Below are 512,321 nucleotides of genomic sequence, written 5' to 3'. Positions count from 1 at the left end.
ACACACACACACACAGTAGAACATGCCAGGCACACAAAACACTCCGATCCCCCCCCCGATCGCCCCCCGATCCCCCCCCAATCACCTCCCCCCCCCCTGTCACAAACTGACACCAGCAGTTTTTTTTTTTTTTTTTTTTTTTTTTTCTGATTACTGCATAGTGTCAGTTTGTGACAGTTACAGTGTTGGGACAGTTAGTATTACCCCCCTTTAGGTCTAGGGTACCCCCCTAACCCCCCCTAATAAAGTTTTAACCCCTTGATCACCCCCTGTCACCAGTGTTGCTAAGCGATCATTTTTCTGATCGCTGTATTAGTGTCGCTGGTGACGCTAGTTAGTGAGGTAAATATTTAGGTTCGCCGTCAGCGTTTTATAGAGACAGGGACCCCCATATACTACCTAATAAATGTTTTAACCCCTTGATTGCCCCCTAGTTAACCCTTTCACCACTGATCACCGTATAACCGTTACGGATGACGCTGGTTATTTCGTTTATTTTTTATAGTGTCAGGGCACCCGCCGTTTATTACCGAATAAAGGTTTAGCCCCCTGATCGCCCGGCGGTGATATGCGTCGCCCCAGGCAGCGTCAGATTAGCGCCAGTACCGCTAACACCCACGCATGCAGCATACGCCTCCCTTAGTGGTATAGTATCTGTACGGATCAATATCTGATCCGATCAGATCTATACTAGCGTCCCCAGCAGTTTAGGGTTCCCAAAAACGCAGTGTTAGCGGGATCAGCCCAGATACCTGCTAGCACCTGCGTTTTGTGCCTCCGCCCAGCCCACCCAAGTGCAGTATCGATCGATCACTGTCACTTACAAAACACTAAACGCATAACTGCAGCGTTCAGAGTCAGGCCTGATCCCTGCGATCGCTAACAGTTTTTTTGGTAGCATTTTGGTGAACTGGCAAGCACCAGCCCCAGGCGTCAGGTTAGCGCCAGTACCGCTAACACCCACGCACGCAGCATACGCCTCCCTTAGTGGTATAGTATCTGAACGGATCAATATCTGATCCGATCAGATCTATACTAGCGTCCCCAGCAGTTTAGGGTTCCCAAAAACGCAGTGTTAGCGGAATCAGCCCAGATACCTGCTAGCACCTGCGTTTTGCCCCTCCGCCCGGCCCAGCCCAGCCCACCCAAGTGCAGTATCGATCGATCACTGACACTTACAAAACACTAAACGCATAACTGCAGCGTTCGCAGAGTCAGGCCTGATCCCTGCGATCGCTAACAGTTTTTTTTGTAGCGTTTTGGTGAACTGGCAAGCACCAGCCCCAGGCAGCGTCAGATTAGCGCCAGTACCGCTAACACCCACGCACGCACCGTACACCTCCCTTAGTGGTATAGTATCTGATCGCATCAATATCTGATCCGATCAGATCTATACTAGCGTCACCAGCAGTTTAGGGTTCCCAAAAACGCAGTGTTAGCGGGATCAGCCCAGATACCTGCTAGCACCTGCGTTTTGCCCCTCCGCCCGGCCCGGCCCAGCCCACCCAAGTGCAGTATCGATCGATCACTGACACTTACAAAACACTAAACGCATAACTGCAGCGTTCGCAGAGTCAGGCCTGATCCCTGCGATCGCTAACGTTTTTTGGTAGCGTTTTGGTGAACTGGCAAGCGCCAGCGGCCTAGTACACCCCGGTCGTAGTCAAACCAGCACTGCAGTAACACTTGGTGACGTGGCGAGTCCCATAAGTGCAGTTCAAGCTGGTGAGGTGGCAAGCACAAGTAGTGTCGCACTGCCACCAAGAAGACAAACACAGGCCCGTCGTGCCCATAGTGCCCTTCCTGCTGCATTCGCCAATCCTAATTGGGAACCCACCGCTTCTGCAGCGCCCGTACTTCCCCCATTCACATCCCCAACCAAATGCAGTCGGCTGCATGAGAGGCATTTTTATGTCCTCCCGAGTACCCCTACCCAACGAACCCCCCCAAAAAGATGTTGTGTCTGCAGCAAGCGCGGATATAGGCGTGACACCCGCTATTATTGTCCCTCCTGTCCTGACAATCCTGGTCTTTGCATTGGTGAATGTTTTGAACGCTACCATTCACTAGTTGAGTATTAGCGTAGGGTACAGCATTGCACAGACTAGGCACACTTTCACAGGGTCTCCCAAGATGCCATCGCATTTTGAGAGACCCGAACCTGGAACCGGTTACCGTTATAAAAGTTAGTTACAAAAAAAGTGTAAAAAAAAAAAAAAATATGAAATAAAAAAAAATAGTTGTTGTTTTATTGTTCTCTCTCTCTCTATTCTCTCTCTCTATTCTGCTCTTTTTTACTGTATTCTATTCTGCAATGTTTTATTGTTATTGTTATTGTTATTGTTATTGTTATTGTTATTATGTTTTATCATGTTTGTTTTTCAGGTGTGTAATTATTTACACTTTACTGTGCTTTATTGTTAACCATTGTTAACCATTTTTTTGTCTTCAGGTACGCCATTCACGACTTTGAGTGGTTATACCAGAATGATGCCTGCAGGTTTAGGTATCACCTTGGTATCATTCTTTTCAGCCAGCGGTCGGCTTTCATGTAAAAGCAATCCTAGCGGCTAATTAGCCTCTAGACTGCTTTTACAAGCCGTGGGAGGGAATGCCCCCCCCCCCCCCACCGTCTTCCGTGTTTTTCTCTGGCTCTCCTGTCTCAACAGGGAACCTGAGAATGCAGCCGGTGATTCAGCCAGCTGACCATAGAGCTGATCAGAGACCAGAGTGGCTCCAAACATCTCTATGGCCTAAGAAACCGGAAGCTACGAGTATTTCATGACTTAGATTTCGCCGGATGTAAATAGCGCCATTGGGAAATTGGGGAAGCATTTTATCACACCGATCTTGGTGTGGTCAGATGCTTTGAGGGCAGAGGAGAGATCTAGGGTCTAATAGACCACAATTTTTTCAAAAAAGAGTACCTGTCACTACCTATTGCTATCATAGGGGATATTTACATTCCCCGAGATAACAATAAAAATGATTAAAAAAAAAAATATGAAAGGAACAGTTTAAAAGTAAGATTAAAAAAGCAAAAAAATAATAAAGAAAAAAAAAAAAAAAAAAAAAAACACCCCTGTCGCCCCCTGCTCTCGCGCTAAGGCGAACGCAAGCGGCGGTCTGTCGTCAAACATAAACAGCAATTGCACCATGCATGTGAGGTATCACCGCGAAGGCCAGATCGAGTGCAGTAATTTTTCCAGTAGACCTCCTCTGTAAATCTAAAGTGGTAACCTGTAAAGGCTTTTGAAGGCTTTTAAACATGTATTTATTTTGTTGCCACTGCACGTTTGTGCGCAATTTTAAAGCATGTCATGTTTGGTATCCATGTACTCGGCCTAAGATCATCTTTTTTATTTCATCAAACATTTGGGCAATATAGCGTGTTTTAGTGCATTAAAATTTAAAAAAGTGTGTTTTTTCCCCAAAAAATGCGTTTGAAAAATCGCTGCGCAATTACTGTGTGAAAAAAAAAAATGAAACACCCACCATTTTAATCTGTAGGGCATTTGCTTTAAAAAAATATATAATGTTTGGGGGTTCAAAGTAATTTTTTTGCAAAAAAAAAAAACTTTTTCATGTAAACAATAAGTGTCAGAAAGGGCTTTGTCTTCAAGTGGTTAGAAGAGTGGGTGATGTGTGACATAAGCTTCTAAATGTTGTGCATAAAATGCCAGGACAGTTCAAAACCCCCCAAAATGACCCCATTTTGGAAAGTAGACACCCCAAGCTATTTGCTGAGAGGCATGTCGAGTCCATGGAATATTTTATATTGCGACACAAGTTGCGGGAAAGAGACAAATTTTTTTTTTTTTTTTTTTTTTTTTGCACAAAGTTGTCACTAAATGATATATTGCTCAAACATGCCATGGAAATATGTGAAATTACACCCCAAAATACATTCTGCTGCTTCTCCTGAGTACGGGGATACCACATGTGTGAGACTTTTTGGGAGCCTAGCCGCGTACGGGGCCCCGAAAACCAACCACCGCCTTCAGGCTTTCTAAGGGCGTGAATTTTTGATTTCACTCTTCACTGCCTATCACAGTTTCGGAGGCCATGGAATGCCCAGGTGGCACAAAACCCCCCCAAATGACCCCATTTTGGAAAGTAGACACCCCAAGCTATTTGCTGAGAGGTATAGTGAGTATTTTGCAGACCTCACTTTTTGTCACAAAGTTTTGAAAATTGAAAAAAGAAAAAAAAAAATGTTTTTTCTTGTCTTTCTTCATTTTCAAAAACAAATGAGAGCTGCAAAATACTCACCATGCCTTTCAGCAAATAGCTTGGGGTGTCTACTTTCCAAAATGGGGTCATTTGGGGGGGTTTTGTGCCACCTGGGCATTCCATGGCCTCCGAAACTGTGATAGGCAGTAAAGAGTGAAATCAAAAATTTTCACCCTTAGAAATCCTGAAGGCAGTGATTGGTTTTCGGGGTCCAGTACGCGGCTAGGCTCCCAAAAAGTCCCACACATGTGGTATCCCCATACTCAGGAGAAGCAGCTAAATGTATTTTGGGGTGCAATTCCACATATGCCCATGGCCTGTGTGAGCAATATATCATTTAGTGACAACTTTATGAAAAAAAAAAAAAAAAAAAAAAAAAAGTGTCACTTTCCCGCAACTTGTGTCAAAATATAAAATATTCCATGGACTCAATATGCCTCTCAGCAAATAGCTTGGGGTGTCTACTTTCCAAAATGGGGTCATTTTGGGGGGTTTTGTGCCACCTGGGCATTCCATGGCCTCCGAAACTGTGATAGGCAGTGAAGAGTGAAAGCAAAAATTTACACCCTTAGAAATCCTGAAGGCGGTGATTGGTTTTCGGGGCCCCGTACGCGGCTAGGCTCCCAAAAAGTCCCACACATGTGGTATCCCCATACTCAGGAGAAGCAGCTAAATGTATTTTGGGGTGCAATTCCACATAGGCCCATGGCCTGTGTGAGCAATATATCATTTAGTGACGACTTTTTGTAAATATTTTTTTTTTTTTTTTTTTTGTCATTTTTCAATCACTTGGGACAAAAAAAATAAATATTCAATGGGTTCAACATGCCTCTCAGCAATTTCCTTGGGGTGTCTACTTTCCAAAATGGGGTCATTTGGGGGGGTTTTGTACTGCCCTGCCATTTTAGCACCTCAAGAAATGACATAGGCAGTCATAAACTAAAAGCTGTGTAAATTCCAGAAAATGTACCCTAGTTTGTAGACGCTATAACTTTTGCGCAAACCAATAAATATACGCTTATTGACATTTTTTTTACCAAAGACATGTGGCCGAATACATTTTGGCCTAAATGTATGACTAAAATTTAGTTTATTGGATTTTTTTTATAACAAAAAGTAGAAAATATCATTTTTTTTCAAAATTTTCGGTCTTTTTCCGTTTATAGCGCAAAAAATAAAAACCGCAGAGGTGATCAAATACCATCAAAAGAAAGCTCTATTTGTGGGAAGAAAAGGACGCAAATTTCGTTTGGGTACAGCATTGCATGACCGCGCAATTAGCAGTTAAAGCGACGCAGTGCCAAATTGGAAAAAGACCTCTGGTCCTTAGGCAGCATAATGGTCCGGGGCTCAAGTGGTTAATTCCCCTGTAGCCAAATACTGGGCTGAGTGCAACTTCCATTCTCAGTGTCTTGGTGGTGTCCCCCTTGCGTTTTGGAGCCCGCATGGTATGTGTTAGGTGTGTGGGGGGTGGGAAGACCGTGGGATATGGGGGGGGCGGCAATTTGACCACTATGCAATGCGATTGGTTTGCCTCCAGCATTACAAGATTATGTTGATCCAATAATGCATTTTTTCTTTATTATAGTGGTTTTACTCTCTGCAGTACATCTCTACATTCCCCTGATGAAGCCAATGTTTTGGCGAAACTAGTTGGGAACATAAGACTATGATCACCCCTCAACATCTTTGGTGACGGTCATTTATTTGAACTGTATTTCTGTTTTTGTTTCTGCTTTGTATATTTTTTGTACTCTTTCATGTAAACATTTTAGATGTTTTTGATATCAATAAAATAAATTATTTTATATAAAATATCATTCTAGTAATTTTGAATTTTGGTGGCACCACAATAATCCCATCATCCCCTTTTCCCCCATTTTTTGAGATCTTCGACTCGGGATGAGGTGCCGTATCTGGTAGGACACACCACCCACCATCCAAATGCAGTATTTGTAGTTTTTAATATATGGACACTTACCTATCCACTGAGTCCGCGATGTCGGCACCCCAGCCGATTTTCGGATCGGCTGTCGTGTGCTGCCACTGTCATCTCCACTAAGGGAAACCTTTTGGCTTCACAGCCGCTTCCCACCTGCACATGCGCAAAACGCACTGCGCTTTCTAACTGGTCCAGCAGCGGTGGAAGGAGGAGGGGGGGGGCGAACATCCGATGAACGGCGCCGCTGCGCTGTCTCCCAGAAGTGGGGAATGGTACCTGTCAAAAGTGGAACCTCCACTTATCTGCTTCCTACCCCCTGCCCCCTGAAAGGTGCCAAATGTGGTACTGGAGGGGGGGAGGAAGCAGATAAGCGGAGGTTCCACTTTTGGGTGGAACTCCGCTTTAAATTATGGGTTAATTGCAACAGTTGATTCACATTCTCCAAGCCTGCTTTGTATAATATATGGTAAATGGCTATCCAACGAAGCCCTGAAATCTTCAAAACTGCTCCGCCACATGGAGACCAAACACCTTTCATTAAAAAACAAGCTTTTAAAGTTTAAAAACAAAAACAAAATGTGAAGACGAAGAACAGAAGCAATTATTGAAGGCCAACATTTCATTAAATGTGTCTGCACTGAGAGCATCATTCTTAGTGGCTAACCACATTGTTAAACCTAAGAAGCTTACTAAGGACTAGGGATGGGCGAACGGTTCGGCCCGAGCATAAGTTCAGGCTGAACTTTGGTTGTTCGGACGTTCGGCGAACAACAAACATTAGGTGGTGTTCACGGCAAATTCGAAAGCCGCGGAACACCGTTAAAGTCTATGGGACACTAACATGAAAAAACAAAAGTGCTCATTTTAAAGGCTTATATGCAAGTTATTGTCATAAAAAGTGTTTGGGGACCTAGGTCCTGCCCCAGAAGATATGTATCAATGCAAAAAAAAGTTTTAAAAACGGACGTTTTTTCGGGAGCAGTGATTTTAATAATGCTTAAAGTGAAACAATAAAAATGAAATATTCCTTTAAATATAGTTCCTGGGGGGTGTCTATAGTATGCCTGTAAAGTGGTGCAGTTTTCCCGTGTTTAGAACAGTACCACAGCAAAATTTCTAAAGGAAAAAAAGTCATTTAAAACTAATCGCGGCTGTAATGAATTGTCGGATCTTGGCAATATAGATACTCATTGAAACTCATTGAATAAAACGGCATGGGTGTCCCCCCCCCAGTTCATTACCAGGCCCTTTGGGTTGGGTATGAATATTAGGGGGAACCCCAAACCAAAAATGTAAAGAAAAATTGTGTGGGGGTCCCCCCAAAATCCATACCAGGCCCTTCAGGTCTGGTATGGAAATTAAGGGAAACCCTGCACCAAATTAAGAAAAAAATGGTGTAGGGGCCCCCCCCATCGGGTCTGGTATGGATTTTAAGGGGAACCCTGCGCCAAAATGTAAAAGAAAATGGCATAGGGGTCCCCCCCCAAAATCCATACCAGACCCTTATCCGAGCACGCAACCTGGCAGGCCGCAGGAAAAGAGTGGGGGACAAGAGAGCACTCCCCTCCTGAACTGTACCAGGCCACATGCCCTCAACACGGGGAGGGTGCTTTGGAATAGCCCCCCAAAGCACTTTGTCCCCATGTTAAAGGGGACAAGGGCCTCATCCCCAGAACCCTTGCCCGGTGGTTGTGGGGGCATGCGGGCGGGGGGCTTATCGGAATCTGGAAGACACCACGTGATGTCAGAGGAAGGTGGGGTCGCCTGTTTACGTGCCCTCAGCTATATAACAGCTGTCATCGAGAAGAAGCGTCACTCGGCCATGGAGGCGGAGCTGTTGCAGATTTTTTTTTCTTTTTTCGGCTTGTTGGGCGGCGTGAGAAGGACCTACATCGTGGGACATTTTAATTTTTTTATCTTTTAATAAAGGACTTGTCCCTCAGTGTCTCCTGTCTTTTTTACTATTTATGACACTTCTTTGTGTGAAATGGTAGGGGTACAATGTACCCGTTACCAATTCACATAGTGGGGAGGCCGGGATCTGGGGGTCCCCTTGTTAAAGGGAGCTTCCAGATTCCGATAAGCCCCCCGCCCGCATACCCCCACAACCACCGGGCAAGGGTTGTGGGGATGAGGCTCTTGTCCCCATCAACATTTTTTTTTTCACATTGAAGACTGTAAAAAGAGATTTTCTTTTTTTTACTTCTTGACCAATTATGGAGATTTCCTTTCACTTCCTGTTCAGTAGACTCAACAGGAAATGAGAGGATATCATTCAAATGTAAAGGAAATCCCACAGACAGTTGCCACAGGAATACGTGGCCTTATTAGAAGAGATTCCCATTATCCCTGTTCTGGCTTTAAAAAAAAATTAGGATTTTTTCCCTCACTTTTACTCTGACATTGCTGATCAGCCGAATTAGAGAGAGTAAATATCCCTAACATGAACACAGACAGCAATAAATACATGGCAGGGGTTCTACCCCCCCCCAGCCCTCTATCCAAACCTTAAACATTTGTCTTTAGTTATACTTTAACCACTAGCCGACCGCCTCACGCAGATATACTGCGACAGAATGGCACGGGCAGGCAAAGTAACGTATGGGTACGTTACTTGCCTCCTGCGGGCGGGGGTTCCGATCGGACCCCCCCCCCGGAGCCTGAGGTGGTTGGCTTCTGTCCCGGAGCGATTAGAGGTGAGGGGGAGGCCATCCATTCGTGGCCACCCCCTCGTGATCGCTCCCAGCCAATGAGATTCTTCCTCTGCTGCTGTATAGTAAAAAGCGGCAGAGGAAGTGATGTCATCGCTCCTCGACTCGGTATTTTCCGTTCATGGATGTGAGTGCACAAACACTACACACACAGTAAAACACACCAGGCACACTTTACACCCCCCATCACCCCCCCGATCACCCCCCCCCCCGGCACAGTGACACCAAGCAGTTTTTTTTTTATTACTGCATCGGTGTCAGTTTGTGACAGTTAGTGTGGTAGGGCAGTTAGTGTTAGCCCCCTTTAGGTCTAGGATACCCCCCCAACCCCCCCTAATAAAGGTTAACCCTGTGATCACCCCCCCCCGTCGCCAGTGTCACTAAGCGGTCGTTTTTCTGATCGCTTTATTAGTGTCACTGGTGACGCTAGTTAGGGAGGTAAATATATAGGTTCGCCGTCAGCGTTTTATAGCGTCAGGGACCCCCATCTACTACCTAATAAAGGTTTAACCCCTTGATTACCCCCTAGTTAACCCTTTCACCAGTTATCACTGTATAACTGTTACGAGTGACGCTGGTTAGTTAGTTTATTTTTTATAGTGTCAGGGCACCCGCCGTTTATTACCTAATAAAGGTTTAGCCCCCTGATCGCCCGGCAGTGATATAAGTTAGGTTTTAGGGTCAGATAGGGTCTGCGTCGCCCCAGGCAGCGTCAGGTTAGTGCCAGTACCACTAACACCCACGCACGCAGCATACACCTCCCTTAGTGGTATAGTATCTGAACGGATCAATATCTGATCCGATCAGATCTATACTAGCGTCCCCAGCAGTTTAGGGTTCCCAAAAACCCAGTGTTAGCGTGATCAGCCCAGATACCTGCTAGCACCTGCTTTTTGCCCCTCCGTTCGGGCCCAGCCCAGCCCACCCAAGTGCAGTATCGATCGATCACTGTCACTTACAAAACACTAAACACATAACTGCAGCGTTCGCAGAGTCAGGCCTGATACCTGATACAATTTTTCTGGTAGCGTTTTGGTGAACTGGCAAGCACCAGCGGCATAGTACACCCCGGTCGTAGTCAAACCAGCACTGCAGTAACACTTGGTGACGTGGCGAGTCCCATAAGTGCAGTTCAAGCTGGTGAGGTGGCAAGCACAAGTAGTGTCCCGCTGCCACCAAGAAGAAGACAAACACAGGCCCGTCGTGCCCATAGTGCCCTTCCTACTGCATTTGCCAATCCTAATTGGGAACCCACCACTTCTGCAGCACCCGTACTTCCCCCATTCACATCCCCAACCAAATGCAGTCGGCTGCATGAGAGGCATTTTCTTTATGTCCTCCCGCGTACCCCTACCCAACGAACCCCCCAAAAAAGATGTTGTGCAGCAAGCGCAGATATAGGCGTGACACCCGCTATTATTGTCCCTCCTGTCCTGACAATCCTGGTCTTTGCATTGGTGAATGTTTTGAACGCTACCATTCACTAGTTGAGTATTAGCGCAGGGTACAGCATTGCACAGACTAGGCACACTTTCACAGGGTCTCCCAAGATGCCATCGCATTTTGAGAGACCCGAACCTGGAACCGGTTACAGTTGTAAAAGTTACAATTACAAAAAAAAGTGTAAAAAAAAAACACAAAAAAATATACAAAATGAAAAGAAAAAAAAAAATAGTAGTTTTACTGTTCTCTCTCTCTCTATTCTCTCTCTATTGTTCTGCTCTTTTTTACTGTATTCTATTCTGCAATGTTTTATTGTTATTATGTTTCATCATGTTTGCTTTTCAGGTATGCAATTTTTATACTTTACTGTTTACTGTGTTTTATTGTTAACCATTTTTTTGTCTTCAGGTACGCCATTCAGCTGCGGCGTGGATTTATTTATCTTGACAGCAACAGCGTTTGCTCCCACGATATATAAAGCGCAGGTGATATATGTCGAAGCATGGGGGCAGCAGGGGCAGAGGAGCGATTTGCTCCTAACTTTTGGGGCAGATGCCCCCATGCTTTGGCATATATAAATGGTGCATGTATGCCCATCATTAGAAGTGGGTGGATGTAGGGAGGTATTCTAATGGTGGGCATACCCACAGATCAATCTCTTTTTTCGTTCAGCCCACAGCCTGCATAAAAAGAAAAGATTACAATATATGCCCAACAAGGACCAGCAACGTACTGGTATGTTGCTGGACTTTGAGTGGTTATACCAGAATGATGCCTGCAGGTTTAGGTATCATCTTGGTATCATTCTTTTCAGCCAGCGGTCGGCTTTCATGTAAAAGCAATCCTAGCGGCTAATTAGCCTCTAGACTGCTTTTATAAGCAGTGGGAGGGAATGCCCCACCCCCACCGTCTTCCATGTTTTTCTCTGCCTCTCCTGTCCCAACAGAGAACCTGAGAATGCAGCCGGTGATTCAGCCAGCTGACCATAGAGCTGATCAGAGACCAGAGTGGCTCCAAACATCTCTATGGCCTAAGAAACCGGAAGCTATGAGCATTTCATGACTTAGATTTCCCCGGATGTAAACAGCGCCATTGGGAAATTGGGAAAGCATTTTATCACACCGATCTTGGTGTGGTCAGATGCTTTGAGGGCAGAGGAGAGATCTAGGATCTAATAGACCCAATTTTTAAAAAAAAAGAGTACCTGTCACCACCTATTGCAAACATAGGGGATATTTACATTCCCTGAGATAACAATAAAAATGATAAAAAAAAATGAAAGGAACAGTTTAAAAATAAGATAAAAAAGCAAAAAAAAATGATAAAAAAAAAAAAAGCGAACGCAAGCGTCGGTCTGGCGTTAAATGTAAACAGCAATTGCACCATGCATGTGAGGAATCACCGCGAAGGTCAGATCGAGGGCAGTAATTTTAGCAGTAGACCTCCTCTGTAAATCTAAAGTGGTAACCTGTAAAGGCTTTTAAAAATGTATTTAGTTTGTCGCCAGTGCACGTTTGTGCGCAATTTTAAAGCATGTCATGTTTGGTATCCATGTCCTCGGCCTAAGATCATCTTTTTTATTTCATCAAACATTTGAGCAATATAGTGTGTTTTAGTGCATTAAAATTAAAAAAGTGTGTTTTTTCCCCAAAAAATGCCTTTGAAAAATCTCTGCGCAAATACCGTGTGAAAAAAAAAATGAAACACCCACCATTTTAATCTGTAGGGCATTTGCTTTAAAGAAATATATAATGTTTAGGGGTTCAAAGTAATTTTCTTGCAAAAAAAAAAAATTTTTTTCATGTAAACAAAAAGTGTCAGAAAGGGCTTTGTCTTCAAGTGGTTAGAAGAGTGTATAATGTGTGACATAAGCTTCTAAATGTTGTGCATAAATTGCCAGGACAGTTCAACCCCCCCCCCCCAAATGACCCCATTTTGGAAAGTAGACACCCCAAGCTATTTCCTGAGAGGCTTGTCGAGTCCATGGAATATTTTATATTGTGACACAAGTTGCGAGAAAAAGACATTTTTTTTTTGCACAAAGTTGTCATTAAATGATATATTGCTCAAACATGCCATGGGAATATGTGAAATTACACCCCAAAATACATTCTGTTGCTTCTCCTGAGTATGGGGATACCACATGTGTGAAACTTTTTGGGAGCCTAGCTGCGTACGGGACCCCGAAAACCAAGCACCGCCTTCAGGCTCTCTAAGGGCGTAAATTTTTGATTTCACTCTTCACTGCCTATCACAGTTTCGGAGGCCATGGAATGCCCAGGTGGCACAAAAACCACCCAAATGACCCTATTTTGGAAAGTAGACACCCCAAACACCCCAAGTTATTTGCTGAGAGGTATAGTGAGTATTTTGCAGACCTCAATTTTTGTCACAAGGTTTTGAAAATTGAAAAAGAAAAAAACATTTTTTTTCTTGACTTTCTTCATTTTCAAAAACAAATAAGAGCTGCAAAATACTCACCATGCCTCTCATCAAATAGCTTGGGGTGTCTACTTTCCAAAATGGGGTCATTTGGGGGGGGGGGGTTTGTGCCATCTTGCCATTTTATGGCCTTCGAAACTGTGATAGGTAGTGAGGCGTGAATCAAAAATTTACGCCCTTAGAAATCCTGAAGGCGGTGATTGGTTTTTGGGGCCCCGTACGCGGCTAGGCTCCCAAAAAGTCCCACACATGTGGTATCCCCATACTCAGGAGAAGCAGCTAAATGTATTTTGGGGTGCAATTCCCCATATGCCCATGGCCTGTGTGAGCAATATATCATTTAGTGACAACTTTGTGCAAAAAAAAAAAAAAAAAGTGTCACTTTCCCGCAACTTGTGTCAAAATATAAAATATTCCATGGACTCAACATGCCTCTCAGCAAATAGCTTGGGGTGTCTACTTTCCAAAATGGGGTCATTTGTGGGGGGGTTGTGCCATCTGGGCATTTTATGGCCTTCAAAACTGTGATAGGTAGTGAGGAGTGAAATCAAAAATTTACGCCCTTAGAAATCCTGAAGGCGGTGCTTGGTTTTCAGGGCCCCGTACGCGGCTAGGCTCCCAAAAAGTCCCACACGTGTGGTATCCCCATACTCAGGAGAAGCAGCAGAATGTGTTTTGGGGTGCAGTTCCACATATGCCCATGGCCTGTGTGAGCAATATATCATTTAGTGACAACATTTTGTAAATTTTTTTTTTGTTATATTTCAATCACTTGGGACAAAAAAAATTAATATTCAATGGGCTCAACATGCCTCTCAGCAATTTCCTTGGAGTGTCTACTTTCCAAAATGGGGTCATTTGGGAGGGTTTTGTGCCATCTGGGCATTTTATGGCCTTCAAAACTGTGATAGGTAGTGAGGAGTGAAATCAAAAATTTACGCCCTTAGAAATCCTGAAGGCGGTGCTTGGTTTTTAGGACCCCGTACGCGGCTAGGCTCCCAAAAAGTCCCACACATGTGGTATCCCCATACTCAGGAGAAGCAGCAGAATGTGTTTTGGGGTGCAATTCCACATATGCCCATGGTCTGTATGAGCAATATATCATTTAGTGACAACTTTTCCTTGTCAAAAGAAGTTTATTGAGTATACAATGTTATAAAGATACATAAAGTAAGTTTACAAGGATCTATAAAGTAAGCTCATTGTTTTACAGTAGGGTTTATATAGGTAAATATCATGAAATTTCAAATATTAAACATTGGGTTCACGTAAACCTAAATTAAAGATATATATCATTTCCTTAGTTACTTTTGTAGGTATTTAAATGATTTATACCTACTATACATATTGTTTACAAGTAGAGTGTATATAGGTCAAATAAATTCTGATAATGAGCTTTAATCATAAGGTGGAGAAAAGGAAAGAGAAAGAAGAAAAAGGGTTGAAAGGTAGAGGTATGGTCCACAAGGTTGTCCCGCTCGTCAGTTTATTATTCTTTTTAGTTCTCTTTGAAGCCTTAGAATGGGTGTCTCTGTAAGTCATTTAATCTGTTACCATGGCAACAGGACAGAGTCATTGAAGTTTGACAGGAACTGTTGTTTTATCCAAGGATGCCAAAGTTTTTCAAATTTTGGAATTTGATTTTGATCGATGGCTACCATCTTAGCATGGGACATTGTATTATTCATTCTGTGAATTGTTTCTGCTAGTACCAATGTAGGAGATTTCCATGCCTTGGCCACTGTTTGTTTTGCAGCCGTTATTAGTTGGATCATAAGTTTGAATTGAGAGAGTGTTAACCATTCCGGTTTTAGATTAAGCAAAGTTAAATATGGATCTGGTTGTATTATTTTTTTAAATATTTTAGATGCAATCACGAAGACTTCCTTCCAGAAGGTTTGGATTACTGGGCACGTCCACCATATGTGTAAATATGTGCCTATTTCTGGGCATCCTCGAAAACAAAGAGTTGAGGTATTAGGTGAATATTTTGCCACTCTAGCGGGTACAAGGTACCAGCGAGTTAGGACTTTATAATTTGTCTCCAGTGCTAAGATGTTGGGTGAAGATGACTTAGATGTGAGCCATATGTTAGACCAGTCCGTGTCTTCTAAAGTTCGTCCCAGGTCCTCCTCCCACCTCTGAATGTAAGAGGGTCTATTAAGATTTGCTACTCCATATAATTGATTATAAAGTGATGAAATTGTACCTTTAGCAAATGGATCTTTTGTACAGATTGATTCAAAAATGGATAATTGGGATAATGGTGTATCCCCCTTTAGGAATGGTGTATAGAAATTTTTGATTTGGAGATATCTAAATATCTCAGAGTTTGGTAGATCATATTTTTCTCTAAGCGATGGGAATGAAAGGAATGATTTAGATGCTATGAAGTCATTTAGTGTCTGAATGCCTGATGTTGTCCAAGCTTTAAAAGAATTTGGGTAGATCCATGCCGGATAAAAGGCCGGATTTCTGATAAAAGAAAGGAGAGGATTGTGTGGAGATTGTAACTGATATTTGGTTTTTAGTTTATCCCAGAGAGATAAGAAGTGTTTAGTTATGGGATTATGAATGTTAAAGCGGTCTTTAGGATCAAGCCATAATAAATTTGATATTAATAGAGGGTCATTTTCTGAAGCCTCTATAAATACCCATAATGGGATTTCCTGTTTTGCATGGTATTTGGACAGACTGGCCAAATGTGCTGCTCTGTAGTAGTTAGTAAAATTAGGGTATCCCAGGCCTCCTTTATTTTTGGGAAGATGTAGTGTGTGTATAGGTATACGTGGTTTAGAAGAGCCCCATATAAACGAAGTTGCTCTTTTTTGTACTATTCTCAAAAAATAGGAAGGAATTGGAATAGGGAGGACTCTGAATAGATAAAGCAATTTGGGTAGAATAGTCATTTTGATTGCATTAATCTTCCCTATCCAGGATAAAGGAAGTTGCGACCATTGTTTTATTAGATTTGTGATCTGTCTTAATACAGGAGGATAATTGGTTGAGAATAAGTCAGAATGAGATGCTGTTAAATGAATTCCAAGATATGGGATTGATTTTTCTGCCCATGTGAATGGGAGTGCAGCCCTAGCCGGGATCAATTCCATGTTTGTGAGAGAAATATTAAGCACTAGGCATTTCTTAGGATTAATCATAAGGCCGGATAGGGCTGCAAATCCATCAAGAGCTGGTATTAAGTTAGGACCAGAGACCTGTGGTGATCATAGAAAAAGTAATATATCGTCTGCAAATATACATAATTTGTGTGTAATACCTCCTACTTCAATGCCAGTTATAGTTTGGTTTGTTCTGATGTATTGGGCCATGGGTTCAAGTATAAGGGCAAATAATAAGGGAGATAATGGGCAACCCTGTCGGGTACCTCTTTCGATATTAAAGGCTTCAGATTTGTATCCAGCATATTTTATATAGGCTTTGGGTTTATTATATAATGCTTTGATCCATGTTAAAAAGTGGGGTCCAAAACCCCATTTTTGTAATGAATATTGCATATATTGCCAGGATACTGTGTCAAATGCCCTCTTAATATCGAGAGATAGAAAACATAAAGGGATTTTCCGTTTTTTAGCAATATGTGCCAATAACACTGCCCTGCGTATATTATCGCCTGCCTGTCCATTTGGCATGAAGCCTACTTGATCTCTATGTATTAATTTTCCTATAATGCTATTGAGGCGTTTTGCTATTATTTTTGCTAATAATTTAATATCGAGGTTTAACAGTGAGATAGGCCTATAATTCACACAGGAAGTATCATCAGAAAGGGGTTTTGGGATCATACAAACAATTGCCATTAGTGTTTCTTGCCGAAAAGAATGTCCATCTAGAAGTTTGTTAAAAGTTTCAGTGAGTATGGGAGAGAGTATTTCTGAGAATGTTTTATAGTATAAAGCCGAGTAGCCGTCTGGGCCTGGTCTTTTGTTAAGTTTTAGGTCTTTTATGGCGTTAGCAACTTCATCTATAGTTATAGGCTCATCCAAACTGCTTTTTTGATTCTGAGATAACTCAGGTAAGGTTATTTTTGAGAAGAAGGATTCAGCTTCTGTAGGATTAAATTCATTGTTTGTCTTGTATAAAGTTGCGAGATGTGAGTGAAATTTATGGACTATTTTAACTGGATTACAAGTGTAAACATTTTTTGATAATTTCAAACGTATTGGTTTGAAAGATTTGTTAGTTGAATTTAATGCCCGAGCCAAATATGTACCTGGTTTGTTTGTATTCATGTAGAAATTGTGTTTGGAGCGTTTGAGGGATTTATCAACTGATTCAGTGAGAAATAGATCGTATTCCAATCTAGATTTTTCCAGATGAGATTTTGTACTCTGAGATGGATTATCTTGAAATGATATGTAGGCTGCATTAAAATTGAGTTCTATTTTTTTTGCTAGATTTTTGCGTTCCCGTTTAAATAGTGCCATTTGTCTTTGTATTGTACCACGTAAGACAGGCTTATGAGCTTCCCACAGTGTTATTGGGGAGATGTCTGTTGTATTATTAATTGATATGTATTCCTTTAAAGCTTGTTCAATGGCCATCTGATGTAGTGGGTGTTTGAGCATTATGTCCGGTAAGTACCACGTTGGGTCATGCGCTTTTGGTATGGCTGAGGCTATAGTAGTGTATACTGCATTATGGTCAGACCACGGAATCGGAATTATATCTGATGCAATAATTTCTGGTATCATTCCTATTGTTAGAAAAATATGATCTATTCTGGTGAAGGTTTGATGAGGGTGTGAGAAATAAGTGAATTTCTTTTTCATTGGGTTACTTTCTCTCCATGAATCTACCAGATTGTATTTGGAAAGAAGTTGAGAAAAAGGTAATCTAGAGGTTATTTTGGATGGTGTAAAAGGTGATTTATCTAGAAATGGGAGGAGGACCTGGTTCGAATCCCCACACATTATCACTGTTCCTATTTTGTGTGTATTAATCACTTGTAATATATGTGAGAGGAATGGTGTAGGTTGTTTGTTAGGAGCGTAGTAGGAAATCACCGTGATTGCTGTATCCATTATATAACCCATGAGTATCAGGTATCTACCTTCTGGGTCTTTAATTTCTGATGATAAGGTGAATGGTGTGGATCGGTGAAATGCAATTAGAGTTCCCCTTTGCTTGGTACAGGCAGAAGCCGTGTAAATTTGTTGATAAAAAGGAGAAATATATTTTGGAGTAGAATCTTTGGTGAAGTGTGTTTCTTGGAGGCATACTATGTGAGCCTTCTTGTTATGGAAAGTACGGAAGGCTTTGGTCCTTTTTTGAGGGACATTTATTCCCTGAACATTCAGGGAAAGTATATTCAGTGGTGCCATGGCAATAGATCAAATAGTTTTGACTTACTTTTTGTTATGCAGAGCTGACTGCGCAGATCAACCTGTGTGGACTGAAGAGATGAATAGATAGAAAAGAAACCAGTGAATTCTGGAGTAAAGAGTAAACAAAAAACATATGAGATTAGATGATACATTGTATAAATTATTTTTTGCAAGTAATCACAATTTACCCGTGAAAGAGAATAAATATCTCTCTCAGGGGAATAAGTGCCTTCGTCACACTCCCACATAATATGGTTGGGAGAATGAGGAGGGCTAATGGGGGTACACGGATCTTCCGCTTACAGGAGAGAAGTGCTATGTCAAAAGACATCAAAATGATGTTTCATTAATTGGAGTGCAGAATATAGTTTTTGTTGAAATTATTTATTCCAGGGTGGTTGTATATGGTTAGTCTTGCCCTAGGCTAAATAATTCAGTTAGAAAGGTACTGTTAATAACTTTGGTATTGATGAAGATAGTTTGAATTATTTTGGGATTTTAACCCTTTTAGAGTAAACAATTACATATTTTATTCATATGTAACTGTTTAGATATGTTAACTCGTAAAATTGAGGTTGTATTGCTTCAGATTAGAATAAACAAAAACATAATTCTACGAACTAGTTAGGTAATAATATATTTGTTTTAAGAAAAGAAAGAAAAAGCTTCCATTACTTCTGGATTATTGAACATATTTGTCCTAAAAAGTAATAAATCTATTGTTATTACCTGATAATATATAACTGAACAAGAATTTCCTTATTTCACTTATATATTCTAAGGTTATATGAATCAGAAGTAATAAGAAATATAACTGGAATGTAACATGATCCCACACAGTGTGTGACTATCAGAATGCAGTTACATTCAGTTATAAATATAGGTTTTTTTATAGAGAACCATCTCTTAGTATAATAAATGAAGAGATATCAGGAATTAGGATGTCAGTCTATTGAATCTTCTTGGTCCATGGATGATGTGGCATAACGGCCTCTTTTGTGAGAATGATGATTCCCATTTTGTTCTGAAATTTTCTGGGTGCTGCCTGAAGGTGAAGATGATGCCATTCTTCTGCGTGTGGGAGTGTTGCTGCTTGTGGGTTCTGTCAGATTTAATTTTAAAAGGGTTTGTTGTAGTTCATCTGCTGATCTGCTTCTGTAAATTGTACCTTGGTAGTTAAATCTGACTGAAAAGGGGAAGCCCCATTGATACATAATGTTGTGGCGTTGCAGTTCCATTAGTTGGGGTTTCATGGATCGTCTTTTAGTAATAGTAAGTTGGGATAGGTCAGCAAAAATTTGATAATTGTGTCCTTGAAAATTAAGTTCCTTTTTTTCTCTTGCAGCAATTAGTATTTGTTCTTTCATTCTGTAATAATGAAATTTTGTGATTATATCACGTGGGGGTCCATCTTTCTTTTTGGCTGTGAGGGCTCTGTGTACTCTGTCCAGTTCTAAACGTTCAATAGGGATATCTGGCTTTAGTTCTTGTAATAGAGCAGTAATAGTAGATTGCAGGTCTGTCACAGTTTCAGGTATTCCCCTTATGCGCAAGTTTGAACGTCTGGCTCTATTTTCGTAATCTTCGAACTTAGTTTGAAGTATTAAATTCTCTTTTTTTAATTGTTCCAATTCTGTTATATTTTCTTGGGTTGTAATTTCAATTTCATCCATTTTTATTTCTAAGGCTGCGGTGCGGTTTCCCAGCTCTCTTATTTCTTTGGTTAGGCTTTTTGTTATTTGGTCTGAGGTTTGTTTTAAAGTCTTATGAAGCATCTTTTCAAATTGTAATAATATTACTGGGGATACTGAGGAGGCTTGTGGAGAAGTTTGTGAGAGGATTTGTTCTGTATCTGACTCAAATGGAGAGTCTTGCTGTGACATTTTCTGTCTGTGAGAGCGCCCTGATGCTGTATATTGTGAGGTGACTGGAGCTGCTTCAGCTGCAGTGAGTGCCTGTGAGCTCTTTGTGAGGTGATTTTTATTTCTGCCACGGTTTCCTCCCAGTACCATATTTCCTGCCCAAACTTTCACAGTTTGTTCCCTGGGGCAAAAAGGTTCAAATGGATACCTTTTGAGCCTGCAGGCTCCGCTTTGTCCTTCTCTTCTCTCCTCAGCGGTGTGGAGCTCTAACAATGCATGTCTGCTCTGCTAGGCTCCGCCTCCTGCCCCCTAGTGACAACTTTTTATAAAATTTTTTTTTTTGTCATTATTCAATCACTTGGGACAAAAAAATTAATATTCAATGGGCTCAACATGCCTCTCAGCAATTTCCTTGGGGTGTCTACTTTCCAAAATGGGGTCATTTGGGGGGGTTTGTACTGCCCTGCCATTTTAGCACCTCAAGAAATGACATAGGCAGTCATGAACTAAAAGCTGTGTAAATTCCAGAAAATGTACCCTAGTTTTTAGACGCTATAAATTTTGCGCAAACCAATAAATATACGCTTATTGACATTTTTTTACCAAAGACATGTGGCCGAATACATTTTGGCCTAAATGTATGACTAAAATTGAGTTTATTGGATTTTTTTTATAACAAAAATTTCGGTCTTTTTCCGTTTATAGCGCAAAGAATAAAAACGGCAGAGGTGATCAAATATCATCAAAAGAAAGCTCTATTTGTGGGAAGAAAAGGCCGCAAATTTCGTTTGGGCACAGCATTGCATGACCACGCAATTAGCAGTTAAAGCGACGCAGTTCCAAATTGTAAAAAGTGCTCTGGTCAGGAAGGGGGTAAATCCTTACGTGGCTGAAGTGGTTAATTCTTCAACTCCCTAGGTAGATATTTTGTGTTCCACAAAGCATTGCAAAGAGCTATCACCCTATGCAATTTTCCACATTCCATTGCAAGCAATGAGAAACTGGGTTATTGCCATTTGCCTATTATCATTTCTCTTTCACTACCTTATTGAATAAACTGTAATGTGTTGTTTATTCATCTCTAAACGCTGTTTGTTTAGCAGCTGGATATTATTCCAACAAAATGTTTAAAGCTGTAGTGTTGTCTTGTTATTACTGCTCCTTTTCTGCCACCTAGTGGACATAATGGTACACAGCACTATAAACATTTCAAACTACATCTTACCTACTTTTAAAATAAAATCTAGTTTAAGGCAAAAAAAAAATATATATATATATATATATATATATATATATATATATATATATGTATTTGGTTAATTTGAAAGAGATTGAAATTTTAATTTGAAAGATTGAAATTTCAATGTTAGATTTTAAAACCAACTTACTGTATTTAAATATGTAAACAGCAGTCGCTAACCAAAAAAGACTGTAAGCCTCGATGAGCAGGACCCTCTGATTCCTCTTGTATTGAATGATATTGTTACAATAAAGTCCATCTTCATAAAGTGCTGTGCAAACTTCTGTTGCTATATAAATCATGTATAATAATAGTAGTGAAACATTGAGGCCCTATTCACACTTTAGTGAACTTTATCGGTGGGTAGGTGCTTTACTGTACATTGTGGTGATGCATGATGCTGCAGCGCGCAAGTGTGAGTATGTCCTAAAAGAATCCCAAGTTCTGCAGGTAATAGTATCTTTTGTCCGTAATATGCAGAAAGAAAAACTGAAAGGAAAATGTAGGCAGTCATTGCTGACCTCTCCTATGCCAGTCCCTGACTATTATGTATATACAAATGACCCAGCAATTTTATCCCTGACTTTAAGTTTCTTTATTATTACTCCATGTCTGTGACACAAAAATATAGAAACAAGACATAGCCAGGCAACCAACTTTTGTAGAAAGATGTGAGCAATGGTAGGTAGCTTCCCATATAGATATTTAATTTGTTAATTTGATCTTTATGATATATATATATATATATATATATATACATATATATACTGAGCACTGAGTGCTGGGACCAATCCTATTTAATTTGTTCATAAACGACCTGGACGATGGGGTAAACAGTTCAATCTCTGTATTTGTGGACGATACTAAGCTAAGCAGGGCAATAACTTCTCTGCAGGAGGTGAAAACCTTGCAAGTAGATCTGAGCAAATTAATGGGGTGAGTAACTAAATGGCAAATGAGGATTATTGTGGAAAAATGGAAAACAATGCATTTGGGTGGCAAAAATATGAATACAATCTACTCACTGGGGGGAGAACCTCTGGGAGAATCTAGGATGGAAAAGGACCTGGGGGTCCTAGTAGATGATAGGCTCAGCAATGGCATGCAATGCCAAACAAAGCAAACAGAATATTGGCATGCATTAAAAAGGGGATTAACTCCAGGGATAAAGCGATTATTCTCCCACTCTACAAGGCTCTGGTCCGGCCCCATCTGGAGTATGCTGTCCAGTTCTGGGCACCAGTCCTTAGGAAGGATGTGCTGGAAATGGAGTGAGTACAGAGAAGGGCAACAAAACGAATGAACGGACTGGAGGATATTAGTTATGAGGAAAGGTTACAAGCACTGAACTTATTCTCTCTGGAGAAGAGACACTTGTGAGGGGATATGATTTCAATATACAAATACCATACTGGTGACCCCACAATAGGGATAAAACTTTTCCGCAGAAGGGAGTTTAACAAGACACGTGGCCACTCATTAAAATTAGAAGAAAAGAGGTTTAACCTTAAACTGTGTAGAGGGTACTTTACTGTAAGAGCGGCAAGGATGTGGAATTCCCTTCCACAGGTGGTAGTTTCAGCAGGGAGTATCGATAGTTTCAAAAAACTACTAGATAAGCACCTGAATGACCACAACATACAGGGTTATAGAATACAACATACAGGGTTATACAATGTTATACAATGTAATACTGACATAAAATCACACACATAGGTTGGACTTGATGGACTTGTGTCTTTTTTAAATCTCACCTACTATATTATTTAACAAGCTTACTGTACTTCACTTGTGAATGTTGAAAACTGTTTCTCTGCATTGGACTGTGTAATCCCACCTGTCTAAGCTGCTGTTCGTCTTCTTAAAGGGAAACTTTTTTTTTGTAAAACTTGAAAAATGTCTGACCAGAGCTCTGAGCACTCTATTATGGCTGAATCGACACAGATACATCATGCCTCTGATCACACAGATGTACAGGGAGCAGATTCTACAGATATCGCAGAGCAAAGTGTAAGACCCGAATGCCCTTGGCACTCCACTACCAGCTGGTTCCGGTCTTCAGCCTACCTGCTGTTCCTGGTCTCTTTACTTGTTGGTGGTCCTCCCAGGTCATCATCGGAAGCTCCCAGCCAGCTCCACCACCGGTGATCCTACCAGGCACTCGTGCCACTCTGCAATCCCGCGCCTTCTGTCTGCTCTGTCAGGGGTTCTTGAGTCAGAGGTGTAACAGAGGCCTTCCTCTGCATATCGGGCTCTACCACCAGGTACGTGACAACAGCCCAGCACTCCAGTGAGCATACAGTTTAAATACATACTGTATTGTTTAAAAAAAATTGTAATTCTCTGCAGTGAGGATTCCAGGCATCCCTTCCAAACACAATACTAATAATAGATATCTGTGCTCAATACATGTATGAAAAACACAATATAAATGCGAAAAAATATATAAATATATATAATAGAGTCCTCAAGTGCAACAAAATGTAAGAAAAAAATCAATAAGTCCGTGTATATTCCTCAGTGATTCAAATTCAGTGCAAAAAGACTCTATTCCACAACCCCGTGAGTGAATCCTTCACCACTAACTCTACTCACTCACCAGATAGTCTTCAATACAAATCATTCCATCCACTCAATCAGGGATGTTTGGATTAGTTCAAAAACCTTTGTTCTCCAGACCATCCAGGGATCCTGTATACTCTCTCTAGGTCACTCATGCAATAAAAAGGGTACCATCATAGCACAATATGTTTATTTGTAGAATGTATAAAAAGTTCCCACTCACATTTAAAAGTGCCCTCAGACCGGCACTAAGTACACCCAGCCAACTGTTGTAAATTCCTAATAAGTCTCTATGTATGGCCCCCGGCGTGCATGCACTCTCAGCTGTTCAGATCACCAAGTGTCCGGGACTCACATTACAATCGCGTCACTGCCTTGACATGTTTCACATATCAATGCGTCATCAGGAAGCTTTTTCCTGATAGGCACATGGCAGCCATGCATACGGTAGTTCACAGTCACTCAGGTCAGAGAACGGGCTGCACGTGTCTTTTTGTGGTTTTATTTTGTTATTGCCATGGCTGTTTCAAGATTATTTTCTCTCTTTGCTGGATTTCTTTCATTTTTATATTATTTTTATATTATGGAGAATACATTAGGAGTGGTGAGATTCCATTTTTACTGCAGGATGAGACACTAAGTTACATAGAGGAGAGTATCTATGGTCAAAATGTAAAATGATATATTTATTTCGATATTTTATTACAATGATTTCTAGCCTACTCCTAATAATCTAAAAATCCCCACACATTTACATCCTTGAATTCTGTGGCACGTTTTAACTATGCCCTGTATGTAGGCACTGCTGTGTCACAGAACTCACAGAACCTGCCTTTTTAATTACAGAAGTACAGGAACCTTGCTGGCAGCAAGGTACCATGAGATAACCATGGGATATGTAGTTCTTAGAAATTGAAAGTAAACAGCAGAAGAAGCTGCAAAGCATGCAGGGAATTCAGAAAGTTGTGGAAAGCGATGGCATGTAAGCAGGTGCAGTTAGCTTACTGGCAGCTAGATGGCTCTGTTCTCATTATAGCCTGTATAGAGGAAAGTTATAATAACTTTACTTTTAACTGCAGTTGGGGAATGGGAGCCAGAGACCCCACTGTCAAGCAGATGTCGTCAGCAAGTGGAGGCCCTATGCAGGGCTTGGAGGACAGGGAGGTATAGACCTGAACCCAGAAGAGCCAGCTGTAGACTTCCCAACCCTTATGGTGGTGGAGGCCAGGGCAGGTTGTAAAAAGCCTTTTAGGCCAGGCCAAGTGTTCCCTGGAATGAGGCTATTCCCCTAGAGGACCGGGTAGAGGTGTACCTAAGCTAGAGGTGTCTGCAGTGATCCTATCTCAGTGGGACCATCTACAAGGAGCAGTAAGTGGACACAGACATTCTAAGGCAAACCAGATTCTCTGAGTGAGTACAAATGAACCTGGGTGAAGGGAGACAGAGCTAGGGAAGATGTCTTACTAAATGTGCTGCATGCTGCTTTCACATGTGACTACTGCGGATCATCCACTATTTGTGATTGACATTGTACTGTCAAGTGACCCCGGATAGTATGTCGATGTATGACGTGACTGTTAGTGCCATCTTTAAAGTAACATTGGTAAAGTTCAGCAACACTGTGTGGACATTACTTCCTTTGGGATATAAAGGTTAATGGCCGGGAATGTCATGAGGAGGCCTCTGGCATGGAGAGGGCACAAGATGATGGAGGGTTAAAGAGTTAGTAAACTTCCTATGCAGACATTGTGTACGGCGTCTCCCATGCGTATATGCAGGAGTGACATCCTCACGGCTCCGGCCAATCACAGCGCCAGAGCCCACAAACCCGGAAGAAACTCCGAGGGAAGATGTCAGCTGTCTCAGCGGTGTGCGGGCGCCGCTGCAGGACTTCGTTCTAAGGTATTTCATAATGAGCTAGTAGGCGACTCCTACTAGCTCATTATGCCTTTGTCTTACAGGGTTTTTTTTTTTTTTAATTTACAACCTCTTTAAAGCCTCGAGCAGGTGGGTTGTTGTTCTGGAAGGGAAAAAGCAGGGCAGGGACTTGTGCTATTGGCATCATTACTAGCCATTTGCAAGCACCATTACAGGCAGGCAGCAATCACAACATGGAAGGAGATTTTTCTAGTAAGATAATATTGTGTTGTTAGAAAAAAAAACATTGGTTGTAATATTGCATTGTATTATTACTACACTGCCAATGTTATAAATTAAAAGTGTATGCTGCGACCATAGATTTCCTTTAACATATTTCATGCAAGAATTTCCAAAGTAGGAAAAATAAAATCCTAAGCGCTTCAGGTAATAGGACCCTTGTTTGTACTTCTTTTGCACAGCACAGTGAGAGATGCCGGAGTTCTATAAATCAATAATAATAACAAAGAGTGTACCAGGTGTAACTGCTTCTTTAACTTAAGCATGTTGAAAAGAGAATTATTACAGGAAAACATCTGGAGGTAACCGAAGATGAAGAGGTCATACAAAGCTCAAGATTGGCGATGAGAGGAAGGAGAATAATGAGAATGTAAGGATTTGAATAAAATTTGCAATATTAGATCCCCTTGGAGGAAAACGTAGCTGCTGACAGCTGTAGGGTAAAATAATTTTTACTATAATTACTTTTTTTTCCAGAGTTTTATATAACATGTAGTTTTACTGCCACATATGTATGTTGTTTTAACAAGTGTTAGATGATCATTTACAATGTTTCAATATTATGTTAAAGTTTGCACTTTTAAAAAAATTAGAATAATTTCTGAAAGTAAGCTGAAGTTTGTTTACTGGATCCAGCTATAATGTGTTCAATGTTCATCAAAATTGGGCTAAAGAGGAATTCTGGTCTGAAGTAAATGCCGAATACTGTTGTAAAGGGTAACTTTACTTTCGTGGGGAAAAAAAAGCAAATAAAAAATAATAAAGCATATACAATTGCAACAGAAGTCAAATTGTAATTGAATATTCTGTAAAATGCAATGCAATATGGCTACCTGGAGGTGTTCAGTACACAGAATGTGTACAGAACTCTCCCCCGATACATCATTCCCTGCTTGTCTGATTGGCTTACTGTTTTTCCCAGAAGTCTGCACTAAGATACAAGTCAGATTTTTGGCATCCCCTGCAACAAAAATGTAATTTTTTTGGTGAGATACTTCCAATAGAAAATCACGTCTAAAGCGATGCAGACCCTGCAATTTTCCTCATCAGAGCTTTGCAGATGCACCAGCTGGTTGATAATTATGAAACCACTCCAATTAGACTCACTCAGCATGTGGGCACACAGAAACAAACAGTGATTTCTTCAGAATAACGAAAGGTAGGAATTTGTAAAAATCCTTGCATTGTACATTAATCACCTAGAGGGGAATGTTTTTTTCTCAACAAAAGTGGAGTTACTCTTTAAGAATCCCTGGATCTGATAGCCTTCTCTTTGCACTCAACCCTTTCACCACATCTTATTGACTAATACCAAAACGTTAATTTGATTAAATAGGGGAAATTGAAAAAATGGACTTTCCAGGCACCAGAGAAAAATAAACAATAACTTTATTATTAGGAATTGATACACAAAGATAAAAGACATTTAAAATACTGCAAACTAATTGCAATGACAGCTAAACCTCTCCAATATGGATATTAAGTGTCAAAACCATGCCATATGAGACATGTATGGCTATGATGGATAATATCATTCAAATAAATTCATAAGCGCAACATGTTTCGTGAAAATCGCTTCTTAAGGAGCTTGATAAATATTCTAAGGATAGAGAAAAGCAATCAATAATTATAACAGATATGATAATAGATGTGTAGTATAAGTGTATAGAATGTCTCAGAAAATCTGTGAGAAGTGCAGGATCACACCTAAGGGCGGCCATACACGAAGCATGCAATGTGCGCGGCAAGCAACATGCGGGGACGTGCCAGATAGGAAATCATACAAATGTGTCCATATATATCAGGGATATGCAATTAGTGGACCTCCAGCTGTTGCAGAACTACAAGTCTCATGAGGCATAGCAAGACTCTGACAGCCACAAGCATGACACCCAGAGGTAGAGGCATGATGAGACTTGTAGTTTTGCAACAGCTGGAGGTCTGCTAATTGCATATCCCTGATAGCTGAGAAAGGTAATAACATTCATCTCACCTTATACTATATAAAAAAGAATTCAAGGCCAGAAAATTATGACCAATATATACTCCAGAAAAACCAACATCATGGGGGAATGATATATGCTAAATCGCTGGAGCATCCCAGTGTGACCCAGAGAGCCCAGAGCTTCCTCCAGTGGAACCACCAGCAATAACAGCGCACTAATAGGTACGCTATAAGAACATAGATGGAGAAAGGCCTAAGCTGCTAATGTGATAGCAGCTACCCGGGGGTAATGGCTGAGGGGAGGAAACAAGCACAAGGCCCACAACGCTGGAGCGCCACCGCAGGAGTGTGGTGAGGCTGCGGTCACTCACCTCACTCACGCAGCCGTTGGCCCATAGCAGCAAAGTAAAGAAAGTCGTACGCTTGGGCAGGCATACACGTGTATATAATTTACATGTGTGTGTGTGTAGATAGATATATATATATATTACATTATATATTATATATATTATCATTACATAAGGGTCCCTAGAGAGCCCCTCTTACATCAGGGTCCCCAGAGAGCCTCCCCTTACACCAGGGTCCCCAGAGAGCCCCCCTTATGGTAGAGTCCCCAGAGAGCCGCCCCTTACATCAGAGTCCCCAGAGAGCTGCCCCCACTTACATCAGGGTCCCGAGAGAGCCTCCCCTTACATCAGGGTCCCTATAGCCCACCTTATTACATCAGGGTGCCCAGAGAGCCTCCTCCTTACATCAGAGTCCCCAGGGAGCCCTTACATCAGGGTCCCCCAGAGAGCCTCCCCCTTGCATCAGGGTCCCCAGAGAGCCTCCCCCTTGCATCAGGGTCCCCAGAGAGCCTCCCCACTTACATCAGGGTCCCCAGAGAGAGGGCAGACAGTGAGAGATGATGTAATCTCTCTGCTGCTCACAGCTGCACAGTGAGGGTGGAACAGCGGTAATGCAGGGCGGGCGATGAGAGATGATGTCATCTCTCTGTTTTCTTGCCCGCCCGGCTCTCCCGTGCTGCCTGCCCTCTCTCCAGCTCTCCTGTGCTGCAGAGAGGCTGTGGCCCTGTGGTTGGGGCCCCCTGGGACTTGGGGCTATGGGCCCCAGATTCGGGGCTATAGCCCCAAAAGCCACCCCCTAGCGACGCCACTGCTTATACTACACATCTATTATCATCTATTATCATATCTGTTATAATTAATGATTGCTTTTCTCTCTCCAGCGGTAATGCAAGGTGGGCGGTGAGAGATGATGTCATCTCTCTGTTTTCTTGCCCGCCCAGCTCTCCCGTGCTGCCTGCCCGCTCTCCAGCTCTCCAGCTCTCCTGTGCTGCAGAGAGGCCATGGCCCAGTAGTGGGCTGTGGCCCTGTGGTTGGGGGCCCCTGGGACTTGGGGCTATGGGCCCCAGATTCGGGGCTATAGCCCCAAAAGCCACCCCCTAGCGACGCCACTGCTTATACTACACATCTATTATCATATCTGTTATAATTATTGATTGCTTTTCTCTCTCCTTATTATTAATATTTATCAAGCTCCTGAAAAAGCGATTTTCACAAAAAACATGTAGAGCTTATGAATTTATTTGGATTATATTATCCATCATAGCCATACATGCCTCATATGGCATGGTTTTGACACTTAATATCCATATTGGAGAGGTTTAGCTGTCATTGCAATTAGTTTGCAGTATTTTAAATGTCTTTTATCTTTCTGTAATAATTATTAATAATAAAGTTAGTGTTTATTTTTCTATGATTGGTGCCTGGAAAATCCATTTTTTTAATTTCCTCTATTTAATCAAATTAACATTTAGGACATGGCACTGCGCTACCTTAGGCTCCCACCGTTCCATCCTGTGTTGGCGCTTTTGGTAACTCTTTGATTCATAATACCAAAATGTACTGTATATAGTCCCAATCTCCGATGCAACTTTTATTTCTTGGGTAATGCTACAGAGGAATGGTCACTCACAGATCCTATTTTTCTACATACCTTGCTGCTAGAAACATGGGGTTTCTGTTTATCTGAAAAAAACATTGGATCTTTAAAAGTAGACAGTTCACATGGCAGCAATGCTGAGAAACCTCTTCTAAATACTGCTGGTTTTAGGCTTGGCTATAAAACGAAATTTGATGGCACTACCATGGGTGAGCATAAACTTGCCAATGTTGCCATGCCACCATGTGCCACCATCTGAACTGATCAATGCCAAGCTATAGCTCTAAGCCCTTCTGGGACCCATACGTGGCTGGAGAAAGAACCATAACTTGAGGTACAAATCTCTTTTCTGATTACCAAAAACATTATAATAAGATTCAGATAATATTGTATAGTGAAATCACTAAAAGGTTATTAAGGAATTATTTACATGGTCAGCACTCTTTGAAAAATGATCTGCAGTGAATTGCTTTTAGGAGGGCCATAGAACAGTGGCTGCCAGGCTGTACTGCTGCCTCCTGAATGCTTTTTTTTTTTTTTTTTTTTTGCAGCTGAAAGGGATTTTTGAATGGGAATATCATGCCACATTTTGCTTGCAGTTATGGCATGGACCCATTTACTTAAATGGATCATGTTTGCTGGGGGTACTGCCTGCCGAATTTGGCATGTATAAATTTTAACATAAAAGCAGGAGAAGCGCATCTAAGTGTAGTATCCTAAAACAATTTATTAACACACTAAAAAGGGGCCACACACATTAGGTACAAGGATGTAAGGCTCAGAAAACCAGATGGACATCAGTGGAGCATAAAACGCCCAGGGTCCGCAAGCAGGGTAGCTGATGCAAGCCACGATACAGCAAGAGAAAGTTGACCACTCTTGTCCAGATCACCGGAGGCGGAACTGTCCGTGGAGCGCAGCGTGAACTGCAATGCTGGCATGATGACGTCACCAGGAAAGGAGATGCATGACATGTTTCGGAGCATGCACAATGTAGAGTACAGGCATGCGCACTCCTTTCTCAAGTTAATCTTTATAACTTTTTTTTTTTTTTTTTTTAACTACAGCAGTCAATTATTTTAACATTAGTATAATAGAGTGAGAGCACAGAAAAATGTATTGTACTGAGACTTACATCAGAGTGTTAGCCAATAGAAAGAAATAGCTCCAGCCAATCAGAGAAGAAAGGATGACCACATTGTATTTGGGCAGACTTTTAAAGGCAAATTCGATTTTTACCTCATGAACTTGGATATGGAGGGCTTTGTATGTTGTGCCTGAAGCGATACCCCCACAAGGGCTGCTGATTTATGTCCCATGTTCTTTTCCCTCTGTGTGGCAGCAGCCAGGCAAACAGCAAAGTTCACTCCCCTGGCTCAGTAAACAGTCTAGGGGTTACCTTTTTCAAGTTTATTGCAGAGTTACTTGGATGGACTTAGGGAAGCTGTGGGATACTCCAGAACACTTACAGGAATGTGAGGACATTCTTCCCTTTGTAGCTGCTTCTCAGAACAGTCTCTTAAGCGGTGGAGCATGAAGTGGACAGTACCAGAGCACAACAATATTCCAGGCCCGGGAAGCCTTAATATTAGTGCATGTGACAGATCAAGCCCGGACAGGGGCTTTTGGCGAGGACTAGGGACAAGCCTCCTATCCACTGATTATGGCTCATGGAGAGAGCAGATCATTCTCTAATGATGTACAACTACTTAATGGATGCTGAGAGTGTAGTTCGGATTACTTTTCTAAATAAGGACAATAAAGCTTCCCTTCTGAAGTGGATGGAAACGGGTAATATTAATCTTGGACAGGTTAATGGTCAGAGTGAATATGGGACAGACTGGGTTGGAGGGGCTCCTTCATTTGGGACAGAAATATTTATCAACAATATCCCTTAAGAAATCTATGAAGATAAATTAATTCCACCTTTTCAGACTGCTGAAATATTGTAAGAGTTTGTCTCATAGACTGTTGTAGACTTTTTGGTCAGATAGTTTGAGGTGCGGTGGGGTTTGTTATGTGTTTATTGTTAAGTGTCTTTATTCCATTGTTAATTGGGCCACTTATTGTTTCTGTCTGTCTGCTAGGCTAGTATTAGGTCCACTCCGCCTTGGTAGCAAACTATTGGGGGATGTTATATGTTTATGTGGATTAGCTTACGGGTTAATTAAATCACTGTCAGCTATTAGTTGCTAGAAGGGGAATTTCTCCAATGGTTCTTCCTGCTGATAAGGCTGTCTACGTGCCCAGTTACTGATTGAAATATTTGTTCAAAAGTTTGAATGTACCTGGGTCTCATGTTACTAGATCAGGAGTCTCAAACTGGTGGCCCTCCAGCTGTTGCGAAACTACAAGTCTCATGAGGCATTGCAAGGCTGACAGTTACAAGCATGACTCCCACAGGCAGAGGCATGATGGGGCTTGCAGTTTTGCAACAGTTGGAGGGCTGCCAGTTTGAGATCCCTGTACTAGATGTACAGTTTACCCCGCCCTGTTTCATTATGCAAAGAAGGGGGGATTGTCCCAGAGTGTATATCTCTTTGTGCCTGTGTTTCAATAAAGCGTTTTATGTTTTGTGCCACCCGACAAGTGACTGGGTGAGCTATGGGATCTTGGATTGTTCTGTTAACGAGCAAGGGAAGCTTATACGATGGATATACTCCTCGTGAGTACCGAGGACCATCACAGTGCATCGGGGTTAACAGCAGCAACCATAACAAGGATCCCTCTCTCTCTGGTCTATACTCACCGTGTCCCTGGGGCTTAGATGTCTCCCTCAATGAGAAAGGCAGAATCTTTAGCTGGGCTGCCAAGAAGGGCTGGCAGCCCTTCTGGCTGGAAGCCTCTATCTGAGCAACCTTCCCAGGGATTGGCTGCAGCTGCATAAATATTCAGGCTGTTCATTTGACTCTCCCACCCACTACATTCTGGAAATCTCCAGAAGACAGGGGGAAGCAATCAACTTGCAACCTGCAGAACCCAAAACAGCCTTAAGCAATCACATGCTGCTCTGCTGATTACAGGAGAGCCACAGAACTAAATTTGCCTAACCAAATCTAGCAGCCTATCTAAGAGAGTGCTACTCGCCGTATATTTTTTTAACACTAGTTAAAGTATGAAGCATAAATCATGACTATTTTATTAGCTAGTAGTGTGGGGTGTTAAATAAGAATACTCTTGGTGTGTTGTATATAACACCTTGATTAAAAGAGATGATCACTTCCTGTTAGCAGTACTGGAGGATTCTTGCACACAATCAGCTTTACCCTCTCAGTGAGCATGCTCTGTCTCATCCCTGCACTTGCCTCTCCTTTCTTTGCTTCATAGAAGAGCACCTCCTGTTTCCTGGAGCAGTATTGGAGCGTCCCTTCAGACATCCAGCTTTCCACAATATAAGTGTAGTGCACCCCCTAAGGAGCCGAAAGTAGAAAGGCACCCCCCACCCTGCACAGCCAAGCACACTGCATCTTCACAAGCACATTGCAGTCAGAAAACAGTCCAGTGCTTTGTTTTTTGTGTGTTTTATTGAGGGGAATAAACTTGGATGGGGATAGGGGTATTATGGGATGCCCACTTGTTTTAGCAGAACTCTTCAGGGACAAGTTCTTCTGTACAGTCAATTTACATGCTCCTCCAGCACACACTTGCTTGCAGCACAAAATTCCCAGAATCAACTGGCACACTGTTAGGTGATCTGACAATAGGGCTCAGTCAGATGTAGCAAATGACCATTACAGGCAGGGACCGCAGGCCCCTTGGTTGTGTAGCAAAGTCCTAGTGCCCAGCTGTCCTTCTGGGGCTACTGATCCCAGCACCACCTCTTCAGGCACTGCCAACCCAAATGGCTGCAGCTGCCCCATTCCCTAGCCCTCCTGGCTAATCTTTCACAGTCCTCCCAGACTGACTCTGCATCCATCTCCGACTGCTCTCACCCAGTCCTCCCAGACTGACTCTGCATACATCTCAGACTGCTCTCACCCAGTCCCACTGTATCACTCACCAGTCCACCTGGCTGCCTTTTCCCTGGAGACATCCTTACTGGCTCCTGCTGTCCTGCTGTCCTGCTGCCACGAGACAGGATTCCTCCTTGGGATATCAGAGGATCCCTCCTGCACCTGAGGTTCATCCCTCCTGCACCTGAGGTTTCAGGTCACCCCCCAGAGTAGTGGGTTACCCTCAGGGGCACACCGACTGCGCCCTAGCACCCCATCTCCAACTTCCACCCGAACTCTCCTGCCTTGCTGGGCTGACCCTGAGTATTTGAGGGGGCCTGCCACCTGCCAACCCATCTGTTGGGGATTGGTCAGGGCCCTCATGAATACTCTAGGCAGATCCTACTAACCTCCCTCCCATTCTTCTGGAAGTTTCCAGCAAGTTCCAGAAGTAGGGGGAGGTACCAGAGATGCTGCATACTGAGTCATATCAGTCTCCCTGGATCACTCACCCGACCCAGATTAAAACATAGGTTTGGCTCATAGCCAAGCCAAAACATTTTACCTACACTAACAAAACACTAACAAAAACCTAAAATTACCTACTCTAGCACACTAGAGGATGCTACATAAGATCACGCACCCCCCCCCCCCCCCCGCACTTCTCCTTCATGTAACACACTTCCTTGCTTTCCTTTGCAATGTACCATTTAATCTGACTACTCAAAGCACTCAGGCAGACCACAGATAGAGCACACTCTGACACAGCACACACAAACTAAGTTGTCTTCAAGGGAGTGACCAAGGTCTATAGGTGGCATGGGTGCAGAGGTGCTGTGTTTTTAGAAACTCTCAGTCAGTAGCACTGTAGGTATTACAGAATTTATACAACACAAGCAGTTTGCAAAGCACTTTAAAAAAAAAAGGAGACAGTACAGTTAAAGAGGAGCTCCGGTCATTGTGAAAAAAAAAAAATACTGTAGCTGCTGAATTTTATTATATGGACACTTACCAGCCAAGTGATCCAGCGCTGTCATCACCCGAGCCGGTTTTTCACTGGTCTTCGGGTGTCCAGTGCCGCTATCTTTGTTGTGGAAAGCCGGCTGTGACTTCCTACATCTTCACAGCCAGCCCCCCACTGCACATGGGTGAGTCACGTTGCAGTTTATGAATGGACCCCCAACCTCCTCAGACATCTGACATGTCTCAGGAGGCTGCGGGCATAGGGGTTGGGGGCTGAGAGCTCCTTTTGTTCGCCTAGGCAAGCCGTTACAATACAATTCAATACAGGTGGGCTAGGAAGGTCCTGCTCGTAAAAGCTTCCACTTTAGAGTAAAGTTTTTATTTACTTTCCTTTTTAAATAAAGCATATACAGCCTTGATACTGTCTTGATAATGCCTTGATAATCTGTTAACTTTCAATTTAAGTAATAATTTATTTTCCAGTTTACAGATGTGTTATGCAGTAATCTGACCTAAGGTATGTTGATAATAAGATCTTGTTCCAGCAATATTAAGTGTTCTAAGCATTTCAATAACATGCATACAGTATATTGCATGCTTGAACACATTCGGTGTAACAGGCATGTTCCATCTCAGCTTGAGAATAACTCATATTCCTTGGACACAAGATTTAGTATCGCCATGTTCAGATGATTTATACTCACATCACGTACACCAGAAGCTAAGCATGTATATTTCCATATAAATATGTCAACACAATTAATCTCTTCACTGTAGTAAAAGTGCTTGCTAAACAAGATATTTACCCACAAGTCTGCTTAATTTTCCTGGTGAGAACTGCATTATGTGATTGACTCCAGACAAATAAAGTTTTGCACTGCCTGGTAAATGGCTTCTTTGGAAAAGTAAACCTCTCTCTACAATGTCAGCTAGATAAAGCCACAGCAAATATTAGTATAAATCATCGGAGTATCCTGAATATGCAGAAATATGTATTTCCTTCTGTGCATCTTCTGAGGGTAATTGAAGCTGACAAGTAGAGAGATCCTCAGAAGGATGAGGTCAGGGAGATCATCTGACGCTGAGTACAGGCAGCTCTTTTCAGATTGTCTAATGTTTCTTAGCTTATTCTCCATCTTATCTGAGATCAGAGAGTTAGTCTCCCCAAGGCAACATTGACTTGATAGAAAGAGATCAGACAACTTCCTTTGGTAAAAGCAACCTGGCAGTGTCTTTAGGCTTGCATTTATGGGGGGGTGTCATACAGCTGGTAGAGTGGCAAGATATATGTTAGGCTTGCTATCACCATTATTTAACCTCCTAAAGGCCAGAGAGGTATTCTGTTTTTTGGAGAAGACAATATTCATGGCCGAAAACTGTTGCTGTTTAGCTGGCAATGACAATCTGTTTTGTTGGATTTCATTTTTTATTTTCACTGATTTTGAAAATATATTTTACAGCTTTTTTTATTCGCCAACATTGATGCAAAGACAAAACAGCTAAATACACAGTGGAATTACACATACTGTATATGAACCATGTTATTTTACAAAGGATTTGTAATTCTGCTGAGCCACTTTTGTGGTTAATACACCTTTACAGGACAGCACAGCCAGGAGGGTGGCACCACTTCCTCTGTTAGTGTTAAAGAATACAGTGGTGTCACCTGCCCACATGCCATAAAATGCCATTTTAATTTTAGTTGTATTTTAGTCATCTGAATTGTTTTAGTTTCAGACTAAAATCCCCATTACATTTTAGTCGACTAAAATTGAATGGGTTTAGTTAATTTGTAATGCATTATTTAAGCATTTCTCTAGAATTGCCAAACTCATTATATACTCATGGAGTAAAAATCAAATAACATGTTATTATTTATGGTATTAAGGTTTGAACGTTAACTGCAGACACAGATGTGATATTAAGGGGTTGATTTACTAAAGCTAAATAGACTGTGCACTTTTCAAAGTACAGTTGCACTCTGCAAGAGCAGTTGCTTCAGAGCTTAGTAAATGAGCAAAAAGCTCTGCTGACTTCCATCATCCAATCATGTGCAAGCAAAAATGCATTTTTTTTTATTTTCCTTGCACATGATTGGGAACATTTTGCAGAGTGAAGCTTTACCTCATTTACTAAGCTCTGGAGAAACTGCACTTGCAGAGCGCAACTGCACTTTGCCAAGTGCAGTCTTTTTGTCTTTAGTAAATCAACCCCATAATGTCTTTATAAATAAAACCAAGTTTCATAAACACACAAAAATATTGCTTTTTGACAAACAGAAGTGCAACTTTAAAATCTAAAAAAAAACCAAAAAAACTGTAAACTCTGTTGGCTGTAATGCCATTGCACATATTACCTGAATATATTAATACCAACATAAAAAAAAACAAAATTATTAATAAGAAAAACTTTTTTCTCAATTTTGTTTTCTTTCAGCAGCTTAGTTGATGCCCCCTACTAATTTTTATGTGGTAGTGCAGTGTTAATGTTGATGTCAAATTTCGATTTACTTTTAGTAATAGTCTTTTAACTAAAATGTCATTTTAGTTTTAGTCGTATTTTAGTCATCTGAATTGTTTTAGTTAGTTAACTAAAATAGTGTTAATTTCGTAGACGAAAATATTTTTGTCAACAAAATTAGCACTGAGTAGATGTGATGATAGTATTTATTAAAATAATTATTTTTTTATTTCACATTAACCACCTCAATACAGTGCACTTACACCCCCTTCCTGCCCAGACCAATTTTCAGCTTTCAGCGCTCTCACACTTTGAATGACAATTACTCAGTCATGCAACACTGTACCCATATGACATTTTTGTCCTTTTTTCACACAAATAGAGCTTTCTTTTGGTGGTATTTAATCACTAGTGGGTTTTTTATTTTTTTTGTGCTATAAATAAAAAAAAAAAAACGTAAATTTTGTGAAAAAAATGCCTTTTTCTTTGTTTCTGTCATAAAATATACCCCCCAAATGACCCCTTTTTAGAAAGTAGACTTTCCAAGGTATTAAGTAAGTAGCATGGTGAGTTTTTTTTAAGTTGTATCTTTTCCCACAATTCTTTGCAAAATAAAGATTTTTTTTTTTTTTTACAAAATTATCAGGTTATTTCTCACACACAGCATATGCATACAACAAATTACACCCCAAAATACATTCTGCTACTCTTCCCGAGTATGGCGATACCGATGTGTGAGACTTTTACACAGCCTGGCCACATACAGAGGACCAACATAATCTATGAGGCATAATGAGTCTTTTGAACGGTTCATTTTTTCCAAAAGTTTTTTATACAAAGTTGTCAATTTATAAAATATTTACTTAGCATAGCATACATAGCATGTATATAGCAAAAATTACACCCCAAAATACATTCTGCTACTCTGCCCGAGTATGGCGATACCACATGTGTGAGATTTTTACACAGCCTGGCCACATACAGAGGCCCAATATTGAAGTAGTACCTTCAGGCGTTCTAGGAGCATAAATTACACATCTCATTTCATTCCTACCTATCACACTTTTGAAGGTCATTGAGCACCAGGACAGTGGAATTACCCACAAAATGACCCCATTTTGGAAAGCAAACACCTCAACGTATATTTTATGAGCCATGGGCTGCAAATAAGTACTCGGGTACTCTGATGGGCTGCAGATAGGTACTCGGGTACTCTGATGGGCTGGAGACAGGTACTCAGGTAACTTGATGAGCTGCAGACAGGTACTCGGGTACTCTAATGGGCTGGTGACAGGTACTCGGTTACACTGATGGGCTGGTGACAGGTAATCGGGTACTCTGATGGGCTGGTGACAGGTACTCGGGTACTCTGATGACCTGGTGACAGGTACTTGGGTAATCTGATGGGCTACAGATAGGTACTCGGGTACTCTGAAAGGCTGGTGACTGGTATTCAGGTACTCTGAAGGGCGGTGACAGGTAATCAGGTACTCGGTACTCATATGAACTGTGACAGGTACTCATATGGACTGTGACAGGTACTCAGGTATTCATATGGACTGTGACAGGTACTCAGGTACTCATATGGACTGTGACAGGTAATCAGGTACTCATATGGACTGTGACAGGTGCTCAGGTACTCGGGTACTCAGATGAACTGTGACAGGTACTCGGGTACTCATATGGACTGTGATACGTACTCGGGTACTCAGATGGACTGTGACAGGTACTCAGGTACTCGGGTACTCAGATGGACTGTGACAGGTACTCCGGTACTCAGATGGACTGTGACAGGTACTCGGGTACTCAGATGAACTGTGACAGGTACTCATATGGACTGTGACAGGTACTCAGATGAACTGTGACAGGTACTTTGATGGGTGGTGACAGGTCCTCTTTATTGGGGGGGCAATCAGTGTGGTTGGTGTACACTATAAATGGTAACAAGATGTTTAACGATCGGTGTGTGAGGAGGGAAGAGCCGGTAACATCTCATTACCGCTCTATGTTTACATTTGGTGAAAGGATCACAGCCAATCATGTAGTAAACAGGCGCCGGTGACGAGCAGTGTTCCCGGGAACATGCTGCCACTGACGTGCATGCGCAGTGCGCATGCGCCATGCAGAGTGAGGCAGTGCCATCTGTGATCGGCTGTGACTTCATCACGGCCAGTCACGTGGTAAACAGCCATGCCCAATGGCTGTTTACCCCCCTCGGTGGTAAGCGGTGTCTCCGTGACACGCCGCCACTGAAGGAACAGGGATGCGCGCACACGATCGCGCGCATTCCCTGTTTAAATGGACGGATGTCATATGACGCCCGCCCAGAATGAGAGCCGCGCTGCCTGGCCGTCATATGACGGCCGGCGGGCGGCAAGCGGTTAAATGGATGGTGAATCCTGTTTTTTAGCTTGTTTGCCGTTTGTTATTTTTTTCAAGCTGAACTCCAGGTATAGTTTGTATTGCATGGATACATTGGTCCGGCTTGGACTAAGGTAAGTATGCAAATTCCATACCTGTGGAGCATTGTGGAAGCTGACAATTACTGTATTAGTCACCACTACTACAGTGATCGCAGTGGTCTTCCCCTGACACCATTCAGAGAATGCCTTCCATTTTTCTAATTGGACAAGCTGGAGAGGTGGGGCAGTGCAGAATGCAAGTTTCGGGAAAAATAATTTAAAAAATGTAAAGTGTAATGTTTACTGCCATATAAAGAGTGGTTTTATACAAATGCAGCATTTATACTACTTTTGTTTATATTTAAATTGCAACTCCCCTTCCCCTTTTGTTTAGAAATACTCCAAAGACATGCTGGTAGGTTAATTAGATCCTGTCTAAAATTGTCCCTAGTATGTATGAATGTGAGTTAGGGACCTTAGATTGTAAACTCCTAGAGGGTAGAGACTGATGTGAATGTACAATGTATATGTAAAAAAAAAGCGCTGCGTAAATTGACGGCGCTATATAAGTACCTGAAATAAAATAAAAATAAATAATAAATAAAACAATCCCCTCCGGATGAGCAATGTACATTGCAGGGATTTTAACAAACTTTATTGCAGACTCCTACCTTTTGTTGTTGTGAAGACATAGCTGTTTGTTTCACTATATCCTTTGTAGACTGGATCTGAATGGGAGGGTCTTGTTCATAATATTCACCTGGTGCACTCTAATGAGAAAATCTGTGGGGTCCGCATCCCTTTAGAATTATTTAACTCTTGGGGAGTAGCCAAAAAAAGCTGAAATGCCTATTGAAGGAGTGCCTTAATTTTGATTATCTTAATGCAGACTTCTAAAAAAAATCAATGAACCAATCACACAAGGATGAAATTACATTTAAGGGGCTTTCTGTACAACAACAGTGTATATAACACATCTAGGTTACTATTTTGCATTGAATTTTATAGAAAATTACAGGCGCTACAGATTGAAAAGGAAAATGAAAGGCAGTTTTAAATTACAACATAACTTGTGTAACAACTGTATACTCTTTTTTTTGTAAAGGTGCTATATTTTTTTCATAGAACCTTAAATTGTAAGCTCCCTGAGGGCAGGGACTGATGTGAATGTACAATATATATGTAAAGCGCTGTGTAAATTGATGGCGCTATATAAGTAACTGTAATAAATGAATAAACAAAATAAATTACACAGGCTTTAGAGAGCCTTTACATATGTGCAAAGGAACTGAGTGCTTCATCTGCCATCTTGATATATAAAAATTATAATGTGCACTATTCCATATTTAACTAACTAAAAAAATATGTTTTTTTTATTTTTTGAGTCCTCTTGGCAATAAAATATAAAGCAAGAAAATATAATCAAAATCGCTACACATTCTTTTTGATATTGGTTGCATGATTATGTCTATAAAGCAACTTTCTTATTTTTCTGTTTGCTTTAAATAAAAATCTAATTTAAATTTTAAAAAATATATGTGTTTGGTTTGTCTAAGAAAATGTGCCTTACCAAAACAATCATTGCTCTTTTCCCATTATTGTCTTAAAAATTAGCTTAACTCAACAATTAAATCCACACCCCACTACCTTGGCCTCTGCAATAAATAAAAATGGATAGCTAGCCCAGGTCAGTAGGCTGGGATACTCATATCACTAGAGAGGTACAAAGCTGGCAGAAGCACAATCGGTAACCAATAATAACATCTGAAAAGGAAGGGTTTGAAAGCTGGAAGACCAAGGAGTGCCTGGACTTTGCCAGTGCTGCTAAGGATCTTGCCACTATTATAGGCTTAGGAGAATGGCTGGAAAGCACATGCAAGGTAACTAGTTCATTATGTGTATGCTATACAGGTTACAGGGTAATGGAATATATATTATACGTGCCTTTGAACATACTTGCAGGGAAATTCAAATGTCAATGCAATACTACTATTTAATGAAACAGTAAATGGAGTGCCTGGAATGAGCATAGTGCATAACAGAGGGCAACTGGGCAACTCTAGTACAGCATGTACTGACCTTCTATGTAGTCTCCTCAGTAAAGAAAACATTGAAAAAGAAATGTGTTTTATCCACTTGCATTGCATAGTATTTAGTAAGTGTTTTAGCTAAAACCCAACAAGCTGTCTTTAATATTACATTACATATGCACTTAGACATGTCAATATTAAAATGGCAAGGCTGGGAGAAAAAAAAATCTTGTGTGTTGCTTTAAAGCTGTTTTTGTATTGATTTATTTAAGAGCTATATACATAAAAGCATGTATGATAAAAATGAAAAAAAAATGTAATCATTTTAGTGATGGCTATCAGTTAACACAAAACAGCCTTCAGAATCATAAGTAAGAAAACACAACAGCATCAGAAAGTCAATATGTTATCTATGCACTTATTATATTTATTTATGTATGTATTGTTCATCAATGGCATACAATTATTTCATATTTACCACCTACAGTCAGCAGATGGTCATTTGTAAAACAATTATTTTATGCAAATAATTAAAACAGAATAACAAGTATAAAACCTTTCCGAAAAGTTAACTAAAATTGAGGAAAACTTTTATCATTTTCTTTAAAAGCCATAAACTGACATATGAAGTCTTTTGTATAATTGACAACAAATGGTAATTTAGTAATATAAATCCATATTTAATTGTGGATGAAGTTTGGATGCCCTTTATATGTCTGGGTTTTCACTTTTTTAGATAATAGACAGCAGGCGTAATTATCTACAACATTAAATCTCATCTAAAACTATTGTGTTTGTTAGATAATGGCCATTCACATACTCAAGTAAACAATTATGTTCCATTATTGTACTTACGGTACTTAGACACAATATATTTTAATTTTAATGCAATAAAAGCTTTAATCACCTCTCCAGTTTCTGCGGAATATACAAAATAAACCTACTATATTTCGTTCTGGTGAATGCTTCAATTCGACTTTTACTTATGAATCGCCTCAATAGAGCTATATACCCTGAATTTTTACCAATATTTGCCCCTATAATTATCCACTACTGACTAAAAAAGTCTGTCTTAGTGGTCAGTTTGCAAAACAAAGTTGATTTTAGTGGTTGTTAACTAGCAGAGACATGTTTTCTAAGAACTGCACACTGGCCACTGTTTTCGCCTGTTAGACATATGAGCCAATTTTATTTTCAATTGAAAAACCACATAAACCACATAAAGTCCATTCTTATGGTTGTTGTGTTTTACAACTATTACAGTGGCTATTTGCAACAGGACTTCCAATCTAGTAATAAAGCAGCATGGTGGTTTAGTGGTTAGCTTTTGCTTTGAAACTCTTCTTGGTGTTGTACCCTGCCAGAGATCCTGCATGAGGTTTGTACGTTTCCCCTTTGTTTGCATGGGGTTTAGGGGCTACTGTTTTCTTGCATACTTTAAAGATATCCTGGTAAGGTAAAGGTAACCTGTCCTGACAGGATCACAGAGGTTACCTCTACTAGCCCCTCTTTCTGAGAATGCAAGTCACCTAGCTGCCATGCTCATCATAATGGCTTTAGGCCACTTACTCCATCCTAGGATGTATATAAGGATTTCTTTCTTTCTCTGAGTTTCCTGATTTGTGTACCTGTTAGATTACATTCAAGCCAATTGTTCAGCATAACAAGCAGGAGGCCAGCAATGGAAGCCCCTATATATCTCTCATGGTGGCTTTTCTTAAACTGTCTTCTTCCCAGGTTGCCCTTAGAATGTATGAGTGAGCTAGATTGCACTAGATTGAAAGCTGTTTTTGGGGACAGGGATTGCTGTGAATTGGTTTTATGTATTGTGTAAATCCCTGCATAACATGTCAGCACTCTATTAATATTGGAAAGAAGCTACCTGTGGACCTGAGAAGACAGTCACCTACTGTGACCTTCATCATGGGCACTAACCTCATGTGTCCTTGCAAATTTATAGAGCATTGTGCTACACTCAGAAGTTTGCTTCATATAATGTATACAGGCAGCCTTAGACACTAGATATTAGGCATTAGATACTGACCAAATTAGCATAACATCATAAGAACTGGGATCCTCATGGTGTCACCCAGAACTCACTAAGCACTCTCACCAGACCTAGACCTCGTTTTTCGATTGAAAACCTGGTGACAATTTCAGACAAAATTATAATATGGACCCCAAAATGTAAGTGTTTTCTCACAAAGAGGATTGCCTTTACCCCTAAAGCTGCCGTTTTGAGGGACATTTTAGATCTAAATAGAGCGTCCAATTTTTTTTTAAATAACAAAATGTAAAAAAAAAACATTAAAATTTACTGCTAAAATAAAAACTGCTCTGGCAGCCAGTCACCTGTTAAAATATTTGGTTTTCTTGGCACATTACCAGCTGCCATGGAATCCCTAGCAGACATGGTAGCAATAAGTCTTATTTTAACCCGCCACCAAATACTCACTCTTACAATGTACTACTATACACTAGATATTTGTATTGCTGACAGGGATAAAAGAAATAAACAACATTTTTGAGAATGATATTTTAAAGGTTTAAAAGAATGTTGAAATCTTTAGGATAAAGATGCCATTGCTGTCATTTGGATACTTACTGTGAGATAAGCTTAGCAGCAGCGTATCATCTAAGCAGGAAGTCACATCTGACATGAACATAATCTCATCCAGCTGCAAGTCAGCAAACTTGTGATATGGCAAATCGTGATTTCTCTCTGTTACCTTTCACAGAAAGCCTGCAACATAAAACAATAAAGCAAGGCAATTGGTTTTACATTCAGCTTTCAAACAAGTTGTACTGTAGCGTGTTAAGCCAAAAAAAAAGAAAAGTTATGAAAACTGATCTTAAAATTTTGGAATATACAGCAAACATAAAGTTGGATATTCCATATATTGTTTATTATAGTGCTTTTGTTATATAGCTTGCATTTGTATAAATTACTGTTTACTGTCATGATCTTATGAAATAATGTACTGCATGCGTGTGCTTTGTGCAGGGTAAAGCTACTAAGGTAGCTGCCATAGAACTAATTCCTATATAAATGAGTGTATAGGAGTGATTACATTTCAACTGGTGGTGCTATATATTATATGTGTACCTGACAGTTAAACAAACAAAAAATGTCTTTTTGCCTTTGCTGCCTAGAGGTGCACTGTAACATTAGTTACCAAAGGTCAAAAACTATATCTGACCAGTGTAGCTTCACTTGAAGCAACCCTCATTCCCTTAAGACAAGTAGGCCTACCGGTACTTGATTTCCCTAGGGCTTAATACACAATGGTATAGTTTCTGGCCAGGTAGCACAGGGGACTGAGTGAGGTCAAAGGAAAGAGTACTTGTGGTCTTCTGCAGTAATTAAGGTAGACTGAAGCAAGTTGGTAAGTATCCTGTTAAGGCAGTCTAGATGTGAGAAGTGGTCCGGGTATGCAGCACATGGTAAGCGTAATCATGAAACAGGTAAGGTAAGGGAAGGCAGCACATAGCAAACGATGGAATAGTCTAGGGATAAGGTGAAAAACTATGATCAGAGTCAGGGCACAGAGCATTGAGCACAGGGTCAGTAAATAATTATCACAAGCCCAGTGCACTGGGCTTGTGATGTTAAAACAAGGTGCTACAGTGCTGCTGTCCAATGGAAGAAGAGGAAGATAGAAAGATGGAGTCAACCCGCTGCCTAGTAGCTAGGGTGCAGCCTGGGTGGAGCACCACCATTGCCCAATAGGACCTGAGGATGCTTTGCTAGCACAGCAAGGCCTGTTGCCTGGCAATGAATGCTTTTGGGCGGGGACCTGTGGGGAAGCAGAAACAAACAACAGAGCAAGAAACTGTAGGAAGAAAGTGAGAGACACTCCTAACATGTAGACTTTCTTAGCCAAATGGTATAATGGGAATTAATGTTGTTTAAAGCATAACTCCAGCCTTACCTGTTTCTGTCCCATCTACTATTGCCTATATGCCCTTCCCCCTGGTCCCTCTGAATCTTCATTGAAGTGTATTGCAGGAATCACACTTCCTGTTTGTGCACTCATGGCCATCCACAAGATCCACTGACTGTCTGAGACATACCCCCAGGGTACAAGGGTTTCAATCACATCTACTGACCTATGTGGTACATACAACTTGAGCCAGTTTCACTGGGAATTAGAAAGGGTTAGCTGCAATGCCCCCATCTCTCTGAATCCTAGGACTCAGAAATTCCACTGCAGCAGTTGTTATGTTGCTTCAAGTAGTGTCTGTATAGTGTGATCCAGTGTTCAAACCCATTTAATACAATACTGTATGTTTCATCTGGATGAGAAAGGGTTATTTGGAGAATACCTCCCTGTGTGACAATAAACTGTAAGCTGTTGTGTTGCTTTCTGTGTGAATGCAATGTTGTTTCTCGGTAAGTAAAATTGGCTTTCTCTGTTCCTTATTGTATTAGGTAATAATGTGTACTTTATTATCTGCTCTTACATGAGCAGTAAGGAAGGCGATCTCCGACTAGTGTCTTATGCTGTGCAATGTAATTTGGAATTTGGACTGCAAACACATGTAACCCACAGCATCTGGTTTACGGTTTTACACTGTTCACATTTAGACAAAAGCTTAAATTAGGTCTAAACCCTATCTATATCTAATTATGTCTGATCTATCAGGTTTGATTTGCTTCCTGCAGACCAATGTGTAATAGAACGAGTACAGACGGCAGGCTGACAACTCTGCTGATTGAGAGAACAGAGTCACAAAAATGATTTGCTTAAAAAAGTAGAAGCACAAATACTGTAGCTGCTGATTTTTAAAAACCAAAGCTTTACCTGTGCCCAGAGTCCAGTGCTGTCTTCCTGCAGCTGGTTCCTCTCTCCGCTGTGGGTCCCTGGTGCCGCCATCTTGGATGTGGGAGCTGGCTGTGGCTTCCACCACAACCAGCTCCCCACTGCTTAAGTGCAAGGCCACGCAGCCCTCTGTGAATGGTCCTGCAGCTTCCTAGGACATGTGATTTGTCCAAAGAGATTGCAGGAGGGGGCAGGGCAAGCAACGTCAACCCAGGCAAGGATTGCAGAAATGGGAACGGGTACTGTTAAGAATCAATACTCCAAAATATATATCAGGACAGACACCAATACGAACTATAAACTATAAAAAATAGGGGATTGGCGCTGTTCACTGTTAAAATAATAGTAAAAAATTCTCACCACAAGGGAAGAACCGCGCTACACATCTGAGTAAATAAATTAATAAAAAACAGTGAAAAAGTATACTTCAATACGTATAATCCCATAAAATGGTATATATATATCCACGAATATGACTAAGAATACCAATAAACATACGAACTGCTTGAAGTGAAAAATAAAAATAAAAATATATACAGAAAATAGAAATGAAAAATAAATCAAATATACAAAGGCAACACAAAATCCAAAAAATAATAAAAAATATGTATATATTAAAGAAGTGCCCTGAAAAACAATCAGTGATAAACAATCCAAATGGTGTTATACCAATTATGTGTTTTGAAATCTAAATAGTGATCATGTAAAAAGTGGAACAAAAAAGTTTCTTTGTGCATTTAAAATTTGAAATTGTGATCACATACCAAGTTGAGCAAAGGTAAAAAAATAAATAAAAATATTAGAACTACAAAACGCAGCAATGATAATCCGTGCATACAAAATTTCAAAAAAAGTGTCGGTGCATACAAAAATTACAAAAGTATCAAAAATGTGATGCATATATCAAAAAATGTCCTGTGTATATAAAAAATCCTTGTGCAGAAATCTGATATGTCTCCAAATGGTTCTGGATGTATCTGTTGAGATTGGTGTGAACCGTTCTATATGGAGCCCCCACTAGTGACCCCACTCACCGGAAAGCCCAACCCCCGCAGGGGTAATAGGCATATAGACGTAAATCCGATGGTCCAAGTGATCGATGTCACCTTCACCGACTTCTCTCCACTTGTGTCACCAGTGTAATCTTAATGCCATCCATATACAGGGAGAAGAGAAGAGCCTCATAGCATAAATCCAAAGATTACTTTATTTGGCTTTTCAAGCTTACATTAAAAAAAGTTTGAACAAAAAACTAGCAGCTCTCTGCCGGCTAGCTCCACGCCAGAAGCCGCAGACAGTGAAGTGGTAATGGCATGCGTTCTACGGCCCGTCTACCAAATACCGGAAGTAAACAGCATAAACAGAAGATAGAGCGACGATAAAAATAGCAAGCGATATTATCACGTATCAGTGTGAATCGGGTATAAGGGCAAAAAAACTATGATCTCGCGATACAGTATGTTAAATACACACATCCTTGCCCCAAAATCTTGGGACGAGGCCCCTAGATTGAGGTCTTGGAACATGAGATGAAAAACCAACCATACCAAATGATGGTATACTTAAACAGGAAAAAACTTTTGTAATAAATTTTGCATAAAAACAAAATTAAAATAGAACATAAAATGAAGATCAGGTTAGATTTAAAAATGGGAGGCCTGAGAAAGCTAAGTGGAACTGAAAGGAGGAAATTTGTGTGCCCTAGGCCCACTAACATATTCCTATATCATTCTATTTAACTCTAAATACGAGGGTACAAGATCCCAAAGGGGAGAATTGATGGTGAACATTCCACGGTTCTATAAATATTCTCCTGTTACCCACTAGCAGGGAGGAAGACATAAGTATAAATATAAAATAAAGTCAATGTGTATATATAATAAAAAAAGTGCTAGAAGTTGGATAAAAAACAGTTCAGATCGATATCCACGTTAAGTCCTCTAGGAACCAGACTGTCTAAACGGTATATCCATCTGGTTTCGTTTTGGGATATCAGTATTTTCTTACTGCCCCCCCTCCAGTTATCTTTGACCGTATCTATACCGTAGAACACCAAACACGATGGATCTCGATGGTGAAATTCATCGAAGTGTCTTGAAAGATTATGCTTGGGAAACCCCTTTCTTATATTAGTAATGTGCTCCCTAATATGCACACATAGGGGTCTAGTGGTCCTACCCACATATTGCATTCGACATGGACACTCGATGACGTAAGTCACATGGGTAGAATTGCAGGTGATTAATTCTCTGATGTCAAACTCTATATCTCTCCTAGAACAAAAGGAGGATCTCTTCTTCGGTTGCTTTTTACTAACCCGGCATGCCAGACACTTTTGGCATCTGTAAAAACCTTTCATGCCTGAAAACAATTTGAGATTTTTTGGGGGGTCAATGACGTTATGAACCAGGTGATTTCTGAGGGTAGGTGCCCTCCTGTAGATGAAGCGTGGTTTTTTGGTGAGGATGCTCCCCAGAGTTCTATCAGACTTTCATATGGGCCAATACTTCCTCACTATGTGCTCTATATTCCTATATTGGTTATTAAAACCTGTGATAAAGGCTACATCCCCTGGAGAATTCTTCTGGGTGTTATTTCTTTTTGTTGTTAATAGAGAATCCCGGTCCAGATTCTTTATCTCGTTTTTCAATTTCAGCAGGGTTTCGGTACGGTAACCTTTATCAATAAACTTCTTAATCAGCATATCAGACTGTTCACAGTAATCATCAACGTTCTGACAATTCCTCCTTATTCTCAACAGCTGCCCCTTAGGGATGTTTTCCTTCCACTTGGGGTGGTGACAGCTGGAGATGGGTATGTACCCATTATGATCTGTGGTTTTAAAATATGTTTTCGTAAACAATTCATCACCCTCTTTAAAGATCTGAAGATCCAGGTAATCTATCATGTTATAATCCGATTTTCCACTGAACGAGATACCATATATATTCTGGTTCAATTCATCAAGGAATTTTTGGAACGTGTCAGAGTTACCTTCCCATAAAATAATGACATCATCGATGTATCGACGGTAAAACTTAATTTCCGGTCTTCTAGTCCCATATATGTAGCGTTCTTCCATCATGTCCATAAATAAATTCGCCACGCTTGGGGCATACTTAGCCCCCATAGCTACACCTTTCTTCTGAACATAGAATTCTTTCTTATACCAGAAATAGTTACTCTCCATAGCCAACTCCAGTCCTTCCAGGATAAATTTAATCTGTTCATGCCTTAGTTTAGATCTTTCATATAGGGCCTTTTTTACCTCTTTTAATCCGTCCTTCTGGGAGATGCTCGTATACAAGGAGTTGACGTCTATGGTTGCTAATAACCATTGACCACTCCCTGAAATAGTTCTCAATTCATTAATCAACTGGGTACAGTCCCTAAGGTAAGACTTCCCTTCCACCACTAGGGGTTTCAAAAATTGATCGATATATTCCCCTAGTCTAGAAAATAGGGAATCCACTCCACTTATAATTGGCCTTCCCGGCGGTTTGTTCAGTCTTTTATGTATCTTAGGCAGATGATATATGATCGGGGTTTTAGTGGATTCAGGAATTAAATATTGTGCTTCTTTTTTGTTTAGAATACCTGCTTCTACCCCTTTCTTTACAAATTTCTTCAGTTTTTTCTTATATTGTAACTTGGGGTTATGTTTCAGTTTATTGTAGGTGTTCGATTAGAGAAGTGGCCTCTCTACAATAAAATATAAAGGTAGCAAAAGTGCATATGTACCATCATCCAGAAATCCATATCAAAAAGGGGTTGGAAGCCTGATCCCCAGTCAGGCGACCAAAGAATGGGGCATATTGGACTATTACGGTACAGTAAGGGTAACCATATAGAGCAAGTAACGGCAGTAATAAAAATTATAATTCATTTATTGATGCAACGGACAAAACATGATAATACAATAACACTTAATAAAAGTACAGGCATATCACCAATGGATTCAATAGTATACAGTACAGCACAAAATCTCAGATATCATATTCCTCAACTAGTTTCGCGGACACAATCCGCTTCATCAGGAGGGAATCTGGAGATGAGTTATTCTGACTAAACAGTCTGAACCTGACGATTGAAAAATACAATGAGGTTTACAAATATACATGATCAGTACAATTTATGTTCCAGCATCAAAATTTACAAATAGGTAATGAAAATAGGGGGGGGGGGGGACGAATCTGCTTACCCAGGTCCCAGCAGACCCCAGGCGCAAGGCCCCACCACCAACAAATTATCTCCCACGGCGACCTGGGGGAGCTGATGAAATAACGGGATAGTAAGGATAAAATGTATATTGGGATTGAGGTAACCTAGATTGCCACACACAAGAAGAAGTGAAACATGAAATAGTGAGTATGGAGAAAAAGTGATGACAAGGGGGGGTGATGGGTGAATAATGTGAAAGATGCCAAAAAATGAAGTCGCATAATGTAGAGAATAAAAGATTACAAAAGGTGACCAAACAAATAGGAAGAGATGATGATGAACAGGGCATAGAGGTGTTGTGTGATGTGGGTGAGAGGGTGAACAAGTGAGGCGATGGGGCAGGGGGAGGGAAGGGGAATTTATTGTAGGTGTTCTCTACTTTCAGTAAATTCTCCATCTCTTCCTTATAATCCTCTTTCTTCAAAATGACTAGTCCACCCCCTTTATCGGCGGGTCGTATCACCACTTGCTTCTTATTTCCAATTTCTTTAATTGTTTTCCAAACATTGGTGTTTTTTGACTTCTTTGTCTTCATTTTGGCCAAATCACTCTCCACCATACGTTTAAAAGCCCCTATACACTGATCCCCTGGAACTTTGGGATTAAAAATTTAATTGTTTTTAAGGTTGGTATGGCCATACAATTCAGGTTCGGGCAAGGAAGTGGTCTTTTTGTTCAGAGCAAAATGTTTCTTAATCTTCAGTTTTCTGATAAATTTCTGTAGATCAATATATACTTCAAATTTATCAATGCTCTTCATAGTTATGCTCGGTGCATACTTAAGTCCTAGGTCCAATATCCTGAGTTCCTCCTTTGAGAAGACTGCTTCACTGAGGTTGAAGATACCTTGGCCTAGTATTCCCTTCTCCTTTTTCTTCCTCCCTCCTCGTTTTCCTCTTGTCTGCTTCTTCTGTTGTCTCTGTATGCGTGTTCCGGTTCCCTCTCTGGATTCCTGCTCTCTCCAATCCCTGTATTCCTCCGTGGGTATTGTGGTGATGGGTAGCCGGGATGGCCATTCACCCCCTGTATCCTGTTCATACCTGTGGGTCCATCCCCTCTTCTTCGAGTATTGTAGGGGTCTATCTGTGTTCCTCTCCAACCTGGACACTGGTACTGTACTCTCGCACTTCCATCTCCCCGGTGGTCTGTCCTTTGGTCTCCCCTGGAAAAAATCCCTATCTCCCGGGTTTTCTCTTCTGTTCCTAGGACCCCAGTATGGTGTGTATGGTCTCCCATCTCTGATGGGAGAGAACCTGTTGTAGGTCAAAACATTATACCGTGGGGTACCTGGTGACCTCCCATAATTAGGTTCATAGTGTTCATCCCTCCTGTCACCTTCACATCCACATGTGTAATTGGGTGTTCTCGGTATTTCACCACCTCTGATAGATGGTATATGTTCAAATCTGGTCTGTCTTGGGATATTCTGGTTCTGTGCTTCCATCCTATCATCATCCTCACTAGAATGATCATCTAGAGAGATTCCATCAGGGTCTTCATTCATAATCTCATTATCCATCTGCCATTTATAAACTTTTCTGTTGGTATAGTCCAAAACATCTCTTTTAAACTTCTTTTGTTTTTTGGCTTGAATCTCTAGATCATATTTTTTGATGATCTCTTGCAATTCCTTCTCCTTGATTTTATAATTGCTTTGGTTGCTATATGGTTGTAGGAGAGCTTTAATATCACTAATATTAGCCTCAATCCCTCGCAATTTCAATTGTCTTCTTTTGACTATGTTACTTAAAAGTTCTTTTTCACATTTGGCAAAAAACGCAAACCACTCGTCCATAAGGCCAGCGTCATTGAGGCCATCATTGGGATTAAGATCCCACCTCAACCTCCTAGGAGTCATATTTTCTCCAATATAAGTCTCAAGGGTGGCAACATCCCACCATACCCTGAGCTGTTTCTCTAGGGCATGCCTGAGTTGCTTAAATAAACTGTTCATATCTTGTGTGATGTTAACTTGTTCCTGACTAAAAACCCCTGTGAGATCAATGTTGCGATTCAACATATAGCCAAAAATGTCCATGGCTGCAGAATTAAGATTTAAATACCCAAGGGTATTACTCGAAAAAATATATTAGTATTCCGCGCTCAGGACAGACACCAATACGAACTGCAGCCCCCCAGAAAAGGAAAATATCTAGGTGAAGTCCAAATGCTATAAACTATAAAAAATAGGGGATTGGTGCTGTTCACTGTTAAAATAATAGTAAAAAAAACTCTCACCACAAGGGAAGAACTGCGCTACACATCTGAGTAAATAAATTAATAAAAAACAGTGAAAAAGTATACTTCAATACGTATAATCCCATAAAATGGTATATATATATCCATGAATATGACTAAGAATACCAATAAACATACGAACTGCTTGAAGTGAAAAATAAAAATAAAAATATATACAGAAAATAGAAATGAAAAATAAATCAAATATACAAAGGTAACACAAAATCCAAAAAATAATAAAAAATATGTATATATTAAAGAAGTGCCCTAAAAAACAATCAGTGATAAACAATCCAAATGGTGTTATACCAATTATGTGTTTTGAAATCTAAATAGTGATCATGTAAAAAGTGGAACAAAAAAGTTTCTTTGTGCATTTAAAATCGGAAATTGTGATCACATACCAAGTTGAGCAAAGGTAAAAAAATAAATAAAAATATTAGAACTACTAAAACACAGCAATGATAATCCGTGCATACAAAATTTCAAAAAAAGTGTCCGTGCATACAAAAATTACAAAAATATGAAAAATGTGATGCATATATAAAAAAATGTCCTGTGTATATAAAAAATCCTTGTGCAGAGATCTGATATGTCTCCAAATGGTTCCGGATGTATCTGTTGAGATTGGTGTGAACCGTCCTATATTTGAAGTATATATTGATCTACAGAAATTTATCAGAAAACTGAAGATTAAGAAACATTTTGCTCTGAACAAAAAGACCACTTCCTTGCCCGAACCTGAATTGTATAGCCATACCAACCTTAAAAACAATTCAATTTTTAATCCCAAAGTTCCAGGGGATCAGTGTATAGGGGCTTTTAAACGTATGGTGGAGAGTGATTTGGCCAAAACGAAGACAAAGAAGTCAAAAAACACATATGTTTGGAAAACAATTAAAGAAATTGGAAATAAGAAGCATGTGGTGATACGACCCGCCGATAAAGGGGGTGGACTAGTCATTTTGAAGAAAGAGGATTACAAGGAAGAGATGGAGAATTTACTGAAAGTAGAGAACACCTACAATAAACTGAAACATAACCCCAAGTTACAATATAAGAAAAAACTGAAGAAATGTGTAAAGAAAGGGGTAGAAGCAGGTATTCTAAACAAAAAAGAAGCACAATATTTAATTCCTGAATCCACTAAAACCCCGGTCATATATCATCTGCCTAAGATACATAAAAGACTGAACAAACCGCCGGGGAGGCCAATTATAAGTGGAGTGGATTCCCTATTTTCTAAACTAGGGAAATATATCGATCAATTTTTGAAACCCCTATTGGTGGAAGGGAAGTCTTTCCTTAAGGACAGTATACAGTTGATTAATGAATTGAGAACTATTTCAGGGAGTGGTCAATGGTTATTAGCAACCATAGACGTCAACTCCTTGTATACGAGCATCTCCCAGAAGGACGGATTAAAAGGGGTAAAAAAGGCCCTATATGAAAGATCTAAACTAAGGCATGAACAGATTAAATTTATCCTGGAAGGACTGGAGTTGGCTATGGAGAGTAACTATTTCTGGTATAAGAAAGAATTCTATGTTCAGAAGAAAGGTGTAGCTATGGGGGCTAAGTATGCCCCAAGCGTGGCAAATTTATTTATGGACATGATGGAAGAACGCTACATATATGGACTAGAAGACCGGAAATTAAGTTTTACCGTCGATACATCGATGATGTCATTATTTTATGGGAAGGTAACTTTGACACATTCCAAAAATTCCTTGATGAATTGAACCAGAATATATATGGTATCTCGTTCACTGGAAAATCGGATTATAACATGATAGATTACCTGGATCTTCAGATCTTTAAAGAGGGTGATGAATTGTTTCCGAAAACGTATTTTAAAACCACAGATCGTAATGGGTACATACCCATCTCCAGCCGTCACCACCCCAAGTGGAAGGAAAACATCCCTAAGGGGCAGCTGTTGAGAATAAGGAGGAATTGTCGGAACGTTGATGATTACTGTGAACAGTCTGATATGCTGATTAAGAAGTTTATTGATAAAGGTTACCGTACCAAAACCCTGCTGAAATTGAAAAACGAGATAAAGAATCTGGACCGGGATTCTCTATTAACAACAAAAAGAAATAACACCCAGAAGAATTCTCCAGGGGATGTAGCCTTTATCACAGGTTTTAATAACCAATATAGGAATATAGAGCACATAGTGAGGAATTATTGGCCCGTATTAAAGTCTGATAGAACTCTGGGGAGCATCCTCACCAAAAAAACACGCTTCATCTACAGGAGGGCACCTACCCTCAGAAATCACCTGGTTCATAACGTCATTGACCCCCCAAAAAATCTCAAATTGTTTTCAGGCATGAAAGGTTTTTACAGATGCCAAAAGTGTCTGGCATGCCGGGTTAGTAAAAAGCAACCGAAGAAAAGATCCTCCTTTTGTTCTAGGAGAGGTATAGAGTTTGACATCAGAGAATTAATCACCTGCAATACTACCCATGTGACTTACGTCATCGAGTGTCCATGTCGAATGCAATATGTGGGTAGGACCACTAGACCCCTATGTGTGCGTATTAGGGAGCACATTACTAATATAAGAAAGGGGTTTCCCAAGCATAATCTTTCAAGACACTTCAATGAATTTCACCATCGAGATCCATCGTGTTTGGTGTTCTACGGTATAGATACGGTCAAAGATAACTGGAGGGGGGGCAGTAAGAAAATATTGATATCCCAAAACGAAACCAGATGGATATACCGTTTAGACAGTCTGGTTCCTAGAGGACTTAATGTGGATATCGATCTGAACTGTTTTTTATCCAACTTCTAGCACTTTTTTTATTATATATACACATTGACTTTATTTTATATTTATACTTATGTCTTCCTCCCTGCTAGTGGGTAACAGGAGAATATTTATAGAACCGTGGAATGTTCACCATCAATTCTCCTCTTTGGGATTTGTACCCTCGTATTTAGAGTTAAATAGAATGATATAGGAATATGTTAGTGGGCCTAGGGCACACAAATTTCCTCCTTTCAGTTCCACTTAGCTTTCTCAGGCCTCCCATTTTTAAATCTAACCTGATCTTCATTTTATGTTTTATTTTAATTTTGTTTTTATGCAAAATTTATTACAAAAGTTTTTTCCTGTTCAAGTATACCATCATTTGGTATGGTTGGTTTTTCATCTCATGTTCCAAGACCTCAATCTAGGGGCCTCGTCCCAAGATTTTGGGGCAAGGATGTGTGTATTTAACATACTGTATCGCGAGATCATAGTTTTTTTGCCCTTATACCCGATTCACACTGATACGTGATAATATCGCTTGCTATTTTTATAAAGAATTTTTTATCTATTTTATTTTCATTTTTATATATTATTTTGTCTATGGTCTTTTATAATATTTATATTCATTGAAATTTTAATTCTCTTTACGCAAATATTTGTATATGATATTGCACTGTTGCATTTATTTTTAAAAAATTTACATTTCCTCCCTTTTTGTCATTATATATTTTTTTCAATTTTTTCTTATTTTTTCTTTCACTAAGTTTGTAAGCATAGAATTGTCTGCTGAAATGCTTGTAATCTGCCATTTTTACACACGGAGGCGCTTTGGCATTGATTTGGACTAATTTCATTAACTTCCACCAGGGGGTGACAGACTGCTTTGTTGTTTTTTTCCTCCCCATTTTTTCTGACACAGCGGTCAATCCATTTTTAATGTTGGGTGGATGTGCTCGTCACCACTTCGCTTTTCGATTGGATTCTGCGGCGCCTCCGTGTAGTATTTATAGACGTATGGTGTACCAAGATGGCCGCGCCTCAGATGACGTCTTGATGACAAAACGCGTAAGGCATGGCCACTTGGTACGCATACGTCGCTCTATCTTCTGTTTATGCTGTTTACTTCCGGTTTTTGGTAGACGGGCCGTGGAACGCACGCCGTTACCACTTCACTGTCTGCGGCTTCTGGCGTGGAGCCAGCCGGCAGAGAGCTGCTAGTTTTTTGTTCAAACTTTTTTTAATGTAAGATTGAAAAGCCAAATAAAGTAATCTTTGGATTTATGCTATGAGGCTCTTCTCTTCTCCCTGTATATGGAATTTTATCCCGGTGGATGGCATTAAGATTACACTGGTGACACAAGTGGAGAGAAGTCAGTGAAGGGGACATCGATCGCTTGGACCATCGGATTTACGTCTACATGCCTATTACCCCTGCGGGGGTTGGACGTTCCGTGAGTGGGGACACTAGTGGGGGCTCCATATAGGACGGTTCACACCAATCTCAACAGATACATCCGGAACCATTTGGAGACATATCAGATTTCTGCACAAGGATTTTTTATATACACAGGACATTTTTTGATATATGCATCACATTTTTGATACTTTTGTAATTTTTGTATGCACGGACACTTTTTTTGAAATTTTGTATGCACGGATTATCATTGCTGTGTTTTAGTAGTTCTAATATTTTTATTTATTTTTTTACCTTTGCTCAACTTGGTATGTGATCACAATTTCAGATTTTAAATGCACAAAGAAACTTTTTTGTTCCACTTTTTACATGATCACTTTTTAGATTTCAAAACACATAATTGGTATAACACCATTTGGATTGTTTATCACTGATTGTTTTTCAGGGCACTTCTTTAATATATACATATTTTTTATTATTTTTTGGATTTTGTGTTACCTTTTGTATATTTGATTTATTTTTCATTTCTATTTTCTGTATATATTTTTATTTTTATTTTTTACTTCAAGCAGTTCGTATGTTTATTGGTATTCTTAGTCATATTCGTGGATATATATATATACCATTTTATGGGATTATACGTATTGAAGTATACTTTTTCACTGTTTTTTATTAATTTATTTACTCAGATGTGTAGCGCAGTTCTTCCCTTGTGGTGAGAGTTTTTTACTATTATTTTAACAGTGAACAGCGCCAATCCCCTATTTTTTATAGTTTATAAAAATCAATACTTGCTGCCCCCCTCCCCCAAAAGCAACTGTAAAACTGTAACTCGGTTACAAGCTGGGGGGAGGGAGCAAACCAGTTGTACTTTATTTTTTGAGCGAAGATCCACTTTAAGAAAACAGTATACAGCTAAGGCATGCTGTCAAACGCACTGAAAAATAAATTTAGGGTTTGCATGCACTTTAATTGCTCTACCCCTCATTTATCTTCTTTGAAAGATCAGACCTTCCTTTTAATATGCATTAGACTGCCGGAATTGTATTAGGGTAATGAGGATCCAATAAGTTTATTTGTTAAAAATAAAGGGTATGTCCAAGTATTTAACCCCAAACCTCTCTCTTCCTCTCTATAGCATTCTCCAGCATTGTCTTTTCTTTTACCATGCCCCTTTAGTAATAAACAGGTTTTTTACTTCTTGTGATATTATCAGGCTTGTCAAATTCTTGCAGGGGCAGATGCTGAGAGCTGAGTTCTTATTGATGTAGGCATGACCCTACTACCCAGAGATACATCTACTAAGAGCCCTTTCTCTGCACACACTGTATGGGCATGCTCCTGGGAGTCAAGGCAGAAGCATTGTTTTGTTACCTTGCCTCCAAAAAGCGTGTCTCAAGAACTCAATATATGCATCCATAGAGGAAATGGATGGGGATATGTGGAGTTCTGTAGTCTAGTAGGCGGTACGAAGAGCGCTGGTTGGGACTTCAATGCAGTAAAGATACTTTGCAAGGTATTTCCCTGTGCTTGCAGCATTTTTGAAGGGATAGAACCTTTCAGAGATTTAATAATTATGTTTTTTTATTTAGCCCAGACATACACTTCAAAAGATAACCATTCTGTACCCTTTCTGAATCAAAAATAAATGTAATAAATGAAATTATGTTACTGCGTACTATTTGTGCATGATCATTTTTGTGTCATGTAGGTCGAGTATAGTCTATTTAAAAATGTATATATTTTATTGGTGATATTGTCCCTTAACCTCCCTTGCGGTTTTCCCGAGTGTGGCGGTTACCCATTAGCGGTAACCACGAGCCACACTCGAGATTGCATTGCAGGATCCTGGTGCAGTATACTTACCTTGTGCCCAGGATCCTGCGATGTCCCCCCGTGGTGTCTGCGGGCTCTGTCCTCTGCCCAAAGCCTTTCTGTGCCGGGCTCCTTTCCCTGCGAGCGTCGCGACGCACGGGGCGGAGCCCGGCAGCAAATTAAAAAAATGTAAAAATTATAACACATACAGTGCACTGTAATCTTACAGATTACATTACTGTATGAAATAATTTCAGATCCCTTTTGTCCCTAGTGCTTTGTCCAGTGCCCTGCATGCAGTTTTATATTATAAATACTGTTCTTTCTGCCTGGAACCTGGAGATTGTCCATAGCAACCAAAAAGTGTCCCTTTATGTCAAAAGTGGTTTTAGATCAGCTAGAAAACAGCGATAGTAAATTAGAACACTTGCAGAATTGAACGATAGTGAATCATGGGGAAATTAATTTTATTTTTATTATATTATTATTTTTTATAATTATTTATACTTATTATATTATAATTTATGATTTTGTGTTTCAAACTTTATCATACCTGGGATATCTACTAGATTCTTGTTTGGACAGATTTAAGTGTGTTATTGCTAAGAATTACAGGCCTACAATATAAAACGCCAAATTTCTATGCAAAATAATTGTACCACTTTGAGACGCAAAAATCTGACATAATCAAACTGCCAGGGAGGTTAATTGTTTTCATGGAATACTTTTAATTAAGTGCATTTTCCTTTAACTGAAACAAAAACAATTTTGAACCATGTAGCATATTTATTACATATGCAGCACACCCCCGTAGGGACTGCCGATGAACTGGATCCCCCACTTGCACAGCCAGGCACACTGGATTTTCACAAGCACTCCAGAGTCAGAGAATAGTCCATGACTTTGTTTTTGTTGTTTATTAGAGAGTTATTAACTTGGATAGGGATGGGAGGTTATGGGATGCCCTCTTGACTTCAGCAAAAATTTGGCAACAACTTCAGGGACATCTTCCTATATACAGTCTATATACAGTTTCCTCCTGTACACACTTACTTGCTGGAGCCAGCTGAATCACTGTTAGCAGATCTGACAGGCTCTCAGTCAGATTTAGCAATAGCCCTTTATAGGCAGGAACTCATGGCCCCTTGTTGTGTAGAAAAAATACAGTGAGACAGCTTGTACTCTTCCTCTGTGGCTACTGATCCCAGCACCACCTCTCCAGGTACTGCTAACCCGCCTGGCTGCAGCTGCACTTTCACTAGCTCTCCAAGCTAACTCTCCACACCAGTCCTCCAGACTGACTCTCCACCAGCCCCCCTGGCTGACTCTAAGGAGATCTCCTAGGGAAGGCTGAAGACTTAAAGAGGAGTTCCACTCAGGGGGGCCGTCAAAAAAAAAAAAAATTAAAAGTCAGCAGCTACAAATACTGCAGCTGCTGACTTTTAATTGGGCACTCACCTGTCCCTGGGTCCAGCGATGCGGGGGATCGAAGCCCTGCTCATTCCCCCCCTCTGCTCGTCGGCGCCGGCATTTCAACTGTGGGCGCCGGGCTGTGGCTTCACAGCCTGGCACCCACTGTGCATGCGCGTGTGGCGCTGCGCGCCGTGATTGGCCGCTCAATCATCTGGGACCTGTAATGGGTCCCAGATGATTGACAGGAGGGAGGGAGCAGAGCGGAGCCCTTCCTGTGCCTAGGGGGGAAGTGATGTCACCAGCCCAGGCAAAGGAACAGGCAGACTACGAGGGACCACCTAGCAACAGGCATTTAGAGGTAAGTGAAAAAAAAAAAATATCCAAATTTTTTTTGTTTTTTTTTTAGAATTTTTCCAGGTATTTTTGTTTTTTGGGTGGAACCCCACTTTAAGCACAGCACTGTCTTCAAGGAGACTGGCTACATGTGGCAGACTCCCCCCATTTAGTTGTCCTGCTGCTGTGCCATATGTTGTGCCGCCTCAGCTCCCGTGCTAGACGACGCCCTCAATTACCCCGGGTTTCTTCATTACACTTAGTTTGTTTGTCACATATTCAGAGTTTTGTATATTTACAAACCCTTCTGCATATATCCACCCCTCATTACTTCACAGGACAAGCACAGGGTCAACCATTCACCATTAATTCAACACAATACCTTCTGCATATTCTTATACACTAATATATTAAATTTTACATCATTCAAAGATGGCATAGGTGATTTAATATATATCACCAATGATTGTTTGGTGAGGATCACCCCCTCAGTCACACTCACCCTCTCACATTGCCCTGCTGCTGTGCCATACGTTGTGCCGCCTCAGCTCCTGTGCTAGACGACACCCTCAATTATCCACCAGTGCTCACTGCCCCACATTTCATCCATAATCGGCCTGTAAGTATGAGTGGATGTTTTTTCCTTTCCCTCCCCCCTTCTTATGTAAGTCCGATTTTCTTTTTTTTATTGTCTGATGATTGGCGGCATAGCCACGAAATGCATTGAGCTTCAGCTGCTACAATCATGTGTTTACAACATAGATCTATTTACTCTATGCCACATGTCTAATTTCAATATACATGGATCAATCTCAAAGTATGTAATACATTAACATGAATTAAGAAACTGATAATGACAATGAATCATGAATCAGTGTGCCTTTTATATCTATGCATGTGCAATATCAAAATAAATATAACATCACTAAAGAAATATAGTGTATTTTTTGTTTCCTTACTGCATGTTTTATATAAAGTCCCAACCTCGCTCTTTATTGACTCCCCCTTGTTAGTTCCCAGCAGTGCTGATCTACTTACGCTGCCCTCTCTTGCTCTTGTGCCTCCAGGAAGGGCTTCATCCTGTGTGTTATAGCAGGATCCTTCCAGTACATGAGCCCATGGCCCCAAGGCAGGAACTCCCCCAGACTAGGGGGCATCCCTAAGAGCCATGACAGCCTCCTCAGCACTGTATCTCCATCTTTCACTCGATTCCCCCTGCTGGCATGGTTCATGTCTATTTATGAGGTAAGCTCTGCCCCCTGCCAACCCACTACTAGAGTTTGGCAAAGGCCTCAAAAATATTCAAGACAGCTCCTCCTATCCTGCACCCACTAATTCCAGGGGGGGGGGGGGCACCAGAAGAGCTATCAGGATGAGTCATCCAGCCCTGAACTTCTCTGAACCCTGACCCAGATTCCATGGCTCAGAGTTAGCTCTGAACCAGCTACAACTGACCTACTCTGACACATCCTACACTACTTCTAGCACACACTAGAGGGTGCTACACATATAATTATGCAGTGGAATTTTTACTTATAGCAGTACATGGAGAAACTGAATACCTTGCGACACATGCCACATCGGTTTTTCTTTGTTGTGCCATATTTGTGACTCTATCCATCATAAGTTTCCCTATTAATTTGTGTCAAAAAATTGTGCATAGCAATTACAACACTATCGACAAATGTGTTGAAGTGTTTCTGAGGTCCTCCGGCCACTACTGTACATGTGCAGGTATTAAAAAAATGTAACTTGTACTCGGTATGTCATGCCTGTGAAGGTCAGCACTGGGCACAGACACAGCGTGGGTCAGACCGGCTTCCACTGATTTTAAAGCATCGTTGACACAGACAACAAATAATTTCCCCCCCGAGGTGCCATCCCAACTTTGAATTATTAAGCAAAATTGCTAATGGGTTATATGTACAGCTTTAAACAGCTCTGCCTTTTGAAACTATAAAAGATTTTTGTTTAGTCAGGATTTAATCATTAATTACATAAAAGTACATTACCAATAAAAAAATGTTCAAGTCTAAAACACTGGAGTTTTGTGTACTTAGGAATATTTAGTGTACCAAAACCTAATACCACTGTGAAAAGTCAATTAGTGTCCATTATTTAACGGGATTTGGAGCTGCTCCATCAACATACTCAACAGATGCAACCGTACCTCCTGGCTCACCTTGAAGCGAGTAATTCAAGACCTACCTATTTTTCATCATTATTTCTGGAGAACTAATTCACAGTAAGCATTATTAAATACTCCTGAGTTAGATTATGTTTCTCTATTATGGCACAATATCCTTGAATAAAAGCTGACTTCAAAAAGAGTGTGTGTCATATGTCTGCTCAATGTTCATACATAATACTTAAAACAAGCCATTACTTGTGATGTATTTCAAGGGAGGTTTAAAACTATGTGGCTCCAAGTGAAAAGTTTAAACTTTATATTCCTTATTGTCATTTACATTATTCTCAAAGGGTCCTGTTTGGGAAAACAGACCTAGCATTGCCATAGTAATGCAACACATGATCTTGCATTTTCTTGCATTTTTCTTTTCTTTCACTGGGAAATCTTGTGTTAATAGCAAAGCACAATAATAATAAGATGAAGAAGAATAACCACTGGGAACTATAAAGCTAGGTTCACACTAAACACAGTTACCGCACGTCACGTGTAGGGAAGCCCATTCATTTCAACGGCATGCCCTACTTGTAAGAAACACACAAGAGAAGTCCCTGACCCTTTTTCATCATCACACTGCACTAAACTGCATGGTGAACTGCTGGGGCATTATGCAGTTTGGTCGGTGAAGTAGCAGATGGGTGGGGGTACCACAAATAATAGCACCGCCGCATGTCTGCAAAATGGCAGTGCGTTTCTTTGCGCGTCTGGAAAGAGTGTGATTTCGGTAATATCCTGGACCCACACAAAGTGTAAACCTAGTCTAAGGTTAGAGTGATACAGGCTATTTTAGCATCTCAAATGCATTTCTAAACTCACAAGTTAATAAGTGCTAATGCCTCGTTCACATCATATGTGCAGAAAAACTGATGGAAAAAAAGCACCGATTTCACTTACAGAGGCACAAGTTTACATCAGTTTTACAGTTTTACATGCACGTTTCACAGATTTTCAGACACATTGCAGATTCCTGCATGGAAAAAAATCCACACATGATCCTAGTGTTGTGGTGTGAATAGGACACATAGAGAACAGTTGTTTTCTTTGTGCCCTTGCAGAACGTGAGCAGAAAAACTCATACAGATGGAGCAAATGACTCCCTGTTATGTAAACTACACAAGTGGCATGTAGTGATTGGTCTCATATATTCATACAATGATCCAATTGTGAGCAATTGATCACTATTACATGCTACTAGTGTAGCCTAAACCATTGGGGGCCATTTTTTGATTAGTAATCAACTGCTATTCCTAGCAATTAATGGCTATAGATTTTAATACTACTAAAATTGTACATTTACTGTGTAGCTATAGATTTAGCATATTACTGTATACTGAGTTCTAAGAAACCATAGAAGCATGAGCATTTTAACCATAGTAAAATTTGCCATAGACCATATTAAATGATTATATATACTATTTATTTTATGCCAGGATCAGAGGGAAGATTAATAGGCAGGGCTGTGGGGTAAGTATCTGCCTATCCCAAATTACCACCCACTTAGCCCTGCTCCAGGCCATAATATATTTAAAATAAATATGTTACCAACCAATTCAATAGTCTTTTATAGTCAAGTATTGCCTACAGGAAATGACGACCATCAGAGAATACTGTACATGCTTGCTTTACCTGGTAGTTTTTTTGCCATCTGTGTCCCATAGGGGAGATTTCCCTTCTCCTCCTGTCCCATAGTCAAAACAGAAAGGGAGAGGAAATCCCTCCAAAGTGAGGGAATCCTAGGGTGGCACCGGGGTCACTAGAATTAGTTCCCCCCTTGGATGATTTCCCCTCTATTATTGTTCTGGTGTCAACCCAAAATTTGAGATGTTTTTTTACTTCCAATTAAAATGGTAAACAGGAAAAATAGAGAGGGTGAATCTCCCTAACGGGGGCACAGACAGCAGTAAAACCAGGTGTTCTAACCCTTCTCCAATCTATCCAAAAACTTAAAAAATTTTGCCTTTAGTTACAATTTAAAACTGATTTATACAGAGGTACTTATTATATAACAGGCTTTATGTCAGTTCATGTTTTTTCTAAAATGTGTTCAGATTTCCACCCAATACCAATACTGGTAGGTTACTTGTTTTTTACCCAAATGATATCTACATTTATAAGGCACTCCCTTATATGAGAGACAGAGTTTTTGTAAAGGCTCTTAAAAAAAAGAATAACAAACATGGTATACTTACCTGCTCTGTGCAATGGTTTTGTACAGAGCAACCCTGATCCCCTGCTTCTAGGGTCCCCCACCGGCGCTCCTGACTACTCCTGCCACCTCCATAGCAAAAACGGCTCACACTGTATGCGTCTATTGACACACACATGTGCTCCTCAGCCTCACCCCTTGCTGCCTCATCACTGGATTTGATTGACAGCAGCAGGAGCCAATGGCTTCCACTGCTCTCACTGAGTCCAGTGAGGAGGGAGAGAGAGAGTAGTACTGCTGTTCTTGGACACAGCACTGGATCAAAATCGAGCTCATGTAAGTATTTGGGGGGGGAGCTGCCTGTAAAAGGTTTTTTACCTTAATGCAGAATGTGCATTGAGGCACATGTATTACACACAAGGCCCGTGGGCCGAATCTGGCCTGCCAGGCCATTTCATGTGTCCATTTTTTTCAGTGGGAAAGAAGTGAAACTACATTCATCCACCTATGTCTCATGCCCTCCACTCCCTGCTCATCATTGTCAATTGTAAACACAGAAGCATTCCACGTTTACAAGGACAGCGTTCCTCTTGACAAATCAAAATAAATAATGGAGTTTTTTTTCAGATATATTGGATATGTTTGTCTATCTATAGGCAGCATTACTAATCTTAGCATATATAAATGGTGAAAATACCAAATTTTCTACATAACAATCCATTGGCATTTTCATTAAAAAATGTAATCAAGTTTTATTATATTTTTTATTTACCGGTTCCTATAAATTAGGTTTATTGCCAAGTGAACAGAGAGCAGTTCATTCCAAACCATGACAGAGAAGATGGATGTGCAACGTAGACTACCACTCACATGTTTCTGTAATAACTTACTATTGATTGCAGGTAGCCTTATCCTCTATCTGGTTTTCTTCTAGAAAATGTCTCTCTGCTTTTTATGTCATTAAAATAAGATCCTGTGTACAACAAAAGGCAGGGTCAAAAAGAAGAGTGCAAGTTTGTGCCAGAAGGTATGAAATGAAAGGGAAAGGTCAGTAATTTTAGAAGAATATAAGACTGACATTTTGTATAACATTCTACATTGTACACAACAAGCAGCCTCTTCAATAAATGCAAGTGCCAGTTCTTGTAAGTGTTTTAACCTAAATTGACCACTCAAAAGCTAACAGTTACTGGTTTGCTTTCAGTAATGTGACATCTGGTTGACTGCTAGAGGTCTACTGTACTTAAAGGGTTTTGGGTTTTTCTAACCAAAAGCTGTTTAGTTAGCGGATAGAGTAGGGAACAGTTAGACCTTCTGTTGGTTAATTAATGTTCTGTGTGTCCCTGTTGGGGAGATTTATACTCTTGATTTGTTCCGTTGACCCTGGTCACCAAGAAAATCCAAAATTTCATAGGCGCCTCTAAGACAGTAAGGCTGCTTTGAAACTGAGGCATTTTACAGGCGCTATAGTGCTAAAAATAGCGCCTGTAAAGAGCCTCTCCTCTCACTCCAGTGTGAAAGCCCGAGCGCCGACTCAGTGTGAAAGCACTTTAACCACTTCCCGACCGGCGCACGCCGATGTACGTCAGGAGAATGGTACGGCTGGGCAAATGGGTGTACCTGTAAGTCCCATTGAATTCCTTGCCGTGCCATTGCGTGAGCGCCAGCTGGGAGCTCTGTGAGTCGGGTCACGGGTCCCGCGGACTTGATCACCGTGGGGATACCCGCGATCGCCTCATGGAGAGGACGAACAGGGAGATGCTGATGTAAACAAGCATCTTCCCGTTCTGCCTAGTGACAGTGTCACTGATCTCTGCTCCCTGTCATCGGGAGCAGAGATCAGTGACGTGTCACAGCTAGCCCATCCCCCCTACAGTTAGAAAACACTCCCTAGTACTGACTTAACCCCTCCCCGCCCCCTAGTGGTTAACCCCTTCGCTGCCAGTGTCATTTACACAGGAATTAGTGCATTTTTATAGCACTGATTGCTGTATAAATGACAATGGTCCCAAATATGTGCTAAAAATGCCCGATGTGTCCGCCATAATGTCGCAGTCACAATAAAAATCGCTGATCGCTGCCATTACTAGTGAAAAGAAAATGATTAATAAAAATGCCATAAAACTATCCCCTATTTTGTAAACGCTATAAGTTTTGCGCAAACCAATCAATAAACGGTTATTACGATTTTTTTTACCAAAAATATGTAGAAGAATACGTATCGGCCTAAACTGAGGAAAAAAAAATGTTTTTTTAATTATTTTTGGGGGATATTTATTTTAGCAAAAAGTAAAAAATAATGCGTTTTTTTCAAAATTGTTGCTATTTGTTTATTATATATAGTTCAAGAAATAAAAACCGCAGAGGTGATCAAATACCACCAAAAGAAAGCTCTATTTGTGGGGAAAAAAGGACGTCAATTTTGTTTGGGAAGAAAATAGGTCTCCTTTCACCGGGGGGAGAGCGCGGTGCACCTCTCCCCATGGTGAGGGAAACCAAAATCTGAAGTAGATTGTTTCTAGACATGTGCACTGCTGAAAAATGTGGTTGTTTTTGTTTCATTTGTTTTTATTTACTTTTTCGTTTTTCAGGTCATTCGTTATGATCGCAATTCTTAAATTCGTAAATTCTTAAATTCATAAATTCGAGAATTCCTAAATTCATAAATTCGAAAATTCAAAAATTCTTATCTGAAAATTCAAAAGAATAACTAAGTAATAATAACTAACTTAAATTATAGGTACTGCATTAGAATATCCTTTCAAATTTGGCTGTTAGTGAACGTAACGAATACGAATTTATACGAAATTACAAATTATCCGAAATAACAAACAAATTAATAATAAATAATAATAACAATAATAATAAAAAGTTTTCTTATTATTATTGTTCTTTATTATTATTAATTCATTATGTTTCATTTGTTTAGATACGGCATTCATTATTTCGGATAATTCCTAACTTTGGATAAATTCGTATTTGTTATGTTCACTAACAGCCAAATTTGAAAGGAAATTACAATACCTATAATTTAATAGTTGGTAATAGTTAAGTTATTATTAGTTAGTCATTATTTCAGATTTTCGAATGTGCGAATTTGAAAATTTATGAATTTACGAATATTTGCATTTACAAATATTCGGAAAAATTAGTTAAATGGGTTTTTTTCGTTAATTTTGATATTTCTGAACTATCGAATTTGTTGAAATTAGTTAAAAAATGAATTTGGAACTAAACAAATTGCACATGTCTAATTGTCTCACCCCTGCCTGGCTATAAGAATGACCCCCCCCCCCCCCCCCCCATTTTTATATGTAGTCCTGGTTTGAAATATGCCTGCTTTCCTTTTTGATTTGTGCTTAGAGACATTGGGGTTGATTTACTAAAGGCAAATAGACCATGCACTTTGCAAAGTGCAGTTGCACTCTGCAAGAGCAGTTGCTGCAGAGCTTAGTAAATGAGGAAAAGTTTCATTTTGCAAAGAATACCCAATCACGTGTAAGGAAAATAAAATGACGGCATTTTTGCTTGCACATGATGGAAGTCAGCAGAGCTTCTGCTCATTTACTAAGCTCTGGAACAACTGCTCTTACAGAGTGCAACTGCACTTCACAAAGTGCACAGTCTATTTTCCTTTAGTAAATCAGCCCCATAGTGTATAACTGTGGGTTCTCTTGGATCCTTTACATGACTCTTGATTTTATGTTTTTCTTTTACCATATTTTATACATCTGTGAAGGTTCAATAACCTTTGGTTGAATAATAAAAAAAAAAACTTAAGGAAGGGAAGTGTTTTTTAACAAGGTGAAATGACTATTGACTTTCCTTCTCTAAAGGACAGAGGAGTGTTAATTTATTTTTATCAAATAGCAAAATGGAAAGTAAATAAACAGAAGAGAAATCTAAATCCAGTCTACACTGAGCAAAATTATTAATGCAACACTTTTGTGTTCACCCCTATTTATCACGAGCTGAACTGAAAGATCTATGACTTTTTCTATGTACACAAAAGGCCTATTTCTCTCAAATATTGTTCACAAATCTGTCTAAATCTGTGTTAGTGAGCACTTCTCCTTTGCCGAGATAATCCATCCACCTCACAGGTGTGGCATATCAAGATGCTGATTAGACAGCATGATTATTGCACAGGTGTGCCTTAGGCTGGCCACCATAAAAGGCCACTCTCTAATGTGCAGTTTTATCACACAGCACAATGCCACAGATGTTGCAAGTTTTGAGGGAGCGTGCAATTGGCATGCTGACTGCAGGAATGTCCACCAGAGCTGCCCTTGAATTGAATGTTCATTTCTCTACCATAAGCCGTCTCCAAAGGCATTTCAGAATTTGGCAGTACATCCAACCGGCCTCACAACCGCAGACCACATGTAACCACTCCAGCCCAGGACCTCCACATCCAGCATCTTTACCACCAAGATTTGTGTACATAGAAAAAGTCATAGATCTTTCAGTTCAGCTCATGATAAATAGGGGCAAACACAAAAGTGTTGCGTTTATAAGTTTGCTCAGTGTATATTTGGTGTGACCACACTTTGCCTTCAAAACAGCATCAGGTCTTCAATTCGAGGTACACTTGCACACAGTTTTTGAGGGAATGCAGAAGGTAGGTTGTTCCAAACATCTTGGAGATCTAACCACCAATCTTCTGTGGATGTAGGCTGCCTCAAATCTTTTTATCTGTTTATGTAATCCCAGACAGACTAGATAATGTTGAGGTCAGGGCTCTGAGAGAGCCAAACCATCACTTCCAGGGCCCCTTGTTCTTATTTAAACAGAAGATAGTTCTTTGTGACATTAATTGTATGTTTGGGTCAGTCACATTCCTCCCTGATGGTATGGCATGATGGATAAGTATTTGCCTATATTTCTCAGCATTGAGGACACCACTGATCCTGATCAAATCTCTGACTCCATTTGCCGAAATGCAGCCCCAAACTTGCAATGAACTTCCACCATGCTGCACTGTTGCCTGTAGACACTCATTATTGTACCACTTTTCAGGCCTTCAAGAAGAAAAACTATCTTTTGCAACAGCCAAATATTAAAAATGTTGACTGATCAGTCCAGAGCACCTCCTGCCATTTTTTTGCATCCCAGTTCTTATCACACACTATCACAGTGATTTCTGTTGCACTCCCCAGAAACTGTTTAAATTTGGACAATGCCCTGATGCTTCCTGCCCAAGGTGTGGGGGCTCTCCTGACACTCTTCTTCACATGTTATGGAGGTGTCCCAAATTACATAGAGATTGGGCAGCTATACTCCCAACAATTAACTCTGTCTTCAAATTATCATATTCGTTGAAGCCTATATTTTGTTTCTTAGGCTATATGGATGAAGAAATGATACCTTCCACCATAGAGATCCCAGTGCTCCGATGTATTTTCCAGACTTGTAAACATATTGTTCAGAGGTGGTTATCACCCTCACCGCTTACCCACTCAGATTGGTTAAAGGCAATAAATGAAACAATAGTGAAGAAAAAATGTATCTATACCAAGCGGGAATGTCCTAGGAAATTTGATAAATTGTGGGAGCCCTGGTTGAACACTTCAAGAATAGCACCTAGATCTCTAGATAGAATACTTGCATAATCTAGGAAGTCTGAATATTTTTCCTAACCTACGAGTTGTTTATGACCTCATACTCCTCAGAACTATACTTTTCTACATCCCCTTACAGGGTATCATGTACTTGGTGATGAAGACCAATGGAGGGAGAGTGAGCTTCGCTTGTGGCTAAGATCCAGACTCTCCTGAAGGTGGAACAGGAAGAGTCAGGTTCAAAGAAGCACAGATTGCTTACTGGAGTGCTTGCAGAGATGTTCTAGACTGAGATGTTGTCAGAGGAATGCCCAGGTATACAGCTGATGCACTGGAATGGTGTCTGCAGGCAGGCGGCACCGGTGAGAAGCAGCAAGTTTCAAGCAGAACAGAGAGCAGGAGAGTAGTCGGTTCAAAGCCAAGGTCAGGTACCAGGTGTGGATAAGAGCAAGTGAAGTCAGGAGAATAGGGGTCATACACAGGAGAACAAAGAGAGATGATCTGTTAGACAAACCGGGGTCAGGTCAGGAGGCAGGTAGAAGACAAGTCCAGAGGCAAGCCGAGTCGGTAGCAGGAATTTACAGATGCAGGGGTACACAGGAACAAACACACTAGAGAGCCGAAGATCAACTAGCAATTCCAGAGAGCGACTGGCCTCCTTATAAAGGCCGTTTGGTATCAAACTGGGCCAGGAGTGTGCATAGCCGTGCACCAATGGTCATGCGTGTTCCGGTGTGCATCTGTGTGCTCCAATGCGTATTTGTGCACGTCCTCATGCACCTGTTGTGCGCCAATGTGAATTCCTGCGGCCATGCAAAATACTGGCAGGAATGCCAGGTCTTTGAGCACCTTTGCTGTGGACAGTGCCCTGACACAAGGGGACAATAGTGCCTTATGGGGAGATTAAAGTAACTGGAGATATGTTCAGCTGAGATTTTGTAACTAATCTTTTTTGATAAAATAAACTACTCGAGTCAACTGGTTGCACTGACAATTATTTATTGAATGACAATACCTTACAATAAAATTGTGTTAAAATTAGCTGTCTTGCAAATGATGCAATGTACTGTTTGAGATTTCAGGCTGGGTTCACACTAGTGCGAATTCAATGCTTTTTTTTTTTTTTTTTTTGCTGAATCCGATTCGCATGTCAAGAGACTGTGACTGGCTCTCAAGAAGGGTCCTGTGCTTTTTCTGGTTTGTTTCAGGTCTGAATCCTGCTGTGAGCAACTCCGCACAGCAGTGTGAACCCAGCCTTATTGAGTACACCAGCATTTGTTTATTTTGTATTGTGACTGTCTTGTTTTTGGTATTGGGTTTCCAATGTTTGGGGGACCTGGGAAAGGGTGGGAGGGTTTTTTGCAAAAGGGATTCTTTGTATGTTTTTTTTTATGTACAGTGCCTTGAAAAAGTATTCATACCCCTTGAAATTTTCCACATTTTGTCATGTTACATCCAAAAACGTAAATGTATTTTATTGGGATTTTATGTGATAGACCAACACAAAGTGGATCATAATTGTGAAGTGGAAGGAAAATGATAAATGGTTTTCAACATTTTTTACAAATAAATATGTGAAAAGTGTGGCGTGCGTTTGTATTCAGCCCCCCCGAGTCAATACTTTGTAGAACCACCTTTCACTGCAATTACAGCTGCAAATCTTTTCGGGGATGTCTCTACCACCTTTGCACATCCATAGAGCGACATTTTGCCCATTCTTCTTTGTAAAATAGTTTAAGCTCTGTCAGACTGGATGGAGAGCGTCTTGCCACAGTTTCTCAATTGGATTTAGGTCTGGACATTGACTGGGCCATTCTAACACATGAATATGTTTTGATCTAAACCTTTCAATTGTAGCTCTGGCTGTATGTTTAGGGTTATTGTCCTGCTGGAAGGTGAACCTCCGCCCCAGTCTCATGTCTTTTGCAGACTCTAATGGGACGTACACACGGTCGGACTTTTCGGCTACAAAAGTCCGACAGCCCGTCTGACAAACTTTCGACTGACTTTTGGTGGACTTGCGGCGGACTTTCTAACGAGTGGACTTGCCTACATACGATCACACAAAACTCAGACGGATTCGTACGTAATGACGTACACGGACTAAAATAAGGAAGTTGATAGCCAGTAGCCAATAGCTGCCCTAGCGTGGGTTTTTGTCCGTCGGACTAGCATACAGACGAGCGGATTTCTGGGTCCGGCGAAGTTACGACGTAAAGATTTGAAGCATGTTCCAAATCTAAAGTCCGTCAGATTTGCGGCTGGAAAAGTCCGCTGAAAGTCCAGGGAAGCCCACACACGATCGGATTGTCCGTCGGACTTTTGTAGCCGAAAAGTCCGACCGTGTGTACGCGGCATAACAGGTTTTCTTCTAAGCTTGCCCTGTATTTGGCTCTATCCATCTTCCCATTAACTCTGACCAGCTTCCCTGTCCCTGCTGAAGAAAAGCATCTCTACAACGTGATGCTGCCACCACCACGTTTCACGGTGGGGATGGTGTTCCAATAGATTTTAGTTAGGGTTATCAGAGTAAAGGGGGCTGAATACAAATGCACGTCTCACTTTTCACCTATTAATTGTAAAAAAAAATGAAAACCATTTATCAGCTTACCTCCACTTCAGAATTATGTGCCACTTTGTGTTGGTCTATCACATAAAATCCCAATAAAATACATTTATGTTTTTGGTTGTAACATGACAAACTGTGGAACATTTCAAGGGGTATGAACACTTTTTCAAGGCCTGTATGTGATAAAAACTTTCACTAAATCCTCTGATTAAAAAAAAAAAAAAAAAAGACGAAGCAGGTTAGTGGAGCTCTCTGTGTGGTTTCTTAACTTTGGAGTGTACTTTTAAATGAAATGTATAGTATTTTCCCATTTATTATTTAATTTTGTATTATGTTCAGAAGTAAAACATTTTTTTTAGCCACATAATTATGAACTATTGCTTTTAAATATTTAATATTTCCCGTTTGCAGCTAGCAGGAGATGAGGGCCTGTTTGGTGCTCCAGAATTGCAAATACATTTTTGTTACTGCTGGTCTGTGAACAGAACCAAACAGAAGTTCTGTTACGGAATGTAAGACAACACAGTCAGTCCTTGTCTTGGCAGTTCTTCAACAGGTCCTCGAGACAAGGCTAAAGATACATGGGAATATATGGGTTGCTGACCAACTGTGTCGAATCCATGGAGGATCTGTTTTTAGCCAGTGGATTGGTTATTACATGCTGAGTGAACTTCTCATAACCTGTAAACTTATTTCTGCACCATCAGCAGAAGTAGACAGGGAATTATATGACATTTTCCAGATTTCCTTGTTCAATGTACCAACACTCAGGGGTCACCTGTATTTACTCCATACTGTTGAATAGTAATACGATTGTCATATCTTATTAGTTTAACTTTGTGTGAAGGCAACAATTTGCTGCTGCAAAAAAGCAACTTTAACTTTGTACTAATGGTCAATACGCTTTAAAACTGTAAACATGTTGCTGCCAAAATATATGTCAAGTTTTTGCCCAGACGGCAGAAAAAATAAAACACCAACAGCATATTAAATGTTGTTTTTTGTTTAGAAGTGATCAGTCTAGCAAGTGCCTAACGGAAACTGAGAGCTTTTTTATTTTTAAAAGCAGCACAAAATTCAGGATGAAACAGACTTTGTGTTGCCAAGGGAACAGTTTAGTTTGTGTGCAGTCTTTAATCAGGCTTGCCTCTGTTTTTATCAGAGCCTATCAAGGCATCCCAGGCTGTGGGGGAGGAGGTAAGTAGCTCTGAATAAGACTATATCAAGCCAGAAGAAAGGAATGGGGGAATCTGTCTGAAAAGAGATTTACTCTACACGAGCTGCAAGGAAGCAGTTCTCTTCTGTTCCATTCTGAGTGACTAGTAAGATGTAAAAAGTAAAAAAAAGTAAGCTACCCCAACACTAGTATATACAGTATATGACAAGGCTAATTTGTTTTTTTTTTTTATGTATTTTTTTTTTTTTTTTTCATGTACAGTGCCTTGAGAAAATATTCATACCCCTTTAAATTTTCCACATTTTGTCATGTTACAACCAAAAAAACATAAATGTATTTTATTGGGATTTTATGTGATAGACCAACACAAAGTGGCACATAATTGTGAAGTGGAAGGAAAATGATAAATGGTTTTCACATTTTTTTACAAATAAATATCTGAAAAGTGAAGCGTGCATTTGTATTCAGCCCCCTTTACTCTGATATCCCTAACTAAAATCTAGTGGAACCAATTGCCTTCAGAAGTCGCCTAATTAGTAAACAGAGTCCACCTGTGTGTAATTTAATCTCAGTATAAATACAGCTGTTCTGTGAAGCGGTTTGTTAGAGAGCTTTAGTGAACAAACAGCATCATGAAGGCCAAGGAACATACCAGACAGGTCAGGGATAAAGTTGTGAAGAAGTTTAAAGCAGGGTTCGGTTATAAATGATATTCCAAGCTTTGAACATCTCACGGAGCACTGTTCAATCCATCATCCGAAAATGGAAGGAGTATGGCACAACTGCAAACCTACCAAGACATGGCCGTCCACCTAAACTGACAGGCTGGGCAAGGAGATCATTAATCAGAGAAGCAGCCAAGAGGCCCATGGTAACTCTGGAAGAGCTGCAGAGATCCACAGCTCAGGTGGGAGAATCTGTCCACAGGACAACTATTAGTTGTGGACTCCATAAATCTGGCCTTTATGGAAGAGTAGCAAGAAGAAAGCCATTGTTGAAAGAAAGCCATAAGAAGTCCCATTTGCAGTTTACGAGGAGCCATGTGAGGGACACAGCAAACATGTGGAAGAAGGTGCTCTGGTCAGATGAGACCAAAATGTAACTTTTTGGCCTAAAAGAAAAATGCTATGTGTGGTGGAAAACTAACACTGCACATCACCCTGAACACACCATCCCCACCGTGAAACATGGTGGTGGCAGCATCATGTTGTGGGATGCTTTTCTTCAGCAGGGACAGGGAAGCTGGTCAGAGTTGATGGGAAGATGGATGCAGCCAAATACAGGGCAATCTTAGAAGAAAACCTGTTAAAGTCTGCAAAAGGCTTGAGACTGGGGCTCACTCATTTCACTCTTTAGATGTGCAAAGCTGGTAGAGACATACCAAAAAAGACTTTTCAGCTGTAATTGCAGTGAAAGGTGGTTCTACAAAGTATTGACTCGGGGGGGGCTGAATAAAAATTCATGCCACACTTTTCACATATTTATTTGCAAAAAATTTTGAATACAGTACCATTGATCATTTTTTCCCCCTTCACAATTATGTGCCACTTTGTGTTGGTCTATCACATAAAATCCCAACAAAATACATTTACGTTTTTGGTTGTAAGATGACAAAATGTGGAAAATGTCTAATCTTAATAACCGTTACGCTGCAGTTATTTTAAACTGCTGTTTTGTAATAGTACATTTTTAATGAACAGAATTTTTGAAAAAAAGGAAAGGCCATTTTTTTTTTATTTAGTTGGTCAACGTCAACTGCACATATGATTGTTTCAATAATCAGTGGAAAAGTACCATCTCATCTGCTATTGTAAGACTGGAAAGAACTCTTAAAAGGCTTATGCACTAGGCAATGTTTAACATTTAGAAGAAAGTTCAAACCCCTTCAAGTTATGAGATTCTCATGCATTTTACATGAGCAAGGCAGCATATGTTTTCTGGTACCCTTGTCATTTTCTTACCTTGATCACTGCAACATAATTGTTCTTGTTTTATCTATCTTTAAAGCAAAAGTGTGCGTGTTCTTTGAACAGTGTAAAAAAAAACAATACGTATGAGTGTAAAAAGAAATCATATCTTTTTTTTGTTTTAATTGCAAGAGAGAGCGTGTAAAATTCTGTTTGATATGTGTGTGTTGTCAGTGTGACTAGGATTAATATTTATACAAAGCATAGAAGAGAATAAAGTAATTCCCTGAGCATATTGTTCATATTAATAAACATCACTGTAACTGATGGTGCTTGGTAAATTATAAGCACCCTCATTTTTGCCTAAAAGATCTTGAGTGTATTGCAATTCATTGCATTTTATGGATAGTCGATAATATGAATAATAGTAATAATAATATTATCTTTTGTAGGAGTAAAAAAACACATATGGGACTCTTGGAGACAATATAATTAGTTCGCCACCACTGCATGCTTTATACAAGAAAGTATTCATACAATGCTGGAATTCTGGAGAATAGACTTCCACCTGAGCTAGTTCTAGCATTCTAGCTTACACACTGCAGTTTGTTTTTTAAAACAAAAAATCTGGATGTGTTTCTAAATTCACAGAATATAATAGGCTGCTAAGGCAATTTAGTACCAGAATAGATTTTTGGTCTAGGGCAGGAATCTCCAAACTACGGCCCTCCAGCTGTTGCAGAACTACATGTCCCATGAGGCATTGTAAAACTCCGACATTCACAGACACAACTAGGCATGATTGGAATTGTAGTTCCTGAACAACTGGAGGGCCATAATTTGGAGACCCCTGATCTAGGGAGTATCTGATTGCCTAAGGGCAGTGGTGGTCAACCTTGACATAGGGGCCTTATCACCAGAGTGTTGTAATGCTACAGAAAAAGGTCAACCTGTGGGCATGCTACATGCATGGTTGGAGACTGGGCACATGCCCCAGGAGACAGTCAGGGACTGCGGGCATATTACAAGAAACTGCAGGAGATCACTACTTATACAGTTCCTTTACAAGTCAGTGCTCCTTACAGCCCCATTAAAAAAATACTGGCACCACATTGATTTTTCCTCTATACAGTGGGTATAGAAAAAAACCACCCCCTTAAAATAATCACATTTTGTTGCTTTGCAGCTTGAAATGAAGACAGACACAGTTTTTGTTTTATCCAACTGTATTTACTTAGTGCAACTTATAACATCCAAGTGAAAGATATAACACCATGTCAGAAAAAAAAAAGTTTTGCCTATAGTTCTACTCTAAACCAGCCTAGGTGGAGTGCGCACAATACTAGCAGACAGAAAAAAACAATAGGTGACACAATTATCAATGGGAGAGACACAATCTTGTGCATTCTGTCAACTAGACATGTCATCAGAAGACATACAATGTCCCAGCAGTCTGATAGTGTGGATTTATTTTATTGTCATAGATCTCCTGAGGATTATGATTGATAAATATTTCTGTCCCAAGTGAAGGAGCCTCACCAAACCAGGCTGCAGTAGGTCAACCCTATTTCCAATGACCATTAGCCTGTACAAGATTAATATTACATCTTTCATCCACTCCAGAAGGGAAGCTTTATTGTCCTTATATGGAGAAGTAATCCAAGCCTCACTCTAAGCATCCATTACATGGTTATCCGTCATTAGAGAATGATCTGCTCTCTCCATGGGCCATAATCAGTGGGTAGGAGGGCTTGCCCCTAGTCCTCTTCAAAGGCCCCTGTCCTGGTTGGGTCTGTCACAGTATGCAGGATTTTCATGCATTGATATTTTTTCTATTGGTTGAACCAATTGGATGTGTTGTTTTTCAACCTGACGTACTAAGTAACTATGTTACTAAATCTAGGGGTTATTATGGGGTTGATTTACTAAAGAGAAAAAGACTGTGCCCTTTGCAAAGTGCAATTGCACTGTGCAAGCACAGTTGCTCCAGAGCTTAGTAAATGAGCAGAAAGTCTGCTGACTTCCATCATTCAATCATGTGCACGCAAAAATGTTGTCTATTTTTATTTTCCTTGCACGTGATTTGGTATTCTTTGCAAAGTGAAGCCTTACCTAATTTACTAAGCTCTGGAGCACTTACAGAGGGCAACTGCACTTTGCAAAGTGCACCGTCTATTTGCCTTTGGTAAATCAACCCCAATGTGTCTAAAACATTTGGGTGATTCGATTCAGTTTCTCGGTAACAGGGAGTTAGGGAGTTATTCTAAATCTATAAAGTATGCTTAAAGTGTTACTAAACCCAGGCCACTGCTTTCACTATATCTGGTCTCCCACAGTAAACAGAACATTGAAATGCAATTATTTTAGTAAATATAAACTGCTAAATAAATTTTCTCATCAGCAGTATATAGCAGTCCTGTGATTTCTATCAGTTCCTGATTGGCTCTGTGCTGATCACATGCACTCCCCCCCCCCCCCCAAAAAAAAAAAAACCTCTCTAGCGATACACATCAAACCGTGCAGCCTGACTCCTAAAGCTCTGTCTTATCTGGACTTGTCCAGGGGGACAGTGCAAGGAGGGGAGGATCTGTGCATACAGGATCAAGCAGCCTTTTCAATGCAGAGGATTAACCCCTTAGGTTCCACAGTGAGTATAACAAGCATGCTCTACTGCAAATACAGACTGATTTTACTGTTGTGGGTTTAGTTCTATGTGCTGGTTTTTAACTATAATTAATTTTAAATATGTCTATTTAAATAACATTATGAAATTGATATTGTTTCAAAGTTAATTCATTTTGCACCTTAAAACTCCCATTTTCGTTTGCTCAATGTATCTAATTCCAATATGGGGAGGTGGTGCTTGTAGTAAGACCTCTTATCTCTGGTATCAAATCCATTCTTTCCTAACACCTTAACAGTTGTATATTTCAGATAAATTACTTTACCCATTATGTGACCTCAAATAACACATTCTAAAATAAACACAACAAATTTTTGATTGCCAGAAGAAGCATTTTAATTCAGGCCATTGAATCTCCGATTAATTTATCATTTCAAAGTTTAATTTATCCCCAATAAGCTCAAAACAACCTCTGAATTTCCCTCCTTTGTATTTCACTGTGTTTGTTGATTTCTCATCTGAAGAGAACAGCTTCATAGAAAGAAATTGCTGGTTCAATGTGCCTGTTGACAATGATCTATGTACAAGGTATTAAGCTATAAACATTTTAATGAATGCAGTAAACCATTCCATTCTTAATTAAACAAACATTATTAGACTTGACTTTTCAAAGGAAATACTTATTTGCATTTCATTGCACGTCAAACAAAAATTTATGACAGCTTCATCAAAATTCATCCTCTTTAGTCAACCTTATTGAATCAATACTGAGCTTTTCTGTTTATTTAAAGTGGACCCATGAGCAAAAGTTCACTAATTCAGTCTTGCTTGGATTATTATATAAAGAATAATAAAAGGGTTGACATACTTAAAGTGGTTGTAAAGGCCAAAGGTTTTTTTTACCTTCCTGCATTCTATGCAGGAAGATAAAAAATATTCTGTGTGCTGCTCCCCCCCACAGTCCCCCCAATACTCACCTGAGCCCCCTCTCGATACAGCTATGTGCATGGGAGCCTTGGCTGTCCTTGGTGTCTCTCTCTATAACTGTCTGACACAGCAACGGGGGTCATTGGCTCCCACTGGTGTCAATCACAGCCAGTGAGCCAATGAGGAGAGAGCGGGATAAGGCCGAGCCACGGCTCTATGTGTTTTATGAATGCATAAAGTGGGGCTTGGGAGCGAGCGCACACCAGTACCCCCATAGCAAGCGGCTTGCTATTGGGGGCACTGGTCAAGGGGAAAGAGCCAATAGCGCCAGAGGGGGCCTGAGAAGAAGAGAATTGAGGCTGCTCTGTGCAAAACTATTGCTTTAATTATTAACCTTTAATATCACTTTAACTTCCCTGGAGCAATTGCTGCTTCAGGCTCTTGGTCAAATGATCAAGGGGGTTATTTACTAAAACTGGAGAGTGCAAAATCTGGTCCAACGGCATAGAAACCAATCAGCTTCCAGGTTTTATTGCCAAAGCCTAATTGAAATGTGTGACCAGTGCACTGTATTGATATTGAATAACAATTGTGTATATCACTCAAAAAATATATATATAATTAATAATACATCATATGCAAAACAAAAAGTAGATAGGAAAATCCATCCATAGAAATGTCCGTAAAGAAACCACCGTGAAATAGTGTGCAGATTTCTGAAATGTCCACCAAATCAAACGTGCCAGTGATTCCTCTCCCTTTAGATTCAACACTCACCGGATGAATATGCCTCACACTCTCGTGTTTTGGCAAATAAGCATGGTAAATTTGCAAACTCCTCGAGCTTCAATGCCACCAAAGAGACAGAACTGAGCCCCAGGTCCTGGTAGAAAAAAATATTGTTATTCAATATCACTACAGTGCACTGGTCACACATTTTGGACACTGAGTTGTGGTATATCACTGGTATTAGCGCCGCTTATATTAATTTTCTGTCTTTTGCAAATTAATAGAGGTTATTCATTATTTACATTTAAAGTGGCAGCTTTGGAGTCTCACATACTCCACAGTTTTTATTGATTTATATACAGTGGTGAGATATACACTTCTCCTGAGCGCAGTGGTAGGGACTCAAGGAGGGCGTACAGTTTTTTGAGTACTGTTGTTTACAAAGCCTAATTGAACAAGCTGAGGTTAGAAGCTAATTGGCTACAATGCACCGTTGCACTACATTCTGAGTGCACCACCTTTTGTAAATCTACCCCAAATGTATTAATCTCTGTTTAAGGGTTTATCAGCCAACCTTAATTCTTATTAAAGTGGAACAAAAATAAAAAAAAAAAAAAGTGGAAAGTTTTTAGAAGATGGTGGCAAGTGTAAAGGTTAAGGATAAAGCGGTAGTAAAGCCCACTTTGCGATTTTTACCTACAGGTAAGCCTATAATAAGGCTTACCTGTAGGTAAAATTAATATTTCCTAAACTTGCACCATTTAGGAGATATTCACCCTGGATGCAGCCAGTGATGTGCCAGACCTTCAGAGCTTCGTGCCGAAACCAAGGGCTCCCGCACTCATGCGTGGGTGTGACATCATCGCAGTTCCGGCCACTCACAATGCCGAACCCAGAAGAAAGACCAGGGGAAGAAGTCAGCGCGCCGCTGGAGGGCTTAGTTCTAAGGTAAGTATTTCATAATGTGCTAGTATACGATGCATACTAACACATTATGCAATTGCCTTACATGTGGTTTTTCTTTTCTTTTTATTAAACTGTCGTGGTTTACTACTGCTATAAGATGTTCCTAGTGTAAAGGACAGAAGTAAAAATGCGTAAGAAGAGATTACTTTCAGCAAATGCCTCATGTCAAAACAGCTAGTAAATACATCAATATAAGTTGCTAAAATGATATGCACATCTAGACTTTTCTTATAAAAGATGGGCTTTGCGCCACCTCCTGTTCTTGTGCACTTTCATATTGATCCTTTATTATTTTGAACATCATCCCTTACCACTGTGAATGCTCATGAGATAGTAAGGGGGGAATAAATCTTATCTTGTGAGAAAAATTCTGGATTTGTCAAATTGTATTTAGTTATATTTAGGCTTGATTTCCTGTGCGTGAGCAATCTTGCGCAGTAGTCCTACACACCCCCTGCTGAGTCAGACCAATAGCTCTACAATCAGCAGAGAGCGTGAGCTTTTCTGATTGCAGAGCTATTGGTCTGACTCAGCAGGGGGTGTGTCAAAACCACGGCAGGGAGATTGCTGCTCTTGCAGAGAGAACAGCAGTCCTTACTTGTAGGTTAATCGTAAGGGGCAGGCTTTATTAGTGACAGCGGGGCATTTTTTACACTGAAATGATGGGCTAGACATTGAACCTTTATCATGGTGCACCCTGAAATAATGGGTGCAATTTTGAAAAAGACGTCAATTGGGATTAAGGTTAACTAACCCTTTAATAAGTGTTATAAACCAAATGAAATTCTAACAAACAAAAACTACAAAACATGTATAATGTCAGCATTAAAATAATTACATTTATGCATATTTTAAATGAAGTCCAGCTCCTACTAGAGGGTCCGTTCTCTGACTACAAGATAGAAGAGGGCATGGTAGTAATTACTTATTACAGTAAATGTCCAGACAGAATATATATAAAAAAAGAGATATATAACCGTAGTGACAGTTGACGCTAGAGGCCACTCTGTACAAATAGCGCACATTAACATTTACTGACATTTTGACATTTTTGTTGCATTTCCCATATTTCATTTAAAATATTTTAGACTAAAGTGACATTGAAACAGTTACAGTATCCAACACAATTAGCACCGCAGCAAGAAAGAATTACCGTCATCGTGAATAAAAGCAATAATAAAAGGAATATTTTCTTTTTCTTTAGCCCTGACAAATGAAACAGAGAAAGTTGCAGGGAGGTTCAATATCTGCAGACGATCTTCCTGTGTCACTATAAAAATAGGTTTAATACCTTTAAATTCAGCCGCCAATCTGTTTCCTAATGAATGCAAGTGTATCCTAGGCTGATTAAAATTCAATTTTCGTCGTTTGTAAAATATCGTAAACTAGAAGAGAATGCGCCTATTTTATCATCTTTAAAACCACATATTACTGGAGTCGGATTACTGTGATAAAACATATCTTTTGCTTCAAAAGCAGCATTTGAAGTGGCTAGTTTTAATATCTTAATTGTTAGATGTAATAAAATTTGGCACAGCAGTGTTCTGCTTTCATATAAACAGTGCAGACTTCAGACAAAGATTTTTTTGTGTGTGAATGAGAGGGCTATTTAGCCAGGGCTCTTTGAAGGATATTGGCCGGGACTTCTTAACGAATAACTGCACTTGTAATTAGATTAGACTCCTTTGGCCAAATGTCGCCTAGCCAAAATAATGGAAAATCACCAATAACAGCTAATTTAATTAAAATACCTTTAATTTACATAACTGTATGTTTTTGTAGTATGCATTGCATAACATCCCCATTCAAAACTATTCTTTGTCTTTTGGGATGGAAGATCAGCTGGTCAGCGTTTGTGTAACATTATATTTATTGTAAACCTGATAAAGATCTGGTCTTATGAAGTCTATATTGTACATAGCCCCTCATGTGACTTACCCTGCTGCAGGCTTTCATTTACTTTGCAAGGAATATTCACTTTAGTGAATGTGGTATAAATTTCCAAATAACATACAAGAAAAATGAAAAAAAAAATAAAAATAATTTTTGTTTTAACATGATTGGATGATAGAAGGCACTACAAATTCTGGTGGATCCTCTGCACACTGCTACACCCTTCCCAACAAACTATGCAATGAAAAATAGGGATATTTAGTTAACATATATTGCAATGTTGAACCACTTGCCGATCGGCTCACGCCGATATACATCGGCAGAATGGCTCTGGTGGGCGAAACCCCGTATGGGTACGTTGTTCCTTTAAGAGCCGCCAGGGGGTGCGCGCGTGTGCCCCCTGCGCGGCCGGGGGCCTGATCGCCACCTGCCGCGCTTAATCACGGGCATGAGAGTCAGCACGGGGATTTGTGTGTGTAAACACACAAATCTCTGTACTGTCAGTGGAGAGGAGACATATTATGTGTTCCTAGTAAGTAGGAACAACGATATGTCTCCTCCCCCAGTCAGTCCTATCCCCACACAGTTAGAAACACCAACTAGGGAACATATTTAACCCCTTGATCGCCACTAGTGTTAACCCCTTCCCTACCAGTGACATTTAAACAGTAATCAGTGCTTTTTTTATAGCACTGATCGCTGTATAAATGTCAATGGTCCCAAAAATGTGTCAAAAGTGTCCGATCTGTCTGCCGCAATGTCGCAGTACCGCTAAAAATCACAGATCACCGCCATTACTAGTAAAAAAAATAAAAAATAAAATAAAAGTGCCATAAAGCTTTCCCATAGTTTGTAGATGATATAACTTTTGCTCAAACCAATAAATATACGCTTATTGCGATTTTTTTCCGAAAAATATGTAGAAGAATATATATTGGCCTAAACATTTTTGGGGATATTTATTATAGCAAAAAGTAAAAATATATTGTTTTTTTTTTTTTTTTCAAAATTGTCACTCTTTTTGCTTATAGCGCCCTGCAGAGGTGATCAAACACCACCAAAAGAAAGCTCTATTTGTGGGGAAAAAAAGGACGCAAATTTCGTGTGGATACAGCATTGCATGACCACACAAAGTCAGTTAAAGTGACGCAGTGCCAAATTGTAAAAAGTGCTCTGCTCAGGAAGGGGGTAAAATCTTTCAGGGCTGAAGCAGTTAAGCTGACCAACTGCATCAAAGTAACCTTTTCTCTGGATGATAGAAGGCAGCACAGCTTCACTTCATGGACAAAGTAAAAATGTATTTTGCAAAATGAACATGCCACTCCTTTAAGAAATAATATATATTTATTTAACCCTGTAAGACAAATGCATGCACCGCATACTAGCACATTATGAAATATTTACCTTAGAACGAAGTCCTCCAGCAGCGCGCTGTCACCACTAAAGGCGCTTCCAACCCCACCTAATCTACCTTCCGGGCTCCACGATGACATCACTCCCGCGCATGCGCATGTGAGCCACGGACCACGGCATGGAGCTCTGAAGGGACCGCACAAGATGCTGTCCCTTCAGAGTGCATGCACCGGTGATATCACCGCGCAGGTTTAGAAGATATTCACTGTACCTACAGGTAAGCCTTATCATAGTCTTACCCTGTAGGTACAAGATCAAAAAAAAGTTTTACTTCCATCGTAAAGTAACTAAAGCTAAATAAGGGGCCACCTATAAATATTTCATAAATAATTCTTCCAAGTAGTTAAAGATTGAAAAATCTCATCTCATAAGAGCTACTATGGTGATTACAACTGTCAAAGTGTATATAAATCCCAACAATTAAGTTTTCTTATTTGCTCCCCTTTGACTTTGGTAAATATACCATTGAAAAGGTTTTGTTATATTAGTTTGATAAGTGCAAAATGTAAAAACGGTAGATCCTATCAGAAACCTTGTCAGCCTTAACTCTCTGCTTCGTTTGTCTTCTCCAACCCAAGTAGGCTCTGGTATTTGACCCTTATTTGGGCCTTTCTAGTAATTCCTCTGTTAGCCCTTTGCATTAATTGTAGAGATTGCTGTTGTATTATGTTCCTGGGTTATACAGGACATTTGATTTTGGTAAGGCAACGTGTGTCTAAGACTAGTCCCTTTTTTTTATGTTTCCAGAACTATGCTGGAGTCTTTTGTTCTTATTGACTCATGGTTTTGTTTTCTATAGGCCTATAAGGCCCCTTTCACACGATCGGACCGTTCAGGTCCGCCTGTCAGTTTTGACGGCGGACCTGAACGGGCGCTCCATGTTAGCCTATGGAGCGTCGGATGTCAGCGGAGACATGTCCGCTGACATCCGACCCCGTCCGATCCGCTAAAAGCAGACGTATGGCTCTACGTCCAGATCCGTCGCTGGCGGATCGGATCGGGTGACATCTGACGAAAACGGACACGCTGTCCGTTTTCGTCCGATCCCTCCATAGGCAGCAGCGGCGCCTGACAAGCCCCTCCCCGCTCAGTGAGCAGAGAGGGACCTGTCATCCGCCGGCTCAGCGGAGATCAACGGACAGATCTCCCGCTGAGCCTGCGGACCGAGGCGGGCTCCGTAGAAACGGAGCCCGCCTCGTGTGAAAGGGGCCTAAAGATTTTTCAAAAAGAAACCTTGTTTGTAAATCATTTCTTCTTTTTCCGCTGCTGACTATTTTCAATTAGCATTGTTCTTGCTGGTCTGGGAACTCCAGAAAATCTCCGTACATGTTATGAAGATAAGGAAATGTGGAAGTCTTCTGTGTGATGATCACACTCTCAGCCTCATTTCAGTCCATTGCACAAAAATTTTTTTTATATAAAGTGTCACAAAGTGATGCTTCATTAACGTCTCTGCACAGCAGCGCTGTGATATTTGGTGTCTTCCTGAGCACTGCGGTAAAATGCTACATGTCTTAGTTTGCCATAGCTCACTACACATTCTAACGGCATCACAGTGTGAATGGGGCACATAACAAACAATTGTTTGCTAAGTGACTTAGCGACAGTGGCTGTGTGTCCATTAAGGGTGCACGGGCACCGCCCCCTCTTTCCAGCCACCCCCCTCTATGACTAATGGATAGATCCATGCATTGCATGAATCTAGTCATGGCCACCGCCACCCCCTAGTCAAGTGTCCGCCCCCTATTCAGATGCCGAGCGCCTGAATTACAGTGGTGGGGGGTGTATTCTTGAAGCACCTGATTAGAGCCATAGGCTCTAATAAGCTTCAAAAAGGGTGAACTTGGAGCACAAAGCATTGCGCTCGCAGTCCACCCAGGTGTGTTAGAAAGCTTTGCTTTTTTAACACTGAACCGCCTCTCCATCAATCAGGTAGCGCGTGTCTACTACCCGTCACCTGACTGAAAGGACAGGCGCTGTGATTGGACGCCTATCAGGAGGAGGGGAGGAGACGCATGAAGGACACAGCTCGCCACTGCAAGGTCCCACAGCTCGCAGCCGTCGTCCGCTGCCTGACCCGCCACCGAGATAGGGCAAGTGCCGGGCAGGCGGCAAGCGGGCGGGTGTGGGGTCACAGTGGCAACTTTTGATGGGCACAATGGCTGTGTTTGATGGCACAGTGGCTGCCTTTGATGGACACAGTGGCTGCGTTTGATTGCACAGTAGCTGCATTTGATGGGCACAGTGGCTGCATTTGATGGGCACAGTGGCTGCGTTTGATGGACACAGCAGCTGCATTTGATAGGCACAGTGGCTGCGTTTGATGGGCACAGCGGCCTATATTTGATAGGTACAGTGGCTGCGTTTGATGGCACAGTGGCTGCAATTGATGGGCACAGTGGCTGCATTTGATGGGCACAGTGAGGCTGCAATTGATGCAATTTTTCAGTTTGTTTGCTCCCCCCCCATATTTTGAGCACCAGCCGCCACTGCTTAGCGAAGACTAGCATTTTACTGCACTATTTGTCAACAAGGCCTTAAAGAAATTGTCTGTATAGCTTGCTGCCACACCCAGACAGGTGGGTCTTCATAGAGACAAAGTTCTTTCATTTCTAATTAGAACATTCAGAGATTCAGCTTAATGATTTTTAAATATCGTTTTAATGAAGAGAGAAGAAAAATGGTACAGAAAAAATATTGCAAAAACAGATATAAGCAGCAGTAAAATAAAAAGGTAACCTGGGAGGCCCTGACATGATGTGAATCTCCCTATTATACCACTTGGATGTTTGTGCAGCATGCCTGGTGTCGGAATATGGTTGGAATGGTATTATTTAAGTTGTTACCTCTCACTCTAGCTTTCTTCTACTCTTTCTGTTTGTGTATTTGTATGTAGGTTTTTTTTTTTTCCTTATTAGGTGATATTTTTACAGCAAACATTCCTTGCAGAGTTTAGAGTAACAAATCTAGCATTGAGTGGAATGATACAGAAGTTTTTTTTTTGTTTCTTTACTATGGGATGATAACCACCATAGACAACTATTATGAGAGGACTATATCTGTTTAAGAGATGTTATCTCTTGAACTCTGTAAGTAATACATAGTGCATTCCCAATACCTGAGTCAATGTCTATGTTTACTTCTGTGTGAACATTGACTAATCTTCAAGTTCTTGTAAGCTCATAATTTTACCGTGTGATGACACAATTCTATGTGAACTGTTTCTTATATTTCTGTATTATGAGTCTGATACTGCACTTTATAAAAATGTTAATGAAAAAAAGTGTTCTAAAAGTGAAAAAATATTTAAGTGAAAATTCACCTGGTCTTTGTTTCTAATCAGTCAAATCACTTGCAATGGAATTCCAATCTGATATGCCAGAGTTACTGGCTCTCATAAATTACTCTTAGTATTTTTAGTAGTTCATATTGTAAGACAAGAGCCCAGAGCTGTTAAATGCACAGCTTTTTCTTTATTGTCCTGAAGAGGGTGTCAAAGAGCTAATTCTATCCAATCAAAGGGCCCCAGGGGTGTAGTGAAAGGTGTGCTGGAGTATTTTACTATAACTAGCAGACACCCCCTAAATGACAACTACCCTGGGCACATCCATATGACAAGGTTTTACAATCCAGCAAACATATTATTCAACAGAATTAAAATTATAATTAAAATTAAAGTGAAATTTTAGGCTAGAAAATTAAAATGGGCAGACAGGCAGGATTTTTAATGCAGAACATGCTCTGGTTCTTCTGCTTTAAAGCTATTTACCTGCCTTTTCGCCCCTGTACAGTAAGCTGCACAAACATAGCTCACTGTACAAATTTGGCAAATTTGGAACTCCTGCGCATGTGCAGGAGTGACGTCACCTCGGCCTGGCCAATGACGGAGGTCGGTGATTGAGACCCAGAAGCCTGCCATCCCAAGATGTCAGTGGCTGGCGGGGAGATCCGGGGAAGGCGCATCGCTGGAATCAAGGCGAGTATAGTTCTGCTTTAAATTGTGATTTGTTAGACATCAAACATAACATCAGTCTCCTAGGAGGTGTTATGTGTATTCTTACACAATATATATTCTTAATGTGCTTTCAAGACCTTGCAGTATAGGTATGTTTGAAACTTAAAATGATTGTAAAGGATCACCTTGTAAAACAACCCATATAGTTTAAAAATAGAAATGAAAGGCAAAACATTTGTGTATAGATATGAAAAAAATGTTAAAAACCTTTTTTTCTAAGTGAACAGAGGGAATCCTCTGTTTCCTCTGTTCTCAGCAGCATAAGAGCTGGGGGGAGGAGAAGCAACAGTACACCGAGCTTCCCAGTGAAAGGCTGTGCAGGGGTGAGGTGTGTCAGGACAAGTCTGATCATTAGAGGAGAGCAGGCTAAGTTCCCAGCATTGCTAGAGAACTGACCACTGTGTGTTCTCCTGCTTAGTGTGGTCAGAGGGACTGGCAGGAACACCAGGGATTTAATCTGCTCTCAGACGATTTACGACAGAGCCATTTACAACAGGGCCATATCAGAAGTCCTTTGCAAACCCTAGCTAGTGGGGGTTTATGATACTTCTATTTTTTGTCAATTGTGTCTTGACCTGGACTGTGGTTTGTTAAATGTATTGCCTTCCCAGAATGCCTAGCACAGACATTAGAGTTAAATATTATCGTTTTGGTCTCTGGCTTGGAGAAGATGATGGTGGAACTATGTTCAATACTACTCCCCCATTTTTCTACAAGTTTGGGTGAGTCAGAACTCCCCATAATCTCACCTCCCCTCTTTAAAAAGTCACACAGAAGGGATTGCAAGTTCCTTTTTAATATGATTGACTTCTGATGGCTTTGCCTGCCAAAACAACCGCCTGGTTCTTGTGCTGTATTGTGAAATGATATTGTTGGAGAATCAGGTTCCAACAGATTAGCCTTTCCTTCTCCCCAGCAACAAGGTTTAACAAGCTGAGTGGATTGTGGTTGGGGATCACTGTGAAGATGCAGCTACACAGGTAATGTTGCAGTTTCTGCAGCACCCATATGATCGCAATGCCCTCCTTCTCATGGTAGCATACACTATTTCCTGAGGGAGTAACTTGCTGCTCAGTTAGAGGGTGAAATATTCTCTACTGACTAATCCACTGCACTCAAGAACTGGTTTGCACCAGAAACCGACATTTATAATTCAGAGCACTGGCCAGTGCCTTCTTCAAAGCCTGGACAGCCATCTCACACTCTGGCCTCCAGGACACCAGCTTAGGTAATTTCTTCTTGGTTATGTTAGTCATGGGTGTGGCCAAGGTGCTATAGTGACACACGTTTCCTATAGTAGTGGAATTTCCCCAGTAATGACATAACCTGCTTCTTGGTTTAAGGGGTGATGGCCTAGGACTTCCTTGTCTCAAGTCTCAGGATGCCTCTTCCTACCTAGTGCCCCAAGTACTGGACTTATGTCATACCTATCTGACACTTACTGAGTTTTACTATCAAACTGGCTGCTGACAGTTTGTCCAGGACTTGTGACTGGTGTGCGAAATGTTCTTCCCTGGTAGTTCTGAACAATGCAATGTCATCTAGGTATGTGACTGCAGTCATTTATGTACCTCTGAATAGGTAGCTGGCACATTATCCATCTCAAAAGGCATTAGTGTGAACTTGAATAATGTAAATGGGGTGATAAGGACTGATTTTCATATGCCTCAGGTACTAAGGGAATCTGCCAATACCCTCTACTCTAGTCTAAGACTGTTAGATAGTGAGCAGCTGCCAGCTTATCCAATAACTCTTGGCCCCTGGACATAGGGTAGGCATCAGCAGTAGTGATCACATTCAGCTTTCTGTTGTCCACTCAGAACCTGGTCATCTGACCTTTTTGGGTACCAGAATTATAGGTAATACCCAGGCACTGTGAGATTTCTGAATGGCTCCTAACTGCAGCCTAACCTTCATCTCCTTCTCCATGTCTGACTGCACTTCCAGCAAGATGCACTAGGCAGACTGTTTGGTGGGAGGATGCATCCCCGTGTCTAGCTTGTGGACTGCAGGGAACACCCTCCCTGGTTTTCCAGTAAAATGGTCACAGTGTGCTGCAAGCACTTCCAGTAGCTTCCAGAGTTTCTTGTGTGGAAGAGAGGTTTGATTTGACCTTGAGATCTGCTCCCAACGTCTGAGTGCGAGCTAACAAATCTAACAGTGGGTCTGTCTCTGCCCGCTCAAGCTGGCTGCAAACTAACATTACACATGCTGTTCTTTAACGATGTGTCTCTAAAACTTATCACATAAGTGATGTCATTCAGGCACTTTGTGAATTGATCTGGCCTCTCCCAAGTTGCCTGTACTTTGTTCTGATTCATAGGAAGTAGAACATATACCTTCTAATGCACATTGTAGGTCTTCTCTCTGGCATCTTGAACGTATCAGTTTTTTGCTTGGCCTGCACCTATGTTATGTTCTCCCATACCTGACTAACCAGCGTTGTGCCCTCCAAAGTCTCTTTGATTAGGTTTAAGGGTCCTCTCACTTGACTTCTGTAAAGGAGCTTGAATGGTGAAAAGCCTGTTTGTCTCCACCTAGGTGTTGTCAGTGATGGGTGCCGCCGCTGAACATGCCCCATCAGCTCCTGATACTGATGCCCTTGGGTGGCTCATGGTCCCTGACATCGTGCCATCAAGTGCACATATACTTTAAGTGATCTTTTGGGGGGGGGGTTTGATCCACCCCTACATTGATACAAGCTAGTCTACTTAGTCAATCGATTTTCCTATTGCAGGAAAAGCGACTTAAAGCCACTGAAGACTGAAGCCACTGAAGACTGAAGAGCGACTTAAAGCCACAAAACGCATCAAGATACCAGTTGTGTACCACAATTACACGCCTATTAAGATATGTGCCCTTGTATCTGCAATTTTATATTGTGACAGGGATGAGAAAGACCATAGACCATGCAGGTGCTATCTTGTTATATGTGTACATCTAATCATGAATTTAGGTGGATCCCCTTAACCTTACGATTTGATTAATGTTTATAAATATGTTATTACTAGATACTACTGTTTCAGAAATTGATACTATGAAAGTGTGCATTTCTATGTATATGAAATTGAATGTATCTAAACATGTATTTATGGATTATTAAATATTTTATCATCCACCTTCTATTCATTTGCTATCATGAGCTTAATTTAAAGTCCCACCCTTTTTGATGCTTTTTCCTCATAATGATAGGGATGGAGACACATGACCCTACCCGGCCATGGCTTCATTTAAAGTCCCAATTTCCCAATTCCCCTTCTTTTGACAATTTAGGGATGGAAGCTCATGATGGCATCTAATTGTCTTATTTTTCTTAATAACTATTTCTGTGTTTAGAAATAATGGTCTTATGATAGCTTTCCCCAGACAATCTGATTTTCCTTCCAATTAACCATAATCTAATTTAACTCTGGTGATGTATTTCTACATACTTATTAGGCATAATACTGTGCACATGGCAACATGCAGGTTGACTTGTGGTGCTGCCCGGATCCCATTCAGTTCGGGAGCTGCGATGCACACTGCGGGCATCTTTTCCCCGCCCACCCCTTGGCACTCGGGGGCGGACGCACCGTCACTGCGCAACGTCATCATGCCAACGCATCGGACGTGCGGCGTCTTCGTGACACTGTTTCACCGGCGGGTTTTCTCCATCTCCACAAGCTCCCTAGTGAGGTTGTGATGGCGCTAACTGCCGGACAAATCGCCGCCCAGGTGCTGGCGCCTCCCCCTCGCTGTGCTTGTGTGTGTGACATTGGGGGTTGGCCTGTGGTGGCGCGCATTTATAGGCAGCTGCTCTGGCTGAGTTTGGGTTGCTCAGAGCTCTCTTGCACACTGTTTTTTCATGTCTCCATTTGGATTGGTCCCACCACCACTCCACCTCCACTCCTGCTTAGTCACCATAATATTAGTTTCTGTCTCTGCACATACCATCCCCACTACTTAGTTCACTTTTACTTGTAATTAACTCACATAGCCCCATTGCTGGCTCGCTGGGTTGACTCACTCATTATTGATGTTTCCTATGTTTACACTAGGAGGGCTCTGTGTGCCCGGATCCGCCCGAGGTGTTGTCTGTGATGGGTGCCACCGCTGAACGTGCCCCCTCAGCTCCCAATACTGATGCCCTTGGGTGGCTCACGGTCTCTGACATCATGCCATCAAGTGCACATATACTTGTAAGTGATCTTTTTTTGGGGGATGGTTTTTTGATCCTCCCCTACATTGATACAAGCTAGTCTACTTAGTCAATCTATTCATAGATAGTATATCACATAAGTGATGTAATTCAGGTTTTTGAATGGATCTGGCCTCTCCCCAGTTGTCTGTACTTTGTTCTGATTCATAGGAAGTGGAACAAACACCTTCTAATGCACATTGTAGGTCTTCTCTCTGGCATTTTGAACGTACCAGTGTTTTTGCTTGGCCTGCACCTATGTCATGTTCTCCCATACCATTCTAAGCAGCGTTTTAATTTTTTTCTAGAACCACAGAATGGTTCAATATAGAGACATTGGGGCCAACAATAGTGCCCTCCCAAGCCTCTTTGATTAGGTCTAAGGGTCCTCTCTCTTGACTTCTGTAAAGGAGTTTGAATGGTAAAAAGCCTGTGGACTCCTTGGATAGTTCTCTGTAGGTAAACAGAAGGTGAGGCAAATATAGTTCTCAGTCCCTGCCCTGCTACTCCACAAAAGTCCTCAGCATTTGTTCTAAAGTCCCTTTAAAATGCTTGAATGTGCTGTTTTTCGGTGGTAAGGACTAGCCATGTTCTGTTGGAAAATGCAGATGAAACATAAGGCCTGATCAATGAGAAGTTGCATGGGGAACCTCACTCGCGTAAATATTACCAACAAATCATCAGCAACCTCGTCTGCCCTGAAGGACAATTCCACAGCCTCTGGGTTTGCACATCATCACTGCTCCTTGCATCCTGTAACAGAAAAGGCTAATTAATCAATGGCAGATCTTTATAAAATGTATAGGAATTAAGACCTATATATCATGAATGGACAGGGACAAAAATGGGCAGGAATAATGCAATCATTTTATGGAATACATATCAATAAATTATTTTATTTATAACTGTTTAAATAGGACATATACAGTATAAGCAAGTGAAGCAGCCTGTGTAGTGTTTCTTTTCCAGGGAAATGCAACCAACAGAAAATAAATCAGTGGCTTGTAGCTTTTACCAGAGGAGATAAACCTGTCTGAGCTGATCCTCTTGCAGAAGAACAAAGTGACTGAAGTATTACGGGTAGTAAAAAGGGAATTCTGACTCAAACTGGATGTTCTCTAAAGATTCTCAGCTAATGCCATTTGTCAGGTGAAGTATGGTGGAAGGAAGGATTTAACATTCAATGTGCCAAACTAAATCATCAGGAACCTCATTCTTATACGTTCCTATGCCATTATGCTGAAAATATTTCTGTACCACTTAGTGTCAGTAGAATCTTACAATATCCAGGTCTTCTAGATTAGCATTTGGCAAATGTTAGATTTTTTTATACGTTGGCATTTTAACACTTCTTTCTTTTTTTATTTCTTTTACTTTTATTCAAGGGGCATATTTCACCATTTTACCCAGGTCGTAAGCCCTTATATGTAAGGAATAGTATAAAAAAGTGATTCTTGATTACTTACTTACTCTGGCAACTCTAATGGGGCGTACACACGGTCTGACTTTTCGACTGGATTGGTCTGACGGACGCCGACAGACCAAATCCGGCTGACAATCCAATCGTGTGTGGGCTTCACCGGACCTTCAGCGGACCAGTCGCAAATCTGATGGACTTTAGATTTGGAACAGAAATCCGCTCGTCTGTATGCTAGTCCGACGGACAAAAACCGAAGCTAGGGCAGCTATTGGCTACTGGCTATCAACTTCCTTATTTTAGTCCGGTGTACGTCATCACGTACGAATCCGTCGGACTTTGGTGTGATCGTGTGTAGGCAAGTCCGTTCGTTAGAAAGTCAGTCAGAAGTCTGTCAAAAGTCCGCTGGAAAGTTTGTCGGACCTGTCCGGTCGTGTGTACGCGGCATAAGACTGAGAACCGATCACTCTAACACTACCGATCGCTCGGTTCTCCCAGAGCAGATAGCTGCTGACTGTCAGTCAGGGGCTCTTTGCTCTGCTTTGTGAAAGCAGCCGGCTCGGGCTCTCAGTGGCTTGCTTAGAGACTGAGCCGAGTGCCAGTCCAGGCACGTGGGTGGATCCTGAACATATGGTTACGATCCTTCCCGAGCCTTGACCAGGTCTGTGATGTCAGCCGCTGAAGCCCGCTGTCTGCTGAAAATGGGTCACAGGAGTGCAGAACAAACTGCACTCCTGTGATCCACAGGAGAAGTACAGCCAAACAAGCTTTGGCTGTAATTGTCCTTTATTCCCTTTTGCTAATGTATTGCACCAAATTCATAAAGCATTTGCAACACTTTTGGTTCTGACGATAACTAATGCACCAAATTCAGGTAATTTGAAAGTGCACCACTTTTACATTGTGGCACAATGAATGCAAAAATACAACGCAAATTACAATACTGACAGGTTTTATCTGCTCTGCTGCTCTATGCTGCATCTCCCCATACAGCACAACCTTGCCTGGCAGGGGAAGGGTCCTAACTTTTCTCTGCTGCAGCTCTACCTTCACTTATATGTCCCCTCCTAAACCCAACCCTGTGCCTAGACAGTGAAGGAAACTTTAGTGTATGAGACTGTAAGCATAATATACCAAGTCAAATATACACTGCTTGCATTAAAAGATAAAAATAAAATGTGATTGATGTGTAGAGCCCACATCAACACCCCCCCCCCCCCCCCAAAGAAAGTGCTGTGCTACTCAGGTACTTCTGTTCTGCGCTGGTGATGATCTAAAACCTTGTTGAGTATAACAGGCTTCAATAGATGGCAAAAAAGCCCTTTTATATAGGTAAACCAACAAATGTGGTGGCAACACAATGTGCACACGGCAGTGCCAACACAGTACTGAGAAACAGACAATGGTAGCACAGTGATACAGAAATGACGGTGGTAACAAAAAATAACAATACACACAGCAAAATAAACATCAAACTAACTGCTGCTATATACCTTTGCTACAAAGAGAGCTGTAAAGCTACAGACCTAAATACAGAAACCAGAGTCCCACTCTATACTACTGGCCAGTAGTGTTACATAGAGTCCTGGTGGTGTAGGGGTCCGTTCCTTACAGAGTTTTTGCAATCCAAAAGGGCGGTAGATTGTTCTTAAATAAAGAAGGGTCAAGTCAAATTCACTGGGATAGAACCAGTGGCGGCCTGTCCATAGGGGGCGCATGGGCGCCGCCCCCCTCTCCCCAAAAAAAAAAAAAAAAAAATGTCCCTTTAAAAAAAAAAAAAAACTTCCTTTAAATGCACTGTGTTCCGGGCGGGCGCCGGACACGGTGCACTATGGAAGCGTCATGCCAATGCAATCCCGTGATTGCAGGCAAGACGCTTCATTTGCGGGGTTTTTTGATGCCCTGTGGCGCTATGCAGTGCGCCTCTACATGCTGATTGGGCTATTCTCCTTTGTGTCTTCCTGTCTGGGCGGTGCTGTCTCCCGGCGGCGTGTCACTTCCTGTTTTGGGCCGCTCTGTGTGAATGGAGAAGGGAGAAGACAAGGTACTGTGTCACTGACAGCCTATTCCTCTCAGTCTGTGATCGGAGGGTGGAGGGAGCCGTGCTTCACCTCTGCCCTGCCAGGCATCAATCTCTGCTCCAGCCCTTCACCCGACAAATGTGCTGGAGCCTTCATTACACATCTGCTGTATGTGTAAATCACGGGGGCTCCCAGCACTGCGTCCTGGAGTCATGCTGTGCATTCTCTCTCTCTCTCCATCTCTGTATATCTCTATCTATCTACATATGCACATCTCTATCTAACTGCATATCTATATAACTGTATATATCTGTCTGTCTGTCTGTCTATCTAACTGTCTATCTATCTATCTGTCTATCTATCTGTCTATCTATCTGTATATCTATCTGTATATCTGTCTGTCTGTCTATCTGTCTATCTACCTACATGTCTATCTATCTATCTATCTATCTATATATATATATATATATATATATATATATATATATATATATCCATCTCTCTCTATCTGTATATCTCTATCTAACTGCATGTCTATCTATCTGTATATCTCTATCTAACTGCATGTCTATCTATCTGTATATCTATATAACTGCATCTATCTATCTATCTATCTATCTATCTATCTATCTATCTATCTATCTATCTATCTATCTATCTATCTATCTATCTATCTATCTGTATATCTATATAACTGCATCTATCTATCTATCTATCTATCTATCTATCTATCTATCTATCTATCTATCTATCTATCTATCTATCTATCTATCTATCTATCTACATATATCTGTCTGTCTGTCTGTCTATCTATCTATCTGCATATCTATATAACTGCATATATCTATCTGTATATCTATCTATCTATCTTATCCATTCTATCCCTCTGTGTGTCTATAGGCCCATCACGGGCGAGTGACATCAAGGGGGGGGGGGGGGTTGGTTGGGATTTTGTTTGCGCCCCCCTAAAAAAATGGAGCACCAGCCGCCACTGGATAGAACTATCCTGGAACCAAAAAACAAGAAAGTTTCATGGCCAAGAGGCCTCGCAGCACTCTAAAGTATTGTAAGACAGTTTGTTCCACACCTGAAGTCCAGACAGTGACTCCTGTTCAACAGCTGTGGTCACTGGGTTACACTCTCAGACATTTGTTGGGCTCCCTCCAGTCATCTGCCCTTCATCTATCCATTAGAATACATGTGCTCCCACTGTGGAGACTCTTCAAAGTTAGAGTTAGGGTCTGCAGGATACAGGGTGCCTTTCTGTGGCCTGCAGCTTATGCATGTATTTGCAAATGTGTGCAACTAAACTCCTGTTTTTAACGCATACTGTTAGGCAGGTTAATTTGGTTGGTCGCAGGCTGGTTGGTATGTTGAGCTTGGAAATTCGTTGGTTTTATTTTACTGAATACAGCAGCAGGCTGGCACTCCCACCCAAAAGGGGAAGTTCCGATTTAAGTATTCCTCTCCCCCGCCACATTTGGCATGACATTTTTTTTTGGGGGGGGGGGGGGGGGTCGCTGGACTATGGAGCAGCCGCAGCGTGGCTCAAGTGACCAAATCGCTGGATCGTGGGACAGATGAGTGTGTGTTTATTACACTTTTTGTAGGTGCTGACTTTTAATAAACACAAAAACGACTGGAGATCCTCTTTAAGTGCAACAGCAGTTTAGTGTTGCAATGGGGCAGTCTCTCACTGGGTATACATGCAGCCACAATCCCTCTGGAGTTTAGCAATGGCAGGCCCTGGGATGTGAGTTTCCATATATAGCAGACTGAGGCAGTACAGATCCCTCTCAGCACAGTCCAATTTTAAAGTTCCAGCATCTATCTCTAAGCTTAGCCTAACTCACAGCACCACAGTCTGCTCAACACACAGTTCCCCTGGGCTTCCTGGTAGCTCAGCCCGGTTTACATAGTAAGTAGCTCTCCTTTGCTCCTCCTGACACAGCACACTCCGCACAGCCTGTCTGTGGCCTCTGTCTCCCCACAAGTTCCCCAGAACTAGCTTTGCAGTCCCTCTAGTCCTCTCCAGTTCCCCTCAGGCACTCGGTGAGTTTTAGTCCCACTGGCCCTTCATTCACCAGGTTGTGTGGGGACTACATTCTCCATAAGTCTTTGCAGCTCCCTTTATTCTAGGTCCAGTAGGCAGAGTTTCAGGCTGCCCAGCAGCCTATCACAGTCCTCCTCTGTGTTTCTCCCCTGTGGTCTGCCACACAGTCCACTCTTGGCAGGAAAGACTTCAAAAAGTTAGGTGGGCTTGTAGAAGTCTGGGCAGAGTAGCAGTCCACCCCTTAAGGAGCCAAGGTGCAGACCTACTGTATCTACAGATGCATTTATGATTACAGAGCTGCATTCAAATGTTTGTTTTATATCTGTTTGAGGTTCAGTTTTAAGAGTCTGTATATGTAATGATAACCCAAGAATCATAAAAAGAGGAAAGTAAAGGAATTAAATATATTTGGAACATAAAGAACACCTAGCAAATCTTTTGTTTGCAGAGGTATGAAAAGGCTGAGCTTGTGATATGCACAGTGACCTAAAATTTACCTGTGATGGTAGAACCGCTGTACAACATAGAAGGCCTTTTGTTTGTAATCATTTTAGAGCTTAAAAGTTGGTATGAGGAATCAAAGTACAGTAGATTCCATTGCAGGGGCATACAGTGCCTTGAAAAAGTATCCACATGTTGTCCTGTTACAACCAAAAACTTAAATGTATTTTATTGGAATTTTTAATGTGACAGACCAACACAAAGTGGCACATATTTGTGAGGTGGAAGGAAAATGATAAATGGTTTTCAAATTTTTTTTACAAATAAATATGTGAAAAGTGTAGCGTGCATTTGTATTCAGCCCCCTCAAATCCCCATACACACTGTTCGATTTTCTGCAGATTTTTATCTTCAGATTTACCAAAACGATTTTCTGATAGTTAGAATGCTGCTTTTGACAGCCGATTATGAATTTTCGGCAGACAAAAACTGGATGTGCAGGCTTGAAAATTTTGGTCTGATGTGACCACAACGTTCGATTTTCTTTTCATTAGTATGGTTTTCTGACAAAAAAAAATCTGAAGAGCAAGACTAAGCATGCTCAGAAATGAAAGAACGCATACAAAACAATTCAACACATTACGTCACTTCTGACGTTGAATTCTGTCCTCAGAAAATTTTCTGATGGTGAGCACCCTCTTCACTTTCGATTTGAGACTAGCATCAAACAAGGAACTGACGAAAATGTGTCCAATAATCTGACCGTGTGTACAAGGCTTAAGAGTTTTGATTTGTATGCAATCAGGCAGGCCCTTGTACTACATGGTTTTGGTAAATCTAAATACAAAAATCTGCATAACATCTAATAGTGTGTATGGGGTTTTACTCCGATACTCCTAACTAAAATCTAGTGGAACCAATTTCCTTGAGCCCGGGTTCACACTACAACGAGCTGCGGATCGCACAGGAGCGCTGTGCGTCCCTGTTCCCAGTTTCAGGGACGAATCAGGGCCAATTCTATGCCTGAATTCGGCCCTGAAACAGAGCCAAAGACGCACAGCGTTTTTGTGCAGTGCGCTCCGCAGCCGCCCCGGAGATATGTGAACCGGCTCCATAGGGAGCCAGTCTCATTCTCCTGCTATGCGAATTAGATGTGCGAAAACGCACATCTAATTCGCATAGGGGTGAACCCGGGCTCAGAAGTCACCTAATTAGTAAATAGAGTCCACCTGTGTGTAATTTAATCTCAGTATAAATTAGAGGTCGACCGATATGGGTTTTTCTCTGGCCGATGCCGATGCCGATATTTAGAAATCTCGGTGGCCGATGGCCGATATGTGATGCCGATTTTTTGGGGCCGATATATTAGGCCGATTTTTTTTTTTTCTTTTTTTTTTTTCCTTCATCTCATAAAATTTAACAGTTAGACCCCTTTCACACTGGGGCGTTTTTCAGGCGCTTTTGGGCTAAAAATAGCGCCTGTAAAGTGCCTGTAAAACGTCTTCCCTGCAGTCTCAGTGTGATATCCCGAGTGCTTTCACACTGAGGCGATGCACTGACAGGATGTTAAAAAAAAGTCCTACAAGCAGCATCTTTGGAGCGGTGTATACCACCACTCCTGCCCATTGAAATGAATGCGCACCGCTGCCAAAGCGCCTGCAAAGCGTTTCGGCAGCGGCGCTTCAGGGGCGCATTTAACCCCTTCCTCGGCTGCTAGCTGGGTTATAAGCTCCCCGCTAGCAGCCGAATAGCGCCGCTAAAATGACGGTAAAGCGCCGCTAAAACTAGCAGCGTTTTGCCGTCAACGCATGCCCGCTGCAGTGTGAAAGCAACCTAAAGTGATACAGAAAATTTTTTACATTTAAACATTTATTAAACAAAAAAAAAAATCTTTAATCAGTTCACTTGTATGTAGAATTTAGATAAAAAAAAAATATATAAAAAAAAACTATATCTTAAAAATAAATACACAAAAACAGGTAATCAAAACTTTTGGACGAAAAAAAAATGGGCTAACTTTACTGCTTAGTTTTTTTTGTAAATTTATTAGTGTATTTTTTTTTTCTTTTAAATTGCGTTTGAAAGACCGCTGCGCAAATACCGTGTGACATAAAATATTGCAACAACCGCTATTTTATTCCCTAGGGTCTCTGCTAAAAAAAAAATATATAATGTTTGGGGGTTCTAAGTGATTTTCCAGCAGAAAATACAGGATTTTTACTTGTAAGCAACGAGTGTCAGAAAAGATTTAGTCTTTAAATGGTTAAACTGAGAGCTTCTACACACAGAGTTCAGCTCATTCAGAAGTGTAAACATTGTATCAATTCAGGTTCTTTTTATCAGATTTGGCAGGCTGCCCAGAGAGGGGGAGAAGTCGCTTCAGAGAAGAATACAGGCAACTTGTATTGACTTCAGAAGTCATTTGCAAGTCCGCTGAGTTATATCGGCCTTTTTTTATCAGCACAATCGGCCGATGCCGATTAAGAAAAAAACGTCAAATATCGGCCGATATATCGGTCGACCTCTAGTATAAATACAGCTGTTCAGTCAGAGTAAGGGCTCTTTCACACGGACGATCCGTATGTCCGTTTTTCATCCTTCTGTTTTCGGATGAAAAACGGACATACATGTATCCCTATGGAGCGTCGGATGTCAGCGGTGACATGTCCGCTGACATCCGACCCACTCCAATCCGAAAAAAGTGTAACGGAGGAAAACTCTACTTTTCCATCCATTTTTGGACTCTACGGTCCGTCATCATCCGATCCCCCATAGGGGAGAGTGGCGCTCTGACAGGTCCGTCGCTGCACAGTGTGCAGCGACGGACCTGTCATCTTCCTGCTCAGCGGGGATCGGCGGAGTGATCCCTGCTAAGCAAGCGGGTGTTCATGGGGCGGATCATCACTGATCCACCCCATGTGAAAAAGCCCTTACAATGGAAAGGTTGAGATCAAAGCATATTTATGTGTCTGAATGGCCCAGTCAAGGTCCAGACCCAAATCCAATTGAAATTCTGTGGCAAGACTTCAAAAATTGCTGTTCACAAACGCTCTCCATCCAATCTGACAGAGCTTGAGCTTTTTTGCAAAGAAGGATGGGCAAAAATTTCAATCTCTAGATGTGCAAAGCTGACTTGCAGATGGTCAAAAAGACTTGCAGCTGTAATTGCCACGAAAGGTTGTTCTACAAAGTATTGTCTCAGGGGGGCTGAATATAAATGCACAGCACACTTTGCAGATATTTATTTGTAAAAAAAATGTGAAAATCATTTATCATTTTCCTTCCACTTCGCAATTATGTGCCACTCTGTGTTGGTCTATCACATAAAATCCCAATAAAATCCATTTACCTTTCTAGTTGTAACATGACAAAATGTGGAAAATTTCAAGGGGTATGAATACTTTTTCAAGGCACTGTAGTCTTTGGTGCAGAGATTCCCAATGAGTATGTAAAAAAAAAAAAGGTTTAGGTTTACAATAAGTAGAGTCGGTGACAGTGTTGGAGATTCAGGCAAGGTTAGATTGGAGCATCAAACTCCATGCCAAAGCTCTGCACCAAAAACTACCAGTGCTGAGATCCCAGTCAAAACTAATCAGAGAGCTATTAAAATTCTACTTGTAACTATACTACTACCATCACATCTGGAAGGCTGACTAGACCACTGTTTAAGTTATTAGTAAAGATGGTTGATTTGTTCGGTTTCCTGATTTTTATTTGAATTAGACATTTGCAGAACAAAAAAAAATTGTTTCGTTTCGATTCGATATTTACATAAATTAATTTCGTTTAATTCGTTTAATTTGTTCAAATCAAATTCCATTCTAATTCCATTCAAATTGCAATCGATTTAAATTTATTCTATTGAAATTCGAATTTTGAAAGATGGTTATATTCTTTCTATTCTATTCTATAGTTTTTTCTATTCCATTTTTTATTTTCTATTATGTTCCTTGCTTTTCTATTATATTCTATTATTTTCTATTCTATTCGAAATTCGAATTTCGGAAAATGGTAATATTGTTTTGTTTTACATAGTTGGTCAGGTTGAGAAAAGACACAAGTCCATCTAGTTCAACCAAAAAAAAAAATAAAATAAAATACAATCCCATATACACAATCCTTCATCCACAGTTGATCCAGAGGAAGGTGAAAAACCCCAGCAAAGCATTCTCCAATTTGCTACAGCAGGGAAAAAAAATTCCTTCCTGATCCCCCGAGAGGCAATCGGATTTTCCCTGGATTAACTTTACCTATAAATGTTAGTACCCAGTTATATTATGTATTTAGGAAAGAATCCAGGCCTTTTTTAAAGCAATCTACTGAGCTTGCCAGAACCAGAGAATAGTTTTATTCTATTCTTTTCTGTTGTTTATTCTATTCTATTCTTTTCTATTCTTTTATGTTCTATTCTATTTGATATTCAAATTTCAGAAGATGGTTATATTCTATTCTATTTTATTCTATTCCTTTATTTTCTATTTTATTCTATTATTCTCTATTCTATTTTCTTCTGTTTTACTCTATTCTTTTATTTAATTTTCTGACTCTTTTTTTCTATTCTAATTATTTTATTTTATTTTGTATTCTGTTTTACACTATTATATTCTATTCTTTTATTTTCTATTATATTCTATCATATTGTTTTCCATTCTATTCCTTTATTTTCTATTCTATTTTATTCCCTTCGGAATTTCGAATTAGAAAACTATTCAAATTCAATTCGAAAACTATTCTAATTCAAATTTCATCTGAAGTTTGATTCGTTATTATTCATTACTATTGTAATTTGGAAATTCAGATACATATATATATATAATTTTATTGACAGCTCCTCTTTAAAATGTACCTCTACTGTCTTTAGTTCTGGAATCATAGAAAAGAGTGTGGATGGAAAATGATTCAAAGTATAGTATATGTTTTTTACTATACAGAAACATCAGACATCTACTCCCATCCTATATAAATATGAACTTAAAGAGAAATGTAGTGATACAAAATGAAAGTCATATGTCCATAAAACAAGTTAAATCAGCAGTGTAATGCAATGGTGCACATTGTTCAGTGACTCACTTATACTTGGCACGCTGAAAATGAAGGGGCAGTCATGAGATGCTGCATGTCATCATATGTACAGACACACTTTGAAAAATGGTATTATCTTCACAGAGACATGTGGCTTCCATAAGTGTGAGAAACCATTAATTCATTCATGCCGCAAATTAATCACTACACAAAGGTCAGCAAACCGCACAGTGTGACCATGCAGCAGCTACTACAGTATTCAAGTTGGAAGGTTTACTACACCCAGAACAAACAAGACATTGATGGCAAAAATATTCGGAGCCCACTTGAACAAATTGATTTCATGCATTTGCTACATTCTACAGCCCCACTGATTTTCTGTGTAACTTCCATAAAGCATAGCCTATAGGCTTCTGTCTGTCTCCCAAGTCAATGTAATATCATCCATAGTTCAAGAGTTTTCAAACTGTGTTTCAGTAATTTAGAAAAATAATACAAGACTTTTATTCTCAATGCTTTATGTTGAGAGGCTGGACAGTATAAAACGACTGTAAGAAAAATCTTTCCTTGCTGATGCTGACACACATATGATGTACATCACAAGTGAACATGAATATACGTGACCAACCAACATCATCAGATCCACTTTTATTGGAAGCTCTGCTAACTTTCTCATCCAATCATGTGCAAACATAAATTCCTTTTTTTTTCCCTTGCATTTGATTGGGTATTCGTTGCAAAGTGAAGCTTCACCTCATTTACAGTCTATTTGCCTTTAGTAAATCAACTCCATAGTTTTTTAAACAAATAAAACAACCCCATATTATTAGTATATTAGGTGCATAGTATTAAGTTTAGAAATGCGCCTCTTTCAAAATGTTGCCTCTGTAAGCATTATCTTGACTGTCACGTATCATCATTCTCTTGCCAAACCTATATTAAGCTAAATATTGACAAACTAATTTTGAGACTTTTAGAAATTAATTTGACGTAGATTGTGTGATTTTTGTGTGACATGATAAACTTTAACATTTGGCACACTAGTCACATTTAAGTTTGCCATACATGTAAAGGTTCCCTTGATTGACGCATTCTAAACAGCGTGGATGGACAAATCTCGCAGTGCCGAATATTATATTCTGATACCCTGCACCCACAGTTGTCAGTATACCCAAACAGTAATTGACATGCACATTTCATATAGGAACAAAATTGCAATTGATTAATATTAAAGGCTAATGTAACAAAAAAAAAATATTGTTAAAAAAAAAAAGCGATAGTGTGAGTTGTGCTAGGGATCTGACAGTGTGTATGTGAAGATTTGCTCACTGTGATTTTTTTTAACTGTTTTTGCCCGGCAAGCTATTTACACACTTACAAAAGTACATTATTTGGGTGTTCAACATACATACCAAATGAAAACATGCCATACTCACTGATCATCGTTGAACAATGTATGATTTTCTAGATAGGTTCAGCAATCACCACACATGAATACATTTATATGCTCATAAATATACCATAACTTGAGTTTCTTTAGTAAATTAGGTGCACTGTGTCTAACATTGTTTGACAATTAAGTCTCCATGCACACTGGGCTTAAAAAATGTCTGTTCTCTTTGGAGTAAAAAACACTCATATAGAGCATTTTTTGTACAAAGTTTAGATGAGTTTAGGAGAGTTTTACATTTTTTCTGCCAGTGAGCTCCAATCAGAAACGTGAATCAGAAGGGTTTTTTTCCTGCCTCTAAACGATCTTAAAATATGCCTGTAAACGTCCTAATGTACATGGACACATAGGATAACACTGAGCTGCTTCTAAAGGAAGAACACAAAACTCGTGTAGAAGCAAAGTTTTTTATGCCAGTGTGCATGGGGCCTCTTTGTATGGACTGGACACACTAACGTAATGAGGCACTGTTACCAACTAAAAATTGCAGGTACAAGCACAGAAAATGCATGTAAAAGCATAGAAAAATCTAATATTTTCAATACATACTTGCAGTGTTTTTTCTATCCATTAGTTTTTTTTCAACTTGCAATATGTCTAGAATATTTGACTAGTCCAGCAACCCCTACATTACCTTTTTATAGTCACCAGTAATAGAGCAAAGCAGTGTAATGTAAAGTATCACTTGAGTGACAGCTCTGAATCTGCTCTGAGTCTGCTGGGGCTGCTGACATTGCATCCAAGATGGCGGCACCCAGCAGCATTTTCAAGTCTTTTAGATGTCTACACAAGGAAGATTTTTGCAGGTAAATAATTTCCATGAATTTTGTTAAATGCACATATATAGATAAGTTTATGGTAAGATTTGTTGTTGAAATGAATGCTATGGTGACAGGGTCTCTTTAAAGTGGATCTAAAACTATAAGGGCACTTTCACACTGCCAGTGCCCAGGCATTGGCAGTAAAGCACTGCTATCTTTAGCAGCACCTTTCAGCCACTAGCGGGGCGCTTTTTACCCCCGCTAGTGGCCGGAAAAGGGTTAAAACCACCTGCAAAACGCCTGCTGCAGCGGCGCTTTGCCGGCCGTTCGGCAGCGCTGCCCATTGATTTCAATGGGCAGGGGGTGCTTTAGGAGCGGTGTATTCACCGCTCCTACAGCGCTGCAAAGAAGCCGCTTACAGGACTAGTTTTGACGTTCTGCCAGCACAGCACCCCAGTGTAAAAGCACTCAGGCTTTCACACTGGGATTGCAGCTGGGGCTTTTTTTCAGGCGCTTTACAGTAGCGATTTTTAGCGCTAAAGCGCCTGAAAAACGCCTCTAGTGTGAAAGGGGTCTTAATATAATGTTTATTTATTTTTCAATAAAAAGAAGGGAAATATTACAAATCCCTGTTAAGTTTGTATTGCTGTTTGTGTCTCCGTATTTTACAGATTCATCCTTTCTATTTTTCCTGGTGAGAAGGGATGAGCTTTTGGTCAGGTTTGACAGAGTTTGACCTTAACTCTAGTTGTTGGAGGTTTTCCCAAAAGGCCATCTAAATGGCCAGATTTGACCTGTTCACCCACCCGAACCTGTGGCTGCTGCAGCAGCCGGCAATGATTAATTTAGTGGCAGTATCACCACCACTAAATGCATATCTTCCTGTCTTGCCCACCAGTTTGTTTCACATACAGTGGGGGAAATAATTATTTGATCCCTTGCAGATTTTGTAAGTTTGCCCACTTATAAAGAAATGAAGGGTCTATCATTTTTGTCAGGTTAGGTGTATTTTAAATGATAGAGACAGGATCTCATGCAAAAATCCAGCAAAAAAAAAAACACGATACAAATGTTATAAATTGAGTTGCAGTTCAGTGAGTAAAAAAAGTATTTGATCCTCAAGCAAAACATGACTTAGTACTTGGTGGAGAAACCCTTGTTGGCAAGCACAGAGGTAAGATGTTTCTTGTAGTTGGTTACCAGGTCTGCACACATCACAGGAGGGATTTTGGTCCCCTCTTCTTTACAGATCTTCTCTAAATCCTTAACCACTTGCCTACTGGGTACTTAAATACCCCTCGTGACCAGACCAGTTTTCAGCTTTCAGTGCTCTCACACTTTGAATGACAATTACTCAGTCATGTAATACTGTACCCAAATGAATTTATTGTCCTATTTTTCATACAAATAGAGCTTTATTTGGGGGTATTTGATCAACTCTGGGTTTTTTATTTTTTGCGCTATAAATGAAAAAAGACCGAAAATTTAGAAAAAAAGCGCATTTTTCTTAGTTTGTGTGATAAAATTTTGCAAATTATAAATTTTTTCTTCATAAATTTTGGCCACAATTTATACTTACATATCTTTGGTAAAAATAACCCAAATTAGTGGATATTATTTGGTCTGTGTGAAAGTTATAGAGTCTACAAGCTGTGGTCCAAATCATAAAAAATTGATCACACCTGATGTACTGGTGGCCTATCTTATTTCTTGCGACCCGAACAAGCCAGGAAAGTACACATGACTCCTTTTTTGAAAGTAGACATTCCAAGGTATTTAGTAAGATGCATGGTGAGGTTTTTGATGTTGTCATTTTTTCCCACAATTCTTTGCAAAATGAAGGGTTTTTTTTTCCCCACAAAATTGTCATTGTAATAGGTTATTTCTCTCACATGGCATGTGTATACCACAAATGACGCCCCAAAATACATTCTGCTACTCCTCCTAAGTATGGCGATACCACATGTGTGGGACTTTTATACAGCCTAGCCACATAGAGAGGCCCAACATGCAGGGAGCACCATCAGGTGTTCTAGGAGCATAAATGACACATCTAACTTGTTGACTACCTATTATACTTTTGAAGGGGCTGGAGCACCAGGACAATGGAAACGCCCACAAAATGACCCCATTTGGAAAGCTAACACCCCAACGTATAATCTATGAGACATGAGTCTTTTGAATGGTTCATTTTTTTCCAGATGTTTTTGGAAAATGTGCAAAAAAAATGAAAACGCTTTTTTTTTTACACAAGGTTGTCCATTTATAAGATACTTCCAACACATAGCATGTACATAGCAAAAATGACACCCCAAAATACTTTCTGCTACTCTTCCTGAGTATGGCGATACCACATGTTTGAGACTTTTACACAGCCTGGCCACATACAGAGGCCCAATATTGAAATAGCACCTTTAAGGGTTTTAGGAGCATAAATTACACATCTCATTTCTCAACCACCTATTACACTTTTGAAGGCCCTGGAGCACCAGGACAATGGAAACGCCCACAAAATGACCCCATTTTGGAAAGCTAACACCCCAGCATATAATTTATGAGGCATAATGAGTCTTTTGAACGGTTCATTTTTTTCCAGAAGTTTTTGGAAAATGTGGAAAAAAAATTAAAACGCATTTTTTTTTTTTACACAAAGTTGTCAATTTATAAGATATTTCTAACACATAGCATGTATATAGCAAAATTTACACCCCAAAATACATTCTGCTACTCTTCCCGAGTATGGTGACATACCACATGTGCATGTACACAGCCTGGCCACATACAAGGAACACCGTTGTTCTAGGGACACATAGCATGCACATACCAAGAATTACACCCCAAATTACATTCTGCTGAGCAAAGGGTAAACAAAAGATTACCTGTGGTTTTAGTAGTGCAGTTGTCCACAGGAGGATAGCACTGGTCCAGGCAGCAGGCAGGGACTTGGTCAGCAAAAGTGAACGCAATTGTCCCGGCAACAGGCAGGAATACTGTCCATAGTTAGTACAGGCAGCAGGCAGGGATACTGTCCATATACAGTGCAGGCAGAGATTGTCAGCAGTGCCAAAATATTGGTCCTGGTAGTAGGCAGGAACATGGTCCATGTGGTGTTGTCAGTTCATGCATCAGGCAGAGGCATGATGGCATAGATCCTACAGGCAGCAGGCAGCAGTAGGGCCTCGTTCAGGACAGAATGGGGACAGGGGTAGAGGCTTTTCCCACCCAAATCTCTTTGAAGCCTCTGAGTCTCCAGACCCTAATCTAGGAATGAGAAAACTAAAAAAAAAGGTTTTCTTCATGCAGAAAAACAATTCTGGAGCCCCTCACATATGTGAGACCCATGTGTTATGAATCCCATTAGTCCAGTGGCAGGGTACAAGATCAGTCCAAGAGGCAGGCAAAAAGCATGGTCAAACAGTCCAGGGTCAGTTCCAGATCAGGCAGAGGTATGTACAGAGTCGGTAGGCAGAAGCGTGGTCGAATAACAAGCCAGGGTCAGTTCCAGATCCAGATCAGGCAGAGGTATGAACAGAATTAGTAGGCAGAGGCGTGGTGGAATAACAAGCCAGGGTCAGTTCCAGATCAGGCAGAGGAATGAACAGAATCGGTAGGCAGAAGTGTGGTCGAATAACAAGCCAGGGTCAGTTACAGAGCAAGTAGAGGCATAAGGGGTGTGAAGGTAAATGTCAGGAAGTGAGGGTTATGTTTACAATACTTCACTAATAATTTAGTGAAGTATGGTAGCGGCGGAAACAGTCAACTGTGCAGAGGCCTGGTTGGGAAGGACATTGGGGACAATGATAAGTGGTGTCTCTTCTCACTCCTCCTTTGGTGCACACCCGGCATTTTTTCTGCCGTTTTTGGCCTGTTGGTCTAGGAGGGATTTTTTCGGGAAAGTTACATTCGGAGAGTCTGCTAATCACATTGGATCGAATGGTTTCTGGTGGGCCGAATTTCCTCATTCCGTTAACTCGCCGTCTCCCCTCTTCTTAGCTTCTTGTTGACAAGGCTTTGAGGAAAGCCCTACCGGTTCGTCCTTACGGTGCCACATGTTGGAGTGTTCATTCTGTGAAGGTTGCAGAACAGGGGCAAACTAGTATAAAAATTGTCCACATACAAATGTTAGCCTTTCTCCAGGAGTGGGTTTATGAGTTCCCAAACGACTTTCCCGCTTGATCCAATGTAGTCTGGGCAATTAGGGGGATGTAGCTGAGTGTCCTTCCCTTATATACCATGAAAGCATATGTATACCCTGTGGCTCGGTCACACAATTTATAAAGCTTCACCCCATAGCGGGCCTTTTTGTTCGGAATAAATTGTTTTATGCCCAGCCTGCCAGAAAATTTGATAAGGGACTCATCCACGCATATGTGTTGGTCTGGGGTAAACAGCTGGGGGAAGATTTCAGAAAAATAATTTAGTAGTGGCCGAATTTTATAAAGCTTGTAAAAATTTGGGTCATTTTGGGGAGGGCACTGGGTATTATCATTGTAGTGTAGGAATCTCATAATCATGAGATATCTGGTTCTGGGCATTACTGAGGAAAAGATGGGAGTGTGGTGGGTGGGGAGGGTTGACCAATATGAACTTAATACATTTTTTTTGGTTAGTCCCATACAGAATGTGAGGCCCAAAAAAATGTTAAACTCCTCCACTGTTAGGGCTCTCCACTCGTAGGGACAGGCATAATAGGACATTAAGTTACATGCTATGAATTGTTGCGCATACAGGTTGCACTGAGCCACAATTGATGCTAGCATGTCCTCAGTAAAAATTAAATTGAAAAAATCAATCAGGGAAAAATTTTCTGTGTCCACTGGACTCCTGGCTGGGCAGTGAAAGGGGGAACGATAGCTTCTCCTGAATTAGGAAGAAGGGAATAGGGAAGGCTGGCATGGGACCTAACCCTTTGGGACTAAGGTGACACCCCACTGATACGTGGCCTTTGCCAAGGTACTGTGGTGCTGGTGGATGGCATTGCGGTGCTGGTGGACGGCAATGCAGTGCTGGTGGATGGCACTACCTCCTCACCAGAACGCCTTCGTCTGGTGGGCAGACTCATCCTCCTCTGAGGCTGTCAGTGTTTCACTGCTTAGGACAGGCTCGTAGTCCACGTCAGACTCAGAATCTGAATATGAGGAGGAATCCGAAGCGGAGAGCTCCCCGTTGCTCTCGTCGGCTGCAAGAATATTGTACACCTCCTTGGCTGAAAATAATCTTTTAGACATTCTTGGTGGTGACAAATGGCACTGATATGTGGCACTGATGACACGTGACACTGATGTGGCACTGGTGACAGATGGCACGGATGTGGCACTGATGAAACGTGGCACTGTTGTGGCAGGTGAAACTGACAGGTGGCACTGATGTGGCAGGTGACACTGATGACAGATGGCACTGATACATGGCACTGATGACACGTGACACTGGCAGATGGCACTGGTGACAGATGGCACTGATACGTGGCACTGATGACACGTGACACTGGCAGATGGCACTGATACGTGGCACTGATGAAACGTGGCACTGATGTGGTAGGTGACACTGACAGGTGGCACTGATGTGGCAGGTGACACATGGCACTGACGACAGATGGCATTGACAGATAGCACTGATGACAGATGGCACTGTGAAACTAACAGTGATGAGCACTGTGGCACCAATGGCACTGATGTGGCACTGTATGGGAACTATTTGGGCTCTGATGTGTGTGTTTTCACTGTAAAATAGATTTTCACAAAACGGTTGGCACTCAAGCTGCAGCACAGAAGCTCTCCCTCCTCACACGCGGTCTCTGTGTGAGGAGGGAGAGGCGGCAATGAGAGGTGATCTCATATGTTTACATTTGAGATCATCTCCCATTGGACACTCCGATCGAGTGCTAAATGGCCACTGTGATTGGCCATTTAGCATGATCTGTGATTGGCTGTGTCCAAGGGAAGTAAACAGGAGGACATCCAGAAACGCCCTCCCGGCAATTGAACGCCGCGCTATAGCCGTCTTTTGACTATAGCGCGGACACCTAGTGGTTAAGGTTTCTTGGCTGTCGCTTGGCAACTCAAAGTTTCAGCTTCCTCCATACATTGTCTATAGGATTAAGGTCTGGAGACAGGCTAGGCCATTCCATGACCTTAAAGTGATAGTAAAGGCTCATTTTTTATTTTTTAAAAATAACAAACATATCATAATTACCTCCACTGTGCAGCTCGTTTTGCACAGAGTGGCCCCGATCGTCCTTTTCTGGGGGGTTTAATATCATATTTCTGGAGTTTCACTTCTTGATTGATACAGACAGGTGGCCTAAGTTGGACTGTAACAAGTTGCACATCAAAGCTTTGTAGAACAAAAGCTTGGCTCCTGACCAACTGGTGTGAAAAAAAGGAAATCCTTGATTAGCACTCTGCAAGCAAGCTTCAAAGAGAGTTGATTGATGAAGTAGAGCTACAGGAGATCAACTAATACTGAAGATGACAAAGGTCACATAGCGATGATACATGGACGAATGCTGCCCCTAGAGGCCAATACAGAAGGATGGACAGAAATATAACAACTATTTTGATTATTCAGAAACCGAGATGTGCTGACAATGGGGTTGGGTCTGGACGGTTTATGGATGGAGTTTAAAAAGCGCACACAGAAGGGAAATCGTCCCTTTTTCTCTCTTGGCTCTTGCCTGATGGCTCCCGTGCTGCATGGCTCTGTTACCATTTTGAGCCCAGCTGATGAGACAATATCTAGAGGACAGCCTTGCAATAAGTATATTTGATGTTCTTTTGCTATATGCTCTGTAATATTTTCCTTTAGTGTTTTTATGTTATTTATTTCCCAAGAGAATAGGAAAATGCTAAGACGTTGTTTTGCTAAGCAGTGTGTTTGTTTTCATAGCTAACCTTCTATCAGTGTATTATCAACAGTAACATTATCAGAATTTTAACCTCCCTGGCGGTATGATTATTTCAGATTTTAGGTGCTGAAAGCGGTACCATTATTTTGCACAGAAATTTGGCGTTTTATATTGTAGGCCTGTAATTCTTAGGAATAGTTCACTTAAATCTGTCCAAACAAGAGTCTAGTAGACATCCCGGGTATGATAAAGTTTGAAAAACGAAATAAAAAATTATAATATAATAAATAACTATAAATAATTATAACAAATAATAATATAATAATAATAAAAATTATATAATAACGTAATCAAATCAAAAACACTGAAATTTGCTCAGTTGCAGAATTGTAGCTTTTGTTACTTTTAGTGTTTGATGACGGATCTCCTCACAAATCACTATCGCTCAATTCTGCAAGTGATTATAATTTATTATCGCTTTTTTCTAGCTGGTCTAAAACCACTTTTGATGTAAAGGGACAGTTTTGGTTGCTATGGACAATCTCCAGTTTCCTGGCAGAAAGAACAGTTTTATATATATAAAACTGCATGCAGGACACTGGAGAGACCACTAGGGACAAAGGGGATGTGTCATTATTTGATACAGTACTGTAATCTGTAAGATTACAGTATACTGTATCTATACTGTGTGTTTCACTTTTGAATTTACCGCCGAACTCCGTCCCCGTGCGTCGCAACGCTCGCAGGGAACGGAGCTCGGCACTGTGAATCGAGCGAGACACAGCGGCTCGCCGATCACAGCGGAGAGACATCGCAGGATCCAGGGGACAAGGTAAGTAAACTCTTCCTGGATCCTGCAATGCAAGCCCGAGCCAGACTCGGGAATACCGCCAGGGAGGTTAATAGACTAGCTAACTATAGGAATAGACAATACATACAGTCAGGTCCATAAATATTGGGACACCACCACAATGGATTTGAAATGAAACGAACAAGATGTGCTTTAACTGCAGACTTTCAGCTTTAATTTCAGGGTATTTACATCCAAATCAGGTGAACGGTGTAGGAATTACAATAATTTGTATATGTGCCTCCCACTTTTTAAGGGACCAAAAGTAATGGGACAATTGGCTGCTCAGCTGTTCCATGGCCAGGTGTGTGTTATTTCCTCATTATCCAATTTACAAGGAGCAGATATAAAATGTCCAGAGTTAATTTCAAGTGTGCTATTTGCATTTGGAATTTGTTGCTGTCAACTCTCAATATGAGATCTAAAGAGCTGTCACTATCAGTGAAGCAAGCCACCATTAGGCTGAAAAAACAAAACAAACCCATCAGAAAGATAGCAAAAACATTAGGTGTGGCCAAACTGTGTGGAACATCCTTAAAAATAAAGAACGCAACGGTGAGCTCAGCAACACCAAAAGACCCGATGTGCTTTCTTGAGGAGGGGAAACTTGTGGGTGCTGCAGGATTTCAATCCATGGCAGCGTATTGTGTTACCAATGGTTTGTTCGGTGACTGTGGTCCCAACTGCCTTGGGATCATTCACAAGCTCCTCCTGTAGTTCTGGGCTGGTGCCTCTGTTTTCTCACTATCATCTTTACCCAATGAGGAGAAATCATGCATGAAGCTTCAGACCGAGGGCAATTGATGGTTCGTGTGTATTTCTTCCATTTGCGAATAACCGCTCCAACAGTTTTCTCCCTCTCACCAAGCTTCTTGCTGATGGTCTTGTACCTTGTGCAGGTCTACAATTTTGTCCCGGATGTCCTTTTGACAGCTCTTTGGTCTTGCCCATGATGGTGAGGTTTGAATGGAAGAAAGATTCTGTGGATAGGTGTCTTTTATACACAACAAATTGTCGTTAGGAGCACCTTCTTAAATTGACAGGACTAATCTGTGTACCACATGAGCACATACTGTAGTCAGTCTGTAGGAGCCAGAATTATTGTTGGTTGGTAGGGGGATCAAAAACTAATTTTATTAACTGAAATGCAACTCAATTTATAACATTTGTATTGTGTTTTTTTCTGGATTTTTGTTTGATATTCTGTCTATAATTTAAAATAGCAAAAAGAATGAGGTGGATGGGAGTGGCTAAATGATAAGTCGGTTTTGAAAAGGATACCTTTAATGTCAAAAAGCATCACAGCAACATAAATGCAATGAGTAAATATGCAATCACATGTTAAAAACCATGTATGGTGAAAATAGTAATGCAGCATGGCAGGCCCATAGTATGGTAAATGATAAGATCTTCCATGTGGAAACAAAATGATATCACAGAAATCTAGTACATACAGTATATTAAAATCAATAGATCATCTACAGAGTAGGTACATCCAGTAGGCCCAATTTGTTTCGTGCACATAAAATTACACTCTTCAGGGGAAGGTGCACTTGGGTTTACAACAAAACATGAATAAATACCGTATTTATCGGCGTATAACACGCACTTTTTTCCCCTTAAAATCAGGGGAAAATCGCAGGTGCGTGTTATACGCCGATCCCCTGCGATCCCGAGCTGTCACATCTTCAAAATCGCCGACCACGATTTGAAAATGGCCGCCGGCGCCGAAATACACAGAGCCGGTCCTCGGCTCTTCCCGGCGGCTCTCGTTCACTTTTGGCTCCACTCGTAGTCCCGAGCGGAGCTATCCGAACCTACTGGGCTGCACTGGGGAAGGCTGCACTGACAAGGCTGCACTGGGGAAGGCTGCACTGACAAGGCTGCACTGGGGAAGGCTGCACTGACAAGGCTGCACTGGGGAAGGCTGCACTGACAAGGCTGCACTGGGGAAGGCTGCACTGACAAGGCTGCACTGACAAGGCTGCACTGGGGAAGGCTGCACTGACAAGGCTGCACTGACAAGGCTGCACTGGGGCAAGGCTGCACTGGGGCAAGGCTGCACTGGGGCAAGGCTGCACTGAGAAGGCTGCAATGATGGGCATTTAAATGTAAGTTTTTTTCCCTTCAACTTCCCTCCTAAAAGTTTTTTTTTCCTTAAAATTCCCTCCTAAATTGGGGTGCGTGTTATACGCCGATAAATACGGTAAATATGTACCGTGATTGAAACCATATATGGTACCGAAAGAAGGGAAGGATCCGGCTTCCTGTAGCAGCTACAGACCAATCTCGCTGTTGAGTACTGATCTAAAGCTCTTTACAAAGAATTTGGCGACTAGACTGACACAACATTTACAAGACTTAATAAATCTGGACCAAGTAGGATTTATTCCGACGAGGGAAGCTAGGGACAACACTACCAAAGCACTTACATAGTTACATAGTTAGTAAGGTTTAATAAAGACACCAGTCCATCCAGTTCAACCTGAGTGAGTGTGGGTGTGTGTCTACAATTATCTCTATTTATTTAAGGTACCCATATAGTGCCGTCAATTTACGAAGCACTCCACACATACATCGCACTTAATCTAATCCACATAGCCTCCACAACTCGTACGCCTTGTGTTTTCCTTAGCACAGATGCTGAGAAGGCATTCGACCGCGTGGATTGGACCTTCATGATTTCGGGCCTTAGACATATAGGCCTGTGGGACCACAAGATACAGTGGATCTCCAGGCTCTATTCCACGCCGACGGCACAGGTCAATGTGAATGGAATACTGTCGGAACCATTCCCCATAAAAAACGGTACAAGACAGGGGTGTCTGCTATCTCCCCTGCTGTTCGCCCTATCCCTAGAACCATTCCTCTGCAAAATTTGTGAGAATCTAGACATCATGGGAATAAACGGCGGTAACATACACTACAAATTGTCCGCCTATGCCGACGACCTCTTAGTCTCGTTAACCAACCCGACGGTCTCCCTCCCCAATCTTATGAAGGAATTCGAGATATATGGCATATTGTCCAACTTGAAAATAAATTTTGATAAACCTGCAGCCATGGGAGTTCAGACAGCCCCCACTCTTTTAGCGTCCCTAAAGGCCAACTTCAAGTTTAAATGGTCAGATACGGCCCTTAAATATCTTGGCACTTATATCCCAGGCAACCTAGCGTGCACATACAAACTTAACTTCCCACCTCTGTTAATGGAGACCCAGTTACTTTTAGATAAGTGGCATAAAGGAATTCATTCTTGGTTTGGCAGGTGCAACCTATTAAAAATGTGTATCCTCCCTAAGTATTTATACTTTTTCCAAGCTATACCGATACATATCCAGGCGCTCTACTTTGAAAGGGTACACACACTCTTTACTAAGTTCATGAGGGCACATAAAAACCCTAGACTCTCCAGACGATATCTCACACTTTCCAAACATCTGGGAGGCCTAGCCCTCCCAGATGTCCGGAAATACTTTCAGGCAACACACCTCGGCAGGTACATAGACTGGCGACAACACTATAAAACAAAACTTTGGACGCAATTGGAACAGTCGTTATCAGACATCCCACTGAAGGGCACCTTGTGGTGCTTGAGTCAACTATCACCGACTCTCAAAGCCCACCCTCTGATTGGCAGCACTCTTCGCATATGCTCAAGGGTTGTCTTCCCAACATCTCTCTCGATGCATGACTTCCCACTGTTCCCAATGTTCGGTAATCCGGGATTCGCTCCCAGCATGGGAACATGCAACTTCCCGACTCTCCTCCAAGACGGTCTTCATCAAGCCTCGCTCTTTCTGAGCACGGATGGATGACCTTCAAACACAACACTGATGACAGTTTAAACTCCCTTTCTGGAAGGCGTTACAATTGCACCACTTCTTACACTCCCTTACGGACCCTCAGGGTTTCAACCGTAGTTTAACGACCTTTGAAGACTACCGTCTAGATGAAGGGACACTACCGCAGGTTCTGTCCAAAACGTATTCCCTATTAGTTACCCCACCGGAGCCTCTGAATCTCCCGCTTTTACAAAAATGGGAGACAGACCTATACTGCTCATTCTCGGATCACCAAAAACAACTTATTCTTAGATTCTCATTGAAGTCATCGATCTATACCAAAATACAGGAAACGAATTACAAAATATTAACAAGGTGGTATCACATACATCACATCTTCTGAATAAGTGCTATCCAAACACCAGATCGTTGCTGGAGGTGCCAGACAGACAGGGGAACGCTCCTACATATCTTCTGGTCCTGTTCCAGACTGAAACACTTTTGGACAGAAGTCCGGAGGGTCACTCAGAAGTTCACGGACCATGAGATACCGATCCGGCCTTCTTCCTTCTACATGTGTCTACCATCTCTGGAAACAGCTACCAAAAATTAGTTGTACGTCACCTGCTGAATGCTGCCAAATCCTGCATCCCCCCACATATGCCTTGTTGCATATATCCTGTTTGTATGTAGCACGGGAGATCGGCGATACGGAGTTTATGTATATATATTTGGGATCCCATACTGTAGTAGCAGTTAATATAACGATTACCCATTGGGTTTGTCCCTCCCCTTTTCTATGTACTGGCCAATCTGGAGTCATGGGGAGGTGGGATATGTATGCCCACTCTCCTTTATAAGATGTAAGGTGTAGTAAGATGGCACCACCCCAGACGACATCCATGATGAAACGCGTAAGTGGGAGCTATGCACACTACGTCATTTTCGGGAACTAGAGACGTTGGGTGGAATACAGCTGGAGCACACGATGCGAATCCTCGGCTCGGGTATCTTTTGCATCCACCAGCTAGTGGTTTGTTTCATGCTAGGAACATCCAAGCTGTATGGATTTGTTTTTATATTGTTCTTAGACTTTTAATAAACGTAACGTTTTTGGTACTACACTATGGGGCCACTATCTCTTTTTTATGAGGAATACACTTGTGTGTATTTGCAACTGCCTGGAGATCAGGGGACACCCAAGAGCCTGCAGACGCTGAGACCTGGAAAAATCAGATCAGATAAGATTATGGATCTACATGCGTATTACCCCTGCAGGGGTTAAAGAAGCTGGTGAGTGGGGACCTATGAGGGGGAGCACGCAAGTCACCTGCAAAGAACTGCGAGCACTAAAGTCACCTGCAATAATCTGTTCAATAAAGTCTCTCGCGCTAACAAGGAACAGTAAACAAAACTAATGCAGAATTACAGAGTGCAGTCAAAGTGCAGCAAAATCTCTAAGTGTATCACATGACACTAAAACAATAGAGGTGAATAAGGTGATTTCGCGCAAATTATTGTAAGTGAAAACACTGAATAAATAGTAATAAAATACATAAATAAACCTGTCCACAGATAAACTTGCAAGGTGCAACGTAACGTGTAGGGATTGGCCGGGATAGCCGCAAGTGACGCGAGAAGGCGTGGAACAACGCCAAATTTGTTCCCTGTGTTGTTTTTAATGTTTTTATGTAAGAGTCCACTCTGCTTTATTTTAATAAATATATTATTTAGCCCCAACATATTGCACTATTGGAGGTTTCTGTATTTTGTCCCCCATCTCACACTGAGGTACCCTCTTTACATATTGTGATATTGGAGCGAATCTATGCGCCCATAGGAGGAGCACCGAAGGATCTGCCCACCCATGGAGGACAGTGGAGATCTCAGATGTTGACTGCTTTTTATTCATACTATTAGGCTGGGTTCACACTGGTCCGACAAACGCTCCGACATTGGGAGCTCATGTCGCATGACGTGTGAAATCCAATGTTTCCCTATGGGAGCCGTCCTAACTGGTCCGACACAAGTCGTTCCGACTTTAGAAATGCTCCCTGTACTACTTTGGTCTGACTTTGATCCTACTTCAGCCCATTGACTATCATTGAAGTCGGATCAAAGTCGGATCGCCGTCTCGCATGATCCGACTTCGGCATGCGACTTGTACTCAGATGATCTTGAGGGGGAACTCTGCGCCAAATTTTAAATAAAAAAACGGCATGGGTTCCCCCCTCCAAGAGCATACCAGGCCCTTGGGTCTGGAATGGACCTCAAGGTGAACCCCCGCTATGCCGAAAAAGCGTGATACATGGTACCCCTACCTATTCACCTAGGGAAAAAGTGTCAACAAAAAAACACACTACTTATATAGGCGGTGACCCCGCCCCCTTATGAGGTCACTGTCACGGGGCATGCTGGGACTGTGACGTTTTAGGGGGCGTGGTTACCGGTGATGTTGACCACACCCCCTTATGATGGCACAGTCCCAGCATGCCCCGGAACAGTGACCTCATAAGGGGCGGGGTCACCGCCTATACAAGTCCATTGCGGAGCGCTCAGAGAGCATTCCAGCTGGAGAGAACGTCGTGTCAACATCAGAAGAGGGAAGAAGACAAGAAGACAAGAAGGCAGAAGTCCGGGCCACCGCTATAGCAAAAGAGCGGCAAAAGAGCAAAAGATAGCGGAGAAGCCCGGCAGAAGACGCGGAGAAAAACCGGAGAGACCCCCGAAGTCGGAAGAAGACCCCCGGAGCTGTCAAATTACTTTAAAAACCTGTGTAGTGTGTTTTTTTATTGACACTTTTTCCATAGGTGAATGGGTAGGGGTACCATGTACCCCATACTCATTCACATAGGGTGGAGGGCCGGAATCTGGGGGCCCTCTTATTAAAGGGGGCTCCAGGATTCCGATAAGCTCCCCGCCCGCAGACCTCGACAACCAACGGCCATGGTTGTCGGGGAGAGGCCCTTGCCCTCATCAACATGGGGACAAGGTGCTTTGGGGTGGGGGGCCCGCAGGGCGCCCCCCTGCCCTAAAGCACCCACCTCCCCATGTTGCGGGCATGCGGCCTGGTACGGTTCAGGGGGGGGTGCTCGCTCGTCCCCACCCCCATTCCTGACCGGCCAGGCTGCGTGCTCGCATAAGGGTCTCATATGGATTTGGGGGGAACCCCCATGCCGCTTTTTCAGCGTAGGGGAGGTTCCCCTTGAGGTCCATACCAGACCCAAGGGCCTGGTATGCTCTTGGAGGAGGGAACCCATGCCGGTTTTTTATTTAAAATTTGGTGCGGAGTTCCCCCTCAAGATTCATACCAAACACAGTGCCAGGCAAGTCGGATCCCCATTCATTGAAAGTTGGACGCATGCCAGCTTCATGTCGCAGGGCAAAGTCGGATCCAAAGTAGGACGGCTGTCATGTCGCACCAGTGTGAAGATGAGAGTTTTGGGAGACTATAATACTGAAGAAACCACACTAGGACAACATATGGACACTCATATCCATCAAATCTGATAGCAGCAGAATTATATTCACTTATTTGCTCACTTTAAAGAGGACTTGAACATTTATTAATACTTTATTTATTTTTTATATTTTTTATCCTTTAGTTTTGATCTAATTTTCAAATATGGTGTCACTGGCCATGCGCATTGGCATTTTTTCACACCATTTTAAATTAGGACACCCTGTAAGCTCTCACTTTATGAGTCATTATTATCCATTATATTGTTTAAGTATGCAATATTACATATTGTACATTGTCACTTTATGTAGATGTTTATAGACACGTTTATTTATTTATGTATTTTATTACTATTTATTCAGTGTTTTCACTTACAATAATTTGCGCAAAATCACCTTATTCACCTGCAATAATCTGCCCAGCATGAATAATACTCACATTGGAACGGTTGCTTTTTGGTTTTTGCTTTTGTGCTTTTTTGTGTATATATCTTTTTGTAAAAAATCTCTTTGTGCAATTTTTGGTGCACCTTTATATGCCACATGTTGGCGCTTGGACAATTTTTATATTGTCACGTGGATTGCTCACTGCATATATATCTTTCTCACACATGGTTAAGATTTGGACTTATGATACAAGTTTTAGATTAACCATTTCACTATATTTATTTGCATTTATTTTTTCACTGTTTCAATATACATATTTGTCGTAGGGGAGGAGATCTCCCGATAATACTTTGCCTGATTGGTCTATGCTTACCATTTAGTCTAAGCACTGCGGACTCACCTTCTTATGTATTAATATAAGAAGATCTGTCCTCACACAGGTGGATCTTATACTATCCTAACCTTAAACGGCAAGGGTACTAGCAGATAATCATACCACTGTGAATTTTCACCACTACTTACCCCATCTAATATATCTGCCTTACATAGCCATATAACTAGAGACCCGATAGATCACTCTTCAGGATATAGGTAGCACCACTGACCCCATTTTGGTATTTCTTAGACACTCCAATGTATTTAGTAAGAAGTATGGTGAGTTTTTTGAAGCTTTCATTTTTTTGTTACAACTGTTTGGAAAATGAAGAAAGCAAATAAAATTGTATTTTATTTCACAAAGTTGTCATTTTGACAAGTTATATCTCACTAATGGCATAGACATACTTACAATTACACCCTAAAACACATTCTGCTTCTCCTCTCAAATATGGGGATACTTCATATGTGAGACTTATTTACAGCCTAGCCACATAGAGGGGTCCAAAACCCAAGAAGCACCTTCTAGGTTGCAAGGGGCATAAATTATCAATATCATTTCCTGATTAACCATCTTATTTTTGGCCCTGGAGCATCAGGACAGTAGAAACACCCACAAAATTACCACATTTTGGAGGATAAAAACCCAAAGATATTTTTTGAGACATGGTGAATCCCATGACAATTTTCTTTTTTGCCATACGTTTTTGGAAAATTCGGAAAGAAAATAAAAATGTCCACGGCAATGGTTGGGACTGGTGTCTTGCAGAAACATAATCAGTGAGACGTGCAGATGGGCCAGCTCAGGTGGCAGACAGACACATGATCAGCAAACAGATAAAGAAACATTGTTGCTGGCTGCACTAGATCTGGTACACTGTACTGATGTTGTGGCAATCAATGATGCTGTCGCTGGCTACACTTGTCTGGTGACACGTGACTGGTGTGGTGGCGATCAGGAACATTGTTTCTGGCTTACACTGGTCTGGTGTGGCAGTGATCAGTACACCGTTGCTGGATTAAACTGGTCTGGTGACACTGGGACTGGTGTGGTGGCGATCAGAATACAATTATCCCTTGGGAGGGGGGGGTATCCCTCCAATCACCTTATTTGTGTGGTTGGAGGAATCTGGTTTAACAAAAAATAACTAACCATACATGACCAGCTTTAGAGGGTTAAGACAAACCATTTAGCACTAACTGGGGGTCAGCTTTTATTTATATGTTTAAAACTTCTCAAAAGGTTAAAAACTGCTTAAAATAATTAGCTGGAGTTAGGCTCTATTTTGTTGGTTACTTGTGGCTGATCACCAGGTGAAAAAAAAAAAAGAAAACAAATGTTTACCTACGATTTGGTAAGCTGCATTATATTTTTTTTTTTCTGGGTGGGTTAGTTACAGCGGGTAAAATAAGTATTGAACACATCACCATTTTTCTAGGTAAATATATTTATAAAGGTGCTATTGACATGAAATTTTCACCACAGGTCGGTAACAACCCATGGTATCCATACATACAAAGAAAGCAAATCAAATATGTCCAGAAATTAAGTTATGTGTAATAAAATGGAATGATACAGGTAAAAAATTATTGAACACGCTAACTTGAATTTATTTAATACTTCATACAAAATCCTTTGTTGGTAATAACAGCTTCAAGATGCCTTCTATATGGAGAAACTAGTCACATGCAGTGCTGAGGTGTGATTTTGGCCCATTCTTCCACACAGTCTTCAAATCTTGAAGGTTCAGTGGGCCTCTTCTATAAACTCTGATCTTTAGTTCTTTCTATAGATTTTCTGTTGGGTTCAAATCAGGTGGTTGGCTGGGCCATTCTAGCAGCTTTATTTTCTTTCTTTGAAACTAATTAAGCATTTCCTTGCCTTTGTGTTCGGGATCATTGTCTTGCTGAAATGTCCACCCTCGTTTCATCTTCATCATCCTGGTAGATGGCAGCAGATTTTTATCAAGAATGTCTTTGTCAATGTACATTTTTCCATTCAGCCTTCCTTCAATGATATGAAGTTTGCCAGTACTGTATGCTGAAAAACAGCCCCATACCATGATGTTCCCTTCACTGTTGGTATGGTGTTTTTGGGGTGATGTGCAGTGCCACATGAACTCCAAACATGGTGTGAAATATGGCATCCAAAAAGTTCAATTTTGGTCTCATCTGACCAGACTATAGTCTCCCAGTATTTCACAAGCATGTCTAAATGTTGTGCAGCAAACATTAAATGAGCTTCAACATGCTTTTTCTTCAGCAATGGAGGCTTGCATGGTGAGCGTGCATACAGGCCATAGCGGTTGAGCGCATTACTTATTGTTTTCTTTTAAACAATTGCACCTGCTAATTCCAGATCTTTCTAAAGCTCACCACAAGTGGTCAGTGGCTCTTTCACAAATCTTCTGATAATTTTTTTCACTCCTCTTTCAGAAACCTTGCGCGGTGCACCTGGTCATGGCTGGTTTATGGTGAATCAATGTTCTTTCTACTTCTGGATTATGGCCCCCACAGTGCTTACTTGGACATTCAGAAGTGTAGAAATCCTTCTGTAACCAATGCCAGCAGTATGTTTTGCAACAATATGGTTGTGAAGGTCTTGGGAGAGCGATTTGCTTTTACCCATCATGAGATGTTTCTTGTGTGACACCTTGGTAATGGGACACCTTTTTATAGGTCATCAGTTAAGACTGAACCAGCTGATATTAATTTGCACTGACAAGGGGCAGGATTTCTTTCTAATTACTGATAGATTTCAGCTGGTATCTTGGCTTTCAATGTCTTTTTTGCACCTCCCTTTCTTTAGGTGTTCAATACTTTTCCCTGTGTCATTCCATTTTATTACACATAACTTAATTTCTGAACTTGTTTTGATTTCATTGTACGAATGGATTGCATGGGTTCTTACAGACGTGTGGTGAAAATTTCCTGTCAATAGCACCTTTAGAAATATATTTACCTAGAAAATTGGTGACATGTTCAATACTTATTTTACCTGCTGTGTGCTTTAAAACATTATGCATTGATTGGTTTGGGTTCCCCCTGGTCTGATCTGCATGTGTATCAAGCCCATTGTAGATAAATCCCGTTATTTTTTCCTCTTCTCTTGTAAAACGGTCAATTTCTGCTCTTTTTTCTAAAACGATGTAGTTTTGATCATGTTACCTCACAAAATAGTATATACACACACACACATGCACATTTTAAGGCATACATCTAATTCAAAAAAGAGTGGAGCTTATATACTGCATGTTAGTTTGATGAATCTTTTACGTTGTACCATTTTATTTCATTCATGTTTCTTCATACTGCAAAAAAAGTAATTTACCACAAAAACACTAAAAAATGATCACTTCATATGAATACAAGATCATGGTACTGATATTATTATAATCTATGATCTACAGGTCGGGCTGGGTTCATTATCTTGCATTTCAAAACAGTTTCTGACAAAACATGCCTGAGGGGACTGTGTGACTCTGCAGCCTTTAAATAAAACATTATGTATTCAAGTGTTTGTCACAAAACAACAGTTTTGCTATGGACATGGGAAATTGTGCCAAATCATCTCCAGAAGGAGCAATTCAGTTTAAAAATACTATTCAAACACATGTGGTGTTAAAAGCAACTTTTGGAGATGGCACAATTTTATGCTGAAAGTTTTGTTGGCAGTGGGCAAATCCCTACCATTCCCTCAAGTACAGTATGGTGACTATAAAGACTTCAGAAAACAAAGGGCTCATACAATAGGAGTAGCCTTGGCCAATGCAGTCTTAACACATAGACGGGGCAAAATGCTTTGTGTCCTACCTGTTCAGTTCACACCACTGTGTAGTAGAACCGTACTACTTTTTTGTCTGCAAAGTTCAGTACACCTGCATTGTAGCACACCGCTATTAATAAAATGAATAAATGTCACTTTGGGACAAGTGAACCTGTGCTTATCCATGCAGAGCAAAACAAAAGGTTAATTTTTAAGTGATGTTAAAGGTTAAATTATTTAAGAAAAATAACAAACATCTTATACTTATTGCACAGAGCAGCCCTGATCCTCCTCTACTTGGGTCCCCCACCAGCGCTCCTGGCTCCTCCTTTTCTCCGAGTGCCCCCATAGCAAGCCGCTTGCTATGGAGGCACTCCTTCGTGCTCACTCCCGAGCTCTGCTCTGTGCGTCCATAAGACACACAGAATGGGACTCGGCCCCACCTACCGTTCTCTCCTCATTGGCTCAGTTGCTGTGATTGACAGCAATGGCTCCCACTGTTGTGTCCCAGCCAATGAGGAGGTAGAGACCTGGGAGAGCATTCACTTGTGCACATAACTGTATCGGGCTCAAGTAAGTATTAGGGGGCATAGAATGCATGACCATAAAGCACCTTCAACCTTTACAGCCACTTTAATGCTTAGTCCCCTTCCTGTATATACTCACCTTCTCTTCGCTACCAATGTGCTCACTCTTGGGAAAGATGAGAAATACCCGGTACTTTAGGGTGTAGCAGATCATGAGTCACCTCACCCTTCCACATGACAGCACTGGCGCCAGCACTGTCACATTGGGGCAAGGAGTCCTGATTTGTGTATAAGCTCTGACTAGGTTCCACTCTGAGCTTACACTGAACTTTTTATTTTGGTTGCTGTTGGCAAACAGACAAAACTGGAACAAAGGAGAAGTATAAGGTGTTACAGCAGTCAGCTTTGAAGTGAACCTGTTGATTTGAACAGGCCAGGCCCGTCGCAACAGGACAGGCAAATCAAGCAATTGCTTGGGGCCCCGAGCTGGCCTGGGGCCCCAGCCGTGCTGCCGGTGTTGTAAAAATTTCTGCAACCCATGCAGAATCTCGCCTGCGTCACTTCCTGTGCAGCTCCGTCACTCAAACAGCTGATGGTGGGGCTTTACCGCGCATGCACAATTTTACAGCCCTTGATCGCGCATGCGCAGGAGCTAGCCGCGGTCGAGAAATATTAAGCTCTCGAGCGGGCGGGCAGGCGGAGAGATGGTTAAACGGCAGAAACAGCCCCGCCCACCTCACTAACACGCCCCGAATCGTGCATGCGCGAATCTTATGTATGTCCAGGGTCCAGAAAAATTATGGACTAGAGGGGGCGTGCGGAGGCAGAGAATTGAGGGAGGGGGGAGATACAGCGGAGCTTGGAGAGGGGGCTGTTCCCCGGGCATAGCACTGAGTCAGTACAGTACAAGTACAGTACATTGTTCTGCCATCAAATACGCTGCCACTGCACCCAGCAAGCGCTGCCTCACTGTACCCAAATGCTGCCACTGCACCCATCAAACGCTGCCTCACTGTACCCAAACGCTGCCACTGCACCCAGCAAACGCTGCCTCACTGTACCCAAACGCTGCCACTGCACCCAGTAAATGCTGCCACTGTACCCAAATGCAGCCACTGCACCCAGCAAATGCTGCCACTGCACCCATCAAGCGCTGCCTCACTGTACCCAAACACTGCCTCACTGTACCCAAACGCTGCCACTGCCCCCAGCAAACGGGGGGGGGGGGGAGACTCTAGTGACTGTTGACTCTACTGTAGAGTCTTTTCTCTGCTTTGTAAATTTCTGCAAAAAGCTTTAATACATATTACCTGATTCAAAAAAGAAGCAATAAGATGGAAATGGGATGGTAAAGAAAGAAAATGGAAAGAAAGCTATGGTAAATCTTTTTTGCTCTCATTAGATATCGTTAGATATACTGTGTCCACTGTACAAGATGTTATCCCTTATCCTGGATTATATGCAACAGCAGTATTTGCACTGTAAACCTTTTTTATTTATATAAAGTTTTGGTGAACAAACTGTATCGCTATGCTGTGATTCCTGTAGGCTTTGTGTGCGTGCATGCGGGGGGGGGGGGGGGGTGGTTTTGGTTAGAGGGGCCCAAATTCCTTCAAACGGCTCTGGAACAGGCATACATTCATCGTAAACAATGTTGTCAAGGGGATAGCAGAATGGAGAACCAGTTAAACCTTCTAGGGTTTTGTTACAAAGGCAGTTCTTGAGCATTCTATAGTGTGCCACCCTATGCATAAGCAAAATGAGCCATTGTAGCAAGGTGCCAGGTTAGGAATTCCCATTATTAAAGCAGCTTAGTGGTTAGCAGCTCTGCCTAGAAGCATTGCGGTACCCCGTTTGAGTGACAGTCAGGACACTATCCATATGAAATTTGCAATTTCTCCATGTACTTGTGTGGGTTTCCTTTAACGCCATTTTGGTGCCGGGATTGGCTTTGAAATGAACCTGTTGCTTTGACAAGACAAAGGTCTGCTGTCCCCATCAGCATCCCCCTATACATCAGGTGTCCTCATCAGAGTCCCCCTATACATCAGGTGTCCCAATCAGAGTCCCCCTTTACAACATGTGTCCCCATCAGCATCCCCTTATACATTAGGGGTCCTCATCAGAGTCCCCCTATACTTCAGGTGTCCTCATCAGAGTCTACTATACATCAGGTGTCCCAATACGAGTCCTCCTTTACAGCAGGTGCCCCCCTTTACATCAGGTGTGCCAATCAGAGTCCCCCTTTACAACAGGTGTCCCCATCAGCACCCCCCTATAAATCAGGTTTCCTCTTTAGAGTGCCTCTTTACATCAGGTGTCCCCATCGGAGTCCTCCTTTACATCAGATGTCCCCATCAGAGTCCTCCTTTACATTAGATTTCACCAGAGTCCTCCTTTACATTAGACGTCACCAGAGTCCTCCTTTACATTAGATTTCACCAGAGTCCTCCTTTACATTAGATTTCACCAGAGTCCTCCTTTACATTAGACGTCACCATCAGAGTCCTCCTTTACATTAGACCTCCCCATCAGAGTCCTCCTTTACATCAGATGTCACCATCAGAGTACCGCTTTACATTAGATGTCCACCCTCTCCTACTCACGGCTCTTACAGCAAGTCCCCTGTTATCTACCTTCGGACCAGCCGGGATGAGTCAGAGAAACCGGAAGTGAAGGCACTTCCCACTGGGAGGGAGGCCCGAGCGACTAGCCGGCATGTCCCCCGGCTGGCCGGAGACCCGAATAAAGCTGGAATCATGACATCACTTCCGGTTTACAGAAGATTTAAAGGCGCCAAATTTTAAAACATTACAGCATTCAAAAACAGCCAAACTTGGAGTTTTGAATGCTTTTAAGTGCAAAGGAGGGATTTGGGGTCTTATAGACCCCAGATGCCTCCATAAAGAGTACCTGTCACTGCCTATTACTGTCACAAGGGATGTTTACATTCCTTCTGACAGCAATAAAAGTGATCAGATTTTTTTTTTTTTAATGGGACAATGTAAAAATAAAAAACAATGAAATAAAATAAAGAAAGAAAAAAAAAATTAATGCGCAACATCCCTCCGTGGTTGTGCGCGGAAGTGAACGCATACGTAATTTGCGACCGCAAATGTAAACAATATTCAAACCACATATGTGAGGTATCGCCATAATCATTAGCGCAAGAGCAATAATTCTAGCACAAGACCACCTCTGTAACTCTGAACTGGTAACCTGTAGAAATTTTTTAAGTGTCGCCTATGGAGATTTTTAAGTACTGTAGTTTGTCGCTATTCCACGAGTGTGTGCAATTTTAAAGCATAAGATGGAGGGGGGCTGTGTAATATGCAGGGAGGGCTGGATGGGGGGTGTGAAATGTGCAGTGGGCGGGTGTAAGATGTGCAGGGGGGCTGTGTAATGTAAAGGCGTCTAGCGGTATGAGGGCTGTGTAATGTAAAGGGGTCCAGAAGTGCGGAGGCTATGTAATGTAAAGGGGTCCAGATTAGGGTTGCCACCTGTCCAGGATTCACCCGGACAGTCTGGGTTTTAAATCATGTGTCCAGGTTTCTGCTTGCCTGAAACCCAGACACATTATTCAGACCAGGCTGTGGCTCCCCAAGTAACTGAGATAGTCATGCACAAATCTGTTGCTGCATGAGAGCTGCGGGCGGCTGTTTGGGGGCAGGTTTGGCACCACTGAAGGGTGGGGTGATGACGTCAGCAAGAGCAACTGGCCACACCCACTGTTTGCCACGGCACGTTCTGCTTGGGGCACCCAAATGTGTCCCAGGTCTTTTATAATCCTATAGTGTTTACTGCAAAAAAATGTAATTGCCGCAAAAGTGTTCGGGTTTGGCTTGACGAAAAGGTGGCAGCCCCAGTCCAGGTTGCTATCTTAATTTATTAGCAGGTTAATGCGGCCCTCCATGCATTCACATACATTGAAGTGGAAAATAGGTGGAAATAAGTTGCTGACCCCTGCCATAGTGTATACTAGGGAAAAAAAATGTGTCCCTGTGTCGCTAAAGTGTTCGGGTTTGGCTTAAAGAAACGGTGGCAACCCTATCTCTATGTGCTTGTGTGGATTTCCTCTGGGTATTACGATTTCTTCCCACACTCCAAAGTAGCTTAATAGTTCCTGTCTAAATTGGCTTTATTATGATATTCTATTAAGCCTCCCCTGAGATGGGTGCCTCACTATTTTCCCCCACAGGAGATAATATTAATAGTCTTTGAGTCCCGAAGGGAAAACTTGTAAACAGTTTGCAGTTCTACAGCCTAGAGACCAAAGCAGGTCCCCTTTTGTAGTTTAGATAGTCAGTTTAAAAACCTGACATCAGCCAGAGGGTTGGGTGACTAAGCTGGGCTGTAGCCCGATCATGAATTGACTGTTGCAAGGTCCCTATGGTTTGCAACACCCTATTCCCCAACAGAATGGGTTTGGTGTTTTACAAAGAAGAGGTGGCAGAAAAACAAAAGCCCTAAGGCTGGCTTCACACCTATGTGTTTTTTAATGCTTTTTGCAGAAACGCACTACAGCCCATATAACATGCTTTCCTATGAAACACATTCACATCTATTCTTTTTTCAGCTGTGTTTTTGGAAAGGGTCAGGGACTTTTTTAAAAGCAAAAAAATGTGTTTCGTTCAATAGACTTTAATGGAGAAGCTGCAGAAAAGCATGTAGTGTGATTTTACAGCGTTTTTGCCACAGTTTGCATATTGTGTTTTTTTAATCCAACGAACACATTGGACAAAAAAAAGGCACAAAAAAAGGCACACAAATGCATCAAAAACGCATTTGCAAACGCATAAAGCACTGCAGAAACGGATCAAAAGCAAACTGCATAGGTGTGCACCCAAGCCTTTGGGCACTTTTATTTTCAATGTGCTCCTCAGGGCTCATTTAGATGTGCAGCCAGGGGGCAGTAAAAGCAGGCAGATGAGTTGCAGTTTTACTGTAAACCTGAACAAGGATGTGCAGCCGTTCAGGGCTGTACACATACTTCGGCTGCCATCCTTTGCTTTTTGATGGTAAAAATTAGACCCCCTGCTGCGATTTTCTTATTTCAGAAAATGAAAAAGTTGTCATGAGCGAGTATTTTGCCTACACATTTTGGTGCTGAATGTTGCTCTTCTCTATTAGAAAACACTGGCCACCTCCAGCTGGTAAATACATTGAAAATGACTAAATTCTGAACTGTATATTCAGGTGTTTGCCATTGATTGTTAGCTTGAGGTATTGACGCACTTAAAAAGATTTCTCACTGTGAAAATAAACAATATGACTTTTATGCAATATTCGTTCTCTAATCCAATTACAGGTTATTATATAAACATATTAAAGAACCACACAGGGATGTTAAAAACACAAGAGTAACTGTAATAAAGAATATGTCTTTAATATAATTGTAAAAATAAAATGTCATTTGACATAAAATAAATATTAACCTAAAAACACAGACATGCGCAGATCAGAAACAGTCAAAAGTTGGAACGGGTTTGTTTTGAACAATTTTTGTTCATTGTATCTTAGATCAGAATTAAAAGCAGCTGTTTGAACGCATGGAACAAAGAAGAATTCCCACACACAGCACTCCGCAGTGAAGGTTTCATGTGTTTTATTTGTTATGATATGTGCAATTTACTCTCGGCAAGTCGTTCTGCTGTAAACAATCCCATTCAAAATAATTACCAAGGAACGTATTCACTAAATAAAGGATTTAAAGATCTGATAACAGGTAAATAGGACATAATATATAATGTACAAAAACCCCAACTACTATTTGAAGGACTTTACTGGTACTCATAAGATAAAATGTCAAAAAAGTTTATTTTTATAAAATTAAAACATGTCAATAACATTGATCATATTACAAAGACAAGGTTACTATAACATTTGTGAATAATTCATCAACCTACTGCAGCCGGGTGGTGAGTTAGCTCGCTGCAACTTCAATTCAACGCAGGTGCGTTTCACGGGTACAAAAGCCAACTTCTTCGGGAAAAATTGAATTACACGCAAACTCTAAAACAAAAGATATAGACATGTCGGTCATTAAAATCATTTTTCCAGGTATGTGACCCCTTCATAAAGAATAAATACATACCTAAACATTTGTGAACAAACACACAATGGTCATCCTACAGTCAGCTGTCACCAACTTCCTTGTTACATACAATGGTCCATATGGGTTCTTATTGGTCCAATAGTATCAAAGCAAACGTTCAAACGAACAGTAATCATCAAGAAAAAATTATACTGGTAATCCTGAATCAATGGGATTAATTAGCGAGCATGTGCTTGGTTAAAAAACCGACAGTACACAAAAATTGAATGTAAAAATGTATATCTATGCATTTATAATATGGGGCCCTAAGCATTACCAACTTCACTCCTACTCCCCAAACAGCTATGCATAAAGGGCCACTTAAAGTTTAAAAGAATAGTGCACTGTTGCAATTAGGCACATATACCCCATCTGACGTTACATAATATACATCACGCTCTAGATAAGCACCTGCAACAATAGTTACCTTATATCTCTTGAAAAAAGGTTATCCTATAGGTGCAAGGAGTGAGCATGCCATGAGGAGCGGTGGGAAAAAAGGAGCATCATGTGTTTGCCTCCATCTGGGAGGAAAAATAGCTCCTATCTCCCTGGTCATGTTTTGGACGTAATATATAAGAACTTTACAGATGCAATATGTTCCTAAAGTTTACCATGAGAAAACACTACTCTAGTCTGAATATCAGCCATGGCACATTAAATTGGAATGATGGACAAAACAATAGTGGCTTAGTGGTTAGCACTACTGTCTAACTGCATTTGGGTCATTGGTTCAATTTCCCAACTAGAATGGCACCTACAGTGCTGATAGAAATTATGGTTCCCCATATAGCCTACGTGACAGTGCTCCCCCAAGTATCAAAATAATATTTTTGTTAAAAAATATACTAAAATCATCATTGGCAGACACAAACACAACACAAGTTACCTGCAAAATCTAAAAGACAAAACTGTATTGAGTTAATAAATAAAGCTGTGTGTGTGAAAAAGGTCTTGGGCATCCTCCACTAGTGATGTGGCCTGTACAGTGTGAATCAGCAGTTTGTTTATGTGGCTGGAGCCATCTAGAACTGCGTGCAGGCAGCCTATGTTACTCTATGGGGCAGTGGCGGTGCGTCCATTAAGGGCGCACGGGCGCCGCTCCCTCTCTCCTCTCCCTCTCTCCTACCATGTATTGCATGAATCAATCCATGGCCGCTGCTGTTACCCCCTATTCAGGTGTCCAGCCCCTTTCCGGACACCGGGCGCCTGAATTCCAGCGATGGAGGTGTTTTTTTGAAGCACCTGATTAGAGCCATAGGCTCTAATAGGCTTAAAAAAAGGTGGACTCATGGCACAGATCATTGCACTCGCAGTCCACCCAGATGTGTTAGGAAAGCAAATGAATATTTGCTTTTCTAACACTGAAGCGCCTCTCCGCCAATCAAGTAGCGTGGGTCTGATACCCATCACCCGATTGGCTGAAGGCACAGGTGCCCCTATTGGACGCCTAGCAGAAGGAAAAGAGACATATGGAGGACAGCATGGAAGACACAGGAGCCGTCCCACAGCTCGCCGTGATCACCTGCTGCCTGACCCGCCACTTAGATGAGGTAAGTGACGGGCAGACAGCGGGCGGGGGGCACAGTGGCGACATTTGATGGGGCACAAGTGGTTGCATGTGATGGGCACAAGTGGCTGCATATGATTGGCACAGTTGCTGCATTTGATGGGCACAATGGCTGCATTTGATGGCACAGTTGCTGCATTTGATGGCACAGTTGCTGGAACTGATGGCACAGTTGCTGGAACTGATGGCACAGTTGCTGGAACTGATGGCACAGTTCCTGAATTTGATGGGCACAATGGCTGTAATTGATGGCACAGTTGCTGCATTTGATGGGCACAGTGAGGCTGCAACTGATGTTTTTGTTTTTTTTTTTAGTAATTTTCAGTTTGTTTGCGCCCCCCCCAAAAAAAATGTTGAGCACCAGCCGCCACTGCTATGGGGACACAGCCGGTGGTGTATTTTGGTTTTGTGCTGCCCTAGGCAAGACTAAAATTACTATTTAAGGGGGCTATTTGGGGTCTCTGATGGCTATGCAGGGTCTCTGGTGGCTGCACAGAGTCCCTGCTGGCTGTGTATGGACTCTGGTGGACTGTGGGGTAGTAAATCCCCCTAGTCTGCCACAGTGCTCCCCCCAAACCCCTCACCAGCCTGGCACAGTGCTTCCCCCCCACCTGCTAGGAGAAGAGATAGGAATAGGAAGGAGAGAGAGAGATGGGGGGCATGGAAAAGGTGACAAATAGAAGAGAAGAGAGGAGGGGGGGAAGGGGGTGTGTGAGAGAGACACCCCCAGTGTCAACACTCACCCCATACACCCCCAGTGCCCACACTCACATGTCTCCAGAGGACAATTGTCGGCTGGGTGATGCAGTTGATCTATAGGGTTGGTATAAGGTGCAGACCAGCTGTCTGGGCTATGTTCCCTCGCTCTGGCTCTCTTGCACTTCCTTCCAGGGAGGGATCATGAAGCCCGCAGCTAATCCACAGGGCAAGCATCTCTTCCTGCTTCCCCCTCCCTGCTTACGGCCATTGCCACAGGTCAGGAAGTGGGATGCGGCTGTGGAAGAGGGGGTAGGAGGAGCCAAGGCTGTGTGGAAGGTTAGGAGGGTTAGAGCAAAGCATATTCATGTATTAGAATGGCCCAGTCAAAGTCCAGACTTAAATCCAATTGAGAATCTGTGGCAAGACTTGAAAATTGCTGTTCACAGACGCTCTGCATCCAATCTGACAGAGCTTGAGCTATTTTGAAAGAAGAATGGGCAAAAATGTCACTCTCTAGATGTGCAAAGCTGGTAGAGACATCCCCAAAAAGACTTGCAGCTGTAATTTCAGCGAAAGGTGGTTCTACAAAGTATTGACTCGGGGGGGGGGGGGGGGGAGAGAATATAAATGCACGCCACACTTTTCACGTATTTATTTGTAAAAAAATTTGAAAACCATTTATCATTTTCCTTCCTCTTCACAATTATGTGCCACTTTGTATTGGTCTACCACATAAAATCTCAATAAAATACATTTACGTTTTTGGTTATAACATGAAAAAATGTGGAGAATTTCAAGGGGTGTGAATACTTTTTGAAGGGACTGTATTACAATTTTATTTTTAGGTTTAGATATCCATTAAAGTGACTGTAAAAGGTAGAATATTTTTTACCTTAATGCATTAAGGTAAAAAAATGTTCCAGTATTTGTATGGCCCTCTCACCCCACCCTATACTTACCTGAGCCCTCTCTCATTCCAGCGCTGTGTCTGTCTGCAGCGGCGCTGGTCTCTCTCTCCTCACAGGACACAGAGGCAGCATTGGGAGCCATTGGCTCTTGCCGCTGTCAATCAAATCATGTGAGGAGGGGGTGGGGACCGAGCCACGCTGTGTGAATTTATGGATGCATACAGCCCGGCTTGAGAGCGAGCCCACACGGGCACCCTCATAGCAAGCGGCTTGCTATGGTTATGCATGCAGAAAAGAATGAGCCAAGAGTGCTGGCGGGGGGGGCCTCAGAAGAATAAGTTTGGGGACTCTCTGCAATACCTTTTGCACAGAGCAGGTAGGTATGAATCTAAAAAAAAAAAAAAAAAAAAAAAAAAAAAAAAAAAGGACAAAAAATTAAAAATAAACTTTTACAACCTCTTTAATATAAAAGCTCCAACAATTTTCACAAAAGCACTGAAAAATGCAATGTAGTGTATGTACACACACACACACACACACACACAAGGACTCGTCCCCCGCTCCTCTTGAACAATTGGCACTTTTGGGGAGCAGGTACCCGATTTTGACAGGTACCTGCTTCCCACGTCTGTTCCAAGCGCCGCGGTGCTCGGAAACCGAAGTTCTCCTCCCTCCCTCACCCTTGCAGTCTTTTCGAGACTGCATCCACCACTCACGATGCGCAGCGCGACTCGCCCATGCGCGGTGGGCAGCCGGCTGTGAAGCCGCAGGCTGTCACAGCCGGGTGCCCATAGTGAAGATGCCAGCGCCAGGAACCAAAGCCAGCGGGTGAGACCGACTGGGGTGAGCACACCGCTGGATCAAGGGACAGGCAAGTGGCTGTTTTTTAAAAGTCAGTAGCTATAGTTTTTGTAGCTGATGACTTTATTTTTTTCACAGGTGGCAGGAACTCCACTAGAAGTCAAGTTCCAATTCTGGAGGTATGACTACCCAGTTTGAAAACCCCAGCAGGCTCTAACAGCGCTCTGATTGGATAATTAGCCAGCTTGGATGAGGGCTAGTTCTAAAGTTGGAGCTTCAACCGTCCCTAGTGTGACATTTTGGGGGCTGATCATCTCCCTGCTTTTAACGAGGAACTACTTAGATCTCTGCACGTGTGTAGCAGTGCATTTTTTTAGAACGTTAGGCAGGTGCATTGCAATTCATCAACGTGTGTTTCCTTTGTGGTCTGACTTGCGCTATTAAGGCTACTTTCACACTGAGACGCTTTACAGGCGCTACAGCACTAAAAATAGTGCCTGTAAAGAGCCTCACCTGTCTCTCCAGTGTGAAAGCCTGAGGGCTTTCACACTGGAGCGGTGCGCTTGCAGGACGGTAAAAAAAGTCCTGCAAGCCGCATCTTTGCAGCGCTGTAGAAGCAGTGTATACACTGCTCCTAAAGCGCCCCTGCCCATTGAGAACAATGGGGCAGCGGCGATTTGTGGTTTTAACCCTTTTTCAGCCACTAGCAGGGGTTAAAACTGCCCCGCTAGCGCCCGAATAGCACCGCTAAAATGACGGTAAATCGGCGCTACAAATAGTGCCACTTTACCGCCGACGCCTGCCCGCAACAGTGTGATAGTAGTCTAACAGCCATTAACCATGGTTTGTTATTACCTGTCGAAAACATATCAAAACATGTTATATAGTATACATTTGAAAGGATACCATTGCCTTCTATGGGCCTCCCAATGTACTAAAACAGAAAAAAATTGACATTTTTTTTTAAACATACTGCAATGGTGGATTCAGGCATGATTCTTATTATGGGGAATCTGGACACATGCGTTTTAGCACGTTGTAATGTGTGTGTTAAAGTGCAACAGCGTAAATGGGCCTTAATTGTAAGATGACCCTATTAGTGGATAATTAAATTATATACTATCTGCCCTGGGTGAATTACTAGAATATATCACACCACTATAAACAAAAACAGTATAACCACACCATCTGCCACATCATTTCTCTTGTTAATAGGCCCTGGAGCTTTTTTCTACCAGAACCCATCATCAGGAATACTGGGGCTGATTTACACCCAGCATCTGCAGAATGCCACCAGAATCCGCGCTTAGTCAGTGGCTGCCTGCACTATAGCTTGTCCCTGGTCCGGTCTACCTGTCACCATACATCACCGACCTGACTGGCTATCAGTTAAAGTGTAACTAAACCCACAGCAGAAAAATCAGTCTTTATATGCAGTAAAGCATGCTTGTTATACTCACTGTGGAACGGCATCCAATTCGCATAGGTGTGAACCCAGCCTTATAGGACAATCTGAGTAGAATGAAAACTCCTCCTACAAGCTTTAACCAGACACTGATAGAAGTCACTATATACTGCCGATGAGAAAAAGTATTTAGCAGTTTATATTTACTAAAACTATTGCATTTTCATATTCTGTGTACTGTGATATATATAGATCTATATATATATATAGATAGAGATAGATATATATAGTGAATTCAGGGTCCTGAGTTTAGTAACACTTTAACAGCTGTGAAGCCACCTTGCATTCCAGGCTTCAGGAGGCAGTCAACTCCCCTCTCTTTCATAGGGAAAATAGCCGCCGCAATAACGTTTCCCCTCGCGCCGATTATCTACAACAAAATGGCGCCTGATATACTTCCTGTCGGTAGGATATAAATAGAATGATCTAACATCCAATCCAGTTCCCCTGAGGAAGTCACAACGCGTGGGGCGTGGCCGGAGCACATTGCGGATCGGAAGTAACGTGAGAGGCAGCGAAAACACTGTTACTTTGTCTTTCTAAAGTGTTTAATATAGTCATGTAAGCAGGCATTTTTTAAGCTAATAAATATTTTTAAATGGTAATGCACTATTGGAGGCTTGTCTACTTTACATGTGGGATGGAATCCTTTTTTGAAGAGCTGTGATCCCGGAAGGGGAGCTAATTCATTCCTATTGGATTGGTGTCCAAGGCTTATGTTTCATGCCTATGAGGTGAGAGTTCTGGGAGCGCAGAGGTGTTGGTGACAGCATTTTTGTTCTGAGAACCACTAATAGACTTTCCTTTACAATCTTCACTATTTGGAACACTGGATGAACTACATCTACATCAATGGACTTTATCTACTATATTTAATTAATTTTTCATTCTTCATTTATGGTTCACTTATTATGGTGTGATATTGAAGGTTATGCGCAAGATCACTGTACATTATATATATATATATATATATATATATATATATATATATATATATATATATAATCTTTACAGGTGTAGTTGTGAACACTTTAGGTTTTGCAGAATTTCCACCAATTTAATTTGATTTATTTAATTTTTCACGATTATTTAGTAGCGCAGAGGACTATTCATGTATTTTATTTTAAACTGATCGCTTTATAAATGTCAATGGTCCCAAAAAAAAAGGGGCCAAAAGTGTCCGATCTGTCCGCCGCAATCACGCTAAAAATTGTGATCACCGTCATTACTAATAATAATAATAAAAAAAAAAAAAAAATTTATAAATCTATCCCCTATTTTGTAGACGCTATAACTTTTGCGCAAACCAATCAATTTATTGTGATTTTTTTTACCAAAAATATATAGAATACATATCGGCCTAAACTGAGGAAGAAATTTTTTTTAATTTTTTTGGGATATTTATTATAGCAAAAAGTAAAAAATATAGTTTTTTTTCAAAATTGTCAGTCTTTTTTTGTTTAACCACTTGCCGACCGCCTCACGCATATATACGTGAGCAGAATGGCACGGGCAGGCAAAATCATGTACCCATACGTGATTGCCTTCCCGCGGGCGAGGGGTCCGATCGGACCCCCCCCCCCCCCGGTGCCAGCGGCGGTCGGCATTTGGCTAGGAGCGATGAGAAACGAGGGGGAGACCATCCGATCGTTGCCCCCCCCCCTCGCGATCGCTCCCAGCCAATGAGGAACATCCCCTGCCTGTGTATAGTACACACAGGCAGAGGATGTGATGTCATCTCTCCTCGGCTCGGCAGTTTCCGTTCTAGCGCCGAGGAGAGAAGACATGTAAGTGCACCAACACACACACACACACTAGAACATGCCAGGCACACAAAACACCCCCGATCCCCCCCCAATCACCCCTCCCTGTAACACTGACACCAAGCAGTATTTTTTTTTTTTTTTTTCTGATTACTGCAGGGTGTCAGTTAGTGACAGTTAGTGTGGTAGGACAGTGAGTGTTACCCCCCTTTAGGTCTAGGGTACCCCCCTAACCCCCCCTAATAAAGTTTTAACCCCTTGATCACCCCCTGTCACCAGTGTCACTAAGCGATCATTTTTCTGATCGCTGTATTAGTATCGCTGGTGACGCTAGTTAGGAACGTAAATATTTAGGTTCGCCGTCAGCATTTTATAGCGACAGGGACCCCCATATACTATCTAATAAATGTTTTAACCCCTTGATTGCCCCCTAGTTAACCCTTTCACCACTGATCACCGTATAACTGTTACGGGGGACGCTGGTTAGCTGGTTTATTTTTCATAGTGTCAGGGCACCCGCCGTTTATTACCGAATAAAGGTTTAGCCCCCTGATCGCCCGGCGGTGATATGCGTTGCCCCAGGCAGCGTCAGATTAGCGCCAGTACCGCTAACACCCACGCACGCAGCATACGCCTCCCTTAGTGGTATAGTATCTGAACGGATCAATATCTGATCCGATCAGATCTATACTAGCGTCCCCAGCAGTTTAGGGTTCCCAAAAACGCAGTGTTAGCGGGATCAGCCCAGATACCTGCTAGCACCTACGTTTTGCCCCTCCGCCCAGCCCACCCAAGTGCAGTATCGATCGATCACTGTCACTTACAAAACACTAAACGCATAACTGCAGCGTTCGCAGAGTCAGGCCTGATCCCTGCGATCGCTAACAGTTTTTTTGGTAGCGTTTTGGTGAACTGGCAAGCACCAGCGGCCTAGTACACCCCGGTCATAGTCAAACCAGCACTGCAGTAACACTTGGTGACGTGGCGAGTCCCATAAATGCAGTTCAAGCTGGTGAGGTGGCAAGCACAAGTAGTGTCCCGCTGCCACCAAGAAGAAGACAAACACAGGCCCGTCGTGCCCATAATTCCCTTCCTGCTGCATTCGCCAATCCTAATTGGGAACCCACCACTTCTGCAGCACCCGTACTTCCCCCATTCACATCCCCAAACAAATGCAGTCGGCTGCATGAGAGGCATTTTCTTTATGTCCTCCCGAGTACCCCTACCCAACAAAACCCCCAAAAAAGATGTCGTGTCTGCAGCAAGCGCGGATATAGGCGTGACACCCGCTATTATTGTCCCTCCTGTCCTGACAATCCTGGTCTTTGCATTGGTGAATGTTTTGAATGCTACCATTCACTAGTTGAGTATTAGCGTAGGGTACAGCATTGCACAGACTAGGCACACTTTCACAGGGTCTCCCAAGATGCCATCACATTTTGAGAGACCCGAACCTGGAACCGGTTACAGTTATAAAAGTTAGTTACAAAAAAAAAGTGTAAAAAACAAAAAAAAAAAAAAAAACACATACAAAAATATAAAATAAAAAAAAATAGTTGTCGTTTTATTGTTCTCTTTCTCTCTATTCTCTCTCTATTGTTCTGCTCTTTTTTACTGTATTCTATTCTGCAATGTTTTATTGTTATTATGTTTTATCATGTTTGTTTTTCAGGTCTGCAATTTTTTATACTTTACCGTTTACTGTGCTTTATTGTTAACCATTTTTTTGTCTTCAGGTACGCCATTCACGACTTTGAGTGGTTATACCAGAATGATGCCTGCAGGTTTAGGTATCATCTTGGTATCATTCTTTTCAGCCAGCGGTCGGCTTTCATGTAAAAGCAATCCTAGCGGCTAATTAGCCTCTAGACTGCTTTTACAAGCAGTGGGAGGGAATGCCCCCCCCCCCCCACCATCTTCCGTGTTTTTCACTGGCTCTCCTGTCTCAACAGGGAACCTGAGAATGCAGCCGGTGATTCAACCAGCTAACCATAGAGCTGATCAGAGACCAGAGTGGCTCCAAACATCTCTATGGCCTAAGAAACCGGAAGCTACAAGCATTTTATGACTTAGATTTTGCCAGATGTAAACAGCGCCATTGGGAAATTGGGAAAGCATTTTATCACACCGATCTTGGTGTGGTCAGATGCTTTTAGGGCAGAGGAGAAATCTAGGGTCTAATAGACCCCAATTTTTTCAAAAAAGAGTACCTGTCACCACCTATTGCTATGATAGGGGATATTTACATTCCCTGAGATAACAATAAAAATGATTTAAAAAAAAAAAATATGAAAGGAACAGTTTAAAAATAAGATAAAAAAGCAAAAAAATAATAAAGAAAAAAAAAAAAAAAGCACCCCTGTCCCCCCTGCTCTCGCGCTAAGGCGAACGCAAGCGTCGGTCCGGCGTCAAATGTAAACAGCAATTGCACCATGCATGTGAGGTATCACCGCGAAGGTCAGATCGAGGGCAGTAATTTTAGCAGTAGACCTCCTCTGTAAATCTAAAGTGGTAACCTGTAAAGGCTTTTAAAGGCTTTCAAAAATGTATTTAGTTTATCGCCACTGCACGTTTGTGCGCAATTTTAAAGCATGTCATGTTTGGTATCCATGTACTTGGCCTAAGATCATCTTTTTTATTTCATCAAACATTTGGGCAATATAGTGTGTTTTAGTGCATTAAAATTTAAAAAAGTTTGTTTTTTCCCCAAAAAATGCGTTTGAAAAATCGCTGCGCAAATACTGTGTGAAAAAAAAAATGAAACACCCACCATTTTAATCTGTAGGGCATTTGCTTTAAAAAAATATATAATGTGTGGGGGTTCAAAGTAATTTTCTTGCAAAAAAAAATAATTTTTTCATGTAATCAAAAAGTGTCAGAAAGGGCTTTGTCTTCAAGTGGTTAGAAGAGTGGGTTATGTGTGACATAAGCTTCTAAATGTTGTGCATAAAATGCCAGGACAGTTCAAAACCCCCCAAATGACCCCATTTTGGAAAGTAGACACCCCAAGCTATTTGCTGAGAGGCATGTCGAGTCCATGGAATATTTTATATTGTGACACAAGTTGCGGGAAAGAGACAATTTTTTTTTTTTTTTTTTGCACAAAGTTGTCACTAAATGATATATTGCTCAAACATGCCATGGGAATATGTAAAATTACACCCCAAAATACATTCTGTTGCTTCTCCTGAGTACGGGGACACCACATGTGTGGGACTTTTTGGGAGCCTAGCCGCGCACGGGACCCCGAAAACCAAGCACCGCCTTCAGGCTTTCTAAGGGCATAAATTTTTGATTTCACTCTTCACTGCCTATCACAGTTTCGGAGGCCATGGAATGCCCAGGTGGCAAAAAAAAAACCCCAAATGACCCCATTTTGGAAAGTAGACATCCCAAGCTATTTGCTGAGAGGCATAGTCAGTATTTTGCAGACCTCACTTTTTGTCACAAAGTTTTGAAAATTGAAAAAAGAAAAAAAAATAATTTTTTTCTTGTCTTTCTTTATTTTCAAAAACAAATGAGAGCTGCAAAATACTCACCATGCCTCTCAGCAAATAGCTTGGGGTGTCTACTTTCCAAAATAGGGTCATTTGGGGGGGGTTTGTGCCACCTGGGCATTCCATGGCCTCCGAAACTGTGATAGGCAGTGAAGAGTGAAATCAAAAATTCACGCCCTTAGAAATCCTGAAGGCGGTGATTGGTTTTCGGGGCCCCGTACGCGGCTAGGCTCCTAAAAAGTCCCACACATGTGGTATCCCCATACTCAGGAGAAGCAGCTAAATGTATTTTGGGGTGCAATTCCACATATGCCCATGGCCTGTTTGAGCAATATATCATTAAGTGACAACTTTGTGCAAAAAAAAAAAAAAAAATTTGTCACTTTCCCGCAACTTGTGTCAAAATATAAAACATTCCATGGACTCAACATGCCTCAAAGCAAATAGCTTGGGGTGTCTACTTTCCAAAATGGGGTCATTTGGGGGGGGTTTATGCCATCTGGGCATTTTATGGCATTCAAAACTGTGATAGGTAGTGAGGAGTAAAATCAAAAATGTACGCCCTTAGAAATCCTGAAGGCAGTGATTGGTTTTCGGGGCCCCGTACGCGGCTAGGCTCCCAAAAAGTCCCACACATGTGGTATCCCCATACTCAGGAGAAGCAGCTAAATGTATTTTGGGGTGCAATTCCACATATGCCCATGGCCTGTGTGAGCAATATATCATTTAGTGACAACTTTTTGTAATTTTTTTTTTTTTTGTCATTATTCAATCACTTGGGACAAAAAAAATTAATATTCAATGGGCTCAACATGCCTCTCAGCAATTTCCTTGGGGTGTCTACTTTCCAAAATGGGGTCATTTGTGGGGGTTTTGTACTGCCCTGCCATTTTAGCACCTCAAGAAACGACATAGGCAGTCATAAATTAAAGGCTGTGTAAATTCCAGAAAATGTACCCTAGTTTGTAGGCGCTATAACTTTTGCGCAAACCAATAAATATACACTTATTGACATTTTTTTTACCAAAGACATGTGGCCGAATACATTTTGGCCTAAATGTATGACTAAAATTGAGTTTATTGGATTTTTTTTAGAACAAAAAGTAGAAAATATCAATTTTTTCAAAATTTTCGGTCTTTTTCCGTGTATAGCGCAAAAAATAAAAACGGCAGAGGTGATCAAAAGAAAGCTCTATTTGTGGGAAGAAAAGGACGCAAATTTCGTTTGGGTACAGCATTGCATGACCGCGCAATTAGCAGTTAAAGCGACGCAGTGCCAAATTGTAAAAAGTGCTCTGGTCAGGAAGGGGGTAAATCCTTCCGGGGCTGAAGTGGTTAAAGAGCAAAAAATAAAAACCGCAGAGGTGATCAAATACCACCAAAAGAAAGCTATTTGTGGGAAAAAATGACATTAATTTTGCTTGGGTACAGTGTCGTACAACCGCACAATTGTCAGTTAAAGCAACGCCGTGCCGTATCGCAAAAATTGGCCTGGTTATTAAGGGGGCACATCCTTAAGTGGTTTAAAAAAAAATGACAACTACAGTGATTGTCAGCTTCCCCAGTGGTCCTTCAGGAATGAGATATACATACCGTGTTTCCCCAAAAATAAGATTTAGCGCTATTTTCCAGGAGGGCTGCAATATAAGCCCTACCCCGAAAATAAGCCCTAGTTTGAAGTGCTTGTGTGCTTTTCGGGGTAACATGGTATAATCCTCTGTTACAGCAGTGTGCTGTGCGTGTCTCTGATCTCCTGTCTGTCGGTGGGGGATCTCGGCCCACCTCCCTGCAGTGTTCAGAGAGGAGAACACAACTTGGGGCAGGCGAAAGAAGCGCCGGTTGTCGGCAGGGGATCTCGGCCCCCCTCCCTGCAGTGTTCAGAGCAGAGAAGACCGCTCGTGGCAGGCGATGGAAGTGCCGATATACAGTAAGGGTGTTTGCACAGTTGTATTGCAGCAGCACCATCTGCATTATATGATCCTTTTACTGGTATGTTCATACTGGGATTTCCTGCATGCAAGCCCTACCCTGAAAATAAGCCCTAGTGTGTTTTTGGTGTCCAAAATTAATAGAAGACCCAAGCTTATTTTGGGGGAAACACGGTACTTACATTGGTCCAAGCTGGAGTTGGGCTTCACACAGACGTTTTACAGGCGCTTTAGCGTTAAAAATAGCACCTGCAAAGCGCCCTGAAACAGCGGCTCCTTTCACTCCAGTGTGAAAGGCCAAGGTCTTTTACACTGGAGCGGTGCGCTGGCAGGGCGTCAGAAAAAGTCCTGCCAGCAGCTTCTTTGGAGCGCCCTAGGAGCGGTGAACTCACCGCTCCTAAAGCGCCCCTGCCCATTGAAAACAATGGGACAGCGCTGCTATACCGCCGGCAAAGCACCGCTGCAGTTATTCCCTTTCTGCCCACTAGCGGGGGTTAAAAATAGCGCCGCTTTATAGCTGACGCCTGGGGCGGCTCAGAGTGAAAAGGATCTCAGGATATTCACAGTGGTGGGACAAAAGCTTCAGTATGTGTTAAGGTTCTGACACTGTCACTTTCCTTTCCCACACTTCAAATCCACACAGCGGCTCTCATAGGCATGTACAGGATTCTTGGGGATTAGCAGTCCCTGCTCTAAAGCCTCTGGCGTAGTCCAGCAGTAGCCGCTCACATTTATTTCTCCATAACAAAAAACAGGATGTATTGCAGTCTGCCCAGTTCTAATTTCTTCTCATGTTTGCATAAGCAGAAATCTTATAAAAAAAAAATATTTTGCCTGAAGCAGGAAGCAGTGACTTGATTCGGGAGCATTGACTTGCTTAATAAACCAAGCTAGTTTAGCTACAAAGTATAATGTTTTCTTTGCAGAGTCATTTGCTGGTAACATTGTTTAGCCCACAGACTGTTGGTTACCGTCTTATGTTGATGTTGGGCTTCTGTCACTTTTCAGACCACTAAAGGACTTCCATTCCATTGCAGCTGCTTTACCCAATATCTGAGACCTGGTTATATAGTTGTGCTCAGATTTAGATGGTGTATGATAAATGGTATGCTAGACGTAGCAGTTTCCAGCGTTGTGCTCACCCCAGCCAGTTTCACCTCCAGTCTTCTGTCCCCAGCGCCGGCATCCTAACTGTGGGAACCCAGCTGTGACAGCTTGTGGCTTCACAGGTGGGTGTCGACTGCGCATGCGTGAGCTGCACTGCACATTGTGAATGGTCCCGCAGTCTACTGGGACCTGTGACGGGACGGGTCCCAGAAAACTGCTTGGAGGGAGGGGAAGGAGAACTTCTGCTCAGATCGCCTAGGTGGCCAGAGCGGAAGTGGGAACGGGTACGTGTCAAAATCAGGTACTGCCTGCCAAACTGCCATTTCGTAAACAGGAGCAGGGGAGGAGGCCAGAAAGTGGAACGTCCCCTTTTGGGTGAAGCTCTGCTTTCAGCTCTATTTTCTGAAAGCTTAGACAAGCTGTAGGAACAGAAGACTGCACATAAACAGATACAACTTATGTAAAAGGATTTGTATCACCCGAGGCCAGTCACTTCACTGGGTATATGTAAAGGTTTACAACCACTTTAATTATTTCACTCATTTGACATTTGTCAAGCAATACCAACACCATACGATGCAAATTAGACCATCTCTCCTTTAACAAAGTCTATGATAATGTACAGTCTGTGCATCTGTGGCCCTTGCCTGGAACTCTGGGAAGCAAACTGATACAAAAGATCTATGACAGATCAAACTTCACCCCAAACAGATGCACAACTAAACCATCATTGGGCCAGGTTTTATTCTGTTGCAATGCTACAGGAAGAATTTATGAGTTATGTTGAACTTTTAGGGCTTGTTTAGACTTGCGGCAGTTCTTGCTGACCCTCTGAAAAGGGATATGTGGTGGAACACTTTTCAGGAGGTGATTGACAGGCAGCTAGGGGGCAATATGTCACCTCCTCACTGGCTATTTTAACCCTCAAAAGGCCGAACCATCACTCCATTGTCACACTAACTTTAACACTGTCCACCAAACCCAACCGGAGGTTAAACATTTGGGATGGATTCGTGGTCATGGCACGTGTACAGCCCTGAGTGGCTACATGTCTTTGTTCAGGTGGGCAGTTGGGAGCTCAACAACCTACTTTTACAGCCCTCTGAAGATCTGAACATTTCCTTACAGTATATTTGTATCGCACTGCTTCTGTTCATCATCACCTTGCTGTGCGACAGAAACTACGTGCATTGGGGTGCTTTTTTAAAATGAATGGCACCACAGCGCATCACACTTAAAATAAAACTAAAGGCAAAACTTTTCTTTTTAGTTTTAGATAGAGGGAAGAGAGATTAGAACTCCTGTCAGTTTTTATTGCGGTCTGTGCCCCCGTCAGGGAGATTCACTCTCTATTTTCCTGTTTACAATTATCCTCAGAAAAGTAATAGAGAGGAAATCTTCTAATGGTGACACTAGTTCTGGTGACCTGGGGGTCCTCAAGAATTTCCCTTAATTTGCAGGGATTTCCTCTCATTTCCCGTTTCGCTATGGGACAGGAAGTGAAGGGAAATCTCCAAAATGGGACACAGATGGCGAAAATAATCTGACAGGGGTTGTAGCCTTCCCTTACTCTAGCCAAAATAAAAAAGTTTTGCCTATAGTTCTACTTTAAAGTGATTGTAAAGGTAATTTTTTATTTTTTTAAAATAACAAACATATACTTACCTCCACTGTGCAGCTTGTTATGCACAGAGCGGTCCCTATCCTGCTCTTCTGGGGTCCCCAGCGGCTCTTCCCCATCAGATAACCCCCTAGGAGAAGCGCTATCCAGAGGGGGTTACCTTGCGGGCACGCTCCCGAGTCCAGCATTCGCCGTCCATAGAGGTCAAATGCAGGACTAGGCCCCGCCCCCCATGTCATTGGGTTTGATTGACAGCAGCGAGAGCCAATGGCTGCGCTGCTATCAATCTATCCAATCAAGAGCCGAGAACCCCAGGCAGAGAGACAGCGTGTCCCCACTGGGTCAAGTTCGAGGGTTCAGGCGAGTAAAACGGGGGGGGGGGGGGGGGGGGGCGGACACTGACAGGTGTTTTTTCCCTTTAATGCATAGGCTGTAATAAGGTGAGAAAACAAGAAGGTTTACAACCCCTTTATCTTTGTGTGTTACAGTACCAAGCAAAAGAATGTTTGGAATCAATAACTGTCTGCACAGAACAAATAACATCTTACAGGTGGACAGTGGCAGTTATAATTGCTTTAAAAAAGCGTTTTGGACTAGATGGCATCATTAAATTCTCTTTTCTGTTTCTAAGGAACACAGTTGAAGATTTTGCCAAGGTAATAAGCTTGTAGTTGCTATGCTTATTAGTCCAAACTATGGTATTTTTTTTAGGGGAGCAAATGACCATCATAAAGATAAAATATATACTTACAGTACAGCCAGGGATTCCACAGCACATCATGTTTTCCAGCTTCTACATGTAAGATGGATGCTCCGTGATGCATAAACCTCTTACACACATTGGAACTATGCAAACATGTTATGTATATACTATATATTTTATTTGGTATTTATAGAGCTTTCTCTTTTTCTTGGCTTTACTAAAGTGTGAAGCAAGTCTTTAATCAATTTAGTCATTCATCACGTACAGGAGATACAGCCTTTTTTTTTTTTTTTTAATTCCCCTGAACATCCCCCATCCACCCCCATCTATTACCTTTTGTACCGCCACCCCCTCCCTTTAGAATGTAAGCTCTATGAGCAAGGCCCTCCTGTATTGAACTGTACTGTAATTGTGCTGTCCCCCCTCTACATTGTAAAGCGCTGCGTAAACTGTTGGCGCTATATGAATCGTGTATAATAACATGATTGGATGTTTGCAATAAGTACAGGTTCGATTTCTCCATGTTTTTCTTGTACACCCCCCCACCCCACAATGAAACAGGCCTTTAGCTTTTTCTAAATCAAGGAGTCTTGTCCAAATACAGACTATCTTCCCCTAGAAACAGGAAAAGGAGACATCTGGGTAATGCAATTATTGCAGAACAAGCCTGTGAGGCATTAATACAAATATTTAAAGACATCATTCAGCCTTGAACCAGACCATATGCCCATGGAGAGACCCATTTCCTGGCCTAGCGGACCTTTTTAGAACAGGGATAGTAGTTGTGGCTTAGTTCACAGCCCATGCAGTCAAGGGGCCCCAGTAGTCCTAAATATACCATGTTAAGAAGAAATCTCATTTAGCTTAAAGCGTAACTCCACTTTTGTTGAGGGAAAAAAAAAAAAATTCCCCCTCTGGGTGATCTATGTGCATTACAAGGATTTTAACAAACTTTGATACAGATTCCTACATTTTTTTATTCTGAAGAAATCCATGTGGGAAAGTAAGTTTAATGGGAGTGGTTTCATAATTATCAATCAGCTGTGCGCCTGCAGTGCTCTAATGAGGAAACCAGGTGGGCATGCATTCTATTGAAAATATCTCACCAAAAATGACATTTTTGTTGCAGGGGGTGCCTGAAATCTGACTTGTCTGACTTGTATCTTAGTGCAGACTTCTGGGAAAATTGGTGAACCAATCACACAAGCAGGAAATTATGTTTCTGGGGGGCACTCTGTATACAGAACACCTCGAGGTAGCCATATTGCATTACATTTTCAGAAAATTACAGAGCTGCGGTTTGAAAAGGAAAGGTAATTTTTAATAACATTAAGTTACAATATGACTTGCGTCGCAATTGTATATGCTATATTATATTTTCTTTATTTGCCATTTTTTTCCCCACGAAAGTGGAGTTACCTTTTAAGTTGCATACCTGTAGGCCATGTTGGTCCCCCCTGAAGTCCATCAATAACAAAACCCTGACAACTCTTTCCCCCCATCCTGTCCCAATTCCAGGAAACTACAGCCATTGGTTGCTAGCCCTTCAGCAAATAGCCATTCCAATTCATAGATTGTGCAAGTGCAGTGCACACTCTCTCATATAAGATAGGAATAGGAGTTTGCTCCTGTGATACTGAGGGGTGAGCGTCTAAAGGTTCAAAACTTTAGTCCTTTTGGAATGTGCAGTCGCTGTAGATCGGAGGGAAAGATCTGAAATGCGGGGGGCTCTGCTAATTTCTATCATCCAATGATGTACAAGCAAAAATGCTGTTTATTTTCCTTGCATGTCCCCCTCAGATCTACAGCAACTGCACTTCCAAGTTCACTTGTAGTGTACAGTGGATTTGCCTTTAGAAAATAAAACCCCAGTGAAGAGTTGATCGAAGGAGCTGAAGATAGAACATTAAACTAGTTGAGGTAAGCGATTTCCCTGAAAGGGAGAAGAGGATCATCTAACGACACTAGGAAAAAACAGAGGACTCACTGTGTGGCCCTCACTGTTCTGTCCAACGGACATCTTGGAAAACTTATCAATCAGTGCATTCCGACAGCCCTGGTCCTGTTATCAGAATACAATGTGCTGGTCAGGGGGATTCCTCCACCTCATTTGTATGGATGGAGACACTTTTTCATTTACCCCGCTGAACGAATAAAAATGTTGGTCTATGACCAACTTAGCTTTACTTTTTTGCAACACTGGACCATTCGGTATTATTATTCTTCACTGAAAAGCTGGGATATATAGTGTGATATATATTGCTGAAACATATATTTGTGTATCACCTGAAGGTACAGGCTTATAACCCAGGGTCTGTATCCTATACAATTAAGAGACAAACGCTATGATATGCATGCACTTCAAAAGGGAACTGTTAAGGGTGGAAATTTGTTTAAGAGAGACAGGCCCTTCTTCACTACATTGTAACTCACCTGAATCAAACAAGCAACTGGTGAAGTCTGAACTCCTGTCTTGCATGCTTGTTTCAGCACCCAGAATGTAAATATTCACCAGCACACCAATAGCAGCTCAAATATTTCTCGCAGTATGAACCCGGTACGTCTGTTCACCAGTAACCATTGTTCTTAAACCCCAAGGCCAGCATTTTGAATCCCTGTGAGAACCCTATGCATAAGAAGGCTATGGACAGGTTATCCCACAGAGCACATTGTGTATCCTTTTATAATTAGTGAATGCTGGAAACTCAGCACAAGGCATATTTTCCCATTTTTTAAAAAATAATTATATCCCAACATATAATGTCCTTTTTATTCTCACATAATCCAAACCATCAAACTGTGTTGCTGAACAAAGAGCTATTTATTAGTATAACACTTTTTTCCCCAAAGTATCAATAGCAAATGAAGTATGTACAAATCCTTACAGCATTTACACCATAAAAAAGTTTGTTTTCCAGCCTTCTGAAGTGAGGACCTTTAAGCAGTGATACTTTAACAACAATGTAGCAGATATTACATTAACTCATCATTCCTAGTCAAATACACTTGTCACCTATACATGCATTTATTTAACAAGATTATGCAAAGAGCAGTGGTGTGCAGTGACCCATAGCAACTGGTCATGAGCCAGGACACTTCATTACTATTGACCCCAAAACTTGGCCATACCCTGGACAAATGTTCCCATAATCTTGGAGAACAGAAAGGTTGTGTTCAATCTACTCTGCTGTTAACGGGCTTGTGAATTAGCATCTGCCGGATTTCAAGGACAAGTATCCACTTGGATATCAAGCAGATAGGAATGGAAGATGTGGTCGTACCTGAGACACATCAGAGCGTGTATTGGACAGAAGTTTGCTACATAAGTAGGGTAGACACATCTGTCAGATATGACCAATGCAGTGGACTCCAAAATCTGTTTAAAGATGGCCATAAATGTTAAGACTGAGCATCCATGTACACACATGTAATATCTGCATGTGTTCAACTTGCAGATCACTAAAGGATGATAGAAAAGTATACAGTGATCACTTACACAAATGCATACTATTTTCCATTTTGTGTTTTGCCTTGGATCAGAGTAGGAGAATGGCCGGGAGTCATGTGACTGACCTGAAGATCTCTGAAAAAAGAGGTTTTTATAAAAAAAAAAAAACAAACACACTTGCACAGTGCATTATGGCTGGATAAAACAGAGGGGCTGGCAGTGACATTTATGAAAGTTTACTTTTTATTAAGAGCAGGAGGGGAGCAGAGACACAGGCATTCGGGAGATGACAGGCAGGGACGGGGGAGAGAGGAGGAGCTGCGGATGACGGAGGCCATGTAAACTGACCCTGGTAATCAGGGCTCAGCAGCCCTGATTACCATGGTCAGCACACAGAGGTGGACACAGGAACTAGCAGGATCATCTAGGTTTTTTTACATCTTAGAAAGGGGCAGATTAGACAGAACAAGCACTGTGCTGTTTAATCCGCTATAAGTGAACAGGAGCACTCTTTTTTTTTTTTTTTTTTTTTTTTTTTTTTAGGGCTACAACTACTTTAACTCAAAAATGGAACATTCAGCCTACTCTAATAGTGTATTAAGATGACATGCTAAATAAGTACATTCTAAAACATGTTAAGAGTTCAGGTTACCAAAACATGCAGATGTGAAGGGGGTATAAATTATTTAAAGGTAAACATAGTATTACAGGTCCAGATATTCCGCACATGTACTAACCTTTTGCAATGTAAGGGGGGCTAAAGAGACAGTTGTACACTTACCATATTGACAATATACATATTCATCATGCCATAACACCTTTGAATGCTTAGGAATGGATGCTGACAAAAGATGACTCAAGATCTTAAAGCTTTGAAAGAAAACCAAAAATCTTGTTTGGGATTCCTCATACATAGGGGTCTCTCATATCTTGTGGCTCCCTGCTATCTTAGAACAGATAGCAGTGATGAAAGATGTCATTTGAAGTACTGCTTGGTGAAATATGGTAAGCAACTAGCTTAAAACACAACACATCTGTATAGAAGCCATTGCCTGCTATGGTTAAAAGTAGAAGGGCTGTGGGTGCCAGAGGTGCTGACCTAAATAAATATAGGATTTAAATGGCCTTACCTGTTGCATAATCAGTCCCCATATGGACACATTTAAAAGCAGAAATGCAATTTCTGACTGGTTGGTAAGGGTCACTGCACTCTATTACTCTATACATCATTATTAAATAAGTTCATTACTGTAATGGCAGCCATGTTGTGCCTGTATATGGTGCTTCGAGAATTAAAAGGCTGTGAGCTGGTTCAGCTGACAAATGGCTACCACCACTGTCACAGGCAAAGAGCATTTATAAAACTGCTCAGAAGAACATCAGCTGACTACCCACTGGGAAGACACATCATCCAAAGAAAACTCAAAGACAGAAAAAAAAAAGAATTCCATAAGAAGGCCAACGTGCAGAACAAACTGCCATGGGTAACAAAAGCAGTTTTAAGTTGTTAAACTACAATACTTTCAGGTGAGACAAACATTCATAGACTGAGATGTAACATACGCAAGACAACAAATACAATTCATTCAGCTAGATTCCAGCTAGTGAGGCTATTCCAGGATATCATTTTTATACTGATATGGCTGTGTGTTTCCATTTAGTTTGTGTTGACAGACTGCTTACGAACAAGATGGTAGCATGGAGTTGCAAAGATTTGATCTGTTAAAGGCATCTTTTATTAGCTGTAGTTTGTTCTCAATGTTCTTGTCAAAAGTTTAAGACTGCAAAAAAGAATGGGAAACAAAAAAAAAAAAAACACACAGATTTCTTGGCCATATGTTATTAGACATCTCAAAATCCTGCAGAAATCGATAAAGTTTGCTAGGGCTCTCAGAGAAAGGACAAGGGGGTCAGAAATTTGAACACAGTTTGACCATCAAAAAAAAATACAAAAATATAAACACATTGTAGCCTAACAGTACTAGTGACATGGTGGTGGCATTTGTTTTCTTTTTCAGGCTAATAACATTTTAGCAAATACAGAAAATACATATTGGTTTTGCCGGAATTGCAAAGTCAGTTTTATTTCATGCAAGCTTAAAAAAAAAAAAACACAAACAATGTTAGCTCTCTTTTGTAAACTACTTGTCCCATCAATCCAATATGTAATAGAGATAAAGAAAGGCAGACATGTTTGAAGTCCAGCCTGTGTGACAACCATGGTTTCTTTAATGCAGTGTTTCTCAACTCCAGTCCTCAAGGCGCCCCAACAGGTCATGTTTTCAGGATTTCCCTCCGATGAAACAGCTGTGGTAATTACTAAGTAAGTGAAACTGATCAAATCACCTGTAAAAAATAATGGAAATCCTGAAAACATGACCTGTTGGGGCGCCTTGAGGACTGGAGTTGAGAAACACTGCTTTAATGGATACCATGTAGAAGTGAGTGTAGACATAAGGGGGCAGTAAGGGTGTTTTTTGCAGCATTACCAGGAGAAAATAAAAATAAAAAAGCCTGAAAACGAATGCAAGCACCCCGTCAAAGGACTTGTAAGCTGCAATATTTAAAGTATAACTAAAGGCAAAACTTTTTTTTAAACTTTGGATAAAGCGCAGAGGGATTAGAATATTTGTCATTTTTTATTGCTGTCTGTGCCTCCGTTAGGGAAATTCCTCCTATTTACCATTATCATTGAAAGTGAAAGTAAAAGTAAAAGAAAATCCCCAAATTTTGGGCTGTCCTCAGAAAAGTAAGAGGGGAAATCTTCCAATGGAGACACTAGTTCTGGTGACCTGGGGGTCCCCAAGGATATCTGTAAATTTCCAGGGATTTCCTCAATTCCTGTCCGACTCCAGAACAGGAAGTGAAGGGAAATCTCCGCAATAGGACACAGATGGCGGAAAAAAAATCTGACAGGGATTATAACCCTTCCTTACTCTATCCAAAATTAAAAAAAACCTGTGTTTTGCCTATTGTTCTACTTTAAGCTTGTTGTTTTAGCTACACTTTAACTTGCATTGACATAATCTGCAGCAACAGCACTTTTCTCTGCACTGGCAGGAATAAATCGCAGAGGATTGACCAATCTAATTTCAACCAACCATGACGACAAATACCTCTGGTCCCCTTATGCCTACGAATGCAGACACTGCAGATATCAGATAATGGACCATCTCTATAGCTTTTCCCCATCTCCCATGATACTTCATCACATAAGTTGAAAAGCATAAGGGGACATACAATCTATAAACTGCTTTGGTACAGTATACTGAAACGGATGGGGTAATAAAAGTAACACTTATTAGGAATAAAAAAAACAATGTTGCAAAGTCCAATGCTTGTCATTTCCTCTTGAAGGAAAAACAAACTAGTGTGAGAGCAAGCAATAGACAGCATTTGTGCCTTGCAAGCCTTAAACTGAAAAACATAACAGAATATATATGTATACAAAACACAATAAGACATATGCATGTTAAGTACATTTTCTACCCTTCATAATCATGTAAACAGTGCACTGTAACACTGAAGCAATCCTATCTCTCACACACAGGGCCATTTTGTGGGTGGGCTGGTCATCCAAGAGAATGCAGCCAATCAATTTGCTAAGAAACTCTCACATTTCCAAAACACAAGGCACCAAATTCCTTATGCTTTAGTCATGGCAAAAAAATTTTTTCCCCATATATTTCATATACGGAACAACAAGCGAACCCACAATGTGGCTGCCACTTATGCATGTATACAAGACAGAAACACTTTAAAAAAAAAAAAAAGCCATTCATTTCTGACTTGTGGTCTTAAACTTTTGGCAGTTAGTGAGTAGATTCTACCAGGCTTTGTAGGATTTGTTCAAGTGAAAGCCAGGCCATTTCACATGTTGGCATGCATGCAACTTGAAAACATTGCACAACAAGCAACACAGAGCAGACTGAAAAGTTTACAAGACTTCAAGTAGACTTGACAACCCTTCACGACTGAAAATTCACATACATGATGGAGTCTCGTGGGTTTGCCACTGGTTCTTTCTCACACATGGGATACCTTCTGTGAATCTCTAGCTTGCTTAATGCTATATAACCATTTAATAATCCTGGCATTTCTCTCTATGGCAGAAATACCATACGGTACGCGATCGTTGGCACTGTCATCTCTAAGGTCACTGTTGCTGTCCTGAGACTGTTCACAGTCTGAGCTGATCATGCTTGCACTGCGAAAGTTTAGAGAAATTATATCAGAATTAGCCCTTGCAAAATTTTCCATCCCGAGGTTTTCAAGCTCTTCAGGATCTAGTCCACAGTAATTAAAAAACCTCTCTACATCTGCATCAACACGAAAGTATCTGTCACTCAAATCAGATTTTGATCGCTGGAGTGATGGCCTTCGCGTGACACCACAGCTGGGTTCCATTGTGTCATTGTCCGGTGACTTGAGGGTGGTAAGTGTTGCAAGTTTGGGTTTTGGGGGCAATGGTGGTGCTGAACTGCTGCATGGTATCGCTTTTATCTGCTTCACATTTGTAACTTTCCTAATGTCTGAAGAACTATGAGAAACATGTAAAAAAGTATCACCTGATTTGTCAAGAAGCCTTCTGCTGATGTTCGAGTTGGTCTCTTGAGGGCTCCCATGACTCTGTGTAGGGTAGACTTTTAAGGACTCTGCAAATGAGTGTCGATTTTGGTCAACTGAGTCTGACAGATTTTGAGGCCAGTTCCGACATGTTTGCTTGTGCACAGAACCTGTACTGGAGCCTTCAGAGCTGTTGATAATGTTTTTAAGGATCTCAAGCTTTAAATTCTCCCTTTGTACACAGCTTTCGTTTTTTGCATTGTTGTTAAACATCTTCAGAGTTGGGCTGGCCAAAGCTCTTTTAGCTCCGGGGCATACAGGAGGCTTTGAAAGTATAGCTGGCTTCACGGGTTCTTGTTTGGCATTGATAACCTCTTGGCTTTTGACATACTTTGCCTTATCAGCTTCTAGTCTTTCCACTGCGCTCAGTCTCTTGGGATTAGGCTCTGACTGCCTGCGGAAATAATCAGGTCCTTTGTTCAATATTCGGAGTGGGACAGCAGATGTAAAAGCCACCGCTGGGCTCACAGGTTTACCCATGCTACCTGTCTGTAGTGTTTCTGTAGGCATGTTTGGTGATTGTTCCCCTGCAGCCGTTTTGGATTCTCTTCTTGCGTTTCCTAAATGCAATGTGTAGAAACATGTGCATCAAGCACAATGGATAACAGCTGAATCTTGAAATCTGACCGTTAGCAGCAGCTCTTCATCTCACAGTTCATTAAATAACTTTTTGTTATATTTATCAGTAAAAGGCAGGCCTTAAAAAAAAAAAAAAGAAAAAAAAAAGGCCACCAGACAGAAGTCTGCATTAATCAGCACAGCTGAATCTTTTATTCACACAGACGTGGGTGTCTCGTCCTTTCTTTGTGTTCTACTACAGGCAGGGATCTGAAACACAAAACAACCAATCATATGTCAGGATCAGCATGTGACATCACAGCTATAGCAACAGAAAAAAAAATATTGTAGTATTTCAGCTGGTAGTGAGAAAACCATTAGGTGGCTTTTAACCATCTCACTACCATGAGTGTTGTAAATATCGCTGTAATCTGTTCCTCAGACAGTAGATGGTTAAAACAAGAACACCTATATAATTGCCCTACATGAAGCAAAGCATGCATGTTCGACATATGTCACAAAAAAGGCTTACTTTTAAATTAACAATAAAAACTGCCATAACAACTATTGCAGAGGTTGCAACATAAGCAGTTTTCTTGCTCCCAGCAGATACTATTAGCCTGAACATGAAATGTATAATTTAACAGAATCTAAAAATCTAGAAAATAGAAAACTGAAACATGCGGATTATCTAAATTGCCTACTTGGATGCTAGAAATTCCACCTTTTAAAATACTTTGTTCATCTAACAGTCCCTGGGGTATTTACATATGGCAATTTACTTCTCATTTTTTGCATCAGCAATTAGAAATTTTAGGCAAGTGGCTGTAAAAATCAAATAAGACAGTGCTATTGTTCTGCACCTGCACTTCAGGCTTACACAACTGTTAATAGATAGCATGCACATACTGATCTGGGGAATCAGAACAAAGCTTATGTAATCTGCAGCATGAGATTGTCATTAGAGTGTAGCTAGATCTAGACTAAGTAAAAAAAACAAAAAAACTGTCTATTATATTACAGCACAAGTACAGCAGACAAGTTTTTGACCAAAATGTAATGCTTGCCAAAAATACATGAATAAGTCCAGCATGTTATCCAACGCATCACCACTTGTTTTTAATCAGCGAAAATTGATTTTTGTGCACATCATATAGTAATTTTCTTGTAGTTCATTAAGGGACACTGAAATTTAGAGATAACTGGGTTATACCGCCGCCTACAGGAGGAGTTGGACACTATTCCAATATTCTTTTTGGTTCATTGAGGGACACAGGATTAGGACATGATGGGGACATCCATAAGCAGCCAAACGTAGGCCGGCCATACATGGTTCCAATCTCGGCCGGTTCAGCAGGAAGACCATTGCTGATTCCCCTGTCAATCATTTAATTTTAGACTTATCTGACCATAACACATTTTTCCATGTGGCCTCAGAATCTTCAAGGTGCGTTTAAGGTCAGATGATACTAAAACTGAATTATTTGGCCTCAACACCAAACAATATGTCTGGCGGAAATCCAATGCAGCTCACCATCCAAATAACACCATCCTTACAGTAAAGCATAGAGGTGGTAATATCCTGGTATGAAGGTGTTTCTCTGCAGCAGGGACTATAGCACTTGTCAGGATAGAAGGAAAAATGGATGAAGCAAAATTTCATCAAATTCTTGAGGAAAATCTGCTGCTCTCTGCCAGAAAGTTGTCAATTGGTAGAAGGTTTACCTTCCAACATGACAATGATCCAAAGCACACAGCAAAAATGACCACACAGTGGTTGAAGGAGAAACAGATGAATGTCCTTGCATGGCCTAGTCAGAGCCCAGACTTAAACCCCATTGGAAATCTGTGGAAGGACTTGAAGACTACAGTCCACAAATGGTCACCATCAAATTTAACTGAACTTGAGCAGTTCTGCAAAGAAGAGTGGACAAATATTGCAAAGTTTAGATGTGCAAAGTTAGTAGACATATCCCGACAGACTAAAGGCTGTGATTAAAACAAAAGGTGGTTCAACAAAACACTGACAAAGGGGGTGATCCTTTTTCCAACTTTCACTTGGATGTTATAAGTTGCACTAGAAAATACAGCTGGATAAAAACAAAAAACTATGCCTGTCTTTATTTCAGGCTGCAAAGCAACAAAATGTTATTATTTTAAAAGGTGGGTGATTCTTTTCTATACCAACTGTAACTTTCAAACATAGATCCTAATGGGAGTATGAACTGCCACTTTAAACAAGCTGCTAGCAGGCTTCAGCAGTTTTTGAAGCTTGTTGAAAGCCTGCTGAAGCTTGCTTAAAATAGCAATTAACACTCCCATTAGGATCTGTGTATAACATTTTCAAAACGGAGCTGAATGGTACTTTAACCCTCTGGTGACTAAGCCAATTTCTGACATTTGATGCTTGCAAGTTAAAATCCGTTATTTTTGCTAGAAAATTACTTAGAACCCCCAGTCACCATTTTAGCAGAGAATCTAGAAAATAAAATGGCGATGGTTGCAATATTTTATGTCACACAATTTACACAGAGGTCTTTCAAATGCAATTTTTTTTTTTTCAGGAAAAAAGACACTTTCATGAATTAAAAAAAAAACAGTAAAGTTAGCCCAATTTTTTTGTATAATGTGAAAGATGAGGTTACTCCGAGTAAATAGATATCCAACATGTCATGCTTTGAAATTGCGCACACTTGTGGGATGGCGACAAAATACGGTACCTAAAAATCTCCATAGGCGGTGCTTTAAAAAAAAAAAATAACGGTTACCAGGTTAGAGTTACAGAGTTACAGAGGAGGTCTAGTGCTAGAATTATCGCTCTCGCTCTGACGATTGTGGTGATACCTCACATGTGTGATTTGAACACCGTTTACATATGCTGGCGCGACTTACATGTGCTAGCGGGGACAGGGGTGCTTTAAACATTTTTTTTCTTATTTATTTTTTTACATTGTTACTTTAAAAAAAAAAAAAATGTGATCACTTTTATTGCTGTCACAAGGAATGTAAAATAGGTGGTGACTGGTACTCTTTATGGAGGAATCAGGGGTCTGAAAGACCCCAAATCCCTTCTATGCACTTCAAAATATTCAGATTGCCAAAAATGGCGATTCTGAATACTGTCATTTTTTTTTTAAACGGCGCCATTGACAGCCGAGTAAACCAGAAATGACGGTGTGACGTCGCTTCCGTGTTTACAGAAAGAAGACTGGAATGGTAGCCGTTTCCGGCTTCATTACAGTCTTACTCTAGCCGGCGGAAGTGCTGGATCGTGTCCCGGGTCTCCTGGTGGGACTGGAGGCCCGGGAAGAGCGGCGGAAGGTGGCAGGAGGGCATCCCCTCTCGCTCCTGCGGTATAACAGCCGAGCGTCTTTTAGCCGCATCGGTTGTTATCCCTGAAGAGCTGACCGCCCGCTCTAAAAAAACAGTACCAGGATGATGCATGCTGCTGCATGCATTATCCCGGTATAACCCCCTTAAAGCCGAGGCCGCATATGTGCATATGCTCGGCAGGAAGGAGTTAAAAGCTTCAACAAAGCTTGCTGAAAGCTCTGCAAATGTTTTGTCAAAGCTTGCTATTCATACCTCTTATACAAGTGGAAGCCTGTGCGAAACAGGCCTTAGTGTTTTGCTTTTGGATGTCTCAATCCTGTGCCCCTCAATGAACCAAAAAGAAAATTGGATTTTTGTGCATTCACATGCAGGCAGGGACTGTGCCTGGACTTTGGACCTGAAAAGCACTCTGCAGATAAATAACACATTACACAAAGTTCTGGAAAGTGCCATAACACGGAGCCCAGGCATTGTCCAGTTCAGAAGGGTCCGAGTAAGGCCTACAAAGCTATTGCTGAGGATATGCCGATATAGCTTCAATAAAAGGCCAACTCAAGCGATTTGTAGAGAAGTCTTGACTGAAGAAAAATCTAGGAGAAAAAAAAAAAAAAGAAAAAGAGAAATGGCTAGTAAAAATGGGTAAACTTTTCTCAGTAGAGAAAAGGCTTCCAACCTCCTAGGACACTAGCAAAAAACTGAGACTTGCTGGGAGTGGGAGCGGTTATACTAGGCTGGTCATGGTTTTGTTTTTTGTTGCCAGTTTCCAATTCCTCCTGTAGGCAGCAGTGTAAACCAATTGTCTCTAAATCTCGTGTTCCTTAACGAATGAGAAAGAATGTTTACTTATTTTTTGCATTATGATTCTGTTCTCACTGTACTATTGAAGGAAGAGGTCTTCCCAAACTTCTATTTGTTAGTTACAAGCAGTGCGCGTATCATACAGTCACGGCTCTCTTTACAATACAAACACCCCCCCCCCCCAAGATACATTGCGCCTGCATACTCCAATGCATAGTTGCATCAATTAGTATTCATTCATGGACGGGGCATACATAAATGAGTTAATAAAAAAAAAAATAGGAGCTAAAATGTGCTGCAGCTGGATGCATGGGCATGTAGGACTGTAGTCCATCAGGAACATGCCGGAAAGAGTGGCTACATCCCATACAGTGGGACCATGTAGAGCCAGTGTAGCCACCCTCACAAAAGAAGTTTTTAAATCCATATTTCGCCTTTTACGATCCAGTATTGTGCTTTTCCAAGTAACCATTTGAAAATACTGTATGGGGGGAAAAAACAAAACATATATACTGTATATATACATACATACACACACACCCATATATAAACACATATACATACATATACACAGTTGTGCTCATAAATTTACATACCCTGGCAGAACTTATGATTTTTTGGCCTTTTTTTTTTTTAGAGAATATGAATTATAACACAAAAACTTTTCTTTCACTCATGGTTAGTGTTTGGCTGAAGCCATTTATCATCACGCAACTGTGTTTACTCTTTTTAAAGCGGTAGTAAACCCGCTGTTTTTTTTCCCCTACACCTGTAAGGGAAAAGGCATAATCAGCTAGTATGCACCGCATACTAGCTGATTATGAGATACTTACCTTAGAACGAGGCGCCGGCATCTCACCCTGTCCACGCCGAGGGAGCTTTCATTTCCCCTCGGCGTGTCTTCCGGGTATCGCGGCTCCGGCGCTGTGAGTGGCCGGAGCCGCGATGTCGTCACTCCCGCGCATTCGCGCGCGGGAGGCTTCTGTCCAGCAAACTCCGGAGTTTGCCGAGCTGTCAGCCGAGAATCCCCTGTGCGCATGCACCGCTGCAATCAGCGGCTCATTGCGAGGGGAATATCTCCTAAACCGTACAGGTTTAGATTTTTTTTTTACCTACAGGTAAGCCTTATTATATAGGCTTACCTGTAGGTAAAAGTTTTAAAAAAAGGTATACAACCGCTTTAAATCATAATGGCAACAGAAACTACCCAAATGACCCTGATCAAAAGTTTACATACCCTGGTGATTTTGGCCTGATAAACTGCACACAAGTTGACACAAAGGGGTTTGAAAGGCTATTAAAAGGTAACCATCCTCATCTGTGATCTGTTTGCTTGTAATTAGTGTGTGTGTATAAAAGGCCAATGAGTTTCCCTTGCATCAATGAGACCCTTGCATCTTTCACCCAGAGCTGCACTGATGTTTCTGGATTCTGAGTCATGGGGAAAGCAAAGGAATTGTCAAAGGATCTGCGGGAAAAGTTAGTTGAACTGTATAAAACAGGAAAGGGATATAAAAAGAAATCCAAGGAATTGAGAATGCCAATCAGCAGTGTTCAAACTCTAATCAAGAAGTGGAAAATGAGGGGTTCTGTTGAAACCAAACCACGGTCAGGTCGACCAACTAAAATTTCAGGCACAACTGTCAGGAATATTGTTCGGACTGCAAAGAAAAACCCACAAATAACTTCAAGTGAAATACAGGACTCTGAAAACGTGGTGTGGCTGTTTTAAGATGCATAATAAGGAGGCACTTGAAGAAAGATGGGCTGCATGGTGATGAGACCAAAATTGAGCTTTTTGGCCACAGCCATAAACGCTACATTTGGAGAGAAGTCAACAAGGCCTATGATGAAAGGTACACCATTCCTACTGTGAAACACAGAGGTGGCTCGCTGATGTTTTAGGGATGTGTGAGCTACAAAGGCACAGGAAATTTGGTCAAAATTGATGGCAAGATGAATGCAGTATGTTGTCAAAAAATACTGGATGAACATTTGCACGCATCAGCCAGGAAGCTGCGCATGGGACGTACTTGGACATTCCAACATGACAATGATCCAAAACACAAGGCCAAGTCGACCTGTCATTAGCTACAGCAGAATAAAGTTAGGGTTCTGGAATGGCCATCTCAGACTCCTGACCTCAATATCATTGGGCCACTCTCGGGAGATCTCAAAATGTGTAGTTCATAGTTCATACAAGACAGCCTGTAAAATAATTTACAGGAACTGGAGGCTTTTTGCAAAGAGGAATGGGTAGCTTTTACCATCTGAGAAGATAAAGAGACTCAACCTCAAATACCACAAAAGACTTCAAGCTGTCATTGATGTTAAAGGGGGCAATACACAGTATTAAGAACTGGGGTATGTAAAGTTATCATTCATATTCTCTGAAAAATGGCCAAGAATTTATAAATTCTGCCAGGGTATGTAATCTTATGAACACAACTGTATACCTCCTCGCTGCCAAGTAGACCTATTTTATCTCTCTCATTAACACCTTATCATCCCGCCCCAGTCAACTCTTCTCTACCTTCAACGCTCTACTTCATCCTCCACTGCCTTCACCCACCAACTCACTGCCCAAGAGATTGGCAATCACTTCAAACATAAGATTGTTACAATTCGCGAGGAGATCTCTACTGTTTAGATACCCTCCATGCTTTACACTTCATGCCCACAGGTACAATCATTACTTCCCTCTTTCAACCCCACCACTATAAACAAGGTTGCTAAACTACTTGCCAATGTCCATCTTACCACCTGCACCCTGGATCCGGTTCCCTCGCAAATGTTACATTCACCCTCTGACTCTACACTCTAACCCACATCTTCAATCTCTCAATCTCTTCCTCATCTTCCCCAACTCTCTAAAACATGCACTTGTCAGTCCCATATTTAAAAAAGCCCTCACTGGACTCATCAAATCTTAACAACCTACACCCTATCTCCTTGCTCCCCTTTTTATCCAAACTCCTTGAACGTCTGGTCTACAACCGACTGAGCGGCCACCTTGCTGATAATAGCCTTCTTGATCCCCTTCAGTCTGGATTTTATCCTCAACACTCCACAGAAACTGCTCTCCTAAAACAAACACTCTACTAACAGGCAAAACGAAAGGACACTATTCTGTACTCCTACTCCTGGACCTTTGATACGGTTGACCCCATCCTCCTCAAAAAAACTCAAAGCCTTTGGTCTCCGTGAATGTACTCTTTGCTGGTTCTCCTCCTACTTATATACAGATATATCAGTCTGGATGTCACACCACTTCCTCAAACTTAGTCTATCTAAAACCAAACGTATAATGTTTCCTCCCCCACGTGCTTCTTCCTTCGATCTCTGTAAAAATCGATGGCACAACTATAAGCCCATCCCTGCATGCCAAGTTCCTAGGTGTAGTTCTGGACTCCGAATTCTCCTTTAAGCCCCCGTCCAATTACTGTCCAAATCTTGCCGCCTCAACCTCCACAATATCTCCAAAGTTCGCCCCTTTCTAACCAATGACACAAAGCTCTTAATTCACTAGCTGGTCATCTCTCACCTCGACTACTGCAACTCCCTCCTCATTGCATTCCTTACCTCTACATAGTCTATCCCCCCATCAATCCATCATGAATGCTGCCGACAGAATCAGCCACCTTACCAACCGCTCTGTCTGCTACTCCTCTCTGTCAATCTCTGCACCGGCTTCCGCTCACCCAAATAATTAAATTAAAAATACTAACAACTACTTACAAAGCCATCCACAACTCTGCCCCCAGCTACATCACTGTCCTAGTCTCAAAGTACCAACTCAATTGTTCTCTTCAAGCTTCAAGATCTCCTGCTCTCTAGCTCCCTCATCACCTCCTCCCATGCTGGCCTCCAGGACTTTTCCAGAGCCTCTCAAATCCTATGGGACTCCTTACCCCAATCTATCAGATCTATTAGCTTTTAGACAATCACTGAAAACCCTCCTCTTCAGAGAAGCCTATTCGACCCACACCTAACAACTTTTAATTTTCTCTATCTGATCATCCCCACAGCTATTACCTTTTGTTCCACTTGACCCTCCCTTCTAGATTGTAAACTCTAACAAGCAGGGCCCTCTGATCCCTCCTGTACGGAATTGTATTTTAACTGCACTGTCTGCCCCCATGTTGTAAAGCGCTGTGAAAACTCTTGGCGCTATATAAATCCTGTATAATAATAATACATTTTTTTTCCCCTTTGATGCAGCCACAAGTTTGCGGTTTTGTAAATTTTCAACATAAAATCGTGACTGGATTCATTTTTTGCATGTGGTAGAATAATGAAACCTTTTACAACCATTAAAAGATAGCAAATGATAGGATCAAAATGATGGGGTAAGAAAGAGATCTGTCCTTGAAATTGAAGGCCCATCTTGTTCTTGATTCCAGACTTGGGTTATGCATGACAACGATATACAGACATTGAAGGGACCATTCACTCTGTAACATGTCCAATTGCTAATCTGTTGAGGACATTTTCTATGCTTTATTATATCATTTTGCTTTTGGAAAGTTGACAAACTGTTTTCTGCCAAAAACAAATACTAAATATTATTTTTCGAAATACTATCTATAATTCGTCAAATTAATCCTCTTGTTGGCGACACAATACTGCAAGTATATCAATTATACTAAATTACTTACCAAATGTTATTTATAAATGTTTAGAATTATCATTTATGTTAGAAATTAAAGTCTACAGCTGGGGGGGGGGGGGGGGTTGCATCTTTGCAAAAGGCAAGTGTAGTTCTAAGTGAACAAATATTACAGAATGATCCTATGCAATTAGGTACTTGAATTACCAGTTCTTTTTCCTGTGTTTATAAAGGGACATTACTTTTTATAGAGTACGTGAAACTGTTGATATCAGTCTCTGCCTCCAAAGGCATTTACAATCTAAATGCCATGCCAAAATCATACACAGACTAAGACTAGTTCTGGGAAAATACCAACTAGAAATTGGATTGTGGGAGAAACCCCAAACGTCTTGCTGGTTATAGCTATGAATTTTATATCTTTTAGTGTCAACGTATGTCATAATATCAGGGGGTAGTAATGTGGAGGAATCACAGGTAGCTGAGTGTTTAGCACATATTCTATTGTGGAAAGTTGTCCCCTGCAAGGCTGCGTTCACACGGGCATAATTACACCTGTGTGAGGGCTTTGTTTGCCCACATGGGATGTACAAGTGTTCTGTGCATCCACATGCAGGCAGTCCCATTCTTGTTATTTGGGACGGAGCAGCTGCAGACACTGCTCCTAATTTTACATCTGTGTGAATCCACAAACTAACATTGTATGCATCTGGGGACTCGCATGGACACGGATGTCAAATTGGGAGCAACAGCCGATGTGACTTCCTGCATGTGAATGCAGAGAACACCTATGCATCCTGTATGGGCAAAACATGGCCCTCACATGGATGTACATTTAAAGAGAGAAGTTTTCATTTTTCTTTTTCAGAAATCATACTTGCATAGGTGGATGCAGCATTGGTTCAATGCTGCATCTGTACCCCGCTGGTTCTAAGACTGATCGATCAAACGCTGCTAATTGCTCTGTTCTCAGTGCTCCATGAGCAGAGAACTGGTGACTGTCAGTCACCGCTCTCTGGACTACTTTGCCCCCTCGTGCTTACCGGAGCTCTGGACTGTGAAGGGGGCAGGAGAGGCAGGCTCAGGCTCTCAGCAGCTTGCTGAGAAGCTGACCTAGGTGCCAGTACAGGCTCCTGGGTGGATACAGACCATATGTTTGCGATCTTTCCTCAGCCTGGACCAGCTCTGTGATGTCACCTGACAGCATGGGAGTGTAGAACAAACTACACTCCTGTGATCCACAGGAGAAGTACAGCCAAACGAGCTTTGGCTGTACTTTTCCTATAAGTACGTCTGTGTAAATGAATGAAAAATAAACACACACCAGAAAGAATATGGAAACATAAGAATACAAATGGTCATCCAACAAATAGGGAACGGAGAGATCGATGGTCAGAGACTGGGGTAAAATGGGGATATAACACTGGTTTCCCAAACTCCTCTGGGGAAGTCTAGGATGGAAAAGGACCTGGGGGTCCTAGTAGAATTCAGGGGTCTCAAACTGGCGGCCCTCCAGCTGTTGCGAAACTACAAGTCCCATGAGGCATTGCAAGGCTGACAGTTACAAGTATGACTTCCAAAGGCAGAGGCATGATGGGACTTTTGAGACCCCTGTAGTAGATGATGGGTTCAGCAATGGCATGCAATGCCAAGCTGCTGCTAACAAAGCAAACAGAATGTTGGCATGCATTAAAAGGGGATCAACTCCAGAGACAAAACGATAATTCTCCCGCTCTACAAGACTCTGGTCCGGCCGCACCTGGAGCATGCTGTCCAGTTCTGGGCACCAGTCCTCAGGAAGGATATACTGGAAATGGAGCAAGTACAAAGAAGGGCAACAAAGCTAATAAAGGGTCTGGAGGATATTAGTTATGAGGAAAGGTTGCGAGCACTGAACTTGAGAGGGGATATAATTTTAATGTACAAATACCGTACTGGTGACCCCACAATGGGGATAAAACATTTTTGCAGAAGGGAGTTTAACAAGACACGTGGCCACTCATTAAAATGAGAAGAAAAGAGGTTTAACCTTAAACTACGTAGAGGGTTCTTTATTGTAAGAGCGGCAAGGATGTGGGATTCCCTTCCACAGGCGGTGGTCTCAGCAGGGAGCATCGATGGTTTCAAAAAACTATTAGATAAGCACCCGAACGACCTCAACATACAGGGATATACAATGTAATACTGACATATAATCACACACATGGGTTGGACTTGATGGATTTGTGTCTTTTTTTTCAACCTCACCTGCTATGTAACTATGTACAGTATCTCACACAAGTGCGTTCAACCCTCACATTTTTGTAAACATTTTATTATATCTTTTCATGTGACAACACTGAAGAAATTACACTTTTCTACAATGTAAAGTAGTGAGTGTACAGCTTGTATAACCGTGTAAATGTGCTGTCCCCTCAAAATAACTCAACAGACAGCCATTAATATCTAAACCGCTGGCAACAAAAGTGAAAATGTCCAAATTGGGCCCATTTCCCTCCCCCGTGTCATGTGACTTGTTAGTGTTACAAGGTCTCAGGTGTGAATGGGGAGCAGGTGTGTTAAATTTGGTGTTATCGCTCTTACGCTCTCATACTGATCACTGGAAGTCCAACATAGCACCTCACTGCAAATAATTCCCTGAGGTTCTGAAAAAAAGAATTGTTGCTCTACATAAAGATGGCCTAGGCTATAAAAAGATTGCCAAGACCCTAAAACTGAGCTGCAGCATGGTGGCCAAGACCATGCAGCAGTTTAACAGGACAGGTTCTAATCAGAATAGGCCTCGCCATGGTCGACCAAAGAAGTTGAGTGCACATGCTCAGCATCATATCTAGAGGTTGTCTTTGGGAAATAGACGTATGAGTGCTGCCAGCATTGCTGCAGAGGTTAAAGGGGTGGGGGGTCAGCCTGTCAGTGCTCAGACCATACGCCACACTGCATCAAATTGGTCTGCATGGCTGTCATTCCAGAAGGAAGCCTCTTCTAAAGATGATGCACAAGTAAGCCTGCAAACAGTTTGCTAAAGACAAGCAGACCACGGACATGGATTACTGGAACCATGTCCTGTGGTCTGATGAGACCAAGATAAACTTAATTGGTTCAGATGGTGTTGAGAGTGTGTGGCGACAACCAGGTGAGGAGTACAAAGACAAGTGTGTCTTGTCTACAGTCAAGCATGGTGGTGGGAGTGTCATGGTCTGGGGCTGCATTAGTGCTGCCGGCACTGGGGAGCTACAGTTCATTGAGGGAACCATGAATGCCAACATGTACTGTGACATACTGAAGCAGAGCATGATCCCCTTCCTTCAGAGACTGGGCCGCAGGGCAGTATTCCAACATGATAACGACCCCAACACACCTCCGAGATGACAACTGATTTGCTAAAGAAGCTGAGGGTAAAGGTAATGAACTGGCCAAGCATGCCTCCAGACCTAAACCCTATTGAGCATCTGTGGGGCATCCTCAAGTGGAAGGTGGAAGAGCGCAAGGCCTCTAACATCCACCAGCTCCGTGATGTCATCACGGAGGAGTGGAAGAGGACTCCAGTGGCAACCTGTGAAGCTCTGGTGAACTCCATGGCCAAGAGGGTTAATGCAGTGCTGGAAAATAATGGTGGCCACACAAAATTTTGACACTTTGAGCCCAATTTGGAAATTTTAACTTAGGGGTGTACTCACTTTTGTTGCCAGCGGTTTAGACATTAATGGCTGTGTTGAGTTATTTTGAGGGGACAGCAAATTTACACTGTTATACAAGCTGTACACTCACTACTTTACATTGTAGCAAAGTGTAATTTCTTCAGTGTTGTCACATGAAAAGATATAATAAAATATTTACAAAAATGTGAGGGGTGTACTCACTTTTGTGAGATACTGTATTGTCAAATTGTCCTTAACCATACAAAAAATCATCAATTAGAGCAAACAAAAAAACTTAAAAGTATAACAATTCTACTGATTTATTACACAACCTAACAATATTGCAAAGTTGCAAAACTGAAGTAATTATTACTGTTCTGGCAGAATATAGTTGCCTGGGGAGAAGAACTTCTGAGTCATAGTAGTGAGAATGAAAAGCTCAGTCTGTTTTCCTCTGAAAATTCTGTATAGTACTTTTAGAAGGTGAAGCAGTGCATCGGCTTACAGTATATGGTTCTTAGAAATTCAAGTGTACATTAAACAAATGCTTAAAAGTAAAAATAGTAGTACCAAAAGAAAAAAAACTGAAGAAAGCAAAAAGGGCTTTGACAACACGCCGCTATTGATGTTCATTGCTCAAGGGCTTTCAATGCAATTTGAAGGCTCACCAGCATCTGAAATTCAAACTAATTTTACAGCACGGAAGACCTTTAATGTCGAATAAGGTATGAGATACCTAAACAATCAAAAGTGTGCTGGTCCCAGTTTTCTTTGACAGCTGCTCATTTGGAGGGGGCCACAAGGGGTTGAAGCAGAAAGAAAAAGTTTCCAAATATATTTATAAAAGCAGAACTCACAGCAAAACAGCTTTAAGTATGACTGCACCTTCGCTTAAATGCATTCTTTGCTGCCTGTGATAAAACAAAAAATCAGTACTGGGTTACCAGGGACCAAGGAACTTACTCAGGGCCGGGAGGCTGTAGGCAATACTACTGGAAACAGGCCTTCTCTCCAGTAATGGTTACACATTATTTAACATTTTGTTGTCTACTTAGGCGGTTTAGATCAGTAAAAAGTATAACTTTTAATAAAAATGCAATTATGCCAAAATGTCTGGTCTTTTATTGGAGTGGATAATATATAGAAACTCGGTCTGGTTTTTCCTGCTATCCAAGGCTCTTTCAGAGAAAATTTTACTCTTCTGCTTACATCTGTTTTACTGGACAGGAATTTCTGCAATAGGGACACGGACAGAACAGGGGTTTTACCTCTCCCCTATTCAAAAAAAAAAAAAAAGATATATTTCTGATGGTGTTGCTGCTGGAGAATCCGACAGGAAGTGAGCGGAAATTTCTCCGATGCATGCGGCACCCCGGATAGCTGTTAAAACCCTGCATGGGTTCTAATCCACCCCACTCTGTCCAAAACCAAGAAAAATACATTCAGGTTTCAGAGCACAATATAATAATATTGAACTGTATTGTTTCAATATTCATTTTAAATTCTAGTCTCATTCGACTCCACTCAAGTCAGCAGATAATGTAGCCAGCCTTTTTCATACATTTTAACAGATAGAGATATAGTACCTGTGCGTTGCCTTTTCAAGCTCTAAAGCTTAAGTCCAGGCAGAAATAAAAGACATAAAATAATGCAGCACTGTATTCAATAATACATCACTTTCTTTTGAAATGAAAGCAGTGCAAGTACCTAAACGTGACTTATCAGTCTCTTGTAGCCCCTGTACAGCAGAGCTCAGGTTGGGAGTGGGAGATGCAGCACAAACAGCACGTCAACTGTGCTACTCTGCTCTTGCACTAACAAGGAACATGCTAATGGGAGGTGAGAGCAGAGTGTTAAGAGTAATAAGCTAATCAATGTTCTGTTTTTTATTTCATGTCCATTCACAGGCTGGAGGGGCAAGACTTTTAACCCTTTTGCTGCCAGGCCTGTACGCATTCGAATCGCACTCCAGAGGCTACTGACAGGCTTCGAGGAAGTGATTTGATGCCATCTCACCACCTGTTTTAACCCCATTTTTGCTGACAAATGTGCTGCAACCACATGCATTGCACACAGTTGTGGGACCTTTGTGGCGTTTCCTCAGACTTGAATGTGTAGCGTTCGGATGGCGGCATCACTTCAAGTCAGGTCAACTGTGACGTGGGCGTGAATCATTGTGGCCACATCATTTAAACACCCCCTTCATTGCCTAATGCAGCTTATGGGGGTGGTTGGTGGGCAGCAGAAACACAGCTCAATCGCACATTTTTGCTACCCCCCAACTGAAAGTGTAAACAAGGCCTAAGGCTTCATTCACACGGGTCATTCTACAGTGAGGACATGTTTAGCTGCACAGGGATACACAGATGTTCTGTGCATCCCCATGCAGGTTGTCCCAATGAAGTCAATTGGGACACAAGAGCTGCACGGGATTGCACAGGCGTTTCATGCATTCCTGTGCAGGCAGTTCCATCCATATCAATTGGGATGCAGCGACTGCAAGGACACAGCCATGGTTTCCAACTTGACATCCATGTAGGTGCATGTCCCTGAATTCACATTGTCTGCGTTTGGGGCAATGCACCTACACCCGCACAGACGTCAGATCTGTTCTTGCAGCCGCAAGGGATGCACTAATCATGTGCTTTCAGAAAATATATGGTTTGGGGTTTTTTTTCCCTTACTCTGAAAGCTGTAAGGAAAAAATAAAAACCTCTAGAAATTTGGTTATATACATTTTTGCATACATTCGATTTTCACCATTTTGCAAAAAGGCGCATTTTAAAATGTAAATATTTGTGAACGCAATACAGGTTAAGCTTTTATATTTAGTAGGAATTTAGCAGGAATTGTGTAGAAATTTCTGTTTGTATCTACTAGCAATGATTTTAGTGTATTCTTAGTGAAATTTTTTTTTTTGTTAAACATTTGCGCAAATAGGACGAGGCCTTAAAAATCAGTAGCACCTTCTTTTTATTCTACTGGTCATGTGCTTTCAGAAAATATATGGTTTGGGGGTCTTTTACAAACTGAATTGAAAGCTGTAAGTGAAAAATTAAAACCTCTAGATTTTTAGAGAAATGTTTGCATTTTCGATTTTCACCATTTCGCAAAAAGGCGCAAGTTTGAATTTATGAATATTTGTTATTTTTTAACTTAATAAAGGTTTAGCTTTTATATTTAAGAGGAATTTATCAGGAATTTTGTAAAATTTGCTGTGTTTTTATCTGCTAATGATTTTAGTGTATTTTTAGCAAAAATATTAATTTGATGAACATTTGGACAAATATCAAAGGGCTTTGAAAATCAGTAGCCCTTTTTTTTATTCTACAGGTCATGTGCTTTCAGAAAATATATGGTTTGGTGGGTCTTTTTCAATCATTGAAAGCTGTAAGTGAAAAATGAACCTTCAGATTTTGAGAGAGATTTGGATATTTACATTTTTGCGTACATTCGATTTTCACCATTTCTCAAAAAGGTGCAATTTTAAATTTACAAATATTTGTTGTTTATTAACTCAATACAGGTTAAGCTTTTATATTCAGCAGGAATTTTGTACAATTTGCTGTGTTTTTAACTGCTAATAATTATTTTAGTGTGTTTTCACAGAAAATATTGCTTTGACAAACATTTGTGCAAATATCGCAGGGCCTTAAAAATCAATAGCACCTTCTTTTTACTCTACTGGTCATGTGCTTTAAAAAAATATGGTTGTGGGGGGGGGGGGGGTCTTTTACAAACTCTGAAAGCTGTAAAGGGAAAATAGAAAAGCGATGGAAAAATGGCAAAAATGGTCTGACCAGCTGAGTTTAAAATTTGAGGGCAAGGCCTGGCAGCAAAAAGGTTAAAAGATAAGTTCACCTTTGGGAACATGTTACTGTTCTACCTGTTTGTAGGGTGGAACGTGTAACATGCTCCCACTCCTGCAGCATCTCCCTGATCCTGATCTAGTGACAGCAAGCGGGGGGATCTTCTCTCCCTGCTCGCTGTCACCATTTAAAAAAAAAAAAGCTGCATTCACAGTGTTCTGTGAATGGGAAACTATAAGTACCCACAGTCTTTACGGTAGTTCTTAATGAACCTCCTAGATTGTAAGCTCTAACGAGCAGGGCCCTCTGATTCCTCCTGCATTGAATTGTATTGTAACTGTGCTGTCTGCCCTCATGTTGTAAAGAGCTGCGCAAACTGTTGCCGCTATATAAATCCTGTATAATAACTACCAGGGTGCTGTTGAGTGCTCTGGCAGTCCATTGATTCTTACTGTCAGTGTGTGTCTGCCTACCTGCCTGTACGAGCAGACAGATACATCTGCAGGAGTCCTGCATGGCGCCCGTTATCTGCCGATTGCGGGTGTAGTGCTTTCCAGGCTCCCAGTAAAAAAGAGAATAAATTCACTTTTTTACCTGCAAAAAGATGTGTATTTATTTTTTTTTAAAGGTCTTTAAGTGTTACTTAGGTCTTGTCCTGCCAAACAATTGTTGCGACAATATGACCAATCATTCCATGGTTTGTAAGCAAGGATTTAACTCACACATGACGGCCGTTTTACCAGGGTACTGCAAAGATGCCCATGTTACATATAAAATCAGATTTTTTAAACCTTATCCTTAAAATATAAAGTTTCAATACCATAAAGCAGTTCAAAGGTTTTACCATGAGTGCTTTATCAACCAAAAGATGCTTCTTTGTGAGTTCTTTAAATGTTAGTCATTGTTCTTCTGTCTTATTTGTACTCCGGGGAAAGATTTAATCCCACAGAGTGTGACTGAATTGTCAGTGTGAACAAGCGCCCCTTACCAGCTTCCACCATGCAGAAGAACACACATCTAACTATGAGGCACAGCAGGAGAGCAAAAGGTCAGCTTAGTGGAGCAGAAGATATTAACTAGTCAAGCCTGAAGGCTAGTAATATAAAAATAACTAAAATGGTCTTCAAAATCTGTAGACATTAGAAGCATCATTAACATGCAGGGGGTGATTAAGACATTTATCTCGGGAGAGTCAGTTATAGAATCTCCATTTGAATGCAATAACATACCCGCAAAGTTTATTTTCACAGATTAGCTATATAGTTATGTCGCAATATGGTGAGTGTCAAGGTTGTAATTCGCATTGCTAAATGGCAACATGTTGATCATTTACATTTTCTCCCACTACAAGGGATATACATCGTAACCAAACCTCAAACGCACCACGGGTCATCACAGAATCAATATTCTATAGATCTGTACCATCATTTGGTATAAAATGTAGCCAGGAGATTTATACACCCTATATTAAAAAAAAATATATAGTAATTCCACTATAGAGTTAAACAAAAAAAATAAAAAAATAAAAATATAATGTGTGGGGAGCTCAGTTATATGCAGCGTTCCCTGGATCTCGCCAGGAAGATAGTAATATCACCTTTGTCTGGGCAGAATCTGGGTGTATAATAAGTATATTTTCAAACTTTTCTCCATATGGTTTTTGTTCCTACAGCTTTGGCGATATTACATGGGGAGAGAACAGTGTTGAGCAGTTTAGAGTAAGCGGTCAAGTGCAAGATTTGCATTAACCACTTGCCGACTGGCTCACGCCGATATACGTCGGCAAAAGAGGCACGGGTGCGCAAAACAACGTACCCGTACGTCGCTGCACCATCCGTGGCTAGCGGGCGCAAGCACACCGCGTGTAACTGCGGGTCCCGCGGACTCGATGTCCGCCGGTGGCCCACGATCGTGGCACGGAGAGGCAGAGCAGGGAGATCCCTATGTAAACAAGGCATTTCCCTGTTCTGCCTAGCAACATGTCAGGGATCTACTGCTCCTAGTGATCGGGAGCAGTGATCTCTGTCATGTTCTAGTGAGCTCATCCACCCTAGAGTTAGAACACGCTAAGCAAACAGTTAACCCCTTGATCGCCCCCTAGGGTTTAATCCCTTCCCTGCCAGTGACATTTGCACAGTAATCAGTGCATTTTTATAGCACTGATCGCTGTATAAATGCCAATGGTCCCAAAATAGTGTCAAAAGTGTCCGATCTGTCCGCCGCAATCACGATAAAAATCGCAGATTGTCGCCGTTACTAATAAAAAAAAATTAATAATAATGCCATAAATCTATCCCCTATTTTGTAGACGCTATAACTTTTGCTCAAACCAATCAATATACGCTTATTGCGATTTTCTTTTACCAAGAATATGTAGAATAATAAATATTGGCCTAAACTGTGGAAGAAATTCGTTTTTTTTATATATTTTTTGGGGATATTTATTATAGCAAAAAGTAAAAAATATTGCTTTTTTTTTTTTCAAAATTGTCTTATTTTTTTTTTGTTTATAGAGCAAAAAATAACCGCAGAGGTGATCAAGTACCACCAAAAGAAAGCTCTATTTGTGGGAAAAAAAAGGACGTCAATTTTTTTTTCGGTACAATGTCGCATGACCGCGCAAATGTCAGTTAAAACGACGCAGTGCCGCATCGCAAAAAAGGGCTTGGTCAGGAAGGGGGTAAATCCTTCTGGGGCTGAAGTGGTTAAGGTAGAAGATGCTTAATGCAGTGCCAGGACAAATACGTGGCTCCTCATGACACCTAAAATATACTGCAATCATGCACTTGCACATAGAAATATTCTTACATTTAAAAAAAGAGGAAGTTGAGAAATACAAAAAAAAAAAACAACTAAATAGATCAAAAAGAATTCTCACTGTAAACCAACGTGGTTCTTGTAGCTTCGTGTCTGCCTGAACCAGAAGTCTTGCCTTGTGGGTCACTTCAAAACAGCCAGCATAAGCTGTATCTTCTTAATAGAGGCAGCTCTGTAATTTCCCTTTAGGATCTTCACACAGAATAACGTGTAATAATCCAATATTTAATACCTTCTGCCAAGTATCTTCCTGCGTTCGCTGACATATGGCGCCTTTTGCTTGCTGTGCTAAAAATATGTTACAAAATTAAAGCTGGGTTCTGTTACAAATGAGTTCCATTTAGTCATAATAACCCGTACAAACTGTAAAGGAACAGCTAGGAAGACAAGCAGCACAATTTGGAAAGTCGAGATTTTTAAGATTTTCATTTTGAGCGGAAAAGTTATCTAAATATTTTAAACAAAATAATAATTATTCTTGTGCTTCCACATACAAATACTCGTGTGCATCATTTTTCTATTCTGCATCTGTTCACGGTTTTCTAGGATCATGCTCCGGGAGCTTCTGCAGCTGGAAAAGGCTGAAAGGATTCTTATACAAGTACTAAGTATATAGCATTATAGTGCTTAGCGGTTTACATTGGTTACTGCCTAAATGAAGCGTACAATCCTACAGCCCTACAGGTTTACATACAGTCTATGGCCAATGATACTTACCAGAAGCTAACTAAAGTGGGGTACACACCAAAAGAATTGGGCGAACGATCAGCTGGTTTCCCTCGATGTTTCACAGCAAGTCGGAACTGAGGATAGAAATAATGTACGAAAATTCTTGTACGACAAGGCTTTTTTTTTCCTTTTTATTTGTTGTTTCTGATCATTCGCAGTCTTTTGTAAACTCGTACAAAAACGATATACATTAAATTAAAAAAGTGTTCGTTCTGTTCACATACAAGAAACATTTTGGAGTTTGTTTCTTTGGAAATTTTAGTTTGCAAAGTCGGAATCGAATGTCAAATACACACTATACAATGATTGAACGATCGTGCATCATACAGTATTTTTCTTCCGATTTTCTCATAGTGCGTACGGGGCTTTACTAACCAGAAGCTAACTAATACACCAGGATTTTTTTTGGAATTGTGGTAGAAACAGAGAACAAAGATATTACCCCTGCTGGAAATAAAACCCAGGACCCTAGCACTGTACAGCAGCACACACAACCAATAAAGCTAGCCATACACAATTCCATCTTCTCTACTTCAGCTTGTAGGTAGAACGAGAGAGAATCCATTGATTGCCCTACTTTGGCTAAACAGCATAGATGGAAGAATCTCCACTGCCAGCTATTGTAATCAAGCAGTCATGGCACCCGTGGTGGCCTGATAATGGAACTGCTGAACAGTGGTTGCATCTGATGAGATGCAGTCAACTTCAGTCGATAGCCTTCCACCTGGCTCAGTAAATTTTTAAATTGACTCTTCTCAAAGCCAACTCAAAGTGGTGCTTGCAGGGCCACCCACAGCTTAAATTTCAGCGATTCAGCAGGATGGCCACAATTTGGGTAGTCCAACCTAAAAGTAAAAGTACACACTATAAGAAAATAAAAATAAAAATTGTTCGAGGCATGGTTGTTTGAGTTTCGTATAGAGTGTACACAACTTTCGACATCCTATTCAGACTTCGCAAACAAAAAATTCTGAAAGTACATACTCCAAACATTTTCTTGTGTGAACAGTACTAACAATTTTCGTTTAATGTGTACTGTTTTCGTACGAGCAAAATCAGACACTAAAAACTGCGCATGATCAGAAACAATAAATAAAAAGCCTTTGTCGTACGAGAAATTTTGTACAATAGTTCCATCCTCGGTTTCAACTTGACTTGTTTCTGCTGTTTGCCAGCAGGGTACAAGGGAACTTTGGTGCACCTTATGTAAGCATTCACTTTCGTTCCAACAAATGAATACTTAATTCAGAATAAAGGTCATAACCAGCTCTAACTTCACTTTATACTGTAAACAAAATTACCATCAGACAATGATCTGGAAGGAAAATTACCTCTCGAATGAAAGATCAGTATACAAACTTGAAGAGAGATTGTGTATGCAGAGAGGACACAGAGCACTCTCCAGAAAAGGTGTCCAAGGGAAAATTAGTAACCAATAACTTTACCCCCCTTATCCTAACACCCCCCTCCCCAAAAAAGGGAAGCAATGCTTAGGAATCAGTCCAGCTGTCATGAATACATTAAAGTAGTCATAGCCAAAACTCTTTTGTCCTTACTTCTCCTGTGGGTCACGGGAGTGTTCTGCACTCCTGTGACCCAGATTCAGCCGACAGCGGACTGTCACCGCTCCGTGCTCAGTGAAGACAGATTTTTTTAATTTCTCTTAGAGGTGGTGGTAGATGACAGACGCAGCATCAGACCAGCATCAGGCAATTAGTCGTGACAAGTCATTACATCGTTGGGGATGTACATAAATATGCCAGGAACTCTAACTATGGCAGAACTGAAAGACAGCCCTTACTACCAAGGGCCACGGAGAAGATAATGGTGAAGAAAAGAAAGAACAAGAGAGAGATGAAAAAGAATAAAAGGAGTGTAGAGAGAAAGACAGAAACCCAGAGAGGGGGGTACAGCATGAATCACATAGGGAGTGAGCCCAAGCTAGCTGCCCCCCCTAGAGCTTCAGATGTACATAGTCAGCCCAAGGACTCCAGATGGCTTAGTAGTGTCATTGACCACATTAGTAATTTGTTCATTGAGCATAATCCAGGATACCTTTCTTCTGTATAATGATATACATACAAAGGTCTTCTTCCATGAATGGGCTATAGTAAATTTAGCTGCTAACAACTTAAAAAAAAAAATAGTCATTGTTTACATTGAGGTAGGTTTTCAACGGGTTCATTTAATAGAGCTATTCAAGGTTGTTGGGGTCGGGGATCCCTGAAATTTTTTGGATCAGAGCAAAAACTTTGTTCCAGTAACCCCCTCAACCTTGGGCATTCCCACCACATACGATACATGGTGTCAAGTGAATTACATTCTCGAAAGCATAAGGGTGAGGAAGATGGATATAGCCTCGAAAAACGGAGAGAAACCATATACCATCTAGTCAGAACCTTGACATCAGCCTCTACCAGAGAAACATTCAGTATGCCTTTATAAGCGAAGTGAAGAGAGGAGTGTTATTGTTTCACTTCCCTGTCAGAGGCAAGATCCAAATCTCACGCTCGCATGTAAGGGAATCTGTCGGGAGAGTCCAGCAGCAGCCTGTCACACTTCTCTTATAAAAGGTAAAATCTGATTGGTGCCTTTACTTGGCACACTATTGGTTCTCCTTGAATTTACCTATAAAACAATACAGGTTGCAAGTGATCTGCACCAAAGATCTAAAGCAAGAAGGGAACAACTATGCCTACTAATATGCATACCAATATAGGCTTTATCAAGACTAGAGGATAGAAATTTGGACTACTACTACTACATAATCTTTCTGTATGATGCAGCTTTGCCAAAGAGATCTACAAATTACAACAGCCAATTTTTACAGAATTATATGCACTTAGTCTATTACGCAAGTCTTTACAATATGCCTCTTACGGGTATAAATAAATTATTTAAACCAGCAGCAGTTCTATTCAAAGTATGTACTTATATAACATCCCTTGAACAAACTGATCAACTCACCCACCGCATTATGTTGTGGGCCTTCTGCTGCCATCAGCCTTGCCAAGATGAAAACCGGATCTAAACACAGCAGTGAAAGACAAGCCAGACTGCTCCAGAAACAACCTGGGTACTCCAGCTCATGTAGATCACACAACATCACATTAAAAGGACTACTATTAAATCCTGAAGTAAAGAGCACAATATATAAATATATATATATATATATATATATATATATATATATATATATATATATTCATTTATTCAACACAAACATATATACAAACACCAATACTGCATGATAAACAGCATGTACACATGAAAAATTGTATGCTACATGAAACAATTAGGACAAAATGTTGAAGTTGAAGCGGAACTTTACCCATAACAACATGATAAAAGATAACGTTCTTTAGCAAGAAACATACATTCCACATTAAAGAGGACTTCCACCCAAAAGTGAAACTTACACTTATCTGACCCCCCCCCCCCCCTCTGGTGCCACTACTGACACCTTTTGGGGGGGGAGCGGGTACCCATTTTTAACAAGTACCCTGTCCCCACTTCCGTTGGACCTCACTGCAGAATTTCGGCCCCCTCCTCCTCTCCCCTGCTGCTGGGCCAGTAAGAGAGCACACAGCGCACGGCTTCACTGCCGGGTTCTCCCACCGGCAATGGCGGCGGCAGCACCCGATAGCCAATGGAAACAATGGCTGGGGTGCTGACATCGCTGCATTACAGGACAGGTCCTAATATTAATATGTGTAGTTCCTGACTTTTAATTTTTGGATGGGGGGGGCAGAACTCCACTTTAATAATTATGCTACCAAAATTAGTGTGCGCTATAAATTGTCTCCAGCATTGCTCCCATTTCTTCTTGCTGGAGGCTGCCATTTTGCTAAAGCCCAATGCCCTTGAGGAGCAGTAAATCTTTAGCCTGTCAGCAGATTGGCCTCTAGTGGCTCTGATTTTCGTACAATGCCAAAAAAAAGAGAGCAACTGAGCATGTGCACAGAGGGGCGAGACAGTGTATTACTGAATTGTAAACAGTATAGGCACTTCAAATGTAAAACATCTAATGTCATGAAAAGTGAAAGTAAAAAAAAATCCCAAAACTTTGGGCTATCAACAGAACAGTTGGGCAATCTTCCATTAGGGATGTTAGATATGGTGACCCTGGTGATACACAGGGATTCCCTCACTTTGGAGGGATTTCCAATCACTTCCTGTTTGGCTATGGGACAGGAAGTGAAGGGAAATCTCCCCAATGGGACACAGATGGCCAAAAAAAAATTTACCTCTATTTCTACTTTAAAATAGTATGCTTGAATACATCTTCCTGGGGGTTGAAAAACACATTGCATAGATTCCTATTGCCTTTTAAAGTAAACCCTAAGGCCCCTTTTACACAGCCCGGATCTGGTTTTGCTAAGCATAGGATCTGTCCCCTGATCCCCTGCTGAGCAGAGCGGAGCTTCCGGATAACAGGTTCGCTGTCCACTGCTTATGCAGAGTGGACACGGACACAGCCCACTCTGCTCTATGGGCAGCTAGATGTAAACAATCCGATCCAGGCAGACGGAGGGGAACAAATCCTTCTTCCTTCTGTTTTTGCTGGATCAGATTGGAGGTAGCCGGGTGTAAACATACACACGTCCCTTAACATCCACTTGCCCATAGAGGAGAATGGAGGGTCTTGAAAAAAGGACAGGTGGACCCAACCGGACAGCCCATGTGAAAGAGGCCTTATTGGATCACAAGCAGGGATCTCAAATTACACACTGTGAGAAGAGCTATGAGAGCTGACTGGAGGGAAGGGACACAACTAGAGCTGCACGATTAATCGTTAAAAAAAATTAATTAATTAATTTAAAAAAAAAAAAATTGCAATCTCGATTTAACCCACCTCATGATCCTAATCTTGCATTTTCACGATTCTATGTAACAAGTGCAGAGCAGTTTGCTGTCAAAAAAAAAAAAAAAAAAGCCGGCAAAGTTTATCTTTATCTCTCAGTGCTGTGCAATGTATCATGCCTTCCATCAGAGACCTGCCAGTGCTGTGACGATCGGAGATCGATCGATTGTTGGTTCTCATCCACTTTCAGACTACAGGCTTGACTTGACCCGGGGGGTCAAAACGGATCGTTTTGCACATGCACTTTCTGTTTTTTGCACAAACTGTTATGTGAAGATTTGCTCCGTTCACGTTGGAACCTTATTGCACTTGTTGGATTATGCACATTTATCTATTTTCATGCACGTCTATAGATCATCATTGGATTTTAGTATTCCTATTAGATCTTTTCATCATTATTATTTTGCTAGTTGTTTTATGTCACATTGAAGAATTGCCATTTGTTATATGTTTAGTCACATTACTTGTGATATTTGCTTCATTTATTCATGCACTTTAGTTAGCGCCACATTTTTTAGAATCATATTGTTTTTCTGTGTGGGAACACTTTTATATGTTTGGCGGCTTCTTTGACCTTTTTATTTACAATAATTTCAGCCCACTTTGGTTTTGCGCATTATTCCCCTCCCCCCCCTTTTTTTTTTTTTTTTTTTGAGTCCAATGTATCATTTGGTTCTTTAGATCAAAGGAAAGAACTTCAATCTGTAAATGAGGTCAGCCTAACCACTTGTTAATAAACCCAGTAATATGAAAATAGTTAATCCACCCCCCCCCCCCCAACCCCCGCAGTACCCACAGCTTTTAAATCTTTTTACATTAAAATACTGCCACTATATACCTTTTTGGCTGATCTGTATACCACGGTCACGTGATAAACTGCAGGGTCTGGCTGAGTGTTCAGGTAGGAGGAGATTTCCACTACAACCTTGGTCCTCCTGCTGTTATGGGGGGCGGATCATCCATCAATTAAGATGTGACATCCCACCCACTGTGTTCTTCTTTAGTAACTGGGTGGAGAGAGGGACCGGGCTGTCATTTAGGATCTGTATAGACGCCTACATGTGTGATGTTAATACCATGTGTTTTTTTTTTTCTTCGTGCATTCTATGTATTTGGGGCTCTGTGTCTGAATGGACACAGGGAGCAGGAGGCACCCGAGAAGAGGAGTATTGGGGCTGCTCTGTGTAAATCCACTGCAGAGGAGGTAAGATAACATGTTTATTATTTTTTTTTAGGAAAAAAAAAACAAAGACTTTACAATCACTTTAAAGAACATAAATATATATATATATATATATATATATATATATATATATATATATATATTTTTTTTTTTTTAGCAGAGACCCTATAGAATAAAGTCGTTTTATGTAAATATTTTATGTCACGCTGTATTTGCACTCTGCATTCTTTCAAGCGCAATTTTTGGGGAAAAAATACACTTCAATGAATTAAAAAAACCTAAAACGGTAAAGTTTACCCAATTTTTTTGTACAATGTGAAAGATGATGTTACACCGCGAGAATTTATTCTAAGCAAAAAAAATGTGATTCTCATTTTAGCCAGAACCGTGCAGAGGACAAACCCCTCTCCACACAATGCAGAGCTGAGGATATCAATTATAGGCTGTGTGCTAGAGCGCTCCTACCCAGTCACCAGTATTTTACTCTTGGTGTCAGGAAAAGCTGTCAGAAAGAACTTATGCAGTAGCAGAGGAATGAGGCAGTAGAACATGCCATTCAGCCTCAGTTCATACTATGAATCACACAGGAACATGCGATCTGGTGCAAACACGCTGTTTGTGGCCTGTGTTTGGGGTGTCTTTAACATGGACACCTGCTGCAGAGAGCAATTGCAGTGGGTTTTAAACACAGTGTGGGAAACGCGCATGGAACGTGGGTTTCCTGAAATGCGTTCTAGTGTGAACCTAGCCTCAGTGCTTTGTATCATTTGTACTTTATTCATATTTCATATCAGAGGTTTACAACCACTTTTACGTTTCTACTAGATTTTATTCATTGGGTTTAGCTCTATTGTAAAAACCATAAAATTGTTCATATAACATCTAAAGAACCACATTTATTATACTGTGGATCAGTGGCGTTGCTAGGGGGTGGCTATTGGGGCTATAGCCCCGAATCTGAGGCCCATAGCCCCAAGTCTCTTGCTACAGGGTCCCTGCCTAACCAGCAGGTTGCGGGTGCTGCGGCGGGTGGGCTGGCTGCATGAGAGAAGCGGAGGAGTGGAGAGAAGCGAGCGGGTGGACGAGCAGAAATTACATCTCTCTCCGTCCGCTCCACATCAGCGCTCTTCACAGCCAGGCCCCTTCAATTTGGGAGCGAGGTGCGACGAGCAGCAGAGAGATGACATCATCTCTCACTGCCTGCTACACATCAGCGCTCTTCCGTCCTCACAGCACGGTGGAGTGGAGGTCACGTACTTCCTGTCATTGTGGAGCTCCACTTTGCAGCCAGACCCCCTTGCTTCAATGTGGGGGAGGGGACAGTGAGATGACATCATCTCTCACTGCCCGCCCCACATCACCGCTCTCCTGCCCTCACTAAATGGACCAATGCTGTCAGCCTGCCACCAATGCAGCATCAATGCACATTTGGTGGCACTGGCTGGCATGGCAAGTGACAATCTACAAATGGTGGAAAGTGATAACCCACATCTGGTGGCCGGTGACGTGGCAAGTGACAATCTGCAAATGGTGCCAGGAGACGTGGCAAGTGACAATCTGCAAATGGTGCCAGGAGACGTGGCAAGTGACAATCTGCAAATGGTGCCAGGAGACGTGGCAAGTGGCAATCTGCAAATGGTGCCAGGTGAAAGTGGCAAGTGACAATCCACATCTGGTGGCAGGCAACATGGCTAGTGACAATCCACATCTGGTGACAGGCGACAGTGGCAAGTGACACACCCAGGGCTCCCACTGATTCTGAACCACTTCTTTATATATTAGAATGTAACAACAGAAATAATGCGCTTCAATCACTCTGACACCATATCAACCATTATGCCATGATGATTGAAGCGCCAACACCAGCCATCGCCCATGAAAAATCGCTTACCACTGGTCTCCCCCCCCCACCCCCGCACGGTCATGCAAAAAGCTTGGTGACCGCTGCTATGGGCTCTAGCCCCAGATCTTTTGCAGACCTAGCAACGCCCCTGCTGTGGATAAAAAGGTAGTTTGTGTATTCAGGGGTTTTGTCAAGGTGGTGACCTCTAAGCCATGTACAAAGGCATCTTGCTTTTTTCCCATCTTGGAAAGGTTGCAGGTATACGATTGCCTGGAGCAGGGGAAATGTTAGCGTTTGCACCACCTTACAACAATCCCAGGTCAATGGGATTTACAGAGGAGCTTTGCATCCTGCTCCTACATGCATGGGCTCCTTTCAACCCTGTAGCCCAGCCACAGATTATAAATGTTAGTTATTTCAAATATGCACAACAAAATACCTGAATACACTTTGCTCAACTAAAAGATATACTTTTAATTGTTTAAAGGTTAGTTTGGTTATTTCACAGCCAAGCCCTTCATCAGGTGGAACAAAATGACAGTTTGAAGCCATCTTGACTCTAGTCTCTAGATTGTTGGATATGTGCCATTATAACCTCCATAGCCCAAACATGTAGACAGATGATGACAGCTGAATTGTAGAGGATTTGTCTAGATACAGAATCAAAGAATAATATTCAGAATGATTTAAATAAACTCTGGCCAAACTATGATTGTCTATCTTTCTGATCTGTGTGGTTTCAAGAAGGGTTAATGAAGGTGTGGTAGCAGCTAACATACCGAATTCCATTTTTAGCAGATATTCCAAACTATGCAATTTGGTGGATAAAGACCCAGTCATTTCACATAGTACTCTCTTTCAAAGAATCATATATGCCTACATACATTTATTTTTCTGTACCGTAGGAAGCTTGGGCGTTCGCACTGCAAATGCCTCAAGTTTAAACCACATCACACATAATGATTCCTACAAGGTCTGAGTCATCTGCAGTTAGTTGAAAGTTATTCACAAAATGCACATAACTAAAAAGAATCGCTCATTTTTTCCAGGTAGCATACACTAGATTACCAAAAGTATTGGGACGCCTGCCTTTACACGCACTTTATTGGCATCCCAGTCTCGGTCCATAGGGTTCAATATTGAGTTGGCCCACCCTATGCAGCTATAACAGCTTCAACTCTTCTGGGAAGTCCGTCCACAAGGTTTAGGAGTGTGTCTATGGGAATGTTTGACCATTCTTCCAGAAACACATTTGTGATGTCAGGCACTGATGTGGATGAGAAGGCCTGGCTCACAGTGTCCGCTCTAATTCATCCCATAGGTGTTCTATCGGTTTGCTGTCAGGACAGCCCAGTCAAGTTTCTCCACCTCAAACTCGCTCATCCATGTCTTTATGGACCTTACTTTGTGCACTGGTCCAAATCATTTGGTGGAGGGGGGATTATTTTTCAGGGGTTGGGCTTGGCCCCTTATTTCCAGTGAAGGGAACTCTTAAAGCGTCAGCATACCAAGACATTTTGGATAATTTCATGCTCCGAATTTTGTAGGAACAGTTTGGGAATGGCTCCTTCCTGTTCCAACATGACTGTGCACCAAGCAAGGTCCATAAAGACACAGATGAGTGAGTTTGGGGTGGAGGAACTTGACTGTCCTGCACAGAGTCCTGACCTCAACCTGATAGAATACCTTTTGGATGAATTAGAGCAGAGACTGTGAGCCAAGCTTTCTTGTCCACATTAGTGCCTGACAGCACAAATGCGCTTCTGGAAGAATGGTCAAACATTGCCCTAGACACATTCCTAAACCTTGTGGACAGCCTTCCCAGAAGAGTTGAAGCTGTTATAGCTGCAAAGATTCAATATCGAACCCTTCAGACTAAGACTGGGATGCCAATAAAGTTCATGTGCGTGTAAAGGCAGGCGTCCCAATACTTTTTTAATTTAGTGCATCTGAATCCTCTCTAAACATTGTCTGTAATTGTACCCATCATTCATAGTTACCGATATTATTAATTATTAGTTTATAGCATTTGATGTAGATGAATGAATCATATGTTCTCTCATCCAGCACTAAGTAGGTTAGACACATATAGGGAAATCTTGAGTGGACAGGTTAAAAAAAAAATATGTTAAAAATGATTAAATTGTCCCATATCGGAAGAAAAATAAATACGTAGCCAAACCGTGTAAGAACTTGTAGACAACTGCCTGAAGCACAAGAAAAATAATTGTCAACATGGAATGATCAAATCAGATTATTACATGAATTCCTGCTGCAATGTAGAAATGTAATAATTAGCATATTTAAACCACTAAACAAAGCAATACAACTTCCACCTTTCCCCTCTTTGCCTTCTCTGTTCTTCTAATTGCAGCTATTACTTGCTCGGGAGTCACAGAGTTGAATAATATTATAGTGTCAATCAACCATTTAGCCAGTGAAACATTTCATGGCAATTAGTTACATGCTGGAAGCAAAGTTTAAAGAGCGTAGAACGTTCCCTAATCAATTTAAGTAGGTACCCGTATTATTACACAGGGACAGCTTTCACAATGTGCTTTGTGAGCCATCATCTGCCCAGTCACACTGCTGTGGGCCGAACACAAGCAGAAGAGTAATACATTGAAGGACTCGATAGTGTGGGGTCACTCTCTCAGTATCAGTAACCCATAGGTTATATAAATCACACACATAGGTTGGACTTGATGGACTTGTGTCTTTTTGACCTCACTTACTATGTAACCATAGGGTACACCTCCATCGACGTTCACTCACTATGACTAAAGACACAACTGAGCAATGTGTACGATGTGCTGGAACACAAAGCAAGCTCACCCACTCCACAGTCTTACTATGATGATACACAACTGTGGGAAGAAGTGGGTAGCAAGATAAGCATTTGGTTATTCAATTATGCTAAATGAGCTCTGTGCCATATATATCTGTGCTATATATATATAAAATATTTGGCAAATGTGATAAAATAATGTGATAAAATAACAGGATGATGACAAGAAAAATGTTACAGCTAGACATTAAACAACTTTATGAGAGGAATAAGCTAAAGGCCAATCACTAAATGATCTTTTATATACAATGGGGGAGATTTACTAAAACTGGAGAGTGCAAAAATCTGGTGCAGCTGTGCATGGTAGCCAATCAGCTTCTAACTTCAGCTTGACAAAAAAAAAATCCTGGGAGCTGACCGGTTTCTATGCACAGCTGCACCAGATTTTGCATTTTCAAGTTTTAGTAAATCAATCCCAATGCGTCAAAAAATATTTTTAGGGCCCTTTCACACTGGTGGCTGCAGGGCGAAAAAATCAGGCATCAGGAGGCAACAGTAGTGCCTTCTGAATGCCAGCCAGCTGCCATGGATCATCATGGTGGTAAGAAATACGGTCTGTCTTTAAAAGAGCCCTTGGGTTACTTGGAGGCAATGTTATCAGTGCCTAAGTGCAAAAAAAAAAAGTAGCCGTAAGGATTGTGCTCAAAACGTATAAAATCTTAAAACATCTATTTTTCATCTGTAATTAATTCTATCATGTTTTGTCCTGGGAACATAAGTGCGATGGCATAATTCACAACAGATCACAGGATAAAATTTGTATATCATACTTTAATGCAACTGGCCAAAATGAGAAAATATATTTTTTTAAGTTTATTTTAAACAGGAAATAAAAATATTGGAAGACTGCTACTAAACGAAAGCTTAACCATTTTTTTTTTCTTTTAAATGGTCCTGAAATTCTCCAACGGTTGACTATAATATTTTTCTATTGTATCTTGCCTTCATTTTTTTATTATTGTAGATAGGTTTGAAATCTGATTTTATAAGTTAAAAATGTCCCTTTAAATTAGTATACAATTAGAACAACCAGCATCAAATATACTATGTGATATATTATGATGAAAAACCCATATAAAATGTTTAAATCTAATTTTCTAATCTGTGTCATACCATAAATACATAGAGAATGTTTCACCAGTTTCATTCTTTCCTTTACTGTACTTACAAGGAGTGTCTTTAAGACAGTGTGTTTAATATATGATGGCAGGTTTCCTATGCTGTGTTATTTTTGCACTGCTCACATACTTTCCATAGCATTTATGATCTATGGGATCAATGATGGCAGAACTACTAAAGAAATCATTCTTAAATTCCCACAGTAGAAAAAAAAAAACATTGTAATTTTACATAAACTAGATAAAATAAAAAATTGCGCCAACTCCTAAAAAAGAAATAAAGTGAAGCAGCCAACACAACAACCTGACTATTGTGAGTGTATAAAGTGAAAAGTGTGGCGCTAAGAAATAATGTTGTTAGGCGAATAACAGTGATATCTAGAAGGTGAAGGTACAAGACCCTGAGGTATGTACCAAATGAACTAGTAATGATTTTATAAAGTGTGTGGAGAGATAGTGGGAACTCTTCATATAACACCATAAAGCAAATAGATAAAAATAAAAATAAATTAAAACATGGATGGACAAGTGTGTAAACACATACAAACAGTGTGGAACGTGTCTGTGTCCAATGAGTCAATTTTGGGTGGAGTAACCCAACCAAAAAAGTGACTCAAAGATCTATCACAATAAATAAATAGTAAAAAATTGCAAAAAAAATTACAACAGTGTGATGTGCATTAACCCACAAATGGCTTTAATTTTATTTTTATTTACACTCCATACAACTCTATAAAGATTGGTGGCCTTAAAAATCAATAGATAATTATGCAAAGAGATAAACCAACCCTTGAGGCTGGCCATACATTATAAAATTTTCTTGTGCAATTTGCCTTTAGAGTTACCAAGACCATACAAACCTAAAAACTTTGACTTTGTATTCAATCAGGCAGGCCCTTGCACTACATAACTGAAGTTAAATCTAAAGGAAATGGAGTAAGACAATCGTATAATGTGTGGCCAGCCCAACTTTCTCAGCCATTGTCAAAATTCTTACTTTATGATAACATGGATATAATTTTTTTTTTAGCCCTTTTACAGCACTAGACCACAGGAAATGTATTCTGCCCTTCTTCAGAAGATGATGCCATATTGGAATTAATATCCCTGGAGACCAGGTCACCATTTGTGTGGAATTCCAACACAGGTCCACAGTTTCAGAGGAGGGGATCTATGCTGTAAATAGTTTGCCAGTGGAATGCCTGCCTATGACACCCAGACATCAGGATGTTTTTGTTTTTGGCATATCATGGATACCAAGAATGGAGTACAAGCAGAGCACATGCGTCAAATCTTAGGCTGGATTAAGAAATTGTAGTTGGCTTGATGCGATGTTGCTTTACCAGATTAATGAAGGCTGCACAGATATCAGTTTATGATCAAATCTTTAACATGAAGATGCTATTTAGTGTGTAGTCCCTCCAAGAATAAGATGTGAAATCTGTCTGGAAAGCTATACAACCAAACTCAGTCCAGCAGAATACAACTTTGTGTTTCTATGACATTCAAAGAAGAAAACTGCAATTACAATATTACTGTATTTATCGTCATATAACACACACAGGCGTATAACACGCACCTTCATTTTAGGAGGGAAGTTTCAGGAAAAAAACTAATTTTAAATAAACAACTTTGAAGCAAAGTAAGGGTCAGTGGCCATCAATGCAGCCTCACCATTGCCCATCAATGCAGCCTCACCATTGCCCATCTGCAGCCTCACAATTGCCCATCAATGCAGCCTGATCAATGTCCATCAACAGCCGCAGATTACTGCTTCCTCGGAGGGGACAGGGAGGGGGGGTGGGACGAGTGTCATCAGATTGCATACAATCTCCTGTGTAATTGGCATCCTCTTTAATACAAAGTCCTGCCTCCTGGACCGGCTCCTATGATAGACAGAACACTGGTCCAATGCCGGCCCAGGATACGGGAATTCCTATTACAGAGGCCACTGAGTAAACAGGAGATTCTCGCTGTATGTAATCTGACGGTGCTCATCCCACCCCCTCCTGGTTCCCTCCTAGGCAGCCCAAATTGCAGTATCGGCGTATAACACGCACACACTATTTGCACTCAATTTTCAGGGTGAAAAAGTGAGTGTTATACGCCAATAAATACAGTATATATTTTTATGTTTTTTTTTTATAAAAGAGCTGCCTATCAAAATGGAACTCCAGACAAAACTTGGAGAGACTGGGAGAAGGTTAGAACCTCCGCTTTAATGGCCATGCTCCTGTATAGTAGCAAGAAAAAGGGGCAGAACCTGTCCGGTTAGGACCATCTGTGCCCAAGTTGGGGGATTTCCCCTGATTTCTTATCCCGGTCACTAACACGAAGCTAGGTAAAATCTCCATGATGGGAGCAAAAAAAAAAAAATTGTGGAAGGGTTAAAACCCATATCTAAAACTCAAAAATTAGGTTTCATATCTTCAGGCAAATACTGTGCCTTCACTTTACCTCACATCCATACAAAAAAACCTAATACCTTTGTGTTTTATTACCTAAAACTGTCACTTTGTGTTTCTGCACATGTTTTCCGGGTGTGAGGACAAGTGATCTAGCATTTCAGCCAGTGCCCACGCGCTCTGGTCCCCTTATGGTGACCCAGAGGAACCCGCTGCTGGATATGCAGTAAGAAGTGTCCATCACCCAGACAGTGATATCTGCACACAAAGATAGACCCTCGCAATTCAGTCCAAATAACAGAAAACTAGGGACTGACACACCATGTGACCATGAACTTGGTTGGGGGGGATGGGGACGAGTGTACTTACGTTCCCAGAAATCAGCTTAAAGTTCAAAGTGATAGAAAACAGAGGTAAGTTGAAAGATAAAATTGAAAAAGGAAAATAAGGACAGAGAGAGCGAGAGAGAAGAAGAAGAAAGAGTGGAGACCTTTAATGCTCCACAATATAAACATAAATATGAACTACGTACGTCTCCATGATGTCAGTGAGGCATTTTATATGGATTTGAATAATTTGTGAAAATAATGGACATATTATCTTATTCAGAGTGATGAATGTGGTTGTTTTTCACTGTTGAATTCTCTATCTGGGTCTCTTGAGAACAGACCCCACTATTGTACATAGTCACCATGTGATTACGAATTATTATGGATTCATAGTTCCTGAAAATGTTAACTCAGATCCAAAAAGACTGACAAATAGAGACAGGGAATCCGACTGTACTACAATGAAAAGTGTGACAATCTCTGTAGGTCTAAACTATATGCAGAGTGGCACATTCTTTGCCCTGTGGGACATGCCAGAGTACAAGGGTACTTGGAACATGCAGACTGAGATGTACAAAGAAAAAGTTACTTTTATTAAAGAGTATATCTAGGAAAATATTTTGTTGCATGTCAGTCTGCAGCAAGTTATGATTTTCAAAATGTGTTTTCTTGCACCCAAAGCAACAGAGCTTTTAACGCCCAACCTACATTTGATTTACTGTTTTTCCTATTAGTCGGAAAAAAATCTCTGGGAACAAAATATTTGTGGGTGCACTACAGTAAGCCATTCATTGTTGGCAGGCTGCTAGCCAAGGGTACTGAACATGTGCCATGATGCCAAGTAGACTGCAATGTCACTTATTACATAAGTAGACTGATTAAAGGATTATAGTAGGCATCTTACATTAAAAAAAGCTCACAGGCTAGGCCAGTCTCAGTATCCACAGAGCAGATGCAAGCAAGAACCTGTGTTGAGGTTTGCTGAAAATCATTGCACTAGTTTTGCAATATAAACGGACCCAAAGCATTCCTTTTTATGCCCTATCACCATGTAAACAAAGTAGTTGACACTGCTAGCTTTGGGCAGTAAGGTTCAGGATTCTTTTTCAGTTAAATTTGTCAAATTGAGCTTTCCCTCTGAACAGTGGCAGCTGGTGCTTAGTATTTTTTTTTTTTTGGGGGGGGGGGGGGGGGGTTTGCCGACACAACCAACACTACCCACCACATGGGAGACACAGGCAGTGACAATAACCCCCGCAGCACCAACAACCCCCCCGCGGGAGACACAGGCAGCAGCGATCAACTTACCTAGTGGAGTCATGGAGGAGACACGAAGGCAGGGAGATGGAGGAGCCGGCCGTATAGGACACAGACATTCTCCTTCTGTCCGCTTGGAACCCAGAAGTGTGTCCTGAGACACAATGGGCCAGGGAGTTATATGGTTGGCTGGGAGGAGAATGTGGCAGAATAGCGAATTTTCATTTGCTAGTTTCACACAACTGGGTGGGATCAGGGTGCACTCTCTGCGCCCCGAGCCCACCCTATTTGGAAGCCTATTAGAGCCTCTGGCTCTAAGCAGGTGCTTCAAAAGACACCCCCCCTGCCTATTCCCTCACTTATAATTCATGCACCCGGCGTCCTGAAAGGGGCCTGTACACCTGGGTGTCAAGCCACAGTAAGTGACTTTGGATTCATTCTAATTTAATGTTAATGTTAGACAGCCTTCACCTGTTTACATTTGAACCGTTCCCTATTTTATTTTATATATGCTTGAAAACATCTTATAACCTACAGGTTTATTATTGTATCTCCAGATTAAAAAAAAAAAATAAACTTTGAAATGTAAAATAAATAGATTATATATATATATATATATATATATATATATATATATATATATATATATATACACACACACATACACACACACACATATATACATATACACACACATACATACATACTCACAGGCCACTTTATTAGGTACACCTTGCTAGTACTGGGATCGGATTCCCTTTTGCCTTCAGAACGGTCTTAATTCTTCATGGCATAGATTCAACAAGGTGTTGGAAATATTCCTAAGAGATTTTGGTCCATATTGACCTGATAACATCACGCAGTTGCTGCAGATTTGCCGGCTGCACATCCACGATGCAAATCTCCCGTTCCACCACATCCCAAATGTGCTCTATTGGATTGGATTGAGATCTGGTGACTGTGGAGGTCATTGGAGTACAGTGTACTCATGGTCATGTTAAAAAAAAAAAAAACAGTTTGAGATGATTTGAGCTTTGTGACATGGTGCATTATCCTACTGGAAGTAGCCATCAGAATAGTCAAAGAGATGGACACGGTCAGCAACAATACTCAGGTAGGCCGTGGCATTTAAAACGATGCTCAATTGGTACTAAGGGGCCCAAAGCGTGCCAAGAAAATCTCTCTCCACACCATCCTTACACCACCACCACCAGCCTGAACCGTTGCAGGCAGGATGGATCCATGCTTTTATGTTATTAATGCCACATTCTGACCCTACCATCTGAATGTCACAGCTGAAATCGAGACTCATCAGACCAGGCAACATATTTCCAATCTTCTATTGTCCAAAGTTGGTCAGCCTGTGTGAATTGTAGCCTCAGTTTGCTGTTATTAGCTGACAGGAGTGGCACCCGGTGTGGTCTTCTGCTGCTGTAGCCCATCTGCTTCAAAGTTTGATGTGTTGTGTGCTCAGAGATGGTATTCTGCATACCTTGGTTGCAACGAGTGGTTATTTGAGTTACTGTTGCCTTTCTATCATCTCAAACCAGTCTGCCCATTCTCCTCTGACATCAACAAGGCATTTTCATCCACACAACTGCCGCTCACTGGATATTTTCTCTTTTTCGAACCATTCTCTGTAAATCCTAGAGATAGTTGTGTGTGAAAATCCCAGTAGATCAGCAGCTTTTGAGATACTCAGACCAGTCCATCTGGCACCAACAACCATACCACATTCAAAGCCACTTAACCACTAATGGACCGCCCACCGTGGATTTACGTTGCTACATTGACATTAAATACTGTTGTTATGGCTGCCATAACCCCGGTATTTTTTTTCAATGCCGGGCGGTCCGCTTTAAGATAAAAAGTTGTCTTCATGGCAGATTCGCTGCAAGATCTTTTTTATTAGCGGTGGGAGGAGGTGCCCATCCCCCTCCCGGATCCGTCGGTAGCGGCGGAGACTATCCGATGTTGTTTTGCCCTGATAGGCAGGAAGTCGAGTGAGGGAATGATTGCCCCCACTCCACCCTATGGCACTGGATGACGGGAGCGACGTCAAACATCACTTCTGCCCTCCGGCCTTAAAATGGACAATTTTTTTTTTTTTCGATAAAAAAAGGGAAGCATTTATTTTTATTGCTTTTAAGTGTAAATGTGAGATCTGAGGTCTTTTTGACCCCAGATCTCACATTAAAAATTTCCTGTCATACTTGTTTTCTATTACAAGGGATTTACATTCCTTGTAATAGGAATAAAAGTGATCCAAATTTTTTTTTTTTTTTAAAGGGACAGTATAAAAATAAAAAATTAAAATAAATAAAGGAAAAAAAAAAATTCAAAGCTCCCCGTCCCTCCGTGCAGAAGCGAACGCATACGTAAGTTGCGCCCGCATATGTAAACGGTGTTCAAGCCACACATGTGAGGTATCTCCTCGATCATTAGAGCGAGAGGAATAATTCTAGCAAAAAAACACCTCTGTAACTTAAAACTGGTAACCTATAGAAATTTTTAAACGTTGCCTATGGAGATTTTTAAGTGTCAAAGTTTGTCGCCACGAGTGGCCACAATTTTAAAGCATGACATAGTGGGGTAACAATTTACTTGGTGTAACATTATCTTTCACAATATAAAAAAAAATTGGGCTAACTTTACTGTTTTACTTATTTTTAATGTTAAAAAAGTGTATTCTTTCCAAAAACAATTGCGTTTGTAAGACCGCTGCGCAAATACGCTGTGACAAAGTATTGCAACGACCGCAATTTTATTCTCTAGGGTGTCTGAAAAAAATAAATAAATTTATAATATATATTAATATATATATATATATATATATATATATATATATATATATATATATATATATATATATATCTATATCTAAGCAACGTTCTAGCAAAAAAAAAAAAAAAAAAAAAGATTTTAACTCAAGTCACCTTTTTTCCCCATTCTGATGCTTGGTTTGAACTTCAGCAAGTCGTCTTCACCACGTCTAGATGTCTAAATACATTGAGTTGCTGCCATGTGATTGGCTGATTAGCAACTTGTGTTACCAAGCAATGCAACAGGTGTACCTAATAAAGTGGCTGGATATATATAGATATATATAATATATAGATATATATATATATCTATATATATATATAGATATATATATATATATAGATATATATATCTATATATATAGATATATATATATAAAATTTTATTCAAAACCAGGGCTTGCCGCTCTTACACTTCAAGAACCCCCACTCTCAGCTAGACCTCATCAAGGTCCAGAATCATTCTCAGGGAATGCCCCATAAGGGTGTTAAAGTGGATGTAAACCCTGTTACACCACTTGTATAGGTAAGCCTATAATAAAGCCTGCACGGTTTAGGAGATATTTATCATATATATGCGCACTGAAGAAACAGCTCGATTGTGCCATTTCTAAAGGGCTTGTGCCGTGACCAGCTGCTCTGGCGCGATCGTGGCTCCAGCCAATCACAGCGCCGGAGCCCGCAAACCTGGAAACAACTCCGGGAGACATTTCACCGGTCACAGCAGTGTACGGAGACCGCTGCAACAGCTTTGATCTAAGGTAAGTATTTCAAGGCGATGCATTTTTATATGAGTTTACAACCACTTTAAGTGCTCAACCATTTTAGTAGCTGCTGTGTTTTTATTTATTTTATTTTTTTGCAGACAGTGCCTCTCATGTATAGTTCTTTAGTATTGTACTAACTTATCAGCTGACTTGGCTAAAACATGGTTTCAAACCAGCAAACATTAATGAAAAAACAGACACTCAGCAGTAAAAATATGGAAAGACAAACTCAACCTAATTGACTTACATGAACAGGGTGTTGCTTAAAATTAAAAGCAAACACTTGTCGGAAGTTATGGTTGGTGATACAGCATCAAAAGACAATTTACAGTTTACACAAATTACTGTAGGAAACAAACCACATATTTGGCCCTAGGCAGTGACACAAATGTTTAGAACAAAAATAAAAAGATGATTTATAGCAGTCGAAAGGCATGCATGTTTTCACAGCTAACCAAAAGAAACTGCTGAATGTGAATATTGCATTTCATAATATCAATTATATTTACCATTTCTGAATAAGCTAATTAATCAATGTCACCCTATATTTACTTGCTGGGTTGTAACACTCCAGTGTCATTACTGTGTCTGTAAAGATTTTTTTCTTCCTTGTCTCCTATACACAATTTACTAAGGTGAATAATCTACTAATGTGTGTGCTCATCCATTGCCCAACTCACTGCTGGAGTTTGTAAAAAAAAAAAAAAAATCCTAATCTTCTGTATATGGGGGAACACAAGACATGCCAACCTGCTTCCAACACTGCCTTGATTAATGCTTAAGAGGCCAATCACAATGAGGGTGGTCAGGAGACAACGGGGAGGAGCATGCAAGTTTTGATTTTGTGAAAACTGTTTTAGGGACTATAGCAGTGTGGATTATCAGGGGCAAGTATATTATTATATTATACAGGATTTATATAGCGCCAACAGTTTGTGCAGCACTTTACAACATGTGGGCAGACAGTACAGTTACAATACAAATCAATACAGAGGGATCAGAGGGCCCTGCTCGTTAGAGCTTACAATCTAGAAGGGAGGGTCAATTGGAACAAAAGGTAATAACTGGGGGGCAGAGCAGATGGAGAAAATGAAAATACAGTTGTTAGGTGTGGGTAGGGTAGGCCTCTCTGAAGAGAAGGGTTTTCAGGGATCGTTTAACCACTTGCTTAAACCCCCCCTCCTGCCCAGACCAATTTTAAACTTTCAGCGCTGTCGCACTTTGAATGACAATTGCGCGGTCATACAACACTGTACCCAAATGAAATTTTTGTCATTTGTTTCCCACAAATAGAGCTTTCATCTGGTGGTATTTAATCACAGCTGGGGTTTTTATTTTTTGCTAAACAAACAAAAAAAGATGATTTTTTTTTTTTTTTCAAAAATTTCCATGTTTAATAGTTTGTTATAAAATTTTGCAAACAGGTAATTTTTCTCCTTCATTGATATGCGCTGATGAGGCGGCACTGGTGGGCACTGATAGGCTGCACTGATGGGCACGGATAGGCACAGACAAGGCGGCACTGATAGGCACAGTTAAGGCGGCACTGATAGGCACAGTTAAGGCGGCACTGATAGGCACAGTTAAGGCGGCACTGATAGGCACAGTTAAGGCGGCACTGATGGGGACAGATAAGGCGGTACGGATGGGCGGCACGGAACGGCGGCACAGATGGGCGGCACGGATGGGCACTGATAGGTACCACTGATGGGGGGCACTGATAGGTGACACTGATGTGGGTGCTGATGGGTGGCACTGATGTGGGCGCTGATGGGTGGCACTGTGGGCACTGATGGGTGGTGCTGATTGATGGCACTGTGGGCACTGATGGGTGACGCTGGTGGGCACTGGTAGGCAGCACTGCTGCCTATTGCTTTGTGTCAGAAGATCGCCGTGATCGGGACTGATGTCCCGATCACGGCCGCCGGTGATCAGGTTTTTTTCTTTCTTCCTCACACTGTCAGCGCGAGGAGGAAAAATAGCCGATTACCGGCTCTGTTTACATCACATGATCAGCTGTCATTGGCTGACAGCTGATCATGTGGTAAGGGGTCGGGACCGACCCCTTACTCTGATCTGTGATCAGGCGAGTCTCATAGACTCGCTGATCACCGAGCACGCCGCGCACGCCCTGCAGGGGGCGTGCAGGCTGCTCGTGCACGGGACGACGCCAATAGACGTAGTCCCGGCAATTTAGATCCACGCTGTTGCCGTCATTTGGCAATGGCCCGGATCTGAAGCGGTTAAAAGCTAATAAAGTAGGAGACAAGCGGACTGATTGGGGTAGGGCATTCCATCGGATTGGAGAGGCTTTGGAAAAGTCCTGGAGGCGAGCATGGGAGGAGGTGACGAGGGAGCTAAAGAGCAGAAGGTCTTGAGAGGAACGAAGAGAATGAGTAGGTTGGTATTTAGAGACTAGGCTAGTGATGTAGCTGGGGGCTAAATTGTGGATGGCTTTGTAAGTAGTTGTTAGTATTTTGAATTTAATTCGTTGGGTGAGCAGAAGCTTGTGAGACTCCTTGCGAAGCCTGCTATTGATTAAAATTGACCAGGCAAAGTGGAGGTCACCTTTAACGGATCCATTTACCCTAAACTAATATTTCAGCCTTGGGTAGATGCTGAATATCCCCCTGTAGGGGTGAATTCGATGTATCTGTTTTCCTGACACAACTGACCCATTGTGGCCATTATAAATTGATTCCTGCTGGACTGACTTGTACTACCAAGAACTCTGGAATCCGGTAGAAGAAACTCTATGGCAAGTGATGGAGTCACAAACTCTAGTGGAAGAATACACCTCTGAATTTCATGAAGGATGAAATACCAGTGGGAAATTAAGCAGATCAGCAAGCTGCAACTTCTACAGCTGCAGGAAAATAATGCTGTAATGTGAACACTACAAACCTGCAGCACCGTTAATAAAAATAGCAACTATTTTGATCTAAATTGTCATGTTACGTGGGCTTTTAATCACCAGAAGATCAAAAAATTACTTAGAACTCCCAAACATTATCTGTGCAGATGCCCTAGAGAATAAAATGATGGGTGTTGCAATTTTTTTATGTCACGGTGTTTGTGCAGTGGTTTTTCAAATGAAATTTTTTGGAAAAAATAATTTTTTTTAAATTTTAATGCACAAAAACGTAATATAATGGTTTGGTAAAATATAAAAGATGTTACGCTGAGTAAAGAGATAGCAAACATATCACGCTTTAAAATTGCACGCAACTGCGACAAACTACGGAATTTTAATATCCTTTACAAGTTGTCACTTTAGATTTACTGTACACAGGCTGTCTGGTGCTAGAATTACTGCCCTCGATCTGACCTTTGTGGTGATAACTCACATGTGTGGTGTGAGCGCGGTTTGTGCGTGTGCAGGACCGATGCGTGCATTCGCCTTTGTGAGTGAGCGGGGGGGGGGGGTGTTTAAATTTTTTTTTTCATAAATTTTTACACTGTTGCTTTAAATTTGTATTTTTTAATTTTTTTTATTGTTTTCACAGGGAATATAAAATATCCATTGTGATAGCAATAAGCTCTGACAGGTACTCTTTACTTAGAGATCGGGACCGACGCGTGCATGCTCCGCTGCCCTTAAAGCTTTGGATCATAGCAAGAATGGTATGATCCAATGATTTTTTTCAAACCACTAAGAGTTCCGAAACCAAAAGCGATAAAATGCTCCATCTCTTTCGGTTTCCTATACCATAGAGATCAGAGCCGTTCCGTTTTCCAAACAGCTCTATGGTCAGCTAGCGGAACCACCAGCTGAGCACATAGGTCTCACAGTGGGAGCGGAGGGCCCGAGAGAGCCGCGGAGTCCCCTCCTGCTGCTTGTAAAAGCAATCCAGCAGCTGAAAAAAAAAAAAAAAAAATACTGGGATGATGCCTGCGGCTGCAGGCATCATCTTGTGGTATAACCACTCAAAATTTAGCGACGTACCGGTACATTGCTGGTCGTCAAATGGTTAAAGCGTACATTTATACCTTTTTACTCATCATATATGCTGACATTTCATTTAGAGAAATGTTGAATCTAAACAGATCCTACTTTATATTTTAATTGCCTTTTGAGCCTTGAATATGTAACATTTATTTTGAATCGGCTGTCCTGTAAGTAGCCATTAATTTAGTTAAATTTAGTTAGAAAAAAAAACATTAATGTCAGACTTGCCTGCATGCGAGGCTTCTCTCCTGAGGCTATGAACTGCTCTCAGTGTAACTGGCGGTTGCCTAAGGTAAGATTTTTTAGCACACAGGGGAGCTATGTGTGCATAGACGGCCCACAGAAACCAGCAGGATTTGAAAATGTGGTGTATAATAAACTGTGAAAGTAGAATTAAAAAGGATATCTATAGCCAAAACTTCCTGGGTGGAGTAGGGGATGGTTAACACAAGGTCTGATCTTTTTTATTTGCTGTCTGTGTCCTATTGGGGAGACTGCCCCCTCACTTCCTGTTTTGAAGACACAACAGGAAGTAGAAATCTCTCCAGAGTGAGAGGAACTTACCTGTAAGTCACCAGAACAGGTGTCCCTAACCTTTTGTTGGGTGGCAACCATATAATATTGGATTTCTCCTCACTTTTAGTCTGTGACCATAGCCAACAAGGCAAATAGAAAGGGTAAAACTCCCTAGCAGGCATAATGACCAGTGTTCTAACTGTTCCTTGCTGTATTTGAATTCCTGAAAAAATGTTTGCTAGAGATACATGTTAAAGTGGAAGAACGGCTTATCTGTATCTATTCTTAAAAATGTTCCCTCCCTCCTCCTTCTACCTCTCCAGCCTAACCTGTATAGAAAAGATCTGTATATTTGCCCATTTCCAATCTGCTGTGGTCACGTGATCCTGCAGCTCTGTGTAAGGAGTTGCTTGAAAACGGTTCTGAATTCTGGGAGCTGTGAGGTCATCCATAGGCACCCTCAGCCCAGCCATTGTTTGCGCTCCCTCCTCTCCTCCCCCCAAAACAGCCGGTCGATAACACAGGGGAGCCGGAGCTGCAGGATCATGTGACTGGACTGGAGCAGTTTAAAAAATAGATGAGTGTGTAATGTAAGCGGGGGAATTAGCGTGGCTGTATTATAAAGGGAAAACACACTGCGTGGTATTGTAAATGAAGTAACTTTAATTGCCAGATAAGCAGCAGTGGAAAATGATATTTACAAAAGTTGAGTAAACAGTTCTCTAGTTAGCATATAAGACACAGTTTCATAGTCCATTCACCAAAGATACAGAATGAAGCTAAGTAAACTGGCACTGTAGTTATTATTCCTCTCTTCAGGTACATCAGTGGTATACAAGGCACATTTTGATTACTTGCCATAGGCTGGTGTCCATAAGTAGGTTCCACAGATGCAACACTCTCCCTTAGTAAGGCCTAGCTTTACCTAACAAGCAGTGCACCTTTCCCTCACTCATTCCCCACACGTCTCCTCAAAATGGTGGCTGGGCCCTCTTTTATATGGAAGCCAACAGAAAATGGTGGACAAAATCGCGAGAGAACTTGGGACCAATCAGAACATGAGGCTTCTCCAAGATGGCTGCTGGAGAAAAGTTCAGAGAAGTTACAGCCTCAACAGGATTTCACAAATACAGCAGGAAAACACAAACACATTCTGAATATAATATGATATTTCTGCATGAGGAAGTAAGTACGATACAATTGTAGTCACACTACTGTCCTGTCACAGTTAAGTGTATGTAAGGAGGCTACCTACATTTATACAGATCTTTTTTTTTTCATACAGGTTAGGCAGGATAGGTAGGAGGAGAGGTGAGGGAACATATATACAGGGGTTGGACAAAAATATGGAAACACCAGGTAAAAGAACAAAATGGGTACAGAATATGGTTTTGGACCACCTTTGGCATCCAAGATGGCCTGAATTCTCCTGGGAATTGCCAAATATTAGTCTTGGATGGTGGATAATGGAATGTGATACCACTCTTCATTCAAAAATCGTTTCATTTCTCTCAGAGATGCTGGAGGCAGAAAAAGAGCCTAAACCTTGTTCTCCAAAATTGACCATAGTGGCTCTATGATATTGAGGTCCAGTGACTGCGGTACCCAGGGAAGGTGCGAGACTTCGTCTACATGCTCATCAAACCACGAATCGGAGTATATTGTCTTGGTAAATGGCACCGTCTTTGGGAAACAATGTCTGTACAGTGAGGTGCACATGGTCGGCCAGGTTTTGCACAGTCACTGGCAGTGACTACCTTTCAAGGTGATGATGGGACCTGCAGAATACAAAGATATGGCTGCCCAAACCATGACTACGCCGCCACTATGCTTTACCATTGGCACAAGACAGTCCTGGTTGTATGCTTGGGACGGTGATCGTGTAAACACGTCCGGTGGTTTGGAACAGTGTGTAGCTCTATTCATCGGACCAAATTACAGTCTTCCACTGATATTCCACAATTTATGGGTGTTGCACCACTCTCTCCTCTTGAGACCATTAATATCAGTCACTAGTGGATTGGCATTTGCAGCTCGCACATGAATGTTTTGCTTATGGAGTTCCCTCCGCACAGTTTGATGTGTCTCGTCACAGTGGAAGCAAAAGAATGTGAAGAAAGGGGGGATAGCCTGTTTTAAGGTCCCCTTTCCCTCATAGTTTCAAGACCCCCATTTGATTTCAACAGGGGGTTTTATGATATGTCAAAAAAGATCAGCTGATTGGAAATGCTCTGGAAGTTCTGGGGGGGGGGGGTCTTCTAGGATAGGTTATTCAAGATCACCTGACCCCACAGCTTATTCCAGAAATTCTATTTTATTTAAACAGGAGGCCGAGGGGTGTCATTGCCAGTCGCTAGAGGGATATTTGAAGAGCTTTCCACAGATTTTGGCTGATTTTGTTTACAGTTTTAAAGTATTGATTGATTAAAAGCATGACGGTGAATTGTTAATTGTTTATATTTGTGAAAACCAATAAACAAGGCTGCGGCCATTATTAATTCAGTTTGGGATGCCTAGAGTTCTTTGTATACGTGGAGTTTATGCCGCCTACCATCCCATGTTATATCACTTCTGTTTTCAACGCAAAACATGTCATCACTTTCACACCTGGAAATCATGTAGAGTTTCTAGATTTTTGTCCAGCCCCTGTATATATTTAGGCTTACCTCCCACTTTAAAGCTGAACTATAGGCATATATAAATGACAAACTAGTGCAGCTCTGTAATTATTAGAGTGTATCTAATCTCAAGAAAAAAAAATATACCATTTTACTAGTCCTTGGCATGGTGGCTGCATTCATTTTCTTTCATTCCAGCTTTTTTGCTCAAGTTTCACATGGTAATCCTGCAAATAACACACTTCCTATCCCTGGGTGGCTATGTCACTCCTCCATTGTGTTTATGGAGGGAGATATGGTTGGCACTGTAGGCTGCTCTCTGGATATGGACTACAAACATATTTGTATCTCAGGACAGAGCGAGTGGCAGTTTACAGAAGATAGCTAGGAAGGAAGATTTTCTTTGGTGCAGCTCACGGGAGTGACAAGGATACTGCATTTCTGTAATTGCTGAAAATGTCCTATTAGCTTAAAAAGGGAAACTAATGCAGCTATCACATCTAAGGGCTGTAAACTGCAATGGAAGGCCGCAGGATGCCGAGGGCAGCATGTTTGTTCTTGGGTTTAGTTATCCTTCAAAACGTCATTAACTGATTTTTTTTTTTATAAGAACTGTAAGTACTTAAATTTGATCTGGTATGAGCCTCTTGTAGTCCCTGAACAGCATGGCTGGAGTGTGAGGAAGAAACAGCACAAGGAGCCAAGCAGTTATTGTCCTGACAAAAAGCATGCTGATAGGAAGAGAAAGAGTGATAGAGATGAGCTAATGTGCTGCTACTCCTTACACTGTCCAGTCACAGGCTAGGGGTGGGTCCAAGATGACCAGGGCTTAGAGAAGTTAGTTGAAAGATGCTGGCCATCAGACAGGGGATCTCTATAGGCAGAAAAGAGTGCTGCAGGGAAATCTCTAGAATGAAAGTCCAGCTTTCTCTATTGTTTTATCATTTATTGGGATATTCCTTTTAATCTTGTTTTTTTTGCCTGGTGTTCTGCTTTAATTATACTCTATAGCTGATGCTACAAGGGCATGGAAATGAAAACTCTTATTATGGAAAGAATAAATATGTAAAAGATCAGTTTTTAATACAAAAACAAATGCAAAGTATTATTAAACGTGGAAACATCATAAAAACAAACTTGTGCTTTAAATACAATAATAATAGTTGACACACCTCAGCAAGCGGAATACTACTGAATCTCTTCTGAATCTCTCTATGTAAATGATATTTTATATATTTCAGCTATGGCAGGTATGCTCTGATCAGGCTCTAGGATGTCCCTGTATCATTAAACACAAATTGGTGCCATCACCAGCTGAGATATAGCTTTACTGACTCAAACAAATCCATTCCATCTAAGCTAGCACTAGGGGAGAGAGGTTACCAATGTGATCTCCTGAATACTCACACACATCACACTTTCTATTAGCTGGTAATTAAAATACAATTAAGACAGACTACTCTGTCTGGCTGAATGTTCAAGGGAAAGGAGCACATGTACAATCAGGCTTTAATGTTATTTTCTACACTAGCATAGAGTTAATTTCTTTGAAACAAGCCTGGAGGGATATCCAACGCTCCCGTTACCATGGAAACCGTCTGCATTAACCAACTGAACTCATTTCACATACTTGGCATCCAGACAAGTGACTTTTTTTTTGTTAAACCTGACTTGCTGGGGAGGGAAGGAAGCGTGGTAGAAAGGAGGGCAGGAGCAGAATATGTTGCTTAAAGCACGCCCGGTTTTACATTTGATGCCGACACAAATTTGGAGTCTGGCTGATGGCATGGGGCAAAGTGCAGAACAACTAAACTGCAGTTAACCAGAATCGAAATCGGTGGAACACCAGTTCAGAACGAACAGTATGCATTACTAAGTTTATCGGAGTAGAGCCCAGAACCGTACAAATGAAGGGCAAATATAAAAATATTCCACTGAAGACCTTTAGTGAATTCATCTTCATAGCAGTCTGCATGAATTATTTGGCCTAATGATTCACAAACCGAAGCCACAGATAAAGCCTACCACTATAAAATAGGGTATTTAGAAGGAAACAACCCAGCTCTGAAAAGATGTGGTATGTTTTCCCTTAACAGTTATTCATTAATGCCATGTTATGGAGAACTGTGGGCTACTGTCTGAACATTCCCAACACAAATATGATCTGAGCATTAATCATGTGGTGTAAGCAAGTTTAGTGCACGTTGGCCTCAACATATAGAGCAGCCATTCTCAACCAGGGTTATGTGGAACCCTAAGCTTCCTCCAGAGGTTACTAGTGGATCCTTAAGCTGTGGGTGATTGACACCCCCCCCCTCATTTGATGGTGCCTACATAGTTCCAAAACTAAAGCTACTTGGCAAAACCAGTAGCATGACACCAACTATGTTTATACCTGTCTGTTAGGGGCATTTCACCACTGTTGCAGGGTTGCATTCTTTCTACTGACCACTAATATAAGGGACATTTTTTACACTGACCCCTGATGAATTGGCTTGAGTAAGGGTTTCCCATCACCTGAAAATTATTTTAGAGGTTCCTCTAGGGTAAGAAGGTTAAGAAAGACTGATATAGAGTGTACCGGTGTGAACGCATATGAAGCTGATGCAACTGAATAGGTTTCCATGTGCTCCCTTCGCGTAAAGGAGAAGGTAACCGAAAATCTTTGTACATTCCTTGACTTGTGTCGTAGATTGCTCAGCCTAGGTAGAATCTGTAGCTAGTCTTTATTTTCACAAATGTACAAGTAAAAGGACATCTGATGAGGCTGTTCTAAACAAAGGGCCAGTTTTTTTGTCCTTTAGACTTTAGGGTGGCCGGACTGTGGCCAGCGGGAGTGGAAATTTTCTTGACATCGGTGGGAGTAAACATCACATTTGATATTAGGTGGAGAAATGGTGCCCCACTGTTGGCGTCAATGGGAGAAATGGTGTCCCACTGTTGGCGTCAATGGGAGAAATGGTGTCCCACTGTTGGCGTCAATGGGAGAAATGGTGCCCCACTGTTGGCGTCAATGGGAGAAATGGTGCCCCAATGTTGGCGTCAATGGGAGAAATGGTGCCCCACTGTTGGCGTCAATGGGAGAAATGGTGCCCCACTGTTGGCGTCAATGGGAGAAATGGTGCCCCACTGTTGGCGTCAATGGGAGAAATGGCGCCCCACTGTTGGCGCCAATGGGAGAAATGGCGCCCCACTGTTGGCGCCAATGGGAGAAATGACGCCCCACTGTTGGCGCCAATGGGAGAAATGGCGCCCCACTGTTGGCGCCAATGGGAGAAATGGCGCCCCACTGTTGGCGCCAATGGGAGAAATGGCGCCCCACTGTTGGCGCCAATGGGAGAAATGGCGCCCCACTGTTGGCGCCAATGGGAGAAATGGTGCCCCACTGTTGGCGCCAATGGGAGAAATGGTGCCCCACTGTTGGCGCCAATGGGAGAAATGGTGCCCCACTGTTGGCGCCAATGGGAGAAATGGTGCCCCACTGTTGGCGCCAATGGGAGAAATGGTGCCCCACTGTTGGCGCCAATGGGAGAAATGGTGCCCCACTGTTGGCGCCAATTGGAGAAATGGTGCCCCACTGTTGGCGTCAATGGGAGAAATGGTGCCCCACTGTTGGCGTCAATGGGAGAAATGGTGCCCCACTGTTGGTGTCAATGGGAGAAATGGTGCCCCACCGTTGGTGTCAGTTGGCAGAAAAGTCTCATATCAGTGGGAGGAATAGTGCCCCAAGGGCCAAATAAAGGCAAAGGGCCAAGTCCAGCCCCCACGTAGCTGTTGGAAGACCACTGCTTTATAGGATCAGAGGGCAGGTAAAATAACGATCTTTAGTACATACAGTGAGGACAGAAAGTATTCAGACCCCCTTAAATTTTTCACTCTGTTATATTGCAGCCATTTGCTAAAATCATTTAAGTTCATTTTTTTCCTCATTAATGTATACACAGCACCCCATACTGACAGAGAAAAACACAGAATTTTTGACATTTTTGCAGATGTATTAAAAAGGAAAAACTGAAATATCACATGGTATTCAGACCCTTTGCTCAGTATTTAGAAGAAGCACCCTTTTGATCTAATACAGCCATGAGTCTTTTTGAGAAAGAGGCAACAAGTTTTTCACACCTGGATTTGGATCCTGTCCCTGCAGCTGAAAAACACCCCTACAGCATGATGCTGCCACCACCATGCTTCGCTGTTGGGACTGTATTGGACAGGTGATGAGCAGTGCCTGGTTTTCTCCACACATACCACTTAGAATTAAGGCCAAAAAGTTCTATCTTGGTCTCATCAGACCAAAGAATCTTATTTCTCACCATCTTGGAGTCCTTCAGGTGTTTTTTTAGCAAACTCCATGCGGGCTTTCAGGTGTCTTGCACTGAGGAGTGGCTTCCGTCAGGCCAATCTGCCGTAAAGCTTCGACTGGTGGAGGGCTGCAGTGATGGATGACTTTCTGCAACTTTCTCCCATCTCCCGACTGCATCTCTGGAGTTCAGCCACAGTGATCTTTGGGTTCTTCTTTACCTCTCTCATCAAGGCTCTTCTCTCCCAATAGCTCAGTTTGGCCAGATGGCCAGCTCTAGGAAGGGTTCTGGTCGTCCCAAACGTCTTCCATTTAAGGATTATGGAGGCCACTGTGCTCTTAGGAACCTTAAGTGCAGCAGAAATTTTTTTGTAACCTTGGCCAGATCTGTGCCTTGCCACAATTCTGTCTCTGAGCTCTTCAGGCAGTTCCTTTGACCTCATGATTCTCATTTGCTCTGACATGCACTGTGAGCTGTAAGGTCTTATACAGACAGGTGTGTGGCTTTCCTAATCAAGTCCAATCAGTATAATCAAACACAGCTGGACTCAAATGAAGGTGTAGAACCATCTCAAGGATGATCAGAAGAAATGGACAGCACCTGAGTTAAATACACGAGTGTCACAGCAAAGGGTCTGAATACTTAGGACCATGTGATATTTTAGTTTTTCTTTTTTAATACATCTGCAAAAATGTCAACAATTCTGTGTTTTTCTGTCAATATGGGGTGCTGTGTGTACATTAATGAGGAAAAAAATAAACTTAAATGATTTTGGCAAATGGCTGCAATATAACAAAGAGTGAAAAATTTAAGGGGGTCTGAATACTTTCTGTCCCCACTGTACGTACATAAGGCTTAGGCTTGTCACTAAACCCAAGAACAAAAATGAAATATAGCTTACCAGTCATTAGATTTGGTGACTGTATTAGTTTTCTCTTTTGCTAAGAACATTTTCAGCAAATACAGACAACACCTGTTGATCCTGCCAGAAACAGTGCCCTTGTCACTTTATTTCAACTACATTAAAAGCTTAAGCAATGTTATCTTTCTTCTGTAAATTACTAATTTTCCCATGCCCCACGTAATGGAGACTCAAGTGTCCCAGTAATCAACTTAAAAAAAAAAAAAAAGTTTTTTAAATGCTAGTTTGCAGTAGATTTCTTTCATAAATTATTTTTTCTTTACATGCAGTGTGCCTTTAGAATTTCCAAAAATTTGACTTCTCAGAAGAGTCAATTCTATAGCACGGCTCCCTCACTCCTTGGACATCATAGCTCTAACTTATACTGGGAGTGTCTAAGCACCGTCTGTGCTGGCCCAGCTGTTCTTCCCCTTTCCTCACCTCCCTACATAACCTTGTATGTAGTTGTGTAGTTTCCTGGAAGGAGAGAAAAGGAATACTATAGTGTCACATGAGTGACCGCTCTGAGTCTGCTGGGACTGCTGACATCACATCCAAGATGACAGCACTCAAAGCAGTCTCAGGGGTTGTGAATGGGAGGCTTTTAAACTAAATACCATATATAAAAATACATTAAAAGCATATAATCTTAAGGGAAGAGAAATAATTCAACCATTACTGGTTAACTGCAGTTTATAACAATTTTATGTTTGGATACACTAAGTGCCAGTTCACACCACAATTTCTGCGTTCCAGATGCGTTTCTGCATACACAGTTTTTTATGCATTTTTCCTGCGTTTCGCTGTGTTCCATACAGAAAAAATGCAACATGTTCCACTATTTTTGCCTGCATTGAAACACACTGCACTGGTGTGAACTAGGGCCATTGAAATACATGTTAAACACTGTTCATGCATTTTTGATGCCGAATAAAAACGCACTAGACTGCATTTGGTATGAACCAGCCCTAAGATGTGTTGCAGACCACTTTTGCCATCTACGCTATCAAAACACCCAACACTGCATGTTCTGATTAGATGCAGCGGCTTTTCAGCCAACAATTTTACGCCTGACTGCTTTGACTTTTTAAACGAGAGGAGAAAGCCTTCAGAAATCAGCTGCAATTTATCCAGTGTATGGCCAGAATGAGTCAAGAAAAGAAGATACTGAGAGACAATGCCCATATGGAACCTTAGTCTGAGGGAGTAGCCAACAAGAGCAGAGATAGTTCTAAAAAGGAAGCAATCAAAACTACAATTAAAATATATTTAAATTAAAAAATAGTCTTTCAAACTTCAGCAACACTAAAGGTTTTAAATTATTGCATAAAAAATTATCGGTCACAGCAGATTCATCTGACTGCATGATTGGTGCCCCTGTGTGAGCCACCAGATAGCAGCCTTGGCTGATTGGATCCGGGTGAATCAGAAGACGTGAGTGTCTGTCTCCATATCGGCTGATCATTTACTGAGAATCGGACGGATGTTCGTTTGATAGTGATCGTAACCACCCCATACATACTAAGAGGCTCTGATTGATCTGGAATCTGGTGAGTGCAATCCCTATAGGGAGTATAAGCACTAGATGTATTAATGGTCGAACTTTTAAACAGCTGATGAATCATTTATGAACTGCTACATGCAAAAGACTGTTTTTGGACTTCGGTTTCAGTTGGATTTACAGACTACTAATTTTTTATGCAATAATTTAAAACCTTTAGCGCTGCTGAAGTTTGAAAGACTATTTTTTAATTTAAATGTATTTTAATTGTAGTTTTGATTGCTTCCTTTTTAGAAATGTTTGTTTATATTATAGCAGCTGCTTCTCTACTATAATAGTATATTTTCCTAAGCGCTGGATAAGTGATCTTTTTTGAGAACTTCTGTGTTAAGAGCAGAGATAGTGCTGGGCTTTCTTTTTGAAAACCACTGTAGCATAGAAGCCTCCTGTATGCTAAAATGTTTATTTTAACAAACATTTTATAAAAATAATAAAATATATGTACTAGTTTATAAACTTTCAACATGTTTTAAACAGAAGATTGACCATGGGTAACTGGTGTTTATACAGTATAAGGGTAGCTAGAAAAAAAAAAGGCTAATTTCAACACTAATCCCCATGACCAAGCTCCGGGGGGGCGCAATGCATTGGGGGCGTGGCCTATCCAGAGCTCGGGGTGAGACTGCCACATACGCTTTCATATCGAATGTGCAGCGATGTGCGGCTCAAGGGATATTTTCTTCACTACATGTTGACGTTTGGAGTCAAGACAAGCTCCGTTCCCGGCCAGCACTCCCAGCAGTTGGCAATGGACTAGGACCCTCTGGAGCCTGAGCTGCACCCACAACGTTATTGGTTCAACAGTGAGATGAAAGCTTGCCGCAAGATAGCATGCGAACAGTTAAAACAACCTTTACTACATGTAAACCCCAGATCACAAGCAGTTACGCTGTATATGGAAAAAAAAAAAAGAGAGGGCCCTGTAGGCTAGATTCACACTTGTATGTTTTATCGCATTCAATTATTTTGTCCCTCCAGAAAATCATAGTAATATGGAAAGCCAAACGTGACATAGGGCTTAGCACATTTGAAAAACACTGCTCTCAGGTTTGGAGAGGAATGCGACAAAAAAAAAAAAATTAATAAATAAAAAAAGAAAAAGGAGATGGTCAGGACTCTGTGCAGGCCAGTCAAGTTCCTCCACCCCAAACTCTCTCATCCATGTCTATATGGACCTTGCTTTGTGCACTGGTCCAAATCATTTGGTGGTTATGCTGTGCGGTTGTTTTTCAGGGGTTGGGCTTGGCTCCTTAGCTCCAAGTGAAGGAAACTCTTAAAGCGGAGTTCGACACAAAAACGGAACCTCCCCTTTTCTCAAACCTCCCCCCACCAGTGTCACATTTGGCACCTTTCAGGGGGAGGGGGGAGCAGATACCCGTCTAATATAGGTATTTTCCTCCCACTTCCGGGCATAGATACCCGCACCACCCGCAGGTATCTATGCCACTCCCCCCCCCCCCGCGCTGACTTCTGGGAGACACACGGGTCCCAGGAGACAGCAGGGACCAGTGGGAGTGTGCAGCGCGAGTCGCGCAGGTGCAGTAGGGAACAAGGAAGTGAAGCCGCAAGGCTTCACTTCCTGATTCCCATTCCGAAGATGGCGGCAGCAGCACCCGAGCGCCGAGGGACAGATCAGCCTCGGGTGCCGACATCGCAGGCATCCTGGACAGGTAAGTGTCCATATTTTAAAAGTCAGCAGCTGCAGTATTTGTAGCTGCTGAATTTAAAAAAAAAAACAAAAAAAAAAACAAAACGGCGGAACTCCGCTTTAAGGCGTCAGCATTCCAAGACAGTTTGGACAATTTCATGCTCCCAACTTTGTGGGAACAGTTTGGTGATGGCCCCTTCCTGTTCCAACATGACTGCACACCAATGCACAAAGCAAGGTCCATAAAGACATGGATGAGCGAGTTTGGGGTGGAGGAACTAGACTGACCTCAACCCAATAGAACACCTTTGGGACGAAGTAGAGCGGAGACTGCGAGCCAGGCCTTCTTGTCCACATCAGTGCCTGAACTCGCAAATGCGCTTCTGGAAGAATGATCAAACATTCCCATAGACACACTCCTAAACCTTGTGGACAGCCTTCCCAGAAGAGTTGAAGCTGTTATATCTGCAAAGGGTGGGACAACTCAATATTGAACCCTACAGACCAAGACTGGGATGCCATTAAAGATCATGTGCGTGTAAAGGCAGGCGTCTCAATACTTTTAGTAATATAGTGTAGCTATGTGCACATTGCTCTACTTAATTAGCTTGGTTGTGTCTCAACAGACAGCCGGGAGAGGCCAAGTTCCCTGTAAAAGAAGAGTACCCAGAAAAAATAAAAAGCAAAAGAAAACCACAGCAGCATCTCAAAACATCACGATATGAAAATAAATTCTTCATACACAAGTGAGCATAAGCTGGGTTTGTTGTACTGGATGCCGACATCTGTAAGAGCTCTACAACAGCAAATAGCCTGCTGTGGCTGAAACTGGAACATCTCCACATCAAATCTCCGATCTGTGTGTGTTCTTCACTTCCCTTTATTTCAATACTTTCAATTCTATGAAGATGTAAAGTTTACATAACCTTAGCCTTCCAAACAGTAATGTACAATTATGTCTATTATGTTCTCTCTGAGTCACAGGAACTGTATTTTGGGATTATCCTGTTTACCAGATTTCACAGTTACAGCACAGTACTGTCTGTCAGGTTTCAATGAGGACAGATGAAATGTTAAGTGACTGCAGAAGTTTTTCTAACTGCAGTTGTCATAAAATATACTAAAGCCTCGAATCCCAGGAGCCGCAAACCACCGTCACCAATCCTTTACTGCAGTGGAGATTCTACATTTGATATTACAATGGGTGACTTTTTCCCTTTTTCCCCTTTTGGCCTCATGCACACGGCGTAAACGGACGTTTAGGAGCTGTTGGGCATTTTTTTCAACTGCTCCTGAACTCTCCCCTATGTTATCTTATCAGTACATGTACACTGGCTCCTTTATAGTCCTTTCTAGGCAGTTGAGGCTTTTTTTGGAACCCAAAAAAATGCGTTCAGAAACTGTGTTTAGAGGCATTTGAAACGCTAAACGCGGCTAAACACTGCTAAACACGGCAAATCATCTTTAGCAGTGTTTTGTTTACAGGCGTTTTTCATTTTTGGCCATTTTGAAAAAAAAAAAAATTTATATATATATATATATATATATATATATATATATATATATTTTTTTTTTCAAACGCTTCTAGACGCAAACGCGACTAAACAGCATTTTTTAGACGCTGGTTTCTAGCTATCAAGTTACATCTTTCAGGAGAGGTTGAACAACGTCCCGTGTACATGAAGCCTTAGTCCCTCAGAGGTGTAACACCAATTTTACCCCTGGGCACACCATTTCTGTACCATTTTAATATTAACCCTCTCCTTCCAGAAAGCCAGACAGGAGAACTGTAGGCTCAATTCATCAATCTAAAACTCACGCAATCAGTTTTTTTTATAGTCACGTGGCTCACTGGCATTGGTCGCTAGAAATAACAATTGTATTAGTACATAGTAATTTTTATGATAAATATGGTAAACCATAAAATTAAGCAATAAATGTAAAAATCCGATTGGCTCAGCAGAATCTTGCACAAAAGCAAGAGGGAGAATTATCATGGAAGCTGCAATAGATCTACCTCTGAAAATGCTAGTTGCCTGGATTTTCCAGATCTACTTGTTTTTGGCCAGTGACTTAGAAGTATAAAAGCCAAAGGATCAGCATTACAGCCAACCAGCATTTACAGGCAGCCTATAATAAACAGGTTTACTGTAAGTTCACCCCTTGTTTCTGGATGGAAAAATAGAGCCGGACCCGTAAGGCTATTTTATTGGTATCGCTATCCTAAAGTAGTAATGTTGATGTAAATAATCTGGTTCTCGGCTATGCATGTCTGCAGCTCTTCTCTCCCCTCACTTCCAGTTCCCACTGGCTTTGCTGGGGCACTGGGAGCCATGGGCCTCCCATTGCTGTCAATCAAAGTCAGTGACAAAGGACCAGGTCAGAGCGGAGTCCCGCTGTCTGTGTCAATGAACACAGCAGTGGGGATTGGGAGCGAGCACGCACAAGTGCCCCCATAGGAAGCCGCTTCCTATGGGGGCACTAGACAGCGGAAGAACCAGGAGCACCAGCGAGGGAAGAGGAGGTTCGGGGAATTCCATTGCACAGAGCAAGTAAGTATGACATGTTTGTTATTAAAAAATAAATAAAAATATCTTTACAACCACTTTTCACCTGTGTGTGCATGAGGCCTTATTCTGCAAAAAGTATTCATGCTGATCCACTACTTAAACACTTGACCACCAGGCAAATTCTGACATTTCTCTTCTACATGTAAAAATCTTCATTTTTTTGCTAGAAAATTACATAGAACCCCCAAACATTATATATGTTTTTTTTTAGCAGAGACCCTAGAGAATACAATGGCGATCATTGCAACTTTTTATCTCGCACTGTGTTTGAGCAGCAATTTTTCAAATGCGTTTTTTTTTGGAAAAAAAAATAGACATGATCACCCCCCCCTGCAGCAAGTCAGTAATCATGTTGTCAACTCATTCAGCTGACTCCACTTAGTAACTTTGTAGGGCTATGGCAGGCTTAGCAGAAGATGGATGCAAAATTGGGTAGCCAAGGTAAACACCAAAGTTTGTCTCAGCCACTGTAATTGTCTTGTTTAAAGGGCATATCAACAAGGTAGCAATACCCATTTAGCCAGAGTTTTGCTTTTAAAAAAAAAAAACAAATGGATTTGATTTTTATTATCTTATGCCGTGTACACACGGGCGGACTTTTCGACCGGACTGATCTGACGGAACGAATTCATGCTTTAAAAAACAAAACAGTAAAGTTAGCCCAATTTTTTTGCATAAAGATGAAGTTGCGCCAAGTAAATAGATACCCAACATGTCATGCTTCAAAATTGCACACACTCGTGGAATGGCGCCAAACTTCAGTACTTAAAAACCCCCATAGGCGATGCTTTAAAATTTTTTACTGGTTAAATGTTTTGAGTTACAGAGGAGGTTTAGGGCTAAAATTATTGCTCTCGCTCCAACTTTCATGGCAACACCTCACATGTGTGGTTTCAACACCGTTTTCATATGTGGGCGGGACTCCGCAAGCACACAGGGACAGGGGCACTTTAACATTTTTTTTTTTTTTATTGTTAATTTTACTTAAAATTTTCTAATGTGACATTTAAAAAAAAAAAATGTTTTGATCACTTTTATTCCTATTACAAGGAATGTAAACATACCTTATAATAGGAATATGGCATGACAGGACCTCCTTACAGTGAGATATGGGGTCAATAAGACCCCACATCTCACCTCTAGGCTGGGAAGCCTAAAATGGAAAAAAAAAAAAAAAAAAAAGATCACCGCTTCCCAGCCGAGGCGGCGACGTTTTTTTGAATGCAGAGGTCGAGTGTGACGTCATAACATCGCGCCCGGCCCCCGACGATCATAGAGACTCCGGCGACCATCTGGTCCCCCGGAATATCTATGGTGGACATCCGGGGCCGGTGGATCCATTCTCCGACTCCGATTCTCCGACTCACCGATCTTGCCACCCGTAAGAACAATCTAGCGGCTGACCATTCTTATGGTGTAGGAAATCGCAGGATGAAAACATTGATATCTGAATGATGTCTGTAGCTTCAGGCATCATTCAGATGTACCACCAAAAATTCCAGGACGTCCATGGACACCCAGCAGTCGGCAAGTGGTTAATGGACTTGCAGTCATGTGTACTGCTCTATGCAAACTACCAACCCCAAAGTCCATAATCCCTAGCCTATCTTGGGAGTAAGCAAGAGAGGGTGGCTATGTTCCTACATACATTAGGACCATGTAGAACAAATTTGGCCACCCTCTAACAGGGAATCAGATAACAGCTGCAAAAAAAAGGAATTTGGAGTGTGATAAAAAGGTACTTTTTTTGAGTTAAAAATATATACTTGTATAAAATATATTTGTATAGACCAGAGTTTAGTGCCACTGTAAGCAGTATATTGACATATAAAGAAAAAAATCATTCTAATATTATATCCATCAAGGTTTAACCGGTTCCCGCCAGCCACATATTCAACTGACAGCTGGGTGGGACCACTCTAGTTCTGGGAGGATGTCATAACTTCCTCCAATTATTACCACGCATGCACAGCCTCAGGTCCCCTAGGACACAGCGTATCGCTGATTGGGGTAAAGATTATCAGTACAGCCTCAACAGTGTTCGCCAATCAGTGTCCACCAGTGCCGCCTCACCAATGGCCACCAGTGCCATCTCATCAGTGCCCACCAGTGCCCACCATCAGCGCACTTCAGTAAAGGAGAAAAATTAATTGTTTGCAAAATTTTATTACAAACTAAATTTCAAAATTGTTGGACTTTTTTGGTTTGCTTAGCAAAAAATAAAAAACCCAGTGGAGATTAAATACCACCAAAAGAAAGCTCAATTTGTATGAAAAAAAAATAACAACAATTTCATATGGGTACAGTGTTGCATGGCCGCGCAGTTTTCATTCAAAATGTGACATCGCAGAAAGCAGATTTATTTCTTACCAGCCAAAGGTGAAATGAAATGGACTTTCTTCCTGGAGTTAGGCAGCTTGTTCCAGCAGTTTTTTCTACTGTTCAAGGCATCACAAATCTGCAAACAGAAAATATAAATTTAAATATTTGTCCAAACACAGCCTCTGGCACACACAATTGGACAATAAATATCAATAAAAGACTTTTGTGAAGTAAAGGTAAGCCAACGATCTGGTATTGTACAATACAAGCTAATATACGAGACAAATTTCCATATTTGTCCCTTCGGATAAGTTCGGATGAAAGCTGTGGTGTACTAACGATCAGATTATCGTACTATCGAAGCGGTATTTAGCCCTGGCTCATACTGGTGCGATTTGACGTCAAATCGGCGGCAATGGCGCCGCACCGATTTCAAAAAGTAGTTTCTGTACTACTTTTTGAGATTTCGGGGTGCGATTTCCATTGACATCTGTGCAGGAACCCGCACAAATATTTGAAATCGCAGCTGAAATCGGGATTGATATGCGGGACTGACATCATTCCCGTAGCTCAGTGTGAACCTGGGCTCACCGTATGATTTTTGATTTTCTGATCTTGTGTACTAGGCATAAGGGACAACTAATTGTATCCCGAGATTTACTGAAATGCAGCAGTGCTTCCACTGTCATCACACAGCCAATATTCTTTTTTGGGCAAAGGCAAACAAGAGCAGCGGATACTGTAAGTGAAATGACATTGCCTTTCATCTTGTGTTAGGGATAAAAGAGCAGCAGACGTCCTTTTGGCATTTTATTGATCCCTCTGCTACTATTCTGTACAGGGAAAATGCACAAAAGACATTAGGGCCCAATGCAAAATAGTTCATGAGTTACTACAAAAGGCTTAAAAACAAAAAGTGGTCACACTGCCGCAAATACAACCCAGAGGGATCACTCTAGGAATTCTTGTCAATTGATCACAGTGGTCAGTAAGAGACTGGTCAAAGGGTATAACACGATTAAACATTTGCATGCAATGCTTCTGTGATTATGATGAATTGCTGGAGCAGGAATACATCCTAATGCACCAATTCACGATTTATTAAGTCATATCAGATGCTAGTAATTTTCATATAAAAAGTACATCTCACAAAGTGCATGTACATTAAGGGGCAATCAACTATCAAACATCTGGTGTATGGCATATTTTTAGCAAATGTTACAAAACAAACACAATTTTGCAGGACAAAGTAATTCAATCGCCCTCTGTCCAAACTCCCCCATACCTCAGAGGTCAGAACGGGAAAAAGTGCTGTGCAATCTTCTTATTGGGCCAACCCAGCAGAATATATGTCTTTCTAAAACCACATAAAATAGGTGTTACATCTCAAATAACACTGCTCTTGTGCATTTACTGCCAAGGGATACAGTGGTGTATTTTTCTTTTGTATATTGTAACAAAGTAAAATAGAAGGGCAACACTTGCTGTCCAAATCACTGTCATGACTGTATCTATGGTAGCGGATTGCAGCCATGCCACAATCTGTAATCAGTTTAAAGTGACTAATAAAGTCTTCATTTATACAAACACTGGGCATCCCCATTTGGTTAATCTGCTAATGAGAAATGAACACGAAGCTTCCAATTTAGTGCACGTTGCATTGCCTTTCTGAATAATGACTTCTAATTGACATGCCTAAATGTTTACAGGCTGCCTGCACTGTAGGTAATAGAAAGCTGCATGAGTGTCATGAAGTGAGGCCTACAGCTCAGGATGTACATTGGCTGGAAAACCACACTTTCCATTTGCCTTGCCTGTCAAATTTTTGTCTTATGTCCTACTGTCTCAGTTAACAAATTGTGTGTGTGTGCTCTGAAAAGGACAGGTTGCACTTTTATACAGCGATGTAGGTTGCGATATAATACAACACATCACAATGTGCTGCAGTGTGTAGAGTTGCCCCAACACGAGGCACATCAGGGGCAAGTGTTATACAGAGCATTAGGTGCACCTGCCGGAGTGAATGGACCCTGAATCTATAAGTTAAACATTAAAATAGATTGTAAAGTCTCATTTAAAAAACAAAAAAAACCAAACATGTCATACTTACCTGCTCTGTGCAGTGGTTTTGCACTGATCTGCCTGGATCCTCCTCTTCTTGGGTTCCTCTTCGCTGCTCCTGGCCCCTCCCTCCTGTTAAGTGCCCTCACAACAAGCAGCATGCTTTGGGGGCATTCTAGCCAAGCTGCAGCTCCGCGTGTCCATTCAGACACGAAGCTGCTGTTCAGCCCCACCCCCTCTCTCTCCTGATTGGCTACCTGACTTGGATAGACAGCTGTGGGAGCCAATGGCACCGCTGTTGTGTCTCAGCCAATCAGGAGGAGAGTCCCAGATGGCCAAGACACTTGTGGACATCGCTGGAGAGAGTTTGCGGCTCAGGTAAGTATTAGAGGGTGCTGGGGAGGCTGCTACACGCAGAAGGTTTTTTTTTATCTTAATGCATAGAATGCATTAGGATAAAAAACCTTCTGCCTTTATATCAAAAACTAAGTACAGTGGGGAAAATTATTATTTGATCCCCTGTGAATTTTGTAAGTTTGCCCCCACACAAAGACATGAAAGGTCTATAATTGTTATCATAGGTGTATTTTAAATGATAGAGACAGAAGAGCAACCAAAAAACACATAATACAAATGTTATAAATTTAGTTGCAGTTCAGTGAGTAAAATAAGTATTTGAACCCCTACCAACCAACAAGAATTCTGGCTGCCTCAGACTGGCTAGAGTGTGTGCTCATTTGGTACACATTAGTCCTGTCAATTTAAGAAGATGCTCCTAACGACAACTCGTTAGGTGTTTAAAAAAAAAAGACACCTGTCCATATAATCCCTTTCTTTCAAACTTAACCATCATGGGCAAGACCAAAGAGCTGTCAAAAGGATGGCAGGGAAAAAATTGTAGACCTTTACAAGGCTGGAATGGGCTAAAACACCATCAGCAAAAAGCTTGGTGAGATGGAGACAACTGACCAAGCTTCAAAATAACCGATCGCCCTCGGTCAAGAGCTGCATGCAAGATTTCGCCTCATGATGTCAGGATGATCATGAGAAAAGTGAGGAATCGGCCCAGAACTACACGGGAGGAGCTTGTGAATGATCAAGGTGTTGGGACCGCAGTCACCAAACAAACCATTGGTAACACAATACGGTGACATGGATTGAAATCTTTTTTTTTTTTTGTTTCATAAAAGATTGAAATCTTGCAGCAGTCGCAATGCCCCCGTCTTCGCGAAGGCACACATACAGGCCTGTCTGAAGTTTGCCAATGAACATCTTAATAATTCAGAGAAGGATTGGGAGAAAGTGCTGTGGTCAGATGAGACCAAAATTGAGCTCTTTGGCATTAACTAGACTCGCTGAGTTTGGAGGAAGAAAAATGCTGACTATGACCCCAAGAACACCATCCCTACAGTCAAGCACAGAGCTGGAAACATTATGCTTTGGGGCTGTTTCTCTGGTAAAATGTACAGGCTGACTTTGCCGCATTGAGGGGCGAATGAACGGGGCCATGTATTGTAAAATCTTGGATGAGAACCTTCTTCCCTCAGCCAGGACACTGAAGATGAGTCTTCCAGCATGACAATGAGCCAAAACATACCCCCAAAGCAACAAAGGAGTGACTCAAGAAGAAGCACATTAAGGTCATGGCATGGCCTCGCCAGTCTCCAGACCTTAAAGAGGAAGTAAACCCTGATGGGTTTTAGTTCTTTTTTTTCCCCCCTGCAAAGTAAAAATATAATGTGCCAGTATGCATCGCATATTAGCACATTATGTGACACCTGCAAACGAAGCCCGCGCTGTCCCCGCTGCAGGCCGCATCCATCTTCGCCCCTCTTCTTTCCGGGGCCGCAAACCCCAGCTCTGTGACTGACTGGAGTCGCGTGACGTCACTCCCGTGCATGCGCGTGGGAGCCACCAGTTACGGCACTTGCTAGTGAAGAAACGGCACAGGCGGCCGCATCATCGGGGCAGTGTGCAGCAAATATCTCCTAAACGACGCACGTTTAGGAGATATTTTCACCTATAGGTAAAACTTACCAATGGAGGTTTACCACCTCTTTAATTCTATAGAAAGTTTATGGAGGGAGCTGAAACATAGAGTTTCCAAGAGACAGTCAAGAAACCCCAAGGATTTAGGGAAGATCTGTAAAGAAGAGGGGACCAAAATCCCTCCTGAGATGTGTGCAAACCTGGTAACCAACTACAAGAAACGTCTTACCTCTGTGCTTGCCAACAAGGGTTTCCCCACCAAGTACTAAGTCATGTTTTGTTTGGGGATCAAATACTTTTTTTACTCACTGAATTGCAACTCCATTTATAACATTTGTATTATGTGTTTTTTCTGGATTTTTGGTTGATCTTCTATCTCCATCATTTAAAATACACCTATGATAAACATGATAGACCCTTCATTTCTTTGTAAGTGGGCAAAATTACAAAATCTGCAGGGGATCAAATAATGATTTTCCCACTGTATGGCCTAAGCTTTTTTGACCCTACTTCTCTTCTGAGTCACAGGAGTGCCCTTCTGCTCTCCTGTGGCCCATCATCAGCTGACAGCGGGCTTCTTCCGAGATCTTACCTTAAAAGACACAAAACAGCTACTAAAAGTACACAAGAGTTTCTTTAAAGATTTACTATAGCACCTAGCCAGTATGCACTCATATAATCATTTTTAATGACGCTAGCATTCCAACTATAATAATCATGACTCAAAGGTCCTGTACGCAAATAAACACTTTGATGGTTTAATCTGTTAATTGAAGAACTTAACACGGCTAAATCAGTAGCATAAATGGTACTATTAACCTATGAAATACTGTAATGAGGCAAATTGTGTATTGGCTGAACTCAGCAGACTAGTCTATTTGCCAAATTTAGACAGGCCATAAACATGAAATGGCAGAAGAATGAACACTGAAAGGTACGAAGGGTCTTATTTATACATGCATGATAGTTTCTGCAGATCCACCCCCCCCCCCCCCCCCACCTACTAAACTGCCCCTGCCAATTGTTCAGAAGTAAATCTCAAAAGCCACATTTAATAACAGCCCAGCATTTCTTGCTGAACAGTTGTCCACTAGTACATTTCCCTAGGTAGCTATACAGCGAGAGTTAACAGCAAGCAACCTGATGGGACAGATCTAAGCCATGGTTATGATGGTCAGGTCAAGTATGGCTTAAAATTAGAGGGTTAAAGAGAGCTTTGACAGTCACAATGATTCCTTATGGCATGCAGAGCTTTTGGAATTGATCTGGGTGTAGAACCTAATGTAGAGTGTTCCTTTTTCCATTGAGAAAGAGGGGGCTCACCTATCATAGGACACCTTATACCAGGGGTGCTCAATCTTTTGAGGAGCGAGTACCACTTAGCCACTGTGATTTCGTAACCACTTGCGGGCCACAATGACATAAAATGGTTCAGAGTTTCATTTTTTTTTTTTAATTTCGAATAGCATAATGAAAATTATAAACAATCAGGATCATCATTTTCTGTAGGACAATCGCCGTTGGATGTTCATACACTATTACATCTTGCGTGCATGAGACACTTTCTGCAAGCTAACCAAAACTCCTGCACACAGGATATAATAGAAGTTTATGGCTCAGTGCAGCTAACCCGCAGGAAAGCCGCAGGTGCTTGCTATACCTACGGATCAGTGTGAAAACAGCCTAAAACCCCTTTTTTTAAAAAGTGCTAATATGCCCATTGCAAAACTATGTGAAGTTTAATAAACTGACCTTTTCATGGATTAGCTTCTGCTGGCATCACTAGGCTGTTTGAAAAGGTTCCTGGCCCAGGCGGAGTGATACCAAATGCACTTCCCCTGCCACAGGAGCGGGCGCTACAGAGGAAGCATCGGCTTATGCAGCTCCTGCTTCCTCCCGCACTGGTCCCATCCACTCTGATGCTCTGCAATGGCAGGTCAGCAATCCAAGATCTAGGCTTGCCGACCTTCCATCCCAGAGCATTAGGTTGCAGGTGACATCCGAGGAGCCACCAGTTGAGCACCCCTGCCTTAATCTATCAGCCCAGAGAGACAAAGGTGGATCAAGATACCAAGCAATATCTAGAATGAACAGAAAGACCTTGAGCACCTGTCATCTACAGTATATTAACCATCAGCTGCAGAGGATCATAGAAAGGTACTAGATTGGAAGGACTATAACGGTACCAATGGAGTAAAAAAAAGTATCAAATTATTAATACAGATTTAAAATTTTAAAGACATGGAAATGTACACATGTACCACAAATATTATCAAAAAACAAATATAAATGTAAGCAGATCTGTAATTTGGACAGCGTTACAGGTGCCTCTTACATCACTTCCGGTTCTCGTGTGGTCCGGTCACTTCCTATGCATTACGTCACACCACGTGACTTCCTCAGGGGATCGTGGCGTGACGTAATGCATAGGAAGTGACCGGACCACACGAGAACCAGAAGTGATGTAAGAGGCACCTGTGAGGTCGTCCAAATTACAGATCTGCTGTTTTTTCACTACTCTGTTGTAAGTTTCCACTTGGCTTTTAAATAAATCAATAAATTCTACACTATGGGAGATTCTTCTTTATCCCCTGTACATATCCGTTGGGAATGAACGCCCGTATGGACTAAGCCGGAGCCACCATCTAATATACAATACCTGGAGAGGGCCATCTACCATCACAACATCTTGGACAGGTCTCCAGCTACACCCATCTCCACTGCTTTTCACTATCCATATGGAGGTAGGAGTCTAGTGAACACTGAGTGATACACACAGCGATTTTATTGAAGAGCACTTATTGAAGCACTGTCTGCACTTTGTTTTATCATAGACTTTATTTATCTTCACTTCATGAACTATTCCAGCACCACTATTTGTTGTGTCAACAGTGTGATAAAGAGAGATTACTGCTACATTCATCTATATAAATTACATGCGTCTCATTGATATATTGCATATACATAGGAAATTTATTATTGATATTTGTTTATTTTTTTTTGCACTGAAATCTTATGTGCACAGATTCATATTTGTATTTTGTACAGCACCATGAGCGTTCATTGATATTTGAACACAAGCTCATATTTGCACCTAGCAATTTTGCCCAGCATCTTTAGCGTTTTTTTTTTTTGCACAGTTGCATTTTTAACAATTTTTGCACAGATTATCGCACAGTGCTAAATCATCTATCATTAGGCCACCACTATTTGTTGTGTCAGCAGTGTGATAAAGAGAGGTTATGTGGATTATTGTTACATTAATCTATAATAATCACGTGTCTCATTGACATATTGCATATGCAGCACAGATTCATATTTGTATTTTGCACAGCGCCATGAGCGTTCATTGGTATTGATTTATTTGAATACAAGCTCATATTTGCACTTAGCAATTTTGCACAGCATCTTTAGCGTTTTTTTTTTTGCACAGTCGCATTTTTTAGCAACTTTTGCACAGATTATTGCACAGTGCTAAATCATCTATATTTATAATAGTAAGTTGCGCTGATCACTTATTTATTTTATACCAAAAAACAAATATGACGCTCTTCTTTGTGTTGATGCTCATCAACCCCACTGCAGTAGGGTATAACAGACTTGCTGTAGCTTTGACGCAGTTGCGTTTCACGGGGCATAGCCCGCTTTTATCAGGAAAATGAAACTCAAACACTAAAATAAAAAATATTATAAACATTTCCATATCTTTAACATTTTAAAACTGTATTAATAAATACTTTGATACTTTTTTACTCCATTGGTACCGTTTAAGGATGAGCTCCGGCGTGTTCGCACAGCCCACGTGCAGAGCCTGCCAGGCAGTGACACGTTTCCCGATCTCTGCAGCCGCGCATCAGGACAATGTCTCACTGCCTGTGATTAGCGCAGCGCTGACTTCCTGGTGGGCTCTACACGTGGGCTGTGCGAACACACTGGAGCTCATCCTTAGAACCGTTATAGTCCTTCCAATCTAGTAGTTCGGGTTTTACGTGTAGTCCATTTTTTAGAATGAGGTACCGGACACATTCTGTCCAGTTATTGAGGGTTCTCGTAGGAGACCCTTCTCCCATTTTCCCACTTTGATCACAGAAAGGTGTATGCAAGATATGACAAATATGAGTAAATTCTGCTCATGCAACAAACATTATCCTTTATGGGAGAAGGTATTAAATTAACTGACCGCCACATGATTATGCAAGCAATTAGCTGAAATTATTCACTATTATGGGCTATCTTTGGACGCAAAAGAGCCTTTAGAGATCAGTTTAAAATCTGGATTTCCATTCTATACTCAGATCTTAAAGCACAGATTAAAACCATCAAGGGAATACTCAATCCGATTAAATCCTGAGACTGAAATCTAAAGACAGGCACTAGTCCTAAGTGCTGCTGGCTCTATACGTCTTATATTATATACAGTAAACATTCATAATATACATTTTGAGATGAACAAATACTAACTGATGAGAAACCTAAAATGAAATTTTAGCTTAAAGCAGCCCTACAACCAATAAAACAGCCTATTTGCACCTGGTTCCTCCCCCTCAGTCTCCCACAATAGGGTAAATATCTTTTTTCTGACAGCACAGCACTTTCTTCTTTCTCATCTAGAAGCCTGCACACGTGCCACAGGGCTGCAGAACATGGCAGAGAGGCCAGTGGCACATCTGCGCATGCATGGGGTTTTGCTGCGCATATGCAAAGGCGGTGCAGCTGTGAATATCCTGAATCTCAGAGTGTGTGCAGGTGATGTATGTGCAGATGGGTCTATGTTGGGTTCTGAAGGCCAGGCATAGCCCTTCAACACATCTATGCAAGTGCTAGACTTTCAAACATGGCATTGTTGGGTGGGAGAATGGGGTGAACAATACAGGGGACTGACTTTTTATTTATTTGGATAGTTAGGTTTTTATTAAAGTTTGTGGCCTATTGGGGGGGGAAACCCCTCATGTTTTGGCTGCATGACACCATGACAAGAAACAAGGGGAACAGGGGTCATCAAGGCAAGAAACAAGAGGAACAAAGTGTCACTAGGACAGGAGGATACACAAACAGAAATAAAAACGTAGCAAGTTTGAACCCATGGCCACACTTTTTAAAAAAAGGGTTTGCTTCTGTCCCCATTGGAAAGATCGCCCATTACTTCTTAGAACACAGGGACTCATCAATAAAAACCAGAATTAAAAAAATATATAATTTTGGCTGGAGTCTAGAACCAAAGCAAGTACTATAAGACTCCTTTCACACTGTAGGCGTTTTTCAGGTGCTTTAGCGCTACAAATAGTGCCTGAAAAAAGCCTCAGCTGCAATTCCAGTGTGAAAGCTCAAGTGCTTTCACACTGGAGCGCTGAGCTGGCAGGATGTCAAAAAAAGTCCTCCAAGCAGCTTCTTTGCGGCGCTGTAGGAGCGGTGAATATACCACTCCTAAAACGCCCCTGCCCATTGAAATCAATGGGCAGCGCCTTGTAACCCTTTTTTCGGCTGCTAGCGGGGGTTAAAAGTGCCCTGCTAGCGGCCGAAAAGCGCTGCAAAAACTACAGTAAAGCGCCGCAAAAAATAGCGGCGCTTTACCGCCTACGCCCGGGCGCTGGCAGTGTGAAAGTGCCTTTAGGGCTTATTCACATGGCATAAAAAACACTGAATTCAGAAATGTACAGTGTATAGTTGTGCACACATCTGAACACAGCACTAAGGAAACCTATGGGCCCATACACACAACGGTGTCTTAAAGCGTAAATTTACAGCTTGCTAATCTAATGTTCCCAATGGCTGCAAAAAAAAAAAAAAAAAAAAAAAAACGACATTTATACACCATGATTAAGAATTTTTAAAATCAATCTTATAAATAACTACCGTATTTAGCATTTCGAAGACCAGATATTGAAATGAAAAAACCTTTTTAGTGGTTTTCATTACTTATCTTCTATTTTACCTGTAAAGGCTTTTAAAGTAAGAATTTGCCCAAAGGCACATTTTGCTCATTGCCATGCTGGGAGGGCAGTTTTGCAGATATATAAAGTCGATAATTGTTCAAACTGACAACATAACATTGCATCTTAAATGCGGACTGAGCCATCAAAGCCTCTTCTTGGCGGCAGGCTGCCTAATCTGTAACAGATTTGGCAGTCCACAATGATGGCTAGATCTGACCCATATGGACATTCTGGGCAGGGTGACAATGGAAGGGATCATAAAAGTGGTACACAATGCAATAATATGCATTTCAAGTGATTACAACACCCACCCAGCTGTTAAAGATTTGATTTATATAACTTCATGCATATAAGGCACAATTATCTGCCAAGAAGGTCTAAACTGACACCTGTCTGCAAACAATCTACACATGCATGGGAACCCTTGCTTCCCACAAGGACATTGTCAACGGTTCTCAGGGGTCACATTGGCGGAACCTTTACAAGCATCACCAATACAGTTGAAACATTTTTTGTTGGTTGAAGGTACTAATATACACAACACCGATGTCAGCTGATCTGGCTGTGATGACATTGCTGCTTATTGTCCTCAGAAAAAATGTATATACCGTATGTTATATAAAAGTAGATCTAAAGCTGAACAGGATGACATTTTTTGCTAAAACATTGAATATGGAATAACTGAGCAAAGAATATTTTTGCTACTTTACTGCACATGGGTATATTGTTTAACTTGTTATACAGAGGGATTACATGATTTGTACTGTAATTATAGTTATTAATTATATCAAAATAATGGAAATATTATGTAGGGTATTACATGAATTTATATTGTGTATTGGCGGATATGTGGGGTCCTATGGTGTCGTGCCTGCAGTCTGCTGATGGTACATATGAGTGGCATTGTTGCTAAATCAGCCTATGGTGTGTATAGTTGATAGGCTGGTGTATGAGATAGGGGGTGAACCAGTGTTCCACAGGGGAACAAGTATCTCAGCAACCTTTTAAAGATGTTGAAGCCATCAGTACTGCTGGTCCCCGATGACGCCCTTAGAACGAAAGGCATTGATTAGAGCAAGGGTCTCCAAACTTTCTAAACAAAGGGCCGGTATTGTCTTGCAGACGATAGGGGGGCCAGAATAACACACCAGTGGGACTAGAAAATGCCCCAGCATCAGTGGGTGTAAAGAAAATAATTGCGCCCCATCATTAGTGTCAGTGGAAAGAATAGTTCCCTCTCATTAGTGTCAGTAGAGGGAATTGCACCCAATCATTTGTATCAGTGGCAGGAATAGTGTTCCATCATTTGATCAAGGGGAAGAATGATGTTCCTGAGTGTCAGTGGAAGGAATAGTGCCCTATTGTTGGGGTCAGTGGGAGGAATGGTGCCTCATCGTTGAAGTCAGTAGGAAGACTAGTGCCTTGTGTCCGTAGGTAGTTCCCCAAGGGCCGGATAAATGCAAGCAAAGGGCCGCATCCGGCTTGTGGGCCGCAGCGTGGAGACCATTGGATTAGAACTTTGCATATCAACGTCACATGTTGTCGGCTCAAGGTCAGGCGACAGTGTTTTATGCAAGTTTCTATTTTACATATCAGCTTTTACATATTTATCCTTTGGGGTTTTAAAAAAATAATATTGCTGTACTATTGGAGTGTCTTCTCTTATGATTCTATCATAGGAAGGACTATCTTTATATGAAGGATCTTTCTAAAGCATACAGTCTTCTGGGAATTTGAAGCACATATTGACCTCTATAAATGCAGTGAGGTCTTACATTTCGGTAAATGTGTATTTGAAGTACCTGGTGACAGTAGTGAATTTTCATGACTGAAGCACTTTAATTATACTTTTATTTGACCTCATTATACAGGTCAACACATCTGGTGAGTGGCAGTAGTGTACTGGTTTGATATGTAAGCAGAAGTGTTGAGTGGAAGTCTCACTTGCAACTTGTTTCATTTTTTTTTGAGAATGATTCTACATATATATTAGTCCTTGCTTGTACGGGTCCCTATTATAAAGGCGTTTGATACAAGAACAGACATTTTTAAGTTTTACATAGAATATTAAAAAGTACACCCTCAAAAATGCATAAAATGTTACATATATTTTAAAGTAGTTATAAATTAGTTATAATATAAGTAGTTATAAAATTTTTTTACCTTAAAGGGGTTGTAAACCTTAGGTGTTTTTTCACCTTAATGCATAGGATGCATTAAGGTGAAAAAACACCTGTCAGTGACCAGCCCCCCAGCCCCTCGTTTTACTTACCTCAACCCTCGAACTTGACCCAGCGGGCATGTGCTGTCTCTCTGCCCGGGGTTCTCGGCTCTTGATTGGATAGATTGATAGCAGCGCAGCCATTGGCTCCTGCTGCTGTCAATCAAATCCAATGACGCATGCGCCGGGACCTGCATTCGACCTCTATGGACACCGAAAGCTGGACTAGGTAGCGCGCCCGCAAGGTAACCCCCTCGGGGAAGCGCTTCTCCGAGGGGGTTATCAGATGTGGGGAGGAGCCGTGAGAGCCATCGGGGGACCCCAGAAGAGCAGGTTCGGGGCCACTCTGTGCAAAACAAGCTGCACAGTGGAGGAAAGTATGATATGTTTGTTATTTTTTTTTTAATTAACTTTACAATCACTTTAATGCATTCCTTGCATTGTTAAAAAATCTTTAGGCTTCAGTATCTCCACTCACCTCCCATTTTACTTAAATGAGCCCTCATTTGATCCGGTGCTGTACCCATCAGCTGCTCTCCTCTCCCCTGTGATTGGACACAGCGGGAGCCAATCAGCAGGTCTGGTGGCCGCCAGCCACCCGCAATCATTCAGAGGGGAGATAGAACGGCGGTCTGCCTATGTAAACAAGGCAGACCGCCGTTCTGTGAGGGAGGACAGATGGAGATCTTGCGTTTCTGCTAAGAAACATGGATCTCCATTTTCCTCCAGCGTCAGCATTCCCCCCACAGGTAGAAAGCACTCCCTAGGAGCACACTTAACCCTTTGAGCGCCATTGATGTTAACCCCATCCCTGCCAGTGTCATTTATACATTGACAGTGCTTTTTTTTTAGCACTGATCACTGCATTGGTCCCCAAAAAGTGTCACTTAGTGTCAGATTTGTCTGCCGCAATCCCGCTAAAAATCGCTGATCGCCGCAATTACTAATAAAAACAATGAAAAAAAATAAAAAGTAAAAAAAAATATCCCATAGTTTGTAGACGCTATAACTTTTGCGCAAACCAATCAATATCTGCTTATAGAGATTTTTTTTTTTTTTACCAAAAATATGTAGCAGAATACATATTGGCCTAAATTGAGAAGGAAACTAGATTTTTTTTTCAATTATTGGACTTGTTTTATAGCAGAAAAGTAAAAAATAATGTTTTTTTTCTTTTAAATTGTCAATCTTTTTTGATTACAGTATAGCGCAAAACATAAAAACCGCAGTTGATCAAATATCACCAAAAGAAAGCTCTATTTGTGGAAAAGAAAAGGACATAAATTTTGTTTGGGTACAGCGTCACATGACGGCGCAATTGCCGCAAAAAATGGCCTGGTCAGGAAGGGGGTAAAACCTTTCCGGAGCTGAAGTGGTTAAGGAAAGTTTTGTCCAGTTGAATTTTGGCAACTACTACTAACTTATACCATGACCTGGATAAATGAGAACATTATCAAAAATAAATCTAAAAATACTGAGCGGTTTTGTTATGAAAAGTATGTCAGATGTCATCTGCTGTTATTCACTCGCGGCTAAGCCGTTATGAATTTTGATAAGCTCTGCAGTATTTTACCAGCTACAAAACAGTTAAATGCAGCCTCTGAGCATCACATAAAGCACATCTAAATGTATATGCACCATTGCAAGGGATGTTGTGCACGTCTGAACAGTTATCCAGCCCATGCCCAGCCCAACAGCCGACTATCAGAACTCCAGCTAAAACTTCTTTTAATTTTGGGTTGAGTGGGAAGGGGTTATGTTCCCACCCAGGAGATATACTCCTGTTCTAGTAATCACTGACAGAGGGGAAAGGGAAATCTAATGTCAAACGTTATCCCTGAACAGAAGTAGAGGGGAAATCTGCCAATAAGGTCACCTGTTTTGATGACAACTGTCAAAAGTAAGATTTTCTTTAACTTCCTTTTGTATCTATATGGCAGGAAGTATAGGAAAAGTTCCTCAAAAGGAGCACAGAGCTATAAAAACTGACTACGTTTAAATACGAAAAAAGTTTTTGGCTAGTGTTCCATTTTACAGCAAACCTATGACATGTAGGATCATCACAAATTGGCTCCTCGTCTACAGAACAAGCCATTTCCCAGAGCACCCTTGCAGCCCAAGCACTCAAAGCAGTCTGTTATAATTCCTACCAGAGACACAGCGAACACATTTTGAAAAAAACAAAACAAAACAAAAAAAAAAAAAAAACCTGTTTCATAGTTTGTTATAACATTTAGAAAACCGGTAATTTTTCTCCTTCACTGATGTGCGCTGATGAGGCTGCACTGATGAGGCAGCACTGATAAGCGGCACTGATGGGCACTGGTAGGTGACACTGATAGGCAGCACTGATCTGTGACACTGATGGGCATTGATTGGCAGCACTGGTGGGCATTCATGGATGGCACTGTGGGCACTGCTAGGCGGCACTGGTAGGTGGCACAGTGGGCACAGCTGCGGCTTTATGAGTGAGGGACCGATGTCCCTCTGACAGAAGCTGGTGATTGGCTTTTTTTTCCCTCTCACGCTGATAGCGCAAGGGAAAAAAAATACCAATTACCGAGCTTCTGTTTACATCACGTGATCAGCCATCAGCTGATCACGTGGTAAGGGGCCGGGATCGACCCCTTACTCAGATCTGTCATCAGCCAAGTCTCAGACTCGGTGATCACAGAAAGGATCGCGCAGACAGAGCTTGCTTGAGAGGACGTTGTCCGGGCAATTAAGGCCCGCTCTGCAGCCGTTAAAAGGGACACTATTGCCCAGAAGAAAAACAAAAGTAAAAGATCTTTGTAGGCCTATATTTTTTTAAACTATATTGTATGCCTAGCCATTTATTTATTATGTAGATCTAGAAAACCTAGGTTAGTTCTTATGCCATACTTTGTAACAATTTATTGGTTACTTTAATTATATGTGAAGCCTTACCTGTTTATATATATATATATATATATATATATATATATATATATATATATATATATATACACACACACACACACACACACACACACACACACATAAATATACATATATATATATATATACACACACACACACACACACACACATAAATATACATATATATATATATACACACACACACACACACGAGTAGAAGTCGAGGCCCCTAATTTACCACAAAAAACTGCCCATCTGCAGCTGCATGCCTCCCTGTGTCCTGTGCAGCCTGCCTGTGTCCTGTACATGTGCATGTGTCCTGTGTGCATGTGTCCTGTGTCCCTGTGCATCCTCCCTGTGGCGATCTCCAATCAGTGTGTGATAATACACTTCGGCGGCCATTCCACTGTTCAAAAGCCGCGCCTCATCTGTGATAGGCTGACTGCTGTTCTGCCTATCAGGGACATTCTCTCACTCTCATACCACGGACGAGGATAAGAGAATGTCCGTGATAGGCTGTACACTGACAGCTGTTCAGCCTATCACAGACGAGCAGGAGGCGTGGCTTTTGAAAGCTGGAATAGCCTCCGAACGAATTATCACACGCTGGCCGCCGTCTGCATGACACGCTGATCATGCAGACAGACGGCAGTGACTCGAGTATAAGTCGAGGGGGGCACTTTCTGCCTAAAAAAAAAGGGCTCAAAAATTCGACTTATACGGTATATATATATATATATATATATATATATATATATATATATATATATATATATATATATATATATATATATATATATACATACACACACACACACACATACATATACACACACACATATATATACATACATATACTGTATCTGCTCACATAATTTGTACAAAAAAATCTTTGCCATTCTGAAGCTTCCCTCCAACCACTTTGCATATTATTTTATATATACAGTAATTCTGTACTTGCCAAATATGCTGCAGAAATCTCCCTCCACAGAGTCTGGTTGCATTCATTTTAACTGTGGGCAGCTGAAGCTGCTGCCTGTTCACTTCCTGGATTTACACAGACACACTGCCAGCTCTGCAGCTCTCATTGGCCCTCTTATGACTCATTCCCCCTCCCTTCCTGGCAAACCCTCACTAGAGTGAGAGAGCGAGAGCTGTGCATGATGTCTGAAGCCTAAGCTTTTTTCCAGACAAGAAACAGGAAGTGGGCAGTGTAAGGTATTTACTGGCAGAAAAAAAAAATTTTTTTACTATCCAAATTTAAAACAACAAGAGCAGAGGTTTTAATAGATGGAAAGATGAAAAAATGACTTAAGTTCCTCTTTAAATTTAATGGCATCCCAGTCTTAGTCTGTGGGGTTCAATATTGAGTTTGCCCACCTATTGCAGCTATAACAGCTTTAACTCTTCTGGAAAGGCTGTCCATAAGGTTTAGTGTATATGGTAATAGTCAAGTTCCTCCACACAAACTCGCTCATCCAGGTCTTTATGGACCTTGCTTTGTAAACTGGTCCAAATCATTTGGTGGAGGGGGGATTATGGTGTGGGGTTGTTTTTCAGGGGTCGGGCTTGGACCCTTCGTTCCTGTGAAGGGAACTCTTAAGGATATCAAGACAGTTTGGACAATTTCATGCTCCCAACTTTGAGGGAACAGTTTGGGGATGGCCCCTTCCTGTTCCAACATGACTGTGCACCAGTGCACAAAGAAGGTCCATGAAGACATGGATGAGCACGTTTGGGGTGGAGGAACTTGACTGGCCCGCAGAGTCCTGACCTCAACCCGACAGAACACTTTTGGGATGAATTAGAGCAAAGACAGCGAGCCAGGCCTTCTCGTCCAACATCAGTGCCTGACCTCGCAAATGCACTTCTGGAAGAATGGTCAAACATTCACATAGAAACACTCCTACACCTTGTGGACAGCCTTCCCAGAAGAGTTGAAGCTGTTATAGCTGCAAAGGGTGGGCCAACCCAATATTGAACCCTACGGACTAATACTGGGATGCCAGGTAAAGGCAGGGGTCTGAATACTTTTGGTAATACAGTGTGCATACTGTGTCTATATGTATAAACAAAATTAAGGGTCTGTAATTTTTATCATAGGTGTATTTTAAATGACAGAGACAGAATATGAACCAAAAATCTAGAAAAAAACGTGATACAAATGTTATAAATTGAGTTGCAGTTAAGTAAAATAAGTATTTGATCCCCTATCAACCAACAATAATTGTGGCTCCCACAGACTGGCTACAATATGTGCTCATGTGATACACAGATTAGCCCTGTAAATTTAAGAAGGTGCTCCTAACAACAAGTCGTTATGTGTATAAAAGACAACGGTCCACAGAATATCTTTTTCCCATTCAAACCTCACCATCATGGGCAAGAACAAACCGCTGTCAAAAGACATCAGGGACAAGACTGTAGACCTGCACAAGGCTGGAATTGGCTACAAGACCATCAGTAAGAAGCTTGGTGAGAAGGAGACAACTGTTGGGAAGACTATTCACAAATGGAGGAAATACAAAATAACCATCAATCTCCCTCGTTCTGGAGCTCCATTCAAAATTTCACCTCATGGGGTAAAGATGATCATGAGAAAAGTGAGGGATCAGCCCAGAACTACACAGGAGGAGCTTGTGAATGATCTCAAGGCAGTTGGGGACCGCACTCACCAAACAAACAATTGGTAACACAATACGCCGGTATGGATTGAAATCCTGCAATGCCCACAAGGTTCCCCTCCTTAAGAAGGCACATGTACAGCCCCTCTGAAGTTTGCCAATGAACATCTAAATGATTCAGAGAAGGATTGGGAGAAAGTGCTGTGGTCAGATGAGACCAAAATTGAGCTCTTTGGCATTAACTTGACTCACCGTGTTTGGAGGAAGAAAAATGCTGACTATGACCCCAAGAACACCATCCCCACAATGGAGCACAGAGGTGAAAAAACATTATGCTTTGGGGCAGTTTCTCTGCTAAAGGTACAGGCCGACTTTGCCGCATGGAGGGGGCCAATGGACGGGGCCCATGTATTTTTTTACACGGCGGCAAGACTGTTAACAGGAAAAAAACCCTGGGAATCCATCTCCCCCTCCCTAAAGAGCCTACACTGGCTAACCGTGAAGAAACGGATCACATTCAAGACCCTCTGCATCACCCACAAATGCGTACAAGGAAACGCCCCACCATATCTCCGCGAGAAAATAAAACACTACACACCGAATCGCAGTCTTCGATCAGCTAACCAAAACCTCCTTACCATTCCCAAATACCGCTACAAAGCAAAGGGAGAACGAAGATTCGCAGTCCAAGGACCTCAACTATGGAACGCTCTTCCTACCAACATCCGCATGGAAGAAAACCACCAGGCCTTCAGAAAAAAACTAAAGACCTTCCTTTTCTGAGAAGCTGACATCAGAAAATGCATCCAGCGCCTTGAGGCGATTCAGTTCGCATTTGCAGCGCTTTATAAATCATTCATTCATTCATTCATTCATGGATGAAAAGCTTCTTCCCTCGGCCAGAACACTAAAGATGGGTCGAGGATGGGTTTTCCAGCATGACAATGACCCAAAACATACCAAGGCAACAAAGCAGTGGCTCAAGAAGCAGCACATTAAAGGCATGGAGTAGCCTAGCCAGTCCCCAGACCTTAATCCTATAGAAAATTTATGGAGGGAGATGAAACTTCAAGTTGCCCAGCGACAGCCAAGAAACCTTAAAGATTTAGAGAAGATCTGTAAAGAGTGGACCAAAATCCCACTTGAAATGTGTGCAAACCTGGTAACCAACTACAAGAAACGTCTTACGTCTGTGCTTGCCAAAAAGGGTTTCTCCACCAAGTACTAAGTCAGGTTTTGCTTGGGGATCAAATACTTTTTTTACTCACTGAACTGCAACTCAATTTATAACATTTGTATTATGTGCTTTTGCTGGATTTTGGTTGATATTCCGTCTCTATCATTTAATATACGCCTATGATAAAAATTATAGACCCTTCATTTTATTGTAAGTGGGCAAACATACGCATGTGTGTGTGTTTGTATGTGTATACATACAAATGTATAAATATATATCTACACACACACACACGCTATAAATACCTTGTTTTTGTTTTTATAAGTGATCACAGGACCTCTGTTCTCAGCTGCATACTTATTAGAGAAATTGGTGGAGACTGCGAGGAGATGTGTCAACAAGAGGCACAGAAATTCAAATACACCGATCTTCCCAGTGAATGGTTGTGCAGGGGGGCATGTCAGCACAAGTCTTGGCTATCGGATGACAGGCCGGTTGTGCTCCCAGCACAGCCACACAACTGTCCAAGCTGGGATAGATATGCCTCCATGTCTAGCGTGGTCAGTGTATCAATAGGAAAGCAGGATCACCAGGAATTTTACACAAAGGAAGCAATGCAAAGAGAATAGGATACTTTTTAACACTTGTGCATGGTACAACAGGCACATATGAGGAATATGAAATACTGCGGTAACAAACACTTTAAATCTAACACATATTGCCATCTGTGAGCTGAGTGCCTCTGGATAGATTCTCCTCTTGCTGTTCTAGTGAACACTGGGTAACAATGCAAGGGGTTATACACCCACAGATGAGCATTCTAAAAAGTGGAGCAACCGCTAACAAATCAGCATTCATGCCTCACTGATGCAATGTGACTCAAGTAAACAAATACCAGATTGTTGATCTGGATCACTCTATTATCTGCCTGCTTGCTATGGATTAGGCCCCTTTCCCACTGATGCGGTGCAGTTTGACCACACCACGGGTGTAGTGCAGTGTAGCCGCTGGTTCGGTGTGGATTAGTTTGGCTTTGCCATGAAGTTCTATTGTGTCCCGCTGTTTTTGGTGTGCTTTCTGAAAGCGTACCAAAACCATAGGAGATAATAGCCAAAAGGGAAAGAGCAGCTAACCCGCACCAAACCGGCGAATACGCTGAGCTGCATCCGTGGTGCAGTCAAATAGCACCGCATCAGTGTCAAAGTGGCCTCAATCTAATTTGATGACTTTCCCATCATCATTGCTCTCTCAAGTAAGTTAGACCATGTTCAAAGTGTAAGTGTGCAATTTAGTAATGTAAAAAGTAAGTACACCCCAAAACTAATTTTTTGCTCAACATACTGACAACAGGCAAACATTAGGTCTTGATTCAAATACTGCCCACAAATAGGTGGTATATTTGACACAAAAAAATAGTGAAAATTATGAAATGACACATAAAATTTACGTGGGTTATTCATTTTAATGACTGAACGGATTGAAAGGATGTACACCCCTACATATACTACCATTCCAAATGCATTAAATTAGCATCTGGTGTTCCAGATTAGAAGCTATCGATTAGAAACTCCTCAGGGAGTATGCAGGTAGAACCCATCTTATTTCAAACTCAGACATCTAGGGTCTGATGTTCTCCTTGCTATTGACATGTGTGGTGTCATCATGCCAAAATCAATAGAGCTCTCTAAGGAGAGCTCAACTTTCTGTCTGAGAAAGAAAGTTGTGGATGCTTCGAAGTCCTGCAAGAGATTAAAAAGGTTGATAAATCTCCACTTTGGCAGCATCAATCTCCCTGAGCTTTGTATGTTGCCATATCCTGAGCTCTGGTGTAAGCATCGCATTGCTCATTTAGATCACATCTTTTTTTTTTTTTTTTAAATCACATCTTAACTGGTGAGCAACTCAAATCCCTTTCAGGTCTAAAATAGGAATTAAATTTGCCGAATTCTATGCTTTACCAATACCTTCAGCTTAGACATTTGGTCACCAGGCAATTAGGGCCCATATTACCTGTACAGGACCCACGGCACAAGCCCAGGATTATAATACAAAGATTTTGAGGGAGGTGGATTTGGGTCCTACTGATGATGAGATCTGAGAAAAGGTTCTAACCAGCCACAGATTAGTCTCCCTGAAACATACTGATAAGTACACCCATCTTCATTAGAACTATTTGATGTTATTTAGGTTGACAAGGTATAAACTGGGTCTTATAACCCATTATGTCCCAAGTGTCAACGGGGCCTGGCTCTCCTTTTTTCTCACCTGCTCTGCTCCTGTCGATAGATACAGGATGACTAGAAACAAACATTTTTTTTTTTTTTTAAACAAGGTCATGGATTCCCTCTTACAACTACTGTAAACCTTCAACTATGCCTGCTGGGTCTTCCATAATCTCTCTATTTACCTCATCCAATGCTCATCTTCAGAGCCTCTCCCTTCCTCTGGAACACCCTACCCCAATCTATCTGGCTTTCTCCTGCTCTCTCTAAATTCAGGCGATATATGATAACTCTTTTAGAGAAGCATATCCCACCTCTACCTAACAACTGGTGCCTACCCTCCAACAATGGGAAATAGAAATTATTAAAATGCTCTGGTTTAACAAACTGATTTAGGACTACAGGGGTTGCCTGAAAAAATGCAGAATCTTCTACTTGCTGTCCATAAGACACAGCTCTTACGTGATTTTGAACAGTGACTCTTATTTAGGTCTGCAGTGCCATATCATTTATGATCAGTTATGGGTTTTGCTATATTATTTTGAACTTATTCACTTGCCATTGTCTATGCAATACATTATTTCTGTGTATGCTATACTGCGTTTGCTTTTAACATTAAATTTTGGAACAAATGGACTTTACCAAACAAAAGCCACATGCACGGTTAGAAATTTGATCAACAAAAAAAAAAAAAAATCTCCATCCTGCTTTTTCGAATTTTCTTTTACTGGGTTTGCAAACGAACATCGATTTGACCCCACTAACGATTAGAAAAATGAAAACATTCTTTAAAAAGTAAAAAATGTCAAAACAAAATTCAACTAGTATATAGCCAGCTTAAGCGAGGCTTGGAATTGATGTACCAGACTGCAAAGCAGGGTTTCATGGCTCCCTTGGGGTCATTGAGGAAGATAAAACCTAAGATAAAAGAGGTACACACAGGCACCTCTTGTGAGCAAAATGAAAAACTGCATTCAATTATCAAAGCTGTTTTGTGAGGTTCAACGAAAGTTTCTATATAAGATGATATGAATGACATTTTTGTCAATATAAAAACTTCATATCTTGATGATGATTACTGGAGACCTCTAAAGTCATCCTAAACTTACAAAAATATAAAAGCCCTGCCACATAGTGATATGATATCACAAGGCACCTTTAAACAAACTTTTGTATTTGGTCTTTCAGGACAAGACCCCTCTGTTCACTCTATGATTGCTTCTATTACTGTAAAGTACAATTTCCTGAGCTAAAAGGTGAAAACGTATTTCCTTTAGTCTTGGGGGAATTTCAGGTGTCATTTCCAGAGTCCTTAGATTAAAAAAAAATCCCAATAAAGAGTTTTTTGTGCTGACCTTGACTATATCCGTACAAAGTAATTGTATACTTCAGCATATCCCTCTGCTAGCACTAGTTAGGCCCGTCTTCCAAATCAAAACGGAAGCTAAAATAGGTACTTGTGTTTAAGTCTGTATCCATGAAATCCTTCTATTTCTAAATGCAATTTTAAAGGTTCTAACCCCTTCGTACCGTGTTCATTGTCAGCATTATGTATTGCTGCAGCAGGAGCTGAATGACAGAAAATCCTCTCTGGAAAATGTCCTTATAATTTCTCCTATTCCTTCTCTTACCAGCACAGAGAGGAAGGTCCTCAATAAGAAACTAAGACTCTACAGAGTGAAGCTAGGCCACATTCACACATACCTGTTTTTTGGCAGATGCATTTTCCGCTGAAATCAATGGAAATACATGGGAACATACTATGCACTTATTGTCATGGTATAAAAAAAGTAAATATTCCAACGCACTATTCCCAAAGTACACGTTCCTGTAGAAATGGCTGTGTATATAAGTGGGTGCTCAAGCGACCACCGGCTGGAACCGCAAACAGTCTGAGCGAGACAATGTCACCAGCACATCATGGATCTCCAGTATGGGTCCAAAGCTTTATTCAGTGATCACATCGTTATAGCGAATAGCAATGTTTTAGAGCCTTGCAGGACTCCTTCGTCAGGCATGTGATTTTACATGCCTGATGAAGGGGTCCCATGAGGCTCTGAAACATTGCCATTTGCTACAAGGATGTGGTCGCTGAATAAAGTTTTGGACCCATACTGGAGCTCCATGATGTGCTGGTGACATTTTCACGCTCTAAAAAAAAAAGTAAATAAACGCAAATTGATGGTCTTTAGAATGCACACTGATATGCATTTTCCTGCATTTCCACTGATTTCAATAGCAAGGCTTGCATTACAATGCATAGGGGTGAAGGCACCCTTATTGCACCATTTAGAAGTTTTTTTAATGCTTGCTTTATGTTGCATTTTGTTTCCTTTAGATCTTCCTGAACTATGACAGTATTATCAACGAAGGATGGAAAGGAAAGAGGGGGAACCAAAGTAGCTACCCCATAATTGGGTAGTTGCATATGAAGAACCGACCACAGTATAAATTATTAATGGTATAGACTTTGAATATCAAAAAATTGCAAAACATAACAGGCCCACCCTCCAAACACCAATAAAAATCAGGTTAAAAAAAAAAAAAAAAGAGCAGACACTTCCCCATGCGTTCCATCAGACCAGTGCTGTTTGACACGCAGTCTCAGTAGACCCCAAGAGCCGCACGCTGACATCAGGCGGAGCCAAATACACTGTCTAGTGTGGATTAGGGGAAGGATATCAGGATCGGATAGCTCTCTCTTGCAACTTTAGCCATTGTAGCCATCCACCACCTACCCGCAAACGATCGGAGGAAAGGACAGATGAAGACTACCAGTACCGAGAAGTGTTGAGAGCCTCCGGGCAGCTGTGTCGTCTATTGTCTACTTCCTACACAGGCGATCTATGCAAATTGACACCGTCACAGGGTAAATCACGCTTTTAATATGGCAACAATACGGTTTCATTTATTATGAGAGAGTGATCTATACCTAAAGCCATCTATGTGTCAGTCCTTACCACTGAAGTAAAGCTTCACCTAGATACCACGTAGCCTAAATGTGGCATGGAGTGACTTGAGGTTTTGATTCTGCCAAGTTGTCATCAGAATCGGTTACGTACTGTCACACACACTCTAAATGTACGTCCACTAACTACAGGAGACCCCACAGAAAGTTTGAGTAATCACGCGGGATTGTGGAATTTGTGCAAACATTCTGGTCATGAGTCCACATGCATTGTCACAAGTTTGGCTGTGAACATATATCCAGATACATCACATTCCACACCCATTGGTGGACTTTACATGTATCCTCTGGAGGGTAAACTCGGGACTTCAAAATCTGTGTCTGGAGATGCCACTTCAGTGTTAGTAGGTTCATTGTTGGCTTGCTCCGCACCCTATAGCCTGCAGCCAGGCAGACCTCATCAGTACACTGTTCATTACTGTCTTCCCGTATGGTATAAATTAGGCCGAGAGGTGTTCACACGGGACCCCGGGGTATTTGAGGAGTCAATAGTGTCCTTGGCTTACAATTAGCCCCGTATAGGGCAAGTATTGCTGGGCACCATGTGACCCCCTACCCAGTCCTTTTATGCCTTGATACCAAGAAGTATCTAGAGGTCATTGCGGTATGCTTGCATGTGTGAGTGGCGCCTTTGCGTGTGCTGAATGCGAATGACACAGTGGTGTACCCTTTTTTAACCTGATTTTTATTGGTGTTTGGAGGGGTGGGCCATTGTGCCCGTTATGTTTTGCAATTTTTTCAATAAAGTCTATACCATTGATAATTTATGCCATGGTCGGTTCTCCTTATGCTACTACTCAATTGTGGGTAGCTACTTTGGTTCCCTCTCTTCCCTTTTCTTTTCATGCATAGTATTAGTTGTGGAGGTACCCCATCCACTTCGACGAATTGGTTGAACATTGCAAGTGACTTTGACACAGTATAGGCATCATCCTTTATGTCACATATGTGAAACGGCTCCATTGAAAAGGCTGCAGGTTTTACATGTCATGCGTATCGGATGCGGTTCAAAACACATTCGCATATATGTGAACCGGGTTTAAAGGCGGCGTTTACAGTCTGTGGACTTAAAATGGAAGTTCAGTCAAAAATGAAAATGTTTCTATTAATTATATGTAAAAATATCTTTATCTTTGACATTAGTCATTTTCTGTATAGCGGTTTACGTCGCTTAGAAAGTCCAATCAAAGCCAGACAATCAGCTTCTTCCTGTTCTTCAGGGACAACCTTCCTTATTTCAGAATTCTGCATGGGGGCCTCTCACTTCCTGAAAACGTTGTCCTTCTCTTCTACACGCCCCACCCCCATCCCTTCTCTCCTTTTTAGACAGACATGCCTAGACCTGCCCAGCCCCACCACCATCCCACCTTCTCAAAGCTCCTGTCTTCATAACCTCGCTTTGGATTGCAGTTTCTCCTGAGAGAGGGAGGAGGGCATTGGAAGTATGTTCTGTTTGTTAGAAACTGTAATAAAGATTACAAGGCAACATGGTGAAGCTTTTCTACAGTGTACAACCACCTGGTTGTTTCTGCATGGCACTGTGATGGGCACTCTGTGCATGGTGTGGCACATGTCCAGCTGAGGGAGCTACATGCGAGTAATAAGTTTAAGGCTCAGTTTTCACTAGTGCAACTTGTTATGTGATTTTGGACACAAAGTCGCATGACAAGTCATACTAGTGGAAACGGAGCCTAAGTCTCCGTTTCCACTATTGCGACCCCAAAGTTGCACGATTTAGAGCGCAGCTTTAATCCAACTTTACACTCTCTGGATCAAAGCATTGCAGGTACCTTTTCAAAGTCGCTGATATTCAAAGTCGCATAGATGGGAATGGGTATGTTTCCACTATTACGACCACAAAGTTGCTGTGAGGGAGAGTCATGGGCTGTGACTTGTCATGTGGCTTTATGTGTCCAAAGTCGCATGGCAAATCGCACTAGTGGAAACGGAGCCTTAGTGTTGTTGCCTGTATTATGATCACTGTAGACTGAGCGGAAACCCAAGAGCATTTCCAGCTTTTTTTTCTCATGTATTAGGATGTACAATGAGAGAACACTGGGCAGGAACCTATGATCAGCTCCTCCCATCTTGTGTAAACCCACTGGCTACACAGGAACAGTGTCCCTCTCAGGAAGTGATGTCACTAGCTTTCATTAACCACACCCACTGGCTGATTTTTGTCTCAGAAGGAAGTATGTGACGGCGCTGGTTTCTGCAAAATTAAAAAGGTAGAAAAACTGGGATTTTTTTCATGTTGAGACATGAGGCTGAACTTAGCTCACATTAATTATTGCAGGGGAGAATTTAAGTGTTAGGGTGAACTTCCACTTTAAAAAAGGTATCAGTTTTAGTATCGGGCATTTGCAAGAGTACAGGTAATAAATCTTACTAATGCTTAGAATCGGCACCGATATCAATACTGGTATTGGTGCAACGCTAATATAACCCAAAACCAGAGGCTATTCATATGAAGTTTCTTGTTCATTTAATATGCTGCTTCTACCCCATATAACAAATAAATGGAATTTAATTAATTAGATTCCAACGGCAGTATATCTAAGCATATCATCACTGTTTAAAGCTGAACTTTCATTTCTTTTTGGCGCAACAGAACACTCTGTTGCATGTTACGGTTTTATGGTTCTGACGTGACATTCACTAGTAAACAAACATACCGATCACATTGTACATTGGAGAGGGCATCATTTGTTTTGGTGTGGAAGTCTAATGTTACTGTTTGACAAGTATCATATTCTTGGCATGTGAAGTATGCACAAGGCAGAGAGGGAGGACAGGTTACGGCGCGATGTGTGACACTGTATTGGATCATTTGTCACATGCAGAAATTCCAGCTACTTCCATAGAAGAATGGATGATCTTTTTACCTTCTATGGAAATTGCAGGTTCCTATAGCTTATTATCCTACTCACTCCCTTCTGGAAATTTTCATGTAGTAAGTTGAAGAATGTTTTTTGGAAAGAGGATAATGCATAAGTCAAGAAGCAGCAAACAGAAGCACAGTGACAAATATTCAACAAAGACAGCTATACATAGGAGGACATGGGCAACGTAACTGATCAGGGTACCATCATCAGCAACAACTGGGGTCTTCTGCAGATTGCAGAGATTTTCAGATATACTTGAAATTCTCTGAATGATTCAGCTGGCCAAATAATACTTGCAAAGTTCTAGCAGAAGGAAACTTGGCAATAGCTCCTTCATGCAGTATTTGTTTGGGGGACTTGGCCCCTAGACCCCTTTGTCCTACATGACTTTGTAACAAAGTGTATGTTATGACAGTTGTGGTGGTATCAGTACTACCATGTGCATTGAGAGCAGCTGCTGATCCCTGCCCCATTCCCTGCTCTTCTGAGCTGGGTCCCATGGATGAACATCCTATTAAAAATGGGACATTTTGGGATCTGGGAGTCGGATCAACAGTGTTAAAATGGGACAGATAAGGTGCATAGAACAATAATGGCACTTCCAAAGTGTTCATTCAAATGAGTGACACTTACATTTCAAGAACCTACCCATCTACTGGGCCGATTTATATAGCCCTGCCAGAGTGCACAGCCTGGTAGGTAACTTCAATTTTTTGTGAAAAAAGAAGCCCAAAGGCTAACGCTGCGCTAGAAAAAAAGATTTATGTGCTATATGTGAAATATAGTGAATAGACTAAGCTGCCAGCACTAAAAAGTCTAACAGAAGAATTCAAAATAGATTAATATATATGCCAAGTAAGTGCAGCGCTAATAAAAAAAAAAAACAACAAATTTTCAAGTGAAAAAAGTATAAAAAAGAAAACTAAAGCAGAGTTCCAGTAAAAATTTTAGTCCATGAATAAAGCATGAAACAAACATCCATCCATGTGAAATTCCGGTGGCAAATTGCAGAGAAATCGTGAAAGATCCTTCAAAGAACGTGCATCCAACTCCACACCCAAGTAAGTAGCCTGCTTACCAGCTATCTGTGACCACTAAGACAGTGGTCTCACCCAGCACAGGGAAATCGGTCTCCAAGACCGTTAAGATGTCTGGAACCACAGCTAGGACGATGTCACTCAGAAAATATAAAAGAAAATGCTTCCATAGTGCAGTACTTTATAAAACTGAATTTAATGTGATAAGCAGGTTTCACTTACAGGAGGATATAAAATGCTCAAAGGCGATACAGCAATGTATCTCGTGACGTAGACCACGGCGTCTCCTCAGGCTTCCCTTCACTTCCTATTCCATTTGCCCATAAACCTCCTGAGAGAAAAAAAATGTGATGACGTCACCGCCGTATGCTCTACCCTACGCGTTTCATCACTAGCGGACATCGTCTGGGGATTGGCCACTTCAATTTTTTTCCCTACTGACATTAAGCAATGCAGATTAGACACCTGTCTGCCCCACTCTGAATGCACAGCAAAGGATAAGCAACAAATTGTCACGGTCATCATCTCTCTCCTCCTACCAGCATGTTCCTTATTAGCATATACACATGCAACAGAGCCCGATTCCTTTGGTTTGATTCTACCATACAAGGCATTACAAGACAGATCAGGTTTTTTACTAGCTGTACTGAGAACACCCTAACTTTTTTAATACATACGTAAATGGAGCCAACTCCAGGCAAAGAGGTTTTTTGTGGGGGGGGTATAAAAAAATAAAAAAATAAAAAAAAAGGAAGAAGAAAAAAAAAAAAAAAAGGTACCCATTAAACTGCATTCACACTTGAACTGAATGCAGTTTTTTTTTTCTTTTTGAGCGTTTGTACAGACATTTTTGCTGGTGTCTGAGGCTTAAACTTTAAAAAAAAAATATATATATCTTTAGCTTTCTACTAAGAAGAAAAACCTTGCAATATGTGCAGTTTTCCTAGACTCTCCCTACTGAAGTCTATTGAGGCCAAAAACCTGAACAGGCACAAGTGAAAACCATGGGATTTTGGAAGTTGAGCATTTTGGAGCTTAAAGCTATAAAATACTTAGGTGTAAATAGGGCCTTATGGTGTTTATCCCAAGTCCAGATCGCTGTTCTGTAGTGTAAAAAGCATAATTTCATTCATGTTGGAAAGTACAGCTATTTCTGTATTTCTGCTATGGCCAGTGTCGTATACATGCTCTTTTTCCCTCTGCTATTCACAGAATGCTTTATGAATGGTTCACAAAAAAAAAAAAAAGTGTCTTTAAGCTGCTAATATACGGTATACACTGTGTACATAATCATTGCATCCCGTTAAACAAGGGATATTTCTTTAGAAAAGGAAGGCATGCTGGCATTTCCATTTCCAGCCATGCCCCTACATCCACAGCTATTCATCTACAGTTATTGACTGTCGGCATGCCTGGTCAGCACACCATTTGTCAAAGCTGACATATTCTTCCAGGTCACTCACATATAAAATATGTACAGAGCAGACACGCAGAAAATGAAAGCACTTTACCTGTCACTGCTTTAGCTTGGTAATACTTTTTTTATGTAGCAGAGCAATCTTTTGCATATGCTTATGTGCAATTCTAAAGGATGTGTACCCAAACCTTAAAAAAAAAAATAAATAAATAAATAAATAAAAGAACAATGCTGTTTTCTTCATCATTAATAAATGATATTAAGAGTTAAAAAGAGATCAAAGAGTTCCAATTTATTTACAGCTGTTGATAGGATGGCCTATCAACAGCTGTAAATAAATTGAAACGTGATTGGACACGGCTGATCACATGGTAAAGAGTCTGCGTCAGAGACTCTTTACCTAGATCGGAGTTGCGGCGTGTCAGACTGATACACCGCAACAACGAACGCCGCGATGCGCGCCCCGGCTTAATATCCTGATCACGTCATATGACGTCCGGTCAGGATATTGAAACCACTTTGCCGCCATCATTTTGCTATATGGCGGGCGGCAAGTGGTTAATGTTGAGTGGCCCACATGTGTGGATATACAGGTGCGTTGGGTAAAACTATTAATTTCATTATTTTACATTTTGGAATGAGGTGCCTCGAGATTGTGGATAATTTAAAAGGGTGCCTTGACTGAAAAGAGTATATTGCAAAAAATGGGTCCACAAGGTACCACATCCAAAATATAACCAAGATGAAAAACCGGTACCACTGGGGGATAATATATAAAAGTCGAACAACTTATTGATATGAATATGTTAGATTAAAATACTGCGATCACTTCTAAAACCAAATTACATTGCCTCTTATCATTGAGAGATGATATAGTAACTATGCAAAGAGGTTTCTTACAAAAGGTGTTAGGTGTACCTTTTGTAACTGAATCTTATATACAATAATAAAGAGGCAATGTAATTGGTTTGGTTTTAAAAATGAATGTAGTATTTTAATCTGATATATTGAGATCAATAACAAAGTTCGATATTATCCCTGAGTGGTACCAGTAAAGGCCGTTTCAATTTTTTTGGCTGCTAGCACTGTTACAGGGGAGTAGGTCATATGCTCCTCAATATCTGGAAGTGCTGGGTGGTTTTGCCAGCTAAGATGGAGGAAAAAGTGGTAGAGGAGCGCAAACAATTGGCAAGGTGACTGTTTTTTTTTTTTTTTTTTACCTGTGGTCATACCTTAGATACTCATAAACCTGAAGAGGTACCCATGTCTGCCCTATACCCAACAAGCCTATTTCCACACTGCTAAATTCAAATAAGAGCGTGTTTACTCACAATAGTAGCATCAAAAAAAGGAAAAAAAAGTGTTCATGCGTCATCCATAAAAGGTATTCAATTGTCTCTATATTAACAAAATTCTGTAACCATACTTCCTCTTTCAGGAACTAGAGCTTATAAAAACTGGAGTAAAGTACACGGGAATGGTTTGTCTCATGCCACTCAGTTCAAATCTACGGGTTCATTTTCTGAGTGATGTCATAGTCTAATGCATCGCTTTGCTGACTTATTTTTATTTATGTTTTTCCTCGAAGAAAAGATCAAGTAAAGCATATACGAGGCTATTTCCATATTTACTTTTTATTACTGCTGTTAAAATCTTGTTAGTCACTGCCTTAACCAGCAATTTGTGGCAGAGAAAACCATTGCACTATATCATTACTTACCTCAAAATGATTAACTTGTGCTTCAGAGGCCATCTATTCCCACGGTTCAGTGACAACATTCCTAGACTGTGTTCACATGTTAGAAATGCAGAATTAGACTGTAACTGCACTTCAACGTGGGAGTAGAATATCTACCCAAACACCATTAGTATTTAAAGTTGAACTCCGGCCAGAAACAATATTTGGACATTTGCATTGTAAAAATAAATTAGCACCAATGAAGCGTGCACTGTGTGTGTAAGCTGCAGAGTTCTGTAAAACTTTTACTTTCATTCCGCCTGTACGGTACAGTAAGCATGGAACATCCAGTGATGAAATTTACACTTATCATCTGTGTACTTCAGGTGAGAGTGTCTCTGCAGATCATCCATTCAGTAAAGGTCTTGCATTGTTTTCACAGAATGCAAGGTGCTCTGTCATTGAAGGAGGGGATTGTTCCACTACACCTCCTCCATTTGCAGTGGGTTGAGCTGTGATTTTTAGTGATCCCGATCGCTCCCCTTAAGCTGCAGAGGCAGCCAGATAATGTTGTTTACATGCCGCAGCCACAATGCTTTGCGCAGAAAAAAATAATACCTCCTTGTGTGTTAGTCAGGCAGTACCATGTCGAACATGACCCATTCAACTGACTAGGGGCTGCACTATAACATGTGTTGTGGCCTAATTGTGCAGGATTTACAGGGTTAATACAGGGGTGAAGAGATAAATCGTCTCCTCGCCATCTGTCAAACACCTCTGAAAAGGAGGGTGGCAAGGGCTGTTGCACATCTAAACTTAGCCTAGGAGTTTTACAGAAAACTACAGCCTACACACACTTCATTAAAGTTAATTTATTTTTATAGTGCACATGTCCAAATATTTTTGACTGGAGTTCACCTTTAAATCAGTGCAAAAGCTATGATATTAGGCAAATGTAGATTACAGTAACCAATCAAAAATCATTTTGCCCTGACCCAATTGCTGTAAAGTGGTATCTACCCATATACTAAAAGTTGACACACTACTTTATTACTAGGTGGAAACTTGAGTTAGGTTTTAAAGTGGGCCTTCGGGCCAAAGTTCACACTTACTAAATGCTGATAGTAACTCAAACTAACACGCCTATAGCATTAACTCACTTTTAAAATGAGTGTTAAAAAATGCACCCAGGCGCCCTCCAAGTGATTTTTTTTTTCCTACCTCGCTGATATTCCACTTCACTAATGTTTTGTTAAATGCTACAGACCCGTTTGTGGCACATTACCATAGACTTGAATGGAAAGAGCGGATGAGCTTCAACTCCTCCCAGACTGGACATGAAACTTCCTTTGCTGCCCAGCGACACGCAGTGACGCAAACGTTACACGTTTTCAAATGTGAACAGCTCTGTCCGCCATCCATATTATCCATTGGAGGCTACTTTACTAGGTGTTCGAGAAACAAGACAGCCAGGAAATTAGCATTTTCTCAAGGAGGTCAGTACACATTTCCTTTACCAAAGTCTCATGTTCACATATAAGAGTAGGACATTTAAATATATCACAGGGAATGCACAACAACATGAAAACAGAGCAAACTACAATCTAGGTTTCAGTCTCCTTCTAAACAGCCAGTGCAAATAGCGGCCTTGTCCTACATTTGGGAAAACAAAAACGAAAAAGACAATCACAAGGGGATCTACAGGTGCAAAATACATTACTTCAGGGGGAAAAACTTGCAGCAGTTGACGTCCGGTGAGGTGACAGCAGAAGGTACATTTTTATATCCTTCATACATCTCATCAGTATCTCTAAAGCAGCAAGCTGAGATATGCCTCAACCTAGACCAAACCAAGGTCAGCACATAGTCCAAGCTTAGTCTTGGGTGAGGTTAGCTACTGGAATGCAATTCCCACTTTTGGTGGAGTCGTTTTATCACCCAGGAACAAGTTAATAACTGACTATTGTAGTGCCTTATGGGAAGTGACAAAGTGAGGTCGGTCCACAGCTAATGAAAAATGTACAAAGCTACCCAAATAATGGAAATTTACAGTAGGCCACATAACCTGTAAATCAAATCTAATTAAAGAGCTTTCTGTTTGTTTCAGAATCATTTGATTGTCACAAGATTTAAATTAAACCCCATTAAAGTCCAATGAATATACTGCATGAACTCAACATGTAAGTTATGAATCAGTTACGAACATATCCAACTTTCATCTTTGAGAGCATTAGATTATTTGCTGGAATAGTCTGAGCCCTGTTCACAGCCTGACTGTTGGATGAACACATTAGGATTGTTCGTATCATATGATCACACAATGGGAGTGATTTATAGCGCCTGGAGCAAAGAAAAGCGCCTATAAAGTAAAGTTCATTTACAAATAAGATTTTTATTCTCAAATGATTGGCTGCTATAGGCAGTCACTTCAGTTTGTAACCAGTTTATATCAGTCAACCTCCCTTAAAGAGGGAGCGCCAACATTTTTGTTATACTGGCGCATGTTCAAATCTGCCAAAGGACCCTGCCTGGCCTTCAAGCCCTGGCAGAGCCCTCTGGCACATCCAAGCATGTGCAGATTTCCTGTGTATGTGCAGAAGCAGCAATATTTGGGAACTTTTTTAACAGGCTTTCTTTGCACATGCGTGGGAGAGGGAGGGTGGAGAAGAAAGTTATTTTAGAATGAAGGTCCACTTTAATAAACACGCACTTACTCAAATCAGAGCTGGTGTCATGAGGAGGCATTAAGATGCCAATGGCGTTGAAAATTAATTATGTAACCCCCCCCCCCCCCAAGAGAGAACAATTCAGTTCCGGTTGTGAAGCTACCAACCTCCCTGATTTTTGCACCTCTATTAATTTCTATCACCGCCCAATTCCAAAGGGGTATCGGGGCTTTGAAGCAAACCTGCCATTGTGGACATTATGATCAGTGCTAGTTGACAGGCTTTCTCTGGCTTCAATAATGTGTCACTGATCTAGAACAAATATATAGACAAGGAATTTTCTGATATGCATGTTTTTACTGTGTCACGGACAAGTACTAAAGATATTCAGTTAGCATTCACAGTCATGCAAAATAGCCTTGAGGAGGTCAGCTTTTTTTTTTTTTTTTTTTAGCTCCTTCCTTCCTCTAGTACAGGGGTCTCCAAACTTTCTAAACAAAGGGACAGTATACTGTCCTTCAGACTTTAGGGGGGGGGGGGCACCACTGACCATTGGAAAAAGAAAATGTCCTGGCATCAGTGGGAGTAAACAATGCCCCATATTTGGTATCAGCGAGAGGAATTGTAGTCCATCGTTGGAGTCATTGAGTGGGAAGAATTATGCATCGTTGGTGTCTCAGGGAGGAACTGTGCCCTTTTGTTGGTGTCATTGGGAGGAATTGTGCTCCTTCTTTGGTGTCAGTGAGGAATTGTGCCCCATCGTTGGGTTTATTGAGTGCGAAGAATCATGCCCCATCCTTGGTGTCACAGCATGAACAGTGTCCCATTATTGGTGTCTTTGTAAGGAACTGTTCCCCATCGTTGGGGTCTTTGGAAGGAATTGTGCCCTTTCTTTGGCATCAGTGGGGGGGGGGATAATGCCTCATATTGTTGGTGTTAAAAGGAATTACCGTATTATTGCCCCAAAGGCCAGACAAAAGCGAGCAAAGGGTCACATCTGGCTCCCAGGCTACAGTTTGGAGCCCACTACTCTAGTACATGTTCACATTCACCTTCTGAGGGTCTCTTGGTAATACTGGCAGTTGTTTCCCTGGCAGTCTCTAGGGGAGGAGAAAAAGAAACCAAAGTGAAAATGCTCATACATTATTTTTGAAAGGTCTTCTGCTACTTTGGGAGTCTTCAAGCATTTTCATGTGTCGCTGTACCTTTAGTCCCAAGTTCTTACAGCACCATCCCAGGCGAGGAAAATTCCATTACTGGCCAAAATTTCATTGCTATACATCTTCTTTATAAAAAAAAAAAAAGCACGGCCATTCTCTTGTGGACCGTGTTGGCTGTGGCTCCTGGAGTACTTTAAACTTTGATAGAATAGGGGTGGCTTATAACCCCAGTCCGATTTTTCCCCCAATTCCCCTAACTTCCTGTCCTGTAGACGCAACAGAGTGTGAGGAAAAATTTCTCCAAAGCGTGGAAAATCTTCTTGAACAGATGTCACCAGACCAAGTATCCTCATTGGAAGAGTTCCCAGCTATTCCTGTTCGGATGACCATTAAAATTTGGGATTTTTCCCTTCACTTTCAGTCCAAGTAGCAATGTTGACCAGGGCAAATACAGAGAGAGTGAATCTCCATAACAGATTATCCTGTTAGGATCATCTGATTTTGAGTGATCCTGAGCTGGCATGCTTGCCTGGTTACTGTGCATGCATAATATAATACTATATCCAGGACACTATACAGTATGCATAAGAGAAATCAAAAGCAGGGTAGTCTGCAGCTAAGCCATAGAAAGGGTGCCCACCTGTTATACATATAGTGCCCCTGGAGTCTGAAGTGGTTAGAATTTCAGCCAGAACAAGCTCTAAACTTGTTACAGTGTTTAGCTGGCAGAAAGATTAGATGTGCACACCTAGTCTGTTATTAGGATATGCAGATTCTTAATTTGCTTCAATAAAAAGCTGAGACAATGACAGCTCAATGACTCACACAGAGTTTCATTTCTGCCCCCTCATTTTTCATTGTACAAGATGAGCTTTTAACATATTTATGATGGGACATTCTGGAAAATGTAAAGGAATTATGGTAATAAGCATTATACAAGTAGGAGTCAATGAACCGTGATTAAATAGCCAATTGAAAGTGTCTCACCTTCAGGTCTAATAGAAAAGCAGTTCTATAGTTGTTCCTTATTATTTTCTCTTGCTAAATTGTCAGATATGTTTTCTTAATTCACATTACTTTTAATATAAAAGCACATTTTTAAGACCCCATTTACAATTGTGAGTGGTTTGCACACTTGCGGGAGGAAGCCTCGTTGAACACTAGAAGTCTGACTGCTCTTGCAGCTATCCACAACCGCAGCCAGCCTCCTATTAGTATCAGTGGGGTTTCTGCCCCTGCAGCTATCCGCAGGAAACCCCCATTGGGTCTCCTGCATGTAAATCGCTAATGGCCCCATTTATAAGTATCAATGGGGAAAATGTACATGTGAACCACGTTCACATTTTCTACAGCTTAGGGCAGATTTCCTTAACCATGACCCTGATTCCAAGCCAAATAATTTCAGCCTCCCCAATACTCCATTAATATGATCTGGGTTTTCACTGACCAACGTGGATGCCTCAGAGGGTGGGGCAGGGCCAAGCTTGACTTTTTGAGGAACAGTCGAGATTTGCATATGAACTTGCTTATAGCTAATCAGATCACTTTGACATGCTGTTTTACCTTTAAATTATCTACCTGTATTATTATACAGATATCACATGCTCAGTTTGAATTGACCAGGTTTGTGTCAGTTTACCTTACACAAAAACCTATGTTTAAAAAAAAAAAAGAAAAACTAATAAAAGAATAGTTGCAAGGAAAGGAAGTTAAAAGAAAACCGGGGCCAACATTTCCGATGTCCTTATAAAAAATGACAGTTGCATTACTGTTTCGGACCACAGTAATTTCTAAATCAATGACCGCAAACAAGCATGCAGAAAAAGAAGTCAAAGTATAGTCAGAATTCCAGGTCTGCATGTTCAGTCAATGAATGAAAAAGGATTGAAGTGTTTGGGTTAACATTACTGCAAGGCAACCGGCATTTTCAGAAATGGAGGTCATACAGGTTATCTTGAGGGTGCTGGATGGTTCCTGCTATAAAACAAGCAGTTAACTGGGGTTTAATTTTCAACAAATATTTGCTTTAAAATGAATTGTAAGTTAAGAAAAGTGCTGGCAACCTAAAAAAAACAAAAACAAAAGAAGAAAATGTCATAGCTTTGCATCTGAAGATCCTGTACGGGATATGTTGGGCCATCAGCAAGAGTTATACCAGCACTGTTGTCTAGCCAAACTGCATCTTTTATGTAGATGACAACATAAAAGTATATTAAAAGGGGTTTTCCACCTTCAGCTAAAGCTTAAGAAATTCTCGCTCTCTGCAACAGGTATGAATCAGTGGAATTGATGCATTGCCTTAGTCAACTGCAAATGCAAAATGCTGAATACTTTGCTGCTGGGTCCTGGTGTCTTGTTCATCTTTGGATTTATAAAGTAACTCCACTTTTATTGAGGGGAAAAAAAAATTATATTATATATATATTCCCCGCTAGATGATCTATGTACATTACAGAGATTTAAACAAACCTTGTTGCAGATTCCTACCTTTTGTTATTCTGAAGAAATAGGTTGTTTGTTGATTTTATAATTATCTATCAGCCACTGCACTTGCAGAGTTCTAATAAGGAAAGTATCAGGGGCTGCGTTCATTTAGGCATGATTTCCATTTGAGTGCATCTCACCAAGAATTACATTTTTGTTGCAGGGGATGCTCAACATCTGACTTGCATATTAGTGCAAATCAGGGAGCTAATCACACAAGCAGAAAATGACATATCTGGGGTACTATAATTGCTGATGAACACAACAGTCTCACATGGTTAGTAGAGGAGAGAGGTTTTACATAACTAGTTTCCACAATCAAATCTGCTATACAGATAACCACCCATTCCCCCGGGGTCATCCAAAAACAGCCCAGTCTCAGACACATCCATTTTCAATGTTCTAGCAATGCGTTTAGCTGACCAATGACTATGCAGGTATATAGAATGCTTCACTGGAATCAAAAAAACGCTCTAAAGCATTATAAAAAACAATGCACATTTTACGATCAATAAAAAAAAAAAAAAAATCTAAGGAAATTTGTACGGAGATTTTGCCTTTACTGAACTCTTTGGAAAATGCTAGTTGCCTGGCTCACTGTAGCATTAATACTTTGAGTCAATAAAAAGGTCAAACCTGCAGGTTAGAGGACCAGTTGCGACCCCCAATCTGCATACGTGTTCTGGGTAATTTCCTTAGTACTGAAGTATTTATCAGTCAACAGTCAAATAATTAGCATTTTTTAACGCAAAGTTCACCGACAGCAGCCCACATATTTCTCAGTACCGGTTTCTTTTAAACCTGACTTTGGATAGATTGATTGTCAACAATAAGATTTCAGATTACAAAGAAGGACAGCAATGTCAAAGGGCAGGCTCTGGATCAATCCAGCCGCCACAATTTCATCATATGGTTGATGCTTTTCATTTAGAATAATGGACTTATTCAATGAGTCAGTGCAATGGTCATTGGCAATAACTCATAGGAGCCAGATCTTTGTATAGCATAGTTCGATCAGTGAAAGAATTAGCAATTGATTGTTACAGGTCACTTACTTTCACTACTGGACAATTTCCTTAAAGGTGAGCTCCACAATACATCATTGCAAAAAAGGCAGCAGGAGGTAAGAGTAATGTGTTAATTACAATTACCCCAATGCTGTCCTTAGCAGGACACAGCTCTTAATTTTGTTAGCTCAATGCTTCCAGTCTGCACTCTTTACTTCTGTTCCTTGCTTTTTTTTTTTTTTTTTTTTTTTTAAAAGACTAAAAATAAAAATTGAAATTTGCTGCCAAAATTAACACTGGCGTGGGGTCCAGGTACATACAGCTCAAAAGTTTTTACCAAGGATGCACAGGTCCGAATGCACTGCTCATTAGTGCGGTAATAAAAGAGGACGGAGTTGATGGAAGATTTGATAGAAGAATCCAAAGTTAAAACAAACTAGTTAATCTAAGAGTGATTTCTCTGTAGGGGACAAGAGGTCCATCACCCTAAGCCAAGAGTGATTTCTCTGTAAGGGAGAAGAGGTCCATCACCCCAAGCCAAGAGTGATTTCTCTGTAAGGGAGAAGAGGTTCATCACCTTAAGCCAAGAGTGATTTCTCTGTAAGGGAGAAGAGGTCCATCACCCCAAGCCAAGAGTGATTTCTCTGTAAGGGAGAAGAGGTTCATCACCCTAAGCCTAGAGCGATTTCTCTGTAAGGGAGAAGAGATCCATCATCCTAGGAAAAAAAAACTGAGGACTCACATAGCAGGGTAGGGTTATATAGGGGATTTCCAGGGGCATGTTCTCAAAAGCTTGCCATTGTCCAATGACCTGAAGGTAGCAGCTTAAAGTCCATGGCGTGAGAACATTCAGTCTGGGTCCTGTACTGTACAATTAAGATAAAGCTACAGTTGAAAGAAGTTTGCATTATGGTTATAGAGTAATTGTGCACCGGTGTACGAACAAGGACATCATAAAATAGAGAATATGGCATTTTGCAATAACCATATATATTCGTAGTACACCTGTTTTTTTGTAACCATAAACTGCCTTTTTCTGCATTTATTTGCAGTGATGGTAGAAGAGGTGCGATCGTGTAGAATTAACACTGTGGCCATGATATCGGAGATGCTGAAAAAGGCTGGAGGGCTACTGAGGACAGTGAGCTGGAAAATGAAGGTTAAAAGTTTATTCCATGAACTGATGCCCTCGCTTCTTTGACAACTTCTGTCCACAGTTGTGGCCTCTAGTAATATACTGACAGTTCATCTACTACCTTTAACTGATAGGCATACTTTATGCTAAAGTGGACCTTCACCCATATTTTCAGCTTATACTTTTTATAATGCCCAGCTGTAGTACAATAAATGGATAGTATCAACATTTTAGATTATTCATAAGTAACTTATTTTCTTTTCATTTGCCGTGACTTCTCATCCCGGCCGTCTAGGTGAGTACATCATTTGCCGCATTCGGTGATCCCGTGGACGCCTGGGATATGGTTGTCATCTTATCACAGGAGTCTTCGGGTAGCCCGATCATCTAATCTTGTGGTATTTCCAGATACACTGTGCACTAACCACTGTCACAAATGTCCAATAACCAGGATATTGGCAAATAAAGATTATAATTACAATACTGACCATATCCAAATTAAATACAATGATTTGTAAGGATCACAGGGATGTGTTTATTGAATTTTTGAGTAGGAGACTGTAGCTTCTCTTTAAGATCAATGTCAGATGGGAGGTTGCCACAGGACCAATTAAAACCTTCCTATGGGGCCCCATGATCTGTAGTTATGCCCCTGTCTAGCATTAATAAAACAAAACACAACAAAGACATTCAAATGCACAGAAAAAGGTATAGAAGATTACACCCATTATATATTAATGAATACAACCAAGTACATATTTTGATATATTATGGTAAATTGAAGGTAACTTTCTTATTCAAATTGCATTTGAAATTGCATACTGTTTAATATTTTTATCAGTGAATTTCATATAAACATCTGTCTACTCTCCCTTTATTGGCTGTATATCAGACACAGCAGCCAGCACCTTTGCTGAACAACTACTGGGATAAAACAAAGTACTCAGTAAGCCACTAGAGTTTTCAATAGTCTCAAGCAGGAGAAACAATAAAGCACTATTCCAGTGCCGCATTAAACTGTGGGGGGCACAGCATGTGCTGCAGTGAATAAAGCTACTGCCAATGTATGCAATTAAAAACTACAAACACCTTAAAAAAGAAAAAAAGTAAAAAAAAAAAAAAAAAAAAAAACACACCGATAACCGAAGTGGAGTTCCTAAAACTACTGCTTCAGAAAACAGCAAAAATCCAAGCAAATTGCATTTTCTAAAATAAGTCCCTTAACTTTGTTTCCCATTTATATCTGAGGCTTGCCACGTTATTACAATGGAAAACAATAGAATAGTCTATGTACAGGCAGAGCTGTGTGCTATGTGGACGTGCATTACCAATTTGTACACAATGCAAACACATAGCCATTTATCAATATATACATATTAAAACCAGCACACGTCAGATGCAGGAAGCCCACGGCATGACCAAGCTTTTGAACACAGGTATTTCTATGGCCTGCATTTATCTAGTGACGCAGAAAAATCCATTCACCAAATCCATCGAAAAGTTACAACATGAGCAGTTAATAGCACACATTTATCTGATGACATCCTTCTCCTGGATGATGCTGCCGGCTGTCCACATAATGTCAATGTCTCTGTTAGTCACACTATTCGTCAGATTTAAATCTCCTCCATAATGAAATCATTTGCACAAACAAAATGTATCACATTTAAAGTGGACCTAGCATCAGGTATGTTTGTACGCATGCAAAAAATATGTATTTACGTTTACTGGTGTTTATTTATTTTCAGAAATCAGTTCCTCTGCCAAAGCCTTGATCTGAAATTTTTTTTTCCCCCAGAAGGACAGCGACTTATTTGTTCAGGCATCATCCAGTGTCTGCATCTAAATTGTGTAAATCCTGGTACCTGTGCAGTTTATAGGGATGTTTACAAATGTCTAAGGCCCCTCACATGGGGTGGATTCTGTTCTGATCAGCAGGGGATCAGCTCAAATTCCCTGCTGATCGGAGCAGAGCGGATGGATGACCATGGAGTGAGATGTGTTCCTAAAGAAGCTGACACCCACTGTGGGAGAAGAACCAACTGGAGGACGAACGGGAGACGCTATTTTCCAGGTGGTCAAAAGGTGTGTGCAAATAATAGCAGCCACTCAGCATACACAGAGCAAGAACAGGCCGATGGTGGCCACACCATGGCTGTTTGGATGTAACTGGACATCCACCGATTACCTACAGCAGGCAACCTTGGGAACTCCAGCTGTGGTGAAACTACAAATCCCATCATGCCTCTGATTGTCAGGGTCTTGCAATGTCTCATGGGACTTGTAGTTTCACCATAGCTGGAGGGCCGAGGTTGCCTACCCCTGACCTACAGTATAGTTAGGGACAATGGATTACCCCTGGATGCAAACAGACTTCATCCAGGGACAAACATGTTCCTAACAGAAGGATGTCCAAACAGCTGTCATTGCTTTGTACAGGATGAATGGCCACCAGAATCTGCACTACAGATTATATATATAGTGAAAGGAGCATAAAAACAAAAAAAAAAAAAAAAAAAAAAAAAAAAAAAGAAGAGAGAGAGAGGATATATAAATCTCTTTCAATCAATCAATCTCACTTCAATTTTATATCCACATATAGATCGAGATATAGAGATATACATACATAGATATAGATAGAGAGAGAGAATAAATAAATTTATATTTAATATATATATATATATTTAATATATATTTAATATATATATATATATTTAATATATATATATTTAATATATATATATATATATATATATATATATATATTTAATATATATATATATATATATATATATATATATATTTAATATATATATATATATATATATATATATATATATATTTAATATATATATATATATATTTAATATATATATATATATATATATATTTTTTTTTTTATATTTTAGATGTAGAAATATATATCTCTATATTTATCTGATAGATATACATACATTTTTTTAAATACACTGTTGCTATATACAGACTTGCAAAGATGCAAACATGCAGACTTGTAAAGATATCCACTAATGTTGCCCAAGGTTTGGACATGTCTAAATGTTGTCAATAGAAGCATGTGGATAAAAAAAAGACATGGTCTTCCCTCATCGTAGTGTTGATGTAGCACTGATTTAGGTACAAGTGTTTCAGTTATGTTGTCTTAAGACACTGAAAGACAAGGCTACAAACTCAGCTTTAGCGCTGTCACACTTTGAATAATAATTGAGTGATCATGTAACACTGTACCCAAATTAACTTTTTATCATTTTTTTCTCATTAATAGAGCTCTCTTTTCGTGGTATTTAATCACCACTGGGTTTTTTATTATCTTGCGGAAAAAGACTGAAATTTTTTTTATTTGTTTCCGCCAGTAAATTTTCTAAATAAGGAATTTTTCTCCTTTACTGACGTGCGCTGATGAGGCGGCACTGATGAGGCACCAATATGCCACACTGATGGGCACTGATAGGTGGCACTGGTGGCCAGCCCTGAAAGGCAGCATTGACTGGCATCACTGATGGGCATTGCTGGGTTTACATTGATAATCAGGGCACTGACTGTCAGTGTGAGATGAGGAAAGCATAAAAACGGCATGTCCATGTTTACATGTGATCGGCTGTGATTGGACACAGCCGATCACATAGTTAAAGAGCCGCATCATTGGCTCTTTACCCAGATTGGGGTTGCGCTGTGTCCTAGAAACATGGCGTGACCGCAAATGCCACGTGCCCCCCGCGAGAGCGTTCACACTGAAGCGACGACATATGACGGTGCCCCAGGACAAGAGGGGATCCCGCCTGCCATCATTTTACTATAGGGTGGACTGGAGGTAGGTAACTTGATCGTAAACCCTCACCTTGTAAAACAGCCCATTCAGTTTAAAATAGAAATGAAAGACAAAACATTTGTGCTTTTGTATAAGTGATCACATTCCCTTGGTTCTCAGCTGCATAAGGGCAGGGGGAGGAGAAACAGCAGCCTAGCTATAGAACCTACCACGCTGTGCACTCTTGCTTAGCGTGGTCAGTTTTTGATAGGAAAGTAGAGGGACACCAGGGATTTCATACAAAAAAGACAATACAAAGAACAGGAAACTTTTGGCAATGCAGAAAGACTTCCTCAGAAAGTGGAAGCAGAGATTTTTTTTCACTAGGAAGATGACATCACGGGGTCCCAAAAATCAAGGATTACAAAAAAAAAAAAAAAGTAAGCTATTTAGATTTAAAGTGGTTCTAAAGGCTGACGGTTTTTTACCTTCATGCATGAAGGTAAAAAACCTTCTGTGTGCAGCAGCTCCCCGATCCTTACCTGAGCTCCCTCCAATCCAACGTTGTGCATGTCGGCCTTGGCTGTCCCGGAACTCTCCCTCCTCATTGGCTGAGGCAGCAGCGGAAGCCCATTGGCTCCCACTGCTGTCAGTCACAGTCAGTGAGCCAATGAGGAGAGATTGAGGGGGCGGGGCGGGGCTGAGCCACTGCTCTGGGTGTCTTATGGACGCAAAGAGCAGCAGCTCGGGAGCAAGCATGCAGCGGTGCCCCCAGGGCAAGTTGCTTGAGGGGAAGGAGCCAGGAGTGCCGGCTGGGGACCCAAAAAGGAGAGGATCGGATCTACTCTGTGCAAAACCACTGCACAGACCAGGTAATTATAACATGTTTGTTATTGAAAACAACGTTTTAATACCAATTTAAATTTTATGAGTGATTTTATAGCCGCTGGGGGGAGGATTCTATAAATGATAACCTTGCAGAATCCTGGAGTTCAGCTTTAAAGCAACACCAAACAATAGCCTTATTCTCCAAAAAAAATCCATACACATCCCCTACTCTGATCCTAAAACCGTATGGTTCATTAAACTTACTGTGTTTTTCTGTCTCCTTGACAGAAAAACATAATATAAAATATACTTTAATAAAATGCTTTTGGAGTAAAAATAGTAAACTCATTTAATGAATCCAATCTGCAAGCTGAGATAACATGTACTACATTGATGCATTCACATAATTTGACAGTAACTATGAGATAAAACAAAAGTTCAGGAATATTCCTTTATCCCATTGTTTTGCAAATCTATGTACACTTAGGGCTGGGGAAAAAAATCGATTTGAATTTTGAATCGAGTTGAGGAGGTCAAACCGATTCAAATTTTCAGCAAATCGATTTTTTAGATTTTTTTTTTCACCAGGACCGGCGCTGACACAGTGCTGGTCCTGAGGAGCTACGGGCAGGAGTTTTTAGGCGAGGACGTGGCTTTGGCCTAGTCCGCGAGGCCGGACGCCGCGGACTAGGCCGAAGCCGCCGCCTCGTCTAAAAACTCCTGCCTGTAGCTCCTTGGGACCGGCACGGTGTCCATCAAAAAAAAAACTCGATTCGAATTGTCGCAGATTTTTTTTTTTTTGGAGAAAATCGCCCAGCTCTATATACACTACAAAATGTATGATTGAATCAGTTCTGATATCGCTGTTTTACTAACCTTATAGCTTATTATTCTAAATAGGAAACCTTCATTTTGTTTGCAAATATTAAAGATTCTAACTACCAGCAAGAATAAGTCCTTGTATTTAAAGAGCTCCTGTCATTTCAGATCCATCATGGCAGTGCCTGTTAGTGGGGATCCACTCACCTGCTGCCACCACGTCCCTCACCTTGTTGTGTCCCTGCCGCATCACCAGTCCTCCCATTAAAGTGAATGGGACTGTCGGTGAATCAACAACAGGCCAGAGGAGGAGCCACTGCGGGACAGAGATGACAGTTGCTTTTTAAAAATTATGATTTAAAATCAAGTTGATTTAAATCAATTCTTTTTACTAGTGATTTAAATGATGATTTAAATCGGGATTTAAATCGACTTGATTTAATTCAAATCCACCCTGGTTAAAACTGATTTTCTATTTGTGCCCGTTAACTGGATGAAAAATGAACGAATGATCTAAATGACAGATTTACAAATGATTTTTCGGCTACTGTATGGCCAGCATTAGTCAGATCACAGCAGCAAAACAAGAAATTTGGAGGCAGCTGAGAGCAATAGAAGGTACTTTTTGAGCTAAAAATATATACTTCTTTTACACCAGAGTTTAGTGTCACTTTAACCACTTACGGACCGCCGCATGCCACTATACGTCCTAACTTTGAGCAGCTAGCTGCCATAACCCCGGTATCCTCTTCGGCCGGTGGTCCACTTTCCGATAAGAGTGGTCTCTGTGGCGGATTTGCCGCAAGATCACTTGCATCGGCGGCGGGAGAGGCCCCTCCTGCCACGCTCCGATGCCCTCCGCGGTTTACCAGAGCCGTCAGCAGTGGCGGAGGTGATCGAATGTTTCCCCTTGCTTGACATGGAGGCGAGTAAGGGGAAGATGGCCCCCACTTGTCTCCAAAACATTGCAGGGCGGAAGCGATGTCAAAACGTCACTTCCGCCCATAGTTCTTAAAGGGCCATTTTTTTATTATTATTTTTTTAAATGACAATTTTTTTTTATTGCATTTTAGTGTAAATATGAGATCTGAGGTCTTTTTGACCCCAGATCTCATATTTAAGAGGTCCTGTCATGCTTTTTTTCTATTACAAGGGATATTTACATTCCTTGTTATAGGAATAAAAGTCACACAATTTTTTTTTTAAACAGTGTAAAAATAAAAAAGGTAAAATAAGGAAAAAAAATTGAAAAAATTTTAAATGCACCCCGTCCCGCCGAGCTCGTGTGCAGAACACCTCCTCTGTAACTCAAAACATGCAACCTGTAGAATTTTTTAAACGTCGCCTATGGAGATTTTTAAGGGTAAAAGTTTGTCACCATTCCACGAGCGGGTGCAATTTTCAAGCGTGACACGTTGGGTATCAATTTACTCGGCGTAACATTATCTTTCACAATATAAAAAAAAAAAGGGGCTAATGTTGTCTTATTTTTTAATTCAAAAAAGTGTATTTTTTTTCCAAAAAAAGTGAGCTTGTAAGACCACTGCGCAATTACAGTGACAAAGTATTGCAACGACCACCATTTTATTCTCTAGGGTGCTAAAAAAATATATATATATATAATGTTTGGGGGTTCTAAGTAATTTCTAGCAAAAAAAAACAAACATGTTTTTAACTTAAACAACAAATCTCAAAAACAGGCTCGGTCCTTAAGTGGTTAAAAACAGCAAAATGTAAAGTACAAGGATCCACATTTTTCCAGTTCTCTAGAACTATTACGACTGCTCCAAAGTGCCGGATTGTAAACCTTTCCTGCGTAGCATGCTAGGAATAGAACCACCTGTAGACGCAGCAATAATATCTCACCATGGCCATCTACGTCGGGTCCTGTGCACACAGATCGCACCCATCTGGTCCACAACAGTTTAAAGTGATAAGATAAAGGCGATTTACACTAGAAAGTTATTAAACAACAAACAGCTTGCTATCCAAAGCATATAAAATGTATTAGGAAATCTCCCATCCTCTGGCTGTTAAACCTATTCTTTCCCCTCTAAGGAGAAGCAGCGTTATTCAATCGTTCTCTTCCCATCCAAGCTGGCAGCACTGAACTGTAACATATGTACAATAAAGACAGGATGCACAAACAGTAAAAAGACATCTGACATGCAGACCAACAACAAAGAAAGCAGCACCCTCTTCCCTACAACTACGGAGCTATTCCTAGAAAATACGCCTAAATCAAAATGAATGAAAGCAGATTGCAGGATCAGGAGCATTCATTTCATAGAAAAGGATAGACATACCCTCTCATTTGACCTCTGCCTGTAGTCAAGCTCCCGAGTCCAGTGTTGGAGCGATGTCTCTGTCTGGTGGGTCCCTTTTTATCCTCCGCTCTGAGCACCTTTAGCACTGACTGTGAGAGCACAATACCTCTGTCTGTCTCTAATGCAGCATAAAAAAAAAAAAAAGATTACAGTAAAAAGCTACGGAAAGGAGGCAAGCAGCAACATGAGCAGCCAATAGAATGGAGATGCATGTAGAATTCAGCACATGCTCACTGAGACTCTGTTATTGTCACCAGCGCTTAGAAGGCTTCTAATCTAATTATAGCCATTTGCTAGAATGGTACTACTAAAGCACAGCCTGAAGCAAATTAAATTTTAATAAGCAAAAAGAAAAAAAAAAAAAAAAAGCTTTTTAAATAATATAAAAGATTCCCGCTTGAGATCAGGGCTGTGTCGTTACAGTCACAATGTAGGGGATTTTGGGTGCGATAGACTAGAATTTTTAGCTTTTGTGTCTAGTACTTGTCACTTTATCCTGTATAATTGATGAGATTATAAACTTTTTTTCCCTCATATTAAACATGTTTATTGAAGTTTAGTAAGCAAATTTAACAAGAGTGACAAAACATAAAGTTATTTATCAGAGTATGCTTATTCACCAAACGCTATGTGAAATATTACACTCATATAACAGAATATGTCAAGAAATTCTATTAACAGAAAAGTACTCCAATGTCATGTAAGATACTCTAACCAACTTATATATTGTCTCTTGAAACCATGAAGTTGTCAGAGATTGAAAAAAGAAAAACGCAGTTTTCAATGAGAAATATAGATGATACTACTATACTACTAGAGATACAAAAGATGCAGATCACATATCTGAATAGTTCACAGGAAAATACTCGGCCTATTAACTTATATTACCCAGAATATCCCGACCACGACACCATCTGCCTGGAGTTTGCATGTTCCCTGTGCCTGCGTGGGTTTCCTCCGGGTACTCCGGTTTCCCCCCAGACTCTAAAGACAATGCTGTTAGGTTAATTGGATTCTGTCTAAATTGGCGCTATTATGTATGAGAAAAAAGGACAGACTGCCACGGTTCAGGAAAAAAGAACAGACCGGTATCCAAAAAAAAACTGAAAAATACTGAAAAAAAAAACCCATCAATTTCAGCCACTGTGCCATCAAATGCCGCCACTGCGCCCATCAAATGCCGCCACTGCGCCCATCAAATGCCGCCACTGCGCCCATCAAATGCCGCCACTGCGCCCATCAAATGTATTTGTGGATCTCTCTTACCTTCAGGATCCCGGCCATCCCCACCGATCTTCCTCGGTGCAGCCTCACAGCAGATCCTCTGCTCACACCATCCGAGCGGCAGAGGCCGCCTCTCTCACTCCCCGGCCAGCCAGCCACCTCCCCGGTCACATGAGGCTCCGGCTGGGGGGGGGGGACTCAGTATCTTCTCCACCCGATCCGCCGCCAGCATCGCTTGCGCCCCGACCATTCCCTAAACATGGGCAAATCAGCTTCCCAGCCTGCAATCAGAGCGCCCCCTATGGACGGGCCGCCACTGTCATTATCGTTCAGGAAAAAAGGACAGACCAGTATCGTTCAGTATATAAGTATTTATATATATATCTTCTAGATTGTAAGCTCTAACAAGCAGGGCCCTCTGATTCCTGTATTAAATTGTATTATAACTGTACTGTCTGCCCCCATGTTATAAAGTGCTGCGCAAACTGTTGGCGCTATATAAATCCTGTATAATAATAATCATAAAAAAAAATATATAATAATAATAATAATATAACACATTATATACTATACACCACATTCACATCAGTCCCTGCACTCAAGGAGCTTACAATCTAAGGTATTTAGCTCACATGCATACAGTGCATTCATACCTAAAGTATTCATACTCCTTAAAATTTCCCACAGTTTGTCATGTTAAAACCAAAAACGTAAATATATTTTATTGGGATTTTATGCGATAGACCAACACAAAGTGGCACATAATTGTGAAGTGGAAGGAAAATGATAAATGGTTTTCAAATTTTTTTTACAAATAAATATGTGACAAGTGTGGCGTGTATTTTTATTCAGACCCCCCTAGGTCAATACTTTGTAGAACCACCTTTCGCTGCAATTACAGCTGCAAGTCTTTTTTGGGATGTCTCTACCAGCTTTGCACATCTAGAGTGAAATTTTTGCCCATTCTTTGCAAAATAGCTCAAGCTCTGTCAGATTGGATGGAGAGTGTCTGAACAGCAATTTTCAAGTCTTGCCAAAGATTCTCAATTGGATTTGGTCTGGTCTTTGACTGGGCCATTCCAACACATGAATATGCTTTGATCTAAACCATTCCATTGTAGCTCTGGCTGTATGTTTAGGGTCGTTGTCCTGCTGGAAGGTGAACCTCCGCCCCAGTCTCCAGTCTTTTGCAGACTAAGAGGTTTTCTTCTAAGATTGCCCTTTATTTGGCTCCATCCATCTTCCCATCAACTCTGACCAGCTGCCCTGTTCTTGCTGAAGAAATGCATCCCCACAACATGATGGCCAGATTTGTGGAGGGCACAACTAATAGTTGTTCTGTGGATTTCTGCAGCTCCTCCAGAGTTACCATGGGCCTCTTGGCTGCTTCTCTGATTAATGCTCCCCTTGCCTGGCCTGTCAGTTTAGGTGGACGGCCATGTCTTGGTAGGCTTGCAGTTGTGCCATATTCTTTCCATTTTCGGATGATGGATTGAATAGTCCTCCGTTTTTTTATTATCTAACCCTGCTTTAAACTTCTCCACAACTTTAACCCTGAGCTGGCTGGTGTGTTCCTTGGCCTTCATGATGCGGTTCGTTCACTAAGGTCCTCTAACAAACCTCTGGGGGGGCTTCACAAAACAGCCGTATTTATACTGAGATTAAATTACACACAGGTGGACTCTAGTTACTAATTAGGTGACCTCGGAAGGCAATTGGTTCCACTAGTTCAGTTAGGGGTACCAGAGTAAAGGGGGCTGAATACAAATGCACGCCACACTTTTCACATATTTGTAAAAAAGTTTGAAAACCATTTATCATTTTCCTTACACTTCACAATTATGTGCCACTTTGTGTTGGTCTATTATATAAAATCCCAATAAAACACATTCACGAAAATAGACTGGGGGGAAGTTGCATAGATGACTCATGTTCCTATAACGCATGTTTATTAGACCACAACATTTACCATTGTAAATTTGGTTCTACAAATACTTCTGTATAAGATACTTAATTTGAATTCTCAAGTGTACTGTACCTTTTTATTCAATAAACATTACCTGTGTTAAAAAAAAAAAAAAAAAAAAACACATTCACGTTTTTGGTTGTAACATGACAAAATGTGGAAAATTCCAAGGAGGTATGAATACTTTTTCAAGGCACTGGATGTAGTTTTCTGAGCGTAGGATATTGAGTGGACAAGCGATGAGCAATGCAATGTAAACAGACACAATTACAAACAATGGAATTCTGCATGTTGAGCATAGTCAGGGGTAGTGAAACATACTATAAAATACTCGTGTGTGAATAGGGGCTTAGCAATATATCATTCTTATAGGTGGGCAATGGGGACTTATTTAATAAGAGAAAAAACTATGAGCAAAGTGAAGTAACCCATAACAACCCAATAATAAAAATATTTTTCCCAGGAGAGATTATAGCAAAAATAACCAAGAGAGTGTCTAAACTTCATATCTGCCCTCTGCTGTGATACACCTTCTTCCCTGGCAGATAGAAATAGACAAATCTTTCTCCTCACCCCACAATAGATCAAAGAGCATCATACGGACACCGTGGTCTGTTCCTGCCAACACAAATCATTTCCCATAACATGCTTTTCTAGGCAGATTAAAAGGTCCAATTTACCTTTTTTCACTGTCAAACACCTGCACAGCAACACCATCAACATCTCAAACTGGCACTTTGCCTTTGATAAATGAGTTTACACTCTGGAAGACGGCCTGACTTCATGATTTTAAGAGCAGTGATATATGTGACATGTGTCCTTTATTGCCCACAAGGCTCCAGTGTATTCCTTTAAATTCCAGTAATGACTATTTGTATTTAATATTCATATGTTCTGATCTTTGTGATGGTCTTTTTTGTTTTTCTTTTTGCATCCTTCCTTGAGCTTATTAAAAACCGAGTAAGGTTTATATACCTTTACTTAAAGTGGAACTTCACTGCATCTGAGCACCACAAAGCAAAAACACTAATTAATTCAGTTTTAATATACAAAGCAAACTCCCTTATCCATCTATGTCTCCATGTTTTTTTTATTGAGAAGTCACTTTGAAAAACACCCCCAGCATTTCTTGCAGTGGCCATTTTGAGTAAGAGCAGATGATTCATGTAGCATTTTCTTCCTGGAATCCATCTGCACTCATCTCAGGCATGCAGGCAGCAGGGTATGCTTATCTGAAACCCCTCCTTCCCTCCTGGGATACAGGACGTCAGTTGTCTAGGCTGGAAACCAAGTAACTTAGGTAATGTAAAAAAAAAGTTTGAACACAAGTAAATATGATATACTTTCCTATCAATTTACTAATGCTAGCCGCATAAGGATTAAGAATAGCCATTGTTGATTGAGAGAGTGAAGTTCCGCTTTAAGCAGTAGAATAGCCATGTCTATTGCTGTACAAAAAGTAAAAAACTTGTTCACACCTCTCATTCAGAGAGCATTCAGGTGGTGGCAATATAGCCCCCTGGATGTCTGCCAGCTGCTGCTCCACAGCCCTCTAAAAAGCAATCCACCGCAGATCACTTTTGAGATGGCTGTGGAGCAGCAGCTGGCAGGCATACTGGAGGTTATACTGCCACCTCCTGAATGCCTTTTTTTAATGGCCAAATGGAGATTTCCCAGCCACGTGTTTGGCTTGTGTTGGCATTGAATGGGTTGCATTTGGCCACATTACTGCCCACCGATGACATCATGGGGTATCATTTTTGCTTTGGCTGTGAATCATGGACAGGATATACTACCAGCAAAAAGACAATCTTGCATGCAGACTTAACACAAAGAAGCCTACTGGAAGCAGCCTCCCTCTACCATACGACTACCAAGCTATTCTCAGAAAATACATATATACAAAGTCACTTATTTCACCTGTTGGCAGGACACAGACTTTTCTGCTCAGGCTGTGGCTGTTTTTATTTTTATAGAAGGGTGTACTTTCAGACAAACCACTGATCACTGTGACCAAACCTACCTCACCCTTCCCCACCACAGATGCATAGTTTCCCCAATCCAATGGTCATGTTTTTGTACATCCTGGATGTGCCTGAGAGTTACAGCTCCATAGAGTTCTATGGGGATGTCCCGAGGCTGGAGGTGAAGCCAGATGACCCCACTGAAATCTATGGGACTGTAATGCACAAGCGCTGCCAGCTGGGTGAAGCATGTGGCGCTGGATGTAAACAAACCCCAGAGACCACAACCATCAGAGGCAAGTACACATCTGTGAAGGGAGGAGTTGGTTTAAGCTGGGACAGGGCAAAGGGACAAAAAGGGTAAGTAAACCTGTATAGTGCTATCAGATGGGTTACAATGTCCCTGTTGACCCAACTTCTTTTGTTCAGGTCTTCTCTTTCTCTTTTTTTTTTTTTTTTTATAAAGACACATTTTTGGATACTATATATGAGCTTGATCAAGTAACTATATACACCCGTGTGACTCAGATATAAGCCTTTCCACGTTCAATTGTCCCTGGAGGGGGATTCAACAGTAAATGACAGCGAACGTTCTGGCCCGTACACACGATCAGAAAATCGTAAGAAAAATACTGCTTTCAAATCGATCGTACGATAATCGGATCGTTATTACACAGGTTTTCGAGAGCCAATCATGACAATTTATGTAAAATTACCCCATGGAACCAGCACGGAAATTTTTCTTGCATGATACCAGATTGTACGATTTTCGTTTAATCAGTACAGTTGTCGTTCGAAAATACAATACAAATAGACTACAACAGATTATGGTACATCACTTCTGAATTTTTTTTATGTCCTACGAGAATTTTCGTAACTTTACTAAAACTTCCAGGATTTTTTTTTTTTGTCAAAAAACTCCACCTTTGTTGAGAAAAAAATATTCCCCTCTGGGGGATCTATGTACATTGCAAGGATTTTAAAAAACTTTGTTGCAGATTCCTACCATTTGTTATTCTGAAGAAAGCCCTGTTGTACTGAGCGAGTCTAATGGGAGCGGTTTCATAATTATCAACCAGCTGCTGCAGAATCAGGGCTCTAATGAGTAAAGATGCAGGGTCTGCATCCCTTTAGACGTTATTTTCTATTGGGAGTATCTTGCCAAAAATGACTATTTTGTTGCAGGGGGTGCCAAAAATCTGAAAATCAGTGAGCCAATCATACAAGCAGGAAATGTTTCTGGGGGAAGTTCTGTATACATTCTGTGTACAGCACACCTCCATGTAGCCATATTGCTTTGCACTTTACAGAAAATGACAGTGGCTGCAGATTGAAAAGGAAAGGTCATTTTTAACAACATTCAGTTACAATATGATTTGTGACACAATTTTATATGCTAGATTTTTTTATTTGCCATTTTTTCCTATGAAAGTGAAGTTACCCTTTTTTTTTACATAATTTGTTACCATGAGCTTCATATAAAGTCCCACCCTTTGTTGCATCTTTGCTGCTTTTTCTGTTGCATCTTTGTTGCTTTTTCTGATGCATTTTTGCTCCTTTTCCTCACAATGATAGGGATGGAGGCACATGGCCATAGCTTAATTAAAAGTCCGAAATTTCCGCCCCCCCTTTTTTATGATACTTTTATTGAACATGCTGAAGTTAGAAGCTGATTGGCTACCACACACAATAATAAATGAGAGTGATCTTGCGCAATCAAATGTAATCACACATAATGATGGTTCTTGAAACGTATAAAGTGCATAAATATAAAGTGCATCAAAATAAAGTGCATGGTGTTAAACAAAAACAAACAGAAAAATATTAAATGGCTATAAAAGTGCTCTGCAAAGTTCTCTCCATCCGTGAGGTGAGAGTCAAAAATATAGGAAGACGATTTCTAAAGGGCACAGTTCAAACGGTGGATAAATATAAAGTGGCTAAGTGTAGTAATAAATAAGCTGGCAAAAGATCGTAGATGTCTTCACAAGTGGTCTCCTAATGATACCAGTCTCTCAGAACTCTCACCTTAGTGTATGTTGATATAAGCATCGCTAATTGACATCCGGTTGTAGATCTGTGTACAGCATCGGAATGGGACCCAAATATTACTCATCCAATCACCATGGCTCTGGCAATTTCCTCTCTGCTCCCAATAATGCTCACATGTTTGTCCAAATGTGCTCTGTATATGAGAAGTAGTTCAGGTGTTGACATGCTGTTTATATGGATATATAAAAAACACAGTCACTTCAAGCGCGCGCTAATAGGTCTTCCAAGGTGTGGAGTACCAGATATCAAATAAAATGGTGGTGTGAAAGGTATATAACGGTATCCAAAACTGGGTGGATGCTGCCTTCCTCAGATGGGGAAATCGGAAAGGAACAGAAAGATTGAACTTGTACAGGTGTACACCAAGCTTGGAAGGTAACCAATGAGGCACCAACTCAATGTATGGAATACAGAGTCTGGATGGACGATCCGTTGAATTCAGCAGAGTAGACACAGCTTACATGCAGATGCAAATCAGCCAAACCATAGATAAAGGAAAGAGATAGGGCACATAGCGTAATACTGTATAGGATATTTATTCCAGATAAAATCATAATTATTACACTTACATTTGCCAATAGGAATACAAGCGCTTGAAAAAGAGACAAATAACTGTGGACCAGCAAGAAACCCCGACGCGTTTCGCCTAAACAGACATCATTGGCTACCATGCACAATGGCACCAGATTCTCAGTGCTCCAGTTTCAGTAAATCTCCACCCGATGTCTTAATTTTTCACTGATCTGCCAAGAATAACTGAAATCAGATTGGCTGCTGCTCCTCTGCAATTTTCAAAGCTTTATTAAACAAACCTGATAAACAATATCTAAATGAATCTATAATCTGCTTTTAACAGAGTACAGTCAGGAATATTTGTAGGGCTGTGATGATGCGGTCTACCATCAAAATCAGTTCTCTCTGACATTCTGGGTTTACCATTTAGCGTATTTTAGAACGTGTCAAAGGTTAGTCAGTAGTGACAGCAGCACGGCGGAAGCATCTAGCTAGAGGGATGGGTGCCAAGACACGGAAAATGTTTCGCTCCGCTTGGTATTAGAATCTCTGTTTGAGATGACTGCCCCATAGCCATGAATGTGTATCTGCAAGATGAGATGTGAGCAGACTCCTACCAGCTTCAACTGGACTGATGCCAACAGCATGTAACTAGGCCATAGAGGCGGGCAACCTATAAGGAGACCTGGCATTTAATGGAGAAGAGAATCTTACATGAGACACAATCAGAAAGTTTCTATTCCAGCAAATTATATAAACGGCTATGAATAAAAACCCTGACACAGATGCATGCCAAAATAAATCCCCCACAGGATCTGCAGCACAGATGTTATTAATATCCATTATTTATACAGCACCTACATATTATACAGCACTTTACACAGAACACGGAATTATTTACTGGGGGGGGGGGGCCTCAAATATCTCATAAGTCACACAATATGACTCAACAAAAGGTAACAGGGACGAGATTTCTTTCAGCGTATTACTGATAAAGTGAACCTGTGACAAGCACTATAAAGCAATTAGATTGCATAATCTAAAAAGGTACTAATCTTGAGAGTGTAAATAGTGACTTTAATCGGTTAAAGCTCGGTTCACACTATTGTGATGTAATTTTGACACAATTTGCAGTGTGATTAGTTAGTGCAACTTTGATGCGACTTTGGTTGCGTTTTGGATGTGGTTTGCATATTCTGTGGGCCCAAACTGCACTGGAAATGGCACAAAAGTAGCATAGGACCCTTTCCCAAAGGCGCACTGCAGCTGCAATTTTGGGAAATCACCTGCCAATATGCTTTGTTCCCATTTTTATTGATGATTTTTTGAATAAAAAAAGCTTTTATCTGCATTATATGGGTGTGCAGCCGTCCAATCTTCTTCCTTAACATGTATTCTGCAGCAATAGCGTGCGCCCCATGCATAGCTGAATTGCAGACACCATCATTGCCGGTTCACCTGGAGCAGCAGGATTGTTTTTACTTGCACTGATGTAAACAGGCACCTTTGGAAGCAATATTATTTCCACTGTTGGGCGATCTGATAAAAACACATCAGTGTGAACCAAGTACCGTAATGTTATTCTGTAAATCTATAGTTCCCAACCTGTGCAAGACCTGGTAAATTATTTAAAAAAGCTTTCTTACCACAACAGTACCAAAAAAAAAAAATACAGTAAAATAATATTAAAATTTAGTTAAATCAGAGTATCACCCAATAGGATCCCTTCCCTTCTCTAGTAATCTCTATTCCCCATACCAGCACCATGAATTTAAAGAGTTAGTTTATGTTTTCAAAGAAAAAATAAAAAAGGTTAACTTACTCTCCACCCACCGCTGTACTTGCCTCCATGGGGGATGAGCAGTCAGTGCCCATGAGGCCCATTTAGTGCCCTTCTCCCCCTTCTTTCTGCAGTGCTTATGGGATGGATCAGAGCGATTCTGATTGGTCAGCACTGACACAGGAAATTGCTCTGATCTGTCCTGGAAGCACTGCATTAAAACAGGGGAGAAGAGTGGGGATTTCACATCCATATTTCAGCTGTGTGAGCACTGACAGCTCATCACCCATAGAGGTAAGTACAGCAGGGACTAGGGGAAGAGAGGAAGGCTGTATGGGGTTTTTTTTTTTTTCTTTCCTTTTTTTCTGAAAAGATTAACTTAAATTCTTAGCAACGCAGCAACTTGCAATTCAGAGCAGAATCCCCTCTTCTTCCAGTCCCTAAACTGCATTACCCATTACATTTAGACCTCATTCACATGGGTGCTGTGGCCTATATAACATGAATTGTCCTTTCTTTATGCAGCTGGAGCTGTGTGCAGGCAGCCTATAAAACTCAATGGGGAAATCATCAACTGTATGGTTACATCCACCAATCTTAATGTGACGGGGCCTGCAGGGGTGGGTGAGCTGCCCAGAATGCAGACCATGTACGTTCAGTACTGCTCACCCACTGCTTCACACCTGTCAAATTAGGACTAGTGGCTGTGTCCATACAGTTGCTGCATCCCCATAGAGTTACATAGACTGCCTGGTGGCTCCAGCCGCATAAATGCTCAATTCACCCTGTATGGGCCACAGCATCCATGAGAATGGGACCCTCCAACTTGCCTGCTGCTGCTTTAGGATATATATAATATAGATATATATATCTATCTCTATCTCTATCTCTATATCTATCTCTATATCTCTGCCAGCACGCTGGATCAATTAAGATCAATTTAATTCATCAAAACATAACAACATTAAAATGGTACTACAAACAAATCCACCCCACGTTTGCAATGCATCAATTCTCCTTAGACCCACTGGAAATAATCATATAAAATGTAATTTCCCACACTCATTTAGAGGAAATAGCCGTTTCTTCCTGAATTCCCAGGGGAAATCCTATCGATAATGAGGATAAAATTACCTTAAAGTTACTGTCCCAAGCATCCGCAGATTGTGCTGTTTATGGAACAACTTCAGATATAGAGCTAGAGATAGATCTATCATTATTTTTATTATACGCGATTTATATAGCGCCAACAGTTTACGCAGCGCTTTACAATGTATAGGGGAGACAACACAATTACAGTACAGATCAATACAAAAGGTACAGAAGGGCCCTGCTCATAGAGCTTACATTCTAAAGGGAGGGGGTCGTGGTATAAAAAGGTAATAGCTGCAGAGAATGATTTGATGGTTGTGGCTCGGGGACAGTTATGTGGGTGTGGGATAGGCTTCCATGAATAAATGAGTTTTTAGGGATCTCCTAAAGGTGGACAGGGCAGGGGCTGATCAGACATACTGGGGCAGGGAGTTCCAGAGGATGGGAGAGGCTCTGGAGAAGTCCTGAAGGCGAGCATGGGAGGAGGTAACAAGGGAGCTAGAGAGCAGGAGGTCCTGGGAGGAGCGGAGGGGACGATTTGGGCGATATCTGCAGATGAGGTTGGTGATGTAGCTGGGGGCGATGTTGTGGATGGCCTTGTATGTTGTGGTTAGCATTTTGAATTTTACACGGTGGGGTAGGGGAAGCCAGTGAAGAGATTGGCAGAGAGGGGCAGCAGTCACGGATTGATTAGTGAGGTGTATTAGTCTAGCAGCAGCATTCATAATAGACTGAAGGGGGGATAGCCTGCCTAAGGGTAGGCCATTAAGGAGAGAGTTGCAGTAGTCAAGACGGGAAATAATCAAGGAGTGAATAAGTTGCTTTGTGGTGTCAGTCAGGAAGGGTCGAATTCTGGAGATGTTGCGGAGGTTAAGGAGGCAGGATTTAGCCAGTGATTGGATATGGGGGCTGAAGGAGAGGTCAGAGTCAAGGAGTACACCCAGGACCCTGGAGGGACCAATGGTTATGTTGTTGATATTAATGGTGAAGTCACAGGGGGGGGACCGTGAAGGAGGAAATATAACAAGCTCAGTTTTAGAAAGATTAAATTTGAGGAAGTGGTGTGACATCCATACCGAGATGTCACTCAGTAAGTTTGAGATCCGTGAGGAGATCGAGGGGGTGAGTTGAGGAGTGGAGAGATAGATCTGGGTGTCATCGGCATTGAGGTGGTATTGGAAGCTATCTATCTATCTATCTATCTATCGTCTGCAACACATCATATAGTTGTAGGAATAGAAGGTCAGAGCAAAAGAGGCAGCGGTCCAGAGGAGGTACACGCAAGGGCTTGTTGTATTATAATTCCCTTTTGGATTATGTACACGTCCCCAAAGCCTAGAAACCTCCCTCGCACTGCAAATTAATGGTCTGACAGCAAAGACCTAACCATATAGTCCGTGCTAGACATAGATTAGTTGTAAAGTGTACTTAGTTCCTTATAGGTAGCACAAGTTACAAACACAGACATTGTAAATCCAATGGTATAGTATACTTATCGGATTTCATTATTCATATAGTAATCCTCAGTCCATATAGAAATCGTCCAATATGAAGTTTTTCCAACTTTAGAAGAATCTCATGTGGGTCAGGGATTGGAGGTGGATGAATCCGATCCATGCCTGACCGGTTTCGCCGATCCCCATCGGGTGCATCAGAAGCTTAGCATAGAGTTGGATCTATCCCCATGTGTCTAACCCGGTCTCAAATGGTCGCTCCGGCGTATGTAACCATATTATGTAGGCTCCCACAGGGAGAAGTTTTACTTACTAGCATCTAGGCTCCTCTCTGTCCTAAGTGCTGCTCTGTAGTGGTGACCTTCCTACTGGGGTGCAGCTTGACAGCTGTCGGAGACTGCAGAGCTAGTGATTATTTTTTATGTGTGGCCACCTTGTACAGGTACTGACTTTTTCTCATGCTGGACAGAAACTGCTGTCAGAGTCTCCGCAGAGCCGGAGCTGGTTTACACCTAAGCCGGCCATAGACTGTTCAAAATTCAGCCGGTTCAGCAGGAATAGGCCGAGATTCAAACCATGTATGGGCAGGCTGAATTTACCCAAGTTGATCGATCAATCAACTTGAGTACAACCAGCCTGCCGGAATTTTACATGCGATTATTACTATCAGCTGTTATAGCTGCTAGCAATAATCACTGTGTTCGCAATGGTTCATCAGGAGGGATTCCCCTGTCAACACTGTCTGTGTTGTTGGGGGAATCAAGCAAATTTCTTTCCTGCAACCCCTGATTGCTGGGATCCCTGGCATTCCTTTACATGTGCGTGTTTCATATGCAAGCTCACAATGGGCACCCAAGGATCGTGCTCATCTAAAGAGATGCCTCATTTTATACAACAGCTTAATCTTTGTTTTCCTTCTACGCTTTTCTTTTGCGCATGCTTTCATAAACTTCTCAAAAAGAAAACCTCAAATAGATATATACTGTACAATCACTTGCTGGCTTTCTTATGGCTAATTACACAGCAGTCAATATTTTGACAGGTCACATGCTGACCCCAATCACTTTTCATCTGATGACTAGTGAAGTCATTGTTGCCACAGCCGACACATTCAGCTTTGAAAATCTGAAGAGTCATAATATCGATAAACGCATTACTGTATTTCTCTTTCAAACTTTAGCTAAACAATAAGTCCTAAGGATCTTGCATGGCTAGAGGTGCAACTTGAAATTAGATCTAACATCAGAAGAGTCAGACAAAACCACAGTAACACGGTTCACAGAACTTCTTGAACATTCTATAAAAGTTTCATATTACAGCCGCAATGATGATTTGTACGAGTCCGTAAAGTTGTAAAATACACCTGTAAAAATTCCTACATTTCATCCGTTTAGTCAAGTGATCTTTTATAGTGGAACTAAACCCTCCTATCATTTTCAGCCAAGGAAGCCGCCATCTTTGCCTTTGATCCTCAATTGACAAGATGCTGCACATGTGATCAGTTATGACACCAGCCATTGGATGATTTGACAGTTTGGTTGAGAGTACAACCAATGTGACGGTTACATTCCTGGCACATGCTGGGAATGTAACCGTTTTTGAATCTGCTAATACGATGGATTTATATCCACTTTAAAACACAGATGAGAATAGGAATTATGGGTATCAACTCCCACCTACAGAGTTGGGAGACCACAGTTCACATTTTAGTTATAAAGTGTATGTAAAACCTAACAAGAAACTTTGCTTATTTGGGTCTCTTTTGGTCTGCTAAATATATAATTGAAAGTATTTTATTATATTATATTTGTTATATTACTTTATTATATTTGTATAAGAGCAAAAAAAAAAAAAAAAAAAGTCTGGTCTGGAATCTGGTCAACGGATATCTTCCTGTGCTGCTGTCATATCAATTACATTGCTAATTATCTCTGAGGACTACAGAACCATTTCCAACTACATAACATAAATGAAGAAAGGTTTCTGTAGTGCTGTCCTAAGGGGACAACTAGGGCTGTGGTTAAAGCGGTACCACAAGACCTCCTATATGGGGCCCAGGCAACTGGTGAATCAGAATGGGATGGGGGGGGGCAGCAATTACTGGAACAGATCCCCCTGAATGGCTCTCTGCAGCAGCTGTAAGCTGGCTTCTTCTCTCCCTCCCGCTGGCTCTCAGCTGCTGCAGAGAAGATTGTATTTGGTTCAAGTAATTGCCCCCCCGCCTCCCCCCCAGTGCATCCCCCAGTACCCATTAACCTCCCTGTACACAATACGTTTCTCCTGCTGCCCAGGCCCCCTATGTGCCCCCACCCCCACAGTGCTACCGGCTTCCCTCCTCTCCTCCCCACCAACAGCTGCAGGCACACAATAGGATCCTTCAGGATTGAGAGTGGGGGAAGGGTCTACTAAATCTCATGTTGGCTGTATGGGCCCTGTATTTTTTTTTTTTTTAAGAGCAGTCCTGGTGACAATGCTGTTTCTCTATCAGTATGTATAGTGAGTAAGTGTTATTATGCTTTGACACAAATGCTTTACTAGCAGAAGTTCTAGGTGAAAATAAAAGAAAAAAAAGTTTAAAAAAAAAAAAAAAATGAAAACGAATGCACCCACCCACATGTAAATTGCAATAAGGAATTATTGCCCAGGGGTGTCCAAACTATGGCCTTCCAGCTGTTGCGGAACTACACTTCCCATGAGGCATTGTAAAACTCTGACATTCACAGACATGACTAGGCATGATGGGAGTTGTAGTTCCTTAACAACTGGAGGGCCATAGTGTGGACACCACTGCGCTTTAATTATTCCTACTAATGCAGAGAAAATTGGACAAAATGGGGCAAACCCATACCCGCAAACGGATGAATCTATATATCTGTGTTAAAAAAGGTTATCTGTTTTAGTATATAGATACAATTGCATTCAAAATTACAAAGCTAGATCACTAGGGTATCTTGAAAACGAGGTTTTTTAACTATATCATTCGACTCAGGTTCCAGCAAAACTTTTCAGGTGCCAAAAATGCTGCGATACCTCATGTACTCGTTCCAACTCAAATTACTATTTATCCAAATATGATTTTCCCAACCAGATTTTCTACAAAGCTTTGTACTTCTGCACCTGATGCCTTCAGTTTTCATCAATGCTCACTTGGCAACCCAGACACCATCTGAATTTGAACAGTGATGCTTGAATCTGATCCATCTCTTTAGAAATATTTTAGGACCATGAAGGTGGCATTCCATTTATGTACTGCTATTTTGTGTGGATTGTATTTTGTAATCTTTAGCTACCCCTGGTTTGTCTAGGACACCAGAAATCTAAATCATATTGCGCCAACTGCTAGCCACTGATGCCCTTAGCAACAATTTGTTGATACCAACAAGGGTTTCCAGTGTTAGGTAATATCCCTTCTGTCTCCAAAATGTGAAGTGCTGTTCATTTATCCAGCAGTAACAAACAGGCCCATAAAATTTCTACTTCTGTGACTTGGCAATAACATTAATATCCACAAAAATAAAGTCCTAAGAGGAAAAACCTTTAAAACAGGGGTAGGCAGTCTTTGATAGGTAGAGATCTACCTGAACATGAAAGAGATCAAAAAACACTGCCATTTGGCACTCAAGGCCTAACTAAATAGTAAGGAAAACTTAGAAAAACATAACAAAACAAATGTCACTGTAAAAAAATATAAACTTAGCCTACTCTAAAAGCAGACAGCGTCAGTCAGTCGAGTAGTGGAGAGTGTCAGTAGGGCAGTGGATGGTGTCAGAAGGGCAGAGGAGGAGAAGCAAGCTTTCAGCTACTGCAGGAGGAAAACACTGCTCCTGTTCAGGTTTGAGGGGTGGCAAGGAAGGAATGTCTTCTACCCATCACCTGTCTGCGATCGACAGGTTGCCAACCCCCCCAGCAGCCAATGGTGTACACATGCTGCAGGAGGAATTGTACCCCTTGTTGCTTTCAGAGGGTGCTACTGCCCGCCAATCACAACCAATTCAAGTAAATGGAGCCAATCTGCAAGTGCCCCACAACTGCATGCTTGCGTGTGTGTGTGTGTGTGTGTGTGTGTGTGTGTGTGTGTGTGTGTGTGTGTGTGTGGTGGTCCAAGGGGTTAAAGCAGGTGGTAAGAAGGCAATACAATGACTTCCCACCACCTGTTTTAACCCCTTGGTTGCTGCCTGCTCCCTCTGCCGTCTCAGCTGCAAATGACAGGAAGTAGTCCCACAACACATATAGGACTGCACTGTGTTTGAAGCTGTAGGGTCGGCAGGTCGGTGAACCAAGGGCGCGATCTACGTGAGGCCGAGAGCGACTGGTAGATTGCAGTCGACCGGTCGCCGACCCCTCCCCCCCCCCCTATGAAAATACTGGTCCCAGTAAAATAACTTAAAGTGTAGATCAAGAAAAGGTAAAAAAAAAAATATAGACACACACATATGCAGTACACCTCTGCAATACATGCACAAGTCCAATGTTTTATCACTTTAAAAGACTCTATAAAAGCAAGTGAAAAATATCTAAAATACCTTTCATTCCTACTAGAGAAGAACTTAATGCCTAATTTCCTGTGACAACACAGTGTTTTTGTGGACTGAAATCTAACAGAATGGTGTAAGACCTGCCCAATTGGCTCTTGCTGAACTACAAAATACTGCTTATTCTCATCATCACAACATAAGAGGAAGGGGTTTTGTAGTCCAAGAGAAAAACTGAAAAGGCCGATTAAACTCCCTAAGATAGAGGCAGATTTCACAAGACATCTGACTTTCGGATAGGATCAACAGGTATTTTCTACACTTATCAAACATATATCAAAATACTTTCATAGGTATATTTAACAGACGAAAAGGGAGAAAAATATGAGAAAAGTCAATTATTAGGGTTTACATAAACTATAACTCATTGGTTGACTCTGGCCGTTATTAGCAGTTTCCTCAGACTCTGGCGAAGAGTCGTTTCACTGCCAGCCTGTTCTAGGAAAGATCATTAACGAACATTACACATCAAACTCTTACTGGTATAGGAAAGATAATTGATCATAATATAGACACACTTCTTCTGGAGGAGTCTGAATGGCAATACCACAAGCATAAATAGACTATAATTCATAATTAATTCATTTAGGTTAGCGGCAAGATACAAAGACCGATGATGTATGAATGTCTGCAAATGCTTCTTTTAAGAAGACGCACAATGAAAATCACTGTTTAAGAAAGTGTGGTATTGCATACACAATTTAAATGATAAACTCTACCAGAGTGCAATGAGCCAAGTACTGCTATTTTTGAGCTAATGGTTGCGACTATTTCAGCTCATGGTTAAAATAAATTCAATGTGCAAGGAGGCAGTCTGAAAGCAGTGTGACAAAGAATAGAAAGGTCTCCTCCCTAAGTGTTGCACTTGCTTGATTAACCAGGGTTTGTTTCAGACATGGTCATCTAGGACAGTGTTTCTCAACTCCAGTCCTCGAGGCGCCCCAACAGGTCATGTTTTCAGGCTTTCCATTATTTTTTACAGGTGATTTGATCAGTTTTACTGCCTTCGTAATTACCACAGATGTTTCATCAGAGGGAAATCCTGAAAACATGACTTGTTGGGGCGCCTTGTGGACTGGAGTTGAGAAACACTGATCTATAGCACACCACGCAGGAGTGCATTCTCATGGGATTTCACACTTCCCAAGAGGCAACACTGAAGAATAGTGACAGTAAAAGCCTACACATAGAAGTTGGAAACTAGAGCCTGAAGTTAGTATTTTTCAACTTTGATTTTAATGCTTTGGGCATTTTAAGCTTTCAGTTATTGTTCCTTATCAGGGTGTGGGGGACTCCGTAATAAAAAGGTCCTGTGTGGCCTTTATGCAAGGTCCACATTTACTCAGCATCTACCTCTCCTTTCTGTTCAAGCACTTGAATGGCTTAGTGCCATCACATGAAGTAGGTCATATACTAACCCACACCCAAAATGTAGCGGATATTTCCTTTGGCTTCGAATCAGGACTTTGAGTGTACAGAGCAATGGCTCTCCATGTTGGAAGTACTGACCCTGGGCCGGGAGGCCTTAAACTCATAGGCATCGCTACTAGGTGTGATGCATATTGACTTAAATTTATGAAGAAATTCGATTTTTAAAATGTTTTCATTAATAAAGTGTTTTATAGCAAAAAGTAAAAAATTGTTTTTTTTGTTTTTTTTTCTTAATTGTCAGTCTTTTTTTGCTTATAGCGCAAAAAATAAAAAAAAACAAACACACAGTGGTGATCAAATACCACCAAAAGAAAGCTCTATTTGTGGGAACAAAAGGATATGAATTATTATAATAATAATACGCCCCTTCTAACCAATGACACAACAAAGCTCTTAATTCACTCCCTGGTCATCTCTCACCTCGATGACTGCAACTCCTTTCTCATTGGCTTACCTTTACATAGGCTTTCCCCCACTTCAGTCCATCATCAATGGTGCTGCCAGGCTCATCCACCTTACCAACCACTCTGTGTCTGCTTCTCCTCTCTGTCAATCCCTACATTGGCTTCCGCTAACCCAATGAATTTCATTCTAAATACTGACAACAACTTACAAAGCCATCCACATCTCTGCTACCAGCTACATCAATAACCTAGTCTCAAAATACCAACCTAATCATTTTCTTAGTTTATCCCAAGACCTCCTGCTCTCTAGTTCCCTCGTCACCTCCAGAACTTTTCAGAGCCTCTCCCATCCTATGGAACTATCTACCCCCCTCTGTCCGATTATCTCCTACTCTGTTTGCTTTTAGACAATCCCTGAAAACCATCCTCTTAGGAGTAGCATATCCTACCCATACCTAACAATTTACATCAACAGTTCATCCCCCACAGCCATTACCTTTGTACTACTTGACCCTTCCTCCTAAATTGTAAGCTCTTATGAGCAGGGCCCTCTGATTCCTCCTGTATTGAATACTACTGTACTGTCTGCCTTTATGTTGTAAAGTGCTGTGCAAACTGTTGGCCCTATATAAATCCTGTATTATTATAATAATAATAATAATAATAATAAATAATATAATAATGTGTAGGAAGAGCTTGGAAAAATGCTTTTAACGGATCCTTCCACTGGTGGTTGTTGTGGCACAGGGAGACTTTAGGGAATCTGCAATCCAAGAGTACTAAAGATAAAGTGTATAGAAAACTCTAACAACTTCTTTTTGTAAAAAAGCATCTTTTGATCCTGGCGAAAAGACTTTCAAGCAGATAACACGGGCACAGTGTATTGAAAGATATATCAAGGAATCAAATTTGCCAATGTAAAAACCCATTTACATCATCACACAGAACAGCACTATACTACGTTTTACTTTGAAACCTGTCAAAATACTACAATACACAGATGTGATCAATGATGCCAGAATGCTCCTCTCAAGCAGACCCTGAGTCTTCATTGAAGCTTAAAGTGTATGTCAGGACAAAAAAAAAGACATGCCGCACATCTCTAATGTATGTAACACTGGGTATAGGATTGTGTATATGAAGGTATTCTATTTATTTATTTTGTTTCTATTGGTTGAACAAAATTAACTTTTTTCAACCTAACCACCCAACTATGCATGCACTTTTTCCTATGTTTCATCTCTTTAAAAAAAAACCTCCAAGTACAGAAAAGTATCTGTTGATGTGATAGCTTTTCAACTAAGCTGCCAACAGAGTGACTCTGCTGTGCTGAAATCCCAAGCAATGTTATCAGCCCTGCGCACTTCTCCTCTTAAAGTGGTTCTAAAAGGCAGACATTTTTTTTTACCTTAATGCATTAGGGAAAAGACCTTCTGAAAGCAAGTCCCTCCTCAGCACCCCCTTACCAGGGCCTGATCTCAATCCAGTGATGTGCACAAGAGCAGATGCTCTCTCGCTCCGAATTGGCTCAGACACAGCAGCAGGAGCCATTGGCTTCTGCTGCTGTCAATCATGCCCAGTGAGCAGGGAGTGGGGAGCGGGGGATGGGGCTAAGCCGCACTCATCGTATCTTGTGGGCACACAGAGCTGGCTCAGAAGCAAACACACATAAGTGCCCCCATAGCAAACGAGGGATCCGAGAGCACTGGTGGGGGACCCAAGAAAATCACCAGGATCGGTGATCTACCAGATGTCTTATCTGGATTTGAACATACCTAACCAAAAAACATACAATGACAAAGCAAGCCAAAGACGTCCAAAAGATGTTACCGCTATACTCCCAGTGACAGGCTCTAAAAATCTGGTTGGCTATTAAAGATAACGTCGGTACATTTTTACCTCTGCAGTGAAAATACAGAATAGTATCTGATTCCCAAAAATTCTAACTAATAACAGACTTTGACTCAAGCCAATAGAAGACCAAAAAAAAGGCCAAGAAATAGGTTCCCTTTAAATCAAGGAAGAAAAGAATACCAAACATCATTGGAGGCTTGTCCATAGGGGCTCCTGGGGCGGTGTCTCACCAGCTTTGTTGCAAAAAAAAAAAAAAAAAAAGAGAAGTAGTAGTAAACAAATAAAAAAATAAAAATAAAACTATAATGAATTTATTCTTTTGAGTTTCTCTCCAGCTGTGCTGCTGTTGCTACTTGCTAGGTAGATTAGAAAAAAAAAAAAAAAAAAGTCTCTTCTAGCAACAGGACGTCCATCCGTAAAAAAATCATTAAAAAGTTGTATCTAGAATACTGTAAAATGAATTCTCCATAGTTACTGGCTGCTTGCCAGAATTTTATTCTATTAATAGGAGCTCGTTAGAGCGGGCCGAAATCCCGACCCTGGCCCGCTTAGTCTATTGAGCCTAATTTGGTCCCTCCCTGGGGGAGGTATGCCAAGATCTTCCATGCCTGCAGTTGCACAGCCTGGCCTGCTGCCTAGACATGTCTCGTCCCCCCTCCGCAAGTCGCACTCCAACACTTGGTCTCTCCCTCTCCAGCCTCCACTCCCCACCCCCAGCCCACCATCTTGTGTGCAGAGAGTGGACAGAGGAGAGGAGAAAGAGACAGAGCAGCAGACTGAGCAGAGCACAACGCGGGCCGGGTCGTGGGAATCGGGCAACGGGGCGAGAGCAGCTGAGCGCCAGCCAGGTCAGGATTAAATTGTGCCCAGCCCCCGGGGGTTCCTGTTGGTGTCAAGTTCAACTCCATGAGTGAGTGTCATCAATCATGCATGTTAAACCCTCACAGAAAAGATGAATGTCCTGAAGTGAGAGAGCCTCATATAGTATGGTGTATAGTATAGTATATAGTATAGCATGTGTACAGTGGAAACAAGTGGAATACAGGGGATGGAGTGGGTGGAGTCTATAAGGGATGTGGCTTATGAGAAGTGGATGGGTCAAAAAAGAAGGGCGGGGTCTGGCGCCCCACAATCTTAAAACGTCAGCCTCCACTGCCAATCGTGCACCTTTTTGCTCCGTTTGCCCTATGGAGCCCCAGCAAAACCGCTATTTTAATTCCAACTCATTACTGTGTCAGTGCTTTCACAGAATGCTGTAACAACAAACAGAACTGGCTGTTTAGAAGAAAGCACAGAGATGATCTCACCAGCAAGCTGCCACACCTTCTCTATACAATCACAGTCATGATCAAGTTGTATGGCTTTGACAGTGGAGACGAGTAAATAGTTTCTGGCGATGTTCATGCCTGGCAAAGTAACACATTCATTTATTCTACAGGTAAGATGGTTTGCACTTTCCAGTGTGGGAGGCGAGAGCTGTTCTCAGCTTTATTTTTTTTGTGTCCGCGTTCTAGCGCGCTGTATATAGAATCACTTTCCCATTTTGATTGTATGTACAAAGTCAATAAAAACGATTGTGCAAAAAAGCTATTTCACGTATGCTAAAAGCACCACTAATGAGTTTGGACCCATTGCACCTGTGTGCTTTAGTTGCGCTAATAAAAAAAAAAAATTGTTATTGAATTAAGATGAAAAATATAGGAGTTCAATGATGTAAACTGCAACACTCATACAATGCACAGCCCAAAAACCTCAAAGCTGTGAGCTGGCCAACACTTTGCTCTTCATAAGAACAATGACAAATTCAGCAGAAGGTGACACAATAGGTACAGATAGGTAAGCACATTTTTTTTTTTTTTTTTACTGTTAAAAAAAAAGTCCACTATGGACAACAGCTGATAAAGTAGAAATAAAGATTTTTTTTTCTCTGTCTTGTTGCACTGAAGCTAAAACATGCTTTTTAAAAGCCGTTTACTATAAAAGCTCGGCTGATAATCAGCTTGACGAATTATCCTGGACAGCAAAAGCACTGGAAGCGCAGCCTGTGTGCCAATACCACAAACTTAGCCACAGACAGGCATTTATAAATCATTGTGGACAAAGATCTTTATAATGAAAGTGGAACCATAGGCATTAAAATGTCATATGTATGGCATAAATAGGTGAAGTCTGTCACTAGCCAATGCAGCAGTTTTTAATTTATCCTGTACTTTGGGTAACGGCTTTATTATTATCTGTAGACCCTGCCAGTAGATTATAATTTCTACTACCTTTAACATGATGCACACTGTTGATTCTCCAGTGAAATCACACAGCAGCATTGTCCTTCCATGGACAGAGTAGTCTTAGGCATGTTAAAAAAGGACGTGGAAGTGGAACTTCCGCTCATTTGTCTCCTTTCCCCCTCCAGTGCTACAATTGGCACCTTTCAGGGGGGACAGGATACCTGTCTTAGACAGGTATCCTGTTCCCACTTCCGGGAGTCCGGGCCGCGGCCCGTGACATCACCGCGGGGCTCCCTCCTCCTCTCCCTGTCGCCGTGCCAGTAGGAGAGAGGAGAGGGGCCTCATGCATGCGCAGTTGGGTTCCCGACGTGAAGCCGTAAGGCTACACTGCCGGGTACCCTCACCCGCGGCGGCAGCACCAGTCAGCTGATGGAAACATCAGCTGCGATGCCAACATCGCTGGACTCCAGGACAGGTAAGTGTCCTATTGTTAAAAGCCAGCAGCTGCAGTATGTGTAGCTGCTGGCTTTTAACTTTTTATTTTTTTTGGGCGGAACACCGCTTTAAGTGACCATTTTAAATCCTAATAAAGTCAACACTTCCTTGGAAAAAAGGTTTCAACCATATGGCATCGTTCACCCGGGCATGTGCATATTTTCTGCATGGAATGACTGAGCACCTAGCGCTTATGCGAGGCTCCATGGGAGAGTACAGAGGGCTGCCTCTCTTCCCTGGTTCTCCCCCCCACCTTCTCTTTAGGGTGCTCCAGGTGATGGCAGAATGTAGAGCGGCATAGCAAAGGGTCCCGATTGGTTGAATCGGGTGTGATTGAGCTGGGCATTGGTTATAAAAGCCGGCGGCTTTCCCGATCCGTTCACCGCCTGAGGAGACCCTGCTGAAGACGGAGCCCCGTGCTGCTCCCACCCTTCCTCCCTTGTATATAAATATTCAAATTTTTGTCATGGCATTTGTTAATGGGGGTTTGTAATCCAGTTCAGTTCTGGATGGACTATGTGATAGTATTAATAAATTCAATAATTTATGGTTGTAGTAATTTGCACAAAACATGCTCGGCCATTACAGTATACCAGATGGTTTAAATCTGCAAACCTCAAATAATGTTTAGAAAGATGCTCGCATGAGCACTGTACTAATATATAGAGAGATATATATATATATATATAGATAGAGAGAGAGAGAGAGAGAGAGAGAGAGAGAGAGAGAGAGAGAGAGAGAGAGAGAGAGAGAGAGAGAGAGAGAGAGAGAGAGAGAGAGAGAGAGAGAGAGAGAGAGAGAGAGAGAGAGAGAGAGAGAGAGAGAGAGAGAGAGAGAGAGAGATCTATAGTTCATTTTGGGTAACCCCTCAATAAACGCTGTGGCCATTATAGCCAACATGAAATAAATTGTGTTATGTCTCTTTATCCAGTTATCCTTGAGTCCTTTGTGCTGTCCCATGCAAGTTTCTGCTGGCAGAGCTAGCAAAAGGGTCTGCAGAAAAGATGCACCTAAAATACTTGTGTTTGGTTGCGTACAGCATTTAAACGTGTACAGTTCTTCTATTGGCTTTACATGTATACATTTACAAGTTTTTTTTTACAGACGATTATGCACATACCTACAGAAAATCTGCAAATGTATTGGCCCTGTATGCAGCTGTGTCCTACGCAGATAAATGCAGCACACATTTTACTTTTAAATGCAGCTATGGGTATGGCCTCATTTATTACTATAGTGCTGCATTTAGATATATACAGAACTGTAAGCTATATGAATCTAAATGCGGCATTTTTTGACACCCTTGTGAATAAGCCCTGTGGATTAAAGCTGATCGCCAGCAGGGTTTAATGCTTTGTCCCAACCCCTTTAACAGTCACTTTTGACAACATGGCTTGTACGTAAATCTGGAGAAAAATATAAATATTCACACCAAAAAAATGCACTCCAGATCTCTTCCTGATGCATTTCTGCATGCGCATTTTTAACATGTTTTTGATGCGTCTGGTGCATTTTTATTTTTGGATGCATTCCAGCTTTTTTTTTTTTCTTTTTTCTGTTTTTTTTTTTTTCACTGTACTGTGGTCTGGTGCATTTTTAATGCATTCCAGTGAGTTTGTGATGCATTTTACTGCGTTCCACTAAAGTTCCGTGCAGGAAAAATGCAGCAGGTTCTGATTTTTTTTCTGTAACTGGAACTGCCAGCACTGGTGCGAACTATGCAATTGAAAACCATATAACCTACTTTCTATGCCTTTGGATGCAGAAAAAAAGCACTGGTATGCATTTGGTGTGAACTAGCCATAAAAAAAAGAATTAAAGTAGCCTGAAACCTAATTTTTTTCATTTTATTTTTTTATAAACAAACAGGTTCATACTTGCCTGCTCTGTGCAATGGAATTGCACAAAGCGGCCCCAAACCTCCTCTTCTTGGGTCCCTTGCCGGTGCTCCTAGCTCCTCCTCTTTGTCCAGTGCCCCCATAGGAGGCCGCTTCCTATTATAGTCCTAGATTGTAAGGGCTAACGAGCAGAGCCCTCTGATTCCTCCTGTATTGAATTGTATTGTAACTATACTGTCTGCCCTCATGTTGTAAAGTGCTGCGCAGACTGTTGGCACTATATAAATCCTGTATAATAATGTGTAGGAGAATAATAATATAATAATGTGTAGGAAGAGCTTGGAAAAATGCTTTAAACGGATCCTTCCACTGCGCAAATGGTTGGCGCAATATAAATCCTCTATAATATTATGGGGGCACTTGTGCACGCTCGCTCCTGAGTCCTGTTGTCTCCGTCCATTGACACAGACAGCAGCCCTAACCCCACTCCCTTGTTACTGGCTTTGATTGACAGCAGCAGAAGCCAGTAGCTCCCGATGCCCGAGCAAAGCCAGTGAGACCAGGAACTGAGGGGAGAGAAGAGCTCCAGATGGTCACAGCGCTGGATCAAATGGGGGCTCAGGTAAGCAAAAAAAAAAAGGGGGGGGGGAGGGTGGATACTGATGCCTAAACATGTTTTACCTTAATGCAAGGAATGCATTAAAGTAAAAAAATGATTAGACTTTATAACCCCTTTAATATACTACATACTATAATTATGGGTATTACCCACATTTACCAGACTACAATATTTTTTGCTATAATGGTCCTTTTACATATCTATGGTACCATTGCTTATCTTGGGGGGAAAGATAACTCAGATGCCTAAAATTTCTGTTACCATTGGGTTGCCTAATATCAACAAGAAAGGCAACCCAATGGCAGGTTTGTTTGCAATGAATGGGTGATTGAGTAACACCCAAGCGACAATAAACAAGCATAAACTGTCGAGATCTCAATCCTACTCAAAGAAGAGATTTTCCTATTTATAGGCAGATTTGATTGATTCCAATGAACACATGAAAAGTAATTTGGATTTGTAGCTTTAACACAAAATTCTCCTGTAATAAGACCTTCATCCTCCTCATCACCATCAAATACTAGAATATGAGCTCATGTGAACGAGTCAAAACCAGCAATCCACTGTCATCACCAGATAAATGAACACTTTCCTCTCCCAAATACTTCCCTCCTGGTATTTAGAGTCTCGTATGTCACACCGAGATTTTAGAGTGAATTGACAGGCCGCTAAAACTTTTCAGCTGGAGTCCTAGAAGAGGATTTTACTTTGGCTAGAGCTCCTTCATATTTAGAACATTGTCATTTGTAAGTCTTCAAAAAGGCAATTAAGCAGGAATTGGACACGCTTATCTTGTCATGTCGATGCTGGAGCCCCCACAGACTATGCTGGAGGATGAGGAAAAGCAGATGAATACTTTTTGTATGAGTATATATGGCAAAAACGCACTGTGGTTAACTTGGAAAGGTATCTGGGAATAGAAGGGGTCTACAGGGAATCAACAACTCCCATATAAATAAATATAAAATAATTTGCAATCCATTTGTCGGATCAATGACATTTTACTTGCTATATATTTTGCCCTTTCTCCATGGATCTGTAATCCAAGCATAGCAAATTATATCAATGCATAAAGAACATCTGGTAGTATAATAATTGTAGCATTTTATATCTCCTATCAGTCAGCCTAAACAAACTGGAAGAATGTTAAACTGTAACAATAGGCCTTTTGTGACCTACAAGTGAGAGATTATCCAACAATCTGGGAAATAATGTGAACTATCTCTGTGTAGTAAACTAAATGCAAATTTTCCCAGAGGACATCATCCATCCTACTTAAAAGTTTAAGCTTGCTTTAATAACAAAGACTATACAAACAATAAGTTAAAGCTTGGTTTGCGTCACTCAACTATACCTCGCAATGGAAATTTGAATGCAAAGATATTTTAATTATATCATTATTTATGGTCTTTTGCAGAAATGGTAACACATGCTAAAAAGGTAGTGCAGAGCTTTTGAGCCTGTGACCTTATAGCATTGATCTCTTTCTATTGGCTCACCAGTATCATGTGATGCTCAGCTCATGACCGTCAACTGGTCAGTAGTTGATCAATTGGTAGGAATCTGTCATGGCCAAAGATACTTGTTTATACACTGAACTACTAAAAGGCATTTGGAGGTCTCTGTCCCTCCTTCCTCCTCATTTGTCCCTCATTTTGGAAAGATCTTTATAGTTGTATAAAATGAACTACTTATCCTTTCACCAATTTTTAAATTGCTGCATTTGCAAATTTCAAAAGCCAATATAAAAAGGAATAGTAGTGAAAAAAAAAAAAAAAAAAAAAAAAAAAAAAAAAAAAACTTTGTGGCTTTGTGGATTTTTTTATTTCACAAGAAAAGGCATGATGGGATTTTTAGTTTCACCACAGCTGGAGGAGAGAGTTTGCCTACCCCTGCTGTAGATCATTCACAATGCTACTCTAAGGCTTTTGTGATATATTCTGAGTAGCATAGCATAAGGTCTCATTTACGCTGTCTGCAAGCTAAATGCTCTGTTTTAGCTTGCAGGCAGCTGTCAGTTTCAGGGTGCAGTGGTCCACTGTAGGGTGCAGTGTGATGCGCGTTTTAGTGCGTCACAGTTTTTTTTTGTTTTTTTTTTCTACTTAACTTTAAAGTGCACAAATAAAGTGACACTTCATTAATGTCTCCACACAGAACCACAGTGCATTGCACTGCTATGCTACTCAGTGCCTACCTGTGCGCCGCAATAAAATGCCTCATGTCTATATTTTGATCACAGCTCACTTCACCTCCGGACTGCATTGCAGTGTCAACAGAGCACATGGAAAACAATTGTTTTCTATGTACCCTAACGATGTCTATAACTCATCCAGTGCAAAAAAAAAACACCAGTCACTGCACTACATGTGAGCAATCCCTGACTGTATTACATAGTAACAAATTGTTTACTTTTTTAGAATGGAAAAAAAAAAAGCTACAAAAAAGGAAGGGGATCTGGCTGTACTATCTGGAAGTAGTGCTCAGATCACTAAACTGGCTTCACAGAATTATATTATATATTTCAGCCACGCATTTAACTGCTTGCCTGGAATTCAGCAATCAGACAAGTAACGTTATTCTCCTATCACAGGTTTGTGGTGCTTATCCAACTTTATCAAGGAAAAAAGCCTTAATTTTTGAGGTGCACATTTAGAAATGAAAAATTTTTTGGAGTCCACCATTACGTCTTCCAAATTCCTGCTGTGTTGTTTATAGAATAAAACAGGCTGGTGATCTCTGCGACAGGTGCCTTTGATAATGGGCTACTTGTGCCCAACACTGCCAACAAAGACAAAGGAGCAGATGATGTAGAGGCCACAGATGAAACTACCTGGACAGAGAGGCTTGTACTCCTATACCATAGACCACCTGCCACCAGTGTAACCACTCCAAACCTGTGCACTTCTCTCCTGTATCTGCCAATATGTAATCATGCCTGCAAAGCTGGCCACACACCAATACAATTTTGTTTGAAAATTCATATGGAAATTCAGAAATAAACAACAACAAAAAAACGGTCGGCAGAACATTCAATACAACTAGGACAGAATTCATATGAAAACCCTGAAAATGTCTTTCTATTGCAATGCCAATGTTTTGAATTTTACTTTTCATTTCAGAATGCAATTATGACATAATGATGCAATAATAATTGATGAATGACAGTGCATAAAATTTTTCCCAAACAAAATTCACAGTTAGAATTTTGTTCTAGAAGCATACACAATTGTCAATCGGACCCCATTAAAGCAGAACAAAATTTGCCATCTTAGCCTTAATTTGAAATACAGTTGCCATGGTGCTGCACATGTGATCAGTTATGACACCAGCCATTTAATGGCTTGACCGTTCCTTCGAGAACACAAGCAACTGTGACAGTTAATCACAACATGTCTTGATAGTAACGGTTTTGCAACACAGTCAAATCAATGGGTTTAGTTATGCTTTAACTTTTAGAAAATTGAATAAATGTTCCACTTTTATCGAGAAAAACATAATGCCCTCTTGGTGATCAATGCACATTGCAAAGATTTTAATAAACCCTGTTAACAGATTCCAAACTTTTGTTGCTGTGAAGAAATAGCTCTTCGTTTCATGCACTGATTGCATAAAGAGTCTGAATAGGAGAGTCTGGTTCATTATTAATCAGCTGGTGCCCTTTGTGTGTTCAAATGAAGAAAGCTGTAGTGTCTGCATCCCTATTGAAGTGAAGTGTTTAACCCTTGGGTAGTATCACACCAAAACTTACATTTCTGTTGCAGAGGTGCCTAAAATCTGGCTTTTCTTAAGTTTACACTTTGGCAAAAATCAGTGAGTGAATCACACGAGCAGAAAATGAAATTTTTGGAGGCGTTCTGCACAACTGTGTACCGAACGCCTCCAGGTTGCCATAATTCATTGAATTTTACAGAAAATTACAGTACTTCAGATTGAATAGCTTAGGTATTTTTTAAACAACATTAAATTACAACATGGCTTGTGCAGCAATTGTATATGCTCTTTTTTTTCTTTTCTATACTTTTCCAAGAAAGTGGCGGTTACTCTTTAAGCCTCTCTCATAGCTGCAAGAAACGGTTTTCAGCTCAAATAATCAAATAAGATGAAATGGTACTGATCTGTAAAGTTGGATTCCACCAAACTTTAAAACACTAGTATATTTTTAGGAGTTTGTTATGGTTGTAGGAACACAGGAAGATTAGAAGGCTTCACCCATACCTTTTATTGGGGTCCTATGTGCTGGTCAGGTGTGGGTTTTCTCGTGTGTGGCCATGTGTCAGTTACTTACATTAAAGTGGTTGTAAAGTCAGGTTTACTTACCTGAGCCCCCCTCTCAATCTAGCAATGTTGCACAGGAGACTCAGTTATTCCGTGACTCTCCCTCTTGATTGGCTGAGACAGCAGTGGGCGCCATTGCCCCCAGCTGCTGTCAAAGTTAGTGAGCCAATGAGGAGAGAGCCGTGATTCCGTGTCTGAATGGACACATAGAGCAGCGGCTCGGACTGGGTGCCCCCATAGCAAGCTGCTTGCTGTGGGAGCACTGGGCAGGAGGGAGGGGCAAGGAGAGCCAGAGAGGGACACCAGAAGAGGAGTATCTGGGCTGCTCTGTGCAAAACCACTGCACAGAGCAGGTAAGTATGCCATGTAATTTTTAATCAAAAAAAGCCTAGACTTTATCATTACTTTAAACCCTCAACATGTGTAGGCACCTATACTAAATAAATAAGAACAGTTTGCAAGCAAAGTCTGCATGTTGTATAGTAAGACATTATGTTGAAGACCTTTACATGAGTTATGCAGCATACTGAAAAATAAAAGTGAAAAACCATACATGAAATAGAAAAACTTACCCAAAAATATAACTAGTCATTGGAGAGCGGCAATAGTTTATAAGACGTCGTAGGACATTACAAGTTCACTATGGACGGTCACAATGGTCCTCAGACAGTCCAGCGATCTTGGGTTGTTCCAGGTTTTTTTCAGTGTTGGGCAGCTGTAAAAAAAATTAATAAAAAAAAAAAAATATAATGTTATAGATGGATACATCATAAGAAGAAAATCACATTGGTTTTAATTTTCTTTTTTACAGAAGTGACTCAAGACATAAAAGACATGAGAAAGTAGCAACAAACAAAACAAAAAGGATTCCCAATCTGTGAAAAGCTGTTTTCTTGTAAGTTGGATATGGCATTATCCTCTCTGTGTAATACCGTTAGTCATTTCTCATGCTGAACAAATCTATGCCATGACCTTCAGCAGACTTACACTATGCTAAACATAATGAGTCACACTGGTTAACCTCATGATAGATTATTAAGTAGAAGAAATCTGATGATACAGCACTTCTGTCTTCCTATCATGGAGTCACATAGACTGCCTTCATCAAGAGGGTCCCACATGCCCTAATGAAGACCCTGGTTGTTAAACATTGTGACCAATAGGCAAGTTAACAAACCCGGTCAATAAAAAGAAGAAAGCATATGTATATTTCTGCTGATTAAGGCCTTGTTCACACTGGGCGTACTAAAGCGAACACCCATGGAGGGCCATGTTTACTGCATGGGGATGCCCAGGTGTTCCCTGCATCCGCGTACAGGCAGTCCGATGTCAGTTGGCTGCATAGATACAGACATCCATGTGGGTGCACGGCCCTAAATGTAGACAGTGTGCATTCAGAGCCATGCACCCACACAAAATTGGGAGCAGCGTCTGTCTGTGCAGCCACCGCATCCCAACTGACATGAAAAGGGACTGCAAAACACCTGTGCAGGTAAACACAGCTATCCATGGGTGTATGCTTTACTACACCCCGTGTGAACCAGGCTTAGGACCACCATTCATTTTGTTGCTGCAGGGAATATTCCTTAATACATTTCTGTTGTATTATGCTTGATTTGTCACTGAAGGGGAATCTCAATGTTTCGATATTATTAATTTGCTTCCTGCTTAACTGCTATTGTGATAAGATGTGGGGAATTGAATGTTTATAGCTGAATTTAGGTCAAGCTAACTTATAGCTTGCCCCCCTGTGATGAAGTCGGAAGGAATGAAACGTACATCGTGATGCAACTGGAATCATTGCATTAACATCGTGAGAGCGACGGCGTTTCCCTGGATAGTCGTCAGCCAGCGTGGAGGTGGTGACACTGAAGGGGATCGCTCGATTATGTCATGAGCAACACAATGGGGTTTTTTTTTTTACTAAAACTGGAGAGTGCAAAATCTGGTGCAACACTGCATATAAACCAATCAGCTTCCAGGTTCTTTTTGCCAAAGTTTAATTGAAGAAGCTGAGGTTAGAAGCCGATTGGCTACCATGCACAGTCGCACCAGATTCTGAGTGCTCCAGGTTTAGTAAATTTGCCCCAATGTTTGATACAAGATATTTTAAATGTGAGTGGACTGGGTATTGTTTTAGATTTAGGCTGCTTTCACACTGAGGCACTTTACAGGCGCTATAGCACCTGTAAAGAGCCTCTCCTCTCACTCCAGTATGAAAGCCGAGGGCTTTCATACTTGAGCGGTGCGCTTGCAGAATGGTACAAAAAAAAGTCCTGCAAGCTGCATCTTTGCAGCGCTGTAGGAGCGGTGTATACACATCAATGGGCAACGCCACCGAACCACCGGCAATGCGCCGCTGTAGCGGCGCTTTGCGGGCAATTTTAACCCTTTTTTGGCCGCTAGCGTGGGTTAAAAGCACCCCGCTAGCGGCTGAAAACCTCTGAAAAAACTACAGTGAAACGCCGCTAAACATAGCGGCGCTTTACCGCCAACGCCCCAGTGTGAAAGTAGCCTGAAGATTGAGCTTTACAATATTACAATAGTAGAGCCTTTCTTTTTCATGTACCCATGGATATGCACCTTTACCACAAGGAACTGTGGAGAGGTGGATTGGCTTATTAAGGTATTAAGGTGGGCTGTCTCCATCAGAACACAACAGCTCAGCGGGGGGAGATCTCTGAACTAACCGTGCCGACAGCTTTTTTTCCCCCCTTCAACTCGTGGGGTTGAATGAAAAAAAAAAAAAAAAAAAATGAATAGTGTGTACCCAGCTTAACTTTCTTCTGTCTCCCTGCCAGCAGAGTTTGTCCTGTCACCTCTCCTGCTGAGAACGGAGTAATCAAACACTGCTGATTGCTCAGTTCTCCCCTCAGCACTGAGCAGAGAGCGGTGACTGTTAGAAATCAGCTTTCTGCTCTACCTCTCCAGCGCTCACTGGAGCACTGGGCTAAGGAGCGGAGGGAGCATTTGGCTCAGTCTCAGCATGTCATTGTGTGTGTGTGTGTATGTGCGCATAGCAGATATTATATTTTACATAATGTTTAGTTTACTAAAGTATATGACAAAGTATATTATGACAAAAAAGAAGCCTTCTCCATTAAACTACAGGGCTGGTAATCATACACCCTTATGCAGGCTGTATTTTCTTTTGTTCAAGCACCATTAACTTTGCTCATTTCTTCTTAGCTGTGGAACTGGCTGTGTTCACCCTTTGTGAATCTATGAAGATCTCATAATAGTCACACTATGTCACCGCAATCACAGCAGGGCCGCTCACAATAAATATATAATTCATTAGGGTACTTCCTACATTCCCTAATACTAGATCTAAATCTAAAACAAATATATTCACAAAAAGGAAAAAAGGTAATAATAACTAATCCCACAAAATGTATCTTTGTATGATCATTTTATTATTTTGGATTAACAAATATTCAAAACTTCCGGAATGCATTACAGCTGCTAAATTACCCGGACGCATATAAAGAGGAAATAAAACAGCGGGCCACGCCAAATAGAGACATCAGCCACACTGGAAGCTGAACTCTGCTCAGTGATGTGACAATTCCAATTTTATTATGCTCTGCCACGACGCACTTCACATTCGCTGAGGGAAATTAAACTATTTGCCCTCATTTCCATTCAGCAAAAGACAAAACTAAATTAGAAAAAAAAAAGGAGGCCAAATGCCTTTATGCATTGGAAGGCTGCTTTCAATGCTGGCGATTGGAGAAAGATAGGAAAATACCCGGCCAATCGTGTAGCCGGGTGCCACCATTCTGCCCGCGACCTATTTTCAGGCCACTCCAGTCCAGTCACATGAACTCCCCTGCGTTAGCCAGAGCCAGATGCAGGGGAGAGGAGTGAGCACTCCAACAATGGCTGGCAATGTCTGGGAGCATGACATCACCCATAGACTTCAATGGCTCATCCTTCCTCTTCCCTGCAGCAGCACTGGCTGACACAGGGGAGCGGAATCCCAGACCGGAGCAGCCTGAAATTTGGCAATTATAAACATCTTTCTTGCATAGGTGTTGGAGGGGGAGAAGACAGCTTTAAGTCTAGTTAGGCTTTGCCTGTAATTCCATTTTAATAAAAGTGGTTTGATCACCTCTGACAACTGGAACCGTGTACGAGTACAAAACATTACAACATCTGAAAAATTTTAGGGGCCTTTTATTCGGGGTTAGCGTCTTTATTTATTTTTTAGAGGTATTGCAGGTATGAGATATCCCAGGATGCACCAGGAAACCAACAAGCGAACCGCAAAGACATGTGGTATTTATTTTGGGAGTGTCTGGTGCAGACGTCACATCTGGTGTGCAGAGTGGAACAGCAGGAAGGTGAGCGGGGTCCGGATTGGAGCAAAGCAACAAATGGTGTCCGACATGGGAAAGCTATAGCAGGCGGTGAGCAGGGACCGGAGAGATCTACGGAGCAGATCTGCTGAACAAAAGAGCTGGGGATCTGCTGAATAAGAGTACTAATAAGCTGGGGGATCTGCCGAATGAGAGTACTAATAAGCTGGGGGATCTGCCGAATGAGAGTACTAATAAGCTGGGGGATCTGCCGAATGAGAGTACTAATAAGCTGGGGGATCTCCCGAATGAGAGTACTAATAAGCTGGGGGATCTGCCGAATGAGAGTACTAATAAGCTGGGGGATCTGCTGAGAGAGAGGGTCCTAATAATCTGGGAATCTGCTGAGAGAGAGGGTCCTAATAATCTGGGGATCTGCTGAAAAAGAGTACTAATAAGCTGGGGCATCTGTTGAACGAGAGTAATAATAAGCTGGGGATCTGCTGAGAGAGAGAGGGTCCTAATAAGCTGGGGGATCTACTTGGAGAGGGTCCTAATAAGCTGGGGATCTGCTGAACAAGAGTACCAATAAGCTGGGGATCTGCAGAACAGGGGTACCAATGAGCTGGAGGGGGGTGGGGGGGTACTACTGAGCCAAGGTTCTTCATAGCTCTACACCCAGTGAAAAAATCCTGGCAGTGATCATAAAACAAGGAAAAATTTTGGATCATGAGAAACTTTTTTTTTTTTTTTTGTAGAAAAGAAAGCAATATCTTTCTAGCAGCACAAAACCGTGTTATGAAATGTGAAAGAAACTCAATGCAATACTTGTAGCTATCCATTACATCATCACTTCTGCTACCCAAATAAATCAAATTAAAAGATGTTCTGCACCAAATGTATGGAAACATATAGGGGACCTGCATAGTTCTCTATGTGTATCAAATAATGGTACATTTAACCAAGTAAATTCCATAAACCATATGTTTAAGCCTGAGAAACATCAGCAATTTCTGCTTAGCTTACATAAAAACAGATGTGCGCATACATTGTGTTTCCCATGGTCACAGTTTATTCCCTCTTCATTTCACAGGCAACTCTTAGGGTAAAAGACTTAAATCCAATATTCCCAGTGGGAAATTCCTCTTTTTTTTTTTTTTTTTTTTTAAAGCCACAAGAGCAGTCAGTGCCAAACAGATTGAAACTGCTCCAATGTAACGCCACAGCGACAGAAATCTGTTTCTGGACAATGTTTATATAATCTGATTGTTAAACAGAAGTGAGTGAAAACAAAATGTGTAAAAAGGGCTAAACGTAGAAAATAAAAATCCTGAACAAAAAATAGGAAACCCCATAAAATGGTTCACATGGTGATACTGGCTTTCTGGTAGTAAAAAAGCAATTCCACTGCAAGACCGCTGTCTGTGCTACACAATACGTACTTGGTAAGGGAAATTATTCTTTCCATACGATTCAAGCTTGGTCTTCATTCCACAGAATCAAAAATGCACAATATCTAGCTATTGCACTGCAAAACCTTGTAGCAGCTTTCACACTTTTCATAAAATGTCTTGCTCTCAGGCTTGTTTACTGTCAGCAGTCCTCCAAATTTGAGATCAGCAGAAATAGGATGATTGGGGTTATACTGGTGCCCACAACGGAGGAATATACAGTTTTTTTTTTTATAAAAATAGAAATATGCTTACATAAAACAACAAGTGATGGGTTCAATAAAAACTATTGGTAAAGCATATTATAAGTCGTATTATGAAAACACTGGTATTCATATATGAGAAATTATCAACACTTGATGTTGTATCCCAACATGTTTCGCCAATATTGGCTTCTTCAGGGAATTTCTAATACAAAAATCAATGGTCATTCTTACAATTGCAACAAGTAATACCTTTAGGCGATCCCCGAAAACATATATCCTCAGGGAAGCTTATCCAGCCTCCACATAATATAAACTGAGTGTTTACTTCTCCATCAGTTCATGTGTACCACTTGCTGCCCTCCCCCCCCCCCCCCCCCTAAATTAGATTGCAACCTCTCACAAGCAGGGTCCTCTTAAGCCTTTTGTATTGAACTGTATTGTAACTGTACTATCCCTCTTTATAAAAGCACTGTGCAAACTTGGCACTATAGAAAAACTGCATAATAAAAATAATAATAGTAAAATATACAGATACAATGACTATGTCCAGACGGAGAAGTCAGCCTGGAGATTATCATTAGTCCAAATAAAAAAAAAAAAGGTCCGAGTGTGTACCTGAAATTCTTCCTTTCCTATAGAGAACTGCATTCAGCTACATCTTTATATTTAATAATATCTGTACCTAATTTCTAGCAAGCTTTGTATATCAATTATCCACTGGAGTGTGAGGTTATTGCAAATGCCCGTAAAGGGTTCACGCCACGTGTACTATTTTTTTTGTATAGATCAAAGTCCCAAAACAAACATTTTATATATTGCAGCTAAACAGTCCATAGATGTGGCAGCTGCTTTCGTTTTCATTTCTCAGGCAGGAATATATTCAGCAAGTACAGAAAATGAAGACACGTGAAAAGTGTGCTGTCACCAAACTTGCTACCATACAAATGATACTATATAAAAACACAAAAACTGGTGATGCAAACAATGAAGCAGTCTGAAAAAGACAAAATGTCTTTGAGTAAACAATGACTAGTGCATTGAACCCCTCATCAATGGGATCCAAAATGTGCTTGAAAAAAATCAACCAATAAAAAAAATGAGTCCATCTGTGTATAAAACTACTGTGCCGAATATCAGTGTCCATCCTTACCAATAAGTGAAATCTCCATGCAAACATATCCAAACGTACCAGTGCTTCACCACCGTGTTAAAGATAGGTTTGATGGCCGCTTATCAGCTGTTGATCACTCGCTGGGACTTAAAATGGGCACTGACTTCCGTGCTCAGATAATAGCACATTTGAGGGGTAGGAAAAGGCTCATAGTGCAATATAGGTGAATGGTAACAAGGATTGTGGCAAGAAATCTGATTTTGCGGTCTTGCAGGGGATGTGTCCAGTATTTCTGGCTCAGATTTAGACAGCTCAGATTAAGAGGATTCAGAAACGTCCCTTGCGTCCAGGTTAGAGTCTTCACTGAGCTTGGGTCATGCAAACCGCTCCCAAAGGGTCCTGTTTAGGAATGGTCAGGGAAAGCTGCCATCTGTGTACCGCTGTGTGCTGGGGGTAACAAAGGTAAACTCCCAGTGACTGCAGTATATAGCATCCTAGTCTTAGTCCATAGAGTTCAATATTGAATTGGCCCACCCCTTTCAGCTAGAACAGCTTCAACTCTTCTGAGAAGGTGGTCCACAAGGTTTAGGAGTGTGTCTATGGGAATGTTTGACCGTTCTTCCAGAAGCGCATTTGTGGGCTCAGACACTGATGTTGGACAAGAAGGCCTGGCTTGCAGTCTTCGCTCTAATTCATCTCAAAGTTGTTCTATCGTGTTGAGGTCAGGACTCTGTGCAGACCAGTCAAGTTCCTCCACCCTAAACTTGCTCATCCATGTCTTTATGGACCTTGCTTCATGCACTGGTTTAAACTCGCTCATCCATGTCTTTATGGACCTTGCTTCATGCACTGGTTTAAACTCGCTCATCCATGTCTTTATGGACCTTGCTTCGTGCACTGGTGGGACCTTAGCTGTTCCCACAAAGTTGGGAGCATGAAAATGTCCAAATTGTCTTGGTATGCCGACGCTTTAAGCGCTCCCTTCACTGGAACTAAGGGGCCAAGCCCAACCCCTGAAAAATAATCCCCCCACCACCAAATAATTTGGACCAGTGCACAAAGCAAGGTCTATAAAGACATGGATGAGCGATTTTGAGGTGGAGAAACTTGACTGGGCTGCACAGAGTGCAGAGAGTCTTGATATGCTGAGGCCTTTAAGATTTCCTCTTCACTGGAATTAGAGGGCCCAAGCCCAACCCCTGAAAAACATCCCCACACCATAATTACCCCCCCCGCCCAATACTTTTTGCAATATAGTGTGGATGAGCGAGTTTGGGGTGGAGGAAATTGACTGGCCTGCACAGTGCCCTCACCTCAACCAGATAGAACACCTTTGGGATGAATTAGAACGGAGACTGCAAGCCAAGCCTTCTCATCCAACATCAGTGCCTGGCATGACAAATGAGCTTCTGGAACAAATGGTCAAACATTCCCATAGACACACTCCTAAACCTTGTGGACAGCCTTCCCAGAAGAGATGAAGCTGTTATAGCTGCAAAGGTTGGGCCAACTCAATATCGAACCCTACGGACTAAGACTGGGATGCCATTAAAATTCATGTGTGTGTAAAGGCAGGTGTTCCATATATACAGTGGGGACGGAAAGTATTCAGACCCCCTTAAATTTTTCACTCTTTGTTATATTGCAGCCATTTGCTAAAATCATTTAAGTTCATTTTTTTCCCTCATTAATGTACACACAGCACCCCATATTGACAGAAAAACACAGAATTGTTGACATTTTTGCAGATTTATTAAAAAAGAAAAAAAAAACTTTAATATCACATGGTTCTAAGTATTCAGACCCTTTGCTCAGTATTTAGTAGAAGCACCCTTTTGATCTAATACAGCCATGAGTCTTTTTGGGAAAGATGCAACAAGTTTTTCACACCTGGATTTGGGGATCCTCTGCCATTCCTCCTTGCAGATCCTCTCCAGTTCTGTCAGGTTGGATGGTAAACGTTGGTGGACAGCCATTTTTAGGTCTCTCCAGAGATGCTCAATTGGGTTTAAGTCAGGGCTCAGGCTGGGCCATTCAAGAACAGTCACAGAGTTGTTGCGAAGCCACTCCTTCGTTATTTTAGCTGTGTGCTTAGGGTCATTGTCTTGTTGGAAGGTAAACCTTTGGCCCCGTCTGAGGTCCTGAGCACTCTGGAGAAGGTTTTCATCCAGGATATCCCTGTACTTGGCCACATTCATCTTTCCCTCGATTGCAACCAGTCGTCCTGTCCCTGCAGCTGAAAAACACACTCACAGCATGATGCTGCCACCACCATGCTTCACTGTTGGGACTGTATTAGACAGGTGATGAGCAGTGCCTGGTTTTCTCCACACATGCCGCTTAGAATTAAGGCCAAAAAGTTCTATCTTGGTCTCATCAGCCCAGAGAATCTTATTTCTCACCATCTTGGAGCCCTTCAGGTGTTTTTTTTAGCAAACTCCATGCGGGCTTTCATGTGTCTTGCACTGAGGAGAGGCTTCCGTCGGGCCACTCTGCCATAAAGCCCCAACTGGTGGAGGGCTGCAGTGATGGTTGACTTTCTACAACTTTCTCCCATCTCCCGACAGCATCTCTGGAGCTCAGCCACAGTGATCTTTGGGTTCTTCATTACCTCTCTCACCAAGGCTCTTCTCCCCCGATAGCTCAGTTTGGCCGGACGGCCAGCTCTAGGAAGGGTTCTGGTGGTCCCAAACATCTTCCATTTAAGGATTATGGAGGCCACTGTGCTCATAGGAACCTTAAGTGCAGCAGAAATTTTTTTGTAACCTTGGCCAGATCTGTGCGTTGCCACAATTCTGTCTCTGAGCTCTTCAGGCAGTTCCTTTGACCTCATGATTCTCATTTGCTCTGACATGCACTGTGAGCTGTAAGGTCTTATATAGACAGGTGTGTAGCTTTCCTAATCAAGTCCAATCAGTATAATCAAACACAGCTGGACTCAAATAAAGGTGTAGAACCATCTCAAGGATGATCAGAAGAAATGAACAACATCTGAGTTAATATATGAATGTCACAGCAAAGGGTCTGAATACTTAAGACCATGTGATATTTCAGTTTTTCTTTTTTAACAAATCTGCAAAAATGTCAATAATTCTGTGTTTTTCTGTCAATATGTGTACATTAATGTAATGTGTGTACATTAATGAGGAAAAAAAATGAACTTAAAATGATTTTAGCAATGGCTGCAATATAACAAAGAGTGAATATTAAAGGGGGTCTGGATACTTTCCGACCCCAGAGTGTGTGTGTATTATATATATATATATATATATATATATATATATATATATATATATATATATATATATATATATATATATATATATATATATATATATATATATATATACATACATATATACATATATATATACATACACACACACACATACATACATACATATACATACATACATACACACACACACATATATAAATAATATAATATATATATACACACACGCACACACAGGTCACCTTATTAGGTACACCTGTTCAATTGCTTGGTAACACAAATTGCTAATCAGCCAATCACATGGCGGCAACTCAATGCATTTAGGCATCTAGACGTGGTGAAACCAAGCATCAGGATGGGGAAAAAAGGGGATTTAAGTGACTTTGAACGTGGTATGGTTGTTGGTGCCAGATGGGCTGCTCTGAGTACTTCTAAAAATGGTGATCTACTGAGATTTTTACACACAACCATATCTCTAGGGTTTACAGAGAATGGTCCACAAAAGTGAAAATATCCAAAAAGCGGCAGTTGTGTGGACAAAAATGTCTTGTTGATGTCAGAGGAGAATGGGCAGACTGGTTCGAGATGATAGGAAGGCAACAGTAATTCAAATAACCACTCATTACAACCAGGGTATGCAGAATACTATCTCTGAACGCACAGGTTTAACAAAATTGGGCAATAGAAGATTGGAAAAATGTTGCCTGGTCTGATGAGTCTCAATCTTAGCTGCGACATTCAGCTGCTGGAGGTGGAATGATGTGGGGATATTTTCTTGGCACACTTTGGGCCCCTTAGTACCTACTGAGCATCGTTTAAACACCACAGCCCACCTGAGTATTGCTGCTGACCATATCCATCCCTTTATGACTACAGTGTACCCATCTTCTGATGGAGACTTCCAGCTGGATAATGCACCATGTCACAAAGCTCAAATCATCTCAAACTGGTTTCTTGAACATGACAATGAGTTCTCTGTACTCCAAAGGCCTCCATAGTCACCAGATCTCAATCCAATAGAGCACCTTTGGCATGTGGTGGAATGGGAGATTCGCTTCATGGATGAGCAGCCGACAAATCTGCAGCAACTGTGTGATGTTATCATCTCTGTATGGACCAAAATCTCTGAGGAATGGTTTCCAACACCTTGTTGAATCCATGTCACAAATAATTAAGGCAGTTCTAAAAGAGGGTCCAACCCAGTACTAGCAAGGTGTACCTAATAAAGTGGCCGGTCAGTATATGTCCCTATCTCACATTCATACACACACCTACTAGGGTCAATTTAGACAGGGGCCAATGAACCTACCAGCATGTCTTCGACGTATGGGAGGAAACCGGAGTAAACCCACGCAGGCACAGGGAGAACATGCAAACGCCGATTATACATACTTACATACACACACCTCCTTTTTCCTCTTTTCCCTTTTAGTTAGCATTGCAGATAAGTCAGCGGGTTCACTAACATTTCTGTTCCAGCCGGAAGAAAGGAGATTCTATTGCCATGTGAGGTAGAATAGGAAATTCTAGCGGGATCACCTTCTTGCTGGAGAAAAAAAAAGAGTAGCGGATGATTCAGCTTATCAGTGTCAAGCCTTAAGTGAAATATCTGCTGATGTGCATGAAAGAACTGGGAGATGAGCTGCATCGGTCTGATGCACTTTATCGCTCATATGAGTCCTTCGCAGCTCTGATATCTTCCTGTTCTCAAAATGATTTCAGAATACTGTACATGCAAACGTCTCTTCCTTCCCAGCGGGCTGTGTATATATCATAGGATTTTCTTAAGTGATCTTAGTATACTATGATAACTGGGTAGTGGATTGGGACACAAGACAGACATGTAAGGCCGGTTGTTGAGGAATAAAGCTAGACAAATGGTGGCTGTCAGGAAAATGACAGCTAACACCTAACTTTTCACAGTTTTATCAAAGAATAAAATGTTTTACTAGCTCCCTGAAATATCCTGCTGACTCCAAAAATCTGCCTTCTCTTCCAGAAAAAAAAATTCACACGAAAAAGACACCGGGGTTGATTTTCTAAAACTGGAGAGTGCAAAATCTGGCTCAGCTCTACCTAGAAACCATTTTTTTTGTCAAAGCTTAATTAAAAACAGTTAGAAGCCGATTGGCGACCATGCACAGCTGCACCAGATTTTGCACTCTCCAGTTTTAGTAAATCTCTCCAATGTTCACAAGCGTTTTTAGTCTGTATATAGAACAGGATGCAGCATGATCAACCCGAGTATGACTGGGGTAGAAATTTTCCTGAATTGGCCCTTTCACTTCGCACTCCTATTTAAATCAATTTATCTACACATACCTTTTTCACCTTTGTCACATTTTTTCACTCAAATTTTTGTAACAGGATTCGGTCCATGTTTTTCTTTCTCTTTCACCATCACACCTTCAGCCCCCCCTCCTTCCCCTTTTTTTTTTTCCCCCCTCCCCACCATCATTTCCCTCACTTGGTTTTTTCTCCGTCCTTTCCTTCCCTTTTTGGTTCTATCACACTGACCATCCAGATGCAATATTTGATATAATATATAGTTCATATGCATAAATATAACAATGTATAAACACATATGGAAACTCCTTAATCACCGTCCTGAGTTGTCCACTCATTATATATGATACTTTACCATAGGTGCTGCTCACACCCTCCCACTCTGCTGCCCCCCTGAACTTTGGGGATTACTTGGTGTGTGACTCCACGTAAGGCACGCATAAGCGACTGACTCCCTTGCTGACTGGGCCAACCGTTGGGATCAAACAAAGGGGATTTTTTTCTATACAGAGGCTACCCAACATGACTTAATACAATGTGACCGGTAAAAATATACAAAAATATTTGTTGAATGTTTTTTCTTTTTACCTTTTAAGAATCATAATACATGTCAACACCTTTACAGTTTATGTATATCCTCTGAAGAAGACCCGCTGGGGTCGAAACGCGTCAGCTTCTCACATACAAGACCTATGTACTACTGTTTTTTATGGTGTAATATCATCGTGTATCATTATTGTATACTGTTATGCCATTGGCATTGTTTTTATCAGCTCATGTTTTGACTATTTATGTCTAGAGTAACATTTTTGATACTTGGTTAAAATAAAAATTATATACTACGTTACTTTTTTAGTACATTTTTCAATCATTGTTGGCTGCTAAAAAACCCCTCATGGGGGACAATCCTCTTTTTTGACAATTTTATTTGGGGTGTGCAGCCATTTTTTGTCTTCTCTCCTATGAGCGTTTTCTTCTTTTTAATTGAAATTTTCTTAAAAAGTGGATAGATTGTACATAACATAGGCCAGGAGGTCCTGTCCTTTCAGAAAACCGGACATGAAAGAATCATGAAGGCTACCATTGCTGAAAATGCTAGTTACTTGGCTTCTTTGCTTTCTGAGTCACTAACCTGAAATAAGTGCAGAGAAAAAAGATTTATGACACACATGCATGTGCTAGATCTGTGATCAAAAAGAATTAATGCCAGACACAGCCATACAGCAATGGCAGAACCACGGGCGTCCGCAGGTAGGGGCAAGGGGGGGGGGGGGTCAAGTGCCCCCCCCTCCCAGCAGGGCCGCCGCTACCTATAGACAAGTGCGCATATCAATCGGGGGCACCATGCTGCATGTCCCAGGGCCGTGAGTCGCATACACAACATGGAGTATCAGGGAGTGATGGTGTTTGCTGCCCCTGAACTGGGGGGAGGCAGTGTGGCCAGTGGCAGGAAATACAAAGCTCTCCCGCAGCTTGCCTGTTACCTGCTGCCTGGAGTGGACAGTGTCTGCTGATGCTCAGCCAGTGCAGATCACCGATGATTTACCTCCCCTCCTCCTCCTCGGCTTGGACTGCCGGCTGTGTGTGCTCTGCCTAGACATGTATGAAAGGCCCAGCTCTCCCTTCTAGATAGGGGCCCCCGAGAACACCTACCGCATGGGGCCCCTATGGAAACTGGAGGGGAGTTCTCCATACTAATGATTGTGTGTGTATGGGGGTGTAATGTATTTGTGTATGGGGGTGTATCTGGGTGTATGGAGGTGAAATGTATCTGGGTGTATGGAGGTGTAATGTATCTGTGCGTATGGGGGTGTAATGTATCTGGGTGTAATGTATCTGGGTGTATGGGGGTGTAATGTATCTGTGTGTATGGGGGTGTAATGTACTGTATCTGTGTGATTGGGGGTGTAATGTACTGTATCTGTGTGATTGGGGGTGTAATGTATCTGGGCGTATGTGTACTATGTCTGCAGTCTCTGACCATCTCCTGTACTATGTCTGCAGTCTCTGAACGAGATAATGACATTGTCGAAAAGGGGTGGAGCATGGGTGACCTTAAAATAATGCCCACCCCCCTGAAAAAAGTTCTGCGGATGCCCATGGGTAGAACCCACACTTCGTTCACTTCGTCCGATTGCAGCCTGAATTTTTGGCTGAATTCGGACCAGAAACTGACCAAAAGACGCACAGGACCCCTCTGAAATTTGCATCGGAGCCGCAGCAGAGATATGTGAACCGGCTCCATAGAGAGCCGGTCAATATCTCCTGCTATTGCGAATTGGAGAACCCGCATCCAATTCGCAATGATGTGAAACCAGCCTAAAGTGCATTTAAACCCCAACAATTTTTCTTGTGAAAAAAAAACCCCCAACAATGAACGCTTATTTACTCTCTTTTGGTATATTTAAAATATACTATTTAAAGGGATTGCTTTTTGAAAAGAAAAAACAAACAGTTGATCAGTGCTGTCCTTTTTACTGTGCACTCTTGCAGCTTTATCTCAAATGATATACTCAGGGAGTGTTTTTTGACCTCTATATGTGCAGTGAAGTGAATAAGCTCGTCATCCATGAAAGTCTACAATAAATGAAAAAAAAACAAAAAAAAAAAAACAAATGCAGCAACCATATCCAAGAACTGGCAAGCTGAAATACATCACATTTTTGTTTTTGGGTCTAGATACACTTTGAATATCTGCTTCTGTGGCAGGAGTTTGAAACAGACAAGTGACCACTCACGTTTAGCTCATGGAGCAGGGCAGGGGACATGCAATACAGACACCTCTGGCCTACGAGGGAAAACAGTAGAAAGAGGACTGCTTTTAGGCTATAAGATCACTACAACCCTCCGTCATCAGGAAGGCTTCGCTGGCGGTATCCGTTGGTAGCATCAGAGCTTCTGTCAACAGGCTTTTGTTTAATTCAAGCAGGTTTTGCATTCCTATTGAAATAAAAAAAAAGACTGCTTGAAGCAAGTCAAATGCTGGTTAGAGGTGAGCTGCAGTTCAAATGCACCTATTAATGAATTCTGAATGGGGTATGGGTGGCCAATTCATGTGAGCCGATGTGCTCTTCAGCTCCTGCACACCATCCTGTAATCATCTTCCTCAGGGGCCTTCTGCTGCTCCTATACTGAGAGCATTTGCTCCCCAGACTGCGCCGACACTACCCAGCCAGCAACTTTGCTGGTTTTCACCCAGGCGGCCATGACCAAGTGCAAGGAGTGAGCAGGCCCAGTGAAGTTAGGAAGCCAAGATGGCGGCGGTATCCCTCAGACTCCTAAAACAGGGGAAGCAACTAGAGTCTACGGGGATCGGCAACCTGTCAATTGCGAGAGGGCGATGGGTAGATCTCGTGTCCGCAGTACCGACCCCCGCTGTCCAAACAATTCCTCCCAGACTTTAGGAGCAGAGCAGCACACACACACACACGCAGCTGGGCTCTGCAGCATGGCTTCACCGACTCCCGTGTGATCCTCCTCTCACATTCATCCCGCACATTTTCTACATCTCATACAGGCACTCGGTAGGGATGTGAGGGGAGGGACGGAAGGCAGCATGTCGGAACAAACAGGTGAGGAACTGATCATTAGGAAAGGGCACAACAGTAGTGGGCTGTATACTCCTGACCTGTCAACGCTGCCCTGTATACGCCTGACCTGTCAACGCTGCCCTGTATACGCCTGACCTGTCAACGCTGCCCTGTATACGCCTGACCTGTCAACGCTGCCCTGTATACGCCTGACCTGTCAACGCTGCCCTGTATACGCCTGACCTGTCAACGCTGCCCTGTATACTCCTGAACTGTGAACTCTAGTTACTCCTGACCTAGATACGTTCATATTTTTACATTGACATATATTTTTCGAAGGGCCAGTTCACAAAAGACTGTGGTGCAGGAAACATGTATTCCATGCACGTTTCCCGCACTGCCTTTGTGATCTGCATACAGGTGCCAATGTATTGTAAGGGCACCCCAAATGCATGCATTACATTTTCTGCATTCCAGTGCAATTTTCAGCCCATTCAAATGAATGGGCTGTGAAAATGCACCACATGGGGAAAACGTGGGAAATGCACAGGAGCGTGTGCCGTACTACCGTGTGATCCCAAAGTAAATTGTATTGGGGGGGCATTTCTTTACTATGCCATGATCTTCGATAGGTGTACAAACGCACCTCAGCACTGGAAGGCTGACTCTACAACCTGGAAGACACAGTGGAGTCTCGAAAAGATAAGATCGCACTTCACAGTGAATTCTGAATGATCTTAGAAATGCCTCAAACTAAGGTCATTGACACAAGGCCAAAGCTCATTGACACAAGCCCACAGAGAAGTATTGGCTCATTTATGACCAACTAATAAGCCAATACCTTGCCCCCGCCCCAAAAGACACGGAAGCGGATTAAGTTGAAAATAGGACAAGGCCACAGCTTTATTAAAATTTACAAATGTAACAACAAATGCACCAAACAACAATGCCAGTCACAGTTATGCTGTGAGCACCCATAAAACAACCAAACTCACATAATCCAAGAGGCCTGTCCTTACCATCAGTGCCATATAGGCATTAAACTGACCCCGGAATTTAACTTGAGAGCATAGCCCATGAAGCAACATCAATTGCTGGCAAGGTCAAAACCAGCAATAAAGCTGTGACAAAACATCACAACGGCGGGAGGGTGGGCAACTCTTGTGACAGCTGAATCTCCTCAGAGCAGTTGGCTGTACCCCAGCATAGCCTTTTCCTAGAGTTCAGGTTCCATCCAGTCACCTCAGGTCTTTGTATCCAATCTTAAGGAAGCTACTTTACTTCCTTTTGAGGTTCACGCCGACAGTGATGCCATGCTTCCAGCAGTCAAGGCTCCCTTTCCCTAAAGGAGGTTCAAGGGGCCTTCATTAGGCATGTGATGGGTTTTCCCCTTTTTTAAAGGGCACTGCCAGAAGGAATAAGCAAAACGCTGTTCAGTCATTGTCAACCTCGTCCTTCAACCCCCTTCCCCACCTCTCTTCCCAAAAAAAAATAGCACTGTACTCCTCTCTTCCCTATTCCTTTTCATTCACCTACACATATAGGGTGGGCAAAAAAAAAAAAACAAACTAACAAGTTTACAGACTGCTCAGCTTTGCCTGAGGTCTTGTGGATCGAACATGAACAATCACCTACTCAAGTCTAACAGCAGCTTTAGCACTGATTATGGTTTACGGCATAGCTAAGGTGCATGACAGCTGCCCATTGTACAGGCAGTTCATGAAACATTCAAAGTCCATAAAATGTGTGTCCACATAAAGTAAGCTTAAATTATACTCCCACTCTTAGCTTTCTGCAAGAATGTAAGTCTGGAGACCTCTATAGTTCCAAATTACAACCTTTAAAAAATGCTTCATGGGAAACTGTCATTTACAGGACAATGAGGTCAACAAGTTGGGAAATGGTTGCATTCCAACTGTTCTAAAGAAACCAAACCTATCCATTTATTGGTAACCCTCATTCACTGAGTGATTTAGCAGACTCGACGGTATTTTAGGTTTACAGCACCAATGAAGAATCAGATTTACTGTGTAGCTTCAGGTTTCCTACTCTTTTCAAGAAGTGAAACTTTCTTATTTTATCCGTTTATTATTTCCTCTCTGCAGTGTTCCTTCCATTTACTTTCATCTGTCTCTGCCGTTTGCAATGCACCATTTTCAGGCGAGGAGTCAGACATCAGCTGCCGCAAGCTGTAACCTGTATGACTGATTAATGTTACTACGGGTCAGTGTATTGGTGCTGCTGGAAAGGAGGCGGCTGTTTTAGCTAGGTACGTTTTCTTCAGCGAAGTGGGCAATTGAAAAGGTTCTGCTTTGGATTTACAAAACAAAACAAAAAACAAAACAAAAAGAAAAAGAAAAAAAAAGAAAAAAAAAGTCTGAAAAACCATCTCTGCTAAACAAGTAAGCAATGATAGTCAAAGAAAGCAAGGGCCATCATGACTGGTATATTAGTTCTGGACGGATAACGGCAGTTAAACCATTAGCCCTCTTATATCTCTTGGGAACACCAGTGTCAAATTCCAGTGCTGCCCATCCGCATTCATCTCCAGGAGGCAATCTCATTGTTGCCATTTGGTTATGGAGTTTACAATATAGTGGGAGCATTACGATTTCCTTATTTATTTCGTTATGGTCTTCAAAACCCAAACGCAGGATAAGCAAATATTGTCTAAATACAATAGCCATGAGAATTCTTACTTGAATCTTGGTGTGCTCTGTGTAGTCCTTCCACATCTGTGCAGTAATCCAGTGTGAATCCTCATCTCTGTACAGGAGCTTCCTGTAATATAGACCAGTCACTGCTGTTCCCTCTCCTTATGCAGGTTAACTGGTCTTGTCCCACCCCCTCCTGTAGTTTTTTTACAGGCAGCCTGCTGGGTCCCTCCAGAGCTCTGCTCTCTCCACAGGCTATGTACAGCACAGAGCATGTTCCTGCTATTTTTACAAGGTAATATTGGGGTTTGCAAAAAAGTGTTTGGTGCACACAGAATAGATGTACATCCTTTTTTGGCTGTTGAAAAACATTTTAAAATAATGTTTTTGTGCCCAGAGTTCAGCTATAAAGAGCTGCCTCAGAGCTGGTAATACAGATCTTCACTACATCTTTTTCCAGCCAAAAAAAGTAAGTTTTGTGCATCCCTTTGATCCCATTTTAATGTTGTTACTCAACTTTGAGGCCAAACCACACCTACCGCTTATCCTAGCCAAAACCTGCCTCAATGGGCAATAAGGGGACACATAGAAGGGCCGTCTAAACTACACACGACCGATTTTTGCCAATGGAAAATTTGAATGAGGCATAATACAAAAGTCATAAAATATCAATTTATTGTACAAGGATTGGACACATGAATGTATAAAAGGTACACATAAAAAATGTTTGGTATATGAAGACAATGGGTTACACACAATATATACTGTACATCAAGCTGGTATATTTTCAAAGTGCATGCTTTATATAACCAAGATGATTGCAATGTGAGAAAGGAATGTATCTTGTAACTCAACAAGTTTCGTAAATACTTTCACTTCTTCAGGATTAGATGCCTCCTACAACAGAACCCTATAAAACCAGCTTGGAACTTGATAAAACGTTGCATCTCCAAATAGTGACCGCTGCTCAGTGTCTGGCACAGGACTGGTGGAAGGGGACCAAGACACCAAATGGGAAAACCAATGAGATGGCACAAGAGAGATAATGGCTGTGGTAAAAATGAGATACCAAAATACCAAAAACCAACCTAGTATTTACAGGGTTGAGTGAGGATTCTCCAAGAAAACCAATTGTGATCACAAATGGTGCCTTCTAAACTATTAGGCCTTATGCACACTGGACGTTATGAAAATGGCAGTAGCGTTAGCTGTAGAATGCGTTTAGCTGTAGCGTTTTTTTAACAAAATTATACTCCCACAGAAGCTTATGGCTCAAAAATGCGGATAAACGCTGAATAGCCACTTTTTTTTGCATTTTTAAGCTTTTTTCAGAGTTAGGTGTTTTTTACAGCTGAAAAGCTCCTCTGAAAATCCACTAGCTCTGGGGGGTTTTCCCAGTCAGAAAACACCCCCGCCAGAAACTGCTGTTAACAGCCTATGTGAGCATGGACACATAGGATAACATGCTGGAGAGTTTATTGGCTCCTGAAAAAAAACATCTGAAGCCAAAAACAGCAGCTTTAAAAACATCCAGTGTGCATGAGGCCTAAAGGTAGGCTTGTGATGTCTGCTCTTAGGTAGGATTTTAAAAGATTATAGTAGCTGACACAATGGGGTTGATTTACTAAAACTAGAAAATGTAAAATCTGGTGCAGCTGTGCATGGTAGCCAATCAGCTTTTAACTTCAGCTTGTGCAATTAAGCTTTGACAAAGAACCTGGAAGCCGATTGGTTTCTATCCAGAGCTGCACCAGATTTTGCACTCTCCAGTTCTGGGAAATCAACCCTTTTGGCTTTAAAGCTTCCCGCGGTGTATGATCACATGGGCTGGCATGGTGGAAGCAGCACTCTTACCCCTAAGGTCAGTGATGGCGAACCTTGGCACCCCAGATGTTTTGGAACTACATTTCCCATGATGCTCCACTACACTGCAGAGTGCATGAGCATCATGGGAAATGTAGTTCCAAAACATCTGGGGTGCCAAGGTTCGCCATCACTGCCCTAGGTGATTGATTTTCATGGGGGTTAATTTAATCCTAAGGTCACATGACCCCTCAGAATTTTCCAGATCCCCAAAGGATCTGTAAAAAAAAAAAAAAAAAAAAAAAAAAAAAAAAAAAAAAAAAGGTATTTAATAAAGTTAATCTTTTAAGTTTACATTAAAACCAATAAACCAAGCCATGGCCTGTTTGAATCCAATTGGTGTTTTATTCTTTGCATTTTTACTTGATTGAACATACCTATCACACAACCATAATAGAATGGCACACTCCAGTCCTTAAATCAGCTGCTGCTCTTGGCCAGTGATGGGACAAAAGGAAACTCTCATTTCCAAATAATTACAAGTCAGGACCAGCAGAGATAACTCTGAAAATAAAGTACAGCAACATGCATCTATGGATATACAGTACACCGAGTCATGGTGGAGGCATGTCTGTGTTCACGTCTTGGTACCTTGCTGATGACCATTAAACCTGGGTTCACACTAGTGCGATGCAGAAAACCAGCACCGGTTCCCGCATCGCTCCTCTCATGCAGGCAGTTCACACTGCCTTCTGTGAACCACTGCAGGTGTCATTAACAAAGTTAAAATGACACCCCCAGGGGCGCATGCGCGAGGCTCAACATGGAGGACGTTACCTCTTAGAGCTCCGCACTTCCCGCCGCAGAATCGGGACCGTATAACGTCCTCAGACCGCCTAACCGCATCCGAATACCGGCGATCACCCCCAGCGTCACCCGAGCCACAACCGGGATGGTTTTGACGGGTCACAAGGGTAAACAAAAGACCAAACCGATCAAGGAGGCCTTAGCCCGCGCCTCATCCAAGATGGCGGCGAAAGCTCTCTCCAAACAGCAAACTGCATCTCCAGCCAGAACGGAGCAGGCAGACAGTGAGGAGGATGATGCTGCAGACTCTATATACAGCGGTTCTCCTATCCCTGCACAACAAGGTATGTCACAGCCTGATTTTCTAAAACACATGGAGAAGATGTTAAACAAGGCTCTGAAAGCCACATCTGACCAAATAACAAATAGACTGTCACGGGAGATACGAGAACTAGGCCAGCGCACAGCAGACCTGGAAACCAGAGTAGATGATATAGAACTCACTATACAAGAACATGCTCAGGAACAGGCAGCCCTCCGTGAGGAAAATGCTACATTGCTCTCACGTTTAGAGGACGCCGAGAACAGATCTCGCAGGTCAAATTTACGCCTCCGGGGTATCCCAGAAGTGGTTGAGGATATACAATCCTTCACTACAGCCCTTTTCCAGGAACTTTGTCCTTCCATACCCATTGAACGCCTGGAATTTGACAGAATTCACAGGGCGCTTACCCGTCGCCAACAAGACGGCCCTCCACGGGACATAATAATTAAGCTGCACTTTTTCCGCACTAAAGAACAACTACTCGCAGCAGCCCGGAATAAAGACGCTCTCCAGTTCCAAGACCACAACTACCAACTTTTTTCTGACCTGGCACCCCTTACCATTGCTAAACGGCGAGCCATGAAGCCGCAATTACAAATCCTGATACAGCATCAGATAAAGTATACCTGGCGTTTCCCCTTTTCTCTTCAGTTCACGTACCAGGGGCAGCAACACTCCTCCACATCCCCAGAAGCACTGCAGCGTCTTCTTGAATCACTACACCTGTCGCCCTCTGTTCATCAATCCGAAACTGCACTACCACGTACTCCAGCCCGCTCTGCACCCTACCCTTACACCGCCACTCCTAAACGGAACCAAGCTGGTCCTTCCTCGATCCGAAAAGGAACACCGTCTCGTCAAGCAAGCCTTTTTGATCCTAAAGCACACACGTCTCGCTGAAGAACCTAACATCCATTACTCTTATTCAACACTTCAGGAGAACTCCTGGTTTCACGGTTGATGTCTCAATGAACTGAGATAGTTGTGAAAAAATTTTTCTCTTTTTTTTTTTTTTTTTCTCTTTTCTTTTATATATTTTTTTCTTTTTATTTTTTCTATTCTTTTTATTATTTTACACCACCGAGACTCAGACGTTTGTGTCCTGGTAAGATTTCTCACTGTTATGGGACTCAACATATATGATCCCCCTATTCCCACTATAGGGTGTAAATGTTCTGAATACTCTGTTTTCTTTTTTATTTTCTTTTTGCTTTGTTTGGTTTAATCTTGCTTGTTTAACCTAAGATTTCAAAGATGCTAACTATACAACTTATATAGGCATAGTTAAGTTGATTTCAATTACTTTTAGATCCCCTCATCCCCTCTGGTGATTCTGAATTCAGATGTACCACTTGTTTGGCACTGAAACCTTTCTCACCAAAGTGGGGTTATTGCCGATACCTCACAACTAAATACAATAACACGGTCTTAGTGTATACTGTTTGTATTGTTTGAGCACTACAGTTCCTTAACTTTTCCCGACCTGCGGCGGGGAATTGTCACTGCACCCCCCTATAGGATGCACATGCTCCCTCGCCAGCTGGCTGGTCTGGAAGTATGGGCATCTACCTGTTGGGCTAACATGTCCAACGCACCAAGTGTTATTACACTTCCTTACTTTCTTTACAAAAAACATGCTCTATCCTCTCTCCTCTCCTTTTTCTTTTCCTCACACCTTTTTTTTCCATTCCCTTCCCCATTCTCTACTAGGTCGGGTGGGCCGCATGATCCTCAGACATCTACCCTTAGTATTTTTCCCTACCCACATCAATGGCCCCTCTGAACATACTCTCCCTTAATGTTAAGGGACTCAACTCCCCAAATAAAAGGGTTAAGGCCTTTCGCACCTTCGCACACCTGAAAGCCAGCGTAGTAGCCCTACAGGAAACACACTTTACAATCCAGGCAACCCCTAAATACTTCAGTTCTAAATATCCCCAAGTGTTCTCCGCCTCGGCTGCCACTAAACAACGTGGCGTCCTCATTGCATTTCACCGCACCCTCCCATTCACCCTAACAAAAGAAATTAAAGACCCTGAAGGTCGCTATATTATTTTAGTTGGTCATTTACAAGACGTGATGTCCACTATAGTCTCTTACTATGCCCCCAATAACAATCCTAATCCCTTCTTCAAACATCTCCTACAAGTAATACGAACACATTGCAAGGGCTCCCTTTTTATATGCGGTGATTCCAATCAAGTGCTACATCCACACCTTGACAAATCTCCTTATACCCCTGAACAATATTCCCCTTCTATATTATTTCGCAAAATATTCCAGCAAGCCTCTTTATTAGACACATGGAGAGAATGTAACCCAGCCAAGAAAAACTTTACTTTTTATTCATACCCACACAAATCCTTTTCAAGGATCGATCATATTTTTATACCTGTTGCATCCTCACCAACCCTACTCCACTCAAGCATTATTCCAATTACTTGGTCAGACCACTGTGCAGTGATCACAACTGTCTCTGCCCTGATCCCTCAGTCTAGAGACCGTACATGGTGTATAAATGAGGCATACTTAACTAACCAATCATACTGTTTCGATATAGAACTGGCTCTTAAAGAATACATAAAACATAATTCCACTCCTGATATCTCACCAGTCCTATTATGGGAGGCACACAAACCCGTAATTAGAGGGACCTGCATATCTGTATCTACTCACCTCAAAAGAGATAAAAAACTTAGAATTCAGCAAATGGAGGCGGATTTTCACCGCCTCTTCCTCCAATTCCAATCCACTCCAACTGAACCTCACAGAATTCTGTTAGAAAGGACGAAAACAGAGTTGGACCTGCTCTTGGCAGAATCAGCAGACAAAGCCATTCGCAGATCCAACCACACAATCTATAATAAAGCCAACAAGCCAGATACTTTCCTCGCATTGAGACTACGTCAACCGGAAAGAATACACAATCCCATCAGGCTCAAATTGGCCAAAGATAACTTCACGAGCAATCCAGTGAAGGTGCTTTCTGAATTCCGCAGAAAGCTAGCTGAACTATACACCCCAACACGTACCTTCTCGGCGACACAAGCTGAGGTATTGTTTCAAAACATTACATTCCCGAGGTTGTCGGAGGCCAATAAAGAGTCTATGGAATGTCCCATCACGTCCGAAGAAGTTCTTATTGCTATAAAGTCTCTTAAACCACACAAAAGACCGGGCCCCGACGGTCTTTCTGCTTCATATTTTAAAAAATTTGCTCCCATTCTAGCCCCCCTTCTCACTAACACTTTTAACGCTCTCCTTAAACAACACTCCTTTGGTCGGGACACGTTGACAGCCATTATCTCTATGATACCTAAGCCTAACTCAGACAATTCTCTGTGGTCAAATTATAGGCCTATATCCCTACTTAATCTAGACATAAAGATTCTAGCCAAAATTATGGCATTACGCCTCAACCCAATTATAGGTGGCCTTATACACAAAGACCAAGTAGGCTTCATTCCAAAACGTCAGGCCAGTGATAATATCCGTCGTGTCATCCTGCTCCAACACCTAGCTCGAACACGCCAAATCCCTATGCATCTCCTCTCTCTTGACATTCGTAAGGCATTCGACACTGTTTCTTGGCCTTACCTCCACTATATACTACAAAGATGGGGATTTGGCCCTAACTTTTTACAATGGGTAGACTCCCTTTACAACCAACCACGAGCATATGTTAAATATTCAGGATACCGTTCGGACTACTTTCAAATACAACGAGGCACAAGACAAGGGTGCCCCCTCTCCCCTCTAGTGTTCGCATTAGCGATCGAACCACTAGCAGCTCTTCTTAGAGCAAACCCAAATATTAAAGGCTTAGAGGTAGCCTCTACATCACATAAATTATGCCTATTTGCCGACGATGCACTATTATTTGTCACATCCCCACGAACCACACTTCCGAATCTAATTCACCTTCTAGATAAATTTGCGCTAATATCTGGATTGGAAGTCAATCAATCTAAATCTAAGGCCCTCAACGTGTCCCTACCGCATTCAGAATTAGAACATTTACGAGAACTCTTCCCTTTCACCTGGTCAACGACCACAATTGCCTACCTTGGTATCAAGCTAGCTAGCGACCCAAACCACCTGTTCCGAGCCAACTACCTCCCTATGTTAAAACACATAACCAGTTTACTAGAATCTTGGCGCCCACTATGTATCTCATGGTTAGGCCGGATTGCGGCTGTAAAAATGTCTATGCTACCAAAACTACTTTATTTATATAGAGTCCTCCCGATTCCTATTCCCTCATACTACCACCGCATCATTCAGACAAAAGTGTCCAAATATATCTGGGGCTCTACTAGACCTAGAGTAGCTAAAGCTATACTACTTCGTAGTAAACTCAAGGGAGGGTTGGGTCTACCTAACTTTTTGAGATACTATCATGCAGCTCAGCTAGCCCAGATAACTCTATATCATGCAAAAAGTGAAACTCCACTCTGGGTTAGTTTGGAAGCCATTGACCTTCACCCCCTTAAAGTGTTTAACATATTATGGCTGCCCCCTTCAACGCGAGGCCCAGTCAGTAACCCCATTACAGGACACTCTCTTAAATTGTGGGACAAACTCCGAGGTCCATTTAAATTACAATCCGCTCACTCCCCGTTACTCTCGTTCCTAGACCACCCAAAATTTTATCCGGCCCAAACCAATCCAAGATCGTTTCAAATCTGGCTTAGGGCGGGACTATATCGTGTGTGCGATCTTACCACTGGATCTACCATTAAGACATTTACCTCGCTACAAAACAATGCTGACATTCCCCCTACAGAAATATTTAGATATTTACAGATAACCCACTTTATTCGTACAACTATAGGCACACATACTTCACTAGATGATCTGTCTGTTTTTGAAGGAATCTGCAACTCTGACCCTCATGCTCCGGGACTGATTTCCCTCCTATATACTTACCTGACCTCTCCCCCAACCAACCTTCCCTCTTACGCTGTAAAGTGGTCCACAGACCTCTCATTAGATCTTAATCCAGAGGACTGGTCTGATATCTGGTCCAATACGAAAATATCATCCCACAACATAATAGCTCAAGAAGCGAACTACAAAGTACTCATGAGATGGTACTTGGTCCCGGCCAGGATCTCCAGATTTCTTCCAAGCTATCCTGATACCTGTTTCCGTGGCTGTAACGAAAGGGGTACCCATGTACACATATGGTGGACATGCCCAATAGTACAGGAATTTTGGGCTGCAATATTCCGTATGGCTTCCACCTTATTTCAACATCCAATTGACCCTGATCCGGCTCTTGCATTGCTGAATCTTATCCCCTCGGATCTCACCAGATCCCAGACCCGTCTTCTCCTTCAGCTCACGACGGCAGCCAAACAAACGATTGCCAGGGCCTGGAAAACCCCAAAACTCGCCCTAGCCGAAGTCACCAACAGGGTCACACAAGCCATGATCCACAGTAAAATAGAAGCAACAATCCTCGATAAAATCCCCCAACATCTTAAAATCTGGAGCTCCTGGGCCGAACACTTCCTACCCCCGGACTTCGACAAACAACTCCTTGAACCATAGATAGGTCACAACAACATTAGACAGACTTAATGATGCTTCTTTGGTCTGTGCGGCCCCCCCGGCCACCCCTCCCTCTTCCACTCCTTATTCCTAATCTCTCTCTAACTATCCTATCTCTGTCACTATTCTCACTCTACATTTTCTTCTTTATATTTCTCCTCCGGATACATCACTGGTAATGTTTTCTACAACTTACGAAACAACTGCCAGATTTTGAATAAGCATATACTCGCAGATGCTCATCTCGAGCAAACAAATAAAACTTTAAATCTTTTTTTTTTTTTTGTTATTCTTCCAATACCCCTCTAGTTATTAATAGAAACAGATATGTTACGGCCAAAGATATCTCTGCGAGGAATATCCTCTGGACATTTTATTTCTGATATGTATTTGTTACCTACTGTAATACACATGTCGTAGAACAGAAGCCTGTATAATTCTTACTACTACATGTCATATAAATATTGCCTGTTGTAATTCATGTCTGCTTTTCAATAAAAAACTTTGAATACGAAAATGACACCCCCAGTTTAGTTCATAGATCGCAGTGGGAACTGTGAACTCGCACAGGAATCGGCACAGGCATAGGTGAGAACACCCATGCAATCCGATTCTAGTGCGGGGAAAAACAAGTCCCTGCACTATTTTCTGTGCGAATCCAATGCGAGTTCAGCCATACAAATGTATGGCTGAGATCGCATGTGATCGGTATATGCGATGCGGGTATCTCTGGGATCATGCTATTGTGAACCCAAGCTTAAGGTCTATGACTGGCCATGAGCAGGAGCCAAAGTAATGACCAACATTTACTGCTGAAGTATTAAAGACACATTCGCGGAGATTTACTAAAAGTGGAACACTCAGAATCTGGTGCAGCTGTGTATGGTAGCCAATTAGCTTCTAACTTCAGCTTGTTTAATTAAAGTGATTGTAAAGGCTCAATTTTTTTTTTTTTTTTTAAAACAACAAACTCATACTTGCCTCCACTGTTCAGCTCGTTTTGCACAGAGTGGCCCCAAACCTCGTCTTCTGGGGTCCCCCGGCTGCTCTCGCAGTTCCTCCCCGCATCAGAAAACCCCCTAGGAGCAGGGGGTACCTTGCCTGAGTCCAGCATTTGTGTACATAGATACGAATGCCGGACTCGGCCCCGGAGCCCGCATCCTTGGATTTGATTGACAGCAGCGGGGGCCAATGGCTGCGCTGCTAACAATCGATCCAATCAAGAACCGAGACCCCGTGGAAGCTTTGACAAAAGAAACCTGGAAGCTGATTAGTTTCTATGAACAGCTGCACCAGGATGTTGCACTCTCCAGTTTTAATAATAGTCCCCCGTTAAGTTTTGCATCAGATCCCTGGCCTTTTCAGTCCATAGTGACTAAAATACTTACATAATACCCATCTGTCATGTCAAAAACACACATAGTGGCCAGTCACATGACAAAATGCCCCTCTCAGCTACCCTGTTTCCCCGAAAATAAGACCTAGCGTGATTGTCGGTGATGGCTGCAATATAAGCCCTACCCCCCAAATAAGCCCTACCCTGTTTCCCCGAAAATAAGCCCTACCCTGAAAATAAGACCTACAAGGACTTTAACTAGGGCTTATTTGGGGGGTAGGGCTTATATTGCAGCCATCACCGACAATCACGCTAGGTCTTATTTTCGGGGAAACAGGGTATTACAGAACAGACATTCATGGAAAGCTGGTCATTCAGTGACTATGCCTAAACTCCGATTCCTCCTCAGTAAGTGACCAGTTACAATGAAGCAGCGTTCTGCAGAATTATTACTTTTTAATCAAATTTATTAAATGGGGGTTGAGTGTTGGGGTTGGTGGATTTAGCTATAAATAGTCTATAGGTCTGCTTTAAAAAACAAAACAAAAAGGACTGGCATACTTGTTCTTGGTCAGTGACTCAAGACGTATTGAAGCCACTTGATCAGCATGACAGCCAAGGGAATGGCGTTTTCGTGTGTAGAGAAGTCAGCAATGGCAGCTCATATTTCTCTGTACATTTCCTTCAGGGCATCATATACAGCACAACCCAGTCTGCAGCTACTGAAAATAATGTAACTATAAGCAGCTGATCCAGATTCACATACTCTGTTTACAACTGCAGTAAAACCTTAGAATGCTGAACAAGACATTTAATAGAGGAAACTTAGGACACACGCTATCCCACGGGTCACCGGGTCACCAGTTAACACATAGTAAGCTCTAAGATAGGTCCTGGAACGTAATGAAGGACATGAATTGCGACTGCCCAATCCATTATTATAAACAATGAAAGTCTCACGTAGACTCATTTGGAAAACTGCTAACATGGTTTTAAGTTACTTTTCCGTGACTTGTACATCTGGCTTTAACTTAATCCATTATGTAAACATACTGTAAGCTTCATCTATAAAAGCCATTTTATGGTCAGCAGGAAAACAAATAAATAGATTAAGCAATAAAAATTAAAATGCATCAGCTAGATATGTTTAAATAGAAAGCAATGCATTTAGTGTTTACAATGGATTTGTATACAGCAGGAAAACAGGGGGCCATGGCTGTGGGAAAGTGCAAAGCTGCAAATGCTCCAGGATGTCAAATGAAATGGGAGCAGGGACAGTCTTTAGTTATCCCATTTCTGCTGCAGTACTATAAAACTCCCGGACAGGTAACGGAAAGTTACCCAACATAATAATAAGCAGCCACTGCACTCTATGCACTCACTTGTCGTTTTAGGTCAACATCAGAATTTCAGCCACTGCAGCTGGCAACCAGGTGTGCCCGGGCACTCGCTGTACTTAGACCTTTGCCAATAGGGAAATTCACTTCAGCCTTCATTAAATGCATGCACGATATAAGGAATACCAGACAAAGCTGATATGCCCCGGCTGTGACCTAGGATAACCTCGGCTACGTTATTCTAATTACTATGATCTGTATGGAATACGTCTCAAACACCGCTCACCACATGGAGCAAGTCAGTGTAATCTTCCGGGCATTTCAGCTGAATAAGCAGCTTAGGGATTGAAGCACAGAGCCACGACAGTGAGAGAATAGTGAATGTGAACCAATTATAGCCACAAAGAACGCAGCTAATGTCTCTTCTAGTTCTACGACAGCCAGGAACACCGTGACCATGCACATTTCTTCCAAGCAGCCGCGCCAAGTACCGCCACTTTTTTTACATTCTGATCATTTTAAATTTTGTCTTATTTATGATGCACTAATTCAACTACTAATATAACCGCATGATCAGAAAGCAAAATAAAATGTACCCAATATTTATATACACGTGGGTTCTAATACCTTCCAAATATGTATGGCGTTTGGGCTATGGCACTACACACAACTCTGGACAGTTGGCATTTAGCCAAGAACGACAGCACAGTCTAACTGCAGGTCAAATGTGTGCAGTACAGAATATATAGCAGAACAAAGTGTAATGGTAGTATGGAGTACCTAACGTACTGTGTAAGAGTAGAAGTGTGTACAGCTCAGAAGACATCAGAGACTGGAATGGTGTCGAGTATAACATGTCCAACGCAGTGTGTAGAGTGGTGTGGTGTACAGAACATACAGCTGTGTGTTAGAGCTGCACGATTCTGGCTAACATGAGAATCACAATTTTTTTTGCTTAGACTAAAGATCATTTAATTCTCGCGGTGTAACATCATCTTTCACATTATACAGAAAATTGGGCTAACTTTACAGTTTAGTTTTTTAATTAATTAATTGAATTGCATCTTTTCTGCAAAAAATGCATTTGAAAGACCGCTGTGCAAATAAAGTGTGACATAAAATATTGCAACAACCACCATTTTATTCTCTGAGGTCTCTGTTAAATATAGTCTATCCACCTATCTATATTTTCCAAGTAATTTTCTATCAGAAAATTCTGATTTTAACTTGTAAGCAACAAGTGTCAGAAAAAGGTTTAGGCCCTTTTCACACCGTCGGACCGTTCAGATCTGCCTGTCAGTTTTGTCAACGGACCTGAACGGGTGCTCCATGCTAGTCTGTGGAGCGACGGATGTCAGCGGTGACATGTACGCTGACATCTGACCCGGTCCGATCCGCTAAAATCAGACGGATGGCCCTATGTTCACATCCGTCGCTGGCGGATCGGATCAGGAGAGAACTGATGAAAACGGACTTGCTGTCAGTTTTCATCCGATCTCTTCATAGCAAGCAGCGGCGCTCGACAAGCCCCTCTCCGCTCAGTGAGCAGAGAGAGACCTGTCATCCCCTGGCTCAGCAGAGATCAACGGAGAGATCTCCCGCTGAGCTGGCAGACTCTGGGGGGCTCCGTGGCAGCGGATCCGCCTGGTGTGAATAAAGCCTTAGGGCTCTTTCACATGGACGATCCGTATGTCCGTTTTTCATCCTTCCGTTTTCGGATGAAAAACGGACATACATGTATCCCTATGGAATAGCGGATTTCAGCGGATGAACGTCCGCTGACATCCGACCCGCTCCGATCCGAAAAAGTGTAACGGAGGAAAACCCTACTTTTCCATCCATTTTCGGATCGGATGACAACGGACTCTACAGTCCGTCATCATCCGATCCCCCATAGGGGAGAGCGGTGCTCTGACAGGTCCGTCGCTGCACAGTGTGCAGCGACGGACCTGTCATCTTCCTGCTCAGCGGGGATCGGCGGAGCGATCCCCGCTGAGCAAGCGGGTGTTCATGGGACGGATCATCACTGATCCGCCCCGTGTGAAAGAGCCCTTAGTCTTTAAGTGGTAAACTGACCTCATTTACAGACCAAAGTTCATCCCTTTTATCTAAAAGAAATAAAGATACTTTGTTTATACTTATCTTCCAATGCTGACCATGTTGATAAACATTGATACATTTTTTTTGACAGCTCTGAGTGAGTAGAGAACGTCTCTGCACTTACATGAATGAATCGTGTAAATGCTGCATAGAGATCGTGAGGGGGGGGTTGAATCAAGATTGTGATTTTTTTTTTAAACAAATAATCGTGCAGCTCTACTGTGTGAGGAGTGGGACAGTTGTATGAAAAATACAGTAATCAGTACAGAACAGTATGTACAGTAGAGTGATGTGAAATACAAAGTGGTGTGCAGTATAGAATGTAGATAAAAACCCTACGGCATAATGGGAATAGTACAGCAACCAAGCTAACTCAGAAGGAAAACATCTACGGGTTCCCAGGTATAGCTGCAGTTTATGAACAGAAGTGAGGACATTAGACTTACAAGGTAATTTTCTCAGAAAAACACTCATTTAAAAAAATAAAAATAAATAAATAATAAAAAAAAAAAAAAAAAAGGCACACGTGTAACGTGTATAGGGACAGGAAGTATGAATGACAACTAGTTACTAGGCTGGAGTTTGGCTTTAAGGCAAGCTCCGCTGTATTTTTTTTCCATCCTATGCTCAGTTTGAAATGCACAAGTGTAATACAGGTTTACTTTAAGAAAATTACAGGTGGTAAGTGACAGAGTATTAGTGAACCATATAATTTACTGTCAATCGACTGCTCTCCTTTAGTGCTCACTCTTCAAGGAGATAAATAATCCCCAATGTCAGTGTTTGCTGTTAAAATAACCAGCGTTGAAATGAGATACAGAACATTTGTACATATTTGCCAACAACTTATTAGCTAAACGGATACCCACGTGTGTTAGGATCAGCCTTAGATTACAAATAATTACCCAGTCAAAACAAATTGCGCATTTCCTGACTGGCATAGAGCTACTAAAGTCGTTTGGGAACTTTTTTATTTTGGATCCAAGTAAAACAAAAACGCTTTGTTGTGTGTGTCCCCTTTGAGGCATCCTACCTTACTTGTCCCCTATTGTCCATTGCTGGAAAATCCAAAATGTTACAGTGGTCACTGAAGAGGAGAACATTCAATATGGACACTTCTTCTAGTGACAACTATCAAGGATGGGGATTTCCTCCTACTTCCTGGATATTTTTACATATTTCACATAGTATAGAAGGTCAAAGAGAATCTCCCTGTGGGCAAAACAAATGGTAATAAAAAAAAAAAAAAAAAGAAGAAAAAAGGAAGGTCTAGAACCTGTCCCAGCTCTATATTCAAAACTGAAAAAAAAAAAAAAAAAAAAAAAAAAAAAAAACACATTTATACAATGGGCATACAATCACCTATAGAATACACAAAAATGCATGTAGCAATGGCAGTCAAAGATGTTACTATATACAAAGAAATGTGAAAGGGCCCTTGGAGAGGCTCAGTCTGTAAGCACTGTGGGATGGTACAGCTTTCACTTTGGGGAGCCTTCTGCCTTGGGGGGGCCCTTGGTACTCAGAAAGAAAAAAAATGGAAGCATCTGTCTGCACCGTAAAGTATACCTAAAGGCAAAACTTTTTTTTAAGTTTTGGATAGCGGGGAGAGGGATAAGAACGCCTATCAAATTTTTATTGCTGTCTCTGCCCCCCATTAGGGAGATTCACCCCCTCCTTTGTCCTGTTTACTATTATCATTGAAAGTGAGAGTAAATGAAAATTCCCAAATTTTGGGTTGTCCTCAAAGAAGTAAAAAAATAAATAAATAAATAAATAAATAAATAAAATAAAAAGGAGGGAAAATCTTCCAATGGAAACACTAGTTCTGGTGAACTTTGGGTAGCAAAGAGATTCCCTTAATTTGTATGGATTTCTTCTCACTTCCTGTTGGGCTTTGGGACAGGTAGTAGAGCTGCACAATTAATCATTAAAAAAATTGTGATCTCGATTCAACCCCCCTCATGATCTCCATTGCAGAGTTTCCCAATTCTGTCATGTAACAAGTGTAGAGACTTCTCTGCTCACTCAGCTGTCAAAAAAAAAAAAAAAAAAGGGCAGTCTGCCAAGTTTTTAACAACATTGTGCTAGTAGATAACTAGAAACATTGTAACTCTTCCTTCTTAGATCAAAGGGATAAACTTGTGTGTGTTAATGCAGGAAGTTTAACCACTTAAAAGTCTAAACCTTTTTCTGACACTTGTTTCTTTCTTACAATGTTAAAATCAATATGTTTTGCTCTAAAATTACTTGGAACCCCCAAACATTATAAATAATTTTTTTTTAGCAGAGACGCTAGGGAATAAAATGGCAATTGTTGCAACATTTTATGTCACACTGTATTTGCACAGTGGTCTTTCAAACTGAATTTTTGGGTAAAAAATACACTTCAATTAATTAAAAAAAAACTAAACAGTAAAGTTAGCCCAAATTTTTTGTTTAACCACTGGGCACTTAAACCCCCTTCCTAACCAGACCAATTTTCAGCTTTCGGTGCTCTCACATTTTGAATGACAATTACTTAGTCATGCAACACTGTACATATATGACATTTTTGTCCTTTTTTCACACAAATAGAGCTTTCTTTTGGTGGTATTAAATCACCACTGAGTTTTTTATTTTTTGCACTATAAAAGAAAAAAAAAAGTGAAAATTCTGTCAAAAAAATGCATTTTTCTCAGTTTCTGTTATAAAATTTTGCAAATTAGTAATTTTTCTTCATATATTTTGGCCAAAATTTATACGGCTACATATCTTTGGTAAAAATAACCCAAATCAGTGTATATTATTTGGTCTTTGTGAAAGTTATAGAGTCCACACTACTGACGGTCTATCTCATTTCTTGAGAAACTAACACGTATGGATGGAAGAGTATGCAAAGTATGGATGGATGGGTATGAAGGGTATGGATGGATGGGTATGCAAGGTATGGATGGATGGGTATGCAGGGTATGGATGGATGGGTATGCCGAGTATGGACATGCAGAGTATGGATGGATGGGTATGCAGAGTATGCAGAGTATGGATGGATGGGTATGCAGAGTATGGATGGATGGGTATGCAGAGTATGGATGGATGGGTATGCAGGGTATGGATGGATGGGTATACAGAGTATGTATGGATGGGTATGCCGAGTATGGATATGCAGAGTATGGATGGATGGGTATGTAGAGTATGGATGGGTATGCATGGCTGAGTATGGATGGATGGGTATGCATGGCTGAGAATGGATGGATGGATATGCATGGCTGAGAATGGATGGATGGATGGATGGATGGATTTGTCACTGAGCAGCGCTGTGGGCACTACACATCCAGCCCACAGCGCTGCTGCCACCGATCTCTTCCCTCTCCACTCACACTGGATGGAGAGGGGAAAGAGGAACCGGATATCACGCTGGTTTGTTTACATGTGATTGCTCCGTCATTTGACGGAGCGATCACATGGTAAACGGCCACAATCAGCGGCCGTTTACTGTGATCTGTGATGCTCTGGACCCGGCAGTCACGGATGTGTTCGGGTGTCCGCCTTAGGGGGCACGCAAGAGCGGGATTCTGGGAGGACGTCACTGTACGCCCTCCCAGAGTTACGCAACCGCCCTGTAGCCGTCATTCGGCTATGGGCCAGTTGTTAAGTGGTTAATGTGAAAGATGTTACGCCGCAAGAAAATCGTGATCTATCTTCTAAGCAAAAAATCGTGATTCTCATTTTAGCCAGAATCGTGCAGCTCTAACAGGTAGTAAAGGGAAATATCCGCAATGGGACAGTCGGCGGAAAAAAAAAAAAAATCTGACGGGTTCCAACCTTCCCTTTATCCAAAATGAAAAAAAAAAAAAAAAGGGGTTCTGCCTATAATTCTACTTTAAGCAAAATTAAAAATCACAAAAAAAGAAATCATATAAAATAACTAACTAAATCACTGACAGGTCTTTATGACAAAGGAAGCCACATCTTGTCTAATGCTTCTCACTGCCTTTCCGCTGTAACCTGAGCTGAGCCGTGCATGCTCAGCTCAGTGTACATTTACAATACCATCATGATGATGTGACTCCGGTGTGGATGAGCGAAAGGGATGACATCACGGCCTGGTCATTCAAGTGGCTGAACAGGACGGAACCCGGAAGGAAGACTGAGATAAGAAGTTCCAGGGACCAGCAGGAATGCTGCCAGTAAAGAAAAGACTCCCTGAAGCCGCATATTCATGTTGTCCCCATACTGGGCGTATAAATGGCAACCTCAGCCTGGACTCCAATCAGGCCACAACCCCAATGCATTTCGCTCTGCCCCTCAGAGCAGAAAATTATTGGTCTAACACTGACTGCATCCAAACAGCTACAGTTACATTTCGGATGTTCAGGCAGCCAAGGATGCCATGGTTGCCTAAATACAACAGCCAGCAGTGGAGATTCCCCAATCCATGCTGTTAAGGTGGATGGGGGAATCCCTGTGGGCTGAATAAGGTAAATTTACATGTGTATGGCTAGTCTTAGATCAGCCTAATTGGGAAAACTCTAAGGAAGAATTTACATGAGGAACTGATAAGAGACTCTGCTGATTCACATGCCTGAGTGAGTAAGAATCACAAGGATGTTTTTTCAGCCAACAATTAAAAAAATAAAAAAGTAGTGCTAAAGTTCAGGGAACAAAGAAACACTATTCTAGATTATCAGATAGTTGTTTTTAGAAAATTGTGGATAAACTTAGCAGAATATAGAAAATGCTGTTTTATGTAGGGAACAGTAAGACATTTGTCCGGGCAATAGGTCTATGAATGAAGTAGACAGTGAGGCAATTTGGGGACAATCTAGCCAATAAACTCCCAGCCTTGTATTACATTTAGGTTTCATGCACACAGAGCTTTTACAGGCATATTCCCATCCCCAGTGTAATTTCTCAGGGATTGCCTGGGGAGCCACATGTGCCACGTACAGGTAGGTAAATGACGGTACATGTTCTTGTACGCACCGATGCTTCATTAGTGTCTACAGGGATCCCACTGGCATGACACATGCATACTTAAGATTGGAAATGGACCAACGCAACTATGTAAAAATTGCTATATCTAAATTTTAGCTTCAAACAATCTACTAAAACATTTGAAAGGCAGAGTGACCACTGCGTCCTTTTTATCATCTCAGGTCAGTAACATGTTGGCACTGACAAATTTCTAAGATGTTCTATTCTAAACAAAAAGTAAAAAAAAAAAAAAAACATATGGACTGTCTACATCAGAGTTTCTCATCCAGGGTTCCTCCAGAGGTTGCTTGGGGTTCCTTGAATAATGAGCAATATCTGCCTCTCAGATAAGTCCCCACAGACATCACTGATCTTTTTAGCTATCTGTAGGGGGCAATTCTTCACAATGATCACAAGTGTAAGGAGAATTCTTCCCACGGTCCATCATGTATCATGAGTTGTAGATACTCATTTTTAGTAGGGGTTCCCTGAGACCAGAAAGTTATTTCAAGGGTTCCTTTGTGTTGAAAAGGTTGAGAAAGGCTGTTCTACATGCTGTAGCCCAAAATGTTCAGTTCACTCTGTCTTAGCCATCTATCAAAGGCCCACCTTGGGATAACTACCGTAATCACAACAACATTAGAAAAAACCCATAGCCCTATCTAACTGCTCTTTTTACTTATCTGTAGACGCAGTCACATGTTGATCCGACCCGGAGTTTTCTCTTCTTCCGTTTGGTTTCCTCCTCGGGTGTCCATGTCAGTGCCTGCCTGAGGTGAACACTCCCTAATGGATGAACTGTAACAGGGTTCTCTTAGGATCCAGAAGTGGACAAAGGATTTTAAGGGGGGCAGCATGGGACCAGCAATTTCAGGGGAGCATCGCTGGATCAGCAGCCCTCACCAACTGGAAACAGTGGTGGCATTGGACATAGATGAGGGACTGAGTTGAGTACATCTCACTTCACATAGCAAATGGGGAAGGGGTAGACATATAATATAGGCTGGGGGGGGTAGGAAAAAAAAGTGTTTTTGTCCGGTGTGAGCCGTTCACTCAAGGAATGTCCTTTTCTATAAATTTCTTTGTTCTTGTTCTTGGCAGACTTATGGCTGATGTACAGGTGTGTCCATTTCACTTAGGTCTCAATGTCTGTATTTAAAAGCCAGTTACCATATCATCTGAAAGAAAGGGTAACTGAAAAAACAGTAACTGCAAAAGGAAGAAGTCCATTACTACTCAAGGAATGAAGGAGTCTGTCTTGTTGCTTATAGTGAACCCTAGGATTCCAGGTCTCTAACTATTCTTATTATTTAAAACTAGGTTTCCTACTATACCTTTTTTAAAATCGTCAAGTACCAGTAACGTTACTTTTGGCCAAGTACTCTGATACTGAGTACTGATACGTTGCGGTGCGATTTGCGTCAATACAAAAAAACTTGATGCAAATTAGGGCCACTGGAAGCGCATACAGGGCTGGAGAAGTTCCAGGACCCTGAGAGTATAGGGCAGAAGTGATGGACCTCCTCTACAACTCCTCCAGCCGCCGTAATTTGCTACCAGATATGTACTGCGAGTTCTAACATTGTTAACCTGACAATATGGCGCTTTAATGTATGTATACACATACGTGTATGTATGTATGTATGAATGAATGAGAGAGATTACATAGTTACATAGTTACATAGTAGGTGAGGTTGAAAAAAGACACAAGTCCATCAAGTCCAACCTATGTGTGTGATTATGTGTCAGTATTACATTACATATCCCTGTATATTGCGGTCATTCAGGTGATTATCTAATAGTTTCTTGAAGCTATCAATGCTCCCCGCTGAGACCACCGCCTGTGGAAGGGAATTCCACATCCTTGCCGCTCTTACAGTAAAGAACCCTCTACGTAGTTTAAGGTTAAACCTCTTTTCTTCTAATTGTAATGAGTGGCCACGAGTCTTATTAAACTCTCTTCTGCGAAAAAGTTTTATCCCTATTGTGGGGTCACCAGTACAGTATTTGTAAATTGAAATCATATCCCCTCTCAAGCGTCTCTTCTCCAGAGAGAATAAGTTCAGTGCTTGCAACCTTTCCTCATAACTAAGATCCTCCAGACCCTTTATTAGCTTTGTTGCCCTTCTTTGTACTCGCTCCATTTCCAGTACGTCCCTCCTGAGGACTGGTGCCCAGAACTGGACAGCATACTCCAGGTGCGGCCGGACCAGAGTCTTGTAGAGCGGGAGAATTATCGTTTTATCTCTGCAGTTGATCCCCCTTTTAATGCATGCCAATATTCTGTTTGCTTTATTAGCAGCAGCTTGGCATTGCATGCCATTGCTGAGCCTATCATCCACTAGGACCCCCAGGTCCTTTTCCATCCTAGATTCCCCAGAGGTTCTCCCCCTAGTGTATAGATTGCATTCATATTTTTGCCACCCAAATGCATTATTTTACATTTTTCTACATTGAACCTCATTTGCCATGTAGTCGCCCACCCCATTAATTTGTTCAGGTCTTTTTGCAAGATTTCCACATCCTGCAGAGAAGTTATACACATACACACACATATATATATAATTATTATACAGGATTTATATAGCGCCAACAGTTTACGTAGTGCTTTACAACTTGAGGGTAGACAGTACAAATACAATACACTTTGATACAGTAGGAATCAGAGGGCCCTGCTCCTTAGAGCATATATATATATATATATATATATATATATATATATATATATATATATATATATATATATATATATATATATATATACACACACACACACACACATATACATGGGGGGGGGGGGGGAAATCGCACTGCATTCCTGTTCAAATTGCATGCAATTCTTTGCAGTGTGATTTGCAGCCATTTATTTTGTATTGACACAAATCGCACTGCAAAGTATCGTTTTTGTTATCTGGAGCATTTGGACGAGTACCGATACTCAATTGCTTGGTATCAGCACATGCCTATTTAAAACCGTAAACATGGTGGGATCAACGTAGAATCTAATCAGATTCCACAAAAAAAGGACTAGTCTCTTCAAGTCTTCGTATAATTTTTACACTTACAACCACTTAAATCCTGGAAATCTGCCAACTCATCGGACTTGTAACTTCACAGTTCCACATCCTGAGAATACATTTTAATAGACTCCTGGAAGAGAATTGTTATGGAATAATTGGTGACTTCACTACATCCTATAACTCCCAAAACTACCACGTTTTATTAAAGCTGCCAATTGTCCTCAAGTGTACCACTTAATTCTGCCACAACACAACTCTACATTCTAATTAAAAGTGAAATTCCATGCAAACAGCTATACACATAGTTCAAAGCACATTTCTTCAGTCACTTTTTCAGTCAAATTTCAGAAAACCCCACTATATGTTTATTTCGTGTTTCCATTCCCACAGCACACCAAAAAATGTAAAAACATTCTTGCCTTTTTAATTATTTGGAGCAGTTTTTTTACATAGGACTTTATAGCCTCAATTCTAGTTTACAACTGATAATAAGATCTGCACAGTACAGACAGGATTAATTGGTTACTCAACTTCCCACAGTCCCCCCTCCCCCCTCAACTATTACAGAGAATGAAAAGCCAACTATACTTTTCAGCAAGAAGCAAATTGACATTTTTTAAAATGTATGTTATTTGAGGCTTGGTTCATTTCTGCGCATGTCTGCAAGTATTGCAGGGATTCCCGCACCCACAACCACCCACAGTGAAAACTGAAAACGCATGGCTCTTTGGCAACGTACAGGGCTGCCATTCATTCTGAATGTAATGTATGCATGCATGGGGACCGCAGAGAAAAATCGCATGGTCGTTTTTCCCTGAGGTTGCATTACTTTTTTTTTTTGGAAACACATGGCAGCTTATTAATTTGAATGGGCTGCCATGCCCGTGCAAACACGACCTGCAAAAACGCATAGGTGTGAACATAGCGTAAATGGGAACATATACCAAATATAAAGTAGGTGCTATCCCAGTTTGGTTTAGAAAGGTAGAAATACACTTTAAAAAAAAAAAACTATATATATATATATAGAGGCACCCTAACCAACAAAAAGATTTTTTAGTTTTGTATAGTCAGTCTGTGATCCAGGTACCTGTACCAAACACTATAGACAGGTCTTTGAACTCCTCTGCTTGTTCAAAAATGTTAAGGCAGTGCTGGAAAATAATGGTGGCCACACAAAATATTGACACTTTAGGCCCAATTTGGACATTTTCACTTAGGGGTGTACTCACTTTTGTTGCCAGCGGTTTAGACATTAATGGCTGTGCGTTGAGAGATATATAGATATATATATATAGATGTGTGTGTTTCTGTGACTTTCAATAGAAGGCTTGTACCCCCAAACCGGACAGCATCCCCTGAAGAAGCCAGACATATGGGCGAACCAGGTTGGGAAGTCTACCTTATATTGCTGTCTCAATGAAATTGTACCAGCCATTGTTATATTTTAAATCAATAATCATTTTTTATTTTGTTCTTCAAAATAGAAAATAAAAGCATTTTTATACATTATATTTTGACAATTTACTTTGCACCTAAAAATTCCCAATTTCCTTCTCTTTCCAGCCATTAAACTTAGGGATGTGGTCCTAAAATCAATTTGGTCTGTTTGTGATCATAAAAAAAAAAAAAAAAAAAAAAAAAAAAAAATCTGTACACTCACTACTTTACATTGTAGCAAAAAGTGTCATTTCTTCAGTGTTGTCATATGAAAAGATAGAATAAAATATTTACAAAAATGTGAGGGGTGTACTCATTTTTGTGAGATAGTGTGTGAGAGTGTGTGTGTGCGTGTGTGTGTGTGTGTGTGTGTGTATGTGTGTGTGTGTATGTGTGTATATGTGTGTATGGGGGACGTTCTGTACACCAAATGTATACAGAAGTCCTCCAGGTAGCCATATTGCATATTTACAGAAAATTATAGCACTGCAGATTGAAAAGGAAATTTCATTTTAATAACATTAAAATTACAATATGGCTTGTGTCCCAGTTATATACGTTATATATTTTTAATTTTCTATCTTTTTTCCTATGAAAGTGCCAAAGAAATAATATCAGAAAGGCTGCTAATGTAAAGAGACTGTACAGATAACCATACAAGAAAAGAAGAACCAGCCCACAAATGTGTAATATCCTTCAGTTCACCAACACTCTGCTACACATAACACAAAATGAACTTACTTGTAATGAAATGCTGAAGATTTGCGAGCGGCTGGCATTCACTTCACGCAAGATCAAAGTGCATAATGTAATGCAGTGCCACATGTCAAATGTTACTTTAAAAGCTTCTGGCCAAAGGGAATCCTGTAGTAGAGGTTCCCACATTCAAGTTACAACGTAAAAGTGGTCTACTACGTTACACCGATGGTCCCTTCTAGATAGGTCCTAGTGTGCTAATAAACAACAGATGGCAAACCGGATGTTTTACATACAACCCAAAACAGATTTCAGTCTTGAAAGGGAATGTATCGTGTTTTGTGAATATTTTCATATATTACCTTTAGGGTCGGTTCACACATGGGCAACACGACTTTAGCGCGACTTTGTACCGCGACTTCAACGCGGCTTCAGCGCGACTTCGGCAAATTACGAGGCGACTTGAAGTCGCCTCCATGACAGGCGACTTCGCCTGTGGCCAATCACGGGGCAATCAGCTCTCTGGGAGGGAGGGGGGGAGGGAGGGGTTTTCCCTGCAAAGTCGCTTGACTTTACAGAGAGATCCGACTTGGAGGCGCCTTCCATTGATTTCTATGGTACAGGTCGCCTACCAAGTCGGATCAAAGTAGTACAGGGAGTACGCTCTGAAGTCGGAGCGACTTCAGTAGTGTCTATTAAGACACTAGCGTTAACTCCCATTGAAACTATTTCTGGGGCGACTTGGGGCGACTTGAGGGCGTACAAGTCGGATCCCAAGTCGCCCCAGTGTGAACCGAGCCTTAGGGCAGGGGTGTCCAACCATTTGACCTTCCTGGGCCACATTGGAAGAAGAGGAAGAAGAGGAATGGCCTTGGACCCCACATAAAATACACAAACAGTAAGAATAGCTGATAAGCAGAAAAGGTCGGGCAGATCACACATTACCGATCACCAATATAGATAATGTACTGTACCTATCCGAGTAATACAACTTTAACTTTTTATAAAATAAAAATATTACAAAAAAAAAAATGAAAAAGGGCAACACAAAACTAGTGCGATATTTGACACGGTTTTCGAAAAACTCGCATAAATATCTGGTTTGATGGCTGTAGTAGCAATTCTTAATGAATTCTCAAGGTGCTCATCAGATATTTTTGTTCTTATTTTGCCCTTTGTGTGCTTCATCCTAGAAAATAGTTGCTCACAAATATAGGTGTTGCCGAAAACTGATGACATGAATAAGGCGTGATTGTGAAGAAGAGTGGGATATTTTTCTTTGGAAAGATAAAACTTGTAAAAGTCAAGTAAAGGAGACACTGAAAATTTTCTTCAGCTACATGTGTTCAATACGTGTAAAGCGTATTTTAAAATTTTTAACCACTTCCCGCCCGGCCTATAGCAGAATGAAGGCCAGGAAGTGGTTCTGTTATCCTGACTGGGCGTCATATGACGTCCAGAAGGATAACATGCCAGCGCGCAGTATCAATCTGACACGCCACATCTCCGGTTCGTGGTGAGAAGCCTCTGACAGAGGCTTCTTACCACGTGATCAGCTATGACCAATCACAGCTGATCATCGCGTGAACCAGCGCTGCCAGGGGGAGCCGGTCGGTGGCTCTCCCTGTCTGGGGGGGGGGGGGGGGGGGGGGGGCTGGGCTGATAATCAGCACATCAGAAAAGCCCCATCAGATGTGCCACCCCAGCTGCCAAAAAGGTGCCCATCAGCTGCCAGTCAGTGCCCCCTCAGGACTGCCTGTCAGGTCACAAAAAGTGCCAATTAGTGCTCACCACAGTGCCAGTCAGTGCCCATCACATTGCCAGTGCCCTACAGTAACACCCGTCAAAACCTCATCAGTACCTCATCAGTGCTGCCCATGAGTGCCACCTGTCAATGCCAATCAGTACCGCCTATCAGTGCCCATCAGTGCCACCTATCAGTGCCCATCAATTCTATATATCAGTGCCCACTCATCAGTGCCGCCAGTGAAGGAGAAAATTTTTTTAAACCGAAACTAAGAAAAACGTTTTTCTTAAAAAAATTTCAGTATTTAGTTTGTTTAGCAAATAATAAAAACCCCAGTGGTGATCAAATACCACCAAAAGAAAGTTCTATTTGTGGGAAGAAAATTATTAAAATTTAGTTTTGGTGCAGTGTTGCATGACCGCGCAATTGTTATTCAAAGTGCGACAGCACTGAAAGCTGAAAATTGTCCTGAGCAGGAAGGGGCTGCTACTGAAGTGGTTAAATAGGTTTACGATTTTGTGTTGGGTCGGCATTCATAGCAGTCTTGGGCTGCAGTTTGGACACCCCTAGTTTAGTTTAGAGTAAAACGGTTTGTGATTTTTTTTTGGCCAATTCTGAAATGCTGCATCTAAATATTTTTGATTATTTGCAGACAGTAGGTTGATCTCTAGGCTACTTTACTGTTCTAGGCAACTTCACCAGGCTGACTTTATTACTTTATTGTGAATAATAATGAGTTTGGGCTTCTTCCAAAGTCATCTCCAACCCAAACTCTGAACTCCTGTGCCATACACACCTCAGCTGCCGAATCTAAGGCAAAACACAAAAGAGCGCAAAACACGCCCTAGTGTAACTCGGCTTTAATCTGGTAAAAGTTAAAAATGCTACAATGGTCAAACTCACATTGTGTGAAGATAGATACTGTACAGCATAAGGATTCCACTGTGGCTGCACTCCTAAAACCACCTCAAGATCCCGTCAGGGAAGGGGGAGCTGTGGACATTCAACCAAGTTGCCCAGATCCTGGCAGCACATCCGAGGCTATCCCCCACCACACTCGACATGCAGATCCTAATGCTACAATTGACCATTATAGCGTTCTTAACGCTACTATATTATTAAAGCCGAGTTACACTAGGGCAGTTTTGCGCTCTTCTTTTGTGTTTTGTCTAGACGTATTCTTGCCACCCAGAGGATCTGTAGAGAGCAGCAGCACCCTTAGACTTGTCTAATTATCACCAATAGCCAGCTGGAGGGCTATACTAAACTGTTGATAAGCGCACCTGCTTGTTTTTTCTTGTGTGCATTTTTTGGCTGAATCTCAGGCCCCTTTCACGTGGCCTATTTGATGCGACTTTCGTATTCTTACTGCAGGAATGACCAGGTTTTGCAATTAGCTGATCACACGTAGCTGCACACAGAGCAATTAGCTGCGGCTCCGGGACAGATGTCCGAGCCTGGACAAAGCCGACGGTGTCCAGGCTCTGACATCTGTCCCAGAATTGCTCTGTGCAACTACGTGCGATCAGCAGCGGCCACTGTCAGCATGTCATTAGATTAAATGGGCTGAGCAGCCAATGCTAATCACATAACCCAGTCACTGCTGCAGCAAGAACTCCAGAAGCTGCAACAAACTGGCCTTGTGAAAGGGGAATAATAGTTCTGAGTCCACGTGCACACCTGTGCATGTGATGGAGAGAGTAGGAAAAGAGTACCTTACTAGCGGGATCAACAGGTGAAAACTGAACAAAATAAAACCTGCATTACAATAGCAAATCCCTGAATTCATAGCATGTGAAGGAGGGTAAGCTGATATTAAGGGGGAGGTGGTTCATTTTTGGGCTTACATACAATTATAAGACCCCTTTCACACTGGGGACGCGGCAGCACTAAAGCGACGCTCGCCTTAGCGCTGTTTAAGCGGCGCTTTTCAGCCTCTAACGGGGCGCTTTTAACCCTAAAGAAGGGGTTAAAAACTCCTGTGTTGCGGCGCTTTCTGAAGCACTGCCCATTCATTCCAATGGGCAAGGCATTTTAGGAATGCTAAATACAGTGCTCCCAACCCACCCCAAAGATGCTGCTTGCCGGACTTTTCGGAACGTCCCGCAAGCACACCACCCGGATGTGAAAAGTCACACTTGAAAGAATGGGAGGCGGTTTTCAGGCGCATAGAGACCATTTCCAGCGCTAAAGCGCCTGAAAAGCACCCCAGTGTGAAAAGGGTCTAAACAATCTTTTACTATTGTTATACTGTTTAAGAACATAGCAGCATTTTTACATATTTTGCTTTGCTTATGACATGCTCTTCCCACAGATATACACAAATCAAATCTTGGCTGTCTCCTGAGGAAGTGGGCGCTATTCCACGAAATGCATAGAGACTATAGCTCAAAGAATGCACCAATTTAGGTGCTCTTGCAACTAATTTTATAATATATATATATATATATATATACATACACCAGTGTTTCTCAACTCCAGTCCTCAAGGCGCACCAACAGGTCATGTTTTCAGGATTTCCCTCAGATTAAACGGCTTTAGTAATTACTAAAGCAGTGAAACTGATCAAATCACCTGTGCAAAATAGTGGAAATCCTGAAAACATGACCTGTTGGTGCGCCTTGAGGATTGGAGTTGAGAAACACTGACATACACACACACACACTCATGAATATATGCATGTTGTGATAGGTTTTTATCATGACATATGTAATGTCGAACGTGTTTAATTTTACCTATAATATGAAGTACATTTTGTATATGTACTGTTTAACATACGGTCATCAATCTTAATTGGTAGGGTTGTCCCGATACCACTTTTTTAGGACCGAGTACAAGTACCGATACTTTTTTTCAAGTACTCGCCGATACCGATTACCGATACTTTTTTTGTCACGTGACAGTGTTTGGTTTTTTTTTTTTAACAATGCTTTCTTTTTTTTTGGGGGGGGGGGGGGTGAACGGTGTCTGTGTGTTTTTTTTTTTTATTTGATTACAATTTTTATTTTTTACAATAATATTTTTTTTTTATTCTTTATTGCAATATGTGTTTTTTTTTTTTTTTAAATCAGCCCTGTTGGGGGGCTTTGGTGAGATATCAGAAGTCTTAACAGACCTCTGATATCTCCCCCTTGAGACAGAGAAAGAGACAGAGGATAGAGATTCCCCAGTTCCTTTCTCTGCAGCCTCAGCTGCACTGAGAATGAATGGAGAGAAGACAGCGGCTCCTCTCCATTCATAAACTGACACATCGTAATCACAAGAGATTACAATGTTTCAGTTATGTGAATGGACAGAGTCAGCTGACTCTGTCCATACACAAAGGAAGGAGGAGGAGGACAGCAAAACGGAGGGGACAGCGAAGAGGCACAGCAGAACGGAGGGGACAGAGAAGGAGAGGGGAACGGCGAAACAGAGGGGGGACAGCGGAGGGGGACAGAGGAACGGAGGGGGCATGGAGGAGGATGCAGTGACAGTCAGCGGTGATCGTGTGGGGGAGTTACAAGCACCGATCACCGCTGTATGTCACTAAGCAGCTGAAAGCGGCTGGGGGGAGAAGCTTGTAACTCCCCCACACGCTGATCACCGCTGACAGTCCAGGTATCAGGGAAGCATCGGGAGCATTTGCCCGAGTACAAGTACTTGGGCAAATGCTTGGTATCGGTATCGGGACAACCCTATTAATTGGCACAACTAAAAGTCCCATGGGCAAAATTTTCTTTTTGGCTCTTACAAGTTTTAGGGACCGAGTTCTGCCTTTGTCTCAGCATATTTGGCCCTTGTTTTTCTTTCTTAAAAAAAAAAAAAAAAAAAAAAAATATTATATAGCAGCAGCTGGGATTCCCCTTTAACACTGAATTTCCATATTTAAGGCTGGGTTTCATACTGCTGTGATGTCAGACATTGCATGTGATTTGCACAGGAGTGCGGTGTTACAAATTGTATGGCTGAATTTGTATCGCATTCAGACCAAAGTCGTGCAGAATCCCTTTTTTGGTCCAAACCAGAATCTGATCGCATGGGTGTGAACTTAGGCTCGGTTCACACTGCTGCAATGCGAGGCCCCGTGCAAATCCAGGACAGGTTTCCGCATTGCATACAACTCACAGGCAGTTCACACTGCCCTATGCGAACTGCTGCAGGTCTCAATACAAAGTTAAGGACACCCCCAGATCAATTCACAGATCGCAGTGCAAGCTGTCAATTCAGACAGGAATCGGATTGATCCGGTCCTTGTGTGGACTAAAAAATAAAAAATGGTCCTGCAGGCCTTTGATTCCGAATGCGATGCAAATTCAGCCATACAATCTGTATGGCTGAATTTGCATCGCACAGACATCACATGTGATTTGCACAGAAGTGCGGTTTGTTTTAAAAACTAAATAAATGATTAAATAACACATCTTTCTAAAAGAATGCTTATAAAAACACAGAAAAATGGATGTTGCTGAAGACCTCGTTCAAACCTAAGCCTTTTGACTTGAAGCTCAAAAACGCTCAACAAGCAAAATTCGGGGGGGCGTGGCTAGCCGGCGCTGAAGATGGCTGCTTAACCTCATAGCTCCACAGCGAGGGAGTACACCGGAACGAATTACGCCTGACAGACCGGACCGATTCACCCCAAAATCGCTACACAGCTTCCCGCAGTGCCGACCGACAATGTCCCGCAAACGGATGGGAGAGAGGGGAATCAGAAAACTCACTACGTTCCTGTTTCCTCAGGACAAGGTCAGTACTATCCAAGATGGCGCCGGCGGCCTGACAGACACCAGTGAGGCTTACACAGACCTCCCTGACGCCATCCACAGTGAAATGGGCACGGCTCCTCTGCCTCTATCCCCTACCCAGGACCCTGGATCTGATCCCCTCACTTCCAGCCCTGCTAAAGCTCGGATGCGGATGGATATACCGCAATCACATTCTCCTCATACCAGCGCTGCAGTACAGGCCCAAGCCTTCAACCCCTTTCAGTCTAACCAGGCGCTGCATAACTCCATGGCATCTTTCCCCACCTCAGGCCAGCCAGTAATAGACACAACCCTAAAAGAGATGCTGATGTCCCTACAAACCTCTCTGATGACAGATTTATCTTCCCTATTCAGTAAAATCTCCACAGAGATGCACTCTATGGACAATAGAATCTCTAATATGGAAAGGGGAATGACAGAATGCACAGCCACAGTGAATGACATTATAGATGCGGTAGATGACATTAAAGATGAGCAGCACTGGGTCCGGGCCAAGCTGGCCGATTTGGAAGATCGCTCTCGACGTAACAACGTCAAACTGCGAGGGGTCCCTGAGTCCATACCCCCGAATGATCTCCCCAAATATGCCAAGGACCTCATACACACTATTTTACCCGACGCAGCTCCCAGAGATATCGTCATCGATAGAATTCACAGGATCGCCAAACCGTCTCATCTAGCAGCATCAGTACCAAGAGACGTACTCATGCGAATTCATTTTTTCCACATAAAAGAAAAAATGATGTCAGAAGCCAGAGCCAAAGCTCCCCTGCCCAGACCCTACGAGGCAATACAGATCTTTCCAGATCTTTCCAAGTTCACCCTGCAAATGAGGAGGAAGCTAAATCCCATCACAAAAGGCCTCTCCAACCATAAAATCCCATATAAATGGAGATATCCAGCGACCATCCTCATCCTGAAAAATGGCACTACCCACGCTGTCAATGACCTAATGAAGGGGCTGCACCTTCTCCACGAATGGGGCATCATCCTGGATCCCCCAACGGACGGGATCTCCCCTCTGCCACAACGAAATTCTTCCCACAGGCGCAACAACCAGAACCCCAAGATCCACCATACCCACACGAATACCTGAATAAGTTGGGCCATAATATCTACAGCTCATTTCTCCCTCGCTGTCTTGAGCAATGTTCCTAATTGTTCTATTTCTTTCCTTTTGAACACTAACTGTTTTCCCCCAACTGCGGCATAGCTTCTCATAAGCTCTTTGTTATTTACGCCGCCACGTTTCCTATACAGCGAGATTGCAGTAGAAAGTTGAATCTATTACCAATTCTTGTTCTAATTGTTGGTTCTTCCAGCCTTTTAATTTGTTGCCTTCCTCCAGTTCCCTCCTGCGGCTTCCGGTACAGATCTCCAACACAACGCAAGTGACCATCCATCCAGCAACTTAACCACGACACCATCGCCAACATCCTGCAAGCTACAAGCAACTAACTGTAAGTGACTCTTCTACACTAAACACACTCCACCCAACATCCCTTGATCATGCCCTGCAACATTGTGTCCCTCAATGCCAAGGGCCTCAACCACCCGGCAAAACGGCATTCTCTATGGCACACTGCGGCAAAATTGGACTGTGACATCCTCTGTGTCCAAGAAACCCACCTGCTCCCTGCGGCAACAACCCTTTGTCATAATCGGCAGTACCCCCAAATATACCATGCCACTTATAGCTCCAAGAAAAGAGGAGTTCTCATAGCGATCAAACAAGGACTGGACTTCCAACTGCTACAACAAACCTCTGACCCCAACGGTAGATATCTCATTCTATCCTTCACCCTCAACAAAGTGAGTTATACCTTAATGAATATCTACGCCCCCAACACCCGCCAGATCAGTTTCCTGAAGAAAGCCTTCACTAAGGTTAGAGCGGAATGCAAGGGACACTTGATAGTCTGCGGAGACTTCAACTTAGTTCCCGATATTCATATGGACACTACTTCTCCTGCGAAAAGAAGAGAGTCACCCCTGGGGCGGCTCCTCACGTCACACGACATGTTTGACGTGTGGAGATGCCATCATGGGTCCGAAAAAGATTTTACCTATTTTTCCCCCCGCCACACTTCCTATTCTAGGATTGATTTGTTCCTCACAGACAAATGGCTACTACAAAACATCAGCGCATCTGTAATCCACACCGTGACGTGGTCAGACCACGCCCCAATCTCTATTTCCATCAACGACATGCCGCCCCAGCGGAATACGTTCCTCTGGCGAGCGAACAATTATATCTTACAGCACCCCACCTACTCCTTAGATATAGAAAAACATATAAGTGATTATTTTGATTTAAACAAAGGGTCAGTGGGGGATCCCGTGACGGTGTGGAACGCGCACAAAGCGGTTATCAGAGGTATTGTCATGAAACTGAGCTCTGTGTGTAAAAAGAAGAGGACGCAGCAAATAGACACCCTTACCTCCCAAATTGCGACTCTTGAATCCCAACATAAGACTAACCCTGACCCGAACACCCAAGCCCAATTATTGACCCTAAGACGTGACCTGCGCTCACTTCTTCTCCACTCCCATGAACTAATCCAGCGTAAGCTTAAAGCTACCACATACTCCACGTCCAATAAAGCAGGTAAAAGACTAGCGCAACGCATCAAAGGACGAAGGATCAAATCCAAAATCACGACATTATCCTACCCACACTCAACCGACACTCTGACTAACCCCCAGGACATAGCGAACGCATTCAGCGACTACTATAGTAAGCTCTACAACATCAAACATGACCACGCTACTTACCAACCATCCCATGAAGATATCAACAACTTTCTTCAACAAATTAAACTACCAAAGCTGACTGACTCTCAACTGACCTCCCTCAACGAACCATTCTCAGACAGGGAAATTCTTGATACGATATCCTCCCTACCAACGGGCAAAGCCCCAGGACCAGATGGTCTCACGGGAGAATACTATAAAAGGTTTTCTAGACACTTACTTCCCCAAATGACAGAATTCTTCAACATTGCTGCCTCCTCCTCAACATTCCCTGATGAATCACTAAACGCTCTTATCATTACTATCCCGAAACCAGGTAAAGCTCCTACCTCCCCCCAAAACTACCGCCCTATCTCCCTATTGAATCTTGACGTAAAAATATATGCCAAAACGATTGCCAGACGCCTTATGGCTGTTATGCCTGATCTCATACACACAGACCAATCAGGGTTCATTAGAGGCAGGCAAGCCCCTGATGCCACAAGAAGGATGGTAAACATAATACACCATATTGAGTCCAGTGGAACGCCTTCTCTGCTCCTCTCTTTGGACGCAGAGAAGGCGTTCGATAGAGTACACTGGGCATACCTCAGAGCAGTACTAACTAAACTCGGATTTAAAGGTCTCATATACAACGCTATCTTAGCTCTATATACTGTCCCAACTGCGAAGGTATACTCCGCAGATATGCTTTCACAAACCTTTCACATCACAAATGGCACTCGCCAGGGTTGTCCATTGTCCCCACTAATTTTTAACATGCTCATAGAGCCACTCGCGGAACATGTTCGCTCAAACCCCCTACTCACAGGAGTCACAATAAGGAATACGTCACATAAAATCAGCCTCTTTGCTGACGATGTCATACTAGTGCTCACCAATCCAAATTCCTCCCTTCCTGAAGCCCAAAAATTATTGGACTGGTTCGGTCGCGTATCATACTACAAGCTTAACGTAACTAAGTCCCATATTCTAGACCTTAAACTGGACGCTACTTCTCGAAACCTGCTACAAGCACAATTCCCCTTTGCTTGGGCCGACCAAAGCATCCCATACTTAGGAATCCACCTCACGAAATCAGTTAAACACCTATTTGCAGCCAATTTCAAACCTCTCCTCGCCACCTTAAAAATAGATGCACAGACCATAACCAAACACAACCTTTCTTGGTCTGGTAGGCTGGCTGCATTCAAAATGCTACACCTGCCCCAAATCCTATACCTATTCAGAACTCTACCCATACCCCTACCTAAATACTACTTTAAATCATTGCAAACCATACTTAACAAAACCATATGGAATGAATCCAGACCTAGATGCGCACATTCGACACTTAGAAATCACAGACTGGCGGGAGGTTCAGGGACAATAGACTTCGAAGACTATCACACAGCAGCAATACTAGACCAGCTCGGCGAGTGGTTCAGTACAAAACCTACCAAACTCTGGAGCTCAATAGAACATTCCCACCTGCTTCGCCCAAACCTACAATCTTGGTTGATGAGCGCACCCTGGGGTCCAAAACTGTCGACGGCAACACCTCCCACCATGGTGGCGGCAACCTCAGCATGGAAAAAACTAATACACAACAGCGGTGTTACACCCGACACTCCCCCCACTCCTATCCCTATTGAAGCTCTTCATCACCTCTCTCCAGACTTAAATTTAAACCACTGGACCAAGAACGGTATCCGAAACATACAACACATTCTACTCAAAGACAAACCCAAGTCTTTTACCCTCTTGAAACAAGAATATAACCTACCCCAAACAGAACTCTTCACCTACCTCCGAATCACGCACTGCCTTAAAAACTCCCACCTTCAGTTATACACTATACATCCTAAAGCATGGGATTTTCTAACGTCCTCCATCCCCAAACGCAAGGGAATATCCCTATTCTATAATATCCTACACCAGAAACAGCAGTTTAACAAGACACCCCCACATATTCACTGGGAACATGACTTAGGTCAGACCTACTCGGAACACCAATGGCAAAAAGCGATCCAGTCAATCTATAAATCCACAAAATGCGCCACGCTCTGGGAAAACACCCAAAAAATACATCTCAGGTGGTACTTAACCCCATCCAGAATTGCTAAATTCAATCCTTCTATTAGTGATCAATGCTGGCGCGGGTGTTCAGTCAGGGGTGATCTCCTTCACATCTTCTGGACATGCCCACGTTTGCGTAACTACTGGAACAAGATCTTCCAAATAATATCTGACGTTATACACCAAAATTTACACCCATCACCTGATCTAGCTGTGCTGAACCTCACTATTGAAACAATACCTACACCTTACAGACACACAGTGACCCATATCCTGTTAGCTGCAAGATTATGTATCGCAAGACTATGGAAAACGGATGCTGCCCCCTCCGTTGAACATACTCTAGATACGGTAAACCTCCACTACAGCTTTGAAATGATGATGGCCTCTAGTTCAGGCCTCACACACACTGTGAAATATAAATGGAGGCCATGGGAGTTGTGGACCGGAGCTGCATCATTCCTTTCATAACCATTCACCTGATGATCCAGAAACCTTTCTTATTTTCATGATAAGCAACATAGCGTTACCGCCTTTTCTTGATAAGATCTTTTTTCTTTCCCCTCTCTTGCATATTCCTACTGCTTCTGTTTATAGACTCTATTTTACCTATGATATATACAAACCGGAGACTGTCCACACAGAGTGCCACCCCCCCGGGTGAAAAGTGTTCCCATTAGGGCACCTGGGGTGGTGCTACTCAGACCATAATTAATCTCCGATATCGGAAGCGGTATTATGACAGTTCTCTGCTATATGTTATAACACTATCCAGATAATATGTTTCTTTGTACACAACTAAACGATTGTACTGTACCCAATATACAATGTGCACATTGTATTGTTATATACTCTTTGCAAAAATCAATAAAAATCTAATGATGGAAAAAACAAGCAAAATTCCATTCATTTCAATAGCCCCTGTTCACATTTGAGTGTACATGAGCTACTTTTCAGGCAGGTCATTAGCTAAGGCTTATGACATCATGTACAGCTCTCTCTCTCATGAGAGTTTGCCAGGAAGGGAGGAGAGATAAGTCATAAGAGGGCCAATGAGAGCTGCAGAACTGGAGGTGTGCATCTGTGTAAATCCAGGAAGTGAACAGGCAGCAGCTTCAGATGCCCACAAGTTAAATGGATGTAGATTTCTGCAACATATTTGGCAAGTACAGAATCACAGTATATATCATAAATAATATGCAAAGTGGTTGGAGGAAAGCTTCAGAATGGCAAAGATGTTTTATTACAAATTATGTGAGCAGACTGCAGTTCCTCTTTTAAAAATGCCTAGAATATTTACAAATCTGCTAAAAAAAAAAAAAAAAAAAAAAAAAAAAACTCTCAAAAATGCCTGAAAATGTGCGAAAGTGTGAATGTAGCCTAAAGAAAGTCTGGGTTTTATTTCCTTGCTAAAGCTACAGTAAAATACATTGCATACAAAAATGATCTTCTAAAGGTCAGATTTTGCTATCCTTCGCTCTTATAAGATTTTGGTTTTGTTTTTGCTAAGAAAATAACAAGCCAAATTATACTCTGCTAATGCTCATGTGAACTGGCAACGCTCATGGGACGCTTTCTTGCCATTTGTTTAACATCTTCAAGATGGGAGAAGTCTGTTTGTCCAATCATTGTCTTAAGCAGCTGTAAAGATTAACCCTAGCCACACATAAATCACATAAATTCTTTTTTCAACCACTTTAATTTTGGGCCCTCCACTAACGCATGATGATTATGTTCATCTCCCCAAAATACCTATATTAAAGTTCCTTTACCGCTGCAACTTCACTTTTTAAACCTGAACATGTTTAAAAAAACCTGTTCAACCTAATTCTGTATATACACAGCATCTCACAAAAGTGAGTACAACCCTCACAATTTTGTAAATATTTTATCTTTTATTGTGACAACACTGAAGAAATTACAGTAGTAGTGAGTGTACAGCTTGTATAACAGTAAACTTGTACATTTGCTGTCCCCTCAAAATAACAACACACAGCCATTAATGTCTAAACCGCTGGCAACAAAAGTGAGTACACCCCTAAGTGAAAATGTCCAAATTGGGCCCAATTAGCCATTTTCCCTCCCCGATATCATGTGACTCGTTAGTGTTACAAGGTCTCAGGTGTGAATGGGGAGCAGGTGTGTTAAATTTGGTGTTATTGCTCTCACTCTCTCATACTGGTCGCTGGAAGTTCAACATGGCACCTCATGGCAAAGAACTCTCTGAGGATCTGGAAAAAAAAAAAAAAAAAGAATTTTCGCTCTACATAAAGATGGTCTAGGCTATAAGAAGATTGCCAAGACCCTGAAACTGGGTCTGCAGGACGGTGGCTAAGACCATGCAGTGGTTTAACAGGACAGGTTCCATTTAGAACAGGCCTCGCCACGGTCAACCAAAGTAGTTGAGTGCATGTGCTCAGCGTCATATCCAGAGGTTATCTTTTGGAAATAGACGTATGAGTGCTGCCAGCATTGCTGCAGAGGTTGAAGTGGTGGTTGGTCAGCCTGTCAGTGCTCAGAACATACGCCGCACACTGCATCAAATTGGTCTGCATGGCTGTTGTCCCAGAAGTAAACCTCTTCTAAAGATGATGCACAAGAAAACCCGCAAACAGTTTGCTGAAGACAAGCAGACTAAGGACATGGATTACTGGAACCATATCCTGTGGTCTGATGAGACGAAGATAAAAACGTATTTGGTTCAGATGGTGCAAGCGTTTAGCAGCAACCAGGTGATGAGTACAAAGACAAGTGTGTCTTGCCTACAGTCAAGCATGGTGGTGGGAGTGTCATGGTCTGGGGCTGCATGAGTGCTGCTGGCACCGGGAGCTACAGTTCATTGAGGGAACCATGAATGCCAACATGTAAAAAACTGAAGCAGAGCATGATCCCCTCCCTTCGAAAACTGGCCGCAGGGCAGTATTCCAACAGAATGACCCCAAAACACACCTCCAAGAGAACCACTGTCTTGCTAAAGAAGCAGAGGGTAAAAAGGTGATGGACTGGCCAGGCACGTCTCCAGACCTAAACCCTATTGAGCATCTGTGGGGCATCCTCAAATGGAAGGTGGAGGAGCGCAAGGTCTCCAACATCCACCAGATTCGTGATGTCATTATGGAGGACACCAGTGGCAACCTGTGAAGCTCAGGTGAAATCCATGCCCAAGAGGGTTAGTTAAGGCAGTCCTGGAAAATAATGGTGGCCACACAAAACGTTGACGCTTTGGGCCCAATTTGGACATTTTCACTTAGGGGTGTACTCACTTTTGTTGCCAGCAGTTTAGACATTAATGGCTGTGTGTTGAGTTATTTTGAGGGGACAGCAAATTTACACTGTTATACAAGCTGTACACTCACTACTTTACATTGTAGCAAAGTGTCATTTCTTCAGTGTTGTCACATGAAAAGATAAAATAAAATATTTACAAAAATGTGAGGGGTGTACTCATTTTTGTGAGAAACTGTAACTGAAAGCAAAAGTCAACACAAAACTCAGCCTGCAGCCCCCATGAAAGTGCTGCAACTAAAGCCTGCAACACATAATAAGCTTTTGTTCGTTCAACCCGGCGGGAAGCCTCTGCAGCGGTGACAGCAGGCCGCTGGGTTGCTTCGTTTTAAGGCAAGTCATTCATAACGTGTTAGTATGCAATGCATACTAGCACATTATGCCTTTGCCTTGCAGGGGGAAAACTTTTTTTTTTTTTTTTTTCCCCCAAAAGAGTTTGCTACCGCTCTAAGGGTCCTTTCACATGGGTGGTCCGCTCGCTCCACTGATCCCCGCTGAGCAGGAGGATGACAGGTACATCTCCGCACAGTGAGCAGAGACGGACCTGTCAGAGTCCTGCTCTCCTCTATGGGGAGATCAGAGGAAACCGGACCGCCTGTGTTTTCATCCGATCCGATTGACAGGTGGAAAATAGAGTCAACATCTATCTGGATTTCACGGACTGGATCGGAACGGACATGTCACCGCTGACATCCGCCGCTCCATAGGCGTGAATAGATTGTCCAATCAGGTCCAGCTGAAAAACTGACAGGCGGACCTATCGGAAAGCCCGTGTGAAAGAGGCCTAAGGCTTGCCATACACGACTAGATTTCTCTCAATAAATCCACAGTCTGAATGAGAGAAAAGAAATTGATTCCTTGATTCACTCTTTAGCCAGGATAGGGGAATCTCCATTGCCAGATATCATATTTAGACAGCTGCGACAACCTGCCTGAATACTTGAACTGTGACTGCATCTAATTGGTTCTAAATCATCTGGTAATTTTCCACTAAGCCCCTCTTATTTTTATAATAATAATAATAATAATAATAATAATAATAATAATAATAATAATAATAATAATCATGATTTATATAGCGCCAATAGTTTGTGCAGCGCTTTACAACATGAGGGCAGACAGTACAGTTACAATACAATTCAATACAGGAGGAATCGGAGTTTACAATATATTGAATTATGATGAGTCTTGCGGTGCTTACAGGGCCACCCATGGACCAAATTTGAGCGGCTGAAGAAATTGGCTGAAGTTCCAACCAGCATTACCCATAGTAGTGAATAGGCATGTTCCGTGCTGTCCCATCCCATAGCGCAAAGCCTGGTGTCTCAGCGATCTGAGCACTGCCACAATTAGCTGACAATGTCTGCTGTGGTCTCCTACTGCCCAAAACCATGACGAGTATCACCCAATTCAGCTATAGTCTACTGAATTGCATGAACATTTCATATCTATGGGTATGAAAACAATACAACCAGCGCCAAGCAGATGGACTCCTATTTGATAGGGAACAGATAGCTATGAAATCAAGCACTGGTTTTCTTGCAGAATCACTATTACAATGTATTTTATAAGTTTCTTTTCTTGTGTGTTTGTAAATGCAAATGTTTTTTAGTTTGGTGGAGAATTCTTAAAACCCCAAATTGTGTTTTGCCATCTGTTTTCAACTGGGCAGACTTCCCTTCACTTTGTGGAGACTAAACAAGAAGTGAGAGGAAATCTCACAAAGTGAGTGACCTTATCTTAAACAGCAGTGACTAGAACATCTGTCCCCATTGAAAGATCTCCCATCACCACTTGTGCTGAAGACAACTGTAAGAAAGGAGAATTTCATCCTACGTTCTGCCTCGGTGACAATGGTCAACAGCTCAAACTGAGGCATGATATCCCCAGTGGGGACACAAGCTGTAATAAAAACTTGACAAAAAGGGTCTATCCCTTCTCTACTTCGACCAAACAAAAAAAAAAATGTGTTTTGCCTTTACTTACAGTTTAATAACGTAACCTCTCCAAATGTGTCATTTAAATACAAATATGGATTTTGCAGAAGATATGCTGTACTGATATGAGTAATGGTGTAGGCGTCCTGTAGCAGTACTCATGGATGACAACTTGGATTATTCATGCCATTGTTTAAAAAGAGTGAAATTCCATGTAACAGCATCGTGCCATCCGCCTCTGCTCAGCACAAACAGCCTTTTACCTGCCACCGGTCTTAAAAATCCATTGTGCTTCAAAAGATCAGACCATTATACAAAAGATGTCAACAGAGGATTCCAAATTCTCAGGCGCAGAGGTATGAAATTGTTAGGTCTTATGCACTGCACAAATAATGTACAGTACTGAAAAAAAAAAAGTGGTATGACACCGCAGGTATTGTAGTCTTATGCCGTGTACATACGATCGGAAATTCGGCCAGCAAAAGACCGATGAAAGCTTTTCATTGGAAAATGCGACCGCGTGTATGCGCCATTGGAATTTTGCTGGCCGAACTCCAGCCACCAAAAGATTGAGAGCATGTTCTTAATTTTTCGGTCGGAAAAAGTTCCTATCCGAAAATGCAGCAATTCCGACGCGCAAAATTCCTACACATGCTCGGAAACAATTCGACGCATGCTCGGAAGCATTGAACTTCATTTTCTCGGCTCGTCGTAGTGTTGTACGTCACCGCGTTTTTGACGGTCGGAAGTTCAGCGAACTTCTGCACGACCGTGTGTATGCAAGGCAAGCTTGAGCGGAATCCCATCGGAAAAGCCATCCTATCTTTTTCCGTTGAGAATTCCGATCGTGTGTAGGCGGCATAACTTTACCTTACCACCATGCTGGCTACCAGCTGACAGAGTGGAACAATTTCCCTTGGAACAATACAAAAGTGAGAGCATTTCATACATACGCCGAGTATTAATGATGTGAAGATATATTTTTTATTACCAAGCTTCATCATTTTTTTTTTTACTGCAATGTTGCAATTAGTGAAAATCAATAGAACCCAAAAATACAGCAGTCTGTAGTGCAAGAATCCACTTCTTCCATATTTTCACACTTTGAACTTGAAATTAAAGATGATTTAATTTGATTTTTTACATGTATTTATGCAATATCTTAATGAACAAGGATTTTACTGTGACAAAATTTGCACAAAAAAAAAAAAAACCACACACACATTTTCAGATTCTCTAAGTAATAAGTAGTGTTGTGATCCTTCAGAGTTACTATTGTCCTCCTAACTATTTGGGGTGACATTTAGGCCATGTATAGAACGTACACTATATTGCCAAAAGTACTGGGACACCTGCTTTTACACGCACATGAAATGGCATCCCAGTCTTAGGTCCTTCACCCCAAACTCGCTCATCCATGTCTTTATTAACCTTGCTTTACGCACTCTTGTTGGAACAGGAAGGGGCCATTCCCAAACTGTTCCCACAAAGTTGGGAGCATGAAATGGTCCAAAATGTCTTGTTATGCTGACACCTTAAGAGTTCCCTTCACTGAAACGAAGGGGCCAAGCTCAACCCCTGAAAAACAACCCCACACTATAATCCCCCCTCCACCAAATGATTTGGACCAGTGCACAAAGCAAGGACCATAAAAGATGTGGATGAGAGAGTTTGGGGTGGAGAAACTTGACTGGCCTGACCTCAACCCGATGGAACACCTTTGGGATGAATTAGAGCAGACACTGTGAGCCATGTCTTCTCGTCCAACATCAGTGCCTGACCTCTCAAATCCGCTTCTGGAAGAATGGTCAAACATAACCATAAACACACTCCTAAACCTTGTGGACAGCCTTCCCTGAAGAGTTGAAGATGTTATAGCTGTAAAGGGTGGGCCAACTCAATATTAACCCTTACGGATGAAGACTGGGATGCCATTAAAGTTGATGTGCATGTAAAGGCAGGCGTCCCAATACTTTTGGCAATAAAGTGTATTAGTGGTCCCTGTAAAAGTCTGCATGTGGACATTTGAGTATTACCAATGACAGGTTAAATCCATCTAGAGTTTGGATGATGTACCAACTGTACAAGCTATGTACATAAGTTTCACATCTAAGCTGTGCATTTATGGCCTTGGTGGACCCTGTAGAAATCTGCACGTTGACATCTGTATACTATGAATGACAGGTTAAATCCAGCTGGAGATTGGATAATGTATTGGTGGTCCCTGTTAAAGCGTATGTATGGACATTCTTTGCTTTGATAAATCACAGGTTAAATCCACCTTGAGACCTTTCTCATACTCGGATCATTCAAGTTTTTTGGATAACATTACAGCATTGATAGACTGGCTATGTTACCTCAATGTGCTGGTTTTGACCTTTTGATGTGCTACATAGTCAGCAACACAGGAAGCTTTTACTAAGCCCTCTTGGAATACAATCTGGATGATATAAAACTCAAATTTGTCTGTGGATGAAGTGGATGATTCAGCATATTGTTTGTGATTGTATAACTATCCATTTCACACGTAGATCCATTTAAAGGAACTGCTGCTATTCTAAAAAGAGTACCAACACTACAATCTTATCAGTATATTTTTTTGATTCATTGATTTATATTGTACACAGTATATACATGTTTTGAAGATCATTTTGGGAGTATCTTCAGTTTTAGTAGGTACACCTTTGTTTTTAATTTGTTTCTGTGTGTCTCTGTGGTCTATGCAATAACATTTATTTATTTGTTATACAGTCAGTCATAAGAGGAGTCATCTATTTTTTTTATTATTATTCTATAAATACATAAATCAGAATTTACATGGAATCCCTATAACAGTAGATACTTTTACAGAAGTCTTGTCTGGTTGATGATGCCTCCATTGCTGCAGAAGTTCACCTTACTCTAATAACAAACACAGCTTGCAAAAAGCACATGTTGCAGAAATTCTGCTATTCGGCTAGATTACATTTGCTACCAAAGCAACTTCTGTCAATTTCATCATCGCACATGGGTCAACGTTCTACAGCAGGGGTATCTGGACCTTTAAAATAAAGGATAAAAAGGGAGAATTTACTGTCCTTCAGACTTTAGGAGGGGCTGAACTGTGGCAAGTGGAAATGAATAAAAAAAAAAAATTACATGGCGCCTGTTGTCAGTAGGTGGAGCAACAGTGCCCCATCCTTGGCATCAGTAGGTGGAGCAACAGTGCCCCATCCTTGGCGTCAGTAGGTGGAGCAACAGTGCCCCATCATTATTGACTTTGAAAGAAATTAGGTTTCAATGTCTAGATCAGTGGAAAGAATAGCGCTACATACACGTGGGAGGAATCCCTAGGGGCCGGACAAAGGCATGCAAAGGGCAGCATTTTGGAGACCACTGTTCTAGAGTGTTTTACAGTAGATGTATTTGGCCATATTAAAGTGGAATATTTAGTAACTTTACAAGTTACATGGTCTCTCATATTATTCATGAACAGTATACATTATTAAATAAGCTGTACCATTGTCATTAAAAGCAGTCCTTGATCCCCAGCTCGATGACTTTGCCAGCACTGAGAGGATGTCATCAGTCTGCTACAAGACAGAGGAAGTATTTCCGCAGTCTCCTCTCTCCTGGTAATCAGACTGAAATATATGAGAGCCTGCAGCAAAGGGCTGATCGGGGTCAGACATTTGCACCTGGATTTACATAACTAATCTGAGCCAGAACCTCAGCCCTTAGATGATACCAGAACAAAAGATTTTGCCTTTCTTCCATGGAGTAAAGCAGATTAAAGCATTGTCAGCAGGGAACTGTGACATATCTGAAGTAAAAAAAATACCCTTATGTATAATCCTATAATTGATCTGTTGCTATTCGGATACTCAAGGCCATCACATACATGCACTTTGGTTGCCCTTCCAATTTACCGCGAATTAACATTTTTGAAGAGTGGGGAAATTTTTCTCATGAGAACTTTGCCTTGGTTAGATAAAGCAAGCAGGAATGGACAAGGGTTTTAAAACATCAAAATATAAGAAAAAAAAAACTAAACTCCAGCCAAACAAAATATGTATATAAAACCTTTCCCCATAAAAAAAGGAGAAGTTAAAGTGGAGTTCCCCACCCCAAAAAAAAAAAAAAAAAAAAATTTAGTAATGTGCTAAAAAAAAAAAAAACAAAAAAAAAAAAACAAAAAAAAACATTTGGAGATTTTTTTTAACTCACCTCTAAATGCCTATTGCTAGGGGGTCCCTCGTAGTCTGCCTCCTTCGGTGCCTGGGCTCCTGACGTCACTTCCCTCAGCGCGGGGAGGGAAATTGCCTCTCCACCCTCCCTCTTCTCAATCATCTGGGGCATGTGACCGGTCCCAGATAATTGCGGGGCCAGCGACAGCTTGTGCATGCGCAGTGGGTGCCCGGCTGTGAAGCCACAGCCAGGCGCCCACAGTTAAAATGCCGGCACCACCGAGCGGAGGGGGGTGGGGGGGGGTGGGGAGTTCGAAGGGGGCTTCGATTCCCGCATCGCTGGACCCTGGGACAGGTAAGTGTCCGATTAAAAAAGTCAGCAGCTGCAGTATTTGTAGCTGCTGACTCTTAATTTTTTTTTTTTTTTTTTAATGGGAACCCCGCTGTAAGGTAAGACACATAACCTGGTGAGTATTCCATCTCTGCCACAGTAAATAACTAGATGGCATAATAATAGTGCCAACACTTCAATGGTAAGACAACTATTAAGGATAGAAACTTCACATTTCTACATGTACTACATTTGTTATACAATTACACACTTGATCAACCATATTTTTACCATTGAAAACGTAATTCAATTTCTATCCAGGGATTATAAGTTACGTTTGCCCTTTAATGAGTATAGAGCAAAATGCAGTAGGCGTACAGTAATCCAAAAGTAATATCGGTGTAACCACAAAAAAAAAAAAAAAAAAAAAAAAAAAAAAAACCACACAACAAACAAATAAAAACAAACAAACACACGTATTTATGTTATTTTACAAACCATTGCTTTTTGTAGTGCATTATTCCTACATGCAGTTGAGTGCCAAAAAAAATGCATACTTTTGATTGAATAGATAAAGCTGAATATTTCTACGATTTCCTGAAAAAAACATGATTTGTTACTCACAAAAGCTGAAGCCCCTTCTAAGAGCTCTGCAATCCACTAGTCCAGTTCCGTTGCTCCACCGGGGACGTGCCTCCACACACAAATCAGCAAAGATCTGGAGCCAAAACTTTATTGTTCAGCACAAGCAGACACTCCACCCAGGATCCTCCCTCTCATGTTTTGCCCCCTACTGAGGCTTAATCATACAGCTTTATGATTAAGGACTAGTTGGGTGCAAAACATGTGAGAGGAAGGATCCTGGGTGGAATATCTGTTTGTTCTGAACAATAAAGTTGATTGTACCCGTTGGCAGCTGTGTGTGGCTCCAGAGTTTTGCTGAAAAACAACTTAATGATTACTAGAGTAGATACCAGAGACAACAATGCATTTGTTCACATCTGGTACTTATATAGCTAGCCTCTCATCACTATTCAGAGTCACAATAGTTTACAGATTTACTTAAACGAGTTACTCACTTACTAAAGTTATGACACAACATACCAATGTGAAAACAATCTCAACAATGAAATGTCCAGCCAATCCTCTGCGCCACGTCATACATGCCTGGTTAGTGGCTGACTGGGAGCCAGCAAAAACCAAAATCACATACTGGAGTCATTATGACAACTAAACATTCCTGCTGTGCAGAAGAGAGGAACAGTAAACTAGAGAACTGCAAGATTTTCTTAGAGGAGGAAAAAAAAAAAAAAAAAGATTTAGCTCAGAAAAGAGGAAACTTAAAGTGGTTCTAAAGGTCTCAAGGTTTTTACCACGATGTATTCCATGCATGAAGGTAATATGATGTATTCTATGCACGAAGAAAAAAAAAAAAAAAAAAAAAAAAAACACAAAAAACACACACCTCTGTGCAGCAGACCCCCTAATACTTACTTGAGCCCCATCCTGTCCTGATGTGCACGAGATCCCTGGATCTCCCTCCTCATTCGCTGAGACAGCAGCGGGAGCCGTCTGAGTCCTTTGGTTGTTTTCTCTGTCCTCCCTCTGGGGGATTTTTTACTCTAATGCCCCGTACACATGGTCGGACTTTGTTCGGACATTCCGACAACAAAATCCATGGATTTTTTCTGACAGATGTTGGCTCAAACTTGTCTTGCATACACACGGTCACACAAAGTTGTCGGAAAATCCGATCGTTCTAAACGCGGTGACGTAAAACATGTACGTCGGGACTATAAACGGGGCAGTAGCCAATAGCTTTCATCTCTTTATTTATTCTGAGCATGCGTGGCACTTTGTCCGTCGGATTTGTGTACACACAATCGGAATTTCCGACAACGGATTTTGTTGTCGGAAAATTTTATATCCTGCTCTCAAACTTTGTGTGTCGGAAAATCCGATGGAAAATGTGTGATTGAGCCTACACACGGTCGGAGTTTCCGACAACAAGGTCCTATCACACATTTTCCGTCGGAAAATCCGACCGTGTGTACGGGGCATTACTGTGTTGGTTTCCTTGGGCTCTCTGTCCCCCCCATCCTGTGTCATATATTTTTTAATAGAGCCAGGGCTCACACTTATTCTGGGTGGATTCGTACTTGCCCCCTTTACGGATTTCCCCCTCATCTTGTTATTTATATTACGGGTATAAGTTTGATATAGTATTTTATTAATAAAAAAAAAAAAAAAAAAAGTTCAGCTGCTGGCCACAAATGGGTCTGGTGAGGTTGGGTGGGAGGGTGAGTAGCTGCTTGGTTAGTGTGTAACCTTATCCACCTACCTGCTGTCACACAGGTTGATACTGGTTGGTACAGGGTGTTCTTGACGGTAATTCAATGATTCACTACTATCCGATGAACAGCTCAGTGCTTATTACAGTGCTAATCTAGTGATTTCAGACACTTTTCCTTTGTTAGAGACAGATATAGAAGTGGGCTGAGAAGCTCGTATAGGTTAGTGAGGGGAGGATCCCACCATCCCTGCTCGCCTGACCGTTTCCTGATAATTGTTGAAGAGATCAGCTATTGTCCACAAACGGATCCGGTGAGGTGGAGGGGGAAGTTAGGTGACTTCTTAGTTAATGTCTAACCTTATCCACCTTCCCGCTGTCACACTGGTTGTTTGATTAATACAGGTGTTCTTAAACGGTAATTCAGTGATTCACTGCTATGAGGTGAACAGCACAGTGCTTATTATCTTACAGTTCTAATTTATTGAATTCAGACAATTTCTTTGTTAGAGAGAGATGTAGGAGTGGGCTATGACACTCATATGTTGGTGAGGGGAGGCTCCTACCATCCCTGCTCTCCTGACAGTTTCCCAGTCATTTTTGAAAAAAAACCCCAAAAAAACCAAAACAGCTGCTGGCCACAATCGGGTCTGATAAGGTGGGGAGAGGAGGGTGAATGACTGCTTAATTAGTGTGTGACCCAGTCCCCCTTCCCGCTCTCACACTGGTTGATACTGGTTGATATTGGGCGTTCTTAACGGTAAACCAACAATTCACTGCTATTAAATGAACAACGCAGTGCTTATTATCTTACAGTTCTAATATATATAAATTCAGACACTTTTGCTTTGTTAGAGACAGATGTAAGAGTGGGCTGTAAAACTCGTGTATGGAGGGTCCCACCATCCTTGCTCTCCCGGAACTCTCTTATCGGAACTTTCCAGCTAGTCTCTGCTTCCACTAATTATCCAAGATCCTCCTTTATTCACCTGGATTGCCTTGCTTATTTGCTTCCCATACTTTTACTGTTGTACATAACACCCCTGTGAACACAGTCCAGTCTAACACAAGACCCAGGAACCGGTTTTAAGGAACTTTATCCCTTTCAGTTTTAGTCCTTGTACCAGCGGGAGAGTCTCTCTCTATATATCCTTATTTTTGATCCATCCAGTAGTACAGTGCAGATATATTCACTCCTGGAGGTTTCTGAAGGGAGAACCAGGTTAGTAGAATATGAGGTCCTGAGGGGGGGTGGTCTGCGGATCTCTCCTGTCCTTCAGTCCGACTCGCCGTCCACTTTAGCAGCAACACGTCTCCTCTCAGCCTCCTGTCCTCCCAGCCAGGACACCGCCAACACGCGGCGGACCCGAGTGTCTGGCGAGCTCCTAGTACACAGTCTCTCTATGTACGAGCCCCAGAGAACCGCTGTGTGCTCTCACCATCACCACACGTTCTTGCTGGCGTTCCTGCAGATACTCTGGGAGCGCTCTGTTGTGTCCTGCATTCAGTCACTCATCCAATCACCAGGCAGCCCAGCGGGAGCCGTTAATCACAGCCAGTGAGCCAATGAGGAGAGAGGGCTGAGCCACGGCTCTGTGTGTGAAGGAACATGCAAAGCCATGGCTTGGGGGGGCAAGCCTGCTTGGGTACCCTCATCACAGTCTGTTTGCTCTGGGGGGACACTTGGCAAGAGGGAGGGGCCAGGAGTGCAGGCGAGGGACCCGAGAAGAGGAAGATCGGGGCTGCTCTGTGCATAACCACTGCACAGCGCAGGGAAGTATGACATGTTTGTTATTTTTAAATTAATTTTAAAAAGCCTTAAATATCACTTTAAGATCATAAATCCAAAATGTATCTAAGAAAAAACACACTCTCCAATCTATGGCTAATGTGCATGCATCTGTCAAGTCACCATGTGCCAGCACTTTAAAGCTTAAGCTTAGCTAAAAATAAAAAAACTGAAAAATCAAACATAAGGACCATAACCTACAGTTGGTATGATGTGTCCCTTGTGTTGATTCTTCTTCCAGTAGAAATCTTCCTTTGTCCTACCCACCCCCACTGCCGAGATCTTCCAGTGTGGCTGAGGTTAAAGAGGTAACAAAGCCAAAGATTTTCTATATTGCAGCTTACCAATCATATGTAGTGGCTGCATTAGTTTTCTTTTTTTACCCTCTGTTTTCACCTGATCTGCCTGTATTAAGGTGCCCTCACTCTGGATGAAGGAGAAACAGAGACAACTTTGGACGGCAGTGCTATCAGTCTGAGGGGAGCCTTAGTGTGAATTTAGCCATTCATCTAAATCTTCCTTGCCTCTGAAGCCGGCCGATCAATCGCTACATGTCAAGCTAATTTAGCAGTCGCAAAGCAGGGGAACAGTTGTGAGACGCACAAAAACACAGCTCAACCATGCAATTTTGCTCCCCCCCCCCCCGCAACCACAAGTCTAAACGAGCTCTATGTATATCTAAGTTTGCTAGTATATCTAACAAATTGAATCCAAACGCCAGCTAATACTTTATGAGTAGTCTCAAACTGTTTTTTATCCTTTTGGGATAACAGTTTTACATAAATAAAAGCTGATCATTGTAAACACCCCTGTCAGTGCTAAATGATTTATCTCATCCCCCTTGCTGGCAGGATCACCAGGTAAACATAGAAAGAACGCCAAAAAAAAAAAAATACAGCCATCGTAGCCAAGAACTGTTAAGCTGCAATATAATAAAAGGTTTGCTTTTGGATTTAATAACACTTTAATACAGCTAAAAGGCTGATGGGAGATTTCATTAAGAAGGCTTGCCTATGCCCGCCCTTTTCTGCCATTCACAGAAGCCATAGTACAAGTTCTATTAATTAAACTGGATCTATAAAAGGGGGCGGAGCCATCATCTGCCCATCCCCCACTCCTAGCACCTGTGTAGTACAGCTTCTATGAATGACAGATATGGGTGGGGATAGTTGATCTCACTTGATCTGACAGCCGTTAAGCTGTATTAAAAGGGCAACTCCACTTTCCTAAAAAAAAATAAAAAAAATAATAATAATAATAAATAATATTATTAATAATAATAATAATAATAATAATAGGAAGGGGGGAGTAATACAGAGGAAGACTTATGCCTGGTACACACGATGAGATGATCATCCGTTTTTTTTTTGCATGCTAGTCTCATATCAAATATGAAGTGTTTAAATTCTTGTACAACAGAATAAAAATGTGATGTAATGTGTTTGTAGTGTATATGTATTGCATTTTTCGGACGTCAACTGTACTGAATAAAACGAAAAATCGAATGATCTGGTATCGTACAAGAAATATTTTCGTGCTTGTCTCATCGGATAATTTTGCATGAATTGTCGTGATCAGCTCTCGAAAGCTGTGTACTAGAGCTGCACAATTAATCGTCAAGAATCATTATCGTGATCAATAGTCAAGAATCGTTATCGCGATCTTGACTAAAGTGTTTCACAATTCCTTCTATGCAAAGAATTCTCTCTGCTCTTCTGAAGCCCCAGCCCTCAAAAGAAAGGAAGAGAAAAAACTGGGCAGTCTGCCAAGAAACAAAACATTCTTCATCAGTTGAACTGAAGTATAAACATTGTAACAGTTTGTCAATGGAATAGACTTCCTGTGTAAGTGAAAAAAGATTAACCACTTAAAACACTAAACCTTTTTCTGACATTTGTTGGTTTCAAGTTAAAATCATTTTTTTTGTGCTAGAATATTACTTAGAACCCCCAAACATTATATATTTTTTTAGTAAACACCCTAGAGAATAAAATGGTGGTTGTTGCAATATTTTATGTCACACTATTTGCGCAGCGGTCTTTCAAATGCAATTTTTTTTGGAAAAAATTACTTTATTGAATTTAAAAAAAAAAAAAAATCTAGCCAGTAAAGTTAGCCCATTTTTTTTTTTTTTTTTTGTATAATGTGAAAGATTTTACATCGCGAGAATCGTGAGAGAATCATGATCTTTTCATTCTAAGCAAAAAAAATCGTAATTCTCATTTTGGCCAGAATCATGCAGCTCTACTGTGTACCAACGATTAAATAATCGTATGATCACTGCAAAAGCGGTATATTTCAGATGCTTCTCTGATCGTTTACTGGCCATTAGACTTCTACTGAAAGGAAAAGGAGAAAAACGAGGGACACATCCTATTGGCTGTTATGTCCCTTGTGCTGATGCTGGTTGCTTTATTTTTTTTTTTAAGCTAAAACAAGCAAATAGTGTGTAAAATCATAAAAACACAGGTATTTTCCCTTCCTGTTCCAACATGACTACACATCAGTGCACAAAGCAAGGTCCATAAAGACATAGATGAGAGTTGGGGTGGAGGAACTTGACTGGCCTGCACAGAGTCCTGACCTCAACCTGATAGAATACTTTTGGGATGAATTAGAGTGGACACTGCGAGCCAGGCCTTCTCGCCTAACATCATTGCCTGACCTCACAAATGTGCTTCTAGAAGAATGGTCAAATATTCCCATAGACACACTCCTAAACCTTGTGGACAACCTTCCCAGAAGAGTTGAAGCTGTTATAGCTACAAAGGGTGGGCCAACTCAATATTGAACTCTATGGACCAAGACTGGGATGCCATTAAAGTTCATGTGCATGTAAAAGGTAGGCGTAGAGCGATACATAGATATATATTTGTATATTTTTATTTTATTATTATAAATAGACATTTTATTATAAAATACACATAAATAGGACATTTCAACAAAATGATTGCTGTCTGAACACTAGTCCAGTGCATGAATGGCCAATGTATTTAGAATAACAGCCCCCCAAAGCATTGATTTGTCAGCGACGGCAGTACATGAGCAGGTTGTTGTGTCTTATTTTTTTTCTTTTTTAACTCTTTTTATTGACAGATGTACGAAAAACATTTTGGTAAGACAACTATTGTGCTCAACATGAGCGCTAAGGGATACAAAGTCTTTTACACAAATACAAAATAAAATCTACTTTTGCATATAAAATTGTTTAAACTGAAAGCTTTGTTATCTCTTTAAATGGACAAAACAGTTATTTGATACACAGGTCATCAAACTCAATATAGGGAGGTGACATGGGTCACCATGCCTTCACTACAGTGATCAGAGCCAATAAATGATGGCTGCCGTCCATCCCCTATGGATCTTCAATATTAAAATCTATACTCAAGTTAAACATGGAAATGATTAATTTAAGCCGACTCAGGGGATCCAACCTACCTGCCAAGCGGCATTAATTTTAATTCTGGCATCTTGTGAAGCTGGTCTCCCTGTTCACTAAATCATTTCAGTGTGTATTGTCCTTCATTTCTGAATGGTATTGGCAAGATCATAGAAAGAAAGTGTTGAGCCCAATACAAAATCAATAAATGATCAAATTTTCAATTAATATCCATAAAGCACATGTGCCATTATTACATACATTTTATAAACATTTTAGACACACCAGTCAATTGAAAATTAGACAAATGTACACAGAGGGAAAAGCCAACCTGTTGCTCAGCCAGTAGTTGATATAAATCTATACAAATAAATTTAAAGTGGAGTTCCACCCAAAAATGGAACTTCCACTTTTTGGAATCCCCCCCCCCCCCCCCCTTTGGTGTCACATTTGGCACTTTTCAGGGGGGAGCAGATACCGGGCTAATACAGGTATTTGCTCCCACTTTCTGGCATAGATAACCACGGTGATCGCGGTGACCTACGCCACTTCCGGCGCCTACTCTGTCCTCCCCCGCTGTCTTCTGGGAGACACACAGGTCCCAGAAGACAGTAGGGACCAGTGAGGACGTGCAGCAAGACTCACGCATGCGCAGTAGGGAACCAGGAAGTGAAATCGCACGGCTTAACTTTCTGATTACCTTATCAAGGATGGCGGCAGCAGCAGCCGAGAGCCGATGAACAGATCGGCTTCCGACATGGCGGGCTCCCTGGACAGGTGAGTGTCCATATATTAAATGTCTGCAGCTGCAGTATTTGTAGCTGCTGGCTTTTAATTTTTTTTTTTTTGGCGGACCTCCACTTTAGAGAGCTTCTTTTCCAGGGATATTAAGGCTATCAATGCAGGAATGAAATGAAAGAGGTCACAGTCTTATTTTATTGTCTTGGTTAGTTTTCAATAGGAGGACACTTTTTATACTTCTGTGTGCCCCAGCTCTGTGAGCTCTGTGCGGCTCGTGCTGTGGGTGAAGGTGGTGGACGAGGTGGCAGAGGCTGCCGCGGTAGCCGTATAGCCACGCGCAGAGGTGCACAAGATCTCGCGTGAGAGGGCAGGACACATGCAGAACGGTGTCCGGCTCATCGGAACACTGCGGGCTGTTGCCTGGAGGAGAGGAGAGCCCCTACAGCTGAATCCCTGTTTGAGAGGTGTGAGCCCAGCTGGGCGTTAAAAAGATGGTCATGACAAGGAAGAGAGGTGAGGAGCAGCCACACCAGGGGAATGCGGGGTCCCAGGCAACACGCTCTGTAAAAGAGAAGGGGAACCAGGCAGCTGCCAAGCTGGAGCGGTCCGCTCACACCCCCTGTGCAGTCACCAGTTAAAAGGGACTCAACAAGCAAGAGCTCAATCAGGAGCCCCCTTGGACAGAAACAGTCATGGTCAAACGCCAACGGTACCACCAGATACAAAAACTGAGTAACAGGGGGCTTGAGGGAGAAATCCCGGGATCTGTGTGTGTGATAGTCCCTGAATCTGGCTTACCACCACAGGAGGAGCCGACATTGAAAGATGTATTGTTTGCTGTTAATGCATGCAAGTGTCCACTGAACAGTCTATGTGATCAATTAAAGGGAATTAAGGAAGAATTACTTTTAATGAGCCAGGAATTGCAAAGGATTGTGGAAAGGACAACTGCCCTAGAAGAGAGGTTAAGTTTAGTTGAAGACGATTTATATCCGTTAAAACAGGAAATTAAAGTAATAAGAGAACAAATGGGCCTATATGTGTCAAAGATGGATGAAATGAAAAATAGGCTATGCAGGAACAATGTGAGGGTGGTGGGCCTCCCGGAGTGGAGTGAGGGTCCCCACCCCATAGGGCTCTTGGAAAAATGTTCCAAATAAATGTTTGGGGAGGATACCTTTTCACTGCTCTTTGCAATAGAAAGAGCTCATAGAGTCCCTTTTATAGAGCCCCGTTACCGGGTGACTATCCTAGGCCAATACTTTTGAAGCTTCTCAACTATAAGGACAGAGAGATCCTGTTGAAAAGAGCTAGAGAGATGGGGAATATCCTTTATAATGGAGTTAGGATTTCGTTGTACCCAGATTTCGCTACAGACCTACAGAAGCGCAGAGCTGAGTTTACAGCAATTAAACGCAATCAACAAAAATATAAAACCCATGTATGCTTTGTTGTACCTAGCATATCTGAAAGTAACGGCCTTGGGGGGGAGGTACCCCGTTTTTTGATTCACCAGCCAACGTGGTACAATGGTTGGAAGATAATAAGAATTTAGAGTAGCTAGGTTTGTTTTGGACCAGATTAGATCAGGGACGGAGTGGCGAGTTACACTTAGGAAGAAAGTACAATGTATGTGTGGGGTATTTTGGTGAAAAATATATTTTTGATACATTTGCTGGTGGTAGGGGGGAGGGAGAGGCAGAAGTATGGAAAGGTGGGTGAAATAATAAAATTGTGCACATCACTTGACTGGCATGAGTGGATGGGTTGGTAAGGAAAACAGGAAATGGTCACGCATAAAGCCCCTAGGGCTAGCCTAGCTAGGCGTGGGATAGGTGGGGGGGGGGGGGGGGGGGGTTAACGGCATCACAAGTATAACGATTTATGTACAGGATCAGGATATAAAAACACCAATGAAGAAAGCTGGGTAATATCACAAATTTTGAAAGTTACGTTAATAAAAAAAGAATTAATTTGCAGATCAATCACGAGTAAATGGTAATGAAGGTATTGGGACACAAAGAGTAATCTTATGGGGGGGCGGTCCTTTTTTTGGACCTCTCCTTTTCATTTCTTTTTCTTATTTTTCATTACATTATTTTTCTCTTTTTTTGTATGCAGTCTAAAACATTCAATATAGGCTCCTGGAATGTCCGGGGGTTGGGTGACTCAGTCAAAAGAGCCACAGTTTTCTCCACATTGGAGACGTATGGAGTGGAACTGCTCTGTATGCAGGAAATGCACCTGACAAAGGACACCATGACACAATTCCGTAGCAGGTCAATCAGTGTCAATACCACTCGATTTACTCCTCTTATTCTAGGGGGGGGGTGAGTATAATGGTGAGGAATGGGGTGCTTTTGGCCCTGGTGAATGAGGCAGCACCGCTGTTAGTAAAAAATATAGTTTATTGGCCAAGGGGGGTGTTGGATCACTCACCACTAGTGCGGACGGTGTATACAGTGGGAAAACGTACCCCAAGAGATTGGAAAATAAGCCCATTCTGGTTGGAATTAATGGGGGAACCTGATGAGGCAATATTCAAACTAAGAATTTGTGGTATTTAACATAGGCACAGCACCGGTGGGAGTGACGTGGGACGCCCTGAAAGCCTTTCTTAGGGGACCATTAATCCAGCAGGTGGCAAAGATTAAGAGGAAATCCAGGGAGTGGGAGGCAAGTATTAGGAAAGAGGTGATAGAGGCAGAAAAACAGTATGTGGAAGATCCAACCCTGGAGAAGCAAAGGAGGTGGCTTAATAAACAACAGGAGTATAAGATAGCTGTTACAAGGAAAGCAGAGAACAAGCGACTCTTCCAGAAACAATGTGCTTTTGGTAAAGGGGAAAGTGTGGGGCATATGTTGGCTTTTTTGGTTAAAACTAATTCCTCCCCTTCTGCAATCTCTGCGGTTAGGACGCTAGGGGGAGAGATCTCCTCTCAGACGCCTGCGATTATAGATACAGTCAGGGAATATTATATGAATTTGTATAAATCAAGGCGGGAGGAGGGGGTGGGAGAAATAGACAGCTTTTTTTTTTTTTAGGAGATTGGAAGTACCAGCCCTTTCATAGAGGGATAGAGGTAATATGGAGGCCCCCATAACTTTAGAGGAGCTACAACAGGCAGTAGCCAGGATGGCTAACCAAAATTTCCCTGGGCCAGATGGACTTCCAGTAGAGACTTATAAACGGTATGGAGAGGTGTTGTTCCCAGAGCTGCTAAAGGCATTGGGTTGGGCAGCAGCAGAGGGGAGGCTGCCCTCCTCAATGATGGAGGCTACCATAATAGTATTGCAGAAGGAGGGGAAAGATCAGTTGGATACATCTTCTTATACGCCGATATCATTACTATGTTCTGGTATTAAAATAATGGCAAGGGTGTTGGAAGCTAGGTTGAATAAATGCATCCAAAGTCTTATATACTCAGATCAATCTGGGTTCATCCCCAACAGATCTACTAGCATTAAAATTAGAAGGATGTACCTGAATCTGCAGACTCAGACAGAGAATATGGGCTCAAGGGCTCTCCTGTCCTTGGATGCAGCCAAGGCTTTTGACAGCCTGGAGTGGAACCATCTCTGGTGGGCTCTGAAGATATTTGGGTGTGGGCCCACTTTTATAGCATGGGTAAAAACACTCTATAATGCCCCAAGCGCTAAAATAAAAATTTTCAGCTTGAGAGAGGGATGAGACAGGGGTGTCCCCATCGCCCTTGTCTTTTGCTTTGACGATGGAGCCATTAGCAATTGCGATTAGATCAGTGATGGGTATGCAGGGGTTTCAAAAGGAAGTCAGGGGAGGATAAGATCGCATTGTATGCAGACGACATCTTGTTTTTTCTTGGTGACACCGAGTCATCTTTAACTGTGGCAATGAATATAGTTGAGGAATTTGGACGGTTCTTGGGCCTGGTAATAAACTGGGAAAAGTCAACACTTTTACCTGTTGATCCATTAAGAAACCCTATACTGTTTGGAACCCCTCAGTTAAAATTGGTGGAGAGGATGAAGTATTTAGGCATATGGTTAACAAGGGACCCAAACCAATATATCAGTAATAAATTAATCCCACTCCTGGTTAAATTTAAGCATAAAAAGCGATATCTGGAGCCGACTCCCCTTGTCTGTGGCGGGGCAAAGTAATTTGATTAAAATGATCTGGATGCCGCAATTGCTGTATCTGCTGCATAGTTCCCCAGCCTGGATAAGAAAAGAATGGGTTAAAAAAAATAGAATCCCTTTTCAGGGAACTAATTTGGAAGAAGGGCCAGGCTAGGATTAGTCTACAAACGTTGCAGTTACTAACAAATGAGGGGGTGAATGGCCGACCCGCACCCTCAAAACTGTATTTTGGCAACCCAGTTGCAGCATTTTGGGGGGTGGGAGGGGGTGCATCATGCCGGGAGGGGAGAATGATTACTACTGGGAGCCCCACATAACACTGTAATAGAAGCGTTGGAAGCAGATTCTTTTCCCCTTAGGAGCCCTACATCATTAAAGTTGGCTATAAAAGTATGGCAGTTAGTTAAGACAGTAATGGGGTATAAGCGGATTAACAGAATATGGCCCCTCCGGAATAACAAACATCTGCAAGAATTCTTGCCCATGGGGAAGAGCAATGATTGGGTAAAGTAGGGTATAGAACGACTGGCCCAATTGTATGAGGGTAGCACTTTGAAAACATTTTCAGAATTAAGGAGAGAGTATGGTATACCAATCCATTCGGTTTAGAAAATATAGAAGATAAAATTATTGTTCCGTGATAATATGCCTGTGTAAAAATTCTAAACGTATGCTTTGTATTTGAGAAAATAAAGAATATTTAAAATGATAATGGGGTATTCTTTAGCCTACCCTCTCAGTATGACTAAAGCGACCAGGGACATGTTATCACATTGAATATCTCCCACAACCCTGCCACTCATGCGGTGTTACCATGACAATACCTATTAGCTCATCAATTTATGTGACTGTGCTGGGAGATAATATTCAAATCATTTGTAAATGTAAGAAGTTTTAAGTCATTTGTGAATGCAAAAGTACTGTTAGTACCCCACAACTTTACAATTATTATAAATTGCCATTCATTTGGATTTGTCATGCATCTTACTCAAGTCACCTTTTTTTTTTTTTCGGCTGGGATCAGAAAACTAAAAAAAATAAATAGTTTAAAGTCTAGCTCCAAACAAGCAAAGCTCACTACATACTACTACAGGAGGAAAAAGCTGAGGACGAGAGGGACAAAAGAAAAAAAAAAAAAAAAAAATGGAGAGAGGGAGATTTCAGGGGCATTAACCAGGTATGAGAATATATATATATATATATATATATATATATATATATATATATATATATATATATATATATATATATATATATATATATATATATATATATATATCCATATCCATAATTACAACACAAAAAAAATAATAATCACAAAAAAAAAAATCACCTAGATAAAATGCTTTCTGTAAAATGTTCCCATGTCTGACATTCCTAATAATGGACAAATGGGATCATGTAGATGGACCCCAAGGGGCATGACAAATTAGCCAAGAGGTGCATAGACTGCCAACGGACTATGTGGCACAGCATGAAAATGCAAGTTCGGCATCTTTCCATTGAGTTTATGCCAAGTGTTCAATCACAAGAAAGCAGAAAGTTTGAAAACACGCATAGTGGAGTTGGAAAGGGTCCAGAACAAGATTTTCCACCGAAGGTCTTTTATAAACTACATAATAAAAATACCCTACTGAATTCTGGTGTATTGAGTTGCTGAAAAAGTAAATTAGAAAGCACAGCCAGGTGACAATAACTGAAGAACCCAAGTGGTCGATGTTCCCGATGCAGAACTGATTTCCTTGATATGTACAGAAGGATGCTAAAACCATAGAAGTTTATTATCTGCACAGCCAAGACTAGTCTAAAATCAGAGTCAACCCTACCAGGATAATTTAGAGAAAAGTAGGCCAGCATTAAAACCTAAGCCCAGACACATTTTTTTTTTCTCTTTTAATTTCAGATAGACTTGGGAGGAGCGGATATTTCTGTGTGGTTTCTTTTGCTGTCCCAGAGTCTGTTAAGGAGAATTCACTTTCCTGGCTTTGTGGCAGCAGTAAAATAAAGGAGTGGGGGCGTGTGTGTGTGTGTGTGTGTGTGTGTGGGGGGGGGGCGGCGCAATCGGTCAATGGAATAGAAAGATATGAATATTAATCTGATCTCATAACTTGCCGTTTTAACACTTGAAGCTAACCCTTAGGCCTCATGCACATGGACACTTACTAGCTTTTGTGTGCTGAGGCAAAACAAAAACCAAAAAAAAAAAAACTGGCACCTTCCAGCACCCAGGGCGCCACGTACAGCTGCCAATGCAAGCAGATGGCTGCATTCAGCAGTGCTTGAGCAAACACTGACGGCATTTACCCGTGCATGTGCGTACACGCTTCTCTTGGACATGCCACTTTTGCGGTCGGGGAGGGGGGGGGGGGTGGGGGGTGGAAGTTGCCATATATGTATGGCGCTGGTAACCGTCCATGCAGAAGTCATCAGTGCTTACCTGTGCACAGCAGTGTAGAGCAATTCAGTTGCACTGGCAGCTGTATGTGAAAAATCTTTGTTAAATCCCCTAGTGGACCCAGTGCATGTAGTATGCCGTTATATTATATATATATATATATATATATATACATATACATATATATCCTTCAGTGCTGTGTTGTAGTTCCTCCCTGTATGAATCCCAATTTATGGTAGTTCCTATGGGGGGGGGGACTCACTCTCTAGGCTGATGGTTTGTTTACCATTATGAATGAGCAATCAGCACTGCAGTGGTGTTTAAGTCAGGCTATAGATCATGAGCTTTTGTTCCCTGCAACAACAAGTTACAGGGAAGAAAAATCGCTAGATTCCCTTATCAACACAGTCAGTGATGGGAGAATCCCTCCCCCAGAGCTATTGTGCTCTGATGCGGGGGGGGGGGGGGGGGGCGCAGAGAGCTGTTGTCCCTGCCGGGAAAACACAATTATTGTTAGCGGCTATAACCGCTGGCAATAATCACATGCTAGAAATCCAAAATGCTACTGTATCAATGGATCGACTTGGGTACAATCAGCCTGCCCATAGATGCATCAAATCTCTGCCGGACCCTGCTGAACTGGCCAAGATTCGAACCATCTATGGCCAGCTTAACAGAGCTGTCAACTGCTAGTAAACATACACAGCACCACCAGATCTATCACACATCCCTAAAGCAGGCCATACATTATGCGATTTTCTTTCACCACTGGTGGAAGTGCATGTTAGCTGTGATCATGTACATAGCTCTATGCACACTACAAATCCTATAGACCATATAGGGAATGAGAAAGAGAGGGTTCTAAATACAGTGGGATCATGGAGAACTAATGCAGCCACCCTCTAACAGGAAGTCAGATCACAGCAGCAAGCAAAAAAAAAAAAAAAAAAAATTATAAAAATATTTGGAGAAGACAGAGCGATAGAAACCTTAAACCCAAAAGCAAACATTTATTATATTGCACATAACAAATTCTTAGATATGATGGCTGCATTTGTTTTCTTTATTAGCCTTGCTTTCCTTTATTTTCATCTGGTGATCCAGCCAGCAAGTCTGTTTTTTCAACAAGTTCTCTTCCAGATGCATTTGTTTACAGGGATGGCACAAACCATTTAACACTGGCTGGGGGTGCTTGCAATGCTCAGCTTTTATTTAAGAAAAAATAAACAGTCGCTGTAGCTGATTATAAAGTATGAGATGGAGTTTGGCTTCAATTTGCTGGTGTATTTAAATGTGCTAGTATATTGAACACTTTCCTCCCCCCCCCCAGACTGATAATGCTGCTGTCTGCTATGCCCCTGTGTTCATTCATCCCGAGGATAATACAGGTGGTGTGTTACTGGCCAGGTCACCAGGTGAAAAATGAAAGGGGGGGGGAATAGAAAACTAATGCAGCCACCATAGTTAATGATTGGTAAGCTGCAATGCATTACATTTTTGGCTTCGGCTTTCAGGGGCTCATGTGTGGACACATTTACTGCATGTATATGTTGTGTTTTGATGATGGAAATTCTTGTCACAGGATTTTTAACAGCAAAAAAACATGAATTCTGTTTGAATCATCTCAGTACATCCTACCTTATGAATGTCTTGTCTTGAACCGGGTTTGGTAATTCCTGAAGAGGTCTAGTGATGACCCGTATTCCTGCTGACACACAAAGAAAAAGGATTAAATCCAGCATTATGCTGTGCAACTGGCTAAGCTTCTAAAGGCTACTTATGCTATATGTGTGATGAGGTATAAAAAAAAAAGAAATAAATGAATTCACTGAAAAAAAAAAAAAAAGAAAGAAGTATATTAGGTAGAGCTTATTGCATACGGTTTATCTACAAAACTAAATTTTCCTTCACTCAGAAATCGCAGCCTACATTTTTTTCTTCAGCACAAGTATTCTTTAAAAATATTTGAATTTATACACAATTTAAGGGCAACAGCAAAAATTAAAGTGATATTAAACCCCCCAAAAAATGTAATATATTGCAATCCGTAAATATGGTGGCTGCATTTTTTTCTTATTTTCACCTTGTAATCTTGCCAGTAACACACTTCCTGTGTAAACCTAGATTCACCCAAAAGGGTTTCAAACGCAGTGTGGCTTACCGGCTCCGGATCGCATGGTACAAAAAGACAATGCGACACGGGGCAATGCAATTTGAGGCCAGAAATGTGGTGCGGTTGCTGTGTGATTCGCATGCGTGAACCGGGGCTTAGGGTGTCTCCACTCTGGATGGAGGAGCAACAGAGCCACCACTGGACAGCAGCGTTGTCAGTCTAGGGATAAGGTAGTGCTGGATGTACTAGCAGATTTAGATGGACTTGACTAACAAATTAAAGCAGAACTCTAGGAATTCAGCCACTTTGTAAAGTGTGCTCTCATAGTGTGAGTTAAATCCAATGAGATGCATGCCACCCATGGACTTAGCTCTGACAGTTTTACCAAGCTCTGGGGGTACAACTATAACTATACACCCAGGGCTCTGACAGGAGAGACACTGCCTTCTCACACACAGCATCTCTGCCGGCCCCTACCCTCTTCATTCACAGAAGCTTTTGCATTCTGTGAATAAGTTCACTTAATATAAAGCAATCTCTGCGATTGGGCAGGAGGGAAGGCAGGCACAGAGCTGCAAGTCTGCAGCCTCAGGAGCTGAGACAAGAAGATCCAGTGTCCCATAGCGAAAATTATGCTTCGGTCATAAAAGTAAAATGGAAACTGTTAATTAAAGAGATTGGTCCACGAGATGGCCTGCATCTCACTGGACTTAGCCCCTACTAATCCAGCACATTTTACAAAGTAGCTGAATTTCTGGCCGATCCTCGCTGAAGCTGGTAGACACCGTTACTACAGTAATTTCCATTTGTTTCCAGGTCCCGTGCTGAGCGGCTGCCCTTCTGCTTAGTGAACACAGGAGGTTGCTCGTTTGAAACAGATGCCATTCAGAGAACCCTGCATTTTCACAATGGGCAAGGAAGAGGCAGCGGCCTTTAGACCAGCCCCATTTATTATTATTATACAAGATTTATACAGTGCCACCAGTTCTCGCAGTGCTTTACAACGTGAGGGCAGACTGTATGGCTACAATATAATTCAATACAGAAGGAATTAGCAAGCCCTGCTCAATAGAGCTTACAATCTAAAAAGGGAGGGTCAAGTGATACAAAAAGTTAATAATTGTGGGGGATGAGCTCATGGGGGAAAATAAAGTATAGTTGTAAGGTGAAGGCAGGATAGGCTAAGTTTTCAGGGATTTCCTAAAAGTGGATAGAGTTGGAGATAGTCAGTCAGATTGGGGTAGGGAATTCCAAAAGGATGGGAGAGGCTCGGGAGAAGTCCAGGAGGTGAGCATGGGAGGAGATAACAAGGGAACTAAAAAGAGCAGGAGGTCTTGGGAGGAATGAAGAGAACAATTTGGTTGGTATTTTGAGATGCAATGTAGCTGGGGGCCAAATTGTGGATGACTCAAGTTATTGATAGAATTTTGAATTTAATTTGTTGGGTGAGTGGCAGCAAATGGAGGTATTGGAAGAGAGGGGTAGCAGACACTGAGCGTTTGGTAAACTGTAGGAGTCTGGCAGCAGCATTCATGATGGACTGAATAAGGGACAGCCTATTTAAAAAAATAAGTCAATGAGGAGGGAGTTGCAATAGTTGAGGTGAGAGATGACCAGGGAGTGGATTAGGAGCTTTGTGGTGTCATTGGTTAGGAAGGGGCATATTTTGGAGATGTTGCGGAGGTTGAGACGGCAAGCTTTGGAAAGTGATTGGATGGAGGGCTAAAGGAAGAGTTCAAAATTCAGGACTACACCTAGCATCCTGGCATGCGGGGACAGGTTGATGGTTGTGCTATTGATCTTGACAGAAAAGTCAGTCAGAGGAAGAGGCACGTGTGGGAGGAAATATTGTAAGCTCGGTTTTGGACAAGTTGAGTTTGAGGAAGTGGTGTGACATCCAGGCTGATATGACTGTTAGTAAATGATTGAAGCGTGAGGAGACTGATGGAGTGAATTGAAGGGTAGAGAGATAGATTTGGGTGTCGTCAGCATAGAAATGATATTGAAAGCCGTGGGAGGCTATCAGCTCACCCAGGGAGGAAGTGTAGATCTAGAATAGGAAAGGGCCAAGAACAGAACCTTGGGGGACCCCGACGGAGAAAGGAAGGAGGAGATGAGGAAGTAGAGTTGTAAGCGACGCTGAGGCTCCATGCACACTGGCTTAAAAAAAAAAAAAAAAAAAAACTTTGCTTTTACAGTAGTTTTGTGTTCTGCCTGTAGAAGCTACTTAAAAGCGGGATTCTGGCCACCTAAAAAAAAAAAAAATTTTAAAGTCAGCAGCTACAAACGCTGTAGCTGCGGACTTTAAATAAGTAGACTTACCTGTCCTGGGTGCTCGCGATGTTGGCCGCCCGAGGCCGACCCGTCCCTCGGCTCTCGGGTCCCGGCACCGCCATCCTAGGTAAGGGAAACAGGCAGTGGAGCCTTGCGGCTTCACTGCCAGTTTCCTACTGCGCATGCGCGAGCGGCGTGGCGATCTGTGAATGGCCCCGTGGTGTTCTGGGAACACACACAGTTCCCAGAAGACAACGGGGCCGCTCACCGAGGAGAAGAACACACCGCGGAATAGGAAGAGGCAGATTAGGAAGACTGCCTAGCAACAAGGGTTTAGGCAAGTATAAATTAATTTTTTTTTCCCAAATTTTTTTTTTTTTTTTTTTTTTTAGGATTTTTGGTGGCATTTTTTTTCCAGGGTGGCCCTCCACTTTAATGTTGTTATCCTATGGGATGGATAGAGGCATATTTTGAGCTCAATGTTTAGAGGCAGGAAAAAAAAAAAAAAACCCTTATGGTTTGCGCTTCTGATTGGAGCTTACTGTCAGGAAAAAAGAAAAAAAAAAAAAAAGTAAAACCTCTCCTAAACTTTCTACAAAAAATGCTCTATATATAGAGCAGGAGGAGGAGGGGGTGGTCAACCGTATGAAAGGCAGCCGAAAGTTCCAGAAGTAGGAGTACAGAACAGTGTCCATTGGTTTTTGCTGTTAGTAAATAGTTTGTGAGTTTTAGGAGAGCAGTTTCTGTGGAGTGTTGAGGGCAAAATCCAGACTGAAGGTAATCAAGAAGGTTTTTCTTAATGAGGTGGTCATTCATTGGGTTGTACTGTAGACCAGGCGTTCACACACTGCTCTCTACATCAATACACTGTCATAGTTGCCAACATTGTAAAAAAAAAAAAATGTGGGACACTTTTGTGGCTGTAGGCGGAGCCGTCCAATAATTAGGGGGCGGGGCATTCGTCTGTAGGCATGGCTTAGCAAAAATATACAAGTGCGGCGCGGCGAAAAATGGGTGTGGTTTACGTGACATATAGGGCATGGCTTAAATAGGCGTGGCTCAAGAGGGTGTGGTTAGGGTCTGAGATGAATGAGGGATGGAGAGGGAGAGAGGGATTAGAGGGGGAGAGGGATTAGAGGGGGAGAGGGATTAGAGGGGGAGAGGGATTAGAGGGGGAGAGGGATTAGAGGGGGAGAGGGATTAGAGGGGGAGAGGGATTAGAGGGGGAGAGGGATTAGAGGGGGAGAGGGATTAGAGGGGGAGAGGGATTAGAGGGGGAGAGGGAAATGACGGGACAGCAGCCTCAGATCCTACAGAACAATAAAAATATGTGTATTCTAGAAAGTTTAACAATCAGCAGATAAAGATACTCCAAACACCTGGTGTTAGCACTTCAACCATCCCGGCACCATGATTGTTATGGTGTCAGGATGATTGAAGTGCATTATTTCTATTATTACATTGTAATATAAAATGAAATCATTCAACTCACCATAATGCAGAATCAGTGGGATCCCTGAGCGTGTCACTAGCCACGACGCCTGCCACCAGCCGTCCGTCCTTGCGTCAGATGTCCCAGCGGAGCCCCCCCTCACACCAGGTGTCCCCGGCGGAGCTCCCCCTCACATCAGGTGTCCCCGGCGGAGCTCCCCCTCACATCAGGTGTCCCCGGCGGAGCTCCCCCTCACATCAGGTGTCCCCGGCGGAGCTCCCCCTCACATCAGGTGTCCCCAGTGGTGCCCCCCCTCACATCAGGTGTCCCCAGTGTCCCCCCCCTCACATCAGGAGTCCCACAGCGGTGCGCGCCCCCCCCCACCTCAGAGGTGTCCTAGTAGTGTGTCCGCAGCATCATGGCTAGAACCCCCGCCCCTTTCCATATCAGACTGGCAGCGGGGCGGGGGGGTGGGCAGGGTGAGGCGGAGCGGGGCGAGGCGGAGCGGGGCGGAGACGCAGAAGCTCCTTCTAGCCCCCCCAGCCGTCTTCCTGAACTTCAATCAAATGGCGGCCGGCGGAGACTATGTCTCCGCCGGCCTCGAAAATCGAGAACCGGATTTTTCGGGACATTTCCCGGGACACCACAAATTCGGGAATGGAGTCCAAGTCCCGGGAATGTCCCGGGAAATCCGGGACAGTTGGCAACTATGCACTGTACTCAGGACCCCATGGTACCCCAAAACGTACATTATGTACTTCGTTTTCTGGATTGAATAGCAATTAGGCCTCATGCACACTGGACGTTTTACGTTTTTACAGCAGCTGTTTTTGGCTGTAGACGGTTTTTTCTACAGTCGTTAAACTCTCCATCATGTTATCCTATGTGTCCATGCACACATAGGCAGTTATCAGCAGTTTTGGGCAGTAAAAAAACAAAAAACAAAACCCCAAAACTAGTGGGTTCTGAGAGATGTTTTTTCAGCTGTAAAAACGATCAAACGCTGATAAACATCGATAAACACTCAAAAACGTTGCTCACCAGCTTTTAATGTTTTTGATCCATGAACAAAGAAAAAAAAATAAACGTGGAAAAACGCTAAAAAACGCTATTGCAAAAACGTTGAAAAACTCACTGTTATATTTTTATAACGTTATTTTAACGTCCAGTGTGCATGAGGCCTAATAGTATCATGCAATCCAGAGGACAGAAGCCATCTTGCACCAGAGAAAAAGTACTGTGGGAGGACAACTAGGAAAATATGAGTAGGGCAGCCAGAAGGGTTTTTTTTTTTTTTTAACTTCTTGGGGACCAGAATATAAACATTTAATGGATTTTTTTTTTTGTGTTTAAAATACTGTTGAGTGCTGCTGTTATTTTTCTTTAGGATTATCGGCTGGGAGGTGTTGCACTTTAGTGCAGGTTTACTGATTTCATTTGACAAAATATAAAAATAAATTGGTCTGGAGTTAATCTTTAAGAACAATGGTGCAACTGCAAGATTCAAGTATTTCTTACAACTTGACATCAAATAACTGCAGATGTCTGAAGCATAAAAAGTAGTGGATGGCTTTATTGGGCTTTTTAAAAAGGAGAAAAAAAAAAAAAGTAGATGTTCCCTCCTATAAAATATAACTGACATAATAGCTACTTTCCCAGTTACCTCATTTGTTTCTCTTCCAACAAAGTGTTCATCAGTTTTCCAGGCCTACATGAAAGAGATTATACACAAACATCTTACTCTCGGGATGATAAATTATAGTGCAGTAATCGTGCTCTGCTCTCATACACTGAAAGACAACACCATCCAGGCCTACAATTACTCTCCTCTAATTATATACTCTGGCATCATACTGCGAACAGAAAAATTCTCAACTTGCTTTATCAAGACTTGGCAAAGCATACTACTAATTGCAGAATCTTATTTGGCTTAAGGAGCATGCATGCCACGTGATGGATACAACCCGCAAACACAGAGCCAAGTGTCAAGTTTTCAATAAACACACGCACGGAAACTGAAATTAAGTCACGGCTTCACTTCTGACACGAGGAACAGAACGTTACATCACTCCATCCAGACAGCCATATACTGTAAAACGTTGTACTTCGACTGCTGCGAGTCAGTCTCACAAATCAAAGTTCAATTTGTTGCTTAGTCTTCAAAACTAATAATCACAATTGTATTCAAAAAGGCATTATTTGCACCCAAACTGCAAACTTTTTTTTTTTTTTTTCTACATACGAAAATGTTTTATGTGGTGATGGTTAGGGCTGGGAGATTTTCCACCAAAAAAAAAAAACAAAAAAAAAAAAAAAACAAACAGCACACACCTCGATTCACATCGTGTTTTTTTTTTTTTTGACACCACACGGGTCCTGAGGAGCTGCGGGCAGGAGTTTTTAGGCGAGGCCGCGGCTTTGGCCTAGTCCGCAGTGTCCGGCCTCGCGGACTAGGCCGAAGCCAAGTCCTTGCCTAAAAACTCCTGCGTGGCAGCTCCTCAGGACCGGCACGGTGCAAAAAAAAAAAAAAAATTGATTTGCTTAAATTTTGAAGCGATTTGACCTCTCAACTCGATTCAAGATTTAAATCGATTTTTTTCCCCAGCCCTAGTGATGGTATTAATGAAGACCACTCTGGAACTACAACGCAACTGGGTTCTTACATCAGCTGTTCTTTCAGTTAAAATTAAAAGGTCGAAAAGGACATTGACAAAATTCTGCAGACTGTCCAGTGCCAAAATAAAAATTGGCTCCTCTCCCACTGCAAGGGCAGTAAAAGAAACTGGTAATTCGTTACACACTACAGACAATTTTTTTAGGTTTTGGATGGAGTGGGTAAGACTCCATGCACACTAGCATTTTTTCCTGCTCCTAGAAGCTAAATAGTGTTATCCTATGTGTCCATGCACACTACTTTAGGCTAGTAGTTTTTTATAGCTTCAGCGTCTAAGAGCAGAAAAATAAAAAAAAAATGTTTTTTGTAGCGTTTCTTAGAGCATTTTTCCAGCAGAAATGCTCCTAAATGCTACTAATAGCATTTTTTGAGCTTTTTCCCCATTTTCTTAAAAGGAACTGCAAAAACACTAATGCCCTGTACACACGATAGGATTTTCCGATGGAAAATGTGTGATAGGACCTTGTTGTTGTAAATGCCGACTGTGTGTAGGCTCCATCACACATTTTCCATCGGAATTTCCGACACACAAAGTTTGAGAGCAGGCTATAAAATTTCCCGACAACAAAATCCGTTGTCGGAAGTTCTGATCGTGTGTACACAAATCCGACACACAAAGTGCCACGCATGCTCAGAATAAATAAAGAGATAAAAGCTATTGGCTACTGCCCCGTTTATAGTCCCGACGTACGTGTTTTACGTCACCGCGTTCAGAGCGATCTGATTTTCCGACAACTTTGTGTGACCGTGTGTATGCAAGACAAGTCTGAGCCAACATCCGTCGGAAAAAATCCTAGGATTTCGTTGTTAGAATGTCCAATCGTGTGTACAGGGCATAACACTCCTAAAATGCTACTTAAAAAAAAAAAAAAAAAAAAAAAAAACTCTAGTGTGCATGGAGACTAAAAGTTGTTTTTTGTAACTTTTTTTCTCTGTCATCCCAACAGTGAGATTTTCTCATACGCTCTATTTCTATGACACCAGTACAAAAAAATTATTGGGGGGGGGGGGGGGGGGATTGTTTGTCACCATGACAGGAAAGCACAGATAGCAATATCAACAGAAGTCTCCACCACTCTACTAAAAACATATTTTCATTGGTGTTTCCATTGCACAGATTTCCTGACAGAAGTTAGAGGGAAATGTATCATCTGGGGGGACACAGGCAACTATAAAAACCTGACAGAGGCTCTAACCCTTCCTGCCCTATCCAGAACCAAACCTGTTTTGACTGATGTTTTCAAGATAAGATCCTGTTTTCCTATTAGGCTAAAAGACAATTCAGGTTGCAAAACGATGGAATGCGCTATAGTGCCCCGTACACACGAGTGGAAATTCCGCCAGCAAAAGTCCGATGAGAGCTTTTGGCCAGAAATTGCGACCGTGTGTATGCTCCAATGGACTTTTGCCGGCAGAATTCCAGCCAGCAAAAGATTGAGAGCATGTACTCTATTAGTCGGTTGGAAAAAGTTCCTATCCGAAAATGCATTCGTCTGTATGCAATAAAAATCATGCACGCTCGGAAACAAAAGCTTTTCGTAGTGTTGTATGTCACCGCATTCTTGACGGTCGACAGTTCATAGAACGTTTGTGTGACCGTGTGTATGCAAGGCAAACTTGAACGGAATTCCGTCGGAAAAACCATCCAAGATTTTGCCGACGGAAATTCTGCTCGTGTGTATGGGGCATTAGAGTTTTACCAAGGGGCCCATTAATTAAAAAAAAAAAGTAGAGAACAAGCCACTGCTTTTTTTTTTTTTAGAACTACTTGTACAGGAGGTTTTCCCTGAAGACGTGCTGATTTGTCCCCTCATACCGTTATTTGTATTTTGCTAAAAAAGTTACTATATATATATATATATATATATATATATATATATATATATATATATAGCAGTTTTTATTAAAAAGAAACTCTAAGTGCTAATACTACAGGTCTAGCTGTATGTTTTGACTACAAGTACATGCTGGGCTGTGAGTGGACAGAATTGGGAACCAATTATGTTCAAACAATCCTTAAAATGTTGTCCATGCCTGCTACTTGACAGAAATCCCAGACATATTAACCACTTACGGACCGCCGCAAGCCGATATACGTCCTAAATTTGAAGAGGAATATCATGGTTATGGCAGCAGCTAGCTGCCATAACCCCGGTATTTTCTTCTTCGGCCGGCAGTCCGCTTTCCGATAAGAGTGGGCTCTGCAGCAAATTTGCCGCGAGATCACCTTTATCGGCAGCAGGAGAGGGGAACCCCCCCTCCCGCCGCTTACCAGAGCCGTCGGCAGCGGCGGAGGCAATCAGATGTTGTCCCTTGCTGGTTATGGAGACAAGTGAGGGGGGAAGATGGCCCCCACCCGTCTCCATACCATTGCAGGGCGGAAGTGACGTCAAAACATCACTTCCGCCCATAGCTCTTAAAGGGCCATTTTTTTTTTATTGCATTTTAGTGTAAATATGAGATCTAAGGTCTTCTTGACCCCCGATCTCATATTTAAGAGGTCCTGTCATGCTTTAATAAAAGTGACACAATTAAAAAAAAAAAATATATTATATATATATATATATATATATATATATATATATATATATATATATATATATATATATAACAGTGTAAAAATAAAAAAGGTAAAATAATTAAGAAAAAAAAAAGTTTTTTTAATGCGCCCCGTCCCGCCAAGCTCGCGCGCAGAAGCGAACGCATACATGAGTAGCGTCCGCAAACGAAAACGGTGTTCAAACCACACATGTGAGGTATCGCCGGTGGTGGAGCCGATCCACTGGGTTGGATCTTAGTGGCTGACCATTACTGGTTTCTCCTTAATAAGCTGGTGCAAGGGATGTCTGCTGAGTGCTCCCCCTGCGTCTTCCAGAAATATAAACTGTCATGTCCAGCTGATGCAAACGTTAAATGTTGATGGAAAGAGCTCGGCATAAAAGATCTTTTTAGAGGTCATGTTGTTCCTCCACATCTGACTACCATGTAACTAATGAAGGTTCCTTTATTCTTTCTTTTAGTCAGCAGGAAACCTCAGCATGGACATAATAAGAACACTTGAGCACTTATGCTGCTCATGTACTTGCCAAAACCCAGCTGTAAACAGGTGGGGTCCACACCAATGTCTGGGAAAAATATCCTGCTGGCTGCAGTTTTCCCATTAAGGTAACGTTCTCCTTCACAACATAAATTGAAAAAAAAAAAAAGAAAAGAAAAAAGGAAGGAAAGATGGAAAACACGAATAAGCATTAATACCATCATCTGCGTTGAGTCAGTAGACGTGCGTTTCCATCATCATCAATAGATGCAGTTCAAAAAAAGTAAAAAGGTGTTGGCTGTAATTTTATAGATCCATTGGATACAGAGGAGCTGGTTTATTACAGCATCTAGGTGGCTATTCACAGAAGCCGTTTCTATCACTTATCACTTATTCTATCACTATCACTTATCTTTCAGTCCAGTTAAGCTGGCTATAGATGGGTAGAATTTCAAATGAAGGAAAATATTGTTCTAAAAATAAATAAAATAATAATAATAATAATAATAATAATAATACAACAACTTGTTTTTCTAATCATTAGTGATGTCAAATTCATTTTTGCGTTCTTTTTTGCCCGTGGTGATGAGAAAATTCAAAGGAGCAGGATGGAAAAGGTTTCTCAAAACGAATACATTTCTAACAGTATATGTAGTTATTGTTAGATAAAGTCCATTCATTCCAAAATGAAATGCTAAAAGCAAAAATAAATATTTTTCAAGACATTTGAAATGTTCTGAGAATGTCCACAAATTTTCTGAAGGACTTTGGTTCAAAATTCCGCCCCTCTATGGCCGGGTTTAAGCAGGGTTAGCTGCAGTCGGATGTATTACAATGATACAGACCAGCCTAGCATGTGGGATTCTACAACGTCTTCATCCATAAACATCTAATCATTCAAAAATATACACTACAGTAAAACCTTGGATTGCGAGCATAATTTGTTCCGGAAACATGCTTGTAATCCAAAGCACTTTAATATCAAAGTGAAATAATGGAAAAGTCAAATGATTCATTCCACAACCATTAATTCATAAATCTATAAAAAAAAAAAAGAAGAAGATTATAGCAATGTGACCAGGTTGTGTAACCATAAAATGTCCATCCACAAATGGAAGCCTCCACTGGGGGATTAGAAGCAAAATCCAGCAGGAGCTCCAGAGTATAAAAGAGAAGAGAGGAGCCTCTAAGTGTAGCAATATAGTTATATTTAAAGTGGATGTAAACCCAATGTCATCCTTTCTAAACTACTGCCATAGGGGTTATCTATAAGGATATACATGCCTCCTGCATGCATCTTTACCTGTCAAATGTCTCCCCTCTGTCTGTTATTAGACCCGAAAAACTGCATATTCTGTGGGTGGGTCTGTTGTCTGGAGCTCGGTGGGTGGAGTCGTGATGTCAGTAGACTCCCCGCCCACCTCTACACTCCCCTTGTCAATATGCATTTTCTCCTGTGTATTTCTAACTGAACTTCTGCTATGATCTCTAACATCCAGTGAAAAGACAGGAAAGTAACCACGTGACTTCAGCATGCCAAATCATGCTGAGGTGTGGAACAGCCAATCCTTGCAGAGCTGCTGAAGAAAGGAGTGGGGGTGGGAATGAAAAAATAATGCATGTGTCTTAGGCTAGTGCACGAGATGTAAATCACCTGTCACTCACAGCAAGGGGGAGGATCTGACAAAGTTTTTCTCAGTTTGTCAAGTTTTGTCTCACTGAACAATAAAAGAGGATTGCTCAGAGATGGATTAACTCCTTGTGGCAAGACTGGGCTCAAATGATAGGAAATCTTATACTCTACATTATGACATTAAAAAAAAAAAAAAATTCGTGTTTACATTCACTTTAATGAAGACACATTTAGCAACTCATATGGTTGATGATTAAAAGAGGCACATCTAAGTATGCAGGCAGCCGAGGTAAAGCTGTCCACAGACCGTCCCCCGCACCACTGACTCTCACCGCTGTCAGTCTGCAACCATTACCAGGAAGACTACCCTGCAGTAAAGCGATCTGAAAGCGAGGCTTGAACCACTCGTGGAGCGCAGCGTGGAAGGGACGAAGTTGAAGGCGGTGCGAGGGATGGTCTATGTGGACAGCTTTACTCCGGATGCCTGCATACTTAGCTGTGCTTCTTTTAATCATCAACCATGTGAGTTTCTAAATGTTGTACCTTCATTAACTGCTTCAGCCCCGGAAGATTTTACCCACTTGCAGACCAGAGCACTTTTTGTGATTGCGTCGCTTTAACTGACAATTGTGCGGTCGTGTGACTTGCACCCAAACTAAATTGACATGCTTTTTTTCCCCACAAATAGAGCTTTCTTTTGGCGGTATTTAATTGCCTCTGCGGTTTTTATTTTTTGCGCTATAACCAAAAAATAGCGTCAATTTTGAAAAAAAAAAAAAAAAAGCATTATTTTTTTACTTTTTGCTATAATAAATATCCCCAAAAATACGAAAAAAATAGGGTTTTTTATCTCAGTTTAGGCAGATATGTATTCTACATATTTTTGGGGAAAAAAAAAAAAAAGAAATCGCAATAAGCGTATATTGATTGGTTTGTGCAAAAGTTATAGCGTCTACAAAATAGGGGAAAGTTTTATGGCATTTTTATTATTTTATTTTTTTTTTTACTAGTGATGGCGGGGATCTGCGATTTTTATTGGGACTGCGACATTATGGCGGACACATCAGACAATTTTGACACATTTTTGGGACCATTGGCATTTATACAGCGATCAGTGCTATAAAAATGCATTAATTACTCTAAATATGTCACTGGCAGGGAAGGGGTTAACACTAGGGGGCGATCAAGAGGTTAATGTGTTCCCTAGTGTGTGTTCTAACTGAAGGAGGGAGGGGACTGTGTACTCTGTATGAACAGACGATCTGTCACTTCTCCCCTTAGAGAACCGAAAACTGTGCTTTTACATACACAGATCCCGGTTCTCTGTGTGCCCCGAGTGATCACGGGAGCCCGGCGGTGATCGCGACCGCTGGGCACTCGCATCGGCTCCATGGGTGAGCAGGGGCCATAATGGAACTGCGATGCGCGCAGCCGAGCCATGTTGCCGCAGTACAACTGCGGTGGCTGGTCGGCAAGCGGTTAAATGTAACCATATTGCTACACTTAGAGGCGCCTCTCTTCTCTTTTATACTCAGTTGTGACGCTACTTGTATATCAAGACATCGCTTGTATATCAAGTCAAAATGTATTTAAAAATGTTGCATGTCTTGCAATACGCTCTCAAACCAAGGTTTTACTGTACTGAATTTTTTTTTGCAAAATGGCATCCAATGCATTTTACGTGGTTACTCCCCATATGTCTTTCAATTTCTGTCATTCTTTAACTCATCTGCCATAAAAGTAAAATATTTATTTTTTCACTTTAAAGGGTTAAGCCTTATACACACACAATTGGATTGTGTGCTGACAGACTGTTGGCCTAAAATACGACCGTTTGTACACTCCATCGGACAATTGTTGTCGGATTTTCCGTGGACAAATGGATGGCAGGCTTATAAATTTTCCACGGACAAATGTCTGCTGTCAGATTTTCCGATCATGTGTACACAAGTCCGTCAGACAAAAGTCCAAAAGTACAAACATGCATGCTCGGAATCAATGCTCACCAAACGCAACATTAGCAGAAGGTGCCCAAAGCGTGGCGCTAAAGAGCTGAAAAAACCACGTAGTACGTCACTACGTTTGTGTTTGTTGGCGGACAATTGTGTGCAAGACAAGTTCCTGGCCAGCGCCCTTTGGACAAAAGTCTGATGCTTTATCTGCGGAAAGTCTGATCGTGTGTACGAGGCTTAAGGCTCCATTCACACTTAGACATGGACATAAAACTTGCATGTCAAGGCATTTCCCAATAATAAAAACCATTCATATATATGCAACTTAAAGTTGCAGCGACTTCAAAGTAGTACACGCACTACTTTGGTGCAACTTTTATGAAACTTTTGAGGGTTACAATTGAAGTCTATGGCCCTCAAGTTGCATGAAAGTCATACCTGAATGCTATACAATGCAACACTTGTCGTCATTGTTCTACACCAAGCTTTACCATCAACTACATAAAATACACATGTATATAAAATCTATGTAATATACAGCTACAACAAATCCATCAGTTACTATGCAGCTTCAGTTCCTCTGGATCACAGCCGTTTCCTCCTGCATAGAGCACCATGAGATGGGATTTTATTAAATATTGTGACAGATGTGCACCAGATTTTCATCTCTAGATAAGGATCTGCCTATAGTAGTATGAAATGGTTCTCTAAGATCCCCTGAGAAAAAATAAATAAAGAAATAAATAAAAAAAACCTGTCTGAACTATCACCATTAAAATGTAAGTTACCGAGACTGTTGCACAACTGTTTTTCATACTAAATAAGTCAGGACAAGGAGCCAAGATGGAGTGCAAAATATAAAAACCCATAGCTAAACAGACTTGACTACTAGGCAGAGGACTATAAAGAAAAGAGGAAAAAAAAAAAAAAAAAAAAAGAAGGGGTGGGGGTTGGGGAGAAGGATTCAATGGCTCATTGCACCAAATATGCATTTAAATCTCAACCCTACAAAACACACACACCCCTGAACCCAAGCTCAACAAGGTCACTAATACGTGAATAGAAAGTAGGTTGGATATCGTATTCATAATAAAGGCAAACAAGGAGTTTGGATACTCAACCAACTTTAATATATTTCTATTTTTGCAGCAAAACTAGAGATTTTTTTTTTTTTTTTGCCTGGAGTTCTTCTTTAAATCTGAACTCCAACCTTATCTTCAATTTTGCACAGTTGTACAGGCTCCTCAGCTGCACTGGAAGTGCTTACTCTGAATTCACTGCACCCTGTGAGCTTGTCATAGTGTGCATTAGAAGCTGCAGCAAGTCACTTATAAACGTGCCTCATTTCCTGGATGGAGGACATCTAGCATCATCTAACCACCCTTACTATCAATCATGGGGACTCAAAATCACACCTGAGGGGTTACTTAGGGCAGTCTGCCTAGGAGCACCTACTCCTCAAGAATGACATCCACCCATAAAGGCATTTTGAGATTTGTAGGACTCCTCCTGTCCATTGCATCCTGGCTGTTGAGTACTGAGGTAGGGTGCTGTGAAGTTCTCAGGAAGCTAAGATCAGCTCCCTGCAGGCCTCTCACCAGCCACAATCTGCAATCTTACAATTACATAGAGATGCACAGTGGCCCATTGATGACATCACTGGATCAAAAATAAAATAAGATACTTTATGAAAACAATAAGATTTTATGTACAAATTCCATTAGGTTGATGAGTGGGAAAAGAAGAACCCAGGAAGGCTACATATAAGCATAATAAACTTCAGCTTTAATTTACTTCTATAAAAAGCACCTTTAACATTATATGGACCCGTGCATGCTTCATATCTCAGCTAAGGATCTAGTAATATAGTTTTATTACACACAAAAATTAAAAAAATAAAAAAAAAAAATAATATATAGATATGTTCCTATTTCCTTTACAAACAAGGATTTCTTTGATGGTATTTTTTTCAAGGGAACAATAAAAATTTTCTATATGGTTTCACCACATCAACTTTTGCACATACGTTGTATATACCAAATCTCAGCAGTCATGGAAAATCGTGATCGGCTACAGATTCATCTTTAGCTTACAAAATGCCTTATTCCGTATTAATCTTTAAATCCGTACTCGTTTTTTTTTTTCCCCTTTAAAAATAACAAGCACGTCATACTTACTCTGCTCCGAGAAATGTTTTTTGCACAGAGCAACCCAGATCCTTCTTGACGCTCCTGGCCCCTCCCTCCTGTCGAGTGCCCCTACGGCAAGCAGCTTGCTATGGGGGCACCTGAGCCAAGCTGCAGCTCCCTGTGTCCATTCAGACACGGAGCAGCAGTTTGGCCCCGCCCCCTCTCTCCTGACTGGCTCACTTTGACAGCAGTGGTAGCCAATGGCCAATCAGAAGGGAGAGTCCCAGATGGATGAGGCACTTGTGCACATTGCTGGATAGGGAGGTATTTGAGGGAGGGTGGGTGGGGGGTGTCTGCTACACACACAGAAAAAAATTTTTTTTTTTTTTTTTTTAATATCTTAATGCATAGAGTGCATTAAGCTAAAAAAAACCTTCTGTTTTTGCAACCACTTTAAAGTGAAACTCAGGATATGAAAATATTGTCTAAAACCATTTCCATTTGTCATGCATATTTTTAATTTAAATCTTGGTGTGCTTTGTGTATTTCTTCCACATCTGTACAGCAATCCAGCACAATACTATCTCCGTGCAGGAGTTTCCACTCATGAAGACCAGTTACTGTTCCTCTCTCCTTGTGCAGGGTGTCTGGTCTTGTATCCGCCCCTCCTGTAGTTTTCTTGTAGGTGGACCTGCTTGAGCCCCTCCCACAGCTCTACTCTCTATACAAGCTATGGGCAGCACAATGAGGTCACCATTACTTATACAGTAGTTGTGCAAAAGGTATTTGGTGCACATAAAAAAAGGATTGATATCTGTATTTAAAAGAACATGTTTACACCTTGAGTGCATGAGTGCATCCTTAAAGATGCATTAAGGCCCCCCCCCCCACACACACACACACACACAAATGCAGGAGTGTTTCAGATGGTTAAGCCTAGGTTTCCACAATTGCGACCTGAAAGTTGCACAATTTTGATGTGACTTGAAGCAATGCATGTGTATCCTTGAGGTCTATGGACCTCAAGTCACATCAAAGTCGGACCAAAGTAGTGCAGGGACTACTTGGAAGTCGCACAGATATGAACAGTACTCATTGGAAATCATGGGGTACGACTTGTTATGCGACTTTACAAGTGGAAATGGAGCCTTAGGGGTGTTTGTATTTTCTGGGCTTTTTTAGGCTTGAGCATTTTTGTTTTAGCCAATGGAAGGCAAGAAGTTGTGCAAGAAAACAGTCTACAGTGGCCAAAAAGCTCATGTACTTTTCCACGCATCCAGCAACAAGCGTTAGGTGGCGGGACACTCAGGTGTTAACAAAAGCTCCATTCACAGAAATAATTCAAAGTTCATACTTTGACAAATAAAAAAACAAAGTGAAAAAAACCTTTATTTTAAACGGTTATGCAGAATAATAAAACTAAAACTGTTTTGAACATATCATGTGCCTTTGTGTCGTTTTATGCTATCAAAACACAATGAAATAACCAAATTAATAAATTTAAATTTGCACTGCATTCTTTATACATATTGGTACTGCCATGGAACTTCTCCTGATGGAGATAGAAAGTAGTCGGCAAATTGTTCACGCATGGTAATGTAGGATGGGAGGAACAATGCTTTCTGGGTAATTTCCTTAAAGCAGTGGTTCTCAACTCCAGTCCTCAGGACCCACCAACAGGCCAGATTTTAAATATTACCTTGGGGAGATGCAGACTAGAATACTGCAATCACTGAGCAGCAAATGATATCACCTGTGATGTATTTCAGTTATCTTGTAAACCTGGCCTGTTAGTGGGTCCTGAGGACAGGAGTTGAGAACCACTGCCTTAAAAAGGCACAGAAACTGCTGTAAACGGATGAAAAAAAACGGATGTAAACGTGTACATTAACGGATGAAAACAGAGATTAACAGTACAGAAGATGGATGAAGCAACGGATAAGAACTGATACGTTTTTACACATGACTAAACTGATGGTGCCCGTGTGAAAGGGGCCTTAGAGGTTTTATGAATTAATAACAGACGTGCTGGTCATTTATATCTGACTGAAATTCTGCTTTAAGGCTGTGTTCCCACTAGTGCGACTTTGATGCAATTTTTGCACTCTCTGGCATTCAAGTTGTAAGAAAGTCATATCAAAGTAATACACAACCTTTTCAAAGTTGATGCGACTTTAAGTCGCACAGATTGGAATAGGTGCCATTGAAAATCGATGGGCTGTGACTTGTCATGCAACTTTAGTGTGTCCCAAGTCGCACTAGTGGGAACGGAGCTTAACTAAATTATAATCTTCCACCACCTTCAACATTTCTGCTGATTTACATATCATTGTATTACGGGATGTTGTCAGTGTGCATCTCTATATACAACTGATAAATGAAGAAAAGTTCCATCTAGTTCATACAACCACTCATTGTTCTCTCTTTACACACAACCAGCTGGATAGTTATGACCCAGACCAGCCATTCCCAACCAGGGTTCCTCCAGAGGTTCCTCCAGGTTGCTTGAGCTGTGACTAATTGACTTCCCATCTGATAGCGCCTGCTTAGTTCCAGGGCCAACACCATTGGCTGTCCGAGAGGAGGGGGGCCACCAAAGTAAGCTGAATTTCTCCTATGGACGCCCGATTGTTTTTAAGGGTTCCCCTGGGGTACTACGGCTGAGAAGGTCTGGCCCAGATAGAAGTGTTCTTTTTTTGCCTGTGCATGGTTGCCTTTACCTTGGCAGTACAAGTGATGATGTGCAGAAATAAAAAAAGCCATCATACAGCGACCTTCAGTATTTTACGACTCACTAATCGCAGATTATTTCTGAATGATTGCTATGGAAACAGTAGCGAAGCTTGTGTGCACACATAAAGGTGGCTTGCTGAGGAATCAGACATAAGACTTTTTATGTTTGCAGGGCTAGTAAGTGAATGACAGCTAGAGTATGGCTGCTCGAAATAGGCAACGCCGCGGTTATGCAATAATGACATACTTAGCAATGAGCCACACAGTGTTCAGAATACAGAACTACATTGCAAGAAATAAGTTACCATTTTGCAACGTGATTGTTCACAACATGTTCATGATAGCCAACTGAGGAGAGCTACATACAGTAAGGCCTAGTTTACAATAGCGGCACGGGGGGGGGGGGGGGGTAAAAACCAGGCAGTTGAGTTGTGGTCTTACTGTCCCCCCTAAACTCGCCCGATACATTAAGCTAAAAAAAAAGTTTAACTATTACCTGTAAAAAATACTAATACAAAGAAAATAGCCAGCACTTCAAAATATAAAGTGCCAAAAATTAAACAAAAACTTTAAAACCCATTCAAATACAAGTGGTATTAAGGCAGAACTTCAATCAAGAGGGGAAGTCCTGCTGTTCCTCCTCATCCCCCCTCCTCTATAGGCAATGGTTTCAAAAAAGGTACCCGCACCCACTTCTGCTACGACTGCCCAGACCAGGGATCTCCAAACTTTCTAAACAAAGGGCCAGTTTACGGTCCTTCCTACTTTGGGGGGGGGGGCACTGTGGCCATCAGGAAGAACAAAAATGTCCCAGCATTAGTAGGAGTAAACACTCCCCCATCGCTGGGCGTCTTTGGGAGGAACCGCGCCCCATCGCTGGGTGTCTTTGGGAGGAACCGCGCCCCATCGCTGGAGTCAGTGAATGAAATAGTGCCCCAAGGCCAGATAAAAGCAAGCAAAGGGCAGTTTGGAGACCACTGGCATAGGCAATCGAAGCAGAAGTTCACCCCCCCCCCCCCGCATCCTCTTGGGACATGTTACAGGTCCCAAGAGACTGCGGGACCATTCACAAGGCGCAGCATGATTCACGCATGCACAGTAGGCAGCCAGCTGTAAAGTCACAAGCAGTCACAGTCGGCTGCCCACAGTTATGATGCCGGCGCCAGCATCAAAGAGCGGTGAAGAAAGGCGGTCGGAAGAGTTCGGCGCTGGATCCCTGGACAGGTGAGTGGCCGTTTTAAAAGTCAGCAGCTACAGTTTTTGTAGCTGCTGACTTTTAATTTTCACATAAGGGACTGAAGAACCACGGTCAAAAAGGAAGTAAGGGACTGCTCTGTGCAACATTGTTGGGTATAACATCATTTTTATTTTAATCCTACAAAAAAGTATGCTTTAATATCACTTTAACCAAACACAGTGCCAGAAAGGGCTGCACACATGCCACACCAAGATTTATACCCCTGTTGTGTTTGGCAGGCAGTACAAATTCTGAACATGAACCAAGTCAATCAGGTAAAAAAAAAAAAAAAGATCTTTAGCAGCACACCTTGGCATAGGGATAATGATGTCCTTTATTCACATAAAGCCACAGGCATCACAGGCAGAGGTTTTGGGTCCTCACTGGATTCTTTTTAAGGTAGACTTGGCCTGTGACTTTATGCGAATAAAGGAAAAGGTTATCTCTATACCAAGGTGTGCTTGTGAAGATCCTTATCTTATGATTGTATGGTGATGCGACCCACCAATTCCCTACCCAAATTGTAGCCTCTAAAAAGGAGTGCAACAGACAACTTCCCCATTCAAATGAATGGAGCTGCAACACAATGCTTGTGGTTGCGGCACAGTGATGTGGAATATGGTGAGGTAATGCCTCCTGTCAAACACCCCCTGAACAGTGATCCATAGCAAATCGCTCTTCAGAGGGCAACACAAATGTAAACGAGTCCTAATAATTCCAGCAAGGCGGACAGAACACTGTAATGAAGAGCTTTCATGATTGACAATTTCCAAAAAGTCAAGGAGCATAAAATAAAAGGGTCTCCACTACAAGTCAGTACATACAGAGCCAGTTCACACCTTGTCAAGGTTATAAATAATAAAACTTGCTGCCAAATTGCCAATGTTATACTTCAATGCAAAACTTGCCCTTGAGAAACCTTCTGATAACATGTTTCCATGTGACAAAGGTCGTCTCCTCTACACTTTGTATATCAAGTGTATTTATAGCAGATCCTATCAATTCCTATAATTATTTTCATCACAAGACTTAATTATTACTACAAAACGGATCCAACACAGAAAGATAAATATGAATAGAACAACACTGTGCGTTCGTTATTTTACAGGACACAGTGCAATAAAAGTCACCCCCGAGAGTTTATAGGGAGGCAGATGGTTCATTGTACTCAGATGTCCCGTATACAGTGTGGCAGAATTTATCAGTGCCATATAAAATTAAAGTAAATAATAAAAAAGGCATATGGACAATAGAGATAACCAACCACGTACAGTCTAGCACTGGTAGAATCTAGTTAATAAACATTATGGTGCTGAGTCAAGCAGTAGAGCAGTACACCAAAAAGAATCGGTTTGAACATTTATACAGAAATTCCGAAAAAAAATTAAATGAATAAAAATAATCGATCGCCACATATGAGAATACCATTAACTATTTCCCATCCGGGCCAATTCTGATACTTTGCGCCTACATGTAAAAATCTACTTTTTTTTTGCTATTAAATTATTAAGAACACATATATATGTGACAGTTAGGCTCAGTTCACACTGATCCAATATAGGATCCGACTTGTGAGGGAAATTCAATGTTTCCTTATGAGAGGCGTCTTAAAGTGGCTGTAAGGCCAGAAGTTTTTTTTTTGTTTTGTTTTTTTTCTCTATGCATTAAGATAAAAAACCTTGTGTGTGCAGCAGCCCCCCTAATACCTACTTGAGCCCCATCCTGATCCACCGATCAGCATGAGTGCCTTGGCCATCTGGGACTCTATTGGCTCCTGTTGCTGTAAATCAAGTCAGTTAGCCAATGAGGGGAGAGAGAGGGGGCGGGGCCGAACCACGGCTCCATGTCTGAATGGACATACAGAGCTGTGGCTTGGGTGCCCCCATAGCACGCGGTTTGTTGTGGGGGCACTCAACAGGAGGGAGGGGCCAGGAGCACCTGAAGAGGGACCCAAGAAGAGGAGGATCTGGGCTGCTCTGTGCAAAGCCACTGCAACAGAGCAGATAAGTATAATATGTTTGTTATTTTTAAAGAAAAAAAAATAAATAAATAAAAATTACACCACTTTACAATCACTTTAACTGATACTACACAAGTTTGTCCCACTTTAGAAAAGGTTCCTGCACTACTTTGGTCCAACTTTAATGCCACAGAGTGTAAAAAGTCACATGAAAGTTGCACTGGAAGTCAGGCTAGTGTGAACCAAGCCAAAAGGGATGAGACAAACCATTAATCACTGATGGGGTGCTTACAATGATCAGCTTTTATGTGAAGCCTTTATTTAAAAGGTAAAAAAAGACAGTTGCTGTAACTACTTAAAGTGGAAGTAAACCCTCCTATCCCTTTCAGCCAATGAAGTTGCCATCTTAGCCTTTGTTTGATCTGCAGTTGTCATCATGCTGCACATGTAAGAAGTTATGACACAAGTTACCCGATGGCTTGACAGTTTGGATAAAAGCCCAAGCAACTGTGACAGTTATTCATGGCATGCCTCGATCGATGGGTTCAGTTCTACTTTAAGCCCTGGTTCACACTATGAACCGCACCTCATTCCTGTGCAATTCACATGCGCTTCATTTTAAATGGGCTCAAATTGCACAGCATCAAGTCCAACTACATCTGCATCATGCCAAAAAGTAGTGTATGTACCAATTTTAGAAAATGCACCGCAACTGGATCGCATGGTCATTTTGTATTATGCTATCCGATGCAGGTAAATGCACTGCATTTGTGACTTGATTTTTTGGGGGGGTTTCGTTACCATTACACTGACACCCGCTGCAGATCGCAAGGGCAGTGCGATGGGAATGCAGTGTGGCAAACCGCACATAGATTGCAGGTTTAACACACTGCATTCAAGTGCGAACCAAAAAATTGGAGTTTGGTTTTATGTGTCAAGTCCCTGTAAATCACTCCCAGCTCCCCGGACTGACACTGCTGCCGGACAGAGGTGTCTCTGTTGCTCCTCCATTCAGAGAAGAGACAACCTAGGGAGGAAGTGTGATACTAGCCGGATCACCAGGTGAAAATTAAGGAGGGGGGAGAAAAGGAAGGCAGACGCTACATTATAGGATTACAAAGCTGCAATTTATGAAATGTTGCTTTTGGGCTGAATATGACTTGAACTCATTGATGACAATAAGAGGAGGGGGGGGGGGGTCACCTGATCAGAGGAGGAGATATTTCTGCCCTATATTAGGAAGCTCCTGATGACTTCCATGCACATTATTCAATAATTGCAGATGAGTTGTCTTCTCCCTGCCCCTGGGTGAGAACAAAGGCATGCACAGCAATGACAGCAGCCAGGGAAGCCTCACTCCCCATCATACACCCTCCATCCCTAGGAGGACATCACACACAATGATCCTGTCCTATCCCCCTGTGTACACATCATCTCAGCCTCCAGCACCCCCCATTGACATGCAGTATAGGGGAAGGGATCTCACCTTGGTGTCCTGGCTCTGTGCAGGCTGCAGGAGGCACAGCAATGATCAGCACTCTGCACACTCCATACACAGCACTGAATGAAATGTACCGTCCCCAGGAACAGCTCAGCCCTTTCCACTTCCTGGGGAGGGGGAGGGATCTCACCAATGCTGCTTCTTCTTCTTCTGCTTCTTTTTTGTGTTTTATTGGGAATTTAAACCTCACCATGTGGAGATCCCAGCGCCACCTAGCGGTGTCTTTGTAGATCGCTCACTAATCCTTCGACTAGTGACATGTCTTCTGATCTTGGGGGATCCTGGCTTCACAATATCTTTCTGTAACCACTTGCTTCCCAAGCCTATTCTGACATGTAAAATGTATCTTTTTTTTGCTAGAAAATTACTTAGAACCCCCAAACATTTAAAAAAATTATAATTTTATATATATATATATATATATATATATATATATATATATATATATATACACACACACATATAAATATATAAATATAATTTTTTACTTATTTTATTTTTTTTTAAGCATAGGCCCTACAGAATAAATACATGGGGTTTTTTTTATGCCACTCCAGCCCCCGGAAGGATTTACCCCCTTATGACCAGGCCATTTTCTCTCCTACATGTAAAATGTATAATTTTTTTGCTAGAAAATTACTTAGAACCTATATATATATATATATATATATATATATATATATATATATATATATATATATATATATATATATATATATATATATATTAAAGCATAGGCCCTAGAGAATCAATATCAATTTGTTGTTTTTTTTTATGCCACTTCAGCCCCCGGAAGGATTTACTCCCTCAATGACCAGGCCAATTTTTTTGCAATACGGCACTGCGTTACTTTAACCACTTAAAGTGGAGTTCCACCCAAAATTGGAACTTCCACTCATTTGTCTCCTCTCCCCCTCCGTTGCCACAATTGGCACCTTTTGGGGGGGGGGCAGAATGCCTGTCTTTGACAAGTATCCTGTTCCCACTTCCGGGAGTCCGGGCCGCGGTCCGTGACCTTACCGTGGGGCTCCCTCCTCCTCTCCCTGTCACCGGGCCAGTAGGAGAGAGGAGCGGAGCCTCGCGCATGTGCAGTAGGGTTCCCGACGTGAAACCGTAAGGATACACTGCTGGGTACCCTTGCCCGCAATGGCGGCAGCAGCACCCGACATATGATGGAAACATCAGCTGTGGTGCTAACATGGCGGGACTCCAGGACAGGTAAGTGTCCTATTGTTAAAAGCCAGCAGCTGCAGTATGTGTAGCTGCTGGCTTTTAATTTTTTTTATTTTTTGGGCAGAACACCGCTTTAAGGACCGGAAGGATTTGCCCCCTTCCTGACCAGGCCATTTTTGCGATATGGCACTGTGTCATTTTAACTGACAATTGTGCGGTCGTGCGACCCTGTACCCAAACAAAATTGACATCCTTTTTTTCCCCACAAATAGAGCTTTCTTTTGGTGGTATTTGATCACCCCTGCGTTTTTTATTTTTTGTGCTATAAACAAAATAAGAGCAACAATTTTGAAAAAAAAAAAGTATTTTTTACTTTTTGCTATAATAAATATCCCTCAAAAATTAATAAAAATAATTTCCTCAGTTTAGGCCGATATTTATTCTTGTATTGTATGTATTGGTAAAAAAAAAAAAAAAATCGCAATAAGCGTATATTGATTGGTTTGCACAAAAGTTATAGCATCTACAAAATAGGAGAAAGATTTATGGCATTTTTATTAATATTTTTTTTTTACTAGTAATGTTAGTGATCAGCGATTTTTAGCAGGACTGCGACATTGCAGCGGACAGATTGGACACCTTTGACACTTTTTTGGGACCAGTGACATTTATACAGCAATCAGTGCAATAAAAATACACTGATTACTGTATAAATGACATTGGCAGGGAAGGGGTTAACACTAGGAGGTGATCAAGGGGTTAAATGTGTTCCCTGGGAAGGTGTTTCTAACTGTGGGGGGAGGGGACTGACTGGAGGAGGAGAGAGATCGCTGTTCCTGATCACTAGGAACAGACGATCACTCTGTACTTCCCTGTCAGAACGGGGTTCTGTTTTTTTACATTGACAGATCCCCATTCTGGCCCTCTGGGGAGCAATCTGCACCTGGGACAGACGTACAGCTATGGACATTTGCGGGAACGAGCTTACCTGCCGCAGTATAATGAGGGAGCTGGTCGGCAAGCGGTCAACCACTTGCTTCCCAAGCCTATTCTGACTTCTCTCCTACATTTAAAATATATAGAACCCTCAAATATTATATATATATATATATATATATATATATATATATATATATATACACATACACACACACAAATAATTGCGCAGTCATGCAACACTGTACCCAAATAAAATGTCATATATAAATAAAAAAAACAATATTTTTACATTTCTGCTATAAAACACATCCAATAAAAAAAATATAAAAAATCCAATTTCTTCATCAATTTAGGCCAATATGTTTTCTGCTACATATTTTTGGTAAAAAAAAATCCAAATAAGCGTATACTGATTGGTTTGCGCAAAAGTTATAGCGTCTACAAACTATGGGATATTTACATTTTTTAATTTATTTTTTTACAAGTAATGGTGGCGATCAGCGACTTATAGCAGGACTGCGATATTGTGGCGGACAAATCGGACACCTAACTGACACTTTTTGGGGACCAGTGACACTGATACATTGATCAGTGCTAAAAAAATATGTACTGTACTAATGACACTGGCTGGGAAGAGGTTAACATCAGGGACGATCAAAGGGTTAAATGTATGCCTAAGTTGTGCTTACTAACTGTGGGGGAGGTGCTTTGACGAGGGGAAGTCAAAGATCTGTGTTCCTGATTAGCAGAAACAAAGGATCAGCTCCTTCCCCGTTCGGCTTGTTTCCTGAACGATCGGCGGGTTCTGGCGGACATCGAGTCCGCCGTACCCGCTTATTGGTTCCCACTGTGCCCAATCACAGCGGCGTGTGCCCCAGGCCTGGAAGTGCAGGATCACGTACCAGTACGTGATTCTGCGCACAGCGGACGCCCCACCGCAATAGATGTACGTGGGGCGGCTGGGAACCAGTTAACTACTTCCAGGGTCTTTTCTAGCACTTTTTGTTCACATGTAACAATCAGTATTTTTTTGCTAGAAAATCACTATGAACCCCCAAACATTATATATATATATATATATATATATATATATAAAATTTTATTTTATTTATTTTTTTAAAGCAGAGGCCCTACAGAATAAATTGGAAGGTTTTGCAATTTTTTATGTCACACGGTATTTGCGCAGGGGTTTTTCAAACCCAATTTTTTGGGAAAAAATACAGTTTTTTTAATTTGAATGCAAAAGACACAATACATAACCCAATTTTTGTAAAATAAAAAAGATAAAAGATAGAGTTACGCCGAGTAAATAGATACCAAACATGTCACGCTTTAAAACTGCGCACGCAAGGGGGCGTGACCGGAAGCCGACCTTAATGGACACTTGATCTCCTAGCTCCAGCAGCCCGCAGCACTAAAGGCAATACCAGGGACGAACTACAACACCCACATGGGCAGATCGCGGACCACCCGATCCTCCAAATACAGGGGCACATCACAACCCCCTCCAGGAGCCTCCACTGACCTCCGTACCTTCTTCCTGCAGTCGGAAGGGTCCCAGAACGGAGGAGACAAGATGGCGCCGGTCACTCAGGTGCATGGAAGAAAGGACATCCCCACAGACCCAGCCACCTCTACTCATCCAGCAGCGGTGCCCTACGGACTCCCCTCCAGCGGCGACAGGCCCTGTGAACTCAGCTACACACAGGGGAGCGGTGAGTCCATCCATCCTCCCTGATCCCCAGGCCTGGCAGACACGTGCGCCGCAGCCGTCCATGATGCCCGCCTCTTCACAGCACTACACTCAGTGCTCGGCTGCATTCCCGAGGCTGCTACGAGCGGCTTCGGATCCCTACCTGCAGGAGCAGACACCACTGTCCCCAACACCCTCGGCCCTCTCTCAGGACTTTCCATCTTTACCAGGCTCTGCTTATCCCCCTGTGGAGGTGCGACCTGAATCAGGAGATGACAATGGGATATTATGGGCCATGGCAGCATCTTCTCCCCCGCCTAAGGCACAAAGACGGTCTAGATCCAGAGACTCCAGTGTCTCTAAGCAGCTGCCTGCCCCCAATCCCACCTATGCACAAAAAGCCAGCACCCCTCCCTGCTCCTCAACAGACACCCACCATGCGAGACCCCCCCAGCTGCCACAGGCCTTGACATGGTCTGAACCATGGGAACCCCCAGTACCCGGATCACACCGATCGTCTGAAGCAGGATCACTTAGTCCACGCTCCCCGCCTCCAGCACCATCCTCACCAAGCCACCATTTTGGCCCGATACAAGCTCAACACATGCCACCTCAGTGGCATACATATCTACAAGCTATGCCTACAAAAGAGGACTTTAGACAATTGATAGAGGATGTAAAATCCACTTGCCGCACAGAAATTCAAATTCTTCAGACAGGTCTCAAACATCTGGCAGACAGAGTGGAAATGGCGGAAGAAGAGATCCAGGAAACCAAACTGGCAGTCCATAGAACACAACTACAGGGAGCGGAACACCGGTCTCTCCTCAGGGACATGCAAAGGCATATAGAAGACTTGGACAACAGAGGGCGCCGCAGTGAGGGGTATCCCAGAACCAGAGGGCAACGAAGACCTGCAAACCACTCTACAATCTATCTTCAACAACCTACTAGGCGAACCCCCCACGAAACATATAGAAATGGACAGAGCTCATCGATCCTTGAGTCCCAAAGGAGCTGCATCGAAACCGAGAGATGTTATCTGCAGAGTCACCTCCTATCCCCTCAAAAAGAGTATCATGAGGCAAGCCCGTATTGCACGTAAAATCATCTTCGACGGTGTTCAGATACAACTATACCCTGATCTTTCTTGGATCACCTTGCAAAAACGCAGACTCCTCCAACCTTTACTGCAAATACTACAGACCAAGGCAATCCCCCACCGAAAGGGCTTCCCTTTCACCCTCACTGCAAAACATCAGGGCACTTCTGCTGTGCTGAGATACCCAGAAGATCTCCGTACATTTTGCAACACTCTGGAAATCCAACCCCCACAGCTGCCAGAATGGGACTTGGTGGCTACTCCTCCAACACCGCCCACGGTCTGGCAGAAAGTACCCACCTCTAACCGGCCCCGAAACCCAGAAGCGCCTCGCAAACCTGCCAAGAACAAGAACTGATAAGCTTTATTGCTCTTTTATGGTCCACACCTTTAAATAGGACATGACTACATCAGTATAGTTGCTCTTCATGTCCGGGACTTAAAAGCCTGATAAAATACTAGTTTAGAATCCCCAAAATTGCCCCTACGCCAAAGTTTAGTTTGCTACCAAGGGCTTCTTTTGATCGAGCTCCGAGAAAGATGACGTTCACCCGATCACCTCTTACCCCCTCCTGATTTATAGATCAGGGATTTATACAGTTAGTTTATATTGCCTTACTGGTTGCGGACCCCCTGGTGACCCCTCCCGGCCAATCCACTTGGGATGGCGGCAGACGGGCATTTGGGACCTAGGCCTGTTGGCCATTCAAAGTTTGACGATAATGTATGCGTTCTCTTATCACTTGGTTTTACTTACTCATCTCTTTCTTCCCCAACTCTTTTTCTCCTTTTTCCTCTTCAGTAAATTTCAGGTTTGCGCAGTGGTGCGTGTGAAATGTGCTGGTCCCCTCCCGGAGAGGGCCGGCTCCTGGTTCCTGACCTCAGACCCTGGTGCGCCATCCCTAGGTAAGCAAATACATACCCTTCCATACGTATATAGATGGCAAAGATACTATCCTTAAATGTCCATGGCCTGAACTCTAACAGAAAAAGGCATCTGGCACTGAGGGAGTTCAGACAGTCGGGAGCTGATATTATATTAATACAAGAGACACATTTCAATAAAGAGGGCTCGTTCGCATTTGCCTCCAAGTATTTTCCACAGATATATCTCTCATCAAGTACTCAAAAAAAGCGGGAGTGGCCATACTAATCAAAAAGGGAACCCCCTTCACCTGCATAAACCACTACTCTGATCCTAAAGGCCATTTTGTTATTCTGCAGGGACAATGGCATACACAACCTATCACGTTATGTGCCATATATGCACCAAATACTAAACAATACAACTTTCTCTCCAAAGTATACACACGCATCTTTAAGTCGAATCCTGGGGTTTTGGTAATGGGGGGGGATTTTAATCTTGTTCAATCAGCAACTGCAGATCGTCAGGTGGTGGGCCCCCGGGTGTCTCCACCAGGTGTCCTTCGGGACTCTAGACTGTCTCCAGACGATATGCGCTCTTTGACGCCTGGAGGGCCCTTCACCCAGGTGATCGGCAGTACACATTCTATTCCGCCCCCCACCGCACAGACTCCCGAATAGACTACTTTTTTGTTAATAATCACACACTCAAACTTACACGAGCAGCCCAAATACCCCCTATCTCCTGGTCGGACCACGCCCCTATCCTACTTGAGTTGGAACTAGACATCCCTAACCGTAGATCCTATAACTGGAGGTTTAACACATTCCTTCTCCAACATCTTCCCTCCCAAGTAGAACTACATTTCACCCTAAAACACTACTTTATAGAAAACATCTCCCCAGATATATCGCCAGCCACGCTCTGGGAAGCCCATAAGGCGGTCCTGCGCAGTAAATGTATAGCTCTGTCCTCCGCAATGAAGAAGGATTCCTTGGCTGCAAAAACAAAAGCAGAACAGGACCTTAAGTCGCTTGAACGTAAGCTCCAAAACGCCCCCACAATACCCATCCTCCGGAAAGTCATTGACCTTCGCTCAACTCTTAAGGATCTCACCCTAGACCAGGTAGAAAAAACACTGACCAGATTGAAGCAAATATTCTATGACAAGGGAAACAAAGCGCACTCCCTTTTAGCTAACAAACTACGTGACAAATCCCACATGCAGACACCACATCAGATCAAAAACAAATCGGGACACATAGTATCCCATCCCACGGAGATTGCCCATGTCTTTGCAGACTTCTACAAAAACCTATATAATAACCCAGACATACCTAGCAATCCCCCCTCACCGGACCTGTCCCATAAAATGCGAGAATACCTGGAACGCAGCGGAATCCCCCACTTAACACCTTCTGACCTGTTGTCATTGAACACACAGATCACAGATGAGGAGATAGAAATGACCATTAAGTCCCTGCCATCTCATAAAGCCCCAGGACCGGACGGATTTCCATATGAATACTATAAGAAGTTTCTCTCCATATTGCTCCCACATATGCGCAAGGTCTTTCATGCCTTTCTTCATGACACCCTCATACCCCCAGACATGCAGCGCTCTTTTATCACTCTAATTCCTAAACCGGACAAGGACCCCTCCCTATGCGCAAGTTATAGACCCATTGCATTACTGAACTCTGACCTTAAAATCTTTACCAAACTACTCTCCAACCGCCTCAATCAGATCCTTCCCTCCTTGGTCCATAAAGACCAGGTGGGGTTTATCCCACTGCGACAAGCAGGCGATAATACCAGAAAGGTTATAGATCTGGTAGAGGTGGCGAACAGAGAAAACCTGGCGGCTCTGCTACTAAGTCTAGATGCAGAAAAAGTGTTCGATCGCTTGGGTTGGCCTTTTCTCTTTGCCACATTACAATTCATGGGATTTCGGGGTCCCTTTTTACAAGCTATCAAACATTTATACTCCAACCCTTCAAGTCAGGACCCCCTTTGCACTCTCCCCAGCATTCTCAGTGGCGAACAAGACCAGACAGGGGTGCCCACTCTCGCCCCTGCTATTTGCTCTCTGCGTTGAACCCCTGGCCGCATCCATCAGAAGCAATCCAGATATCCAGGGGATATCGGTTAGAGGAAGGGAATTTAAAATTTCCCTCTTCGCCAATGATATTATACTCACGCTGACTTAACCCCATATTACTCTCCCGATTTTGTATACAGAACTAGACCATTTTCGTGTCCTCTCAGGATATAAAATAAATGCGTCAAAGTCGGAGGCACTCCCAATTAATATCCCCGCTATGGAGGTCACGCTATTAAAGTCCAATTTTCCATTCACATGGAAAACGACCTCCCTGAAGTATCTGGGTACTTCTATCACATCCAAATTCAATACTCTGTACCAAGAAAACTTCCCCCCATTGTTCCGATCTACTAGATCCTCATTGCTTCAATGGAAAAAACACCATATCCCCCTATTAGGTCGAACTCCTATATCTCTTCCAAACACTTCCCATACCAAGTTCGCTCGCCCAACTGAAAAAACTTCAATCTGACCTACTTCATTATACATGGAATTACAAAAGACACAGGGTACCGAGATCAGTGTTGGTGGCATCCCGCAATGAGGGGGGATTAGCATTCCCTAATATTATTAAATACTATTATGCAGCTCAATTGCGAGCAATAGCTTCATGGTTCACCCACAAATCTTACAATAAATGGACTGAAATCGAAAAATTATGGCTAGCTCCCATACATCCAAATAATCTGCTGTGGAGTGCGAATGCGGACGTAGCCCCCGAACGTATGCTGGGCCCCATGTCCCATCTGAGGCGGATATGGCGCACTTTAGCTCCTACTCATGGACTCTCATCAGAAAAATCGCTCCTAACTTCTTTCATCTGTAATGCCGCGTACACACGGTCGGACTTTCCGGCATACTTGGTCCGGCGGACCAGAGTGTGCCGGACAATCCGCCCGTGTGTGGGCGGCGGCGGACTTTTCCGGCGGACTTCTTCCCAAAAGCCCGCCGGACCTAGATTTTAAACATGTTTGAAATCTTTCCGTCGGACTCAGTTTCGGGCGGAAAGTCCGCTCGTGTGTGTGCTGGTCCGACGGAAAGCCCGCTCGTGTGTAGGCTGGTCCGACGGACCAAATACGACACGAGGGGATGGTATTGCATCTCGCGCTCGCTGCAATAGGAAAAACAAATCTTCCTATTGCGGCGAGCGCGGGGCATACCAGGCCCTTAGGTCTGGTATGGATTATAAAGGGGAACCCCGCTACGCCGAAAAAACGGCGTGGGGTCCCCCTAAAATCCATACCAGACCCCGATCCGAGCACGCAGCCTGGCCGGTCAGGAAAGGGGGTGGGGACGAGCGAGCGCCCCCCCCCCCTCCTGAACCGTACCAGGCCGCATGCCCTCAACATGGGGGGTGGGTGCTTTGGGGGAGGGGGGCGCCCTGCGCCTCCCCCCCCAAAGCACCTTGTCCCCATGTTGATGAGGACAAGGGCCTCTTCCCGACAACCCTGGCCGTTGGTTGTCGGGGTCTGCGGGCGGGGGCTTATCGGAATCTGGGAGCCCCCTTTAATAAGGGGGCCCCCAGATCCCGGCCCCCCACCCTATGTAAATGAGTATGGGGTACATGGTACCCCTACCCATTTACCTAGGAAAAAAGTGTAAGTAATAAAACACACTACACAGGTTTTTAAAATATTTTATTAAACAGCTCCGGGGGGGGGATCTTCCTCCGGCTTCGGGGGTCTTCTTCCGGCTTCGGGGGTCCCTCCGCTTCATCTTCTCCCGGCGTCCGGTTGGTTCTTCTCCGCTCTCCGGCCTCTTCTCCCGGTGTCGCAGGTCTTCGGCCGGCCCCTCCGCTCTCTTCATGTAGCTCTATTGCGAGCGGAGGTCCGGACTTCTGGGCTTCTTGGCTTCTTGGCTTCTCTTCTCTTCTCTTCTCTTCCCCCAGATGTTGACACGACGCTCTCTCCGGCTGGACTGGTCTCTGAGGGCTGCGTTGTGACTTATATAGGCGGAGACCCCGCCCCCATATGATGTCACAGTCCCTGGGCATGCTGGGACTGTGACGTTTTAGGGGGCGTGGTCGACCACGCCCCCTAAAACGTCACAGTCCCAGCATGCCCAAGGACTGTGACATCATATGGGGGCGGGGTCTCCGCCTATATAAGTCACAACGCAGCCCTCAGAGACCAGTCCAGCCGGAGAGAGCGTCGTGTCAACATCTGGGGGAAGAGAAGAGAAGAGAAGCCAAGAAGCCAAGAAGCCCAGAAGTCCGGACCTCCGCTCGCAATAGAGCTACATGAAGAGAGCGGAGGGGCCGGCCGAAGACCTGCGACACCGGGAGAAGAGGCCGGAGAGCGGAGAAGAACCAACCGGACGCCGGGAGAAGATGAAGCGGAGGGACCCCCGAAGCCGGAAGAAGACCCCCGAAGCCGGAGGAAGATCCCCCCCCCGGAGCTGTTTAATAAAATATTTTAAAAACCTGTGTAGTGTGTTTTATTACTTACACTTTTTTCCTAGGTAAATGGGTAGGGGTACCATGTACCCCATACTCATTTACATAGGGTGGGGGGCCGGGATCTGGGGGCCCCCTTATTAAAGGGGGCTCCCAGATTCCGATAAGCCCCCGCCCGCAGACCCCGACAACCAACGGCCAGGGTTGTCGGGAAGAGGCCCTTGTCCTCATCAACATGGGGACAAGGTGCTTTGGGGGGGGGGGCGCAGGGCGCCCCCCTCCCCCAAAGCACCCACCCCCCATGTTGAGGGCATGCGGCCTGGTACGGTTCAGGAGGGGGGGGGGCGCTCGCTCGTCCCCACCCCCTTTCCTGACCGGCCAGGCTGCGTGCTCGGATCGGGGTCTGGTATGGATTTTAGGGGGACCCCACGCCGTTTTTTCGGCGTAGCGGGGTTCCCCTTTATAATCCATACCAGACCTAAGGGCCTGGTATGCCCCGCGACGGGGCTAGCAAGGTGTCAATCTCGCCGATAAAAGCGGCAAGATTGACATCCTTCTCTAGTCCCGTCGCACCTGAGTCACGTTCAAAATGAACGGACTTGTCCGTGTGTGGGCAAGTCCGTTCATTCTGAAAGTCCGCCGGAACTCCGGCGAAAGTCCGTCGGAAAGACGGGCAGACTTAGCCTGCCGGAAAATCCCGGCGTGTGTGGGCAAGTCCGTTCGTTTTAAAGTCCGGCGCACCTGGCGGACAAAGTCCGTCGGAAAGTGTGCCGGACCAAGTAGGATAGAAAGTCCGCTCGTGTGTACGCGGCATAACCCCAAAGTGCCAGATAGCCAAATGTCACACCCCTGGACATCCCAGAATTTATTCCACTTTGGGAATTTGGTGGATCCTAGGACACGGAAACTATTGCCATTCGCCGATCTACAAAACAAATATGAACTCCCCAGACAGGCATTTTATGGGTATTTACAAATCCGGCATTATGCACTCACTATAGCACCCACCCTCAATTTTCACCTCCATCCCCATTTGAAACCATAATTTTGGCAGGTAACACCCAGAAAGGGCTCATATCGAGCATATACAAGATCCTAAACACTTTTTCTAGGGATGGACAGGGTAAACACTCTTATATGACTAAATGGGAAAAGATCCTCGGCGAGGAACTCCCTATCACACTATGGCAGACCATATGGGCCCAAACGGCGAACAGCTCAATATGCTCATTATACAAACAAAACTCTTATAAAATCCTCTTACTGTGGTACATGACTCCAGATGTTCTCCACGCCATTTTCCCCAATAGTTCCGATAGGTGCTGGCGATGCCAGGGAGCAAGGGGCACCTTTATACATATATACTGGAGTTGCCCGCTGCTGACCCCTTATTGGTCCACAGTCCAACAATTACTAGCCCGTCTCCTGGACACACAGGTCCAGGCGTCCCCAAAATTCTTCTTGTTGGGCTTATCACCACTTAAACTTCCCACCCCATATAAGAAGCTAGTACGTCACATTCTTACAGCGGCAAGATGCCTCATAGCACTGCACTGGAAACGCTCTACCTCCTCCCTCTGCTGAGGATCTTTATGCCAAAATTAAGGATGTGGAGGTGATGGAGAAGATGACGGCCAGAATACAAGATAGATTGGAAGCACATAACAGGGTCTGGGAGCTGTGGCGCCTCTGGGAGGACCCACCATGATCAGGTAACACCACCACTGATATAACTACTATATTCCCCTCTACCCTTTTCTCTTTCTATTACTCCCCTCTACTCTCCTATACTATATAATCCTGTGACCCCCTACAGTTACAGATAATTAAGTTACAGTCTTGCAACAGCACTAAAGTTATAAACTTGCCACCAGATATACTAAAAGACAGACAATGGATCACTGTTGGCATTTAACAATGTTTTAATATTAGTGTATAGATATTTAACCCCTTCCTGACGACCGTACGCAGATATGCGTACTCGGCTTTCCGGGGTTATACCAGGATGATGCCCGCAGCTGCAGGCATCATCCCGGTACCGTTGTTTACAGCGGCGATCGGCTACCCGAGTATAACAACCGATGCGGCTAAAAGCCGCTCGGTTGTTATACCGGAGGAGCGGGAGGGGACATCCCCCCCCTCCCGCCGCCTCCCGCCGCTGTTACCGGGCCTCCCGTGCGATCGGGAGGCCCGGTGTCCATTCGGCTGCCTTCGGCGGCTGGGGGCGGACTGGAACGAAGCTGCGAGCGGCTTCGTTCCAGCCTTCTCGTTGTAAATGCGGAAGCGACGTCATGACATCACTTCCCGTTTACTCGGCTGCCAATGGCGCCGAAGTACACAGTATTCAGAATCACCGTTTTCGGCGATCTGAATACTTTGAAGTGTAAAGTAGGGATGGGGGGTCTTTTAGACCCCCCATCCCTCCATAAAGAGTACCTGTCACCACCTATTACTGTCACAAGGGATGTTTACATTGCTTGTGACAGCAATAAAAGTAAAAAAAAAAAAAAATTTTTTTAAACACAATTTATAAAGTACAAAAATAAATAAAATAAATAAAAAAAAAAAAAAAAATTTTAAAGTGCCCCTATCCCCGCAAGCTCGCGCAGCGAAGAAAACGCATACGGAAGTCGCGCACTCATATGTAAACGGTGTTCAAACCACACATGTGAGGTATCGCCGCGATCGTCAGAGCGAGAGCAATAATTCGAGCCCTAGACCTCCTCTGTAGCTCAAACCTGGTAACCGTAAAAAATTTTGAAAGCGTCGCCTATGGAAATTCATAGGTACCGTAGTTCGTCGCCATTCCACGAGTGCGTGCAATTATAAAGGGTGACATGTTTGGTATCTATTTACTCGGTGTAACATCATCTTTCACATTATACAAAAAAATTGGGGTAACTTTACTGTTTGGATTTTTTAAAATTCATGAAAATGTAACTTTTCCAAAAATTTGCATTTAAAACACCGCTGCACAAATACCGTGTGATAAAAAATATTGCAACAATCGCCATTTTATTCTCTAGATTCTCTGCTAAAAAAAATATATATAATGTTTGGGGGTTCTAAGTAATTTTCTAGCAAAAAATACGGATTTTAACTTGTAAACACCAAATTTCAAAAATAGGCTTAGTCATGAAAGGGTTAATACCAGCATTATATACAAAAACTTGCATTTATGTACTACCTTTACATTTACCATTTATTATTGCATACTGTATTGCAATTATGAATAATAAAAAAACGTTATTTGAAAAAAAAAAAAAAAACTGTGCACGCCCGTGCAATGGCGATAAGCAACGTAAATTTTACTATCCATAGGCAATGCTTTAAAAGCCTTTACAGGTTACCGTTTTAGATTAACAGATGAGGTCTGGTGCTAGAATTACTGTTCATGATCTGACGTTCGCGATGATATCTTACATGTGTGGGACGATTGCTGTTTGCGTGCGGGACCAAAGCGTGCGTTCGCCTTTATGTGCAAGCACGGGAGGACGGGGGCACATTTTTTTTTTTTTTCACAATGTTGTTTCATTTTTTTTATCACTTTTAGTGCTGTGACAAGGAATGTAAACGTTGTGACAGCAATAGGCAGTGACAAATACTCTTTATGGAGAGATCTGGTGTCTAAAAAAACTCAAATCCCTCTTCTGCACTTAAAAGCATTCAAAACACAACAAGATCTGTGTTTCTGAATACTTTAAATTTTCAAAGAAAAAAGGGGGGAATTTGGGACTTTAGATGAGGGACGGTGAGGCGCCTCCTTCCCTATATCAAGTACATTAAAGGGAAATTTGGGACTTTAAATGAAGCAGTTGAAATGCGGAGGTGAGAGTAAAAACTGTTTAATTCATGACAAATATAGTAGAAGACTAATTTCATATATATATATATATATATATACATATAATTAGAACAAGTTATAGGCATAATAGTACAAAGGTATATATAAATAAACACATGAATCAAGATGAGTACATAATGATCAATTGATGGTATATAAAACAGCAATATGGCCTGCGAGTGCCAAAAGCAGCGTGCCCGTCACCTGTGTCGGTAATCGCATGGTAAAAGTATAAATGTACTAAATTAATATTGATGACATCATCAGGGCGTAATGAGTATCTCTGTAGCATCAAGTATAGCTCGACACGTTTCGTGGATGTTTCTCCACTCATCAGGAGCAGATGCGACAGATTCTTGTGAAATACAGTATATAAATATAGTAAACCACACTCTGAGTAGAGGGGAATAGAAAAAAATAGTACCTGAATAAGTTGACCAAGCACACTTACCAACCCTGGCAATGAGTATGACATGCGGTGAGCGGCACATAGTGAGCCAGAGGCATAGACCAAACTGCGGGAGCTAAGGCGGCGTGATATACATTGACAGTATCGGGTGGTGTTGAAAAGTGCCTGGGTGTGAGGATAGTCTCCATATAACAATATTGCTGGTGTGTGGGTCATCAGACAGGGGTATCTGGGAACAAATATTGAGTATATATGTAGTCTGAAATAGTAATGAGTTTAAAAATAGTATGTAAATAATGCACCCAGTATGTCTGCATATATGGTGGTGATAAAAAGGAGTGTTGGATAAAAATGATATAATATGTATATAGTGGGCTGACCTATATCTGAGAGGTGACTAACAATAACCTAGATATGTGCAAGCATGAAACTAGTGAATGGCGATTAAATAAATAAATATAAATAAACAATAAAGTGTGCAATGAAAAAGATCATGACAACCAAGGTGAACCTAGACCCAGAGACACTTACCCAGTTGCTGCATGTACTGCAACACCAAGCAGGGGGACAGCTAGTGTGCAGGAGCCCCAGGCGGAGACCAGCCATGTGAACAGCCTGCTCCGACTGGGAGATGTGTATATGCATGCCACCATCGCCATGTGCGTGAGCGCGTAAGGGGGGGGTGGGGCGTCCGCACCCGAGCTGAGGAATCGCTCAGTGATTGGCGTCAAAACTCCCCCACAGAGACCACACAGTTGGTGCTCTCAAGGTCAGCGCAATGACGTCAGAGCTGACGTTAAGCGCATGATGTGAGGACCGTGGCGCCGATGCGCGAAGGGGCGTCCACCCGACCCTCCAGAATACGGAAGTGTGCAGGGAGGAGGGGGAGGACCCACGAGGCGCATCGCAGCTCCCGCAATGTGGAAAAACCACCAACAACATGCTCATGAACCCCCTACAGTTGTTTGTAATAGCAATCGAGTGGCTGGTTAGCAGCTCCGATTGCTATTACAAGAGAGCCAACTGCCAGCTCTTAAAAACAATACCAGGGGGATGCCTACGGTTGCAGGCATCAACCCGGTACAACCACTGAAAGTCCAGTGACGTACCGGTACATCATTGGATGGGCATTGGTTAAAGTAGTTGTAACCCTTACATATACCCAGTGAAGTGACTGGCCTCAGGTTATACACAAAGATTAAACAAATCCAACCACATAAGTTGTATCTGTCAATCTGCAGTCTTATCTTTCATACATTCCTTCAAAGTGCTGAATTAATAAGCTTGCCTGAGAGTTTAGAAAAAAGGGGGCAGAGAGCTGAAGTTACACTCTGCAGAGCGCAGTGAGCAGAGCTCCGAGTTGATTGGAAGGAAGGGACACCCCTTTACACAGCTCACAAGAACAGAGCTGAGGCTGTCAATCTGCTGGGGATCTATCCCGTCACCATTTTTCTCTTGGTGTCAGGAAAACTTGTCACAAGTAATTCATGCTGATAACAGAGGAACAAAGAAGCAGACAGAAATTACACTTAGACCCCTTTCACACTGATGCGCTTTTCAGGCGCTTTCACGCTAAAAAAAGCGCCTGAAAAGCTCACGAAAACCTATTTCCATTAAAATCAATGAATGCTTTACACTGGGGCAGTGCACTGGCAAGGCGGTGAAAAAACGTCCCTCTCCATTGAAATGAATGGAAAGCTCTTCAAAAGCGCCTGAAAAGCTCTTCAAAAGCGCTCAGTGTTTTACTGGCAGTTTAGAAGCGCCTCCATGTGAAAGAGACCTCGGTGCTTTTTATTGAGACAAGTACAGACTATAGAGCAGGGATATGCAATTAGTGGACCTCCAGCTGTTGCAGAACTACAAGTCCCATGAGGCATAGCAAGACTCTGACAGCCACAAACATGACATCCAGAGGCAGAGGCATGATGGGACTTGTAGTTTTGCAACAGCTGGAGGTCTGCTAATTGCATATCCCTGCTATAGAGGGATGTGCTTTGTTTATATTTTATGTCTGAGGTTTACAACCACTTTAACCACTTCCTGACCGCCTACCGCAGATGTACTGCGGCAGGTCAGCTCTACTGCGCGATCGTTCCTCAGAGAGGCAGAACGGCGACATAGGCCACATACAGTTAGCATTTTGTAATTGGTGAGCACTTATATTAATGTTGGCATAATATATATGTATTTTATAAGAAATGTGTATAAAAAGTAATTGAAAATTATGTAAATGTGATTACAATGATGTTCTTTGTAATCTAATGCCGCGTACACACGGTCGGACTTTTCGTCTACAAAAGTCCGACAGCCTGTCCGACAGACTTCCTGCGGACTTTCGGCGGACTTGCAGCAGACTTTCTAACGAACGGACTTGCCTACACACGACCACACAAAAGTCCGACGGATTCGTACGTGATGACGTACACCGGACTAAAATAAGGAAGTTCATAGCCAGTAGCCAATAGCTGCCCTAGCATGGGTTTTTGTCCGTCGGACTAGCACACAGACGAGCGGATTTCGGGGTCCGTCGTAGTTACGACGTAAAGATTTGAAGCATGTTTCAAATCTAAAGTCCGTCGGATTTGAGGCTGAAAAAGTCTGCTGAAAGTCCGGAGAAGCCCACACACGATCGGATTACCAGCCAGCTTTAGTCCGTCGGCGTCCGTTGGACTTTTGTAGACGAAAAGTCCGACCGTGTGTACGCGGCATAACAAATCTAGATGCATGTAGAGTTGCCCAGAAGAAGCAGACTCGTGGTTCTGCAAAATGCTTTGGAACACTCCATGCACCAGCATCCTTCAAGTTTAAATAGGATCTAAGTATTGCTATTGGCTACATCCATATGCAGCTTAGTACATTTTGTCACGTTTATGTTATTTATGTCATTTTTAATAAACTAGTTTTATCATTATAATTGTGTGTGCTTACCTCAGTGACAACATCCATCAAAGTCCCAATATTCTATGGGAGAGTGGGTTCCCCTTAACTTTTCATTTCTCTTTTTTTCCATAGGCAGAATGGCAATCTGCCTATGTAAACAAGGCAGATCACCATTCTGACAGGGGAGAAGATGGAGATCTTGTGTTCCTGTTAAGCACAGTAGGAAGCCGGCTATGAGTCAGTAGGAAGTCACAGCAGTCTTCCCACACCACTCAAGATGACGACGCCAGTGACCCGAAGAACCGACCTGGATGAGGACAGTGCTGGATCCAGAGGCTGGTGAGTAGCAGTTCATTAAAAGTCAGCAGCTATAGTATTTGTAGCTGCTGTTTTTTAAATTTTTCTGCAAACAGCTGAAGTTCCTCTTTGAGGCTGCCCATATTTTTCTTGCTCAGCCAGGGGTCTGTTCAAAAGAAAACAAATGGATTCCCTCATTCACACAATCTAAGTAAATGGAGTAATCCTTCCCACTTCACTTTTGTATTCTGGCAGCGGGAACTCTTCCACTGTCAGAACAAACTGATCAGCGCTGCAGCCGATTGAATAAACCAGGCATGTTCAAAGTACAGACTGCAGGCCAATCACGGTCCGTGTTCCGGTTTTGAATGGCTTGCCTGTTTATTTGGACATATATATCTTGTGTGACCCCCAACGATCTCCCAGCACCTGGGCCACACAAGATATATATACTGCTGGCTGCCTTGGAGGGGACAAGGAGGGGGCGGGACGAATGCCGTACATAGAGGAGAATTTCCTGTTTACACGGCAGCCTCTGTAATAGGAAGTCATATCTCCTGCGTTACCATTGGATGACTGTTCTGTCCATCATAGGAGGCGGGACTTTGTATTAAAGAGGCCGCAGAGAAAACAGGAATTTTTCCTGTATGTAATATTTTTGCGCTCGTCCCGTCCCCTCCCTGTCCCCTCTGAGGCTGCAGATGGATGGGCATCAATCAGGCTGCACTGATGGCAATGGTGAGTCTGCATTCATGGCAATGAGGGTGCTGCATTCCTGGCAATGGTGGGTGCTGCATTCCTGGCAAAGGTGGGTGCTGCATTCCTGGCAAAGGTGGGTGCTGCATTCTTGGCAATGGTGGGTGCTGCATTCTTGGCAATGGTGGGTGCTGCATTCATGGCAATGGTGGGTGTTGCATTCATGGCAATGGTGGGTGCTGCATCCCTGGCAATGGTGGGTGCTGCATCCCTGGTAATGGTGGGTGCTGCATTCCTGGCAATGGTGGGTGCTGCATTCTTGGCAATGGTGGGTGCTGCATTCTTGGCAATGGTGGGTGCTGCATTCATGGCAATGGTGGGTGCTGCATCCCTGGCAATGGTGGGTGCTGCATTCATGGCAATGGTGGGTGCTGCATTCCTGGCAATAGGGGGGTGCTGCATTCCTGGCAATGGGGGGTGCTGCATTCATGGAAATGGGGGGTGCTGCATTCATGGCAATGGGGAGTGCTGCATTCATGGCAATGGGGGTGCTGCACTGATGGCACTTGTGAGGCTGCGGATGGGCACTGACCCTTATTTTGCTTCACAGTTTTTTATTTAAAATGTAATGTTTTTTTCCTGAAATGTCCCTCTTAAAATGAAGGTGTGTGGTATACGCCAATAAATACGGTATATCCAAATAACACGCCTGAGCTCATCTCTTTACTCACACACAACCACAAAGGCAAGAGAATTATTGTTGGGCAGTGTATTAGTGCTCGAACGAACACACTTAAACCAAATTTTAATGGTTCAAAGAATGTCAGCCAAAATGGTCGGCCCTCACACATGTTTACTTCATCAAATCTGGCCCTCTTTGAAAAAAGTTTGGACACCCCTGGAATAAACATTTCAGCATTCCTGTTGCAGAGAAGCGGATTGCTAGATCATCTTTTCTAGAGCGGGAACAGCCATAGAGGGATCATAATTTGGCCAGGCCCTGCTGCCTGTAAGCTGGCCATGTTCGGATCCAAAATTGGCCAGTTCAGCAGGGACCGGACGAATTTCCATCCTTCTATGGCCATTCCCTCTTCAGAGAAGTTGATCTTATGATCAGCTTCAATTGAACAGGATTGCTGGAAAATGTTTATTTGATCAGTGTATGTAGCCAATCAGCTGCAGCGCTGATCAGTGTATTCTGACTGGGAGCGCTGTCAGATTACAATGGCCCAGCATGGGGGATTCCTCCATCCATCTGGAGTGTGTTGATGGGGGAATATATTCGTTTTTTTCTTTTAACAGCTAGTTGGCCTGATCAAAGAAAAATGATCCACTTATGGCTAGCCTGAGGGTCCATTCACATTACGAGGTGTGTTGATGTGTGTTCGTTTGCTGCTCCCAATCTGATATCTGTGTGGATGCGGGTCCCTGAGCGCAGACAGTGTGAGTTCAGGGACACGCCCAGCACAGAAGTTAAAGTGGGAGCAGTGGCTGTGTAATAAGACTTTCTCTACACAGATACACGGAACACCTGTGCATCCCATGCGGGCAAATACAGCCCTCAAATGTACGCTTAAATGCACCCATGTGCATGAGGCCTTAAAATACACTAAATTAAGAAGGAAAACCTCAAGTGTTTTGATTCCTGCATTTATGCATGTTGTGTGTGTCAATAGATGCCTGGCTGGGGAGCAAGCCCGCACATATGCCACCGTAGGAAACGGCTTCCTATGGTGGCACTCAGGGCTGCTGTTAGAAATCACGGTACAGCCTACCTGACAGAGCCCCCTTCCCCCGGCCGATTTATCAGTCCCTTTCTCTGGAGCCTCAGCTGTACAGATAAATGAATAGGAAGCACCTCAGGCTTCTTGCTCATTCGCAAACTGAAGCATAGTCAACACAGTTGACTATGCTTCAGTGACAAATAGACATAGGCGTGACTGGTACCGATCGCTCACTGTGTTCATTCAGGAATGTAAAGGACCAGTAAATGACATATTTACCACACCCTTGCCCTGCTCTCCATCCTGAAACATCTCTCTGTGTGCCCACAGCAGCTTCCGGCAGAACAGGAGAGAAGGGAAGCCAGCAGTGCTGAGGGGGAAAGGGGCACACAGGGGGGCCCCCGGACAGCAGATAGAAGGGGTACATATACTAGAACCAATCCCCCCAGCAGTGCAGTCGGAGGGAGTAAGAAGAGGAGAAGCTGGCAGCACTGCAGGGCGAAGCAGAAGAGGATCGGTGTCTGCAATAAGACAGTACCGCCGTACCGCCTGCTCAGCAGGTGCCTGGGCCCCCCTTTTGAACTAATGGAGTCTGGGCCCAGTACAGGAGGGCTGGCTGTACTGCCTTATCATTGGCCCGGTATCACAGGCAGAAGAGGAGGAACCTGGTATGCCAGCAGGGGGCCCCAGAAGAGGAGGAAAGGGGCTGCTCTGTGCAATACTATTTTTTAATAATAAACATGTTATACCTACTTGCTCTGTGTAATAGTTTTGCACAGAGCAGCCCGGATCCTCTTTTTCTCGGGTCCCCTGCCAGCACTCCTGGCCCCTCCCTCCTGCCAAGTGCACTCAAGTGCACCCAAATGGGCTTGCTCCTGAGCCGTGGCTCTGCATGTCCATTCACACACAGAGTCGCAGCTCGGCCCCGCCCTCCTCTCCTGATTGGCTCACTGGCTGTGATTGACAGCAGCGGGAGCCAATGGTTCACGCTGCTGCCTCAGCCAATGAGAAGTGAGAGTCCCCAAAGAGCCGAGGCTCTCCTGCACATCACTGGATCGAGATGGGGCTCAGGTAGGTATGGGGGGGGCTGCTGCACACAGAAAGTTTTTACGTTCATGCATAGAATGCATAAAAGGTACAAAACCTTGAGCCTTTAGAACCACTTCAGTTATCTCTATTTGTCTGTTTACTGTTATCAATAAGAGAAAAAGAAAATCCCAAATTAGGGTTTTCACCAGAAAAGGAACAGAAAGGAAATCTTTCAATGGGGACGCTAGTTCTGGTGGTGGCTACCATGGATTCCTTTACTTTTAAGGGATTTCCTCTCATTTCCTGTTCTGACTATGGGAAAGGAAGTGAAGGGAAATTTCCCCCAAGTAGGACACAGATGGCAGCGGATAAAACCCTCCTTTATTCTTTCCAAAAAAATAAACGTTTTAATATAAAACTGCTTCATCAGATGTTCATCATTAAAAGCATTATGTTTTTATTTAAAGCCCAGTTAAAAAAAAAAAAAAAACTTTAACATTTCAGTTTTTTGTGTCTGTGACCTCATTGGATATTTCATTTCACTTCCTATGTTAACGCACACCGTACTGAGTTAACCCCTTCTTTTGAACATTCCAGACTGTCATTGTGACCATTTGAGGATCAGACTTTCTCCCCTACATATCCTTTTTTTGTGGAATTTCTACACACACTTTGGAACTTGCAACTTTTATCAGTATTCTTATCTTTAATCTCCTTATTTTTATAATTGCTCTCATAGACGCTTTGGACTTTAGCGCTTTGGTGATATTTTTTGTTTATTTTCACTTGCTGTCCTGCTTTGACACCCCCACAAGAAATGGGGGGTGCATTTGTTACTAAGACAGACTTTGTCTGCCCCCCCCCCCAATTGGAGAAATTTCCTATCACTTCCTGACCTGATTCCCCATAAAAATTGACAGAGGCTCTAACTCTTCTTCACTCTATCCAAAATTAAGTAAGGAGTTTTGGCTGAAGTTGTGTTTTGATTATCAAGGTTATGGAGCCCTTGAGTTTTGAAAATGTAAAGATTTTTCCCTGGAAGGTTCCCAAGCTTTCTCATGGTGCAATGATTTATGTTTGCTATTTTTATATATATTACATATAATTTGCTATTATATCTTGGAGCTCATTTATATGTGCGGCAGCCATTGATGTCCCTCTGAAACGCAATCTGCGGTGGATTGCTTTTCAGAGGCATTTGACAGGTGGTGTGGAGGCAATATGCTGCCTCCTTACTGCCCGTTTTTTAAACACTGTAACTGCCGCAGCACCACACTGCAACCAAATAAACTACACCCAGTTATATGTCAGTTGTGGCACAGTCCCAAACACTTAAAGCAGTATTAAATCCAAAGAAAAGAAAGAAAACACGTATTATATTGCAGCTTACCAATTCTTGAGAGAGATGGCTGTATTAGCATACCTCCCAATTTTTTGAGATGGCAACGAGGGACACCTATGAGCAAAAGTATGTAGGCATAGGACACACCCCCTGCCACACCCCCTTAAAGCAGAATTATGCACAAAAAAAAGGATTAGTTAAACCCACAAGTACTTTTTTTACCACTACTATTCCTTTATATTGACTTTTGAAATTTACAAATGCAGCAATATAGAAATCGGATGAACAGTTTAGCACTGGGAAACACTTTTTGAAAGATAAATAGTGCAATTAATATACAACTCTATAGGTCAGACCAAAATGGGGGACAAGTGAGGAGGAAAGAGGGACAGAGGGACATTGTTCCAAATCAGGGACAGTCCCTCAAAATCAGGGACAGTTGGGAGCTGTCCCTGATGTATTAGTTTCCTTTTTTTAGTCTATTTTCATCTAGCAATCTAGCCAGCTAGTCTGTTTTTTTTTTACAGCACAAACTCTCCAGCAGAATATATCAGTTTACATCAGGGGTGCCCAACCAGTGGTCCGTGGAGCCCTCTGATGTGGCCTCCTGCTCTGGGATGGCTAGTTGGCAAGCCCAGATCGCAGGCTGCCGACCCACCGTCCCAGAGCATTAGTGTTGTGAATGAAGCCAGCAGTAGATGAAGCAAGCGGCTGCGGAGCAGAGCTGCATAAGCTAATGCTTCCTGTATAGTGCCCCCTCCTCTCACAGATGGAGTGATACTGAATGCACTTTGCCTGGGACAGCAACAGCAGGCGATACCTTGATGCAAGACTGTTATTAAAGCATAGCTCCCAACTGTCCCTGATTTTGAGGGACTGTCCCTGATTTGGAGCAATGTCCCTCTGTCCCTCATTCATCATCATTTGTCCCTAATCTTGGTCCGATCTTAATAGTTGTATATAAAATGCACTTTTTATCTTTCAAAAAGTGTTTCCCACTGCTAAACCATTTATCCAAATTGCTTCATTTTTCAATTTCAAAAGCCAATATAAAGGAATAATAGGGATAAAAAAAAAACTTTTTTGGGGTTATTTCCCCTTTAAGGGGGTGTGGCAGGGGCGTGTCCTATGCCTACATAGGTTTTCTAGTAGATGTCCCTCATTCCCATCTCAAAATGTTGGGAGGTATGTTAAAGGTAAGTTTATTAGTAAAATCACAGTGTATATATGGGCATATCTGTTCTGCTGTGGTTACTGTGCTTCTTTCAAACTGGTTAGCTGCACTGAGCCATAGACTTCTGTTATTACCTATTGGTTTGGTGCACTTTCAGAAAGTGCATCACACCTGCAGGGTATAATAGAAGTCTATGGCTAAGTGCAAGTAACCCGCAGGAAAGCCACAGCTGCACTGCATTGCACTGCAGTGTGGGTAAACCGCAGGATCAATCCAATTCATTAAAAAAAAAAAACAGAAGGGGATCCGTCCATTCCTTCTGGGTGGATTGGATCGGAGGGCCCATAGAGTAGAGTGGGCTTTGTCCGTGTCTGCTCTGCATATGTAGAATGGACACAGACCTGTCATACGCCCGCTCTGCTCATTGTGGCCCACGACTGGTTACCAAGTCACTTAAGTGGCCCTTTCTCTTGAATAGGTTGGGCACCCCTGGTTTGCATGAACGAGGCAAACCATTTAGCCCCGACAGGGGTGATTAAAATTATCATCTTTTTTTTTTATTCATGCAAACCCTTTATCTCAAAACGAAAATGAAACGAAACGAAAAAAAAAAACCTGTTAGCTGTACCTAGTATAAAGTGTGAGTTTGGCTTCAATTTGTTAGTGGTTCTAAATCTACTAATATATTTTAACACTCCATTCCCCTCCTGATTGCTGCTGTCTACTGTGTAATTTTTGCATTGTTTTAAAAAAATCTAAGTAAACTTGTGTCAAAATTGGTAGCCCTCGTTCTCTTTAAAGGTACAGCAACACACCAAAATCCCAAATCAAGTCAGTTAAAGATCCTTGATGTGTGTCAGCACCTGGCTATGTTGTCTGGCAGGCAAGTCTGGTTACAACACTGGCTGAGCAAAATTACAACATCTTTGACAGGTCAACCAGATGATCACATATATTTATTTAAAAACTTTATTTGACTAGTTGCCTAAAATTCAGTTTTAAAGCCCAACAACAGGGAACTAAAAAGTATCCCTTGCAGTGGGCTTGCGCTCCCATGCTGCAAGGGTTAATTGCTCATCAAGACTAGGGGAGAGGAAAACCTGTTTTACATACCTTATCCTCATTTCCCTCAATAGATGGCACTCTCCTATACTGTGACGGTGGAACTGTTCCTTGGCTTCAACACGTGCAATACAGGGCTGTGGACCCCTTTTTGGTCTTGATGATGTCAGAATCCTAAAGCACTCAAGCAGGGATGCCCAACCTGTTTAAGAGAAAGGGCCACTTAAGCGACTTGGTAACCAGTCTTGAGCCACAATGCGCAGAGCAGGCGTATGACAGGTCTGCGTCCACTCTGCATAGGCAGAGCAGACACGGACAAAGCCCACTCTACTCTGAGCCCTCTGATCCAATCTGCCTAGATGGAAGGGATGGATCCCCTTCTGTTTTTTTTTTAGCGAATTGGATTGATCCCGCGGTTTACCCACACCGCATGAGCAGTTATCAGGAACCATGAACCGAGACCATGACCGAGACAGAAGTAAAGTTAAATCACACTTGTTTAATATTAATTATAAAGGTAAACAGAGTAAGCGTCGTCAAAACAAGCCAGTAACCGGATCGGGTAATCAGCCAAGCAAATGTCAGAGAGCCAGAGATAAACGTAGTAGTACAGCAAGCAGGATCAGGAGCCAGAATGAACATCAGCTGAGCAAGTCTTCAACAGGAACGCAGGAGAAAGTCTCTGTGATGGTGACAAAGGCAAAGGCAGAGATCAAGTGAGCTTTAAGTAGGCAGGACTGACGAGCAGAATCAACAACAGCTGGGTAACTATGGAGAGAGATGGGAGCTGGCAATTAGCCGACAGCTGAGCAGCCAGCTCAGAGAAGGAAGGTTTAAGCCCAGCCGTGACAGTACCTCCTCCTCAATGACCCCTCCCCCTCGGAGGCTTGAGGGGAAAACGTCTATGGAAATCACATGGGAGGACAGGGGCATGTACGTCCGAGGGTGAGATGCAAGAGCGTTCCTCCGGACCGTACCCCTTCCAATGCACCAGGTATTGTATGCACCTACGGGAGTCAACAATGGATTGTACTTCATACTCCTCATGGTTCTCAACTTGTATAGGGTGAGGACGTGGCACCGAGGTGGTAAAGCAATTACAGACCAAAGGTTTCAATTAGGAGACATGAAACATTTGAGATGCGCATACTAGGAGGAAGGTCCAAGGCGTAAGCCACTGGGTTAATCCTGTGAAGGATACAGAAAGGCCCAATAAAACGAGGTGCGAACTTCAAAGAAGGAACACGAAGTCGGAGGTTGCGAGACGACAGCCAGACTCTGTCCCCAACCTGGTAGGAAGGTGCAGGCAGGGGCGCTATGGGGCCCGCAGCCGAGTGGGGCCCCATCATGGTTGCCAATAGAATTCCTTTTTTACTTATTTTTCGCTGCCCACCGCCGCCGCCGCTAGAGGTACGTGGCCGGCAGAGATAATGTCTCCTCCCGGCCTGTCTGTCATCTGTGATCTGTTGTGGAAAGGGGTGGGGGGTGGGCGGTGCCGCAACTCAATTTCTATTGTAGCCGGCCGGCTCCGCCTCTATTTTGTTCTCCCTCAGGCTTCAACAGTGTCTCCTGCGCTGCTGGGATATAGAAGGGCTCCAATGGGGGGGGGGGCTGAGATGTAAGGAAGCACTCCGCTGTCTGGGGACACCTGAGATGTAAGGAAACACTCCGCTGGGGACACCTGAGATGTAAGGAAGCACTCCGCTGGCTGAGGACAGTGACACCTGAGATGTAAGGAAACACTCCGCTGGGGACACCTGAGATGTAAGGAAGCACTCCGCTGGCTGAGAACAGTGACACCTGAGATGTAAGGAAACACTCCGCTGGGGATACCTGAGATGTAAGGAGGCACTCCGCTGGCTGAGAACAGTGACACCTGAGATGTAAGGAAACATTCTGCTGGGGACACCTGAGATGTAAGGAAGCACTCTGCTGGCTGAGGACAGTGACACCTGAGATGTAAGGAAGCACTCCGCTGGCTGAGGACAGTGACACCTAATATGTAAGGAAGCACTATGCTGGCTGAGGACAGTGACACCAGAGATGTGAGAAAACACTCCGCTGGGGACACCTGAGATGTAAGGAGGCACTCCGCTGGCTGAGGACAGTGACACCTGAGATGTAAGGAAACACTCCGCTGGGGACACCTGAGATGTAAGGAAGCACTCCGCTGGCTGGGGACAGTGACACCTGAGATGTAAGGGAGCACTCCGCTGGCTGGGGACATTGACACCTGAGATGTAAGGAAGCACTCCGCTGGCTGAGGACAGTGACACCTGAGATGTAAGGAAACACTCCTCTGGGGACACCTGAGATGTAAGGAGGCACTCCGCTGGCTGAGGACAGTGACACCTGAGATGTAAGGAAGCACTCCGTTGGCTGGGGATAGTGACACCTGAGATGTTAGGAAACACTTCGCTGGGGACACCTGAGATGTAAGGAAGCACTCCGCTGGCTGGGGACAGTGACACCTGAGATGTAAGGAGGCACTCCGCTGGCTGGGGACAGTGAGACCTGAGATGTAAGGAAGCACTCCGCTGGCTGGGGACAGTGACACCTGAGATGTAAGGAGGCACTCCGCTGGCTAGGGACAGTGACACCTGAGATGTAAGGAAGTATTCCGCTGGCTGGAAACAGTGACACCTGAGATTTAAGGAAGCACTCCGCTGGCTGGGGACAGTGACACCTGAGATGTAAGGAAGCACTCCGCTGGCTGGGGAGAGTGACACCTGACATGTAAGGAAACAATCCGCTGGGGACACCTGAGATGTAAGGAGGCACTCCGCTGTCTGGGGACAGTGACACCTGAGATGTAAGGAAGCACTCCGCTGGGGACATGTAAGGAAGCACTCCACTGGCTGAGGACAGTGACACCTGAGATGTAAGGAAACACTCCGCTGGGGACACCTGAGATGTAAGGAGGCACTCCGCTGGCTGAGGACAGTGACACCTGAGATGTAAGGAAACACTCCGTTGGCTGGGGATAGTGACACCTGAGATGTTAGGAAACACTCCGCTGGGGACACCTGAGATGTAAGGAAGCACTCCGCTGGCTGAGGACAGTGACACCTGAGATGTAAGGAAACACTCCGCTGGGGACACCTGAGATGTAAGGAGGCACTCCGCTGGCTGAGGACAGTGACACCTGAGATGTAAGGAAGCACTCCGTTGGCTGGGGATAGTGACACCTGAGATGTTAGGAAACACTCCGCTGGGGACACCTGAGATGTAAGGAAGCACTCCGCTGTCTGGGGACAGTGACACCTGAGATGTAAGGAGGCACTCCGCTGGCTGGGGACAGTGACACCTGAGATGTAAGGAAGCACTCCGCTGGCTGGGGACAGTGACACCTGAGATGTAAGGAGGCACTCCGCTGGCTGGGGACAGTGACACCTGAGATGTAAGGAAGTATTCTGCTGGCTGGAAACAGTGACACCTGAGATTTAAGGAAGCACTCCGCTGGCTGGGGACAGTGACACCTGAGATGTAAGGAAACAATCCGCTGGGGACACCTGAGATGTAAGGAGGCACTCCACTGTCTGGGGACCGTGACACCTGAGATGTAAGGAAGCACTCCACTGGGGACACCTGAGATGTAAGGAGGCACTCCACTGGCTGGGGACAGTCACACCTGAGATGTAAGGAAACACTCTGCTGGGGACACCTGAGATGTAAGGAAACACTCCACTGGGGACACCTGAGATGTAAGGAAGCACTCTGCTGGCTGAGGACAGTGACACCTGAGATGTAAGGAGGCACTCCACTAGCTGGGGACAGTCACACCTGAGATGTAAGGAAGCACTCCGCTGGTTGGGGACAGTGACACCTGAGATGTAAGGAAGCACTCCGCTGGCTGGGGACAGTGAAACCTGAGATGTAAGGAAACACTCCGCTGGGGACACCTGAGATGTAAGGAAACACTCCGCTGGGGACACCTGAGATGTAAGGAGGCACTCCGCTGGGGACACCCGAGATGTAAGGAGGCACTCAGCTGGGGACCCCTGAGATGTAAGGAGGCACTCAGTTGGGGACACCTGAGATGTAAGGAAGCACTCCGCTGGGGACACCTGATGGCATATGGTGGCAAGTGACACCCTCAGAGCTCCCACTGATTCTGCATTATGGGGAGTTGAACTATTTCATTTTATATTACAGTGTAATAATAGAAATAATGCGCTTCAATCATCCTGACACCCTTACAACCATGGTGCTGGGATGATTGAAGCGCTAACACCAAATGTTTGGAGTATCTTTATCTGCTTATTGTTAAACTTTCTGGAATACACATATTTCTATTGTGGTGTAGGATCTGGGCCTGCTGTCCCTCCATCCCTCTTTTTTTCCTTCCTTCAATCTCCCTCTCTTCCTTCCTTTGTTTCTCCCTCCATCCCTTGTTCATCTCAGACTCTAACCATACCCCCTTTGAGTCATGCCCCTTTAAGCCACGCCCAATATTATGCTTGAACCACGCCAATTTATCGCAGTGGCGCACTTTGCAAAAATAAAAAGTGTCCCTATAAATTTTTTTACAATGTTGGCAACTATGCCCAGGGAGGATGAGGAATTTAAGTTTACTGTTAAGCCTCCCGGGCCCCGCGAGTCCGGCCGCATACAGCAGGAGGCAGGAGCAGAGTGGGTGGGGCAGAACGCGTGCGCCTGTGAAGGGACATTTTTTTTGGCACATGAGGAGGCTCTGGAGTCTGGACAGGAGGTAGGAAGGGAGTGGGAGACAGACTGTCATCTGTTTTGCACAGTGCCCCGTGCAGATAGGGATAACGGCCTCTTCCCTACAAGCCCTAGGGCGTTAGTTGTGGGGGTAAAAAAACTTGAAAAAAACTTTTTTGACTTTACCTACTTACACTATAATGTACTGAATGTAACCTGTAGATTTTATTGGCAAATTTTTGTTTTGTTGTTCGAAATTAATATAAGCTGTTGCCTGGGTCCTGTGCCACATGAATGTGGTAATCTGTTGTTCAATGGCATTAGTTAATTTTTAGTTAATTTTAGTTAATTTTTTTGTGGGGGGGGACTGTTTGCGGGGGGGGGGGGGCATACAACATTTTGCTATGGGGCCCTGTGATTTCTAGTTACGCCCCTGGTTCCAAGGACTGATTGGCTCGTTCTGCGGCCCCATTAGACTGTGGGTGATACACAGAGGAGAAATCAAGCTGAATTCCCAACTGTGCACAGAAGGCTCGCCAGAGACAAACTGACTACCCCTGTTCAAGACAATTGCCTTGGGTAGTCCATGTAAGCGAAAGATCTCCCGAGCAAAAATGGAAACCAGTTCCTTAGAAGTGGGCAGCTTCTTAAGTGGAATACAATGACACATCTTTGAGAACCAGTCAACCACCATAAGGATAACAGTGCTGCCTTGGGAGTTGGGTAACTCCACAATGAAATCCATAGACAGGTGGGTCCAGGGCCTCTTTCCATTGGGTATGGGTTGTAGGAGGCCCACTGGAAGGTGTCGTGGAGTCTTATTCTGAGCACACACGTAACAGGCAGCTACAAAGGCAGTTACATCAGCCCCGTAGAATAGGCCACCAGAATTGTTGGGAAATGGCCCAAACAAGTTGATTCTTCCCAGGTTGGCCAGCTGCCTTGGGAGAATGGTAAGTCTGGAGCACGGCAGTACAGAGACTCTCTGGGACAAAGCAGCGGTCACAAGGTTTCTCAGGAGCAGCATGGACCTGAGCAGCAAGAATTTTGTCACCCAAAGGAGAAGTAAGACTGATGCGAACCGTAGCCAGGATACGATCAGGAGGAAACACAGGAACCGGAACCAACTCCAACTTGGAAGTGGAGGAAAATTGTCGTGACAAGGCGTCAGCCCTTACATTCTTAGTACTGGGTAAGAATGAGACAATGTATTTAAAACTCGACAAGAAAAGAGCCCGTCGCGCCCTTCTGGTAAAGAGGAGCTTAGCCTCAGACAAGAATGTGAGATTCTTATGGTCAGTAAGAATGAGAACTGGCACAGTGGTACCTTCAAGGAGATGTCTCCATTCTTTCAGGGCTAAAATGATCGCCAACAGCTCTCTGTCACCAATCTCGTAATTGCACTCTGCAGGTGACAATTTCTTGGAAAAGTAGCCACACGGATGCATAGTTCTCTCAGAGTTAGGACGTTGAGACAGAAGAGCACCAACTCCAGTCTCAGAAGCATCAACTTCTAGGATAAAAGGCAACGTAGGATCAGGATGTGCCAACACAGGAGCAGAAACAAAGGCAGCCTTGAGACTCTCAATGGCCTTAATGGACCCTGGAGACCAACTCTGTGGGTTACCGTCCTTTCTGGTCATATCAGTCAGGGGCTTGACTAGAGATGAGAAGTTACGAATAAACTTCCTATAATAGTTGGGAAAGCCCAGGAAACGCTGCAGAGGACGTAAACCCACGGGTCAGGGCCACTATAGGACTGTCGAAAGTTTCTCTGGGTCCATCGAAAAAACAGCAGTGGAAATGACAATGAATTTAACCTTTTCACGATAGAACTCGCACTTCACCAGTTTACAATAGAGATTGTTCTCTTTTAGTTTATGAAGCACACAACAGACATCTGTGTGGTGGCTCTCCAGGGATTTGGCAAATATGAGGATATCATCGAGATAAACCACCACACATAACTGCAACAAATCTTGGAGGACATCGTTAATAAATTCCTGGAAAACTGCTGGGCATTACAAAGGCCAAAAGGCATTACAAGGTACTCATAATGGCCTGTTCTGGTATTACTCAGTTTTCCACTCGTCGCCCTCCTGTATCTGCACAAGATTATATGCCCCTCTCAAATCAAGCTTTGTGAAAACAGCAGAAGCGGAGCGTGCTGGAACGTCAAATACCCTTTTAAAGGAGGCCACAAAGTCAGGGTAAATCAAGACAACAGGTTTTTGCGTCTCCCATAGAGGGTTTGCCCAGGCCAAGGCTCTCTCAGAAAGCAAAGATATCACGAAATCTACTTTCCTTCTGTCCATGGAAGATGCCTGGGGCAGCATCTCAAAGTAAATCTCAACCTGGTTGAGAAACCCTCTGCATTGAACTGGATTGCCCCCAAATCGCTGGGGAAGCGGAGCAGAACCAGACATACCTCTTATAGAGGTAATACTTGAGGCGGGTGCCTGCACAGAGACTGGCACAGCAGCAGGGACGGCCTGCAACTCAGGTTGTACCGGAGCAGCCACAGTGGGAGTTTCCAGGTGAGCCGTGCGACTCAGGAACGTTTGTGCTCCAAATCAGGGACAGTCCCTCAAAATCAGGGACAGTTGGGAGCTATGCTTTAATAACAGTCTTCCATTAAGGTATCGCCTGCTGTTGCCGTCCCAGGAAAAGTGCATTCAGTATCTGTGACAGGAGGGGGCACTATACAAGAAGCATCAGCTTATGCAGCTCTGCTCCTCAGCCGCTTGCTTCATCTACTGCTGGCTTCATTCACAACACTGATGCTCTGGGACGGTTAGTCGGCAACCTGCGATCTGGGCTTGCCAACTAGCCATCCAAGAGCAGGAGGTCGCAAGCCACATCAGAGGGCTCCGCAGGCCACACTGGTTGGGCACCCCCTGTGCTAGAGCGTGGGAGAGAAGAGGCTGCCGGGACCAGTCTAGCTGCTAGCAAGGGAGGAGAACTGGGTAGATAGATTTTCTTTTATTGTTCCCCTAGACCTAAGCCAGCTATTACCTTTGCAGTGTGAGAGCAGCCCTACTGTAAGGGATCATTTTTTAGTTGCCAGAAGTTGGGCTTTAATTTATTGAGATCAGATGTTTGTAATTACAGTGTAACCCTCTGTACTGTAACAAAACTGATGCTGACTTAGAGATTAGGCCCTTGCACTTGGCTGTCTAGGAGCCGTGTGCCCCTCCCAGTGTTTTAGTGCTCCCAGGAAGGACAGATGCAGCATTGAGTCCCGCTTTTTACACCTGTCAATCTCTATTGTAGGCTGGATGGGGCTGAACATTGTACAGAGTGGTACCTGTGTTTGGATCCAATGCATGGAATGCAAGACTTCTTGCATGTATCCCTGACTAAGTCATCCTGTAGTGCAGTGGTCTCAAAACTGTGGCCCGCACGCTGGATGTGGCCCTTTGCTTGCCTCTGTCTGGCCCTTAGGGCACTATTCACGAAAGGCACTATTTATGAAAGACACTATTCATAAAAGACACTATTCCTCCCACTGACACCAAAGATGGAGCATTATTCATCCCACTGACACCATAGATGGGGCACTATTCTTCCCACTAATACCAATGATGAGGCACCATTCCTCCCAATGACACTAATGATGAAGATTATTCTTCCCAATACTACCAATACCTCCTACTGCCCTCAGGCGTTATGTACTTTTTTTTTAAACCCCCCCCCCCCCCCCCCATGACCACCAAGTATAAGGCATTTTCTGCTACAACTGGCCACAATCTGGCCCTTCTAAAGTGGGAAGCACAGTAAACTGGTCCTTTGAAAGTTTGGAGACCCTTGCTCTAGTCCTGGGGGAAGAGGGAGATGACAACGCTGCTGCAAATTGATAAGTGCTTTTGCAGTGCCATCAAACTTCCAAAAGAAGTGATGTAGTAGGAAACATACTGGCAGGATCAATAGGTAAGAAGTTTGGGATGGAAGGATAAAAGAGCACTACGGGTAATAACACAGTAAGTGCATTTAAACATGCTTGAGACAAACATAGGTCTATACTCAGACAAAAAAAGGTAACAAAAATAAAAAATGTGGCGAACTTGATTGACCACTTGGTGTTTTTTCTGAAGTTTCAAAAAGTGGATTTTGCCTAAACATACACTTTAATCCAGCAGAAGAATTACTTTATGGACCTTTTTTATGTGCTCTGTTTTAGATTCTTCCATATATAAAACAACAGGCAACATACAGAACAGCATGAAATTATCCAAGTAATAAAATCAGAAATCTCATCTCATAGCCCACTGGACATAGTAATGACATTTGTATGTGTGTCATTCTTTAGACTATAATGAACAGGAATCATGTTTCGTTATGTTCACAAATTGATCTGCTGCAAGTTGCTGCACACCATTGCTCTTTGTACCGAGCCATTAATTAAGCCTACGGGACCTTGATGTGTACTCTGATGAAGAAATATATATACGCAAACACACACATATATTTTATATATATATATATATATATATATATACCATGTACATATACTATATGTGTATATATATATATATATATATATATATATATATATATATATATATATATATATATATATATATATATATATATATATATATATATATATACACACACAGTGCCTTGAAAAAGTATTCATACCCCTTGAAATTTTCCACATTTTGTCATGTTACAACCAAAAGCATAAATATATTTTATTGGGATTTTATGTGATAGAACAACACAAAGTGGCACATAATTGTGCAGTGGAAGGAAAGTGATAAATGGTTTTTAATTTTTTTTACAAATAAATATGTGAAAAGTGTGGCGTGCATTTGTATTCAGCTCCCCTGAGTCAATACTTTGTAGAACCAACTTTCACTGCAATTACAGCTGCAAGTCTTTTTGGGGATGTCTCCACCAGCTTTGAACATCTAGAGAGTGAAATTTTTGCCCATTCTTCTTTGCATAATATCTCAAGCTCTGTCAGACATCTGTGAACAGCAATTTTCAAGTCTTGCCACAAATTCTCAATTGGATTTGTGAGCTTGTTGGTGGAAATTCCGACCGTGTGTAGGCACCATCGGACAATTTTTGGCGGAATTTCCGACCAACAAAATTTGAGAGCTGGTTCTCAAATTTTCCGACAACAAAATTCCACGCATGTTCGGAATCAAACAGAAGAGCCGCACTGGCTACATCCGTTTTCTAGTCACGTCGTACGTGTTAAAAACCGGAGATAACCAGGTGCAAATTACGCCACCCCTGACCTGTATTACCACCTCCGCGCTATGTTAATAAATGTCAAAACCCTACCAAAGCTGCCACTTAACAATAAAATGTATATAAACCGAATTCACCAAAAGAAAATTATGGATGAAATAGTGGCGCTAATCCCCAGGTGGGGAGATGCCAGACACTCTTATCCAGCCAGTGAGCTGAATATAGACGTGACTAGAGAAAAGTGAAAAAAAACATATATTGCTAAATATCCCAAAAAGTAAAAATTATTAAATAAAATAAATTATTCAATAAATTCAATATGAGCTAATATAAATTATAACACTCAGTGAAAGTGATATACAAATATATAAATCCAAGAAAAAAAAAAATATATATATAATGAGAATTGAACACAGTAAATGTCTATAAAGTCCAGAAACCAATCAATCGTGAAAAATAATCGTGAAAATATTTGAGGAAAGTCCAAAAAAAGAGTGAGGGTGACTCCAAAACTGCTCAGCTGTGTTTTCAAACATCCACCACACCTCTGTGACTTGAATCCACTCCCTGCTGCAATTCAAACTCACCAGCTGTTAAGGCCTCTCACTCTCGTGTTTGGCCTGACAGAGCCTCTAACCCACTTACATGGGGGTTAACATGCGAGCATACACCTCCACTGCTCCATAGGAACACCACTTTTCTCAGGTTGGTAGTATGACATAAAAATAAAAGAAGCTCCAATAGTGTAATCTCATTTAAAAGATTTAATCACATATAAAACAACTTGTAATGAACTCACATTTAAAATAAAATAACAGGCAAGTTACTTCACAGCAAATGGAGAACTCCCACAGCACAGCATGCAATAGCAACTGAAATAACAACAGGCAGGCCACGGCGGACCCAGGAGGTGTGTGTGCTCACGTTCGTCTCACCCGTCCGCAGCACTTGTCCCTTCACTGGAGCTCCGCTCTGTCCCCCTTCATTCCCTCCTCTAGTACTCGTGTGAGATCGCCGTGTTGTTATTTCAGTTGCTATTGCATGCTGTGCTGTGGGAGTTCTCCATTTGCTGTGAAGTGACTTGCCTGTTATTTTATTTTAAATGTGAGTTCATTACAAGTTGTTTTATATGTGATTAAATCTTTTAAACGAGATTACACTATTGGAGCTTCTTTTATTTTTATGTCATACTACCAACCTGAGAAAAGCGGTGTTCCTATGGAGCAGTGGAGGTGTATGCTCGCATGTTAACCCCCATGTAAGTGGGTTAGAGGCTCTGTCAGGCCAAATACGAGAGTGAGAGGCCTTAACAGCTGGTGAGTTTGAATTGCAGCAGGGAGTGGATTCAAGTCACAGAGGTGTGGTGGATGTTTGAAAACACAGCTGAGCAGTTTTGGAGTCACCCTCATTCTTTTTTTGGACTTTCCTCAAATATTTTCACGATTATTTTTCACGATTGATTGGTTTCTGGACTTTATAGACATTTACTGTGTTCAATTCTCATTATATATATATTTTTTTTCTTGGATTTATATATTTGTATATCACTTTCACTGAGTGTTATAATTTATATTAGCTCATATTGAATTTATTGAATAATTTATTTTATTTAATAATTTTTACTTTTTGGGATATTTAACAATATATTTTTTTTTCACTTTTCTCTAGTCACGTCTATATTCAGCTCACTGGCTGGATAAGAGTGTCTGTCTGGCATCTCCCCACCTGGGGATTAGCGCCACTATTTCATCCATAATTTTCTTTTGGTGAATTCGGTTTATATACGTCGTATGTGTTGTACGTCACCGCATTCTTGACATTTGGAATTTCCGCCAACATTTGTGCGCCCGTGTGTATGCAAGACAAGTTTCAGCCAACATCCGTCGGAAATCCACGGTTTGGTTGTCGGAAATTCCGATCGTCTGTACATGGCATAACAGGTTTTCTTCCAAGAAGAAAAGCATACCCACAACATAATGCTGCCACCACCATGTTACACAGTGGGGATGGTGTGTTCAGGGTGATGTGCAGTGTTAGTTTTCCACCACACATAGCGTTTCGCTATTAGACCAAAAAGCTACATTTTGGTCTTATCTGACCAGAGCACCTTCTTCCACATGTTTGCTGTGTCCCCCACATGGCTTCTTGCAAACTTCAAACAGGACTTCCTATGGCTTTCTTTTAACAATGGCTTTCTTCTTGCCACTCTGCCATAAAGCGCAGATTTGTGTTTCCCCGTTATTTGGGTTGTAGTCTCTTTAAGGGGGACAACTTGTGTGCAATTTGAGTACTTTAGGGGTTCTCATCCATACAGGGTTAGGGGTTCTGGGATAGTCTGCTTGGAGGGCACTGATTAACTCTTTTGAGAACTGAAATTTGGAGATTCTGACAGATTTTTGGGTGGGGAAAGAAACTCCAAACCCTGATTACAGGGACTTTGGTCCTGAAAGTGTTAACCTGGGTGCATCATTGTCCAGAAAAGGAAGAGGAAACAGCACCCGTCTGTGAGGTGGAGCAATGTGGGCTAGATTGTTGCTGAGGCACCGTTGCCTGTGGTGACCTCCTCTGTGTCCCATGAGGCAGATGGGAGTTTTCAAATACCCTGTTAAGGGTTGAGTGTGACTGGTGGTGAGCCGACCCTTTATTTTGCTGTATCAGCGACTGATTGACTATTTTTGTTTGCTGAAGATAAGCTGTTTTCTGTTTGCCTGATTGTTTTTTTTTAATAAAACAAAACTGTTTGCTTTTACCAATGTGCTTGGCTGATGATCTTGGGCTCCTCAAGGTTACAATACATGTGTATATCACTTCCCAGGATGCACTTCTAGAAACATACATAAAATTTACTGTCCTACAAATGCTAGATTGTATTGTTTTTTTCACAAACTGATATATTATCAGAGAGGATTCCCTTTAAAAATGACTGCCCTGTGAAGAAAATAAAACATTCATGACTATTTTCTTCTAAAGAACTACACCTTTGTTAGCACATTGATAGCTTTACACCTGTTCCTCAATAGAAGTGAGTCAGTTGTGTTCATACACAAGTCTGTACAAGTGAGAAAAGAATTAGGGATATTTTGGGAGGTGATTCACAGAATGGAAAGTGAGAGGCTGAAGTGGCTTTCCTCGTCTCGACATCAGGTCTTCTATCAACTGTTGTTAAACCATTACAATGCCAGTCACTCTGTGAAAAGCTTCAAAGTGTGGCCTGGCAAAGCTGAGGCTGCAGCAGCTGTTTGTATACAAAAGCCTCCAGCTAAAGAACGGCTATTCTGTACATATACAGTCACATTCCAAGACGCAGGAATTTCCTGAGAATGCAACCTTAGGATGACAGCTTAGCAGGTGGAATGCCAGGCTCAAGTGAAGCGAAAGACAGATGGGCACACAAGGAGCAATGAAATGGACATTCCTTGGGTGACTAAACCCACACAGCATGATCATCTCCGAATGCAGAGTTATTCCAAAATTACTGACAATTCATATTTCATGAAACTAAATTCTATTATTTCAGTATAAAAGTAGGAAAATCCTTAATTAGAGATTATGCCCAGCGGCACTGGTGTTTTCTTGACTGTAAAAAATGAATTGTTCTTCCTCCACCTTTTTTTGAAAGCCCTGGGGTGGTATGCAGTCAGTGAATGAGTACTGGAAACTCCCAGGTGTATCCTAAAGAGGAACTCACCCACTTGTCTTATTTTTTTTGTGGCCAACCAGGTTCAGGAGTTACATCTCTGTTTGTAGAACCTGGTTCACAATCATTCCTCACAGGCACTCACCTTCTAGTTTTCTACAATTTTCCCTCCTCCAACGGGCGGGAAGTAGGCCTGCCGTCCTGGAAGATATCCTAGAAAAACAGTTACGGGAGTCACTTTATCATGGATCTTTTGCTGTGGCTGACACCATGTGACACTAACGACGATGACTGATACATGAAAAAACTCCTTTGGTGTTGTCTTCTGTCTGAAAAAAATAGCGCCCAGCAGGCTGCCTTCCAAAGAACGTATTCATTTGACTCAGGACTCATCCCTGGAGATCCCTTTCCTGGATATGGTGACAGAGGCTGTGATGAACAGATGATCGATCCGGAAGTCCTGGGATAGTGGAAGCAGGAGCCATTGCCAAAGGGACCATAGAGAACGATCTGGAGAACTTCCTATGATATTCCATATTGCCTGTCACCCCTGTAGGGGTATAAGGAGCTGGTGAGTGGGGAGCCATAGGGGGAGCACAGAAGTCACCCGTTTATCTCTTGGCACAAGAGTCACTTGACTGTTTGGACCTTTTTGCAACATATTCTTTTTTGCTAAACCAATTATTTGGAGTATTGCAGACTTTTTCACTTCTTTTGCATAAACGTTTATTTATATATGTATGTTTTTTTGCACGGACTGCACAATAGCTTAGCACTGCAGATAACATCAGTATACATGCTGGTGTCATGTATTATTTATAGATGGTTTAATTAATTCTAACTGTTTTATTGTATTTTTATTGTTAATTTTTTCTTTCACTGAATGATTAGTTTGAACCAGTTATTTTTATAGGGGGCTATTTATATTATATGTTTATATTATGTGTTTATCATCACAATAGTATTGGGGTTGCACATTTAGTTCACATACCCCCCTAAAATGGAGCACCATTCACCCTATCCTTTATTTATCTATACAAATCTCTTATTTGCTCCCTTTTGGTTTGTTAAATTTACCATTGAATGCAATTTGTTTTATCTGGTAAGTGAAAATAAACTTGCTGATCCTGTCAGAAGTTTTGCTCTGTATTATGCTCTCTGCCTTTGTTATCTCAGTGATACTGTTTAACCCTCCCTGTTCTTATCTTGGACTGCAAGTCAATTAGTCCCTGTATGGATAAAAGAGTAGGAGTGACTGAGTAGTTTAGCAAAATATAATGGGCAGGGCTGACACCACTCAGTCCAAAAAATGATGTGTGTTGTCTGGCCACAAGAGGAAAATAGAAGTGAAGTGCATTTCTGGCAGATCAACAAGAATTTGTCTGTACTTACAAGGTCTTTAAAGGGATAAACACAAGGGGAAACTATTTAGAAAAATTAAAGTCACTTCATTAACATAAGTGTAGCCAAGTGCTGGCTATATTGCTTTTGCTATCATGGGACATTCCTTAACAAAGATTGCAAAGCGCCTTGTTTCCTCTAGTGCCCAGCATGGGGATTATGTCATCATTTCCTGATTGCAGAGAGAGAGAAAGACCACTACTGAATGCAGAGAATCATGGGATATTTAGTCTGGAAGGCTGGCATTTCACTGGACCTGCTATTGCTGCAAACTACAAATTCCAGCTGGCCAGAGAGAGGAGGAATTCTGGGTGAGGAGATAAATAGAACGGTTCAGGGAGGGGCTCAGTCTCTTGGGACCCGGGAATACAGCTGCAGAGCAGGGGCTTGGCCGATCCGGTGGATGTGAGCGGGTGCCACGGCCTGGACAGGGTGGAATGCTTTCCATTATTAAGCCTTATCTCTGGAAGCAGATCCTAAGCTACTCAGCTTCCATTGGCAGTGTGGCTATCTTGGGCCACTTCCATCTACACTGAGGCAGACACTGCTGAATCCCTGGGTTGTTGGGTGACCAGTGGGGCATATGTCATCTGACTGCAGGTCTTACAAAAGCCTGTTCTGGACATCCTCTACCCAAGAGCTTTGCTATCTCCAGGAGTGGTGAGCAGGCAGAAGCCCACCATTAACATTAGACTCAGAGACACTGCATGCAGACACCTTTACCCTTTCCTTCCTCCATCCCTGAGAGACACCTTGCTTGTTACATCCACTGTTGCTGATCGCCATTGCACAGCAATATCTTGGGCACCTTCATAGTTAACTGAAGATCTTGGACACCTTACATCAAGGACTCCTCCACCCAAAAGGACTCAGCTTATAACACCTGCTCATCTTAAAGGGGAACTCTTATTCAGGTTTTGCTTATTGCACTTTTCACATATTGTGTTGTCATATATTGTGTCTTTTATTCCATTTGGCCCATGGCATCAGGGTTTAGAGGGAGCTGTTTGACAAAAAGTCTTTCTTCTCCCTCTTATACCTGGGGTCAGAGGTTCTCCTAGGGCCTGTTGGTCATTACTGTCTGATTTATTGTTATTGCCATTTCATTGTATATTTTCTGTTATCCTGTTTAATGCTAAAGTACACAACTTGAGGAATATTTACATTTACATTCTTCTTTCGTTGGTTCATCAAGGACATCTAGTAAAATACACATTTGCCATCTCTATTGTTTCTCTGGTGTCTTTTGCAAGTGTATTCTCTCTTTGAATTATGTCAGAACCCAGGCATTGGGAGGCTTGCAAGGTCAGGGCAACCTTAGGAAACATCTTCCAGTGGCCCTTGCGGCGCTACACGAGCATACAGTATATAATTCTTAGGCAAGAAGAACTGTAGACCCATCAATAAGATTACTAAGAATGCGCATAATTCTGGGCCAATACCCTCAGAAGAGCCAGCTGCAGGATCTTTTTAGCTGATCTTTTAAGCTGTCTCTAAAGGGTGGTATTCTTCCCACTGGCCACTAATCTAAGGGACATTTTCCCACTGACTCCCAATTAATAGATTTTAACAGTGGTTCCCCTAGACCTGAAAATTATTCCAGAAGTTTCTTGGTGGGGAAAAGGTTGAGAATGGCTGTCCTGGAGCCTGCATTGAGTCATGGACCTGTAGGTTTAGCCTTTTGTCCATGGGGATACGAGCTCTTTTCATTTACCATGTGTGCAAAAATGTGTTCATCTTTAGCTGATCTGCTGTCAGAGCAGATTTATGAAAAAACATAGAGGAAGAGTGCATCTAAAGGTAAACATCTGAGATGTCATTCTCCTTCATTTCCCTTTTTTTCTGGTGTTTTGGACTTTTAGTAGCAGCACAAATTGAATCCTTATATTGATTTTTGATGTTTGAATCAATGCATCGTTAGTGGCTTTGCTTCCCCATCTGTTTGGTATTTTTTTCATCTGTCAATTGACAGAAATTCATCATTCACACATCTCCTGTGAAGTACGAGGTGCAATTAGCTGTGACAACTAATCTCAGTAAACAGAAATGTAAAATCTCATCACTTTTTTTTGTGGTTATACCAAGGGTGACAAATATCTATAGACATTATTCCAACACTTTCTGCGGTGAAGAAGATAGGCACATTTTAACTTCAAATATTTTTAAACACTTGCTTTGACACAATTTTTAAAAATTTTTACAGATATCTATGACAGCAGAATTTATTTTTATTTAAAATAGAAAACTCTCAAAGATATCACATAAAAAGTTAAGCTGTATACTGTACGACATAGGGTGTAATAGCATACTTGTATACATACTGTAAACCTCATCAAAAAGCTACTGGAACCTTTGGAGCATCCTATATAATCACAAGCTTTCTTTAGTTTGCTATCATGGATACATGCTTGTGTTTATCCAAATACCAACTTCATGAAAGTTGGCAATGACAAAGGATAGGTCACCTCTCTGCTGCATGCTTGCAGGGGACAAACTTTTCTACTCAAGCCGTGGCTGCTTTCTAAGAAAATAAATTGTAAGACTTTGCACATTGTTTTAATGCATGTGAAATGTATTCAGCTAATTTAAATTAAAAGCAGAGTTCCAGCTATTTTTTTTAAAACACCCCCGCAATGTTCGCAGGTAATACAATACATTATGGATTAGTTAATACTAGTAGGTTTTATAATTCATTTTCTATTTTTTAAACTTACTTTTCTCTCCTCAGTGAGCGCACTCCCATCTTCAGTGGGCATCTGAAGCCCACTCGTGGTTCTCACCGGGATAAGGTGCTGCTCGCTACCCAGCATGCACCTCCTGACCTCGCTCATGCACATATTGTACTAAGCGTGGTGAATGCATTGTGTTGCAGGTTGCCTGCCATTGCGTCATTTCCGGTTTGGAAATACCTCGATGCTACAAGTGGAGGATGCCCATTGACTCCTGGGATTGATGATACTCATATGGGCAGGCGGAAATGACGTACCTCACTGTGGCGAGGTAAAGCGGAAGAGTAACTTTATTTTTGCCAAATAAGGTAAAGAACTTTAGAGAAAAAAAACATTTTTATTAGTTATTTACCTGCGATCACGAACGCGCGCGGGGGGGGGATTCAAACTTGAAAAAGTGGGTGGAACTCTGCTTTAAGTTCAGTTGGACTTCACAAATAAAGTACCAACTGATGTACAATTCAAATAATCCAGTATTGTGATCCAGCTGAACTAGCCCTGCCAGACAGCACAAGTATATCCTTGACCTCTCCTCCAGCTGCAGCACAGTTTATTCAAAAACACACCCCTGTTTGTTGATTTGATAATGAAGGAGCAGCAGCAGACTGATGAGGGCACCCCTTTACTCACTCTGCTCACTGTTCCTATCAGCGTGTTTATTATAAGCACATGAGCACTGCAGCGAGGCCAGATTGGCTTAGTGTTCTGACCCAAAGGTGATCACAACTGTGCAGGGGATTACAGAAAGCCAATAAGACAAATCCAGGTACTTACACTTAAAATAGCCTGAATATTTATTTTTTATTAAACACAACAGCATTTATTCCCATTTTTTCATATACAGTATGTATGGAGTTCAGCTACAGTACTATGTAAAAAATCTCATCGCATAAAACCAGACACAATTGTTTTCCTTCAATGGTTTCCTCAATAGACTGTGCAGAGCTAGAAAAATAAAATCTGCTTTCATGCAGCCACATAAGCCTAGGGTATGTCCTGACACAGGGAACAATAGAGCAAGCATACAGAAGCTGCAGCTCAAATCATGTCAAATCAACACGTTATGGAAGGCACAGCGCCAAAAACCGTTTGACCTAAAAAGAGCAAAAGCATTAAATGCATTAATATGTCCTTTGTCTAGGAAGCAAATGAAGTGTAATATATTATTTTCCTGTAGCGTCTGTACAAGCTGTATACTGTCTGTGTCTTCACTTATTTAGCAAAGCTTTTTTAAGTGCAACCTTTATTGGGCAACCTGAAATTACTGCTGGAAATTAAATTATGGATCCTTCAGAGGCCCGATGAGGTCATTCAGCTAATAATAATGATGAGGTTGTGTGGCTGTAGACGTTGTTGCTGGCGTATTTGTTGACATCTGACATATATAAGACTTGCCTTATTCTAAAAGCTCTTCTTGACACACACAGCACTAATATATTTCATATAGAAGGGGTTTCTGCAAAGAGTGTACATATATGTGTGTTTATACTGATACAATATAATAGTTTTATAAGCATTGCTATAATGTATCTATAATAATATAATTATCATTGGTATATATTGATAATTATATTATTATAGGGAGACAGGCATTCCATTAGGGCTCTTTTGTATAGTGGTATAGAGTAAAAATATGCTTGTTGTTATGGCTCCTGGAAGCCACAGCTGCAGCATACTTTTACTTATAGACTAGCATTACAACATCACATTATAACACTGTAAACAGCTGTACATGCATAAACACTTGCATGCATTTGCATGTGCAGACGTATGGGCGTATTTTTGAGAATGTATGTGTTTTCCAGCATTTATGTATACCTATGGGCGAAAAAACACTGCAGCTGTGGCTCTCAGAAGCCAAAACACGGAACATATTTTACTTTTTATGGCCGTTCACCTAATATACGGCTGTGTGCAAGAGCTTATACTTTTTTGTGGAGTACACAGTATTGCTGAAATACCAGTTCTTTGCATGGGGAAGCAATGCCCAACCATGGATGTCACAATATATAAAAAGATGGCAAGTCTGGGTTTTTGCAATGTTTTTCACTACTTTGCAGAGGGTGATCAGGAAAAAGGGAGATACGATTTGGCGCTTTATGCTGGCAAGTGAACTTATCTTGCCACCTACCCAGCATATATAATAATTATTATTATACAGGATTTATATAGCGCCAACAGTTTGTGCAGCGCTTTATAATGTAGAGAGACACTACACCAACAGTACAATTCAAAACAAGAGTGTTAAAGGAGCCCTTCTCCTGGGAGCTTACAACTTAAGAGGGATGGGCTAGTGAAACAAAAGGTAGGGACTGTGAGGGATGAACTGATGAGGGGAGTAGAAGATTCAGTTGTTAGCTGGACGCAGGATAGGCCACCCTGAAGAGATGAGTTTTCAGGGATCGCCTAAAAGTGGACAGAGTAGGAGATAGCCGGACAGATTGGGGTAGCGAGTTCCAGAGTATGTGAGAGGCTGTGGAGAAATCCTGGAGACGAGCATGGGAGAAGGAGACAAGGGAGCTAGAGAGCAGAATAAACAATTTTAACACTATAGTGTTAATCAATATTCCTTTATTTGTAGCTAATATTTAGGTATGTGTAACAACCTACCCTGATCACCAGACCTCAAACTTTGTCGACCTGGTAGTCTGTACATGCAAGTATTCTGGCATCTCATTTCAGAGTGGGGAGTCACATCTTGCAATTTCCTTATTCTGATAAGGCTCCATTCACACTTGTGTGACTTGTCATGCAACTTTGGACAACAAAGTCACATGACAAGTCATTCCCTATGTTTTCCAATGATAACCATTCATATATGTGCGACTTAAAGTTGTTCTTCAAAGTAGTTCATACACTACTTTGGTCCGACTTTCATGCAACTTGAGGGCCATAGACTTCAATGTTAACCCTCAAAAGCTGCATGAAAGTCATACCTGAATGTTATAAAGTGCAACAGCTGTGCAACAGTTGTCCATTATCACTGGTCAAAGCCAAAGTCGTATCCAAGTCGCACCCCTTCAAAGTTGTGTCAGATTTGCAACAAAGTTACATCAAAGTTGCACTTCAGATTCGGCGCAACTTTGGAGTCATACAAGTGTGAATGGAGCCTAAGAGCTGCCAGAGTTCTTGCCGTAAGTACGAGTACTACCATTAAAGTCTGTATATCGAGAAACTGAGATCTAATGTCTGCTAATGTGGGACCACCGTATGAAACAAATCAATGCTTTTCATAAACTTTTCTACAACATACAACATGGCTAAGAAAGAAATAAACCTGAGTGGAGCTAAAGGTTTCTGCATACAATTTGGACTTGTTCTTCAAAGCTGATAACTCTCTCTTCCTCTTCATTTTTATATTGGGTACTAGCATGGTGGATTTTTTTTTGTTTTGGGAATGGGAATTACATTTTTATTTTTATGTTGAGCCTGGCCTTCAGTGGATAAGCAGAGGAGAGCAGGGGTTTTGTGTCAAGATCACTGTATTTTTTTTTAAACAATACCAGTCTTGACGTATATCAGTAATATTGGATTAAGCATTCATGCAATGTATACAGGATGCTTACAATACTCTTTTTTTATACTCACGGGATGCTTATGTAGCGGTGTAGTTGCCACTAGTAACAAACATCCACCAAATCACCCCGCTGCCAGACCTTCATATATCACCTCAGAGACAATGAACAGTCATTTGCTTTGTTTTGCTTTTGTTTATTGGGGGTATGACTTGGTTGGGGAAAGGGGTATATGGGATGCCCATAGAATAGATCATTTTGCCATCATATTTAGAAATTTCATAGATTAGCACATAATTTGAGCCTGAAGGAATGATGTGCATGTGTAACAGCTACAGTCTTTTTCCTGCATCACCATGCAGACCACTGCTCCTCCTCTGAGTAACTCCTGCAGACTATTGCTTCCAGAACTTCCTCATCTATGACTGTGTAAATATGAGGACATCACCCTTGACCATGTAAGGGAGATGTTCTCAGAAATCCTTTCCTCCTGCACAAAACTTATACTGTAGCGTATTAATTTCTTGTCACATGCTCTTCTGTAAGCAAAAGAACCCACTCTGAATAGTTTCTCATGCTGACTCTGGTTGCTTGCTGCTACTAGGCCAGAGGCCTGCAGTATCTCTCCCTGGAGGCCTAGTAGTTTAAAAGCATGTTCTGAACGGTGGACTACTGTTCCCAGCTAGCCTAACTTGCAAATCCTGTGTCCTCAGGCCACATCGATTTGACACAATTCCCCACAGTCTCTCTTCTGATCCAGGACTCTTTATCAATGACGTGTAATGATAAGGACTTCGCCAATGACCGTGTAAAGGCAAGAGTCCCTAGCATGTCTCCACATCCAGCCCTCCACTGTGGTACACTCACCGACCTTTCTCTGCCCTGAGTCAATGATGGTGAACTTAACCGGACCGTATGTTCCGACAGCTTCACCTGCCCCTCTGCTCCAGGAATTCCACATCAATGACCGTGTAAAGATGCAGACTTCACCAATGACCATGTAAAGGTAAAGTTCCCACACAGTTCTCCCCAGGCCTCCTTCTGCAATCGGCGGGGGTACCCTCCTGCTACTGTCTAGTACTCCATTCTCCACTTCTCTCAGCTGACAACTCCCCCCAGTGGCCTGTTACCTCAGCTTATGTAGGAGGCCTGCCCCCTGCCAATTCCAATTGGGGATTGGTCAGGGCTCCCACATGAGCTGCCTGCCACTCCAGTCCTAGGCCCTGCCCCTCTTTCAGAACATTCTCCCTGGAATCAGGGGAGGTGCCTCAGAACTAGAGCACAGGTGGCCACACCCACTGCTACTCTAACCACTCCCTGCCCCCAGATCAAAACAGACAGGCCTAGCTTAAAGCATAGGCCTGCCTAAATGTACCTGTGCTGACAGTTTCCTTAGCAAAAATCCTATGCTAGCACTACCTATTTGTAGAGGGTGCTAGATTTACAATACTCTTTATTATACTCACAGTATTCACCATTAAGATCTTTTGTTGTGGATATACTCTGCTATTGTGGGTATAATCCACTGTTCTTCTATGGCTGTTCCGTAGCCCTCTGATCCCTAAGTCCACCTGAAAGATAATTCTCACACTGCACAGTTTTTCCCATTTAATTGAGCCTATACATCATTATATGCATGATATATGATATATCGTATATGTATTATGCCTAATGATATTGTTGTTTCATTATATTTAGTGTGTCGTTACTTACCATCCTGTCCTGAGGAAGCAGCTCTGGCCGTGAAACACTTTGACTATTTCTAAAAGGATGCTCCAATGTATACTCCAGCACATGCTATACACGTTATAATGAAGACCAAACTGGTCTAATCAATAAGTGTTCTTTTTTTCTCTATTTGCAGTATAAGGAGTGTTTAATTAATGTTCGACCCATGCAGGGGTTCTTTCTAACAAAATAATTGTATAAATAAACATAAGTATTTTTCAAAGTATTGATATTTGGTCATTGTCTCTGTACCTGAAAAGTGCAATATTATAGAAAACGAGTTTCTTGGTTTTCTTTTATACTCTTGTGTTGATACTAATACTTTAATGAATGTAGGTACTGTGGTTGTCCTATATAGATAATATTGTTTTGGGAATGAAAAGATGGGATGGGGGCCCACCCATTAGATGTTTGCCCTTACCTCACTAGTATCTTTTGAACTTCTGTATATTTTTGTTCATCACAGTCTGCTGAGGTTACTCTAAATTATGGTGTCCTTTTTTTTTACAGGCTTTACCACTTCTGCTGCCATGTTTTACTATCATATCTCTTTACTCTTTCCCTATTTTTTATTCTGTCAATACTGTTTGCAGCACCTTACAGGCCCGTACAGGGTCTCTGGAGTGGATTCTGACCAATCAAGGCAAGAGAAGACTTTGGAACTATTGTATAAAGGCAAGATTTTGTTGTACCGGGAGTCCAACTGTGGCATAAGTTTTCTGTGTTGGATAAAGTTGGAAAGGGTTGGAAGCTCTCTTAAGTTTTTATTGCTAGGAAAAATGGATAGGAGGTGCCGAAACCCTGAAGATTATTTGTATTTGCTTTATGATAATGGAATCATCAATGTTTGTTGATTTTTTTACATGAGGACAAACTATATATCTGAGTTGGTAGCTTCTTCACACCACAGGGCTTCCACGATTAGCTTGGGTTGTGATAGAGATGGGTAAATCAGGATATGAAGCACCACACCATAATATTCAAGGCAAATTCAAGTTTAGTCCAATATCTTTGCTCCCTTCACCAGGAGTAACATATAACATGGAAGACAAAAATTATAAATGTTTGCAGCAAAAGGTTAAAAAACTGAAGAACAATGAATTAGCAATAAGGACTACATGAATTAAAAGTATTACATAATGATTTTAGAATAAAAATTATGGTAATTAAATGATTGTAATAAAAAATAGAATCACTGTAAATCAATAATAATCATACTCCTATTAATACTTACTGTAACGCACACAAATATTAACTATATTGGTGATCATTGTGTGGTGTTATAATATCAATAAAAATATGATAAAAAAGTGTATGATATATATATATATATATATATATATATATATATATATATATATATATATATATACTGTTAAGCAGGCCATACATGGTCAAATTTTGAACAAATTTTCTTTTCAAAATCAGAAAGTTTGTTTTTTTTGTGATCCAATGATGCCACCATTGATTTTCGAAATTCGGCCGACCAAGCCTTCAATTTCACCTCATGTTGCTACAGAAAAGAATTTTTGTGGCCGGAATTCTTCTTTTCTTTCCGCAAATTTTCTTTTCTTATTACATTTCTCACACGATTCTCCCATCATTGATTAGAAAATCATTTGTTTTTCTAAAAATTTCCAACATGTCCGATTCCTCAAATTTGATTGCAGCACGAAAATCGACCATCGCTGCAGCCCACTAATGGTGCGAAATTCGTACGAAAATTCTTAGATACGATTTTCGAAAAGAAAATTCTTTCGAAATTCGAACCGTGTATGGCCGGCATAAAATATATAGTAAGCATAGAACAAACTAAAAGTTTTACCCCTTTACATTATTAATTTAATGCTAATAATTTATGTTGTACTTATTGGTATCCAATTGCTCTTCAGCGTTTTGAACCTTATACTACAAATAATCTTATATAATATGTTTTTGTCTTTTATGTTACGTTAGAACAGGGGCACAGCTCCCGAAACATGTTTGCTTTGCAAACAATTTACCATTAGAATAAACTTGTATTTGGACTTAAATATTTTGGTAGAGTGCTTTAAGTAACTCATGTTTTATTGTTGTCTGTGTACCCATTTGTGCGTTTTATATAATACCTTACTGCTGACAGCTGCAATACTACCCATACAAGGAGTTGTGTCACAAATTCAAACTGAGAAAGTTGCTTGCGAACCTACTAAATGCAATTTTTGGTATATGAATTCTTACTAATTAAGAAATTACTGCTTTTTGAAATCTGATGAGACTACTCTCCTTTGGGCACCCCTGCTATGCATGTCTTTTTTTTTTTTTTTTTTTTTCAACAAACCTTGAAAACTATTATATCTATCATATCCATTGTACGTCTTGTGAGGGACACAGGTCTGGTTTCCCCTACGTATTAAAGTGGTATTAAACCCCAAAATAAACATTTAATTTCAGTTTACCAATCCTAGGCATTTTTAAAAAAAGGCACAATGACTCCGGCAGTCATTATTGGCATGCTTTTGGACATTCCAAATTCTGAGTTCCGAATTCAAAGTTCTAAATTCGTAACTTCAGAGATCCGAATTCAAATCTCCAAATTCTGAAATCGAAATTCCAAGTTCCAATTCCAAATTCCGAATTCCAAGATCTGAATTCCGAGGTTCTGTATTCCAAATTCCAAGCTCTGAATTCTAAATTCCAAGTTCTGCGTTCTGAACTTTACAAATTCCGAGTTCAAAGTTCCAAGGTCCATATTCCAAGTTCCAGGTTTCAGAATTCCAAGTTCTAAATTCTGAGTTCTGAATTCCAGATTCAGTGTTCTGAATTCTGAGTTAGGAGTTCTGAATTCCGTATTCTTAGTTCCAAATTTCAAATTCTGAGTTCCAAGTTCCAAATTCTGAGTTCAAGTAGGAAAGTGTCAGCAGCTGGATGTGTTGGTGATAAAGTGTGTTACTAGAGCATTTGACCATAAAAAATAATTTATTCTGGCTTTTAAGGTTACAATGTTTGATGCAGTTATTAAAGGGAAGATGACTCTTACTGCCGAGTGTTACTGTTTTTTCATACCCAAGTAAGAGGTCATTTTTTTTCAAGAATAAGATGTAATTTGCATCAATAAAAGAACTGATGTCAAATGATGTTATAATATTACTCTAGGGCCAATGGGTTGAGAATGCCTGATGTGTTACTTGGACAATTTTAATTAATGGTAAAGCAAAAAACCTTTACCAGCATGCAGTATGCAGTTTGGGTAAATGGCTCTATAATTTCTTCACATTGTGTGCAAAGATGTGCATTTTTATGTACCTGCCTTTGCAAGGGCACAAAGAGAACAATTGTTTTCTATGTGCCCTATTCACAACACAACACTGGTATCATGTGCACATTTTTTCTGTGCAGAAAAAAAACTCACATGACACTAACATTGTGGTTTTCTTTGTGGCCTTTCAGAGACCTGCGTTAGAAAAACACACACCTCTGTATATGGTGTGAACAAGCCCTTTCTATTCAAGTCAAATCTGCATGTTTTTCCCATCATTTTGTATGCACATATAGTGTGAACAAGGCCTACATGAGATTTCTGAATTCGTTTGCTTTATTTAAAGGTGAAGTACAGCCAAAGCCGCTGTGGATCACAGGAATGTAGTTAGTTTTGCACTGTGCACTGTGTTTCCTGCGACCTGTTTTCAACAGAAAAGTCCGCTCTCTGCTGATGTCACAGATTCGGTCCAGGCTTTGGCATCATCACGACCATCCCTGGACCGACACCCGGCTAAGCCTCTCAGTGAGCGGCTGAGCGCTCCAATGAGCGAGGAGGGGGCAGAGCAGAAAACGCTGACTGACAGTCAGCAGCTCTCTGCTCATGGAGCTGTGAGAACCAAGCGATCGGCGGTGTTCGATCGTTCGGTTCTTAGTGTTAGAGGCGCCAGGGGACAGATGCAGCACCTAGGTAAGTATGAATCTAAAAAATAAAAAAATCCCATACTTCCCTTTTAAGGCTTTTTTCCTTTATTTACCTGATGATCTGGCCATATGATATTTCTGATTCTTCAGGATTTTACAGAATAGAGTCTTGGACTTACTCGACGTCCTGACTATTCACCGGATCATCTATTCACCATATAAGTGGCATTAAACCCCAAAACAAACATTTATTATATTGCAGCTTACTAATTCTTAGATGTAACAACTGCATCTGTTTCTTTTTTAGGCTTTCTTCTATTTTCACCTGCTGATCCAGCCAGCAATTTTGTTTTTCAAAAGAACAAGCTCTCCGACAAAATGTATCAGTTACAGTGATAAGACAAACCATTTACCACTGACAGGGGTGCTTACAATGATCAGCTTTTATTTATTTATGTAAAACCTTTATCCCAAAAGTAAAACACCTGCTTGCTGTAACTGCTTATAAAGTGTTAACTGGAGTTTGCCTTCAATTTGTTAGTGTATTGTTAGTGTATTTAAATCTAACACTCCTCTCCCTCCAGTGCATGTGCCGTAGGGGTTAGATTTTGATCAGCTGTTGTGATGGAGCGACAGCACCTGCGCACAATAGCCGTTGGAACAAATTTTTGTGTCGAGGCGTGTTCATGTACATGATGGGGGCGGATTATTAAATGATGGGCAGTGCTGCTAAACACATATTTTTCTGATAGAAAAACCTGCCCTTCAGTTGGCTAAACACGCCCCGCAAGCGTCCAGGAAGAATAGCAGAAAAAGATGTTTTGCAGCACTGCCCATCATTTAATAATCCGCCCCCATCATGTACTAATTAGCCCCTCACTGACATGAACACACCTCGCCAGCGTGGGAAACAATCTGACACAAAAATTTCTTCCGTTGGCTATTGTGCGCAGGCGCCGTCTCGCTGTCACAACAGCTGATCATAAAATCAGCAGTTGTGCTGCGCATGTGCCGTTCGTCCCCGGTACTTCTCGATAGCGGGCACTATCTGATAGAACACCGGCTTCTTGGCCTGTTTCTTAACAACCAGCTATTCACAGTTTGTTAAAAAGAAAAAAAAACGCATGAAAACTGCATGTAAAAACACATCAAAAACGTGGGTTCAAGAACGCAAAATACAGCAAAACGTGTTGGAAAAACGTATCAACCGCAGCTGCATATATGTGAACCTAAAGTAAATGTCAAGCTCTCATTTTCATGTTGTCAGAAACTGTGTATGACTACAAAATATTAATGAATTAAAAAAAAACTGCCTTACTTTTTTAATGGTCTTGCCAGGTTATCTCGCTAACAGGACCCTGTGCCCGGTGATCTTTGATTTCTCCCATGTTGTTCAGGTAGATCTCCACCTCTCTAAGGTTGCCTAGCCCTGCATTACAGAAATCATGGGATAGGACAGAAATTGAAAGTACACAGCAGAGGAGAAGCTGCAAAGCATGCAGGGAATCCAGGAAGATGTGGAAAGAGATGGCCAACAGATAGGCAGCACTCACCATGTGAAAGGAGATTATTCAAGTTTAAGTAAGCTTATATTGGATTGTCAAATATACTGTAACTATTGTTTGTATTTCTATTACAATGCTGATGTTATAAAATGCAAATGTAAGTTGTGTCCTTAGATTTCCTTTAATTACTGTACTCTTCTATTTGATACCATCATGCACAAACTGGAAGTGTGAGACCTGAACATATTTTATTAAGAGGTGAAGCTGTTTTGAGACTTCAGGGACCTCCCAGTCACTCTGAATGACTCTCAGAAAAAGTTATAAAAAGGAAAAGAATAAGGAGGCAAATATAAATATGAGGTGGTATCAAAAGGTTTCAAGATTAGTTTTATAACACGCCAACTGATGGCAGCACAAAGCTACATGCACAGTCACATGCAACCTTCATAAGTCAGTGTGCCAAAAGACATCATCCTGTGTACATCGGGAGCTGTGCGACTGGTGCTATTCTCACCTTTTGCTTTACCACTTCTACTATTTTATCATAGACAGCAAGTTACAACAAACCAAATGTGAGTTTCTAGCTGGAAACAACATGATCTCATTCGCACACCCACCATACTTGCCAGATTTGTCTCCTGCGGACTTCGCCCTCATCCCAAAGATGAAGATCTAGCTCAAAGGTGGCTGACTTGACACCATTACGGAAATCCAGCGTAAATCGCAGAAGGTGCTTGACATGCTTCAAAAAGAAGACTTTCAGGAAACATTCCAGAAGTCACAGGAATGCTGGGAGCGCTGTATTGCTGTGCAAGGGGTCTATTTTGAAGGTGATAGTGTGTTAGCGTAGATAAATAAAGTACTTTCTTGTAAACAGAGCTAGTCTCGTAACTTTTTTATTCCACCTCGTATGTCATAGGTAATCCTGCACACTTATTATTTAAAGTCAATGTATTGAAAAAAGTACTGTCCCTATTACAACCAACTAGTAAAATGAACTGCAATGGAAATGATAGAGAATTATAGTTTCAATCTGAACTGCTGCTGTGTAGCAATACAAATTTATACTGCTTATGACTATATTTATTTGGTATGCTGAAAATTAAAAACATTTTATTGTGTTTAGCCGTGTATAGGTGGTTCACTTCTGTGTGCTATGAGTAAGTGATAACGTAATCTGCTATCTAGAACACACATACAACAAAATTCGTCAGAGGACAAATGTAGCCTCCTCATCTCCATTTGCACCAGTGTTAATTTTGTCAACGAAAACATTTTTGTCATAATTTTTGTCAGCGGCATATTTCCAGTGACAAAAAAGGAAACAAAAATGACCCCACATTTTCATCAATTAACGAAAACTATGACGAAAATGAGTTCCACTTTAACGAACACAAACAGAATGAAAATGTTGGGGAGGGAAATTTACCCACATGAACTTCCGGTTTCCTCGGAGCGCCACCTGTAAAGCCTGTGAATGTTTCCCTTCCCAGCAAGTAAGGTAGCGACTGTAGCGTGCTTGGTGGTGTCTCGTGCTTAGCACTGTGCAGCATTACAGGCCTCCTCAGACCATTCAGAGCACTGTGCAGCATTCCAGGCCCCCTCAAACAACTGTCCAGGCCACTGTGTGCATTATAGGCCTCCTCAGACAGACAGCCACCTAGAGCACCATGTGCATTACAGGCCTCCTTATCAGACCACCGTTCAGAGCTCTGTGCACCATTTACAGGCCTCCTGACTGTCCAAAGCACTGTGTGCATTTCAGGCCCCCTCATCAGACCTCCATCCAGAGCACTGTGCAACATGTACAAATCTGCTAAATGTCCAGAGCACTGTGTGCATTACAGGCCTCCTCAAACCGTCCAGAGAGCACTGTGCAGCATTTACAAGCCTCCTCAGTCCACCATCCAGAGCACTGTGTGCATTACAGGCCTCCTCAGACCACTGTCCAGAGCACTGTGCATTACAGGCATCCTCAGACTACTGTCCAGAGCACTGTGTGCATTACAGGCCTCCTCAGATCACCGTCCAGAGCACTGTGAATTACAGGCCTCCTCAGACCACTGTCCAGAGCACTGTGCATTACAAGCCTCCTTAGACTGTCCAGAGCACTGTGTGCATGACAGGTCTCCTCAGACCATCCATAGCACTCAATGCACATTACAGGCCTTCAAAGTTGCCCCTAATTCAACCCTTACCCTACAGATACAGTTACAGAAAACCTCCAATAAGGGACCAAGTCAAGCCAGTTCACCACAGCAATCTATTTGCACTGCTGTTTTAAGTGCTTCAAAATACAAAATTGACTCTAAGGAACAACAGGCCACTGAGGCCAGGGAGGAGGTCATCGCAAAATGGGTTGTGTGAACCAGATTCTGCCTGTGTCTTCTGGGGCATTTTGAACTAAACTGAAAGACTAGCTACTTTATTGTGGATGGTACTTCCTGTGATTTTTCAATATTCTCCTCTTCCACATCATCTTCAGACAGATCTTCAATTTGTGCGTGGGGCTGACCGTTAAAAAGAAAACTAAAATAAACAATCTGATTGACAAACATTATATAGGTGAAAAACAAAAATTAAAAAAGACACTGGCTGCTGCCTGGAGAGTATCTATTTGCACTGATTCGTGGACAAAAAAGGACTCACAGCTTCATTCCTTGCTATAAGTGCATGCTACTTTTGGGTTGAACAAAAAAAAACCTGAACACATATTATTGGCCTTTGAACCAGTAGCCCACCCACACACTGCACAGTCAATTAAGCCATGTGTGGACAAATGTTTGCAAGAGTGAGACATACCAAGGCGTAATATTCTTACAGTGATAACAGATAAAGGGAGTAATATCTGGTGGCAGCATTTAAACAAACCACAGCAGCAGCCCTGCAGAAGAGCCACCCAGCTCTAGTGAGAAAGACTCCCCCATGACGGGAAGTGACTCTGAGATCATCTGAGGTTAATAAAAATGGATATTGTTATGATCCACTCACTAATGGCATTGTGGACTGTGCACTTTTCTTTTTGAATATACGAATTAGAACTGTTGATATAATAAACTGTGAACAGTAAACTCATTCATATTGTAGAAATAAGCATTAACTTTGAGTATTGGTTTATTATGCTGTGCCAGTGGCAGTCCCTGTGCTTGTAGCTGCGGAATCTTGTTGTTGTGTTGTTGTGTTCAGGTACTTGTTAATGTGCATTGTGGCATCACGCAAAGAGTTTAATTTATTTTTAATTTTTTCTATTTTAACGTTACACTTCTGTCAAAAAAGCAATATTCTTGTAACGAAACTTGGTTTTACTTATAAAGAGTAAAGACGTTATATAACAGCTAAATCTGTGTCTGTGTAGTTTGTTCAAGCCTTAATACCATAAATTATAACATGATATTAGATTTTGCAGATTGCAGATTTTAGTCGACTAAATATGACTAAAACTAAAAAAATTGCAGATGACTAAAATGCGCCTAAAACTAAAATGGGATTTTAATCAAAAGAATATGACTAAAACTAAATTGAAATTTGATGCCAAAATTAACACTGTTTTGCACACAGCAGCCTCGATCCTCCTCTTCTCGGGTCCATCACAGATGCTCCATGCCCCTTCCCCTTGCCGAGTGCCCCCATAGCAATCCACTACCCAGATAGGAAACAATTGTACTGCAAGTTTAAAAATGACTTGCTAAGCTATTGCTAGACTTGCCGGGCTTCACAAGTTTGTTGCACAATTGCAGCAAGTCCACATTGCATGACTCCAGATTAACTTTCTTTGCAAACATTCTGCAAGTCTGCTGCAAGTTCTGGTTCAGTTATGTTGTGCAATAGTCATCCCACCACAGGGGTCACTGTGCCTGAATTTATATGCTGTAGACTTGCAGAGCTCTTGCTGTAGACTCTCCACTACAACTTTGCTCTTGCTAGAGACTTGCCACGCAAATTTGCTACAAATTGGAAAAGTGTCAACTAGAACTTGTCCTTGAAGTGCTCTGCAAATGTACAACTTGCCAGTGAAAATGTGTAGAAAGTTAACAGACTTACAATTTAACACTGCTACAAATTTGTGGCAAGTTATCCTTGCTACCTAGGTATGCTATGGGGGCACTCACGTGTGCTCACTCCCGAGCCGTCTCTTTGTGTCCAAAAGACACTGAGAGCGTGGCTCGGCCCTGCCCCCTCCTCACTGGTTGTGATTGACAGCAACGAGAGCCAATGGCTCCTGCTGCCGTGTCTCAGGCAAATAGGAAGGAGAGACCCGGGAGCTGGGGAGCTGCTGCTCTCATACATATCATTGAATCGAGATGGGGCTTAGGTAAGTATTACGGGTGCTGGGGGGGGGGGGAATGTAGTGAACGGAAGGCTTTTTATTTTCCTGCATAGCATGCATGAAGGTAAAAAAAGAAAACTTTCAGCCTTTACAACCACTTTAGGCTGGGTATACATATTATACCCTGCTAGTCAAGTGAGTATTCGCTGCTGTTTTTTTCTATTGGAAATCCCAGTATGCCCTGCAAAGACTGTATAATGGAGCACCCTCTATTATATGTTTCTTATAGATTTAAAGAAGACACACTATATTACCAAGAGTATTAGGACACCTGCCTTTACACGCACATGAATTTTAATGGCATCCCGGTCTTAGTACGTAGGGTTCAATATTGAGTTGGCCCTCCCTTTGCAGCTATAATATCTAAGGCTGTCCACAAGGTTTAGGAGCGTGACTATGGGAATGTTTGACCATTCTTCCAGAAGTGTATTTGTGAGGTCAGGCACTGATGTGGACAGGAAGGCCTGACCCAAAGGTGTTCTTTCGTGTTAAGGTCAGGACTGTGCAGGCCAGTCAAGTTCCTCCAGCCCAAACTCGCTCATCCATGTCTTTATGGACCTTGCTTTGTGCACTGGTGTGCAGTCATGTTGGAACAGGAAGGGGCCAATCCCCAAACTTCCCTCAAAGTTGGGAGCATGAAATTGTCCAAAATGTCTTGGTATGCTGACACCTCAAGAGTTCCTTTCACTGGAACTAAGGGGCCAAGCCCAACCCCTGAAAAACAACCCCACACCATAATCCCCTCTCCACCAAATGATTTAGAACAGTAAACAAAGCAAGGCTTTGCATCACACAAATTGAAATATTCCATTTTGGATAATGTAATTTAACAAAATAAAAAAATATTCTCAGTTAGCTGCACTATTTTCCTTTTTCCATCTTGGCTGTGAAACTCGGAAGCATAAATGAATAATCACCAAATATGAAGCAGTAAATATTCCTGTAATAAAACTACAGCAGAAGAATTGTTTCTTTGCGCACACTAGTATTTAAGCCTGCTGGTAATGGTACATACAGAGCCTCTTTGGCAGGTAAGATTGGCAAGCACAAGATTTGGAATGCGTTCCAGAATTCCATATTTAGAAAAGCTGCTGATTATACCTACGCAGCCATCTGCCTTATACTGGATTGTAAATTATGGGTAGTACTTTCAGAAACAGGCTTATTAAATGAGTCATATTATCCTAATTGCATGGTCGCTCCAAATGTAGAATGTGGTTACATCTCGCTCTCCACCTAGAAATAGATCATATATGAATAGTGTTTTCTTTTACACACAGAGAAATACAATGTTGGGCATATGGATATTATACGTATTTTATATATTAGCATGTATACTTTTTATACCAGCACCAGAGGCAGATTACAAGTGTGTAGTGTTCTATTGAATGCTTTAATCATTTATTTTGTGACAGTTGTAAGTGATGAGACCAGTGGAGGAGAAAGATTATAACTGTAAAACATATTCAGTCAATAACAAACACAATTATCCAAAAAAAACAAATAATGGGTTTTCGGGGAATAAACAATCACAGCTTTATTGATAGACCGTGCAAGCGCTGAAAGTTAAAGCGAAACTGTGCTCCATTTTAAGGAATATTGAAAAATGTAATATAATGCAGCTTACCAGTTCTCAGCTGCGGTGTCCACATTCGTTTTCTTTTTTCTAAGACAGGGGTCTCCAAACTTTCTAAACAATGGCCCAGTTTCCTGTCCTTCTGTCTTTAGGGGGGCCGGACTTGGCCCAGTGAGAGTCGAAAATGCCCCACCTTTGGTATAAGGAGGAGAAATAGTGGGTGTCAGTGGGAGAAATGGTGCCCCATTGTTGGTGTCAGTGGGAGGAATAGTGCCCCATTGCTGTTGTCAGTGGGAGGAAACGTGCCCCATTGTTGGTGTCAGTGGGATAAATTATGCCCCATTGTTGGTGTCAGTGGAAGGAAGTATGCCCCATCATTGGTGTCGATGGGAAGAATATTGCCCCATTGTTGGTGGCAGTGGAAGGAATAATGCCTCAAGGGTCAGATAAAGTAAATTGTTTGCAAGTAAAGATAAAATAACTGTTGATCCTGACAGAATTCCAGAGTTCTCTGTTGAATTAAAGTATATGTAAACCCTCACCTTTTAAAACAACCCATTCCAGGTTAAATAAAAAAATGAAAGGCAAAAACATTGTATACGAGTATATGTGTATACATATATAAAAAAAATTATAAATGCCCCCCCCCTTTTTTTTAAGTGATCACGTATCCTCTGCTCTCAGCTGTATAAATAGCTCAGAGAGCTGGAGGAGGAGAAACAGCAGAACACTAGTCTTCCCAGTGAATGGCTGTGCAGGGAGCGTGTCAGGACAAGTCTGATCATTGGAGGGGAGTTCACAGCACAGAGAGAGCTAGGGAAATTACCATGCTGAAATGCATGTGCTCTTATGCCTAGTGTGGTCAGTTTTTAATAGAAAAGCAGATGGACTGGCAGGAACACTAGGGATTTAACACAAAGGAAGCAATACAAAGAGAACAGGATACTTTTTCATACACGTACATGGTACAGCAGGCACATATCAGGAATATGAAATGTTGGGTTTACATGTTCTTTAGAGTGTTACTAAGCCTACAAAAGTAAGGTCAGCCTGTATAGCCGTAAAGTGTGCTTGTTATACTCACTGTTGAACTTAATGGGCTAATCTTCTGCATTGGCTGTTTGATCACGTCTTCTCCAATCCTCCCCTTTTTTTACTGTCCCCAATCCATCTGCTGATCGAACAGAGCCTTGGGGGCACTCTGCACATGCTCAGTATGGTGTGAATTACTAGAGAGTTTTTTTTTTTTGGGGGGGGGGGGGGGTGCATGTGATCAGCACAGGGCCAATCAGCACTGCCAAGACAGAACGGCAGGGTCATGCAGCCTCATAGGACAGTCAGAGCAGAATGAAAACTCCTCCTACAAGTTTTAACCAGACACTGATAGAAGTCACAAGGCTGCTGCTGATGGGAAAATGCGGGGTTCTGGGTAGGGATGAGCCGAACACCCCCCGATTCGGTTCGCACCAGAACTGTGAACGAACCGAAAATTTGCGCGAACTTTAGAACCCCATTGAAGTCTATGGGACTCGAACGTTCGAAATTGTGCTAATTTTAAAGGCTAATTTGCATGGTATTGTCCTAAAAAGGGTTTGGGGACCCGGGTCCTGCCCCAGGGGACATGTATCAATGCAAAAAAAAGTTTTAAAAATGGCCGTTTTTTCGGGAACAGTGATTTTAATGATGCTTAAAGTGAAAAAAAAGTGAAATATTCCTTTAAATATGGTACCTGGGGGGTGTCTATAGTATGCCTGTAAAGTGGTGCGCGTTTCCCGTGCTTAGAACAGTCCCTGCACAAAATGACATTTTTAAAGGAATAAACGTCATTTAAAACTGCTTACGGCTTTAATGCAATGTCGGGTCCCGACAATATGGATGAAAATCAGTGAGACAAACGGCATGGGTACCCACCCCCAGTCCATTACCAGGCCCTTTGGGTCTTGTATGGATATTAAGGGAAACTCCGCACCCAAATTAAAAAAAGGAAAGGCGTGGGGCCCCCAAGTCTTATATACTCTGAACAGCAGGTGGTGAAAACAACTTGTTGTTAAGTACAATCTGTTTGTAATTTTGAACTGGTACATTTTTAAACTGTAGCTCCAGCCAAAAAAAGCTTTTTGGAAAACATAGGGAAGGGTTATCACCCCTGTGACATTTGTTTTGCTGTCTGTGCACCTCTTCAGAAGATTTCACCTCACTTTCTCTCCCATTGACAAATTTTTTTTGACAATTTGGGGTTTTTAGTGAAACAAGGATTGTTGATAAAGCATCAGTGGAGAGGAGACATGTTTTTCCCATATTAACTCTTACAGGAGAGAATTTCCCTTCCTAGGGGTAGATTTCATCTCACTTCCTTTTGTCTCCTTCCGTTTGCAAGTAGGAGTCATTTGTAAGTTGGATGATTGAAAGTAGGGGCCTGCCCTATATACTCTCCACTCTTGGTGAACTCAGGAACGGGCCCCGCTGTGAAATATTAGATCAAGAATTGTAATTACATGCCCTTGTTGAACAGGGTCAGAAAAATTGGGCCTTTGGTGGTGGTGCTGGTGCCACAACACTGTAAGTCCTCACAGTTGCTCTTGGTGGGCGCAGAAACGGGCCCTGCTGTGAAATATTAGATCATGTAATTACATGTCCCTGTTGAACAGGAGCAGAAAAACTGGGCCTTAGGCACTTGTGCCACAACACTGCAACCCCTCACAGATACTCTAGTTGGAGCGCAGGAAGGAGCCCTGCTGCAAAGTATTGCATCAAAAATTGTAATTACACGCCCCTGTTAAACAGGTGCTGAAAAATTGGGCCTTAGGCACTGGTGCTGGTGCCACAACACTGCAACCCCTCACAGATAGTCTAGTTGGAGTGCAGGAATGAGCCCTGCTGCAAAATTTGCATCAAAAATTGTAATTACACATCCCTGTTAAACAGGGGCTGAAAAATTGGGCCTTAGGCACTGGTGCTGGTGCCACAACACTGCAACCCCTCACAGATACTCTAGTTGGAGCGCAGGAACGAGCCCTGCTGCAAAGTATTGCATCAAAAATTGTAATTACACGCCCTTATTAAACAGGGGCTGAAAAATTGGGCCTTAGGCACTGGTACTGGTGCCACAACACTGCAACCCCTCGCAGATACTCTAGTTGAGCGCATTAACGAACCCTCCTTGCAAAATATTGCATCAAAAATTGTAATTGCATGCCCCTGTTAAACAGGGCTGAAAAAATTGGGCCTTAGCCACTGGTGGCAGCGCCCAGAACCAAAAATATTCTCACAATCTATCAGCATGATCATTGAGGAGGAAGAGGATAGTCACTCAGCATAACAGGATAGTCACTCAGCATCAGCATAGGCAGTCTTGAAGGGATCTGACATTTCAAAGAAAAATATTCTGTTACATCAGCATCAGGTGCTTGGTAGCTGGTGGTGATCCAAGACTGATTCACTTTTATGAAGGTCAGTCGATCGACCGAGTCGGTGGACAGGCGCACCCTGTGATCGGTTACAAAGCCTCCAGCAGCACTGAATGTGCGTTCCGAAAGAACGCTGGATGCAGGACAGGCCAGTAGCTCAATTGCTTACTGTGCAAGCTCTGGCCAGTGATCCATCCTCGAGACCCAGTAACCCAGAGGATTTTCGGTGGGAAAGGTGTCCAAGTCAGATCTTGCCCCTAGGTATTTCTGCACCATGTAAAACAGACGCTGGCAATGGTTGCTGGAACCAATCATACCTTGGGGTTGCGGACTAAAAAATTGTCTGAACGCATTGGTCAGACGGCCACCTTCTCCACCGCTCCTTCTTTGACTGACCGAAGCCTCAGCAACACGTTGTCCCAGTCTCTGGGAGCGCGTTGCACTGACCTTTCTGCAAGGCCTCCCGAAGATGTTTCATCCTCTGCTCCCTCTACGATGGCAAGATAAGGTCCACAACCTTACCCTTGTAACATGGATCAAGGAGGGTTGCCAGTCAGTAACGATCCCTCTCCTTGATACCACGAATACAAGGATCCTTCCGCAGGCTTTGCAGGATCAGGGAGGCCATGAAGCATAGGTTTGCTGAGGCATTCGGTCCGGAGTCCTCTGAGTCACTAAGGATGACATGATCCGCAGCCACCTCCTCCCATCCACGTACAAGTCCATGAGTTTCTTGGGACTGTAAATGATCCCTTGAAGACTGCTGCTGATGCTGAGTGCCAGGCTCCACCTCCATGCTGACACAATCCTCCTCCTCCTTCTCCTCGTTCTCTTCCTGTGTGATCGGCGGGCACGCAGGAACACTGTCTGGATAAAGGGGTCCTTGAGAGGTAAGGAAGTCCTCCTCTTCCTCCCTCTGTTTTGCCTCAAGTGCCCTGTCCATTATTCCACGCAGCGTGTGCTCCAACAGGTGGACAAGGGGGACAGTTTCACTGATGCATGCACTGTCACTGCTCACCATCCTCGTGGCCTCCTCAAATGGTGACAGGACAGTGCATGCATCCCTGATCATGGCCCACTGGCGTGGGGAAAAAAAAACAAGCTCCCCTGACCCTGTCCTGGTGCCATAGTCGCACAGATACTCATTGATGGCCCTCTGCTGCGTGTGCAGCCACAGCAGCATGGCCAATGTTGAGTTCCACCTGGTGGGCATGTCACAGATTAGGCGGTTCTTGGGCAGGTTAAATTCCTTTTGGAGGTCAGCCAACCGAGCACTGGCATTATATGACCGGTGGAAATGCACACAGACTTTCCTGGCCTGCCTCAGGACATCCTGTAAGCCCGGGTACCTGCCCAAGAACCGCTGCACCACCAAGTTAAGGACGTGAGCCAAACAGGGCACATGGGTCAGTTGTCCCTGTCAGAGGGCGGAGAGGAGGTTGGTGCCACTGTGGCAAACCACCATTCCTGGCTGAAGCTGGCGTGGCATCAACCACCTCTGAGCCTGCCCCTGCAGAGCTGACAGAATCTCTGTCCCAGTGTGGCTCCTGTTCCCCAAGCACACCAGCTCAAGCACCGCATGGCATCTTTTGGCCTGCGTACTTGCGTAGCCCCTTGAACGCCTACAGAACACCGCTGGTTCTGAGGACAAAGCACAGGAAGAGGCCATGGAGGAAGAAGAAGAGGAGGGGGTGGAGGAGAGAGGTGTGTCAGAATCACCAGTAGTAGCATTTTGGGGACGTGATGGCAGAACAACCTCCAACACTACTGCACCTTGTCCTGCATCCTTCCCAGCTGCCAGAAGAGTCACCCAATGCACCGTGAAAGATAGGTAACGTCCCTGTCCATGCCTGCTGGACCATGAGTCACCGGTAATATGCACCTTACCGCTTACTGCCCTGTCCAGCGAGGCCAAGATATTGCCTTCCACATGCCAGTAGAGAGCCGGAATCTCCTTCCGTGAGAAAAAGTGGCGTTTGGGAACCTGCCACTGAGGAACCGCACATTCCACAAACTCACGGAAGAGGGCAGAGTCTACCATCTGAAAAGGCAGCAGTTGAAGTGCTAGCAATTTAGCCAAGCTAACATTCAACCGCTGGGCATGTGGATGGCTGGGAGCGAACTTCTTTTGGCGATGCAGCAGCTGGGGCAGGGAAATTTGCCTGGTACAATCTGACGTCGGTGTACCGATAACAGTTTGCCTGCAAGTACTTGGCTGTGACACACCTAATTCTACACCTTTATTACTCTCAGTGCAGGTCTCAGAAAAGACTGAAGGTATAGTGCGGTTGGAGATCCCAGCTGATGAGGAGCAAGGAGAGGTCTTCTTTGTTCTTTGGTGTGGGTCTTTTAGGTACGCTTGCCAACGAACTGCATGGCAGGTCAATATATGTCTGGTCAAGCATGTGGTTCCCAAGCGGGTGATGTTTTGGCCACGCAAGATACGCTTGAGACATATGTTGCAAATAGCAGCGGTGGGATCTGATGCACTCGTCTCAAAAAAGGCCCACACCAAAGAACTTTTGGAATAACATGCAGAGACAGCAGCGCCCTGCACATGCGGAGCTCTGCGGTGTGATGCAGTCGGTGTGCTGCCCTTAAGCTGGCCCCTGGAGGGCATCCTGCCTCGTTGGTGATGTGCCTCCTCCTCCTCCTCCTCTTTCATATCAGGCACCCACGTGGAGTCAGTGACCTCATCATCCCCTCCCTCCTCATCACTGGAGCAAAACTGGCAGTATGCTGCAGCTGGGGGAACATGACTGCCAGATTGCTGTCCTTCTTGGGCACCCCCTCTGTCTGGGCTCACGTTACTGCCTTCCAAATCAGATATTCTCCTCCTGTACAACACTTGCTGCAGACTATCTCTCCTTCTCCCACCAGCGCAACTCTTCAGGCGCAGCTAGCGCATGGTTAGTCCTAACTCTGGTTTCAGCCAGGCCTTAGCAAAGTTCCTTATTACAGGCAGGGACCTTGGGCCCCTATAGTGTAGCAAAACAAAAAACAACAGTTCTGGTGCTAGCTGCCCTCTTTGGTGGACTACTGATCCCAGTCAGCCCTTCGTAGGCCCTGACAGCCCACCTGACTGCCCGACTTCACTGCCAGTAACATCAGAGTCTCTCCTGCTAGCTCCACATCCATCTCTGACTGCACACCCTCCCAATCCTCTCCGGCATGCCTCTCCCAGCTCTCCCGACTGTGCCTGCCACTCACCGACACCTGGTGGATCCCTTCTGGAGACTTGCTCGGCATTTATTCCCCGATGTTCTCTCCTGTTCAGGACACCTCTTGGGTTGTGTGAGGTTCCTGTCCAGCTCCGAGCCCCTGGCCCAAGGTCACCCCTCCCCCCAGACTGGGGGGCTCCCTAAAAGACCCCTATGATAGCAATAGGTTGTGACAGGTACTCTTTTTTTGAAAAAAATTGGAGTCTATTAGCCCCTAGATCTCTCCTCTGCCCTCAACGCATCTGTCCACACCAAGATCGGTGTGATAAAATGCTTTGCCAATTTCCCAATGGCGCTGTTTTTATCCGGCGAAACCTAAGTCATGAAATGCACGTAGCTTCCGGTTTCTTAGGCCATAAAGGTGATTGGAGCCATTCTGGTCTCTGATCAGCTCTATGGTCAGCTGGCGGAACCATCGGCTGCAATCTTGGGTTCCCTGTTGGGACAGGAGAGCCCGAGAAAACCATGGAAGATGGTGGGAGGGGGGGGACGTTCCCTCCCACTGCTTGTAAAAGCAGTCTAGAGGCTAATTGGCTGCTAGGCTTGCTTTTACATGAAAGCCGACTGCTGGCTGAAAAAAATGATACTAAGATGATACCTAAACCTGCAGGCATCATTCTGGTATAACTACTCAAAATCCAGCAACATACCAGTATTACCAGTATGTTGCTGGTCCTTGTTGGGCATACATTGTAATATTCTTTTTTTAAAAAAAAAAGAAGAGATTAATGAGTGGATATACCCTTCATTAGAATTCCGCCCTTCATCCACCCACTTCTAATGATTTTTTTTTTAACTGTGGTGGTGAAATCACCTCCTACAGCGCTGGAGACGCTGATTTACGTATCGTGGGAGCAAACACTGTTGCTGTCAAGATAAATAAATCAGTGCTGAATGGCATACCTGCTAAGCAAATGATGGTTAAAAATAAAACAAAGTAACATTACAGTATAACAGTAAGACATACCATACCTGCAAAGCAAATACCAGCAGTATGTTGCTGGTCCTTGTTGGGCATACATTGTAACATTCTTTTTTAAAAAAAAAAAAAAAGAGATTAATGAGTGGATATACCCTTCATTAGAATTCCGCCCTTCATCCACCCACTTCTAATGATTTTTTTTTTAACTGTGGTGGTGAAATCACCTCCTACAGCGCTGGAGACGCTGATTTACGTATCGTGGGAGCAAACACTGTTGCTGTCAAGATAAATAAATCAGTGCTGAATGGCATACCTGCTAAGCAAATGATGGTTAACAATAAAACAAAGTAACATTACAGTATAACAGTAAGACATACCATACCTGCAAAGCAAATACAATAAAACATAGTAAAAATAAATATTTTTTAACGCAATCTGTGCCTAAAAAATATATGCCGAAGCATGGGGGCAATCCACCCCTAATGTTAGGTGCAAATCGCCCCTCAACTCCTGCCCCCATGCTTCGGCATATATGCTCTTTTTGTTTTTAACTGTGATGGTGAAATCACCTACTACAGCGCTGGAGTTGCTGATTTATGTATCGTGGGAGCAAGCGCTGTTGCTGTCAAGATAGTTAAATCAGTGCTGCAGCTGAATGGCGTACCTGAAAACAAAAAAAGGGTTAACAATAAAACACAGTAAACAGTACAGTATAAAAGAATGACATACCTGAAAAGCAAACATGATAAAACATAGTAACAATAAAACATTGCATTGTAGAATACAGTAAAAAAGAGCAGAATGATAGAGAACAATAAAACAACAACTATTTTTAAAAAAATGTTATAGTTATATATATAAATATATATATATATATATATATATATATATATATATATATATATATATATATATATATTACTTGTATTTGTAACTGTAATGGCCCGTACACACGGTCGGATTTTCTGATGGAAAATGTCCGATCGGAGCGTGTTGTCGGAAATTCCGACCGTGTGTGGGCTCCATCGGACATTTTCCATCGGATTTTCCGACACACAAAGTTGGAGAGCAGGAGATACAATTTTCCGACAACAAAATCCGTTGTCGGAAATTCCGATTGTGTGTACACAAATCCGACGGACAAAGTGCCACGCATGCTCAGAATAAATAAAGAGATGAAAGCTATTGGCCACTGCCCCGTTTATAGTCCCGACGTACGTGTTTTACGTCACCGCGTTCAGAACGATCGGATTTTTTTCGGACAACTTTGTGTAACCGTGTGTATGCAAGACAAGTTTAAGCCAACATCCGTCGGAAAAAATCCATGGATTTTGTTGTCGGAATGTCCGAACAAAGTCCGACCGTGTGTACGCCCTATAACGGTTGTAGTGGTTGTATTGGTTGTAACGGTTGTAGTGGTTGTAATGGTTCGGTTCCAGGTTCGGGTCTCTCAAAATGCGATGGCATCTTTTGGAAACCCTGTGAAAGGGTGTCCTAGTCTGTGCAGTGCTGTACCCTATGCTAATACTCCACTCGCCAATGCAAAGACCAGGATGGTCAGGACATAATAGTGGGTGTCACGCCTATATCCGCGCTTTCTACAGACACAACATATTCTTTGAGGGGGCTCGTTGGGTAGGGGTACAAGGGAGGACATACAGAAAATGCCTCTCATGCAGCCGGCTTACTGCATTTGGATTGGGAAGTTGGGCCACAGCACCGTCTGCAAACAGAAGGGCTGTGATGATCTCTTCCTGGAATTTAAGGAAGGATCCAGTTCGTCCTGAAGCTTTGTATAGCACATAATCATTCAGCAGAGCCATTGGGAATAAGTATACAGACACTTTTTTGAACTAGCGTCTGGCCTTACGGGCAACTAGGTACAGCACCAACAACTGGTCGTTGAGGTCCACCCCTCCCATATTAAGATTATATTCATGGACACAACACCAGGAATTTGGACCGTCGTGTCTGCGTGAAGGGAGGACAGAACAAAAACATTCCAATTATCCCTCCAGTTCACAGCGAGAAAATTATTACACTTTAAGCAGGCTCTTTCCTCCAGCCTAAGATGGGAATCTACAAGCCACTGGGGTAAGCCCCAGCGATTAGATCGCACGGTGCCACATGCGCCAATCCCATGATCAAACAAGTGACTAAAAAGTGGCACGCTCATGTAATAATTTTCAACATACAAGTGGTACCCCATTCTGACCAGTGCTCTCTATGTAGTCTGTGCAGTTTTCTGGTTCTACGTGACTATCTCTTCCCTCTAAAACAAAAAACTACATGTATAGCCTGTGGCCCTGTCACAGAGCTTATACATCTGGACCCCATATCTGGCACTCTTGATGGGAAGATACTGTTTGAAAGACAAGCCAGAAAACTTAATCAGGGACTCATCAATGCAGACAACTTGCTTGGAAGTAAACAAGGCAGCAAACTGTTGGTTTTCTCGTGGTTTACAAGGGGCCGAATTTTGTAGAGCCGATCGTATCCAGAGCCATCCCGAGGATGACAGAGTTCATTATCATTGAAGTGCATGAACCACAAGATCTGCTCGTATCGTGCCCTGGCCATGGAGGCAGAGAACAGGGGCATATGGTGAATTGGGTCAGTGGACCAATATGACCGCAACTCACTCTTTTTAGTTATGCCCATGAGGAGGGATAGGCCCTGAAAGGTCTTAAATTTGGAAACCGTAATAGGTTTCCATTCTCTGGCAAGGGTCAAATGGGGATTAGCAGTGATGAACTGACCAGCATACAAATTGCTTTGGGCCACAATAGATCTATAGAAATCTTCCGTGAAAAACAGCGAATAAAAATCAAGTGACGTAAAATCAACTGATTCCACGTGGGTTAAAACCTTTATTAGGTAATATATGGGGGTACCTGATGCTATAAAAACCTGACAGAGAAACTAATAAACTAACTTCGGCGATCAGAAAAAAGATCTATTAGTGACACTGGCAACAGGGGGTGAAAGGGTTAACTGGGGGGGCCGATCAAGGCGTTAAACCTTTATTAAGGGGGTTTAGGGGGGTACCCTAGACCTACCTGGGCCTACTAGTACCTGCCCTAACACTTATTACAGTTACAAATTACACCAAAGCAGTGATCAGTGAAAAATCTGAAAACTGCAATTGGTGACACAGTGACAGGGAGTGAAGGGGTTAACTGGGGGGGGCGATCGGGGGGTGATAAGTGTTCCTATGTGTACTGGTGTTAATGTAGTGTTGGTGTAACTCACTGTTAGACGTTCTCTCTCCTCTCACTGGAATTGAAAAGACTCCACGAGGAGAGATTCCCCTGTCTGATTTCATTCATTAGGACCGATCAGCAGGTCCAGGCCATAAATCATTGGCCGGTGTTCTGACGAGAAAGTTCCCCTCGGCGGATAAGGCCCCGGAGCCGGCTGAAATACCCGAAGCCGAATAGAAATCAGCTGTACACGGCACCTGTAACAGGTCCCCTCGCCGCGCTTCGGGCACGGCCTCGCTTCGCTCGGCACTTTTTTATTCTCCCTCTAGGTCCACTTGGATGGTAGGGCTTCAACCTGGACCCAGGGCGCAGGCGCCGTGTACAGCTGATTGAAGTTTTTCAGCTTCGGCTATTTTTGGCGGCTGCTAGTCATTCGTACTGCGCAAGCACTGCGCCTGCGCAGTACAGGGGGGTCCTTATCCGCCGGGGGAACTTTCTTGGCAAGACACCGGCACCTGAGGACTGATCGGTCCTCTAACGAATTTGACCGTAATTGCGCCTCCCACCCACGGGGAGGGAGGGACGTACAGGTATGCCCATTTGACTACCCGTGCCATTCTGCCGACATAAATTGGCGTGCAGCGGTCGGCAGGTGGTTAATGTAATGTGAGCTGACACACACAGAGCTCTGCATTCAGTGGCCTTTCTTGTGGCCCCTATTTGGCCAGAAGAGGAAAACCAAATAAAGGCACAGTTACAACAGCCAATGGAAGAGATTGTACTAAACTGCAGGGAGAACAGCAATGGATTCTGGGACACGCAAAACTGCCCCATAGACTGGTATACAGGGCGATATACAAATCCCAGCAGGCTTTGCTGACAGGAAAGAAAAAGACTCCATTTTGTATCCTGAGGTAAAGTTCAGTCAGCCATGAGGGAGTGAAGAGACCAGACCTGAGGGAGAGTTGCTGTCTCTGAGATGATCTACCCGCGCGATTCAGGCCTCCACCACAAGTTGGGGGGTCCAGCCTGAGAGAGGGGGATCCCAGGTGAATATTGAGGCACATCTCCACCAATGGATTTGGTGAGAGGGCATGTCTGCCCATCTGCAGGGAACAGAGACACTCCACTACAGAAAGTGTTATTTGAACACTGTATATAGAAATAGTTGCTGGTAGTCATCTTGCTGACACTAGTACTACAGGGATAAAGGATAAGGCTATCCATTTCTGGGACATTGTATACAGACATCATTGTCCTCTCACCTTGTCGAACAAAATCCTGTCTGTTTCACTTGATAATCTGGGCCAGTTATATTGTTTACCCTTCTACCCAGGAATTAAAGTGCACCAACGAAAGTGGCTAGCTGAAGACACCAAAGCTTACCTTTTGTTCAAAAAGGACTGAAGCTGTTAGGGCAATACAGTTCCGCACACACATATTCAGGGCTCTGCATATACATTGGGTGTGTGGGACAGTTTATTCTATTATGTTAAACCATTGTTTGTTGACTGGAATAGGTGTGTAAAGTTGGGCCTGTGGTGTTAGGGGACAGTAGAGAGAGGCCTGACACAAAGGGAGTCATTCCTCTGCTCTTCTCCTGCCTGGACTCATAGAGCCAATCTGAGTAAAGGTAACCAATCTAATTTGAAGTGCCATATTGTGTTTTATTTACCAGTAAAGTGTGTCTATGCTCTTGGGGACATTCTCAGGTTTAGAATCCCCTGAAAGCAGCTCGAATATAGGATTGAGAGTTATTGATCTCTAGTTGATTACTTGACTATATACTGTTATTGTTTGTTATTCTTCCACAGAAATATTGCAGTAAAGACAATTTCTGTGTTTTATTATAACGTGCGTGTTTCTGATTGGTCATTGCACTTACACTACTGCCAGGTGTGCCAGAGGGGGCTGAGGCTATTATTAGGATTCATAGGCAGAGTAACGGACTGAACAAATTTAACCAGCTCCTTTAGGGCTATCGCTATACGTGAATCACCAGCCTACTCTGAGCCACTCCCAGCCCTCTCAGATCAAAACAAACAGGCCTAGTTTTTAGCTAGGCCCGCCTAAATTTACCTGCACTACAGAAAAATTTCACTCTAGCACTGCACCTAGAGGGTGCTCTGAATTTTTATTTATATATATATATATATATATATATATATATATATATATATATATATATATGATTTTTTTTTTTTTGGGGGGGGGCTATTCAGATAAACTTCAAGCAAGTTGAAGTTTTGTTTTGGTTCAGTTAAATGATGGAATTTGACAAAGCAGCTTTTGCTGCAGAATCCAGGGAAGCTATTCTAATTTTGTTATCCAGACAGACTGGAAGGCCACCCCCTTTTTGTGTGATATAGTTACTGTGTATATTTTGGTGTTATACAAATCAGGTTAACTTGCCCTAGTATAGTATGATTTTAAAAATTAGAATTTTCCATAGTTTGCAAGAACTTGAGACCGATCTCTGGGCATATTGCATTGCCCTTAAAAGGGGGGGAGTGGCACAGCCTAAGATGGCAAAGCACTCCCCCTCTCCTGCTCCTCTCTCCTTCTGCACCCTCTTTTCTCTGAGCTAAGAGACTGGCTTGAGACTACACTGTCTACTGTTACCTCTTTCCTGTGAAGATTGGAACTATTACTACCCACAATTTATCCTTCATGTCTTCACTTTCTGCTACATTACCATGCTCCAGCTTTCTGTGTCTAGCTAAATTTTCAGTGGGGCATGCAAAACTCCATTAGCATTTAAATGAAGTAAGACTGAAACTTCCTAAAAACACAAATAAGCCCATAATGAAATTCACACATTTTTACCAATTTTATTGCTATGACATAATTAAAACTAATAAATATGGTCATAGGCATACATACGGACTGTAATGCAGGCCACACGCACAGCAAACCTCAGGTAATTTCATCTAGTTTTTAATAATAAAAACAATTCACCAGATTAAGGCAATTTGCCACTGTTACTTTAGTTCATTTTGTGGTTGGGAGTGGTTGAAATTGCTTAAAAATTGCATGTGGTCATCATAAGAACATGTGCTACATGCACAGCCTTAGAACATGATATGGAAGGTCACATGGGGCAGAGTGTGCGCAAGAACAGACAAAAATAGTTTAAAATCTGCAAATAATAGTAAATGCCCATGTGTAATCCATGATATATCTCCATATGAAAATATATCAGTCTTTTCTAGTATATACTCCTCCAAGTATAAGCAGCTAACAAAAAAGGAATAATCTACGTAGTCCTTCTGATAAAGCCAAAATAATTTTGCATTGCTACGAGACTTCCCAATATATCATTTGTGTTTTCAAACTTCAACTGAATTCACACAAAGAAGTAGTTAAAAACTCAACAGATAAACTCACCCAACTTACTAAAGGTCAGATATAATAAGCATAAGAAACTGTGTACCACCAAGCGTGACCATCCTGGTTTAGTAAGAAGCTGACACTGCCATAACCAAGGGATAGGGATGGAAATTCATCAGAACGTAGGATCTCACTGCATATTAAAGGTCAGTATTCATTTACAGTTACAGTGATACAGTTTACAGTGATATGGTTGATCACCCCCTCTTCCTCAAAAAGCTCAATTTGCTTGGTCTCCATGGCTGCACTCTCTGTTGGTTTGAATCTTACCTATCTCACCGCACCTTCAGTGTCACTTACAACTCCAATTCCTCCTTTTCAACTCCTCTTACAATTGGGGTCCTCCAAGGTTCTGTAATTGGACCTCTACTATTCCCGATCTACATGTCCTCCCTGAGTCAGCTGATAGCCTCCCATGGGTTCCGCTACCATGTATTTGCCAATGACACCAAAATCTATCTCTCTACCCCTCAGCTCACCCCATCAGTCTCCTCACACATCACTGATTTACTAACAGACATATCAGCCTGGATGTCACACCACTTCCTCAAACTGAATCTAAAACCAAGCTCATAATATTTCCTCCCCCGCGTGCCTCTTCCCCTGACATCTCTAGAATACACCCCTTTTTAACCAATGACACCACCAAGCTTCTAATTCACTCCCTGGTTATTTTTACCTCCACTACTGAAACTCACTCCTCGTTGGATTACCTTTACATAGACTATTCCCCCTTCAGTCCATAATAAATGCTGCTGCAGGACTCATCCACCTTACCAACCGTTCAGTGTCTTCCACCCCTGTCTGCCAATCCCTCCACTGGCTTTCACTCACCCAACAAATAAAATTTAAAGTACTAACAATAATTTACAAAGCCATCCACAACTCTGCCCCAAGCTACATCACTAACTTAGTCTCAAAATACCAACCAAGCCGCTCTCTTCGGTCCCCCCAAGACCTCCTGCTCTCTAGCTCCCTTGTCACCTCCTCCCATGCTCACCTCCAGGATTTCTCCAGAGCCTCTCCCATTCTTTGGAACTGCATACCCCACACTGTCCGACTGTCCTCTAATCTATCCATCTTTAGACAATCCCTGAAAACCCTTCTCTTTAAAGAAGCCTATCCTGCTTTTTTACGTTTACTTTATCCAACAGCTCACCCCCCACAGCTATTACCTTTTGTATCAATTGACCCTCCCTTTTAGATTGTAAGCTCTAATGAGCAGGGTCCTCTGATTCCTCCTGTACCAAATTGTAATGTAACTGTAATGTCTGCCTTCATTTTGTTAAGCGTTGCGCAAGCTGTTGGCGCTATATAAATCCTGTATAATAATAATAATAATAAAGTTCACTTTACATCTAGGTGTAAATTTGGTTTGAAGACATGTGATATATATTCTAATACACCGGGGGCCCAACCTGCAGCCTGGGGGCCTTTTGGTACTTATGGTTCAGCCTTTAAGTTTCATCAGTCACTAGTGGGAGCACTGACTTGTAGAGCAGCTGTACTGTCAGTGATCTTTAGCAGTTTCATGTGACAAACTCCAAGTCTCTAAGGTTTTATTTAGATGCGCAGTTGGGGGGCAGCAAAAATGTATGGTTGAGCAGCTTTATTCCTGCCCCTCCCCCCCCCCCTTTTAAGCTGTAATAGGCAGTGGACAGGGGCGTTTACATGTAAAAATTTCACCTCACATGTAGCAATCAGCTGGTGGTAAGCCCACCAAACACAACACACTCAAGCAAATAGAGAACGCCACAAACATCCTACAACTTCGTGCAATGCACACGATTGTGGCGTATTTGTCAGCAAAAATGGGGTTAAAACAGGCAGTGAGGAGGTGTCACTTCTCTTCCTCACTGTCAGTAACCTCTGAAGGGTGTTTTGAATGTGGTTCATGATTCAGAGGAAAGGGAGATTTAGACGCATGTCAAAGGCCTGCCATAGATCGATTAATCACCTTGGATACAACCAGCCTGCTGGATTAAGCATGCGATTATCACTAGCAACTGATGAAGCCACTAGCATTAAACACTGTCTTTTCCTGGGGGGGTGGCTTCCCCTGCTTCTCTCTCCCCCCAGCCCCCCTTGCCAGGAGAATACAATGGTTCAGCAGGAATCATTCCCTTGTTAACACTGTCACCGGTGGCTACAGGAAACAAATTCACTCCGCATATGGGCTGCTTAAATCTACCCTTACAATGTCCTGCAGCATATCCAGCCTTTAACTACACCCATAGCATGTCACCAGTCTCTGACCATTTCCAGCAGTTTTGCTAGAAGTCTCTGCAGTGGTGCGGCCACCAGAGATGTGTCAGTGGTCACAATTGAGACCCATTATATCTAGTAAATTACCAACACTGTTCTAACGCCTTCATTTAGCTAGTAGAATACACTATATTTTATAATATGTTTTTCAAACACTTTAGCGCTGTTTGAAAACAACATGTTATAGATTGGAATTCACCATTAAATTTAAACAGCTCTTCTAAATGTAATTCTAATAATAATATAATAAGTATCCGTAGAAAGTATATTGTAATTAACATCAAATCAAACAATATCAAACTATAAAGAATATAAGCCATGTAATTAGTTAACTTATATTCTCACAGCAAGACACATATTTATAGAATAAACTTTCACTAAGCATTTAGAATTTTAATCAAAACCGATTTTTATATCAGAAGTTAGAAAAAAAATCATTCAAGTCTAAAATTAATCCTGTTTAATGTTAACTTCTATAGTTTCCCATGGAACTGTTCTGATTAAAATTCACTGTTTAGGGAAAATCTCTCCTTCCAGGAGAATCCACAACTGTATTTAATTACAAAGGCATTTTGTCAGATTATTCTTTAATCTTCGGTGCCAGTTAATGACAACATACCAAAAATGAGAGCAACAGATAGCAGGACTGTCATGATCATCCACATATGGGCAGTTTATATATGTTTAATCTTTGTAGGAGGCAAACACAAACTAGACAAATAGTTTTTAGTTAACAGATATGACTGATTAGGAATCATTTGCAATAAAATGGAAGTATCCCTGAGCACAGGGCCGTTTTTTCCTGGGGGGGGGGGGTTCAGGTCTTTCAAACTTAAAGGCATCATTTACACTTTTATGTTGGGGGAGGTACAATAAAAAACATGTGACAGCAGAGTGGGGCCATGAGGCTTTGTAATGCAGTGCAGCAAAAATGATCCCCAATCAACTGAATAGAACGCAATGCACGCAGTTGTGGCGCGGTAGTGTACTCATTAGTACAGCAAACTCCTCCTAAGCTCACTAGTTAGCGTCGTTTAGCCCGCTGGGTTGAATTAAAAAAAAACTTATTGTGTGAACCAGGCTTTAGATCTCATTCATGTTCTAAATGGCCATGGGATGGCAAATATACCATGAATACCTACAGCCAGGATCCCAGATGTTCCCATTTTTGTCAGCTGCTCAGCCTGTTCACCTGAGTGATGAGCTGAAAAGAGCCACTGCTGTTAACATGTATCTGCACATACAGTGATCCCCATGTTTAAGCTTCAGGGGACAAAGCAAAACACGTTGGGGTGTGGCCTGGCGGGAACCCGGGCTGAGGTAGTCTCTCCCATCACCACTACATTACCGTAGGACTCCGTGGATGTGCGGCACCAGGGATTTTTTTTCCTCTCTTCTCTTCAGTGACTACAGGAGCTGGGATGAACTCCATCCCTTGCCATTACTCCCCACATCGATTGAGCCTGAGCGACACACTAACAAACCGTGGGTCACAGTGGTTACCTGCTGTTAGGGACAAATTTCTGACCCTGGATGCAGAGAGATTTTATCCAAGGGCAAAAATGTATCCCTACCTGCAGGTAGCCATGTGCACATACAGGTGGATACATGTTTACAGCAGCAGACAGCCTTGGCTCTTTTCAGCCCATCACTCAGGTGTACAGGCTGAGCAGATATTGGAACATTAGAAATCCCCGGGTGCAGGTATTTGCAGTATACTTTCTGCACCATGGTCATGTAGGATGTATGAATGAGACCCAAGACTGGATTTTAGCTAACCTTACTGCAAGTTGAGCAGGTGCAAGGGGCAACATATTGTGGCAGGCAGTAAATTCAGTGATTTATTTTAACCTTAAAAAACTGTGTCCTAAGAAATTTCTGAAATGTTTTAATGGAAGAAAATATATATTGTGCACTGCCTTCCACAGGATGGTGCCCTTTGTCAATATGGTTGGCTTTTATTCAGTCTTAATGTGGTAAACCCAGCTTTTGAACTTGTACCTACAAGTAAGCCTATAATAACGCTTACCTGTAGGTACAGTGAATATCTCCTAAACTTGTGGTGTTTAGGAGATATTCATATGGAAAGCAGCCAGTGATGTCCCAATGCATGTGCTCTAAAGGGACGGCATACTGCTTTGTTTCACTTCTCCTGGGGAGGAGTGCAGTTCGTTCTGCACTTTTGTGACCCATTTTTAGCCGACCACCAGCTATAGCCCACTGTGAGCTGACATTGTTCAGCAGGTCCAGGCTGTGGAAAGATCCTAACTTTAAAGTCAGGATTCACATAGATGCCTGGACCAGCAGCTCGCTCAGCCTCTCAGTGAGCCGCAGAGACCCTGAGCCAGCCGCTCCTGCCCCCTCCACAGCCTGGCATTCCAGTGAGCGGGGGGGGGGGGGGGAGCCAGGGACTGACAGTCACCACTCTTTGCTCACTAAAGGCTGAGAACTGAGTGAACAGTGGTCGTTGATCACTCTGTTGTTGGTCTAAGAAACAGCTGGGGACAGATGCAACATTGGATCAATGCTCCATCCACCTAGGTAAGTATAATTTACAAAAAAAACCCATCTCTTTTAAAAGGAAAAAAAATCCCCCTCTCCCTCCTAAAAACCCTCCCTCCCCAAGCAAAGATTCCCACTGTAAAAATATCTTCCTGCCTCAAATATCCCCCCCAAAATTAAACCCCCCTGTCTCTAAACTGACCCCCCCAAAGCAAAAATATCTCTCTCAGTCAACACCCTCTCCCCCCAGCAAAGATTCCTAATTATGAAGAAAATCTTCCTTCATCCAATCAAACTCCCTCCCAGAAACAAATCCCTGCAATCAACCACCCCCTGTAAACTTCTCTACAAGAAACTCCCCCCGTCTCCAAAAGCAAACCCACCCCATTTCATTAATCACCCACCAAAAGAAACACCCCCAGACTGGAATTCTCACTTCCTCCTTCCCAAAACAGAAAATGAATGCCTCTCCACTTACCAGACCTCAGATTCAGCACGGCACAGTAGTAGGAAAACTTCTGCATCCCCAGTCTCCCTTCGGCTGTGTCATATGATACCTCGAGGAGGAGTCTAGGAGTTCCCTAAACCGTGCACTGTTAATTGCCAGCATCTGAGACCTTGCAGTAATTTCATGCTTTTCAGGGGGACCCCTTATTAAACTAAGGGGATGGGGCAAAATAGAAGGGGGGGCTGGCTGCTGCACTCTGAAACTCTGATTGCTTCTACTGTGCTGATCCTGAGGCTAAACAGCAGGGACACTGTCTGAGCATTTTGCCAGGATGCTCGGGGGAGGGGGGTTAACACCCCTGACCCCCCCCCATTATCTATGCCCCTGCCTGAGCATGGAGAAATAGGAATTTGAACAGATAACGATCATGTCTAGGTGCAATATAATAAATAAACATAAAATATGCAGCACTGTGATGATTATAAATGCTAGTTACATAAACATAAAAAGTCTTTGTTAAACAAAAAAGTCCACTCAGCAAGTGCAAAAGAAGGTCTACGACCACCATAAGGATTGAAGCCTTACCAGAATTTGTGGCTACACAATTAAGTGCAGAAAACACGCTTTGATAATTCCACTCATGTGGAGTATGATGAATTCTCTCCTTTGATCCTTATCTCTGAAACTCCAGATAGGCCGAAAAAAAAAAAACGAATATGGTGTAATATTGTTACCATTTTTATGCAAATCGCGAAGGGTAGGATTTCAGAGCCAGAACGTTGTGCTGCCACAGCGGAGTTCCATGTGGCAGTGTTATATGTGAGTCTAGCGGCATGATATATTGTTTTTATGCAATTTTACCTGTTCATTGTATGTCCTTTTAACCACTTGCCGACCGCCTAACGCAAATATACTGCGGCAGAATGGCACGGGCAGACAAAATCACGTACCTGGTACGTGATCTGCTTCCCGCGGGAGGGGGGCGCGTCGCATCGTTAGGGGAGTGATCCATGCTGAGGGGGAGACCACTCATTCGTGGCCACCCCCTCGCATTCGCTCCCAACTAATGAAAATCTTCCTGTGCTGCTGTAATGTAAACAGCGGCAGAGGAAGTGATGTCACCTCTCCTCGCGTCGGTCTTTTCCGTTCCGGCGCCGAGGAGACATCTAAGTAAGTGCACCAACACTACACCACATACAGTAAAACACACTAGGCACACTTTTCACCCCCCATCACCCCCCGATCACACCCTGTACCCTCTGTCACAGTGACACCAATAGCAGTTTTTTTTTTTCTGATTACTGCATGGGTGTCAGTTTTTGACAGTTATAAGTGGTAGGGCAGTTAGTGTTAGGCCCCCTTTAGGTCTAGGGTACCCCCCTAACCCCCCCTAATAAAGTTTTAACCCCTTGATCACCCCCGTCGCCAGTGTCACTAAGCGATCGTTTTTCTGATCGCTGTATTAGTGTCACTGGTGACGCTAGTTAGGGAGATAAGTATTTAGGTTCGCAGTCAGCGTTTTATAGAGTCAGGGACCCCTATATACTACCTAGTAAAGATTTTAACCCCTTGATTGCCCCTAGTTAACCCTTTCACCAGTGATCACCGTATAACTGTTACGGGTGATGCTGGTTAGTTAGTTTATTTTTTATAGTGTCAGGGCACCCGCCGTTTATTACCGAATAAAGGTTTAACCCCCTGATCGCCCGGCGGTGATATAAGTTAAGTTTTAGGGTCAGATAGGGTCTGCGTCGCCCCAGGCAGCGTCAGGTTAGTGCCAGTAGCGCTAACACCCACGCATGCAGCATACACCTCCCTTAGTGGTATAGTATCTGAACAGATCAATATCTGATCCGATCAGATCTATACTAGCATCCCCAGCAGTTTAGGGTTCCCAAAAACGCAGTGTTAGCAGGATCAGCCCAGATACCTGCTAGCACCTGCGCACCTGCACACTAAACATATAACTGCAGCGTTCGCAGAGTCAGGCCTGATCCCTACGATCGATATCAGTTTTTTTGGTAGCGTTTTGGTGAACTGGTAAGCACCAGTGGCCTAGTACACTCCGGTCATAGTCAAACCAGCACTGCAGTAACACTTGGTGACATGGTGAGTCCCATAAGTGCAGTTCAAGCTGGTGAGGTGGCAAGCACAAGTAGTGTCCCGCTGCCACCAAGAAGAAGACAAACACAGGCCCGTTGTGCCCATAATGCCCTTCCTGCTGCATTGGCCAATCCTAATTGGGAACCACCACTTCTTCAGCACCCGTACTTCCCCCATTCACATCCCCAACCAAATGCAGTTGGCTGCATGAGAGGCATTTTCTTTATGTCCTCCCGAGTACCCCTACCCAATGAACCCCCCAAAAAAGATGTTGTGTCTGCAGCAAGCGCAGATATAGGCGTGACACCCGCTATTATTGTCCCTCCTGTGCTGACAATCCTGGTCTTTGCATTGGTGAATGTTTTGAACGCTACCATACACTAATTGAGTATTAGCATAGGGTACAGCATTGCACAGACTAGGCACACTTTCACAGGGTCTCCCAAGATGCCACCTGAACCTGGAACTGGTTACAGTTATAAAAGTTACAGTTACAAAAAAAAGTGTAAAAAAAAAAAAAACACACAAAAAAATATATAACATAAAAAAAAAAAATAGTTGTCGTTTTATTGTTCTCTCTCTCTCTATTCTCTCTCTGTTGTTCTGCTCTTTTTTACTGTATTCTATTCTGCAATGTTTTATTGTTATTATGTTTTATCATGTTTGCTTTTCAGGTATGCAATTTTTTTATACTTTACTGTTTACTGTGTTTTATTGTTAACCATTTTGTTGTTTTCAGGTACGCCATTCAGCTGCAGCGCGGATTTATTTATCTTGACAGCAACAGCGTTTGCTCCCACGATACATTAAGCCGTGACTCCAGCGATGTCAGAGGGTGATATATGCCGAAGCATGGGGGCAGCAGGGGCGGAGGAGCGATTTGCTCCTAACTTTTGGGGCGGGTGCCCCCATGCTTCGGCATATATAAATGGTGCATGTATGCCCATCATTAAAAGTGGGTGGATGAAGGGAGGTATTCTAAAGGTGGGCATACCCATCAATTAATCTCTTTTTTCGTTTCAGCCCACAGGCTGCATAAAAAAAAGATCACAATATATGCCCAACAAGGACCAGCAACGTACTGGTATGTTGCTGGACTTTGAGTGGTTATACCAGAATGATGCCTGCAGGTTTAGGTATCATCTTGGTATCATTCTTTTCAGCCAGCGGTCAGCTTTCATGTAAAAGCAATTCTAGCGGCTAAATTAGCCTCTAGACTGCTTTTACAAGCAGTGGGAGGGAATGACCCCCCCCCACCATCTACCATGTTTTTCTCTGGCTCTCCTGTCCCAACAGGGAACCTGAGAATGCAGCAGTGATTCAGCCAGCTGACCATAGAGACCAGAATGGCTCCAATTATCTCTATGGCCTAAGAAACCGGAAGCTACGAGCATTTCATGACTTAGATTTCGCCGGATGTAAACAGCGCCATTGGGAAATTGGGAAAGCATTTTATCACACTGATCTTGGTGTGGTCAGATGCTTTGAGGGCAGAGGAGAGATCTAGGGTCTAATAGACCCCATTTTTTCCAAAAAAGAGTACCTGTCACTACCTATTGCTATCATAAGGGATATTTACATTCCCTGACATAACAATAAAAATGATTTAAAAAAAATGAAAGGAACAGTTTAAAAATAAGATAAAAAATAAAAAAAAAATAATAAAGAAAAAAAAAAAAGAAAAAAAGCACCCCTGTCCCCACCTGCTCACGCGCAAAGGTGAACGCAAGCGTTGGTCTGGCGTCAAGTGTAAACAGCAATTGCACCATGCATCATGCATGTGAGGTATCACCGCAAAGGTCAGATTGAGGGCAGTAATTTTAGCAGTAGACCTCCTCTGTAAATCTAAAGTGGTAACCTGTAAAGCCTTTTAAAGGCTTTTAAAAATGTATGTTTGTAGTTTGAAAAATCGCTGCGCAAATACTGTGTGAAAAAAAATGAAACACACACCATTTTAATCTGTAGGGCCTTTGCTTTAAAAAAATATATAATGTTTGGGGGTTCAAAGTAATTTTCTTGCAAAAAAAAATATTTTTTCATCTAAACAAATAGTGTCAGAAAGGGCTTTGTCTTCAAGTGGTTAGAAGAGTGGGTGATGTGTGACATAAGCTTCTAAATGTTGTGCATAAAATGCCAGGACAGTTCAAACCCCCCCCCCCCCAAATGACCCCATTTTGGAAAGTAGACACCCCAAACTATTTGATAAAAGGCATGTCGAGTCCATGGAATATTTTATATTGTGACACAAGTTGCAGGAAAAAGACAAATTTTTTTTTTTTTTTGCACAAAGTTGTCACTAAATGATATATTGCTCAAACATGCCATTGGCATATGTGAAATTACACCCCAAAATACATTCTGTTGGTTCTCCTGAGTATGGGGATAGCACATGTGTGAGACTTTTTGGGAGCCTAGCCGCATACGGGACCCCAAAAACCAAGCACCGCCTTCAGGGTTTCTAAGGGTGTAAAATGGGGTAATTTTCCTCTCAGCAAATAGCTTGGGGTGTCTACTTTCCAAAATGGGGTCATTTGGGGGGGTTTTGTGCCATCTTGGCATTTTATAGCCTTCAAAACTGTGATAGGTAGTGAGGAGTGAAATAAAAAATTTACGCCCTTAGAAATCCTGAAGGCGGTGATTGGTTTTCGGGGCTCTGTACGCAGTTAGGCTCCCAAAAAGTCCCACACATGTGGTATCCCCATACTCAGGAGAAGCAGCAGAATGTATTTTGGGGTGTAATTCCACATATGCCCATGGCATGTTTGAGCAATATATCATTTAGTGACAACTTTGTGCAAAAAAAAAAAGTTTGTCATTTTCCCGCAACTTGTGGCAAAATATAAAATATTCCATGGACTCAAAATGCCTCTCAGCAAATAGCTTGGGGTGTCTACTTTCCAAAATGGGGTCATTTGGGGGGGAGGGGGGGGTGTTGAACTGTCCTGGCATTTTATGGCCTTCAGGGTTTCTAAGTGTGTAAAATGGGGTCATTTGCCTCTCAGCAAATAGCTTGGGGTGTCTACTTTCCAAAATGGGGTCATTTGGGGGGGTTTTGTGCCATCTTGACATTTTATGGCCTTCGAAACTGTGGTAGGTAGTGAGGAGTGAAATAAAAAATTTACGCCCTTAGAAATCCTGAAGGCGGTGATTGGTTTTCGGGGCTCTGTACGCAGTTAGGCTCCCAAAAAGTCCCACTCATGTGGTATCCCCATACTCAGGAGAAGCAGCAGAATGATTTTGGGGTGTAATTCCACATATGCCCATGGCATGTTTGAGCAATATATCATTTAGTGACAACTTTGTGCAAAAAAAAAAAAGTTTGTCATTTTCCCGCAACTTGTGTCAAAATATAAAATATTCCATGGACTCAACATGCCTCTCAGCAAATAGCTTGGGGTGTCTACTTTCCAAAATGGGGTCATTTGGGGGGGGGTGTTGAACTGTCCTGGCATTTTATGGCCTTCAAAACTGTGATAGGTAGTGAGGAGTGAAATCTAAAATGTACGCCCTTAGAAATCCTGTAGGCGGTGCTTGGTTTTTGGGGCCCCGTACGCGGCTAGGCTCCCAAAAAGTCCCACACATGTCGTATCCCCATACTCAGGAGAAGCAGATAAATGTATTTTGGGGTGCAATTCCACATATGCCCATGGCCTGTGTGAGCAATATATCATTTAGTGACAACTTTTTGTAATTTTTTTTTTTTTGTCATTACTCAATCACTTGGGATAAAAAAATTAATATTCAATGGGCTCAACATGCCTCTCAGCAATTTCCTTGATGTGTCTACTTTCCAAAAATGGGGTCATTTGGGGTGGGGTGGGGGGGGGGGGGTTGTACTGTCCTGCCATTTTAGCACCTCAAGAAATGACATAGGCAGTCATAAACTAAAAGCTGTGTAAATTCCAGAAAATGTACCCTAGTTTGTAGACGCTATAACTTTTGCGCAAACCAATAAATGTACGCTTATTGACATTTTTTTTTACCAAAGACATGTGGCTGAATACATTTTGGACTAAATGTATAACTAAAATTGAAAAAAAAAATTTTATAACAAAAAGTAGAAAATATCGTTTTTTTTCCAAATTTTCGATCTTTTTCCGTTTATAGCGCAAAAAATAAAAACCACAGAGGTGATCAAATACCATCAAAAGAAAGCTCTATTTGTGGGAACAAAAGGGCGCAAATTTCGTTTGGGCACAGCATTGCATGAGCGCAATTAGCAGTTAAAGCGACGCAGTGCCAAATTGTAAAAAGTGCTCTGGTCTGGAAGGGGGTAAATCCTTCCGGGGCTGAAGTGGTTCATAAATACTACACTATGAGGCATATCTTTTGTTTATGGCCTTTGGTATTTTGAGACATATGAATGGAGCTCTACCCTGTGAAGTGAGATAATATGAGAGGAAATCCTTGTACTGAAACCTGTGGACATTCCCATTTTCATCTTTGATGCTTCTTATGAACTTTTGTTCGGTGAGTGCGCACTACATTGGGGTGAATGCTGATGGAGGCTGGTGATCGGCAGTTGCACTTATATTTATGAATGGAGTGTTACTTACCTGGGTGTAATTTATCAGATTGTAACAATATTACACCATATTCGTTTTTTTCTTTTTCCGGAGTTCCAGAGATAAGGATCAAAGGAGAGGATTCATCATGCTCCACATAAGTGAGATTATCAAAGACATATTTGCTGCACTTAATTGTGTAGCCACAAATTCTGGTAAGCCTTCAATCCTTATGGTGGTCAGACACCTTCTTTTGCACTTACGGAGTGGGAACATTGGACTTTTTTGTTTAACACAGAAGGACTTGTTTATGTATTTATGTTTATGTAACTAGCGTTTATAATCATCACAGTGCTGCATATTTTATGTTTATTGCTTTGAAGGATTGGATATATTGCCCTTTTTGCTAGCAGCTGTTATTTAATTTTATTTTTCTGTTTAGCACTCACTTTATTTATTTTTTCAGTTTTGTTATCACAATCTAATATACTTTGATAAAACAAACTATTGCCTTCGTAAGCCCCAGTACAGGAATGATGTATTCACTGTAGATGCAATGATGGTATCTGGTTTGGACACTTAAGTTGGGAAAACACTATACATTTTTTTTTTTCCGTTCAACCCAGTGGGCTAAGGTAAGAATAACTTACGGATCTCTATACTAACAAATCCAAAGTTAGTGCAGTGATCTCGCCGCTGAGCTATTGTGTTCTGACAGGGGGGATGCCCCCCCGCCAGAACACATTGATCAGTACTTGCAGCCATTGACTGGAGGGGCTGATCGAATGCTGGTCTTCCAGCATGCTCGTTCAACAGAAAACAATCTTGAAATCAGCTCCTGCCGGACAGGGTGCTGTACACACGGGCCGAAAGTCATCCTGTTCCTGCCGAACCGACCATTTGCAGATGATTTCCGTCCATATTTATCCAGCCTAAGGCTGGCCATAAATGTTAAACTTTCTTGTACAATTTTCTTTTAAATTTACTAAAAACCATATAATATGAGGTCAAAACTAAGCAACACTTTCAATTGTATCCAATTATGCAGGTCCTTGCACTACTTAGTTGAAGGTAAATCTAAAGAAAATTGTACAGAAAATACATGCAATACACAATGCTTTTGTAATTAAACACCCCCTGCTTGTGTCTAGTTTCTATAGGTTTTAAGTCAAACTAAAGCATTACATATTTGATGTAGGCTGCCCATACCAGTAAGTACCCTTTAAAACGTTTTTTTAAATTCCTGTATACCGGTTGAATCCTATCAGAAGAACCTGTGACAGCCCTCTTCCTTTAGCAGTGAACTGACTGCAACATTGTCACCCTTGCTGCTATTACAACTGCATAGATGTAGGCACTATCAGTGAAAAGCAACACCTAGCCCTGTCTATACCCTTAGATACACAGCACATTGTTCTATCTACAGGAGCTTAGGGCAATGATGCAAAAGCCCCACTCAATCTTTACCACCTCTTTCAGTTCAGTCTAGCAGGGTGCTATTATACCTTCCCAGCTGCATTTACCATTCAAAAGAGCTAAATTACATTTTTGTTGGCATTTAAACCACCAGCTTTCTTTGGAAAGGCTTGTATATCACTCTGAAAAGAAAAGAATTTGAGACTCTAGCTTAGATGAATTTTAATTTTTGTAAGAGCAAACACAACTAGACAATAATTCAAAATGGTTTGACAGTGAAAAGATGTGACTGGTTAAACATCATGCAACTTTAAAGGTGGAGATCCCCTTCTAGGTACAAACTACAAATGGTTAACATACTGTATATTAGCAAAATAAATTAGCGAAAACACAACCTAGTACAGGTATAATGTCATCATAGTAGTTGTATTGACATTGCTTGGTTTGAGCTTCAAGGCTTTATCCTTGTTACAAAGCACCAAGTGTTTGTGCTAAAGCATATTCCTGCTAGTATCTACTGTGGAGAAACACTGGAAAGGTGGACAAAATGATGTAAAGAATTACCAATATATTACTATCATGGGGTAGATCGGCCCTTTGTTCATAATGGGTTTTTGTCACATTTTCAGGAAGAAAGAGACAAAGATGATAATATTTAGATTTGGTGACTGGGGAGACCTTGAAAGATGATTGACTTCCACAGAGGGACCCTAAACCTGTAAATGTTTCATATTCCTTAGCCATTTTGTAACCATATAGCAACTCAGTCCTATTAACTTTCACAAGGTAGCTACCCAAACCATGAGAAATCCACTCCCATGTACAATAGTTGGCAAATGACATTACAAACATGAACTTGTGTGGATGTAGGGATGGTTGCAAAATATCAGATACAGTATTGATTTTATTGTTTAGAATTACAGGTATTTTGAACCTTACAACTCTGGCATTGGATAAATTTGATTTCTAAATAGCAGGTCTGTCAGAGAAACATATGCTATAAGTAGGTCCAAGAAATCGAATGGCATTTGCAGCTGTGTTTGCTGCTGTGTACAGTGGATATAGAAAAGAATCACCCCCTTTAAAATATTCACATTTTGTTGTTTTGCGGCCTGAAATTAAGATAGACACAGTTTTTGTTTTATCCAGCAGTATTTAGTGCAATTTATAACATCCAAGTGAAAGTTATAACAGCAACACCAAAAAATTCAAAACACAGAATCACTGAGTTGGAAAAAAAGGTCACCCCCTTGTGTCAGTATTTTGTTTAACCACCTTTTGCTTTAATTACAGCCTTTAGTCTGAATTTAATGGTATTTTGCCCCATCCATTTATCCTTCTATCCTGACAAGTGCTCCAGTCCATGCTGCAGAGAAACACTCCCATAAGACCCCTTTCACACTGAGGTGCTTTACAGGCGCTATAGCGCTAAAAATAGCGCCTGCAAATCGCCTGTAAAGCGCCTCTCCCGTCACTCCAATGTGAAAGCCTGAGGGCTTTCACACTGGAGTGGTGCGTTGGTAGGATGTAAAAAAAGTCCCGCAAGCAGCTTCTTTGAGGCGCTTTAGGAGCGGGGTATACTATATATACTATATTGAAATCAATGAGCAGCGGCGCCGAAGCGCCAGGAAAGCGCCGCTGCAGCGGCGCTTTGAACCCTTGTTCGGCCGCTAGGGGGGGGTAAAAGCTCCCCACTAGCAACTGAAAAACGCTGCTAAAATGACGGTAAATAGCCTCTAAAAATACAGGCGATTTACCGCCTAGGCTCGGGCTCTGTGAGTGTGAAAGGGCTCTTACAGAATATTACAACCTCCATGCTTTATTGTAGGAATGGTGTTATTTGGATGGTGAGATGTATTTGATTTCCGCCAGACATATCGTTTGGTGTGGAGGCCAAATAATCCCATTTTAGTCTCATCTGATCATAACACCTTTTTCCATGTGGCCTCAGAATCTTCAAGGTGCGTTTTGGCAAAGCTTAGTTGTGGCCTTTCTTAAGGAGTGTTTTTTTTTCTTGCAACCCTCCCATACAAGCCACATTTCTGGAGAATTTGTGATATTGTTCTCACATGCACACAATGACCACTCTTTGTCATAAATTCCTGCAACTGCTTCAGAGTTGCTGTAGGACTCTTGGTAGCTTCTCTGACCAGTTTCCTCCTGGCTCTTTCATCCAGTTTGGAGCAATGCCCTGATCCAGGGAGGGTCTATTTTGTACCAAATACCTTCCACTTCTTAATAATAGACTTCACTGCACTTCTAGACATTGATAAAACCTTTGAAATATATACATCTACTGACTTGTGCCTGTCTACAACTCTATTCCGGAGATCTTTTGACAGTACCTTGCCACCCATAGATTGTTTGCTTCAGTTGCACTACCAGGGACTGAAATGCTCCAGGAAAGCTCTTTTCATGCTGAACTAATCAAAATGACCACAGCTGATCACAGTTAATTGTCAAATGGCGTTATGTGCCATTGACAAGGTGATTAGCTACACCTGGTTGTGTTTACAAGTCATTTTTTCCAACTCAGTGATTCTGTTTTTGAATAAAAAAAACAAAAAACAATTCTGACATGTTGGGCCCCTTTCACACGTGCGGACCGTTCATTAGTTCAGTTCAGTCACGTATTTTGTTGTCAGTAAACATCAGTTTTCATCCATTTTCACTTCCGTTTTCCTTCCGTTGTCATCCGTTTTCCATCCGTTTTCCTTCCGTTGTCGTCCGTTGTCATCCGTTTTTCATCCGTTGTTATCCGTTTTCCATCCGTTGTCATCCGTTTTTCATCCGTTGTCATCCGTTTTCCTTCCGTTATCATCCTTTTTGCATCCAATTTATACCCGTTTATGTCCGTTTTTCATCCGTTTATGTCCGTTTTCCATCCGTTTATGTCCGTTTTTTTTTTTTTTTGTTCAGAACTGTCTTTTATCATTTTTTCATGAATTATGGGAATTTTCCCATGATTCTTTGTATTCCCCAGCGTGCATTGTGCTTCCCATGCTGCTTTGTGGTTTCAGCTTGCTTTGTGTTTCCTGATTCCTTGCTGTAGTGTACGTGCTTATTTACAGCAATGGATTTTGTCAGATTTTTGGAGCATGTGACATTATTTGTCATGCTATCTTATTGGAGGAGAAAGAAAAGCATGACCAGGAAGATTTCTGCAAGACGCAGGTACTGGACACATCCCATGCTGCTCAAGAGGCCCACTGAAGGGTTTTTTGCTCTGAAGTATGCAGACATGCAACGTTTCCCACAAAAAATTTTTAATTTTACGCGAATGTCTGTACCAACGTTTGATTTTTTATTAGAAAAGTTGCATCCCCGTTTGGAAAGGATGAACACGGATATGAGATGTTGTGTGCCACCAGAGGAGCGACTTCTACTTACCCTGAGGTAAGCCAACCAGCCTTTCTGCTTGATTATGTCCAGCATAATGTAGGATTCCTTTCATCATTTGTTCTACTCTTCCTAGGTTTCTGGCATCTGGACTATCCTATACGTCCCTAAACCACTACTTTTTGGTGGGAACCTCTACAATTTCTGGAATTGTGCACAACACCTGTCAAGCAATATGGGAGGAGCTTCGGTGTACTGCAATGCCTGTTCCAGATACATCCACGTGGCAGGAAATAGCAAATGGGTTTTGGAAGAAGACCCAATTCCCTAATTGTGTTGGAGCCCTGGATGGGAAACACATCCGAATTCAGATGCCACCTGGATCTGGCTCACAATATTTTAACTATAAGAAATACTTCTCCCTTGTGCTTATGGCAATCTGTGACAGTAATTATAAGTTTGTAGCTGTAGATATTGGGGCGTATGGACGTACTGCAGACTCAAGAGTGTTTACAGCATCATCAATGGGGAGAAGACTACTTGAGGGCCACTTTCATTTGCCATCAGACAAACCTCTTCCAGGAACTGTAGGGCCAGATATGCCACATGTGCTTGTAGCTGATGAGGCATTTGCACTTTCTAGGCATCTCCTACGGCCTTATGCCAGGCACAATCTAACTGCCCCCAAAAAATTTTTTAACTATCGGTTGAGTCGTGCAAGGCGCCTTATTGAATGCACCTTTGGCATTTTGGCAAGCAAGTGGCGCATATTCCATACAACAATTCAACTGAGCCTGGAGAATGCCCAACTAGCTATACAAGCATGTTGTGTCCTCCATAACATTATACGTGAGAAAGAAGGAATTACTGTTGAGGAAGAGGACGAGATCGATTTACCTTCTGTACGGTTTGCTGGACTGCGACCCAACAATTCAGTCGTTACCATGCGTGATACGTTTGCAAACTATTTCATGTCCCCAGAGGGAGAGGTTCCGTGGCAGTATCAACATGTGTAAAAACATTCACCAGGCACTTTATAAGGTATAATTTGCTAGTACCATGTTTGACCCTCTTTTTGTACTCTGCATTGTATTTGTTTTCCCATAGAAAATGTAAATTCAATAGTTTGACGAAATATAAATTTTCACGTTAGCAGTATAGCAGTCTTGTGACCTCTATCAGTGTATGTTTATAAAGCTTGTTGTTTTCAGTCTCCTAGTGCCAACATCGATCATCACTCACCCTAGGACCATCACATTCATTTGTATCAGTTGTTTTTGGTTTATATAGAGTACAATAATAAAATTACATTTTACATGCAGTCAATTATTTTTATTAATAATCAAAAATGACCACACAAAATATCTAAAAAATTATTGAAAATGTACAGACATAATATTTGTACAAATATAAACACAAACATAACATTCAGTGTTTCATTACAAACACGGTGGCCAACTACAACGGGGCAACTTAAAATGGGGATTTTTTAAAGGTCCTGATAATAAGGACTGTGGGAAGTGGAATAGGGAGTGGATGACTGGGAGGAATGGCTGTATGAAGTACCCTGTGAACTGGAGGACTCATAGGTGGGTGCCACTTGCGGTGGGGGTACAACATTTTGGCCAGTGTGGGCTGGTGCACGTTGGTGATGGGGGTTAATGCCTGGATGATATGGATGAAATGAATGTTGTGGAGCTTGCTCACCATGGTATGGACGTTGGTGATGGGTAATGACTGGTGGCATGGGTTCTCCAGACATTGCAGCCCTTATGCACACACCTGTAAAATTAAAGATGGACATTTGCACATCCATTTTACGCTCATTTGGAACTCTTACTAAATGGTGGTACAAATTCCGAGCAAAACTTGCATCCTGGTTATTGGGGTCTGAAAATGGGTCGGTGGTATCAGCCCTTCTTGTTGCCCTCATCTCCTCCATAAAACCTAACATGGCTGCATCCATGTCACGTTTGGGATGTCCGTGACGTTTCCTGGCCCTCGGTGTGGTAGCTCCAACAGAACGAATCTGAGGGGTGGAAAATTTTTATTAGCACATTTTATTTTGTCAGCATTTAAAAAAGGGGCATTTTATATAGGATACTTACAGGCACACGTTGTCTATCAAGCGTGGCTGTTGCTGTAGATTGGGAGGACGGGTTTTCTTCGGGACCTTGCTCGGTAACTCCCACGTCTTCCTCTTGCGCAGGCTGGGTATCCACTGCATCCCCCTCCTCTTCAGTTTCTGAAATGTTGCTGGTGGTACTGTAAAATATTTGTACATAGATGGATTACAGCTCAGTACAGTATAGTTATTACAATACATAGATCCATGTGTGTCATTACTGTTAAATAGGTTTTAAACCTTACAGACCACTTTTACCTACAGGTAGGTGCAAGAAATATCTCCTAAACCTACACAGTTATTAGGAGATTTTTGCTGAAAACACGTAGACAACGGCGCCTGACTAGGCGTGCCATTTCTGAAAGCAATCGTGCCGTGACTGGTGGCTCCCGCACGCATGACGTAAACGCGGCTATGGCCAGTCACAGCACCAGAGCCGTGATACCCGGAAGTCACTCCAGGAGTGATGGCGGCGACGTGGAGGGGAACGAGGGCCAATACGCGGGCTTCGATCTCGGGCAAGAAATTCATAATGAGCTAGTATGCTATGCATACTAGCTCATTATGCCTGCAGTTTTTTTTTTTTTTTCATGGTTTTCTTCCTCTTTGGAATATATGATTATTTCAACTAGGCCAAATAATTTAATATAGGGGAGAAAGAATGTATTTACTTACCTTCTTAAGTCCATCACACATCTTAAGAAGTCCAGCATCTCAAAGAAGGGGCTTCTCTTTTTACTGGACGATCCTGCTCCGCTCCGACTGTCTTTTGCTTCCTCTTTTAGTTCCCGCCTATAGCGGTCTCTAAGGGATCTCCACCTTGTGATTATTTTTTCACCTGCATAGGAACAGTAGACACAATGAACTTATAGAACTACAACATGACAATTTTGTATACTATTTAAAACCCATATGTGGAATACAGTGGTTTTTAACTATTTTTGTCAGTTTTACATATAGTTAAGCCTATAAAATGGCTTCACTAGAAGTACTGTAATTATCTCTGCGCCGTTTAGGATATATTTGCTGTACACTGGGGGATGACAACATGGCCAGGTGACATGGCAGGTGACGTTTGCATGTGACATGGCCAGGTGACATGCAAGGTGACTTTGCAGGTGACATTTGCAGGTGGTGTGGCAGGTGACATGCAAGGTGACTTTGCAGGTGACGTGGCCAGGTGACATGGCCAGGTGATGTGGCCAGGTGATGTGGCTGGTGACGTGGCCACGTGACGTGGCAGGAGACGTGGCCAGGTGACGTGGCCAGTTGATGTGGCTGGTGACGTGGCAGGAGACGTGGCCAAGTGACGTGGCCAGGTGATGTGGCTGGTGACGTGGCCACGTGACGTGGCAGGAGACGTGGCCAGGTGATGTGGCCAGTTGATGTGGCTGGTGACGTGGCCACGTGACATGGTAGGAGACGTGGCCAGGTGACGTGGAGACGTGGCCAGGTGACGTGGCAGGAGAAGTGGCCAGGTGACGTGGCCAGGTGACGTGGCAGGAGACGTGGCAGGAGAAGTGGCCACGTGACGTGGCCAGGTGACGTGGCAGGAGACGTGGCAGGAGAAGTGGCCACGTGACGTGGCAGGAGACGTGGCCAGGTGACGTGGCCAGGTGACGTGGCAGGTGAGGTGGCCAGGTCACATGTCAGGTGATCGGGCCAGGTCACGTGGCAAGGTGATGTGGCAGGTGGACAATCCACAACTTTTGGCAGGTGATGTGGCAAGTGACACACTAAATACAAATATACACGCTAAACGAGGCTCAACGCGGCATGCAAATGCAGCAAAATGGGCGTTTCTAAACGCCGGTTTCAAGCTTCGTTCAGAAGAGTTTGCACCAGCGAAACGTCTACATGGGGCCTAATGTAGGAGAAGAGTGCTGGAATTTACATGGTGAGTAGGACTACAATTATCAGGATGCCGACATATGGGTGTACTATAAGTTTAAAAATGCTTACCACGTATCCGACGGTGTCTATTGCTCAGTGACAACCAGTTTGGAGTGACCTCCTCGAATACTTCTTCCCACTGCATGCTTGTGCAGTTTCTGTCGCTGTATTGTGCAGTCCTCTTGTCCCATAATGCTGGCCTGGCATGCACAAGCTGGATGAGCTGCTCATGGGATACATCTTTTGCCATTTTTTGCTGTTCTTCTCTCTCCAGCATGTGCTTGTGCATGTGACTTTTACTACTGACCACTACCTGGGTCAGAGGTTAAAATGTATGCATATTGAATAAATTACATATTTTGATGAAAAACGGATGTCAGCGGATCGGATGTTAACGGATCGTCCGCAAACATCCGTTTTTCATCAGTTCCGTTTTTTTTACGGAATAAAAATAGGGTTTTCTTCCGTTCAAAAAAACGGAGCTGAACAGAGACGGATGTTAACGGACGTTAGCGGATCATGATCCGCTAACGTCCGCTATCCCATAGAGTTGCATTGAGGTCCGTTTTAATCCGTAAACGGACGTATGAAAAAACGGACGAACAGTCCGCACGTGTGAAAGGGGCCTTGGTGTTATATCTTCCACTTGGATGTTATAAGTTGGGCTGAGTAAATACAACTGGATGAAACAAAAACAGTGTGTCTTCATTTCAGGCTGCAAACCAACAAAATGTGATTATTTTAAAGGGGTGATTCCATTCTATACCCACTGTAATTTTTAAAAATAAAATATGTTTTTATGTTTTTTGTCCATCTATGTATATTGTGCATGCCTGCATATTCCTCTTAGTTTCCTTAATATTAGAAGGCAGCCAGTAGGTAGCCCAAGGATATCATCTATCACAGCTGCTTGTGGATGCCACCAGAGAAATGATTCATGCTTTGCCTCATGGCATGAACAACTCTATGTTTAGGCATGAAAAAGTATGTCATAATGAAAACTGGTGAAAACGTGATATATCTTAAATGGTAAACTCCACACTTTCAAATAAAATATCCACCTTACCTTGTGAACTAAAATTGATGTTCCCTTTTCTCCCTTGTAACATACACCTCCTTCAATACGAGTCTGGGTTTGTGGAAAATCGACACAGAGCCAAAATTACAGTAGTAACTTTCAATCTCCTGTTCCATGACCTTAACACATTTATTTTTTATGGTAACCTCCAAGGATAAAACAGAATTTACATTTGGAATAATGATGCCAGCCAGGAAATAATAGCTGTCTTGCCACATAAACTACATCTGCCCATATTTGTTTTTGTTCCAAATTTTATTAAGACTTTTAAGCACAAAATGCTTATATATTTGTACTGCTGTTTCAGGAAGCTCTTGGGGGAATATATTTATATTGCACATAGACCAGTGGTGGCTGGTGCTCAATATTTTGGGGGGGGGGGTGGCAAACAAAGCTGTCCCCCTCACTCACCACAGCTGCTGCAAATCCCCCCCTCGCCCGCGAGAGACGGACGGGAAGGAAGCAGCGATCAGAGGCCTTACCTTAAAAACTTGCCAGAAGAGCCAGGGCTTCTCCTCCCGGCTGAACAGGAAGTGGGTCCTGAGACCCGATTAGCTGGGAGTCCTAAGGCTCCCTGGCCAATCGGGTCTCAGCACCTGCTTCTTGACTGGCCGGGAGGAGAATCAGGAAGACAATAGTGAATATTAATTCACTATTGTCATACAACTGGCTGGGCTCAGGGCGCAGTGCTCTGCGCCCCGAGCTCACCATTTTTTGAGGCCAATTAGAGCCTCAGGCTCTAATTATGTGCTTCAGAAAAAAAACCCCATTGAAATCCATGTGTCCGGCACCCTGCATGTAGATTATGGGCCTGGCTCATGGATTACGAGGGCGGCGCCCCTTATGTACGGGCCGCCACTGACATAAACTGTTTGTGGAAAACAATCACTTACAATCTCACAAAAATCCATAAATACTAAGAGACTCGTCACCATTCTAGTAATCCCCAGTCTGAGGTTAGAGAATAAACATATTCTTGTTAAAGCATATCTAAGCCTAAAAACAAAAATCTACTATATTGCAGCTTAGCAGACCTTACATATAGTAGCTACATTTGTTTTTGTCTTGTGGGCTTTATTTTTATGTGGTAATCCTACAAATAACACACTTTCTGTCCCTAGGTGGCTGTGTTCACTCCTCCATTGTTGTCACCAGGCTAGGGTTTAAACAAATAGGGTTTAAACACTTATGTCTTTGTGCATCTTCATAACATGTGGGATGTGCCGATTATTAGTATACAGAGGGAAGATAACACCTCCGGTTCAGCTCACAGGAAGTGACAAGGACACTGCATTTCTGGCTAGGTCAACAGGTATTTCCTGTACTTGCTGAAAGTGCTCTTAGGCTGAAAAAAGAAAACTAATGCAGCCAGCACATCTATGGACTGGTAAGCTGCAATATAATAAATGTTTGTTCTTGGGTTTAGATATACTTTAAAGTGTATGTTTTTGCATTGCCACAACAGTAAAAGTAGCCATGTAACTACAATCTCTTATGCTAAGCCTGCATGTCATCCCTGTCAATATAATACAGCTTTTGTGATCTGTTAGGTCTCTTTCACATAGGTGGCTGGGGAGCGGTAAATACAGGCAGCTGAGCTGAGTTTTAATGTCCCCGGTAACCTATCGAGGTTACATAACAGCGAGGGGAAGTTGTTGGAATGCAGTGGCTTAGCATTGTGGCCGTTGCAAATGTAAGTTCTTGGCGTCGGCTGCACGCAAATATGAGGCCTTTCGGTGGGTGAGCCTTGGTGCCGAGTGGCCGCAAATTTGCGTGCATTAGTGCAAATACGGCTGTGCCGAAAGCCGAGAGACAATTACCAGCGGCTAACAGAAAGCTCCCGATCGCTGCTTGTGGCAGCCAATCACAGCGGTCACATGATCATAAACCCCGCCCTGCCTCCTGGCATCCTAAACCCCTTAAAGGGATGGAAGGCGCTGGCTTCAAGGGGTTAGCTTGACATCTTGCAGCTGCCCATTAAAGCCGCAACCTCATACCAACCACTTGGCTCTCAGTTTCAGTGGATTAGTCCCAATAGAAACTGCTGTTCAGCAGAAAAAAAGGAGGTGGCAGGATCACCTCCTGAATGCCTAACAGCTTTGGCTAGTGTTAACCTAGCCTAAAGCCAGTTACACACTCATTTTTCTTTCATTCAACCCCCCAGGTTGAATGAAAAAAAACTGTTAGCTCCGGTCAGAGCTCCTGTACTAACCATGCAAGGTTAGTTCAGCGATCTCCCCCGCTGAGCTGTTGTGTTCTGACAGGGGGATGCCCCCCCCCACCAGGACACTCTGATCAGCGCTCTCTGCTAATTGGGAGTTGGTCGGATGCTGGTTTTCCAGCATGCTCGTCTGACAAGCGGACAGACCCACATACACATGGACCGAATGTCGGTCGTTTTTTTTTTTAACCGCTCGCTGTATCCCGACATTCGGCACGTGTGTACCCGGCTTTAGTGAGTAAGTACAGATCCTAAGATCTTCCCTGCTCTATCTCTCCCATGTCACAGTTGTTTCTGACAATTCTCTATGTAGTTTTACCCTGCTCGCTGTCTCCCCTACATTATTACTAAGTTTTGAACAAAACGAGTGAACGAATTTGTGTGAGTAAGAAGTTTGCAAGGAAGTGTCGATTTGCTTCCCTGTGAATTCAATTCACTGAAAAAATGAGTGGACTTTCAGGCCAAGTGCACTTATTTTTTTGTCCCCCCCCCCACACTAATTCCTAACCCTCCTCAAATGCATACTTGCCAATATCCCACAGCCTCCTGTGTCTGTTAACATCCAGCACCACAAGTCCTCTCGCTGTCCTTGTCTGCGCATTACAGCCCCATAGAGATCTGTGGGGCTCATCTCCCTATGTCTCCTGGGTGGAGATGCAAGAAGTGAATTCATTCTTTAAGTAAACTAGTACAGCTATCTACAAGACTATTTAACAGTTCTCAACAAAGTTCATAATGGTCCCTCAGAAAGTAAGCCCTCATTAACCAATGGTCATTTACAGCATATGTAGAATCTATTAAGGAATGCTTGTCCTAAAAGGAAGCAATATATTTTATTATTAAGTGTTAAACTGATAAGGAAGTATAATACTCCCTTATTAGTACAGAAACATCAATTGGGTGGCAAAGGGAGCATGGGTTTCTTCTTTTAAGGGGCCACTGCAGATTGAAATAGTGCATTTGTAAGTAGATCTTTGGATCGCTTTTTTAGTTCCTGACTAATACTGCTGAGGGAATAAAAAATGCAAGCGAAAAATGCTATCCACACCACTAAATCACTAGCAAAGGGTATTTTGCATTACTTGTGAATGTGTGTTCTCATTATCTCTCACACACAGACAGAGAGGAAATTGCTGGAAATTGGACATCAGAGAATCATGTGACTTTAGGAAATAGATCCACCCTAAAGAACATATTAGGAGATTTCTGGAGTCTCTGTTTGCATTAAATTAGAGAAAACTCAGACCAAAGAAGACTGAGTGCTTTTTATGACTTTAGCTTATTTATAATATGCGCAATAGAAATTCACAAACTGATTTTATTTGTTGCCTGGAGGTGTAGCACAGAACTGCTTGGTATAAAAAGTTACTCTGAAAAGAGAGAACTTAAAGCCGAACTTAATGCAAATATAAAATACAAAAATAAATGCAACTCTCCTGGGGGGATGGTACAGGATGACCAGGACTCAGAGCAAGTGGATTGAATGATCCTGGATATCAGATCAAAGACAGCTAGTGACAGAAAATGAACTTCAGGAAAAAATTCTGGTTTGTAAATAAATATTGCAGAAAAATTGTTTTTTGTTATGGGTTATTAATTTTTCTTTGTATGTTTGGCTGGAGTTCTGCTTTAATACCTCTTTTTTTTCATTATTGTTTTTTTTAGACCACAAGAACGTATTGTTTTCCTATGTATGATATAAATAAAATGAGATAAATATTCATGGAAGCATAATTATATTGTAGAAAAGTTATATTTAAACTGGATACATTTAACAAAGAAGTGGCAAAATATAATTGGCACAATTACAGGTCTCACACAACATCACTACTTCCAGTGTCTCAGTCTTTCCTATCCTTGGCACTGCTATCATCTAAGTATATGGTGTGAAAGTCTGATATAAATACATTTACTGGGAAATATTCATAGTGTAACATAATGTAACTGTGCTGATTCGTTGTTGTCTCTGGCATGCATACTTATTATCCTAAAAAGGGGCCAGGTATTTATGGTTTGGAAAAATCTGTAAAGGGTTTGGAACTTGATGTACAAATAATTCAGGTAAAGGTATGCTGGAAAATTATTCTTACACAACTTTCTGAAAGTAAGTGTGGTATATCATTTTAAAACATTTTCCAGATACAGTTTGATGCTGAGATAGTGAATCCCAAACAATCATTAAGACCCCATACACACTATAAGATTTTCTGTTGATTTTTGTCTTTAGATTTATCAAAACCATGTAGTGCAAGGGTCTGCCTGACTGCATACAAACTGAAACTCTATAGCCGCGTACACACGATCAGAATTTCCGACCACAAATGTTCGATGTGAGCTTGTTGTCAGAAGTTCCGACCATGTGTAGGCTCCATCGGACATTTTGTGTCATTTCATTTCATTCCGACAACAGATGTTTGATGTTCTGAGGAGTCCATTTATTAGGGAGCACAATACGGTCCAGGACTCTAAGAGATCGGGAGCAGCAGCAGATGACATGTATGTCCTGAGGCTGTGGTCTTACAACAGCCTGCGTCTTTTGCCAGACCAGAGCGAACCCAGGCCATCACACTCTTGTCTTCCTTCCATGCTTTCTTCCAGGCTGTGGCTGTTGTGTTAGAGTTGTGGCAGGCGGTGGAGGAGGAGTATGGTCCAACTCCCATACGTGACTTTTTTTTGTGAGTTCGCCCATCACCCCCTTATTTAGGGCCTGATACATAACTTCCTCACAAATGAGGCGTTGGCCCACCTCCATTTCCTGCAATTTGCTGGCTGCCATGCAGACATAGGCCTCTTGAAGATTGGGGGTGGTTCTGAGGGCCGCAGTAGCCTGCCGAATCAAAGAAAGTGCTGACTCCTTCACGTTACTCCCCTTCCTGGGCCTTTTTGTTGGAAGGCGGAGGGGAGGAACCTGCAATTCGGTCAGGCTACTTGGCACGGCCACCTCCTGGCTGCTACTTTCCACAGTCACCTCCTGGCTGCCACTTTCCATGGCCACCTCCTGGCTGCCACTTTCCACGGCCTCCTCCTGGCTGAGACTTTCCACGCCCTCCTCCTGGCTGAGGCTTTCCACGCCCTCCTCCTGGCTGAGACTTTCCTGTGTATTAAAATGTGACATAGTTTTAGTTTTTTGGTCATCAATCACACACAGTTTAGAGCTCATGACTGTTGCAAATTGAATGTTAACAAATAGAAAAGGCTATCCTTCTGACCCCAGCATTTGTCATTCTTGTCCCAATAATTTTTGGCTACTACTGTCTATTGATATTTAAACCACTTTGTTAAATCAGAAATTAGTGATCAATATTAACATCTAGTTAACATCATTAAATTTTGACAAGAAATATGTTGAACAATGCTATACCTGGCTCAAGCTGGGCTCCTCCACATCTTCCTGGGTGGAAGGCCCAGGTTGGACTTCTGAAGCCTCATCTGAGGTGGAAGGAAGAGTGGAAGGAAGAGTGGAAGGAAGGCTTGAGAGCGATGGCCTGATTTCAGGCTGGTCTGACAAAAACTGCAGTCTGTCGTAGTACCACAGCCTGGGGACATAAAACGTCATCTGCTGCTGCTCCTGATCTCATGGAATCCTGGACCCTTTTGCGCTCCCTATTATATGTGCTACTCAGGCCACCAATTTTTGCACTTCAAATAGGGGATGGTTGCCATGGGAATCACCGGCTTCACCAATTCCAGCAATTGATCCAGCGCTGCCTTCTTCTTTATTTTATTATTATAAAAAGGGTGTTTCACCTGCCACAGACAGGGCAGCTCCCTGTATTTATCAATGAAGTTGGGAAAGGAAGTCATGATCGTTGAATCTATCCATTTTCTCTGCAAGACACAACACAAGACAAATCCTAATGTCAGGCTAAACTTTCCTAATCTTGTCCCAATATAGGCCTCAATCTATAAGCAGTATAGGCCACTGATGCCCCAAGTTAAAATTGTACCTTTGTTAGCACGATCGGCACTTACGCTACTCTGTCCTCCGCTCACAGATCATAGGTACGACGCACGCATGTTATGCTTTATACACACTGCGCATGCGTGAAACTGCGCCCGCCCCTGACCTTCTTTCTAGTATATTCCCCGCCCCTTCTCTTTTGGTGCAGTGGGAGAGCACATGGCAGAGACAGAGCAGGTGCATGCAGAGGAGAGCAGCAACGATGAGGAAAGCCCGGAGCCACAAACGTTCCGATCCAGGAGATTTAAGGCCTCAAATATGTCCTTTGGTGAGATGGTGGAGATGGTGGACATCTTGAAGAGGGCCAACTATGATGGGAAATATTGAACGTACAGCAAACCAAATGTGAGAAAGGCCAAAGTCATGAGTAAAGTTGTGAAAAGTCTGCAGAAGAATTTTGGGTTACGGTGATCCAAGGATCAACTAAGGAAACAAAGCTCAGACCTCAAATTGAGGGAGCAGGATCAGTACAGAAGAATCAAGAGAGTGCAGCAAAAAAGTATTTTGTTGTGTGTTCCTATTATTATTATTATTTCTTTAGTGCTGCTCCATGTCTTTTCTTTACTGTTGTACAATGGCGTTTAAAATGGCAAGTTTCAGGTTCATGGGCACAGTAATCGTTCATAGTAAACATCATTCGATCGCTCAGTAATAAGATGATTTTTGCAGGTGCAGGTTAACTGCATTTGTTCAGGCCTATTTGTATTAAAAGAAGTTTGTTGTCTAGATGGGTTTGTAACTAGAATGAAATGCAAACTTGATTCAGTGTAAGGAGAGGACACTCAGCAGCTGTTTACACATCTGGAAGCAGGAGCACTAGTGTGGGACACCAGAACACCCTTTTTAGGGTGTCCCACACAGGTACTCCAGTGGATATTAGGGATGTCTCTATGTGGGAAACTTTACCAAAAAAGGTAAGTATTCCAGCTTGAAGAAAGGGAAAAAATCATGTCTTCCGCTTGGAGCTCTGCCAAAACAGACAATTGTACGAAACTTCAAGCAATGTTTCATATTCCTATTTCTTGCCTCAAATATCTGTGTGCTAAGTATACCTTTTTTTTTATTCACATAGGGGAGAAAAGACTCGGGACATCAGAAGACACCAGGGACCCCCAACCTCCTAAAGAAGGGGAAGTCACCACACCACAACCTGAAGATGTGGAGGGAGGAGAGGTTCATGACGTGGTTGAAATAGTGACCACAACAGGTGAGTGTCTGAGACCACTGCTTCAGATAAAAGATGTATGCCTGCATATTTATAATACATGGTGTGTTTTTTTATTTTTAAGTGATGTGGATGTTGTGGAAGAAGAAACTCATTTCACAAGTGCAAGTGCACACGTCCTCATCGGGGAGATCATGGTGTGCAATCGTGATTTAGAAAAGATAGGGAAGGAAAGGGAAGGAAAACATCAATGATGTTCAACAAAAAATTAAGAACATCATAGATGTTTTAGGCAGAATCTAAAACACACAAAAATTGTACCGTTTTGTCGAGGACTTTTTTTATTTTAATTCAAGTTTAAAAGTATTTTAAAAGCCAAATTTTATAGATGCACAACATGTGCTATCTGCCATCATGGAATATCGTACGCGTTTTGGGGGGTGCAACCCCTTCCTTGCAACTCAAGTAGGTGAGAGGAAGGGGTTGCACCCCCGAAACACGTCCATTGATCCCCCATGATGGGAGCTAGTACATGTTGACATTAGGCATGGGATCAGGAGGGAAATCCACATTTTCACTCCCAATTTGTGTGCATCTTCAAAATTTGGCTTTTACAGGGGTGACATCACCCCATCTGATATTTCCAATGTCAAACATAAAAACAAAGATGTTGGTTTATTCAAAATCCCTTTTCTAATGCACATGTGAATGTGCACGGAGTAAAATGTTTTATATTCAACAATGTGCGGCTTCTTCTTTCAATGCTCAATACCAGTTTTTGGAGTAAGTTGGTATTTACAGTGACAATGGGGGGTATTTACTAAAGGCAAATCCACTTTGCACTACAAGTGCACTTTCAGTGCAGTTTCAGTGCACTTGCAGTGCACTTGTAGTGCAAAGTGTATTTGCTTTTAGTAAATAACCCACACAGTGCTCTAAAATTGGCCCCAATCAGGCCATTTTAGGCACTCAAAACAATTAATTCATGGTGCTGAAAAGGATGATTATTTTTAACATTAATGCATTACATACATTAACAACAAAAACAATGTGTGTGTGTAGCAGACCCACAACAGAATAGTTAGCTGAAGAAGAGATTGTCACCTCATGTATCAAATAAATTACGTTTGCACTATTTAAGAAAATGGCCAAAAAGAAAAGCCCATTGGAGAATCTCGGAGACATCTAAAAGAAACACAAGCAGTAAATCAAATGAAATATTATTTCAGTTTAAAATAAAAAATTATTTTAAAAATGTTTCTCAAACATTTGCTGGCATATCAATGGCCCCCCTACCCGCAAAGTACTCCAGATATTTTTGTCTAACTTTGCGGGCGCTTTGGGGGGGCAAGCCAGGACGGCCAGCTTCAAGTGCCGTCAGGGTTGGTTGATATGGAAAGCCGGCCTCAGGCCCAACTGAGGCCACATAGTTAGTAGCATTTTTCCTTAGAAAATTGTGCATAATGCAGCAGGCAAGGACAATATGGTTGCGTTTATATTTCGCCATGTGGATTGGCGTCAGGAATAGGCAGAACCAGCTGGCCATTATGCCGAAAACATTCTCCACCACTCTTCTGGCTCTGGCCAGCCGGTAGTTAAAAACCCTCTGGTCTGGGGTAAGGGACCTCATGGGAAATGGCCTCATCAGGTGTTCACCAAGCCCAAATGCTTCATCAGCGATGAACACGAACGGAAGACCAGCCACGTTGTCTTCCGCAGGTGGCAAGCCCAAGCCACCATTCTGGAGCCGTCTGTAATACTATTAAACCCCTTGTAACTATAATAGTATGACCCCGAGTTGGGGGGTGGGATGATGTGGACATGTTTCCCATCGATTGCCCCTCCGCAGTTGGGAAAGTTCCACCGCTGGGCAAAGTGGGATGCCACTGTATGCCATTCCTGTGGGGTTGAAGGCAACTGTGGAGTCAAACAAGAAAAAAGAAATTAGTACTTTTGCACATAACATTGCAAGCAGATTAGACACAAACATTCTTATTAGACACAAACATTCTTGGCCAACATCAGTATAACATTTATTTTAAGGAGTATTTAAAGACAAAAGTATAAGGTCCACTTATCAGATTCCTTACCCCCTCTGATGGCCCATTGTAAAAATTTTAGGGGGGGGGGTGTTTTGGACAGGTAACCCTCTCCACTTCATTGAGAGCTGAATGCATACATAATAATGTGTGTTACTTCGGCCAGCCCCTCCTTGCACTATCGGCAGCCCACTGGACAGGTAAAAAGTGTCATAATACAAAAATATGAATACACACTGTCCAAATTGAAGCGCATTGTTACATTCTGCAATGACCTATTAAGATAATAGGAGAACAAAACTTTAAACAGTACCATTTGAAAGTATTCAGGCAGGCCCTTGCACTACATGCTTTGGTGAATTCATCCATAAATATGAACACAAAAGAGGTAGGTATAGTGTGTATGGGTTTGGCAAAGTCAGCAGATAGAGGATTGGTATTGGTTGACTTAGCGGTTGCTAGGGAGGGAGAGTTCCAAATGAGTTTTAGGGGGTGTTTAGGGTAAAGCACTACAATGGAGCTAACAAAATACATTGTTAAGTGACTAGGCCAGGTGTGTATGGGCCTAGGATAGCATGTTGGGGATGTTAGTGAAGGCAAATATGCATGAAGGACAAAAAAGGAGCATTAAAAGCTTCCAGCATGCATGAGGACAAAGAGGACATTCACAGCATATTACAATCATGGTATTTAGGGAAGGATGAAATAAATCCAATACATTAGCAAACATTAAATACATTACCTCATTACCTCCTATTTAGTGGCCACCAGTGATTAGGATGTATCCCTTTCAGTTCTCCCACATAGAGGAGTTCAGCTCCCATGGTTGAGACAGAGGATCTTCCATTCTATTACTAGTGTAGGACCCACTAATTCGGGGTACTTTGTCGCAGTAAGTGGGCTTAGCACTATATGACCATATAGTGTGACCAAACCCCCGTATTTTTTGAATATGTTCAGGTGTTCAGGTGTTTTTAACTAGCCCTGCAGGAAATGTCATTCTTGTATGTGTGCGCTGTAAAATATTTTGTACTGTTTATAGGTCTTACAGCAGCACCATCTTGAATTTAAATGCATTGTATGGTGTGCCCCCCAAATATGTACTTGTATGTTGTAATAGGCCCTGACCAGGTTTTTGGGCTGGAGCACCCCTCCCCCTCCTCATTACCTCCTATTTAGTGGCCACCAGTGATTAGGATGTATCCCTTTCAGTTCTCCCACATAGAGGAGTTCAGCTCCCATGGTTGAGACAGAGGATCTTCCATTCTATTACTAGTGTAGGACCCACTAATTCGGGGTACTTTGTCGCAGTAAGTGGGCTTAGCACTATATGACCATATAGTGTGACCAAACCCCCGTATTTTTTGAATATGTTCAGGTGTTTTTAACTAGCCCTGCAGGAAATGTCATTCTTGTATGTGTGCGCTGTAAAATATTTTGTACTGTTTATAGGTCTTACAGCAGCACCATCTTGAATTTAAATGCATTGTATGGTGTGCCCCCCAAATATGTACTTGTATGTTGTAATAGGCCCTGACCAGGTTTTTGGGCTGGAGCACCCCTCCCCCTCCTCATTACCTCCTATTTAGTGGCCACCAGTGATTAGGATGTATCCCTTTCAGTTCTCCCACATAGAGGAGTTCAGCTCCCATGGTTGAGACAGAGGATCTTCCATTCTATTACTAGTGTAGGACCCACTAATTCGGGGTACTTTGTCGCAGTAAGTGGGCTTAGCACTATATGACCATATAGTGTGACCAAACCCCCGTATTTTTTGAATATGTTCAGGTGTTTTTAACTAGCCCTGCAGGAAATGTCATTCTTGTATGTGTGCGCTGTAAAATATTTTGTACTGTTTATTGGTCTTACAGCAGCACCATCTTGAATTTAAATGCATTGTATGGTGTGCCCCCCAAATATGTACTTGTATGTTGTAATAGGCCCTGACCAGGTTTTTGGGCTGGAGCACCCCTCCCCCTCCTCATTACCTCCTATTTAGTGGCCACCAGTGATTAGGATGTATCCCTTTCAGTTCTCCCACATAGAGGAGTTCAGCTCCCATGGTTGAGACAGAGGATCTTCCATTCTATTACTAGTGTAGGACCCACTAATTCGGGGTACTTTGTCGCAGTAAGTGGGCTTAGCACTATATGACCATATAGTGTGACCAAACCCCCGTATTTTTTGAATATGTTCAGGTGTTTTTAACTAGCCCTGCAGGAAATGTCATTCTTGTATGTGTGCGCTGTAAAATATTTTGTACTGTTTATAGGTCTTACAGCAGCACCATCTTGAATTTAAATGCATTGTATGGTGTGCCCCCCAAATATGTACTTGTATGTTGTAATAGGCCCTGACCAGGTTTTTGGGCTGGAGCACCCCTCCCCCTCCTCATTACCTCCTATTTAGTGGCCACCAGTGATTAGGATGTATCCCTTTCAGTTCTCCCACATAGAGGAGTTCAGCTCCCATGGTTGAGACAGAGGATCTTCCATTCTATTACTAGTGTAGGACCCACTAATTTGGGGTACTTTGTCGCAGTAAGTGGGCTTAGCACTATATGACCATATAGTGTGACCAAACCCCCGTATTTTTTGAATATGTTCAGGTGTTCAGGTGTTTTTAACTAGCCCTGCAGGAAATGTCATTCTTGTATGTGTGCGCTGTAAAATATTTTGTACTGTTTATAGGTCTTACAGCAGCACCATCTTGAATTTAAATGCATTGTATGGTGTGCCCCCCAAATATGTACTTGTATGTTACTTCGGCCAGCCCCTCCTTGCACTATCGGCAGCCCACTGGACAGGTAAAAAGTGTCATAATACAAAAATATGAATACACACTGTCCAAATTGAAGCGCATTGTTACATTCTGCAATGACCTATTAAGATAATAGGAGAACAAAACTTTAAACAGTACCATTTGAAAGTATTCAGGCAGGCCCTTGCACTACATGCTTTGGTGAATTCATCCATAAATATGAACACAAAAGAGGTAGGTATAGTGTGTATGGGTTTGGCAAAGTCAGCAGATAGAGGATTGGTATTGGTTGACTTAGCGGTTGCTAGGGAGGGAGAGTTCCAAATGAGTTTTAGGGGGTGTTTAGGGTAAAGCACTACAATGGAGCTAACAAAATACATTGTTAAGTGACTAGGCCAGGTGTGTATGGGCCTAGGATAGCATGTTGGGGATGTTAGTGAAGGCAAATATGCATGAAGGACAAAAAAGGAGCATTAAAAGCTTCCAGCATGCATGAGGACAAAGAGGACATTCACAGCATATTACAATCATGGTATTTAGGGAAGGATGAAATACATCCAATACATTAGCAAACATTAAATACATATAATGTGATGTTAAGGATAAAACTTACCTTAATATAGTCCTTCTGCAGGACCTGTATGATGGCAGAACAGGTCTCTGGAATAATGATTCCCAGGGCCTGGGGGAGATGCCTGTCGAGCACTTGATGTCCTGCAGACTTCTCCTCGTCGCTAAGTACCGCAAGGTAGTGGCTAGCCTTTGTTCCGGAGTGATGGCTTGCCGCATGCAGGTGTCCTGCTTGGTAATATAGGGGAACAGCAAAGCCAACAGACGGTGAAAAACCAGGTCCATCATCCGGAGATAATTCCTGAAATCATCAGGATTATTTTCCTGGATCTCCTGCAACAAAGACATGTGCGAGAATTGGTCACGCTGGAGCAACCAATTCTTGGTCCAGGAACTCCTCCTCCCTCTGTTCATGGACTGCGCTTGGGTCAAAGTAAGAACCTTAACACCAAGCCCCTGCATAGCACGAACTCTATGACGAGTATGTAAACGCAACTTGGCTTCAAAACAGTCGGCTGGTCAGAACAAACTAACAGAACGCACTGAAAATCAGAAAGGCCTGAGAAGAGCGAGCTGAAAATCAGAAACGAAGGAAGAACGCACTGGAAGGCACTGAAAAAACAGATACGAACTGACTACACGCACTGAAAAACAGATACGAACCCACAAGCACAAACTGAAGAGCAGTAATGAACTGAAAAGCACGAGGCTGAAAAGCGCGAATCGTCTCTCATCAAACTTCTACTAACACGAGATTAGCAGAAGGAGCCCAAAGGGTGGCGCACTGGCTATTGAACTTCCCTTTTCTAGTGCCGTTGTACATCAGTGCGTTCTTGCCAAACGGAATTTCCGACAACATTTGTGCGACCTTGTGTATGCAAAACAAGTTTCAGCCAACATCCGTCAGTAATAAATCCACGGTTTGGTTGTCAGAAATTGCAATTGTCTGTACACGGCATTAAGGTTTGACCTCATATTATATGGTTTTTGTAAATCTGAAGACAAAAATCTGCAGAAAATCTAATAGTGTGTATGGGGTCTTACATTGATTTAGTATTCCAAAGACTACAACACTTTTGTTATCTGCTATGTCCCCTGTATTGGATTATAATATACTTTTTACAGCTGAACTCCAGGAAAACAACCAAGGATTCATGCACATGGACAGGCATAGGTATTTCCAGGGCTTTTTTTCTCAAACAATAGGTGCTGGAACTCAACCATGACCCCCCAAAACCCCTCCCCCCACACACACCATCCAAATCACATCAAATAGTGGGTGTGGTCCTATTTCACAAACAGTACAAGGGTCTTAAAGGGGCATTAAATATCAGGATTGCATTACCTACAGAGTGCAGAGTCCATGGGGGTTACAGACAGAGTGCAGAGCTGTCACTTGTAAACACAGAAACCAGACTTCTATGTTTACAAGTGATTGTGGTGAGCGGGCACCAAAGGGTCTGAGCCAGAGGTGGTGGAACTGGGTTCCACCAGTTCCCCCTGAAAAAAAGCCCTGGGTATTTCCCCTGCCTAGCATAAATTTTCCAGTGCTTTCCCTTGCCTAATGAACTGCACGTGGCACATACAGGCTGCAATGCATGTGTGTCACCTGGTGACACACTGACCTTCTGCCAGTAACACATTTCTAGTCCTATGGTGCCATTGTACTGTAGGTATGGAGGAGCAAAATTGTCACCCTAGAACAGGACTACAGAACACTCTTCTCCCTAACGCATGACAGGTGTTTTGTAATCCACAAAGATAGTTGGGAAGAATGAAACTAATAAGAGTGCAGCCCATGCAGAGAGCATAGGAAAGTGACCGTTTACAAAATTCCTGGCAGGATCAACAGATATTTTTTTGGACTTATTAGAGATTAAGAGCTATATCAAAATACTTTCTAGTATGGGTAACAAATCAAAAGTGAGCAAGTAACTTTAATAAGTTGTGATCCTTACTACACAACACTCAATGGGACCAAATATTTGCAATAAAGAGCACACAGGGCACGTGGTGGTTAAGAATTAAACAAGTGCATTAGTCATTGTATTCCATTTGGTACCAAGCACAGAAAAACAAAGCTAAAACCCTAGTGGCTTCATTCTAGTGTAAAAATAAATAAATAAATAATAAAATAAAATAAAAACCTTTAAAAAGTACATAGTAGAAAAGATACCCTTGGCATTCCATATTTACAAGGAGTGCACCAAGAAATGCAAGGGCAGCTAAAATAATATACGAGAAACAGCTACAGCTAGTAAAACAAATTCCCACATTTTTTCAAATATATCAATAGTAAAAAGATTATGAAAGAAGAGATATGCCCCATAATAGAGGAACACAGGAGGGCGCTCACAAATGATAGGAAAATGGCAGATGTATTAACCACCTGAAGACAGCATGTTAAACCCCCTTCCAGTCCAGGTAATTTTTTCAGTTTCAGCACCGTCATACTTTGAATGATAATTACTCAGTCATGAAATACTGTACCCAAATTAATTTTATATTTTTTTTTAGACAGATTGAGGTTTCTTTTGGTGGTATTTAATCAACACTTTTTTTTACTATTTAAATGAAAAAAGACTAAACATTTTTAAAAAAATGAGTGAAAATTTATAGGCCCTGATGTACTGGCTGCCTACCTCATTTCTTGAGGCCAGGATAGTACAAAAACTCTCAAAATTATAATTTTTTTGGAAAATAGATAGTCCAGGGTATTTAGTAAGAGGCAGATAGAGTTTTGTGAAGCTCTAATTTATTGACACAATTTTTTGGAAAATGAAGAAAGTAAATAAAATCTTATTTTATTTCACAAAGGTGTTATTAAGTGTTCTTGCATAGCAAGACCACTTACTGTTATCTCACATATATATTATTCTTATTATTATAGCCAAATTTACCACCCTAACTCCTCCCACAGTTTTTACACTACATAGACAAGTAATATACCGAAACGTGCGGATTGTTCCCGAATGGTGTGCTATTACTTTGTGGAACGTTTCGCCGAATGGTTCACGAAATATCGTCGTTTTTGCAGCGAAATTGGTCCCATAGGAATGAATGGGGAAACTAGAGTGGGAGATGACAAAAGCTGGAAAATCAGAACATGATTTCTAAACTGCCGCCACTCCCTCATTTTCAAGCCCACCTACACAAATCTTATATCAAAACGTTCAGCTATCCCTGCTGCCACTAAACATGTCCACGGCTAAGCCATAGTCCTGATAGTTTTCACAATATGACCATTTGTTTGCAACTCACGCCGTCCATTGACATTCATTGAAACTACACTCTAGCCCCCTCCAAATTTGAAGGGCAATTTCTAAACTGCGACTGTGCCTTCATTTTTAATATTTCAGAGACATACTATACATCAAAATCTAGGTCTGGGTCTTGTGATTCTCACAATATAAAGATCTTCGCTGTAGGATGTATAGTTTTTAAAATACGGCCATTTGTTTAGAGGTCATTTCAGGAAATTTTAGCCATTAATCAGAGTGTACTGTTAGTGTTTGTTTTGTTGCCATGGTTACCAAAGCTTCTGTTATACACAGGGGGGAAGGTGGCTGGAGCATCTCAGCTGATTACAGAGCCCGGGGGAGGGGACAGACACACCATGCACTGATTTATAATAGAGGAATATGATGGGGCAGTTTTGATGGGGTAATTCTGATGGGGCAGTTTTGATGAAGCAGTATTTGAGAAGCATAAACAGGGCATGAGCGTTGCTAGGAAACAGTGGTTGTAAACACAAGATGCTGAGACACTCCAAATGCATGTGACTTCATCTGCTAGACTTGATAATGCTTGTAGACTCCTCCCACAGTTTTCACACTACAGAGACAAATAATATACCGAAACGAGCGGATTGTTCCCGATTGGTGTGTTATTACTTTGTGGAATGTTTTGCCGAATGGTCCGCGAAATGACGTTTTTGCGGCGAAATTGGTCCCATAGGAATGAATGGCAAAATGTTCAAAACTAGAGTGGGAAGTGACAAAAGCTGACAACCCCATGATCAGCCAAAACATTATGACCACCCCATGATCAGCCAAAACATTATGACCGCCCCATGTAAAAAAAAAAAATATTTTTGAAAAAAAAAAATAATTTTTGAAAAAAGTAAAAAAATAATTTTTGAAAAAAAAAAAATCATTTTTGAAAAAAAAAAAAATATTTTTGAAAAAAAAAATTATTTTTGAAAAAAAAATTACTTTAAAAAAAATAATAATTTCGAAAAAAAAATTATTTTTGAAATAAAAAAATTCATTTTTGAAAAAAAAAATTACCTTTGAAAAAAAAAAATTACTTTTGAAAAAAAAATCATTTTTGAAAAAAAAAATCATTTTTGAAGAAAAAAAAATCATTTTTGATTAAAAAAAATTAATTTTTGAAAAAAAAAATTACTTTTGAAAAAAATGTTCAGCTCTTTCAGCGAATGATGGAACTTTTTTACTACTATTTATACTTTTTAAAATATTAAGCTTTTTAACACTTCTCACAGTTACTCAAGCCACTCCACCCCACCCAGTTACTCCGCCCACTCCAGTTGTAGAGGCAAGAACACTTTCACAATTTCCCCAGAAATTGTAGCTTTTCTAGTTTTAACATGTTATTTCTCACACACAGCATGGGCTTGCTTACAAATACCCCAAAACACATTCTTCTACTTCTCCTCTGTATTGGAATACCACACGTCAGACTTTTTCAATACTGAGATGCATAGAGGGGCTCAAAATCCAAGGAGAATCCCCCCCGCATATCCCCTACAGTGTTGCAGTGATCAGGAACACTATTTCTAGCTTACACTGGTTTGGTGACACTGCAACTAGTGTAGGAGTGATCAGGAACAATGTTGGTGGTTTATACTGGTCTGATGATCCTGGAACTGGTGTTGCGATGGTCAGGAAGATTGTTGCTGTTTTCACTGGTCTGGTAACACTACAAATGGCGTGGCAATGATCAGGAACACCGTTGTTGGCCTATACTGGTCTGGTGATACTGCGACTAGTGTGGTGATCAGGAAGACAGTTTATGGCATACACTGGTCTGGTGACACTGTGACTGATGTGGCATAGATCAGAAACATTGTTGCTGGTTTACCTCGGTCTGGTGACACTGCAGTTGGAGTTGTGGTGATTAGGAACACGGTTAGTGGTTTACACTGCTCTGGTGACATTGGGACTGGTGTAGCAGTGATCAGACAGACTGTTGCTGGCTTACACTGATCTGGTGATACTGGAACTGGTGTGGCGGCGATGAGGAAAACTGTTTATAGTGTACATTGGTCTGGTGATACCACGATTGGTATAACAGTGATCAGAAACACTGTTGCTGGTTTACACTGGTCTGGTCACACTGCAGCTGGTGTTGTGGTGATTAGGAACACTGTTGCTGGTTTACACTGATCTGGTGACACTGGGACTGGTGTGCCAATGATCAGGAAGACTGTTGCCGGTTTACACTGATATAGTGATACTTGGACTGGTTGGCAGCGATCAGGAAAACTGTTGATGATTTACACTGGTCTGGTGTGGCGGTGATCAGGAACGCTACCTTTGGCTTACACTGGTGACACTGCGATTAGTTTGTGGGTAATCAGAAATATTGTTTCCAGTTTACACTGGTCTGGTGACATGGCGGCTGGTTTGGCAGTGATCAGGAACAATGTGCTTGCTTACACTGGCCTGGTGATACTGGAACTGGAGTGGTGGCAATCAGGAATCTTATGGATGGTGTACACTGGTCTGGTGACACTGGGACTAGTGTGATGATGATCAAGAACACTATTAATAGCTTACATTGGTCTGGTGACACTGGAACTGGTGGACAAACTGCTGTGCCAGTGATCCAAGACAACTGCTGGCTACACTGACATACAGTGATATTAGAGCAGTCAGCCATTGTTTCTGATCACTGGGCACAGAAGTACAATGTCATTATAGTGACACTGTACTGGTCTAATGACAGTGTGTTAAAAAAAAAAGATCAGTCACCAGAGCAGTGCAGTTTCAATATGGTGACATTGTACTGCTGTGACTAGTGATCAGAGACAATGGATGGCTGCACTGATATCACTGCCAGCCATTGTCTCTGATCACCAGATAGAGCAGTACAATGTCGCTATGGTGATATTGCACTGCTCAGAGGGGTGCGATTGTTTTTTTCTTTGTTTTACATGCAGAGTTTTCATTACAGTGCCAATCACTGTACTGAACACTCTGTTCCCTCTCACAACTGATCGCTGTGAGAGGAAACATGGTAAAGGCTGCATCATGTAGTCTTTGTTTACAAGTGTAATCGCTGTGATTGGTCACAGTGATCACATGGTACAAGGCGAATTTAATTGGAAATAAAGGACACAGTGATCACAACGTGCACTACTGTATGCCCTAGTGGGCGCACACAAGCAGCAAATGGGGGAGGCTGTCCAATCACTTATGTACAATGAGCAGATGGAAAGAGGTTAAATCATTTTTCTCTTCAGTTTTTGCAGATAAAAAAAAATCATTTTAGTATGAAGTATTATTGGCCTTACTTAGGTCTCTCTGTGGACTACAGAACAGCTCCCCCCTTCAAAAGTGACAATGCTGCTTCTCCACAAAATCAGTACAATGTGTCAGTGCTAACACACTAGGACAGGAAGGGAGTTATAGGCAAGATCACCAGGTGAAAAAACTGATGCAACCAACACATCCAAGGACTGGTAAGCTGCAATATATTACATTTTTTCATAGATTTAAATATGCACTAAGTGACATTTAAATGTATGCTGGTGTGAGTACTCCTGTGCTATCAAATCACTTATATGTGCTAAAGTGCTTTTTTATCAAATGTATGCTAGTGTTCAAACAACTATCTATCCAAAACATGAACTTATTTAAAAGCCTGCTGCAGACATTAATTTGTGTTCCCACAAAATACAATGTACAATAATCATATAGAGCACTGCTCTAAATACTATTACTGGGTGAGTAAATAGTGCTAATTAAACATCATCCATATCTGATTGCTCAATAAACCAAAAATAAAAGGCCTCAAATATAATTCCTGATAAATTATAATCCAATATACATTTATTTATGGTGATTCCAGTTCATATACTGTAATCATTGTAAGTCCATACAATATCCAAGATTATTCCATGTGTTAAAGCTTCTGTGTTGAACCCTTCACCTGTCATCAACGCATTAAACCCCAAAGTGCAAAAAAAAAAAAAAAAAAAAGCACCACGTGCTTCTTTTAGGCTCCCAGTACTCTCACCTCAAATACATATAAACTTTACAATCCCCTTCTTTAGCTGGGTATCACTTTTTCCTCCTGTCCACAGGGGTTCCTATTCCTATCACTGCTCCTTATTATACAGGATGGGGATGTGGCTCCTTTGATTCCACCCAAAAATTATTGCAGCCATTCTGCATAACTCTCAGAAGGGAGAGTCACACTTACACTCCCCTAAATAAGTCAAGTGAGCGTGACGTAACACGTAAGGCAAGAAGAGGGGCTGATGGGGACAGGAAGTGTTGTGGTAGGACGCCTGGGGTTTTAAACTGTTTTCTTCACAAAGTGTGGTTTTAAGGTTTTAAATGTGAGTGTATACTGAACACATTAAATGGATATTGGTTTTAATTCTGCACTATGGGAGCTTTGTATCTTTGCTGCCCCTTCTGAGAGTTATGCAAAATGGCCACATGAATCTTTGGGTGAAATTAAAGGAGCTACATGCCCTTCCTGTATAATAAGGAGAAGTGATCCGGAGAGGGACCCCTGTGGACAGGAGGAGAAAGGGGTACCAAGCTAAAGAAGGGGGATATAAAGTGTATCAAGCATCACAGGCTTTATTGATATGTATTTGAGGTGAGAGTTTTGAGTGTCTAAAAGAAGCATGTGGTGTTTTTTGCAATTTGAGATTTGAATTTGTTGAAGTGAAGGGTTCAACATGGAAGCTTTAAAACATGGACTAATCTTGGATATGTTATGGACTTACAATGATTATATGAATTGGAATCACCATAAACAAATGTACCGTATATTGGATTATAATTTATCAGGAACATATATTTGAGCACTTTATTTTTGGTTTATTGAGCAATTAGGTATGGATGATATTTAATTAGCACTATTTACTACGCCCAGTAGTAGTATGTAGAGCAGCGCAGCACTCTGTATGGTTTATGTACATTTGAAATGTAGTGCACCAAAAAGAATGCAAACTATAGCAGTGCCCGAATTCTGCAGCTTTCATTCAAATCTACTTCTCTACAGTACGCACACTCAGGTGACTATTCAATGTACAACTTACCACTGTTAGTTTCTTGCTGGATTGCATTATGATCTCATGTCTATGGTGAGAGACCCACAAACTGCTAGGTTGACAGAGCAGATCTTTCACATTTATGGAGGACTTGGGGAAATTGGTGCAAGTGGTTGTAGTCTGCTTGCAAATGCCTCTAATACCTACAAACAGACTAATTCTTTTTACAAAATGATATATTGCTTTATGTTTTATTGTGTAACATATTTCTTTTGTGTTATTTTTTTACTCCGCTTAGGGTGATATCAAACAAGCAAATCTTCCCAGGTTTCTCTGCTGTAAAGCCTTGACTGATACTCTTATCTCCATAGTGTATTGGTTGTTGTGATTTATACCCTGCAGATGTCATCTTCCACTGAGGCAAAGCTTGCTGTGTTCCATCGTTTCTGCTTATGGGCTAGATTGATAACAGGACTCTAAGCAGAACTTTTCATCTTTGCGCTTGTCACATTGACTGATGGTGAAGATAGCAGCCAAAATTAATTCATACTCTCAGACTGTCTCTAAACTGGAAACGGAACACAACATATTTTTCTTGGGCATGAAAAACTGACATATTT

The 512,321-nt window shown here is 42.0% G+C and overlaps 2 protein-coding genes across 4 annotated transcripts; both read right to left on the bottom strand.

The window, feature by feature from the left end:
- Positions 1-151,044: 151,044 nt before the first annotated feature.
- FAM110B (family with sequence similarity 110 member B) lies at positions 151,045-396,176 on the bottom strand. Of its 3 annotated transcripts, XM_073631660.1 has the most exons (6): positions 396,005-396,176; positions 372,983-373,049; positions 294,025-294,167; positions 263,714-263,852; positions 216,478-216,565; positions 151,045-157,144 (listed from the first exon to the last, which is right to left on the bottom strand). In XM_073631660.1, exon 6 carries the CDS (start codon positions 156,824-156,826, stop codon positions 155,717-155,719), a length of 1,110 nt encoding a protein of 369 aa, XP_073487761.1. In that variant the 5' UTR covers positions 156,827-157,144; positions 216,478-216,565; positions 263,714-263,852; positions 294,025-294,167; positions 372,983-373,049; positions 396,005-396,176; the 3' UTR covers positions 151,045-155,716. The 3 variants fall into 3 exon arrangements, with proteins under 3 accessions (XP_073487761.1, XP_073487762.1, XP_073487760.1); XM_073631661.1 differs by lacking the exon at positions 263,714-263,852 and having other exon boundaries at positions 372,983-373,052; XM_073631659.1 differs by lacking the exon at positions 263,714-263,852.
- A 90,914-nt stretch (positions 396,177-487,090) lies between these two features.
- On the bottom strand, positions 487,091-488,706 carry LOC141146015 (uncharacterized). Its single transcript, XM_073632790.1, has 3 exons — positions 488,436-488,706; positions 487,744-487,900; positions 487,091-487,664 (listed from the first exon to the last, which is right to left on the bottom strand). Exons 1-3 carry the CDS (start codon positions 488,471-488,473, stop codon positions 487,125-487,127), a joined length of 735 nt encoding a protein of 244 aa, XP_073488891.1. The 5' UTR covers positions 488,474-488,706; the 3' UTR covers positions 487,091-487,124.
- Between the last annotated feature and the right edge of the window lie 23,615 nt (positions 488,707-512,321).

This window comes from Aquarana catesbeiana, linkage group LG05 (assembly GCF_042186555.1).
Source record: "Aquarana catesbeiana isolate 2022-GZ linkage group LG05, ASM4218655v1, whole genome shotgun sequence".
Classification (NCBI taxonomy): Eukaryota; Metazoa; Chordata; class Amphibia; order Anura; family Ranidae; genus Aquarana; species Aquarana catesbeiana.
The sequence above is the reverse complement of the archived record's forward strand: the minus strand, read 5'-3'. Positions and strand labels throughout refer to the sequence as shown.

What these genes read in the sequence shown, in the direction of transcription:
- FAM110B (XM_073631661.1), bottom strand. Translation starts at nt 156,826, where the DNA reads ATGCCTACAGAAACACTACAGACAGGTAGCATGGGTAAACCTGTGAGC.
- LOC141146015 (XM_073632790.1), bottom strand. Translation starts at nt 488,473, where the DNA reads ATGCTGGACTTCTTAAGATGTGTGATGGACTTAAGAAG. An exon ending in TGTGTGATGGACTTAAGAAG is followed by an intron (nt 487,901 to 488,435) that starts GTAAGTAAATAC and finishes AATATTTTACAG; the next exon opens with TACCACCAGCAACATTTCAG. An exon ending in TTGATAGACAACGTGTGCCT is followed by an intron (nt 487,665 to 487,743) that starts GTAAGTATCCTA and finishes TCCACCCCTCAG; the next exon opens with ATTCGTTCTGTTGGAGCTAC.